The 576716-nt window shown below is 32.7% G+C and overlaps 4 protein-coding genes and 1 long non-coding RNA gene across 20 annotated transcripts; 3 read left to right on the top strand and 2 right to left on the bottom strand.

Moving 5' to 3' along the window:
• Window positions 1-24704: 24704 nt before the first annotated feature.
• LOC143229162 (uncharacterized) lies at window positions 24705-27549 on the bottom strand. The gene is made up of 2 exons (XR_013015700.1): window positions 27150-27549; window positions 24705-25295 (listed from the first exon to the last, which is right to left on the bottom strand). It is a non-coding gene; the product is annotated as an uncharacterized LOC143229162 (long non-coding RNA).
• An 88166-nt stretch (window positions 27550-115715) lies between these two features.
• On the top strand, window positions 115716-170785 carry LOC143229161 (RWD domain-containing protein 1). The gene is made up of 7 exons (XM_076461079.1): window positions 115716-116026; window positions 131371-131448; window positions 140398-140525; window positions 145820-145963; window positions 160882-161008; window positions 168024-168086; window positions 170650-170785. Exons 1-7 carry the CDS (start codon window positions 115954-115956, stop codon window positions 170733-170735), a joined length of 699 nt encoding a protein of 232 aa, XP_076317194.1. The 5' UTR covers window positions 115716-115953; the 3' UTR covers window positions 170736-170785.
• An 8839-nt stretch (window positions 170786-179624) lies between these two features.
• On the top strand, window positions 179625-326621 carry LOC143229159 (ELMO domain-containing protein 3-like). Of its 10 annotated transcripts, XM_076461070.1 has the most exons (12): window positions 179625-179804; window positions 182705-182744; window positions 190436-190473; window positions 194355-194415; window positions 197809-197877; window positions 211491-211579; window positions 247400-247523; window positions 261488-261610; window positions 270122-270252; window positions 273940-274016; window positions 283997-284124; window positions 292873-297449. In XM_076461070.1, the coding sequence occupies exons 3-12, from the start codon at window positions 190459-190461 to the stop codon at window positions 293001-293003; spliced, it is 948 nt and encodes a 315-aa protein (XP_076317185.1). In that variant the 5' UTR covers window positions 179625-179804; window positions 182705-182744; window positions 190436-190458; the 3' UTR covers window positions 293004-297449. The 10 variants fall into 10 exon arrangements, with proteins under 10 accessions (XP_076317185.1, XP_076317189.1, XP_076317186.1 ...); XM_076461074.1 differs by lacking the exon at window positions 182705-182744 and having other exon boundaries at window positions 296930-297449; XM_076461071.1 differs by lacking the exon at window positions 182705-182744 and having other exon boundaries at window positions 292876-297449.
• Window positions 310906-383740, bottom strand: LOC143229158 (uncharacterized). 2 transcript variants are annotated; one of them, XM_076461066.1, is made up of 9 exons: window positions 378047-383713; window positions 361520-361686; window positions 348576-348692; window positions 341931-342115; window positions 334097-334199; window positions 326680-326847; window positions 324093-324265; window positions 320078-320286; window positions 310906-314608 (listed from the first exon to the last, which is right to left on the bottom strand). In XM_076461066.1, the coding sequence occupies exons 1-9, from the start codon at window positions 382782-382784 to the stop codon at window positions 314466-314468; spliced, it is 6003 nt and encodes a 2000-aa protein (XP_076317181.1). In that variant the 5' UTR covers window positions 382785-383713; the 3' UTR covers window positions 310906-314465. The 2 variants fall into 2 exon arrangements, with proteins under 2 accessions (XP_076317181.1, XP_076317183.1); XM_076461068.1 differs by lacking the exons at window positions 310906-314608; window positions 320078-320286; window positions 324093-324265; window positions 326680-326847 and adding an exon at window positions 327339-328963 and having other exon boundaries at window positions 378047-383740.
• Window positions 383741-427160: 43420 nt separating this feature from the next.
• LOC143229157 (DNA mismatch repair protein Msh2-like) lies at window positions 427161-573357 on the top strand. 6 transcript variants are annotated; one of them, XM_076461062.1, is made up of 27 exons: window positions 427161-427330; window positions 446660-446715; window positions 451179-451214; window positions 455441-455528; window positions 462268-462416; window positions 469501-469605; window positions 474679-474765; window positions 480034-480154; window positions 486708-486794; window positions 488707-488765; window positions 489584-489704; window positions 490090-490200; window positions 493594-493730; window positions 494362-494478; window positions 497759-497873; window positions 506253-506308; window positions 509564-509653; window positions 519211-519382; window positions 520240-520365; window positions 538185-538280; window positions 538722-538786; window positions 539897-540064; window positions 550413-550504; window positions 558105-558259; window positions 562946-563013; window positions 566573-566680; window positions 573134-573357. In XM_076461062.1, exons 1-27 carry the CDS (start codon window positions 427309-427311, stop codon window positions 573284-573286), a joined length of 2760 nt encoding a protein of 919 aa, XP_076317177.1. In that variant the 5' UTR covers window positions 427161-427308; the 3' UTR covers window positions 573287-573357. The 6 variants fall into 6 exon arrangements, with proteins under 6 accessions (XP_076317177.1, XP_076317178.1, XP_076317176.1 ...); XM_076461063.1 differs by having other exon boundaries at window positions 427165-427330; window positions 493597-493730; XM_076461061.1 differs by having other exon boundaries at window positions 427175-427330; window positions 469501-469611; window positions 493597-493730.
• The last annotated feature ends 3359 nt before the right edge of the window (window positions 573358-576716 follow it).

The following is a 576716-nucleotide window of genomic DNA, read 5'->3' as shown; positions in this document are numbered from 1 at the left end:
GTAAATGCTTAATATTTTGTTCAAATTTTAAAAAATAATAGTAAGAAACATTTGTATTTCGAAACTTGCGAGAAACACAGTTGCGTGCACTAGTCTGTTGTTGGTTTTGCTTTAAGATAAAGATTTTATTCAGGATAATTAAATATTCATATATTTAAATGTTCATCTTACCAGTCCTGAACTCGCTGCCATGCCATTCTTATCCTACTTAAAATAATTTTAGAAGATAAAGTCAGGTTTCGGACCTTCATTTTGTTCTCCACTAAACTAGTAAAGGCTAAACATCTAATTTCAGCTCTAACTTTACTAAGTAAAAGATTGATACAATTGACTCCAAATACATTCATGTGGCAATATTTGTAGAAGCTTTCAAATTCAGAAAAATAATTTTCAAACTTAATTCGATGAGGACTACTAAACTTTAAAACGTGAGCTAGTACCTATTTATCAACAACATTTAACACATACTTCGAATAGTTAAATATCACGTTATCAAAATTTTCTATAAAACATTTTTTTACCTGACTCTTTTCTCAAATCATTCAATTAATCTAATATTTTGTTTTAATTATCACCAATATAATTGTTTTAAACGTACAAAATAAATGAAATTTATTTAATGTTTAAATGATTTAAAAGCCTTATTCAAACGTTCATTTTAACATTATGTTATTTAGTAATTTATTTAGAACGAAAATAAACATCTATAATATTAACAGGTGCAATGGTGTAACAATGTAACCGCAGCCTCTAACTTGCGAGGGGGCGCAACAAAAAAAGATCCCGAAGGTCTTACAAATTTTAGAAGTACCGACAAGAAGAGGTACATATAATTTAATTTCTTTGAACTAAAGGGCGGTTGCACAATACTTTTATATTAAAATCATTTAGAGAAAGAAAAGAGCAGACTGACTCCATACACTGATAACCTCAGATAGAGGTATGCACTATCTTAGTAGAATAAAATAATTATAGTTTCTCCATGCGTACTACAACGTACTCTTTAAGTAATACTTAAACTAACTGGCCCAAAATTTGGTACATGTGTAATTTGAAAATAAACACAAAATGAAATTTTGAGCTCGGTTGGATTTTAATATTCCAATTAAGTTAATAATATTAATCAGTTAGAATTCTAGCAATAATGATTGATGCCTGAAATCTTATTCAGCAGCTAACAACACTGCAATACTAAGTTATACTTTATACGTTATACAACCATTATAAAGCTGAGTCAAGAACTATGAACGACGTACATGTGGGAACATTTTAAATTGTGTTCCTCAAAACGTCTGCGACCTATAATGAAGACCCCTGTATTTGTGTAACCAGTACAATCACTTATAAGCCTAACAGATATCTGAGGTGATATCATTCTAATAACAATATCGTAACACTAAATTGGACTTTGAATGTTAGAGAAATAGTATAAACATTTGTGATACTAGTAGGACCTGACACGTTATGCAGCTGGTAATAACATCGTAACAATAACCTATTATGGTAAAGGTTATAAAAATGACATGAACACTTGTAATTCTACGAGGTGCAAGAGCAGTTATCCACCTAGTAAAAAGATTGTAACAGAAAAGTGTAGTTTAAATGTCGTGATTTAGCATAACCACTTACAACACTAATAGTTGTCTCATAATTTATCCAGCTAGAATTAACAATATAACATTAAGTTGAACTTAAAGTATTATAAAATAAATCTAAACACTTTTCATACTTATAAGTGCCTGGGATGTTTCAAATAGTAACAAACTGTAACACTATCATCTACTTTCACTCTCAAAACCATTAAAAACACAACATTATAAGAATAAGGTATACTTTTAATATTAGAAGAAATATTTGTCATACTAATTGTTGTCTTAGATTTTATCCAACTAGCATCATCACTGTAACACTGAGTTGTACTTTACATGTTACAGAAGCAGTATAAACTCTTCTAATACTAAGATTTGTCTGAACTATTATCCAGCTCTTAATAACATTGTCATTCTAAGTTGTACTTTAAATATTATACAACCAATATGAACATTTATAATGCTTAAAGGTGCCTGAGAACATATATACAGATGGTAATAAGATTGTAACAGTGATGTGTACTTTAATTTTCATAAAACCAGTTTAAACAGTTCTAACGTGTCTGAGAAGTTAGTAGCTCACTAACAACATTGTAACATTATGCTTAAAAATAAATATTACAGTACCAATATAAATACTTGTAGTACTAACATCTCCCGAGATTGTATCCACTTACCAACAACATAATAATAACAAGTTGTATTTTCAACACTAACTTTTGAATCAGAATGTTTGATAATTGTAAGAAAAATTGGTAATTAAACTGTCTTATGTTATATTTAGATTTGTTTGTAAGTACTGGTATTTATCACTATTTATTCGTATTTTATTAGTTAACTATATTTGTGTTTTTTAATTATATATATTATGATTAATACAGTCCTCAGTGGTACAGCGGTATATCTGCGGACTCGCACTGGTTTCGATATCCGTCGTTGAAGAGCACAGATAGCCCTTTTGTGTAGCTTTGTTCTGAAATCCAAAACAATCAATAATAACATTTCTTTTCCGTCTGAGTTGTGTAAAATTTGCTCCTAACATTACAATACTTAGAGAACACTATGTCAGTCTTTCCATAGTCATTAGATTAAAACTGAGATTACTGAAATATTCTTAAAATGTTGGTTAATTTAGCTTTTAGTTACTTCTTTCATTGTGTGTTTTTCACCTTATATATCCAACAACGTAATTTAAAATTATTAACTTAAAAGGGAGAATAGGGATTGTCAAAAAAGTACAGAAACAAATTGAATCAAAATGTAATGATTATATTTCCAAGCCTACGACTAGGGACTCTACTCTAAAAAATCAACAAACTAGATCGGAATTTGTGTCAGCATTGTTTTCTCAAGCCACAAATTTTCACGTCTTTAGTACTTTCTAGTTTTAGTAAAAAATATGGACACTATATTTTAAGCTACATACATGCGTCTTCATTCAGTTGAATGTGATATGTTTTTCAACAGTTCACTGTTGTATTGGCCTTTTAGCCTCGGTATAGCGGCTCATAGAATGGCTCTGAGTGTTTCTCAAGTACAAACGTTTAGCTCGTAGCTTGTCACACCAAACATGCTCGCCCTTTCAGCTGTGGTGGGGGGGAGGGGTTATAAAGTTACGGTCAATCCCACTTCGTTGGTAAAAGAGTATCCCAAAAGTTGGCGGTGGGTGATGATGACTAGCTGCCTTCCCTCTAGTCTTACACTGCAAAATTAGGAACGGCTAGTGCAGATAACCCTCGTATTGCGTTGCGTGAAATTTAAAGCAAACCAAACCAAGTTCGTAGCTCCATCGCTTAACTGCATTGAGATCTAATTATAGTCGCGACTATTAAAGATTCTCCCTCGATCTTCTAACTAATTATTATTTACTTATCCAGGTGGTTTCGCCTGAGGTTTCGTATAAACACTCATTTAAGAAGTGAAGTGTGTCAAATCAGTAGAATAAATCACCACTCACAAGAGTAGAGAAATCTACTATGGTAATCGTCTATTGTTAGAAGACTGATTGAAAATGTTGCAGAAAACAACATAGAGACAAAGTACAACAGTTAACTCGAAAAAGGATGAATTCTCCAGTGTGAAGTTTAATTAATGTCCTATAAGTTGCACAAATTAATTTCATTGAATGCGTATTTGTAAAGGAACAGATGTTTTGAATAACAGAAAATTAAACACTTAGAGAAGTTCTTCAGAAAGATAAAAATGAAAGCATTCGAATTAATTTGAAAACTTTTTTTTGGATACTGTATCTATTACTGTTATCTCGGTTTCATAGCCTTTTCTCTGTAGTGGCTTGTAAAACTATAATGAATAACAATAAGGCTGGAGATACTGTTACAAATATTCACATTGTTTATCCTAATGAAACAAAGTGTTTCTGATTCATTTTAAACGGAGCATTTCCGAGTTGCAGAAGTTTGTTTAATATCTGTGCATAGATTTTTGGCACAATATATCAAGTCATTTTATCTGGAGGTTTTAGTATTTGAATGGCTTCGAAGAGAAACTTGGCCAGTAACGATGAAAAAAGCTGATAAAAATCTTTCCTTTTCTAAAAAAAAAAAAAAAAAAATAAAATAATTAAGATAAGAATAGTTCTATGTTCTGCCAAGGAGCTTTTAGTATGTTTGCCCAAATTTGAATAAAATATTTGTTGTCATTTTTTTCTTGTGAAACAATAATAATATGAAGAACAAATGAATGAATTTTGAATAACAATAGAAAAATCAGTTTTTTATTAAATTATTAATGCTGTAGCAGCCTTGGCCATTGAGGTAGTAGGTGTTGATATTTTTCAAGAAAAATCTACTTTTTAAAATAGTTTTTGACTGTATATTCTATAGAAAATACTGTGAATTTTCTAGGCGAACACTATTATGAACTACCTACTACAGAAAATACGAATGAACACCATTGGTGCTTGTCAAACCTAATTACCTCAATCTAATAAATTAATTACACCAAACTGAAAACACTTTTTTCAGAACTCTGTTATACATTTATGACACTTAAATACAAACTTTACTTTCATACGTGCTGATGTTCGAAATTAAGAGATATCTTGCAAGTTGTACTCTTGTAAAAATACAAAAAAGACAAAATATTAGTTTAAAATTTAAAGGAATTATGTAAAAATTTTGTACTCCAGAGCTTGTATTCTGTAATACGTTTTTGTTATAAACATTTATGAAGAGGCTACAGAGCGCAGTAACCAGATTACAAATGTAAATTTGTGCCTATTTCTTTTCATTTGTCAAGGGTTCCGCTCAGAAACATATAGTTTCTAAAAATGACAATGCTTTAGAATATAAGAGCAATAATAACTGACATATTATAATTTATATTGGACAAGTTTTCCATTTATTACGTTACGTATTACGATTTCAAATAGCCTGAAATTTTAATTTAGAAGTTAACTGAATATCGATATTTACTAACAAAATTGATACACACAGTTTTCTTTCACAACACAAATACATTTTAATATATAAACAATAATACAAATTATAATAACGGTTGTTACAAATATTTATTACAAATAGTGATTTATATACAAAGGGTTTACAAACAATACTAAATCTTCTATTTGGTAACTGAATATTTTGTCGACGGTTCACGATAAGCGAATAATTTTGTATTGATACAAAGGTACACTTACTTAACAGGAAGCTAGCTAGTTTCTTCACACGTAAGTTCTCCCAATGAAATTATGTGTTGTCTTCATAGAAATACTAACGTCAAAAGTTAATTCACTGATGTTAAATAGTTTGTAATGTTCGAAATCTATAAATGTTCCTGGTAAAATGTCTGTTGTTTTCCGATTAGTAAGCGTTTATCACAGTTATACTGTCTCGTGGCCCGTCGATTTATATACTTTAAGGCTAAGGTTCTCAATGGCTCAGTTGACAACAATATTCAAAGATACACTATGCTTTCACAAAACAAATTTAATTAATTCTTAGACACGAAAATCTTCTACAAATTTAGAGAGCAGGAGGGACTAATACATATTAAACTGAAACAAACATAGTTATTAAAATAAATATGTAATGGTAAATCTGTCACATCTCCTTCCTTAGAGAATAAAAACTTGGCATTAGACAATTTTTACTAAGATATTATATATACAAGAACATTGCAAGTAATACATTAAACATAATACATTGTCAAAAGCATGTACAACTTCAATAATCATGAAAGTATATAACACAATCAATACAAATTTTCTTATGACCATAAAATTAAATAGCGCGTAAGAGTATATCAACACAATGTTATCTTTTTGATAAAGACCCGACATTGTTAACAATCACACGACTGGGGGGTAATTCGAAAGACGTAAAAAGTTTCAAAGCAGCAATGGGAATTTTCTGGTGAGATTTTCTGAAAAACTGACAGGTATGATAAGTTTTACAAAACTGAGAAACATTCTGCCGAATTTTTGACCAAAAGAAATGCTTCATATTTTTGTCGCATGTCTTGTTGACACCTTAATGACCTCCCATAGGGAGTTCATGGGCAACTTTCAATATTTCAGAACAATATGCTTTGGAAACAACGATATGATAAACTACAATCTAGTTCTCCGAGTTCATCTTTTGAGAGTGTATATTAAATATAGTGAGGATATGTGCGTATCTTTTTCTTGCTCGGCGATAGGTTTAATTCTAACAAATGGAACTTCACTAGGTGAGCCTGTTCCCTTACGTCTATCATTGTCACTCATCAAGGAATTGTCAGTAGGACAATTATTCACAAGATCCCTGTCTAAGACAAATAATGTCGTCCTGTGAACAAATGGCTATCATTTGCTTTTAGCTTAATTCACAGTTAAAGTCACAGCACATGAGGGAAACACATTCTGATTCTCCTCAACAATAATATCATCAGTAAATGAAGTGGTAATCGGCTCGCTAACAATTTTGGGTTCAGCAACAACTTTTACTTCAAGCAAATTGTTTCTCAATGATAATGATACACCATTAACTAGTAGATTAAGTCTTACTTTAGTCACATCTAGTCTCGAAACTAGGTGTGATGCTAAATAAATGTTATAAAGAGGAATATTAACAAAGCCACCCTCAATACCCTAAGCAATATTAAACTTAACAATGGTAGAAATCGAATTAAATGGCAGCATAACCGCTAAGAGCAATGATTGGGTCGCCCCAGTATTACTCAGAATGTGTAATGGGTATGGCATTAACGGTGTCATTTGTTAAAGAAAGAGAACCAACAGACACAAAAGGTCTAAATTCCTTCCTAACTGGATTAGTATTTTTTAATTAATGGCGAAATAAACAACGCTGGATGATCTGGTGAAACTATGTTAATATTTAGACACAACGCATTAGTTGTTCCCTCCTTTTTTTTCTTTTTCAAATTTCAACAATTGCACATAAAATGACCATTTTTTTTAACAGAAATGGCAGACAAGCCTTGATTGTTGTGATTAAGTTTTATTCTGACTCTCAGAATATTTCGAACTACAGAAGCTAAATTTTTTATAAGAATCCTCAGCTTTAGTAATTGAACAGATACAGTTGTTTTTTCCGAGGTGGCAGAAAGTTATTTTCATGAAAAGTGGTTTTACATATTAAAGTGTAATTTTCGAAAAGATCAGCTGCTCCCTGTAGTGTTTCGACTACAGTAAATTTTGAGATCGTCGCTTGTAGAGTTATTTCTTCTGAGTATAAAAAATAGACATTTATCGAAAACAAGTAACAATTCAACAAAGCTAATGCTTATGTTCATTCTCATTCAGTTACACGTTTTATAAGTACCCATGGTTCATAGGTGATAAATATTATACCTATTGCTAAACTTAGTACAACGTGACAACAGCTAAATACGTCAATAGTTCTTAATGTAAATAATAACTGTTAATTAATGACATTCAGTTAGGAATTTTTAACACTAATTTTTCTAAAACTGGTTACTTGAAATTGTTTTGTGGTAAACGACTTTCTAATGCCTACAATTATTCTTTCTGGAATTTTTCATTACATTTATCTGTAAGTAGCATTCTAAACCTAGACTTTGGACAATGTTTGTGTTAATCAAACACTTTTATAGTGACACTTGTTGGTCAAATTTGTCACAAACACGTACAAAAATAAATAAAGACAAAATTTGAGGTGTTATTGGAAATATTGTGAGAGATTACAACAAGATTGAAATAGAAAAAAAATGTTGTTGAAGCACAAAAACACTATTAATCCTGCTTTTCATTTAAAATAATATTAAGCAAATTTCCAGTTGAGAGCTTTAAATATTAACACTCATTGGTGACAGCATTATAAATTAAGTTTAGTGTGTCAAAGAAAAGGTTAGGAACAGAATAATGAGGAAGGACGAAACCTTAGTTAAACATACACAAGAAATTAAAAGGCTTGGACAATTATCTAAGCTTATGTATTTAAGGATAATGATCGATTCATTAGCCCGAATTCAACCGACAGGTGGAACAGATTAGGCTAAAGCAAAACGGAGTTTAAAGGAAGTTCTCCAGTTGTTGAGGAAACTTGAATGGATTAAATTCGATATTAATCAAATAAAGGTACCATTTAAAAATGGGAACTGGAATAATTGAATAAAGGTACAGTTTAGAAAAGGGAATTGGTATAAATGTTGGTAGCATTGTTATTACAACAAAGAATGTAAATAATCAACAGATGATAATAAACAAGAGAGACTGTCTTAGGTATGGGCCAGATTTTTGTACTAGGTGTCTGTGACTCATTGGCGATAGATTTCAACAATAAATAAACAGAACACATCCAATTTATTTCAAAATCATACATTAAAACAATTCAAATGTATACATAAGTGTTAGTCGCACCGTTGGTTATTACAGTGGTATTCAGAGCTTTAAACAAACGTTTTCGTCAAAGTCCACACAGGCTGATTTAGTCACTTTAGAACACAGTTTTACACGAAGAATTATTATTTTCTAACCCCTTTTAGTACAATAGTGTCTGTGATAATTTCATTTTAAAAAAACACCACCATATGCAGTTTTGTGGTTAAACTTACAATCACGAAGTCTAGATCTATCTGTTGAACAACATTTTCACGCATATTTACATCTCGACAGGGATCTTGAATGTTCTACACACCGCTTGATATTATGATGCAATAATACTCAATTAAGACGACGAGAAAACTCAGATGTTTACCGTAACATGATGCAATAACATAAGAATCATGAATTCAGAACTGTTGAACTTCACAACATATGGTTCGTAAATAGTTATGTGAACAATCTTGCGATAAACTATTATTTCTAAAAATAACTAACTCTAACACTTGCCTTAAACTGAAACATTAGTGTATGTCTAACAGAGACAATACCCTAAGAATGAGTCTCGGAGACAAATCAAAGCAAAGAAACAAAAATGAGCTAAACAGACATCAGAAAACAAGTATTAACTAAGAAAAGATTGATAATGCAGATGGAGTGACAGTATGTCAGTTAACAAAGCGACTCTTAGTTGCAAACCAGCTTTAAGTTTTCAAAGAGATATAAATCATGAAAGAATAATTGATAACAGAATGAGCATCACCTATTCTACTTATGAAAAAAGAAGATTAGAACCATAAGGTTCCATGTGGACTACCGGAAGATTAATGAAGTCACATAAAAGGATGCCTACCCAATATTAAGGATTGACTCTACTTTGGGTGTTTTATGTAGATCAGAGATGGTTTTCAAAATTGTATCTGAAGAGTGTATATTGTACATTGTACACGTCCACTTGGAAGAATTAAACATTGGAATAAATTTGTTATTGCTTGTGATGGGCTAAAAAAGATATTGGTTCAGTTAATAAAAGAAAATTTTAAGGTGAATAATTGTTAACTGCTCTATTAACAAATGAGCTTTCTGAGACGCAAAATAAATAGAAAGAGAGACCATATGCAGACCGAATTAAGACTGAACTAGTCCATAGTTGGCTAACATATATGAGGTAAGAGGTTTTCTTGAACTATTCTGGTATTATCCTCCATTTGTAAAATTGTTCTCTGGTATGGTTTCTCTACTAAACAAATTTTTCGGTTGCGGGTGTGTTTTCGCATAGCAAAGCCATATCGGGCTATCTGCTATGTCCAATCAGGGGAATCGAACCCCTGATTTTAGCGTTGTATATTCGAAGACTTACCGTTTCCCCATCCGAGGACAATTTTGTTGGGCTAATGATTCTGAATAAGCATTCAATGAGCTGTAGAGAGAATTAACCACTATTCCTGTATTAGCATACCCACTTCTTCAGAATTCACTCCTATTACATACAAATGCCAATGAGTTTTTTGCAATAGAAGCAGCATTATCACAAATACAATACGGAATGCTGTATTAAGGAAATACTGTGCATCTCAGAAGACACCACTGAGTTCTGATAGAGAGTCAAGTCATTTATATTGCTATCTATACTTACAAAAGAAAGTTTGTACTTCAGATATATTATGCAACATTGAAGTGGCTGGTGAATATTAGTACTCCACATGATTAAATAGCAATATGACTTAAAATCCGTAGGAGTACAATTTTAGCATTGTCCATTACCATGGATGAAACCATGGAAATTCTGATTTATTAACCAAAATATCTTGTATTATATTAATGAAGATTGTAAACATTGCCAACATAAAGTGAAACAAAATAATGTCAAAGAGAGGTATTTACAAGTAATAATGAAGAATTTGTGTAGTCCAACATCCCACCAAAGGATTATCAAACAAAAGATATGGTATGTGTGTGTGTGTTTTTATAGCAAAGCCACATTGGGCTCTTCGCTGTGTTCAACGAGTGAAATCGAACCCCTGATTTTAGCAAGGGACTATATTGTTTGCATATTAAAATATATTTATATTATGAAAGAAAATTGTCTGCGTCAATCTTTTTGGCAAATAACATAAATTTAATTCGTGTCGACATTTAATTAATTTATAAATCTAAATTACAATTTAACTCAGTTTTAGACCATTTGAACTCGTAATACATAATATAATAAATTACAGAGTCGTCCAAAATAAATTATAATACGTAACAGCAATCAGTAGTCTTGGACTTTCCAAGAACTTCTTTATATCTAATAATTCAGGAATTTCTATAAAGTGCATAATAAGCTAACTATTGTGTATGCTACATATTATTATTTATTTCGGACGAGTCTCCATTTATTACGTTTGTACGTTATGTATCACTATCTCAAATAATCGGAAATTTGAATTTGAGCTTAATAATTAATTAAATGCCACTTTGTATTAAATGTATGTTATTTGCCAACAAGATTGATAAACACAATTTCTCTTTTTTAATACTAATATATTTTAATATACAAACATAAAACAATAAAATTTATAATAACGGTTATTACTAATAGTTATTACAAATGATGGTTTATATTCAAGAGTTTACAAACTCATAAATAATACTGAGTTTTATATCCGATCTAGAACTGAATATTTTATCGATGTTCCAGGTCCAGGACAAGTAAATTAATTCCAAGTTGATATTGTCACACATCTCGTTTAAGCTAGTTAGTTCGGCTCATGATTGGCCTCACACCCTCACAAGTTGACTTTTCTCATCGAAGATATGACATCAGAAATAGTTAACTGAAATTGAACGGTATGTAATGTTCGAAATCTATAAACATTCCTGGTCCAATTCTGTAGTTTCTCGATTAATATATGCTAATCACAGTTATAACTTCCTAGGCCTATAGCACACTGACTGTAGTTGTCCAATAATATACTCTCTGTGTGTCGGTTTTTATATACCAATGGCACGAGTTTCTAGAATTTTCAAAAATTATATAGCGTGTTTACGTAACCAATTATTGTTGAATTTTACACTCAAGAACATTCTACAAATTCCGAAAACAGGCGAGACTTGCGCAATACATAATCAACATTATACATCACATGCAAAAAAGAAAACTATACAAATACAAACGTAGGCACTAAAACAAACGTGTAACGATAAATCTGTTATATATAATATTTTTAAAATTCATTACCTTGGTCTCGTGACGCGATACCGCTGAAGGTGCATTTTTAGTAGCATTAAACAAATATACTGCTATTGAGGTAAATAAAATAACAACTTATATTTCCAGAAGGTATCATTATTAGCCTAGTATTCTGCTATTACATTTTTCTCAAGACATATCGATATCATACAAGAGATTTGTTGACTAATCCAGCTGAAGCTAAATTTCATTTCCTTTAATATAATTTTTTCGTAATAAGCTCCAGCTTGAGTCAAACAAAATTAGGAACAATAGCACATAATTGCACATCATATGTGGAAAATATTTTTAAAATCTCATTATTTTATATTTCCTTATTGATCTATGCCGCCATGCTGTGATGACCAAGCATCTTAGCTTTTGTTGTATAAAATGCGTCACCTAAACATCTATCAAACTAACATTAATGATTAAAGCTGTCGTTGGTGTGTCAAAAAAGAATTGAAAAAGACAATAATTTTATATACATAAGAAAAACTAATTCCTTTCTTGCATTTAATATGACTATTTGTGTCTATATTTGCCCCAGTGACACAGCTTTACGTCTGTAGACCTACAACGCTGGAATCCAGGTTGTGATACCCGTGGTGGGCAGAGAACAGGTAGCCTATTGTGTAGCTTTGTGCTTAACTTCAATCAAATAAACGAACTGTCTGTGTTTTTATACGCTTTCCTTTTTAGCTGCAGAACAGTGGCTCATGGAATGACTCCGACTTTGTTCATTTTTTCTTCCAAGTACAAACATTTAACTCATAGTTCAGCCACCTTTTGACTGATTTGAGATCTAATTACAGCAAAACCTTTTCGATTGATGTGTTTGATCACACACAAGGCCTCATAGATTAATTTATTCTAATTCTACCTAAAAGAATTTCAAGTTCCGCGGCTATTGAGAACTTCTTCTTCTATCTATGATGTAAGAAAATCGGTAATACTTGTTTTGAGTACGCCACCTACGATGAAATTAATCATTTATAAGGTGAATATAAATAATAACTGAATTAGCCTCACTAATTTATCTTTTGATCGTTAACCTCTTTTGATTTACATGGTAAGATTTTCTATTGACGATCTGGTACAAAATCTTCGTTTTTGAAAACAATTTCGCATTTGTATTCTGGCCGCCAACAGTAGCAACGAGAAATTATTAAGCGAATTTGAAGAACAAAGTAACCCTTGTTTGACTGAGCTATGAAAAACAAAATATTAGAAAAATGTCACCAAATCAAGTGTGGTAAGTGAATGTTTCCAATATATGCAGCTATAATCCTGACTAGTATTTCGAAAATTTAATTGCTTTCGATGTGTTGGTTTTGTGCAGATATATGTGGTGTTAATTATTTTTTCGGTAAAAAATATAAACCTGTATTTTTTGGTCCATCAGTATCAGAATATTTAACGTACAGAAAACCAAAATCACACCATTACTGGCTATTAAGTGGTGTTTTCATGGTTTGTCGCTTGGGAAAAGTACATCTGCAGAAAAAAGAGGGACGTGTGGACAAAATTGATTCAGCTAGTTTCTGTGTCAGTGTATTTCCGGCAGACAAGAGTTTTCACTCATCCGGAAATTGCAAAAAACGTTTAATGTCAGCAACAGATGTATTTTTTACTTGTTTAAGTTGTCTACAATCAACATCACTGACATGTTAAAATATAGTAAACACTGGCATTAAGTTATATGACAGGTTTATTTCTAAAAGCAAAAATCATTGAATTAAATAATATATATAATAAATAAGAACGGTACAATTTCCCCATGATTCTTTCACAAAATTCAGTAATTTAAAAGTTTTAGAAACTGAATAAATCATTAGATCATAGCGAATGTTGATTTGTCGAATAGATAAATAATAATTCTATTAATTATATTGAGCTTTTATTAACAAATTAATTTAAACATAAAGAAGGGATCATGATAAAACTACCAGAAAATATCTCAACAAAATGAGAGGCAAAAACGATTCGTTAGCTGTTGTTTGATGTATGTAGTAATTCATAATATCTTCTAGACTGCTATTCAAGACTAACAACTGTACAGACAGAAATACGTGATTGTTTGTTATGAATTTCACGTAAAGCTACATGATGACTATTTGCGATAGCCGACCCTAATTCACCCACCGCCAACTCTTGGTCTACTCTTTTACCAACGAATAGAAGTATTGATCGTCACATTATAATGCCCCCACGAGTGAAATGCGAACATGTTTAGTTAGACGAGGATTCGATCCAAATCATCATGAATAAATACATTTACACACTCTTAAAGCCACACTTAAATATGTTTTCATATAACTTTTTTCACAAAGTCTCAAGCTGATATTGCTTTTAAGTACTCCTTTCTTCCAAAGAATATACTGAAAATCTTTTTGAATAAGGTAGATAGAGGGAGACATATTACATTTGCTTAAGCAATAATTATTAACTGCTAGTTTTAAAGCACAATATTACCAGCAGCTGGAATATTGCTTACTGCCTACTAAGCAGCAAGTGTTAAAGAACGGTATACTACGCTGCATAAATATACACTGCCTACTAAATAAGAGACGTAAGCTCCAAAGAACACTATTCCCTACTAGTGATTACTTCCTACATTAGTGGTAGTTTTAAATTACGATATTCCACGTTTTATACTATGAGATGGAATAAAATTATCTTCGTGCAAAAACGGCTCGTTTGGGTTGAGAAAATATTTTACGTTCTCAACCCAAACGAGCCGTTTTTGCATATATATTTCTCTACAAGTGGATTTTCTCGACATCACTGAAAATTATCTTCGAGCAGGCTGGAAGAAATATCATTTACTTTCTGAAAACGTGCACGAAAAGGGAGTAACTATACGAAACTAAAAACTGATGTTTAAATAACTATGATAACAAATATTTTTGTCATAATGTTAGATAATGTTCCAAAGGGTCCATTCAAAATTTTTAACGAATTTTCAAGTCTGTCTAGATGAATATACGGCTGTGTATCTTCTGTGTTTTACTAACTTTCTTAAATATTCATTTATCTTGTCTCAAATTTATCATAAAATGTTAGAGTAGACACGTACTTATCTGACGTTTGATCATAGTCGGGCTTTTAGTGTAGTTGTTCAAAGTTGTTACATTTGAGATTTAACACTGATTATAACTGACAAAACGAATAATAAATTTTATTCTTCGCATAAGTGTAAAAGATATTATAACTCACATGTGAGCTAATATTGTTGTCATTTCAGTACCGAAGGACGTGGTTCATATTGTTTCAAAATGTATGATGCTTATTTAGTCCGGGGTTTATTTGGTTTTCGGAATAAATATTATAGCTTGTGTCATGTCTTATTTAGTTTCTGATTTACGTACATAGATACATTGATAGCATATCTGCACAGAATATTTTATCAGATGGTCAAACACAATTGTCAAGATCATGAATAATCAGTTCATAGAATCTAATTGAATAAAAAGTGTACAATAATTGTATATAATGTAATGTCCCATCAGATATTTAAAAATAAAATGTCGTAAATACATATTTTGTGTTTAGTAAAGTGAAAGACCCAGTAAACTATGTTTACTAACTTTTAAATTCAGTCACGTACAAAAACTGGCCGTCACTAGTTAATCTAATGTATGATGAACATGAAATACATAATTTACTGTTTTTGATACTTTATTTTTATGAATAAATGTTTCAGTATGCGTGACAACAGTCTTATTTAATTTCACATAGTACGCTGATTTGTATAATGTTTAAGTGACAAAATAATTCATGTTTCAAAATTTATGTGAGGAAATATCTATTTTGAAATAGTCAAAGAGTGATCACTTTATATAGAACTAAAAGAACCTTTTATGATTATGATTGTTAACTGTTTTTCAGTTATAAACTGTGTTCATCCGTGAAAAATGTACTTGATGCTTTGGTAATTCAATAAGTTTAAATATTATAGTGTTTATGAAATCAAGTTTGAGAGATAAGGAAAGAGAGCTTGTGGTTTGTCTGTTAATTTTGTAGAAGCAAAAAATTACTTTTTCAGCCTCAGATGAACACGTCACTTTATTTCATACAAGGGGTCAAGTATCTCAACTTGCTACCAGATGGAATGTTGAAATAACCCACACTATTTGGATATGTATGACACTGATAATTAAATATCTAGAAATCATACAATGGAAAGAATATTACTTATGTAGAGTGGTATATAATAATTTTTGACAATCAAGGTTTATAAAGTTTTTAAACTATATGCAAATAGTTTTAATCAATAATAAATGAGCTATAAACAAAGATTTCTGAAAATATATACTAAAATATAATAATATGGTGTTTTAATAATGAATAAAACAGTTAATTATTTTATTTAAACTTTAGTTGAACAAAGCAATTTATAAATATAAACATGACATTTAAATAATTGTCATTTTCAGGATGTTATGGTGAAAAAGATAAAACATGTAAGTGTAAAATCTCTTATAGCTACATATTAATTTTGAAAAATTACATTTTGTGAGTATGAAATATCAATGAACAATTGTAACATGACATTGGAAGTTTATTAGTATTTCAACTAATTGTACGTTTTGTTATAGACTAACATTAAAATTAGAATATGTTTGAACTTGTGACCAAGCTTATCATCGCCACCTAGTAACAACAAACTCTGTAACAATTAGATTTCATACAAATATAATTTGTTGTACGGTATAAGGATTTAAAATCTTGTACATTTCACATATCTGCACAGTTGGTGTAGCCTTCAAGTCAAAGTAGATACAATAAATACTAAAAGCACCACGAAGAATTTAATCGAACAGACAGTTGCCTCTCAACATGTACAACAGAAGAAACTTCTTCGTGATTACGAGAAACCTACTTGAAGTAAAATGTATTCTCTGAATGGCTGGTATGGGTATTAAGACTTGAAAATAAAGTACAGAACAACGTTTCGACCTTCTTAGGTCATTTTCAGGAAAAAACATTGAAACTGCACTTGTTTTCAAGTGTATGTTCTTAAATACATATTCATTCAGCAAGTTCCAATATAGGTAGTGGAGATAAACTTTGCAGGAATGATGTATTTAGTAATATGTTTTTGTGAATTGAGAGTTTTCATTGCTTTTCTATTCTGTCTGAGACTATGAGGTGATCTCAAAGTTTTTACATATAATATTCTATTGTTCTGCTGCACGTTTACTAGCTTGTTCTACAAATTTGTGAAAATTATTTTTATTTTAATTAAATAAAAAAGAGGACAATGTTACTATTGTTCAGAGCAACCTACTTCCTGACTAAAGTTGATGTTTCTAAGGCATGTAAAAGAGAAGAATCAAAACATCGGGATAGTTTCTACCACAGAAGAGAATGACCAACTCTCTATGCAATTCAGTACCAAAAGACCATCGAATCTGAACGTGTCAACTGTTTCACAGCCACCCGTGAACTTTGCCAAATTCTATAATTGCATATAAAACAGCCAAAAAACAGGTATGGTTCCCTGTTTATCTTAGAAAACACCTAAAGTGTCAAATATCCAGTTTTAAAATAAAGTAATTTAGATATAGGCCACCATTTGGTTAGTTCATATCCAAATAATTATGATTCGTAAGGTAAAGATAATTTGTAAAATTGAGCAAAGCATAATTCATTCCCCATCAATATTTACTAAAACACATATATTGTGGTAGAACAATATATCTATAATGGAAAAATGCTAAATATTTGTGGGTACCCTTACTTGGTCAATTCACTTTGGAAAGAAGGAAGATGAAATAGGAACAGTTACAAAATATAGAATTATTTTAAAACTTTGTAGTTTTCCAGATAATCCTTTACAGTAGATATATGTCCAAGTCTGAAAACTTGGACATCACGAGATTTGGTACCATAACAAGAAATAATAAAAAATCTTTATAGCTGGTTTCCACCTAATTTTTGTCCTCCAAAGAAATAATATTTGGAAAAACTTAAGAAATAATTTAAGAGTTATTTCAGAAGTAATATTTCATATTCAAACTTATCTTCCTAGTTTATGACATACTTTGAGATGCTGCCCACCACATCCAGTAAAGTAAAACCCATAATACCCTAAACATAGCTCGTGCACGGCTTTCGTAAAGTAATTTAAAAGCGCAGTTACTTCATTGGGTTGCATTGTATCTGTTTCCAACATTTCCTTGTTCAAATGCTTTGAAAGTGACAAAGTGAAAACAGAGATGTTAATGTTATGAATCGTGGTTGAATGCAGTAAAGAACCTTGTGATTTATTCATCAATGCAGTGTTCCTAGGCCAGTACAGCCTATGAGACACGGTTTACTGCTTTTGTTTTCATACACATAAAATATTTGCTCCATGTTATGCAATATTATCAGATGAAACTGTAATGATAATTGACTTTTTCTTATTTTGTTTTATATGTATCTGTTATAACTAATAAGTATGTATCTAATACGTTAAATTATATTCATCATGAGTTTCAAATATTATTATATATGCATTACCCTCACCTCAAGTTTTACGATAACGAACTCTAACAAAGCCACGTAACTGCTGTAGTCTGCATGTATTATGACACAAATCCGTACATCTACTATCTGTTAAATGTCAAACTTCAAATGTGAAGACCACTAGATGTTATTACGAAGGATAACTGAAGTTCGCCTATTGATAAGAATACTGAAAGACAAATCTCGACAAACAGAATAATTTAAATTTATGAGACACCTAAAATGAATCAGAGGAAAATTGCCACATGTTAATAACAGGCTTGTCTGTATTTGAACATCTACCTGAAAAGTCAATTATAATATACTTGCATAGCGAAATCACTCCAACAGCACAGGATCCATACTCAGTATAATCACTACGTCGTTAATAGGGTTTTCCAATTCCAATGAGGCGAGTGTTACTTGATATATATATTGTGTAACATGATAGTCAAATCAACTAACCTCATTAGAAATTTTCATTGGCTTCTCCAACAATGTTCGCTTGCCGAAGCTGGACAGTATGCCTTCGTTAAGGAGAAGCCAAAATAATAATAATAAATCGATCTCTTGAAAATTATGAACTTTAACAGTAGCCTTTGTTTTTAGACCTAATATTACACACAAATGTGTATTGTAACACAATACTCTTCACAAGTGGATCATCGGATAATTAAAAGGAAGGAACTGACTAGCTCTTTAAGATACTCCATTTGAGTTTAATATTCATACAAACTGTTTCAAGGGTTTTAAAACTTAGTTTGTAAGGAGACGAAGTAAACCTCTCCCTTACAGTCTTCATTGCTCTCTTTATATAGCTGAGCATTAATATGCTACAAATAAGTAATAAATCCAAATCAATTGTTCTTTTGGTATGCTCAATTAAATATGGATTCTTTTCCAATTTAAATATAAGTGTATTCTGATGATTTGCAAAACACTCTGTGAGAGAAAAAACCTCGACTACAAATTAAAATATGCCAAAGAGTACTTTGATTATTTACAATAATGGAGTTTACGAGCAGGCTTGATGTTAACTCAAGGTTAATATGTCGATCTGAGGATCCGAGTGTTCATGGCTCACATCTTGTTACCGCGACAATATGCTAACCTTGTTTTGTATCTTGGGTATGCCGAACAATAAACTACATCCTATTACTTGATGTTGCTTTTCTTTTCATACAAATAAAATACGTACTCTATGATATACAACATTATCGGACTAAATGTATTGATAATTGACTCTTTTTCTTCTATTTTCTTAACATTGATTTGTTATAACTGATAGAATATGTATCTAATACGTGAGCTTATTAATATTCTCGTTTTTAAGAGCGATTGAAGAAAATTGCAAATGGTCTAAATTTAATTTCGAGGTATAATACTCCATTATACTGAATTTTCAATACGCTTCATTGACCAAACTTTTACGTCGCGACTAGCGAGTAAGATATATCAAGAAAATCGCTGTTTTTCGTTTCTTTCTTTAAATATAGTATTCACTTTGTTTGATTTATAGTTTTATTGGAAACGTTTTTAGCACCGATGTATCTGGTCCATTTTTTTTATAAAAAATACTTTGTTACTGAGAACGCTAATATTTTGACGAATACACATTTTTTGTCATGTTTATTTTGAAAACGCACATATTAACTTTCAGGATGGAAGAAAAAAATTTTTATTGTTTGTTTTGGAACTTCGCGCAGAGCTACACGAGGACTCTCTGCGCTAGCCGTTCCTAATTTAGCAGTGTAAGACTAGAGGGAAGGGTCATCACCACCCACCGTCAACTCTTGGGCTACTATTTTACCAACGAATAGTAGGATTGACCAAAAAATTATAACTCCCCCACGGCTGAAAGAGCGAGCATATTTCGTGCGACAGGGATTCGAACCCACAAACCGCAGATTACGAGTCGAACGTCTTAACCCACCTGGCCATGCCGGAGCTATTATTTTCTTTTTCATTAATTTGTTTTCAGTCTACTCTTTGAGCAAGTGAAATAGTAAAGCATATAAATATTTCTTGACTAAACTCAAGTAAGAAAGGTGTGTGTGTTTTTCTTATAACAAAGCCACATCGGGCTATCTGCGGAGCCCACCGAGGGGAATCGAACCCATGATTTTTGTAAATCCGTAGACTTACAGTTGTACTAGCGGGGGCAGTAAGAGAGGACCGTATCAAAAATAATGACAAAACCAAAGGTTAAACTGTCAAACTCTAAAGGTTTTAAACAGTGTTTATATTCCTTAGTTTGAAGCTTAAAGTAAAACTTATAATAGTAATCTCTAATATAATAACAAATTTCAGAATATAATGCTAACGCAACTGGAATTGTATTGTACTTCAAGTATATGTCCTATTTTGTTGATTAGTAAACAAACATACTCTATCTTAGCTATGTTGATTTCACTGACGTCATTTTAGTATTTGTGCTAGACGCAAGCTACCTCAGACATGCAGAGGTGCTTGGATTCTGAGAGGAATATATTATTTAAGAATATGTTACTAAACTTCTATCTTTGTGGCATATAAAAACATCTGAGTGTCAATTATGGCATGACAAAAACAGAAGACAAAGCTTTATTAATATCCCAACTGATTTTGTACAATTTGCCATCATGATAATACGAAAGGTATCCGAAAATTTCGTGGATCGACCTGTAAAGAAAAGAAACTTTGGTTCATTTATTATTTACTTTTCAATATAATCTCCTCCTGAGTCAATACTTGCGCCAGTTGTGTTATAAGGCCTGTATACCCTTATGAAACAATTCTTCATGATCCTCATTCCAGTTCATGAAACTAAAATAAAACATTAGTAAGGATTGAATAATTTGAAGCCTGCATCATGGATAGCTTTCGGAGCAACTTGTTGACTAACGATGCAAAGAAATGTTCTTAACGGTTTAACCCCCTTGGAATCCCAAAAACTTATTTGAACTTATTTTGAGTAGGTGAACGTGGATGTTTATATTTCATACGTTGCATTTTTGTCTCTGGATCGAAGTGATGAGCCCATGTTTCATCCAGAGTTACAAATCTATTGAAATCTATGGAGTAAATGTTAGCTTTCAACAACTCGAATTGTTTCTACTCATATGACAACATTTTTGTAACCTATCTGACATTAGCCTTACTCATGTCCAAGCTGTCACTCAAAATGCTTGCTACAGTACTTTTGTAGATTTACACTTCCTTTTCTAACTTTCTAGTGATAATTCTTCAATCACATCTATATATGGCCAGGTGGTTATGGCGCTCGACTCGTAGTCTAAGGGTCCGAGTTCGAATCCTCGTCGCGCCAAACATGATCACCCCTTCAGTTGATAAAAAAGTAGCCCAAGGGTTGGCGGTGGGTGATGATGACTAGCTGCCTTTCCTCTAGTCTTACACTGCCAAATTAGGGACGGTTAGCGCAGATATTCATCGAGTAGCTTTGCGTGGAATTCAACATCAAAGAAATCCATCAAATATAACAGCACAAAATCAAATTTTCTCCATGACGTTTAACACTGCTCCGTTCATTCCTTCAACAATACACAAAAATAAGCTCGTTAAATTATATGTTATGTTTTCTTCACACATTAAAATGTGTAAAATCAATATTTTTCAGAAAAATCATATATTCTAGTTCTTTTAGGTCGGCACGAATTTTTCGGACAACTCTCTTAACTTGGATTTAGTGGGACGTGAACTTTACAAGATACCGAAACATGTATTGTGCTATCATACCCCATATGTGAAGCAGTATGATCTGCAGCTGGTTGTTTTTTTTTTTTCACGTAAGTCTGGAAGATAACTTTGTAGATCAAACTGAACATCTATAGGAGAGAAAGTAATGAAGATGTATTATTTATCCGATACCGAATGAATGTTTTATGTTTTTTAGACCCATTATTTTAGTATATTGATGTTTTCCAAATACAGAAAGGTTTACTTATTAACTAAAAGAAGGTTTATGTTACACATGGAAATGTCATGGACACGTTATTTATCGAAGTGAAACTTAATCCCGTTGCTCGCTTAAGAATAAACTCGAAGGTGATGAGTGCTTCTGACGAGTTTCTTTCCTTCTATTCGGCAGGTATAAATGAGGGGAGGTTGTGCCTGAGCCGTGGGTGTGTGACCTGGTCGCTTAGCAAACGTACTGCAGAAAGTGCTTCTCAACTTGAAAATTCCCTACGTTTTTTATTTGATGGTTTTAAAACTGATTTTATGTTAATATATTATGATTTATACTGTCGACTAAAACAAATTTGTGTATTTCTGTTTTTGTATCGGAATTTCTCACGGCATCTCCTTCTAATGTGTATTTTAAAATTTATTCAGATTTACCTTTGTTTTATTAATAAAAAGGTAAAACCTGCTTACTGACAAGTACACAATATTTTAAACATCTGTACTCTTAAACTCCAGAAAAGAGCGATCATTTTAAAAATTCGGTGTTCTATAGGTCATGCATGTTAATCATCTAGTATTAAGTGTAATAAGCCTTAGAGGAATAAATAGCTAGTTCCAAGCAGAGCACTAATGTTTTGGTTGATTTTTAATTAAAATCCTTTATCTCTCTTAGTGTTATGATCCACACGAATAAGCCACTATACATTAATTGAAGTTAAAAATATCAAATTGGCTCTGATGCTCAAGATACTTTTGCAATTTAATAAAAAAATTACATCAAATAACTAAAGAAAACTAGTAGTCTATTGCTCTTGAAACAAATTTTAAACCTGACTCATCCTAAATATTGTTAAAACATGGCCAATTGAGTTTGAGGAGGCATCATTTCTCGAAAGTACTAAATCCACCAGTGCCATCTATGTAAGGATTGTTACATCAAAATATTGGTAAGACATGACCTAGCTAAGTTTATAGGCTTAACATTAAAAACACCAGTATCATTTATGTGGGGATTTTTACATCAAAATATTGTTAAACATGACCTAGTTAAGTCTAAGAACTTAACATTAAAGACACTAGTGCCATATGTGTAGGGATTTTTACATCAATACATTGTTAAACTCGACCTAGCTTAGTCTGAGAGCGCAGACAGCCTAGTGGCTTTGTGTCATAAAACACCAAACCAACCAACAAAGGAAGTTTAAGAATTTTAACATTATAGACACCAGTGCCATCTATGTAGGGATTTTTATATCAGAATATTGTTAAAAAATGACATAACTAAGCCTAAGGACTTAACATTAAAGACACCAGTGCCATCTATGTAGGAATTTCGCTAACAGCGATAAACAGTAATATTAACTTAGTGAAGAGACCGGAGTTAGGTGGTTTCTCTCTATACACCCTAAATTAACTGTCTTAGATGGTTTTGCCAAACATGTTAGACACAGGACAGAAATACGTTTTGCAAAAACCAATAACAAAGTGAATTTTGGTCCATCTAATGAAATAATTCATTTGATGCTCGAAGATCACCCTTGTACTAATCAAGTTAAAAAAAAAACTACTTCTGAAAGTAAATCTTCTAAACTTCTTGAATAATTGGAAAAAAAATCACTAAAAATAATGTATGTAGTTCTGTGTTTCTAACTCCAAACATCAACTTCTCTGCATTTATCAGGTTGCTCTGGGAAATTACTCTGATTTTAGAAAATGGAAGAGGACAATCTACAAGCTCGCTGCACAAACTCCTTCAAAGTATATTACTTCTGATCTAGTCTAACAGTGTTTCACATGAGATTCAATTATGTAAAATTTATAAAAAGAAAAAAGTGAAAAGCATTTACTGTACTAAAACAATAGTAGGTTTGAAAATGCTTAAAGTGAAATTACTTTAAAAACTTTGAAGAATTATTTATACAGTTACACAGGTTATGACCGAGAGAATTTCTCGTGTTAATTTAGACCATAACTTAACTGGTGTTGTGTCTATGTGCAACGGATTTATTATTATCTATTTATTTTAATATCGATGTTTGTTTTAGTTTAATATAAGTTTAGAAATGCAAGTAACTTATATTGTTAAATATGTATGGCGAAAGTTTTGCCTATTCTCTAAATTTGTAGATTCTTGAGCATAAGAATCAATAACTTATGTTTTATGAAATCACTAACGTACCTTCGAATATTGTTGCCAATTGATCTTTCGAGAACATTACCTTATACGTTTATAAATTGACGAGCCAAGAGACACTTTTATATTGTTGGTTTGATAAACCTCAGTAATTATAACTGTGATAAACATTTATCAATCAGAAAACTACAGATATTTGACCAGGAACGTTTACAGATTTCGAACTTTATAAACTATTTAACTTCAGAGAATTAAATTCGGACGTTAGTATATATTTCTACGTCCAAATTTGATATTTTTATTGGTAAGAAGTTATCTTGTAAACGTGAGACCAGCCAAGAGAAGAGTTAGATAGCTCACCTGTTAAGTAAACTGTGGATCATTATGAACCGTCGATAAAATATTTAGTTCCAGAGAAGATATATTAGACTAAATATTGTTTGTGAATTTGTAAAACTTTGTATGTAACAAACTTTGTATGTATGTTTGTAACAACTATTTGTAACCGTTATTAAAAATTGTATTGTTATTTGTATATTGAAATATATTCGTGATGCTGAGAAAGAAAACAGTGTATATCAGTTTAATTCAGTTTTAGAGTACTTGAAATCGTAGCACTTGACGTAATAAATCGGAGACTCGTCCGAGATAAATAATTCTACGTAACACTATGTCACTGAGCATAATATAAGACCTTATGAATGAAAACCTAATCTTCAGAACGAAGAATTCAACGATTTAGAGTTAGTGTTGTTTCACAATAACCTTGAAAGTTTGATATCGACGAATTGCTCAACAATGTATAAATAATACACTATTTTATTTGTATTCTGTTGCCTCTGTGTTAGTTCCTTATTCTTCTTCAAATTGGAGGTTTGTATGCTCAGCTCGCGAAAGAACGACCCAAAATTCAAATAAATTTCTTTGTAAAGTGTAAAATCGAACCCAACGACTATGCACACGAGCTGCCGACATGACCGTTACACCTGACCACAAGATTTAGTGTGTTGGAAAAGCGGGGGTCATGTTCAGGAAGAAATTCTGACGAAGTGTCTTCTGTTTTAGATTCATTGAAACGTTCATCTTCTGAGTCATCATTACTTTTAGATGAGTTATCACCACCTTTCACACTACGTAGTGTAGTTTTCCTCATAATTGCTGTAAAAACACAAAATCGGGAAATGTAGTTTAAATATAGAATATAATTTATAATCATAATAAATAAACATCTAAGTCATGTAATATAGTTTATAATAAAAGTAACAAAACATATAATACTAAATAAGTGAAAATAATAAAAAATATAGTTTAACAACACAGATAATAAATTTAGTTTCCCTATATTGTATAATTTATATATAATATAGTTTAACAAAAAATAATAAGGCTTACCTTAAGCTGTGTTAGCAGGCTAGAATTTGTTTTTCCGAAAGTATAAATAGTCTGCTCACGATATTTAGACTTTGCCTTGATGTGACCAGGTCTGTTAGTAGGAAATATGTGCCATTGGAGGCAGCTTAGTACCCGTTTCAAATCATCTTAAGTAATTTGATTAATAACCACGTAATACATTAATATTTAAGATAGAATTGACCGCATTTAACATGCTGCGTGTGAAATATTGACAGTCTAGAGACTAGATAAGTACTAAAGTTGACTTTTACAATGTTAAGTGTTCACTAAATCATTCAGCGAATACGAATACTTTAATTTTTTTCTTCCAAAGTATTCCAATACTCCGAAAGCTGTATTCGAATATAAACACCTCATGTTTCTCAGGTGGTCAAGCAGTTTCTAAGTATTTTTTTTATAAAAGAATGACTTCTCTGCCATTTTATCCTGGTGCTTTGTTTTGGTATGTTTTATTGATGTTATTATTTCAGTGTTTATTATTGTTCTTGTATTTTTGAATCACTATTGTGTATATATTGGTTTTTTAAAGTGATTGCGAGAGCAGAGAATTTCGGTGAGTAAATGCGTTCATTTTGTTTATTATACTGTAGTATGATAGTGAGTATCTGATATATTGTGTATTTTAAATATTTTACTTAATTGTTCTTTAAAACTCTGATGTTTTTCATTAGTATAAGCTATTTTATTTTCATGGTTTAGGCTCGATATTTTTATCTATGTTTTAATTGTTCATAAATCGTTTCAAATGCATCGAGAATTTCTTAGGGTATAAATGTTTAATTGTGAGTAGTAATTAATTGTCCAAGCTATCTTTCTTTACTTGTTTTAAGTTATTTCGTATTTTATTCCTTAAAGAGTTTATCTGTGCTCTGACGTATAGTTCTTTTGTAATCATAAATCGTCTCTTTAGTTGGTAACGTTCTTTAATCATGTTTAAAATTTGTTTGTTTTTTTCTAGAATTTCGCACAAAGCTCCTCGAGGGCTATCTGTGCCAGGCGTCCCTAATTTAGTAGTGTAAGACTAGAAAAAAAAGGCAGCTAGTCATCACCACCCACCGCCAACTCTTGGGCTACTCTTCTACCAACGAATGGTGGAATTGACCGTCACATTATAACGCCCCCACGGGCGAGCATGTTTGGGCCTTTAAAAATTTGTGTGTGCGGTTGTCATCTGTTTCGGCTTGGTATTGTTTTCGCTTAGGTATATACGTACTTTCCTGCATCTTTTGTAAGGCAGTCAGTATTTGTTTGACGATAATATTCAGTACCAAATGCTTTTTAGCAATATATATTGTTCAATTTTGTAATAATACATCTAAATAATTTGCTTATTGTTACGTATTATAATTTATCTCGGACGAGTTTCCAATTTATTATGTTACGTATTTTATGTCTTACGACTTCAAATAGTCCGAAATTTTAATTTTAATCTAGTAGTTAATTAAATGTCAATATGTATTAAATTAATGATATTTGCCCACAAGACTGATACATAAAATTTTCTTTCTTAACACAAGTATATTTTAATATACAAGCAACAGTACAATTTATAATAACGGTTATTACAAATAAGTCATATACAAGGGTTGATAAACTTACAAACAGTACTGAGTCTTCTATCCAATCTGGAACTAAATCTTTTCTCGACGTTTATGGAGAGCGAAGTAATTCTATGTTATGTACTGTGTTCTATATCTACGTTACGCTCCATGTTCTATATTCTAAGGTACACTTCTCTTGACGGGTAACTAGCATCAAGCACACTTAAGTATTTCAAAGTTTTTCACAGACAACAATGTCTTATGTCCTTGCAGAAATACTGACGTCCGAAGTTAATTCAAGGAAGTTAAACTGTTTGTAATGTTCGAAATCTTCAAATGTTTCTGGTGAAATATCTGTAGTTTTCCGATTAATAAGCGTTTATCACAATTATATCTTCCTAGGTATACTGACTGTAGCAGAACAACAATATTATCAAACTGTTTCCCCGTGTGTTGCGATAGCCACCTTTTATACTCATTAGGCGATATTCTGGAAAATTTAGTTGTCAACAATTCTGCGAATCGCTAGTCTTTCACATAAACACACCGTACACTGTTGATTCTTACGCTCGAGAATCTTCTACAAATTTAGAGAAGACTATCACAATATACATTTAACAATATACGTTACATGCATTTCTAAATATATATTAAACTGAAACAAACATGGATATTAAAATTCAAGTACACCAGTAAATCCGTTAAAATATTCTATCCAATTAGCTTTTTATAGGCAAATTATGGTTCTCTTGTTGATTTATTATAATGTGGTCTAAGGTCGAAGACGCATGTTATGTGTAACTGATTGCTATATACATCTAGACCAACAATGACGTTATAATACTTATTACTGATTTGAGATTAGCTAAAACGAAAATTAAGGATACTACTAGGATTATGTGAATAGCTTATATGTGTAGGAGTGTTGCCATTTAACAACGTAAAGTCATTATTTTTTTAAAAATCCAATAATTTCATAGTAGCTTCTTTACATCCAAAATCCTTATGCTTACTTTATATAGTATCGTAATTTCGATGTATTATTTTTCGATTTTATTATTTTAATTTATTTTGTTTAACAAATCAATATTTGTTGTTTTTGTTGCAGAACAATAAATCTCTGTCAAAGTAATTCAATTCGTATTTATCAAATATACATCTATTATTATGTTTTCATTTGTTGATTCAACCGTTGTCTGTGTCACAGATAGGTCTAATTTATATTTATTTTTTGATAAAATCATGTAATGTATTATTTGTTACTTCAAGGATTGGATTGCTTCCTGAAGTGATGTTGATTGTATTTGATTTGGCTTGTAATACTTCTGTTTGTTGATTTATTAATAGTTACTGATTTTGTGATGTAACTGGTTTTGTATTTCGGTAGTATATGTTTTTGTTTGTGTAGATGTTGGTTGTATACCTGCTGTTGGAAGTAGTGTAGATATTAGATGTATACCTGGTGTTGGAAGTAGTGTATATGTTGGTTGTATACCTGGTGTTGGAAGTAGTGTAGATGTTGGTTGTATTGCTGGTGTTGGAAGTAGTGTAGATGTTGGTTGTATACCTGGTGTTGGAAGTAGAAATGTCTTAATACTTGTTAATTGTATTTGTTTTGTACGTGTGTGTTATGAAGTAGATTATGTTATGTTGTGATATGTGTTGTAAATTCTTGTTTCTTTTTATAATGTGATGGGCTCCACGTAAGGAAAGAGAGATTGCAGGCTGCAGGCACATGATTGTAGCATCGGTAATTACAACAATACGTCACTACTACAGCTGGTGTATTTTGGTTATTCCACCTCAAATCTCTTATATTGTGATACCAGAGCCTAATATCATTATATATAAAACTCTGGGTATCTTGTGTATCGTACTTTAATAATGTTTACTGCTGTTAAGTTCTACTTGAGATTATTCATTCTACAATAAAGGAAATGTTTTATTTTACCTCTTTCCAGCCATTTCTAGTTTCTTATATTACCTGTGATGCCTTAAATTATAATAGCATGCTTTGGCGTTTGTTTTTGCCAGTGTTTTTTAGATGTTATACGTTGAAGTTGAGTTTTTGTTTGTTTGTTTTGTAACAAGTGTAAATCCATAACTGTCTGTTGTGTTTGCGTCTTTCTCTTGTTTTGTGTTAATATCCAGAGCAGTATTGTATGTATGACATTCTTTTGGTACTTCTGATTCAGTACGTTTCTCCATCAGTTTCATTTCTGTATGGAGAGCAACGGCTATCGTTTATACCGTTTTCTTTTCTTAGTTCATTTTAAAATTTTATCTTATCAACACACACATTACGTTTCGTAATGCTGGACTTTGCAACTCTTAGGGCCACCTAGACTAAACCTATTGTGTAGGTAGGTTGCTGGATGTTGAAGCTTTTAGGATAAAATTGTCATCTTTATGATGTTGTCGTATTTGTCGCCCACAACGACTGACACCATTTTTCGTTACATCGATCTAGTTTTTAATTGTTATTTTCTTCGTATCCAAACGTATACCCATGCGCACTGTAGCTCGTACTAGCTATATAACGAGAGGACTTGTTTGTTTTCAATAATATTCACTATTCTGCTTGCGTTTACTGTTGACAGGCTATTCTCATGTACTTACTAATATAAAAGCCTTATAAATAATTCTGAATGACTGGTAGGTTTTGCCTAGAGTTGTCCAAGTTTGAACTGTTAACCACTGTTGAAGTGTGGTACTAACTTCTTGTGCACCTAGTTCTAACATTAGCGAGGACTTTTTGGTTTTAAATACACATAATAAAGGCTTATATGTATAGTTAGCTATATAATTAATAAAAACAAATATTTGCAGGTATCACATGTTGGAAGTATCACTTCTGTTGAGTAATAACTAGCTGCTATTAGGAGCTTTAGAGTTTCCTTAAGCTTTATACTTACAAGCATGTTCATGTGGCATGCCACCCACATGGAATATTATAGCAACTACTGTTTTATTGGTGGTGCTGTTTTTGTTATGTCCCTCCTTTGTCGTGGGGACATTGAGAATAACCCTAGCCTAGGTGTTTATACAGTTTGTCTCAATTGTGACAGCAATATGGATGTTTAAAAATCAGTAGGTTCATGTGAATATGTTGTTCGAAATAAAAAGTGGTTAAATATGTAGTAATATAAATGTACCGACCAATTTTTCAACAGGTGTTATCTGTTACATGTCTTCTGGTTGTCCAGCTGGCAGAGAGAAAAAGATGTTAGTATTAATTCTGGAAGCCCAGTACATACAATATGTGAATACCCAGGCTTTAATACCTCAACAGCACATTCAGTTGCTAATGCACGGGATAATTCTGCAGCTGGACATACATTTGTCATAGCTAAGTGTAGGTTAATAAGTATCCTTGTCAGAATGGTGCAACTAAACAGGCAGTGGCATAATTTAAGTCAATTTTTTCAAACATTTTCCAAGTGGGGTAATTTAGTTTGGCAGGAAATGATTGGTATGCATAATGTTTATTTGGCTCTTTGCAAGTTAGAATCAGTCAATCAACTATATCATAACATTAATTTACCAACATCAGCATCAGGGTTAGGATTACACCAATGAATAATTGACATTGTAATTATAAAACCCCACATTGATACTAATAAAGCTAAAATTGCCTTAGACCACGAAAATCATTCTGAAGTATTATACATTATGATGAACTTTCTGACAAATAACACATGGTCAGAGTAATTGTACAAGAAAAGGAAACAAAAATGTATCAAAAATATAGTATACAGACTCTATGCTTCTAGTAATTGCGATAAGGTAACTAATATTTATCAAATGCTACGTATTAATGAACCTCCTCTAAATTCTAGCTGCAAGCAGTTAGATGTATTACGATTCTCGGACATTTTCGCATATAGTAACGGTGGGTGACATCAGTCAAGAGAAGTGCAGCTTGATGATTCAGACTATAATATATTCACACTTTGCTTTATTTAGATAAAATTGGTCATTTTTGTCATATCATCTGCACACGTCACGTAAATAATAAAAATATTTCACAAACTGAAATTTATACGCCTGCATGAGAGGTTGGCGGCTGGACGGTACTAAGAAATGTTAAAAAATCAGTAACTTAAGGGGAATTTAACCAGTATATTTACTCGCTTTTCAAACAGTCAGCAGTAATGATATTGACCGAAAAATGGTCTAAAGTACGAAGACTTTGCACTGTGCTCCAGCTGCTTGGTGATGACTAGTTGCCTTCTCTTTAGTCTTACACTACTAAACTGGGGACGGCTAGCTCAGATAGCCCTCGAGTAGCTTTGTGCGAAATTCAGAAAACAAACAAACAATAGTATGAGCAAGAAGGCGGCCTCATGACGAGTACTTCATACTTGTGTTATCGTTAAAAAAACTTACAAACTTGATAACAAAATAATTTTAAACCAATCATAGAATTCACTTTTTTAGCAAACAGTTTTAACCTATACATTCAGTAATATTGATTACCTAAGCTACATCAATATGGCTGATATCATTTCTTTTAGTTGCTGCTTGTATTAGAAATAAGTTTTTCCTTTGATGCACTTTGTTTGATTTTTTTACAGCCACACTATAAAACAAAATACAGATTTCCCGTACATATGATGTTTTATATTTGTGATGCATCAGAAATTATTTCTTAAAAAGTATATTTATTACATGATCAGTTTTCCCTCGGTGGACTCAGCAGATAGCTCGATGTGGCTTTGCTATAAGAAAACACACACACACACTCAAACTCAATTTTACCATTTTTTCTATGTTTTACATGATAGGTTATATTAATTTCTACAAGTAAATAGAGGTTTTCGTTTAATAAGCGTAATGAAATAAATAAGCACGGATGATAACGTCACGTAAATTGGAAACATTAAACTTAGAAGTGTAAAGACAAATTCTGCATCTAACAGAAACAGGGACATTAAAGAAGCTTACTGCATAGCATTATTTGATAATGTAACGGCAAGTAGCATCATTCCCGATCCCGGGATTGTATGTCTCTAAAGAGATTTTCAAAACTAAATTCATGATTAAACTTACTTTACATTCTTAGTATTATCCATGTTTTAACTTCTCTATATTGGTATTGTTTTGTATATATTGAATCACATTATCATTTTCTCTATTTCTCACCGTTTGCTGTTATTTTATTTTTTATCGTTTTTAAAGATTGGTTAAAATGTCTTATAATTACTATCACATTTAAGCCATTTGCATACTGTACTCGAATTAAATACCCGGTTTATGTGACGTCGCATTCGTGCCTACATATTTATAATACTTATTAAACAGAAACATTTATTCTGCTGAAGAATAATAATGAACTCTTCGAAAGCGCTTGAGATTTGGGGTCTCCTTTGGAAACCATTAGAACTTTTGCATGTGATCCTGTCTTTACTTCTTAATCAGAATTTAATTTTTACAAATTCTATATAGACGTAACACATTAATCTGCAGTTGTCAGAAGCTGAGTTTAGATTTAATAAACTTTGTCCTATTTCACTACAATTTTATTGGTGTTGTAAATAATGTGTGAGTGTTTCTCTTATAGCAAAGCCACATCGGACTATCTGGTAAGCCCACCGAGGGGAATCGAACCGCTGATTTTAGCGTTGTAAATCCGTAGACATACCGCTGTACTAGTGTGGGGGGTTGTAAATAATAAATATAAATGTGAGCTACCAAGGTTCGCATTGTATTAAATCTTCAACTAAAGATATTGAATCTGTTATTGTTTGTTATACTCGTTTGTTTGTTTGTTTTGGAATTTCGCACAAAGCTACTCGAGGGCTATCTGTGCTAGCCGTCCCTAATTTAGCAGTGTAAGACTAGAGGGAAGGCAGCTAGTCATCACCACCCACCGCCAACTCTTGGGCTACTCTTTTACCAACGAATAGTGGGATTGACCGTCACGTTATAACGCTTTCACGGCTGGGAGGGCGAGCATGTTTGGTGCGACCGGGATTCGAATGTGCGACTCGTAATCCGAGAGTCGCACACAAAGTAAAACACAAAGTAAAAGTAACTATCACAAACTAACCAAGGTTATTAATTCCATAAAAAATGTACCCCAGAAGGCAGAAACCCTTTGCGTTGCAAATGGAATAAATAAAAAAGCACTTGTATTTCATTAAGAAAATGGGTTATAAAAAATTGTAATTTCGTTTTTAAAGTACAATGTAATGAACATTACAAGCTCTCGTTATTTTAAAATCTATGTAATTTAAAACACTAATTTTATTATGCCCACTCTTATAATAATATTCAGCTTCAAAAGAAAAAAAAACATGCTTCCTTAATAATCTTAATATAAAAGTGAAGCGGATTCTTTTTACATGATACATTTTGTACCAGAATGCCAAATATTTTTTACAAAAATTAGCTTTCAATTTTATAGCCTCAATACATAAATAAATTCGGTCAAACATGTTGATAATTAATTATGGATAACTTAATTAATGACATTAAACCAATTTTGATAATGCTAGAGATAGCTTGAATATAATGAAAGGAACTTCATGTGCAAGCTTAATAACTAAAGTAACGAATTTACAACGTTTAGATAAAGTCTTAGCACTATCAAATACAAACAGTTTACTTGGACACAACAATATAAACAGTGATTGATCAAATAAAGAGGTCACATGAAGGTAGGCTTTTCTAACAGTTAAGTAGACAGAATGTTAGGATTTTAGATTGAATTTGCAATACACTTCTCTCTAATCTTTATTTTGAATGGTCATGGATATAAACGGGACGTGGTTTAGTGATTATCGAGTCGATTGCGGATTACAGGTCCTAGGTTTCATGTCACTAAGTTCACTTCACAGTTTCAACTGAAGGCACACTTTAAAAGCAATAGTTCATCTTTCTTCGAATTATAAGAACGAATGCTTTTGACTGGCTAACTTCGTTCTGGTCAGTAGTGACAATTATTCAGTATATGCGTACATAATATGTTATTCCTGATCACAACTTCATCCAGGATAAAAGCAGTTCAGACTTTGAGAAAAAACACTTTAGTTTTAAAAATAAATGAAAATAAGTAAACTGTTTTGGTGAAATAATTGTTTGTTATTCTTTACGAAAAACATTTATTTATACTAATGCCTCAAAACAGTAATGCTTATTTATGACAGATGACCGTAGCTCGAAATATACAGAAAACTATTCCAAACTCTTATCATCACCACCAACCGCTAACCCTTGGGCTACTATTCTACCAAGGAATAGTGGGATTGACTGTCTCTTTATAACGCTCCAAGGACTGAAAGGATGAGTAAATTTGGTGTGACGGGGATTCGAACCCGCGACTCTCATATTACTAGCCGAGTGGCTTAACACGTGGACATACCGGGCTTTTCAGTACTTAACGATGCCTTTGTCACAGAGTCAACTAACCGTTTGTTTGTAGTTTGAATTTCGAGCAAAGCTACACAAGGGCTATCTGCACCAGCCGTCCCTAGTTTAGCAATGTAAGACTAGTTGGAAAGCAACTAGTCATCACCACCCATCTCCAACTCTTTTACCCATGAATAGTGGGATTGACTGTCTCATTATAACACCCTCACGGCTGAAAGGACGACTATGTTTGGTATAATTCGAACCCGCAACTCTCAGATTATGAGTCAAGCACCTTAACCACTTGGTTAAGAAACCTAAGTGGCTGCACATTGGAGTTTCTGAATCAAATATTCTACATTTGCGGAAAGCTGCAAATAACACAGCGATTTCTTTCAGAACAGTATGTACTGTTCTTTATAGTTATAAGTCAACAATAACTTCTTTGGATGTAAACTGTAAGGCTATACAGTTACTTAAATGTTTGGTCTTTTTTTAATATGGCAAATATCACCGCAGATTTCATTCAATGTCATAGACAATTCAGGTTTGGTAAAGTGGTATTGACGTTTTATTGAACCGTTGTAAGTAAAGTGCTACAGTTTTGTTCTTACTGACTAAAATGAAATCATGGTGTAATGATGACATTTCTTTGATTATTGATTGGTAGAATTTTTCGATATTTGGTTATCAAGATATTTTTTCGATAGTTTAGAAAACTGAGGTTAAAGTTATTACAGTCACATTATTCGCTTTTTATCTTGATTTTTTTTTCAAATTTTTGATACCAGAGAAATCTCGCTTGTAAGAAAACAATTTTAGTTCTCTTGTTTCATTCAGCTTTACAAGTAAATAAAAATTATATAAATATTTCTCTCTCTAGAGACTACTTGTTGGTATTCCGAACCGCAAAAACACCATGTTGTCTTAACCATGTTGGATTTATCTTTCGTTTTTTAACATAATCACTGCAATCCAACATAACTTCTATTTCATTTAAATATCACCCAATAGATGACAATAACATATATTAATCATGTCCACACCTTGTTTTTCGGTGGGAAGACATGTTTTTTGTTTTATGATGATTAAATATCTAAACGTTTGTTTCTTATTAAACACAGAGCTACACAATGGTACACTGTTCGTACCAGATTTTTACAGATATACCTACGTACATATACTACTAAAAACCGAGTTTTGATACCCGCTGTGGACAGAGCACAGATAACTCTTTGTATAGCTTTGTGCTTAAAATAAACAAATAAATGATTCCAAATCCATGCAAAACTATTCTCTGAAGGCTGAGCTACTTCTTTCAGTATGTTTCTGATTCTTCTCAAGAAACCTGCAATAGAGTGGCCTACAAACACTGAGCATCTTGCTTCCACGGTGCTTCCGAAACTGCTCCCCAGTAGCTCAGCGGTATGTCTGCGGACTTACAACGCTAAAAACCGGGTTTCGATACCCGTGGTGGGCAGAGCACAGATAGCCCATTGTGCAGATTTGTGCTTAATTTAAAAACAACAACAACAGCTTCCGAAACAACTTTCTCTCATGAGTCCATGAAATGTTTTCCATACATTGTACAGTAATTTCTACTAGTATTAATAAATTATTCAATTTTAAGCTATATATAACTATACAAAGTCGTTCTTTGATTGTTTTAATTAATACAATCTAACTGACTGTTATGTCAGATTAGTGCATGCCTCATATTTAGCATCAAGTGTAAGTGTTCTTCGTAAATTGGTAACATCTCTATTTTCAAAATCGTTACTTATTTCACAAACTCGATATTTTCATATTCTCTGTCAATTACATATTTCTTTGCAATAACAATGTACTCTTATAGAACTTTCAAGACTTAATTGTGCCTCCATGTTTACCAACAAAGCTACCCCTCATATGTTGTCACAATTCAATACTTTGTTTACCGTAACGTGAGCTGTGTGCTTGCCAGATGATTTATTGTTTTGCTACGCAGGTTTGGCAGTTAGACAGGAGTAGAACAGATGTCACTTGGGAGCGGGAAATATACATGACCAACTTTCGACAGTAATTATAGTATTATATCCATTGATCTTAAATTTGACTTTCGACCAATACCTAGGGTATTAACTTAATACGTATCTTACTTATAAGATATACCACTTTTAACAGTTCTTTTTGATGAAGGTTCTTATGTTGTGAGATCGTGAAAGCAAGCTGATTTAATCAAAATATTCTCCCTTCTCAGTTCAAACAAAGTAGACCCATACCAACTGACTTCTACGTTTATGATTTAGATCCAAGTTTATAATGTACAGTTGTTTATTTGTATAGGTAGATAGCTGATAACTGGCAAACATACCACCAAGTTTCCTTTTCATACATAAATCTTGTGAAAGTATAGAATAAACCTCCACAGTGTTCATTCCTTCTAAGATATCACTTATGATGTTTTTAGACAAGTCATTTACTAAAATGGACTGAAATTATTCATACGGCGTTAGTACATTTATAGTATTCAGTAAAGTATCACCATATATTTCTTTTCGTATATTTTCCTGTTTCACCAGGTTAAAGTAGGAATCATCAGCTTATAAGTCGGGCGTAAGAGTGTATTATATCCTTCCGAATATTCATCATATTATATATTAATTCCTTGATTCTGATACTCTTTTTCTATTCCACTAAACAATGTTTTATAGTTTCGTGCATAAAGGTCAACATCAAAATCACGTTATAAAGGTGAAGCAAGATTTTGTCTTCCATCTACACAGACTGCCACAAAATTAGTAATGTTTGAAATTGTCGGGTTTTTCTTCCAAAATCCATTAAATACATCAGCATCAATACGTCCTATAATAAGACGTATAGATACTTCACCTAAAAATGCATTATCAAATAATATAGCGGGCTCTCTTCCATAATGCCACTTACTTGTCTGGTGAATGAATTATAGCCAAATACAGGATGTGTTGGAATCACATCCTAACTCGGCTATTTTGTTTAATATTCTAATCAAATCGTCATGCTCTTTGTAATGACCCAAACCAAATCTAATACAAACAATTATACACGTAGCAGTGGAAACAGAATTTAAATATTATAATAGTAGTTCTAATAAAGTTAGTAATGACTAAATATCAATTAAAATTACAATGTTAAGACATGTTTATACGAAAAACTAAAAAAAAAATTTAAGCTAACATTATATTCCAGGAGTAACAGATCAATTATTTAACGCTGTTAATAAACAAAAGACAATTGATCTCATATTCAAATATAAGAGTAAAATGAAAAAAATTGGCGAATAGCAAAAGTAAATTAGAGTTAAAATGTAAAACTGGGATTTATAAAATACAGTGTTAATATGGTAACATTTTACATTGGTCAAACTAAAAGAAATGTAAAATATAGATTACACGAACATAAATATAACAAGAAATAATAAATCCGGAAACTCAGCTGTAAGGGAATGTGTAAAAAGAAGCCAACACACGATTTTATGAGAAGAAACTACAATAGTAGCTAAACCTCACAGTATGGCTACGGGAAATGTCCGAAAATTGTTAAAACTGGTAAAATTTAAAAGGAGTAGTGCTTAACATCTAGTCATTGTATCGATATTTGGCGTGATCTACTGTAAAAATTGTCCAGTACGTTAAGAAAATAGAATAGAGCATAATATTGTGGTATTCTTATTTTAACTTAGAGCATAAAAGAGAACGTTATGGATTTCAGCTTCAAGTCTACTTCATCGTCGAATGGACCAATTTATAAGTTTTCTGTCCCAGGCTTTAACATGTTGACAAACACCAAAACATTAGTAACGTAGACCAGGCATCTCCTCCTTTGCCTTTACTTCAGTATCTGCTCCATTAGCTTCTCAAAAAGGTTGGGTACATGCTACTAGCCAAATGGTATGATGTGGAATCTTTAAACCCCATCTTTCATGCTAAAAATAGTATTATGATAGCTCTTGCAATTTAGCTTAACTTCCTAGTATTCAGATACCAGATGCAAAATTTTGAGTCGATATAAACATTTTATTGCATCCAGGTATTTATCTTTTTGCAATAAAGGAAACAACAATAATATAAGTTACTCAATAACTCATCTAAAACCAACAAAGAACATTGGTGTGCTTTCGTTCTCCTTTATAATCACTATTGGGGTTGGCCAAACATCTCTAAAGCATAATATGACTCAATCTTTCAACATCTGCTGTATTTCAGCTTTAAAAACTTTCTTAGTACTCCAGGGAAGCTGGTGCAGTAGTTGTTTTACCAGACATAAATCACCTATATCTATGTTGTCCTTAAGTTGGGTCACGATTGTTTGCATAATTTTCAATCAACAACCTCATATGTTTTGGTAGCTCAGTACTTGCTTTCACATTGCTACACACACTTGTACGATTCTCTATTCCTGGACTCGAATTGGCTGATATTGGATGATTTTCCCGCAGATAATCAGTTCACCAATAGCGCAGGTGAAATTAGCAGATAATTTCTGCGGTACATCTATTCTAAGTATAGTAACACCAGATCTCAGGCAAGAAACAGGAACCTTTGTTTTTGTGAGTGACATTTCCGAGATAGAAACGTAGATCTACTTTTCCTCTAACATCTAGACTATTGTTAGTTGTCAGAATGAGGTTAATGCCTACTGATCATATTGGTGGTCTTAATTAGAGGTCTTGTTATATTATGAGGTCCACGTATGAAGTACGTATGAAGATACACCAAACCCTGTTCTACACCCGGATTCAGTAGCCAGAACCTACTAAGTTTCATTAATTTTATGGACTATTTGCTACAGTTTTAAAGCTTGCTGCATGTCATCCTAGTCCTGCTGAGCCATCTGATAGTACTGATAACCTTGCTTATTCAACTGCTTGGCAACGTTATGAGCATTATTAGCTAACAGGTATCTGCTGAATCACTGACTGTAACATCATCGACGTATAAGTAAAGAAGATACTTCGCACCTTCTGTCAAGGTCAACATTCAGGCAATGACATAACTGCATCTCAGTTATAATATACTATAACTCTAATTAAATGTGGTTAAGGTATCTGAGCTGGTCACTTCACTTAGAGTGTTGTCTCTACATATGTCTTTGTATACTTTTTCTTGGCTATTTACAAATCTAAAGTTACTAATTCATACCAGATCATAAGGGAAATTACTTATGCCAAGGTGAGAATACACTTCTCACTCAAGTAGCCTTGCTGAGGTGTACCCAAAAAAAACTTGTCCATAAGTATGTATTTTTCATACACGGATACATTGTTGAATAGATCTAACCATGTAATCACTACAGACTGTCTGTATAAGAAGAATCTTGGTACTGATCATTTTTGATACTTGAACTTGGCTGAGTTGAATTTGTAGCACAGCTTTGAGATCATTGTATCCCAGTCTTCCTGTTGCTCTTCACCTAGGTGTTCTATAATGTTGGTGGTTGGACTACTTAATCATAAAATCAGGCACCAGACTGCCTTTTTCTGAGTTCAACCAGTCCAGACAGTTATCTGCCTGAAATGTTTCAGGATCTGGTCCAAAATTTGCTCTGCATAATTCAGAAAGAATTGTGGTGCTGTCAAACCTCTCCCTTGTAGATTTTCAGTCAATGTCTGTTGAAGATACTACTGATGTCCAGACACAAAGTGATAGATGCATTCAGTAACATCAACACTTGGACGTGTAATAGGTCTCTCATCTAAGAAATCAGGGTGACCAGTTGCCATGGAAATTCCTTGTACAGCCATGCATAACTTCATATTTTATCATGATCCATGGTTGACATCTCAGAATATCTCCCAGCTCAGGAATGCTCTCCATTCTATGGTTCATGGTATTTACCAACTATCTCATTAGAGAGACAACTATGACTGGAAGCAACCATCCACTGATAGCATTTTTCAGTCTTTCTCAGCTTGTCATTGGTAGTCTTGATCATATCTAGCCTGTTATTCTCTGGCCAGATACAGTCCAGAAGCCACGTAGAGACATCCTCAAGTGGTCTCATACTCGCCAGGCAAAATTCCACTTTGGAGACTATCAGTCATCCTTAGTGTCTTTGTGCCTCGGGGATATAGTTTGATCTAATAATCTCTGGATGCACCAGATATCAGCCGATTATCATAAGTATTATGTTATGTATTATAATTTATCTCGGACGAGTCCTCAGTTTATTATGTTACGTATGTTACATATTACGATTTCAAATAGCTCTAAATTTGAATTTGAATTTAAAGGTTAATTGAATGTCGATATGTACCAAATTTATAATATTTGTCAACAGGATTGATACGCGTAATTTTCTTTTCAGTACAAATATATTTTAATATACAAGTAATAATACGATTGATAATAATGGCTGTTACAAATAGTTATCACAAACAATGGTTTATATACAAGAGTTTTACAAACTTACAAACAATACTCAGTCTTTTCTGGTCTGGAACTGAATATTTTATCAACGATTCAGGTCCACGACGAGTGAATTATCTCTGAGTTGATATTGTTACACTTTGCTTACTCTAGCTAGCTGTCTATTCTTGGCTGGCCTCATACCACTTACTGTCTGACTTTATACTGACGAAGATATTTAATGTCCTCGTAGAAATAGTATTGTCCGAAGTTAATTCAATAAAGTTCGTAATGCTCGAAATTTATAAACATTTCTGATCAAATATCTGTAGTTTTCCGATTCACAGTTATAGCTTTCGAGGTTTATGCTGACTGTATCTTGGTGCGCAAATTTATAAACGTTTTTAGGAGACGTTCTCGAAAGCTCACTTGGCAATAATACTGTTAGTCACTAGTATTACATAAATACCTAGCACTTTGTTGATTTTTATGTTATAGAATCTACAAATTTAGAGAACAGGCTGGACTTGCACATTACACATTAACAATATAAGTTACATACATTTCTAAATATGTATTTAACTCAAACATTAAAATAAGTACATAATATTAAAGCCGTTACACGAGCCTGCAATTATAGACTAGTTTATGTCAATAATCTTTGCAGGAACAACAAAACTCTGCTCAGGACTCGACACATCTCTTGTTCATCCAAATCTATGTTAACTGCTGGCAAATTCTTCCACTTAGTTGAGAGTACTTCTCTCTCTAAAAATGTTACCTGAAATTCATTTCTAATCAAGAGATTGTTATAACATAAGAAAACTTGGTAACAAATCTTGTAATCATGGAATCAAAATTTATTTTTATCTACTTATAGTATTCTAAAATGAGCTAATTTTTTCACAAGTATCACTGTATTTTATAACCAGAGTTGAAACGGTAAAACTACCATAACTTATTTACTGTGCATATCCTCATGTAATTTAACAAGCTTTCAGGAAACGTTACAAGTTTAACTACAAAAAAATTTTGTTCTTGTATAAAGTAATTTTGCTAATGTTTTTGAGTTTGAAATTATGATTAGTACATTTATTTTTGTAATTTACCACATGATTAAATGGCTGCCATGACTAAGTGGATAAAAAATAGTGCTTTGCGAGCATTTGCCCCATGAACAAAAACCACGAATTCAGAAAGGTAATGAGTGTTGTGTTCCAAACACTAGCACATACACAATATATAAAATTAAACTTACGGTTCATTTAACAGTAAATAACACGGTTATGCGAATTATAAATGAAAATATAACACTATGTTAGAATAGTACTGTTTTACCTTATGCAACGTAAAATTAAAGTTTCACAGCTATAAATTAGCAGCATAAAACACAGTTTAAAAGAGTAAAATTAAATTAAAGAAATTCAGTTGGCAGCTAAAGATTAGAGACAGACTATTATATATTTATTTTAATATCTTTATTTGTTTCAGTTTAATATATGTTTGGAAATGGATGTAACGTATATTGTTAAATGTGTATTGTGAAAGTCCCACCTATTCTCTAAATTTGTGGAAGAATCTTGAATGTAAGAAACAACAATATTTGTTTTACGAATTCATTAGTGTACCTTCGAATATTGTTGCCAAATTAACTTTCGAGAACTTAACCCTAAAAGTTTACAAACTGACACACCAAAAGTAAGTTTAATATTTTGCAAAACTACAGATAACTAAGCAGAAACGTTTTTAGATTTCAAACATTACAAATTTTTAACTTCAGTGAATTAACTACGGACGTTAGTATTTCTACAAGGGAATTAGATATCGTTGTCGGAAAAAAGTCAGCTTGTAAACCCCCTGACACCAGCCACGAATAGAGATCTAGCTATCTGGTGATTACGCGAATTAATTATTAAACTCAGAATTAATTCGCTCATTGTGAACCGTCGCTAAAATATTCAGTTTCAGACCAGATAAAAGACTCAGTGTTGTTTGTAAGTTTCTAAAACTTTTGTATGTAAATAATTATTTGTTACAGCTATTTGTAATAACTATTAAAAACTGTATTGTTGTTTGTATATTATATTATATGATAATGTTAAGAAGAAAAATGTGTGTATGAATCTTGTTGGCAAATATCATAAATTTGATACATATCGACATTCAGTTAATTTCTAAATTAAAATTAAAATTTCCAGCTATTTGAAACCGTAATACATAACGTACATAACAAGGATTCGATATATAGATATTTTACGTGTCACAGGAAAATGAAGTTTGGGATATTTTATCGACATTCATTCATCGACATATCGACATTCAGTTAACCTCTAAATTAAAATTAAAATTTCCAGCTATTTGAAACCGTAATACATAACGTACATAACAAGGATTCGATATATAGATATTTTACGTGTCACAGGAAAATGAAGTTTGGGATATTTTAAGTATTTCTTTGTTAAATTAATAGGTTAAAACTTAGAGTTGAACATTATAATCTATGCTTTCATGCATGTTTATTGTTACACATTAGTAATAAAATTATTTCACTAAATTGCTAAAGTAACAGCGTAAAACGTCATAACATAATAATTTTGACTCGGTTGTATGTGCAGAGTTAAATTAAATTTTCAATGTAGCAATGTGATAATGTTATTGAAAAATATATCATGAAATAAAAGTATGGATTTTATTCTATATTTAGCAACTGACGTTAATAAATGAGCAAGAAGAGATCACGATGGGTAGGTAAAAATATTATTGAATTTAACCTATTTCAGGTTATTAGCATAACTGAAAACCAGGAGAAATGAAAAGTCCTTATGTTTCAACATACTTGTGGGAATTTAAAAAAAAAACCTATTCCTAAACATTTCCCATATGAAGTAACAAAGAGTTTTAAAAGCACTTTTCAATCCAACAAACACAATACAATAATTATAAATATATGAGTTTGTAAATACAGATTTGACGATTCCTGTGTTGTTATACTGTGTCTGCGACTTTATTCCAGAATTTCTGAATTATCTTCTGTTATAAGTGTTGATTTATTCCTTGGACTATGTAGGAAGTATAATTCAGTTGTTAATTACTTAATTTTCCATGTCCTTTTCTCATTTCGGTGTAGTAATTGTATGTAGAATAGAATCAGTTTGCTTTATTCTTTAAATTAATACTATTGTTTACAAATACAATGCCAATTAACTTGATACACAACGATTATTATTAAATCAAACAAGATCAAGTTTGTTTTAAAATATACATGAAATAAATTCAGGTGGTCTTGATAAATGAAAACTATATTTTCGTGTTTTGTTGTCGTTTTTTTCACTTCTTGTTGGCTGAATCTTTCTGCCAAACACACAGCTGCAGAAAGAATCCACCAGAAAGGTTCACTAATAATACCAAAATAGCAGGGGCCCGGCAAAGCCAAGTGATTATGGCGCTTGACGCGCAATTGGAGGATCGCGGGCTCAAATCCCTGTCCCACTAAATATGTTCTTCTTTCTTCCGCCATGGGAGCGCTATAATGTGGTAGTCAGTCGCACTATTCGTTGGTAAAAAGAGTAGCACAAGAGTTAGCGGTGAGTGGTGGTGACTATCTGCCTTTCCTTTAATCTTTCACTGTTAAATTAGGAACGGCTAGATAACCCTCATCTAGCTTTACGCGAGATTCAAAGCAAATAATAAAACTCCGGATAAAGCTTGGTATCACAGGTGTATACTGGTTCGGTGCCTGATAAGACTAATGATTGCCGATCCGAACGCACATTTACATTATCTTACGTACTTCAAAGTGCTTCAGTCTTAATGCACAATTTCTGAAGTATATGTTTATATAACACAACTTTTTAATCAATATTTATACGTGAAATGTCTAACGTTTTCAAAAGCACTTCAAGTCACACTAAATTATGCAATGCAATTATTATTCATTGCAAGTTAATTATAAACTTATATTTCATGTGTTGGAAATGTGTGATAGGTATAACGATGGATAAGATCTCTGTTATGCAGTGTATGATTAAACAACAAATAATATGAATTTGAGTTTGAGCATTTTTATAACTTACTTTTGAATTATATTTGTGTATATGTGTATGTGATGAATAAAATGTCCACATGACAGATTATTTTAAACATGCGTAATCAGTCTTAGTCATTAAACAAAATTATTGTTAACGGCACGAATTTTAACAAACTGGAAATTAACAATAATTGAATGTTAGTGATAACGACTGTTTCTTTTATAATATAAAAGCATTCATAAGAACGTTAATTAAACTTATTAACTGCAATTTTAGCTCATTATTTGTTTGATTACACTGTTATCAATAAAGTCTTGCGTACAGCAACGAATCTAGGCGTGTCTATAATCATAGTATGAACTGCGTCATTAGATATAAGAAAGTAATAAAAAATTAAAACAAGTAACTTCTAGCTCAACCCACATGATTCTTTAAGTTAAGTAACATTTTATCAATCCGATGTTTCTATGGGCGTCAGTCTAACCTCAGCCCATCTCATAGTACTCTGTGCAACAAAACAGTCTCATTAATCATAGTCAATTTTCGGATGTCAGTTTTTAATTTTACTCGGACGAAAAATACAACATTCTGTTAGTTTGGTCTGACTCAAACTTACCCCCATGGATAAGGCATTATAATAGGAATGGCTAAATAGATCTTTCTATCACTTGCAATTGACGTTATTCGTGGGACGAAAATATTTTACATCAGATAATTATTTTTTATATGTCACGTTATTTTGCTGTATTTTATTTTCACACTTCTTGAATTATTCGTACTTTCACGTTACACTTTATAAGTCTTGATGAACAAGTGATATATTTATAGAATCAATGTACAGATATACGAAACCTCGTTAAAGTGACTACTGAAAAAATATATAGACGAGCAAGACAAATTATATAATTTAATTATACTGTAGTTTCGTCGATTCAATTAATCCGAAATATACATTATTCTTAAAGAGTATTATAGCAACCCCACAGTTTCAGTATTTTTTACCATTTAAGATATTTGTAACAATAAGCTACAGTGCGATAACAGTCTCCTTTTAGCATTCTCATAAATATCAATATGTTAGAGTTGATATCGTGGCAGTCTTCGAGATGGTAAACGAAATTAATGTATGTCATAATCTCCATCTGATTGTCGTTAAGAAATGTTGGCTATTATTTTCAACATTAGATAAACTATCAAGCTTATCTCCAGTCTCGTTAAAGTACCTATAAATTACTTGTCTGTTTCATCCAAGCCATAAATAATCTTCCTATTGGATGTCTTATTTTATTTGTTTGTGTTTACATGCAAAATTACACAATGGACTATCTTCGCTGTGCCTAGTCCCAAAATTATTGCTGAACGACCACGAATCTGGATATATTCTACAAAGCTTTAACGACATTTATTACGTTAAACTGTCGCACGTTCCGGGGACAAAAAAAAAAAAAAAAGACAGAGTGAGATTCTTTTTAGGAAATATTGTGCGCATAACGACAGTGTTTGTTTTCTATTAACTTAATGTACCTAAAGTTCGGAAATATAAAATACAAAATAGAATATAAAGTAGTGGTAAAAAAGTTGCCAAATTTGGCGTGTTTTTTACCACTTTATAATTTGCATTTTGTTATATCTTTGTTTACCCAATTATTTTATTACTTGAAGTTTGGAGAGAAATTATAATATCGTTCTTTTACGTTATTTCACATAAATAATAGCAAGTCAAGTCCACATAACGATAAACAATTTATTAATTTTTTTTCAATAAACGCTTGTCATAGCCACTTTTCTTTCGAAGCTTTACTTTGGTAATAATAATAAAATTTTTAACAGAAATTACTGTAACTCTTTCCTGTAGGCCTAATTCATTAATACCATTTAACATAACTTTCCTTAACTAATAAATGCCGACCAACTTACTCATTATCTTACACAAGCATTTACTCTTATTAAATAATTTTAGTCGATTAATCTTCACTCCATCATCAACTATTCAAACATACACCCTTGTGCAAATAAAATGAAACAAATGGTCATTTTACAATATTTTCAGCATGGCGGCCGGTGGCTCGCTGGACCCGTTGATTTCCTATAATAGTCATTTTTTCACACAGACGGCGTCATTAGCTACGTTTTGCAGTACGGTCGACTTACTTTTGGGATATATGACGAAATTTTGAGGAATATTATGCCATTCGAAATTGCGTTAAAAGGGCAAGGAGACCAGTGAAAAAACAACTTCTTACCAACTTGTCCCCTAGTGGCACAGTGGTATGTCTGCGGACTTGCACATTAAAAACCGAGTTTCGATACCCGTGGTGAGCAGGGCACAGATATTGAAAAAGAGATTTCCAGATGGATCTGGAATTTTTCAGCAAGATCTGGCTCCGTGCCACACATCGAAACTTGTGAAGAATTTTATGACTACAACGCGAATAAAGGTGCTGGACTGGCCTGTAAACTCTCCGGACTTAAATCCTATTGAAAATCTTTGGGCGATTTGTAAAAAAAGACTTCGGGAAAAGACCGTACTATGAAAGATAAGCTAACTGAGGCCATAATTGAGGTGTGATACCGCGATCCAAAAAGTAATAAAGATTGCAGTCAACTCGTGGACTCGATGCCAAAGCGGATTAATGATCCTCTGAAAAATAAAGACGGTCATATCATGTATTAATTTGTGAGTAATTTTTGGATTCTCAGAAATAAAACGAAAGAAATTGAAAGAAATCGTAATTTTCCGTCTTGTTTCAATTAATTTACACAAGGGTGTACCATATTCGATTATTAGCTACTTGCGCGTATTATACTGAATTTACTCGGTTGGAGGAATGCGTTTGCGAACCTTCTCAATCTAGATGTGCTTTCAAGCAAGTTATTGCGAAATTGTATGCTTGTCTATCCGCTAATTCCTCGCATACTATTTGACAAATCATCATAAAATTTAAAGTAAACGGGTGAAATTCCCACCAGGTTCCCACAAAATCTAATTTTTCGCTTTTAATTCAATTTCTTTCTTCGTTTCATGTTCCTTTTCGTAATACTCAACACTATACGTCATCGCTTAACAAAAAACTATCATGAAATTGTTGTTAGGCTAACAGTGTTGTTATGTTGGGCATGTAAAGTGCATAATAATTTGTGATTTACTTTTTTAATTTCTGTTTTTAATACCTTCAGTGATACAAAAGCAAACAGTTCAATTCAGAAACTCCTTCTTAAGTTAGTATTGGAAAGTTTACAATCAAACAACTACGAGGTCTGTTCAAAAAATACGCGGACTGACGTCATAAAACAAAATGTACTTTATTTAGAAGTTACAGGTCTGGGACCCCTTCAAAGTACTCTCCTCCTCAACGCACACACTTATCCCAACGGTGTTTCCACTTGTTGAAACAGTCCTGGTACGCTTCTTTTGTAATGTTCTCCAGCTCCTTCGTCGCATTTGCCTTAATCTCAAGAATCGTCTCAAATCTTCTTCCTTTCAAGGGTCTTTTGAGTTTGGGGAACAAGAAAAAATCGCAAGGAGCAAGGTCAGGTGAGTAGGAGGTGGGGTGGGGAAGAACAGTGATCGAGTGTTTGGCCAAAAACTCACGAGTTCTGAGGCACAACTTTCGCAGCAACGCGGTGCATCTTCAATTTTTCGGTCAAAATCTCGTAACAAGATCCAACTGATATCCCACACTCTTCAGCAAGCTCCCTGACAGTCAGAAGTCAATTTGCCCGCACCAGGGTGTTGATTTTGTCGACGTGTGGGTCGTCAGTTGACGTGGAAGGACGTCCAGGACGCTCATCATCTTCAATGGACTGTCGACCATCCTTAAAACGTTCATGCCACTTGAAACATGCCGTACGATTCATAGCAACATCACCGTAAGCCGTGTTAAGCATAGCAAAAGTTTCAGTCGCAGATTTTCCAAGTTTAACACAAAATTTCACAGCAAATCGTTGCTCCTTCAGGTCATTCATTCTGAAATCCGCCAAACGAAAAAATCGCACTTCACTTCAAACAGCGTAGCTAATACACAAATGAAGATATCTGCAATCGGGAAATGGTGTCGTAATCGGCTGATCTGTGCAAACCTAGCGACACCAAGCGGATTCCACTGGAACCAACTGAAGCCGCGCAATTCAAACAGTCCGCGTATTTTTTGAACAGCACTCGTACATTGCTATTCCAGACAAATGTCGTAATTTAGTTAATAATGCAAGACGATCTAAAGGAAAAACGCTTTCCAAATATTTGCAAAAATTATCAAAATTATTAATGGTTGTATAAAGGAGCAAATTCTTAAATCTCGAAATGATTCTGTTCACTGAAATATAAAGTAGTGGTGTAAAACACACCAAATTAAAATAATAATTATTAGTAATACCCGAAAAAATGTTTTGGGCAACAGCCCTTCATTAAGTTTCCGAATCCAGGAAAAAATGTCGTAACAAAAGATCTCACAGGTATATTAAAAAAGGCGGGAAATTTCGTGAAAATATTATAGTTATAATTAATTTTGTTTCTTTTTTTTCCACACCTAGAATTTATAAATTAGGTCTACAATGGGAGCTAACTAATGATGTATTAGAAAAAGAACATAATATTGTTGAAGTTATGGTGATAAAATAAAATAACTTCGATACTATTCAAATAAACAAATATTTATTATTAAAAATGTTTTTAAAATATTCCTTTTTCTTTGCACACTAGTTTATTTGTGATGCCATCACACGTAATTTGTGTTGCCAATGTGTACAAGTCATGTATTGTCAGTTAATAACTGATTGAAAATAATTTTTGTTGTATTACTCTAATTATTTATGATATTTAAATAAAATGTTACTTTTACCCGTGACTTAATTTCCCTTCACCAAGTTAACAGTAACAACGAAGCAGTTAATAATCAGTGATGTCGATAAAACCCACTTTGTGAACCTGACGATGACCGAAGAAGGTCGAAACGTTGTTCACTCTTCTACGTAAAATATTTTCTCAACCCAAACGAGCCGTTTTTGCATATATATGAAGCAGTTAATACAATAGTTAGGTTAAAAGAACGAGTAACACGTGGATCGAAGATTCGAGAACATGTTCCTAATCTACAAACGAGGTCATAAATAGGTAAGAACAAGAAACTCCATTGATAAAGTTGGGGGAAAAGAAAAAACAAATAGGTGAGAAACAACATGGATGATTATATTCTCAAGGAATAATACTTTTTTAGAAAGGATAAAACTAAGCTTTGGGATGAGCAGAAAAAGTATTAAAAAATCGATGTGTTTTATTCACATGCTATATTTTTATACTAAATGTTGCAAATAACAAAATATCTACTCTAAATATATTTTGGTTGAAAAATTGATGAAACCTATTTTAAATTATTTTCACATACATTTTTCGGACGCACACCACATGAAACCGGGTTTCGATACCCGTGGTGAGCAGCGCACAGATAGCCCTTGTGTAGCTTTGTGCTTAATTTCAAACACACAAACATATAAATTTTGAGAATTGGTATAAAAGTGTATACTAAACAGCTGAAAGGTGCTCTACAGCAGTGGTTCCCAACCTTTTTTATGCTCCGCACACCTAAAAAAATTTAATATGTTCTCGCATCCCTCACAGTAATTATTTATTTAAGAATAAAGGTGAAGGTAGCCAAAACAAATGTTATCTCGCACCCCTTGGAACGCTATCTCGCACCCCTGGTTGGGAACCACTGCTCTACAGTCTAGATAGGCTTAAAGAAACAACAGAACAGAATTCACTACAAATAATCTTAACATTAGTGACATAATATCATTTATCTTACGATCAAAGCAAACTACTTAATTTTTCAGATCAGATATTTTCACAGAGTTGCGCAAAGGATATCTGCTCTAGCCATTCCTAATTTTGAACTACATCCAGTTCTTGGAATACTAATCGAATAAAGGTGATTATAGCACATATATAACATTAGTTACGGAGCATAATTGAAGCAATAATATGTTTAAATATTACAAACATACAAAAGGTAATAGTTGGTTTAATATCACTAGTGGGTCAAAATTCAGAATCGAAATATCAGCAGCACTTAAAAATGAAAATTCTAAGTTAACAGAATTTAAGAAATAATACAAAATCTTCTTTGCAGCATGCGAAAATATTAAATTAAATATGATTATTATTCTAAATATGTTTTTAGTAACAACTAGCAGATAAATAAATAATGCATACTGAAAATTTACCTATTTGTTACTCGAGAGTCAAATATGCAATCTTCCTTCGGTGTTTCTTCATTTTAGTTCATAAACTTCTGATTGTTGTAGGCCAAGCATGATCAAGTGGTTAGGGCGTTCAAGTCACAATCTGAGGGTCGTAGGTTCAAATCCCCATCTCATAAAACATGTTCAGCATTTCAGCTGTGAAGGTGTTATAATGTGACTTTCAGTATTACTATTCGCTGGCAAAAGAATAGTCCAAGAGATGGCGGTAGATGGGGATGACGAGCTTCCTTCTCTGTCGGGGTCGTGTTTAGGTTAGTTGTCCAAGGAAGTGAGAGGTAACGTTGCGTTGGTTAGTTGTTCTATGCACTAGAAGAGTGTAGAAAGGAGTTTTATTTAAGTTAATTGTCCTCTTTATTCAAAGGTTGTGGGAAGTAGCCATACTGTCGGAATCCAAGAAAGAAAAAAATGTATATTTATGATTTAAAAAAAAACTCTTTGCAAAACATTAACTTTGTCTCCTCTGTGCTGTATTTACATATTGCTTTGCAACTACAAGAAAAATCGATTATTTACTTAAATATGTTCAAGGCATGATAGTACATAAACTGTGTATTGAGGAAGTTTCAAGAACAGATACATATTTTCAAAATGATACATTTGTTTTTTACAGTTGTTGTATATTACCATCACACTTGTTTCAATTAAACTACAACTTACCGTATCTCATCGGTAAGCTTGGTTGTTTATAAGGTTAAAATTCGAGGTTCAATATTCGTTTCAGACACTGCACAGACAGCCCATTGTGTATCTTTGCGCTTAAACAAAGAAAAACGTTAATGTGCTAACGATACTAAAATAACATGTTTTGCAAGTTTTAAAATGGTTAAAGTTGAGAAATATAAAAATAATATTTTGCAGCGTAATAACGAGTTTAAAATATTTCACAGCAGAAGTCGTTACTTGTTATTAAGCACAAAGCTGCACAAAGGGCTATTTGTGTTCTGCCCACTACAAGTATCAAAACCCTGTTTTTTAGAGGTGTAATTCCGCAAACATTCCATCATGCCGCTCGGGAGCTCAATGACATAGAAAAATCACGTGCGTAGCTCATTATCTCATTCTTTGAGAGTTTAAAATTAAAATTTATAAGGGATGTTACGTATTGTTCTTTATGTCGGACTAGTCTCCGATCTATCATGTTACGTATTACGATTTTAACTAGCCTGAAACCGAGTTAACTTCTAATTTAAATTTAGAAGTCAATGTAAAAAAAATATTAATATGCATCAAATTTATATTTGCCAACAAGATTGATACACACAATTTCTTTCTTAATACAAATACATTTGAATATACAAATAAAATAACAACTTATAATAACGGTTATTATAATAGTTTAATATAAATAATGATTTACATACGATAATTTATGATATATAATTATTAGGCAATATTCTCGAAATCTCAGTTGGCAACGACACTGGCAATCACTAGTTTTTACATACACACAACGTACATTGTTGATTCTCGAGAATCATCTACAATATATATTTAACTAAAATAAACATTAATATTAAAATAATACACACCATTAAATAATGTACACGAAGAGACAACGTCATTTAAAGAATGTCAACATCAAACGAATTTTTAAAAATCTCTCAGAAATGCAGAAGTTATAAAAATACTTGTAAAAATTGCAGTCAAGAAGATAGGTTCGATTGTATTCAAGCGTTTAAATGTTGTAGATGAGCATAAAATGTGAAAAAATAAATGGGACAGCGTGCTTTAAAGAGACTAAGTAATTATGTATAAGCAAAATGAAGAAACATCGTGATAGGTCTGTAATGGTGTGGAATGATTTCTACTGCAAAAGTGAGAAATGCTGTTAAAATTTATTTTTTGTGAAGAAGAAACATTGTCAAAATAGTGTTTAATTGGCCTTGGATTTGAATTTTATCATAACGCTAACCGAAAACATGATTCTCTACTGAATGAAAACTGTATAAAGGGGAAGGAAAAGCTGTAGAGTATAAACATTCTCAATAAGCGGGAAAAGCTAGAGGTATACACCTTATGAATAAGAAAGAAGAACTAAGGATACAAATATATATGAAGAAAAAGGTTGGTTTATGTAACTAAAACTATAGAAAAAGTTGCCAACTATTGATTATCAAATTTATTATGTCTCATTATTACATCATTATGTTTATATGTAATATAATAGTAGGTACACTTATAACATATATGTAAAAAAAAAGGGTTTTGTTATTACCTTTCAGAAAAACTTGTGAATATTTAGAACTCAGCATTATTGTACTATCCAAGTTAGCACACAGACAGTGAATTGATATTTAGCAAGAATGACAATGTGTATACAACATAGAAAATAAACAAAATATATCATTGAAAACAAAGTTGACAAAAATACAAACTGTGCAGCTGTTAATCAAAAGCAAAAGCCAAGAAAATTGGTTCGAAGTAAATGGGAATAACTGGCCTGAAAAACTGAATTAAAAGCAACTGAACTGAATGGCAATCATCTGAAATCATTTGTGTCCAAAAGCGGTTGTACTTAAGTTAATAACAGGATTTATTGTTACTCTTATAACGTGCCCACAGCTGAATGTGCAAATCATGTTTGGCTTTTAACCTGAGGCCCTAAGGTCTTCAGAGCGATATGCTAATTGAATCAAACACTATTAATATTCATATTCAAAGCTCATAAAATGAAACAAGAAAATGTTTATACTGGGATATTATACGTACAAAATCATTTTTACGTATTGTTAAGGAAGCAAATGACAGAAACGTGAAAAACTGCAGCCTGCATAACAGTACTTTGATACTTTATATATTTATTTACCGACAAAAACAACAACGTTTTTCAAAGCAAATATTTTAAAGTATTCCCTGTTGATAAAGTTATGAAAATTCAAAACATCATATTATGTTCTGACTTGGTTCTTCCATAGATTGAGGTTTCTTAAAGTAAAAGGATCATAAAGAAAAATTAAAATCAAGTTCTTCTACAAGGAATGCTCTAAAAAACACATTCTCTTTTTTACATTTCATAAGTTGTCGTCTTAGTAGGATGTTATCCTTTTACTGCTAACTGAATCATATTTGAACGAAAAGTGATAAAAAATATAATAACAAATTGGCAGTGTTTTAAATAATTTATATTATCGCGTTTTAAAGGAAAACAATGGCTACCCTTTCTTTTGCACTTCAATAGGAATGTGGTCGTAACCTAGAACTCTATAAATAGTTTGTTTTTTGTCTTCTCAAGGATAGCTTTCATGGAGAACATTTGCAGACACTTAATATTCTTATCACAGCTGGTCATATTGGGAATAGTAAACCATTCATGCATTTTACCAAACTGATACGATGAAGCATGCAGAACAACAGATGATTGTTTGTTTAAATGCAAAGCTACATAACACGATATTTGCGCTCTGTCCACTTAGGGAAGTTGAACTCTGGATTTCAGCGTTTCAAGACCGTATAATTACTGCTGACGAACGTAAGAACCAGAATAATGAAATTAATGTGTAAGAAAGTTAGTTGTGTAATACAATACAATATTACATATTACCTAACTAGTAAGTCAGTTTGTGCTTGTGTTATAATGGTGATAAATTTGATTTCAATTTTCTTAAATTCAATTAACATTAAATTTAAAGGATATAATCGGGGATGCTCATGGTAAAAGGATGTTATTACATGATAAGGATATTGATATTTGTGCTAAATATTAAAACTGATGACTAATATTTATTATAATTGAAGTGGTGGTACTTACTAGCGGAATCTTTGATGAGTACTGTCTTCCTGTCGATGTGAAATTCTCACGTCTTCCTGTCTCGAGTGAATTTCGGTCGTGTGATGATGTGAGAGATTTAGCTTTACGACTTGGTTTTTAGTGTTGTGACTGAAGCACCCAGTTCAAATTAACTTACTTATCTCTCTCTATTTATTATATAAATGTGTATATGGTTGTAAAGATACTTAGATATTGATAAATGAAACTAAAGTTATTCTGGTCAAATGGTGGGAAAGGCTATAGATTTAGTTTAAAACCAGTTTCAAACTAATAAAATTTTTATGGCAGTTGGGTTGGCTATTTTTAGAGGAGGTGAAGGGATTGAATCCAGTTTTTTCAGGTTACTGCAAGCCTTATATGGTTTTCAGGTAGACTGAGATGAACGTGCTTTGATTGGTTATTGTTACACATGGTTGTTTCAGTTTAATACGAGAAATTTATAAAACGTGAAACTGATTTACTATTCTACATTTAATACCTACGTTTGTTTCAGTAGAGTTTTTATACATGTGACTTATATTGTTGGATGCGTATTCCATAAGTCCATCCTGTTTTCTAAATTTGAAGATTTTCGAGAGCAAGAATCAACAAAATGTGGTTTACGTGTTCTCGAAGACTGTTGAACGTTCAAGAATTTTGCCTAGAGACACTTATTAGTATCGGTTAGCTACAGTCAATATACTATAAGCTTCGGAAGCAATAATTGTGGTTAACGCTTATTAATCGGAAAACTACAGGATTTCACTACGAACATTTACAATTTTCGAATATTACGAACCGTTTAACTTCAGACGATTAATTTCGGACGTTATTATTTGTATGAGTACATTAAATAACTCTGTCGGCAAAAAAGCAGTTTGTACGTGTGTGTCAGCCAAGAAAAGACAGCGCTAGCTTAAGCGAAATGTAACAGTATCAACTCAGAATTAAGTTGCTCATTGTGGACCAGGACTGTTGATAAAATATTAAGTTCTAGAAAACACAGAAGACTGAACTTTGTGAGTTTATAAAAAATTTTGTACATAAATAATTATTTGTATTAACTATTTGTAATAACCGTTATTATTAATCCATTGTTCTTTGTATATTAAAATATATCCGTGTTAAAAAAGACAATTGTGTGTATCGATCTTGTAATCAAATATCATAAGTATAATACATAGTAACATTTAATTAACTTCTAAATTCAAATTTCCGGGCCCGGCATGGCCAGGTGGTTAAGGCACTCGACTCACGATAATGAGGTCACGGGTTCGAATCACCGTCATACCAAACATGCTCGCCCTTTCAGTCGTTGGTGCGTTATAACATTCGTTGGTAAAAGAGTAACCCAAGAGTTGGCGATGGGTGATGATGACTAGCTGCCTTCCCTCTAGTCTTCCACTGATAAATTAGGGACAGCTAGTGCAGACAGCCCACAAATAGCTTTGCGCGAAATTCAAAACAAAGTTGTAATATGTAACATACACAGCATAATAAATCGGGGACTCAACCGAAATAAATTATAATACGTAACAAACAATATAAAAAAATTATTAATTTTTCGAAAAAAAATATATCGATAGCATTTTGCCCCCCAGTGGCTCAGCGGTATGTCTATAGACTTACAACGCTAAAACCGGTTTCGATACCCGTGGTGGGCAGAGTACAGATAGCCCATTGTGTAGCTTTGTGCTTAATTCAAAACAACAACTATAGCATTTTATTTTGTTTAATTTTGAAGTTAATATATTTTAAATGCATATTTTATTTCAAGATTTAATTAAAATGATATCTTGAACCCGCGACTTGTCGATAGGAGTCGAATGCCTTAACCACCTGCCCAAGCCAAGATAGATATGTTATATTTGAAATGTTTCGCATGTCCATGACCAATTATTGATGAAAGTTGATTTACGTGCTATAAATACGTAATATATGCAATGCTGTTGAGAGGGAATTCCTTTGTTTGTTTGTTTTTTAATTTCGCACAAAGCTACTCGAGGGCTATCTGTACTAGCTGTCCCTAATTTAGCAGTGTAAGACTAGAAGGAAGGCAGCTAGTCATCACCACCCACCGCCAACTCTTGGGCTACATACTTGGGCTTTTACCAACGAATAGTGTGATTGACCGTAATATTATAACGCCCCCACGGCTGAAAGGGCGAGCATGTTTGGCGCGACGGGGATGCGAACCCGCGATCCGCGGATTATGAGTCGAGCGCCTTAACCACCTGGCCACACCGAGCCCAAATTCCTTTGTACTTCACGCTTGTTAAACGTATTTTACACAAAACCTCTGCCAAAAAACCATCTAGCTCAGTAAATAATGGTAGGGTGGATAAAAAGTCTGTACAGCAATAAACTGTTGGAAAACATATAATATTTAACTGAAAAAGTTCAGAAACAAGTTGAATGAAAAACAAATATTAAATATTTAAGCCTACAACTAGGAGCTCTAAAAGAAGTAAATAAACTGAGCTGCAAATAATGTCTACGTTATTTTCTCAAACTTAAATTCTTGTTTTAACTCCATGTCTACAGTGTTTACATTTGTATGTTAATTTAACTTGATGCTTTACTTTTTTGACGATCCCCATTCTCCCTTTTAACCTAACAATTAATTATCTTGTTTTCAGTTACCCTTGTTTGTGCTGAGTACACTTTTAAAAGTTTATTTCTTAGTGCTTAACTATAGGGATTTTAGCGAATTATGATATTTTAATATTTAGTCCATTCGCTCATAGTCTAGCATATCGATAATGTATTAAAGTTATATCGCTCGCCAATGGCACAGCGGAATGTCTAGGAACTCCCTAATCACCATATCACAGAGTTCATATCCAAATTTACCAAAATATCAATACATTTAATATTTTTAGCTCGTTGTTGGATTCAGTATAATTGGACTTAATAAATAAAAAATTGTGTACCGAGGTTAATCCTTCTTTACAAGAGGAATATTACAGGTTCTTTGCTGCACTTGGAACTACTTCCCCCATTGTTTATCATTCTTGGTCAGATGTCTATAATTATTTTCTATTATTCGTATCCTAAATTTCAATTGTAAAAAGCTTCTACGGAAAACGAGAAGGTAATTTTAGACCACTCAAACAACTTTCCAACGATACATGTATATCAGCAACCATACTAACATCACGAAGGGCAATTAGAATTGCGTAGGAAGATTTGATATACACACACACACACGTGACCAAATAGAATATCTATGGTTTTAGTTTTTCATCTATTTTTTTCACGAAAACATCTATGAATTTTGTGGTGTGACTGGATGCTTGTGAAATTGTTGTTTCTGTGGTTAACTTCAAATCCTTGTTTATTATTTAGTTGGTTTGGTTTTTTGGTTTTTGGAATTTCGCACAAAGCTACTCGAGGGCCATCTGTGCTAGCCGTCCCTAATTTAGCAGTGTAAGACTAGAGGGAAGGCAGCTAGTCATCACCACCCACCGCCAACTCTTGGGCTACTCTTTTACCAACGAATAGTGGGATTGAACGTCACATTATAACGCCCTCACGGCTGGAGGGCGAGCATGTTTGGCGCGACTCGGGCGCGAACCCGCGACCCTCAGATTACGAAGCGCACGCCTTAACGCGCTAGGCCATGCCAGGACCCATTATTTAGTTAAATGAATCATGTGATACGCACAGCTTCGTGGCTATGGCTTTTGGAGTATAAGAATTCTCTTTTTAACCATTTCTTTAATTTTGTAGATGAGCGCATTGCTCAAATATGGTTTAGGGTGTGCTTATTAAACTCATTGCTGCCCCAAATACATTGTTATTCACCACGTTGTGATATTTAGCTCTGCAATTTTTAACAATATTTTTACATGAGTATCTTCCTTGGAAATAAATGTGACAGCTTTCTCTAGCCATAAGTATACCAGTGGTATCATTAGACATCAAATGAACGGAAACTCACCGCAAACTAAACAGCAGTTTCATTACGACATGTAAATCGTTCTCATAAATTGCAATTAATTGAGTTCGCTCCAATGTACAAGTTATGCAATATAAAGTCTAATATTCCATCTGATATATCTGCTTGGTGGTTTCTTCTTTTACATCTAAATCTAATTATAGTCATGAAAAGAAAATTTATATAAACTTCTCATCAAAGCAACCTATCTGTATAAACCATAACTAAAATGTTATAAGCATGTTGTTCATATTTTCTTACTTATAAAACTTAGAATTCATTGTTTCCGTATGAGATTTTCCGCTGTTAGCAATAGTTTCGGATATATTTCCATTAATGTGATGGTCCGGCATGGCCAGGTAGTTAAGGCACTCGACTCGTAATCCGAGGGTCGCGGGTTTGAATCCCCATCACATCAAACATACTCGCACTTTCAGCCGTCAGGGCATTGTAATGTGACAGTCAATCCACTATTCGTTGATAAAAGAGTAGCTCAAGAGTTGGCGGTAGGTGCTGATGACTTACTTTAGTCTTACACTGCTAAATTAGGGACGGCTAGCGCAAGTAGCCCTCGTGTAGCTTTGCGCGAAATTCAAAACAAACCAAACCTTGCAGAATTAAAAATCTGCATTATACAATGTTCAACTAAAATATTACATATATATATATATATACAGACATACACATTTATAACAATACATTATATATAATACATTGCCAAACAATTATTGAAGTTGTATATATTGTCATGATATAACAATTAATACAAAAAACTTTATGATAATAAAATCACATAGCACGTTAAAATGTTTAAACAAAGATGTTAATTTTGTTTTAACACAATCAGTAATCACATGACTAAGGCGTCGTTTGAAAGCTGGGATAGATTTCAAAAAAGTAACAGGAATTTTTTTTAAAGTTTTCCAGCCAACTGAAATGCATTTTGCGTTTTAAGAAAATGAGAATCATCTTGCCTGATTTTTGGTCTCATAATTTTGTTACATGTACTTTTGATACCTAGGTGGCCTCCCATGGGAAGTTCATAGACAACCTTCAATATTTCATAACGATATGCTTCTGGAACAACGACACATTTTTAGTCTCTATTTTATTGTAAGCACACCATTTTTGAAAAAAGTAAGCATTTGGAACTTTCTCCAGCTCATCCTTTGTGAGTGCATATTTAAACAGTGAAGAGATCTGTGGATCTTTTTCTTCCTCATGGGTCAGCTTTCTTTTAGCAAACAGAACTTCAGCTAATGAAAGAGATCCCTCACGTTCATCATTGCCACTCATCGAAGAGTTGTCAGAAGAACAATTATTCACAAGAACCATGTCGAACCCAAAAAATATCTGTGGCAAATCTAAGGTATCGTTCTCTTTACATGTGTCAATCAGTTTTTTTTTTGGCTTAATTTTTTAGCTTGAGCTTGGGTCACAGTACATGAGGGAAACACTTTTGGATTATCTTCAAGAACAGTATGATCCTTAGGTGAAACAGTGATTTGCTCATCAACCACCTTGGATTGGCAAACAACTTTTCCTCCAGCGAAATCGTTTCCCAACAATAATGATACAATCTTCATTGTCAGAGTAGGTCTTACTCTAACTGCAACTTGTCCCGAAACTAGGTCTGATGTTAGGCAAATGTTACGAAGAGGAATATTAAAAAAGCCACCCTATATACCCTGAGCAATAACAAACTCATCAGTGACAGGACTTAAATCTAAAGGCAATATACCTTCTAATAACAATGATTAAGTCGCCTCAGTATCACGTAAAACATGTGTGGGTATGAGATTAGCAGTGTCATTTGTCAAAGACACAGGACCAACAGACACAAAAGGTCTAAATTCCTCTCTAACTATAGCAGCCTTTTTATCAGTAACCAAATAAAAAGTTTCGGATGATCTGATGGAGCTGCGTCCATATTTGGTCACAAACGCACTAGGTATTGCCTCCTTTTCTTTTTCTTTTGTTTTTTCAAGCATCAACAATCGGACATAATATGACTAGGCTTTTTTTATTCTGTCTGTAAAATGATTTTGAACTAGAAATGTTGGGTTTTTCATGAGAATTCTCAACTTTATTTTGTACTGAACAAGTACAGTCTTATTTCTGAGCTAACAGGAATTTATTTTTATGAAAAGTGGTTTTATAAGATGAAGTGTAATAATCGGAAAGAGCAGCTGCTTCTTGTTGTGTTTCAATTTTATTTTCATCCAAATAAGTTTTGAGGTTGTCACTTGTACAGCATTTAGATTCCTCAGTTATACATAATTGTCTTAGTTTGTCGAAGGTGTTGTAAATATGCATAGAATTACACCATCGATCAAAATAAATATCTTTTTCGTGAACGAATTCCATATAGGTTTGATCATCTTGCTTGCGACAATCTCCAAATTTTTGACGATAAGTCTCCGATATTAGTTCATAAATTTTGAGGATACTGCTTTAACCGTGTCATAATCAGTGATATCTTCTAGAGAAAGAACAACATAAGTTTTTTTGGGCTTCACCAGTCAAAACACTCTGTAATAATAATGACGATTTCCAGTGGGTCATTCCATTGTTTGGGAAACTTTCTCAAAATGTTAGAAATATTTATCAACTTCATTTTCATGAAATAGTGCTACCTTAATGTATCGATTGAGTTCAAAGTTGTCATTTTGCCTTAGTCGATCGAAGTTGAGTCCAAATTCCATTTCTTTCTAATTCCTTTCTCCACTTCAATACGGGCTTGTTCAGCCTCGTGACGTTTACTTTCTCTTTCCACTTTGATATAGATTTCCTCTTTCTGGGCTACGATGCAAGCTTGTTAAGACTCGATCTATTTGAATTTTAATTAGATTTCTTAATTATCTTTATTGCTCAAGTCTGGTTAGCTAATGGAGACACTAGAGTATTCCCCTAATGTTTCATATGTTTGTTTTTGAATTTCGCACAACGCTACTCGAGGGCTATATGTGCTAGCCGTCCCTAATTTAGCAGTGTAAGACTAGAGGGAAGACAGCTAGTCATCACCACCCACCGCCAACTCTTGGGCTACTCTTTTACCAACGAATAGTGGGATTGACCTTCACATTATAACGCCCCCACGGCTGAAAGGGCGAGCATGTTTGGCGCGATTGGGATGCGAACCCGCGACCCTCAGATTACGAGTCGCACGCCTTAACACGCTTAGCCATGCCGGGCCCCTAATGTTTCCTCAGATAACAAATCACCATAGATTAATATTTCAACAATATACGTTTTTTTCATTGATTTTTCACTGATTTTTAATGGCAATTTCAAGGGATTTGCTTTTGTTATATTTTGCTAATTGCTTGAGGAAGAATACTTCAAGAAAACCTTGACAATCAGATATGATAAAACGTGTGGTACATCTGTCGTCTGTTGTATGTCCAGGTAACTACTTTGCAGGATGTAGATAAATATTTACCAAAATTAGTATTAATATTTATGAGGTCTATGCGTGAGTACATACACATTTTCAGTTTTTCCTTTTGCGTTTTTTTGTTTCTTGTAGCTTTTTTTTTTGCGTTTCTAACCACTACTTAACCCTCTATAGGTAGACCTTCACTAACTTTGGTATGGAGGTTTATTGGGAGAGGGAAAATACTTACATATTTTCAGTTTCGCTGTTTTTATGGGCATTTTTTTTATCACTGATTCTTCCCCTGTTGATGGACTTCACAAAATTTGTCATGAAGGTTTGTTGACTGCATGTGGAGATACATGCAAAGGTTTATTAGCGTCTTTGTCTTTTTTATAATTAATATCAGGGAAGCAACTTTTCGTGTCCCAAGACAACCTTTCGTTAATAATGAATTTATATAACTTGTATGAAGGGAGCAGGTACTCCAGCTAGTTATATATATATATATCATGCTGTTATTTCCACGGCTGTTTAAATTTTTTTTTTTAAAAACGTTCTCATTTTTTTCCTGGTGAAATGTAAGGTTGTTAAAACTTAAAAGTAAAATTTTCATGTCGTTTACCATTGGCCGGTTTCAGATATAAATATTTTCACTGGTAAAATTGTTCAAAGTGTTTGTCTAGACAAGTTATAAGTAAAATATATTTATACTTTTTTTCAAGCTTATTCGTAACTAGTAAATAAATATAGTAAAAAAACAAAAACATCAGCACACAGTCGGATCTTTTCACGAAACCTATAGTACCGTATACTGTGTGTAATCATTATTCTAAGTGGATTCATTTACTCAAGTTAACTCGTTTAAAGTAAAATCGGCGACGAGAAAACTTCTTTCGACCTTGTTTAACCCCAATAATGGGATGAGAATTATGTGTTTTGCTAGGCATGACTCTAGCATGTGAAAGTGACCGAGTAAAATTAATAGTTGTGTAATGAATATGTGACGGAACGTTTATAATGTCAGTACACAACCAAATCTGAAATATGTTTTTATTTCATTAGATACGAGATGACATATTACTATTTATAACGTATTTCTTACTTCAGGTTTCTTTGAAAATGTTAATTTGAAGAAATTGTGGCTTCTGTATAATGAGATGTAGGTCTAAAAATCAAGTCAATTTCTCTTTACTGTGAAAACGAAAAACCCACTTGAAGTAAAAATGTATTTTCACGACGGCTGATATTGGTATTAGCACTTTAATTAAAATAATGTACAGAACAACGTTTTGATCTTCTTATGTCATCTTCATGTTAACAAAGAAAGAGTTTGCAGCTGACCGTTGCCGTGGTAATGTCTTAGGGACGACAGTTTAAAGGGGTACGGGATTTTAAGGGGCGTTGCAGTTAGATGTTAGGTTATTAATTAGTATCGGTATGAAGGTCTTCCTTTATATTGGTTTATAACTCATACTACCCCTAAACATGCAAACGTAACCTTTGTTAACCTGAAGATGACCTAAGAAAGACGAAACGTTATTATATACTTTATTTTAATTAAAGTGCTAATACCCGTACCAATCATCATGAAAATACATTTCTACTTTTATTTAGTTCCTAACTATAATTACACGTACGTTTATAGGAAAGAACAACAAATTAACTTCGCTCAATATACTGAAATAGTTATTTTCCATTTCGAGAAGGTAATGAAGACATTGTTCTTCATTGGCGGAAAACAATCGCAACCAGAAGTTAAACACTGAAAAACAAAAATAATACGAATTCTACTGCAGGGAACTCTGAAGATCAGGCGAAAATTCATGACTAAATATATGTGAAGAATAATAGATCTTTAGGTTTGGCCACATATGTCATGATAAAACAGCCCATTTCTATTTTGGTTTTCACTGAAAACAAACGAAAATGATATTTCGAGAAGTATACGCTCACGCAAGGCACGTGCAATACACCTAGTGTACGTGACAGCGCTTGAATTGACAGTGATTGATAACGCAGTATAAAATTGTTTTGGTGACAAGAACTCGTGACACCCTGTCAAGCAATTACACACGCGACTTCATTTCTCCTGCAAGACACGTGGCTTTATAAACTTTCGTAAGCCAATTTTTGATTCTAATTATCTTTGGGATTGATTAAAGTAGTTATAAAACGAATTTTACTAAAACGTATATCTTCTTTTGTGACTTTAGAGAATAAAACATAAAGTAAGATATCATGTGTTTTACCAGTATTTAGATCAACTAACAGATTGTTGCTTTGGAAATTCGAAATGATAATAAACACCATAATATAACAGACACGTTCTACAGATCTGTAATTTCTGTGATATTACATCACAGAAAGAATGATAATTTAGAACAAACATTTCTTTATTATTCCAATACGATTTCCAAATAAGAAGTGTATAATATGGTTTAAACAGCACACTTTATACGAAGCCATCCCACGATAGATTATCGGCAAGTTTACGGTATTAAAACGCTGAAACAAACAAACACGTAAACTTACGCGGCTTACTTTTTCACAATCCAGAGATCATCACGTCAGTGGGCATACGACACTTAAAACAGTAGTAACAGTCACGTATGTGATATCAGTTTTATTTTATTTATTTATAAGTTGTTAACAGCCTTATTGCGGAGCTGTACCGATATTACAGATCGCATAGGTATCTAATGGGTTTATCGTTATACGTTTATTTTAGCGTCTACGGTTGCTTCTTTATGGTTTTCTATTTTTGCATATGACGTACATTGTTGGATGTGTATTGCGCAAGTCCCGACTGTTCTCGAAATTTGTATAAGATTCTTGAAAGTAGCAATCAACAATATTTGTTTTACGAAAATACTAGCTTCATTTAGAACAGTGTTGAATGTTCAAGAAACTCGCATGATTCATATAAAAGCATCTTGCCGCTAAATAGTATAAGAATATTATTATTAGTCATCTACAGTCAGTGTGCTATAGGCTCCGGAATCTAATACTGTGATTAACGCTTTTTAATCGGAAAACTACAGAATTTGACCAGGAACATTTATAGATTTCGAACATTACAGACCATTCAACTCAGACGGATTAATTTCGAACGTTAATATTTCCACGATGGCATTAGATATTGTCGCCAGTGAAAACTAACAGGTGCTTCTAGCTTAGCCAGCCGTCAAAAGAAGTGTATAGGTGTATCAACAACTAATTACTTTGCTCTCCGTCACCACCAATAAAAGACTCAGTTTATAAAACTGTTGTATATAAACCATCTTTTCTAATAACTATTAGTAGTAACCGTTATTATAAATTGTATTGTTTTGTGTTTGTATTTTAAAATATATTAGTGTTAAAAAAGGAAATTGTGTTGTCGGCAAATACCATAAATTCTATACTTATTATTATATAATTAACTTCCTGAGTTCAAATTTAAATTTCCGGTTATTTGTAATACGTTAACATACGTAGCATAATAAATCGGAGACTCGTCCGAAATAAATTATAATACGTAACAGGTATTACAGACCATATGAATACAATCTTCTTATCTATATAAGAGTGTGTGTATCTCGTCACGCTTGATTTTTCAAAATAAGCGGATCCATGAAAACCAAAATGCATTTATCTAGAGAGAAAGTAATTCGATTACTGTCTGTCTATTGTGATTTTGGTGATGGGGACGCAAGAGGACCTTGAAAGGGGGTGTGCCGTGGAACCTTATAAGTGTAATGAATGATGGTATAAATCTAAAGTAAAGACGTAAGGTGTGATCACCTAACCTAGGACAAAGTGCATAACATTTATCATTTAAAGTAAAAATATTTATTCAGTTTTAAATTGAAATTGTTTCAGAATTAAACTATTTTCTGTTATACCACCAACCAACAATTATAATAAAGAACAATACCTCCCTCAGCAATTGAGACTCTAAATTAAGAAATCAACAAATATTTTTTCTTTTTTTAACGTTTCTTTTTAAACTTTTAGTACGCAGACTTACAACACAATTAGGTTATACTTTTGTTGCTAAGCGACATCACATAAAAGCCACTGTTGCAACATAGTGTTACTAAACCGCACTGACTTTTCTATATATAAGTTCAGCAGATAGCCCAATGTGGCTTTGCTATAAGAAAAACAGACAAACAGACACTATATATAAGTTAATAATCTAACTGATTACAACAATAATTATTCTATGAATACGCCCCGAATTTGTTTCATGAAAGATGTTAATTTTGATTGGCTCACAAAGGAATTTACCGACGTTTGATTGCCTCTGTTGCACTTTTATGCCTCTTTGCTGGTCAAGTTTGATTTCGCAAAATTTATTTATTTCAGTTATCTGTGAAATGTGAGGTTAAGGTATACTAGGAAGTGGGGGTGATAGTACTTGCACCGTCATTTTTGACTGTCTTACTCTTGTCATATATTTTGCGATCTATGATGGTGTCGGTCCTAGAGTTCGTCTGTCTCCTGTTGGACAGCTGTGCACGCAGACAATGGTCTACATTCACATTTGAAATAATTGGAGAAGAGGCGTGAATAATGTTGATGTCAAATTTACTTCGTTAGATCGTTAAAAATTAATCACGCTATAATTCACATCTTAAAATGTGACGTAATTTAAAGAATGAAATCGTAGATTTATCGCATAATATTGTTTAGTGTCTCTTAGCACGAGTGAAATGTTCAACACTTACTTTTCACAGAGGGTAGTGTAAGTGACACAGAGCTGTGACTTTGAGTGAAACCAAGAACGCAACTAAATTAACTTTTTAAAAGTCTATGAAATAATTTAACTTGGTAGGTTAACTTCAACTTTTCTGGTTATTGGAGACGGATACTTTTGGTTGTGTTCTAATAATACTGATACATGCTGCAAACAAAGATGTTATACACGACGTAGAGGTATATATGTAAGTTTTTGACATTAATGATATACGAGAACGAGTATTACGTATTATAATTTATTTCGGACCAGTTTTCGATTTATTACGTTAATGTATGTTAACGTATTACCATTTCAAATAACCGGAAATTTGAATCAAGAAATTAATAAATTGTTTTTTATGTATCAAATTATTGTTATTTGCGAACAAGATTGATACACACAATTTTCTTTTTTAACATAAATATGTTTTGATATACAAACATGAAAAGAATGCACTTTATAATAACGGTTATTACCAATAGTTATTACAAATAATGGTTTATATACAACAGTTTTACAAACTTACAAATTATACTGCGTCTTATATCTGGTCTAAAACTGAATAATTTATCGTTTAAATGCAATCTTGGTAAATACATAGCATGGGCATTCTCCAAATATGTAACATCATTCAACTCATTCATCAAAGCCTCTTTAAATTTCAAGTCTAATCTTAATCAACTTAATCATAAAGTCTTAATAGCCAGTTTCGATGTTATATCCCTCTTTACAGAAGTCCCAACCGTTGAAGCGTGCAAGATAGCCTTAGAACTCTACATGCGAGACCCTAACCCATCAATAGACATTCTCAGCAACCAATTACACCCTCATAGAATTCACCACGACGAAGACAAACTTCGTGTTCAACAACTACAACTATATACAAATGGCCTCACCATGGGCAACCCAGTATCACTAATTCTAGACAATATTTTTATGACACAAGTTGAAACACAAGCAATTAACACAGCATTACATCCACCACTATACTGGTACAAATATGTAGACATGATTGCAGGATTCACATCCACAGAACAGACACTTAATTTTTTCAATCACTTTAACTCTCTACATCCCAACATTAATTTCACATGTGAACAGGAAGAAAGCAACAAAATATAATTTCTTAACCTCAAAATTACAAGAACCGATACACAATTTAAAACAGAAATCCACCGAAAAATCATCCATACAGGACTATACATTCCTTGGAACTCAGCACATGAAACAAAACAAAAACTCAACATACTAAGAAACCAAATAAACACAGCCATAAAACTACGCTCACCAGATAAAATTAATGATGAGTTAGACAAAATAAAACAATACTTCATCAACAACAGTAAGTTTCCTCCACAAACCATAGAAAACATTATATGCACACACCTAGCCAAAAAGCAAAATCAACAAAAGTAAATATATCTCACGAATTAAAAAATATAATCAAACATCTAAGCACGCTCTATACATTCCTACACTCAGTTACACAACCCCCTCCAAACATGTTATAATCAGTGATGTCGAGAAAACCCACTTGTAGAGAAAAATATATATGTAAAAACGGCTCGTTTGGTTTGAGAAAATTTTTTACGCAAAGTAGCGAACAACGTTTCGACCTTTTTCGGTCATCATCAGGTTCACAAAGAAAGGAAAAGGTAATTGACCGGAAGCTGACCACATGTTTGAAATTCAAAAACCAGGCACATAAAAAGTCAACTTCACACGTTTTCGAACACTGCAAATACTAAATAAAGAAACAAACATAAACAAACGCAAAATTAAAGAAGCCTTACTTATACAACAACTCAAGCCCAAAATAAACCAATACAAAGGAACACCTTTATACCTATATTAAAATAATATAATAAATAATAATAATAAAATAAATAATATAAAATTATATACTCAAACATCTAAGCGCGCCCTCTACATTCCGACACTCAGTTACACAACCACTTTCGAACATGTGGTCAGTTACCTCTTTCTTTATACATATGCATATATGTATAAATATATATATACATAAATATACATCTACATAAAACATTTTCTCAACTCAAATCACTCGTTTTTACATATATATTTTTCTCTACATGTCGGTTTTCTCGTCATCACTGATCACTAATTTATCGACGATCCAGGTCCACGACGAGTAAATTAATTTTGAGTTGATAATGCCACACCTCAATTAAGCTAGCTTGGTTGGCCCAACACCGTATATAAGCTGACCTTTACCGAAAATGATAATTAATGTTCTCGTAGAAACATTGATGCCCAAAACTGAATTCACTGAAATTGAATGGTTTGTAATGTTCGAAATCTACAAACGTTCCTGGTCCGCTTCTTTTGTTTCCCGATTAATAGCCATTAATCACAATTGTAGCTTTCGAGGCCTATAGCTCATAGACTGTAGCTGTCTAGTAATAATAATAATATTTATCTCTCGGCACGTCGGTTTTTATATATACCAATCACGCAAGTTTCTAGAATTTTCGACAATGATTGCGCATACCAGCGTTTCCTTGAAACAAATACTGTTTATTGTTACTCTCAAGAATCTTTTACAAATTTTGAGAATAAACGAGACTTGTGCAATATACAGTCAACAATATACACCATAGACAAAAAGAAAATTATACTTAACAAGCGTAGGAACTAAAGTAAACGTATAACAGTAAATCCGTTACACGAGTGAAAGAACAAAGTGCGTACTTAAAACATGGAAAATGATGATTTAACTATAAGACATTGACAGTAAAAGTGTTATGTGTATACATAAAATATATAGCTTAATTTAATACATGAACTATCAATAAAAAATAAACACCCGCTCCATATACAATGCCATTCCATTAAATAAACATGAAAACATGTACAAGATTAGTATTACTAGTTAGTAGGCCTGTTCGTTTGTGTGTGTTATTTGTTTCATTTTATTTTTTCGCAATATTTAAGCCAGAAACACAACTACACATCTTATTTGCAAGACCGAGAAAACTTGGATCTGTGGGACTCAATTGCTCTCTTGGGGAAGAAATTGGATAAGAGTGTACATACATACTGTTTTAAGTGTTTTTTGTAATTAATGTTCAACAATAGACCTTACGTGCTCTTTAGAGTTCATATCCACATTTTATTACTCGAATCGAATGAATAGAAATTTTATCTAAAATAAAAAAGAACTGGTTTGTCTGGTAAGCTGATTCGAACCAGAGACATGTAAAATGTCTTGCGCCAAAACTGCGATGTATCAAGCAACATCATCCTTTTACATACTGCCAACTCTGGATATATTAAGCAACATTGATCATCTGGATTCATTGGAAAAAATACAGTGTCTCAAAAGGCAGGCCAGTGTAACAACATTTATTAAGGTATAATATTCTTTCTGTATATTCTGCTATTGTAGCCCGTGCTGTTAAAATAGCTTTTAAAGGTATTAAGGTACATGCTCTCGTCCTGAAGCAGCAGCAGACATTTAATTAAATATTTTCCACAGTTTTCACGGCACTAACTGTCCATTTTCTTTGGTTTGGGATGCGTTGACTGCGTAGAAAGTGTTCTTTGATACCAAAATTAGAACTGCACTTTTACCCCATTCATTTTGAATTGTAGCGTTGTAAGTGATCTGTTGTTGATTTATCAGACTTGGACCTTCATGCCATTGTCTCACTTTGCATTATTTTCAAACTATAAGGTTAATATCTTTGATTCTTTTGTTATTATTGTTCTTATTCTTATTACACAGCTACTTACCATTCTGTAGTCTTTACTCAGCTACTACTGTATGTATACAGGAACTATAATCTTGGTGGTGACTACTTACTTACTGATAGGCTGTGTAAGCTAAAATTAAATGTTATACACTTAAAATTCTTACACAAATGTAAGTTAGAGTGAAATAAAGTGCAGATTTATGGTATTAAAGAGGTATACATGTACGGTGCAGATAAGTAATGTGTAAGTGTGAGATCTAGATAGAGTAGCGGTCGATTTACAGAGATGCCAACTATTTCAAATAACTGAACGTAATGATTGTAGACAGAGCCCTTTATAATTTGCGGCTACTAGGCCTGGCCAATGTCTCTAAACTGTTTATTATTATATTATTATTATAATTATTATTATTTATTACTGCTATAGATTGTTCATTTATGACTGTGTTTTGTGTATTTAATAAATAAATTTAAAAAAATTATTTTGGAATTATGTCTTTTATTTAGTTCAGAGTAACAAACATACTGGTAAAACAACATTGAACATGCTTAGTCATTAGTTTAGTGACTAAAAACAAAAGCAAGTTCAGATCAAAACTGAGGTGCTCAAATTTGCCATTGTGTAAGGACTTGTTTATATCATACACTTATTGTAATTGTTTTGCAGCTGTTGCAGTCAAATGGACAATGTTGTTATAACTCCCAACCATCCAGAGACATTCTCATGAAAGCAAAGGCAAATTTGAGCACCTCAGTTTTGATCTGAACTTGCTTTTGTTTTTTAGTCACTAAACTAAATATCCTTTCACTGTCAGCATTAGAATGGAATATTGTAAGAATTCCAAGCATAACCCTACACAAAATGTCATACTTATGGTTGCCATTTCCATCCTTAACTGTAGACAGCGAAACACAAAACTTGTCAACTATCAATTTGATAGTTCAAATATTGTCCTTCCAACCTGTCAATAGTGTCGTACTCATGTGTATTGACAAGGACAGGATACCCATCTGTGAAGAAGCGTAGAAAAGAGAAATATTTACTGACTTTCAGTTTTGGATCAGCAACCTCTGCGTGAATCAAACGTTCATCATTTAGAGGGAAATGTTTCATCATGTAACTTGTAGCTGCAATATAGTATTTATTGACACTGGTGTAAAAGCTGATCAGGTCCAGGTTCTTTTCATATTTAACAATGTATTCCTTGGCAGCATTTCCAATAGAAACTGCCTCATCAGATTTCTGTAAGGATTCATTGTTGTAGTCAAGTTCAGTGATGTTGCCTTCAAGATATTCTGGCTTGATGTATCTGACAAGTATATTTTTAACTTGTGTAATCAGAGTTCTATAATTAATGTGTATGCAAGGTTCTTCTCTTTGCAATATCAAATTGGCTTGCTCAAATAGAGGAATTGCAGACTGAAGAAAAAGACAAAATAACAAGTTCATTTTGTTGTCCAAAAAAAACTGTTAACTTATCTAACTTCCTTTGCACATAAAGTTTCTTGGTTACTTCCTTGCTAGCTTTCGTTTTCTTCTCTTTTCATTGATTGTCTCTTCTTTAGTTCAAGGTCAGACTGCCTAAACATATGAGTTATATCAAATGTTTCTTTGTCTGCTTTTAGAGACTGATGTCTTGTGTCCCTGTGTGGCTGAGAGGATGTCTTGACTGTGTCCCTGTGTGGCTGGGAGGGTGTCTTGACTGTTAAAGTCTTGCTGCCTGACTGAGCTGCACGTTTTAATCCTTTTGAATCTAGTTTTTCCTTTTCACAGTGAAAATACTTCTTCAATGGCCTCCACATGTCCAATATTCTGTTGAGGCACACCCCAAGTGATAGCCATCTTGTGTTAACAAGTTGTAGAATTTTTCTTGTTTCTTTGTCATACAATTCTTGAAACTCTTTGAAATGTTGTTTTCTGCTAACACTTTTGTCCAGAAAATAGTAGATATCTATCAATATATGAGAAAGTGGGCAGGGCAGTTCTCTGGAAGCTTTCTGGGCAGCAATATTCATGAGGTGACAGGCGCAGCCCATGAAGTAAATGCTTGGCTGTCGTCTTGAGATATGTTCCATCACACCTTTACCTATATCAGACATAACTGAGGCATTGTCTGAAGAAAAACTAAGACAGTTTTCCCAAGGAATTTTTCTCTTTGTCAGTTCGTGGTCCAAAAGCTTGAAAATATTTTCTCCCGTTGAAGCTTCTTTCCATTCCACCATTGTCAAAAGAGTACAATTTTTCCAAGCAAAGGGTCAAGATATCGTGCAACCACTGGATACAGTTTTGAATCATCCATATCTGTGGATCCATCTGTGGCTAAACTGTAAACACTGTTATAAAGTATACTTGAGATCATTTTGTCATCTTCACAACCCAACATTGTACAATGGCTGTAGTTTTGGTTCTAGTACAGCTATATTTTTCGTTATATCAGAGTTTGGGAACATTTTTCTGAATAGATGTCCTGCATGATTGGCTACAGCTAAGGAGTAAATTATGAGGAATGACGAATTGCGTGAACATCACTTCCGCATTTATGGTTTCATATTCTAAATTCTTGCTCATTAATGTCGTTATCTGCATCGTTTTTGTCTTTGCCTCAGCCTTTTGTTGGTGAGATGCCGATTTTGTATGTCTGGAACAATCGTTTGTCCTGCCATGCGCCACAGAAAAATCGATGTGACAAACTGTACAAAACGCATGACTGTCACTGACCTTTTATGCAATGACCGGATATTTTACACTATACTCTTTCCTAAATTTTTGATTCACAGATTTAGTCCTTTTAGATTTGTTGAAAACAAGACAATCTGATGAACGAGGTCTCTTTTTTCCAACTTGTGAACGATCGCATTGGCGTTTCTATGCCGCTTAGAAAACGAGAAATACCCATCTACGCGAGCGCTGATTGGTTGACAAGCACTGATGACGAAACTGTTGATTCCCCCACGTACCCAGTATGGAAAAGCACCGCACTCAAATTATTGGTAGACGTCGGAAATACAAATATTTTTTATTATTTCAAGCACAAACATGATTATCGCAAGTAGCCATTTGGACTATGTCTTTTATTTATTATCAAAATGTATTTGTATCTCACTAGAAATTTTCTTTTCACCCTTTTCAAGCCTTGGGGGAACAATTTATCACTTTATTGTAATATTTGTCTGTATGAGTGTATAGTCGTAATGTATACACCAAAATCGTAATGATTGCGCTGAAATCGTAATAGTTGGAATCTCTGGATTTATAGAGCAGATTGAGAAATGAAGTTATCAAAGACAAGTAGGAGGTGTATGTTGAAGGTGGGCAATTCATTATACACAAACTAAAACTAAAAAATTGTGAACAGTTTATCATAAACTAAACATCTCAAAGCTTATAAAATGAATGCTTTCATTTACATACTTTTTCAACATTTTATAACAAGCTTCTCTGGTTAGTTAAAAGTTTCGAACAAACAGAATATTTATTCTAAACCTAAATTTTATCAATAATACTCTTAGAAACAGTTTCCGACATTCGTTGCTAAACACAAGTATGTATATAACCTTGTATCTGATCTGCTTCCTGAATAATTTGTTGAATAAAACACAGTAATATCATATACAACATTTTGTTTCTTATAAAACATTTTCTATCCAGTATTTCTTTTGTGTGTGTGGAAGACTATGAATTATTTAGCGTTTGCATTGAATTTACTACTTAACCTCTTGTTCCGTCGAATTACTAACTTATTTATTGGTTCCAGTTTTATCTAAGAACGTCACGCAAGTACTTCAAAATCAAGACAGTTCGTTTCAATGATAGATGTTGCTAGATGTGACGACAAACCATTCGTCAGAATTTTAAAATTAAGTGGTAGGTGACTGTGACGTCACTCTCGAATAATTATTCTGTAATATTGACTATATACAATGTATCCTGCTATTTGTACAAGATTGATGATGAATCAATAAATTACTGAAAATATTTGATTACGGGCTCTAATAATAACACTCAGGCTCTTTTCTGTTAAAAACAAACTACTGTGAACCATTCCAAAATAATCCTACTAAAGTTATCCTCAACAAATTTTAATTCGATAGCAATTAATTTAGTAATCACTCAAAATAGTGAAAATTTGTTTACTTTAAATGTAAAATTAAAACCACATTCGAATATCCTCCGAAACTAGAAGGTGTGCATTGCAATGCGTTATGATTGATTATTGTTTGTTAATCATGTCAACAATGAAGTAACTAATTTGAATAAATACTTTGGCAACTTAAAGCTAGTGAAGAAATTTCAATTTCCTATAAACGAAGTATATAAATCATCTAAATATTTCAATTGGTTGACAATCGCCTAACAATTAGCTGTGAGAATGCAAAATCGTGTAGTTTTCTTAGTTGGAGTCAAATTAAGAAATTCATATGAATTATATTTGAGTCAGAAGAAATCTTGTATTGTTGTTACAACATAATGGCCTATCTGGCTCTGTCCACCACAGGGATTTGATACCCGGTTTTAGCAAAGTAAGAGTGTAAACTTACTTCTGACCCACCAGGGATCACGAAGTTTACTATACTAAGGTGTCTAAGAAATAAAGTTAAAAGAGATTGAAACTTAACTGCCATGTTGTTTTCTTGAGGATCATTTTGACTCTAGAGGCGTGACGTCGTGCATATATAACATGCAAACCGAAAAATAAACACCGCAGTTTTGGACGTAACAGAGAGACAATTTAGTAGTCACAAGTTAGTTGCTGGTGTTGGAATTGCGGATCAAGTATTTGAAATGGCATTCAGCTATGGGAAACTGGTTGTACAAACAACCAGACAAAGGATCCCGAGTTATTATTTTATAGGTTTCCAAAATTAGAAAATAATGTGTAAAGTTAAACGGACTGCGACAGTAAAATGTGCAAACCCAAACAACATTGAGAAGGCTTGCAGTTCCCATTTTATATTTGGTTAATACTAGTAAGGCACGGCATGGCCAGTTGGTTAAAGCGCTTCTACTCATAATCTGAGGGCCGCGAGTTCGAATCCTCGTCACACCAAACATGCTTGCTCTTTCAGCCGTGGGTGTGTTATAATGTGACGGTCAATCCAACCTATCGTTCGTAAAAGAGTAGCTCAAGAGTTGGCGGTGGGTAGTGATGACTAGCTGCCTTCCCTTTAGTCTTACACTTCTAAATTAGGGACGGTTAGCGCAGATAGCCCTCGTGTTGCTTTGTGCGAAATTGAATAACAAACAAACAAATAGTATTACTAGTATATACACTGTATCTTATCACAATTATGTTGCACAGATCTCGATAAAATCTGTTGCTTGTAAATATTTTGTACTTCCATAATCTAAATACTATGATAGAAGCCCACACAAACATATGTAGGAAGGGCCCAGTGGAAAATGTTACGTACTATAAATTTTCTTCTACGAGTCTCCGATTTATTATGTTATGTACATTACGTATTACTATGTCAAATAACCGGAAATTTGAATTTGAACATAAAAAGTAATTAACTGTTAATATGTATTGCCAACAAGATTGATATACATATTTTGCTTTTTTAACACAAATATATTTTGTTATACAAACAACAATTCAATTTATAATAACGGATATTACAAGTAGTTATTGCAAATAATTATTTATATACAACAGTTTTACGAAGTTACAGATAGCATTGACTCTTCTATCCGGTCTAGAACTGAATATTGTATCGACGATCCAGATCCACAACGAGTAAATTAATTCTGAATTGATATTGTTACACCTCGCTTAAGTTAGCTAGCTGTTGTTTCTTAGTTAGCCTTCCATCGCTTACAAGATCACTTGTTACGGAGGAAGATATTTAATGTCCTCGTACAAGTAATAACATCCAATTAATTCACTGAAGTTGAACGGTTTGTAATGTTAACTCTCTAAACGTTCTTGATCAAATTCTATATTTGTCCTATTAGTAGGCGTTAATCATAATTACAGCTTCGGAGGCGTATAGCACACTGACTGTAACTGACTAATAATAATAGTACTGCCTCTTGGCGCGTTGGTTTATATAGGTTAAAGCGAGTTTCTAGAACCTTCAACAATGTTCGAACACGCTGGCGAGTTCGTTAAACAAATATTGTTGACTCTTACTATCAAGAATATTATAAAAATTTCGAGAACAGACGTGACTTGCGCAATACGCATCCTACAGTATACGTCAGATGCGTAAAAAACTATACTAAAAGAAACATATGTGTTTAAAATAAACGTATATTGGTAAATCCGTTACAACAATAGAGTAGTTTTGTCAAAAACGTTGCTTGTCAAGACGGGTAGTTTTAAAATCTTGTGCTTATTTGTTTACAAACAAGACAGGACGTAAGATGCAATACAATACGATGCAGTACATATAAATTGTAAACTTACCACTAATAGTGATAGAACATAAGTAATATGCCTTGTTACTAAAGTAAAAATAACATCGACAGATTCTCGAGTAAGCTGTGCAGTTGGACGTCTTGTACACTTTCTACTGTCTGACATCGTGCATCCAGCTGGCCACAAAAATACTTGCAAAAATCAAGGTTTTTATAGGCTTTCAACTGCTTTCTGGTGTAAAAAAAAAAAAAAAAAAAAAGATGTCGTCAGGACCAAATAATTTACGATATCTATATTCTCAATCTATTGGATTTTAAGATTGGTTTGTAGACCTAAATGAGGTCATACTTTTGCAATGTTGACTAATTTAGTGACATCTAAAGCGATTATCATTACTGACAGGATGGAATAAGGATCTGTCTTTTCAAGACCGAATTTCTCCACTTTTTCATAACTTGACTTATCTAATATTGTGTAAGTTATGAAGAATTAACAGAGAATTACGTGATTCTGTAATGGATGACATGTTTACACGAATAATATTCACATACAATATGATCACAAATTATTGCCGTGTTTACTATGTTCGCATGACTGCATAATCTCTATAAATTATATTAACACTAAAACTAAAATGTAACAGAAGAACGTACAACTTAATTTACAGGGAAATAACGCGTATTTATAAAAATTCTCAGGCGGCTCACAACTTACGCAGCTGCACCCGGACCTTTTTAATTGGGATTTCATTTTTCATGTTGGGCCCTTAGCCTTTTTTATTCTGTACTGTTTGTTACTGTATATATAACTAGCTGTAGTGTCCCTCCTCTGAACGGAAGTTGTGTAAATTCATAATTAATGAAAGGTCATCTTACAATAAGAACATTTGCTTCCCTTATATGTAATTTTAAAAACCCAATAACGCCCATAAAAGTCGTAAAACATAAAATATTAAACCGCAAATTTGTATGTACCTCTCCATGAATCTGGTGAATATGCATACCAATTTTGGTGAAGATTCATGCATTAGAGAAGAGGTAGTGAAAAAAAAAACACCCATAAGAAATGTAGAAAAAGTAACATGAAGGACCTAATGAACATCTATACTAATTGTGGTGAAGATTCATCCATAGGAGAAGAGGTAATAAAGAAAACACTCATAAAAAATGCAAAACAAGTGATTTGTTTGTACACATGAAAGAACTAATGAACATTTATACCAATTTTGGTGAAGATCCATCCACACCCTTCTATGTAGTTACATGGGCACAAAACATACAGTACTATTATATGTTTATAGATACAAATAATGCTATGCCAGCTAAACTCTATGCAGTCAGTAGCAACGTTTGTTCATTGACACTTAAATTTGTAACTTCTTCACAAAGCGATATTACACATGAAATAGCATTAATAGAATTGTTCTGACTCAGAAACGTACTATGAAACCTTTTAATCAGTGTTTGTTGTTATTGATCAATCGTAATTTTTACCAGGAGTTTGTGTTACATCCTCTAAAAATATACAACGTTAAATTTTGAAGATGTCTTATCGCAGCTGGCCTAGCGAACCGTGATATCGGTTAGGAGTCTTACTGGCACTGAATGTGGCAGGTGTAATGTTGTTGACATATTTTTACACATTATTTTGTGTTTTATCTCGTAAATTCTTAGAATTGTTAATGTAGTTTTTCTTTCGTTTACAATGTGATTGATTTACCAGCTCTGAGAACAAAAAAAATTAGCTTACAGGCTCGCCAATTTTCTGAATGACAGAAAAATTACTTCAATTAAAATAATAAAATATCAGTGTTAAAAATAAATATTATTGCGTTATTGATCCTTACCCTAATTTTAATACATAAATAATTTTACTAAAAATTGATAATAATTACAATTCACTTCTCCCATTCACTGGTCGTTAATAAAGAATGTATTTGTAAAACGTACAATTGTGTTATTCTGTGGGATTAAAACATTAATTGAAATAAAATACAAAACAACGTTTCGACCTTCTAGAGTCATCTTCAGGTCAGCAAAGAGAATTTGCAACTGATTGATACTGGGAACATGTCTTAGGGATTCGTGATGACGAGAAATCCACTTAAAGTTTTTTTTTTTACTTTGTACGCACAAGATGGCTAATATGGGTAATAAAACTAGCCGTCTTGTGAAAGCATGTCTTAAAAACGAGAGTGTGAACAGATTGTAGGAGGCGTTGCAGTCGGATGTTAGTGTTATTAATTAATATTGGTATAAAGATGCTCCTTTATGTTGATTTAATTTTGATATGAATTATTGTATAGGTAGCACTTCTTTGATTTTGCGCTTGTTTGTATTTGTTTTCACACTTAGTATATTGGTGTTTTCTATGGTTATGTTGTGGTTATTTGATTTGGATTGTTCAAAAATGTGCGAAGGTGATTTGTGTGTGTGTTTTCTATGAATCTGGTTTTTCTTTATCTCCTTGTTTCTCTGATATAGAAGTCATGACAGCTGCTGCATTGTATTTTATAAATAATGTTGGTATTATGATGTCATTGTAATTTTTACATGGTATAGATTTTAGTTGTGTACTTTGTTTTTGAATGAATTAAATGTTTACTGGACAAGTTTTGTTTTGTTGTAATTTTTTTCCAAATGTTGGTGTTTCTTTTTTTCGCTAGTATCGGAAATATATGGTATGCAACAGTGTAAGGGTTTATAGTTGTTGTTTATTTGAATTATTATTGTTTGTTTGCTGTTGGTCTAGGTCTGCGTGTATAATTTTTTCAACAGTGTTTGAAGGAAATTTGTTGATATTGATCAAATGTTGTTCTATTTGTTTGATTTTATAATTAATTTTACAGGGTGAACATAGTTTTGTGGCTGTGTTTATTTGATTTCTCAATACGTTGAGTTTTTGTTTTGTTTCTTGTGCTGAATTCCAGGAATGTACAGTCTAGTACGGGTGATTGTCTTTTTTTCCCCAATTGTATAATTTTGCTTTTCTTTTTACTTGAAAAATAAATAGAGCTCTTAACTAGTTAAGTAGCAGTAATTGGCGCATATATACGTGTTTTGAAGATAAAATATTAAATCAGACTACATTTCTTTTAATTTTTGTTTATTTTTCGAAACTTACTCTTGCTTTTAAGAATTATGACCCCCATCGTTACTCATAGTTAATAGTTTTCTTTTATTCAAATAATCCAAAACCAAGAAAGATTATAACACAATACTTGATACATATCAAAAAAGCCCATTACGACTCGACTCACTTAGCTGGGACTAACTCAGTTACAATTACCTAACATGATCGATATTCTACGGTACAAATAGAAACTGAATTCTAGTTTTTAAAAAATCTTATATGTTGATTTCCTTCAACGTATATGACATGAAATTCCTACAGTATGAAGATTAAGTTATTTAAAAAAATCAGCATGCTACTGTTTTAAAAGAAAAAATAATGTTTTTTCATACATTTTCTATTTTGCAAAATGTATTTGCTAGCGAAATGTTTTATTAAACTGAGGACGTGGAAGTGCACAATTTATAAAGTATTTATTTTTACACACAAATAATTAAAAATGAAATCCTGAATTGCTCTTTATGCATTGGTATTGAAGAGCAAAACTGGACAAGCTATCTTACAAATACTATAACAGTTAATTTGACATGGCTTATTTTTTAACCATGGTGCACCTAAGAATCCTTGATGATTGGATCGTTAAGTTAAATATAAGGTTTACGAGCGTTAAATTGGCTTCCTGCTTTCACATTCGCCTGGCATGGCCAAGTGGTTAAAGTGCTCGACTCGTAATCTAAGGGTCGCAGGTTCGAGTACCGGTCACACCAAACATACTCGCTTTTTCAGCCATGAGTACGTTATAATGTGACGGTCAATCCCACTATTCATTGGTAAAAGAATAGCCTAAAAGTTGGAGGTGTGTGGTAATGACTAGCTGCATTCCCTTTAGTCTTACACTGCTAAATTAGGGAGGATTATCGGAGATAGCCCTCGTGTAACTTGGCTTCAAATTCAAAACCAAACAAGTTTTAAAATTTTATTTAATGCGGTTTTCAATTTAAGTTTCTGGCTTATTGGAATACAACATGTTTCATCTTACATTTCTCAACGGTAAGTCTGTGAACTTATATCGCTAAAAAATATGGGTTTCTGCACCTGTGTAACTTTATGCTTACAGACATCGATTCCGTTTTATTTCTCAGTAAATTGATACACTTACAGGAAATCAACAATAGCTTACACAACTGTAGAATTTCCAATTTAGATTTCCTGCCATTACTCAATGTTTCATACTAGGTAGATCGCGTTCACTTCCGCTTGTACAACATGCAATATAAACATGTTAGAAAACAACTGATGAAAAAACATATATATCTCGATCTACTAAAGATTGCAGTTTCAAATAATATTAGCTTTCATCAGTTTAGGAGGTGAATGACTGGGAAACAAAACTACTTCATTCGTATATTATTAGATAAATACTAACAAAATTCCTTTAGGTGGCATTCTTTACCATCAATCAAGCTCTGTCAACGACAAACAATAGGCTTAAAACGCTACTATTTAATTAATCATTCTGAGTTAGCTTATTAAGCTTCGTTCTAAACGTAACTGCAACGTTAAACGAGCTTGAACACCTTTTGTTTCGGATGAATGAATATAATAAAGAACGGTCTTTCGATTTCAACTCTTATAATATGTATTAGTGTGTAGTGAGCATTTCCTTTACTTGTGAATATTCTAAGTTGAACACTAAATTTATGTAAAAAGCATCATCATTGCACTGCATAAAGTACAATTAAATAGTCAGAGGTCTATTGATACATTATTAGAAACTTTTAAATGATATTGTCGTTTATAATGATAAGCTGAATACTCGGCTTATTTCATTTTGAAAACCGTGATGTTCTAACACAATCGCTAGGAGCCAAAGCTTACACAATTTGGTAACGTCAAAAGTTATCGTACTATAGCTTACAACCTACTCTTTTTTTCTGGATGTACCAAGTTAGCTATTCAAATATTGTTCTGACAATAATTATTATATAACTCTAACAATAAGCATAAGCAGCATACATTTCTGATAAAAATAATAACTTTAACTTCCTGGACAGATTAGATCTATGATGTCAAACTAACAATTTCCTATTCTTTACGAATAATTCTAACCTTAATGTTTGGCCCGCTTTGTATGCATATCTGTAACATACGTGATCAGGCAAACATTAAGAGGCTGAATAAGGCAACAGAACTTTTCCAATTAATACGTAACAGAATTTACTTTTATTTCTTTATTATTTAATACAAATATTAAATAATGTCTAACTATTTCTAAGACACCCAACAAGAAACGATAGAAGAAAAAGCTCATTTTAACGAAAGACTGTTTAATGGTAATTTCGAACTAAAGTTAATGGTTTGTACGTCCTACATAATGTTTCCTTCCTTTGACATTCTCACAAATATTGCTCATCCGTTGTGCGTGTGCTATTTGCCTTTGTAATGTCAGTTATTTGTAATATGTGTACACACTTACGAAGTACAGATCCGACCGTTCCAAAACAATAATGTTAACACTCTCTAGTAAAAACTTCAGAGGTAAATTTTTTGTGATACTATTTGTAAGCCACACTTTTTAACAATCTGTTCAGATTTTGTTGAAGAGAAATGTCAAATTATTTGTTGATCCAACCATGAACAAACAATATTTTCTAAAGTAATAAAAATATCGTGCTCATTGTATTGTTTTTACTTAACTCTTGTATATAGCAAACGTTAAATTTGTAACCAGAAATATTTTGCGTGGAGTTATGATTTAATCCTACACTGAAGGTTGAGAGTAAAATATCGGAGATAGATTTGTTTTCTATGTACCTGAAATGACAGTAGTGTCGTAAACACAAAAAATAAATGCCTATTATAATTTTTTCTTAGTTTTAACTTAATAACAAGATCAATAACGAAATTATATTTCAAGTTGTTCAAAAGAGTATGTGTGTGTTTTCTTATAGCAAAGCCACATAAGGCTATCTGCTGAGCCCAACGAGGGCAATCAAACCCCTGATTTCTGAGTTGTAAATCCGGAGATTTACCGTTGTACTTGCGGGAGGCGTGTTCAAAAGAGAAACTAATGTTTCTTTCATGTCACAATCTATTGGCATACATACAACTAAATAACATTAAGTGATTATTCATTATTTAGTTGCTATTAAGTAATAATATGTTATCTAGTTGTTATTAAGTAATAATTCATTTTCTAGTTGTTTTCAAGTAATTATTCATTATGTATTTATTGATAAGTAATTATTCCTTATCTAATTGTTGTTTTTAAGTGTAACAGGCTGTTATATCGTGGGAAGAAAAGTGCATCGTTTCGGGCGACAAGACATCAGTTGTAATAGATTTATTTGAAAACCTAGTTATGTAGTCGCGAGTGGGTACACAGGTCAATCAACTCAAGGAAATTTACAAGTAAAGCAAGAAATTAATGATACCGAGTCCAAGTTCTACACCAAAGGATATATACTTTAACCCTTGTTAACATAAAGATATGAAGTTGTATAATGAATGACAAACAAAAACAGCGATAACGTAAAAAACTTACACTTTCAGTAACTTATATCAGATTGTTTGTTTTTGAATTTCGAACAAAGCTCCTCGAGGGCTATCTGCGCTAGCCGTGCCTAATTTAGCAGTGTAAGACAAGACGGAAGGCAGCTTGTCATCACCACCCACCGCCAACTCTTGGGCTACTCTTTTGCCAACGAATAGTGGGATTGACCCTAACATTATAACGCTCCCACAGCTGAGAGGGCGAATATGTTTGGTGTGACGGGGATTCGAACCCGCGACCCTCGGATTACAAGTCGAGTGCCTTAACCACCTGGCCATGTCGGATCCTTCTATCAGATCCATAGTTTCTAACCCTATCAACATTATTTATTTCACTTTAATGTCTTTGCGTTACACATCTTATTTCCGCCTGGCCATATTATTAGTGAAAGGAGAGTAGCACTGAAAACTTATATGGAGTTAGTTTAGTGCAAGTCTAGCATGTATAGATAAACTGCCATTTTCTGTCTGTATATCTCTGGAACTTAGCTAAAAGAACTAGAGCAAATGGAAAGCCTATATTCATTATATAGCTGTTGTTAACTAATTATTAATTATCTACTTATTATTGTTTAGGTGTATTGACCTTTAAAAACTTTTATGTGACATTTTCAACTTGAACGAAAATTTTTTCAGAACATAAAAATAAATTATATTTTCAATGATAAATATTGCTTTCTGGAAAGAGAATCAAATAGAGTGGTACAGTGTACGTATTGAGGCTTACTGTTAGATTGTTAAGGTAATGTTATCTTCGCCAATTATCAATTAAATATTTTTACTTATACTTTTTAATAGTATATATGTATACCTTGTTGTTGTTACTGCTGTTGTTTTGAATTAAGCACAAAGTTATACAATAGCTATCTATGCTCTGCTTTTGTTTGTTTTTTTAATTTTGTGCAAAGCTACTGCAGTGGTATACTACTTTTCCAGTAGCCCTTCAGTAGTACAGTGGTATGTCTGCAGACTTACACTGCTAGACACCTGGTTTCAATATCCACCGTGGGCAGAACACAAATAGTCCATTGTGTAGCTTTATGCTAAAACGTAACAAAAAACAAACAAACAAAGCTTTTACAGCTATCGTTTGGTCTTCTTTCTTCAAAATATCCTCAGTCTGATTCAATTACTTTAGAGCCTCGCTTTGGTGGAATAAACTCTTCTTATTTTTCTCCTTTTATACTCTTAGTCTTACTCTAAAATATTAAATGTTAGGCCTATGTTAATAGTTAAGGCTATCGCTTCTATCACAGTTATATTCACGTCAAACTTTTCCTTAGTCATGACATTTCTCTCTTCTGCTATTATTTTTGTCTGTCTGTTGTTTCCCGCTCATCTCATACTATTTATATGTTTATTATTAAATAGTCAGTTCGTTGTTTTATACATCAATGAGCTACAAAGACAACTTTTTAATAATTGTCTGCTTTTAACTATACTGTAGTAGAAAACTGGACAATCATACGATATTAATTCACAAAATAAATTAATTAATATCTACATTAAACAGTCTTATTTTGTAACCTAAACCCTTTTTCAAAATAATATTTACAATATATTTTTCACTATATACTTAGTTCACATACTAAGTCTTCTTATATAGTCTACACAAACATTTACAGTTTCTTTCTCTGTCTCGCATAGGATATAGTCTCCAGTACGATTCCTCCTTAATAGGATCCCTTGTCTTCCTTTTGACATTGTGTTGCCTGAGATCTGTATTTCGTGATCTCTCTGACAGAGTATAATTTGTCCCTCTTCCATCTAATTATTCAGCTCGACACTTATGTTGACGACTTTGTACATTATTCTCCACACAGTAGTTTCAGGTACAGTAGGTCCTCATGTTCTAAGACTGTCACTGTCTTCTGGTTCGGCATCTATGATGGTCGCATCTTCAATATCCGTCTTTGTTTCAATAACTGTACCTGTAAGGTATTCTTCTCTCATAAAATGCTTCTTCAACAGATTGGTATGGTAGATCTTGGTCTTCTCCATTCACATTCACCTCATAGACCATTCTGTTGAGTACTTCCTGTCCTTTCCATTGTAAGGTGAGTTTGTTATGGTATGTGAGCAGCAGAATTAAAACATTCTGTTCAACCTTAAAACGTCAATTCTTGGCTTTCTTGTCAGAGCAATGCTTCTGACTGCCTTCAGATGCATATACGCTCTGTCGAGCAAGTTGACAGGTCTCCTCCAGTCGATTTCAGAGGTCTAATACATACTGATATATACTATTCACTCTAAAGTTTCTTCTCCCATCCATAGCTCTTTCATTATTTACACTAGATCTCGTACTGTTCTTCCATACTGTACCTCAAAGGGTGAAAATCCCGTATTTGCTTGTACGACTTCTTGATTAGCAAATAATACTGCCTGCAAATACCTATTCCAGTCACGTGGTTTCTATTGGCGCATCCTTTCTAACATCCTCTACAAAACTTCATTAACTCTTTTACAAAATCCACTACATTTAAAATTGTATGGAGTGGTAAAGTTTAATGAGTCTACACACTTCTTGCATCAGATCTGAAGTAAACTGAGTTCAACTGTCATTCAGGATTTTTCTTGGAAACCTACAATGGAAAATATCTCCAGAAGAGCTTCTGTTACACTCTTTGTATCTGTCTTTGCCAGTCCTATTGCTTCTTGATAATGTGTCACTTAGTCGACTGCTGTTAGTGCATACCAATTGCCATTGTCAGACACAGGAACTAGTGGCTCAAGTAAGTCTATAGCTACTCTGATTAATAGCTCTTCTATGAGAGGCATACTTCCCAATGGCACTATTAATACTTTTCCTTTAATTATTGTCCTTTGAAAGATGTCACATGACCTGAAGAATCTATTCACATTTGCAATGACTTCTGGCCAATGAAAGTTACTGGTGATTATGTCTGTCATTTTCATTGTTCCTAGGTATCCTCCAACAACTTATTCATGAGTCAGTTTCATCGCTTGAGTCCAGTATTCTGTTGGCATTATGATCTGTTTAACTTCCTCAGTCTAACTATAATGAAAGATTCAGTATAGTACTCCTTTCTGATCCTCTATTTTATAAGTATCGTCCCCCTTTGTACTGTGCTTGATTTTCTTCTAGGTATTTTCCCAACGATCCTGCAGTGAAGGGTCTTTCTTCTGTGCTTCCTCCATAATAGTCATATTTTTCGTGTTTCTTACCAGTACTGATTTTGTAAATAGTTCCACCTGCTTTATGTTGAAGTTTCTGCTGTTGTTTGCTGATAATGAATATGCATTCCTTTACAAAGTGTTCTATTTTATAACAAACATAACATCTCCCGCCCTTCTGTCTGTTAACCTGCTGTTACCTATGGTAGGCTCTTGCTTCCCGTCATCCATCACTGGTTTCGAATTTAACTGGATATTCTTAGACTTGCCAATTACATGTATATTACTTTCATGGGTTTCCATATACTCTCTTGCCAGCTCGGTTATCTTGTCTACCTCTTTTGGTGCTCTCTTCTTTAAGAACAGTGACATGTCGGTCAAACACGTGATCATTAACTGTTTTCGCACTAACAGGTCTCTCATTCGCTCAAAACTATTTTCATATTTAGCCGTGTCAATTTATCTGGTGAAATATTACTGCACACGTGCCACAAACTGAAATACAGTTTCTCAAGTGTCAGGTTTAACTCCTCTGAGCTTCTGATGAAAACCTTCTTCAGTAAGTTCATATTTCAGTAAAGCCACTTTTAACGTGTCATAATCCATGACATCTTCTGATAACATGCCTTGATATACTTGTAGGCCTCTTCCTGTGAGAAGTGGACTAAGACAGATTACCCATTCCCCTTTGCAGCAGTTCTGACTTTGGGCAAATCTTTCATATCTGCGGTGGATTTACCATTATGCATTTATTTTAATACCTACAATTGCTTCAGTTTGATGCATGTGACATGTATTGCTGGATGTGTTTTGCGCATGTCTCGCTTTTTCTTTAAATATATGGAAGATCTTTAGAGTAAGAATCAGCAATACTTATTTCACAAAAGTGCTAATGTGTTTTCGAACACTGTTGAACATTCGAGAATCTCACCTTAAATTATATAAACCAACGCACCAAGAGACAGAATATATTATTACAGTCAACATACTGTAAGCCTTAGAAGGCATGATTGTGATTAACGCTTATTAAACGGAAAAACTATAGATTTTGATCAGAAATGTTTATAGGTTTCGAACATTACAACCCGTTTAACTTCAGTAAATTAACTTCTGACCTTTGCATTTCTACAAAGGCATTAAATATCTTTGTTGGTATAAAGCAAGCTTATGAGCAGCATAAGGCCAATCAAGCTAGGTAGCTTAAGCGAGGTGTAAAAATATCAACTCAGAACTAATTTGCTCGTCGTGTACCTGGATCGTCGATAAAATATTCAGTTCTAGACAGAATAGAAGACTCAGTTTTGTCTGTAAGTTTGTAAAACTCTTGTATATAACCATTATTATAAATTGTATTTTTGTTTGTATGTTAAAATATACTTGTTTTAAGAAGAGAAAATTATGTGTATCAATCAAGTTTAACACTTATCAATATTTAATTGACTTTTGAATTCAATTTCTTACAGGTAATATGTAAAACATAATAAACTGGAAGCTCGTTCAGAATAAATTATGTTTTTTTTTTGCTTGTTTTGTTTTGAATTTCGCGCAAAGCTGCTCGAGGGCTATCTGCGCTAGCCGTCCTTAATTTAGCAGTGTAAGACTAGAGGGAAGGCAGCTAGTCATCACCACCCACTGCCAATTATTGGGCTACACTTTTACCAACGAATAGTGGATTGACCGTCACATTATAACGCCCCCACGGCTGAAAGGACGAGCATGTTTTGGTGAGACCAGGATTTAAACCCGGGACCCTCGAATTACGAGTCGAACGCCTTAACACGCCTTGCCATGCCGGGCTTAACTTATATGTAACGTGTCTCTCTAGCAAAATATCCATGTCATGTTATGTGCATCAAATTTGAGCAGCTTTAGTCAGCTGGCCCTGACTCCATTATCATTCTTGGGTCCTTCTTCCTTTGATTGGGTGAACTTTGCAATTTTAATTTGTGCTCTTATTCTCCCTATTTCTAGTATCTTCTTTCTCATTTTTTGCTCTTATCCTCTCTCTATTTCCAAACTTTCCTTTTTCTTATTTTCTTCTCTCTTTGCTCTTTTTCTTTCTCTTTCTAATATTTATTTTCTCTCATTTTCTTCTATCTATCTTTCTTCTTTTGCTTTTAATCTTTTCTTCTTTCTTCTCTACCTACGTTCTTCCCTATATTTCTTGTGATTTAACAAGTTATCATAGTTCATTGGCTTTCAACCCAAGACGAGATCCTATTTCTACCCATTTATCGAAATTTTCTACAGTAGGTGACTGTGAATTGCTGGTGTTAAATTCAAGTATAAAAAAACAGCACACTCTCCACTTATTTTCAAAGTAACATATAAAATCAAACTCGTTAAACATATGTATAACAATTCCTTTATACTATAGAGAACATAGGAATATTATAAATACTATATGGTTCTCTTTTTCCTGTCAAAACTCTAATTAGGCCTATTCAATTACTTTAAAATTTCAGTTGACAAGCCGAACTACCTTTTTCTAGTTCTATCATACTAGTATTCTGTGTATAATTAACTTACAATGTGACGCGAGTTGTATACTGTTTTTTCAGTAATCGTCTGGTATTCTTTCTTCAAAATATCACTTGTTCCTTTGTCAAAGTGCTCTCAGGCAGGTTTAATTGCTTTAAAACCACGCTTTGTTTGAATAAGTTAGTTTTTCTTATCTCCTTTTCTACTCTTAGTCTTACTCTAACACTCCTACCTTCGTTCACTTCACGTAGAACTTTTCTTGGGCCATAACTTCACTCTTTTCTACTATTGTCTTTGTCTGTTTGTTGTTTGCCGCTCATCTCATACTATTTATATGTTTTTTACTTAATAGTCTGTTCTCTATATTCTCGAGATCAGTGAGTTACAAATACAATTTCCAAAAAATCTTCTGCTTTTATATCTTTCATAATAAGAAAAGAATCATACAATATTCACTCACAAAAACTAATTAATAATATATATATTAAACAGTCTTTTATATCATAACACTACCACTGAGAAATAAATATGACGAACTTTTGAGAGGTTGTTTTTGAGTTGTTCCAACCCATTCTACAATTCTTGATAAAACACTTTACCTCCATACGCGTATCTGGTTGTATAAAATCACAATCTACAGGTTTAGTTAAATCATAATCTACAGGTTTAGTTAAATCATAATCTACAGGTTTAGTTATTGCTATATAGAACACATCAACCACACTTACAAGAGCTTGTAATGTATATTATGTATGACATTTACATGTTTTTCAATAGAGTGAATAATGTATGTACCCAGATGACTGGATATTCAACTGCTAGAGAAGCTGTCATTTTCTCAGTAATGGCCGATTTATTTTACGATAATAAATATTTAACTGTTCGTGCTTCTATGGAAATCATTCATGCAGAATGCTAATATATAATTTCGTCATCACGCTCCAAATCGTAGTATTTATATAGCGTCATCTGTTGACAAATTTTGGAATGTCTGTAACAGTTGCTGGAAAACACACGTTACTAGATCATTTTATTAATCAGTTTTAATACCTAAGCAACTAAAATTACTGTAATGAAATGGGTGTGTTCCTACAAAGAAAAGACTTAGTGTTAGTATTAGATTCTACAATGTTATAAGTTAATACAATGAATTTAAATGAAAAACTGATTTTACTTGTTTGTTTGTTGTTAAGCGCAAAGTTACACAATGGGCTATCTGTGCTTTTCCCACCACAGATATTGAATCCCTGTTTTTAGCATTATAGATTTTCAGACTTATAGCACAGTCATTGGAGGACGGAACCAATGCAACAGGGATTGACATTACTTAATTAACAGTAAAAAAATCATTATATAAGCATCAAATGATACAGCTCGTAAAGTTCTTTTTGCTTGATACTTAGTTGTTCTCTTTTATATCATTGTAACTCGACTTATTTAATTTTAGCTCACAGGGAACTAATGTCTTATGTCTTTACAATAAAACGCCTATAACGTTGTAGGCCCGAGACATGGTGTTACTTTGACAAGTAAACTAAGAACAAGGACCTAGAAGTAAACAACTTTTGACAAAGTGGAAGTCAGAAATAGGGCAGCGGAATCCCCATACAAATTTCACTCAGTTTAGAAAAATCGACATAAACCAACGTTTATTACGATTCATATAACTAATATATCTAAAACAACAAAAGTAAAGTAGACTAAAACTATTTAAAATGTTACAGAAAGTACTTTTTCTTACAGAAATGGCAATGCAGTCTTTATACCATTTTGTCTTATTTCGAAAAGTTAACTTTAATATTTTAAATGAACATTGCGTTTAGTTTTGAGACTTATTACCTACACCAATTACTATTTATTTATTAACACAAAAAAAAATAAAGATAACTTATTTAAATTTATAATTTTTGCCACCAAAGTCGGTGTACAAGGTCGTTAGCATTTGAAATCGTATTTAGCCACTTTGAATTTTTTGTGTTAAATATAAAAACTGCTTTCAGAGCTTCACATAAACCGCAGTTCTCTTCGAGTTTTAGTCAGGAGTAATAAAATCCTTCCTTTGAAGTTTTATAAGCTTTAAACTAATCTATACAGTTTCGTCTTCGGCCAATAGTAAACATATCTTTCTACTATACCAAATTTTTTGCAAGCTTGCTTTAAGCTACGTGTTTCAGCTTTCTTTAGAGCATACTAAATAAATATTTGAAATATGACTCTTGGACTGAGAAGTCTACACAACACCTCGAGACAGTTTAAAGTAGTAGATAATATAGAATTATCAAATCCTCATTTCTTATAGAAGGGATTAAAGAAAGAGATCAGGACTCAGACACACAGACGACCTTAGAAGTTGTATTATGTTGTTAGTAGAAGTAATGCGTTAACAACAAACGTGGTTTGTCTATGATAGGCTTATTTTCAGTTTTATGAAAGTTTAAAATAGAGTCACGTTCCTTCCTACATTGGAGCACTTTCCATCTGCGTCAGGTTACTCCTGATTTTTAACTACTAATACTTAGCGAGTTTTATTAATCCTTAAGTGCATAGTGTGTTCCAGTTCAAAAATGTCTTACTCATTCCTTGAAATATCACTTATACAATGAACTATATCCGTTTCTTTCTCTTGGGCAAGCAGCAACATGCAACCCAATATCAACTATTTTATATTTACGAGGCTGATTGCTATAATAGTTTCATTAAAATTATATTTTTGCTTTCATAAAGCATGCAAACTAAATATGGGATCCCAGATTTCTAGCAACCTACATCTCCAGAACTATAAAACTTTTTTTTCACGTAGAAAATTAGAGACACATTAAGGTTTCCTCCACACTCGTTTGTCAAACATAATATAATTCTATTTACTCTGACAGCCCTCATCTTAACTAGACTTCTTCAACTTGAAGTGTAATGGTTGAACTGCACGATATTTATTTCTGCCTCTGTAAGAGTAAGGATATATTTTACTTCCAAACATGATCGCAGGGCATGGAGGTTCATTTGACTCTCTACTTCGGAAAAAAACATACTCTTTCGGAAGAAGATTGAAGAAAAAAAGGAAAAGAAAGTAAAAAAAAGAGAGGATAAGATAAGAAAAGAAAATATGGAAGGAATAGGAAAAAAATATGGATCGGATAGAGAAACAGGAAATATGGATTGGATAGAGAGACATGAAATATGTATTGGATAGAGAGACAGAAAATATGGATCGGATCAAGAGACATGAAATATGGATTGGATAGAAAGACAGAAAAATCACTAAGAATATCAAGATTAAGATTTGGCTTTTGTTTTTTCTTCACTTATTTCCTTAACTTTGGTGATGGAGAACAAAATGAAAGAGATGATCAATGCTTTGGCTTATCACAAGAATTGTGAAAACTTATTAATAATTTGAATATTATTTGGTTTTATGTTATATGCGTCAGAAAAGTAAAAACACTAGCTGTAACGAAAATTTATGTTTACGTTTTTTTTATTCTTAATGACAAAGGTATTATGTTACTTTTTCGAAGGCATCAGGGTACTGCCCCACCAGATGGAAAATTTGTCATGTTGGCCTGCTTTCAAATATCATTACAAGAAATCACTTGGCAAATCTTTGAGGAATTTATCCAGAAGGATATGTTAATGATCTGATCCAGGGTAGCTTTACAATGAAATGACATAATCAATCTACATAAGCAGTAAGGTTCATGGTAGGTCCACATTTACTTTCTTAAGTTTAGTTCAGTATTGAGTTTTGGTTCTCTATAGAACTAACCCGCATCAAATCTCTTTGATTATAAAGTCCCAGATTCCCATATGACACTTAATGAGATGCTCTACTGAATTGAAGTCAGCACCATTCAAGTCCAAGTACCCTCCTTAAATTTTCATATAAGCCTGTCAAACCCTATGAATTCACTTTTAAAGTTTGTGGACTTGGGTTTGTTCACATTGTGTTATTAATGCACACATGGATAGAATTTTTCACACATCTAGTCAACAAAAACAACGTAATAGCTGATCCACTAAATTGGAAGATGTAAAAACTGGTACCAATCCATAAGTGGGAAAGTTTAATGTTTTCTTGCTTTAACATTGTACTATCGACCGATCGCTTCGTGAATAATAGAAAAACCTTCTACAACTTTAACTAAGGTACATTTACGCTTTAATTAGATTGAAGATTGTGGAAAAATAAGTTGATAGATGCTTTATAAGTGACATGAATAATAACACATTCATGGACAGATTGCTTTTTTATATTATATACAGGATCCAGTGAAAGTAAGATTACAACAATGTTATCACACATGCAAAATGGTATAAATAAAATGCTAGCTTCTATTAAGATAAATTACTATACAATTATGAAATAACTACTAGTAGTTGTAGTATTTGTTAAACATTTCTTACACTATCAATGCAAATAATGGCTCACTACAACAGTAGATCATATGCTAGTAATGTGACTTATGAGATTTAAAGAATCAATAGTATAGTAATGTGTTAAAAATAATATTGCAAAACTGTAATTTCATTATACAACATTGTTTGAGAAAGCAGCGTGGAAATGCTGGTGGACTTTTTCACAAGATAATATAATCAAGTGAAATGCTCTAACAGAGAACATAAAACAGTGGTGAAGCTGAAAGTAGTCTCTATGATGAATAAATTCAATAACTGGGTGAGCGTCACGAATAGCTAAAAACCTTTGTAAAGTGGCTGAACCCAAAAGTGAGAAATGGAGAAAAAGAATTGCGATTGGATAATAGTGTGAAGAATGGGTTTAGAAGTTCAACCCAGCTGATGTGTGGAATGATACAACATGCACTTATAGTGTGGTGCATAGTGGAGAAGATCTCATATATGAATAGTGAAACTATTCAGAAGAAATAACATAATACTATCACTTCCCTCTCTACGTTCTGGGTAATGATAAATAAATAGCTGAGTGAAACAATTAAGAGGACATAAAACTTTGGCGAACGTGGAAATAGTCTTTATATGAACGATAAATGTTAATGGTCATGTTTTTCGCAAGTTGTAAATTAAAGGATTTTACTTATACTTCTTTATAGTATAAATATATACTGTGTTGTTGTTGGGCTTAGGATTCTTCTACACTAAGTGTCTGTGACTTGGCGATAAGTTCAAAAATAAACGAACAGCACGCTTTCCATTTGTTTTCAAAATAATATATATATTCCAGCTGGTTGAAAATATGTGCAACTAATGTTTTACACTATACAGAACATAGGGATACTATAAATATTATGATTTATCTGAGACGAGTCTCCGATTTATTATGTCACGTACGTCACTTATTACGATTTCAAACAGCTGGACATTTTAATTTTAATTTAAAAGTTAATTGAATCTCAATATGTATCAAACTTATGATATTTGCCAACAAAGTTGATACACACAATTATCTCTTTTAAACAAGTATATTTTACTATACAAACAACAATACAGTTTACACAATAACGGACATAACAAATAGCTATTACAATTAATTATTTATATACAACAGTTTTAGAAACTTACAGACAGTGCTGAGTCTTATATCCGATATAAAACTGAATATTGTATCGACGATCCAGGTCTACGACGATCAAATCAATTCTGAGTTGATACTGTTACACCTCACTTTAGCCAGCTGGTTTGGTTGGCCTAAGGACGCCGGTAAGCTGACATTTACCAACGAAGATATTTAATGTTTTCGTAGAAATACTAACGTCCGAAGTTAACTCACTGAAGTTAAACGGGTTGTAATTCGAATCTATAAATTTTCCCAGTCCAATTCTGTAGTTTTCTGATCAACAGGCATTAATCACAATTATAGCTTCAGAGGCCCATAGCATATTGACTGTAGCTTATTAACAAGATTCTATACTATCTTTCGGCACATCAATTTATAAACGTTTAGGTGAGGTTCTAAAAGGTTCATTTGGCAATTACTTTGTTGAATCTTACGCTCGAGAATCTTCTATAAATTTAGAGAACAAGCGAGACTTGTGTAAAACACATTCAACAATATATGTCATGTGCATCACACCGAAATAAAAATAGATATTTAAATGAATGTACAATGGTAAAACCGTTACAGTATGTACAACAAATACTTTACACTATAGAGAGCATATGGATATCATAAACACCATATTGTTCTCTTCTTCTTGCTAAATATTCTCTTAGTCCTGTTCAATTACTTTGGAATTTCAGTTAACAAGCCAAAATACGTATTTCCATCACACTAGTATTCTCTGTATAATTCACTTACAAAGTGGCGCGAGTTACCGCAGTCGTATATTGCTCTTATTGTAATTGTTTGGTCTCCTTTTTTTCAAAATATCTCCTGTTCCTTTTGTCAAAGTGCACTCATTTTGATTCAATTACTTTATAACCATGCTTTGACGGAGTTAATTATTTTCCATTTTCTCCTTTTCTACTATTAGTATCACTCCAACATATTAAACATTAGCCCTGTGTTAATCATTAGTCCTATCGCTTCTGCCGCAGTTAACTTCACATCGAAAATTTCTTTAGGCGTGATATTACTCTCTTCTGCAACTAATTTTGTTTTTTTGCTTTTTCCGGCTTATCTGATACTGATTATACGTATATTACTAAACTGTCTGCTCGCTATATTCTCGACATCAATGTATTACAAATACATCTTCCTATAATCGTCTGCTTCTAACTCTCTTATAATAAAATAAATACTAAGCAATCATAAATATTCATTCACAAAATAAAATAATTAATAATATATACACTAAATACATGCTTTGTGAAACAACTCACAATCTCCAAGAGCTTGGATCAGAAGGAGTTAGGTAATGGTGGGTAAGATGGGTCTTAAAAGTTTAGCACATCTGATGTATTGGGTGATACATGTACTTATAATATGGTGCATGGTGAGAGAGAGCTAATATTTGAATGGTGAAGCTACTCAGGTGAAATTCTATAATGGCATCACTTCCCTCTCTATATTATGACTAGTAATAAATAAGTGAATGTAATAATTAAGAGAACATCAGCTGAAAACAATTGGAGGATATTATTTTTTGGACCATGAGGTACAATTTCATTTGTGTTGACCACTGAGTTAAAACAGTTATAAACGTAAGCACGTCATAACTGTAAGATTTTGTGAATTTTGCTTTCTACGTTACTGAGAGAAATTAATGAATGGTAATCTCCCATTGAATAAAATTAGAGGAATTGCATAATAAAAATCGCGTGTAACTGGGAATGACATATACTTGTTTAGATAGAAAGTATAGAAAATTAGTAACCGTTGGTGAGTAAGTTAAAGCAGATATATTTGAAATGTATATTTTGGCAAAAAGATGAACATCCGTAATCAATGTTATATATAGTTTTAAAACTAGTGAACAGCAACTAGTAGTATAGTATACATAAATATATATATATATATCTTTAAGAAATTAAATCACTATTTTTACTATGGTATTGATTTAAAAAGCAGCACGATCTCATCACATTTGACTACATCTATTGAATATAGCAGATAAAATAGAAGCCCTGTTTACTAACTATATATATTTTGTGTTTGCCCACTGCAAACTAGGATTTGTGAATATGATTAAAGTTAATTTACACAGCAATGTTTATCGTCGACAAGTAGGAGAAAATTATCTGTTATGCAAAAGTAAAAAAAAGTGTAGCATACCGAGTTTATTTGTTTTGGAATTTCGCACAAAGCTACTCGAGGGCTATCTGTGCCAGCCGTCCCTAATTTAGCAGTGTAAGGCTAGAGGGAAGGCAGGTAGTCATCACCACCCACCGCCAACTCTTGGGCTGCTCTTTTACCAACGAATAGTGGGATTGACCGTAACATTATAACGCCCCCACGGCTGAAAAGGCGAGCCTGTTTGGCGCGACGGGGATGCGAACCCGCAACCCTCACATCACCAGTCGCGCCTTAACACGTTTGGCCATGCCGGGCTACCGAATTTATCTTGTATTTAAACAGTTATCATACATACATGGACATTTTAGTGGCAAATATTAAGAAGGTATCTTATTTCAAAACTTTTTTTAAGCCATAAGGCTTGGCTTCGTCTGGTAGAGTGAAAAACTTTAATTGTATCTAGTATGCATACCAGTCTGTATTAAAACATATAATTGTGTGGTCATTTTAAGATCAATTTCAAAAACAATTCGAGCAAAGATTAACACGTATAATAGATGTCACAATACACAAACATAGCATGAAAGCATTACATTAATTAATAAGCTATGCACTTTTTGTGTCTTACTCAATCATAATTGTTCTCTGATTGTTATAAGAAAGTAAGTAGTATGATTGATAAATGTTCTCTGATTGTTATAAGAAAGTAAGTAGTGTGATTGATAAATGTTCTCTGATTGTTATAAGAAAGTAAGTAGTGTGATTGACAAATGTTCTCTGATTGTTATGAGAAAGTATGTGTTACGATTAATAAATGTTCTCTGATTGTTATAAGCAAACAAATGGTATTACTGTTCTCTGGTTGTTATAAGCAGGCAAGTGGTACAACTGATGATTGAAGAGACTTAGAAAATAATGTTGATAACAAACGCTGTTGTCATCAAGCAAAAGAAAGTCAGAGAAAGAAAATTATCAGGACTTTATAGCATATATTGTCATAAAAGACACGTACGTGGGGGCCATATTATGAGATTTGTAGGATGAGGAAGGTGTTGCTCTAAAATATGGAATAAGATTAACTGCTCATAAATGGGAAAACCCCGTTACACGTTAATAGTGAGCTGTTTCTTTGCTAAATGCATAGTAAATTAACCTATAATTTATGGCTTTGTTTTTGATTATTTGTTAAGTACAGTTACTTCCGTCTTTGAGATGCATGCTGTTAGTATGCAAATACATATTGTACGCTAACGTACTCTACGCTAAAACCCTTGCTCTCTCTCTATTTCTTGTAGCAATCGTATTCTTTTTACTGTATGTATAAAATGTATAAAAATTGCTAAGACTTTTAATATATTTATAGAATATTTGGCAAACTTTGCACTAGTATTCAAAATTTATAATATTAAGTAGTAGCTTATGCAGCATATTAAATATAGGTTAACACAACAGAACATAAATGAGTTGATTGATTCTCAATCTATGTATTGGATTTTACACAATTTGCAAGTACATAGTGCAAAAGTGCCTTCATAACAAAACAACATATTTAAACGAATGCAATATGAAATAATTATTTGAGAAACGAAATCTAATTCTTCTGAAAGATGGTACTCACACTCATATGTATCCCTACACTGGTAGATCTTCAGTTTTTGATATTTCTGTCACCTGGAGCTTAATCAGTATAAAATGTGTTTGGTATGTTTATACTGACAACATTAGAAGTTACCATTTTTCATGTATTATTGCCACCCCTATCAACCCTAAAATATATGTAGTCGCTCCATCTGTCTGGTGATTTACTATCATTCCATGAGAAGGATACTCAACTTCTACTGATATTCTAATATCCATTGTTACTCCTGAAATAAGCTTTGCCAGCAGATTTGGGAATACTCTTGTTTAAGTTACTCGTTAAACCTCCTGTTTATGCCATTTGAAAATAATTTCTTGTATTGCCTTCTATTAACGTATCAGTGAAGATTTGTATGAGTTAAGTATTTTATCTAAGTTCCAAAACAAATAAGTTGGTGCTAGTTTTGTTTACTCTGTTTCTCCTGAGTCTGCAATTTTTTATGTTATCATCGTACACAAAATATACTTTATAATTTGCTATGGCTTTTTTAAAATTATTCACTAGTTATATCTGTGATATATAGGCTATCATATGGTTTTTACCTGATTTAGTTGTAATTTTTAACCATTTATTTAATTTGTATAGCGTTTCAGTGTTAATACATTGTCCAAAAAATTGTTAACTTGTTCTACTTGCTTTATTTCTTTATTTTACTTAGCTAATGTCCATTATGCCTGAGAGGATATTTCGGTAACATATAATATGCAACTTAAATAGATTACTAAATGCAACATTCTTTGCTAACTGGGTTGGCACTATTTGAATGTTAGGAGATCAAAGAAAGAAAATTGTACTTGATAAATATCGTGTTTTAGTTCTAAAGTGCATAAAAAGTTGTAGGAATAGACATAACCTTGTAGATATTCAAATGTGATTCTGTTTTAGAATTAGCCTTCTTTTTTTTTTCCTTGAGCAAATCTACTATTATTAACGAGTTTGTTTGTTTAAAATTAAGTACAAAGCGACAAAATTGGATGAGGAATAGCAGGAAGACTGAGAAACAGCCATGTCTGAGTTGTGCCAATCAATGATTTAAGCCAGTAAATATTTAAAAGATCTATGAGGCTGAACTCGGGGTTCGAAAGATATACGCATATCTGTCCAATGAATATGTGCCTTCACAAATTACATATTGCCATAAGATTTGACCTGGTTTAGATACTGCGGCCATGTTTAGTGCTTCCAGCTGGAAATTATTCAGGACAAGAATACTGAGGCAACTGCTTTACTTGTGGACTTCTTGGACAATTTTGAAGGAATCGCCCATAATTTTATGTACAGCAAAGACAACAGAACTATTGGTTTCAATAAATAGCTCAATAAATGTCACTCAACCCACAACAGCTGCACTGTACTGAGGAGTAAAATAGGGAAAGATATCGATACTGCTTATCGGATCATCACAGGTCTGAGAAAGCTAGGAACATGTGATGAATGCTTCAGAAAACTAATAGAATCCAAGTTGAGCTTGGCCATTAGTTTGGGAGAAGACAGTTTATATCAAAGAGCTCAATGGTCAACCTAGCTCTGTTAGTACTTGATGATTATTAGTATGTGCCAATAATGGTACAAGAGCAAATGGTTGAGTTTCTATTAGACACAGTAAGGGATACAACCCTAGTGGGCCTCACAATTTTTCAAGACCTCCGAGTGAGATCAAATTGACATCCAATGAGTCACAGCTTCGTTCTAGTGAACGTTAATAAATTAGACATTATAAAAGAAGTGGATTTCCAGCTCAGTCTAGAAAGTGTTTTTCACGGAATAGAAATAATTATTTTTGATCTTGGATCTGGAATCAGCATTCTTGAAACGGCTGAACTGCAAAGTTTGTCCCTCAGTTTTCTGTGCAGTAAGTGATCTGCTGTTCAACAGAAACGTTATTCAATGCTGCCTAGGTCAGGCCCAAGAAAAGTGGAATGCATTTAGTGTAAATAGTAAAGAGGATGATAATAATCCAAGTACACAAGTGGTGCTCTGTGGTATAATCAGGAAAAAATATAATGCATGAATGTCGTATAATATAGTCATTGAAGCCGTAGAAAAATATATTGATTTTGTTTAGAAAAAAATGAGCATTAGCTTGGGCAGTGACTCATCTGAAAAGAAATGGGAGTCTGGTGCTGCTTTGTAACTATTGGTAATTAGCTATTCAACTAAACACTCGAGTGGCTGTACGAATAGTAAGTAAAGTGGAAGTAACCAATGTTAGCAGTAATGCTGAGGTTATATTTATTGCACCATGGCGAAAAGCAAATACAAGGATATTGATACACTTGAGGTTATTGATTGCTGATTGTATTGACAATCTAGATACAGTGCAGTGAAAGCAACTCAGTGACAGGTTGGATAAATATGCCATTGTATTTGTGAAACAAGACAGCCGACAAGGATAGTCAATGGTAACATATCGGCATAGGTAGCTCATGTTTAACAAAGCAGTAAGTGCATCAGCTTTCATGAAATTTTATGTTGGACACAAACACTTAAATTTAGTGAATGCTGCACGTTGGAGTGTTACAGTGTAGTCATACAGTCTTAGTTGTCTCCAATATCGATTGTCAAGAAGAAGAAAGATACACTATTGTTCAGTTCTGATTTCTTACAGATCAAACAAAGTGACTTATATTGAAATCTTTCTTTGAACATGGGCAGATAAATGTATGGATACATATAAAGAGCACCATTCATTCAATGTTCCGGAGCTTGCACGTGGAAACTGATAAGTTGAGCTGGACATAGCAAGCAGGGCTAAGACTTCTTTTAGCACAAAAATTGTCTATATCAATTGTGTATCATGCTGTCCAGTCTGTATAGTGCATTATTTTTTAGTGTTTGATGGAATTAAATTCAAGAAATTGTAGTGAGAGAAATGTTTGGTCTATCTTTGTGATGTTTTAGTCTTTTACTGGCAAATCCAATGTCTCACAATGACAACTTTCTTCTACCATAAACAGGTGTATATCTAGATACATTAGAAGAGTTCCACTGAATCTTGCATCTGGATACTGGAAAGTTAAGCTGGATGAAGAAAACAGGACTAAAATTATTTTTAGCATGAGAAATTGTCTATATTACCTATGCATTATGCAGTTAAATCTGTATAATACTTTACTTACTTTGAATGGCTGATAGAACTTACACCCAAGAGCTTGCAAAGCACGAGACTTCTTGCTTACGTTAACAATGATTTGCCGTTTGGGGGAACTTTTGAGTTCCATTTGAAAAGATGGTATTCTGATACATGTAAGAGATACACTTGAAAACGAAATTAGGAAAGTGTTCACTGATGCAAGTGGAAGTGGAGTATTAGTCACATTGTCAGGAGAAGAAGAACTTTATAGACCCAACTAAGCTAGAAGCAGTCTCTAGTCATGGTAGAGCAAGAAGTTTAAATTTTCAATCGTTTCACATCATACTACCGACAATTTGAGGGCATGTTTTTGGACATAGCAGTATCATTATCAGCTTTCATGAAAGTTAAAGTGTAGTTTGATTGGACTGAGAGATGTGATCATTCAATTAAATCCCTAAAGCTTGTTTTAGTTGATGTTTCATTGCTGGCCTATTCGGGCCAGGAATTTGAGATTTCTTTAGAAATTGAAGCTATCAGTAGTGGAATAAAACTAGTGTTATGACATCTGAAAAATGGAGTAGAATATGTAGTAATATATTCTTCCAAATACAGATATTACAACAAAGTAAGAGTTTCTGATAAAACAGTCATCACTACTTGTTGGGCCCGGCATGGCCAAGCGCGTTAAGGCGTTCGACTCGTCATTCGAGGGTTTCTGGTTCGAATCCCGGTCGCACCAAACATGTTTGCCCTTTCAGCCGTGGGGGCGTTATAATGTGACGGTCAATCCCACTATTCGTTGGTAAAAGAGTAGCCCAAGAGTTGGCGGTGGGTGGTGATGATTAGCTGCCTTCCCTCTAGTTTTACACTGCTAAATTAGGAACGGCTAGCACAGATAGCCCTCGAGTAGCTTTGTGCGAAATTTAAAAACAAAACAAAAAAAACATTCTTTAGTTTCCAATCTATCAAGTGGTACTAAGGTGCAATGTACATACTGTATCGTAGAATTATCTCTCGATTATCGACAGTTACAATAATCATGTGATCCAAAAATAAACAAACGAGAGGATGTTGTAACCCACGTTGTCCTGGGGAAAAGTTGATGAATCTTCTTATACAGAACATCCTCTGATCTTTTGAGAAAAATAATTCTTACAATGTACTTGAGGTGTGAAATTTTGAAATTTCTGCAGAGAGTACCATCGAGTGTTTGTTCGATTTTGTTTTGAGTTTTGCGTAAACCTTGTTGAACGTACAATAAATGATGAAATCCAACTTTGTCTGAAGACATATTGAAAAACAATAGTAATGGAATGAATCTTTATTTTGGTAAGTAACATGCTGCTGTGCCACTGGGAGACGAAGCCTGAAATATAAATGAGTTGAGCTTGATGGTCCCTAAGGGATATTGCCATTATTATTGAGCGTAACTTCGACAGGTAAATCGAACATTACCAACTTATTTTTTTAATACTAAAGTGATTTATCAGAGATGAGCTATATAAGCTATTAAAGTACTTTGTGAAAGGTAATAGTATCATAGTTACATGGAAATATATGGGTATGCATACGTAAACAAATACCTCTTTGTGAACCACATGCTATTGGAATGTAACATGGAATCATTCATGAGTTGTTTTTAAACATATTGACACACATGAATCAGTTACACAGAGCTTGGTAAAAAAATAAAAATAAAAACAATGAAAGCGTGGAGATAAAAAAATAATATCGACGTCGAAAACTGTTGAATAACGCAGAAAATATTTTTGAAAAATACGATGTGTATGTGAATTTTGTTAATGCCAAGAGAATATTCTGTGGGTGCGGAATTTTTCATTGAAGAGACAACTGTAACACAAAGATTCACATTATGACAAAAGAGAGAGAGAGAAAATTTTTATTTGAGGTTTTAAAGCACACTATTTTGTGTGACTGTTATAATAGTTTTAACTCTTATCTCTCAAAACTTTAACAGAAGAATATTTTAACTTGATCAAGTTGAAAGATTAATTAGTAAAGGAATTAGCAATAGAATATGAAATTCACAGATAAAAGCTTAAATATCATAATAAATATGTACACATGGTATTACCAATGTTTTATTTGGTTATAATAGGAATATTTTCAGTCATGCAGATTGAAATAGTTTTGATAAGCAACCAGTTCCATTAAATTTATCACTAACATTGTTTCATTACGTGATAGTTTTGAATCATATATGATTATGTGTGTTAACTGCAAATGTAATGGGGGAGGGAAGAGGCAGAAGGTATCTCCTGAACAATGAAACATTGTAATTCACTATTATACAAGTTGTACATGCAACAAATTTTCTGAGTAAAGATAATGGAAGTGTTGGCAAGAGCTAATTGTCAAAGGTGAGATTAGGATTACCTAATCCATTTAAGCTTGACTGTGAAACCCAAGCACTCTTGATTCTCATTCCTTCCTATTAGCACTGGGCACTGTCTACATTAAAACATCTTTGATGAGTTAGGGATGAGGCCAGAGAGTGTGATATGTATTCCCGTTGTGTAGCTGAAGTAATAGAGTGCACCGTTGCTACAGGGAACTGGACAATGAGAAGTTTTCAGGTTCTACGGACACATATTCTACGAGTACTTATTAACCTAGTAAAGCTATAAAGTAAATCCCAGTGCTTAAGTGCCATTTTCAGGATAGAGCAGCCAAATTGAGAGATCTTGGCTCGCTATAACCAGAAAGAAGATCAGTGGAAGTGAATAGGCAATCTTCTACTGAAATACAAGGAAGAGGTCCAGTATGTGTAGGATAGACTCACCATATAGTTAAGCAGATTTCAGGCTTCAAGGCACCCAATGCCATCAGTTGAAAGGTGACTGTGTAAATACTGGAAGCTCTACTAGCAGAGTTAAGCCTCGAGAACTCTCAGGGTTGCATATATGTTGTATACAGAAGTAAATTATCATAATTTATTTTGAATATCATTTCGCATTTATAAGTGTGTGTTTGTGACATAAAGCTCTAGTGTAACCAATGGCATACATTATGCAAATTTATGACCACAAACTTACTGGATGAAATAAGTCATGTGTCACTGATAATTAAGAAAAAGCTTTTTTTTTATCTAAATACTTTTTGTATCCTTTCAAGCTAAGCCTGTTTTTATTCATGATCAGAAGTTGTACATATTTTATAGAATTGCCTCCTGAGCATTCTACAGTGTGATTTTCATTTTCTTTCAGCCCCCCGCTAGTACAGCGGTAAGTCTACGGATTAACAACGCTAAAATCAGGGGTTCGATTCCCCTCGGTGGGCTTAGCAGATAGCCCGATATGGCTTTGCTATAAGAAAACACACACACACATCATTTTCTTTTGTTTCATTTTATTCATGAGCTATTTGTGTGCAGTAGAAAACAACAAGGAAAACACTATGTGGAAAGACTGTGTTCACGCAACATGTCAGAACATCCTGGCTAAAAACATTAAACTTTTGTTTCATCTGCATGTACATTATTTTTGAATAAATTATACTAATATTTTTCCTAATAATGTTTACATCATAATACGTTGATGCTGTTGCAAAGAAATTCTAATTAAGTTTAGTGTCTAAGGTGTTGCAAAGTGATACTTATATTTATAGTATAACAACTGTGTCATTGATTTTCTGTATTTTTCCAAAATCTAGAAACACGGTTTCGACAAAAGTATCTGTAAAGAAACTAAGGATAGCAATCAAACCTATGAGATGTTGTTTGCCATATATATTTCAGAAAGAAATATTTGAATGTAATAGGTTGAACTTTGTGACTTCATGATGGTGTCAAGCCATTAATATTCGGACTTACATTCCATTTACAAAAGGTAACTAATACTGATAACTGTTAATAACGTATTGAGCTTTTGTGGTTCATTATATTATTTTCTGTAATCTGTGAATAGCGTTTGTATAATGGTTCAGTGTTAATGCGTAGTTAGAAGCAACTATTTAAAAAAATAAGATGAAAGTATTTAAATAGGATAATACAGTAAATGTTACTCTAATACTGATTTTATTCTTCATCTTCCAGTACTTCTTCGGCCATCAAACTTTCTTGTGATTTTTCCGTAATGTTAACCAATCATTTGTGATGTCACAAATAAAAATAGCAATGTATTTAGCACTTCCTTATGTAGTAATAATATTATGTTTCAGACATCAAAACCACAAGAAACAATTTCTATCCAAGATAGCCACAGACGACTTGCTGCACCTTTACAATGTGCTTGCCCTGGCATGGTCTTTTTGATAGTGTGTCAACTCACCATCTTCGGTTAGAGTTCGAATCCCTATCACTAAACATGTTCGTCCATTCAGCTGTGGGACATTATAAAGTGACATTAACTCCAACTATTCATTGAAAAAAGAATATCCTAAGAATAAACAGATAAAGGTGTGGACAAACTGCATTTTTTAATGTATCACTGCCAAATTAAGGATCTGACAGTGGTATTTCACTCACATACATGATAAATAATATAGAACTAACTAACTCTCCACCTTTCTGAACACCATCGTCCGGGTTAAAGTACTCCAAGACGGTGCCCGTCACATTTATTTTAGCTTACCTGTTGTCTAGAAACTTGGAGAGCCAGCAGATAATACCTTGCGGTATTTTTATTTTGGACACTGTATTCAAATCCGTTGTGCGATATAGCGCTGAATGTTTTCTCAACATCGAGAAATCATTCGTTTCTTTTAAAATTGCTTACTATGGTTTCTGTGAATGTCACTATATTCTGTATGATTTGTGTTTATTTTTCTGGATATGTTTTGTATTTCAAATAATTTTATTATAAATTTATGATAAGGCAAAAGTCTTGAACTTTTTTTATTAATTTCCCAGTACAGCTAGTTAGACTAATTGATCTGATTTATTTGCTGGCTTTCCTCTTTTCTGAAACATTAAAACGTCTGCTAACTTACAAGCAGTTAATATATAACCTAGTTTTATAGATAAATTTAATTCTAATTATCGGTATTTAGATCCTTTCGATGGACCTGGGAGGGTCAGGTGCAACCTCAACATCTTTTGCATTTATGGTTTTACGTTTGGCTGGCAACTGTAAAATGTTGAACGCAACATAAAAGATGGTTCACAAGCTCATGTGTATGAATTCAAAACCTCTATCAGTGCCATGTCCATTCATGTTCTAACGTTCATCATTTATACTGGAGCACACTCGCTATATAGCAGGGGTGGCCAAATCGCGGCTCTTTGAAATATAATGTGCAGCTCGCGGAAGTTGGCTGAGCTCCTTTATGCAGCACAATTAATATAAAAGGTAAATAAAAATGTTTCAAGCTTTATAATTATTTACCCGGGTATAAGCTGAGAGTCTACTGGATCAAAACGTAAAATAATGCTAGATTTGAATCAGGGATTAATGAAATTTCGGATCGGCAAGGATTACAGAGGAATTGTGCTGGAGAATCAGTAATCATACAAGCCGGTGCTGACAATGTTAGTTTTAGTGGGCGTGGCTTGCATTTGTGTGATTGTGGCTGTGTGGCGGACAGTGAAATTAGTGGAGTGTTAGTGTCATACTGGACACTAAAGAGTTAAGTTGCGAAGGTTGTAAGAAGCGAAAATGTGAATATGAAAATAGATATTTTAAGCCAGAGTGGGAGGAAGATTTTGCATTTACCGTTAAAGAAAGTAAACCTTTGTGTCTCATCTGCAATGTGTTACCCAGTCATTACAAAGCCAGTAACATGAAACGCTACTATGAAACAAATCACAAAAATGTTTTGTCTGATTATCCACTTAAGTCAAAATTACGGAGAAAACAAGTCAACTGTGTTAAAATCGTAATTAAGTAGCCAGCAGACACTATTGACAACGTTGAATAAGAAAGTTGATACAACAAATGAAGCTAATTTTGTTATATCATGGAGTATTACTCGTGCTAAATGTCCATATTCTGATAGTGAATTTGTTGAGCAGAATATAACTGAAGTTGTTGCAGTTTTAGATCCAAATAACACAAAACTTCAACGACTAATAGCACAAACATCAGCTTCACGCCACACTACAAAGATACGTATCTCCCAGATCAGTGCTGATGCTGCAGGCAAAATGCAAAATGATTTAAAGAATTTCCTTGCATTCAACTTAGCCCTTGACAAAACTACAGACAAACAATACAATTTACAACTGGCGGAATTTGTTCGTTATGTTTCCTCTGATATAACTGCGAAAAAAGAGATGTTGGACTTAGTGGCACTAAAAAAAAAACAACTCGTGGTGTTGACACTAAAAATGTTTTTGACAGAGTCTTAAAAAATGTTGATATTCCACTGGATAAACTCGTCAGTGTCCCAACAGATAGAGCACCTGCAATTGCGAGGTAAAATGCAGGATTAATTGCAATTATGAAAAGTGATCCCAGCTTTTCACAGTTTCTTCCTGTTCATTGCATTATTCACCGTGAACACCTGGCAGCCAGATACTTCAAATATGAAGATGTTATAAAATTTGTTCTTGAAATTGTCAATATCATATGCTTAAATGGGAAGACCCACCTACAGTTAAAAAATTTTGTTGAAGAACTGGAGATTAAAGATAAACCCAGTGACGTCTGTTTCGACTGCATTGTGAGGTGGCTTTCAACCAACAATGTCTTAAATAGGTTTGTCGATCTGTTGGAGTCTATTGTTACTTTTCTTGAAGAAAAGAAAAGATTCTCTCCTCAACTGGGAAATGATGAATGAATGAAAGATCTAATGTTTCTAACTGATGTAATGAATCATCTACAAACCCTTAACTTGGCACTCCAGGGGAAGGATAAGATTGTTTCTGATTTTACTCAAACAATTTTCAGCTTTTATAATAAAATAAGACTTTTTCAAAGAGATATATTTTCAAGAAACTTCAGTTACTTTCCAAATCTCAAAAGGGGAGTGAATGCATTCCCTGATAAAAGACCACAAGCTGGAAGACTACAAAGATAAATTACAACTACTGCTTCATAATTTTGTAGATAGGTTTGAGTACTTGTCGAAGCTGAATCTCTGTTTCGCCTTTCTTGTAAATCCATTCTTGGTTGATGTAATCAATGATGGTTGTACAATTCTCAAACCTATGGTTACATAGTCATCTGCTGTGTAAATAGAATTAACAGAACTACAGTAGGACCCGAATATAAATATGATCCATAAATCCCATTCTACAATTGAGTTCTGAAAGCAAGTTCCGGAAATAAAAAATCCTAAACAGAAGAAAACCAGTGTGCGACTCATCTCATTTTTCAACACAACATACTGCTATGAATCACTGTATTCTGTAATGAAGTTTGTGAAGTCGAAGAATCGTGTAATCCTTACAAATCAACACCTGACGGAGCTAATTTTTACAGCCTTGACAACATATCAACTGAAATTTCAACGACTCACAACTAAGATGAAAACTCACAAACCTCTACTAGCAGTAAATAGCTTCATAATTGTATCAATGTCTATTTGTGTCAGAAAAATATTATGATAAGACTAAAATTTTGTAAGGTGGTATCTGATTTATTTATTAATATTTATCTAACAAAATGTACATGTAACAGTAAAACGGCTCTCAAACATCTAAAGTTTATCGTATGTCGCTCCTACGTAAAGCAAGTTTGGCCGCCCCTGTTAGATAGTCTATACATACCAGTGTTTTTATTTTCACGTTATTGGATCGTTTTATGTGTATTTACATACATACCCTTAATACAGTATATGATAACACAACAAGATGATGAATTAAGTAGTTATGGTGGTAAACGCTTTAACATGAAGATGATGTAAGAAGATCGAAATGTTGTTGTGTACTTTATTTTAATTACAGTTTTAATATCTGTATCAGCCGTCTTGCGAATACATTTTAAAACACAATTTGTTACAATGACTTCCTTGTTCAGAAATTATATATTCAGCGAAACGTTCAGTAACATCTACAAAGGGCCCGGCATGGCTAGGTGGTTAAGGCACTCGATTCGTAATCCGAGGGTCGCGGGTTCAAATCCCCGTTACACCAAACATGCTCGATCTTTCAACCGTGGAAGCGTTATAATGTAACGGTCAATCTCAGTGTTCATTGGCAAAAGAGTAGCCCAAGAGTTGACGGTGGGTAGTGATGACGAGCTGCCTTTACTTTCGTCTTACACTGCTAAATTAGGGACGGCTAGTACAGATAGTCCTCGTATAGATTTGCGCGAAATTGAAAAACAAACAAACATTCAAAAGTCTTAACAATGTATAATGTGCACCAAATGAATTTATTTCTGAATCCAAGCTACTCAACAGCAATAGTAGTAATATAATTTATTTCATTTTGAATGAATAAGTGATTACATTGTGATTTCAGTTTTTGAGACTGAATCACATAATCTATGAACATATCATTTACCAAAATGGGAAGAATTTCTTTCAACAACATAAAAAAAAACAAATTGTAAGTTCTCTACCATAAAAGTAGTATTTTTGAATGTTTCAAAATGCTATAACTGAAAGCATTCCCACTTAGTTATACATTATAGGCATACAATTGGCAGATGTAATCATATGCTTCATATCATCCTGTACATGAACAAAAGCACACCAATTCCATTATCGCTAGCATTAGTGTCAATGATGAATATATGATCTGGATGAGGATAAGCCAAATTTAATGTCTTCTTAACCGAAGTGTTCTTTAAGGAATGGACTGTATCTGCACATTATTTGTTCGTATAAAGTGTGCATCAACATTAATCAGTACAGACAACAAAGTGGCTTGGAGTATTTGTCCACAAACTGTTGATCATATGACACAGAACTAGGAAAAGTTGCGATTTTCTGATTTGTTAGAGAATAGGGATCATTTCGTGTTTTTTATAAACTTTGTGAGATCAGTTGGTACTCAATTCTTATCACCTATGTGACAAAGAAACTGCACTAACATGCGCATAAGTGCATACTTTACCAGTTACTTTAGTTCACTAAAATGCCATTCTCATGGTTTCAACAGCAGCCTGAAATATATGATCAAAGGTGACTATATCATCCATATAAAAATAACTTTTCTATTGCAATTTTTTCAGATCATTTCCATTAAACTCTCAAAAACCAAATTAATACAGTCCTTCTTAAGTGCTGAAAGTATTCTTAGGTCTACTTTCATAGTCTAGTTGGACATACCAGTTCTAAAAGTTAGATCTTATTTTATCAACCAATTATAGACATTAAACATACCAGAACTTTCATCTATTAAATGGTAAAAAAGGGATTGATGCATATTACCAAGTTCTTTAACTTAGTGTTCACACAGACCCTTGACATTTCCTTCTTCCTTTATTATTTCATTTTTAATCATCAATTCCGTGTTATGCCAGTTATATCCCTTTGTTCTTTAAAGAAATCTGTGAAGCAGATATTTTATTAGACTTGTATTGCCTGATTGGTGTGCAACTCAGTTAGCTATCTGATATTACAAACACATCTTCAATTAACTGAATTTACGCCTCTAAATTGAATTCAGATTGTTTGCACAATCTCCGACTACAGTTTTCACGTACATTTGTTCTTGGATATGATATAATGATTCTGCTACTAGCTATAACTAGGTTGTTAACCCTAGTTAACTCTTCAATAGATTTGTTGGTGTGTACCTTGTTATTTTTAGAAAACATGAGAGAAATGTAATATCCTTAATCATCAACTTAAGTGGATTAGTTTTTATAGTTCTTACCTCAGAGTTCTAAACTTGGCCTTACTGGCTACTTGTTTCTCCACTGTGTTAAATATACAGTACAACATATTGACAACTATGTCTATATTGTTGAATTGAACCTCGTCCAAAGGCTATAGGGTATCAAGCACTGGATTATCTAAACTCAGAATAACCTGTTGCACTATCTGTCTCTGAGTCCATTTACACCAAGCAACAACGTGCTTGAAATATTCTATGAAACAGTTCAGGTCCTACTTTTCTGTTCTTTTGAATACTGATGGGTTTATCTATTTCATGTAACCAAAGTCAATAAGATTAGTGACACCCATAGGCTCCTACTAACAGTTACTATCAAAATTCAGCTACAGTATATTAGTAATTTATTCACCTTTATATTAAAGTATGAATATATTGCATCTTGATGAATAAGAATCCTTGGGAGAACACAGCTCACAGTAACAATCAGCGTCATTGTAATGCAATACTTTATTGTTACAGTCCACAGTGCTCTCGGCCACCAAACACGGTTCTGGAGCATCACCAATATGTTGGGTCTGACTGCTTCTCAATCTACTGTATTGTAGCAAGAGGCCACCTAAATCACCTGATAGTGTTGCAAAATAACAGTCCAAATTTCGTTCAGTTGATGCATCTTCCCATTTCTTCCTTGACTATAACATCTTGCAACACCTGGATTTCACCATAAGCATCATATAGTCCCATTTAGGCCACAACAGTGAATCTCAATATGCTCTTCTCACTTGCTACCACCATGTTTCTTAGTATCACTCTCACTACTGCCCATCAACTTCTCAGTCTTGAGGATGATTACCTCTTCATTATCACCATAACTTCCTAGCTTCACGCATAAGTTTTCCGTATTCTTTGGATGTTAGCTTTCTTGATAGCGTGAATAAAACATAACTGAATCAGAGAGTCAGCGGAAAAAGAAGAACATTCAAAATAAGCTCTGCAATAACAATCATTTGGTCATGGCACTAAAATTTTACTTTTTTAATTAGTCTGTGATATTCCAGTAAACTGATATCCAACATAAAAGCGCAAAATCTCCATTTTATGCAACTTCAGGATTTTTAAGAAGAAAATGAACTTAACACAGTCAGTAAAGGAAAACAAGCAAACACAACTTAACTATTGAACAAAATCATCATTTAATTATGTTAAAATTATTTATTAGTTGATTTTCAATTTGTTGACTTCTATTTGGGTGCAGAAGTCTATGGTAGAAACACAACAGTTGAAAAAAAAATCTGAAATATTAGAAATATAAAATTAAGAGACAAGATCAAGAGTAAAAAACCAACAAACAGAATTATGGAAATAATCCTTTCCAAGCCAATTTACACAAGCCTATGTATCGTCTATTCGAATTAGTGGAATTTCTCGAAATTTGTACAAAAACGCATTAAAGATGATTCTGGATCTAAGAATAAAAATTGCAGCATGGAACCTTTAAAGTACACGTTTATTGCTGATGAACACATTCAAAAATTACATGTACCTGAATGAACATGTGTGCAATACTATGCATAGAAGACCAAAACCAGTAGTTATTTCAGCTATGAAATGTGTATAATGTTTTTAGCGTTAGCTAGTAGCTATTGTAACTTCAATTCACTGTTTTTAAATACTACATTCAACTGTTGTCCGACTGAAATCTAAAACCAACTTGTGACTGACAATTTTACGGTATAGTCCCTTATTTAATGCAGTAGAGGCACTTTTGTAATGTATACATACATATCAACAACTCAGAAAGAAAAATGATAAGACGTAAAGTCGTAGTAGTCAAAATTGCTAAGGATGACGTTAGTTGACGTCTAACCATGTAAAGAATATGTTTTAAGATTACCGACAGTCTCAGAATAAAGTTCTTAATTGTGTTCGATTGTTTGAGTATTTTAATCAGATATGTGATCCTTTAGCTTGGGGTTTGTTTTAAATTATCCGGTGAAAAAGTCCCCCGCTAGTACAGCGGTAAGTCTACGGATCTACAACGCTAAAATCAGGGTTTTGATTCCCCTCAGTGGACTCAGCAGATAGCACAATATGGCTTTGCTATAAGAAAATATTCACACTCACTCGATGAAAAAAAAAAGAATAAATACATCCATACCAATTAAAATTACCTTATTTTCTCATTTAGAGCCGGCCCGGCATGGCCAAGCGTGTTAAGGCGTGCGACTCGTAATCTGAAAGTCGCGGGTCCGCATCCCCATCGCGCCAAACATGCTCGCCCTTTCAGCCGTGGGGGCGTTATAATGTTACGGTCACTATTCGTTGGTAAAAGAGTAGCCCAAGAGTTGGTGGTGGGTGGTGATGACTAGCTGCCTTTCCTCTAGTTTTACACTGCTAAATTAGGGACGGCTAGCACAGATAGCCCTCGAGTAGCTTTGTGCGAAATTCCAAAACAAACAAACCTTTAGAGCCTGCTTTCAATACTGTCTTATAATAATAAAAAAACCGGATTTCGATGCTCATAGTGTGCACAAGAAAGATGTTTCATTGCGTAGTTTTGTGCTTAACAACAAGCGTTTTACATTTTTTTCAGAGTTGAGCACTTGTACTTTTAAGTTACAGAATGCCTACATCACAAATGACATTAACTTTAAAAAGTAAAAAAAAAAATTAACTGTAATAGCTTACACATTGGCTGATTCATTTACTACCTTAAAAGCACTCTACGATCTAACGGATTTATTATTATAGTAGTATCAATGTTTGTTTCAGTTAAATATATATTTAGAAGTGCTTGTAGCTTATATTGTTAAATGCTTACTGCGAAATTATCGCCTATTCACTAAATTTGTGAACGATTCTCTAGTGTAAGAATCAACAATGTGCTATGCGGGTATGCAAAATACTAGTGATTTCCAATATTATTGCCAACTGAACTTTCCAGAACTTCGATGAAGTTGATAAATCAACGCGCTAAATGACAGTATATATATATATATATACTGTCGGTTTGCTACAGTTAGTAAGCTATAAATCTTGGTGCTTTACCTGTGGATAACGTTTATTAATCCGAAAACTACAGACACTTCACTAGAAATGTTTATAGATTTCGACAATTACAAACCGTAACTTTAGCGGATTAACTTTAAACGTTAGTATTTCTACAAAAAACATTCTATAACTTTATTGGTGAAAAACCTCACGCGTCATCAGCGAAGAATAATACAGAGCTAGCTAGCTATCCGTTAAGTAAACTATACCAATATTAACTCGAATTAATTTGCTCATCGTAAACCGTTGATAGAATATTCAGTTCCAGACCAGATAGAAGACTCTATATTGTTTGTAAGTTTGTAAATCTTTAATAAATATAAATTATTATTTGCAATAACTATTTGTAATAACTGTTATTATAAATAATATTACTGTTTGTGTAATAAAATATATTTCCGTTACGAAAACTGTGTATATCAATCTTGTTGGCAAACAAAATCATAAGTTTGATACATATTCACATTTAATTAGCTTCTCAATACAAATTACAATTTAGCTCAGTTCTAGGTTATTTAAACTCATAATACGTGATAATAAATTGGAAGTTCATAAGAGATAAATTGTAATATATAACGTAATAAGTCAGAGACTCATCCGAGATAATAATACCTAACAACGATAATTATAAAATTTCTTTTCTTTTAACTGACGTTTTGCTTTTGCGGCTTTTTATGGCTAATACATTAAACCTTTTGATATTACAACGTTCGTAGAATTATAAAACTGCTTGTGTTATTTTATTTTTCAAGTCTGCGGTAAAGTGCTTGTAACAATGTACAGAATATTGTCATATCAAACATGTTTATGTAATAGCCTTAAAGAAGCTGCAGAAACGAAACATCGGATAAAATAAAAGTTATCTCATAATTATTTATAGTTCAAAGATAATATTTTCTATTTTCACTGTGAAAATTTGCAAATTTCTCCAAATGTGCAAATTCTAAAAGAAAACAAAAATTCTAGAATAAGCTTGACGTCACATTTTTCGAACTTTCTTGTTGTTCTACTATGAATCCCACTATTCGTTGGTAAAAGAGTAGCCCAAGAGTTGGCGGTGGGTGGTGATGACTAGCTGCCTTCCCTCTAGTCTTACACTGCTAAATTAGGGACGGCTAGCACAGATAGCCCTCGAGTAGCTTTGTGCAAAATTCCAAAGAATAAAAAAAAGAAATTCTGATTTTTCTGTACATAAGACATATAATCCTCACTGAAAGCTTACCAAATGTCATGAATATATATAAATCATATTATATCCTGAAATCAATAAAAAGAAAATGAAAAGCACTGTCAAACAGATTTTATATGCAAATACAAATTTAATAGAGCATAAATAATAATTAATAGTGGTTTTTTGTTATTTTATATATTATTACTTTTTGGAACAAACTAGCCATAAGAATATATTTTTATTTCAATTTTTTAAACAAGATTCGCAACCTGTAATGTATTTTTCACTTTCTTGCACAACCATGTCTGTTTTATGTTTGAAATATCGTGGTAGTTGTACTAATGTTAGTCTGTCTAATCTATCGTAGGTAATGTATTTATTAATCCGGAGTCAAGAAGTTTTTAATTGAGGTAATATAATATACATGTCAGGTATCAAATAAAGTTTTAACATTAGTAAAGGCAATTATTTAAAATCATGACAGATTATCAGGAGGAGCAGAAAAATGAAATTGGGGCGCTCGAATCAATTTACCCAAGTGAACTGACTGGTTAGTTGAACCTAGGTAGTACAATTAGTATTACATTAACTAGTACTAGTTAATACAAGTAGAAATTAGAATAGTTAACGTTAGCTTATTTATGTATGTAACCACACTGGTATGTAACATTTTCTCTGTAGTACATTGTATTAAGATTTAATTTGAAGAGAGAAAACAAAACTGGACAATTTGATTTGGTGAAAATTTTTCTGCTTGACTTGTATTATTTTCTGCTTCTTCAGTCAAAAAATAATATAGGTCAAGCAGGAAAATTTTAACCAAATCAAATTATCCAGTTTTCTCTCCTGAAATTAAGTTGTAATACAATGTACTGGAAATGTTTGACTTTTGTTTTTTTCTCTAAAATTATGATATGAAACTGATGCAGCACAGCTTCTTTGTATTCTAATATTAGTAATAAATTATCAACTCTACTTGAAATATTAGCAAAAATAATAAATGCAGTCTTCAATTAAAGTGTAACTAACGTCTTTATAAGTAATAATCCTTAATTTGTTTCTGAATTCTAGGGTTTGAATATAGTAGCTCATATCCTGAAATCCTAGTGAGAATTTTTTATTTTTCTTTTGTCTTAACCAGATGTAATTGAATTACTTGCATTCCTTATCAAATTTAACTCGGTTACAGTCACCCAATAAGAAGGATTGCCCATTAGCATAACTCCTGAGTGTGAGCCATTAAGCTTGAATACATTCAGTTTTATAAGCTTTTAATAAAGCTTAATTAAAAAAACACACAGGCTTAAATTTTCATGCAGTTAATTTAATTATTACTAATTTGAGAAGCAAAAAGTAAAAGAATAACAGATACCACTCTTATCTGGAAATTGTAATCTTCTATATCCTGGGGTTTTCTTTTGTAAATCCTAGGAGTTGGAGGGCCATATTAGCATATAGGATTGTAAGATTTTAACTCCTAATTTCAATAGACATGGTAAGGATATTTTAATTAGGAAGTATATCTTCATGTAGATTTACCCAACATAATGACTGAATATTTCTTATTCAAAAGTGTGATCAAAAAGCACAATTAGTAGCATCTCTAAAACTCTTGTTAACTTTGATGTTAAATCAAAAATTGATTTCACAGGCTAAAACTGTTCCTGTTCCACATCAAACAAATGGAATGCTTCAAGTGTCTGGTCACCTTATGAAGTTAGTATAACATTTAAGGGACAACAAAGAGTCATTTGGCCCATTATGGTTGCACTATTCATTTAATCAAACACCAATCTGTCTATATCAAGTTCTGACTCCTCTTGAATTCCTCCATGGTCCACCTTTGAAGGTAGTTTGCTCTAAATTTTGACCACTTTATTCAAGAAGTTAGAGTACTTAATTTACAAACAATTTCTATCTTTTCAAATCTTAAATTAATATCTCCTAGTCATACAACTTAAAAAAACAGTATGCATCAATTCTATCTATTTCTTTTATAATTTTGGACACTTTAATCAAATACCATCTTAATTCCTCTTTTCTTGAGAGAAAATAATTTAAAGACCTCAACCTATCCTCCTATGACAGTCCCACCATCCATTGAATGATCCTACTTTTTTTTCTTTGAACCAATTCCAACAACTCATTATCCAAGTAAAGAGCCCAAGACTGAATACAATACTTCAGATGAGGGCTAATCAGAGATGTATACAAAGAAACAATCTCATTTTACTTATATTCAGTATTCCTGCAGATACAAACTAATATTCTGTTAGGTAATAACACTGTCTTGAAAACTTAGAGACTGATCAATCAAAACCCTAAGATTGTTTCTGTCAAGGTGGTAATTATAATTTAAAGTAGCCAATATGCATTACCTTTCACTTAGCACTTCATCTGTCATTTATTTCCCAACTGATGTAAATCTCTTTGTAAATAGAAAATTATTTTTCTCTCAGCCAACTGCATTCAACACTTGTGTTCATTAATTTCAGTAGCTATTGTCTTGGCTTTACTATTTGGGTATTATCTAAAATTTATTGTTTGAAAGTTTTGATAAAGAAAATGTACAACCTACTTTTTCAGAGTTTTGCCAAATTATCATTATTTTCTAATTCACATGCAGTATTAGAATATGGTACAAAACTTCTACCAACTACAAAATGTGTCAGATTAAGTAAATAATTCGTAATTTAATGTCATATGATGAACTGCAACATGTAAGGAATTAAAAATACTTTGTTGGAACATCAAGGCTGTCATACCCATTTCAAGGAATAAAACAAAAAAATATTCTAATTTTTCAAATTACGTTAAATTTACTGAATCTAACATATCTGAAGCAGCTCATTCCAAAGGCTAACCAACTTGTTACAAAAGTCAAACTTTATGCATTGAAAGTGTCTCTGGCCTTGCCAAAATTTATACTTGTATTCTTTTGTTACCTTATTATCACCTCTAAATATTGAAAAAAAAAAAAATCAATAAATACTTTCATTTTGTTTAATAGACTTCAATACCTCAATTAATTTAATTCTGTTTCTTTCTTTGTCAAGAGAAATCAGCTTCAAAGGTTGTAACTTGTTCTTGTATGACAACCTTTCCAACCCAGTTATCAACCTAGTAGCCCTTCTTTGAACTCTCTGAAAATTCCTTTTCCTTAATTTAAGTATCCCAAAAATGAAGCATGACGAGTGATGTGTAAAATGAAATGGTATTCCAGTTTAGAAAGAATGATGAAATATTTTTTTAATATTGGTGTGTGGTAGTTTAATAAGTATTTAATTTTTTTATTAACATCATAAAAATAAAGGATAGTATTGACCTATTAATACTTTGGAGGGGACATAATCACTTAAGAAAAGATTGAGTATCATGCTAAGTAGAATTTTTGCTATTGTTTTCACTAACAATTTTAAAAAATGTACAGGATTACAAGTTTATTACAGATAGGAAGGACTTTCTCTTAAAAGTCTTTTTTGCTGAAGACATAACTGTCTTGTAAAAAGTTTAGAAACCTGAGAATAAAACTCTTTAAGGTGGTGAGGTTTGTTCTAAAACATCAAGAAAGCTTAGGAAAAAGATAAGAGCTTCAACAATTACATTTCAGAAATCTCTGTACTAAGGGCAGTTGATTATTGGGAGATTGTCAGTATGTTTTCCTTATTTTAAAATTGGGATTCACAAAAATCTGTAGTTGTTTTAGTCATCAAGATGTGGCAAATGATAAACATTAAAATTTCCCAACATTGTTCTTTTAGTATTAGAGCTTTCACACAATACAGGTTTACTTGTAAATTTATCTTGAAGATAAATCTTTTGAAAAATGGGTTATTTCTCTCATTTATTTATCTAAAGATTTTGGTAAAAATCCATTCTTTTTGTAGTAAGGTTTGCATATAAAAAAAATCTCTTTTTAGTATTAATCTAACCATTATGTTGGGCAAGACTTCATTCATAAATTAAACTTGTTCAGTTCATAATAAGTTATAAAAACATTAAATAAATTGTATTAGACTAAGTATTTTTCACTTTTTATTTTAAAGATAAACTTAATTTCTTTAGGGAAAAGGTTAAGTAATGATAAAATAGCATAATATATTAATATTATGTTTGGCAGTGTTATGAAGAGGTTACTTGTATTAGTGTTGATTATTTACTCCTAGGTTGCAATAGTTAAAATAGTATGTAGGTATTAATGCTCATAGTTAAAGTGCAACAGGTGTAAGGAGTAAGTTTTATTTGGGAACTCTGAACTGGGTTGCACATTTAATCCTCAACAGCATTTCTTTGAAATGTTGCATTATGGAATACCCTTGGTTCAAATGAACCCCCAGCATAATATTACCACTACGGTAAGTTTTGGGTTGAAATGACAAAAACTAATTACAGCTTTTATTAGGATTAACATGCAATGTGAACAACATAAAAATATAAGTATTATTAGGGAAGTTTGTTGACAAGTCAAGAAATAACAGAATTAGTTGTTCCTCTGTATACAAATAAGTAGTATTAAAACCATTCCTTATATAAGCAACTCATCAAAAAGTGCTAAAGTTTTGTTATACTCGTATTTAAGTCATTATCTACCAATATATGATAAGATTATCACAGTACTGCAAAATTCAACTTGCAGAAAATTGAAAGTGTATATTGTGGGTCACCTTGGATCTGACCACACCCGAACATAAGTTTATCCTTATAGTAGGCTGTAAATTGAGAAACTAATGAAAAGGTTATTCTCAACAATTATCAAACAAGGTTTCTATATAATGTGACCTTTTAAACAATCATCACATAGAATACTTGTTGAGGAGTGAAATGTGCATAAATGGTTACTGCAAACAGACAAGGTGTTACTGTACTACTTTAGATGGATTATCCTCTAAAATAGCATATGTAGTAAAATAAATGTGTAAAAATTTGCTCTGTATGCCATCTGACAAACTGCATTTATAATGATGGTTAATAATAGTATGGGACCCACATAAACTCCAGATTATGGCCACCTACTCCATAAACCTGTTTTGAAAATAGTAGTGTCATATTGATCCAGAATCTCTACTTAACAGTCACATAAAATTACATAATTATTACAAATTTAGAGTCTATATGAATCCAGGTGTGATGATGAGGGTTAATGAAAAAGCAAGTAGTGAAGATGGAAAGCAAAATACTTAGGCACCCCCTAATAGTGTACATAAAAGAACAAATTTATTGCATACTGACAATATGAGATAAATTATTAAACTTATTTTTCTTAAACTATAGAATAGTAAATCAAGAAGTAAAGAAAATAAATTATCTTCTTGGCATGACCTTTATACATGGTTGTTGCTGGATGTATGTTTCTAAGCCTTTTAAAATTTTGCACATGGAGGATATCAAACAAAATTTTTAAGTTTCATATATACATATACAGTTGAATAACCAAAAAGTCATAAATATCTATACAAATACCACAGAATTCCACTGTAATTTATTTAGCTTACTAAGATTTATTTAGATTTTATATAACATAAAAATTCGACCAGACTTGTCATATATTGAAGTAAGTGTATATAAGGAACTATTTCAAAAAATGGAAAGAGTTAAATAGGAACAACATGTTTGATTTGGTATATAAGTCATATCTCAGCAAAACAAAAAGATATGAGGTTTTTATTTTATATTCTAGATTGTAAATATTAGTAGTTTGAGTTCCTTATTAGTATGAAACTACAGACCTAGTATTTTGACATCACAAACATCTAATTGTAAACAATACTGCATTCAACAAACCACGTGACTTACTAAAATATATATTTAGATGTGTTATTTTAATATTTTCTTTTAAGTTAAGAAATTAACTCACATAATGGTAAAGTTTGAACCATAACCTACAGTTTGATTCCAAACTTATTGACATAAATTCATAAAATAGTAGTTCAATAAAATTTTGAATGCAAGTCAAAAAATGTGATAACTTTGCCTTTGACCCCTGACCCATTGTGAAAGGGTTAAACTAGACCTAGACAGTAATGATGGCCAGAATAAACTAAATGCAAATAGGTAAAGATGTAGAAAAATGTTTAGCATAGGAAGTGAGTACAGTAGTTCTGAGAGTAAGCTTAATTGTTACCATTATAATGCTACAGAATAATTACTTTAGTGTGCTAGTAGGAGTGGAGGAATTTGATATAATGGGAATATTTGAAACATAGTTGAATGTAAATGATTTTGATGACAGAAATTACTTTGAAATACAGGATTATACCTTATTTAATAGCAATAAAATACTAAAGATAGGTGGGCGAGTGGCGTTGTATGTAACACAAGTTACATCTCTTGTAGTTGAGAATATCAAAGATTATAGAAAGGAGATTGAATCCATTTGGATTTATGTTAGTGGATATAAAATTAAAAGGATTTTGGTGAGAATTTGTTATAGACTGCCAGATGATATTGTTTAAATTTATGAGAAACTTTATAGTGAGATTAAGATTCCAACTGTTAATGAGGTAATAATTATGGGTAATGTCCATTTCAGGTATTTAAATTCTTAAATGTTAGTCAAATCATGTGGGAGAAAGGTTTTTGAAAATGGTATAGAGGATTTTCTTCATCAGTTGGTCGAGGAACCTACTAGAAATAATGCTATTTTAGATTTATTGTTAACAACTAATACGGAAATGGTTGAGTGTGTGGAAATTGGGGAACACCTGGGTGCAAATGATCATTGGTCTATTAGGATCACTGTTTAGCTGAAAATGAAGAAAATGATATTTTTGGTTACTAGTTTTAAAAAACAAATTCTGAAGGGATACAACAAGAATTATCTGTTGTGAATTGAGCAACTGAGCTATTTGGAGAGAGTGATCAAATGTGAATAAATTTCAATGATAAATTTGTAAATATTGAAGATAAACATATTCCTTATAGAAAGAAAATGATAGCTGCAAGTAAAAAAAACCAGGTTGGCTCACAAAGAGTATGAGAGATAAAATTAAAAAAAAAACATCACAACTTTAAGAAATTTAATTGAACTGGTGTAATGTGAAATATAGAATATGATAAGATATGATAACTTAAGAAAGTTGATGAAACAGAAAATTAGGGCATTAGAAAGGATTTATGATAAAAACATTGACTTAAAATGTAAAAAATTAACAATAAGGATTTTGTTAAATACATGAAGGGTAGACAAAATGTTAGGATGGAAGGTAGGATGTTTGAGAGGTAATAAAGGAAGGCTTGTGTCTGATGGTTACAAGATGGCTGAGGTACTAAATTTTTTTTCTTTAGTCTTAACTAATGATGACTTAAGTATAATTCCTAATCTTGAACAGTTGATTGATGAAAATGAGTTTGAACAAGATAATTGCATAAATCAGAAGTTCAAAGAATCATTTGTGGGAAAGGTTTTGGACATTCTGATAGTAGATGCTTTATGTAGTCATTAGTAAGGTTTAAAATTTTAATCAATAGTCAACAGATTTTACTAATGGAAAATTAGGCCATATGAAGCTTGTTTAGAAGCTGCTGCTTGAGTAGATGAGGGTAATGGTGTAGCTTTGGTTATCTGAATTTTCAGAAAGCATTTGACAAGGTGTCACATAAGAGGCTTTTAAAATATTTCTGTAGGTGTAGGAGATGTTAACTAACTGGATAGAAGGAAGTAGAAGGTTATTTTAAAATGAATTTCATTCAAACTAGATTATTTGAGGATTATTGTACTTCAGGACTGACTCTTAGGACTTTTCCTCTTTCTGATTTGCATCAATGATATAGATAGATAAAGGAATGGTAAATAAATTACTTTGCAGATGATATTAATGCATTGGGGTTTGCAGGTTGTAAGAAGAATATTGCTGCTTTACAAAACAATTTAGATCATTTAGTGAGTTTGGCAATTATAATGAACCCAAGGTAATGCAAGTGAGTTATCATAATTTGAATTACAAGTATAATTTGGATGGTAATAGCAGTGTTAAAGAAAAAGGGTTTTGATGTTATGGTTTATTGCTATTTTAATGTATCCAAGAAGTGTGCTCTTGCTAGTGGTAGGTCAAACAGGATTTTAGGTGGTATTGTACAGAAATATTGAATATAAGTCTAAAGAGGTTTACCCAGCATGGCCAGATGGTTGAGGAACCCAACTCATTATCTGAGGGTTGTGGATTTGAATCCCTGTCACTCCAAACATGCTCGCCCTATCAGCTGTAGGGATATTATAACGTGACAGTCAATCCCACTATTTGTTGGTCAAAGAGTAGCCCAATAGTTGGCAGTGGATTGTGATGTCTAGTTGCCTTCTCTCTGGTATTACACTGTTAAATTAGGGATAGCTGGCATAGGTAGCCCTCATGCAGCTTTGTGCAAAATTCAAAACAAACCAAGCCAACTAAAGGTGTTATAATTTTGTTGTATGGTTCACTGATTAGGCTACAGTTATAGTAATGTGTTCAATATTTGGCTCCTTACCTAAGAAAGGACATTGAATTGTTGGAAAAGATTCAGAGGGAACCTGCTAGAATTGGGATGGAAAGATTCCTTGTATGATAGAAGTTAATGTCTCTGAAATTATTTTCTCTAAAAAAAAAAAAAGTTAAATGAATACTGATTAATGTGTTTAAGATTGTTAAGGAAATTGAGTGTTGATGCATCATTTTTTTTATTCATACTTAATTGTGATAAGGGTGTGAGTAGGGGGCACAGATATAAATTTTGGCAGGATAGGAGTCACCTCCAGCCAAGAAAATTTTATTTTTCTAAGAGAGTAGTTGGCCTTTGGAATGGGTTGCCTTCAGATGTTGTGGAGGTAGTGAATTTAAGTGAGTTTAAGAAAATGCTTAATAATATGAGTGATGTAATGAATTTTATGGGTTTGAATTTTGTTTCTTAATAGGTTTAATTTAGAGGATTGGATAGCCTAGATGAACCAACAAGTTTTTATTATCCCTAAATCAGGGGTTCCCAACCAGTGGGTTGCGGCCCCCTTGGGGGTCGCAAAGCCTTGACAGGGGAGTCGTGTAGCCTTGTTAGAAGTAGCTTGGGATAACATTAATTTTATTTCATCAATTACATTTTCGTGCTCTTACATTTTTTTTGTTTCGGTGCAAAGCAAAACGTGTGCTACGTTAGTTCAATGTCATTAGGTGATATTATGGGTGTATGTATGCATGCCTGTGAGTGAATGGGCCTGTGTGAATGTGTATGTGTCTGCAACTGTATGTATGTGTGTACTAGTGAGTAGCGAGTATGTGAGTGCACGCGCATGTACATATGCTTGTGTGTCTGTTTAGCTGTGATTAAGTGTGTGTGCTCGCTGTCAACATGTGAGTCACATGTCCGTTGCTGATTGGTGAATGACAAATCGCTCGACTGGCCACGCTCCCTTCCCTCCCAATACTTACCCCATCATTACTATACCTGCACCCCCCACAAGTAGTCAGTGTAAGATCTACAGTTGCCAAAGCGTTCATTATTCAATATTTTTATTTTATTTTAACAAGGAGATAAGTAAGCAGTAGAGGTGAGTTGTGTCCATGGCTAAACGGCACAGATACTCAGAATGCTACCTCAACATTGGCTTCACCACTGTGCTCGCCAACGACGGCATCGAGAAACCACAGTGTGTTTTGTGCCATGCTGTCCTGAGTGCAGAGTCAATGAAACCATCAAAACTCATCTCGAGATGAAACATCCAGAACACGCAAAGAAGGGTTTGGATTTCTTCAAACGGCATGAACGGTGTCTTTAAAGCCAAAGAATCGATAGAAGTGGGTCGTTTCAGCAGCAGAGTGCAGCCGTAGTGGAAACTTCATATGAGATTGCATTCGAAATTGCTAAACAAAAAAAGCCTCAAACGATTGGAGAAACACTTCTTAAACCCTGCATGATGAAAGCAGTAGATCTTATTCTTGGAGATGCCAGTGCAAAGAAGATGCAGAAAGTATCCCTGTCAAATAATACTATACAGAGGTGCATTTCTAAAATGTCTATGGATGTGAAGGAACAGGTTTTGACTGAAATCAAGGGTTCCTCTTTGTTCTCCTTTCAGCTCGACGAGTCAACAGATGTAAGTTCATGTTCTCAGTTGCTTGTCTTCGTGAGATACATTAATTCAGGTGACATGAAAGACGAATTCTTATTCTACAGTGCACTTGAAACCACAACAAAAGCTGATGATGTCATGGAAAAAGTTTCAACTTTTTTTCAAGATGAAGATCTTCAATGGGAAAACGTGTGGGGTTTGTACGGATGGGGCACCGGCTATGCTGGGATCGAAATCAGGATTCCAGTCGAGAGTGAAGAAGCTAGCACCTTAAGCAAAGGGCATCCACTGCATGATTCACCGATATGCTCTCGCCAGTGAGACTCTCCCTGCCTCTCTGCAGGAAGTGCTCGAATCTGTAATCAAAATTGTGAATTATGTGAAGACCCAAGCACTCAACACTCGCCTATTCAAAGAACTATGCAAAGACATGAATGCTGACCACGAAGTCCTTCTTTTCTACAAAGCAGTATGTTGGTTGTCGAAAGGAAACGTTATTAATCGTGTCTTTGAAATGAAAGATGAAATAAAGCTATTCCTGAAGACTCAAGAAAGGAAAGATCTTGTAGCTCACTTCGAAGATGAAGCATGGAATAAAAGGGTTGCGTACCTAGCCGACATTTTTGACCAGCTGAACAAGCTCAATTTGAAGCTTCAAGGAAGGGAAACACATGTTCTCCTTTTTCAAGATAGTCTTCGGGCCTTTGTTTCCAAACTGCAGAACTGGTGTCGGAAAACCAATCTTGGAAACATCGCTATGTTTGAAAAACTTTGTGGAGTGACGGATGAGTCTCAGATCCAACTGGATCAGTTCCTCAAGGATGATGAGATTACCGAACATTTTCAGTCTCTAGAAAAGGAAGTTGAGCGTTACTTCCCCTGAGCTATCACAGGAACAGAAGGCCCTGGTAAGGAACCCATTTTGTACTGAACTTGATGTATCCAGCATCCCAGATGATATCCAAGATGAATTTCTGTATCTAAGGAACGACTCTTCAGCTCGTGATCTCTTCAAGGTGAAACCCGTGACTCAGTTCTGGTGCGCTATGTATCAGTCATACTACAAAGCCAGCATGATAGCTTTACGTGTCCTTGTTCCATTTGCTTCTACCTGCTTGTGTGAGGCAGGATTTTCCACTCTTGTCAATATAAAAAACAAAGAATAGGAACAGATTGGATGTTGGAGATGACATGAGACTGGCTCTGACAAACGATCGGCCACGAATTTCAAAGCTTGCTGCTGAAATGCAACATCAGGCATCTCACTAGCTGGGTTGGATAGCTGTTCAAACCAATGTTAATATTATTTTAAGAAATATATGTTCTTTTTGTGAATTCAGGTTGGACCAATGTGATTTAATTTGCTAATAAATAATTACAGAATTTTTAAATATTTTTTTTAGATGTTTCTTTCCCTCTCCTTCACAGAAAATAAAATAAAAATTAAGCTGCTGATAGTAAGCCCTAAGTAGGGGGTCACATGGGTTTCAAACTTTTAGGTAAGGGGTCGTGAGTGCCAAAAGGTTGCGAACCTCTGCCCTAAATAATATCTTACGTTGTTTCATATCGTTCCTTTGTCACAATTTGTGTGATAATGCCCAGCTAAAATTTTAAAAACCACATTAACATGAGCTTTAAATAAGGGGGATGCCAGGATTTTTGTTCACACTGTACAATTTGCGTATAGGGTTCATAGGAAAAAACACTAAAAATTCCATGGCAGGTATTTAGTTTTAAAGGAAGATGAACTTCCCAACTGGGGTGTTCAGGGATATTTATATCCTCCTTCACTCTGCTGATGATAGAATTTTGATGTATGCATGAAAAATTGGATTAAATTTTCCTAGTTTTTGTTTCATATTGGATGATTGTGAAGATTGGCATAATAAAGGTAGTTTCAGAGAAAGGCAACAGATAAAGTCCAGTTGGTTCAAGGCAGCAGAGAGAAAGCATAGGTTGGAGGAGAAATTGTAGACTATCTTAAATAGGTTAGATCTTGTGGATAAAGAGAAGGTAAACTGGATAAAATGACAGCAGGATTTAAAGAGGAAACTATTCTTTCACATGTAAAAGATACAGTGGTTAATGATTTTTTATTACAGTACTTGTAGGACTACTACTAATGGATTTAATTATAATTAGCAGGTTAAGTAATAGGCTTTAGGGTCTAGCTTCTATAGATAAGAAGCTAGATGAGGAAAGGATAAAAGAGACAAATAGGGATAAGAATGAAAATTATGAGGTCATTTTTATACAAGATTCATTTGTGCAATATATGAATAAGACTAAGGGGGTAGAAAAGAATTAGATTGTTATCTGGGAAGAGAGGTGGAAAATATAGTTGACAGAGCAACTAATATGGTAAAGTATACTAGCAGCAATGCAGTTTTTTGGTACACATAATGCCTGTGATGAAAAAGAAAATTTGTCAAAGGAGGTAATTTTTAATTCCAAGACAGTTATAGACAGTCATAGTTGTGTTTTTCATGAGAAAAAAAAAAGAAAAAGATTGCTACAGGTAAAAATTCAAAGTTAGTTCAAAAAAGAATATGAAAGATAAAAATTAAAGAAAAGCATTATAAGTATAAGAAGTTTAAACTAAATGAAATAAAAGAAGACCAAGAGTTGGTCAAACAAGGGAATAGGAAATCAAACACAATGAAATAGGCTGGCTGAAGATGTAAAAATCAGTAATAAGTTTCTTGAAATACACTAAGGGTAAGCAAAATGTTAGGATGACAGTGAGGTCGTTGAAGAATGTAACAGGAATACTGAACCTGATGAGTGTGGGATATCTGTTATTAAATTCTACTTTTTCATCAAGTTTTACTAATAGAGATATAAGCAGTATTCCTAATCCTGTAAAGTTGTTAGGTAGAAACAGTACTGAACAAAACAATCACATTAATTCTGAGCTTGTTAAGAAATAGCTGTGAAGTTTATAGAATAAGTCGATTTGCTAGATAATGTTTATCCAAGGTTATTAAGATTTGGATATGTGAGCCACTTTCTATTACTTTATCTAAATAATTTAATAGTTATCAGGTACTACAAGATAGGAAGTTGGTTAATATTACTCCTTCAATGTAGATAATAACAGTTGTTTCAAGTAAAAATGTATCTCAAGACTGATGGTATGGATATTAAAACTTTTATTAAAATTAAGTAGAGAACAATGTTTCGACCTTCTTAGGTCATCTTCAGGTTAACGTATCAAGTTTGCAAATTAGCTTATAAATAGCAAATGGAATTTAATTATAATAAATATGAAATAAAGCATGTAGGGTTACAGTTTTAATGATTATAATTTTATTGGAATAATCATAATGGTGTTATAGAAGGAAACATCTTTTTTGTTTTGGTTGATTGATCTCCTAGGTATTTAAGCAGTGTACTGTTAATATTGGTTGTGAAAATAGGATTTTAGGTTATATTTACAGACATTGGATACAAGTCCAAAGTAGCTACAATGCCACTGTATAAGTCATTAGTTAGACCAGTATGTTCTTTAGTCTTGTGATAATTACCTGAAGAGGGCTACTAGGATAATACCCAAGATTGAAAGGTTATGTGATGATATGTTAAGATCTTTAAATTATTTTCTTGCAAAAAAAAAAAAAAGAGTATCTTATTAAGTTGTAAAGGGAATTGATAGTGTTGATGCATTACGGTTTTGTATTGAATGGTGAAAATGATGAGAGAGGGGACACAAATGTAAATTTTGTCAGGGTATGAATCAACTTTAGCTAAAACAACTTTATTTTTCTAACAGGGTAGCTGACCTTCAGAATAGGTTGTCTTCAGATTGTAGTGGATGCAGTAAAGTTAAGGGAATTTAAGACAAGGCATGATAAATTCATAAATTATAAGGGCTGGTTTGGAGTGCATGTGTGTGTGTGTGTTTTTAAAGTTGGTTCATTGGATTAGACAGTCAAGATGAACCCTTGTGCCCTTAATTTTATTTCAGGGTATAATTTTCTGTCTTTCTCTTTTACTTGATAATATTTATAGTTTCAAAACTATTTGATACTGTTAACTATATGGAAGTGATAGACAGGAAAAGATAAAATAGTAAATAACTGTAAATGTGCCTAATATATAACATATGTCAAACAAAATACTACATTTTTGCTGTACTTTTTATTTGTTTAGTGTACACACACACACACACACACACACACACACCATGTTTCAACGCATTTGTGTTTGCTTCATTAGTGTTAGTTGGTTACAGCCACTTTCTTGTAGTACTTGCATTGCTCAGAAGCATGTTATGCATGCTACGTAATTTTTAAGATTCAGTATGATAAGTTCAATAAAAGAGAGAATTGTTAATGCTTTTTTTAGTAACTACTCGGTTAGTTACAAATGTTATCAGAATATAAACTGGCAATCCTGCTTTTTGTGAAACTTTTGAATTGTTACCTGTATTGTATATTAAATATACCTCTAAAGTTCCCAAACAATAACAGTAACACTGCACTAGAAAGACAAAGGATTGATAAAGTTTTTTGGGACTTTGTCAAAATATACCTATAAAAATTTTGTGACTTCAATATATTTAATACCAACTCCTCTAATTATAGTATGTGGGCTCCAGATTAAAGCTTTCTTATTAGTTTTAAATTATCCAGCCTTTTTAACATGTAAAATCACTTTCACTGTGGTTCTCTAATTAAGTCTTATGTGGAATTGGTCTTATTCTTAAGTTTTCTCTCTTAGAATGATAACTTATGAAATAGTTTGCCTGTTATTATAGGTCCATTAGTGTGTTCACTTAGGTTGGGAAGTTTATATGAAAAGTTTCACTTAAGTGAAGTGTTTATTTAGTTTTACCTTGTTCAAAGATATGCAATTAGCAGGGATACATAGCCTTTCAGTTTGCATTTAATATGCTCTCATAGTTTTTATTTCCACTTGTATCCAGCAAAAGAATAGAAAATATTATGTACCATATTACCAAAAGAAAAACAAAATAACAGCTAACAAATCCAAGATCAAGCTAATTTTATAAATCAAGTATCTATTTTTTATATATATATATATATATATACACACCTTTCTCAACTACATTCCAAATATGGAGTTTACTTGAGATTTATAAGTTGATGTCAATATGTTTGTCTTGTTGCTTTCTTCATAAAATAATGAAACCATAACTTCAGATTAGATTCAGTCAGTCAAGATCATACAAATTTACAGCAATCTTTAGTTAAAAACACAAAATTGCTATCATGTTCTAATGATAGAGTAGTTGTAATCATCGTCAGACCCTGTTGAATAGCTTTTCTTAATAATTACGTGACACTTGAATCTCTCATAATCTTTAAATCACAGATAATATTTTTCTGTTTTAATTAATAGGCCTTTTTGAACTTTGCTTTGTAAATGTATTGTGCCTATGAATATAGAAATACATTTCTGGTGCCTTTGCATGTGCTAAGACTACCAGAATCCATCTCAATGAATAAAAATTTCTTCATTGTTAACTTTTCCAGTAATCGATATCATCAAATACAGCTAATTTACAGCCTGTGTTACTATCAGGGTAATTTATATAAATAATAAGCAACAATTATTAAAGTGTTTAACTGTTTTGTTTTCTCTTGTGGATTTTGGAGCTAGAACTTTGAATCAATTTTATGCATTTCTCATGAAAGCAGAAATTTATTGTACTAAGCAAGGAAGTAGTTTTTTTATACATTAAGTTTTATTATTTTTGTGTGTGTATTTATGTGTAATTACATATCTGTGGATTAAAGGAGTCTTTTATCTTAACTTCTTAAATGGCTCTGGCAATAAAAAAACTGGATTTAATTTTCAGCTGAAATAATCTTGTTTATGTTTTTATGTTGCAGTTTTGTTGGAAGAACCCTTTTATGTATTTACATTAGATCTGTCAACAGAGAACTCTTCAAATGATCCAGATCACATTAGTAAGTCCAAACAGCAATGGTTGTTTTCTAGTTTATGCCAGATGTTTATAAATTTGAAAGTTATTTAATGTGTGTTTTGTTTTTCAAGAAATAAAGCCTATGTACTGATGTACAAAACTCCAAGAAAATCATTTTTAACACCAAACAATTGTTAATTAGTTGTCTTTGTGGTAAAATACACATAGAATAATAATCTTATTTGGTGATGATGTTTGTTTGTTTTAATTTGTGGTTAATATAAGTTTTATGAACATGCTCTGTGTATAACAAATTCTAATATATCTAATTGCACACTTGAGTGTCTTATATTAAACTGTTTTGTTACTGTTTGTTTTACAGGAATTTCTGAATATAATACATACTTAATTTGCTGGTTGTTTTTTAAACAATCTGATTTTTTGTGTACAAAAGAATTTTAATTTTTACTAAATGAATTCCACATTTTGTGATGATACATATGCTGTATCAAAAGTTATAGTGCAAATAATTATCATCTGCAGATGTGTGGACGAACTTGTGTATATTGTACCGAGCTCTTCAAGAAAAGGTTAAATAAGACCAAAACTGTGAACACTATTCCAGTTAAGCCTAGTCAGTGATTTCTGTAAAGAAATGTGTTATTACTTCTTTTGACTTGTAATCAGTATGTATATAAATACTCTTAGCTACTATTAGCTTTACAATTGTCAGTAGAGCACTGCTTTGATGGCTTGAATGACTTATTCACCACTATATAAAGACCATTGTTTTCTGTTATGCTATCAAATGTGTTCCAATTTGTTTTAAACATGACTGAAATTATGATAACCTAAACGCATTACCTTGCAAGTATTTGTAATTAAAAAATTGTCAAACCAGACAAATGATCAAACTAATTCTGTAGTACTTAAAAACACTTTTTTAAAACTAGAAATACACACGAGCTTATTATAACATGAACATTTTATTAATTACACCCCCTATCAGTGGGTAGAAAAGTGGCTGGATGGAAAAAGCTATATGGGTATTTTAAATAGAGTGTAGTCAGATTGAATTAATGTTGTAAGTTGGATACAGTGCCTTTGTTCTTTCTTGTTAACATAAATGACAAAGGTGAAGGAAAATTGATAAATCAATAACAAATAATTGATTTAACTACCAGAGGGCACTGCTTGAAAAAATAGGATTTGGTTATGTCAACAAAAATATTGAATACAAGTTTAATAGTTATATTTTCATTGTATTATTGGAAAGGATTCATTAAAGATGACATCTGGGATAGAAAGGTTGTCAATTGAAGACAGAAAAAGAGGAGAATTAAAATCTTATTGGTGTGTTTAAGATTGTTAAGGGAAATAATAGTGTTGATGCATCTTTCTTTATACTTAATGGTGGAGTGGTAGAATTAAGAAATACATAAATTTAGGTAGGATAAGAATCATATTCAGCTAAAATATTTTTATCTTTCTAATAGGGTTATCTTCAGATGTGGTCAAAACAATAAATGTAAGGGAGTTTAAAGAAGAGGTGATAAGTATTTAAGTGACAATGGCTGGATTTGAGTATTGTTTTGTAGTTTAGTAGATAGGATAACCTAGATAGACCAATAGGTCAGTTGTTATCATTAAATGTTATGTTATTGTAAATGAGAAAAATCAATGGCATGACTGCTAGTTGCTATCATTAGTCACAAAAATCCAGTTAAATAAAGCCTTTAGGTTACCTACATGTAATCAGAACAACTATTTTGCTCTACTATTGGGACTTGAAAAAATAATTTTCTTTAGGTATATACATTACAAAATACAATCGTGAAAAGGAAGGAGATGTATAATACTTTGATTATAGCATGACTTAGATGGATTTGCACGATGTATATTGTAAATCTTTTATTACAAAAACATAATTTTTAGGCTAGTACAATGTTTCTATGTTGATAAATTAATTTGTTCTTTGTATTAAAAAGTATGTTAACGTAAGTTAACAAAAAGAGTTCACATTGTGATTTTTGTTTTGTTACACTAACTTCTACATAAAAACATTCAGGGAATAAACAGAAGTTTGATATTAGATTTAGATACTAATGGAACATTCATGTACTTTATAATTTGTGACATTTTTGGTGGGATATCTTGTTAATTGTAAACCCTACACTTAGTGTTTCAGACTATATAGTATATATGAAGAATATCTCGTTTACAAAACATACCATCTGCTGACACTGTAGTTATTTCTTGATCTCCAGGGTTTCCACTCTTTGCCCATCTAAACATTGAAAATGGCTGCTTCAATCTTTTATTATCCACTCAAATGCCTTAGGCAAATTCTAATTTGCAAATTTCTCCACCAATTTCAATGCATCTTCTATTTAGGTACTGTGTGTAAGTATCTCACCCTAATAATGCAATTACTTTTTTCTTGAAAAAGCATTCAGCATGAGTTTCTGTCAACAGAAGTGTTGTGATTAATTACTATTTACATTGTTAATTTGAACATGGTTAGCATTTATACAGTTGTTTTTTTCATTTATAATTATATATTATGTAATTTTCCCTCCCAAAAAAACAAACTTAATCACAGATGTGAATTCCTGAGTTAATATTTCTACTACAGAGATCAACCAGACCTCATTCCCCTCTACTATCTGGTGTTTTTCAACAGCCAGGGAGAGAATCTCAGTCAAAGCTATCCATGCTATATTCTTTTATGAGATGAAGATGTATGGGCAGATGTAGGGTTTTCACTCCAGGAGGTTCTGAGGTGGCTTTTGTAAATGGCACAGGAACAACTGGCAAGACATTAGACCAGATTTTTGTGGCTTCTTTAACTAGGTCAGTCTTAATGTAGAATCATTTTGAACAACCACCTTCAGCTCCTTTTCTTCAGTTTGTTGCTGATGTTTGTAAGGTTTTGGGAATCTCTCCTGTTGGATTCTAGTTAGCAGAAATGATTTTTCTCTCCTCTTCTGATAGTGCTGTTCATGCTGGTAGATTTACCAATCAGTTATGAGGTGGGATAACTGTCTTGTACTCCGTGTATATCAGATAAACATACTTTATATTATTACATTCAGGAGGAGGCCTATTTATGTTTTCAGTGGATGAACCATGGACCCACTTTTGGACCTGTGGGGGTCTGGATTGAAACCTGTGATTACAGTTTTCTCCTATTTGTCTTACTCTCATACCTGTCCCTGAGGTATTTAACTTCTATCCAACTTTTGTCTGAAGCTCACTGATGTTCCCTTCAGCAATTTAAGAAAGAGTTGGGGATTTTGCTAGCATCTGCCTCAGATAGATTGTCTTTTTCCATTATTTTTTTGGTTTCCTGGCTGGTTGTTTGTTTGGGATTTATTGGCTAAAGATGCTTTGTTAAAAATTGTTTGTTTACCATCTTCTACCCTGGGGGAATTACAGAAATCCCTTTTCTCGATCCAATGTTATTTGCTGCAATTTCAAAAACATTAGGATCCTGAATTGATACCACTCATTTAAATTTTTCTTTATTTTCCTTGGTTTCTCATCTTTCTGGCTCTAATTTGGAAGTATCAGCTTTTAGTATTCCTCAACCCTGTCCTTGGGTTCCCAGATCTCTTGGGTCCATCTTATTCTTGAGGATCTTTGGCTCAAGCAGACCAATGACAATGGCATCAGTGACTATCCCAGGGGCAGGGGAACACTATATCACATTCTGGACATTTAGAGCTCTCTCACCAGGAATCCATGGGTACTCTTGGTTCTAGCTTCAGTGTTAACCATTCAGTTTACATCACTTCCATCATTGTCTGTTCAATCTGTTTTCTTTTCATCAACAACAAACCCAAAAGGAGTAGAGCTCTATTCCAAGGCCATAAAAGAAGTTGTTAGTCAAAAGGGCAGTAAAGGGCCAATCCCATGCTTCATGAATTTTATTCCATTTATTTGTGGTACCCATGAAAACAAGAAATTGGTGTCCAATCATCAGTATCTCAACTCATTAATTTGTAGATCCTCCTTATTCACAATAAAATCTTTTCTCATTGTAGAATGGCACTTTGTATTAGGGCTCTGCATGATGAAATTTGATGTTACTAATGCTTATCTCTGTTTTCCAATAGCAGAATCTTTCCAGAGGTTTCTGCTCAAGGGTCAGGTGCAACAGTTTCAAACTTTTCCTGTTGGTCTTGCATCAGCACTTGATGTTTTCTGTGGAGTTGTTCATGCTTTTTCTCATCACTTACATTCCTTGTGCTTGTGTACTTATCATTATTCCATCAATCATCAGAACAACATATTCAGATTCTCCTTTCAGAAGCCACAAAAGCTGGCTTCCTTATCAAATGGGAGAAATCTGTTTTGTCACCAGTTCATCTCATCCATTTGGGTGTCTTTTTCCAATACCCACTTAAGTTGTGCTCAACCACCCCTCCCTCAGGCTTCAAGCAATGGAAAGATTCATCAGGCTTTTACTTCTGTCTCCTTCTCCTATGCAAATTTCTTTCTTTTTGGAATGTGAACATCCCCCGAGTCTTTCATTCTTTTGGGATGAGCATATATGAAGTCTCTTCACTAATCATTGTATAGTAAATGGCTCCTGCATTCTGATAATTTGGATCATCCTGTCTTATTACCCCTTTACAACATTGCCAATTGTTGAATGGTGGTTGGATCAGAGCAACACTACTGTTGGGTTACCTGTTCCACCATCTCTTTGTAAGATCCATCTGTTCAGATACTTCTCATCAGGGATGAGGAGCTTATTTTCAAGGTCACAAGAACAGGAATTCCAGGGTACTTGGACAGAAGACAAGTCTACCATCTATATCAACATTTTTTGAACTTTATATGCAAAAACAGCTGGTTTGGGTTGAGAAAATATTTTCTCGACATCACTGATTTTTGAACTTCTTACAGTACATAGAGAAATGGTTGAAAGCCTGACTATCTTTAGGGAAAAAATTGCCATGATATATTCCACAGTTATATCTCAGATTTCTTGTCAAGGAGGTACACATTCTTGAGATTTTTGTTTTTGTGCTTGGATCTTCTTTACTGGTCACATTCCCATAATATCAGTCTTTTATCTTGTCAGATTCCAAGAGTGATGAATGTAATTGCAGATCACTTATCTCAGACCTGCCAAATTCTTCTGATGGGAATGCATGCTACATTATGAGGTTTTTCAGTGGATTTTCTCTCCGTTTGGGTTTCCAGTGGTTAGTGCCTTTCAAACTGATTGGCATTCTCAACTGCAGTTGTTTTGGTCCTCAATACCTCATTTTCAAGTGTTGGCAGTAGATGTGTTCAGTCAGGACTAGACTGGTTTACAAATGTATGCCTTTCTTCCAATTCGGGCTATTATCCTTGGTTCTGACTATGATTTATTCTACTCCTTGTCATGTTCTCTTTGTTGCACCTTACTGGCCAGCTCATGCATAGTTTCTGCTTCTTCAGTATCTGCAGGAATACCCAACTCTTACCTCTTCCATACTGGAAGTCTCTAACATGACCTTGATCAAACATTCTCCACCCAGATATTTCGAAACTAAGTTTTCATACTTGAAAGTTATGCAGTTATTTGCTTGGCATAAGAGTTTAACTTCTAAGGTTTCTCTGTACTTAACCAAATCTTTCTGTAGGCCAACCACAATTGCTTGTCAACAGAAATGGAATATTTGTCACCAGTGGTGTCTTAAAAGAAAGTTAAACCATCTTCATTCAAAAGTATCTATCATGTTCTCTTTTCTTACATGAGAAGGGTCTTACTTCATCAGTGGTGGCTTTATAAAAGGCATCCTTGTCCACTATTTTTAGGTATTCAAAATACCAGAGAATATATGAGTCTTCAATTCTGTCAGGCTTACTAAAATCCTTTCATATTCTTCTGACCAAACAACCTTTTCAGTTACTGAATTGAAATTTTACAGTTTTACATATGTTGTCTAATTCTTGTTTTGATCTCTTAGCTTTCTGTTCTTTGTTTCATCTTCATTGTTTGGTTTAGTTGTTTGCAATACATATACATATGACTTTTTTTATCATTACACATTTGTGCTGCTATACCCTGTTAGGTCTTGTCTTTCCAAGACTCTGGCAGCCAGGAAAGAGGAAGGACCATTCTCACTAATTCATTTGCCAGCTATTCCTCACTATTATGACTGCTCCAATCCTGATCATTTGATTTGTTATATTCTGTAAGGGCATTCAAGTGTATGTGGCTCATACTGATTCCTTTTGAGGTACCAGGAGCTAATTTTTCATTCATTGGGACCCTTCTATTTCCAGTGTCTTATCTCCCATTACCAGCTGGTTCTGCAAATTGATTTACATGACTTGTAATGGATTATTGTTACAGGAGAGAAATATTTTGCTTGTCACATTTCACCAATTTGTCATATCTCTATCCATTAGCTGCTAGTTGAATTGACCTCTGGAAGACATGGACTGCTCCTAAGACTTTCCTGTCTTATTACTTACATGATCTGGCAGTTTCCTCATGTGAGGGTTTTTTACTATTACCTGTTACTATTTTGACCACATATATTAGACTTTAACCAGAGGTATTTTCCTCAATCATGTACTTTTTTTATTTCCAGGGTTCCTTTATTTATTACTGGATCACACTCTGTGGCAAATGTTACCCAGGCAGGTATGCTTTCTCCTCTCAATTCTGTGCTAGCAACCACATTCACTGTAATTACCATAGGTTTCAACAGGCTCTGTTGAAATGGGGTGTTACCATCTAGGTTCCTTCTGGATGGTATAACTAATTATGGACCATTACAAATGGGCAATCATGAGTAAAGCTAAAAGAGAGCCTGCAGATCTTCATGTTGAATAAATCAGGATCAGTTTGCTTTAAACATGTAGGGAACTTGTCTGGGCTATTGCACAGTTTCTAGAGCACTCTTTCTCAGGACTTCCCAACACATTTTACTCCCTCAGACCAGTAGTGGGGCTCAGTTTCCATTCACTGGGATGGTAGACAGAGGCTTTCCCTCCAGAGTTTTTGAGTGCATTCCACCACTTTTGCCCCTTTTTAGTACAGCAGTATGTCTGCAGATTTACAACACTAAAATCAGGGGTTCCATTCCCCTCAGTGGGTTCAGAAGATAGTTTGATGTGGCTTTTCTAAAAGAAAACACACACACACACACACACACACACACACTCCTCCACTTTTGCAGAAGAGGAAAAAGTTTGTATGTTAGTAGGAGTAACACCAGCCTTTGCAGGAGCTTTCTTGTAATTAAGTTTCAAGTTTAACACGAAGCTCTGGTTGAGCAGTGCATTGCCCTTCTCTTTGATCAATGTCAGTTTAATATATTTTTCATGGAAGGTGGTTCACTATCTTCTCCTAATTTGAAATGTGAAGTGGTCCCATTTGAGGTTCTTGATTGAGCCCAGGTTCCATGTCCTCTTTACAAATCCAGAGACAAGCAGAATACTCCTTGTCCATTTGATTGGGGAGTGAGGATTAAGGTTCATAATTCCAGACAGGATGAATTCTGTTCCTTTAATTGAGTACAGCATGTACTATCCCATAATTTTGAGCTTGAGGGGTTGCCTTTTGGACTTATTCAGGTGGAGGAAAAGGTTAGTCCACATAGTTGTTGCTTACCTTCTCGTTGTGATTCCAGTATTCTGAAACACCTCACTCTATGGCTACAAGTTGGTTTCCAATCAAAGTATGTATGTACATATAACATTATAGTTGAATAGCTTTAAGACACCAGCATGGGATATAGGTATCATGACCCCTTATTTCCAATCCCAAGTTATGAAACCGCAGCTATCTTATTGGGGCTGGTCTATACTGATGATTATTCATATTCTATTCCACTTTTTGATATAGGAACTGTTACAGGTGAAAAGCATATCTGTTCTGGATGTAGTGTGGTTCCCTCACTCTTGTACTTTTTTTTTTCTCTTCGTAAACTCCTGTTCTGTGCAGACACTTTCTGTATGAATCATATCTACACCATATTGGGATTCTAGTTATAGTGTCAGTTGATAGTATGTATGTTTTGGAAGTTAAATTTTTTCTAAACTGAAAATGTATTTCCAATAATACTTACCTGCTCTGACACTATCCTACCCTACCTTCCTACTAAAAGTTGGTTTATGGCAAAAAAATTTAATACATTATCAGGATGAGGTGCTTATACACGGTACCCAGATAGAAGGTGTATTGAAGTTGGTGGAGAAATTTGCAAATTGGAATTTGCCTAAGGCAATCAAGTGGGGTATAAAATACTTAAGCATGCATTACCTGTGCTTAGATAGGAAATCCTAGAGGTCAAAAAATAGCTGTGGTGTCAACAGAGATAGTGTTATTGAATATACATTTTCAATTTAGGAAAATGTTAATTTAATAAGCTATTGTATTTTTTATGATGTTTTTTGCAATATGATTTCAGTGGATATATTTGGTGCATTCTATGTTAGTGTTATATTTGAAAATTTGACATGAGTAGAAAAGTTTTGTATGTATATTTTAATCATACTTGGGTTTAATATGAAATCTTGTCGCTTAAAGAAATGCGTATACTTTTATATAAAATTATATATGTGTACACACTCTTAAGTGCAACTTGTTTCATTGTTATAATTTCTATAGAATTGCTAAAAACTAAAACTATACATTGCAAAAAGAGAGTAAATTTCTTTTGAATAAATAAAAAAAGATGCCACTTTTGTTTATCACTTAAACAAACAAATGATACAACTATGAGCATAATTCATTGCATAAGTACTGGTTTTCTTTGTAATGAGTTTGTTTTGTTTTTTCATTAGCAAATTAACTATTTTATGGTTAGACAGTAGTATTTTTACTTCAAACCTAAGACCTTGTTACCTTTCTGGTACTGTATAATATACTACATGTATATACTTTTTTACATTTTGTGTTTAGCAAGTTGCATATATGCCAACATTTATTCTTCAGTTGGAAATAATTAATTTTAAAAAACAATTTAACCTGTGATTTCAGTTTCAGTTTGTCTGAAGTTCACATACACACCACATTATCCAGATGAGGAACCATTAATTGAAATTGAAAATTGTGAAAACTTGGAAGATGATGATTCAGAAGAACTTTTAAAGTTTCTTCAAAATGAGGTTGGAATTTGAAATTTATTTTTACACATGTTGGTTATTATCATTAGATGATTTATCTAATAGTATATAGTATAAACCAGCTGCTTTTAGGTGAATTTCTGTCAATAAAAATCATAAGTTTTGTATGGTGTAAAGTTTCAAATGTTTCTGACAAAATTATGTGAAACTTGTTCAAAGCAGTCTGTTGTAATCTAATTGTTGTTTTCATTTAAGTGTAATCCTTTGTTTTTTTTATGGGGTTTCCATATTTCATTATAAGCCTAGTACTTATACTTAGCATAATTTTAGTTTTTAGCTATGTTATACTTCAGAAGATTTTAGCTTGTTTCCTGTGTTTCTTAGATGTTTTGGAAAAGAAGAAAGTAAATTGTAACTGTGAATTTTTGCTGGTTAAGTAAAAATGATGTATCTGCAAAAGGTGTAGAAAATAAATTATTTCTATATGGTACATTACTTCATCTCGCATAAATAGCTACTTTAATTAAACACTGCCATCTACATGCAAAATATTTTTTGTATGTCATGGGCCTTGAGTTCCCATGTACTCCAAGATCAATGGGGTTTAACTGTCTTGCATGCAAATCATCATGGGATAGCCCTCCACCAAGAGAAGTGCAACACACCCTCGTAACATGATTCCCTTTATTCAATTCTACCAGACTATCACTTCTCATTGTTTTCTGTGTTTTTTCCTTTGAAATATTATACAGTATTGAATTTTTTTTTTACTTCACTTTACATGTTTGAAGTGACAAGTTACTGTACAGTGCAAAAGTGTTAAGACAAAAATTAGTTGTTGAACCTCAGCTATCTGGTTGGAACTGGACTATACGGAAAATTACTCATATTGTATTCTACCTTTGATATAAGAACTAAGTTCCAGGTAAAGAGAATACAAGTTCTGGATGTAGTGTGGTTCCATCCAACTCTTGTACCATTTTTTCTCTTGGTACACTTGTGTTCTACACAGACACTTTCAATGGGGGCCATTGCATCATCATTTGAATGACTCAAGCAGTTTCTTTCACAGCAAAATAATTTCTGCACAGGTTATATGAGTAGTTGTGGTCATTGTCTTCTTGGTAGTAGAATCCTTTACCAATAATACACAAATCACATTGTATACCATGAAAGATGTATATCTGATGGTGCTTGTGCTGGTCCATTGTTCTACTTATTCTACAAATATCTTGTCACCTCAGCAGAAAAAAACTCCCAAACTATCTCACTACCTGCATAGAGGTGTCTTTCTTCTGTTAGATGTACAACTTACACTACATGTTGAAATGTGAACTCATTTGCCCATAACACCCTTTTCCAATCATCAGTAGTCCAGTTTTTGTACTTTTCAGCTAATTTCAGTCTCTTGAGAATGTTTTGAGAGTGAAGTTTTTTTAACCTTGAAATTACAAAATATTTCATTATTGTTCATTCTTTTTAATACTGTAGATCTGGAAATTTTTTGTCATTTGATAAATGGTCTTATACCTCATACTTTATAGCAGTGGTAGTCTTCTTCCTGTTCCAAAGACTGCATAATCAAAGATACTTAACATCAGTATCATTGAGTTTAGACATTCTATATAGGGCGTACATGACAGTATTTGGGGAGCACTTCATGACTGTAGCAATTTTTCAGAAAGTCCAACCAGCATTATGTAAAACCTTTATGCAAACTTTTTGCTCTGCTGACAATTTTCTATGCTTTTCAAGTTATGGCATGGCAATAAAACTTAATATATGGTACCAAACACTGTTTTTATCAAGGTTTATTTTTGGAGTGCTATTAACTTGGTTTCTTCTTGCATATACCACTACCATGTGGTAGCTCCTTGATTGCTTCTTTACATATAGTTAAGACACTGCATGGCATATTGTAACAGTTATTCCAGATAATAAATTTGAGTATGTTCATTCTAGCATAAACCCTTATGATGTGCTGTTAGTACAAGTATATAGGAATTCTAAAGAATGATAAGTATTTTCACCCTGACTGTTTCAGTTGTCAACAGGGATTCGTGAAGCATTACTAGTGTTGAAATTTATATTCTGTAATGGCATGCTAGAATTAGCCCCATAAAATGAAAAGAATAGCAAAATATTTTCATGTCCTATCTTTTTTGCACAATACTGTATCTTTATAGTTCTTCAGGTTTTTTTTCACCAAAATTTGTGTTTCCACTTCAAAAATGTTGTAATTTACTTCTAGCACAGTTATCTAGGCTTCAGATAGCAGTACTCAACTGACAAGTTGTCAGTTTGTGTACACTGGGAAACTGAATGTTATATAAATTGACCTTCATTGGTTCTTGAGTTTGGTAGCCTATACACTTAGGTCTACTGACTTTGGACAGATAAGCTGCTACGTCATTGCACCTTTTTGAATATTTTGATGTTGATATTATTATTTGTAGTTATTTGGTTTTAATAAACATACATTTAGTTAACTTTGTACATTTGTAAATTTGTCTATTGTTTCTTCAGTAAATACCACCTACCAAATTTCATTGTCAATATACATTTACTTAGTTTTACAATATAACAATTTTTTTCATTTTCATAATTAATAATATATTATACTTCTTACAATTAATTTTGTTTTTAAGATTACTGGGTTTGGGGTCTGTTCAACCATCTCTTACCATTGCTTGCCTTTCTCCTCAAACTGCCAAACTCATTTTATTTGGACAATTTTCCTCAACCTGATTGTATTGGTCTTCATATATCTCTACTGCAGAGTCTGCTAGAATTACCAGGATTCTTTTTTTATACATTTTCCACATTTTTTTTTCCTCCTTTTACAGTCGTTTTGGTTCATGCTAGGCCTTTTCGTCTTTCTTATGAATAATGGTACTAGCATGCCTGGGTCCTTCACAGGCTTTGGTTTATCTTAGCTTACCATCAGGCAGATTGTTTTTTTGTTTTCTTACTTCTTTACACTTTGAATCTCTGTTTTCTGTATGGGGACAGAACTTGTTAACCCTTTTGCAATGGGCTCAGTATAGTTTATACAAGTTTTAACTACACACTTGTACACATTAAGTATTTGCATTATAACATTTGTTACAGCATGTGTATCTTAAAATTTGGTAGACTTTTAGTAAGTAGTACAAACATTTTGTATACAAAAAAAATCAGATTTTTAATGAAGTACGTTTTACTAAAGATTTGTTTATGAAAATAGAGTCTGAGTTTAAAGTAATCTCATGTTATAATTTTTAAACATTGTATCACCTAAAACTAACCATTAGTCTTCCCTGTCTTGGCTGTGTTTTAGTGGATTAGTACAACAATAAATCAAGAAGAAAAGCAAACAATTATCTCTTCTTGCCATGCCCTTTGTACTTGGTTGTTGCTAGACATATGTTGCTAAGTCTTAACATTTTGCATATAGAGGATATCAACATTTTTTTTAGGTTTTATGTATATAGTTGAATAACCAAACTCATAAATAACTACATTGATACCATAGAATTCCACTATAATTTATTAAACATAGTAACTAAAATGTATTTAGAGTTTAAAAAATATAAAACTTGAGGCAGACCAGAGACACAACCTACCTCATTGAAAACTTGGATTAAAAGATCATGAAGCCTTTTCAAAGATTAAAATGGTGGGGAAAATTACTCTGGGGACATTATAAGCTATTAATTGGTTATTCACATGTCATTCCTTAAAATAAGTACATATAAAGGACCATTTCAAAAAATGGAGAGTTGAATGGGGCCACCATGTTTGATTCAGTACATAAGCAAAGTAAAAAAGATGAGGTTATTATTTTATAGCTTGTCAATATTAGTAATTTGAGTTCCTGATTTGTACAAAATAATAGACTTAATATTTTGACATCACAAACACCTAATTCTAAACAGTGTTGCATTCAACATCCATGTAATTCACCAAAATCTATATTTAGGTGTGTTCTTTTAATATTTACTTTATATTAATAAATTAACTCATATATAAAGTTTGAATTGTAATCTGCAATTTGATTCTAAACTTAACATAAATTCATAAAATAATAGTTCAGTAAAATTTTGAATGCAAGTCTACAAGCCCTGATAACATGGCCTTTGATTCTTGACCCTCTGAGAAAGAATCCTATCACTTTCTCCCAAACCAAGTTTTCCAGCTTTTGTCCTCTCCTATCCCCTCTTCTACTGGTATGGCCTGCCATACAACCTCTTTCCATTTTCTTCTATATATTTGGAATTTTCATAGGATTCTTTACCCCCATGTTAAAGTAATTGTCATTTTTGGCTTTTTCCCTACAAATCTTGTTTATTTGCTTTTTGGATTTTTTGATATGGGACACACTGCTTTTGGTAGTTGTTTCTTCCTCGTCAGGGCACTGTTTTCCATCTGTTGCTCTTCTTCACTCTTCAGTGTAACTGAGTAAGATGCCTTTTTGTATGTCTTATTTATCTGGGGCTTTATGGATTGTGCTCTATGGTAGGTGGTGCCTGTCCAGCTATACTTAAACTAGTCAAATCAACACTATAAAGGTATGATAATTTAACAGGTAAGCTGGACCTATATCATCAAAATTAATCAATTTTCGTAGCACCAAGTTTATTTATTATATCTGTTATTGTGCAGCTATATGATGTGAAGAACTGAATAGTGGCCAGTGACTCTTTTTCTTCACCTGTCAAGTGCATGGGTTTTTCTCACAGTTTTGATTACTATACAAATCAAAATAAGCTGTATTATATTTATGCCCACGCTATATAGTTTTATGTAGATTGTCAGTAGAGAGATTGTTCATACCAAATGTTTATTGATGTCTGACATTGTAATATTTACTATTAACAGTATTTTTTATGTTGATCTTTCAAATAGTCAACTAAAAAGTTTAATTGAATTTTTTATGTTTAAAAAATTAATTGATTGATGCGAAACATTGCAACAGTAAGTCTGCTATTGTACCTTTGTATGTTTAAAAAATTATCAAACTTTTAAGTTTAATTTCCTTTTTTTAATTAAATTCAAACACTAAAAAAGAAGCATAAAGTCTGGTTATTTTAAAACACCATAAAGAAAAAAAATATACTATGTTGATTAATAAGTGAGGTACACTGTATACACTAAACCTTTCCAAGTTAGACAGTACTTGTCATTTTAAATTCAGTTTTTAAATAAATTAAGTGTAAATGTTAGCAATAAATGATAAAAATATACAAAATTTTTTATCTTAATCAAATGGTAAGCTAGTATAAAAAAGAATATATTCATTGCCTTGTTTAAATTAAATTTGTAAGAAAAATTGTCCTTGTTTTTCTTATTGCTAGGCTCAGGAGAACTTGGGAATGGTGATGATTTTTACTCTAGTGTCAGCAGCACTGGAGTGGCTAAATCAACGAGGAGAGGAAATTGTTAAAAAGAAACAAGAGGAGGAAGAAAAGAGGAAACAACAACAAGAGGAAGAGGAGACAGTAATATATTTTTGTTCTACATGAAAACTATTTGATATTAATTTTACCTTTCAACTCAACTGTTTTAAAGAGTTTTCTTATTCTATCATGTTATCTCTTTCCTTTGAAAGATGGAACAGATTGCAATAAACTGTTACTCTCTCTTATATGAATATCACACAAGAAAATGCTGTGTGATTTTAGGGCCTTAGATTGTATTCTACTTTCTTTTGTCTCTTATTTTTCTCTGTTTATAGTTTCTCTTTCTGTTTTATGGTATTCATCAAATATTACTTGTTTTGGAACATGATAGTTGTCACTCCAATCTCACTGCTATTTTTTTTAACCTTAAGCATTATGTCAACTTCCTGCTCACATCTGGCCATAAAAACCTTATCATCAGTGCATCTAAGTTACATAATTTTACTTCATTTAAGAAAAGACTTTATTAAATTTTGATACAGCATTTCCTTTCTCTCTTAGTATTAGCTATTCTCATGCAGTGCTGTCCTTGATATACACATATAACATGTTTCTTATATAAATTATTGGGCATCATTTCACCACCAATAGGAGCATGACATACTCATGTGATGCTTGTCACTTCCTTTATATGCCTATCATTTTTTGTGTGGCAGTGCTTGTGCTCTGACATGCTTTTTTTGCTTTTTTAAAGTTTTAATTGCTATTTTAAATGCTTCTTTTGAAAATAAAGGATTAAACTTTAGATAATATAAAACTTTTAAGTGTGAGCAATGCAGTGAGGGATTTATCTGTGTTTATTTGCTGGGAGAATGAACATTACATGGATCAACCTCTGTCTCTGAACCTTCTCCCATTTCCTTTCAAACAAGCTGAGCTTGTTCAGGTAGACAAGGACATAGATTGCCTATTTTCACCTCCTGATTTTGCCATGCCTTCCCATGTCCCATATGAGGAGCAAGTTAGGTCTAATATGGACTTTGTTAATTTAATTTCTGTTATTTGACATTTTATCCCTTTTTCCAATTTCTTATGAACAGTGTCTTCTCACTACGTGACAATTTTTTCCATCCCTATTTCATTCTTCCAACTTTCCCAGATATTTAGGTACATGATGACCAATTTGCCTCACAATTAAGAGACAGGATTAACAGGCCTTGTCCTTCATGGGCTTTGAAATGATTTCCTCTTGTATATCACATTAGCCTGTCCTTCTTTTGACCAGCAATTGTTAGATTCGTTTTGTTTGTGTGGGGTGTGACCCACACATCTTCTGTAAGTCTCATCCATGCCCAGTTTTCTTGCCTTCATCTAACCCTCACAACTATTTTATGGTATCTCTCTACCATCCATTTACTCCACGAGTCTCTCCAATGAAATTCTAAGGGGTATTCTGGGGACATTCTCTACCTTTTTCTCTCCACATTGGCTTATTTGTCATCACTGGCTCTGGATTTGCATATATAGTTTCTCTGTTGTTGGAACCTTCTAGTATGTGATGCAAACTTAAGTTTTGTTCATTTAGCATCATAATATCTTGGGGATTTAAGTATGGCCCCATTTCTGCAACACTACATCTTCTCTGAGTCTTTAGAATCATGAGTTGCATCAGTACAACAACAATCTACCCTTTACAACCTTATTACCTGTTTTTGTCAACCAGAGCCCAATATGGCACCTGTTACCAGTTCCCAACCTTTATCTGCCCTTTCTTTCTAGGGTATTTCATTTCATCATGTTGCTAACAGTATTAGTGACTATCTAATGTGTTCTGGTCCATAGGTGCTGTGTGATTCTAGGGTCTTAGACTGTATTCTACTTTCTTTTATCTCTTATTTTTCTCTGTGTTTTGTTTCTCTTTCTATCTTATGGTATTCATCAAATATTACTTGTTTTGGAACATGATAGTTGTCACTCCAATCTCACTTAGTTTGTGAGGTACAAAGTTACCACCTTTGGGATCATAAACCCAGTTTATGGGTTCTCTTCATCACTTGCTTCATCCATGTCTTTAGTTTGTCCATTACAAGGTGGTTTATCAATTTCATACTCCTACCCTTCAGACTTGTTTCTGTCCCTTTTATTTTATTTTTGATAGTTAGAGCTTTTACTCATTATCTTCATGCACTAGAGTTGTGATTCCACCATTATATAGATGACAAGCTTTTTCTGGTTTGTTCTTGGGTCAGCCATAGTTGCCAACTCCTTCAAGTGGTTGCTTGGATAGGCTGGTTCATCAAGTTGGAAAAGTCCTTACTCCAACCTACCCAGTATCTCATCCACTTGGGTATCTTTTTCAGCACCATTTTCAGTCAGGCCCAACTTTCTCCACCTCAGTGTGGATTCCTGTATGTGGTGAGGGGACCTTCCAGGGAAGGTTCTGTTTTTTCAGTTTACTACCTTTGGGATCTAAACATTCACCCATATGTTTGCTGTGCGTGGCAACCTGTGAAGGGGAGGAGAGGATCCTGGTGGTTGAGGGGTCCAACCCTAACACACCACTTTGGCCTTGAATTCCTGTAAATGGGCAGCCATTGTGTGGCCCCCATTGGGTCAGTTGGCTGGTCCACTTGGGTTAGGGTCAACCGAGTACCAGTGTTGGAAGTTCTCAACAGGTGTTGTGGACATTGTATCTGATGCAGGTATTTGGGTATAGTGCTCACAAAACCCTGGTGTTGCTCTAGTGTCCTTGTTTGATATTGTAGTGTGTCCCCTTGTAGGGCTCCATGTGGGTGGGGTCCATGGGCACCAAAATATTCCTTTTTTTTATTATGGATCCTTCAAATAAAAAATTAAATAGTGAAAAATAGTCCATAGGTGAATGACCACATCTTGAAAATTCAACATCTGTAACACCTGTTCCTCATTTTCTTATCCTACATTTTCTTTCAGACAAACATTTAGGTAAAATGTCCCCATTTTTTATTCAGAAAGGACTATACGGACTTGCTGGCTCTCCAAAGTCAGTCAAAAAGCTTTGATCTGGTGACATATTGGTGGAAACATCCACATCTCAACACAGTGAACTCCTCTTGCATTCAAAGGTGATTGGGGATATACTTATTGAGGTTACACCTCATGCTACTTTGAATTCATCACAAGGAGTTATTGTTGAGAGGGATTTGAAGAACATCCCTGAGTTAGAGATTCTCGGTGGCTTCTCCAGCCAAGGAGTTTCTGCAGTGAGAAGTATCTCCACTTGCAAAGATGGAATTGCGATGCTGACCAGTATCCTCATTCTGACATTTACATCACCACATCTATTTGTCACCATCAAGGCAAGTTATCTTAATTGCAGGGTACGACCATACATTCCAAACCTTTTCTGATGTTTCCAGTGTCAGCAGATCGGTCACTCAAAGACATCATATCGTGGTTCTTTGACATCTGCTCATTGCGGTGGCAAGGACCATGATGCCTATGTCTATGAAATGGACCCTCATTGTATCACTTGCAATTGTGCTACTTACCTGTGCTACTTTCGTTCTTGCCATAAATGGTTGGAAGAAAAAGAGGTGCAGCTTTTGAAAACGAGTCATAACATTACTTATTCTGAGGTTCGAAAAATGCTGTCCACCATTTCATCTCAGATGTATATTACTGCACTTCATTCCACTAAAGCAGTGGGAATGCAGATGGATCTCTCTGTGCTTCCAAAAAAATCGTTCTCAAAACAAATAAAAAGTCTTTTGACCTCCATGATTAAAAAAGTTCATGAATCAATTTCAACACTCATCTCTGTCCCTTACATACATTCCAAAAAATCTCAAGATCCACTTCTTTTGGTTTCGGTTACGGGCATTTCCTCAGATACATATTCTCCCACTCCAAGATTATTCATTCATGTCCTCAGTTGCTGGAATCCTCTTCCAACAGCAGAGACCTGCCAAATTGACCCAGGGCAGGATCTATGGAGGTCAACTTGAAACATCAATCAGAGAAGCCTTTTCAAACAATATCTTGTATCAATGTTCTTTGACATTGAGAAGCTTGTGAGACAACATGGAAGTATGGCATCTTGCAAGAACTCCATATATATATATATATATATATATATAAACATTTGCCAATTTTTATTAAAAAATTTTTAATGTACAGGAGATTCCAATTTCATGTGGATTCAACACTTTCCCATTCTTTTCTACAGGAACTTGGAGTTTTTCAGGGCTGTGTTTTGAGTGTCACACTTTTCAGTATAAAGATTAATGCCATCACTGAACAACTCCCTCTTACTATTGCAAATGGGCTTTATGTGGACGATTTTCACATCTCATGTCAGTTGTTGAGCATGAGGTATATTGTGCAGCAACTACAGACTGCTCTTACTCATTTACTGAAGTGGGACCACAGCAAACTGCTTTAACTTCTCTTTCTCTAAAATCCTTTGCATGCACTTTTGCCACCAATGGGGTATTCATCCTGATCCTGAACTCTATATCGGTGAAGTTATGCTGCCTGTGGTCCTTGAGACAAAGTTCTTGGGGCTTATCTTTGGCTGTAAGCTGACCTTTATGCCATACATCAAGCAGCTATGGGTCAAATGTACAAGAACACTGAGCATCCTCTGTGTCATCTCTTCCACCACTTAGGGAGCAGATTGATGTTCTGTGCTGAAGATATATCGTGCTCTTGTTTGATCGAAACTTGACTATGGATCTCTGCCAGGATCTAGGCCTTAAAGATGCTGGACGCCATTCATCATCAAGGACTTCCGCTCTGCACAGGGGCTTTCTACACTTCCCCAGTTCAGAGCTTATATACAGAGTCTCATAAATTTTCTTTGAACCTCTGCCATTTGCAACTGCCTTTACTATATGCTTTGAAACTTTCTTCCCTACCAAAGCATCTCACCTGGGGTTTGGTTTTCCTTCCTCGGTGGGTTATACTTTTACAGAGCACATGATCTGCCATTGCTCGTTTTGGCCTTCATATTCGGGCAGAGTTAGATAAATTGGGTCTGTCCTTGGATAACGTTGCTGTATCCATTGGTCAGCTCATTCTATCATGGCTTCTTACAGTCCCCAAATGTGACCTATCTTTAAGACATCTGAGAAAAGCAGACACTCCTGATTGAAAATACTGTTATTTGCTGGACATCTTTTGAACCATCCTTCCATTCCTATTTATACAGATGGTTCAAAATCAGGTGGCTATGTGGGCTCTGCCATGGTTTGTTGTGGTTCGGTGGTTGCATGCAGAATCCACTCTACTGCTTCTATGTTCACTACTGAACTGTATGCCATTTCTCTTGCCCTGGATCACATAGAAGTTAAGCAATACTCCAACTACACTATTTATACTGACTCGTTTAGTTCTCTACTGGCCCTGGATCACTTCACATTAGTTCACATCCTGTTCTCACTGATATTCAAAATCCACTGGCCCATTTCTCTTTAACAACTACTTCTATCCAGTTTTTCTGGGTACTGTGCCATGTTGGTATTCATGGTGAATGAGCTCCCCAACACCTCAGCTAAATCTATCTGCTCTGGAGCTATCACTGCTGTGCCTATTCCATACATGGACTATCGTCATGTATTCAAGGCTCAGCTCTGTGCCAGCTGGCAGTTGACTTGGAATGAACAACATGAAAACAAGCTTTTCCAAATAAAACCCTATGTAGGACTTATGCCATCTTGCTTCCGTAAGGATCGGAAAGAGAAAGTTGTTCTAACTGAACTACACATTGTTTACAGTTTAACTTATCATTTTCATTTATTTGGAACTGATACACCAATGTGTTGTCTGTGTAACACTCATGTCACAATAAGTCTTGCCCTCATCATGACTCTCTACGACGGCATCATTTTAAACATGTTCCATCCCAAGGTCTGTCCGTAACGTTAGACAGTGCTATTGGTGATGGTGACACTGTCCACCGTAGAAATGTTTTTAGTTTTTTAAAGGCCATCAATCTTTTTAATGCCATTTAAGTTTTTTAATTTACACATTAGACCTTTTTTAATGTGATTCTCTTTTAAGCATCACAGTCCATGTAGTTCGATTTGAAATTAGAAAATGGCCGTAACATCAAATAACTCAAAACCATGACTGGAAAGGCAAACTTCAGGTGATTGATCCTGCTGTTTGAACTACCTGTCAGTCATCCTAGTGAGTTATTATTAAAATTTGCTACAAGACTTTTAAAACTTTTATTACTTTTAAAAAATGGCCATCAAGTCAAATAACTCAGAACCGGGACTGGAAAGGCCAACTTCAGGTGACTGATGGTGGTTTTGGCATTTATCTGTTAGTCTTCATGGCGAGTTATGATAATTAAAGTTATGCTACAGAAAGTCCTCTACAACTGAAGTTTTTCTCTTAATGCTGTAAACTAGATGTAAACATTGGTTTTATGCTATTTATTTTTTGTTTCTAAACTTTATTTTGTTTTACCTTAACTTCCTTTTATGAATTTAATAAATATACTTTAATTTTAACTTTTTACTGGATGTTTGGCACAGATAGCCTAGTTACTTTGTGCCATAAAACATCAAATCAACAAACCAACCAACCAACTTTCTCCTCAACAACTTTGTTCCATGGAACTGTCAGCTCACTGCACATTTTCTGCTCTCTTACTTTCTATCACTGTTGGGGATGTGGTCTTTAGTGATGTTACTTGTCTCCCATAGTCATGAACATGTGTAATCCCTTCAGTGGGCTCTTCATGATCAACAGAACCTTGCTTGGAATCCTGTGTTAGCTCTCATTACCCTTCTTTCTCAATAAAGTTAACAGTTATATTTTATTGATCGTTGCCCATTGTTTTTTCATTTACCTTTTTATAGCTCTGTTACTGTTACTATGTAACCCATAGTGTTTGTTTTCTTCAACTATGTTTTTGATCAGCTGTGTAATATAATTCAACATCAGGTTTTGTTATATTTTTGGAAGATTTTAATAACCTAGTGTTCTATTCTTTTGTGACTTAATTGAACCTTTGTCATAACTTGTCACTTGTGCCATTAACATTTTTATTATGTGATCATTTTCCCTGTTTGTTCTTTACTTTTCATATGACTTCATTTGCTAACTCATGAGGTTTCATTGCTTACATTGTCCATAAATGTACCTCGCCTCATGTTTTGTTCAAGTTCAATGTGACATGATGACCATGCAGCAACCCTCCACCTGTGGATGTGCAGCACAACTCCAGTTGTAACAAACACTGTGCAACCCATAATCACTTTTTAATTGACAGTCCTACTGATAGGATGTGCTTTTGCTCATGCTTTCCCCACTGATCTCCATATCAATCTCTTGGAGCTCATTATAGTTTGTTATGGTTCCTTCTTACCATATGACTGTGGTCTTGTCTATCTCCAGTCAAGAAGGCACTCATTCAAGAAACCTGTTTTTAAACACTGGACCTCCTACATTGGGCCCATGGCTGTCATGTTCATTTGATGTTTTTCAATATTCCAAATGCTCTGAATGTAGTTGCAGATTTATTTTGTCACTACAAATAATCACTTATTTTGTCCCTACAAGGTTTTCCTGTCATTGCTTCATACATTGTGCCTACATGTATAATGTATAATATTATGATATTTTAACTATTTAAAATAAATATTTGTATTTTTATGTTATAATTTGTACCCATTCCAGCAGTGAAAAAGCATAATAATCCACATGTGCACTCACATAAAACTTCTCCATGCCAGCATGCAAAAGATCACACAGAGACCCTCCACTATAGGAATGGGGCACAGCACAAGTCCTATTGTAACTTAACATCCTCTTTTCCATGCAGCCTGTATCACTTCTCGATCGACAGTCCTACTTATAAAATGTGCTTTTGCTTATACATTCCTACTGATTATTAATTTTTTTCGAATTTGTGTGGATTTATAAATGTGTGTGATTATTTTTAAACTACTATTTCCTTCGTTTTTTGCTCAACTTCCATGTGTTGTTTTGAACAGACCTTTTTTTTCTTTCGACTTTCTCTGAATTTTGGCTTGCATTTGGAGCTTTAGGGTTCTTCAGAGCAGGCTTTTCTATAAAAAAGTAACAGCTTTGTTTGAAGGTAATTGGCTATCTTTCTGTAATATTCTGAGTTACTGGGTGATTACTCTAATACCATATGAGGGCATATTTGAACATGTGAATGAAGCATTTAACAGCTTGTTTCCTCCTGTCTATGTCTCACTATCATGTTTAATTTCAGGGAAGGTATCCAGGCCTTCTCCTCCCTTTTTAGTGTTGTAATGTTTTACCCTTGTTTACTGTTTTCTAATATTCTTTACCTGTCATAACGGACCAGAATCTTGTGCTTCAATTCCCTTATTGGAGGTTTGGGGGTTCACACAAGTCGTTTAGGGACCATTTACATTTGGGAGTCAGTATGATGTGACTTTCATGTACTCTACAATACTATACTTTTGTATATCACCATTCTGTGTTTCCCTATCTAGATTTGCACCATTTTTATTTGTTTGGTCCTTTAGGGATTTGGACCCCAATACTTCAGTTACCTTCTCTGAACCTCAGTTTTCTTAATATCCACCATAGCCTGCCTCTCCTGGTTCTCCTTTTCCTCACCGATGTGGTTCCTCTGTTGTTGGGAGCTGTTGAGGTCAGGATGCTTTTTATCAAAGGTGTATTTGCCTTCCTTTTAATTGCATGATTTGTGCCTGGCTCCTTTTCTGCACCAGAAAGTTTTGGTGGACATTCTTTACTCTTTGAACCAGAGTTGATTAGAGTGGTTGCATACCTTTCTTTCTTTATTGGCCTCTTGTTTATCCCAACTCCCTCCTGTACCTTTTCCTGTGGTTTTTCCTTTTTTCCTTTCTCTCCCTTTCTAGATCCAGCCTCTTGTATTCTTGAGGTTTGCCATCAGTACTTGTGGCACCATTTTGGTGCAACTAACAGTCTCAGAGACTACATATTGAGTTTGGATCCTGTGCAGGCTGGACCCCTCTGCTTTGCCCACTTATGTTAGAACTTGGACTGTGCAGATTGTCTTTGGGGGTCTGATCTTCCATTTCAATTTTATTTCTCCATTGTCTCAACATCCTATGTCCTGCCCTCCACCTCTGAATCCAGTTTTCAACCAGAATGTGCTTCACATGGGTGCCATAAAACTGGGAATTGCTTTCATTTGGTTTCTATCTTCACATTTTTTTTTCATCCTAGAGAAGATTAGAGACTGGTCCTTTCTCAACAGTCTTTCAGCTCTAAATCTTGTTTCACCAAGGAGTCATATTTGTTTCAGAGATATACCTTCTCTTTCTCATCTCCCCAACATCCTGATATTACCTTTGTTTTGTCCATTAAGGTTGTGTTTTCCAGTTTGGGTTTACCTCAATTCCCTATTTTTGTCAAATAGTCAATGTGTTTGTCTATTTTTTTCATTCCCAGAGCTTTTTTTCCACAGTTGCATGCTAATTCAAGCTCCTTTGCCAGTTGTCTCTGCTCTTCATACTCAGTTTCCTTTAAATGAAGTTGTTTGGGCTGTTTGATTGGCCAAGTTGGAGAAATCTTTTCTCACCTTCATGCAATAAATCATTCATCTTTGGATATTGTTATTTTTCTTCCACAGTCGAGACAACTTTCATTTGAGGGCTATGGAGCTACTAATTTTAACCTATTCTCCTCTCCTTTTTCACACTGCATGGAGTGTTGGCACTGCTGGTTAATCAGCATTTGTCCACCCTGTCTTTGCCACTTTACACCCTTGAAGGCTGAAGCCATCTGTGTTTCCTTGGATCGTACCATCACTGTTTGTTCTCTCGACCTTTCTCCTGAGGAGACCTATGATTAGTCAGACCTTGATACTCTCATTGAACAGTTACCATCTCCCTTTTTAATCTTGGGGGACTTTAATGGACATAATCCCTTCTGAAATGGTACTGATATTGTTGGGGAGGGGTCATTCTGTAGAGCGTATGCTTTTGGTTCATAATCTTTCTCTCTTCAGTACTGGTTCTTATACTAATTTTTATATACCTAGTCAGTCCTTTACTGCTATTGACCTCTCTATCTGCTCCCCTTTACATTTCTTTTGGGGGATTGACATTTACATTATAACTTTGACATGAGGTTGCTTCTCCATTTGCAACTGTCTTTACTGCATGCGGCAAAACTTTGATCCTTACCAGTGGAGCAGTGATCGTTTTCCTATTATACTGAGAGAGACTGACTGTAGTTACTGCCACTCGACCTATGTGCTACAGTGAAAGCTGGACCAGACCAACAAGCTCTCTTTCACTGTTCTCTCAGAACTTAATCCTGCCAGTGTCTGTAAACCATCGATAGACAACTGTATGGAATCAGTAATTGACTGCATTGTTCAAGCAGCTTCTCAATCTGTTCCTAAAATCTCATTGTTGACACTCTTGGTGAATTTTTTTCTTGTGCATTTAACACTTCTGCCTCATCTCCTTTCTTAGCCATCAAGACAGAGCAACGACCTCTTTCCTATCAGGCTGATCTTCTCTATGAATATAATTGCTCCTTTACACTGGTGGAACTCAAGCTTGCTCTTCATTGGTCTAGCAGTACATCAGTCAGACCCGATGATATTTACTACCAGATTCTGCTCCATCTTTCTCTGGCTGTTCTTCCGATTGTTTTTAACTGGATCTGGCAAGATAATGTTTTTCCTGATGCTTGGCATAATGCTATTGTTTACTTTTTTTCTAAACCTGCAAAGAAACACAAAATGCCTTCAAACTACAGCCCAATTGCTTTGATGAGCTGTGTCTGTAAGATCTTACACTTAATGCTTGTCTTACTTGGTTCCTCAAATCAAACAATCTCTTCTTGCCCACCTAGTGTAGGTTCTGACAACAACACTCCACCATGAACCATATGATTTGGCTTGAAATGTCAATTAGGGATGCCTTTATCAAGCAACAGTGTCTTGTTCCTGTTTTTTTTACCTTGAGAAAGCTTATGATACTACATAAGAGTTGCAAGAACTCCACTCATACAGGTTCCATGGCCATTTTCCCATTTTCATTAAATATGTTTTAATGGACCTGTGATTCCAAGTCTGTTGGTTCAACATTTTCCTCTTCTTTTCCATAGGAACTTGGAGTCCCTCAGGGCTGTGTTTTAAGTATCACACTTTTCGTTATAAAGATTAATGCCATCAGTAGACAATTCCCCCCTTACAGTTGTAAGCAGACTTTATGTCAACGACTGCAACATCTGATGTTGATTATTGAGCATGAGGTTTATTGTGTGGCAGCTACAGACTGCCCTCAATTGTTTATTAAAGTGGACCACAGCAAACGGTTTTACCTTGTCTCACTCTAAAATCATTTGCATCCACTTCTGCTGCCAACAGGATATTCTCCCTGAGGCAAAGTTCTTGAGGCTTATCTTTGACCATAAGCTGACCTTTATTCCATACATCAAGCACCTATGTGTCAACTATACAAGGACACTGAACATCCTCTGTGTCCTCTTTTCCAGCTCTTGTGGAGCAGATTGATGTTTCATGCTAAAAATCTATCATTCCTTCATTTGCTTGAAACTGGACTTTGGGTTTCTGGTCTATTGCCTTGCCAGGACCTCAGCTTTGAAGGTGTTGGACTCTGTTTACCATCAAGGGCTTTGCCTCTGCACAGGGACTTTTTGTACTTCTCCAATCCAGAGTTTGTACACAGAGTCTCATGAACCTCCTCTACACCTCTGCCATTTGCAACTGTCTTTACTGTATGTGGCAAAACTTCTCGATCCTTACCACAGCATCCGACCTGGGGTTGTGTTTTCCTTCCTTAGTGAGGCATGCTTTTTCAGAATGGACAGTCTGCCATTGCCCCTTTTGGCCTTTGAATCAAAGTACAGTTGGCTGAATTTGGTCTATCTGTGGATGATGTTCCTATCTCCACTGGTCAGCCTGGCCCACCATGGCTTATTACCATCCTCAAATGGAACCTTTCTTTGAGCCATCTGAATGAGGAGGATACTCATAATTAGAAATACAGAAGTATCAGCTTCTATTTGCCAAACATCTTTCAAACCATTATTCCATTCCCATTTATATGTATAGTTTGAAATTAAATGACTCTGTGGGCTTTGCCATGGTTTGTTGTGGTTCAGTAGTTGTGTACAGGATCCTCTCCACATTTTCTGTGTTCACTGCTAAACTGTAAGCCATTTCTCTTGCCCTGAAACACATAGAAGCTATGCAGTACATGAACTGTACTATTTAAACTGACTCACTTAGTTCTGCTGACCCTGGAATTGTTTCACATTTGCTCTCACCCTGTTCTTGTCAATATTCAAAACTAACTGGCTTTTTTCTTATCCATTTCTGTTCAGTTCTTCTGGATACTGGACCACATTAGCTCTGGTGCTATCATGACCATGCCTATTTCATACAGTCCTGTGTTCAAGGCTCAGCTCTATGCCATTTGGCAGTTTTCTTGGAGTGAGCAACATGATAACAAGCATTTTCAGAAAAAAAACCTTCTATTGGACTTTGGCCATCTTGCTTCCATAAGGATCAGAAAAAGGAATATGTCATCATCATTTTCTTTTTTCTGGGACTGATGCACCAGTGTGTGGTCTGTGTGGTCCCCAAGTCACAACAGCCCACATTTTACTGTTGTGCCATTGTTACTACTTTATACATATTTAGACATATTTTTACCAATGTCATTGTTCATCTCAGTTGTGTTCTTAAATTTCTAAGGATTGTTGGCATTTTTAATTTTATTTAAATTTTTAATTCAAAAATTGTACTTTTTGTTTTAATGTGATTCCATTTTTACATATTTTAATAATTTTACTTTTATTTTTTACTGGATGTATGGTGCAGATAGCCTTGTTGCTTTGCACCAATAAATGACAAACTACCAACCAGTCTGTCTCTCTTATATCAAATCTGTCACTTTACCTTGTCCCTGGCTGCCCATTTCTGTCACCCATTGGAGGACATTGTTCATGCTGGTATTGGAAGTGGCTCACATTAACTTTCCCACTTGACCATTTACTTTTCTACAGTATTTAGTCTTCCAACTTCATTTTGCACACCATTATTTCTCTAGGAATGGGTAAGTACTCCTTTTCTTTGCTGGGGCCTTTTTTTGCATCTCAGGATCTTGCTTTATAGCAAGATTTACCAGACCAAATACACTTATTCTTAAATCTGCACTATAAGACCTATATGTCAAATATACCCAGCATTGAAATGGGGTGTACTGCAAGATACCCTCCTCCTGCCATGGACAGAATGATAAATTTCCAATGCCACCTATTGCTGGTCTAAAGATGAACACCAATTTACTGTCCATCTTCCTACTCTCTCCTGAATATCAGTTCCTGACAGATATGGTAATGGTTGTGTTGGATGTCGTAGGTCCTTGGTACAGAGGTTCCTCTTTTCTACCAGTTTCCATATCCAAGGAGGAAGGTAAAGGACCATCCTTCTGCCATGGACTGGATATCCCTATCATGATTCAACTGATGTCAGCAGAGGTAGATCTCCAATTTATAGTCCAACAAGCTCTAGCTACTCTACACCAGGAGTTCCTTGATTTCATTTATTTAACTTACTTTGGTCCCTCCTTTGATCCACCCTTATTCTGACATTGTCACTCATATGAAGAGTATACCTGGCTCAGATGTTATGTGATCTCTCATGGATATGTTGCTTCTGTTTATTTGGGCACTCTCTAAAGGGAGAGTGCCCAAATACTCTTCTCACAGGACCCTCTGCAAACTCAGTGTGAGATTCTTGCTGTGAGAGGAGGTAAAGTATTATATTTGAATGTTAAATGTTTTTACACTGAAAATGTATTTGTGATAGATATTTACTTCCATTCACATTTCCTGATCATAGAAGAGAAAATGTTAGTTACAGTAGTGTTGCATTCCTATTGGTTGAGGATTGCTGCTTGATCATTTGTATGATAGCATGCAGATGTCTCATGTAAAGTATCTATCAAAAATATATTTTCCATGTAAGAAAATATTAAATTTTGCTCTATCTCAACCTTAAAACAAATGGTGAAATTATCAGATTGATGTGAAAAGTGCTCTTTTAATTTTGATGTGATCCCAAACAGCAGTACCCTAAAATTGCATGTTCAGCTAAAAATCTAGATACTGCACTTGCATCTTAAGACTACGTGGAGAACTAACAAAAGGCAAATGCAACATAAACAAAGTCACCTAGAGAGTTAAGTTTTCCTAAAAGTAAATTTTAAGTTAATCAAAACTTGTGTTATACATATTTATTTATGGAGTTAAAACACAACAAAATTAAGGTTTAAGAAAGAGAATTTAAATTATAATGAATTCTTGTTTTGGTGTGTTCTATATTCATATAGAATTTTCTTTTGAATTAAAAATAAACATGTAATTGCCTGTAGGAATTGTTAAATTAGAATAATTTAAGATTTATCTAGAACTGCAGCTTCATCAGGTTTTCTTATTTTAAATGCAGAACTATGTTTCTTCCAAAAACTTTAATCTAAACTTTGTAAATATTTCTTGGAAAACTTGAGGCACATTTTGTATTGTATTCTTAATACAAATATTTATTTTATATACTATATGTTAACATTGCATTCAGTAAAAATCAAACTGAAATAAAGATCCAACTTATTATTCCTTGTTTTCAGCATACAGAATATATTTGACTTAATATATAAGGACATGAAATTACCATAAAACTTGGTTAGCAAATGATAAACTATGATGAGTACATTTTCATTGCTGGCTAGCTCAAGGAAAGTATTATGAAGAGATTAATGTATAGTCTTGCATTATCCATTTATTTTTAATTGAACAGATTTTGATATCCTCACCACCCTGTTACCTGTAATAATTACAAGTTAAATTAGTAATTATAATTGTAAAACTGGTTTGTAGCAGCATTTTCTTTTTCATTTAGGACTTAAAACAAGGAATTAATATTTTGACACTACTTATAATAATATTTTCTTTTAAAAATTACTTAATTGATCAGTAATAATTTATCAAATTACTTCTAGAAAAAATTTGAAGGTACTCGTGTGACTATTGAAACATTTCTCTTCTGGAAAGCTCAGTTTGACCTAGAAAGAGCTACATTGTCTAAGCAACAAAAAACAAAAGAAGATGCAATAAAAAAAATTACAGGTAATTTACAGTTTAAACATTAAAATAAAGTAGAAACAAGTTTATTGTTAAAGTATTAACCTAACAAGAAACATGGTAATTTATTGACATTCATAAGTTTTGTTAACAAGTCAAATTTATATTATATGAGATTTATTTTACTTTACCTTTGTGAGAAGAAAACGGCATATTAATGTGAGAAAAATTATATTAACCTGTATAAATGTACGATAGAAGATGCTACCATTAAAAATGTTAGTATTAATCCATCTACCATAAAAACTATATTTTTAACTTAAAAATAATTTATTTTAGGTTTAAAAAAGCACTCATGTTAATAATCTGGTTGTTTCTTTAAGGACCAAAGAATGAAAACAGTGAAAAAGCATACTTTTTAAAATGTATAGAAATGAGAGTTGTCTCTTAATATTTTAACCTTATCATTATAACCTAAAACTAAACCTGGGCAGATAATCAATATAATATATTGCCTATGAGCATTAATTATATCAATTAATATATAGTATAAACAATATTTATCTAAATTATGATTAAATTTGTTAATTACACAAAAATATTAATTGAAAGTAGTATTTACTATTATTTTAACTATTTCAGTATTCAAAATATTTTCTTTATAGTTTCAGATTATTACTTTTAATCAATTTGTTTTTCAGCTTAACCTTATGCACACAGAAGAGTCGGTAAACTGTCACAACATTTTTATAGTTACATTCAAAGTTTAGTTAAACTACTGTATTATACATATATATCAATAAGTTTGGCATTAAAACTATTTTATAATTCAGAGTTTTATATTTATATTTAACTTTTAATTCCTTAACTTCAAATGATATTTTAAATTCTCATTTGTACTTCGTAATGTCACATGACACTGATCAGAATTGCCATTTTAGTTTCTTTATATTTTTCTACGAGTTTGTTTAATCAACTAATGAAACTATGTAGTATAAATATTGACAAGTCAGAACATAAATTTAGAAACCCCATTCTTGCTATACTGAAATATTATTTTTTTAACTCTTGAATGACATGCCCTCCTGTTTTTTTATATTTTGGATACATCTATAATTATTTTTAGATATCGTGCAGAGGATGTTACCTCAGGATTCAAAGGTCTTGGGTTTGATTCCCACCAAAAATATTTGTCCCTTTGGTCATGGAAACATTATGTTCTTCAGTTATGGTAAACTACTGAAGCTGTTCTACCACTTTCCCTAATTTTTAGCTGCAAATTATGAGGAAAGCAAGTGGCTGGCAGCATCCACTAGCAACTCTTGGGTTACTTAAATGTTAAATAAGGTGTCAATTTAGTTTATTTTAATTTTATTATTTTTCTAATTTGTAATTGTAGTTTTTCAAGCTGTATAAAGTGTTGTATGGTGGAACCCCTCTAAAACAGCCTCCTTTGGGACTGAGACAAACTGGCCTGATTAGAGAGGTTCCACTGTACATAATTAGGGATTATGTAAACAAAAAAAGGGACTCTGATTGAATGACTACTTTCAAGGGGTGACTGAATTTGAGGGATGGCCACTTAGAGGGGTTCCACTGTATTATTATTTCTTATGTAGTAGTATTACTTTGTAACTTTCATAAATCTATTCTTTAATGTTAGGTAAGCTATAAATTTGTTTTTTTATATTGTATGTGTGTTACTGCCCTGGGTATGATGTTAAACTGCATCCAACCACAGGACAGTTATTTGTCAGGTTCACAGTGAGACAAGTACTCTCTAGTTGTTGTAGTCTCTGGGTTTCTCATGGGCAAGGCTCAGCTCCCATTTGCTTCCTTTGCCATAGTTACCGATGAAACCACTGGGGATTGATGGTGGAGCTTATGGTGCAACTGGGGCAGTAGCATGGTAAACTAGCTCAACATTGCAACCTGCAGCAAGAAATGGCAACATACTGCAGTATTTTGCCAAGTGTAGTATATGGTAATTCATGAATCAAGAAAAAACTATAACAGCATGAAAGGGGTTTATGATAGAAATGGGGACGACACCTTGCCAAGTAAGGAAAGTCATAAAGTCGTGTGATGTGTGACTTCTAATGGTCAGTATGCTGCTGTCTACACCCAGAAGAGAGCAGTTGAAGGAACAACAGGGTGTCATGACACTACACCATTATTGGAAAACTGTTTAGTGTCAAAGAAAGTGAAAAGATTAAAGATTAATATTCTACATCTTGTAAAACCTATTGGAACAGGATGTAGGAACCATTGTTTTGAGAAGTTATATGCATAAAAGATAACTTGGGTTGATTTTGGATGAAGAAACCTCAGTGTTTGCATGGATTTTGAGTTATATCTGATAGAATGATGCTTGTGAAAGTAAAGGCTAAACCTTTCAACCTTGTAGTAACCTAAGATTATGCACAGACAGTTGAAAATGAGGAAGAAAATGCTGATCATTTCTCTTAAGACCATAATAAAGCAAAAAAACTATGCAAACCTCAAGAAATGGTCATAGTAATGGAAGATCTAAAAGCAAAATTGGTTGTAAGCAAATGGATAATATTGTTTGAACACATGAACATGGAAGGACAAAATGAAGGATAACATAGAGTGATGGGTGTGTAAAAATGATCTAGTCATTACAAGCACATGGTTTGAGCACCACCTAAGAAGAAGGTTTACATGAGAAAGTCCTGGAGTTAATGTTAGAAACCAAATTGATTACATCACCATCAATAGGAGATTTAAGAATGCAGTATAACAATCAAAAAGTTACTTAGAGATGAGTGGGAGAAGCTATATCCCATGAATCATCAAGATCTAGGAAACTTAAGAAGAAAATCAACAAAGATCATTTATGTCTTTCTGATGGAAAAGATCTCATTAAAGAAAGGTGTACAGTTACAGTTAAAAGCTGTTTTCAAGAACTTAAAGATGAAGAAAATATGTCAAAATGGAATATTAAGAAAAAAATAGTTGGAAACAGCCAAGGAAGTCATTCTATTAAAAATATGGCAAAAAAACTAAAAATAAATGATGGAGAAAATCCTTGACCTTGTGGAAAATAGAAGGAAGATGAAACCCATAGTGTGAAAGAATATAAGAAACTTAGCAAAAAATGTAATCAATGCACAATGAAGAAAATTAAAAATGGCATAAAGAAAAATGTATAGAAATTGAAAAACAATTGCAGGTAAAGAAGGATGCACTACAAGTGGATTTCTAAAAGTTGAGAATAGTGATTTAGTTATGGTACAAGATAATAATTGAAAATATATACAATCTGTTTTTGAAATAAAGTAATCTGTTAAGATGAATGTGGATCAATTGAAAATTCTTAAGTCAGAAATGGGAACAGTTACCAACAGAAGAAAAACAACAAAGCTACAAAACTAGACTAAATTACAGTAGAACAAATAAAATGTTTAGAAGAATTTGGTATGGAAAAGTTAACAAGTACTTTTAGTGAGATTTATGAAACTGGAATACCCAAGGGTTTTATTAAATTGATTTTACTGCACACTCCTTAGGATCTGGAACCATTGAATCTGAACACCATCGAACTGTCTGCTTCATAGGCCATGTCACAAAGATCGTATTATAAAGGCATTGATGATAAGAATGAGAAGTGGAATAAGACTGTAGAGTACAAACTCAATATGGATTTATTAAAATTTATGAAACAAGAAATGCTATCTTTATGGTAAAAATACTTTCAGAAAGGAGAATAGAAATGAAAAAGAACTTTTTCTTCTGTTTTATTACTTATATCAAAGCTTTTGATAAAATCAAGCATATGAAGTCAATGAAGATTCTTGAAAAAACATATTAGTGGTAAAGACTGGAGAATTTTGAGTATTGGAACCAAACTGCAGAAATGAAGATAGAAAATAAATTAAATGATTTCATCTGACATTTAATTTGTATAGTGAGAAAATTCTAAAAAAGATTGAGGATTAATTGTTGGTGGATAGAATCTGAACACCTTGCATTATGTCGATGACACTTATAATAGTTGATTCAGAAGAAAAGCTGCAAAATATTTTTGATAAAGTTATTAATGAAAGTGAAAAGAATGGCTTAAGTAGTAACTGTAAGAAAACAGAAAGTGTGGTAATTACAAATAAGATAATTCCTGTATGCATTGTTATCAATGTTTTTAAGGAACAGATAAGGTATGACAATAAATTAAACTACCTGGGAAGCTGGTGAATGTGGCTGGGTGCCCTCCTCCTTCCACAGACTATCATACATTCCCAATGCCACCTGCTGATGGACTGGAGGTGCACCCCCACTTTGCTAGCCATGTTCCTGCCATTCCCTGGATGTCAGTTTCTGGTAGATATGGTGGTGGTTATGTTTGATTTACACACATGATAACTGTGACACATTCTCAAGTAGGCAAAGGGTATAACTGGCTTAGAAGTGGTGTGGTCTCCCTTATGGATGTTGACTTCTGTTTATTTTCACACCTATGGTCTTCATTTGGTTTTTTTTTAAAGTAGGTTGTCTTCTTACCCAACCCTCTGCTAACTCATTGTGGAGTCATAGGTATTTGTGAATAGTTATCAGAAATTAACATTTTCCTATACTGAAATTATATTTCCAACAGACACTTACCAGCACTTGCATTTCCCAACCAGCCTCCCCATTTCTGGGGGGAGGGTTGCTGCAGGATCATTTGCATTGATAGCATGCAAGGCCTCACATGTGGGTAGGTGTTGATTATCAAGACTTAGAAACAAGTTAAAATTTGCACATGTAGCAGGTAGTATAAATGAAGAAAAACTATTTGTAAGCAGAAGTAAGTATCTATCAGAAGTACATTTTCAGTGTAGGAAACTGTTAACATTCTATTGATTTTATAAGCATATATCATTTGTAAGTAAGCATAGAGATATGGGAATAACTTCTGTAATGGGTATAACAAATGTATTGGTGTCTTTTTAAAAAAATAAGGTGAGAAGTTCTTATTTTAAATGTGTACAGTTAATGAACATTCTGAAGCCCATGTAAAGAAAAAATAGATGAACTAAAAAAGACAATTCTGAGTAGAGAGCCATCACATGACACATGGAAGTGAAGAACTGAATTTTAAGTGATTTGTTTTTAAATTAAGAAATAAACTTTTTCCTGAACAGAGTAGATTATTTCAGTTTGTTCTTTGAAAATTTTGGCTGCCCACCAGTACAGTAATAAGTCTATGGATTTACAATGCTAAAATCGGTGGTTTGACTCCCCTCAGAGGGCTCAGCAGTTAGTTCAATGTGACTATGCTAAAAGAAAACACACACTCTTTGAAAATTTTATTTTTTTTTAATTTATCATTCCATTTCTAGTTAGAATCCTTGATTAAAAGTTTTGTTTGTTTTGAAAACTGTAGAGTTTATGACAGCCATCTTTATACTGTTTTGTTGGTTTTATGTGCCATTGAGATATACGTGCATGTATCTGTGGTGTGTGTGTTTGGGTGCCCATCATATCTAGAAATGTGAGCTTATCATATTTATTTAATACTTCTGTAGAGAATTGTATCAGTGGATACTGGCTATTCAGATGGCTCATGAATTGTAGAATCTAATCTGTAGTGTATACCCATAATACAAATGTACCATCAATATATCACAACCAAAATTTGGGTTTTAATAGTGTTTTAATGGTGTTATTTTTTAAAATCTTCATGTATAGATTATTTGTGTGACTTTTTTTGTTGTCGTAGATAGCATTTTTTTTTATGTTGGAAATTGTTTTAATACAGAAGATGAGTTCTCTTGTCATGAAAAGTGTCAGTTTACTGTGTGTTCATATTGATCAATGTTAAAAGTGCAAATAAAATTGATATTTTCTTTACAAAACTAATTTCTCTAAATATATACATGCTCAAATTGAATAAATATCAGTAGTCATTACTGAACCTAATAAATGAATCCAGAGAAATAACAGAAAATTTAAAATGTGTCATAGAACAATAGAAAGTAGAGTTACAGTATGATACAAGATCATTCAATTTCTACATGTTTGTCAAATACAGCTTGTAGCATACCTGCCTGAAAATTAAAAATAAATTTTTTGATGAGAACGATAAATATAAAGGTACTTTAAACTTAAATTTTAGGACTTAAAAGCCTTAAAAAATTTAATTAAACATAATAGCACTATTATTTCCTAACCTGATAAAGAAAATAATTTTGTAATTTTGTTTATATGTGAATATTTAGGAAAGCTTGAGGACATTTTAAATGATTCAGCCGCATTGATGAAATTACACTGTAACTCTACTGGTACAAGAGAGACTAGATTAAAAGCTGCCTTTTAGAAATGGGAAAAGGACAGTTTTATGACAAAAAAACTACTTAAACAGTAGACCATTATGCAGTCACCCATAAGTGTTTTTTTTTTGTTTGTTTGTTTTGGTATACTTAAAATTCGTAAATAAAGTTACTCGTTGCAACCTATAATTTCTAACATTGGAACTTATAACTATTCTTTAATTAGTTTTTGGTTGAACTTTTGATATATTTTACCACCAATGAATATACATTAAAAGGCAGCTATGAATTCTCAAGTGAAATACAACAAGTGAAGTTTGATAACTGTTTACTATGCCAGTTTTGAGTCTGTTTTATACAAATATACCATAAGACGAAAGTATGCAGTCAAGTGTTGAGTGGACTTCTAAGAGCTTTGATAAACTGAAGACTCCTAGGTTGGTATTTGTGAAATTGAGTTTTGCAATAAGGAAATCTGCTTGACAACAAGCTTCATAACCTAGAACCCACTAGATGAGTGTGGCATAGTTTTTCACTCAATTGTTTTTTAAGATGTTATCAAGGGTTAATAATGAACAGTCTTTTTATAAAAGAGAGCTTGAACTTACATGAATTGAAACCTGAAACTAGTCAAGTCAGCTCTCAGCTCCATTTATAAGTAATTTGTAGTTATTCATAATATTATTACTTAATTATAAATATCATATTATGCCCATTTTTAATTGTCAAACAACAACATTTAGTATTATTACTCAATAATATCTCTGTAAATTCGTTTACCTTTCTAGGTCGAGAACTATTTGAAAAAGATTGTTCTCTTATACTCTCAGATTTAGAGTTCTGTCAAGATGGTATGTATATTTCTTTTATTTACCACTTAGAAAAAAAAGTTTTTTTGAGCACAATTCATAATATCTCACCATAGTTTAGCATAAGAATGTAGAGGCGTAATTATTATATACAACCTTTGTGTTCACATGTTAAGCCATTACAAACAGTAAAAGTAATGTATTAAAAGAAAAAAAAATACTTAGTAAATTTATAAAACCCAGTAATACACAGCAGAAGCAACATGCATAAATATTTAGATTTATCTAAACATTCCAAAGAAAACTTTGATCTGTTTTGACAGTTTTTCAGTTGCAAGGGACAGATTAAAATTTTCTCAGCATCTTGTATGTTGAGGTTAATCCTTGCAGTATAGGCTTGGTTCCTGGAACTGACTTCATAACCATTTTGTGCATGTAATAGTTTTTGTGGTATTACTTTTAAATTAGTAAGTGTATCTTCACAAACTTTGGCATATCATCAGTAAACATTACAAGGCTTTCATATGCAAAATATCATATTTTTTTTATTAAGTTTTAATGTTTGTTAAGCAGTGTTTTTCTTGTGCCTTTTTTATTTTCACATGTTGCCAATCCAACATGCAAAGTAATTTTCGTTTTAAGATAAAAAAAAAATTATGCATCAGAAACTTTTCAAATGGCATATGCAAAATCCTTGTAATGTCCAGATACCTTTATAAAACATTTCTTATGAAAAACACTATATTTTGTTACTTTCACAAACAAATCTCTGTTTGACTGATCTTATAAGCACCATATAAAATTATGAAATGAATATAAAATAGGCCCTTTTATGTTCTAGAATGACTGCAGATTATAAAACAAAAATATAAATGTTTACACTAAATAAATTAAATATCATAACATTATACATTTATTATATTGAGCTTTCAGCTATGCCTGGCTAACAATACCGAAATTATAATGATGAGGAGCACATGCACTCATGTTACTGTATCCAATAATATAGAACTGACATTTAGGTTTTAGGGAACTAATATTTGGTAAAATTACATTCACATTTGAATTATTATACATTTTATACATGTATAGATTATTAGTATTTAGAAACAAGTTATTAAGTGTATTTTTCTTTAATTATAGAATAGTAAAAAAAGAAATAAAGCAAAGAATTATCTCTTCTAGTTATGACCTTTGTACTCAGTTGCTGCTTCTTATAACTTGAGAAACCTTAAGAAATTTCACTAGTGGGGAATGTGAAACAAAATAATCTGTTTTAGGTTTTATATGTACATTTTTATAACCAAAACAATCATAAATTACTTCACTGGTGCCACAGAGTTCCATTATAAATTATCAATTTTAATAACTAAGCTTACTTTGTATCTTAAAGAAAAGTATAAAATCTCAAACAGGGTAAAGACTCAACTTATCAGCGTGTAGGTTTGTTTCAAAAGAAAGAGAGGACACCATTATATATGAAAATGGATGATAAAATCACTAAGGGGACAATATAAGCTTATGATACATGTCACATATAGAAGTAAGTGTATAAAAGGATCTGTTTCCAAAAAATGGTAAGAGGTAAGCAGGGGGTTTGCCATGTTTGATTCAGTACATAACAGATATCTCAGCAAAATAAAACGATATCAGGTTCTTATTTTATATTCTTGCTTTATAATATTAATAACTTGTTTCTAGTTCATACAAAACTATGGACTTCATATTTTGACATCAAAGATATCTGATTTGAACTAGTGCTGCATTTCATAACATGCAACACTAAAATATATATTTTAAGTATGTTTGTTTAATATTTACTTTCAAATTAAGAAATTAAATAATGTATAATGTGAAAATTGTAATTATAATCCATAGTTTTATACCAAACTTCAGGAGATCAATTCATAAAACTGTAGTCCAATAAAATTTTAATTGCAAATCAACAAATGTGATGACATGGTCTTTAACCCATGATCTATCATCATAGGCATAAAAACAACCCCAGAAGGGTTAAGGTTCACTAATAGCAGCTTACTGTAAAACAATTTTTTTCATTTCTTCATTATTGAGCTTGTGTGCCCTGTTTTGTGATATTTCTGTTTATTCTTTTCTATTATGCAGATAGAAAAATTTGGATTATGCTGTAAATTTTGATTGATCCAAATTAATTTTGTGGTTGGTTGTTTGAACATGTAATGATAAACCCAGTTTTTATCATCTTTCTAAAAACAGTAGTTTTCATGTTCCTCTAATTTACTTGAAAGAGCTTGTTTTCTTTCACCAACATAAATATGTACAAGAACAAAAAACTGAGTAAGTACCCTATTTGTCATGGGCTTCTGGTTTATATTTCCCTTACAAGCCTGTTTAATTTTGTTCCATTTAGAACAGCACCTGTTTTGCTTAATATTATTAGGTTGTAGGAGTATCATTAGATTAAAGTATATATATATATATATATATATATATATATATCTTAATTTATCTGCAGTTATTTTATAAACTACCCTATTGAAGCATAATTATATAAATATAACAGTGGTAATTGGTTCATTTATTTGTATTAATAATTATTTTTGTACATTTTCATCTGCGATTGAAGGTGATGATGTGAAGGTTGACGAGTCCCTTTTCCAAGAACTTGATGATCTTGACCTTGAAGAGGATTTCAATGATCTTGAGTCTTGAAGGAACTTGAATTAAAAGTAAACAATCTAATAAAAATTGTTACTAATTAATATTTGTTGTATGTGTTTTTTCTGCCAGTGCTTGATAGAGTTCCTTTTCTTTTTTGTTTGTTTTCTCAAAGGACATAGCATTTTAGTAACAATTACACAACAGTACATGTCTAGCTATAAAACAGTATAATTTAATGTCACTGTGATAAAAGTGTAGTGATTTGCCAGTAACAGTATAACATCACTGTAATAATAGTTGTGCTAAATAACAATGGCAACTTTATATCACTGTAATAATCACTAACTATGATTTAAAAGATTTTAACTGTAAACCAGAATAGTTTATCAACACTGTCATAAGAACTCTGCCATAAAGAAAAATTATTATGACAAAAGTTAGTAACTACACCATAGTAAAGCTTTGACTATAATATGTAGTAAAGGAGTTTGTGTAAATGGTTACACTGTTCCAAGAGTTTAGTTCTAAATCAGTAATACTAACCACACCATACCAACCTTGAAAAACTTTCAATTTTCATTTATGTAGTTCTAGAGATTATACAAATGACGTGTGAAAACTGTAAGATAAGAAAAATAGTACTTTTATAATTCATATAAAAATTTTATTGCAGGTGAAATATTTTAAGTTTGAATGCAAATAACTACATTAAATAATTTATTTTTTATTAGAAATATTAGAAAAAAGCAAAATTATATTTTTTTTATTCTTCTGAAACTATGTACTGTTAGGAATGTTCTTGTCATATTTTAAACAATTGCATCCTCTAGTTTTTGAAATGTGAGAGAGAGCATTACCTACTTGCCAGGTGAGTAGATGGTTGGGAAAGAATTAAAATACTAGTTTAGAACATCTAAAGAGAACTGCTACAAATGTCACTTCTTGCCTTCAGCAATATACATTGATTTTAACTATACCTGATATTGAAATAATGTTAGCAAATAGTCAATAAACTGTTATTCTCAAAATACTTCATTCTGCATGATAAAAACTATTCAATCATATTCAAATAAAATATTTGGTGTACTAAATTTACATTTTATATGATTAACCTATGTTTTATTAATTTCATTTTCTGCTTGTAATTTAATCTACTTATGACATCATGACTATTGTTTGATTTATGCTTATCAAAATATTACTTTTTGCAACTAATTAAAACAACAGGTCAAATTGTATTCTCTTACAAGTATAATTTGGGTATATAAACCATTACTCTTTACAGAAAATTCATTACCAACCAAATATTTTAATGTTCAAACTGAAATATTCTCTGAATGCATTAGTGAAAGTATTGGATGCATATATTTTTAAATAATGCTTTACAGGCCAATAATCAGATATAGTATTTCTACTATGAACCTAGGGGGTAGTTGTAACCCAATAATGTGAACTAGTCATACCATAACTACTCTGCACTAAGAGTTAAGCAGTAAAACAGTAACAGTATAACTACTATTTACAAAAAAACTGGAGAGACTGGACATCTACACCTTCCCTACCACTTGCTGATCAGCAATAAGTCATGAAGACTTCAAGACCTGTTCATTGGTAGCTTCATTGAGCTCCCTTATGTTGAATGTTATTGTACAGTAATGGCTCTTCAGCCATAGGTTCTGCTGAAGTGAAGGTAAAACCAGCACCTGGTATTCCTTTCATTATAATGCAAGAGCTCTCAACATTTTTTTTTTTACTTGTATCCATCATAAAAATGTTTGGTACATGCACCCCTCTCCCAAACAAAAATGCAAACTTGCCTTTGTTTGGTTCTCTACTTCAAAGTGTAGTGAAATTAAGAAATAACAATAATAGTAGAGTATTAATTTGTAATTTATTTTTTAAAATTATAGTGTTTGTAATTTATTACAGCATCATTCAAAGGTTTGTGCCCCACCAGTTGAAAATTGATTCATTATATAAAATCTTGAATTTTTTTTGCATTAGATACCTAACAAACATTGCCTGCAATGAATGTTGAGAACTATGTCATAATGGTTGATAACAGTAATAAAATATGCTTTCCCACACTTGCATCCAGAACTTTAAATAATTGTCTTCTTTCTTTTCCCCATCAAAACCTAAACAAGCTGGTTCGATTATCTTAAAGCACAATTGGCAAAAATAATTATTCTTCTGTACATTGGCATTACAACAGAGGTTGTTATAATTTCACTTTGAAAATTGCTACTATAATCTTTGTTCCTAAACTTGCAATCATGGTTTAAAATAATTGAATAATTACCTGAGGTGTACACAAACCAAAGAAAGATTGAGTGCTGTGACTATAATACATAATCATTATTACACTGCTATCAACATTAACACTGTATGCAAGTTATTCATGATAAAGCACTTCAGAAGAGTGGAGCATGCTAACGTTATTTCAGTATTGCATACGTGTACATGTATGATAGTAAATGAAATAGCTAATACACCATTGTTATATACAATTGTTTAAATTAGTAATATAATTTAAAATTAATAACTACTCTGCTTGTAGATAGTACAGTACTTTAATAAAACATACGTATTTATACTAATTTAATTCTAGTTCTCTATGCAGTGTTACAACAGAAAGATTTGTTGACTTTTCGTTGGATGTTTGTGGATTTTGAGAACAGCCCTCCAATTGTGTAAACTATATTTCATGCATAATTGCTTCCAGATTTAATCTCATAGCATCTATTTTTTTACAAATCTATCTGGGTGCATACCTTCATATTACCAGAGCATTAGCTTGCTTTTGCATGTTGATTGTGCTACTAAAACTATGTATTGGCTTTTGATCTCACAAATTATAAAGTTTCGTTCAAATATTCTGCATACATACCTGATATCATTCAAACATTTTCCGAAGCAGACTCAAGTGGCCAAACATCAGGGTGATGTCAACGTTACAGTTCTTTCAGTGTAAGCTCCATTAACCCTCTCAATAGTGGCAGAAGCATTACACACATGAAAAGATACGACATGGAATTTGTACAAACCATCCAAAGTTCTAAAAACAGTCTTGGGTCTTGTTTAATCATCAAATTACACTTGCTAGTATGCAGGTGCCAGTTTTAAAGTACTTAACCAGTGTGTACCTTCTAATATAGAGAAACATTCATGTATCCACAGAAATAAAAGATGTTGACTACTGTGCTTACTTGCTAGAAATTAAAAAAAACATTGGTAGACTATTCTTTTATCTGGCAGTAAACATAGACTATATAAAGAAAATATAATTCTGTTTTTAATATTGCATTTTAGCTCTGGCTACATTCATAGCTCTTCAGGATAGCCTAGACAGCAGTTGCTTAGTTATATTTTTACTAGCTATACCTACAAACATATGTGCATATTTAACTAACAGGTCACTGAGATTTCGTCAATATGTTAAATCAAGATTACATGTAAACTACTGAACCAGCAGTTTCAGATATGTTGGCAGGCAAGTACTTGCTTTTAGATATAACATGAGAGAAGTAACATTAGCAATACCATGGTTTTCATTGCTATTTCATTTGAAAGTTGGATATTTATAACACCTGGATTTCATTTTTCTTTGGACAAATCATTCTGGATAGAAATAGTGTGTTTCATAAACTAGTTCAATAACTATATAATACAAAAACAATGCATTAAACATAGTCGACAGTAAAACATAGAACACCACTTGTCTTCGTGGAGGTATTGTAACGTTCACATACACTTGTGCGCTAGACTTTTCCTGGGCCTGTTCTAGCTGGTATCAGATGTTTTTCCATGTAAGTACAGTATTGAAGAGGAAAAATTGACTATTAATTTTTGAAATACATCCATTTGAAAAGATGATAATGCCATATCCTAAGTTTGTGATGACTACCTTCATTTTGTTTTTGATATTACCTAATGTGCATCTTCAGTCACAAATTTGTCTATAACTATTTTCCAATATGAATTCAGTGTTAAGTTATTAAAGTGATTGCTTCACTTGGAGTGCCTGATGATGTGGTTGGGTCAACCAGTGTCCTGACAGCTTCTGTACTAACCAAGAACTCCATCTCTGCTCATAAATCTTTATGAACACATATCAAACACTACTCAGGTTTGAAAGAGCTGGACTGGCCACAATACTCATTGATATAAACTGCATTCTGCATTTCCCAAAGGTAGGAGGTCAAATCAGGAGCTGTAGTATCTGCCTAAAAACAAGTTTTAACTTGTTACTGTGTCATATTGTTGTAATGCAAGTTGCAGACATTTCACCTTGAAGTGATACTTCTGCCTACACTCAAGACAAATGTTTTGGTTTTCCCTTCTCGACTGATTTCTGAGTGGAAGCATCCTCAGAATTGACTGTGACACAAACACAATGGAGGGACCAAAGAAGCCTTGCTCCTTAAGCTGAGAACTAGTGTGGTTATTCTGCAGTGCTGAAGTCCTCATTTGAATGGAATAGAATGGTATGTTCAAGAAAATCCTACTGTGGGCTATTTCTTCCTGGGTGAGATGTGTTGGTTTTTAGTTTACTCTTGATGAATCTCAAGATATGATATTAAATTGAATATGACAGTGTGTTAAAAACAAAACTACTGCACCTACTATTTTAGGCTTTCTTCTCTTTTGCAACCTGTATACAATCACGAAGTCAAACCTTATCACTATAGAAACTGCCCCTGCTTTGGTTAGAGTACTTTTAAACCCAAATGACACTTCAATGTATCATTAGATAGTCACCTCCATGAACTTGTCAAATAGGATATCTTTATGATCTACTGAAGTCATTGAAGGTATGCTTCCCACGCAACCTGTTATTATCATTAGTGTATGCACCGAAGTGCACAAAGGAACCATTTATCAAGCTTTGAACTCAACCTACCAACCCAAAACATCAGTGCAACTCAATTACGCCTGTATTGCAGTCTCATAATTGGATCTTGCCCAAATTTTCAATTGCATCGAGTGTAGAACATCCAAACAAAGAACAAGCATTGCATCACCTATTCCTAAGTTCAGCCATTTTGTACTTCCCTGAAATGCTCCAAGAAACAATCCAATTCCTCTTTTGCTACACCCTTGTCTAAGATGTGATTTACTTTGCCTCTTTCATTTTTAAATGTGATACATGTGACTTTTGGTCAAAACTAGGCTGAGATGGAGTGGGTTGTATCACGTACCTCTACATTTGGGCAAGTGTTAAATCTTTGCCTTAAGATGTTAAAATGGAGGTAGCTTACCCACTAATACTACATGATGTCAGGTTTGTCCATGGTTGTGGTTGCTTTAACAGTTTTCTTCCCATCATGGAGAGGATAACCATTTTCACCACATGCTGCTGTCTCAACAACCAGCAAAACAGCTCTTACATGTCGAACTGGTGGGTGTCAATCACAAATAACACTTTTAGTGTTCCTCTGATAATCATGAGTGATATTAGTCAGAGTAAGAGTTAGCTTAATGTATATGTCAAATATTTGGGAGCCAATAGACACCATTCCGTCTATTCTTGGAATTATCAGACCATTCACCACTGTGCTATCTATGTAATGAGATTAAACATCAGTGTTAATTTAATTAACCTTTATGGATGCACCAAATTTTAGTAATTCTCGTTCCTTAGTCTGTTGCTGGAGGGAGAAAGACCTTTTAGACCATTATAACATAAACAAATCTTATTTACAGGAGAAGGCTTCTCTTAGATTTGATGAATTTCTCTGACAATCATCAACTCTTCCTCAATTCAACACCTTCAACCTGTGGAAAACGCTACTTCTCAAGTGCATAACTTCAATTCAGTAGCTCAAGTATTTATAAGAACATAGATAAATAAACTGGTAAATAGAAAACAAATATGCTACAAAAAACATCATTTAGAAATGACACCAAATTATCTCCTCCTTATCTGTTCTTTGGTATTTTAAGTTTCACTGATTTTCCATTGAATAAATAGGTAGGATAATTGGAGGATCACCAGAACACATATATTGATAGAGAAATTTTTATTTGATTTCTACCAAGTTAGAAAATGGAAACTGTTTGTTTCAATGTTGTAACACAATTGTAAATTGTGGTATCTTTATACCAGAGAGATGTGGTTTTAAGAAGCAAAATGCATGTTTTAATTTTGTTGAAAAGTAAGCTATGTGATTGAATTTGTAGCTATATTTATAACCTCAACTGGTAAAATATGGTATTTTATCCTAGTAACAACAATACCATTCTTTTTGAGATGCAGGTGCTACCCACTTGATGGATGACCACTCCCACTTCAAAAGAGGAAATATGTCCCTGTGACATCACCCACTTTGAAGGTGGAAAATACCACTGTTGATTTCTATACAGTGTGTTTAATGCTACACTAGTCTTTCCCACGTCTTGTCTAATTTCGGGAATAACTAGAGCGAAAAAAATGTGGGAACATTGACCAACATAAAATATATAAAGAACGTAATACTCAGTATGCACAAAAATTTTGAAATATTACATATATCTGAGAAAAGGGGTAGAAAACGCATAATATGTCTGTACACCACAATTAATCTAGTACTTAGAAAGACAAGTGTACTAATGTTATAAGTGAAATGAAACACTTGATTCAAAAGCAAAATAAAAGATCATTGGCTCGAAAACCTAATCATCTGGTGGCAAGGAACTGCTGTTACTAACATAAAAATAACTTGTCTCGGAAATTTGTGAAAAGCTAAAGGTAATTCTGTACTAATAGATCAACAAATATTCAGCATCGCACACCACCATCTTTTATATAGGGTGTTCGGAAAGTTACTGTGCACTAATATATTTATTAACAGACATGTTTCAATATAGAATACAGGAGGTAAATATGAATGACAATTATAAACAGTGTTGAAAGTGACCCCCGTTGGCATCAATACAGACCTGGATCCTTTTTATTTTGTTTCTAAACACCGCTATCAGTTGCTGGCTTGAAATAGACTAAATAAAATATGATTACAAAACTGCACACTGACTTTCTGAACATCCTGTACTATTACAACCAAATAGTAAATAATGCCCATCACTTTTATTATAACACATAAATGTCTCCAACGTGCAGATCATGATTTTACGGCAACAGACCGCGAATAATGGATCCTTAGGTTCATAGGCCAGTACACTTGCTAATCACTTGGCAATACATGTTAATATTAAACAAACTAAAATAACTATTTTATAAGGTTAAATTGAAATAAACCTATTCTGAAATAATTAAAGACTATTGTTAAGGACCACAAAAGTAGTAGCGTTAGAAAAGCAGTTACTGATAAAACTTTTCAACAAGTCTCCCATATGTAAGCAGTTATAAAACGTTATGTAAATATAACACTTTATGATTTAAACAAAGTCCATGACTTACGACAGTAATAAAACATCAATACAAAATATTTATTCTAAACTATAGGCACTACATACATAAATTCCACACTGAAGTAAAATAACTTATATATTGTTTGTTTGTGTGTTGAATGTATCGTAAAGCTACTCGAAATTTATCTGCGCTAATCATCCCTGATTTATAAGGAATAGACTAGAAGAAAGGTAGCACATTTACACAATTTACAAACAACTCTTGGGCTGTAACAGATTTACTGTTGCACATTTGTTTTGATGCCTAGACGCTTGTATCTATATAGCTTTCTTTTTTACATGCGACGTATATTCTTGACTGTTATTACGCAAGCCCCCTGTGTTTTTGAAATTTATAGAAGATTCTTGAGTGTAAGAATCAACAATATTTGCTTATGAAAATGCGCCAAAACATTATTGAAAGTTCTAGTCTCGAGTGATTCATATAAACAACAGCTAACGAGAGACAGAAGGAGAGTATTATTGGGCAGCTACAGTCAGTGTCCTATAGGCCAAAGAAGCTATAATTGTGATTAACGTCTATTGTGACCAAAACCAGGAACGTTTATAGATTTTGAACATTACAAGTTGTTTAACTTCAGTGAATTAATTCAGACGTTAGAATTTCTGCGAGGACATTAAATATCATTATCGGTAAAAATCAGTGGTGTGAGGTCAACCGAACTGGCTAGCTTAAGTGAGGTGTGTGACAATATCAACTCAGTATTAATTTGCTCGTCGAGAACCTGGATCACAGATAAAATATTTAATTCTAGACCGGATATAAGACTTACTTTTGTTTATAATTTTGTAAAACTCTTGTATATAAACCATCATTTGTAATAACTATTAGTTATAACCGGTATTATAAACTGAATTTTTGTTTGTATATTAATATATATTTGTGTTAAATAAAGGAAAATGTGTGTATCAATTTTGTTGGCAAATATCATAAATTTGATACATATTAACATTTAATTAACCTCTATATTCATATTCAAATTTCCATTTATTTGAAATAGTAATACATTAACATGCGTAACATAATAAATCGAAGACTCGTCCGAAATAAGTCATAATACCTGTGCTAATTTTTATCAATTAGAAATGCGATTGACTATTACTGTATAACACCCCCACCGCCAATGTGGCTTAGTGTTTAATAAGTGAAGACAAAAAAAAAAAGTAATTATAGGTAATAAAAATTAATAACACGGGAGGGGAGATAAAATGTTGTCAGAAGACTTTTTACCCAAATTAACTAACATTCCTTTATTGGTTCTTTGCTTGTACAATAAAAAAATTTATATGAGCGTTGATGAAGTTGTCATTCTTTTGAAGCATTTTAAAATTACTTTTCACTTTTCAATGTCCTAAATGGAGGTGAAATTATTTGTTATTATACTATAATATTAAAAGCTACTAGGAAACATATATTTCACATAGCCGAGGAATTTATATTTCTTTCAATATTATTTTGATGTTTCAATGTAATTTCGAAATAGAGCGCTGCACTTATATTATATTATTTCTTGTTAATAGATCGGAATATTATTTGCTTTATGTGGTGTGTCAAGGTCATTGCTGTAAGGAGGCTGAATTTTAATAAGTAAACAAAATAGATTCTCTTCACATGTTTTAACCCTAACTATAATCATTTCTAAAGTCACGAAACTGTTAAATATAGAGATTTACCAACTCATAATTTATCAAATCTCGTTTCTTTCAAAGGTAAGATTTAATAGTGCACTTGGGTCTTTTAAAAGGAAAATAAGTGGGATAAGTAGAGCCCTATGGGCGATAACAGTAATATATATATATATATATTTTAGGCTTATACGGTTATAGTTAGCAATAACAACTAACTCAATATTTTATTTATAGTTAGTACTAACAGTAAAAATAGTAATAATATTTTACATCTGGTACTGGCAGTGTATATGAACAAATCTATTGCATATAGCTTTGAGTAGCTTTTTCTCATTATATTCTGATGTTTATGTTTCAGAATAAATTTACAATACGTAGGACTTGAAATAGGATAAAATACAAACATACTCCTTCAGGAAAAGGCTACTGCTTATGTGGATAAGGTTAAGGGTATAGATTTGATGTATTTGGATTTTCAGAAAGCATTTTACAATGTGCCACATAAAATTAAAAGGCTTGTAAAAAGTTATCTCTGTTGATATGAGATATTAGTTGTCTAATGTAACAGAACTTGGAAGAGTAGCTGGATGGAGAAAATCAGTTTGTGTTAGTGGAGCTCAGTCGTACTGGATTAATGCTGCAAATGGGATATCTCAGGGCTTAGTCTTTGGACCTCAATTGTATTTTATTTATTTCAATGATATAGATGAAGGAAGGGTTAATAAATTACATGAATTTGCTGATTATGTAAAAATATTTGATGTTGCTAGCTGTGAAGAGGATGCTGCTGGTTTGCATCATGATTTAGATCATTTAGCGAGTTGGGCAAATATGTAACAGATGAATTTTTAGTTATAATAAATACAAGATAATGCATGGTTGTTATCATAATTTGAATTATAATTACATTTTGAGTAGGAATAATCTTAACAGTGTATTAATCTTAATATTGTCAAATGTTTTCTGAAAGTATATCCCAAATCTAAACCATTAGTCCTTACTCTCATCTACATAAGCAGTATCATTTTCAAAAATGCCAAAAAGTTTGTAAAGCAAGATTTTCTCTTAGTAAAACCATATTGATTATCAAAGAAAAATTCTAAATCTTGTTTAATAACTTTGCAAAGTATCTTTTATCAGAATTTCTAAAACTTTTCCCATGAGCGATGTAAGACTAACACTAATAGGTCTATAAGTATAATTACTAGAGGATAATATAGTGTAACTGGTAATTATTGGCTTCAAGTTTCATTGCTATGTTATCATAATGATTTAATGAAGTTAACTAAAAGTTAAAAAAAACTATTTAGTAATTTAATGTAATAAAGTGATTTTATTTATGCACCTTCACCATACCTTGTCAAAAACCACTGGCTGCTTTGTTTATTTGACAAAATAAATGTTAATAGGGCTTCTGAATCATGACCTAATCTATTAAACACTTCTTTTTTGTATGTGGGATCTTTCATTATACAAATGTTCTTATGATAAACATGCAAGGTACATAATGAATTTATTAAGTTAAATGCAATTGATGTCAGTACTTGCCACCCCAGTATGCATTATTATCTTACTATAATGAATATAAAATGTATGTCAGTATCTACATATATAACCAAAATTTCTGTGCCATCTATCAAATTGCATCACAAACAACAACAACAAAAAAATCTGTAATAAAAAAAAATCACAATTTGAGTGCTCAAGATTAAGACAATTGGGAAAATAGCTGTTGTATGTGCACCAACCATTTCTTTATAACATAACACAATTTTAAATTAAAGTCCTCACAACTTTCACCAGGACTGTATACGAGAGTTTAATTATGTTCTTGTTTAGGTAATTTTTAAATGTAATACTGATAAATTGGAATTATTGAAAAAATAATTTTTTTCAATAAAGGTTCTACTTTTAATATGTAAAAACATTATATTGGTGAAATTTATGAAAATTTTGAACTCTGTACATGGAACCATTTTGATGCAATAAGTTGCATATGATTTAAGGACCTCAATCTAAACACTTCTTGTGCAGTACTTTTCAGAAAAAAATCATTTTTTAGAAAATGTTTACTTTTCTTAATTTTTTATTTTTCAGTGATATGAATACTACAATCGGTAATTACTAGCACAAACAGATGCTTGTAAAGTTATGTTTTTGCTAGTATTAGTAATTTATAGTTAGCTGTAATGCCATTATCACTAAGCAATAGTATTAGTAGTTTAGTACATTGAGAGTTATAGTATTGATAAGTCACTAGGACTGAATGCTGGGCTTAGATTTAGTTATATTATTATTACTTAATATGCAAAGATGAACAGATTCACTGTTTGGTTGTGTATAATCAGTGCAATAGTAAAAACAAAATATTTAAATAATATAGGTTTGCAAAGTGTATTAACTTGTATGAAAGGATAGCTGTAAACTAAAACTAGACAGTGCTGAGAGCCAGGATAAATTAAGTCATGTAAATACAGAACAAATAAGATGTAGAGAAGAATGCAATGTAGGAAAAGTACAAAAGTAGTTTGAACTTTTGCAGCAGATTAAATTATTATTTTTGTAATGTTAGTTGTATACAATAAAATAATGGTTTACTAGTTAGAATAGAAGAGTTTGATGTAATGGGAATAATTATCTTGATTAAATGTAGAGAAATTCGATGTTACAAATTTTTTTAAATGTGAGTTGAGGTTAAGAAAGCATAGGGATAGAGTACCAAAATAAGGGGGAGGAGCAGTGGCATATTAAAAAATAAGTTATACTCAGTTAAAGTTGATATCAAAGATAATAATTAGGAGGTTGAATCTACTTTGAGTTCTTTCCTGAAAACTGGGAGGAGAAGGCATTCACTTGGAATTTTGTACACTAATGTTAAAGACCATCTGATCAAATTAATAAAAAGCCATACAGTGAAATTAAGATTTCATGTTAATAAGGCTGTATTCATGTGATTATTATTTTTTATTATTTTATTTCAGGCACATGTAGATTGGAAAATGTTGGAGTAAAATCATGAGGGTAATAGATTTTTAAAAATTGTTCAGAATTGTTTATTTCACCAGTTTGTGGTTTAACCTTACAGAACAATGCTATTTGAGATTCATTGTTAACTTTTAATTTATAAATTGTTGGGAGGGTGAAAAATGGGGAACATCTGAGTACAAGTGATCATTGCTCAGTTAGGTTTGGTGTTTTATAGCATATGAAAATCTAGAAGAATGAGATTATTTGTTCACAAATTTTAATAAAACATACCTTTGAAGGGATATCAAAAAAAATATTCGTTATGAATTGGGTAGCTGAATTAATTGGTGATACTGATCAAATGTGGAAACATTGTATATAAGATTTTAAATATTCAAGGTAGATGTGAAAATAAAGGATGGCTACAAATAAAACCCAGGTTGGGTTAGAAAGGGTATAACTATGACAGATAAAATTAAGGGAAAACTATAAATTTAAAAAGTTTAAATTGTCTGCTATTAGACAAAGATTAGAGGATTATGGAAGATCAAGAGAATTGTCAAAGAGGACATCAGGAAATTCAGAAGGGTACATGATGAAAGCTTGAATGAAAATGTAAAAGTAAACAAAAGATTTAATTAACATCATAAAGATTAAGTATAATTTCAGGACGGGAAAAGTCCTGTGAAGGATTATAAAAGGTTATTTCTAATGATTATGAAGTAACTGTGTTACTAAGTTCTATCTAATTTTTTTTCTTCTAGTTTCTACTAATGAAGATTTAAGCAATATTACTGAATAATTGCTAGAGGGAATAAAATGTCAATTAAGATGATCATATGAATTCTGAGCTAGTACAAGAAAAAGAAAAGTTTAAAGAATAATTATACTTCCATGCCAGATAATATTCCTTCAAGCAATTAGAAGGAAGTTAAAATTTGATATATTAGCCATATGTTAATTTTTATTTTTTGCAAGTCCTTGAATAGTGGGTGGGCATAAGGAGTTTGGAAGATTACTCCTTTTTTTGTCAGAAGTGATAAAATTAATTTCAGTTATTATAAGCTTATTAACGTTATGTTAGTGGTGGAAAAAGCTTTTGAAAGTCTAATCATAGATTCTATAGTGAATTCAAGTCTAAATAGATTGTAATTTCTTTCTATAAATTGTTGGTTAGACATATCCATTATTCAGTTTTCTTTTGGATTCCATACTTTAAGAAGCATATTGAAATATTGGAAAGGGTTTAGGGAAAGGTTACCAAAATGATAGTTTAAAAAAAAAATGTAGAAAAGTTGTTATACAAAGACAAATATCTGGAATTTTTTCTCATGAAGAAGAAGAACCAGAAAGAATCTGATTGAGGGGTTTGAGATTGATAATGGAATTTATTGTATTGATTCATCATCTTTTTTTTATACACTGAATGATTAGAAGGAGAGAACTAGAGAATACAAATTTGAAGGGTTAATTTTGGAAGCGTGGGAGTCATTTTCAGCAAAGAGTGTTTTTTTTTGTTTTTTTTAGTGTGGTGGTTGGTCTTTGGAATGAGTTACTTTCATATGTGGTGGATATAGTAAATATAAGGATGCTTAAATAAAATTTTGATAAATACTTGAATGACATGAGTTGGTCTTGAGTTTATTGGGGTGGTCTAAATGGACCAGAAAATCTCTTATATTTTATGCTCTGTTTTAATTTTATAGTTTGGCAGTAAGTTGAATAATGTTAACAGTTATTGAGATCAGCTATGTTCATTACTTGTATGTCCCATGTAAGACTGTTTATTAATATTTTTGGAAAATAAAATTCATTCTTATCACAATCTTTCTCTTTTCAGTACTGATTCTTCTACTTATTTCTATGCACCTAGTCAGTCCTTTACTGCTACTGATCTCTCAGTTTGCTCCTTTTCATTATTCTCTCACTTTTCATGGAGGGTTGACAATAATCCACGAGGCAGTGATCATTTTCCTATAATCTTGAGAAACACTGACCATGGTTAATGCCACCCAACCTGTGTGACCTGATGAAAACTGGATCAGGCAAACTGGCCCTCTTTCACTGCTCTTGCAGAATTTGATCTTGCCATCATCTGTAAGTCATGAATAGAGGACTGTATTATCCAAGCAACTGCTCAATATATTCCTAAAGCCTCAACACGTTTTCCACTATATCCTCATCCATGGTGGAATTCTGCTTGCCACATGACATGGAAGGCTCAAAAACAGGCCTGGGATACTTTTTGTAGATATCCCACACTCTCGAACTGCATTGCTTTCCAGCAGGCCTGTGCACATGCTCAGTGGATAAGACGTCAAAGCCAAAAAGAATCTTGGATTAAGTTCACAACTGGCATATCTTCTACCACCAGTTCCAAAGTCATATGGGACAGGATTTGAAAGGTCAATGGGCAATATAATTCTGTCCCCCTCTCAATCTTGCTCTCTGATAGCCAGGAAGTAGCTGATACCTGGAGCATCACCGATACTCGAGGTGAAAGCTTTGCCGGGTATCTAGCACTTCTGCCTCTTTCACCTTTTTAGCCATCAAGACTCGGACAGAGCAATCACCTCTTTCCTTTCAAGCTGATTGTCTCTATGACTGTAATTGTTCCTTTACACAGGTGGAAGTCAAATTGGCCCTTCATTGGTCCAGCAGTACATTGGTTGGACCTGATGATATATACTATTACATGCTGCACCATCTCTCTCCTGCTTTTTTTGCTATTCTTTTGATTGTTTTTAAACAGATCTGGCATGAGAATGTTTTTCCTGATGCCTGGCACCAGGCTATTATCCTATCTTTTTCTAAGCCTGGGAAGGATCCCAAGATTCCTTCAAACTACTGTCTAATTGCTTTGAAGAGCTGTCTCTGTATGACCTTAGAGAGGATGGTTAATGCTCATCTTATTTGGTTCCTCGAATCAAACAACTTCCTCTCACTCACCCAGTGTGGGTTCTGCCAAACAGCACTTTGCCATGGACCACCTGATTCAACTTGAAACATCAATCAGAGAAGCCTTCCTCAAACAACAACATCTTGTATCAATATTCTTTGACATTGAGAAGGCTTATGATACAACGTGGAGGTAGGGCATTTTGTGAGACCTCCATATATATGGGTTACGTGGCCATTTGTCCATTTTTATTGAAAATGTTTTAATGAGCCGGAGATTCCAAGTTCGTGTGGATTCAACACTTTCCCGTTCTTTCCCTCAGGAACTTTTCTACAGGCTATGTTTTGAGTGTCACACTTTTCAGTATAAAAATTAATGCCATCTCTGAACAACTCCCTCTCACTGTTGTATATGGGCTCTGTGTTGACGACTTTCACATCTCCTGTCAGTCTTTGAACATGAGGTATATTGAGTGGCAGCTACAGACTGTCCTCAATCTTTTACTGAAGTGAACCACAGCAAACAGCTTTAACTTCTCTTTCTCTAAAACCATTTGCATGCACTTTTGTTGCCAACGGGGTATTCACCCTGATCCTGAACTCCGTATCGGTGAAGTTGTGCTGCCTGTGGTCCCTGAGACAAAGTTCTTGGGGCTTATCTTTGACTGTAAGCTGACCTTTGTACCACACGTCAAGCAACTATGGATCAAATGTACAAGAGAACTGAACATTTTCTATGTCCTCTCTTTAACCACTTGGGGAGAAGATTGACATTTCTGTGCTAAAAATATATCGTGCTCTTATTCAATCGAAACTCAACTATGGATCACTGGTCTATGGCTCTGCCAGACCATCAGCCTTAAAGATGCTAGACCCTATTCATTGTCAAGGACTTGGGCTCTGCACTGGGTCTTTCTGCACTTCCCTAGTTCAGAGCTTATATATAAAGTCTCATGAACCTTTATTGCACCTCTGCCATTTGCAACTGTCTTTACTATATGCTTCAAAACTTTTTTTTTTATACCAAAGCATCCCACCTGGGATTGTGTTTTCCTTACTTGGTGGGCCATACTTTTTCAGAACAGACGATCTGCCATTGCTACTTTTGGCCTTCTTATCCTGGCGCAGTTGGATGAATGGATCTGTCCTTAGATAACATTTAGGTCCACTGGTCAGCCCATCCCACCATGGCTTCTTACAGTCCCCATTTGTGACCTATCTTTAAGACATCTGAGAAAAGCAGACACTCCTGATTGGAAATACTATCTGTTATTTGCTGGACATCTTTAGAACCATCCTTCCATTTCTATTTATACAGATGGTTCTAAATCAGGTGGCTATGTGGGCTCTGCCATGGTTTGTTGTGGTTCTGTGGTTGCATGAAGAATTGCCTCTACGGCTTCTTTGTTCACTGTGGAACTGTATGCCATTTCTCTCATTCTAGATCCCATAGAAGCTAAGCAGTACTCAAACTGCACTATATATACTGACTCGCTTAGTTCTCTACTGGCCCTGGAATCACTTCACATTGGTTCATGCCCTGTTCTTGCCAATATTCAAAACCAACTGACTCGTTTCTCTTTAACATCTACTTCTATTCAGTTTTTCTGTATACCAGGCCACATTTGTATTCATGGAAATGAGCTCGCCGACACTTCAGCTTAGTCTATCTGCTCTGGCACTATCACTGCTGTGTCTGTTGTATTCAAGGCTTGGCTCTGTGCCAGCTGGCAGTTGACTTGGAGTGAGCATCGTGAAAACAAGTTCTTCCAAGTAAAACCCTATATTGGACTTTGGCCATCTTGCTTCTGTAGGATTGGAAAGAGGAAGTTGTTGTAACTAGACTATGCATTAGTCACAGTTTTTTAACACATCATTTTCTTTTATCTGGAACTGAAGCACCAGTGTGTAGTTTATGTAACACTCAGATTACAATGAGCCACATTTTACTTTTTTGTCATTACGACTCTCAATGACAGCATCATTTTAAACATGTTTTGTCCCAAGGTTTGTCCATAATGTTAGACTGTTATTGGTGATGGTGACACTGTCCACCTTGGTAATGTTTTTAAAGCTAAGTTTTTTAATTCTTCATTACACCTTTTTAATGTGGCTTCCTTATGAAAGTCACAGTTCATCTAGTTCAATTTGAAATTATAAACTGGTCGTAACATTAAATAACTCGAAACCAGGACTGGAAAGGCCAACTTCAGGTGGCTAATGCTGCTGTTTGAACTATCCATTTGAACTACCCGTTAGTCATCCTGGCAAGTTATTATTATAATTTTGCTACGAGTCTTTTAAAACTTTTATTACTTTTGTTTTGGAAAATGGCCATAATGTCAAATAACTCAGAGCCAGGACTGTAAAGGCCAACTTCAGGTGACTGGTGGTGGTTTTGTACTTACCTGTTGGTCTTCCTGGCAAGTTATGATAATCACAGTTACGCTACAGAAAGCTCTTTACAACTTGAATTACTGTAGTTTTTCTCTTAACATTGTAGACTAGATGTAAACATTGGTTTTATGTTATTTATGTGTGTTTTTTTTAAACTTTGTTTTGTTTTACCTTAATTTCCTTTTATGAATTTTACTAAATTTACTTTTAACTTTTTACTGGATATTTGGTGCAGATAGCCAAGCTGCTTTGTACCATAAAACACTAAGTCAACCAACCAACCAAAATGATTAATCAACAATTAGTAAATTGGTCATGAACTTAACTATCAAGCTAAGGTATATTTACTTGAACAACTTTCCATGTCCAAAATGAACTTAAAGAAAATACATAAATTTTGCAAAAAAAAATTACCTATTAAATAATGTAGTAGAAAATACACAGTGTCATACATGTACCACAGAATAAATTCAAGTTAATGACTACCTTCACCACATATTATGTGGAAATTGTACATACTGATATTGAAATTCAGAAGAAAAAAGTATTAATACAAAGTGGTAGAATTGTATGATATTTGTATACCATACTTGCACACATTGGATTCACCCCTTTATTTCAAAGGAAGACTTGCTTCTAAATAAGTTCTGTTTTTTGGATGTCTGTGTGTCTTATCTTTGCAATTTCTTCTAAAGCATTTTCAAACTCTTAGCTATCCTTCTTTACCATTGTTAATAGATTTGTTTCATCCAACATTCTTTTTCTATAATTGATGTAATTAATAATCAGTGATGTCGAGAAAACCCACTTGTAGAGAAATATATATGTAAAAACGGCTCATTTGGGTTGAGAAAATATTTTTAATTTATACATTACACCTTTTTAATGTGGCTCCGTTTTGAAAGTCACAGTTCATCTAGTTCAATTTGAAATTATAAACCAGCCATAACATTAAATACTAAAATACCAAATAGTCAAATACTAAATAAAGAAACAAACATAAACAAATGCAAAATTAAAGAAGCCTTACTTATACAACAACTTAAACCCAAAATAAACCAATTCAAAGGAACACCTTTATACCTATATTAAAAATAATAAAATAAATAATATAAAATTATATATTCAAACATCTAACACTGCCCTCTACATTTCAACACTCAGTTACACAACCTCTTTCAAACATGTGGTCAGCTTCTGGTCAGTTACCTCTTTCTTTCTTTGTGAACCTGACGATGACCAAAGAAGGTCGAAACGTTGTTCGCTTCTCTACGTAAAATATGATGTAATTAATAGTTGTATGTTGGCCCAGATTCATGTGTGTCTGTGAAACTGTATGATTAAACAAGTTGCAACCTTGATTTTATGTGTAATGTAGTACCCCTTTCTATTTTATATAAGTTATATAGTGTATTTCAAGATCTTAAGTATATCTATAAATGCAAGAGCTCAATGTTAACAGCAAATTTTACTAATTATGTCCTGTTAGTGTAAATAAGAAAAAGTAAAATCCTAAGCACTGAACTAAATAAATTTTCTGTAATTCTAATTTCATTTTGAAGGTACTTGGTTTCTGATATTCAGTGAGTCTTCACAGAGTAAATAAGAGAATTAATTTTTTCATTTTTTTTTTCCGTACTATAATATTATATCACAAGTGAAAGCGAGCATGGATTCACCAAAAGGTAGTCTTTTATCTTGATGTACTTAATTTCAAAAAAGCTTTTGATAAGGATCCATACCAAAAATTGTTTTAGAAAATCTCATTAATAGAGGCTGAGGAAAGGATAGTTTACTGGGTGATATGGTCTTCAGAAAGAAAAACAAAATCACAAAAGACTGATATTAATAGAATCTTGTGAAATTGGACCTTTGTTACTAGTGAAGTACTCATATTTCAAGAATCATTGCATGAACATTTGTTTTTCTTGTTTACATTAAGTATATTGATTAGAGAATAACTGGTAAATTAGGTAGAGTTATGTGATGACCTCGTTGGTGTTTGTAAAATGTTTGAGAATATTAAAAGTATTATATAATGTTTATCAACTGATAAATGTGTTATGGAAGAAAAGGATTATCTGTCTCTTGAGCCATCCAAGCAGTCTGTTGTGACTTGTGGGAGAGCAAATAAGATTTAAGTTATATTTACTGAAATATTGAATATAAGTCTTAAGAAGTTATTATTTAATATTTTAGGTAACTGGTTAGATCACATTTGCATTATTGTGTGGAGTCTAGGAGTTTTACCTTAGAGGGACATTGAATTGTCAGAAAGATCTGAGGAGGACAGCTTGGATGATACATGGGCTGGAAAGTTCTCATATGACAGGTTAAAATCTAAGAAACTGCCTTTGAAAAGAAAACTTAAGAGTTGATCTTACTGAAATGTTTAAGATTGTTAAGGAATTTGATAATGTTGGTGTATTATCTTTTTTTCTACTTAATAGTGAGAATTATTGAAAAGTGGAACATGAATTTTGGCTGGGTAAGGCTCATTTTCAGTTAATAATTTTATTTTTCTAATGGGCCTTTGGAATGAGTTATTATCAAATGTGGTGGATGCAGTGAATTCAAAAGCATAGAAGACTTGATAAATGTTTAAATAGTAAGGGATTTGATTTTTGTTTTTAAGTTAAGTTTGTGTGTAGGACAATGCGTATGGTTCAATTGGTTGCCTGTTATCTCTAAATTTTATGTTATGTGGTACTGGGCAAAAGAATTAAGACAAAAACAAAAATTAGATTTTGGGCTAATTTCAAAGAACAATAAAGGATAAATCATATGTGAAACATCAAAGTTTTATTAATCTTCATATTCAATACAACAGTGGAAGTGTTTGCATTCAGCAAACAGTTAATATTTTGTGTGCACCACTTTTGCTTCAATAACCACAGATGGTCTTTCAGGCATTCTTACAACATATGTAATCAAAGTGTTCTTTAAGAGTTTACTCCAGATCTTTCTGATACATTTCCATAAAGTTTCTTTGGAAGTTACTTTTGATTTATCAAGTTTTTAGTCTATCAAATTCCAGATCTACTCAATTGGGTTAAGATCTGGGCTCTTTGGGGGCCATTTCATCATTTGAATGACTCCAGTATTTTTTTTTAGCCAAGTAATTTCTGTATAGGTTAGGTGAGTGTTTGGGGTCATTATCTTTTTGGTGGTAGAAATTTTTACCAATAATATGCAAACTATTGGGTATACCATGACAGATCAGTACCTAATGGTACTTGCACTGGTCCATTCCATCTATTCTGCCAATATCTCCTGTCATCTCAGCAGAAATACACCCCCAAATCATTACACTGCTTCTTCCATGCTTTATGGTAGGTGCTATACATCAAGGTATCTTCTTTCTTTCACCATATGTACAATCTGTGCTTTAAACCAGATATATATCATATTTGGACCCATTTGTCCATAACATCCTTTTCCAATCATCAACAGTCCAGGTGTTATGCATTGAAGTTAATATCTTTTACCTTTCTTCTGTTGGATGTTTAACCTACATTTTGAACCAAATATTTCTAACTTGGACTCATCCATCCATAACACCCTTTTTCAATCAACAGTCCAATTTTTGTACTTTTTAACAAATGTTGGTAACTTGACAATATTTGAAGACCAAAGTAAAGATTTTTTTTTAACTGCTACCTGACCAGATATTCTATTTTTATTGAGTCTTCTAGATATTTTATATCTGGACACTTTTTTATCATTTGGTTCCTGATCGTTTGTCTTATGCTTGAGATCAGTCACAGTCTCCTTCCTCTATCAAAGGCAATATAAATGAGGATACTTAGCATTGAGTTTAGGTGTTCTGCCCTTTTCTTTCCTATATTTAAACCAAAATGACAATAAAAGTTGTGCATATTGAAAACGGAGGAAAACATCGGATTTTTCGCCAAAACGCATGCGTGCCCAATAAATTTGTTTGAGAGATCTGCATGTTCTGCAAGTGCAACATGTGCAAAATCCCTATAAAAGTGACGGGTTCTCGGTTTCCATAGCTCAGTGTTAAGCCACCGACACGCAATATAGTTACGCCATGACTGACTGAAGCACAATGCAACAACGCCATTGGTCGCATGGAAGCAGGCGAATCTCAATCAGATGTTACCAGAGCTGTGAATGTCCACCCAAGCACCATCACAAGGCTATGGAATCGTCACCAATAACATGGATCAACTCGTGACCATCCACGATCTGGCAGACCTCGTTTAACCACGCCCGCACAAGATTGCTACATCCGGTTACGTCACCTTTGGGATAGGACCACCACTGCGACGTCTACTGCCTTAACCATACCAGGGCTGCGTTAGGATTTCCGATCAGACTGTACGCAACCGTCTACAAGATGCAGGAATCGGACCTCGATGTCCAGTCAGAGGCGTCATCCTCACCCAGCAACATCGTCAGTGGACTCGGGCACATCGTGTATGACCTCATCGATGATGGAGGCATGTTTGGTTCAGCGATGAATCACGTTTTATGCTTCGTAAGCAGGATGAAAGGTCCCGTGTTTACCGTCGCCGAGGTGAACGTTTTGCAGCAAACTGTGTGCAGCATGTTGACAGATATGGTGGTGGCAGCATCATGATGTGGGCTGCCATCGCCTACAATGCCAGAACAGACCTTTTGCACATTCGAGGGAATCTTACGGCTCAACGATACGTCGACGAGATTCTTAGGCCCCATGTGCAACCCATCATGGTGAACGTCAACGACGTTTTTCGACATAACAACGCCTGTCCTCGTACAGCCCGACTCACCACTGTCTTCTTGAGACACCACAACATCAACGTTCTTCCCTGGCCCTCCAGATCACCAGATTTAAACCCCATCGAACATCTTTGGGACGAGTTGGACCGACTTCTGCAACGGCAACAACCTCAACCGCAGACTTTACCTCAGCTTGCAGCAGCTTTGCAGGCTGAGTGGACAGCCATTCCACAGGATGTGATTCGTCATCTCATCGCTTCCATGGGCTGGAGATGCCAAGCAGTTATTGATGCTCATGGAGGGACATACTCGTTATTGATGTAGAGTGACGTTAAACTTCACCTAGTGAGCGTGGACTTTGCCTTTGCAGACTTTGGATGTTCAGCAGTGAATGTGCAAAGTTTCACACATGTCATACAGAACTACCCAGAATAAACTTGTTAACAATTTGTCTCATATTTTGCCTTTTGCATTTCTTTTTTTGAAGAGTACATTTTCCAGATTTGTTTGAAACATGATTACAAATCTATAGATGTAAAAAAAATAGGTAGTAAAAACTGTAAATCAGCTTCATTTAAAGCAATAAAAATAGATTAATGGGGGAATTAAAGAATTCATGCAATTTACAAAAAGAAGATATGTTTTAACTTATATCAATGTGTATTAGTTTTTATAACATCTTTTGAAATGAGCATAATTTCACTTCAGATGGATGATACAGAACTAAAAGCAAGGATGTATAAGCTTTATAGAACAAGCATTGTAGTATGAAACCATTATTAAATAAGAGGATTAATGCAAGCTTACAACACTTCTACATCTACTTTAAAATTATATTCATAAAACATACATGATAATTAGAAAAATTATCTGATATTTGTAATAGATAAGAAAGAGTGAAATTAACAGTTCTTTCAGTTATGACTTACGATTAAGTGATACAGTTGAAATGAATTCAGTTTGAGACAATTAATTAATCAGTAAGTTATTAGACCAACAACAATGTACATGCAGGTCTATGTGATTTGCAACTAGTGACTTTTTGGAATACTCTAATCACTTGAAATGGGTGGGGCAACCCACTTTGTAGATTTTTCTTCAACATCCACTTTTCTGCAAGAGTGAACTTAAACTAAAGAAAGCATTAGTGTAGAAACTTAAACACCATCCAATTAAGAAAAGGGCAAACGTCCATTAAAGCCACATTTCTACAAAGCTACAGCATTCCTGTTTAATTGTATACTTTGTTTAGTATTGTTTAATATCTTATATGAAAACTGATTTAGTACAGTTTTTAAAAACCTCATGTTGATTAAAGATTTGGTAGTAGTAATATAGTTTGAGATCAAATATAACCTTTAACTGTAAAATGAATTTTGTGAATATGGTGGAATGAGATGAGAAAAATAAAATCTGAGAATCTTATTTAGTAAATATATATGGCTCAATTCTACAAGAATTAATAGGTGTTCACCTTTTTTAGGAAATGAGGTTGTATTAATTGGAGCAACAAAATGTACAATATAAAAAAATTGTCGTGTAAAATCATGTAATGTTATATTCAAAGATGAAAAAATGGCAGGGTTTTGTTACATTATATCCTCAATTGATTTTCAGTGTAACATGTTATTTTTTTTTCAGATGCAGAATACAATAACAAAGCATGACAAACCTGCATTTTTGAAACATAAAGACCTTTTAGGTATGTTAATGGTAAGGATATGATTTTATTGAACATGCATGATAAAATAATGTTGAAACTTGAATGATACCATTTACTACTAATATTTAATTTATATGCATGTAAATTTATAATTTATTAATAGAGAGTTATAAGTTACAGTTGTCACTTTTATTGGAAAATGAGTTATTAGCATGGTAAAATGACTAATTTTTTTTGTTTTAATTTCTGGAATGACATTTAAAACTTCTTGCATGGATTGCTGTACAGTATGCAAGATTTTTATATACAATGATATTAACATTGAAATTAATATCATTGTAATTTCTAAATTACCAGTTGCCAATATGTAAACATGTATATACAATATATAAATTTACTATCTTTAAAGTTTAGTGTACTTCTGAAGTGTTGTGTTTAGTTCTAGGTTCCTTACATTGTGAAGGATATTGAATTGTTGAAAGAGTTCAGATGAGGGCTTCTAGGTTGATACCTGGGAGGATGGAGAGGATAAAATTTCTGAAATTGTTTTCTCTTAGGAAAAAAGTGTTAGAAGGGGATCTGATTGAGGTGTTTAAGGAATTGGTAGTATTGATGCAAATTGTTTTTTCATATTTAAAGATGAGAATGGTAAGACAAAGGGGCACAAATATAAAATTTGACAGGCTAGAAATAATATTCATTTAAAAAAACTTTAGTTTCTAACAGAGTGATTGGTATTTTTTTAAAACTCTTTCCATATGTGCATCACCAAATTCATTTAATGCATAACTATTACAACTAGAATTGTAATTTGTATGAAACCTGATCACAAATCCATAGATGTAAGACAAATAGGAAGTAAAAATTGTAAATCAGCTTCATTTAAAGCAATAAAAGTAGATTAATGGGGGGAGTTAAAGAATTCATGCAATTTACAAAGAGAAATGTTGTAACTCGTACCAACTTGTATTAGTTTTTATGACATCTTTTGAAATGAGCATAACTTCAGATGGACAAACACAGAACTAGAAGCAAGGACGTATAAGCTTTATAGAACAAGCATTGTAGTATGAAATCATTATTAAATAAGAGGTAACATACTGTGGTATGTGGAGAGGCTAGGAGTACTATCCAGTTAAAAAAAAGCTTTATTTTTGTAATGGGGTGATTGGCATGTTTTTGCAATTTCTGTATGTGCATCATCAAACCTGTTTAATTCATAACCATTCTGTACTCATTACAGTTTTTGTACTGTAATTTTTAATATGGTATTTATATCTTCACAAAATTTGAAGAACTTTCAATAAACATTACAAAACTCATATAAAAAAAACTTTTAATTTAGTATTTTTAGTAAAGGTTTGTCTGTGAATATATTGAGTAGTTTTGTTTACTAGTTTGAGTACAAAGTTTTCGTGTTGAAGTTAAAGATAATTTTATTCATCTGAATATTTTCAAATTTTATTTGTCTGATCTTTAAAACCTTCTAAATAAGTTATTGTTAACTCTCTCTCTGTGTCTGAACCCCCTCCATAACCTTAAATCTTAATTATTCCTTTTTTCTTCTAGCTTTAAACTTGCAACATTATGCATCTGTTTATGCTTATATTTTAGTGTATTATTGCCCTTTGATGCATGTCTAGTAAGTTAATATTTTCCACCATAAAATTTGTAAGTTAATTAATGAACTTGGAGCTCCTGTTAACGTATCCAGTTTCATAATGCATGTGCTACTTGTGAGTATACCTCATGGAAAAAGTATCATCAATATTATTTTGTCTATTTTACCTAATGTAACTGTATCTAAACTAAGTATTTTGCATTTTTCCATTTTGGTTACCTTTATAATAACAAATAAAGAATACATATGAAAAGAAAATATAAAGTTCTTACATGGGTCTTTTTTTCCCTGTTTACTGTCAATGACTCATAATCCTCCACCCTTAAGCCTTAAGCAATTAGGATGAGCAAATGCATTTTCCATTTACAGTTTGTAGTCATTTTAGAAAGAAAAAAGGGAAATTTAGATATATTATGTGTAGGGATGTTTGCAAGTTAACTGTACTTCTGTTTTATTCCTGGACATACACATTTACTTTCTATACTAGAGTTTCATGAAAGGATGTTGGACTAAGGTTGTCATCTAGCAGCCACTTGTACTTCTACAGGTATTTGTCTCATCTAGGTATGCCTGTTTTTCTTTGGTATTGGAGATTTTACTCATTGTTTCAGCCCCAAGCAGTATGGGACTCATCCACATTTTGTTTATTTATTTATTGTTTTTATGCTCTGAAGTTCCCTTTGTACTGTCTTTGAGCAACTTATTGGGAATTGCTTGGGCCTTTTTTGGTTCACCATGGATGTACACTGATTTTGCTGGGTTGCTCCTTCTCAGCTGTTTTAGTTATTGATGAATTGTGACTTGTTTCTCTTGAGTATCCTCTTTCATAATACATGTCAGCACTCCTTTATTTCGAACTTTCTGCTGTAGGAAGGCGTAGCATATTTTCTATCTGTTTATACCACCACCTGTATCGTATTACTTGTTCTACTGTATTGTACACTTTGACACTCCATAATGGTGTCATGGGCCATTAGCTTCTTTCATGAGGGTAATATTTTGTTTATGAGTGTCATTTAAGTCCAGCCTTTTAATGAAGCTGGTCCTCAACACTTTTTATTCCTGGACTTCAGTGGTTCAATTATATTTAAATGTAAAAATTAAATATAATACGTAGTATAAAAATGCACATTACTGATACTAGATGTAAATAATACAGGATTTCACATTAAGTTTTAATTTTTCAAAATCAGAAATGAGTCTGTCTGAAAGTGCCAAAAGTAAACTCCACATTTTCCCTGTAGCTGTTCAATCAGAAAATTTGCTTACAAGAATCAGGAAGTATACATGCTTCACATACTGTTATAAAGCAATTGCCTAGATACAAAGTAATATCTTGAGCTGGATGTCACACATGAAATCAACTATATAAGATGTATTTATTTGAAATGTCATAAAAATAAAATATGTATATTACAATAAGGCTTTCAATTTTTGCATTTACAATATCATCCTGTTTCTCTTTCTTCTTTTTCATCTAGAACACTATCTTCAAGTGAAGAAGTTTGTGTGTTAGTTTAATATTTTATTTATTATTATTCTGAATTGTATACTGACTTCTAATAATGAATTTTGTGTAATTGATAATACAATCATGTTTTTGTTATTATTCAGTTTGAAACAAGGAAGTGGACACAAGTAAGAAAACTTGTGTAAATTTTACTGTTTTGTTTTCAGAGAAGAAAGAGAGTGATAAATACTTTTGTCAGATATGTTGAGATTTTGAACTTATTGAAATCAAAAGATCAAGTGACAGTGTGTAAAAGTAATATTTCTAGTTTATTCAAGGTTTGATATTTTGCATTCTTCAGATGTAAAGTCAGCCAAAGAAGATCATGAAGTTGCAGTAGAAGAATGGAACCAGTTGGCTACCAGACTTGGTTTGTTGTTTCAATTTTAAGGATTACTTCATTATATAAAAATTATTATTCATGATTCCTAGGTTTTAGTAATTTTTTCATTTAAAGTTACTAATCATAAAAAGGTTTTGATACTTGTGGTGGACATAGATTTGTGCCTAGTAATCAACAAAACAAAGTTTTTAAAAACGAAACTTAGTTCATATTCATTCCAAAAATGTTGTCTTTACTAAAGAATAAAAATTTTCTAATACCTCCCCTTTTTTTTTTTTTTTTATAAATCTTTGAGGTCAGAAATAAATAGCATGCTTTTCAGTCCAAGGAAAATACTATACATTGAAAGAAGTTATTGAGTAAATATATTTTTTTGAACTGGCAGTGGAGTTTCAATTATCTTTAGAGTTAATTAAAATATAAATAGCAATATAGCAACATTTTAAAGTATTGTTGATGTTAAACATAAAGCTAATTTCCTTGGCATTCTGATGTTTGGAAGTTTTTGAATCATAAATGTCTATTTTTTTTTGAAAATTTTTAATTTCCTTATTATGAAATTAAATTTACCAGTCATTTAAATTAACTGAATGGGCAGCAACATTTCATATTTTTCTTGTATACACTGCAGAAGCAAGCACAGACCCCCTTTTTGGGAGAACTTTTTTTAACAGTTAACAGTTAGGAAATTTAATTAAAAATAGTAAAACTGACCTAGAAAAACCCTTCCTCTTCTAAAAACCCTGTATATGTACCTGTATACTACTCGTATGTAAAAAATATAAAAGGTTTGTATAAATTACAATAATCAGCAACACTTTGATACGATAATTTAGAAGTAGGAAAACCATTTAGTATAAATCCATGTAAAGTAACAAATAAAATCTTGATATTTAATTGTGTTTAATCTTGCTTCAGTGATTAGAATTTGGATTTGGTGCAGTAGTACTTGAAGTAGGTCACTGTACACAATCCTATGTTAGAAGGACTGCAAAGCTCTGAGCATGTGAACTGACTACATCTATGATGTTTAGTCATGTTAAATTATGGTAGGTGGCAATAATTCAGAGTAAAAGCATTTGGATTAAATTTATATGTAAAAACGGCTCGTTTGGGTTGAGAAAATATTTTACATAGAAGAGCGAACAACGTTTCGACCTTCTTCGGTCATCGTCAGGTTCACAAAGAAAGAGGTAACTGACCGGAAGCTGACCACACGTTTGAAAGGGGTTGTGTAACTGAGTGTCGGAATGTAGAGGGCGGTGTTAGATGTTTGAATATATAATTTTATTTATTTTATTATTTTAATATAGGTATATATTATATTTATATTGGTTTATTTTGGGTTTAAATAGTTGTATAAGTAAGGCTTCTTTAATTTTGCGTTTGTTTATGTTTGTTTCTTTATTTAGTATTTGAGTGTTTTCTATGGTTATGTTGTGTTTATTTGACTTGCAGTGTTCGAAAACGTGTGAAGGTGACTTTTTATGTTCTTTAAATCTGGTTTCCATTTTTTACTTGTTTCTCCAATATAGAAGTCGTGGCAGTTATCACATTGTATTTTGTAAATAATGTTGGTGTGGTGTTTGTCAGTGTAGTTTTTACATAGTATAGACTTCAGTTTTGTGCCTGGTTTTTGAATAAATTTGGTATTAACTGGAATGTCATATTTTGTTACTAATTTTTGCCAAATGTTGGTTATTTGTTTGCTGATGTCAGGAATATATGGTATACAGCAGTATATGGTTTCATGATTTTTTTGATTCGTGAGATATATTTACTTTAGTTGGTTGATTTTGCTTTCTGTCTAGGTGTGTGCATATAATGTTTTCTACGGTTTGTGGAGGAAACTTATTGATGTTGATGAAGTATTGTTTTATTTTGTCTAATTCATCGTTAATTTTATCTGGTGAGCATAGTTTTATGGCTGTGTTTATTTGGTTTCTTAGTATGTTGAGTTTTTGTTTTGTTTCATGTGCTGAGTCCCATGGAATGTATAGTCCAGTATGGGTGATTTTTCGGTGGATTTCTGTTTTGAATTGTGTGTCGGTTCTTGTAATTTTGAGGTTCAGAAATGATATTTGATTGTTTTCTTCCTGTTCACATGTGAAGTTAATGTTGGGATGTATAGAGTTAATGTGATTGAAAAAATTAAGCATGTGTTCTGTAGATTTGAATCCCACAACCGTGTCATCCACATATCTGTACCAGTATAGTGGTGGATGTAATGCTGTGTTAATTGCTTGTGTTTCAACTTGTGTCATAAAAATATTGGCTTGAACTGGATTGGCTAGAATTGGATTAAATGCTGAGAATCTTAAATTAAAATTTTATTTTTTTTATCTTTGCTCACCTCAAGATTGTGTCAGGGTAACTGTTCAAGAAATTAATTTTGCTTTCATTAGAGTATTTGTTAGAATGCTAAATATGTATATATATAATATTTATTATTATTATTTAAGAGACTGTGTTTTTCTTTGTTAGCTTAATAATAATATTAATTGAAGGACTAACCTAAATCTAAACTGGTGAAACCTCATAAGATGTTATTGCATTTACAGAATGAAATACTGTTAACAGTGAAGGTACCTAACTGACTAAACGGTGCATTCTAAACTTTATAACTATCAACTAGGACTATACTAATACATGGAAAATATTATCATAATCTTTCACCAGAGACGTACTGGAACACAACTATCAAAAAAGAAACAACATTACTGTTATTAAATAGTGTCTAGTAATAATAATGTTATACCAATTACATGTAGGTAAAAACATGGCAGCAAAGTTAAGAAATTGCTTGACATTATGTCAAGCGAAATGTCAACATTGTAATGATTATAATAAAATTATATTAACCCTTTCCAGGTGAGTCACTGGTTCAAGACCATGTCATTGCATTTGTTGACTTCCATTCAATATTTTATAGAACTACTGTTTTTATGAATTTTTGCTCCTTAAGTTTGGTATCAAACTGTAGTTTGTAATCCAAATTTTCATATCATACACTATCTGTTTTCTTAATTTAAAATAAAATATTAAACAAACACACTTAAACATGGATTTTTATGTGACACATGGTATGTTGAATGTGGCATTGGTTCAAGTTAGATGTTTGTGATGTAAAAGTACAAAGTCTTTAGCCATAAGTAGTTTGAATTTGAAACTCAAACTACTTATACTGAAAAGCTGGAATACAAAATAAAAAACCTTTAATATTTTCTATTTGCTGAGATATTGCTATATTTAGTGAGTCAAACACAGTGATCCTTTCTCAGAGATAGTTGCAGAGATACCAACCATTACGATTTGAGCGTAACCATTACGATTTTGATTTATACATTACAACTATACGCTCATAGAGACAAATAGTACGACTTGTTGCATCTCCCAAATTATTATATATTATATAGGCCTATACAATAAAGTGATAAATTGTTCCCCCAGGGCTTGAAAGGAGTGAAAAGAAAATTTCTAGTGAGATACAAATAAATTTTGATAATAAATAAATGACATAGTCCAAATGATTACTTGCAATAATCATATTTGTGCTTGAAATAATAAAACATATTTGTATCTTCGACGTCTACCAATGGTTTGAATGCAGTGCTTCGCCATACTGGGTACGTGGGGGAATCCATAGTTACATCATCAGCGCTTGTCAGCCATTCAACACTCGCAGCATAGAAACATCACTGAAATCGTTCACAAGATGGAAAAAGGAGGGCTTGTTCACCAGATTGTCTTGTTTCTGGAAAATCTAAAAGGACTAAAACTGTGAAAGGGCTCTGTCTACAATCATTACGCTCAGTCATTTGAAATAGTTGGCATCTCTGTAGTTGTAGTAGATGATGATCAGTGGTTGTTTCTCAGTGGAACAGAAAAATCTGAAGTGATGAGGGGCTAACCATTTATTAAAAATAAAGTTTCATTGTATGATACATCATTGTCATATTAACTTAATTTTCCTTTCATTAAAGGTATTTGTTAGAATGCTAGATATATATGTATATAATGTTTATTATTACAGTGTCCTTATTTAAAAGATACCATTTTTTCTTTGTTAGCTTAATAATAATATATTAATTGAGGACTAACCTAAATCTAAACTGGTGAAACCTCATGCCTTAAGGTACTTTTAGCACAGTAGTTAAAATGTATAAGAGTAGGGCATACTATTAAAGTAAGGACAAAAAAGACTTGCAACATTTTCAGAAATAAAAATTACTTTAAACTTGTATCTGTTTGAGGCATTCAAAAATTTTATGGGATTTGATAGTATGAGTGTGTTTTTTTATTGTGTGAATAGTAGGAATAAATAATGTGTATAAGATATGACAGGATAGAAGTAATTTTTCAGATTAGAACGTTATATCTTTCTAAGAAAGTGATTGGCTTTGAAATGATTTGGCTTGTAGTTTATTGCATACGATGAATTTAACCCTTTCTTTGCACAATGGGTGGGATCCACCCAGCTTGTAGTCATGAAAGTATTCATGAGAGTACTTATGCTATGATTTTTAATAATGTACCTATATGTTTACAAGATTTTGTAGGTTATTGGTAAACATTACAAAGCTTTTCTATGCAAAATATCAGATTCTGAATTTAGTATTAAGAATTTCTTGTAAAATGTATTTTTGCAGAATGTTAACTGTTTAACATAATAATATAATAATAATAATAAATTTATTAAGCAATAAATTAGACACAAAAAATCAAATATCATTTTAAAACCATCAACAAAGAGTTAACTCGTCCTGTGATGGTTAAACACATAAAAATGTAAAATCAAAACTTACAAAATCAATGTAAAGTTCCCAGAATATTATCATCAGTATTTAAGATCCATTGTTTTAAGTATTTCTTTTGATTAACACGATTAATAGAAGATCTTATACTATAAGGAATAAAATTATGAATAATGAGGTGCCAAATAAAGATATTGATGAAGTGTAACTGTTTTAACGTGGTGTGGGTACATTAATTGGAAAAAAGATTGAAGTCGTGTAAAATATGAAGTGACTTTAAAAGGCCTATTAAAAGAAACATGCAATGTAGATAAAGCTAAAAAATATAAATAAAGTTTATCATATGAAAGAGGGAGTTAAATTTACTGAAATCGGTATCAAGCCTATGAGTAAAAATAAGAGAGAAAACACTTTTTTGCAACTTGTGAATAGGAATTAAAAAAGTCTTATATGTGCCACCCCAAATTGAAATACAATATTGTAAGAAAGATTGAAAGAGAGCATAATATACACTTAACAAAATATGATAAGGAGCACAATGACTAAGTTCAAAAATTAGCATAGAACTATATTTTAATTTATTAACTAAAGAATTAATATGAAATTGCCAATTTAATTTTCGATCTAAAATAATTCCTAAATATTTAACAGAGGAAACTTGAGTCAATTTGGGACACTTACAATTAGGGTAAGTATAACAATCACTAGAATGATAAAAAATAGAAGGAAAAGCTGGAATGACACCATAAAGGTTAAACTGAAGAAGAAAAGATTTAGATATATTTAAGGATAAGTCATTACAGAAAAGCCAATTTTAATTTTATTAAGATCACTAGAAATAATGGCTTCATTAATTAGATTTGGCTTACTATAAACAACAGCAATATCATCGCATAGGCTTGGATATCTCCAAAAAACTGTTGGTAAAGAATATCATTTATATAAATGAGAAATAATAAAGGGCCCAGAACAGAACCTTGTGGTACTCCAACATTAATTGTAAGCCAATCACTATAATTATTATGGATACAAACTGATTGCTTTCTATTGTGAAAGTAAGAAAAAAACCAATCAAAAAACAATGCCTCTAAAACCATAATAAGATAATTTATTTAACAATATTTTATGATTAACAGAATCAAAAGCTTTGGCTAAGTCAAGAAAAACAGCAATTGGATGAAGATCAGAATCCAAAGCTTCTGTAATACTTCCCACAAGTTTAGCAACAGCAACCTCCGCTCCAAGCCCAGGCCGAAAGCCAAATTGAGAAGGAGACAAAACTGAATGTCTATCAAGAAATGATAAAATTCTAATCTTCATAGATTTTTCAAATAGTTTAGAGAAATGTATTAATAAGGAAATAGGTCTATAATTCGTAAAATCAGAAATATTACCAGATTTATAAATAGGAATGACCAATGATAACTTTAAAGCATTAGGAAACTTCCCTTGAGTAAAAGATAAATTAATTAAAAAAGTCAAAATTGGTGCAAAAGATTAGCATTAGCTTTCAAAATCTTAACCGAAACACCATCTACACCATTAGAAGCTGAATTTGATAAGGAGAAAATATTATTCATAGTTTCAGATACAGTAACAGGATATAGGTAACAAGAAGAAGAAGGAGCAGGAGGCATGCCCTGAGAACAAAATTTAGGATTGGAGCAAGTAGATTTAGCAACATTAACAAAAAAATAATTCAAATCAGATAAATCAGTAGTACCAAAATTACAAAATTTCTTATTTTTTTTTTTTAACATCAATAATAGAGTTAACAATATTCCAATTCTGTTTAATAGTTTTAGCATTCTTAAACAGGTTATGATAATAAGTCCATTTAGTCTTACGGGTCAAGCTAACAACATAATTCCTTAAACACTTAAATCTAATCTTTAGATAAATATCATCAGGAAATTGATGTACTTTCTTTTTTAACTTATCTCTTTTAATCATTAACAAAACCAATTCACTGGTAATCCATGGCTTAATTTTTCTAAACTTTCGTGACACAGAAACAGTAGTAGTACAACTTTGAATACAATCAGTTAACACTTCAGCAAAATTATCATAAGCAACATTAACATCAGAACAATTCATAACACAGGACCAATCTGAAAAATTCAAACAAGAACTCAATTCATTAAACTTAATCTTTTGAACATTTGAGACATGTTCTAGATCCGATAAAATGTCTATACATAAAACAATTGGAAAATGATCGGTCAAAAAACTCTCAACAATATAAGAATAACAATTTTAATAGTATTTCCACTAATTAAAAAATGATCAATACAAGAATTAGTAACATTGGTTATCCGTGTAGGAGAAGAAATAATAATATAAGATTGTTCTCAGACAAAAACTTAAAATATGCATTTTATAACACACATCATCAAATGTCAAAACATCTATATTAAAATCACCAACAAGTATATTAATATCATATTTGTATAAATTCAATTCTAATGAAAGCTCATCAATAAATTTCAATACAGGCAATCTAGGAGATCGATAAACAACAAAGAGATTAAATTTCTTATTTTGAATCATACAAAATAAAATTAAAGCATCAGACTTAATGTACTGCACTTCTTTTATCATAGTCAGTATCTCAAATTTAACAAAAACTGCCACTCCACTAGCCTTATTTAGACCAGAAGATGAAGAATAAAAGGAGTAACCTGGAATCGAAAAGGAAACAAATCCATCCTCAACAAACCAAGTTTCAGAAAAGCTATTATATGAAATTTAACAACGCTTGATTGTAAAAAAACAAGAAATTGGTCAAAATTTTGAGTAAGACTTCGAATATTAACATGTATTAAATTTAAATGACCAACAGAAAAACATTTGGTAAATCAGAAAGAGAAGACAAAGTTGGTGTAACACCAACAATATCATCAAAATCATCAGCCATTGCAGTATTTATAAATTATTAAGATCAATCAAGCAACGTAAAACAATGGGCTGAGTAGTTTCTGATTTCCTAATAAGAATATTACCATTCGATACCCAAAGAAATTTATAGCCAAGATCTTTCTGTTTTCGTTTTGCTTGCATGAAAATATCACGATAATATGGGGAGAGATGTTCGTTAACATAAACTGGATAAGATTCATTACAGACCTTAATATCATTAGTATTAAGAGAGCGAAATTTAGTTTTCTTAAGTTTAAGCAGATCAAATTTAATTTGCTTACGACAAAACTTAACAACAATCTGTCTCGGACTCTTATTTTCAGTTGTTTTCTTTCCTATACGATGAACAGTGTCAATATCTGTAGGAGCACAGTCAACCCCAAAAGTAGTTGTAATCTTCTCAACAACTTCTTGCAAATTCTCATTAGGCTTCTCTGAATACCTCCAATCAAAACATTATAGTTATAAGAATATTGTTCCGCTTCACACATCTTCCTCCGAAAACTTGCCATCTCCTTCCACAATTCTTCATTTTCATGCTTTAATGTTTTATTTTCCTGTTTACACTCCTTAACTTCAGCTTTCAAAGTTGTGATATCCTCACTCATAGTTTCTACCTTCTCTGAATAATATTGAAAGGAAGTCACTAATTCTTCGACCTTTACTTTAATTAAGTGAAAGTCATCAAGTCTTGACAAAATTTCAGTAACTTTTGTCTTAAGCCACTTCATATCTGCCTCCCCCATATTTAAATCAAGCTCACTATTCTCAACAAGATTAACTGTCTCCCCCTCTAACGAAATGGACACAGTCCTTCTTAATGGAGTTTCACTATTTAGGCTTAACTTTCTTTTTCTCATACAAAAATCACATTCATAACTTTTCCCAATTTCATTTAAATATTCCAAATCCTGTTCAGTTAAGTTCTTACATCTTAAATGATACCATTTTTGACACTCACCAGAGCAATGAAGGGCTTTATCACCAACTTTAATATAAACTTTACATTGAGCACAAAATCTACGTGGCATACTAGTCAGCTCAGTAATTTTAATTTTAGGACTAAGAATACTTTTATGCATCTAAATTTTTCATGTATCACATGTGAAATCTTTATAACCTCCATATAATTATTGAATGATTCTTTTATCTGTTGTTGTCACTATCAAATTTGAAATCTCTTATGTCTTCAATAGATTTGACCAATCTCATAACCACCATAAAAAATTTAAAAACTAAACATGATTTATCCTTTTTTCATTCTAGAATGACTACAAATTATAACTTAACCTCAAATGTTTAGTCTAAATAGCTTAAATTTCATAATATTATACATATGTATATGTATTATTTTTGTTATATTATTTGTTTGTTTGAAATTAAGCACAAAGCAACACAATTTGCTATATGTGCTTTGCCCACCACTGGTATTGAACCCTGGATTACAGCATTGTAAATCTGCAGATCTGCTGTATCATTAGGGGGAAGGGGGCTTTATTATATTGACCTTTCAGCTATTACTGGCTAACATCACAGAAATTACAATGACGTGGCACTCATACACTCGTGTTGCCATATCCAATAATGTAATACTGATCTATCAATGAAATCCATTATTATTGGAAATATTTCAAAAAGTATGCATTTTTGATGAACAGAATTTGATATTGTCTGTTTTACAATGATGTTTGTTTCTGTTCATTAATGGGAAGTACACATATAGCATAAAACGAGTGTCTGGCTGTGTTTTAGTGGATTAGGAATAGTATTTTGTAAAATTCAGTGACATTTCAGTCATAATATATTACACACACACTATTGCTATTTACAAATATGTTCTTTACCCTATTTGTCCCACAATATAGAATAGTAAATGAGTATACCACACAATTATATCTTCTAGTAACAATTACCTTTGAACTTGTTTGCTGCTTGCTAAGCCTTTTAAAAGTAAAAAAATGTGTTTTAGATATTATGTGTATATATGAAATAATAAAAAATACCTTAGAATTCCACTATAATTTATGCAGCTCAATAATTAAGCTGTCTTAAAAAATATGAAATTTTTAAGTCTTGTTTAGAAAGACTGAAATGGTGTTCTAATGCTTGAAAATGGCTAAAAAAGTCATTAGGGTCATTCTGAACTCTTAATTGGTTATTCACACGTCATAGACATAAGTGAGTCCATATAATGGGGCATTTCCAAAAGTGGAAAGAGGTGAGCTGCACCATTGCATTTGATTCAGTACATGGGTGATATCTCAGCAAATAGAAGAGATATAATGAGGTTATTTTACAAAATCATCAATATTTTTAAATTAAGAAATTGACTTGTATATAATATTAAAGTTTGAATTATTATCTACAATTTTATTCCAAACTTACTGACCTAAATTCACATTGTAGGTCAAATTTAGAATGAAAGTCAATGCAAATGAGATAACATGGCCTTTGACTCAAGGCCTGTTGTGAAGGGGTTAAATATTGACATGGTGAATGGAATTACTCTGTGTAGCAGTGTTACTGCCATTAAACATCACATTGTTGGTTTTATTCTACATTTGTCATATTGAAACAAGGACTTGTATCTTCTTGCTTTTGTAACTTCTGCCGATCCTCGTCTCACAATCTCCCTTCGTTTCTAGTTTTTGTGTCCCTGATGAGAATCATATAACACCTACGTTTATCCTTTGTGTTCTGATAATTCAAGTATGTGAAATTTGGTCTTTTACTCCAGTTATTTCTACTGGTTTCAAGTGAGTTCCTTTCATGCATTTAAACTCATAAGATACTTTTACCCTTCTTATAAGTTACATTTTTGCAGATTGTTATTGAATTTGGTTTTTTCTTGACTCTTAGTTACTATGTCTTTCCTCTACTTGAATACTCTTCTGTGCCCTTTGGTTGGAACTTTTTTCTATTGCTCTTATCTATTGAATGTCTTCTCCAAGTTTGGAGATTGTCTTCTTCTGTTACAGTGATTCTTATTAAATCTCAATCTGTTCATACTCATCTTTTGCATATTCACATTCTTAGATTTATTTTTTCCTTCTGAGGCTCTACCCTGATAGCTTTTGTAAAGAAGGTAACACTAATCTCTTATTCATGCTGGCTATGTTTTCTTCTTTAATTGTTGCCTAATTTTCTGTCTGGTATTTGTACTATCATGATACCTTATTCCTTATTTTGGAATCAGTTTTATATTGGAGTACTCCAGCTGACATTTCATAATGAAGGTTTTTTGAGAGTTCCTTATCCTGGCATTGCCATTATCATGGGGCTTGGTGATCTCTTGCTTGGTCATGTGGAGCTTGACTCTTGTGCCTTTTCCACCTGTAAATTTACTTGGTGTGCAACTGTTGGGTCACACAGATTTTTTCAAGTCTCGTATTTGCTGTTTTTATCTAATTTGTGAGGGCTTTCATATGGAAAATGCACTCACATGGTCTGCTCTTCCACAACTGTATAATCATTTAGTGTCTCCTAGGTTTGTTCTGGAAGGCAGAATCTATTTCAGAGTCCATTCTCCTTCTGGAATCTGCGTGTTTGGGTTTGGATGGTCAGACTCATAAGTCAGTACTGTCTCCCATTCCATATTTATTCATTTGGGAACCTTTATTTGTTGAATGAGCTAAACCTTATTTTTACATTTTCAATATATGGAGCTTTTGGATTCTAAGCCTCTCATATCTCCTTTTTCTTTCTACACATGAGGATCTCTCATCTCCTTCATGTCTTTCCTCTCTTTGAATGTACCTAATTATGTCCCCTTCAGTGAATTTGTACAGATCACTGGAATATATCCTGTGATTCATTGCCTTCTTATTTTCTTTACTTCTATCTATTTATCTTTCACTGTTATAGTAACCCAAACATTTTCACACTACTATAAGCATCCATTTCCTTCCAACCTGTTTGGACTAGCATCTGTTCACATATGCCTTTCTAGTTGAGTTGTTCTGGACACCTTCACTATTTTTAGTGTTTGGTCTCCTGCAGAGCTGTATTTTCACATCATTGTCCTTGAGATATGAGAAGTTCTCTAAACCTGTCACCATATTTTGTTAAAGCTCTCTGGACAACTTGTTTTGATTTATTCCAACAACTCGACTGTCCTATTTTGCACCAACCAAGAAGGTAGTATCCCTCTAAAGACCCTTTCTTTATTGTTCTTTGGCTCTACTTTTAGTAACAACTTTCAGTTGTTGGCCCTTCATATTTGGAAAAACTTTGAACTTAGTGGTGGATTACCCCATACCCACACTTAATTCCTCTGGTAGAGTGATCTATTAGCATTTTATTGGTATTGTTCTTACTTTATGAGCCCTCTTATTGATGCATTTGACACTCCCTATTTACAATAACCCATTTCATTGTCTCTAAGTGGAACCTTATGAAAATAATGTATAACTGTCATTCAGTCTATGCACTGCTGTGGTATTCTTCTGTCCTATTATTTATTGCAGAGTGGGAGAATTCTTACTTCCCTAATGCCAAGTCACTGAAGAAGTTGATGTGGAGGTTTTCATTTTGGCTTGATGCAGTCTCACTAATATTAGATCGAGTGGATGTACTCCTCCATTAGAAGGAGAGCACAGGTGTACATTTGAAAGTTGCAGACCAATCTTGTACATGAAGAACTGGACTGTTGCAGATGTTGGTAACCTCCCAATGGTTTTTGTTACTTAAATGTATTTCAGGTAAAAACTAACCTTTCCACAGAACCACTCACTTCCCTTTTGTGTGTCTCTTTAGTTTAACCTATAACAAGGTTTTAGTATACACAAAAATGAAGAGGAGTACTGTGTATTGAGAATGCATTGATCCTTTATTGGTGAAGGGATAGAATATAATGCATCGTAACTGGTGAGTACATGTTATTTGTTAGAGTGAGAATTTTTTTGTTCAAGTGTTTGCATGCATGCATAACTCTTTTGGCAGAAGTGTGAGTTGTTACCTTTTTTCTGTTGAGAAGTAAGTATCTATTTGAAATGTATTTTCAGGTTTGATTTTAAGTGCTTTATTTGTTACTGTTTAAGACATTTTGAAGTGATATTTTGGTGTATGATATATATTTATAAAAAAAATTTAGCAGGGCATGATCGTGAAATTTTATCTTGAATAACTTCAGTCATGTTGTCACTTGGTAGGCCTGAAACATGTTGTATTAGAAAAATTTCCAATACCCCTCTTTTCCTAAATTATTTGCCTATTTAGTTGCTATCTACTTTATATAATATTGTTAGGCTTATGACTGTTTCTCTAAGCATATTGAACATTGATAATTTTCGTACAGAAGTTTTCTTTGTATGCATCATGTACAGAAAGTAGGTTAAGATCTTAAATTTTATTTTCTTGAGAACTGAAGTTTGGTTTGGCATTATGAATATAATCATTTCTGTAAGAATATGAATATGTTTGCTTTAACTTTTAATTTGGTATGATTTGGCTTTGGTCCAGTTATATTTATCAGCATGCTACATTTTTTCAGACACTGCAATTATCTTAACTTTGTTCGGTACCTTAAAAATGAGTTTTGACAGTTATATTATACTCACAATCCAAAGCATATTGCAGTATATATATTTTATATTTTTGCTCACACATTTATGTACTCATTCAAGGTAATTTTAAAACTATCTCATTCAGTTGCAGTATAAACCATTTAATTCTTGACTAAGGGCACCAGTGATAAGCAGGTAAAAGATACAGGTTAATCCTACTGTATGTATATGGTTATAAGTTTGTGCTTGGATATTTCAAGTCTAAGCTAAATGTTGCTGTGGTACCTAAGTTTTTATTTTGTGTAAATTCTTAACCCACATTTATTTATCTTACCCATGGGAAAATGTGTTATGACTTATTGTTCTTTTTACCATGCACTTTATTTCTTAACTGTTTATTTCTTTTAGTTAATCAGAGTGTTAGACAAAGTATATTTTTAATTTGTGTATTTACTATTTTCAGGGATAATAACTAGTCCAACTTCAACTCCAGTTATCACACCTGAAAAAGTATTTGGATTTTTCAAGAATAAGGACATGAAAGAATACTTGGTAAATACATTTTGTAATGTGATTTTATTAATTTTTCAGGAAATCCAATTGTCCTTCAAAGTGAGATAATATAATACCCAGCTCATGTTATATATACATGATAAAAATTGACAGAACTATACACTAATGATCAGTGGTGATGAGGAAACCCACTTGTAGTGAAAAATATATGTGTAAAAACAGCTGGTTTGGGTTGAGAAAAGTTTTATGTAGAGGAGCGAACAACATTTCAACCTTTTTCGGTCATCATCAGGTTCACAATGACTGAAGAAGGTTGAAATGTTGTTTGCTGCTCTACATAAAAATTTTCTCAACCCAAACCAACTGTTTTTACATATAGAACTGTATGCAGTTTCATGGGTTAACTGCTTTAGAGTATCACAAAACTTGTTGCCTTGAAATTTTAGTCATACTTACGTAAACATGTATCAGGTCATCCTTTGAGTAATGTCCAATTTTAGGTTCGGAAAAAGAGAAAGGATTTCAAATGCTTTTAATGTTATTTAATCAATAATGTATGTTTCATTATTGTTAATTACTTCCTTCCAGTGATTTACAGGCTTTTGAATGCGATTTCTATAAAATTCTTGAGGTTTAAAGGAAAAGAACACATCTTCATGTGTTCCAAGGTCTTTTCCACCAAGATATTTCTGCAAACTTCAGAATAGATGATAATCAGGTATGAAAGATCTGGATAATAAGGAGGATGTGGAAGTTTTTCCTAGTCTAGCTCTTCAGTCTTTTCAGATGTGATCCTTGCTGTATAAGGCTGTGCATTATTCTGGTGTGACACAACACCTTTGTGACTGATCAAAGTATGCCTCTTTTCTTTCAGTGCAATATTCAAGTGCTCTAACTGTTGACAGTAGAAATCTGATGTAATCGTTAAATTGAGTGGCAGCAACTCAAAGTGGATCACACCAACAAATGCTCAACAAGACTTTCGTAGGGTGGAGGCCCATTTTGGGCTGTGATTTAGCCAGTTTACCTGCACTGCAGCACTTAACATTTTTATAAAATATCCATTTTTCATCTTCAGTCACTAACCTGTCCAAAAAAGGTGAATTACATTCATGAGAGTGCAGAGAAGTGCAAATGGCCACTCTTGCTCTAAGGTTGGCTTCTGTCAAATCATGGGGGACCCATTTTTCAAGTTTTGACACCTTTTCAGGCTGTTGCAGATGAGGATGAACTGTTGAATGGGTTGAATTATGCTTCTGTGCTAGTTCTGCAACTGTTACAGCATAATATTCATCAAGTGCAGCCAGCAGCAAGTCATCATTAAACTCAACAGGATGACCTGAACAAGGCACATCACTTAAGCTGTAGTCATCTGATCTGAACTACTGAAACCACCTTTGACATATTTTTTCATTGAGACTCTGCACCATGAACACCTTGAATGTTTCATGTAGTGTTTGCTGCACTACTGCCTTTTTTAAACTCATAAAGCATTATATGCTTAATGTGCTTATGAAGACAAATATGTCTGAAAAGCATTTATTTGATTAATGATCTGAAAAAGTAAAGTTGAGTTAGTTTCTTTTATTTGTTAGAACATTTTGATACATATCCTCTTGTATATTTTAGTCATTAAAGCCTTCTACAAAAACAGAAATGATGTTGCACTTTCTGTATTAAATTTTCGGTCGTTACTTGTGGGATGACCTGATATATACAAAAGTTTCACAAGTTATCCTATCATCTGAACCACACCAGTAAATATTTATAAATCTATCCTAAAAGCCCCTCTGGTTTTTTAACAGTAAGCTAAAGGTCTTCTAACACAAAAATCAGTGATCAGTCTCTGTGGTGATAAAGAACATGTAACTCTATGAATTTCTGCACTCAACAACAAAACAGATTTATCAAAAATCCATTTATTATATATAATGCATAACGACAGTAATAATAATAGGAAAGTTGATCAGAATCTTTTATAATGGGATGATGATTGATCTCTGAATAATTTAGACTAAGAAAGGAAGAGACGAGGCACAAAGTGATATATAAAAGGAACAGTCTGTATAGATTCATAAAAAGTGTGTTTACTTATTTTACTACCATGGGATAGTTACCTTTACTGGATCTTCATTCAAAACTGCTTACTTTTCCAGATCATTTACTAAAATGTTTGAAAATATATTCCACACCATCAAGAATAAAGAATTAGAGATAACTTGAAGGAAATGAACTTAATGGCTTTCTTGACCAAGTGTTGTGTAAAACCTGGATTTACGTTGAGAAAAGAATAAATTCTGAATAAATAAATTAATAATAAAGGATATTTAATATATATTTTTAATATATTTGTATTCTACATTCCAAAATGTACTTACCATCTGCTGATACTATAACTATTTCTCAATCTCCAGGGTTTCCACTCTTTGCCTATCTATGAGAACTTTGAAAACACATGATTTGCAAATTTCTCTACCAACTTCAATGCACCCTCTACTAGGCACTATATATAAGCACTTAATCCTGATAATCTAGTCACTTTTTCTCAATACAGCATCTAGCACACATTTCTATGAACATAAGGGTTGTGCTTATTTACAATGAAAATTTGAATGTACTTATCATTTCTGTCATTATTTATTTCATTTATAATTATACATTGTTTAATGTTTTAAAAAAATTTCTGAAGAGTATGAATTTCTGTGTTAATGTTTTTACAACAGAGGTCAACTAGGCCTCTTCTCTTCCATCTCTGCTATTGGGTATTTGTCAACTACAATGAGGAGGGGGATCACTCTCAGTTGAAGCTGTCTGTGATACAATTCACAGCAATATAGAGGCATATGTGAGGTTTGAGGGTTTCTCTCCAGGAGGTTTTGAAATGGCTTTCTCAAATGACCTGGGAATGACTGGTGAGAATTTAGACTTGCTTTTTCTGGCTCCTTCTTTTACTGAGTCATTTTCAGCAGAGGATCATATTGAATAGCCACCTCTAGCTCTGTTTCTTCAGTTAGAAAGGAGAGTTTGTGAGGTTTTGGAAATCTCTCATATTGCATTTGATGCTGCTGCGACTTTATTAGCAGAAAGGACCACAAGTGACTGCTTGATTTTTTTTCTGTTTCTCCTGATACTGTCATTCACGAAGGTAGATTTACCCCTCACTTACATGACAGAAGAGCTATGCCTTGTCATCCATGTTTATCAGATAAGCATACTTTGACTTATCACTGGCAGGAGACCTATTTACATTCTCAGTGGATGGACCTCCTTTTGGATCTTTGGGGATCTATATTCAAACCTGTGGTCACTTTAAACAGATCACAGTTTTCTCATGTTCGTCTTACACTCACAACTGTCCTGAAGTGTTTATTTTCAATCCAACTTTTGTCAGAAGCTTATCAATGTTCTCCTTAGCAATTTGAAGATGAGTTGGGGTTGTTGTTGACTTCTACGTTAGTCAGATTGTCTGCTTCAATTCTTTCTTTGGTCTGATGGTTGATTTATTGTTAGGATTTATTGGGTAGAGATGCTTTATTAGAAAAGGCTAGTTTACTTTCCTCTGCTCTCAAAAGTAATGGGAACCTCCTTTTCTTTGTTCTATGACATTTGCTGGAGTTCCAGAAACATTAGAATCACAAATTGATACTGCCTATTTATATTCATCATTATCATCCTTTGCTTCTCAGTTTTCTGGTTTTAATTTAAGAATATCAGCTCTCAGTGTTTCTTGACCCCCTCCTTCAGTTCCCAAGTTTGTTGTTTTCTGTAACAGGTTCCATTCCAATAGTTAAGGATCTTTGGCTCTGGCAGACTGACTACAATGGTGTTGGTGGTTATCCTGGAAGTAGGAAGCAGTGGGTGCATGTGTACTTACCTTTCTGGACATTTGGGGCTCTTTCAACATGGAAGGCTCCACCCCAGGTTCTGGCTTTAAAGTTGGTCCTTCTATTTATATCACCTCAACCATTGTCTGTTCAGCATGTTGCTTTACCACTTTCAACAGCTCCATAGCAAGTGGGGCTCCATTCCCAGGCCATAAGAGAGTTGTTACTCAAAAAGGAAGTAGAGGAGGTTGATCCTATTCTTCCAAGGTTTCATTTCCATTTATTCATGATACCTAAGAAAGTAGGTGATTGACGTTTAATCGTCGATCTACCTCAACTCAATTATTATATTATCTTTTCTCACTTTCCGATGGCACCTTGCACCAGGACTGTGGATGCCACGTTCAGTGTTAATAACACATATCTCTATATTCCTATAGCAAAATCTCCTAAGAGGTTTTTCAGGTTTGTACACAAAGGTTAGTTGCTAGAGTTCTGGCCTCTTACTTTTTGTCTTGCACTAGCACCTCATATCTTTTACAGTTTTCAAACCTTTTTTTGTCACCTGCATTCCTTCGGTCTGTGGATACATCATTATACAGATGATTGGCTCCTTCTGGCAACATCCTGTCAGTTAGCAGAACAACATTCTCATATTCTCCATTCAGAAGCCACAAAAGCAGGCTTTCTTATCAAATTGGAGAAATCTATTTTGTAACTGACTATTTGGGGGTGTTTTTCAAAAATTCAAGTGCAGTTAAACCAACTCCTCTCAGACTTTGAGACATGGAAAAAGCTGCCAGTCTGTTACTTCATTCTCCTTCTCCTGCTGCATGGATGGTTTTCTCTGTCTCTTTTGGTGATGTGAGCATCCCTCAAATCTTTCATTCCTTTGGGTTGAATCCATGTGAAGTTCCTTCAGTGATCACTTTACAATCAGTAAATCATGTATTCCAGTCCTTGGATCATCCCCTTGGTGTAGGTTCCTGTATGTAGTGATTTATCTCCTCTGGGATCTAATGATCCACCCACGTGTTTGCCATGCGTGGTGACCTGTGAAGAGGCGGAGAGGATCCTGGTGGTTGAGGGGGACAAACACTGACACACCACTTTGGCCTTGAATTCCTGTAGATTGGCAGTTTCGGAGTGGCCCCTTAGGGTAAATTGGCTGGTTCACTTGGGCTAGGGTCAACCAAGTACCAGTGATGAATGTTCTCAACAGGTGTTGTGGACATTGTATCTGATGCTGGTGTTTGGGTATAGTGCTCATGAAACTCTGGCATTGCTGCAGTGTCCTTGTTTGGCACTATAATGTGTCCCATTGTAGGGCTTCATGGTGGGTGGGGTCAGTGGGCACTGAAATGTAGCTTCTTTGTTATGGGTACCCCTCTTTCTAAAAAAATAAACATGAAAGAATTGAAAAAAACAGATCATTGGAAAATGACCACGCATGGATGACTCTGTTGTACAGTCACCATTAGAGCCAGATTCTACACCTTGATTTTTTGATTCTCCATTCCTTATCTGTGAAATCCTTGGGGCAAATGTCTCCATTTTTCATTAAAAAGTATCAGAGGGACTTGCTGGCTCCCCAGAGTCAGTAAAGAAGTTGCGTTCTGGAGATATTTTGGTGGAAACATTTCACCATAGCATATCAAACTCCTCTTGAAATTAAAAGCCATTGGGGATATATGCATTGAGGTTACTCCCCATGCAACTTTGAATTCTTCCAGAGGAGTTTTTGTTGAGAGGGATTTAAAGAACGTTTCCGAGTTGGAAATCCTTGCTGGTTTCTCTAGCCAAGGCATTAGTACTGTACGCTGAATCTTCACCTGTATAGACGGAATTATGGACCCTGCTATAGGTCTTTTTGTCTGCTTCCCTTCACTTTTGACTTACTTTTCTTGGAGAGTCAATGGTAATCCATGGGGCAGTGTTCATTTTCCTGTCATTTTGAGAGAGACTGGTCATGGTCAATGCCATCTGACCCACTTGCCTTGATGGGAGTTGGACCAAGCTAACTGGCCTTTCACCACTCTCTCAGAACTTGATCCTGCCATCATGTGTAAGCCATCAACAGATGACTGTGTGGCAGCAGTGACTGACTGTATTGTCCAGGCAACTATTCAGTATGTTCCTAAAACCTCAACACATTTCTCACAGTATCCTCGTCCTTGGTGGAATCCTGTCTGCCACATGACAAGAAAAGCTCAAAAATGGGCTTGAGATACCTTTCACAGATATCCCACACTTTTAAACTACATTGCATTTCAGCAGGCCTGTGCACATGCTCGGCAGCTAAGATGTCAAAGCCAGAGGAAATCTTGTATTAAATACACCTCTAGCACTTCTTCTACCACCAGTTTCAAAGTCATATGGGACAAAATTCAAAAGGTTAGTGGCCAGTATCCTTATGTCCTCATTTCAGTCTTGTTCTCTTATGGCCAAGAAGTTGCTGATACCCAGAGCATTGACAGTACTCTCGGCGAAAATGTCTTGCACGCACCAAGCACTTCTGCTTCATTCCCCCATCTAATTAGCCATCAAAACATGGGAAGAATGATTGCCTCTTTCCTTTCAGGCCGATCATCTCTACGACTACAATCACCCCCTTACACTGGTAGAACTTGCTCTTCATTGGTCTGGCAGGACATCAGTCGGACCTGATGATATTCATTATGAGATAGTGCACCATCTCTCTCCTGCCTCTTTTTCTATTCTTCTGATTGTTTTTAACTGGATCTGGCAAGAGAATATTTTTCCCGATGCTTAGCGCCACGCTATTGTACTCCCTTTTCCTAAACCCAAGAAGGATCCCAAGATTCCTTTGAACTACTGTCCAGTTGCTTTAACAAGCTGTCTCTGTAAGATCTTAGAGAGGATTGTTAATGCTCATCTCGATAGGTTCCTCAAATCAAAAGACCTCTTCTTGCACATCTAGTGTGGGTTCTGAAGATGGTGCTCTACCATGTACAACCTGATTCGACTTGAAACATTTCTCAAATGACAACATCTTGTTTATGTATTATTTTATTTTGAGAAAGCTTATGATACAACATGGAGGTATGGTATCTTGCTAGACCTCCACTCGTATATGGGTTGCATAGCAATTTACTGATTTTTATTAAAAATATTTTAATGAATTGGCCCCTCGGTATGGATTCCTGTACGTGGTGAGGGGACCTCCCAGGGAAGGTTCTGTTCTATCTGTTTACCTTCTCTGGGATCTAAACATCCACCCACGTGTTTGCCGTGCGTGGTGACCCGTGAAGGGGAGGAGAGGATCCTGGTGGTTGAGGGGTCCAACCCTAACACACCACTTTGGCCTCAATTCCTGTAGACGGATCTGCCTTTGGGTGGCCCCCCTTGGGTCAATCGGCTGGTCCACTTGGGCTAGAGTCAACCAAGTACCAGTGTTGGAAGTTCTCAACGGGTGTTGTGGACATTGTGCCCGATGCTGGTGTTTGGGTATAGTGCTCACGAAACCCTGGCGTTGCTGCATTGTCCTTGCGTGACTTTGTAGTGCATCCCCTTGTAGGGCTCCATGGTGGGTGGGGTCAGTGGGTACCGAAATTTTTCTTTTTCCTATGGATCCTCTAAAAAATTTAAATAAAATTGTAAAAAACAGTCAATGGGTAGCGACCACGCCTTGAATACTCAGAACAGCAATCTTCAACATCAGTAACACACGCACCTCATTTTCTTATATTACATTCTCTTTCGGAAAACCTTTAGGGCATATGTCCCCTTTTTTTATTCAAAAGGGACTAGAGGGACTTGCTGGCTCTCCAAAATCAGTAAAGAAACTTCGATCTGGTGACATATTGGTTGAAACATCCACATCCCAACACAGTGAACTCCTCTTGAATTCAAAGGCAATTGGGGATATACCTATTGAGGTTACACCCATGCTACCTTGAATTCTTCACGAGGAGTTATTGTTGAAAGGATTTGAAGAACGCTCCAGAGTCAGAGATTCTCGCTGGTCTCTCCACTCAAGGAGTTTCTGCAGTGAGGCATCTCCACTCGCAAAGATGGAATTACACTGGCAACAAATACCCTCGTTTTAACATTTACTTCACCACGCACCTGCCACCATCAAGGCAGGTTATCTCATTTGCAGGGTTCGCCATACATACCAAACCCTCTTCGATGTTTCCAATGTCAGAGATTCGCCACTCAAAGACATCCTGTCGTGGTTCCCTGACATGTGCTCGTTGTGGAGGCAAGGACCACGATGCCTATGACTGTGACATGAACCCACATTGCATAAACTGCAATGGTTCTCACCCCTCTTACTTTCATTCTTGCCCAAAATGGTTGGAGGAAAAAGAGGTGCAGTGTTTGAAAACGACACATAACATTAGTTATCCTGAGGCTTGGAAATTGCTGTCCACAACTCCATCTCGGACATATGCTGCTGCACTTCATTCCACAACTACAGTGGGAGTGCAGACAGATCTCTCTCTGTGCCTCCAAGAGAATCGTTTTCAAAACAAATGAAAAGCCTTTTGACCTCCGTGGTTAAAAAGGTTGAATCGACTTCCACACCTATCTCTGTTCCTCCCATACCTTCCAACAAACCTCAAGATCCATGTCCTTCAGTTTCAAATACAGGCATTTCTTCTGATACATCTTTTTCTCCCACCACAAGAGACAAAACAATTATTTGTTCGCGTCCTCAGTCACTGGATTCCCCTTCCAATAACAAAAACCTGCTTACCCGACACAGAGCAGGATCCAAGGAGGTTGATAGACCTCCTCCGACTAAAGACAGTAAAGAAAAAAGACGTGGTCGTAAACCGAAGGGTTCTCCAGCCACTTCACCTACCCATTCTTAAAAATGGCCACCTTGATACAATGGAACTGTCGAGGTTTACGTTCTAATCTGGATGATATCAAAACGCTGATTGCTTCCTACCATCCTGTTTGTCTTTCTTTACAAGAAACATTTCTCAAAACTGCTGATACTGTCTCCATTCGGCAGTTTTCTCTGTACAGAAATGACAGGTTGTGTGATGGTCGAGTACATGGAGGGGTGGCACTGTTGGTTGATCAACACGTGCCCACCCTGTCTTTGTCACTCAACACACCCTTGCAGGTTGTAGCCATCCATGTTTCCTTGGGTCATACCATCACTGTTTGTTCTCTGTACCTGTCCCCTGGAAAGACATATGATCAATCAGATCTTGATGCTCTCGTTGAACAATTGCCATCTCCATTTCTAATCCTAGGGGATTTTAATGGACATCATCCCCTCTGGGGGAAGTGCTATTATTGATGGGAGGGGCTGATCTGTAGAGCGGATGCTCTCTGATCACAATCTTTCTCTTTTCAATACTGGTTCTTCCACTTACTTTCATGCACCTAGTCAGTCCTTTACCGCTATTGATCTCTCAGTTTGCTCCCCTTCATAATTCTCCCATTTTTCATGGAGGGTTGACAGTAATCCACTAGGCAGTGATCATTTTCCGATCCTTTTGAGAGAGACTGGCGTGGTCGATGCCACCTTACCCGCGTGCCCGGTGGAAGCTGGATCAGGCAGACTGGTCCACTTTCAGTGCTCTCGCAGAACTTGATCCTGCCATCGTAAATCAGCCATCAATAGACGACTGTGTAGCAGCGGTAACTGACTGTATTACACATGCAGCTGCTCCGTGTATTCCTAAAACCTCGACACGTTTTCCACGATATCCTCGTCCGTGGTGGAATCCTGCTTGCCACTTAGCACAGAAGGCTCAATAGCGGGCCTGGGATACTTTTCGTAGATATCTCACACTTTCAAACCGGGTTGCTTTCCAACGGGCCCGTGCACATGCTAGGTGGGTAAGACGTCACAGCCAGAAGGAATCTTGGATTAAGTTCACAACCAGTATATCTTCTACCACCAGTTCCAAGATCATATGGGACAGGATTCAAAGGTTAATGGACACTACAATTCTATCCCCTCTCGATCTTACTCTCTGATGGTCAGGAGGTGACTGATGTTCGGAACATCGCTAACACTCTAGGTGAAAGCTTTTGCCGGGTATCTAGCACTTCTGCTTGTTCCTCCACCTTCCTGGCCATCACGACTCGGGCAGAGCGATCACCTCTTTCCTTTCGAACTGACTGTTTCTTTGACTATAATTGTCCCTTTACCATGGTGGAACTAAAAATGGCCCTTCATCGGTCTGCCAGTACGTCTGTTGGACCTGATAATATTCATTATGACATGCTGCACCATCTATCTCCTGCTTCTCTTGACGTCCTTCTGATTGATTTCAACCGGATCTGGCAGGAGAATGTTTTTCCTGATGCCTAGCACCAGGCTATTATTTTACCTTTCTCTAAGCCAGGGAAAGATCCCAAGATTCCTTCAAACTACCGTCCAATTGCTTTGACGAGCTGTCTCTGTAAGACATTAGAAAGGATGGTTAATGCTCGTCTTGTTTGGTTCCTTGAATCAAACAACCTCCTCTCGCCCACCCAGTGTGGGTTCCGTCGACAGCAGACCACCTAATTCGTCTTGAAACATCTATCAGAGAAGCCTTTCTCAACCACCAACATCTTGTATCAATATTCTTTGACATAGAGAAGGGTTACGACACAACATGGAGGTATGGCGTTTTGCGAGACCTCCATACATATGGGTTACGTGGCCATCTACCCATGTTTATTAAAAAATTTTTAATGGACAGGAGATTCCAAGTTCGTGTGGGTTCTACACTTTCCCGTTCTTTTGTACAGGAACTTGGAGTCCCTCAAGGCTGTGTATTGAGTGTTACACTCTTCAGTATTAAGATAAATGCCATCACTGAACAACTCCCTCTCACTGTTGTGAATGGGCTGTATGTCGACGACTTTCACATCTCATGTCAGTCATCAAACATGAGATGTATTGAGCGGCAATTACAAACCGCCTTCAATTGTGTACGGAAGTGGACTCTGGCGAACGGCTTTAATTTCTCTCTCTCCAAAACTGTATGCCTGCACTTTTGCCGTCGACGGGGTATTCACCCTGATCCTGAACTTCATATCGGTGAAGTTTTGCTGCCAGTGGTCCCGGAGACCAAGTTCTTGGGGCTTATTTTTGATCGTAAACTGACCTTTATACCACACTTAAAGCAGCTTCGGGTCAAATGCACAAGAGCACTGAACATCCTCCGTGTTCTCTCTTCTACCAGTTGGGGGGCAGATCGCTGTTCAATGTTAAAGGTATATCGTGCTCTTATTAGATCGAAACTCGATTATGGATCAATGGTCTATGGCTCTGCCAGACCCTCAGCCTTAAAGATGCTGGACCCCGTTCATCACCAAGGACTTCGACTCTGCACTGGGGCTTTCCGTACCTCTCCAGTTCAAAGTATATACATTGAATCTCATGAACCTTCTCTACACTTTTGCCGTTTCCAACTATCTTTACAATATACTTCGAAACTTCATTCCTTACCAAAGCATCCCACCTGGAAATGTGTTTTCCTTCCTCGGTGGGCAGTACTTTTTCAGAACAGACGATCTGTCATTGCTCCGTTTGGCCTTCGTGATCCGGGAGCAATTGGATGAATTGGGTCTGTCCTTGGATAACATTGCAGATTCCACAGGTTGGCCCATCCCACCATGGCTTATTACAGCCCCCAAATGTGACCTTTCTTTCAGTCACCTAAAAAAGGCAGATACTCCAGATTGGAAGTACCGTCTTTTATTCAATGAATATCTTTCAAACAATCATTCAATTCCCATTTATACAGATGGTTCGAAATCAGGTAATTCAGTGGGCTCTGCTATGGTTTGCTATGGGTCAGTAGTTGCGCGCAGAATCCCTTCTACAGCTTCTGTGTTCACTGCTGAACTGTATGCCATATCTCTTGCCCTGGATCATATTGCAGCTGAGCAGTACTCCAACTGCACTATTTATACTGATTCGCTTAGTTCTATACTTGCCTTGGAATCCCTACACGTTAGCTCACATCCTATTCTTGCTGATATTCGAAACCGACTGGCCCATTTCTCATTAGCAGCTACTTCAATCCAGTTTTTCTGGATACCAGGCCATGTTGGTATTCAAGGGAACAAGCTTGCAGACATGGCAGCTAAATATGTCTGCTTCAGCACCATCACTCCTATGCCTATTCCGTACATGGACTATGGTGTTGTCTTCAAGGCTTGGCTCCGTGCCAGCTGGCAGTCCACTAGGAATGAGCAACGTGACAACAAGCTTTTCCAAATAAAACCTTATATTGGGCTTTGGCCATCTAGCTTCCGTAAAGTTCGGAAGGAGGAAGTTGTTCTCACTAGGCTATGCATTGATCACAGTTTTTTAACTCATCATTTTCTTTTATCTGGAACTGATGCACCAATGTGTAGTTTGTGTAACACTCAAATCACTACCAGCCACATTTTACTTTCTTGCCATCGTTACAATTCTCAACGACGGCAATATTTTAAACATATTTTTTCCCAGGGTCAATCTGTAACATTGGACAGAGTTATTGGTGATGGTGACTCTGTCCACCTTGATAATGTTTTTAATTTTTTAATGGCCATTAACCTTTTTAATCTAATTTAAGTGTTGCATATTTATTCATTACACCTTTTTAATTGTGGTTCCTTTTTTACAGTTTTAATCTGTCTCCTTCAATTTGACATTGGACAATGGCCAGAACATTAACTCGACACCAGGACTGGAAAGGCCAACTTCAGGTGACTAACGCTCCTGTTTGAACTACTCGTTAGTCATCCTGGCGAGTTGTTATTATACTTTTGCTGCATATCATTTCACACTTTTACTACTTAACTTTTTAGTACTGGCCATATTGATTCATAACCCAGAACCAGGACTGGAAAGACCAACTTCAGGTGACTGACGGTGGTTTTATACTTACCTGTTAGTCTTCCTGGCGGGTTACGATCATTACCATTCTGCTACAGGTAGTTCTTTACAACTTTGTTGACTGGATGTCAACATTGGTTTTACGCCATTTTCTGTTTTAATTGCCGTTTTCTTTTATCTTCAATTACTTTTACAAATTTTACTCCATTTACTTGACTTTTATCTTTTTACTGGACATTTGGCTACTCATTATTACGATTTTGCGGAGTGTCTTTTAAAACTTTTATTCTTTTACATTTTGATAATAGCTGCTATGACACATAACCCGAACCAGGACTGGAAAGGCCAACTTCAGGTGATTGACGGTGGTTCTTGAACTTACCTGTTAGTCTTCCTGGCGGGTTATGATCATTACCTTTTTGCTAGAGTAAATACCTTACAACTTCTTATACTCTGCCTTCTATCTTAACATTGTAGACTAGGTGTCAACATTGGTTTTATACTTTTTTGTTTTACCTTCATTTCCATTTATGTCTATTACTACATTTATTTTTTTTTTACATTTTTACCGAATGTCTGGCGCAGATAGCCTCGCTGCTTTGTGCCATAAAACACTAAATCAATCAATCAATCAATTAATGAATTGGTGATTCCAGGTCCATGTGGGTTCGACACTTTCCCATTCTTTTCCACAGGAACTTGGAGTCCCTTAGGGCTGTGTCTTGAGTGTCACACTTTTTATTATAAAGATTAATGGCATCAGCGGACACTTATCCCCTGCAGTTGCAAACAGTCTCTTTGTCGACTGCTATCAATCATTTACTGACACGGACCACAGCAAATGGTTTCAACCTCTATCCCTCCAAAACTGTTTGCAGTCACTTTTGCTGTCAATAGGGTATTTACCCTGATTCCGAACTCTGTATTGGTGAACCTGTGTTTCCCGTGGTCCCTGACGCAAAGTTCTTGGGGTTTGTATTTTACTGTAAGCTGACCTTACCTCCACACATCAAGCAGCTACATGATAATTGCACAAGAGCACTGAATATCCTCCGTGCCTTTTTTTCCACTTCTTGTGGAGAAGATCGATATACTATGCTAAAAATCTATTGTGCCCTTATTCAGTTAAAACTAGACTATAGGTCTCTGGTCTATAGCTCTGCCAGGACTTCAACCTTGAAAATGTTTGACCCTGTTCACTCTCGGGGACTTTGGCTTTGCACAGGGGCTATCTGTACTTATCTGGTCCTAAGTTTGTACATGGAGTCCCATGAATCCCCTCTACACCTTTGTTGTTTGCAACTGTCTTTAACGTATGTCTCAAAAATTTGATCTTTACTGCAGCATCTCACATGTAGTTGTGTTTTCCTTCCTCAGTAGGCCACACTTTTTCATAATAGATGGTATGCCACTATTTCTTTTAGCCTTTGTCTCCAGGTGTAGTTGGATGAATTGGGTCTATCTTTGGATGACATAGCAGTATCTGCAGATCAGCTCATCCCACCATGGCTAATTACTATCCTTAAATGGTACCTTGTTTTGATTCATCTGAAGAATACAGATACTCATGATTGGAAGTATCACCTTCTATTTGCCAAACATCTTTCGAATCACCTGTATAAGTGGGCTCTGCTGTTGTTTGCCATGATTTGGTTATTGCACACAGAATCATTTCTACGCTTTCTGTGTTTACTGCTGAATTGTACACTATTTCTCTTGCACTGGATCACATAGAAGCTATGCAGTACACAAACTGTACTATTTATATCAATTCACTTATCTCTCTGTTAGCCCTGGAATTGCTTCACATCTGTTCTCACCCTATTCTTGCTACTATCCAAAACTGACTGGCCCATTTTTCTTTAACATCTACTTCTATCCAGTTCTTCTGGATACCAGGCCATGTTAGTATTCACGAAAATGAGCTCACCGACACTGCAGCTAAGTCTGTCTGCTCTGGCACTATCACTGCTGTGCCTGTTCCATACCTGGACTATGATCCTGTATTCAAGGCTCAGCTCCATGCCAGTTGGTAGTCAACTTGGAGTGAACAATGTGAAAACAAACTTTTCTGAATAAAACCCTTTATTGAACTTTCGACATCTTGTTTCCATAAGAATTGGAAAGAGGAAGTTGTCCTCACTAGACTACGCATTGGTCACAGTTTTTTAACTCAGTTTTTTTTATCTGGGACTGATGGACCAGTTTGTTGTCTGTGGGACACTCGTGTCATAATAAGCCACATTTTATTGTCTTGCCATCATTTTGACTCTCAACGACAGTACCATTTTAGACATGTTTTATCCCAATGTTTACCCATAATGTTGGACAATATCATTAGCAATGGTGACACTGTCCACCATATAAATGTTTTTAGTTTATTAAAGGCCATTGACCTTTCTAACACTATTTAAGTTTTTAATTTATGAATTAGACTTTTTTTTATGATTCCTTTTCGAAGTACAACTAGTTCAATATGAAATTAGAAAATGGTCATAATGTCAAATAACTTGGAACCAGGACTGGAAAGGTCAACTACAGGTGACTAATGCTGATGTTTGAACTTACCCGTTAGTCATCCTGGCGAGTTATAATAATTACAAATATACTACAGAGAGTCTTTTACAACTTCTATTACTTTACTTTCTGAATGTAGCCATAATGTTGCATAATTCAAAACCAGGACTGAAAAGGCCAACTTCAGGTGACTAATGCTGGTGTTTGTACTTATCTGTTAGTCACCCTGGCAAGTTACGACCATTCAACTTATGCTACAGAGTGCCCTTTAAAACTAGTATTACTGTGATTTCTCTCTTACTGCTGTATGCTAAATATAGAAATTGGATTTCATGCTGTTTAAGTTTTAATTCAAAAATTCAACTTTGTCTTGTTTTACCTTGATTCCTTTCTACAAATTTTAATACTTTTACTCTACTTTTAACCAGATGTTTGGTACAGATAGCCTTGTTGCTTTGTGCCATAAAATGTCAAACCTACCTAGCCACCCACTCACCCTTTGTATCATCCTGTCTCATTAATCAGGAGCAAAATTGATTGCAAATAGTGGTTAAATTAGAGCAACACTACTATTGGGGTACCAGTTCCAACACCTTGTCCCAAGATGCATCTCTTTGAGATTTGGGAGCTTATCTTCATAGTTAGGAGTTCCAGGACACTTGAACAGAAGATGAGTCTACCATTCGTATCAGTGTTATTAAACTATTTTTTGTACAGCAATTCATGTTTCAAGGTCTGTCTCTTTTGAAGAGGAAAATTGTTATGGATACATTCTGGAAATTTCACAGTTGTATCTCAGATTTCTTGTCAAGGAGGCACACATTCTTGAGATTTTTGTTTTTCCACATTGGATTTTCTCTACTGGACTCATTCCTATCATATCAGTCTTTTAACTTGTCACATTACAGGAATGATGAATTTAATTGCAAATCACTTTAATTAATCCAACCAGATTCTTTCAACATAATGGATGTTACATCAAGAGGTTTTTCAGTGGATCAAATTACAGTTCAGGTCTCTAATGACCAGTGCCTTTGCAACTAATTTGAATTCTCAGCTGCAGATGTTTTGGTCTTCTATACCTCATTCTCAAGTGTTGGAAAGGTTTACATCTCTATGCCTTTTCCCTGATTTAATTATTTTCCTGGGTCTGACTGTTCATTATATTCCGTGTTGAGTTCTTTTTGTTGTACCTTGTTGGCCAGCTCAAGTATGGTTCCTGCTTTTTCAGTATCTGCAGGGACTGTTCACCTCTTCCACATTGGTAGTCCCTGTTGCAACAACCTGAATTAGACATCCTCCATATAGACGTTTGGAAAATCAATGTGGAAGTTATTAGCTTTTTGTCTGGCATCAGGCATTAACTTCTAAGGTTTCTCTGTACTTAACTAAATCTCTCCATAGGCTAACTACAATTGTGTATCAACAGAAATGAGATATTTATTATCAGTGATGTATGTAAAGGATGTTACACTTCTCTTCATCCAAAAATACCTATACTATGATGTTTTCTGACTTGGGCATTTAAGAAGGGTTTTGCTTTGTCTGCAGTGGCTTTATATAAATAAGGCAGTCTTATCCACTATTTTTAGGTATTCTAAATTTTAGGAGGTTTATTGAATTCCCAGTTTTATCAGGTCCAATCAAATCCTTTCATGTTATTCATCCCAAATAACCTTTTCACTTACTGAATTGGGAGTTTGTGGTTGTTTTACATGCATTGAATCATACTTTTTTTTGAGCCCTTAGCTTTGTGCTCTTTGTTTTACCAGTCTCTTAAATTGTATTTTTTATTGTTGTTGGATTTTGGATGTCATTGGTTGAAGTTATTTACAATCAGTGTGCATAGGCTGCTTTATCATTCCACATTTGTCCTGCTCTGTCTTGATAGGTGTTTTCCTTCGAAGATTCTGACAGCCAAAAAAGGGGAAAGATCCTACTGACCAATCTATATCCCAGCAATTTCTCACCATCATGATTACTCCGATCCTGATAATTTGTTATGTACTGTGAGGACCCTCAAGTGTTATGTGGCTCATACTAACTCCTTTCATGGTACTAGGAACCAACTGTTTGTTCATTGGGATCCTTCTATTTCATGTAATTTATCTCCCATTACCCTTATAAGGTGATTGCATAAATTGATTCACATGACCTGTAATGGATTATTGTTACAGGAGAAGAATCTTTTATGTGTCACATCTTATCATTCATCATGTCTGATGTCATTTGTCACCTGGTTGAATTGCCCTCTGGAAGACATTATGCAGGCTGGTATGTGAACTACTACTAATACTTTCTTATCACATTACTTACATAATCAGACAGTATTTACTTTTGAGAGTTCTTCACTAACCTCTGTAGCTATTTTGCCCACTCCTATCAGACTTTAACCAGAGGTATTTTCCCCAGTCATACACTTTTTTATTTCCAGACAGTATAATCAGACAGTATTTACTTTTGAGAGTTCTTCACTACTCTCTGTAGCTATTTTGCCCACTCCTATCAGACTTTAACCGGAGGTATTTTCCCCAGTCATACACTTTTTATTTCCAGGTTACCTTTTTTTTTTTTCACTGCATCCCACTCTTTGGCTAGTGTTGACCAGGGAAGTGCTCCTTCTCTTCTCAGTTCTGCCTTTACTGTAATTACTACAGGTTGCAACAGGCTCTGTCGAAATGGGGTGTTCTATAAGACCATTTAGGCACCTACTGGATGGTATTACCTTATTAATGGACCATCACTCTTGGACAATCATGAGTAAAGCTAAGGGAGATCCTGCCTGTCTATGTTGACCTTCAGGTTGAATAAATTGCTATTGATTTGCTTTTAAAAATCTGGGAAATTTGGTTCACCTATTGCACTGTTTCCAGAGCACTGTTTCTCAAGATTCCCTAACATGTTTTATTCCTCCAGACTAGCAGTGTAGTTTTGAGAGTCCTTATCATCCATAGTTTTCAGTTGCTGGGGTGGTGAACAGGGGGCTTTTCCTCCAGAGTGTTTGAGTGTGTTCCTTCACTCTTGGAGAAGAGGGTGAAGTTGGGAGTCCTCTTACTAATGTTCCTGGATGATTTTCCTAGATGTTAGTAGGAGTGGCACCACCCTCTGTGGGAGCCTATTCATAATTTCAGTTCAGATTTGACATGAAGCTATTTAGTTGAGGAGTGCATGGTCCTTCTCTTTAATTATTATTGTTTTAGTCTATTGGTCATGGAAGATGGTCCACTGAAAATGATGTGGTCCCATCCTAGGTTCTTGGTTGAGCACAGGTTTCTTGTCATCTCCATAATTCCAGGGACAAGCAGAATGCTCCTTGTCCACTTAGGAAGTGAGGATGAATGTTCATAATTTCAGACTAAATGAGTTCTGTTCCTTTGATTGAGTATGGCATAACTATTAATTATTCCACTCATCTTTCTGATTATTATTATAGTGTCAAGATATAAATAAGTCTTTTTAAGAAATCAATATTTTTTTCTATATAAGCTGGTAAGGCTTTAACTTCATATAGCTATAACTTAGAGTAGGATGAACATTTCTATTTCCCACAAAAGTAGTTTTAGAATACCTTGTATTAATGTGAAGTCATTTGTATTTTTCATTAAAGTATTTGTCGCATGCCTTGTATTAATGGTAGCTACAGTCTTGTGACCTAAATGATTCTCTAGACTTCAGTATCGTTTATTGCCATCAGAGATACCTTGTTACATTACACACTGACAATTTTGACACTTATTCTATCTTCAATACATTTTGATCTTTATAAAAATTGATCATTAGATTAGATTATTATTTCTATACATTTCAATTGCATTGTGTAAAGCAAGAGAGGTATAGATAAATAATGTTAACCATACACTTCTGTTTAACATATTGCTTAACATACATACAGTGTTACAAGTATTTGAAAAAGAGTTAAGAAAGACAAAGTTAATGGGAGCTGCTTCAAATATTTTTTCTTTTTTATTAATTTGAAAGTGAACAAGAAAAATTGTATAGTTCCCAATAAACTAATTTTCTTAACTTTTCACAAATATGTATAGCAGTTAGGTGATATTTAACTTGTAATTGTTTATATATATAGGATTTGTAATTAGTAAATCTTTCAAGTATATACAATGATGCATTTCTTTATGTTTTCTTATCTTATGTATCACATTTGAATACTTATCTAGTTTTTTTATTTTCCACTATTTAAGATGTATGTGACTCCTTTAAGGACACTATGGTAACACCTGTTGCACCTGAAATGATCTGATAGTTAAACAATGGTATGTCACCTCACACTTTCAGCTTAAAAGTATTATATTAGGTTGAGGAATAATTCGTGAGTGTTTTTAAATAATTTCATTCAAGCATTACATGCAAGACTATACAATACTTCAATGCATGAACACATTACACCCAAAACATTTATTATGATACTTTATTTCATGTAATACCTAGGTATATAGTATGCATTGTTTTAAACGAAATTGCAAGAAATTAATTGCGAAAAGCAGATGGTGTCGAAAATGCTCGATTTTGTCCACTTGACATTCCATTTAATGAGTTGAAAATGAAAGCAAAAATTAAAGACATATGAAAATCAAACACACCATCAAACGCTTTCGCAAAATATTTCATGTCATTTGGTAGATAATTTTTTGAAAGCGTTTCATTTATGAATATATTTTTTTAACTTGAAAAAACGCTCACGAATTATTCCTCAACCCAATAATTTACCCATCAGTTGTGATATTTGATTAGCAGTAATGTATTGTAGATAACTGGTGTTCTGACTGGTTGATGTCCCTCTAGATAATAGTTCACAATTAGGGATGGTTACACTGTAACTTTGGAAATCTCTGACTTAGCTATTTATTTTTTGTATTATGTAAAAGCCATTCATGTTGAAAATATCAAGTAATAAATGTGCTTGTAAAATAAATTTTACTGGAGATCAATATACATACATGTGTGTAAAATAACCAAAATGTTCAGGGCACTCTCTTAACTTTTAGACTCTGCATTCATTGCTAATTTCTGAGAGTGGCAGACATTCCCTTTGTTTAATATTGAACAAAGCAACTTCTATTTTAACTTGCTGTTTGGAATTTCTATGCTATAATCTACACACGTGTGCTATGACTTTTAATGAGATCTTTGGTTTACCACATTGTGTATGGATCTGGAATTTTGTAAATTTAATTTATCACACTTCAAATAATTTCTATACTAGAAAATAAAAGTGATATCAGAAAAAGATATTATAAAATATAATATAAAGTATATAAAATATTATAAAGTGTAAGAAAAAATGTTGTGTTTATTTCATTTTTAATATGTTAAATTGTATTAATATACCTTTATTACTTAGTGAAAGAATAATAATTATGTTTGTGTGCAGTTGGACATAATCATCCCAAATTCTAGTAGGTAACATTATTTAGCTATGTCTGCCATTTAATAGAACTTGCAATGCCTTTTTTTTTTATTTTCTTTTTTGTATAAATTACTTGTGAATGAAATATTTGTTGACTAAATTTATGATATACGTTTTTCACTTGTCATTTTTGTAGCCCTGATCTGCACATGCTCTGCTTTTTAATTTTTTGGTAAAAATATTTTATAATTTTGAGGACTTTTCACACACATAAAAATTTCAATTTTGACTTTTTTTGTGATTAATGGGCTGCACATTTGGTATGCAAGTATTATATTTCATTGTATTTATCAAAAATCATTTCCATTTAAATTTTTTAAAAAATTATCTGAACTTCTAATTCAGAACATTTTAAATCAGCTCAAGAACATTGCACAATTTTAGCCTTGGATGCTATTTTAAGTATTGAAGTCTTATTATGGAAGCTGCATACTGTTCCAAGGGATGTTTGTGTTATGTTTTAATTTATCTTGTTCCTGCAATGCCATATAAAGCATAGATGCTTCCAGATTCTTGTTATCCAGTATTCTGATTATTAACTGGAGCAAGAAGATAGACTGTAAATGTAGTTTTAATATATAAAGTAGATTTGTTTCTGGCTTGAGAGAGGCAAGGCTTGCTATGGAGGCTTAAGTGATATTTGAATCCATATAGTTTTTTTCATTGTATGCATATTTTAATTTCCTTTATACTTATTCAGGCCATTATCATGTAAAATTTAACTTTTCCTAAATTCAGTATTCCTTTATTATTTGATTTTATTCCGACAGACGTAAAGAGCTTGTATGAAGCTTCAAAACTATAAAGAAAAATATTACAATAACTCCAGTCTTTCTCCTATTGAGAAAAAAACAACAAATTAGTTTACTAAGCTGAAACAGCCTGTACTGAAGAAAAAATATAAGGTATATATAGTACCCCATACAAGTATGGTAAGAAGTATATAGGACAGACTTCACATTCTTTTACAGAGGTTACATATGGACCCTTACAAAAATTTCCTACAGGAGTTTTACTACAAAAATCCTTAAATAATCCTATAGGATATACTAAACTGAATCATGATAGTCCTGTAGGATTCTGTGCTTATAGGATGTCCTATAAGGTTTCTTATATTAGGTACTATATGATTTGATTTTAAGACATGTTATACAATTGTTTACAGAGTATAATAAAAACTTTCCTACAGGATTATGCTTGGGATATACTGTAGAATTTGCGTGATACGTTGTGTGGTTAGGCCAGTAGATTTGTACTGTTTTAATTGTATGAGTAGGTATAAAGACTTCCTAAATGCATGCAGTGGCTTTCATTTTTATGCTTACCTATAGTATTTATTTCATCACAATCAAGATTTATACTCATATTAACATCACATTAAGTGGGTATTATAAGTTTCTTATAGTTGTCCTAGTTCATTCCATTCATGACAACCTTTATAAAAAAAAAATACAAAAAACTTTTTTGTAAACAAATGGAATACTAATATAATTAAAGAAAAAACTGAAAATAGTTAAAATTAAAGTTTAGAATAAATATATTTCATATTGTGTATCTCGAAAATTAAAAATTAATTGAAATTATCTCATATTTCCATAACATGCATATCATTTACATTGGTAATTTTACAGAGTTGAATTTTATATTTGAATTAACCCTACTAGTATGCTATTTTTATTTTACCCTTGGGCAATATCACAGTGCTTAATGTAAAACAGTATATAAATATTAACTCATATTTTGAATTTTATTTTATGAAATACTGTTCTATGTTTTCTACTAAAGCACTTGAATTAATGAAATTTAAAGAAAAATTAAACAAAATCCAAAATATCTTTTTGTCTGCAGATGAGTGCCCTATAAAATGACAATCTAGTCTTTAAGATTTTATTTCCTAAGATTTTAAAATTAATAATACATAAAAGCAAAATAAATAAATTGAATATTTTATTTTTCAATTTCACATGTTTTTAGAATATAACATGCATGTCAGTTCCCAAAGAATTTTGTGTATTAGTTTTATTTTTGAGAATAAAACATGATGAGAGTTGAGGAGCTATAAGACATTGGTAACTTTACAGAGTTGAAATTTTATATAAATTAATAAATCCAAGATTATAACAGATTTCAAGAAATAATATTTATATTTCTCACTTTAAAAAAAAAAAAAAGAATTTTTCTACTCACACATTTTCAGGCTTATTTCTTCATGAATTATCTTTGCATCATCATTTAACTTTTGGCTGTCTTTGCTTTCTCCTTATCCTTTTATGTTGTTGCAAGTTTCTTTGTTGTATATGTTACCAAAAGAATAACAAGTAGTCATTTATCAGAGGTTATTGTGCTTTAAGTTTCTTTTTTAACATTTTTTACACATCAGTTATGAAAAAACCAATGTGAGAAATTAGGAGCATACCTAATGAAAACAGTACTTGTATAAATCCATCAGTGATGTCTTTATCAAGTGGTTTTTTTACTTCACTTTGTTTGTATGCATTTGACCAAATTCCTGTCAGTTTTTGTTGTTTTTTTTTGCTAACTCTTTTGCCATGCAAAAATTCTTGGTATGTCTGACACCAATTTTATTATACCATGATGAATGCATAACTGTAACTTCATTTTAATTTTGTTACTGAGGTTAACCATTTATTCTAAAATTAATATATATTAACTGGAATAACAAACATGTTTTAAAAGTACTGTTGTAAATGTTATTACATGTATTCTCAGTTTCTTATATATACCTTAGAGCATTTCAGTTCTGGTAAATTGTCAATAGAATAATAATTAATGAAATATTAATAAAGGTAGTTTGACATCCAACACAACTATGGGAGAACAATAAACTAGCACAACTGTATCAGTTTTTAAATTAAAACTGAATTATAGTGGTATTTTATGTCATAACATTGGTTATAATGAATATTAAAATACAAATGAAAATATATAATTACTAAATCATTCTATATTATGCATAGTAACATACACTTATGTAAATAAAGGGATAGTTTCAAAAGTGTTTTAAGTTTTACAATACCAATAAATTAGGATAGTAGTTTACTGTGTTTCATGTAAGTAGTGACAACTATTTCAACCATTAGAAATTGATGTAGAAAAAATTCCATTATGACTGTAACATAAAACATTGTATAAATATAAATCTTTTATAAATATCACCAAAATGTTTTTAAACATTTTATACCTGTAATAACTTCAATAGTATTTTGACAGAAAAAAATACATCTTAAGAAATTTGACTAGGAGTTTCTTTTTAATTTATTTCAGTTGAGGATATTGGAATAGATGCATTTGAAATGATATTGTTAACACACTAAAAAAAAAAGTTTCACATATCAAAGCTATCATACTTCTGTAAAACTAAGACTAGGTTATAGAGCAATAAAACATATCTTCACAATGTTTTTAGTCCTAAATATTGTAGGTGAGGATGTAAGAGATACTGAACCATAAACACTATTGTTTTTTTGTCCAGGTTTCTCAATTTAGTTTCTCTACATAACCAAACATGTCAAGTAAACCTTTGTGAAAAATTGTGTTAACCATCCACAAATTGCAATTGTATTTTTGTAAATTATTAATAAAACACTGAAATTACTTTATCTTTTAAGCACACTTTTAAATAATGTAGATAAATTACACTACTATTATGTTACCATTATTTACAAAACTTTTTGCAGTAACTAGAAAATCACAAATATAAATTAATGTAACATTGTATAGTGATTAACATTACAATAAACAGAGAACAAGAATAAATCTGACAAAAATAACAAGCAAATGAACATCCAAAAGTTATAAGTTGTAGCAGTTGCCTGAATTTGATGTTTTCTGCTTAAAGATATCTGTTATCTTCATTTAAAGTTGCAATTATATTTTTGTTAAAAGTTCCTTTTGTATTTCATCAAGGCGAGTTTGAAAAGAGAATTTGTGATGTAGAAGCCTAATGCATTCTCTGATTGGCTGTATCCTCTGCTGTGAACTGCAATTTTACCTGGTCAAGGCTTATTAGCACAGCTTTGATCACCAAACCAAAGAAATACCATTAGGTCTTTTATAATTATGAAGGGTACGGCTAATCAGGAAAGGCATTAGACCTGATGAAACTTTGTAGAATGGATGGCAACTGCCTGTTGTAGAAACACAAGTGTAGAAGACGACATTTTGAAAGTCTTCTGTCTTTCATCATTCAAAACATAGTCTTCTACACTTGTATCTCCACAACAGGCAGTAGCTGTCCATTCTAAAAAGTTTCATCATGAATACTCTGCTTAAACAATCTATCAAAGAATGTGTTAAACCTATATGTCACAGATTCCATTTTGAAGTTCACCTTGGTGAGAAAGAAAAGAAATCTTTAATGTACATAAGTGTTCAATAAACAGTTGGTTCATTGTATAATATTGTATAATGAACTTGACAAAATATCATAACATTATTCACATACCTAAATTAATTTTTTACTATATGGTGAGGTAAAGGGGACTCAAATCCCATTAGATAGAACTGCATTTGTTTTATTTATTTTTTCTATAGAAGGTAGAGTTCCCAAGAAGCTTTTATGGCTGTAACCAGAAATTTAACTTATATTCTAAGTAAATATATAATAGTGATGAAAGTTCTTTATAAAAATGAAAGTAGTTGGTGAAATAGTTTTAAATTTGTCTTGAATTATCCTAAGATTATGTAATTTTAGAAAAATAAGATATTTAATTTGGTTTTTGTCTACAATTTATAATAAAACATTCATTATTTAATTTAGTTATTAGCACTCATACTCTGATTAGTTTACATGCAATGTGATTTGCATTTTCAGTATAATAATATTTATTATTATCATATAGTTTTTCACATTTCACTTGCATAATCTCTAGAACCTCCTAAATGAATATCAAACATTTTTTTAAAGTAAATGTTTGTTCTATTTTCATTTTCTGTATTATTAAGTCTAGATATTATCATCAATATACGCTGGAATAAAATGTTTAAATTTAAGAAATGGAAATATGTACATGCCTTTTAAATTTTTGTAGAATGCTTTTCAGTCATGTTTCTTTTGTGTGTAATTTCACATCTTTATCTTTTCACTTATAGTTTATTTTTCTTTCCATTTCTTTGTCTTTTATTATTGATTTGGATATGTCAACATAATCCCACAGTGATCCACAAATTTTCACTAATACTTGCATATGTGAATTACAACATCTTGCTTAGATATTTTCACAAGTCAAAATACATCAAGTTAAGTGTATAAAATCATAAAATTTTCAAATAACCAATTATAAACACAAATAATATGCTATTAATAAAAATATAAACTAAAAACCTAAATGCAATGTAACTGTGTATCAAACTAATATTTATAAGGTGAGAAACACTTGCTAATCCCTATATACGCCTCAAGGGAACAATGAACTAAGCGTCTTTTCTATTTCAAAGTACAGATCCATACATAGGTAGAAGTTTCTTCAAGTTGTAACTTAATAGTGAAAAATATCTTTCTGTTGGTTATAAACATGCCATTCAACTTCAAACTATATCTGGCAGTACAGCTTTGGCTTTGCTGTTAGGCATGGCTGACCTTAAACTCAGAAATATTAGAATGTTGTTTCATGTAAAAGAAATCCTTGGAAGTTTTCCCCACAGACAGCTAGAAATGCACTCGGACCATCTTTGTCTACAGTCCATATTAGCCCTTACACTTCAGAATTTTAACCATGAATGTATCATGTAAAATCAAAATCTGCAGTTTCAGTTGCTGTTTTAGATGTTTCTTTTTAAAATAAAGAAATGAAACTTACATAATTTAAAACTTTGTTTTAATATACTTGATTATAGTAATTTCAAGAAAATATGTTTATATTAAAGTACTTTAATTCAATTTTGAATTAAAATTGAATTAAAAATTAAATTAAATATCCTATAGGCTTTAAATTTTGATATGATCCCATACAATACAATCCTTTAGGATGTCTTATAGGATTTCATAGGATTCCTATAGGAAATTTTTGTATCAACCTATTTTGGTATATGGTATACTGTATAAAAATGGAAAGAAATGTATAGAACTAACATCAGATTCTGTGGAAATAGGATGCAAAGAACATTAAAGTCACATGCACAGAGACAAATTCTAGATATCTATTTTAACATGCCATCAATTTCTGTGAAGTCACAAAATACACTTTTGGATGAAATATGTTTCCTACACCAGCCCAAAACTAAAAACTGAAACAAATTGTTTAAAAACAATAGAAATTGCCAAAGCGAGGCAATCTTTCACTGAACTGTAACAATGGCCCTTGTAATATCAGCCAAATTTGGTTGAGTTTATTCACCTGATTCTTGCTCATTCTTTACTAACCATTACCTAGTTATTGTCTGTAATCTTGGTGTTAGGCCCATTGAGGTGGATTTCTGTATATGGTGAGAGGACCTCTCAGAGAAGATTTTGTGCTCTCTGTTTACCTCCTCTGGGATCAGAACATCCATCTGTGTGTTTGCTGTGTGTGGTGACCTGTGAAGGGGAGATGTTCCTGGCAGTTGAGGGTCACACCCCAGTGCACGACTTTGGCCTTGAATTCCTGCAGACGAGTGGCCTTGGGGTGCTTCCCCAGGGTCAGTTGGCTAGTCTTTTTGAGTTAGGGTTAACAGGTGCTGTGTACCTTGTGTCTAATATTGGTGTTTGGATGTAGTACTCATGAACCCTGGCATTGTTGCAGTGTCCTTATGTGGTATTGTTATGCATCCCCTTGTAGGGCATCATGGTGGGTGAAGTCAGTGGGCACTGCAATGTATTCTATTTATTATTGGTTCACCAAGCCTTGAAACAAAAAAGATAATTGAAAAACTACCACACTTAGATCACAATCAGATTCCACACCTAGATTTCTCACTCTTCATTCATTATCTGAGAAATCATTATGGTAAATGTATCCCTTTTATATTAAAAAAGGATTAGAGGGGCTTGCTGGCTCCCCCAAGTCAGTAAGGAAGCTGCACTCTGGAAACATTTTGGTGGAAATATCTACATTACAACATTCTAAACTCCTTCTAAAATTGAAGGCCATTGCAGATATACCTATTGAAGTTACTCTCCATAATACTTTGAACTTCTCAAGAGGAGTTATTGTTAAGAAGAATTTAAAGAACATTCCTGAGTCAGAAATCCTTGGTGGTTTCTCCAACAAAAGCATTTCTGAAGTGTGCCATATTTTCACCCATAAGGATGGGATAATGCTGCTTACAAATGTTCTTATTTTGATATTTACATCTCCACATCTACCTGCCTGTCACTACCAAGGCCGTACATTCTCAATCTTCTCTGATGTTTCTAATGTCAGAATTTCAGTCATTCAAAGGCATCTTGTCATGGTTCTTTAATGTGTCTTCATTGTGGTGACAAAGACCATGATGCATATAAGTGCAAACTAGAACCTCATTGAGTTAACTGTAATGGTTCCTATTTCCCCATACTTTTGTTAGTATGCTATTTGGGTGGAAAAGAAAGAGGTGAACATTTAGAAATAATGAACAATATATCCTATCCAGAGGCTTGGAAGTCACTATCTTTCACTCCATGTTGAACATATGCTGGTGCACTCCAATCCACTGCTACAGTGGAAGTGCAGACAGATTTTTCCATGCCTCTGACAAAGTTGTTCTCAAAACCACTTGAGTCTTTTGCCCTTCATGGTTAAAAGAGTTGATGAGTCAATGTCTATGCCTTTCTCTAGTCCCCATAATTCCTTCTAGTGGCTCCTTGGATTCACTTCCTCTGGGTTTAGCTTCTATCTTTTGCTTGGGTGCATCTTCTTATTTAGCCCAGAGATGCAAAATTATTATTTGTTCATGCCTTCTTTCACTACAATCTTCATCCACTGACAGAGATCTGCCCACTTGACCCAGAGCAGGATCCATGGAGTTTGACAGACTCCATTCGCATAAAGAAAAACAAAGTGGATGAAAAGAAAAGGGCTCTCCCCACAATTCTCCTACACATAAATAAAAATAACTACTTTGGTACAGTGGAACTGTCAAGGTTTCAGTTTTAATGCAGATGACATTAAGGCTTTAATTGATTTTTATCATTCTCTGTGTCTCTTCTTACAAGACACATTTTTGAAACCTGCCAATGCAGTCACTTTTCAACAGTTTTCTTTGTACCAGAATGACATGTTGTTTGATGAATGAGTTCATGGAGGTGTAACACTGTGGTGAACTGGAATTTGCCTGTCCTGTTTTTGCTATTTGATACACCCTAGGAACCCAAAGCCATCCATGTTTCCGTGGGTCGTACCATCACTATTTGTTTTCTCTGGAGAGATTTATGGTCAACCCAACCTGAATGCTGTCATTAAACAGTTGCCATCTCCCTCTTTAATCCTCAGGGACTTTAATGGATGTAATTTTTTCTGGGATGATGCTGATAGTGAAGGGAGGGATCATTCTATAGAGTATATACTCTTGGATAACAACCTTTTTCTCTTCAGTACTGGTTTTTATGCTTAATTTAAGGCACCTAGTCAGTCTTTTACTGGTATTGATCTCTATCTGCTCCAATTTGCTCTTCTCTTGTTTCTCTTGGAGAGGTTGACAGTGACCCATGGTGTAGTGATAATTTTCTTATCATTTTGAAGGAGACTGGCTGTGGTTGATCCCACCCAACCTGCGTGTCTTAGTGGGAGCTGGACCAGACCACCTGGTCCTCTTTCACTGATCTCTCAGAACTTGATCCTGCCATCAGTAGACAACTGCTGCTCAATCTGTTCCAAAAATCTCAACATGTTTTCCATAGTATCCTTGTCCTTGGTGGAGTTCTGCATACCAAATGCATCTAGCACTTCTATTTCATCTCCCACCTTCCTAACCATCAGGCCAATCATCTCTATGGCTATAATTGCCCCTTTGTCAGTCTGGCAGTACATTGGTCAGACCTGATGGTATTCACTATGAGATGCTGCACCATCTCTCTCCTGCTTCTCTTGCTATTCTTTTGATTGATTTTAAGCGGATCTGGCAGGATAATGTTTTTCCTGTTCCTTAGCACCAGGGCTATTGTCCTCTCCTAATTTAAGTCTACAAAGGATACCATGATTCCTTTTAACTATCATCCATAAGCTTGGATGAGCTGTCTGTGTAAGGTTGAGGGTGGTTAATGCTCAACTTGTTTGATTTCAGAAATCAAACAATCTCCTCTTGCTCACCCAGTGTGGGCTCCAACAAAACCACTTCACCATGAACCACCTGATTCAACTTGAAACGCCAGTCACGGAAGCCTTTCTCAAGTGAAAACATCTTTCTGAATTATTTTATCTTGAGAAGGGTTATTATTCTGTGTGGTGGTATGATATTTTGTGAGCCCTCCATTCAGATTAGTTGCATGTAGAACTTTTTAATAGATCAGCAATTCCAAGTCCTTTTGGGCTTGGTGCTTTCCCATTCTTTGTTATAGGAACTTGGAGGTCCTTAAAGCTGTGTCTTGAGTGTCACACTTCTCAATGTGAAGATTAATGCCATCAGTAAACAACTTCCACCTAATACTGCAATTGAAGTATATGTCAATGACTTCTATATCTTGTGTCATTCATCAAGCATGAAGTTTATTGAGTAGCAACTTCAAACTGCCTTCAGTCAGTTATTGAAATGGACCACAGTAAATTGTTTTACATTTTCTTTCTCTAAAACTCTTTGTGTGCATTTTTGCTGTGAATAGGGCATTCACCCCAACTTCCAAGCTCCATCTCAGTGATGTTTTTTTTTCTTCTTCTGTGGTCCCTAAAACAAAGTTCATGGGACTTATCTTTGACCATCAGCAGACCTTCATTCCACACATCAAGCATATGTGTCAAGTGTAAAAGGGCACTTAAAATCCTCCATGTCCTCTCTCCCACTTCTTTGGGAGCTAATTGACTTTCTGTGCTAGAGATCTATCATGCCCTCATTTGGGTCTCTGGTCTGTGGATCTATCAGGACTGTCTGTCTTTGGATGACTTTGCTGTCTCCACTGGTAAGCCCATTTCACCATGGCTTATTATCATCCCCATCTGTGATCTTTCTATGAGTCATCTGAGGAAAGTGGATACTCCCTAATGGAAGTACTGTTTTATATTTTCCAAACATCTTTTGAACCCTTCTCCTCTTCATGTTTATACAGATGGTTTGAAATAAGGTGATTCTGTGGGCACTGCTATGTTTTGTTGTGATTTGGTGGTTGTACACAAGATCCCTCTATAGTTGCTGTGTTCACTGCTGATTTGTATGCCATTTCTCTTGCCCTGAAAGCTGTGCAGTACACCAATGATACAATTTTTACTGACTCACTTAGCTCTCTACTGGTCCTGGAAGCACTTCATGCTGGTTCTTACTTTGTTCTCATTGATATTCAAATTTGACTGGCCCATTTCCTTTTATTTTCCATTTCTGTCTGTTTTATCTGGATATCAGGCCAAGTCTGTATTTCCAGCAACAATCTTGCTGACACTGCAGCTAAGTTCATATGCTCTGATGCTCTCATTGATGTGCCTGTACCATTCATGGATTATGATCCTGTGCACTATTTGGCAGCAATCATTTCCAAATAAAACCTTCTGTTGCTCTTTGGCTTTAGCCTTCTTATTCCATAAGGATTAGAAGGAGGAGATTACCTTGGCAAGGTTATGCATTGGTCACAGTTTTTTAACTCGATTTAACTCGGCTAGTAATCTGAGGGTCATGGGTTTTAATCCCTGTCACACCAAACATGCTTAACCTTTCAGCCATGGGGGCATTATAATGTGATGGTAAATCCCACTATTTATTGCTAAAAGAGTAGTCCAAGAGTTGATGGTGGGTGGTGATGACTAGCTTCTTTCCTACTGGTCTTACACTGCTAAATTATGCTAGTGCAGATAGCCCTCATGTAGCTTTGTGTGAAATTCAAAAACAAACAAACACTCTTTTAATATAAACATGTTACTTTGAGGTAATAAATTGTGCTTTTATAGTTATACTAACTAATCTGGTTAAAAGAAAGTTAAACATTATCTAAGAAGCTTCTGAATGACTGTTATTAAAATTAATATGAATTTTTAAACAGAAGTAAATAGGTTTACTTTTGCATAACGTAAATTAATTTTGGAAACATTGGTATAATTTGCTTCATCCATGCTTTAAATTACAGTTCTTCCCTGTTTTGTATCTGTGGTGTTTCTGTTCTTGTTTTCTCAGTATTGTTCTTAATCTTTATATGCTACACATTTTCCTTTTCTCTAAAATGTTTCAATTATATTGGATGAGTGTGAATCTTCAGAAATTTCTGCCTCACTTTGAAGTTGACTATCAAAGTAAATCATCCCATTCATACACTTTGTTTCTAGTGTAAAATATTCAGATCAAAATCTGTAGGTTAGCACTTCATTTCCCTTAAAAATAGTTCTGCAAGCTTTAGAGTGCACAAACTCATACTAAAAGGCTTTTATACTCAATGAGAATACATTAGCTCCACTGAAGGCTGTGTTAGTTAAAGAAAAGAAACTGAAGAAAACTGACTCACTGATTCATACTTCCTGTGTATGTGTAGTATATTCAAGCAAAACTAAATTAGCATTAGAGCAACAGTATAGTAATGCTAGTCTTTCTATAGAATTGTGTTAAAGAGTGCATGTTTTATTGTGTTACATTCAAAATTCAATAACTTTATCACCAGTGTATGTTGGTAAATGAATATGAAAGCACCGATTCAAAAGTAAATTTTTATATTATCTAAATTTTATCTTTCTCATTCAAATTTTTAAAAAATATTTTTAAAAACCTCAGTTATTTGTCTATGTCAAATGATACATCTGAGTTCTGATTTCTACATTTAAAATTTTCTAAATTTTAAAATAGGCTACTGTAGTTTTCAACCAGTTTCATTCAAAGCGTATGCAATTACAAGCAAGATTCTCAAATTGTTTTAATATTCTACTCTTTTTATTTGTTGAGACGCCAATAACTTTGTCAAATCCACAAGAAAAGCAGCTCACCTCTCTCTCTAAGTTTCAAAATTATTTATTAATCAGTTTGCATGATTGATGGACATGCATATAACCAACAGGAAGATCATATTCTCCTCTGTTTTAATTTTACAGTTCTCCATTAACTTTTGTCACTGGTAATCCATTAGTCAATTAGAAATACTTGTGTTGATCAGATTTTGCTGTTCCAAATGGAATTTTTCAAACCAGTTTATTGCTTACTTAGAAATTTGGATAAATTATAGTAGTTTGAAGACATGTGGTTTCAGTGACTAATAAATTTTTGTTATAAAATTCATAGTTTTTTAAAAGCTATGTGAATCTTTTCTTTATATATCAGAATTTATGAAACACAACAAGGCTTAGGGGAGAATGTCAAATATTTCCAGTGCTAGAGGTCAGAAAACTGAGAACTACAAATTCTTGCTTTTTTATGTATATTTTTACTCTGTAATTTAAACAAAAGTATTTCAGATTTAAATATTATAAATTATAAAACTAAAGTAGTTTGAGTGTCAATGTTAAACATGATGCTAGATTGTGTGATGCAAGTCAGCTTTATGAGATATGGGTACTTGGTTGGTACTAGGAGTTATTACTTTTGATCCAAAAGTTGCAACTTCAGTGGGTGCAAATTACAGCAATAATAATAATGGTGAATAGATTAAGACTGTTAAGATATGTGATGTGGAATTTTTTTTATCAATACTGCAGTCAGTGCACAGGAGAAAATGTTATTCACTAGGAGTGTTAAGAGATGAAATATAAAGTTTACTGAAAGAAAAAAACTTGATATTCAGTTAAGAGGATCAAGAAGTTATGAAAATTGTATGACTGTCTCAGTAGAGGCTTTGGAAATTCAAAGACAGATATTGATAAAAAAAAAATCTTCTTTTATATATAACACACTTATTCACCAAAAAAACTTGCTAAGTTCTAAGTTTGTTCAAAATGCCCAACTTTGCTTTTATAGTTTTAACAGTAAATTTACTTAAGGTACTGATTACAAAGTAATGCTAAATCTCTGGGTAATTAAGACTTGGAAATGAAAGTAAAATATAATACAATCATTGACATACCATATTTAAAATACAGTGTATGTATTTGCTTTCTTTTATACAAACAACAAGTGATTCTTCTGGATCTTCCATATTAAATTGCTCAAGCTGATCCTGTTAAACAAACAAACATTAAATCCATCATTCCTTAGTTAGCAAAAAATGTATTTATACAGAGTGACCACTGCTATCAACATGACTAATCATTCTCATTCTAACATAGGTGAATTCATAACCTCCAGATGTCATCTAAATAATCATTGAAGAATTACATTCTTGATATATTTTCAAAATGTGCAGTATTGTAACAGGGTTTCCCCAGGAAAATCAATTCTTATCTTCAAAAAACAGTGAAGAGACAAATTCAGCTAGAATAAAATCTACTGAACAGCTTTTTATATTATGTGTTATGTGAAGCTTGCACTTGTATAGAATAAATGCTGTTATATTAGAAGAAGATACGAATGCACGATATGTTCATATACTACACTATACCAGTTAGAATACAGGAAGGCTTGAAATGAGGATAAGTTAAGGATTCTCAATGCTATGTTGATAGATGGAACTTGTTGAAGGTGGAATTGTATGTCTTTGACATTTAATCTTGGAGTGCCCTCTTTATATGGCTGTAGCAAACCTGAGTTTATGGCCAAATTGTCATGTGAGGTTAAAATACAAAATTGAGACAGAGGGATAAGTGTGTGCAAAATGAAAAGATTTTATGAAGAGAAAATAAATGTAATTCCATTTTCAGTTTTACAAAAATAATGGAGTGGGGGTGAGGCTTAAAATAATACAGAAGGTGGTGTTATTGATGATAAGTCTTGTTTGTAAAATTAAATTGGGAAGATTAGTAATATAGCTTGAAAAATAAAATTTGTTAATTTGCTTCTAAAAATTCTGGAATTAGCAGGAGATATGAGCAGTTCATTGCTCATGCATAATTGTTTTAGAGAAAAAAAATATATAATTACCTGATAATAGATAACACATTTAAATTTAAGACACTCGGAGATCACAGTTAAATACCTCACCCATAGATATATAAAGCTTATTATGAAGAGTGGTGCATTAACCAGAGCTAAAAATAATTCATGAAGCATTTTTTGTCTTCTAGAAACACTAACAATAAGAATATTTTAAAGCAATGTTATCTGTGGATTACGTTGTAAAATTTCTTGTGCTGTTTGTTTTATAGGTGGGCTTATGAGATATATTCTAAAAGTTCCTATTATAAAATTTATATTTTTAAAGTTTAACTCTAAATATTAGTTTCTTCAGTGAAATTATAATGTGTAATAATACTTTGTCATTTAAATCTAGCTCATTTGGTTAAGGGTATATTGAATAAATATTATTCAGCATTTTGGTGAGGAGTTAAAAAATGTTTTTAAGGATTTTTCATAGTCCTGTGGGTTTTCACAAAGTTGCTAATTTGCTTCCAAAGTTTAGAGTTTTCAGTTCCTAAGATTTCCAACTTTTGCATCCTTTAACACTGTGAACACTGTTTACCATTTTACTTTCAAAACTGAAAATAGTTTACATCTCACTACAAGGTAGGTTTTCATATATCTAAACATTTATGAGTACACAAATCCAGTTAGGAATTTCATAATAACAGGAAACAAGGTGCTGTTCATCTGTAATTACAGTACCAAGGTTGTATAGATCCATTAAAAAAAAAAAAAGATAATTATGCTTTGTGTGACTTGAGTTGAAAAATTATGTTGCATAAGAGAAGCAAAGCAGTATGCTGTAGCATTTGAAAATTGTATAGCAGAAACAGAAGGAAGTATTAAGTGATTGTCTAAAAAGGAACAAAAAAACTGTAGGCATTCCTGTCTGATCATTTTGGTTTTCACACATTCAAAGATGTATGATGACATAAATGTGATATATTTCTACAATGATTCAGTAATAACATATAAAAAGATACTATTTATGTATAATTATTTTCTCTTTGTTACAAACTGTTCAATTAGTGGCACTTAAGCATTGTCAGTTAAATTTGAGCCATGCTCAGTTTTTATAATCAGGCATGCCAATTTAAAAAGAATAAGAAATTCATAGCCTTTTAACTTAGTTTACAAATATCAAGTGTTACTATGTATTTATCGACAATATTCAGAATATTTAAACCTCAATATATCAAAAACAGAATAATAATTATTCAAAAAGTATTAACAATATTAACTTATATTTTTCACAGCAGTCAATTAAACCAGTTATTAGAAGAAATGGACTGTCTTCTATAATACATTGGCTGGTTGGTCCTCCAAAGTTAAAAGTTGAACTTGTACCTGAAAGAAACTTGGTATTTGCAGTTGCTCAGTGTGAGTAATGTTTTAAAGCTATGCTCAGTACATTTTTAATGCAATTTAACTACTTGTTTCCAAGACCAAAAGTAACTTTTTATTACAACCATCTATATAAAAAATTAACTTCATATAGTTAGTTATCAACCATGATATTTATTATAACCACTGTAATAAACAATATTTGTACACTAGTATTTTCATCCTAAATTAATGTGAATAATAAATTCCCCAATATGTAATTATACAAGTCTTACTATTTTTTCATGTGACTAGAGAATGCAAGAATAAATATCACCCTTGGTGGTCATGCTTTGTAAGAAAAACATTTTTGTGACCAATAAAATATGATAATGATAATATGATAGCATAATAATATGATAATGAATTTATGCTGTTTTAAAAAGTTATAATGAGGTTCAAAGTGTGTTTTATTAAGTACAATATTAGTGTGTGTGGGAGAAGTATTTCATTTAAGTCAACATAAGATAATTTGTGTGAAAGAGAGCTTTACAGATATTTTTTAAGGGTATACTTATTTTCTAAGAATTCATAGAAAACAACTGCAATAAGAATACACCAATTCTGGCTACCTTTCAACATTTGGAACCTAATAAAAGCTTTTCAGATTATTAGTCAACATTTATTTTCATTGGAGACAGAAAATCAGTGTAACAATTTTAATATCCAAAGTTCACAACATGACACAGTCTTTAGATCGTTAGTGATTTGTTTGATATAGTATTTGGCATTAATATGTTGGTAAAGTGAGGGAAGAAATAAATCTATATAAAATGCATATGGAGCCAAGATAACTTTATGTTAAAATGAACTCCTTCCATGTCAGGTTTTCTTTCATTTTTTAGAAATGATATTAGGAATTGGCAGGTTATCCTGTTGTAATACATGATAATATGGGAGTAAATTTAGGCAAGTACTTTATAAAACATAATGAGAAATGGTTTGTCTAGATTAACTTGTGCAGATATTTTTTAAACATGGAATATACCCAAGGCAAATCATGGAAAGGGGTAAACTAAGACAAGTGGAGCAAATAAATAAAAAGTATAATTAAGAACTTGAAAAAAGTCATTGCAAAACATTAGAGGGAAAAGGAAAATTAGAGGACAAGGCAGTTATTTTGTAATGAATTTTTACATATTAAAAATGTATCTGTTCATTACATTAAATTGTAAAATCTAAGAGAAATGTTTGATATTTTAGTGTTTTTCATGTGACTGTGGAATGTAGAAAGAAAGAACTTGATAAAAAATTAACAGTTGTGAAAGACACATACAATGGTTCATAGTTTTGGGGGATATTTTATAACAAAAATGATTGCTCAGAAGCTACTAGTATTCATGTCTGACTGATAAGTTCAAGGAGTTAGGTATGCAGCTCTTTCTATCAAAATGATAGCTTAACCTCCAAGAATGATTGAAAATTACAATAAAGCTTCTTTATTAGTCATTTAAGTTGATTAAATATAGAAACTTTAGTTCTCTTGAATGAAGAATAACCAAAAAAAATTTTATGTATGACAACTGTTGATGATTTTCGAATGTTCTGATCAGTTTCTTCCTATTACGTTCCTGGTATCCAATATGCTTTAATGTATACTGAAGAAAAGAACTTTTCAGTGAATATTCAAATAATTAGAGCAAATGTTAAATGTTTGCATAGAAAGACTAAGTTTATAGGTTGATAGTAGTAAGTTGTCAAATACACCAAAGAGTGCTATAAAAGTTTTTTCAGTAGAGAAAATTTTTTTGTTATGCAAATCTCATTTAACAAATATTTTTTTAACATAACATGCTTATGATTTACCTGTTTTGTTCAAAGGTCCCAGATTTTCAAATCATAATTCTGTGAATGAAATATTATCTTTTTATGTGCTATACATCTCCAGGTAACACATTTACTTTTGGAATAAGCAACAGATGACTATGTGCTGTTGTCTACAGTATTTTTAGAGAGCATGGCTTGCAATAAACACATGTATGTGAGAGCTTCTCTCAGTTCTTTAGTTAATAGCTTAGTCTTGATTCTAAACTGACTTGTCACCAGTCATGTGGCTCATATTTGTCACCATTTAACCCAAACAGTATTATTCTGCTTTTTTTTTTTCTCTGTCCATTAACAGTTTATACTTAACATCACTATCATCTTGACAATGTAAATATAAACATCTCATCACTTCTGTTTGGATGATTAGTGGTATTTATTCCTCAATTAGTACACCATTTACAATTTGTACTAGACATTACCAACATTAACAATGTAAATATAAACATCTCATCTCTTCTGTTTGGATGATTAGTGGTATTTACTCCTCAATTAGTACACCATTTACAATTTGTACTAGACATTACCAACATTAACAATGTAAATATAAACATCTCATCTCTTCTGTTTGGATGATTAGTGGTATTTACTCCTCAATTAGTACACCATTTACAATTTGTACTAGACATTACCAACATTAACAATGTAAATATAAACATCTCATCACTTCTGTTTGGATGATTAGTGGTATTTACTCCTCAATTAGTACACCATTTACAATTTGTACTAGACATTACCAACATTAACCATGTAAATATAAACATCTCATCACTTGTGTTTGGATGATTAGTGGTATTTACCTCTCAATTAGTACACCATTTACAATTTGTACTAGACATTACCAACATTAACAATGTAAATATAAACATCTCATCACTTCTGTTTGGATGATTAGTGGTATTTACTCCTCAATTAGTACACCATTTACAATTTGTACTAGACATTACCAACATTAACAATGTAAATATAAACATCTCATCACTTCTGTTTGGATGATTAGTGGTATTTACTCCTCAATAAGTACACCATTTACAATTTGTACTATACATTACCAACATTAACAATGTAAATATAAACATCTCATCACTTCTGTTTGGATGATTAGTGGTATTTACTCCTCAATTAGTACACCATTTACAATTTGTACTAGACATTACCAACATTAACAATGTAAATATAAACATCTCATCACTTCTGTTTGGATGATTAGTGGTATTTACTCCTCAATTAGTACACCATTTACAATTTGTACTAGACATTACCAACATTAACAATGTAAATATAAACATCTCATCACTTCTGTTTGGATGATTAGTGGTATTTACTCCTCAATTAGTACACCATTTACAATTTGTACTAGACATTACCAACATTAACAATGTAAATATAAACATCTCATCACTTCTGTTTGGATGATTAGTGGTATTTACTCCTCAATTAGTACACCATTTACAATTTGTACTAGACATTACCAACATTAACAATGTAAATGTAGACATCTCATCACTTCTCTCTGAATGATTAGTGGCATTTGTTCATCAGTTAGTACACCATGTCCCTTAGCTGAGCAAACAAAAAACTTTTTTAAAATGGGTATGTGCTTACTATTTTAACTTTTTCAAGGACTGAATTATCTAATGTGGTGTTGCTTTTGCATTGTTTTGATTCTTTATTTAATGTTTGCATTATCCTTGATTTCATATGATTGACCTCTTCTGAAGGTGGCCATTTTATGTATTTGCAAATAAACGTAATTTTTTGTGAAAAATATATACCCACATGTTTTATGGGTATTTCTCACTAGGCAGCTGAATCTTTAATGTTGACTAAATACCACCATGTAATTGCCATTGTTTCACATATGCAGTAATCACACATTGAGCTTCTCTGAATCAAAGAAATTGATAATTAAGTAATGAAAGCATGTTTTATATTCTTGATAAAAGTAATGTTTTTATTTAATACAAGTCCTGATTACAAATAATAAAGTAACCAGTTAAACAGTCTATTAATGTTCGTTGTTTAAATAAGATAAACATGAAAAGTGACATTCAATAAAGATTTGAGTCATCATAATATTTTGCAATTGCCTACCATAAATAACCAAACAGTAAACTTATTTGATTTTACTTTTACTTTATTTGATGAAAGAAATGAAAAAAAAATTATGTTTAGTAACATTACAAAATTGTGTCCCAGTAAACTACTTTAACCCCATGATGACAAAAACCTCTAAATATTGTACATTCGTTACTGTGCTAAACTTTTAATACAGTTTTCTTTGTTACCCATTCAACTAATCTTCAAGTTGTACAAACTTACAAACCTTATTTCAAGTTATCTTATTCTTCATATTGAAGACATTCATGTAGCTTTAAAACAAATGTAATTTAACACACAAATACTTTCAAAATTCACAGAGAAAAGAACATTTGCAGAAACTATAATACAATCATAATCCTGTACATTACATTTACTTTATTAATATGTACTAGTATAATTCTTGCCATCTCCAATTATTTTAATTGTCTTTATAACCCCTTTGAAAGCTTTGTTTTATTAGTAAATGATTAAACCATTTGATTTATCTCCATATTAAGGTTTTAACCAAGGCTTGTACAAAAACTGAGAGAAACATTTAAAAATTCAGAAATGGATAATTTATTTTCAAGGAATGATAGGTTCTTAGTAAAAATATTATTGTTCTTTGGGATTCACAAAATAATTCTAAAAAAAATAATCAAGGAATACACTATTTCATTTATAGGCAAAAACTCTACAACTGTGCAAGAATGAAAATATTAGTTGTTTTTTCTTCATTATTTACACTACATAAGTGTCAGACAATGCCAAAAATTGATTCTAAAATATTATTGAATTAAAATTATTTAACTCTAGAATTCCAGTGTTATTACAGTAGAATCTGTAAAAATTTCACTTTAAAAGTTACCACTATGTGCTCATTGTGGCTAAACTCAACAGTCTGTATATATCAAACTAAATTTCTGATGTGTATGTGTATTCTGATAGTGGTCTAGAATGCTCTGCACGTTACTAGATATTATGATGCAATAATACTGAATTAAAACAAAGAGGAAAAACTCAGAAGGTTCTGGTGACATTATGCAATAACATGACCTTCACCAATTCATAACTGCTGTTTTATTTCTAAAAATAACCAAACTTTTGTATTTACAATGGCAGAAAGGTGATTTATGAAATTTCAGGTAAGAGTCATCTCTTTTGTCTTTTAGTTCAAATATAGAACTTTATTGTGATATCTGGATGACGGTCATTTCAATGGATCCTCATTTGCTTTAACATTTTTGGCACGGTGGGCAACCACAGTCGACTTGAAGGCTTAGCGCAGCAGGCGACCTTCCTTTATTCCTGTTATTCTTATGTATTGAATTTAACATATATAGTATTGGGTACAATCACTGAATATTTCAGGGAGTTTTGTTGAGTTATTGCCGAGATATCATGCTTTGAGTACTGATACCGTAATTAGTTGAAGTATCAAACATACATATTCAGTGCCATGCCAAACATTAAAAATTGTTATTCAGTGTCGAAAGGGTTAAATATTTATGCCACTGTGATAGAATAAGTACATTAACTCCCAGGTATTCAAAATGGTTCACTACCTAATAAATTTCTGTAGTGCCAAGAATTACCAAAGTGTACTTTTTTGGTATACCTAGTGTACCACGAAATTCTCATCTGGGATATGGCTCTGTAACAAAGTATGGGATGATCAAATAAACCTTATAGATATGTGGATATTAGTTATCCTCCTGGGATGGTTAGATTTAGAGATATAGGTGTACAATATATGTAAGTGCATATGAATGCATATACATATTATTATTATTACATATTCATAAATGTCTAATTTTTAGTTATTTTTATTAAAAAAACAGAACAATAAATATATAGAAAAACAATTATTTCCAGTACCTATGATGTCACAAAACTAATTTGCCCTTGCATGTTGTACTTGCTTAGCCTTCCTTAAGACTCACTTATTTTCTCAAGTAGAGGGGAAACATAAATTAATTATTGTAGATTTCAAAGATGCATTTTAGAAAACGAAAAATTTATCAAGTTATTATACTGGTACACATAGTTAGAAATTTATCTTGCTTTGTAAATAAGCTATATGTAAGTTACAAACTTTTTTGTTCAGAGCAACAACTTAGTGAACAGACTTTAACATTTCCAATAAAAGCATGGCTTTTTGCTTCAAGTCAGTTTCAAACAAATATAAAACTTGTGTAGTTTAAAATGTATTTAAAAGAAGTAGAAGTGACTGGAGGAAATATTTCAAAAGGATGTAGTAGTGGGAGGGACTACTCTGATATGTTTGCTAAATATATTGATATCTCATCAAGCCAAAAAAGTGGAAGGTTTTTGTTTTTATGCTAGTTTGTCATTGTCTGAAAGTGAAGTTTCTAATTTGCGAACCACTATAAACATTGCAGGTTAGATGCAATACAATTATAAACTGACCAATAAGACAAAAACACATGTAATGTGATACACAAAAGAGGTATTTAGGATTTTGCCCCAATGCTCTCATCACAGCAGCTATCTTTCACCTTTATTTACAGACCTAAAGGACTTATAAAATCTCTGTTTATTAACATAGGAACAATTTTATCATTATATTTGTCATTAGACATTAGTATTAGGCCTATTACATTTCTTAACACTAAATTCCCTAAGGATTTTCAAGAATTAAAATAGTTTGTAATAATAATAATAATCCAATGACAATATATTTATCATAACTATTGCCAGCAACAAGTTACACTCAATCCAGAACTCTTCGGACTAGTTGGGATACAACAAACACAGTACTGATCAGAACAATTTATATAAGCCATTTGATACAATAACAGTTGTTATGGTGTGTATATTTTTTACAAGCAAGCCTAATACCAATGTATTCTTACAAGTATAATTGTGATTGTTCTTTGCTGGCTTTTAAAAGGCATGCACACCATAATAAATTTATTACATTCTAATTTATCAAAATATAAATAGAATAAATAAATAAAGTTGAAGAATGTTAGACATTACTGATAAAATTCATTCAGATTGAATAAAAGGATAGCCAAAAATTTAATGATGAACAAAAATTACTATTTATTTATTTTGTAGTTGGTTCAAATTATTCAAGTGAAATAATGAAGGAGAATCAAGTCTACTGAAACTTTAATATAGCAGTCAAAACAGATCAACTAGTGATAACACGAACAAATGCTAGAAACTCTTTCAAACAAGACCAGAAAGTTAGTGTTATAAAAAGTACAGTAAAGCCTTTATCTGGGATCTACATAACTGCAGTAACTTAATTGTACAGCTCTAATATTATTGCTACAATCTTTTAGATCTGCTTAGTAAATGTACTAATTCTTTAGGTAAGTTCTCTCAGTGACAGGGATTCCAGTACTTTAAACTTAGTAATGTTATGGTTCTCAGCTCTTAAGAGAATATCCTGTACGTTGGTAATGATAACCAATTTAAATTATAACTCTCACATTAAATTTATGCTGCAACAGTCATGCATATTTCATAAAAATGTATCGTCCTAGCCATTTTTGTCTGGATCACCACAGGTTTTTTGTATTTTGTTGCATTGACACTGGATTATCTCAAAAACTGCTTTATTAAAGGGTTTCAAAATAAATACCTTGCTGTGGCAAACTACATCAATCCATCATTTAACTTTCTGCTACTGTAAAAGGGAAATGTCTTCAGACAGAAATGGAAAGGCCTTAAGAAAGAGAAATGGAGTTAGTGGTTTGAAATTATTGGCAAAATGGAGTACCAAAGCACTATCTTAGTGATTGGGAGGAGAAGTTTTTTTTTAAGCCTTCTTGTAGCACTGTGAAAGATTACAAGAACAAACATTAATGTACTTTCAAAATTCACAGAGAAAAGAACATTTTCAGAAACTATAATACAATCATAAACCTGTACATTACATTTACTTTATTAATATGTGCTAGTATAACTCATAACTATACTGTGTATATGATGCAACAGTGGTAGTGCAAATGGTATGAAAAATCATCCAGGTAAACCAAATGTAATATTTTTATTATTTCATTTTATTGTATCTGTACAACATGTGTTTCCAATGTTTCATGAAAGTTGAAACATTATCTTCTTTATGTTTACTTCCTCACTGGAGTCATAACTGCAAATATCCTTGTCATGGACAGAGGCAATTTGTCTTTGCCCTGTTTGCTTATGAGTTAGGGAAGTTTTACTCAGATGCTTCTGCAAGAGAAGAAAAGGAATACAAATTTGAGTAATATGCTTTAATGTTTCTCAATCTACAGTGTAAATAAATTGTGTGACTTTGCATCATGATTTAGTTTTAATATTTTTCATTATTCCTGTAAAAACTTACCAGCAAAACAGCCACCAATTCTGCTATCAAATTTGAGGTGGCAATGGTGGTCATAATAATACAGCATAATATGTTCTTCATTTTATCTGATCATCTGTTTATCATCTTCATAAAGAATGAGTTTAAAGACTGTGATGCAGCTAATACTTTTTTATGTACCTGCACAAAAACTTCTGCAGTTAATTGCGTTGGGGATGGTCTAATCTAAAGGACAAAATTGATGTTGAGATAAAGCAATTAACTTTACTTAACAATTAACTTAACTTCTGCAGTTAATTGCATTGGGGATGGTCTAATCTAAAGGACAAAATTGATGTTGAGATAAAGCAACCATTTGGCTTTATAATTGATGGTAGTAGTGACACTGGACTATTTAAAATGTACACTCTTAGTACCTGTGTATATGATGTCAACCACAACAGAATAACGGCAAATTCTTTGGCATAGACTTAATTGAAGGACTAGATGCATCAAAGGCTTGCACCATATTTGAAAGTGTTGATGGTTTGTTTGGGAAGTATGACATCTCATGGAATTCAATTACTGGTCTGTAAATTGAAAATATCAATACAAATATTGGGCATAAGGATTCAGTGGAAAGTAGGATTCTTGAAAGAAACCTCTCTTTTGTTACTGTTGACTATCCAAGCTACATACTTCATAATATGGCTGATAAAGCCTTTAGTTCATTTAGTGAGATCATTAATTTTGATGCTGAGGGTCATTTGACAGATCTCTCAGTATGTGTGTGTGTGATTTTATAAAACACCAAAAAGAAAAGAGGGATTTTAAATGAGTACTGTGTATTATGACTCAACCTTTGAATCTGTCATAGTTTAGAACTCAGTTTACTGGCTTTTCTTGAAGGAATGTGTAAATCATGAGTTAACAAAATTTATTGGGCTAAAGTGTTACTTTCTCTCAGAGAAACTGCTCAGAGGATAGTTTCATAAGATTTATAGATGCCTTCATAGATCCTAAGACAAAGGTTTTATTTGTCTCTTTTTTTGTTTATTCAGTCAGCAGTAGCTATCTTCACAGTGTTCAACAAATTTCTTCAGATTGAAGGACCCATTGATCTATCTGTTCAAAAGTGACAAATTCATGCACAAACTAGTTTTGAAGTTTATAAAGCCTTAAAGATAGAAGAAGAAAAAGTGGTTCATATAAAATACTAGGTCTTGGACTCCACAACAAGAATGATGAAGTCAAATAAGAATTGGCTTTATCACCAGAATCAAATGTTCATGGTAGAATCTACAGTGATGTGAGAAAACACCGTGGGTCAGCATCCAGATAGTAACTGAAATGGCACAGCTAGATAATTTTTCACTATTAGTTTTACCACCATTTCTATCATTTCATCTTGTAGAGCACTATGAGATCTAAAACTTAAGTGATATCATAAAATTTTGTTATGAAAGTTTATCAGTCAACATTCCTTGTTTACAGATAATTTTGGACCATTTCAAAATATATGACTGCTATTTTAGCCAAAGTTTCAAGGAGGCTTTGCCTGATTTTCCATACAACCCTACATGGATAGTATCACAACAAAGCACATTTTGGAGTGCAGTATAAAACCTCCCTGTGAAAGCTCTGTTTGTTAATAAAAATAACCATATTGCTTTATAACATTTTCAAAAAATATATAATTTTTTTTATGAAATCAGTAGATTTTATCACCCTAGAAACATCAATATAAAGTATTTAAAAATTATCTAGTTTCAGTTATAGGCTTTCATTATGTATAAGGTAGTTGAATATGCCTTTCATTACTGAAAATAAAATTGTTATGATGTGTACAACTTTTACTAACTGGTAAAACGTGATTGGAATTGTATTTCTCATAAGATGTTATGTCATTGGTGGTAAATATGACATATATAGTATGCTTGGAACTGCTTTTAATATACACTTTTATAATTCTTGACAATCCCTAAGATCATTACTATTGTCCTGATAAGAAATGAAGTGTTTAAAAATGTAATAGTCCTAATATGTTTTTGTTATGACAAGTATAACTGTAATTGTTGGAACATTGTGGTTACAAAAATGCACTGGCTTGTCTGTATACACTGCTGGTCAAAATCTTAAGGCCAATGAACATAAAGAAAAGATATGCATTTTGCATTGTTAGACCCAACCACTTATTTGAGTAGAGCTTCAAAAGATGAAAATAAGAAAAGGGAAAATAAAAATAAAAACTTTTTTAACATTTAATAGGGAAAATGTGAACACTATGAAATTAGCCTAAATACTAGCTGGTCAAAAGTTTAAGACCATACCTCCTGCTTTTCCTGCTCAACAAAAATGAATGTAAACCTGGTTCCTTTGAGCATTACTCCCAGACTTGTGCCTTCTTATAGAACATTAAATAGTAGTTATAAATTAGATGCAACACTGTGTAAAAAAAAATAAATTGATTAATTGATTATTGGAATATTGAAAAACAGTAACAATTAGTAATGATTTGTGGTCTATTTTCATGAGAGTCAAATTAATCATCATTTCAAAATTTTGATTGTTAGAATAATCATAATCAGTAACAGTCATAAAAATTAATTTTGGTTAGTTGATTACTTTTGTAAAATTAATAAATTAGTTTATGGGACACAAATGTAACTGATGCTCTTAGGTAGTTAACTGAATTGTGTAGTTCTAGATGTGTGTATGTATTTCATTATTGTCTGATAAAGCTTTTTCATGCACTCATGCAAACTTTCTTTATACTAAACATGAACATCTATTTATTAAGTTAAATAAACATTTAGTGGACTATTGATTATATGTCTTGTTGTTACAATAGAAAAAAGTGTCTTTTTTTTTTAAAGCTTGAAAATAGTAATTAAAGTGGGCTATTTGATTGGAATTGCAATTATTTCTCATAGATAAAATTCCAAAAAATATATTAATCTCAACGAATTTTTTTGGTGTTTGAGGATTGTGTATTATTGTTACCAATAATATAAATTTTCCCAGTTGTAAAATCAAATACATTTCACTAACATATTTACAAACTCTGGTGTTGGTGAGTTGGTTTTGAGTTTGTGAGATACAGCAAGGTTCTCCTTATCCCACTTCAAGCTGTAGACACATTATAAGAGTGAAAGTTAATCCCTTAGTATGGAGTAGCTGGGTGCTGATAATTTTGTCTAGTTGCTAAGGGACTAGATAAAGAATACGTTATTTAAAACTGTAATGGGTCCAGCACTAAATCTCTATGACAAGTGTATTTGCCATAACAGTTGGTGTTATATTTGAACATGACTCACAACACTTATGAGTATTAATCAAGTTTCTAGTGTTACATATTATAATTTATCTTGGACTAGTTTCCAATTTATTATGTTTCTTATGTTACTGTATTATTTTAAGATATTTGTAAACAAGATTGATACACACAATTTCATGGCCCGGCATGGCCAAGCGTGTTAAGGCATGCGACTTGTAATCTGAGGGTCGCGGGTTTGCATCCCCATCGCGCGCCAAACATGCTCGTCCTTTCAGCCGTGGGGTCGTTATAACGTTACGGTCAATTCCACTATTCGTTGGTAAAAGAGTAGCCCAAGAGTTGGCAGTGGGTGGTGATGACTAGCTGCCTTCCCTCTAGTCTTACACTGCTAAATTAGGGATGGCTAGCACAGATAGCCCTTGAGTAGCTTTGTGCGAAATTGAAAAACAAACAAACAAACACAATTTCCTTTCTTAATACAAATATATTTTATATACAAACAACAATTACAGTGATGATAATGGTTATTACAAATAATGGTTTATGTACAATAGTTTTGCAAACTACACTGAGTCTTCTACCTCGTCTATAACTGAATACTTTATCCATAGTCCAGGTCGAGCAAATAAAATCTGAGTTGATATTGTTACAGTTCCCTTAAGCTAGCTAGTTGTGTATTCTTGGCTGGCCTCACACCATTTACAAGCTGACTCTTTACTAATTAAGATATCCGTATAGAAATACTAATTTCTGAAGTTTATTTGCTGATGTTGAACTGTTTGTAATGTTCAAAATTTATAAAGTTCCAATTCAAATTTTGTAGTTTTCTGATTAATAAGTGTTAATCACAATTATAGTTTCCAAGGATTATAGTATAGTGATTGTAGTTGATCAACAATATTGTGTTACTGTCTTCCCACATATTGTGATGGCTAGCTTTTATACTCATTAGGCAAGGGTCTTGAAAGTTTTGACAGTATTCAAAGATATGCTAGTGTTTTTGTGAAACATATGTTGTTGACTCTTACTCTTGAGGAACTTCTACAAATTTAGAGTACAGGCAGGACTTGCACAATACATATTTAGCAATATACGTTACATGCATTAAACTGAAACAAACATAGATGTTAATATAAATGTATAACAGTAAATCTGTTACTCTTGTAACATCTCATCAAAAAACTCCTCATTCTTAAGCATTGGTTTATCAGTCTCTTAAGCTGTCTTTTATTAACTTTGGATCCCCCACTGGTACTGCAGTAAGTCTACGGATTTACAGTGTTAAAATCAGGGATTTGATTTTCCTCAATAGATTCAGTAGATAGTCCTGTTTGGCTTCAGTATAAGAAAATGCACACATTATTAACTTTGGTATAAGCTGACATCACGCATGAACAAAATGAAGAGACAGTTAAACTACGTGAAAGAGGAAAGGTATGTAAAATACAAACTTGATAATTCACACCACATGAAGGAATACCACCAAACAAATTTTGTGAGAAACTTCATTACAGTATAAGCAGTATAGTATTCAATAACAAATATGATTTGTTGATAAACAGATTAAAACAACGTAAAAATGTATGATAAATTTCTTTTGAAATCAGGAACTATGTTAAGTGCTCTGCATAATAAAAAATTAGGGAATTACAAATATAAGTAATAATGTGTTCGACTGAACCCGTATCAAATTAAGCTACACTGTTTACAAAGTACTGTTTTTATTTCTTTCATATTTATTTTTGAAAGTAATAATGGTACTTAACTTCTTGAATTACATGTGTATCTATACATTACGTACACTTCTTTCTTTACAAGTGAAAATTATTTTCGATATAAAACAGCTCACTAAAACCATTTGTTTGTAAAGAAAGTAACTAGAAGACAACTGATATTACCTGGATATACATACTATGACTTTTTATAGTTTCATTTAACTTGATATCAGAAGTACCACTTGCCTCTCCTGTAAAGAATGAGAAACACAATTCTTTCTTTATTCATTCATCAATATATGTGAAATTTTTATTCACTTAAAATTTGACACTATTTTGTCTTCCCCTTGACCCATTTACCACAAGACAACAGTTGACTTGCCTTCATGGTATTCTGTCTCTTTGATGTTTAAACATAAAACTTATTACATTTAAAGTGTTTCCATCCATGTGATTCCTTCTTTCTGATAACTTTTTTTCTTTACTATTATCAGCAATTTTAGATATATCTTTGAGATTTTTATTACCTTGGATTGTTTTCATGTATGTTGTCCATATAACTTATATGTTCCCCATAATTGTTCTTATAACATTACTTACATAATTAAATGTATATATGTGCATGCAGCATTTGTAAAGGAGTTGATATGATGAATTTTGCTTGTTATTATTTTGTAAAATTTAAGCACATGAAACATATTTTTATAATTTGATGAACAGAGAAATTTCTACAGTGTTTACAAGAAAATCATTTTACTTCTAGGCCCACTTGATGATAAAGAAGATGTACATATGCAAATTGTGCAAACTATCTTTAAATGTCTTACTGGACAAAAGATGGATTGTCCTCGTTATGGAAGTCACTGGGAGCAGATTGGTTTTCAAGGTATTACTGGTTGTTAGGCTAACATAACACTTTACCATAGACTGTCACTTTTCTTTGTGGATGATTTGAACTTTCCAGTAGCATAAATGAAACTACTATTTGTTGTCATATTCAATTACTGCCAATGTAATTTTTGTAGAGTATATAACTGTATGCTTTATTTTAACACCTGCCACATGAACTAGCTCAGCATCTTTTAATACTGAACCTATGATTTTCAGCAAGGGGGTCATTTAAAAAAACAACAATGATATGGGATTATTTTGATAAATCTTAATGAATGAAACTCAGCACAACTTCTGAAATAAATGAGAAAACTAAATATTAATGATAATATGACATGATGAAATCTATATGGATTTTGTTATGGTGGTGCCTTACTAGGCATTATACCGTACTTCTTATATTTAGTATTTGTTGCAGAAATGGGATTTTAATTCGAGAATTACTAAAGAAATCATCTTGTAATGCATCATGCATCTGCTTCAACTTCAACAGTGCATATGTGAGCTTTACTCTGCCATTAGTTTCACAAAATATTGGGGCTAATGATTTCATATACACAGTTCTAATCCCCATGTGTGAAGTGAATGACACTATTGTGTCCATGTTATATTTCACTGTCAGTGCAATAACCAGTTGAGAAGTCTATGATTTAGCTAGTATGTCAAATAAGTTCTTCCCTTATCTTACTTACCCATGGTTTAGCTTAATAACTAATTTTAAACTGTCATATTCACAATCACTTCTAGAATATTTCAAACGTTTCAATGCTGTATCATTTTACTTTACATTTACAAGCTAACTTTTCCATGTTTGATCTTATGCTCTTGGGTTAGATTGTGGGTCCATTCTCAGGTCTAGTCCAGTGACCAAGACCTCAAACTTTTCTTAAATTACTTCTTCTTTATCCACATCAAGATACTAGGTTGGCTCATGTGTTAGTTGTTAAAGTAAAGGAAGTCATGGATGGGAACAGATTCAATGAATGAATAAGTCTTTCATATTCCCAGTTATTTTTACTCAGTTTCAGTGTGTGTGTGTGTGTGTTTACTGTTACTTATTACAGTAGTATTATTTTCTTCCTCTGTTATTTTCACACACAAATAGCATACACAATTATAAGTATAGTTCAAAAATTATACCCTAATTGATAAAATTAATGGTTTTACTACTTAATACAGTTATATTTGATGGTATTTTAATATTTTTTTTACACTTGAAAAATCTAGAAACCCATTTTAAATTATCATCAGTTTTAATGTGGAGAAATAAATATAGGATTATAAAATTCATTTGGTGGTTAGCATATAAGTGAATATCAACAGTTGCCCTTTAAATTAATTATCCTGTGTATCATTAAAAGTTCTGTGTGTTGGCTAGAAAACACAAAAACTCTGAACATAAGTAGAGGAAAAGTCAATAGAAATGTTGATCTCATCCTTTGCAATGAACCAATTTTATTGTGATTTTTGTATGAAGTATAAAAATATTATATTTATCTTTCAGTTTTTGCTTCCTAAATGAATATCAAAAGTTTTTTCAAGTAAATGTTTATATCTTATTTTTCATTATTTATACTATATCACTAAATCTATATATTATCATCAAAATACACTGCAATGAAATGTTTAAAATTAATAAATGAGAATATATATACATACCTTTTATCTCTTCATAGAAAATTTGTGAAACTTGTTTTTTTTAATATGCATAATTCTGTATCTCTGTCTTTTCATTTATAGTTTATTTTTAATTTTATTTTCCAGTTATTTATCTTTTATCTGGTTTTTGCAGGGCTTTATCATCATTATATGGTGACAACCACTTAGACATTCATTACATTAACACATTGCACACGTGAATGAGATTATCTTGATTATTTACTTTTACTGTCCAGGTGACAACAAGTTAAACTTATAAAAATCATTAAGACTTTCAAATTTGACTTTTAAAACACATAATTATTTAAACTTTAATAGTAAGACCTAAATACAATGTAACTGCCTCTTTAACTGTAGCATACTTAGGCAAGAAGTCACCATAAATGCTATACTTGATCAAGGAGACAAGAAAACTTACAACAGTTAGATGCATACTCTGTGGATAAATGTATGCCAATTTCAGATTAGCCATTTGTGAAGAAAAGTGCAAACTGATCTCTTTCTGAACAATATATATACTTGTGTCTACGAGCATATGCACATAGTAGATCTCAAAACAAAGAATAGAAGGAGAGTGTGGCACCCATTCAGGGCTGGAAAATTTATAGCTGTTTCCCAGACAAATCAGCTTGCAGAATTTGATAACATGTGTAAAGTGGATTAAACATACTAGTTCACATATATGTAGAGATGTAGCCTGCCAGCTTGTGGCCAAAGCTGAACCTCTGCTGAAGTCAAGTTTTGCGATAATCATCACATGACATGAAAACTAAAGAAGTTTAAGTATTTTTTTTGAAAAGTTTCTTTTGAAGTAAAGGAATTATAATGTAGATAATATAAAAATTCAAATTATACTTTGTAATGTTAAATTCATTTGTACATATTTAAAGAAAGGGATTTAAAAATGACACAGGGAGCCATAAGATTAACCTAGTGCCGTAGACGAGATAACTCGTCCAAGCTGATCGGTAACACAGTGCCACGGATGAGTTAATTCATTCTCAATACTGTGTTCTCAATGTGTTTTTAGAGACATGCATTTGACCTACTTACAAATTGTTTCACTTTCAATTCAAAATGGCGTCACGAAAAAAGTTACAAAATGAAGAAGCATTAGAGTTGTATTTTGAACTTGGTTTGGAGTTGCCGTAGCAGCTGAAATACTTGGCAGTCAACAGGTTAAAGCAATGAAAAAAATTAGAAGGTGTGAGTAACATGACATAAATTCATAATGACTTAACTACACAATAAAGGATTCGTAAACAATTACTTAAGCAAACCTACAATAAATTATGTTTTCTAAAAATACTAAGTTTAACACTGGTGCTTTATATGTATCCAAATCATAATTCTCATATTAAATGTAAGTGAAACAGTCATGTATATATCTAGCAACATGACAGCATAATACAACACCATTGATAGGAAACAAGCACATGTAATGCATTAAGTCAATATTCCCACAGGTTTTATCATAAACCTGGCTGCACAGTGGGAGAATATTTATTGGCTTGTGTACAGCACATTGGTTGCAAGGAGAGTTGTCTAAAGTAATAGAAGTGAGAGAAAATATTTATGAAATGGCTCTGTACAAAGTCTGGGTCAGTCCAATGAACTTGGGAAGTATTTAGATGATAGTTATCCTTCTGGGGTGGTCAGAATTTAGCAGTATTGGTGTAAAAAGTAAGTGCTTATAAATGTGTGTGTGTTTTATATATTATCACCACTTAATCATAAATGCTTAATTTTTAGATATTTCTCTTAAAACATAGAACAATAAAAAATGTAGAGAAACTACAATTTCTAGTATTTACAAAACTGATTTGCACTTGCCCATCATACTTGCTAAGCTTCACCTCAGGGGAAGACAAACTTGTCTTCATTTGTACATATTTAAAGAAAGGGATTTGAAAATGACACTGGGAGCCACAAGATTAATGCAATGAGAAAAATCAGAAAGACATAATGACTTAACTACACATTGAAGTCGTCTTTGTAGATTTCAAAAATGCATTTTAGAAAACCAAAAAAAATTATCAATTTAGTATACTGGTACACAAAAAAAAAACCTGTAGTTTATATGGCTTTCTGACTTAACTTATATGTTGGTTTCAAAACATTTAATTTCTGTTCAGAGTGAAGACTTAGTCAGAACGTTTCAACTCTCTCAGTTAGTCTTTGGCTTTCTCCTTAAAGCCAATTACAAATAACTGTCAGACTTGCATAGCTTGGAATGTCCTCATTCTGTTGGTTATAAACATGTAGATAAGAGAAACAGACATGAATAGATATATTAAATATTTATGCCACTGTGATAGAATAAGTACATTAACTCCCAGATATTCAAAATGGTTCACTACCTAATAAATTTCTGTAGTGCCAAGAATTACCAAAGTGTACTTTTTTGGTATACCTAGTGTACCAAATGTTTCCAAAGAATGTAGTAGTGGGAGGACTATTCGGTTTGCTAAATATATTGATATCTTAGCAAATCAAAAAGCTGGTAGGTTTTATTTTATATCGTATCTTGTCAGTGTCTGAAATTTGAGGTTTTAGTTCATTAACAATTATAGATGTTGAATGGTAGGTGTAATACAACTACTATAAACTGACAAATAAGACAGAAGGACTTTCAGTATATAACACACACAAAATGATTTAGCATTTTGTTTTTAATATTTCTTATGAATTAAGAATTTGAAACATACACTAGGCACCGCATACACCTGGTATGGATGTGGTGCTGTTTTCTTGCATGTTTTTCTCTCAGTGGGGATCACACTTTTTGGGTCTTTTTTGTTTTTGAAGGTTCCTTTTTTCTATCCCTTGCCCTGGTTCTTTCACCTGTTCACTGTGGGATTCTAGGTATACATGTGAATGGAGATAATTTACTGTATTAGGAGCTGTTATTTCCTGAACTGAACACAGATTTCTGATAAGTACTTCCCACTTTTCCATCCCACTGAAAATGGGTACTTCCTTTTCTGCCTGATCTCAAAGCAAAAGTTCAATAGGATCAAATAAAAGAAGTCACACATGTCAGGAGGATGTATCACACTTCTGTTGGTTGAGGATTGTTGCAAAACAAATAACATGCAAGATGAGGTTGAACCATGTTGATCATGGGGTATGTGGAGATTAAGGCTTGCGGGATGCAAAAAATATTTTTGTATATAGAAGGCAACACTGAATGAAAACAGATATGGATGTAAGAGGAGGTAAATACCTATCAAAAATATATTTTCAGTATAGGAAAATAACTTTTTTTCTTGAGAAGTGAGTATGAGAACTCTGGCTTGTTTGGAGCATCCAAAGCATAGGTAAAAATAAATGTGTATTTCAGACCTATCTGTGTTGAATTAGCACTTTTAGTGAATTTAGGTATAGCCCTAGGACAAGTGCTCACTGAAGTAAGTTGGAATCTTTTCTTATTTGGTTCAGTCTTAAGATCAAAAAGTTCATTCACATTTTGGGGTTTTTTAACCAGCCAAGTTGCATCTCTTAAACCCAAAATACTTTATTGTTCATTTCATTTTTCTCACAAGTAGGATGGGCTTTTGAATAGTTATGAAGTTCAAACTTTAAATCAGCTCATATGTATTAACACTTGAGGCAATACAACATTATGATATTCCTGAAGAAACTTGCACAAGTGTAACAAAAGGAATGGCCATTTCAGTCAATTGCCAGTTGGTATTTTGCTTTATTTTTTGTGAGTTTATTTCCCTGTTTGAGACAATTAACTATTTACTGTTACCACATTTTCTCCACTGTGTTAGATGTGTACAATTCTGTTTTGAGGTATGATTGTTCTTCTTCCTATTAACAAAATTTTCCTTACCATCTGGCTGCAACCTGTGCATATATTTTACAATGTACAAATAATTTATATGCAAAAACGGCTCGTTTGGGTTGAGAAAATATTTTACATAGAAGAGCGAACAACGTTTCGATTTTCTATGTAAAATATTTTCTCAACCCAAACGAGCCGTTTTTGCATATAAATTTCTCAACAAGTGGGTTTCTCGACATCACTGAATGTACAAATAATGTTTACTGTCCAACTTTGTGTATGCATTGTGTTGCAATGCACTGGTAACACAGGCTTGTGTATTCACAATGGCAGAAAGGTGATTTATGAAATTTCAGGTAAGAGTCATCTCTTTTGTCTTTTAGTTCAAATATAGAACTTTATTGTGATATCTGGATGACGGTCATTTCAATGGATCCTCATTTGCTTTAACCCTTTCGGCACGGTTGGCAACCACAGTCGACTTGAAGGCTTAGCGCAGCAGGCGACCTTCCTTTATTCCTGTTATTCTTATGTATTGAATTTAACATATAAAGTATTGGGTACAATCACTGAATATTTCAGGGAGTTTTGTTGAGTTATTGCCGAGATATCATGCTTTGAGTACTGATACCGTAATTAGTTGAAGTATCAAACATACATATTCAGTGCCATGCCAAACATTAAAAATTGTTATTCAGTGTCGAAAGGGTTAAATATTTATGCCACTGTGATAGAATAAGTACATTAACTCCCAGGTATTCAAAATGGTTCACTACCTAATAAATTTCTGTAGTGCCAAGAATTACCAAAGTGTACTTTTTTGGTATACCTAGTGTACCACGAAATTCCCATCTGGGATATGGCTCTGTAACAAAGTATGGGATGATCAAATAAACCTTATAGGTATGTGGATATTAGTTATCCTCCTGGGATGGTTAGATTTAGAAATATAGGTGTACAATATATGTAAGTGCATATGAATGCATATACATATTATTATTATTACATATTCATAAATGTCTAATTTTTAGTTATTTTTATTAAAAAACAGAACAATAAATATATAGAAAAACAATTATTTCCAGTACCTGTGATGTCACAAAACTAATTTGCCCTTGCATGTTGTATTTGCTTAGCCTTGCCTTAAGACTCACTTATTTTCTCAAGTAGAGGGGAAACATAAATTAATTATTGTAGATTTCAAAGATGCATTTTAGAAAACGAAAAATTTATCAAGTTATTATACTGGTACACATAGTTAGAAATTTATCTTGCTTTGTAAATAAGCTATATGTAAGTTACAAACTTTTTTGTTCAGAGCAACAACTTAGTGAACAGACTTCAACATTTCCAATAAAAGCATGGCTTTTTGCTTCAAGTCAGTTTCAAACAAATATAAAACTTGTGTAGTTTAAAATGTATTTAAAAGAAGTAGAAGTGACTGGAGGAAATATTTCAAAAGGATGTAGTAGTGGGAGGGACTACTCTGATATGTTTGCTAAATATATTGATATCTCATCAAGCCAAAAAAGTGGAAGGTTTTTGTTTTTATGCTAGTTTGTCATTGTCTGAAAGTGAAGTTTCTAATTTGCGAACCACTATAAACATTGCAGGTTAGATGCAATACAATTATAAACTGACCAATAAGACAAAAACACATGTAATGTGATACACAAAAGAGGTATTTAGGATTTTGCCCCAATGCTCTCATCACAGCAGCTATCTTTCACCTTTATTTACAGACCTAAAGGACTTATAAAATCTGTTTATTAACATAGGAACAATTTTATCATTATATTTGTCATTAGACATTAGTATTAGGCCTATTACATTTCTTAACACTAAATTCCCTAAGGATTTTCAAGAATTAAAATAGTTTGTAATAATAATAATAATCCAATGACAATATATTTATCATAACTATTGCCAGCAACAAGTTACACTCAATCCAGAACTCTTACAAGCAAGCCTAATACCAATGTATTCTTACAAGTATAATTGTGATTGTTCTTTGCTGGCTTTTAAAAGGCATGCACACCATAATAAATTTATTATATTCTAATTTATCAAAATATAAATAGAATAAATAAATAAAGTTGAAGAATGTTAGACATTACTGATAAAATTCATTCAGATTGAATAAAAGGATAGCCAAAAATTTAATGATGAACAAAAATTACTATTTATTTATTTTGTAGTTGGTTCAAATTATTCAAGTGAAATAATGAAGGAGAATCAAGTCTACTGAAACTTTAATATAGCAGTCAAAACAGATCAACTAGTGATAACACGAACAAATGCTAGAAACTCTTTCAAACAAGACCAGAAAGTTAGTGTTATAAAAAGTACAGTAAAGCCTTTATCTGGGATCAACATAACTGCAGTAACTTAATTGTACAGCTCTAATATTATTGCTACAATCTTTTAGATCTGCTTAGTAAATGTACTAATTCTTTAGGTAAGTTCTCTCAGTGACAAGGATTCCAGTACTTTAAACTTAGTAATGTTATGGTCCTCAGCTCATAAGAGAATATCCTGTACGTTGATAATGATAACCAATTTTATATATTAAAACAAAAAAGTAAAAAATGACTAAATTTGTTTCTAATCAGTCAGAAAAAAAACAAGAGTATTCTACCTTTACAAAATTATCTTTCATCTCAATTAGTATGATAGGAAATACTTACAGTATGCTGCAATGGGAGCAAGTTTTAGTTCCTGAGGAACTCTTTGATGAAGTATTAAGAAGTACAGTTGATTTAAATCAGTATTTCAAAGTTGCAACTGATTTAAAATATTTTATTAGATAAAAATATGTAGGGGAATTTCCATAATGCCTAGTTAATTAAAAACTGAAAAATTTGAGATTTTAAGAATTATTTAAATAATCACTACATCATATACATTTATACATCAGAAATAAAGAAATAATCCATTACTATATAATATAATTTGTTATTTGACATATTTTTCTTTTTTTATATGCGTTATATGAAATTATTAACCAATCCTCAGTTGCATGGAAATCTAAGATTTTGTTGTGTCTTCTGTTAGGTAATGATCCAGCAACTGATTTGAGAGGAACAGGATTGTTAGGGTTGTTGCACCTATTGTACTTCATTCTTGACAGTTCTACTTCACAAGCTGCAAAGAAAGTCTACCAAATCTCTCAGGATGAAATACAGGTCAGCATTGCTAACTTGACAGATTCTGTAGTGATTGAAACTGTTTTTATGTCTAGACTGGTGATGATAACTAACAAGTAGTAACTTTAAGTCCCCTTAGGCTTCAGTTTAACACTTCTACGAAAAGACGTTTCTAGTCCTGATTTCTCCAAGCCTGTTCCCCTGGCTGTGGTTTCGCTAGATAGTAGATAGGGACAGTGGGAATCTCGTTAATCCATTCATTAATGGATTTAAATGGCAATTTCATTTAAATACAAAACTATTAGTCTAATATTAATAACCTTTCAAGTTGCTCTGGGGCCTATTAGGCCCCACTTTTCGAAGGAGTGTTAAAAGCCTTTCAAATGTGTGTGTGTGTGTATATATATATAATCATAGCAAAATAATAAAAGGCACTGATAAAACAAAGTCAGTCTGATATGTATGAAAAGCAGTTTTATTTTGGTAATGCTCAGTTCATCTGTGCCACTTAGCAACAAAACTATAACTTCATTTTATTGTCTTAAATGTGTATATGTAATACTTTAAATATTCATGAGGCTTGGCTTAGATTCCACATTTTTAGATTGTTTTGCATATTAGTGTGTGCATGTACGTAGCTTCATGTAGACAATTTAGATTTCTTGTCGAGTTTTATAAACATGGAAATTAGAAGTTATGCATTTTTATTAGGATTTTTTGAAGTTCTTAGGTTTTTATTGGTTTTTTTATTAAAACATTTTTCTTTCTCTACCCCAAACATAGTGCCTTTAGTCTTTTAATATTAAACTCAAACTCATCATTCTTTGATGAGCTGAGCAGAGTTAGTTTTGTTATAATGTGAAGCTAACTGTTTTGCTCAATTGCATACATTTCAAAGATTGCATCATTCCAGAATATCAGAGTGGCTGGTTTAGTCTGAGCTATATAACTATATTATTGCATTTGATTTCTTGATATGTTGTACCTGTTCCAAGAAGGTGCAGTTTAACAAAACTATTTTTGGTAATAAATAAGAAAAAAAATATATTGAAGCTGTAGGAGGCTTGCTTAATATAGCTTAGTAAGGAATTTCTTGTCTAATGTTCAGTAATTTATCTAATGCATGTGATGCCTATGTTAATTATTCATTGGTGATTTAGTCTTTGGCACTACATGTAATCTTTGCTGTCTGTTATCAAAATTTGACTCTCTTAAGTTTTACACAACATTTACTTGTCATTTGGCAATTATCATGATTTATAGCTCTTGAGTTTTACACATCTTATTGTTATCTGGCTATTATTACAATTTCTAGATTTGAGTTTGACACAACATTTGACTGTTATCAAAATCTAACCTTGAGTTTGACATAACTAAATCCTTTCTGGTTATTATCAAAATCTATCACTTGTGTTTTATGTATGTGATCTTCATATTAGTAAAATATGTTTTTCAAGTTGGAAGCCTGGTATTCTGTCAAGAAGAGGTTAAAAACTACAGTTTAAATGTTCACAGTAAAATTGTATTTCTTCTCTTTGGTTCAGTTTTACCTATTATATTGATGGTAATATTTTTACTGGTGTACGATAATAAAAATTTCCAAACGTGTTACATAGCATGTCCCAAAACTTTATAAAAGAGACTCATGTTCATCATTGGATACTACACTGGGGGAATATAGGGATCAGGAAAGTGGACAAAAAGGTCAAAGTGAACTTTATTCATTGTCAGACCAATATTCTGTGTCCTTTGTACTATGCAGAAATACTGGCTTTGCATGAAAATGAGGCAAATCGGATATGAATTTACTAAGATAAGACTTTCAGTCATACTTTCCATTAAACTGAATGAGACACCAAGCATATGGAGAATGAAATGAGTTTTCAGTATATTCCATACAAAGGCACACTTTCAGATCACCAGATGCAGTGCCTTTGGATTTATGTGTGATTGGACATTTGAAAAGGAGTGCTTGGAAACCTTCATCCTTGTACATAGTTTGACTATAGAAAGCATGCAGGGAGGAAGGTATGATATGTCTGGAACATAACAGCTTCAAAATGGATTCCTTTTTCCAGTAAGAACTAAGCAGCAGGTCTATTTTCAGAATCAGTGGTCATCAAATAGAATATTACCAGGCATGGTTGCATGTTCTTTAACAGTGTTTTGAGACTTAAAAATTATTTTGATCCTGTTGCTATGGGCTTCCTTTTCTGTACATGTTATGAGGTTTTGTGGGCTACATTCAAAGTTCAAGTACTTTCTTCTCTTTGTAAAACTGGTATAAAAATATAGCCAGCAATCCAATTTTTAACAGTATACAAGTTTTAAGATCTTAATCTTATCATACAATATTAAAAAACAACTCAGTTTACTGTAGTATGATAATTGTAACATTTGCTCTCTAGGCATCTTTTCTCATCTTATATGTTTACCATCTCTACAAAAGGTGTGACATTTAATGCAAATTATTTATTATAATGTTGTCATAACTCAGGCAAAGCATAATGTTTATAACTTTCAATCTTATTTAGTTACAGAGCTACAAAATAGAAAATCGTACCTCTCTTGCCATGACTATCTATCATATCCTCTCGTTTAAAATTTGCAGTAGTTCTTTTTGATATTTAATACTATAAACAATAAAAAGTCAAAGTTTTAATTTATCAAATAGCATTGTATTGTGTTGTTCTCTATGTAAATAACTGTTTATTTCACTTTCAGTTCAAATTTTATACTCATAGGAAACACATCCGTGAGCTTAGCTGAATTTTTAACAGCTCTTTTTGCATGATTAGAAAGCCAAAAAAACAGTGATAGCTATTGGACATTATCTGCTATTTATGTGTTATTATTGTGTCTTTTTGGTGCAATATGTATGTAATTAAAAAAATTATTTACTGCAGTATAGTAGCATTAGAATAAAAATTTTAATCAACAGTTAACAGCAAAGGAAGAAAAAGACTTGGTTAAGTACTATATTTCTCATTTTATGTGTGTATTTGTTTTTCTTCATTATTACAGAGGTATCTGAAATATAAAAATTTGAAACATTTTAAGTTAGATAAGGTTAGAATAGGTAAAATAAAAAAATGTTCACAATTCATGCTTGATAACAACTCATCAGTAACTTCAATTGTGTAACATGAGCTCCATGTTCACTAAATACTTTATAAATTTTATGGTGAGAAGATTGCTTAAGCATGGTTCAAACACCAATAAAACAATGAAATTTAAATATAAACAGATGTACAGTGTCAGGGGATTAAAGCTGTTTCGGATTAAGGAATACAGTTTCATGTACAAATTGGAGTTAGAAAAGAAAAGGTAATTTAGGTTTATTTCAATTATTTTTATCATTATTAGCTAACCATGGATATATCATTCAGTTTGAAGATTTTTCTTATTAATGGAAATAATACAAACATAAGCAGTATATGATGTCACAAATTACACATGTGATATAACCACGATTCTCAAAAGTGAGTGATTTTGAACAGTATTCGAATATGTGCAAGTAGAATAGGTCAAACAGAAGTTTAAATTTCTTTTTAAAATGATCCAGAAATTATTATAAAAATAAGTTAGTTACATCTTTGTTTTCATGTATATATTTATTTATGTCATGTATCAAAATAAACATGAATATTCAGTGGAAAACAGTTGCTTTTTTTGATTATCATCATAAATATGAATATGGTTTTAATGTTGTGTTTTATATTGTAGAACTTTCCTTTTTGTCTGATGAGCATCAATATGACAAGAATAGCTCTTGAAGTACTCCGAGAAGAACTACTGAACAAGTAAGCTAGCTATTTACAGTTCAGAGGATGTAAAAATGAAATACTGCTATTATTCAAGATACTGTAAATAATTCAGTAGGCAGTTTAAAACATGAGATTTAGTACTAGAAATAACCTTTAAATACCCATGAAATGAATAAAAACATATGCTGGCAAAGTATATTTGTATTTTGGTTTACCATACAAGAAATTAATTTGTAAATTTTAGTTATGTCATAGTGATGTAATGCTTAAAAAACCTGGATAATGTGTGTAGTTACCATTCACAGTAGAATGTACTTTCACAGATTTATTTCATAATTTATTTTCTGAAGATTAATAAATTTTTCATCATTACTAGAGAAGACTGATTTATCACAAAATAAAAAAACAACAAATTTATACTTTTGCTTGTAAATTCCAAGTAGATCTCTGTTGTAATGCATTATTTTTCCAAATCACTAAAACATTGTAATACCATTAAATTACAGTTTCTGTCAATTGGACTGTTGCCTGCTACTGAGATTAATAAACAAGATATACACAGAAACTGTTTCATAGTGCATATACACTAAGGTTTTGTCATTGAATAGGCTTAAGGATTACCAGACAGCTGTGATTCTAGCCTGATTTATATACCCCCAGTTTATATCATTTGTTTTGAAATTTTAGTCTTCATTGCCAAATTAGCAAGTAAAGTGCATTTATGTTGTTTTCATAATAGTTATTTGTATATAAAGTACTTGTTAACTACATGTTTGTAATGTGTGAAGTTAAAATATTTAATAGTTGTGAGCTTGTTTTTATAAAAAAAAAATTTTCTGAAATTCAAGAATTAAAATTGTATTAAAACTTAAAAATTAATGTAAATATTACATATTTAGTTCCATTGCAATTTATATATCATCACATACATACCCAAGATATATTATCTTAATGAAACTTTATTTTCTGTCTTAGGTGCTCAAATTTGAAAAATAGTTATTTGTAATGACAAATTCAACAGTGATAATTGAAATAATCATTGCATAAATCAAATAGCTGGAGAGTGAAATGGGTATTCCATACAAAGCTATTTGTATACACAATATAGTTGTATGAGAAGATAGTTGAAAGGTGCTGAGAAATCATTGTTTTCTTACAATAAATATACTATCGAAAACATGCAATAAGAAAGGCTGGGCTATGGGCATAACAACTTTGTAACAGAACTTTTAGCATTAAAACTAAACCACAGATTTGTTATAAAGATGTATTGTTGTGAGACAGAGCATGACCAAATGTGGCATAATTCATAAAAAAATAAATGATAAAATAATCAACATTTGAATACAGTTTAAAACTGAGTTTAATTATATCACAGTAACTTACTATCTGTTTGATTTTATGGTCTATTAATCCTATTGCAACGAGTCATGGATCAAAGTCCATGTCATCACATTTGACGAATTGCATTAAAAATTTTGCTGAACCAAAAAAATTAACATATTAGAAATTTATGTTAATAAGTTTGGTATCAAATTGTAGATTATAATTCAAATTTTAGTGTCATACAGTAGTTAATTTCCTTATTTTAAAAGTAAAAAATTGCAAGAACACATCTAAATATCAATTTCTGTGAGTTCTGGTATGTTGAATGCAAATTAGGAACTTAAATTACTGATATTAAAAACCTAGAATATAAAATAAGAACTTCACATCTTTTCATTTTACTGAAATATGGCTTATGTACTGAATCAAATACAGTGGCTCTATTCACCTTTTTCTGTTTTTGAAAACAGTCCCTTATATACAGGCCTGGCATGGCCAGGTTGTTAAGGCACTCGACTTGCAAACCAAGGGTTGAGGGTTCGAATCTCCCTTACACCAAACATGCTCACCCTTTCAGCCATGGGGGCATTATAAGTGACGGTTAATCCCACTATTTGTTGGTAAAAGAGTAGCCCAAGAGTTGGCGGTGGATGGTGTTGACTAGTTGCCTTCCCTCTAGTCATACACTGCTAAATTATGGACGGCTAGTGCAGATAGCCCTCATGTAGCTTTGCACGAAATTCAAAACAAACTCTTTCATACACTTCAGTATATGATATGAATAACCAGTTTGCTTTGACCTGAGTTGAAATCTACCTGAGCCTCTGTCCCTTTAATAACACTGTAAAAGAAGTGACATCAACAAAATTAATTTGTTTATACAATAAATAAATTATATTGTTGTATTACATATTACACCTTCTTGAAATGTACTGTTTTAAACTTAAGCATAAGGCAGGCATTATCATATTACTTCTTGAAACGTACTAGTCTCCACTGTAGCATAAGAGAAATGTTGTTACATCTTAAAACATGCATTGTAAGTGAATCTTTGTGAAACAAATGTTAAAAATTATTTAGAATATGAAAATTTATATGTATATATGTAATTTACAAGTAAGTAGGTAAATGTCAGAGGAAAGTTCTGAAAACATGAATACAACACTGGAAGAGATTTGTTCAATATCAACAGTTGAAACATTACTGTTCAGTTTTTTTTTTCACTTTAACTTTCAAATTAACTTCCTTGCTAACAGTGTTATGAGAAAAATGTTTTCCAATATGGTACTTATGTCTACTAACAAATTTGCTATTCTTATTCGCTGCAGCCCTCTGTATGCAAACGTTTATCCATAACACATGCCACAAGCCTTATGCCACCCCTGATGGAAGTGAAATATTCTAACTTGTCTCTCATGTAAATTCTCATGCATCATTTATTGATCAATAGGAGCATGACATGCTCACATGACACATGTGGCTCTCTCTACATTTCTCAACTGAACACTCACTTCTAGCTAGACACCATTTGAGTGCAGACATCTTTCTTTTCTTCCAGTTCAAACTTGAAATGGTGTACTTCTATTTCACTTATTTTGTTTAGTTTCACATTTATTAATAGCGAAAGCATTTATTTACCAAAGTTTTATTGCCAAATCTTTTGCTTGTTTGATGGAATTCATGCACGCATTTCGAAGTTTACATTACTACTTTGAGTCCATCTTCTTTGTCTGAAACCATGCTTCAGCCACAGGAACTGGTGACTTGTCAAGGGATTTATGGGCCTTTATTTGCCAGGAGTTTGAGCATTCTATAGATGTGCTTTATTTTTCTCCAACTGCTCTTCTTCTTCTGTTCTTTTTAAATCTGGTCTTATTGATGAGGATCATAACATCTTTCCTTCCCTCAGAGTATGACGTGCCTTTCTGCTAAGGATTCTGTTTAGTCCTTGTTGTATGATTTTGGAGCTGTATTTCTTAGATATGTGATGTTTTGTCTATTGCTCTTTAATTAATGACTCTCATTCTTTTTCAATAATTTAAAAATTGAAATAAACAAACAATCTCCTGTTCCATTATTTTTGATTTACACTTTGTTTTGCCTCCATCTGAAGAGACTGCATTAGTTTCTCTTGTGTCCCACAGGATGCAGATCAGTTCATTTTTTCTCATTGTTGAGTGGGCTGCCCTTCACAGACCAACATGTTATGGGGTTCATTTTATTTGTTTAAGGGACAGGTCCTCAATTTCCTGTTCAGCTCACTAGTGCACTGCTTTCCTATCTTCCACTTCTTGCATTTATTATTGCAGTTCCACTCCTCTGTCCTTTTTCTATTTGAGGTTCTTCTAGGTATCCCTGAAGGGTTTCCTGTGGTGTCTTCTCTATCCTTACTTTCAAATTTTCTCACCTGCCATTTCTAGCTCTTACCCTGCAATCATGGTTTTTTTATTGATATGAAATTTGGCTTGTGATGCCTTATTTCACAGGCCCTTTCTCCAGGATCATTTCATATGGGTCCTTTTTTGTATCATGTGTTTATCCTGATTCCAGAGGCATTGGTGGTTATGATCACTTCAGTCCATCAACTTTTCACCCTTTCTTTTCCAGTGACACATCCATCCCTGTTGGCACTACAAAAAAAAACAGTTTTTGTCTCTCGTATTTCCCCTTATCTGTGTTTGCTTTTTTCTATTTTGCTATAATTTATAATTTTTCCCAACAACACACAACACACCAACAATAGTTCTGGCAACTACCCTTTATTCATCAGTGGAGCCATTTCATATCTGATTATGTGGATTACTGTCTCTTGTCAGAAGATTTTTTTATCCATTTTTGACTTCTACTCCTACCTGATCCAGCATGCCTATTTCCTTCTTCCTCTTCAAGATCCCTGGTCATACTAACGTCTTCACGAGTCAGTTGATCCTTCGTCATACACAGGCTATCAGAACTCCCGATACATTCAAAAATTTACCTCCATTTAAGTTTCTTGCCTCATGTTCTTAAAGGGTATCCCCTCTCCTCTTGATCTGCACATGATGTCAGTCTTCTTTATTTGCTGTGGTCTTTCCTTGAATACTGTACCACAGTTTATCTTCTCCTTTCACTGTATTATTCCTTTCTTTCCTCATTTTTAACTGCTGATGAGAGTACTCCTTTTTTGTTCATTTTCCTTCATGCTCTTTTTCATTTATATCCTTGTCCAGATATTAATTGAATTCTGTAAGTAGTCCATGCTCTTGGTATTTCTTTTGCCCATGCAATTTCCTTCAAGAGTTCACATTTCTGGCTACTTATTACAGACAACCCTCTTCCTCCCAGGATCTTTCTCCCTTTACCCTTATTATTTGAGTCATTGTTTCATCTTATTGTTTTATTCTTCTGATCAGCTTCCCTTCTTTCATTATACCTTCATTCTCATTCAACTCTTCACCTTTTCTCTCACTTTCTTGTAGGTCAACCTATAAAGGAGATTCTGCAATTGGGGATGTTGACTGTTGTGCTCATCTCCCATTATCTCTGTCTCATTGTGGTTTCTGTATCCTCAGGATATTGCTTACTGCCTGTGGCTGTACTTCACACTTCATGTCATCAACTGTGACACTGGGGAAGTCTTTATTAATGCTTTCTTTTCTTATAGGGACTTTTGCTTCATACCTGTCTCTTGGATCTAGCTCTGTGGTGAGTGGTACCTAATAAGGAATTTTTAAGAATAAAATCTACCACGTGTTGTCCATGGTTCTGCATGGTCACTACAGAAATGGATTGTTCCATACTGTACCACTCATAGACAACATGGGTAAACCAGATAGGATTGCTACCCATCCCTATCATGCCTCAAGTGAAGAACTCAGTATGGTCTGCTTTTCAAAATAGGGTTTCATGGTGACCCATTGCACTGTCTCTGTTAACTGTAGTTCTCCAGACTCCCTAATGTGTTATTCCCCCCTTATTCAAATGAAGTATGGGAGTCTTTGCCACTTTTCAATTCCCAGCTACTGGGGCAGTGTGGTACTTTTGGATGGGTTCCACATAGATGGTTATAATTATTCATTTGATAGTATGGTGGTGGTGTTTGGCTGGTGTAGAAATCAGTATCAAAGTAGAGAATGTCATGGCTTCCACTGGTGTTGCATGTACAGATTGGGTGTCCTCGTCCTGGTCTCACTGGATGTTAGTTTCTGATAGGTGAAGTTTTGGATTGAGTGAACCAAGCCTAGCATTTTTTGACACTAGTTGCATCCATATTTAATTTGCACTTACAAAATAGGTTTTTATCCTAATCTTGTGGGATGTCAGTTCCCTGAAGAGAAATATTTGGATTATAGTGAACCAAAAAACCATATATGGTAACATCTTTGACACAAATGGAGTTGAGCCCTCATATTCAGTTCACCCCTTTGATTGGGTGTCCTGATTCTACCCTTGCAGGATGTTGGTTCTCCACAGACGAGGTTTTGGATTTAGATCTAAGTCCTCACACGAGTAGAAACATCCTGAAATTGGTGTGGATCTTAATCCCCAGTTCCTGAAGTAATGGATGCTGTGTATCTGCAATGTATGCACTCTGTACCCCACATTTTCCACCCTTGTGTTTTTCATATTATACTCAAGGACAAAAGTATATCTAGTTTGAAAGTGGTGAGGTGTCCTCATTTCTCTCATGGGCAGATTTATCCTTTGAACACTTTTGGGGGTATCTCTGTTTCTCCCTCACATCACTTCATCTTCCAGTTTAATATGGTATTCTAGCTAATCTTACGAGAGGAGGTAAGTACTGTATCAGAAGTTATAGCTTTCCTGCAGTGAAAAGGTATTCCTGATAGGTATTGGATGTGAAGGTTCAGTAGAGGAGTGTAGAGGGGGAACCCACATGTGTCATATGAGATTATCATTGTTCTTTTGATTAATAAGTGACACATGATGATTTGCATGAGACATTCATTGGAATCTTCGAATTTTAACAGGCTTGTGGTTTGCACTAAGAAAAAATTGCAGCACTGAACAAGAATAACTAATCTTGTGAGAAAAAGTGAGTACCTATCAGAAATACATTTTCAGTGTTGAAAAATTATAACCTCTGTGTTTCATATCACAAATTGGGTCATGTTTTGTTTTACAATGTTGTACATTATAAAATTTGAAAAACATTAAGCATTGGCCAATTTTTTGTCAATACAAAAAATCTTCAAATATCATACTTTTTATTTCTTAACTCCAACAAGAAAAAGAAAAATAGATCTAAAAGTAAGCTTTTCCTGCTGGAATGAAAACTCTATAAATGGTAAAAGTGTTGAGTATTCCTATACTCTCAAGTATCAGGACAGTTCAGTGTTTTACATGTTTTTGGTTATGTTGCTGGAAGAATCAAATTTATCATTTGTTGGTACCTTGAAATGTTTAATGTTGGATGTAGACAAAATAATTTCCACTTGTATTTCTAAGGCCATTACTCTACAGAATACTTCAGTCTTTTGTTTCTCTTTTTATTATTATATTCTAAACTAGATACTTTTTGTATTGAGGTAGGATTTCTAGTATTGTCACTTAATTCTGTAATACAATGAGCTATTTTACTTACAAAATAGCACATACACATTTGAAAATCATGTAATGGTCTAAAATGACATTTTGCTACAATTAGGGTCCAACAACAAAAAAATATGTGTTAATTATAACAAAACAGAAATAAATTTAACACTAATCAAAATACAGTTAATAAACAAATGCCTGGCCACGACTTCACACCAATATTAATAAATCAATAATAATGGAATCGGGTAAAGAACCAGAAAGAAAAAAAAATGTTATTTCCCTAAAAAGAAGAGCAAATATAATATTAACACAATATCTTTCAATATCAATGACAAACAGTGGCAAACAGCAATAAGTATATCCTTCAAATATTTCATAACTCTCTCTCTGCTAATGAGTATTAGTTCTTATGATTCACAGAGTGGATCATAACATACAACCTCGTGTAATCATAAACTTACATACTCTTCTGCCACATTAATAGAATCTGTATGACCCCACTAGGGAAGCTGGTGTCAATTTCATCATACACACATATATTTACTCAAAATATAAGTGTTTGTGTGGAAGATGAGTTAGCATTTTAATACGACTAAAATTTATAGATAAACTAAATTATGGAAGGATATATTAACTGAAAGGTAAAACACAACCATAATTGTAAAAGCTTGTCATTCACAATAAAGAATATATGTTTGTGTTGGTCTATGTGATCTGTTTTTCATAGTTAGCTTTTGAATTTTTAAAGCATACCAAAATGTAGTTCATTCTTTTATATTCCATCATTAAAAACTGAGTATACTGTATTAAAATGATTTTGAAATTTCACATCATCATTACAGTTCAAGTTGTTATGCTCTGTCTAATGACCATGTAGCTTACTAATATCCCTACAGCAATGTTTCCATTGTAAAAGGCTCTAACACAAGACTGTCGCACACCAAGCATACCACTCTACTTTGCACACTTGTATTGTCAAGCACCCTTTACAATACAGTCTGAATATACAGAAATCCATAGGCACTCCTTGCAGAGATTGATTTGTATTTCTGTTGTGAAATAATATGAAAATTCCATTTTATTCTTTAGTTGCTTGAGGTATGCAGTGTTTGAATAGGGAGGTATAAGACTGGAGGCTTTATCCATATTCTGTTGGTGTTGTTTCTCTACAAAATCATTATATCTGTGTGGTACAAAAGATTTGTAACATTGGTTTGATAATAAGCAGAATTCATCTTGAACTTTGTATCCACTCTTTTAAAACTTAACTTGCTCCTAAGTACTATCTAGCAATAGTCATGAATCCTTTTATAAAAGTTTCACAGCATGTCATGTACCACTTCTGGAAATTGTGTATTCAGAGTCTTAAGGTAGCCAAATGCCTCGTCATATAATTAGTGACGCGCATGAATGGATTAACGAGATTCCCATTGTCCCTATCTACTATCTAGCGAAACCACAGCCAAGGGAACGGGCTTGGAGAAATCAGCCCGTTGTATTCCCACAATATTATAAAATATTATTTTATTTACAATTAAATAATTGCATCACTTAGTTGATAGTACTAGGATGGTTGCTAGTACTATCTAGCAATAGTCATGAATTCTTTTATAAAAGTTTCACAGCATGTCATGTACCACTTCTGGAAATTGTTTTGCTCACAGTTCAGTAGTTGATGGATAAGATATTTTTACAGTGTTTAAGGTACAAGGATTTGTAAAGTGTCACCATATACTGTAATTTACACCATGGTAGCATTTATCCAGCTTTATACAACTGAGCTTCTTTTTCTGTTGTGAGAGCAAACTGTAAACACATGAATTTTTTGCTTTGCCCTATGAAAACATTTATAATTAAGTTGCATACTGTTGTTAGAGCCATCTGAATTGTTGTTACCATTAAACTTTGTGTTCAATGCTTCTTGCCTGTTACAAGAAGCTACACTTGTTGCCAAATTTGTGCAGCTTTAATTCTGAATGATCTTTGTGTTCCAAGTTGATCCACATTCTTTTCCTTTCCGGTAGCATTAAGTATAAGGAATATCCCTATTTTGGAAATTCTAAATCCCTAATCTAAATACATTTTTGTGATTTAAGTGTGTGAATATTTAGCATTAAAAAGGGATGTCATATACCATTTATAAAAGTGATCATATATTGGTGAAGACTTATAATATTATGTCTCTGATAGCATGTTTAATGTTTAGAAACTTTCATGTTGTCATTAAATGAGATTTCTTTGTGATGCACCATATTGTAAAATTAAACTTGTTTATAGCTCTTTCTGTTGCAATTAGAGATTGTTATTGCATATATTGGGTGTGTAAAACTTTTGAACCAAAGATAATTGAGCAAGCATCGATTTTATCATACAGATAGGCCAGATTTTCATACAGTAGCATAAAGCAGAATGAAGTAAAATGCAAAATTGTTTTTTATTTTCTGCATCTTTGTTCCTCTTAGAAAGATTCAAACAACTAAAAGCTTGCTCATCTCTTCATGTTTTAAAATTGACTCAGTTGCATTTATCTCTTTACATTCTGACAAAGGCATCTTTAGCACTTAAAATATTCAGAGTTCTGGTTCCTACAGGGGAAAATGTTTGTTTCAGTATGATATTGGTGATGATTTTATTCTGAATTTTCCATAAAGCAACTAGGGAATCAGGGCTTTGGTAAGTGGAATTTGAACATGGGCCCTGTGTGCCAGTGCTTAGCAATACCTCTGTACAGAAACAAGGTTAGCCAATCAAATATAAAACAGAATGTAATATTATTAATTATAGGCTAAGTGGTATTGGTAAGGACAAAATTATTATAGAATTACAATTTATGATAATATGTATGTATCATAGTATGAATACATAAGTACTGCAGTTTTCAACTGAAATTATCTGGCACATAATAAGGAACTGTTTTATAGAATCCTTCTAGTAATAAATAGTAATTATTTTAAGAGAATTACCAGCTGTGAAAAAGAAAATGCTCTTCCAGTTATGAAAGAGTTCATTTGTTTTTTCAAAGTATTTTCTACTTTCATATTTGCTACTTATGAATAGTATTGCTAGTAATACTGTTTCTAAATGCCCATTTTACAGTTTGTTTTTGTTTTTTTACTGTACCCACACTATATTTGTAAACTTTGTTCATGCAGAGAATGCAATCAGAGAAATCAAGTGATGATAGTGGTGAATGAGTTTTATGCAGGAACCTTCCTTCACTTATATCAAACATGGAAGAAACACCATAAGACCATCATAGATACTGGTTATGTTATCAAAGGTAGGATGCCAGAGGATTTTAAAGAGGCTGCTAGTCAGTTTCTTACATTAGACAGTGTCTAATTTTTAACATAAAATGATGTGAATAAAAAATTCTATTTTTTATAAGATATTAGTGGTTCTTTAAAGATTTTCACAAATTATAAGAATCTATAACAATAGTAGTACAACTATACTGTACTTGCATTATCCATTCATGGTTCCTATGCATTCTGGAAAACTTGGAAATTTATAAATATTTATTCCATTGGTTTTAAAAACATATGGAATTTGAGAAAAAAACCAAAGTCATTGAACAACTGTTCAGAAACCATGTACAATATTTTGAGCCTATTGATGTGTTGCAGCAGTCCTTTAGATTAGGTGGAAAAATATTATTAGAAAATAGTGTGTTTGTGCCATTGAGTATCTGTATCTCAATCAACCTTTTATTTACATATGTTGTTTATTAATATCTGCTTTGATGTCCATGATCATCTCCACACTTATTAAATAATTGCATCTCAACTTCAAATTTAGTCAGCCTCAATGACATATTGACAACAAGTTGGAGCTAGAATTATACCAATATGGTGTGTTATACATTTCTCATTCTCTATTTGTGTTGCAATGATTATCTTTTTTTCCATCTCAAAATACTGTAAATGCATATTTGCAAGAACATTTATTTGATAGGTTGTAATAAAACAGTTTGAATTCCAAACATAATGTATAGATGGCACAACATATTAAAACTGGAATTTACAGTTGATCTTTACTTGATCTACAGTTCAGAAACCGAGTGAAAGATATAAAGGATGAACCCCAAAGATCTTTCTGTGTATCCTGCCAAAATGTTGGTAATATGGGCATTTTAGCAATAAAAAGTCATATGAAAGGATAATCACATGCCAGAGCTATTTAGATTTGGCTGAGAAAGATAGAAATGGAACAAAGAAATTACATGGTAGAAATCCCTTAAGCTACACAAACACCAAGTGACCAACATGCAACATCATAAGCCAGTAGCGACCAATAGGGTGAAGAGAAACCCACTGTATCAGCATCTGAGACTTCTGTAAATTGTTCTGACATTGTGAAAGCAAAAATTATGTGAGCAATGAAAGTGTTAATGTCACATTATTCATTCAGTCCTTGTAAAGGAACAACAGAATTGGACAGTACTACATTTCTAGAATGACTACATATTATAACATGAAAATATACAAATGTTCAGTATTACATTTCTTGATAGTACCATTGGGCAGAGTTTCTCATGTCATGCGTGCCATTTTTCTGCTGAAACGCGGATTTCCGCGGTTTTCAAACGGCCATCGATCACCCACGAGATTCGTGTAAATTTGAGGAGAAAATATGAGCGATATGGGGGCTGGGTAGGTGGTTTTTGAGGAGAAATCGTATTTTTTCAATGTTTATTGCAGAAAAAAAAAATCTGACTGCCATCTTGGAGGCAGTCTCGTTTCGTCTCATTGCAGGTCTCGTGGTCTGGTATCGTATGCATACCAGACGATAAAATATTCTCTACGCTCCAAAGAAACAACAGCGATTGAAATGTTTAAAAGGAAAGATGTTCATTTTGATCCTGTAGACAAGAGAATGTGTAAGGACATTAGATCAGCAGCTTCAAAGTATACCTCAAAGCTGAGGGAGAATCAGAAGAAAAGGGCAGAAAGGCTTGAGGCCTATGGTTCTGTGAAATCTGGCCCAGCCACCTTGGCTAAAGAAAGAGTCCAGAAAGCCGCAGAGGCACAGAGAGCTGCCCATTCAGAGAAGGAGAGAAAAAAAGCTCGGAAGAGAGCACTGGAAACCCTTGTGTCAAAAAAGAGGAAAGTAGCCAAGATTGATTAAAGGAAATTAAGTGATTTGAAATTTGACTGTAATTTATGCAGCAGAGCAGAAGTTGATATCAGTGACTGAAAAACATTTTATTATTATCTGCAGCATACAGTGCCAGTGGTTTATTTTAAAGCATATCATTAATTTTATTTTGAAGCAATGTCAAAGCTTTCCTTGATTTGCTGTTTCAGTTTGTATTGTGAAAGAATGAAAAATATACTGATATTGAGGTACCAGTAATTTACTGACAAGATTGTATAGATGAACAAGTTTTACTGTAGGTAGTCATGTAGAGCAATTTTAACTAATTTGAAATTTTAATGGAATACATGCAGCAGAGCAGTAGTTGTTGATATCAGTGACTGTACAAAATTTAATTTCTGAGACATATCACTGATATCAGTAGTTTAATATTGAACCATATCAGTAGTTGAATTTTTAAGCAATGTCATAGCTTTCCTTCATATGCTGTTTTAGTTTGTATTGTCAATTTGTGAAAGAATGGAAAATTCACTGACGTTAAAGCACCAGTAGTATAATGACAAGATTGCATAGATGAACAATTTGAACTGTAGGTAGTCATGATTAGTCAAAAGAGTAATTTTATGTGATTTGAAAATTGTATGGAATATATGCAGCAGAGAAGTAGTTATTGGCAATGACTGTAAAACATTTAATTGGCAGCATACCAGTAGTTGATGATGATGATGCTATTGATGACAAAAAGGATAATAATGAAATGATTTGTATTTGAAATATTTACTGAGTTATTTTGGCTTTATTAGCTCATATTACTAATATATTTTGATTTAGAAAAAAATTAAACTGAATAAATAGCAAATAAACAATCTTAAATTTCATTTATTTACTTTTTATTTTATTTGTTAATTTTAGATTTTGATATATCTTCTAAAAAATGAATGCAAATTAAAAGAATAAATCAATCTGCTAAAAACTGTAAATGAAAGTTATAGTTTTTATTAGTTTGATTTAGTCTTTTAATTTCTTTTTGTTGTTTTATATGATATATATTGTGTACTTTTCCAACATTGCAATGTCAAAAAACATAAAGAAATTATGTCCCAGATTGCACCAAATCACACCAAATAGCATCCATTTTTTTAAAATTTCCCGGGGGGGCATGCTCTCGGACCACCCTAGTCAGGAGCGGCTGCGCCGTGCTGTGGCGCCTCTGGCGCCAGGCTATATACATTTTCCTCTTTTTTTCATAAATGTCATTGGCATGCCTGTCACGTGCAGCAACAAAAGGTGCTTATCTTACTTGCTTTGACCTTACACCTCTACAAAGATCAACCGATAAACATAAGCAGAAAATCAAACTATTATGTGATTTCATATGATGAGTGTCTCAACAAGGTGTACAGATGAATTTTATGGTTTACTTTTGGAATACTGAAACAGTTGAGATACTTATGCACTATTTGAGATCATAGTTTTTGGAACATGCAGCAGCTGATGATCTTATGGTCAGGTCCAAAGTAGGCCTGAAACTTTTGAATGCAAATCAAATGCTACAAATGTTGATGGATGGTCCCATTGTTAACTGGATATTCTTAACAGTTCTCGATGAAGATTGCCAGAATGGTACCTTAATGCCAGACCTCATTGACATTGGATGCTGTAGTCTTCAACATGAAGCTGAGACTACTGATTGGAAGATTTAGTAGAAACTCAGAGTGTATTTTATAAAATTAATTGCAGACTCAGTGTTCCCATTGAAGTCGTGTACTTAGTGATGAATAAAGGATTTGCTTAGTAGCAGAGTGTGCATTGGAAGTGTGGAACAACATTTTATTATTCATTGACAGCTACAATGGTTGTCGTTAAAGTCAGATCTCCAACCATTTTTCATTGCTAATGGTGAATGAAGCCAGAGATAACACACTTTTCACAACCAAAATGCAGTTCTTCATATCAGTAGCAAAACAGTTGCAGCTGTCCCTAAAAAATTTCCAAAGTGCTGCCTCATTGGTGCCTTTTCTTGCTGAGGAGCTGTAATCTGTCACCTCAAGTTTGATACCACTGCTAAGTTGTTGAACATTTATGTACAAAACAGGAATTTACATCTGAAATCAAAAGCCATTGATGTGGGATTTTCAGCAAAGCAATCTTAGAAAATAGCTGTGAAAGACAAAACTGTGAGTGAACTGAATATTCTGTATTTTGTGTGGAGTGGCTGCAGTTCGTGGTGGCTACAACTTCCAAAATGATGGAAAATTGTCCTATTATATATCCAGTTATCTAAAAATTAAAATCACTAGACCATTGCTACATGATCATCCAGCCAAACGACATGAATATCAAATTAAATTGGATGCAGAACTTCAAATCCTACTGAATACTAAGTAGTGAACCACTTTATAGTACAAAAGTCATTAGTACCCAATTCAAATCATTCATGTGGAATGTGCCAAGAGACAAGTACAAATTCAATAATTTTAGATCCATAGCATCAGACAAACTGGATGTATTTTTTCATGAAATGCTATGTGACAAACCCATAAATATTTAAAATATTTTACACTGAGTTAATTCTAAAAGTAATTATGTCCCACATGTTTCCAAATTTGATTGGTTCATGGTGTGCAAACCTTACTGTTTCCAACAACATGTTTCACTCTGTCCAGAGCTTATAAAGGATCCTGTGATACAAACACAGTTTGTACATTATTTATGTAAGCCATTTATTAAAGGAACATTTACTGTGGTGTGAATGCCTTTTCTAAGAAGATGAAGCATAATTATAATTAATTTCACTTGTCATAAGACACCAGTATTAGCTTATTATATTTTTAACAATACTTTATTTATCCAATCCCTTAGGAATTTCCAAGAACTATAAAAGTCTATAATAATAGTATTCCAAGCAGACTAGATTGAACAATGATCATGTGGGATCTGTCACTTGACCAATCTCATAACCATCATGTAAAATTAGGAAATATATATTATGTATATATTATATACATATATAATATATACAAAGTATATATTATGCTTTTTTGTGCTATAATGACTGCATATAATAACATGAAAATATACAAATGTTTAGTGTAAGTAGCTTAAGTCTCATAACACTATATATTTATTAATTTTTATTATATTGACTTTCCAGTCATGCCTAGCTAACATCACATAACTTGCATTGACATGGTGCATGTGTAGTCATGTTATCTGTAAATTAATAATATAAAACTGGCCTTTAGTCTTCCCTGTCTTTGCTGTGTTTTAATGGACTAGTACTTTGTAATATATAGTCACATTTCAATTATTATACATTATATATATGTATGTTGAATATTACTATTTAAAACTAAATTATTAGTTATTTTTCTTAAAATATAGAACAGTAAATCAGGAAGTAAAGCAAACCATTATCTCCTCTTCTCTCTATGACCTTTGTACTTTGTTACTGCTGAACATAGGTTGCTAAGCCTTTTAAAATACTGCACATGGAGGACATCAAACAATTTTATATATATACACTTGAAGAATCAATAAATAACTTCACTCTTACCATAGAATTCTGCCATAATTTATTTAAGCTCAGTAACTAAGATGTTTTTAGATTTTTAAAAAATATGAAACTTATAACAGATTAAAGACCACAACCTTCTTTCTTGAGATCTTGGATGAAAATGAATGAAAAGAATGATGAAAAAGCTTTTTCACAGATTAAAATGGCTGAGAAAAACAGGGGACATTCTAACCTGTTCATTGGTTATTCACATGTCACTTCTTTTAGCAAGTGTATATAAGGGACTGTTTTCAAAAATAGAAAAAGGTGAACAGAGCCATTGTATTTGGTTTAGTACATAAGCCATATCTCAGCAAAATAAAAAAGATATGAGGTTCTTATTTTATATTCTAGCTTGCTGTTATTAGTAATTTGAGTTTCTAATTTGTACAAAACTATAGACTTCATATTTTGACATCACAAACATCAAATTTTAAAATGGGTTGCATTCAACATGCTGTGCAACTCACCAAAATCTGTATTTGAATGTGTTCTTTCAGTATTTACTTTTAAATTAAGAAATTAACTCATATATAATATTAAAGTTTGAATTATAATCTACATTTTGATTTCAAACTTATTGACATAAATTCATAAAATAGTAGTTCAATAAAATTTTGAATGCAAGTTAACAAATGTGATGACATGGCCTTTGATCTGTGACCCATCATAAAAGGGTTAATAGGCCTAATTTTAGTGTCTTATGACAAGTGTAATTAATTATAATCATGCCTTGCCAGCTTGGGAAAGGCATTCACACCATAATAATTGTAAGTGAGAAAGGTTTTATGGCAAAGTAAAGTACAACTTTACACACTCATCCCTAAGACATGCCTAGCAAAGGTCAGTTGCAAACTCTCTTTTTTAATCTGAAGATGACTTAAGAAGGTCAAAACATTGTTCTTTACTTTGTTTTAATTAAAGTTTTAATACCCATACAAACTTTCTTAGTAATGCATTTTTCCTTCAAGTGGGTTTCTTGTCATCAAGAATAACCCAGTTTTGTGCAAGCGTGCATGTGAAGACAGTTAAAACTGTGCTTATAGTCAAACATATTTTTAACAGTCATATACTCACTTTTATAACTCTTTAATGAAAAACATAACTTCTGTATTTTATTCACTTTTCACAAAAATGTGTCCTAAAAAGTTTCAAAATGATGTTATAATCTAAAGGTAGTATGCTACAAAATATTAGGGATTCTTCCAAGATGAAGTAATCTATTTTAAAATGAATGATTAAAGGTTTCTTGGACACATAATTTGACTATTTTTTCCTCATTTGTCTTTTGTCTGTCACCGAAAAAAGGTACTTGAAATTATTTTCAAAACAATGCCATTGTTAATGCATTTGGGAATATTGTGGAAAAGTTCAAACATTTAAAGTAACTTGCATAAAGGTTAAATTGTTTCAAATTTCTAATAACCATTTTGACATTAGGGTGTAGGGTTGGACTGTCCCAGTTTTCTGGTTTGGAATTTTGGTTACCCTACATATAGAGTAATTAACAGATATAATAAGATACCACGTTGAAATTTACCAGTAATGTTTTTGCTAAAAAAATCTGATTTAAACCATGATTTTCTATAATAATGTTAAACTTCATTTAAAAAAGTAATACACTGCTGGCCAAAATTGTAAGGCCAATGAACATACAGTAAAAATATGCATTTTGCATTGTTAGACTCAACCACTTACTTGAGTAGTGCTTCGAAAGATGACAATAAGAAAAGGGAAAATAAAAATAAAACACTTTTTTAGCATTTAATAGGGAAAATGTGAACACTATGAAATTAGCCTAAATACTAGCTGGTCAAAAGGTTAAGACCATACTGAAAGGAAGCGTTAATCGGTAAACACGTACTGAAATTTAGTTACTTGTGCTCAAGCATTAGTGTTATCAACATCTCCCACTAACATCTCCTGTGTTACATTGGGTAAAAACATGGTAAAGGCTAAAAAGTTAACAGATTTTGAATGTGGCAGAATTGTCGAGCTGCAAAAGCAAGGTCTCTCTCAATGTACCATCACTGGTGAGATTGGGTGCAGTAAAACTGCTGTTGCAAATTTCTTAAAAGACCCTGAGGGATAAGAAACGAGAATTTCAAGTGGTCAGCCCAAGAACATTTTGTTGCTGCTGAGCAGGAGAATTTGACAGATTGTCCGGCAAGACACCAGCTGATCATTGAACTAGATTAAGGCCCTTACGGATGCAGAATACAGCTCAAGAACAATAAGACGGCATCTATGAGAGAAAGGCTTTAAAAAACATAAACGTCTTCAAAGGCCACACCGCGAAACAGCTCGGTTAAACTTTGCTGAGAAGCAAGCACCAAACATGGGATGAAGAAAAGTGAAAGAAGGATTTGTTCTGTGATGAGAAAAATTTAACCTGGATGGTCTTGATGGCTTCCAACATTACTGGCATGATGAGGATATCCTACCAGAGGCATTTTCTACACGACACAGTGGGGGAGGGTTCCATCATGATCTGGGGTGCTTTCTCTTTCCATGGAACAATGGAGCTTCAGGTTTTACAGGGGTGTCAAACAGCAGCTGGCTACATTGGCATGTTGGAGGGAGCATCCTTATTGACTGAAGGCCCTCGCTTGTGTGGAAATGACTTGATCTTTCAGCAGGACAATGCTGCAATCCACAATGCCTGCAGGACAAATGACTTTTTCATGGCAAATAACGTGATTCTTTTTGACTATCCAGTGTGTTTGCCTGAACTGAACCCCATTGAAAATGTTTCGGGGTGGATGGCAAGGGAAGTCTATAGAAATGGATGTCAATTCCAAACAGTGCATGATCTTCGTGAAGCCATCTTCACCACTTGGAATAACATTCCAGGCAGCCTTCTGCAAACGCTTATATCCACCATTCCAAAGCGAATATTTGATGTTATTTGTAATGATGACTGTGCAACTCACTACTGAGACTTCTTGTTGGACATTTCCTACCCTGTTTAGGACTTCTTTTTGGTATGGTCTTAACCTTTTGACCAGCTAGTATTTAGGCTAATTTCATAGTGTTCACATTTTCCCTATTAAATGCTAAAAAAGTTTGTTTTTTTTCCATTTCTTATTGTCATCTTTCGAAGCACTACTCAAATAAGTGGTTGAGTCTAACAATGCAAAATGCATATTTTTTCTTTATGTTCATTGGCCTTAAGGTTTTGGCCAGCAGTGTGTATGTTACATGTACATTGTCCTTTTACAACTGAATAGTAATTACTTTTTACTTTGCATCATGTAAAACTGTTTGATTTCAGCTCATTCATTTATTTTTTATTTAGGAATTCTTACCGATGTAAAAACGTTTTTGTTAAATATTATTATATAATTTCATTCTAAACTTCCACTGGTACTTCAGCAGTGACAGATTATGTGAAGAAAAATGTGAAGACTGTTATTGAGAGTACAAAGGACTTTAAGGATGAAGAGGAAACAAAATCTGGAGTTGTATTTACTGATATTGGGGGTCTGTTAGATGGACCTAAATAAATCATTGTTGCTTTATTTTATATACCATACAGGCTTTCTAATTAAATCAGTCATCTTTGAAAAATACAATATATTGATGAAAATTAATCCAAGTAAATTTCTGTATAATCAGTATATAATTTATTCCTTGTTCAATTTGATGTATTCTCACAAAATACTGACATTACTCCTGAAACCTTGTATGTGTAGAGGTTCACCATAATTTTATTCCATTCTTCACCAACAATCATAGCTTATGTACTTTGTTTCCACATTACACCTTTCATTGACTGCACAAATCTAGTTTGCTTTATTTTAGAATTATGTTACACTTATAAAAGTGTAAAAAGATAAAACTTTAAAAGTGAACATAATCTTGTGGCAGTATACACTTTAAAACTCCTACAATTATACAAGAATTTTAGTTGTACCTTTTCTTCTGCATAGTTTGTATCTGTAACATAATATATATATATATATTGGAATGAAACTTAAATCAAAAAGCACTCGCATTTAACATTTCAGCAAACAAACCTCTCATAAATATTTGAATTAGTTTTCAGTTTATAGTGCATGTGTTAAAAAATTAAGCATACATTGATGCTGGCTGGTTAAGTTATGTAGGAAAATATAAATGATTTAAAAATTTTCACAGAATTTTTGGCTCCCACATTTTACCTACCCTGTTTGAAAAAAATGTCTAAACATAAATATAATTTCACACAAAGTTGTGCATTAAATGAAGTTTTCACTGTTTCCTGTAAATATAGTTTAATTTTGTAATCCTGTTATCATGTTACTGACATAAATTGTGTTTTTTATAGAACTAGTTTTAGAAATTATACAAAAAACATTATCTAATTATGTGGTAGAGTTTATTTAACGTGTTTACATACACCAAATATACTCACCCATTCAACCATGAGGGCATTATAATGTGATAGTCAATACCACTATTCCTTAGTAAAAGAGTAGCTTATTGGTGGTGAGTGGTGATGACTATCTGCCTTTCCTCTAGCTTTACACTGCAAAATTAAAGATGGCTAGTGCAGTTAGCCTTAGTGTAGATTTGCATGAAATTCAAAACAAACAAAAAGGAATGAAACACGAGTTAAAACCACAATCACAATTTTATAAAATTTAATTCCTACTTTGGTAGATTTATGCACTTATCTGTAGGCCAAAGTAAGGAGTATGTTTTATAAATTTATAATTATAGTTTTCATTCCTGTAAAAGTTATAGCTATTAGGAATATAATTTTACTGAAAACTTGTAGATATTGTATCCATTCAATGGACATTCAGAAACTAAATAAATAAATAGGGGAAAAATTAAAATTTTAAAAGAAAAGGATTGTTGATTATTTGTAGAACTTCTGTAAGAAGTATCTGAAAAAATTACAATAAAAAAGTACAATTTAAAAAAATACAGGAGCATTTATTTTGTTTTGAATATTTTTTGTGGAAATTCTACAAATAACCAATAATCCTACTCTCTCAGTGATGTCAAGGAAACCCTCTTGTAGAGAAAAATATATATGTAAAAAAACTAGTAACAAAATATGACATTCCAGTTATTACCAAATTCTTTCAAAACCAGGCACAAAACTGAGGTCTATACTATGTAAAAATTACACTGACAAACACCACAACAATATTATTTATAAAATACAATGTGATAACTGCCACGACTTTTATATTGGAGAAACAAGTAGAAAAATGGAAACCAGATTCAAAGAACACAAAAAGTCACCTTCACATGTTTTCGAACACTGCAAGTCAAATAGACACAACATAACCATAGAAAACATTCAAATACTAAATAAACAAACAAATGCAAAATTAAAGAAGCCTTACTTATACAACAACTCGAGCCCAAAATAAACCAATACAAAGGAACACCTTTATACCTATATTAAAAATAAAATAATAAATAATAATAATATAAAATTATATATTCAAACATCAAAGCACACCCTGTACATTTTGACACTCAGTGACACAGTCCCTTTCAAACGTGGTCAGCTTCCGGTCAGTTATCTCTTTCTTTCTTTGTGAACCAGATGATGATCGAAGAAGGTCGAAACCTTGTTCACTTCTCTATGTAAAAACTTTTCTCAACTCAAATGAGCCATTTTTACATATAATCCTACTTTCTGTTAAAATTTTAATTTTGTTTCCCTATTTATATCAATAAGTACGACTTAATGTGTTTTAAATCTTTTTCTTTTTCCATTTGTGTGAATGTCAAAATTGTAAAGCTCATGTTAGATGATTTATTTAAGTAATAAAATTTTATTGAAAGTTGTATTCCATATGAATAACTAGTGACAAGACACCTCTTAATCACAAAGTGTATTACAGTATATATGAAACTGTTATTTGGAAATAACAGTTGATACAGAGCATGTATTTAAAAATCCTGATTATTTTCTTTTTTGAAGGATAAATTCTTAATATGAAGCAGTTTAATTTCACACTGAGCAGTTACATTTTTAATTCTGTTTATACGTTTAAAATGTTTTTGTATTCTTCCTCATAAAGGGAAAAAATCATATTTTCATATTCTGTTAACTTCAGTGTTGTTTGAATGAAATGTATTGTTTCCATGTGAGAAGTTAGCTAGCTTGTGAATTTCTGTACCTTTAGCTTTTTTTTTAAGAATAGTTACTTATATGTAAATGATCTGTTATCATTTCAAGTAACATCAAGTATAATTTGTTCGTTATGTAGTTGTATTTACAAGTATGTATCAAAGTGCTGTATTTTGAAAATGATTGTGATACTTGCAAATAGTGCTAACAACAAAGCTATCAAGCCCAGTTGATGTATCATTGCAATTTAGTTTTTGTTTTAAAATTTTAGATAACTAATGTGTATGTGTGTTTAAACAGCCACTTTTGAAATGTTAATAATAATGTAAAGCTGATATTGTATGAAGAAGATACAGAATAGATTTTGTATTTAGGAATATATTTTAAAAAAGGTAACTGCATAGTCAATTTTTTTTGTATAATTAAGTATTTTTTGTTTTGTTTTATCATCTTGTTCCAAACAGTTCTATGGATATAAATGATCAGAATCTGATGAATTTGCTACAGAATGTGTGTCAGAACTACAACTTAATTATAAAAAACCTAAGCTTAACAAACTTGTTTGCTTTTAACCAGAAAGGTTATTTATATATATCTAGAAATTTAAATATGTTCATGTAAAAAAAATATAGTTGGAATAAGAAAATACCACTGTTCTCTTAAATATATAGTATTAAAAAAAATGTTTATTAATAACTTTACTGGGCATATCCTAGTGTTTGCATTCTAGACTCTGATCTTAGTGTTCATGCCTCATATCAGGTTGTCAAAATGTTGCACTCCACAGTTTGGGGCCACAGATGAGTCATAATAGTAACAGTAAAGTTCCACTATTTTATTAGAGTGACACAAGAGTTGTTGGCAGGTACAGTTCATCTTCCTTCTAGCCCATAAGTTCAAAATTATGGAGGATTTGCATAGGTAGCTTTTGTGTAAGTTTTTAAGAATATTTGAAATCAGCATAAATAATTGATAAAATAGTGCAAGTTTTACCTCTGTAGAATTAAATAAAAAAATCAAAAACAAACTTTCCTACAATACTGGTATGGATGAGATTTGTGCTGCCATACGTAATGGGGTATGCTAAACCTAATACTTATCTATCAGCTTTAATGATTTAGTTTTGTAACTTAGTTTGTTAGTTATTGTTTTTGAGGCAAAACTCTAGTCATTTAAATTTTATAATGGATGAGAGGTAAATGAGAAAATTGTTTTTATGATATAACTATTTTCTCTAATAAATTTATTTTTAGTTTGACCAGTTAATTAACTTTTTAACAGAAAGTAATTTAGTTTTTTTTTGTTGGAAATTATTGATTCCATTCTGTTACTTTTTGTTCATTACATGTGCAGTCATTTGTACTACTGAGATGAGAAGAGAAAATATTCCATCAAAGACTAGTACAAACATCACTATTTTCCCTTCTGCATTTACTTTTCATATTTCATGACAGTTCTAAATTTAAAACCATTTTATATAATCATAGAAATAACATCAATGAAATATTACAGTGTAATATCACTGTTTGACAAACTGCATGTTGTTCTTGATTTTTATTTGTATGTGATAATCACCAATTATAAAATTAGAGTATTATTCTCAGTAAGTTCTAAATTGTAGATAATATCACTTATAAAAGGTATTTTAATAAAAATTATATTAACTGTAATTGCCATCTTCACCTTGTTCACAATATTCAGTCTTCATAAGTTCTTCATGTAGGTTTAATAACTTTATTTTTGTCTTGAACATCTGTAAGTAGAATAACTATATTAAGCAGCTGAATAAAAGCTCCATTTTAATTTTTAGTATACTATAATGTACCACCAAAATTTATGACTGAAAGTAAATAAAGAGATTTGATACTGCTGTATGTAACTCATTGATTATGTAATAACCCTGATGCATTTAATATACCTTTCTTACAATATTGTAATATTTTTCAGCAACAAGTTCACAACTTTAGGGTTTCCATAGATCAGTTAGAAAGTCAGTGAATTTCACACTGTCAGTTGTGGTTATTTAAATATGAGTCATATGCTTACAAATGTCTTTTGTATATTATAATATTGCTGTGTAATTGTTCATTAATTTTAATTTTTATGCATCTACAGGGTGTTCGGAAAGCCACTTTGAACTTATATATTTATTAACAGACAAAACTGCACAGTAACTTTCTGAACATCCTGTGGTATCCAGACTTCATGTCATACAGGATGTCAGAGTAATTTAATTACATCATGCCATTTTGTATATCTCCAGCATTAACACTTCTTATGTAATATAATTGTTCAGTTAAAAATTAAATATCTAAAACAATCTGACTTTTCTAATGCAATTATTTTGTTTTATGTCTACTGTGTCAGTAATCTTAATGAGCCATGTAATTTCCATACATGGTGCATATTTCCTAAATAGAAGTTTGCATGGTTTGGCTGTAATAGAGGTGAAAGTCAGCTCTTACTCTAAAATTATTTTGTTTTATATATAAAAATAAAACTACATGCATACTTTCTGTGAAATAAATAGTTCTCTAATTTCATATGAAAATTTTAGTCAGTAAAAAGTCAAGGAATTTTGAGTCCTTCCACCTGTAGGAACCCTGCAATTGAAGACACCTTCAAGTCATCAGAACAACAAGATACTCATCATTTTATTCTAGTGTATTTTTTTTTTTGAAATAAATTGATATAAATATAAGTAAATAAGTCAAACCATTCAGCTTCAATTGACATTTTTATTATTTTCATTTATTATATACTGAGATAATTCACTTATATATAGTTTGATTTTAATTACAAAGTAAACACTTGTATTCATAATGCTTCATATGATAAAACATGTAGTGGTAGTTAATAAAAATGAATCATGGTGTATTGCAACGTCGTCGACGTATTGGGATGCATATGTTCCATTTAGCCTGGAGAACGGTATGCATTTTCAAAAATTATGTAAAGTAGCGGACTTATGGCTTTCCCGTGCAGTACACTTCCTCTCAAATGAAATTGTTTTGAGAAAACGTTATTAATTCTAACTTTGGCTACACTGTTATGAAGAAATCCAGCTATCCAGTGTATGAACATTGTTGGAATATTAATATGTGGTAATTCATATAGAATTTAGTCTAGTATTTAGGCTAATTTCATAGTGTTCACATTTTCCCTATTAAATGCTAAAAAAGTTGGTTTTTTTTCCATTTCTTATTTTCATCTTTCGAAGGTCTACTCAAATAAGTGGTTGAGTCTAACAATGCAAAATGCATATGTTTTCTTTATGTTCATTGGCCTTAAGATTTTGGCCAGCAGTGGTCAAAAATATTTGGTATCACAAACGCTAAGTCTAAAATATCTTGTGTTCCATCTGTAAGTGTGTGAGTGTTCTGATCATTGTTAATGCAAATTAGACTATTGTTGTGTGTGAAGTTTCCGAGTACTATTCTGCTCCTGTTGTTCGTTTTACGTAGGAAACCTGTGTTTTGAGTTTAGGCCGCCCATTAGAATAACTCGTTTGTGTTTTGCGAGCAGGGTTTGTCACAAGATGATATTTGGTACATGTCTCCGTCTTGCGTACAAAGAGATTAAAGTAACTGGTGGATTGTTGTTGTGTGTGATATTACAAATAATTATTTCATTTTTCGGGACCTGTGTGGTGTTGTCAAAGTCTATTTTGATGCTTGGTTTGAAAAGGAGCGCAGTACCTCTTGTGGTGTTTGTGTGTGGAATCTCTTTGATATTGTAACCTGGTAGATTAAAGTTATGGTTATGTTTGAGAAGTGTTTCGTTGAGAGATATAATGTTTATGTTGAGGTTACTAATTAAGTCAAATAATTCGTATTTTTTGTGGGTTAAATCTCCCTGAATATTAACATGTAGTGTAGAAACCATTTAACCTTATTGGAACGTGACTCTGGAGTGTCCTCATTCGATATATTTAGCCATCGAAACTGGATCGGGATTTTCCAGATCTAGGTATAAATTTGCTGCGAAGTAGATTTCTTTGTAGAGTTGTGGGACAGCCTGGACAGAACCAAAGAAGCAGATCATAACAAAGTTAGCTACAAATGTAACTAGCCGCTCGATGAATCATTCATCTACTTTTCTCTGTCTCCTGGTGTTTTGATTTTCTGCAGGGAGTTGTATATTCTCTTTAGATTGTGGTCTTTTGTTGTTTGATAGGATAGCTGCATATGAGGTTTGACTTGGTAGGTTAAAGGTTTGAGTGGTTGCTGGTTGTATATGGCAAGGTGGCTCCCATCGTTAGTCATCTGATCATGCTGGCTGTTTGGAAAGAGGAGAAAAGTTGTTAATTTTGCCTGAGTTGTTAAGTGTTGGTGGTTGTCTCTGGGTACGTAGTTGGTAGTATGTGTTGATACTTTGGGCAGTCGTGTTTCTTTAAGTAATACGCTTTACTTTTCCCTACTTAAAATTTACTTATTTATTATTTACTTGAAACCATCATCTTCCTACAAATGTTTGCTCTAAGCACTATGGATACTGGAGAAAAAAGATTCTTCTTTGTCCTCCAGTATATTATGCTGTGTATTGTATACAATATATTGTTTGTTATACTTTGAGCCAGTGAAATACAATTTTTAGCTTTAACTGTTAGCTTTATCGCTGGCACAAATTCGCAGGCTACTCTCGATTTGAATTCAGAATGTTAAGCTCTTACCTATACTAAGTGACTTCAGGTCATTGTTCCAAACTATCGAGCTCGCGAGGTTGCAAAACTCTAAGTCCGTACTTGGCCCCATCTATGTCACATACTCTTTGTGTGTGTGTGTGTGTGTGTGTGTGTGTGTGTGTGTGTGTGTGTGCTCCAGCCCTATAAGCCAAAACAAGGGACAGGAACAGAGACATGCGAGTACAGGGGGTCTTACCTTTCTCGAAGAGTCAACTCTCTTCTCGGAACTGAAATTTTCGGACTCGCCTCTGTACATCCAATACCAGATAGTATGGCTAACTGTTAGTTCAACAGCCGACTACACAGGGATTGTACTTGCGTAGTTCGCCGCCAAGGACAAAACGCCCGGCCGCGGAAGATGCAGAATTTTCATCGCATTTTTACCTCCCTCTTGTTCAGGTAACAAACTAACTATCCTAGCTACACTTTTACTGTGTGAGGAAGGCAGGGCATGTCTCCACCCTACCCTGCGACTACAGTCATAATCAATTAATATTAAAAAATTTCTTACTTTGGGTAACGTCATTCTTCGGGACTTTGTACTGGTGATTCCTTGTTCTAGTCGTCTCTGGTTTTCCTGTTTTTTATCTTTATGATAGAAAGCATATTTGGGAAACACAACACACAAATTAGCCTGTGCAGTCAAAGTCACTATTTTTACGGTCTACGAGCCTTTTGTCCTTGCATCTTCACAGGTTAAGTACACAAAAACACTCATTTACCAGGCTTGCACCTATAGCGTTAGTTGGTCCGCCGTGGGTATTTTCTTCATCGTCCACTTGAAGTCAGGAAGTAATGTATGTTTCGATGTAGTGAATTCAGAACTTTAGATCGATAAATCCACCCTTTTTCTCAAATATCCACGACTCATCTCTTGATAAACTCCTCCGTTAATCAACGTTGGTCGATGTTTAGCCTTATTCTGGTGTTTGCTCTTATTCATTTCGTAACAACCGGAACACTTTCCTTTATGTTTTCATATACTGGTTTACATCTTGCGGACCAGATCTGATATTTAAATTTACTAACTGATTATTTTTCACTGGGAGAGGGTATTAAATAGGACCGTAGTGTAATCGATCATACTGGTATGGAATATTCCAGATTTTTTTTTTTTTTTCAGTAAATACACACAGTCGTAGAAGGTGCTGTTTCTATGCACTGGCAATACGAGCATTTATTTGTTATTGTTGATTTTTGTCTATTTAATCTGTCTCGTGTACTTGTTGTGTGCTATTTTATAGTTCAATCCTCTTCGTTTTGCTTCTATTTTCCTATTACCTGTTGTGGTCCACACAGTCTTCCAATTTATTTGTAGGTTTCTATTACTATTTTTGCCTTTGTTTTTTCATTTATGGTTTTATATATCTTATCTATTGTCATGTCATATAATTTAATTCTTGGGTGTTCTTTCATTATCTTTTTTGTCGTATCTATTGTTTTTCTTAGGTTGGCAGGTGATTTTTCTGCACGCAGTGCCTGTGGTTTGACTACACTTGCGAAGTTTTTGGCATTGAACTCAACTATGTAGTTGTAAAGCAATGCACAGTTGTGCTCAGACCCCATGATTTTGCACATGTTATTGACTCTAGATACTATAAGATAATTTTTGAAATTGGGTAAACCCAAACCTCATTAGTTGATCGAGAGGTTTACTATTTCTCTGGCTAGACGTTCGGCCTATAGTTCCATATAAAACTGTATCTTATTTTGTTTATTCTTTTGTAATTTGTTTCCCTTGGGAGTAGTGTTCTATCTAAATATGTTTTTCTGGGGTATATTAATTGTTTCATGATCTGTGCTCTTGCTATTAAGGATAAGTCAATGTCTTTACATTTTTTTTATCTTTTCTGCTATTATTTTTATTCTTAATTGTCAGTTATAGCTTATTGAGTCGTAGGGACCTGATCAGACGCCTAGTATTTTTATGAGACTTTTGATCAATCTTTCCAGCCAGAAACCTTTTGATTTCTGCATTTGGGGCCCTGCATGGCCAAGTGTGTTAAGGCGTGCGACTCGTAATCTGAGGGTCGCGGGTTCGCATAACCCGTCGCGCCAAACATGCTCGCTCTTTCAGCCGTGGGGACGTTATAATGTGCAGTCAATCCCACTATTCGTTGGTAAAAGAGTAGCCCAAGAGTTGGCGGTGGGTGGTGATGACTAGCTGCCTTCCCTCTAGCCTCACACTGCTAAATTAGGGACGGCTAGCACAGATAGCACTTGAGTAGCTTTGTGCGAAATTCAAAACAAATTTATTTTGGCGCCACTTGCGCTACAGAATGTGTTTAGTGCATTCATACTCTGTGTTATTGAGTTTTTTGTGATTAATGTCAAGTTTACGTCATCAGCATGTGCAAGCCATTTTGCTGAGTGGCGTAATTCCCTGGAATATGTACTTTTCCTATTTTCGTATCTAAGTTAACACTACATAGTAAACATTCAATCACTAACACATAGAGAGTAAGGGAAAGGGGACATCCTTGTCTTACTTCGATTCTACTTTAAAATTAACATTTATTTTTGTGACATTTTTGTATATTTGTTGGATCCAAGCTATTAATTCTTGTGGAAATCTGTATTTTTCTAGTACATAAAATAAAAAGCTATGGTCTATTCTATTAAAGGCTTTCTCCTGATCAATTGAATCATACAAGTAGGAGAGCCCTTGCTGTGTGATATTTGTATTATGTCCCGGAGCATGTTGACACTAAATAAAATGTTTCTTCCCGGAACTGCTGCTGTCTGTGCTGATTTAATTAAAGTATTTAGTACGCTTATTATTCTAAAGTATATACATTTTGTGAATATTTTATAATCAACGTTCCTGAGCGTATGAGGTCTGTAATCTTTGATTAGATCCGAATAATCTTTTTAACACTGCAAGCTGATTATACCTTCATGAAGAAGGGAGATAAATTATTGTTTGTAAGACTACTGTTTAACATTGTTACATTAGGTGTTTCTGTTATGTCCCAAAACCGTCCATAGAACTCAACTGGGAGTCCCTCTGGACCCGGGGCTTTTTTTCTTTCCTAAGCTTCGCATAGTCGATTTTACTTCTGTAGTTGTTAAAGGTTTAGCTAGATTCTCTGCTTCAGGTGGAAGTGTTGGGAGATGTTTTGTGACTTCTCATTTACTGTCATCTATTTTCTTGGTACTGCATAATTCTGTATGGTAATCTGTGACTATTTTACTTATTCCTTTTTTATCTGTAACTATCTGGCCTTCTTTATTTTTAAGTTCACTGATTGTTGATTTCTTTAGTTTGCTTTTGAGCTGTTTATAGAAATTACCGTTGAATGTTTTTTCGTTTTCTATATCTTTTATGCTTGTTCTTACTTTTAGACTTTCTAGTCTCTCACTATATGATTGGTCAAGTTTATGCTTTAGTAATTCTGTTGATTCCATGAAGTTTGTGTCTCCATTTGCAAATCTTGCTATTCCTCTAAGTTGCCGTTCTAATGTGTGTATTCTATTTCTGCTTGTTTTTGCTGTTTTTATTCCTAGATATTGGACCTCAGACGCTGTTCTGGTTTTCAGATTTTCCCACCACTCAGCGTTTTACTCTGTGGCGTCACATAGTTCCGTCAGCAGAGCACTGACTTCGCTTATGACGTGTTCTTTCCCTAAGAGAAATACATTAAGTTTTCAATATCCTCCGCCTCTTTCTTACGCTTTGTGCGAAATTCCAAAACAACAACAACAATGCTTCGTTTTGTATGCCTAATGACCAGTATGATTTTACATTGTTTTTTATTGAGATGCTTTATTTATAATGTTTCATATAAGTAATATTATTGTCTCTAAACGAGGTCGTCCACGTTGACTAACATTATGTAAACCTCCACACCTAACGCACCGTGGTGTAGCTTTACACCTCGCGCGGGTGGGTCCGAACCTCTAGCAGTTGTAACATTGTAGCACAGCTGCAGCAGGACTCGATTTAATTGCTTCAATGGTATATTTGTTGAACCAAAGGAAGATCCCTTGAGTAATGAGACTTTCAGTTTGTTTTTGGTCCTGTAAAGAGAGTTTTATTACTGGTGTGATTAGACCTGTTTTAAATGACATAATTCTTTCAATCGTGACTTGTTCAATACTGAAAAGTAGGAGCTCCTCCCGGATTTCATTAATCTAAATGTCGGTGGGGATTCCTCTGATTACTAAATATCTTTTCATTGGCGGTGCACTTGGGACGTGAGATCTTGTGACCACTGAATGCCGATGGTAGCCATGGTTTTAAGATTCAAGCATAATCTTCGGAAATAGTACACTTGGTTACTATACCTCCCTTCGGCAGTCTTCTTCTGAGAATTATATTCCTGGGAAGGTGTTTATTGTTTTCGCAATATCTGGTTGACGTAAATCAGCAGGGACTCCTTCCAAGGAGGTGGCCTTGAGGAGACTTGTTTTGGTTCAGATGTTGTGTCACTGTGCTACGTGATATAATCGTTGTGTCCTTGCTATGTAGGTGGGGCTTTGCTTGAGGGAGGAGAGTTCTGCTTCTTATTATTGACCTTGTCATTCGCAGGTTGTTCTTTTGTGCTGGGACTTGTCACCTGTTCTGTAATGGTGTCGTTCTGTTGAACGAAGCTTGTGGTTGGCAGAGAAGTTTCTAATTCTTAATCTGATGACGGCGAAGTCATGTCAATAGCTTTATTTACTGCCTGTCTGACAATGGTCAAGCTTTCTGGAGGGGTGAGAGTTGGCCCTGCTGATCTTGAAGTCCCGCCAAGCCATGTTCTTTTTTCATTGTTCCCTGCTTAATTTGTATGCTTTAAGAGACAACTTTAAACAAAAACAAAAAATATTGCAAAAGATAGTCCTAAAAAGGACTAACACAGTTTTGAAAGTGCAGCTTAACTTATCTGTGGCTTACCTGGAAGGAAATTGCACTTACCAGGAACCACATGAGATGTAATAATTGCTGATATTGAAGAATACTATATCCACTGAGTCACAAAAATAAAATGCTAATCAAAATAATACTAATTAGACGGAGCTCCAGAAGGTATCAATTGCATACCAATTTTAATCCAATCCAATCAATCAATGAATCAATCACAATAAGTGTTTTTCAATGAATACAACAAATATTTCGCTAGTAGTGCATCAGTCTATTATGTCCCTTTATTTTCGTGCAACTTTAGAACGCGATTATCATGTTACTACCCTGCACCAATCATATTGCACTTCCTATACTTGCACAGGTAGCTTTCTGTATAACTTTGGCACAATCCTCTCTCTCAATTGACATGTGCTTGCTTTTTTATTGTGATTGATTAAACTGAGTCATTCCTCAGTTTAAACTTGAACTCTCATTTTTTCTGGCCCCAGCCTTTTTGTCAATCACACAAGCCTGATAGTAAGAAGAGTTTGCCAACCTCACCACTCCTGTACGTCAAATTTTAAATGTTTTACCTTTAGTCCTTGATACCTCTCTTTCCTTGTTGGGTGAATAATCTCGTTCTGATTACTATGTTTTTTCCTTCACCCAACATCCGAGTTCATGCTCAACATTTTCCTGATCAATTGCTGTTGGGTGCAGATATGCCCCACATCTGGTTGTTTGACCAATATTCTGTGTGTTACTAACGGGCTTCGAAACCATTTTATATTCCCAACGTCTGTATCCTCTTCTCCCCCTGTGAAACTCGAATTCGAGGTTTTGAACCTGTTTAACCCATCTCAGTTTGTCTTGCCCTGACCACCCTTTTGTGTATTATTTCCTCATTAGAGTAGCTGTGTTAAATCTTTTGCGAGTCACCTGATCATTTTGCTGGTGAACTCAGGACTCTTTTAGGTTCTACTCTGGCTCATTTAGTAGCGCTTTTACTGTCTCAATATCTGGTCATTATATTGTTGGGTAAGGAGACATTTCTTCATGCAGTGAGTGTGAAACATCTTGAGAGCAGTTCTGAGTTTTTGGAGTCTAGAGTTGATGTGGTGAGGCTGCATTCTTTCATGTCTTCTCTGGGATTTCATTTGACTCGTTTGGCTGATCCAACCAAGCTTCACTGGGTCGAGTTTCTTGTATCCCTTATTCCTCTTACCATATTTCAGGTGATCTCGTTCTTACCTTCATTCTTCTTATTTCTCTAGGGCTCTATAGTTATGAGTGACAAGATGTATTTTCCAGGGGAGTCATCTAGAGAGATTTCAGGGCACTAGTTAGTCATGGAAACTACATTTTATATCCACTTTCTCGTACTTTTGGCTGTTTCTTGGGTTATGTCTCATTTTCTCACTCTTCTTCAAGAGCGAGTTGTGAAGATTTATTCCAGCAACTCCACTTTTATTACATATTATCACCAAACAAATGGAAATCAAGTCCTGGTATGTGTTTTATGAACCTGGTGGTTTGCCTCTTCTTTCATTCCAAACAAGTTCTACCAAAGGAGTGGCCTCTTCATTCTGAAGTATTTCAGTAGGTGTGTTCTTGCCTAGAAACACCAAATATAGATGTGTTTACTACTTGCTGAAATGCTTAACTACATTCCTTTTGATCTTCTGCTCCACACCCCTTAGCTCTGGGAGTGGATGCAATTGGTCAGGATTGGAGAGAACTTCATGTAGAAGACTAGTCTCCAGTGCCATTTCCAACATTCAGGCCACTCCTTGTTGTGTCTTGCTAGTTGCTCCATATTGACTGACACATACCTTTGCTTTGACCATTATTGGAGCAGCAGACCTTGCTCTGACGTCTGTATAGGTCAGTTTTTCAAGAACCGCAGATATATTTTATCAAAACCCACCAAACTTCATCACTTTTGTCCAGTCCCTCATTTCTGCTTTCTATATCGCATAGTATGATCTATGGCATATGTGAATAAATAATGCACCATCTGTTGAGAACGAGCTAATTAATAAAATAACTCTGCTTATTTATGTCGCTTTCCCTGGGGAAGAACGTTCATATTGCTACCAATATCCTAGACAGTGAACATGCTCCAGATTGCCCCAAAACTCTTCTCTTGATACACATGTCTTTGGATAAGACATTTTATATGTCATTCTGTGCTGTTTCACTTCATAGTTATACTGCACTGCCTCAAAGCAAAGTGCTGTACATCTTTCTTTTAAATATATGGTGCTTGTCTCATACATTTCACCCTGCATACATATATATTGCCGTTTCATTAGTGAGTGAGGAACATACCTGTTCCAAACGTAGTGCTATACTTCACAGATATGACTCACTTTCTTCATTTGGCATAACTGTTCTTTTCAGATGGTTGTTATCTGCTTATTTGAATACCGTTGTGTCTTCATTGGCCCCTCCACCTTTTCAATGTGGGATTCTACCTTTACGTGAGAGGTGGTAGTATGGTTTCGAAAGTTAACATTTTTCCTACATGGAAATTATTTTCGCTAGATGCTTACTCCCTCTCGTTCACTTTCCCTACTGATATGCGAGTGTTTTGGTGTGTAACTACTAATTCCCGAAATTGAGAATTGTGTAAGTACAGGTGGCGCAGTATGATTAATGGAGGGTAGTCACATGATATGCACATATTCTGAAATGGCGCGAAAATAAACTAGTACTCTATTAGCGAAAACTTTTTCTAATAATACGTAAATAGGAAATTAAGGTCAAGATAGCTTTGGGTGAGAGGAAGAAGGTATTTATCATTTTCAGCTTAGGAAAATGTTAACTTACTATAGCCTCACGTTACAATTTACACACACACACACATGATGATTTTACAAATACTTTTAACCTAAGACTTCAACCTAGATATTAACATTTGAACATATAAACTAATACGAATGATTTATTGTGGAACAAAATCCAGTCGCTTAGGTATTCTTCTAAACGAAATATCGACACCATATAATATGCCTTAATTTTCAGTAGAATAATCACTTTAAAAATACGAACTCTAGATCGCTGAGGAAATCGGTGTTTTTTGACAAAAGGAACTCATGGCATTAAGATCGACAAAATTTTATTCTACAGGGCAGTGTATTTAATACATAAATATACATACGAAGCCTGCAGGGTCATTCCAAGAAATGGTGGCATTGTGGACAGCTCCTTTTTGTAATTCTGCATAACAATAAGTCCAAAGGTAGTAAAATATAGTTTTATAGTACTGATAATGTAAACTTTTTAGAGTATACACTTTAATTATGTTTAATTTAACATAATACTTATGGATAACAAAAGATGTTTTGGTCCATCTCAGCTGTTCCATTCTCCAAACTAATGTTTTTAATAAATAAATTAAAAAAATAAAATTATTAAACCCAGTTCTTTTCATTCATATAGTTTTGAAGCTTTCTTTTAAACTCACTTAAATTTATTGCTCACACAGCATTCGAAGACAACCCATTCCAGAAGCCAGCCATCCTATTATAAATATAAAACTGAAGACATTCCCTACTCTGCTTAAATTTAGGATTCGGTCCCCTTGTTCTATTGTTCTCGCTATTGAGAAAAAAAATTATGATGCAACAACATTATCATTTTCCTTTGCGATCTTAAACACCTCAATCAGGTTCTTTCTAACTCTTCTTTTTTGTTTTCAAAAGAAAACGATTTCAGATATCTTAATATCTTCTCGTATGACAAAACTTCCATTCCAGACACCATTCTAGTAACCCTCCTCTGATCCCTTTTGAAAAATTCGGTATCCCTCCTAAGATAAGGAGCTCAAGAGAATATTCCAAATGTGGTCCAACCAGTAACCTATACAATGAAATTATAACTCCTTTAGACTTGTATTCGATATTTCTGTACATACAACCTAAAATCATATTTGCCCTACCACAAGCAACAGCACACTGCTTGAATAGCTTAAGAGACTTGTGACATTAGTCCAATCTGACAGAACTTCATTTATAACAACCCTCTACTCTCTTCCACTCAGACACTTTTTATTTGTAAAGTTGACTTGTCCCATACACCTAAAGATATAATTTTTTTACAAACCTTTTTATACAATACCTTGTCAAACGTTTTATGAAAATCTCAAATCTACATCCTTATCTTCATTTATATAAGTAGTAATCTTTTCAAAGAATGTCAAAATGTTTGTAAGATGGTAAGATTTTCCATTAGTAAAACCGTGTTGACTATCAAATAAAATTATAAACTTTGTTAAATGACTTTGAAAAGTGTATTTTACAAGACTTTCTAAAACGTTTCCTACAACTGATGTAAGACTAATAAGTCTATATTTACTGGGCAATTTTTATTCCCTTGAAAAAAAGGAGTAACATTAGTTAATTTCCAATCCTTTGGCACCTGCCCGCTATTCAAGGACTTAGAAAAAATCGTAGCAAGTGGTTCACATATCCAATCCTTAACCTCCTTGACAACCCTTGAGGAATTGTTATCTGGCCCAGGAGACTCAAAGTTCCCAATTTTCTCGTAAAAAGCTTAGCCCCCTTCCCCAGTTGTACAGTGGTATACCTACAGACTCACATTGCTAGAAACCTGGTTTCGATAACCATGGTGGGCAGAGTACAGATAGCCCATTATGTAGCTTCACGCTTAATTCCAAACAAATACACCTTAATAAAGTTAGAATTAATGCAGCCATATTGTTTCCAGTTATCAGCTGTTTAATATGTGGAATACTATTTAAATCTTCATGAGTAAAAACAGAAGAAAAAGCAAAATTTAATAACTCAGCCATCTCAAAATCATCAGGTAAAAACCTTTCTTTATTCATAAAGGGCCATATCTCAATCCTTACATTGTTTTTTATCTTTAATGTATTTACAGAAATCTTCACCTTTAAGTTTTACATTTTCAGTCAACCTTTTTTTCATACATTCTTTTTGATGTTCTAATTTCATGTTTGACTAACTTTCTTGATTTCCTATAATCTTTTAAATCTTTTGCCATAACAGTCAATTTAAAAAATAAGCTTACAATTTAATTCATTTGTTCATGTTTGACTAATGTTATAATGATAAATGATAATTTGTAGCCAGAAAATCACATTTTATGTTTAATGGAACAATGTATGATCGTGTTGATGGTTGTAGTATGGACTTTCGCCTTGCACTTGCTATGCTTGAAGAATAATGGTTGAAAAATTGTCTTATCTTTCAATCACCGTGTTTATGAATTTTTGGAAATATTTAAGTAACAAATACGCAAATATAAAGTTATTTTTAAATATGGACAGGAATCTTGTTTGCCACTCTTGAATACTGTAGTATATAACTGACAAGATAAATGTGAGATATATTCATACACTGTGTGTGTTTTCTTTTAGCAAAGCCACATCGGGCTATCTGCTGAGCCCACCGAGGGGAATGGAACCCCTGATTTTAGCGTTGTAAATCCGTAGACTTACCGCTGTACTAGCGGGGGGCGTATTCATATTGTAAACCAACGTTTTGAGGAATATGCTTTTAGTACTTTCAGCTCCTAAAGCATTTAAAGGCAAATCAGTTAAAGTTCTTATTGTGTAGGGAGAAGTGTAAGTATTTATCCTATGTTGCACGATCAGATAAACTGCATTTGTGCTAAAAATAGGGAAAAATTACATGCTGAGGAAACTGTTAAACACTCCTTATTCAAGTTGAGCACAAAACAAAGTATGATGTCGCAATCTCTGAAAGTACACTTTTAGTTGTACATGTCATATGCATAATTAATATAGTAGGGATAAAGAAATCCATAATATAAACTATTTAAACATCATAACTTTATTTGGGAATGGTAAAACAATATGAAAATTGATACACATGCTCTTTATGAGCATCCTCGTAATTTTAAATAAAAATTGCAAATTTTATGCAACGTTAATGAGATATAGGCAATCAATTTTAATTAGTGCCTTCGTTAATGATAATTAGACTGGTAACAAAACAACTGGTAAAGATTTTTTTAATTTTTAAAAATTCAAGCTAAGGAAGAGTGTAATATAAATAAATGTGATAAATTCCACGCTGATATTCACTTTAATGAAGAAGTTATCATTCGTTGTATAATTCTAAAAACCTAATATTTGAAAAGGCACTTGTAATAAGGATACTAATTTGATCGCAACTATTTTCCTGGTCTACTAGTAATTTACAAAGGTAGTCATTATGTCGTTCAAAGCATCAGTTTTATAAGTAATGTTGTATAAAGGTAATCACTGTCTTTCATTTCTACAGTTTCATGAGAAATGTGATATATTATGTTTATTAAAGCATTATTTTGATATGTAATGTTATTAACAGGTAGTCTTTATATTGTCAACATCAATTTTTATAAGTAATTTCATATCAGGATAGCCATTATGTTTATAAGAGCATCAGTATGATAAGTAATGTAATTTAAAGACAGTCATTATATCTGTCAAAGGATTAGTTTCATAAGTTATGTTATATAGAGGTAGTAATTATTTATGTCTATTCATTAGCTTGATATATAGGTTACCATTATGTCTGTCAGCACGTCAGTTTGATAAATAATTATATAAAGGTAGTTTTATATCTATCGAAACACCGTTTTGATAAGTAATGCCGTATAACGGTAGAGATCATGTTCGGTGCACCAGTTTCGTAAGTAATGTGATATAAAGGTAGCCATAATGTTCGTAAAAACATTATTTTGATACGTAATGACACATAAGAGTAGTCAATATGTTGTCAGCACATCCCTTTGATAAGGAACGTCACTTTCGGGTAGTCGTTATGTGGGAAAGTTTAAAATTCGATAAGTAATGTCATATTAGGGTAGGTAATATATGTCTTAAAGCATCAAGTTCATAACTAATGAGATATAAATGTAGTCGTTAAGTCTGTCAGCATGTCAGTTTGATAAGCAATATCATAAAATGTATTCGTTATTTCTGTCACCACACCTGTTTTATAAGCAATATCATAGAAAGATTGTCATAATGCCTGTTAAACTATTAATTTGACAAGTAATGATAAATAGGAGTAGGTATAATATGGCTGTCTGCACATCAGTGTTATGAGTAAAGTCATGTAGGGGAAGCCACTTTGTCTCTCGTGAATTTATGTCTTAGATTTTCGGATTAATAAGTAACACTGTCTGTCACATTACCAGTTTTATAAGCTTCAGAGAAATTTAGTAACTGTCTTTCATCGAATCAGATTGATAATGTCATATTAAAGTAGTTATTATGTCAGTTAGCACATCATTTTCATAAGAGATGTCATATAAGGGTATTCATTTTGTCTTTCAACACATTGTTTGATAAACAATCCCATATAAAGGTAGTTAGTATGTTAAATCGATTATACAAGCGATGTCATATAAAGGAAATCATTATGTCAGACGAAACGTCTGATAAGTGATGTCATATAAGAGTAGTCATTATGTCTGTCAGATAATCAGTTTTATAAGTAATGTCAGACCCAGCACATCCAGGTGATTAGAGTGCTTGACTTGTAATCTGAGGGTTGTGAGTTCGAATCCCTGTAACACCAAACATGCTTGCCCTTTCAGCGGTGGAATCGTTATAAAGTGATGGTTAATCCCACAATTTGTTGGTAAAAAAGTAGCCCAAGAGATGGTGGTGAGTGGTGATGACTAGCTGCCCTCCCTTTAGTCTTGCACTGCTAAATTAGGGACGGCTAGCGCAGATAGCCCTCGTGTAGCTTTGTGCGAAAATTAAAAACAAATAAACATCATAAGCAGCATCAAATAAGGGTGGATGTTATGTATGTCAAAACATAAGTATAATAACTAATGTCATATAAATGTAATCATTATAATTTAATAAATAATTAAAATCAACGTTTCATATTTACACAATTTCAAAAAATTAACTGAAGCTGTGAACGGTTTCCACTTTAAAAGCGCACTCTACATGTACATTGCTTCGACGTCCTCTACATCATCACTTTATCTGTCAGCACATCAGTTGGATACGTAGTGCATAAAAGTAGTTACTATGTCTGTCAACTTAGTTTCATTTGTAATGTCTGTCACAACATCAGTTTGACAAACAACAACATATAAGGGTGGCCATCAATTTAATAAGTAACGTTACGTCAAGGTAGGAATTTTTGTCCAAGCATCATTTAGAGTAGTCATTATGCCTGTTAAAGCACCAGTTTTACGGGTAATATCATATAAAGGGAGTCATTATGTTTGTCAGTGCATCAGTTTGATAAGTACTGGGATGTATAGAGTTATTACGTTTTTCAGCACTTCTGTTTCATAACTAATGTCACATAAAGGTGAACGTTACGTTTGCTAGCGCTTAAGTTTTTAAATTGTTGTCATTTAAGGTAATTATTATATTTGCCAGATCACTTTGATAAAGCATGTAATGTAAAGATAGTCGTTATGTCTGTCAGTTTGATAGATTATGTTGTATAACGGAAGTGATTTTCGTCTGTCAGCGCATCAGTTTTATAAGTAATGTCATATAACAGTAGTTATTGTGTCTATAAGAGCGCCAAACTTCACAGTGGCACAGCAGTACATCATATATAGTCTTATAAAAGTAAAAACTTTGTTTCGTTTCTTACGATTGGCACAGCACAGATATCACATTGTGTAGCTTTGCACTTAACTACAAACAATCAAACAAACAGAGACATCAATTTGGTATTAAATGTTATACGTAAAGGTATATTTATGTTGGAATGATACTTGTTTACCAGAAACGGTATAAAAGGTATTGTCAATTTTGGCTAAATATTTGCACATTATTTTAGTTTGTCTTGAAGCTTGATATATAGTTTAAAACAGTTTTTTTACATCTTTTTCTAGTGTAAAGGATACAGGATTATAATAAATTCAATACCCAGTGTACAATAATTGTGCAATATTTAATGAATTGGGCTTCACAGTAAATGTTTTCACTTTATTTACTTTGATCTTGGTAAATGTTTTCCTTCCACCAGTTCCCTTTAGTACATAGCCAATAAAGTTCTTTAAATACCTACATGGTGATTAAAAGTTTCAAAAACTAAACTGATTTCATTATGAAACACAATAGATAAGCATAGTGTACACAATATTGGAGAAAGACACTATACACAAGAAGGTTTTATTATCGACTTACCTAAGTGCCACAAAGCACATTATGAAAACATTAAATATTATAGAAAAAGTATTGAATGTAATGTTTTCCTTTATTGAATGTAGGTTTGAAGTCTTTGAAAAAACCTATCAAACTCACACATACTAAAAAACAATTCCATGGTCACATCCGCAAAGTTCTCCAACACCTCAGTATAATCACTAAAGAGTATGTAGTCATTGAAACATATCCATCAGAATTTCCTACTCATCATAGTCGATCGAAGAGGTAGTGATCTTTCAATCCACAAACCAGGTTGTTGTAGCATCATTCTCCACAAGTCAATTTCTTCACATTGAGAATCCATCCAGTCTACTGGACGGCCAAGAAATTTACCTGAACATAAAGGAAAGACAGTAAATGTTTAAGTTAATATAATATCTGGCTACACACGTAACCTTTATTCGTGATACTTATTTTAGAGGAAATACATTATATTGTATTAAATTAATAAATATTATGAATATGATAAAAATACAAGTTAACATCCAAGTCAATATTTTTGCAATAGAATGAAGTCCAAGGAAATTTTCTTTTGACTTAGCCATGAATAATATACTTAAATAAACGGAAAACATTTAATAAGAAATAAAACATCTATCATTCTGGTGTTTTATTTTGGATTATAAAAAAAAGACTTCAGTAAATGACATGGAAAACACTGGTAAATGCCTTCCCAGATGACCCAGTTGGGTACATGAAATTAAATGGTGACTTGGAAATAAAACCTCTAATGGAATGTAGTTTGATGTGCACTTTTCATTTCATTCAAAGTTTAGGGTTAAATTTCTTTCATATTTATAATCTTCAACAGGTAACTGAAATATATGATGATTATTAACACATAAAATGCTTTAGCAACACGTTCCTTTAAATTTCCTGAGGAATTTTAGACTCTTTTACGGATGTTTCGATAGCTGTAAGTAAAAATTCATAAGCATATGCTCGAATTATCATTATTACTTTCTCATTTTCAAGTTTTTTTATTTTATTTTTCATCAGGAGTTCCTGATGGTTTGTTTTGAATTTCGCGCAAAGCTACACGAGGGCTATCTGCGCTAGCCGTCCCTAATTTAGCAGTATAAGACTAGAGGAAAGACAGCTAGTCATCACCACCCACTGCCAGCTCTTGGGCTACTCTTTTACCAACGAATAGTGGGATTGACCGTCACATTATGACATACCCACGGCTGAGAGGACGAACATGTTTGGTGTGACGGGAATTTGAATCCGCGAATGAAGGTGGAAGTACTGCCAGTGAGTTTTGAGCAAGTAAACGCTGGTTTTCTAGATTTAAACACGTGTTTAATGCAGTTTAGACAAGGATCTTTTGTACGAAGAAGGGCAAGAGGACATACATCATCAAGGATCAGAAGATAACATTCTGATTTAAGGCCTTTAAGGATAGAATCACTTCTTTTCATTTTGCAGGAACGCATTGAGTGACTTTAAACGCAAGCCTGTATTAATGTATTGCTCTACAAACCCATGCATATTAAAAGGAAATAATAAGCGATATTTGCCGGTTGTTTGATGTTCAAGTAAAAAAGGCTTGAGTAACTAGGATGCTATTCAACAATTGGCTGCACAATCATTTTATGCATGAGATTAAAGAATACTTGACAAAGAACCTCGAATTTAGGGTGCTGTTAGTTTTGTATAATGCTCCTGTCCATTACCCTGGCACACTGCATTTCAGCCAATCTCTTAATGTGGAGATAATTACCTCTCAATGTGACATCCATTCTGCAGCCATGGATCAAGTAGTAATAAAGGCCTTCAAGTCTTACTATACAAAGAATGTCTACCGATGTGCAACCCAATTTCGTTTGTTTGTTTGTTTGTTTTGAATTTCGCATAAAGCTACACGAGGGCTATTTGTGCTAGCTGTCCCTAATTTAGCAGTGTAAGCCAAAAGAGAATGCATCTAGTCATCACCACCCACTGCCAACTCTTGGGCTACTCTTTTACCAACGAATAGTGGGATTGACCGTAACATTATAACGCCCCCATGATTGAAAGGGCGCGCATGTTTGGCGCGACGGGGATACGAACCCGCGACCCTCAGATTCCGAGTCGAGCGCCCTAACCACCTGGCCATGCTGGGCCTCAAGGTGTAAACTTTAGTGTTTTTAGATAGCTTAAAACATTAAAGACTGTATGGATATCAACAGGTGATAGAGTCAACCATAAATGCATGATATATCATCTTTAGCCTAAAGTCTTGAATAATTTTAAAGGCTTTCCAATGGTTGAGAAGGAACTTACAAATATTCTGAATGTCGCTAAAGAAATCAGAGGTGAAAGGTGTAATAATGAAGGTCTTTGCCTTCATCATTCCTAGATGAGTGTTACATTAATACTCAGTACTGGATTACTTTATTTAACATATTTTCATTTACAGATGCAGGATATTTCATATGAATTTTATTATAGGATTTTATACTTTTACTTTATATATAATACCGTATAGTTAGGGCTTTTCATTTACAGTATATGTAAAAAACATCAACATATAAGCATCTAACGGAGATTTAATGCAGTTGAAATTCCTGTACCCCTAATATTCCTATAAAGTATTGAGTTCCTCCAATACGCATGTGCCCAACACTGCTTACTCAAGGAATATATCCCCATGCTGGAGTAGGGCCTGCTGTGCTTCTCCGCATAGGTTTCTCCAGATACAAAAGAATTATTCTACTGAGTAAAAATGTTGTAAAACTAATGAGTAGACTTTCAAATGTAACTTTATTGTGATTGAATTAGATTTCCTACAGGCAGTTAAAATCGATTTGTGGCTAGTAAGTAAAACTTCTAGTGAACTTATATAGAAAAAGAATTGCATTGTATTTTTTATTTTATTTTAGTCGAAGTTTCAATTTTAAAACTTTCATCGTCATTAGAAGTAAATCCAACAGATTAATAAGATGGTTCACTGAGACTGTGGATTAACTTTCGATGACTTGCATAAAAATATTTCAGGTAGCAGGTGTTTGTTTTTTTCTCTGGATGCCACATTTCAACAATGAGGCATGAAAATTGAAATAACCACCAATGACCATTCGAAGTTTTAAGTATTTTTGTATGACTCTTGATTTGTGGATATTAATGTAGGATTGTCGCGATAGAGTGAATTTATTGGTTAATTCAAATGTTTCTAATTTTGAGTTGTAAACGTACCGACAGTTCTTATAGTAATGTGCAAAAGTGTAAGAACAAGAGAATATTTTGTCATTCTTTCAACTTTATGGGGCTAATTATTCCATACCATTAGAGAATGTAAATTTTAACACTATGGTAATGCTTCACTCATATCTATTGACAAATGAATAAGCAGGAGCAAGAATACTTATTTTTTTTAGAATCTCCACATGCTTTGTTACGTATTATAACCTATTTCGGACGAGTCTCTAATTTATTATGCTACTTGTTTTAACGTATTACTGTCAAATAACCGGAAATTCACTTGGCAGCAATATTTGAAATGCTTTCGTCAACATATATTAGTTATTCTTATTCTCAAAAATCTTCTACAAGTTTAAAGAACAGGGGGACTTGCATAATACTCATCTAACAATATAAAAAAAAACGCATAAAAACTATAATGAAACAAACATAGGTATCAAAATCAACTATAACGGTAAATTCATTACAGCTTGTGTTAAGAACATGTCATAAAGGTTCTACTTGAATGAGTACACTTATTAAAGGTCTGAAATAACTGTCATAATACCTCATGTAGTGTCTTAAGTATATAGAAAGAAGCTAGAAAGGAGCTAGCATATGGTACCAGTATATGCTACAATTGCATATATTATATAGCACTTCAATGAATGGCACTTCACAAAAAAACCTTGAAAAAGACAGTGTTTAACACTATATATTAAGTTTTGTTGTCATGCCATGACCCAAAAAAACGTGGAGAATTGCCAGTAGGTGAGGGAGTTTATATAAAAGCTTTACGTGATCCTGGTTGGACTTTCTGACAAAGTCGTGAACACTTGAAATGCTCTCCAAAGACTTTTAAGTACCCGCTAGATCGTGAGATCGAGACAAGTAAATTTTAAAATAGGAAAGGAAGAGGCAGAACACCTAAACTGAATGATACTGATGTTAAGTATCATCTTCGTTTATGCTGCTTTCGAAACAAAAAGAAGTCTGCCACTGATCTCAAGCATGAGATAAACGACCATGTACCAAATGACAAAGTGTCAGATCCACAGTATCAAGAAGACTCAACAAGAATGGAATATTTGGTTGTTATGGATGGATGAGTCTAATTTTGAGATACTTTCTTCAAAGTGTATGTTGTACGTCCAGCAGCACAAGGTCGAAAAATACCTACCTCAATGTACAGTACCTCCTATGTAGCATGGGGAGGCAGTGTGACGGTTTTGGGTAAGTTTTTCTGCTGAGGCGACAGGAGATATTTGTAAAATAGATGGAACCATGGACAAATGTAATCACCATCAGATATTCATGATAAATCCAGTGGTCTGCGTATTATTAGTAAAATATACAACTACCAACAAGACAATGACCCCAAACACTCATCCAATGTATAGAAAAATTACTGGAGTTATTCAAATGATGCAATGACCCCCAAAGATCCCCGATCTTAACCCATTTGAACAGATCTGGGATATGATAGGTAAAAAACTTGACAAATCAAATATTACTTCCAAAAATACTTTATGGGAATGTATTAGAGACATTTGGAGTAAAATATGCAAGGACACTTAGATTAAATATATGACAATGATGCCTAAAAGATTGTTTATAATTATTTAATCCAAAGAGGGACATAAAATATTAACTATTTGCTGAACTCATGTACTTTCACTAAGTTTCTGTTATACTAATATGAAGATTAATAAAATGTTGACATTTCGCCTATGATCTCCCGTCCATTGTTCTTTGAAAGTAGCCTTTGTCCTAACACACTTGCACATTACTATATATTAGTGTAAACAGAAGTGAATTCTGGTTTTGGATTGTGTAGTTTATAATCTCTAATATTGTAGACTCTCGCTGTAATATTTCTAATCACCGAAAGATCTATATGGTTGATCGATTAACAATTGTTAAGTAGTTTAGACATAAGTTAAACCAATGTTGTAATCATTGATATCGTTGTACTAAGTATCTATATTCATATAGAATATTAAAGAGTCCCAGAGAATACTGACACGATGAAACTAAGTAAGTCTAGTGGAGAGTTGAGAAAAGAGACAAGGTTTGTGCACACAGCAAACTAAAAGGGCTGGTCAGAGACACCTATGGTTTACGCTTTGTTGTATTTAATTTGGAGTTATTGCACTAAATTGACCACAAGTAAATTTTCGTTATTGAATTTTTAAATGGAATTTTCCTCAATAGCACTACTTGAGTGAGGAAATATGTGAGATTTCTCATAGGATTTTACCGTCTAGAAGATTTTTTTACTGTTAGTTCCTCCGTATTGAGTAAGAACACTGACGTGTCCTCTCTCTAAGCCCCCCATTGCTGATTCTTCCGATTTACATAACTAAAATCAGAGTTCAATTCCCCTCGATGGACACAGCAGATAACCTGCTGTGGCTTTGGTATGAGAAAACACACTTATAAATAAACGACACTTGTGCTATTAAAACTTCTCAATGGGATACTGGTACTGTAACCGTAAAATAAAACAATTTAAATGATTTCACTAATATATTTTTTTGTCTTTTTCTGCCTTCTTGTGTTGAACAAGGTTTCTTTTTTTGAGCTTATTAAAAATTCCAATATAATACACTTTTTCCATTTTGGTTAAACATTACTTACCAGTTCCAAGGCTCAGTCTAATGCCTCCCAGGAAGTCATTACTAGTTATTTTGTCGTGGTCCCAAATAGTAAGCTCAAGGCATCTGTCCTTGAGGTCATCTAAGGTAAGGTTTTTGTAGACTAAGGTACAGTTCCACTCAGGGCGGCAGGTTTTTTTAAGGACAGGCGTCTTTTGTTTTGACTTCTTGGACTTGTCTGGTAATAAGTAACTATGGAAATTGAGAATTTCATATTTGTTTTACATGTCTTAAATGTTTAATAATAGTCAAAGCCACGGAATAAAGAATTCGATACAATAATTACGCACCAGAGAAGAGGGTGAGATTATCTACTCCCTTAGTAACAAACACTGGAAAAGGAACTAAGATATATACAAATGACAATCGACATTATCAAACTTACAATTACCCTTAACATATAATTGCACATGCTTACTAAGTTAACTAGCTGAATACCTGTTATATGACGGTAAATACTGATTAGTATTTATTCAGAAAATTAAATATAAATGACTCTTTCATGAGCAAGTTTTTTTAAAATTTAATTATACTATAGTAAAACTATATGTATGAGGAAAGTTTATTATTTTGTTAGTATTTCACGAAAACAAAATTTTTGTGTATATTTGGTCATTTCGTATAAGATGTCTTCCATCATAATTTTAAGTTATGTATATTTTTTGTTATGTTCAAATCTCCTCATTAATAAAGCATTATAAATTGAACCATGCTAAAAGATTGGTTCTCGAGAAATATTCCCACACGATCAAATGTCTGAGTCTACGATTTATTAATCGTGATGGTAAAGAATTTGAAAGACAAATACATAATCGTATAAACTTTCATAGAAAATGTCTATAAAATTTTGACTAAGTTTTTAAATGTCTCTTATTTAAGGTGAAAATTTAAATAATAATGTGTTTTGGCGCTGTCTATTAAGTCTTGTTTGAAAACCATTACAACTTTTATATGTGACCCTGTGTGCTAACTTCTTTATTCAAAATAATAATTTGTTATTCAAATCCCGAATTTAAATATCATGTTAATCTGTTGTGTGTTTTTTCTTATATTGTAAGGCCTTGTTTTAAACATAATAAGCTGATAATTTAAAAAGTTATAAATAATCCCCACTCGACTGGAATTTGAATGAGAGACTTTTGCGTGAGACTAACCACTGAGCTAATCTGAACGTTACAAACAGAAAGTAGCTTTTATATATACCTAGATATTATTGAAACTATACGTAAGACAACCCATTATCCTTAAAACACTTTCAGGTTATACTAAGTTAAGAATTATAATTTTTATTTTGGTAATTATATTTCGTTAACAGGTTATAGGTGTGCTTTGCTATTACAGTAAAACTAGAATTGAAATATTCTAAATGAACGACACTTAATACATGCGTGGACTAATTAGCAAGTCATAAATCCCTATGGTTCAGGAATAATTAGGTTAAATCTATCCTGGAGTCGATACTGAACTCTGGTGTCAATGAATCACTGACAACTATGAAGCAGCACCCACCCCCATTCTGGCTCTTTTAACTGGATTATGGAATTAGTTGTCACTGTTATAATTCAGCTGAAAGTGCAAAGTATATACAGAGGCGTCAGGGCTCTTTCCTTTAATCCGTTACACTAAAGTCTTAAGAATTTATTCAGCTTATTCATTGCTGACCTAGTATGAGCTTCCAGTAAGAGTTAAAGAATGAGATGAATAACTTCATTAGTAGTTTTACTGAGATAGAATATCATGCCTATTACCTGTTATTGTAATATACTCCATTATACCTGATGTATCATAAACGATTAACATAAATATTTTTACCATGCCTTCAATTAGCTGGTTTCAAGGGGTGAAAAACCTTATCGTACGAAAATTAGTGGTCAGTAAAACGTATAAGAAATGTTACGAAGACATTAAATATTGTTTTAATGTATTTTGTACTAATATTTTATTTTCACCTACGTTGAGCTGTCAAAATTAAAACTTAACTGTCAATGCTGTATTGTTTAATTAAAAGTAGTTACATAACAGTGGCAGGTGTTTTTAAGTGGTTCTCTATCTTTCGGTTATCAAAACTTCAGAAGAGCATATATATAAACCTTATAGGTTCATGATCTTAGGATTTATTACAAATGTGGTTTGTTTTGAATTTCGCGCAAAGCTACTCGAGGGTTATTTACGTTAGCCTTCCCTAATTTAGCAGTGTAAGACTAGAGGGAAGGCAGCTAGTCATCACCACCCACCGCCAACTCTTGGGCTACTTTTTTAGCAACGAATAGTGGGATTAACCGTCATTTTATAACGCCCCCACGGCTGAAAAGGCGAAATATTTGATGTAATGGGGATTCGAACCAACAACTATCGGATTACGAATCGAGCACTGTAACCAACTGGCTCCATATGTGACTGAATATTTATATCAAAAATACAAACTATTTCATGAGCAGTAAGAAATATCTTTTTCTATAATAGCATGAGTATAAACCTTATACTAATTTGGTAAAAGTCTTAAGTGTAACATGAACCTTTCTCAAAAACGTTAATGTATAGAAACTATTCGTAGTGTCTCAATTGCATTTAAGTAAAGCTTTTTCTCTATCCTGTAAAATAACTATGTTGTCAATACCTGCATTTATTATCAGTTTTTGTTGCTTTTTCAATAATATAAATAAAATAATGGCCAGAACATGTTAATGTATTTTATACTAGCTAAAGTACCCGTCCACAGGATGGAAGTTATGTAAACTCATGATTAATAAAAGGTTATCGTAGGACATGAAAAACTGTTTTCAAAAAAAAAAGCTCATAGAAACTTCAAATCAAAATGTGACACAGTAAATACGCAAGTGTCTCTGCATGGACCCAAGAAACTTTCATGCCAAATTTGATGAATTTCCATTAAAATACGGTGAAGTAGTGTTGAAAAAAAAACGCCGATAAAAACTGAAAGTTTGAATGCATCTCTCCATGAGACCAACAAACCTTCTTGCCATATTTGGTGAAGATAAATTCACAGAAGGTAAGGTACTGGAAAATGCAAAACTAGAAATTTGCATATAACTCTATATGTTCCCAATGAATTTCCATATTAAATTTGACGCTCTCCAGTGGAAGCAACCGGGTTTCAATACCCGTGGTGGGTAGAGCACAGATAGCTCTTTGCATAGCTTTGTGTTTAATAACAAACAACAACTAAATTTATGAAGATCTATCCATCTACAGGAGGTAAAGTAGAGGTAAAAAAGGCAAAACCGCCCATAAAACTGCAAACTGCAAACTGAAAATTTGTACGTACACCCACATGGACGTAATGATTTTTTGTTTTGAATTTCGCGCAAAGCTACACGAGGGCTATCTGCGCTAGTCGTCCCTAATTTAGCAGTGTAAGACTAGAGGGAAGGCAGCTAGTCATCACCACCCACGCCAACTCTTGGGCTACTCTTTTACCAACGAATAGTGGAATTGACCGTAACATTATAATGCCCCCACGGCTGAAAGGGCAGGCATGTTTGTGACCGGGATTCGAACCCGCGATCCTCGGATTACGAGTCGAACGCCTTAACACGCTTAGCCATGCCGGGCCTAAATATATTTTATAAAAGTCATAGTTATTCCTCACGTAGTTTATAATATGAAATAGACTATACCCTACTTTTTATCTCCATATATAAGTTTTTACGTATCTGTGTGCAATTATTTACGATTACATTAATATTAATCTCAGTTCTTTCTGAAGCCAACGAAAAGACACCCGCTGGTATAGCGATAAGTCTACGGATTTACAACGCTAAACTCAGGGGATCGATTCCCATGGGGGAGACCTAGCAGGTAGCCTAATGTGGCTTTGCTATAAGAAAATGCACACCAATTAAATATGTAATTTAAGAAGTAGAATGGTAAATTTTAAAACATGAAAGATAATGCATATATTATTTCAATTTAGTATTTGCGAAATATTACGGTTTTATAAACTTTGGAAATACCGTTACCTATGTATCTGTTCTTACCTTTTACAAAAGGGATCTGAAGTGCCATTTGACCGAGTGGCTATTAGGTTCTTTGCCTCCTTTATCAATACATGAAGTTCTCCTGTTCTGCTTTCTGAAGATTCATCAGTGACGTACTTCAGAGCCGTCGTAAATGTTCCCTTGTAACTTAATAAGGATTCCGAACTTTCCGTCTACAGTTATATTAACGTTACTCCAATTATAACTAGCTTTTTAATTATGATCAAGAATGAATTCATTAGTTACTTTATGAAATGCATCATGTTCATCAATATAATTATCATTTTGAATATAAAATAATTTCTGCAATTGCAAATTATTTGTATATCTTAAAGTATTATAAAATAACTTATTTACAATTAACATTTATAGCTCTGTCTGAGTTGGATAACAATGGCGAGATGATATATCGGTGCAATAATATGGTTCTATATTTACCACATTGTTTACACTGTGTCGTACAGGATGAGTCAAAACTATTTTATAAATAACACAAATACAACACAGTTGTTGTTGTTTTTTTCAGAAATATAATTTCGGATAACAAAACTGCATTCAACGTACTTTTATAACTGATTTTTAACTTACCCGAAACATAAGCTGTTATTAATTTATAGTAAAACATTTGAATTTTCTGAGTAACGAACAAATATAATTAACATAAATATAAATGGTTAGGAATTACGTATGATTGTTTGTTTCAGATATTTTCTCAAGTCATCCGTAATTTTGAACACACAAGTTAAAGGAAATGCAGCTATTTAACAGCATCCATAGACAGCTCTTGAGCAAATCAAAAGTGAGGTTAAACTGTCATTATTATGACGTAATCAAGGTTCCAAAGTGCAAAGCATGAGCTATAGCAACGTAGCGCAAACCATAGATTCTTGAATTCACAATACGCACGCTAATCATAGGTTTTTGTGTTTGTGTGCTTTTTTTTAATTTCACGAAAAGCTACATAAGGGAAGTCTATCTGCGCTAGCCGCCCCTAGTTTATCAATGTAAGACAAGAGGGAAGGCAGTTAGTCACTACCATCCACAGCCAACTCTTGGGCTACTCTTTTACCAACAAAAATTGGGAGTGACCGTTACATAACGACATCCCTAGGCTAAAAGAGTGAACATGTTTAATATGAGGAGGATTCGAACTCGCACTCCTCAGATTACGAGTTGAGCGCCCTAACCACCTGGTTATGCCAGGCCGCGTTAATCATATGACAAGCATTTTAAAAGCTGTTATTTGTCTTTCTACAGAGTAAATCACGTTATCTTTAGTTGGAAAAGAGCATAATAATATATGGACCTAGTAACGGCAACAAGCTATAAGCAGTTGGTAGGTTTGAAGTTATTTTTAATAACATTCAATAAAAGTTCATTATCCCTCAGAGTGAGTTATTTATTTATAACAACCTTAGATACAGTAGCGTATTTAGATAGGAGGTGGCTCGACCCCAGGATCTATGGTCTTAATGGAAGCCTATTGATAATTTTTATTCTGTGTAAAATTACATGGGATATATGGCTTACAAAAATGATTAGCCCCAGCTACTACTTGAATACTTATGCTCGAATGGTATTAAACCCTGAATATGGCAACACAGTGGATCCCTTTTCTTTTTCTGTGCCAACCGTTCAAGAGATGTGTGTCATATTTACTACAAATATGTTGTGCACCAGCTACCAAACAAGCTGATTTACCATCAACAAAACTGTATGAAAATATTTTATTTTTCGGTAAACACAGAAATAGAAACACACTGTACTCTGGCCTGTTCTGTACCAGAAAAAACCTAATATAAAAACTGGTATTTAAAATGATTTGAGTTTAAAAAGTGATTTCAATAACTGAACTTACTCCATAAGTAATGGAAGTAACAAGGTGAAATTTCAAAGTTTCAAAGTAAGACATATGTTTACCAAGTAACTTGTTCAGATAATTGGGTGACATCTCGAAACATTTACAACTACGAAAACAATACGGCTTTGATAAAGGACTTTCCACAGATTGCAAGAACTACAGAATTGTTAATTGAAAGCAAACCTTGTGTAAGGAAAAAAAAAACTTTTGCTATAACAAAGAAAGTATTAACTTTTGAGCCTAACTAATATGATGAAGATAGTAGTTTAAAGCCTCAAAAGTACTAAGAAGTATCTACGTAAAGTACTAAAATCATTTTTTGATGTTGTATAAATTCTTCATGAAATGTTTCGTAGATAATTTATAAACATTAACTATGTATATATAATCAGTGGTTTTTGCACCAAATGCACTTCTAATTACCATTATTCTGTCTCTTTTATATGGTGTTGATCAACTGAAGGATTTCCAGTTCTGGAGCCTTACGTCAGAGTCTCATTAAATTTACCAAATGAAGGATCCTTCAAAGATCAGAACTCGTCCAACTATTTAAGTTTAGTTTTATTATAACTCTTACCTAAACGTGTCTCTGAAAGAACGGGGTGACAATTAATTAAACGATTTTTTTAGTTTAGTGATCTTGTAGAACTTCGATTCAGATAGATTCAGCGAATTTGTCTCTACTAAAGAACAACTAGTTCAAAACAATGTTATTCTGTAACTTACACGGTCTTCAAGTGAGTACCACTGTGGTCTTGGATTTGAATCGATCAATACTTCCTTCGTGAGTGGAATCATAACTTCTCCTAAAAAATCATTTCTTCCAAGTTTGTCACTATGCCACACAGACAGCCATAAGGTTCGACTCTCGAGCTCATTCTTTGCTACACGGTACTAATGAAATAAGAAAAACAATTGTCAAACATACAGGGGTGGGAAAAATTATTGCATCACTTAATTTGGTTCAGATTTTTCTTGGTTCCTTTAATTTTTGAGGTATGCAAATTTTACATTATGGAAATTGCATGGTGTAACCTGTTTCATATTTCAGCCATTCAAACACATTTGTATTTTAATTAAGAAATCAACCGTGACAAACATATTACAGCAAATTATCAACGAATAGTTGGAAAGTACAAAAACATATATTTAAAGATACCGCCAGTAATGTAATTGACAAAAAGTAGTCACAGAATCTTTTTCTTGTTTTAATATTTGGTTGTGTTCCCCCTTGCCTTGATAGCTGTTTGACATCACAGTGCTATAGAGTTCACGGTGGAATGATTTCACGATGAACTGAGTTTATGATGCCACACATAGATTATGGCTTCATACAGTTATAATGTGTTTACCAGTTTCTTATCTATCATTCTGTTACCCATTACCTTCCAGAAGTTTTGATAGAGTTGAGATCTGAGTTGTTGTCTGGCTAGCGTAGTATCTTGGTCCTTTCCCTTTGAAGATAGTCCTTTACCAGAAGCGATGAAATAAAACCTAAAATGTCTTTTTCAGTACAGGTAAAGTGGAAATTTCCTCTTTAATTCACGTCTACTGTATAGAGTGCAGGAATATACTCTTTAGACTTGTTGCACGAGCAGAATCATCGTGGAATGTGTACTGGCCAGCTCTAACAAAGTGATCCTGAATATTTAGCTTTAACTGGAACTTTCAGAAAATTGAAGCGTCCTCATCCTGATCATAGTTTCTGATACTGAATGGAAACTCTTTTCCACGTCAACGTTGGACAAAGTGCTTTCCATCAGACCCGTGCAGGATGAGAATTGATTGGTTTAAAAATATAACTTTGCTCCACAAATCTTCAGTCCAGTCTTCCTATCCTTTCTTTTCAGCTGCTCCACGAGTCAGTCTCTCTATATTTCAACACCTAGCGGCTCACTGTACGTTGGTTAAGTTTAATTATTTTAGAAAACCAGCTTTTTGAAAGACTCAAATAAACAATTGCTGCTATTTTATTGTGGAATTAACTCATAACCCTTGGCCATGGTAGCTTCACACGCACATTGTAGCAGATAGATTTCTAAACTGATTCTCACCAAAAAGCTCTATTTATGGCCAAAAAAGCTTCTAAAGCCATATCCAAACAGAATATAAAGTTACTTATGTAATAACAAGACTGTATTGCATCATCCATGAAACACATTTTCACCTACATACACTTGGGCCTAAAACAAACGATGATTCTGAAACAAAAAGTGAACAACTGATGTATGCAATAAATTTTTCCACCACTGTAATTATGTCGATTTATTAATATTAACCCTTTTGCTGCATTTTGCAAATAAAGTCGCCTAATTTTTTTCTTTTCTTTAAGTGCGTAAGTCGACAAAAGTCCACAAAGAAGAAGAAATTTGTCCGGCATCACGTGAGATGCTTTACGTTAAGCGACTCTTGCAGGTTACCGCTGATTGAAAGCAACAAATACTGTTAACGAAAGTAACTTTGAATAAAACATAGAGTACACCTTACGGAGCGCACAAACACTAGCTGTTAGCTTCAAATAATGTAGCTTTAATGTTTACTTAACAATGTAACATCGGTATAAGCATGTGTGCGTAAACTGTTTTAAAATCCGCCAGAAGAACATCTTATGATCAAAGAAAACCTATTAAACGGATTCTACTGTGTAACTTTAGAGAAGTCTGATTTCCGAAATAAACTGTAACTGGTGCTGTTGCTTGGCATGCTGTTCTAGACTGCTCGGTCAGTTTTGTTTTTTGGTTGTGACACTTGTGAAGTCCATGTCTGTGACCTGCTTTAAGTGTCCCTTTCCTCTGGATGGCACAATCCACTCACAAGGCATTGATGTGCAAGCTGTGCTGTGATGTCTCTTTACGACAGCTTCCATGTAGAACAAAGTTGCTGCTACGTGGGAGCAGACTTCGCCTATTCCAGCCTTGCAGGTGCAGTGGGAAGATATCATCTCTCCATTCCTGCAGCTAGCAACCCATGGCTTTAGTGGTGGTTCGTTTAGCCGCTGAGAGTGGCACACCTGTAAAATAACAAATAAAATATTAAGTTGTGTATATATAAGCTTTTAAAGACAACTGGGTATCAGGTTGGGATACATGTGTCACTCAAATAATAAAATAATATAAAAAATAACAGAACAGTTAAATATTAAATTATTTTTACAGAAACCTAACATGGCTATTGACCAGCTTTAACGGTCTATGTCTACTTATACTATTTATTATCTATATATTGATACCGTACCAAAAATTAATCATAAATCAAAAATTAAGTTTTGAAACAGCCTAGACAATTAGGTGTCTTAATATCATTATACAAACATGTATAGAAGTGCTCCTAGGCTAGAGCTTTGACAACAGTCAGTACACATGTAGTACAATAATATTGAACCATTTATTAAAATGGGGGCCCTACTTTACTTCAGTATCTAGTCTTCGTCTAAAATGTAGTTAAATCTATCATACAGAGTACATGATACATGTATGTAATATAACATGATGTACAAACCTTTGCTGTAATGATGACTTTATCCGACGTTGCCCTGGTTATCTGGACATTCTGTACAAATCCTGCCACAAAGTACTTGTACGCATCAAGGCTTTTGTAACCTTTTAGACTTTCATTTGTATAGGTGGAAGTTCTGTTTATCAAATATATATAAATGTCACCATATGTAATATTTGGCAGATCTACTCCGGCAACAGTCTGACTCTGAGCAACGTTGTCTTGGCTTGATATTACTGGCGTAAATACACGTGGCGGGAGCATATACGGGTGTCCTACACCCAGTTTCTTCACTTTTTCCTCATACCTGGCCTTTTCAGCACCTGTCAGGTGCGCTACAAGTGATGAAAAGCCAGCGGCAGCAATTTACATGTGAATAGTACTGAATACAGCAGTTGTTAACTCGTTCAGTCATGCGGGACACTTGCCACCCAATATGGCGGTATGTTTACAAACCTCGTTGTGGTCACGTGACACTAATAGGTTCACGCAAAACCTCTTATAATAGCTGAAAAAGCGAACATATTCGATAACGGGTCTTGAACCCACAGCCTACAGATTGCGAGTCAGCGCTTAACCATCAGACCACGCCAAGCTTGATAATATTAAAATGCGATACAGATTATTCAAAAGCACATGTTCCTCGTGGGGCAGCGGTACGTCTTCGGAATTATAATGCTAAAAGCACAGGTTTGATTCCCCTAGGTAGATATAGCATATAGTCCGATGTGGCTTTTCTATAAGAAGAAACACACACTCGAAATACCACGTAAAAAATTACATAATTATCTATGTTATTGTAGGACCTTTTATTTCTTAAATGAAATAGTGAAATGGTTTTATGAGCTTTAACATATATATTACAAATTATAGTGATAATTTTTGGTCATGCCAATTGTAAATGTTTTAAACATTATATCTAATAACATTAGCTGCCCTAATTACGTATCTGGCGAACATTACGAAATTAGCTCTGCAGCATTTCCACCTCGATTAGATAATGTGAGCAATTGCTGCAAACAATCGAACATATATTTAACTATCATAAATCACTTGATAGTTTGGAAAGTAAGGGTCACAACATTGTTTCATACTACAGACGTTGTCAAAATCCTAGCTTCGATATAGACGTGCAAATAATCCATGTCTTAGTGATTACATCGAGTTATATTAGCTGTTCCAACTGTATTGTAATAAATCAGTGTCCAAAAATGTTCTGTTGGCATTTATTTTATCATGACACAATATGATGATGTATATAGCATCTCAAACACTACGGTGTCTGTCATATTCCAGCCGGCCTAATGCACTCTGGTAATAAACAAAAGGCTTCGTTTACACTGGATATAGCATCATTAAAATCACTAACTTCTTCTATGATCTTCTCAGGTGAAGTGGTCATGATACATACTGGTCAGAAAAATAATTCTAAATAACAGGTGAAGTAAAAAAAAACGTTATTTGGAAAAAAAATAGGATTTCTGGCTTTGAAAGAGTGGAAGAAAGAGACCAATGCTATGTTAAAACAGAATAAAAAGTAATCATTATGTATATCAAGAAAATTCAAAGATGATGAGTGCACAAGGCATTAGGCACTCTAACAAAACCTATGCATTACTCACGTCACGTGTTATCATTAGTGAATTATATGAATGATACAGCCGTTAGGTGCTGTTAAACTTATTCACATATGAACAAAATACAGTACTACATGATGTTAAACTATATTGTTAGTTCATCAACATTTTTCATGAAAAAGAAAACCGACCTATATGATACTAGGTAACCTAGAATACCAGAAAGTTATCCACATACCACTCTATTGTTAAAATATCCTTGTGTTTCCGCACGTGTATATAGGTAAAATGCGCGAAAATTTAGGCGATAAAGAAATATACTAAAACCGAAAAAGAAAAAAACAAAAACATTTAGTATGCTCCACGCACCACAACTCTTTAAAACTATTCTTTACCCCCATAATTTAAACTTTCGAATGATAATTCTATTACGTGTTTCCTAAATTGAAATTTATCAACATATAGGCACGGTACAATAATGAAATGTATCACCTGCTTTTACTCTAACGTAAAACAGCCTTATCTAACCCGTTTTATTAATAACATTAAAATGTTGTTTGTTTGTTAACCACAAAACTATACACTGGGTTATCTGTGAGATGCCAACCACGGGTATCGAAACCCGATTTCTAGCGTTGTTTATCTGCAGACACACAACTACGCTTCTGAGGAACACCATTAAAATATGTAACCGAGTGATCAAATCTATTTATATTCAATTATAAACTGAATTAAAGAGATGAATTTGTGTGTTCTAATGAAATAACATAACAATCTATCAGTTTTAAAATATACGGTTTCTTGATATATGTCTGTTCTCATGATAGTGTTTTGCAAAGAAGAACTGTGCCGTTATCTTTTTTTTTTTTCCTTCTGAAAAACGTATATGAAAACCAGTGAAAAATTACAAATTGCAAAAGACAGAAAATAGAATATTAATGTGGTTGTGAATGTTTTAATTTCATTTAGCTTTTGTCACAATGAGAAACAAGTGTCTGTAACCTTTTTATCTTGGAAGAAGAAACGATTAGTATGATAGATGAGTCATTAAGAATCCTTCAAACACGACGTCTAGTGTACAGTTGATTATTAGAATTATTTCCTGGTGAGAATGTGGCCAAGTCTTATGAGAAGCACTGACAGGCCACAAACTGAAATACTGTTTCACGTAAACAGAAGCTATTCTCGTTCGGGATAAAGAAAAGCCAACCTTGAAAGAAATATACATTTTCCGTGTTCACTTAGATTTCGTTCAGGTCAGGTGCTGCTGTTCGTTGTTTATCTCAAAATAAATTATGTTTATTTCAAAGTGAATTCATTCCATTCAGTCTCTACTGTTATCTAGAGTTTTTACTTCAAAGCTGATTTAATCAAACTGTGCTCACAGTTTCTCTGAAATAAACAGTTTTCAATCTTAATACTTACCTATCGGATTATCTGAAAATACAACAAAGACGAATTGGATATTTATCATTATATATATTATGATTTTTTAATTAAAAAAATCCATGTTAATATGTTTTGGTTTATGGCTTGAATATTTTATGGTTATAATATAATTAAGCAGAGGTTGAAATCTGCTGTTTTTAACGCAGTCCTTCCTGATGGTTTTGTTTATTTATTTAACTTCATTTTGATATAAATTATTTACTTTCACTAATATATGTATATGTATATATACTCCTTAGAAGACAGAGCTTCCTACATGGCTTACGGTTTTTGCACTATTTTGTATTAAATATTTACTCATTTTTCGCTTCTGTGTGATCGGTTTATTACAACACATTATATACACCCTTGTGCAAATTAATTGAAACAGATGGTCATTTTACAATCTTTTCAGCATGGCGGCCGGTGTGGGCTCGCTGGACCCGCTGATTTCCTTTAATAGTCATTTTTTCACACAGACGGCGTCATTAGCTGTGTTTTGCAGTACGGTAGATCTATTTATGGGATATATGACGAAATTTTGAGGAATATTACGTCATTCGAAATTGCTTTAGAAGGGCAAGGAGACCAGTCAAAAAACAACTTCTTACCAACTCGATGAAGAAAAAACGGTATCAATGTGGTCTGAAATACAAGAACTAGACGCAAGAACAATGGAGGAAGATATTATTCAGTGACAAGACTCATTTCTTCGTACACGGTCAAAAAAGTCTGCATGTTCGCAGATCTCCAGGTGAGAAACTTCGAGAATCTCACATCAACCAGTTCGTAAAACATCCCTTGAAGAAGATGTTTTGGGGCTTTTTCAGCTACTATGGCGTCGGAGCCTTACATATCGTAGACGGTATGATGCAAGGATCACAGTACATCGAAGTTTTGCAGAGAAGAGTCGTTCCAGAATTGAATAAGAGATTTCCAGATGGATCTGGCATTTTTCAGCAAGATCTGGCTCCGTGCCACACATCGAAACTTGTGAAGAATTTTATAACTAGAACGCGAATAAAGGTGCTGGACTGGCCTGGAAACTCTCCGGACTTAAATCCTACTGAAAATCTTTTGGCGATTTGTAAAGAAAGACTTCGAGGAAAAGAGTGTACTGAAAAAGATAAGCTAATTGAGGCCATAATTGATGTGTTACCGCGATCCAAAAATTAGTAAAGATTGCAGTCAACTCGTGGACTCGATGCCAAAGCGGATTAATGATCTTCTGAAAAATAAAGGCGGTCATATCATGTATCAATTTGTGAGTAATTTTTGGATTCTCAAAAATAAAACGCAAAAATTTTTAAAAAAATCGTAATTTTCCGTCTTGTTTCCGTCAATTAATTTGCACAAGGGTGTAATATATACATATTTCACTTTTGATTATACACACAAAATAACTTTTTTTAAAGTTTGTATATTGTTAAGCACAAAACTACACAAACGGTTATTTGTACTTTGCCTATTACTGCTATCGGTACTCGATTTATCACTAAGTAAAAATTCAGACTTACCGCTAAACCATTGGAAGGCATTTTAAAACTTAGAATCATTCAAGAATGGTGTTGAAAATGACCATAAGCTGTTAAATTAATAAACAGATATAGGCAGACAGACCAATTATCTATATGTAAATATACCTTCATCACTTCATCAAATACTGGAGACAATTCATTTTTCTTTACTTTAGTTTTTCTTTTTCCTGTCTTGGTTCTGTCAGGAAGTAGATACAGCTTAACGTAGCTAGAGATAAAACGAAAAAAAAATCATATCTAGTTCTTACAATATCTAGACTTTGAAATTCAATTAAATTATCATTCAATATTTCACACTGTTGTTTGTAACTTTCTCAACCACTCGTTATACCCGCAAGCTCAATTACTAAGTAAAATATACTTTTTAAAATTATTTTGCATTATTTATGTCTATGAAGACAGTACGCAAAAAATGTAGAAAACAGAGTAATTTTTTTACTACTGTAGTGATTTGTATAAAAGAAGATAGCGAGCTCTAAGGCATTCCCAGTATAAAACAATATATTATCATTATAAAATAAATTAGAGCTGTAAACCATTCTCAGTTTTAAAAAAACGACAATAACAGAAAGTTAGAATATAAAATAGCTGTAAGACATCTTCAATATGAAACACAGTAGAGAGTTATAAGTCATCTTGAGTATGAAACCAAGAAGAGAGCTCTAAGCTATCCTTAGTATAATACAAAGTAGAATCTGTAAGTTACCGTTAATTAAAACACAGTAGCAAGCTGTATGTCATCCTCAGCATGGAACAAAGAAGAGAACTGAAAGCTATCCTCACTGTAAAACGAAGTGAGTTGTAATTTATTCTCAGTATGAAACAAAATAGAGAACTGTAAGTCATCCTTATTACGAAAAACAAAGTCGCAAACTATAATTCATATTCGATGTAAAACAAACTAGGAAGCTATAAGCTATCCTCAGTGTTAAAAATGTAGCAGATGGTAAGTCATAAGTTATGAGCAACACACAATAAATTAGAACCGTAAGTTATTCTCAGTATGAAAGACTAGATAATTTTAAGTCATCTTCAATGTAAAACAAGACAGAAAGCTGTAATATATTTTTGGAACGAAACAAAGCAGCAAGTGGTAAATCAGTTTTCGTATCAAACAAAGTAGACAGCTATATGTCATCCTCGATAAAAACAAATAGTAAGATTCAAATCATACTCAGTATCTAACAAAGCAGTGACTTATAAGTAATTCTCTGTGTAAAAGAAGGTAGTCAGCGTCAGTATCAAATAAAGTAGCAAGTTGTAAACCATTCTCGGTATAAAACAACGAAGCGAGTTGCAGGTCATTCTAAGTGAGAAACAGAGTAGCAAACGTAAAGCCATTCACACCATAAAAGACAGTAGAAACCTGTAAGTAATCCTAAGTATAAAGCAAAGTAATAGAATGGGAGTTATTTTCAATATAAAACCAAGTTTCAAGCTTTAAGTCAGCCTCAATATAAAGCATAATAGTAATTCACAACATAAACCAGAAAGTAGCGGCAAGTGTAAATTATCTTCAATATAAAAAGAGTGTTAAATTGTAAGTTTTATTCGGTATAAAATAACGTAATGGGTCGTAAATCATCTTCGGTATGATACAATTTAGTGGATTATAAGTCATCCTTAATATAAAACACAGTTATAATGTGTAAGTAAACTTTAGAAATAAAAACAAAATAGTGAATCGTAAGTCGTTATCAATACGACAGAAAGTAGTGAGTGGGATATGTCATCTTTAATATTAAACAAAGTATTAAGCAGGAGACTCTATCCTCAGTATTAAACAAAGTAAAGAACTGTATGTAGATCTCAGTATGAAACAAAGGATCAATCTATAAGTCATTCTCAGTATAGAATAAAATAATTAACTGTAAATCATCTTCAGTGTAAAACAAGGTAGAAAGGTTTATATGCAAAAACAGCCGTTTTCGCATATAAATTTCTCAACAAGTGGGTTTTCGACATCACTGATTAAGGTAGAAAGGTCTTTAATATAAAAGTAGAGCAGTAAGTCATTCTTTGTATGAAAAGAAAAAGGATTAAGCTGTATGTCATACACAATGAGGAGTTTTATATCTTCCTTAGTATATAACGAGGTAGTGAGTTGTAAGTTATTTTAATCACTACTGATGATACTAAAACATAGTTCTTAGTAAAACTACATCTTACAAAAACTTGCGAATTTTAATAAGGAAAAGAAGGTTGGTAATTCCACACATGGCAATGAACCATTAGGATGTATGTTGGGATACTTAAAAAGTAAAGGCCTTGCTATGGAATCTGAAGTTATTTTAGGATCACTACTTTATCGTGAATGTGCAAACTTAGAAACTACATTGAGCTGTATTGGTGAGTCGTGAAATCATGTTAGTAACGACCTCAATTTAGAATCTGAAGTTATCTTTAACTTGCCTGTTTAGCACTGTAACATTTATTATTGATTGCAGGCAGGTATTTCAGATTCGTTTTACATCTTTTTCATAATATGCTGTGTTTGATTGAAAGAGACATAGTAAGAAGTCAATCTTGGTGAGTCACTTGGAAATGTTTTGTGGCTAAAGTCTTATCATAATTTCATCAATTGTTCTTCTTTAGGTTTGGTTCATTTTTAATCCTTCAATCTAAAGTAATTTTAATATCATTCACATTTTCGTGAATATTGTAATAACTTTTATTAATTAAACGTATGTCTTAATCATGGTAACTAATATTCGCCATTCTACTTTTCTACCTTCTAGACATGATTATATGTTCGTGAATAAATAACAATGACTGTTTTCTTTAAATATAAAGTTGTTTTGCAGTCTTTTATTTATGTTGTATACAATACTGACATTATTTAGTACTAAACGACTCAAACAAAACATATCGACATATTTCACATTAAAATTACAAGTAGTTTAACGGTTAATATTTTCGTTTGCTTGCTCATAGTGAGAGTACTAATTCGTGTTTGAATGACCATATAAACAATGATATCAGAGTTGAGGTCTACATTAGTTTCAATTAACGTTTTAGTTTTTCTGAGTCGGTATATAAACTACATGTTGTTTTAAAGATGAAACAAAGTGTGACGTTAAGACTTCTACATTAGATATACACTCTTTTTTAGTTAATAATTTAGTGTTTTATATGTGTAATTACTCTAACATATGTTAGAGTGGCATTGGATGCCATCTATATTAATTTTCATTTAATACTTCAGTTTTATATATGTACCTACTACGAAGTGCGTTGTGCTAGAAAGATGAAACAAAGTGTGATCACATATTTTAATATTAGTTCTACATTAATTTTCAATGATATTTTAAGTTTTATCGGTTTACCTACTCTAAACTATGTTGTGTTTAAAAGATAAGCTACGTTAGACATGTACATTCAGTCTACATTAATTTTCTGTTACTGCTTTCATTTGTCCGTGTGTGTATACTATAAATTACTTTGTGTATAAAAGATGAAACGAAGAGTAACATTAGACAAATTCAATGGGTGGACGTTAATATCTCAATTTTAGTTTTTACCTGTGGTTGGATATACACGAATGTTCATTTTAAGTTTAATCAAGAATGTTATTTAATTTATATAGTTCGAGCATTAAAGTAAGTTGTCTTTAGAAGTGATAGTTACGGCAAGTTTACTTACGTAACTGTTTATGAATTATCTTGTATACAGTTCAATTGTTGTGAATGGATGTCATGTTACTCCAACCTTCTGAATTTTTCTCTTTGCTTTAGTCGAGTATTGTTGCATCATATAACATATAGCAGGATATAGAAGGTTCTAGATCACTGTCCAGAATGTGTAAATATATGTGTGTGTGTCTCTCGAAAAAAAGAAGATAAAGATAATTATGGACTGAGCCATCGTGAGTTTAGCCATAAAGTGTGTATAATGGCAACTTTTAAAGTGTAATAACCGTAAATTGTATTGTAATAACCGAGTAGAGAAGAATAATCCGTCTTGTCAATTGGGTTCTAAAGTAATTGAATGTATGGATGTTTAACGAAAAAGAAAATTATTTCAAGCTCTGGATTCAACTGTGGTGATTAACTATGTAATGAATATTTGCATATACGCTTGACTTGTTTTAATTACAATAATTTAAAAGAAGCAAATAGTGTGCTGTTTGTTTGTCATTGAAATTTATCGTCAACAAGTCACAGACAACTAATATAAAGAATCGCAACCCTAATAAGCCTTATATCTGTGCATCTTGTATACATTATATTTTGTTTGATTGATGAAACGAGAAGTGGTGTTAGACTTGTTCAATACATCTACCCGAATTTCCAATTAATATTTAATTTTTGCCTCTGTAGTACTATAAACCATTTAGTATTTGCAAAATTAGAGAAAGCGCGACGTTAGACTTGTACGTAATGCCTACTTTAATTTCAAATTTATATTTTGGATTTTCTGATTATTCACCCTAAACTATGTTGTCTTCAAATGATACGACAAAGAATGACGTTAGAATAGTTAACTGGGTCTACTTTAATTTTCATTTAATGCTTCACTTTTGACTTTTCGTTTTGTATATGCAATGTCTTTTTATAGATGATACGAATATTGACAACAGACTTTTTCATTGGTTGTACATTAAGTGTATGTTTTGTCTGTCTTCCTAATATGATTTATATTTTGTTTGAAACATGACAGAAAGAATTACTTTAAACTTGTACATTAGGGTTACATTTACTTGCAATTAATGTTTTAATTTTGCTTATGATTCTACTTTAAATTATGTTATATTTCAAAGATGAGAAAAATATGTTGTCTAGATTAATTTTTAGTTAATAGGTTAATTTGTGACATTGCAAATTTTATTCTTATTTCACTATGGTATTGTTTATTCTTCATTTATTATTTCTTCCATCATTTATTTTAACTGTAATTTTTTTATATCAAAGTGCTAACTCACTTGTATCTTGAGCACATTAGTTGATTTTGAGTATGTATGTATTATGAAATTGCATTAAATTTCAGTCAGATTTTTTTACGTTTTGCTTTTGCACCTTGTTTACACTGTATTATGTTTTATGGACGAAACAAGAAGTGACTTTAGGCTGGTTCATTGTGCCTATATTAATATTCAATAGGATAACTGCAATAGTTATATATTTTGCAAAGAGGAATCAAGATTTTATTGAACTAGCAAGAAGTTAAAACAATTACTTTGAAGTTCTTTGCCAATATTACTTTCAAACTGCTATTGTAAATTAAATTAAAGCATAAAACTGAAAGTGTAAAAGTTGTGAAATGCCAAACAAAAGGTATATTGATGGCATTAAAGAAATTTAAGGTAATTGCAATGGATAGTATAACCTATTCTGAAGCTGGAGCATTAGGAGAAGTACTAAAATTATACAGATTTATAATTTTTTTAGTGGTTTGGTATGATGTAATTGAACAAATAAATCAGGTAAGCAAAACTCTGCATAGTTTGATTATAAGATTTGGTATTGTTAGTAATTTATTCAATATCATATGACAAACCCTTCTGCGATATAGAGAAAATAGTCTCAAAGCTTCTACCAAAAGTGTTAAAAAAGAAAAATATATATAATTCATTTCAGATTTGCCAGTGATTCATATCCAACAAAAGAAATATAAAAAGTGTTTTTAAGTTACAGATGTAAGTTTCTCCATGATTACCTGCCTAGTTCAAGATTCCTGAGTGATGTTAAAGAAATTCAAAATGTAGAACACAGTGAATCAGTTCTGTCCAGCACTGATAGAACTAAGATGTTGACATATGTGTTTAACAAAAGAATCTGCAAACAGGTTCTCACACACATGGATATTACTTAAACATCGAACCTGGGAAGACAAGTAATCAGACTGAGACTTTGTCAGCTCCCTCATGTTAGCTTGTGAGGTCTGTGGAAATCTATTTCAGCTGACTCTTTTTCTGCTGTACATGTATTACAAATTGTATAGTGTATCACATTTGAATCTAGTAAGAGATGATAATATTATACATGAAAATACTTGGGCTTGGGCCTCAAATTGCACAATAGTCTTTTCTGGGGGCAATGCATTTTCAGTGACCTAGTATCCAGTCTTAAATGTGTTTAAGGTTTGCACAGGCTTGAGGAGATACTAGAAATGAAATGTAGAGGATCATTAATACTTCTATTAATTTCATTGCCACATGGGGGGAGAGATCATGTGGTGCACAGTGTTTGAAATCACAGTATTGTTGATGACATTCAATACAAATGATAACATCTTCAATGGAAAATTTCTTCACTCCCTCTTTGAAGGTAACCTGTTAGGTTATTATCATAATGTGTTCTTGATATGCACTTTCTTCCTACAGGTTCACACTTCATGTGATATACAACCCATATGTCTTCTTCTAGTGAATGATGTAACATTAAATTTATGTTAGTATGAGTCTTATAAACCAATCAGTATGCAATGTGACAAATTATTGATTCCATAAGTACAAATGTGTCTCAATTCTTTTTCAAAATGTATGAAAATGTGACTGGATGTAGTTTCATTTGCTAATATTCAAGATCTACATTTACATCACAAAATAAATGGTTTAAACTCTTCAAAATAGGAAAACAGATGGATCTCAATAATTTAGCATCAAGAATAATTTTATGGCAAAATGACAGTGAAATTTTTAAAGAATGTTATATTTTAATACCAATTGCATCTCAAAGAAAAGTTATGAAGTTTTTTGATGATGGTGGTCACACTAACTGTTTGTTAAAGAGCAAACCCACATTGGTTTATCTGCTGTGTCCACTGCAAAGAATTGAACCCCGAATTTTAGCTTTAAAAATCAGTAAACTTCTAACCAGGGAACCCTCCCATTGGAAAATAGATGTAAAAAAAGCAAAATTAAATAAAATGTTCAAAATAACTCAAGTGAGCCTACACACAATTTAATATAAAAATAATGTCATATGGTAATAGATAAGGTGCTTTCTGCAAATATATCCTAAGATAGTTTCCTTATTGATGAAGCAATTTCCATAGTTAATATTTTAAAAGTATAAACAATTATAATGTTTTGGTTGACTTCGTTATCTCCAAATTGCAGTTTACATCGTTTTTACTGAAATAAAAACATACTTATAAGAGTATATTAAGGACACGTAGAATGTTCTGGTCATAAACCCATCAGAAGTAGAAAAAATAGTATTACAATAAATCAGAAATTACTAATGATAATAAAAATCTAGGCTAAGGGAACAAAAGTGCATTCGATAGTAAAACTAGCATCACTTGATTTTTTCTACTAACTATTTCACAGCTACCCTGGTTTTAAATGTTAACTAGCATCACTTGATTTTCTCTACTAACTATTTCACAGCTACCCTGGTTTTAAATGTTAACTAGCATCACTTGATTTTCTCTACTAACTATTTCACAGCTACCCTGGTTTTAAATGTTAACTAGCATCACTTGATTTTCTCCACTAACTATTTCACAGCTACCCTGGTTTTAAATGTTAACTAGCATCACTTGATTTTCTCTATTAACTATTTCACAGCTACCCTGGTTTTAAATGTTAACTAGCATCACTTGATTTTCTCTATTAACTATTTCACAGCTACCCTGGTTTTAAATGTTAACTAGCATCACTTGATTTTCTCTACTAACTATTTCACAGCTACCCTGGTTTTAATCATTTGTTAACAGTCATCTTCTTTAGTCTTCATTACTTTTATGTTTGTGAACTATTAATGATTATTTAGCTTTTCTACCTTTACTGTAGAATTTAATGACTTTTGGTTGTAATTTGTGCAGGTGTTAATATATTTATAATTGCTAATTTCCCTTTTTTATGCAACAGTCTTTTCCTTAAAAAGTTGTATTAGTTTCCTGTTCACACCTTTCATCCCTCTTAGGAAGGTTATTAACTTTTTTTTATTATTTCCAATGTAATTTTTAGATGTAGATATGTCTTGCTACTTACGGGTCTGATTTGTTGTGTTTGGAGTCGACCGCTACTAAATCCCTACACTGAATGACATGGACAGACAGAATTCCAGACTCGGGCGAGAAGTGGATACTAAATAGAACATCTCCAGTGACTATCACTGACCCATGTCTACCTCCACCAGCGGCGCTATACACACTGTTCATGCTTTCACTGAAACTCTGTGGACAGAATTTCTTGTCTGATTAGTTGTCATCATTGGTACACAAAGAAACAATGTGTTTTTAAAATATCCTACAATTCTGCGAATATTACAATAAGAATAGAAAGTAGTATTAAAAAAATGACACACCCAAAATTCTGTAGCTATAGTAGTTGGAATGGAAATTGAATTTAAAAACTGTTAATACTGATTAAACAACGACCTACTTCTTCACATCAGGATCATTCATGTATTACAAACAATCTACTTCTTTACATTAGAAATGTTCCTGTTAAATAACTATCTACTTCCGTCCACTGAAACTATCCACAGATACACAATTTATCGTTGTTGTCTTAACGTTCTTAATATCTGTGTATAGTTAGCAGAGACCCGCAAGATATCTTAATATCTGTGTATAGTTAGCAGAGACCCGCAAGATATCTTAATATCTGTGTATAGTTAGCAGAGACCCGCAAGATATCTTAATATCTGTGTATAGTTAGCAGAGACCCGCAAGATATCTTAATATCTGTGTATAGTTAGCAGAGACCCGCAAGATATTTGCGGTCAAATTAATATCGTTATTGCGACAGTACTTCTTTAAATACATAATTTCTAGAATAATACCAAATAAAATTATAATCGCAAACGCCAAAGTGAAGTATGTAAGTCCATTTATCTAAGTTTGTTTGTTTTGAATGTCGCGCAAAGCTACTCGAGGGCTATCTGCGCTAGCCGTCCCTAATTTAGCAGTGTAAGACTAGAGGGAAGGCAGCTAACTCTTGGGCTACTCTTTTACCAACGAATAGTGGGATTGACTGTCACATTATGACGCCCTCATGGCTGAGAGGACGAACATGTTTGGTATGATGGGAATTCGAACCCGCGACCCTCAGATTACCAGTCAAGTGCCTTAACCACCTGGCCATGCCGGGTCCCTGATGAAAAGGAGAATCATCGACAAAATTAAAATACTCTAACAAACAGATTTTAACAGAGCCGGGCAGGAACCTGTAAATCTAAGTACCATGGCTGGGGTCTGTAAATCCAATACCATAAATTAAGGTAGGGTGGGGAAGAATGGGAGAACCCTAAGAAGACCCACTTTCACTGAACGAGATCGAATTAATTGCCATTTAATGCCCATATAAAATGCAGACTTGAGTTATGTTGAGACGTTGATACCTGAAAGATACTAGAAAGAAAGGTGCATTATGAGTCATATAACCTGCTGTCAGGTAGCATTACTGTGAGCGGTTATGGTCATGTGTGAAATTATAAGGTGAAACATATTTTTCCAGATGTGGGGAGTAGTTACTATTGAAAGAAAGAGTACAGTAAGATAGCTGCAATCAATTGATTTATTACAATACAAGTTGAAATACCCGTTAAATGAAAGGGAATGTTTAAACTTGATTGAAACAACGTAAGTTTAACATAAATTATATATTTGAGGGTGATAACATAAACTTGATCTCAAAGTTTTAAGATTCTAACCAAACTTCTTCTTAAACAACATTTGCAGTCGAACGCCTTAACACGTTTGGCCATGCCGGGCCTACTTGTCTGAGACCTAAGATTCTTTCACCCTTCATTAAGTACGGTGATACTCAATAAAAAGATAAATTAACAGTGTAACGTCAGTACGTTTTTGATTTGCTTTAGATGGAGTTGAACTTTACCGAACTTAATACCACCAATAAGTAAAGTTATAATTTTATCCTACAAACTAACGTTAGACTTTTTTTTAAAATTTTTTTACAATTTTTAAAATTGTAGTATGTTTGTGTATAAAATGTCTGCTAAGGTATATTCACATCCATCTTGCGCATTTAGAGAGTGATTTGTGTTTGTGTGTGTTTTCTTATAGCAAAGCCACATCGGGCTATCTGCTGAGCCCACCGACGGGAATCGAACCCCTGATTTTAGCATTATAAATCCGTTGATTTACTACTGTACCATCAGGGGACTAGATGGTAAGGTGCGCGCGCATTTTCTTGACAAACAAAATTTGAACGTTATTATAATAGATTTTCCAGGCTATTTTACAATGTACAAAATTTGAAGGTATATTTCTTTTCGGACAAATATGTTACCATAGATTTGTATAAGAGAGGGTTCTAAAAATATTCTCTGACGCTCATACATGTTTAGGTTTCATTTATTTAACATCTGATTATTATATTCAGAAGTAAAAATTAATTATGGCTTGTTTTAATTGTAATTATGTTCTAATTACGGGAATTAAAATAACGTTGCGAAACGCTACTATTACGGTTTTAAAGACCACGTTCCAAAACCTCCCGACTACATCTGGTGGATATGGTGGTAGTTATGTTAACGAGAAACTTACTGGCGTTGCTTTAATGTAGATAAATGTATGATCAATTCGGAAAATTTTGCATACCCCTTCATATCTGGTAAAAATTATGGCGTAATTTGTGTTTCACAATTATATCGGCGTATTCACACACACAAAAAGGTGATTTGTCTAGCGAAAATGTGCGCGCGCACACTTCCACACTTTTATGTTAATAGAAGCTGAAATACACATCTAGTGACTGGGATGTTTAAATTTCATATAAAGAGTACAAGTTTAACAGCAATTACATAATACGAAGTAACAATTTGAATATGAAGTTTACCTCAAAAATTTAAAATTATAACAAAGCTTTTTCATACACAGCATTTGCAGTTTGCTTTTCACCTACTAACAAATAAAAATTGTAAGGTGATCCTACCCTTGAACATCCTACATTTCACTGAGCACGAGAAAAGCATTGGTATTTGAGAAACAATCCAGCAACTTTCATACTGCAGCCTCGAATGTCTTTAGAATATTGAACATTGTCTAAAGCGTCAACCTGCCAAAATTGTTTGAGCTTGACTCAATGGAATGGGAGTAATTCACTGACAGGCCCGGCTACTCGAGGGCTATCTGTGCAAGCCGTTTCTAATTTAGAAGTGTAAGACTAGAGGGGAGGCAGCTAGTCGTCACCACCCACCGCCAACTCTTGGGCTACTCTTTTACCAACAAATAGTGGGCTTGATTGTCAAAGTATACCGCCCCCATGGCTGAAAGGGCGAACATGTTTGGTACGACGGGGATTCGAATTCGCGACCCTCAGATTACGAGTCGAACACCTTGACCCACCTGGCCATGCTGTAATAATCAGATAATAAATAAATCAAACCTAAACTTGAATAATAATAATATTGTAACTTTTAGCGCCCCCTTGTATACCACTTTATAATTAAGTATTTGCCCCAAACAAATTTTATATATTATAAAATAGCCTGGAAAATATCTAACTTTTATGAAAGGCAACACGTAACATGCTCCCGATGTTTCTTGATTTTTCAAAATAGGAAGAATAATAAAAACCAAAATGCATTTATCCAGATAAAATACTTTGATTACTGTTTGTTTATTATGAGTTTAGTGATGGGGTTGCAAGGGGTTCGTGAAACCATGAAAGTTTAGTGGTATAGAAAGCCTAAAGTTAAGTTGCAATTTGGGAACACCTAACTTAGAAGCAAGTGCATAAAATTTATCATACGAGTAAATGTACTGATTCAATTTTAACTTAAATCGATTCGCTATTGAGCTATTTTCTGTTATATCACCAATATTTTTTTAATAAAAGAAACAAACCTCTTTAATCAACTGAGATTCTAAATTAACAAATCAACAATTATTTTACCAGTTTTGTTGACTATTTTAAATAGCTATGAAATGTAGGGTTAAGGAATATATTAACTGATATTTCTTGCTTCGATAACTTTTATTAAAATAGTCCTCAGTTTTGGTCTGTCATGAAAATGCGTACTAATTTCATTTCAACGGATATAAATAAAAAGCGGATGTTTGTTTTTGTTTTAATTCACGCAAAGCGTCCCTAATTTAGCACTGTTAGACTAGAGAGAAGGCAGCTAGTCATCACCACCCACCGCCAACTCTCGGGCTACTCTTTTACCAAAGAATAGTGGGACTGGCCAAAAACATAACGTCCTCTCGGCTAAAAGGGCGAGCATGTGTGGTATGACGGGGACTCGAATCCGCGACTTTCAGATTAGGAGTCGAACGCCTTAACCTACCTGGCCATGCCAGGCAAAAAGCGAATGTAAATATACTTAAAGTAGAGATTTAATGCTAGGTCGTAGAATAACATCTTAAGTTTGTTTATTGATAGTATTAAGTACTGTAAAGTTAAACCCTAACAAAAGTAAATAAATAAAAGCGGTATAAAAGTACATTGTTATCTCTTTGGGTTGACTAATGTTAGGCCTCAAACAATTAGTCATATATTTCGATGTCTGTGAAAGAATTTATTTGTATTATTAAAGAAATCCTGTTTATAAAAAAGTACGTTGTAATAAATATACTAATTTGATTGTATATGTTTCGCAGGTCTCTGATAACTATATACAAATGTGAAAAATGTAAAAAGGGAGCAGGAAGAAAATTATACGTTGTATATGTATGACTGGCTTTTTTCTATGTGAGAAAGTAGATCGTTGTGTTATGTGACATGATAGGGGAAGTTGTCAAAATTGTTCTGTTATGAGCGTGCAGATCATCATAAATTATAGAAACAATCAGTCTTAAAATTAATAATTTAATTTAACTTACTCAACTTTGGGTCCTTATTTATAAGTAAAACATTAAATAAACTTTAGAAAGGTATAGGTGGCTTGTGTTACTAAAGATAGTGTTTGTAAAAGTTTTACTTGTAATTTTTAGGACACATAATTAAGTCTAGACTACAATGTTGATGACATAATCACATGTTGAGACACCCTACGATGAACTCACCATCTTATTCAACTATCTATTTATGGAAACACCATCCGTCTAAACAGCACTACACTTAGTAATAAAACCGGCATGGTAAGACCATCTGCATTATTTCATAACACGTGAAATACAATTAACTATATAAATGAATATTATAAACATAAGTTGAGACAAGTTGAAATCTGTGTGCAGCCTTATGGGACTACAGTAACCCAATTTTCCTATAGAAACATAGGTCCCTCTCCATAGACCCATGAAATATCTTTTGTAAGACCATCCACTTAAAAAATCTTAGTAAAACCTTATAATGAAAACACTGTATACCTATATGTAAATTATCAGCCTTTGTAAAACACATGAAAATTATAAAGTAATTGCCAACATGTATCAAATGAAATATTTTGTCTTGAACTCATTTACTGTTACACACAATAACACTCGGCTAGAGAAATAGCATATTTAGTCCATAAATCCAAACTAGTAAAACAGTCATGATATTTACAGACACATGTCACGAAAAATCCGTCCTTTACAGGATTTGTAAAATATATGTTACAAAAATAAGGTAAAATACTACTGATTAACTAACAATCCTACGAACTATGTTAACAGTTTTTAGTAGCATCATCTGCTTACAGAACCTCAGTAACATTATCCTCCTGTAGAATCACATGTAATACAGATAAATACGTAACTGAAGAATGTAAACGTAAGTTGAGACAAGTTGGAATCTGTATGCAATCCTACAGAAGTATAATAACACTGTCTCTTATAGAAACACCCCATACCTTTCTAAAACATGTACAATGTGCATAGTAACACCATCAGCCTATAGACACTTAGCAACACTAACCGTCAATGCAAACACTATCTTTAGTGTGAAACACTATAAAAACACAGTCCACTTTTCTAAAATATCGTTACTGTTTTACTTATAAAGAGAAACTCTAAATACAATGTTAAGCAAGTTTGGTTAAATTATCAATTTTAAGACTTTGATTGTTACTGTAAAGTCAATGACACGTTGATCCATCTGCACTCTCATCATACTAACACATTAAGAGGTGCCACTTCATGGCCCTAGTAAACCACTTTTTGTTGTGTAACACTCGAACTATGATATGACACCTGGCAATATGCTCTCTGATAGCAGCAACGTTTGTGATCATGGGGGCTTGACAACTTCCGTCTATCAAGTGGCTTAACAATGCACCCTCTGGTTTCACTTCTTGGAACTATGACGTTATTACCTCCACCCTTCTCCTCCCTATCCCCTGAGGTTATTACACATGTTACTTTCTGGTGGCGTGCTACTGAACAATCCCCCTAATTGCTACTAACAGTAACAGTTACAATATGAGGATGCAGATCGCTGTTCAGTAAGAGTAGTTATAGTTTTATTTCTAACCTGAGAAAGTCCATCTTTGGTTTAAAAGAGTAGTGACTAGCACTTTTAGTTTTAATGTAAGGAAGTAGGTAATTGTTTAATAAGATTACAAACATTAATTTTCTAAAACGGTGAAGTAAGTCAATATACTAACAGTACTAAAAGTGATTAAAAGAGTGCTTCTATAAAAAAACAAAAACATAAAGACTAAACTAACCAGTGGAGTTTAATCAGGAGAACACGCTATTAAAACAAGCACGTGACTGTAATGTTTACAGAAATTTTACTCACCGTATAAGAGGTTAGACTGTTTAAACTTCGGCTGTGATGTCCAAGTGTTCGAGGTTTAATTCGTTCCTCCTGCTCTATTTTATCCATGTCCAAACTAGAAGTTCGCTTGTGTTGTGTCTGATTATTTCGAAGAAAAAATACAACAAATAATGTCTCGAGTTATTTGTTTATCTTAAGTTAATAATTCATTCTATACTAGATTTATTCTCAAATAAGTGTACTTGTGTATCCACTTACAGTCAAAGGCTTCGATTTACAAGTTTATATATACTATAAGAACAACAACAAAGTAACAATTTTAAACATTTATAAAATCACGATCCCATTAAATGTTGACCTTCACGATTTAGACATATTTTATTCTGCCATTGTAAAAAAAAAACATTTATGAGTTAAGATTTTATTAATAATTGTTTTGCTTTATACGTTTGCAACAATGGGAATATATGACACTATTACCTATGATCGCTCTTACATTCTTTGTAAGAACAAGCTCTTAAAAATATGCTTTTAACCCACTTTTCTTTGTATTGCTAAACGACAAACTTGGTTGTCTTCCATTGGAATTTTTAAATCAGGTGTGGTGATTTGTTTACTGTTTGGCTATATGTACAAAATAATGGAAGTTTATTAGAAGAAAGTGTAATGGCACTATCATCGAATGTAGATAGAATAAGGTGTTGTTATCTTTGAAACTGCATTCTTCATATAATTTTAGCGTTACTTCTTCCTGATCATCCACACGTACCATTATTTACGAATGAATGTTTAAGTATTCCGGAAAATTAAAAAGAGCAGGCGTGATATTAGGAATGATCATGGTCACTAGACTCCACCATTACATAAATAAAATAGAAAACAACGCAACATAAAGAGAGGATTAAAACCAACGATAAATGTTTGTTTGGATATTGAATAACTGATTAATTTAATCTTTTTATTGTTTATAAATCCAGTGAAGAGCGAAATAATAGAGTTCTGTAGTCAGGATCGGATTAAGGTTTAGGGAACTCTAGGCTCAGGTAATATTTGGGAATAATAATAATAATGATAAAAAGTCATTCTTACCTATATTCTGCTATTATTACGAACTTTTTTTTTACTTGGATAATGGTAAGGTCCCAGTATGATTGGGGCCCTAAGTGGCTTATGGGTTAAGTCGGTACTGAGTAGTTAGCAGACAAAGGTATTTATATGTGTAGCAACATGCACTTGGATGGTTCACCTATTGGTCTTGAATATAATTATATTAAGTATATCAATTTTGAGACATGATATTTAGTATTTTTCACTTTAACGGGATCTAATGCAAACATTGAAATAACCCATTCAGTGTAACCATTGACTGTATACACTAATCGTAACCAAATAGCAGGAAGGAGTGTCGCACTTTTATAACGATGAGTGTGCAGAGAATATTCAGTGGCATATCAAGGCTCGAACTTAGGATCTTTCGATCATACCAAAGAGTAGGCCACATCCGATGCGAGACAGTATCAGTCATTACACATAGCATATGTATAAATAGAAAAAAAAACAACATATGTGTTATTCGTCAACATACAAACGAAATGCTTGTTCTTTGTAAATATATTACCAAAGGTGCTAATTGGTTCTTTTTAAAGATTACATAGAGATACCACTGAAAATAATATGTAGATAAGATGCATGTGTATATACAAATACACCCTTACATATAACTAGAATAAATACGTAAATGAGTTTCTGCAAGGAAATGTAGTGTTTTCTGAATGAGGTTAAGTAGATGGTGGAAAGAGAGAGATTATACAAAAGTTAAAAATTCTGTTACAGACGAAATAAACAAAGCAATTTTAAAAAATAATAATTTATTTTGAAGAATTAGTTCTAACATGAAAATTGTAACAACTAGAATTCTTCATGGGTTACTTCTAACTTGGTAACTGTTCAAACGAAATGAAAGATTCATGTAAAGAAATTCATACCCTTCAGTGGCACAACTTACAACGCTAGAAACCGGGTTTCAACACCTGTGATGGGTAGAGCACAGATAGTCCATTGTGTAGCTTTGTGTTTAACTTCAAACAAACAAACAAACAAAAATAAATTTATCTGTTGTAAACTTTAGTTCAGCAACCAAGAACAGATACATATCTGTATGCAATCATATTACGTAATCCAAAATGCATATATCATAAGGAAGGGGGGTTGATGTCGGAAGTGAGACAGGAAGCTCCAATACTCGTACTTAGCTTGTAGAAGACACTATAGTTATCTGACTGGTAAGGGGTGAGTAAAACGAACAGTGTCAAAATCTCTGATTTTTAAAATTCTTAAATATGTTGAATATTTAGAAAGTATTAGCTACTGACAAAAACTCAGTTCAAGTTTATAATTGGATCAAAGTTCAAAGGCAAACACAAAATTGAGATGGGCAAATTAGTAGCCACCCTCCATTAAGGTTGAACTGTGCTAAAACCCATCAAGTTTTGTAATGTTAAACCGCCCATTCCTACATTGTTTATTTACTTTTTGGTGCTTCAATTCCTACTTTCTAATTTTTTATTTCAAAATGTTTTATACTTGTCTCATAGCTTTATTTGTACTGCGTCTCGAGGGTAACTGGGTTTTAGGCCTATCCTTCTCGTAGGTTTTCTTACAGCTATCTCTCGAAATTTTCTGCCTTTTTTCTAATATTTCTGCTATAATTTTTATTCCACCTAGCCATTGTGGCAACCTTTCTTTTGCCTATAATTAGATTATTTTGAAAGCAATGCAAAGGTAAATTATACGATTTGTTATTCTTCATTCCAGTAGAGTGCTCAAGCAAAGCCATGTTAACTTTCAGCAATGGTAGCATTCGTCATCACATCATAAGCAACAGTTTCTGTGACATAATTGCTTTGTCCAACACAGAACTCTCGAGTTAGATGTATAAAACTGATCGCTTTCAAAGTTTAGATCATAGTTGAAACTATATATAGAAGACTCACGTAGTCCATATATTTTTCATTTAGCTGATACAGTTGCAGACTGGTCACGTAGAACGTGTGCATAAGTATTTGTGCAGCCTCACGTGATATGAGGATGGGTTATGCTTGGCAACTCACAAATCATGCGTGTAATCATATAACATGGTTACAAATGTACTGTTAGCTCGTTGGTTGTGTTACAAAATGGTTATTGTTATTAACTAACTAATTAACTTGATAGATATTTAGACGAAAAAATCGTTTGGATCATAATTATGTTATTCAAACCATTTGACATTTGGGGTGTTCGAAGATTACCGTTTGTTTTGTTTGTTTGTTTGTTTTGGAATTTCGCACAAAGCTACTCGGGGGCTATCTGTGCTAGCCGTCCCTTAGTAGTGTAGGACTAGAGGGAAGGCAGCTACTCATCACCACCCACCGCCAACTCTTGGGCTACTCTTTTACCAACGAATAGTGGGATTGACCGTCACATTATGACGCCCCCATGGTTGAGAGGACGAACATGTTTGGTATGACGGGAATTCGAACCCGCGACCCTCAGATTACGAGTCAAGTGCCTTAACCACCTGGTCATGTCGGGCCCCTGATGAAAAGGAGAATCATCAACAAAGTTAAAATACTCTAACTAACAGATTTTAACAGAACCGGGCAGGGAACTATAAATCTAAGTACTATGGCTGGGGTCTGTAAATCCAATACCATAAATTAAGGTAGGGTGGGGAAGAATGGGAGAACCCTAAGAAGACCCACTTTCACTGAACGAGATCGAATTAATTGCCATTTAATGCCCATATAAAATGCAGACTTGAGTTATGTTGAGACGTTGATACCTGAAAGATACTAGAAAGAAAGGTGCATTATGAGTCATATAACCTGCTGTCAGGTAGCATTACTGTGAGCGGTTATGGTCATGTGTGAAATTATAAGGTGAAACATATTTTCTCCAGATGTGGGGAGTAGTTACTATTGAAAGAAAGAGTGCAGTAAGATAGCTGCAATCAATTGATTTATTACAATACAAGTTGAAATACCCGTTAAATAAAGGGAATGTTTAAACTTGATTGAAACAACGTAAGTTTAACATAAATTATATATTTGAGGGTGATAACATAAACTTTATCTCAAAGTTTTAAGATTCTAACAAAACTTTTTCATAAACAAAATTTGCAGTTTCTTTTCCATCTTTCAATAAATAAAGATTTTGAAGTGATCTCATCTTTAAATACCACAAATCTCACTGACCACGAGAAAGGCATAGTTGTTTAAGAAACAGTCCAGTAACTGTCATACTTTGCCTTAAATTCCTTCAAAATATTCAACATTGTCTGAAGCGTCAATCTACCGAGATTTTTTTAGATTGACTGAATAGGCTGAGAGTAATTAACCAAAAGGTTTTACAAAAGAGAAATAAGGTTAAACTCAATTTTGACACCATTAGGACATTTCCTATAGTTCATAGTTTTAACATATAATTTCTGGTTGAGATTGGCCTAGTAGGCTCGGAGAAGTTAGGGAGCAAACAAACACATATTTTGTTTTCATATATGTATATGTACTAGCAAGCTTGAATAATCTGGACTTGATCTGGGGTAGTTCTGAATGGTGTTCGACATAGTGTGAAGATGTGTACTATGGGAGACAGTAGACTCTTCTAGACACACAATTTTGTTTTGTAAATGTGACATATGGTTTGCGATTTGTAACTGCGTGTACGAGGGCCTACTTTTTTAGCTGCGATACTCTTACTTGTAGTTTTTGTAGGTTTCTTTCATGTGTGAATGCTAAGTGAGGCTGTGATTAAATGTCGTTCCCAGAAATTGGATTCATAAGGACAGAACAATAATGAAGTTGTAGAGTTTCATTTTACACTCATAACTTTTTGTATGTTTTGGAAAATTATAGCTTGAGTCTTACTTCGATTCTGATTGATTCTACATTTGTTGCATCACCAGGTTGTGATTCTTTTGATTATCTTTTGTAGTTTCAGAGCTGCTAGTATGGAATCTCTGGAAGTGATCCAGATAGCAATGTAATTTGCGTATTTGAACGCGTGCGTGAGTGGTGTGGCAGGCTGTGTTGAAGGTGAATGGTAGAGAGATATTGCTTTTTTTTACCTTTGCTGTTCTGATCTCACTGCATACCAATTTTTTTGAAAAGTTTTGCTTCCTGTAAAGTTTTTGCTGATTGTGACAGGTACCTGGTAGGTATGCACAAATATAGTTTTGGTTTTGCTTCATCACGTAGGAACTCTGAGAAATAGACGGTTAACTGTTTACCGGCAATAGCGTATTTAATTGCGTTTATGCTTCTAATACGCTATTAAGTTCAACATAATTAAAAGTTTGTATGATTTTCGTTTGTATTCAATGTCAGGTGCATCACGTTGCAGTGTCCAACAGTAGTCAGCAAGCATTGATGGATTCCAATTGCCCTGACATCGTTTTTCTATTGTAGCAATGTCATGGTGAAACCTTTCACCATGTTCGTCCCTGACAGCACCGGGATTTGCGGGGAAGAAGTCCAAGCATAAGTGGAGGAAATTAATCTTGAGTGACATGTTGCACTTCATTGTTTTGTATGCTTTGAGAAGTTTGTCTACCAGCTGAATGTAATGTGGGGTTCTGTAATTACCAAGAAAATTGTCAACAACGTCTTTGAAGGCTTTCCATTCAATCTTTTCCAGCCTAACTAACAGATCTTCGAACCGCTTGTCACTCATAATATGTCTGATCTGAGGCCAACAAAAATGCCCTCTTTGATCTTGGCCTCAGTTATTCTTGGGAACAACTGTCTTAAATAACGAAAACCTTCGCCTTCTTTGTTCATTGCTTTCACGAAATTTTTCATAAGTCCCAATTTTATGTGAAGAGAAGGCAAACAAATCTATGCTGGGTCGACAAGCGGTTCATGCGCCACATTTTTCTGTCCTGGAACTAACTTTGTACGGAGTGGCCAGCTCTGTCTAGAATAATGTGACTCTTTGGCACGACTGTCCCATTCACAGATGAAACAACAGTACTTTGTATAGCCGAGCTGCAGTCTCAGTAACAGAGCAACGACTCTCAGATCTCCACAGATATTCCAGTTGTACTTGCTATACTGGATGTGCTTCAGCAACATTTCCATGTTCTCGTAGGTTTCTTTCATGTGTGCTGCATAGCCAACAGGTATTGAAGGGTGAACGTTGTCATTGTGTAACAGAACAGCTTTGAGGCTTAACATTGATTAATCAATTAAGAGACGCCACTCTTGTGGGTCATGGTTACAACCCAAAGCAGAGAACAATCCTTCGATGTCAACACAGAAACAGAGACTGTCAACTTGTGCAAAGAATTTGGTTGTATCATCTTGGCGGCTTCGAAAAACAGAAAATTTCGTACCTGGTGATAGCAAACACCATTCCTGCAGTCTCGAACCCAGCAATTCGTCTTTTGCTTTTAAGAGACCCAAATCTCTGACCAGACCGTTTAATTCTGACTGTGTCATGAGATGTGGATCGCCTGAGGAGCACGGTTCAAAATCCGGATCAATGTCACTGCCAGTTTCCTGCATTGCAGTTTCTTCATCTATTTCGTTTAAGGTCCATTCCTCTGGTGGTTTCGGAATTGGAAGACTGTCGTCATGCTGCACGGGTCTCATTGTTGAAGGCAGATTAAGTTATTCAATTGACTTCTTGTTTTTGGCAGATAAACCAGACACTTTAGTCAAACAGAAGTAATAGTCCGTCACATGGTCTTTCTGTTCTCGCCATATCATCGGGACAGCAAACGGCATTGTCTTTCGAGTGCCTCTGAGCCAAGCTCTCAAACAGACAGCACATATCGCACAACAAATGTGAGGCACTCATTCCTGGTTTTGATCACCAATTTTACAGCCGAAGTACAGATGATATGCTTTCTTCACAAGAGCAGTCATTGAGCGTCTCTGATGAACAAGCGTACACTCGCCACAAATATAGCAGAATGTACACACTATAAGGTCTATATTAATCCAATGAGCAGCATCTGTGTATGCAAGCTACTTTTATAGTCTGCTGAGACAGTGTCAAGCTGGCTCCGGCCTGCTAGGCATGCCCGGACTACATACTTCTACAGAACAGCTTGCAACCTGGCCTGATTTTATGCCTGGACATGCCCAGACTGCACAAAACATTGTTCATAGGTCTCTTACAGAAACGAAAATTTTTGGACACAAATATATGAAAAAAAACATGACAAAACTGAAGATTTCGATGAAACGGTACGTGATGGGCAAATTTGGATGTGATTTTCATGATCAGCAGCCAAAATCTATAAGGAACACCCAACAGTGTTCAAGAAGCAAAAACTTTGTTGTGCAGTGTCTCAAGAAAGTTAGAGATCCATTTAGTGAAGGCAATAAGAATGTTTATTTCATGAGTTTGTATTTCAGACCGTTGTGCTAAAAATATCAAATACCTTTTGGACGTTTCGGAAAGGGGCTATTGTAGCTTGGAATTTTTTAAAGCCATTGAAGATTGTTTCTATTAATTTGACTAGGTGTTCTGAAGTTTGTCCGTTTTTTCTATAAGAATTGATGTGAATAGTAATGACTAGCTACCTTCCCTCTAGTCTTACACTGCAAAATTAGGGATAACCAGCGCAGATAGCCTTTGTGTAGCTTTGCTCGAAATTCAACAAACAAACAAAATCTTTGCTGTTTACCGTTGTTATAGATTGTGGTACCAATTGGTTGGGGTGATAGAGGAATGCAGTCTCATTTATTTTATTAAAATCTGTGAAGTTTCTTCTACAATTTCGATTAGGGGAGTTTGAAGTACTGTTATTGTTAGTTTGAAAGGAAATGGGGTGGTGATCACCCTCGTTATGATCATGTACTCGGAAGCTGTTCGTTAAATGAATTAGAGTGGGAGGGACGATAGCAAAGTCGATTATACATTGTGTCCCGTTGTGGAGTGTGTGAGTGGAGGAATTATCATTAATTACTGTCAAGTTATGAGCTTGTGTGAAGTTAACGATAGTTCTATCGGCAATATTGGTTACGTTACTGTGTAAAAGTGGGTGAGAAGCGTTTAAGTAACAGAGGATTACTATATTTTTGTAGCCCTGAACAATAGACTCATACACTGTGTGTATCAGAATTAAATCGAGGAGACATGTATAATGTTATAATTTGTTCAGAACGGGTCATAATCTGACATAGTATATGTTATCGAGGTGTGTGTATATTATGATTAATGAGTGTTATGTTTAGGATACTTTTATACAGTCAAATTATGTCTCTATTATTTTGAATTCGGAGTTTAGAATGTGAGTCCAAGTTAGAAAAGGTAAAGTTAGAATCATTCTTTAATAGAGTTTCATTTAACGAATCACTGACGGGTTAATCTTATTAGTTAAGTTAAAAAGTTCACATTTTTTATATCTTAGACCATTCAACATTGTGAGTAAAGTTTTTATAATGTTTTGTTTAGATGCTGTTTGTAGTGTGTTCGAGATTTTAATTTGTATTGCGCATAATACTTGTCTGGCCCATTTCTCCTATAAGCGCTATGGTACTTAAGTACTTATGATATAGCTATACTTAGTCAATGTGCGTGTAATCACATTCCAAAAATATGAAACTACACGACACAATATGTACATTTTTAATTTACAACACTATTGCAACATATTGCTACCTACCTGATGTACTCATGATCACATTCCGAGTATAAAAAAACTATTACCAGACACAATATTTAGGGAATACTAGGACTGGTTGACTTTTTTCCAATTTTTAATTAAAGGTTACCTCTGAATTTGAAGATAAGACATTTCGGTAATAACATAAACTAATCCCCTACCTCTATTACATAACAAAAACAAATAAGCTCTTTGATAATTTTCTCAGAAGATGGAAAAAGTGTTCTTAAGGCATTTTTTCAAAGCAAATTAGTGCAATTTAAATGTTAATTAAATTGTGTTTCATGAGATAAACCAATATCATCCGTTTTAAATTATTAAACAAGCTAGATAATTGCGATTAGGACACAATAGAAGTTTCTTTCTATCCCAGTTCTTATTTTACAACGTGTCCACATATTTCATGACAAAATATTTTTCAATCTAAATAGCAATTTCAAAACTTGCTTAGTGAGTCGCACGGACAACGAAAAAGTCAAAAAGCATACCCGAGAACACACCACCATGACACAGTATTTCTAAATGGTTTTGGTTTGAATTTTGCACAAGGCTACATGAGGGATATCTGCGCTAGCCGTTCCTAATTTAACAGCGTAAGACTAAAGGGAAGGCAGATAGCCATCATCACCCACCGTCAACTCTTGGGCTACTTTTTTTTTACTAACAAATAGTGGTAATAGTGGTATTGATTGATACATTATGACTCCATCGCAGCTGAAAGGGCGAGCACGTTTGGTGGACGGGGGATTGGAACCCGCGAATCTCAACTTTTGTATACAGTGTGATTATGTACAAAACTGGCCCCTCTGAAACTCCCTATTATAACAGCTACACTCTAGCTATCCCATAACAAGATATTAAAAGTTAGCAAATCAATAATGAAACGAATCCTCAGAACCATTTCCAAGATATAGCATAGCCGAATCTGACCGTATTGTTCGTTTTCGCACACCTCATTTATTTCTATGATGCGTGTGTTTAATTTTCAAGCTTCAAGTATAATCTCAGTCTTTGTCCTACTGATTTAAAATAGATTTCACTACTTCTTATTTCACCCTACTAGTAATAATGTTTGTGACTTCAAACAATATATTTTGTGGCCTACAGGGCTAGTTTCATCTAAAACAAAAACTAAACTTTAAAGTTGGTGGGGATACAAAATACCATTATTTTGCTTTTGCACAAAATCTCGTGAAATTTTGACGAATAGTTTTCTTGCAAAGTGTTTGTAACACTTTAATTTGCCTGTGCCAATGGATGAAACTTAGACTAGTTTCCTGTGGTACGCAAGTTTTAATTATTTGTTGACAGCCATCACTTCTTTGTCCATGTTTATAGATTTGTTTGTAAGTTTAATTCATACGTTTATTTTCCGTACTTTACCTGTTGAAGATTAGGTATGTGTGTGTGCTTTCTTATAGCAAAGCCACAACGGACTATCTGCTGAGTCCATTGAAGATTATTAAAATATTGCAATTTCTGACAATATGTCATGGGGAAAGTGAGGGGAAATCCAAGCCAGTTGTTGAAGTTGAGGTCAGAGGATGATACAAGTTTTGTGTGTAGTTGATACGTAATCAAAATTATATCTACTCTAAAGTTTAAAATAAGATTCTTAGTTCAATTAGCAACTCCAATGTAAGATATATTGCAAAGCAAATCACTCTTGTGCCATTACTGCGTCCTTCGCTGGCACAACGGTAAGTCTTCGGATTTACAACGTTAAAATCAAGGGTTCCATTCCTCTCGGTGAACACAGCAGATAGCCCGATGTGGCTTTGCTATAAGAAAACACAAATAAACGCTACTACTGTAATATTTAGTGATTATTGATGGAACATAAAATATACCTGGCACTAACAAGAGTCAGTCTGCCCCCGCTAGTTGGATCACAATCTGATAATACATGAAGAAGTTTTAGGTATCAAAGAATTGAATGTCTTCAACAACAGGAGAAAGAATATCCAAGTTTGCCACTAATGTCTTACTCTGCCTCCATCTACCTCTTTCTGGTCTTCATAGGAAAACCTATGATAGTGCTGCAAATATCTCAGGCTAATACTTTTCTTATAGCAGTACAGCCACTATCTTTTTATGACCATTGTGATCCTTACTGTGTAAGTCATAACTCAGGCAGCTGGAAAAGCCTTTCCTATGATTCTGTATTATTTGCAGTGGATTCACGTGCTAGGACGCTTGTTTCGACAATCAGGGAAAAATCAAAGTGATGTTTGAGCCAATAGCAATGTCTCTGAGAATAGATCCTACACTACTTTAAAATTTCTGTACCCCACAAAATGTATCCAATTAAAGCAAAAGGGCCTTTGGAAAGATTACAAAAGGGTAAAATAGTCTTAGGACTAATTCTACCCATTGAAGTGATGAAGGAATTGGAATGGCTGAAAATTTCTTTGTAAAAGTGAGAATAAAACATTTATGAAATTCTTACTGCAATGGTGTGTATCAAACCTCTCTTCAAGAAAACAATAATAGCAAAGCATACGATAAAGTAACATGATTAATCAATGCCTTGAATATCCAGCCAATTCAAATGCCACAAATAAAAAAAACACCCAAGAGTCTTACTGGTAAGGCTGTTGCACATACACTAACATCTTCTTTAAAGTTTACAAATCTGAGTACTACCAGCTGCTAGACACTATAGATCTGCAGTTTAGGGAACTTTTAAACCATAGAGGCCTCCAGACGCTTGAGAAATTGGAGAAACTCCTCCTCAGTAGAGGGACTAACAATGCTGTGGACCAATACCCAGAGTTGACCAGGAAGCCATCATGTGGGTAGTTAGTCATATTAAGCTCAAAATACAGGTAGAAATATTGGGGGGCATGCTGTTTGAGTTTCATGGCTTTTTTGATTAGGTTACTGCGAGGTTACTGTTAGTTATCTCTGTCTCCTCTGCTGAAACTGAGTAAAGCGTTGGTGCTCTTAGAAAGCTTAAGACCTGGTTTCGTAATTCTTTGAAACAAAGACGCCTGAACAATATAGCCTAGTGCCTCATTAACCAAGAAGAACTTGATCACTTGGAAACGAAAATATTCTGTCAGCAATTTATTACAGTAAATAACCAGCACAAGAATATTTTCGGACATTTTCTGCAGAAAAACAAGGAATTTCTTTTTATCTACTTGTTGAGAAGAACAAGTTAAAAGTTAATTATATAGTAGGCTAAACTATGGGGAAAGAAAAAGAAAGGCTTTGTCAGAATTTCACTGTAATGTGTTTTCTTTTAAAGGCACATATAGTTATGCTTCTATATGTTTACATGTGTATATAGATATGCTATGACAGTGATGGTTATTTTATTTGTAAATCAAAACAGAAAGTTTCATTACAAGGATGACACTCTTGACATCGCCAAACTGTGAAAATTCAGGTCAAAATTAATACGTGTGTCCTTTGTAGAATACAAGGAAATTTTACCTGCTGCAACAGACGAAATACACACCATAACAGAAAGATACAGATAATAAGCTTATTTTACGCAATACTTATTTTTGTACAGAGATTAGAAGTAACTAACAGATTCATACCTTTTTATTATCTAAAGGCATTTTAAAATACAATTTATACTATATCAATCGTTTATTTGGTTGTTGTTAAGCCCAAAGCTACACAATGGGTTAACTATGCTGTATCCACCACCAGTATCAAAACACGTTTTCAAATGGTGTGAGTCCGTATACGTACCGTCCAGCTAAAGGAGCGCAACGATCATAACATCAGAAATTTGATTTATTTTGTTTTTCTCGGATTACTCAAAACATTATTGATATAAGTGCTGCTAGTATTTCAAAAGTTTGTATTAATACCAAAAAACTGTGCAAAGTGTAATATAGAAAACTGGTACTGTTAAAAGCACGCAATTAGCTCTTTGAAAGTTTTAAAATATTCTAAATGTTAATATTATTATTCTTTAGTAAATATTTTGCATTGATATAAGATAAAAAAGAAAAAACACAGCAAAGAAGCCTTTTATTCTTTATTTTTTAAGGAATATCCTTTTCTATACCCCAATTTCACGGAAAATTCTTATCTCCAACTTTTCAAACGAAAGTTTCGGCCAGGATAAATTAGGTAGATTGAAAGTTTAGACATTCTACTATAATAACAAGTCTATATATTTGATCTAGCTATGATCACACTCTGAGTGCAGAAAACTCATAGCCAGACACAGCAGGCACATTATAAGTATAGAACACTCTACTGTAACATAGCTCTATTTACTAGAAGCTTGAAATTTGTGAGAAATGTTTACAATTTGTTTTCTTATTACAGATAATGATCTTACCTCATACTGGGATATTGATATTTTTGGAAGGGGCATAGTTTGAATCATGAAATCACCATTATCTCTGCCCTCATGAAACTGTTTACCTCCTCTCCTTTGACGTTTGGTTTCACTTGACGAACAATCACTACAGCCTTGAAGCTTAGAATTTGAAGAGGACAGATTTTCTATTAAAGAAAGCAAATCAGAATAAGTTGATTGAATATATTTTAGTGGCTGAAATCGGCACGTAAAGTATATATTTCAGTAAAACAACTAACATATACTTTATTGCCTATTATAATATAAATTATAAATTATAATACATCTAAATTATTATATATTATGTCTTAGTTTAAGCAGCGTCATTGTACGGAACGCAACAAATATTTTAATGTCTAAAGAGCGAAAGAATTTACGCATCTGTTATATTATTTTTTCAAAATACGTTCATGAATTTACTTTTTATAAAAATATCTGCTACTTATATTAAATGTGTGTGTGTATATCTCTAATAAACCTCTGCTACTTTGATAACCACATGTGTATATAGTTATTTGCTTAATAAACTGATGCTTCTCCGAATAAACCATGATTGTGCACGTGTTTAGTAAATTTCAGCCACTTAGACTGAGTTTGCGTGTGTGTCTTTAGCAAACATCTACTCAGATTAAGCCTGTTTTTCTCCATCTGTTTAATAAACTTTAGTTACTCAGGTGAAATCCGTTTGTGTATATCTGCTTAGTAAGCTCAAGTTACTCAGATTAAGCCTATATATATATACATATATACATCTTTTTACTACACTTCCGTCTATTTAAAAGGTTGAAAAATCGCCAAGTTTTTAAATATTTTTATTTAAAAAAGAATGGCGTTTCGAATTAGCGGACTTCGTCAGATCGTACAGTTTGGTGGTGATGCATTTTTTCATCAAATGACCAGAGACATTTATTGTTCCTAACCTGGAAGCAGAACGTTATTAAGTCATTGTTATAAAGCAAATGAAACCCGTATAAAAACGTTTATTTCTGTCTCATAATTGATCAGATAAGGAATGAAACTCTCAATCAACCTTACAATTTTGAAGTTACTTATTATTGTTATTACTTACATTATCATTATTATTTATGAATGTGTTTTATTGCAGACTTCAAGACCGGTCCTGTTTTTGAGTAAAATGACAACTCCTGAAGAGTTTCCCGAGGTTCACCCCTTTGGACTTTTATCTTTGAAGTTTTTTTGAAAACAAGTTTATCAAAACATTTTCAAAAATCTCTCTTAATTTAGGTGAATATCCATAAACTAATAACTAAAATTAATTTTCTTGTATTGTTTACGTATTTCACTAAATGCGTAACAGTGAAATGAAAGAAGATTTGCCACCACGCCTACCAACAGGGTGTAGAGGGCGAGAATATTTCCACCGAACCTACGGCCCCTATGGGTCTGAGAGAGGAGGGTTCTCGCACCAATTTTTCCCCGAGGCCCATGTAAGATCTCGGAATGGTCCATACCACCAGGTACTTTTGACATGTGAACCCCTTTCCTCTTCAGACTGAACATTAGTTCTTTAAAAGTTTTTGAAGATATGTTGTAAATTATGGGAAGATATTTTCTTATTATTTTATTGCTTAATAAAGGTATTGCAGTAATGGATAAGTAACTATAGAAAATGCAAACACAAAATTCAAAACAACTATACACAATAGTTATCCAAATATTAAATCAAGCGTAGAGTAATTAGAATATACATAATTGGATTTTTTAAATAACTTATTACTGGAAGTTAACCAGTTTTCTAATATAATTCTATTTAGAATAATCGGAGTCACATAAAAAGATACTTGGAGTTCAAAAGGGACTTACTTTTTGGACAAATATACAGTTTTTGTTTGTTTGTTTTGGTTTTATAAAGATATAAACTATCTTTAGATAAAGGTAACAAGCTAAAATCAGATTAAATATTGTAACAATATGCTTTACAATACAAATGAATAGATAAACACAGATCAATAAATAGTTAAAACTTCATATTCTTTACATTTGTTAGTTACAGATTTTACATACAGGAGACCAATAATTAGCCTTAAGACTCTGTAATAACCAGATTGGCTTTAATGCAGAGAAATTTGTATCCCATACACATACAAAATAAGTCATTTCAATATAAAATATTGTGTAGTAAATTTGATAGTGCTCGAAGTGTAACCTCTTTTTTTATACCATGTCACAATAGTGAGTTTTTTTTTAGATTTATTCCTATTTGTTTATCTCATCTAAGATTTTTTCGAATAAAAGCTCCAGTAATTCTAATTGAATCAACCCTGGATAAAGCATTTTCATTCACTTATTCACTTACAAACTGGCATTAACCCGTTCCTTTAAAATAATCATATACTGTGACTTATGAATATTTAAAACTAGACAATTTTCCGTAAATTAAGTGGCTATATAAAGCAATTCATCATTCACTGTTGTTACGTATTATAATTTATCTTAGACAAATCTCTGATTTCAAGTAGCTGGAATTTTTTATTTTAAATTATAACTTAAAAAATGTTAATATTTATTAAATTTATGATATTTGCAAATGAGATTGATATACACAATTTTCTTTCTTAACAGAAATATATTTCTGTGTGTAAATGACAACACAATTTATAATAACGATGTATCTCAAGACGGTTGGTATGGGTATTAAATAAAACTTTTATAAAAAATAATGTAGAGAACAACGCTTCGACCTTCTTAGGTCATCTTTAAGTTGTTCTCTACTTTAGTTTAATAAAAGCTTTAATATCCATACCAGCAGTCTTGAGATACATTGTTACTTCAAGTGGGTTTCTCGTCATCACAAACTTATGATAACTGTTATAACAAATAATGGTTTATATACAAAATAATACAAACAATATTCTATCCGGTCTGGAACTTTGTATTTTATCAACATTCACGGAAAGGTTATTTATTCTGAGTTGATTCACAGATACACTTTACTTGGCGAGAATGCAAGCTAGCTCTTTTCTTGTCTGGTCTCACGCAGTTTATAAGCTAACTTTTCACCGATGAAAATATCTAATGTTTTCGTAGAAATTCTAACGTACGAAGTTAACTCACTGAAGTTTGTAATGTTTGAAATCAATAAACGTTCTTGGTCAATTTTTTGTAGTTTTTCGGTTAATAAGCTTTAATCACAATTATAGCTTCCGAGGCTCATAATTTACTTACTGTAGCTGACCAGTAATATTTTATTACTGTCTATTAGCGTCTTGTAATGGCTAGCTTTTATATACCAATTAGGCGAGATTCTCAAACGTTCAAAAATATTTGAAGAATGCCAGTGTTTTCGTAAAACATATATTGTTCATTCTCACTCTCAATAATTTTCTACAAAGTTAGAGAATAGATGAAACTTGCGTAATATACATCCAACAATATATGCCACATGCATCAAACAGAAATAAACTCAAATATTAAAATAAATGTATAAGAGTAAATCTGTTTCAACTCCCTACTTAGAGAATTATAAAATAGTGTTAAGTAATTTTAAACTACGATATATATATATATACATTTATAATAATACATTAAATACAATACAATGTCAAAGAAATATACGATATCAAAAATTATAACAGTATACAACACACTCATAACAACTAATTTTATGATAATAAAATTGCATAACACTTGAAAGTACTTAATGTTATCTTTTTGGCTTAAGGGATCTTGAAAAGTTAAGATACGTTTCAAAGGAGCAACAAGAATTTTTTGGTTATGTTTACCAATCATTTAACATGTATGACAAGTTTTACAAAACAGGGAAACATCTTGCCATAGAGCTCATAGGCAGCTTTCAATATTTCAGAGTGATATGATTTGGGAACAACGATTTGATAAACAACAGCCCAATTCTCTGAAGCTGGCACATTTTTCCAGTTCATTCTTTGTGAATGCATATTTAAAAAGTGAAGAGATCTGCGGATCCTGTTCTTGCTCAGTTATCAGTTTACTTCTAGAAAACGGAACTTCACCAGTTGAATCAGATTTCTCACGCTCATTATCGTCACTTATCAATAAATTGTTGGTAGGACAATTATTCACAAGATCCAAAAAAATGTTTGAAACAAATCTATAATATCATCCTCTGAACAAGTGTCTATCATTTGTTTTTAGCTTAATTTATTTACGTGACTTTGAATCACAGCACATGAGGGAAACATGTCTGGATCATCTTCAACAACAACATCATCCTAAGATGAAACAATGATCAGCTCGCTTACCATTTTGGGTTCATCAACAACTTTTCTCCCAGCCAAATTGTTTCCCAACAACAATGATACATCCTCAATTGGCAGAATAGGTATTACTCGAACCACAGTTAATCCCAAAACTAGGTCTGATGTTAAATAAATGTTATGATGAGGAACATTAACAAAGCTACCCTCAATACCCTAAGCAATATTAAACTCACCAGTGGCAGAATTAAATCTAAAAGCATTACACCATCTAATAACAATGACTGAGTTGCCCCAGTATCACGTATAATATGTATGGGTATGGGATCAGTAGTGTAATTTGTCAAAGACACAAGATCAACAGACACAAAAGGTCTAAATTACTCCCTAACTACATAAACCTTTACATTAGTGGCCAAATCAACAGCATCGGGTGATCTAGTGAAACTACGTCCACATACGGACAGAAACACACTGGGTGTTGCCTATTTTTATTTTTCAAACACCAACAATCAAACATAACATGACCAGGATTTTACAGAAATAGTACACAGACCTTGATTATTTTGATGAGTTTTATCCTGAATGTTGAAACAATTCGAACTAGAGAAGTTAGATTTTTAAAAAAAATTCTTAAGTGAACATGAATTGGAGTGAACAGATACAGGTTTTTGTTGAATTGGTAGGAATGTATTTTTTTATTAAAAGTGGTTTTATGTGTTAAAATGTAATTATCAGAAAGAACAGCTGCTTTCTGCAGTATTTCAACTTTCTTTTCATCCAAGCTTTGAAGTCATCACCTGTACAGCGTTTCAATTCCTCAATTGGAAGTTATCTTAATTTGTCAAAACTGTTGCCTGTAGCCATAGAATTATACCATCGATCAAAGTAATCTTTGTTTTATGGGCGAATTCCATGTAAGTCTGACTATCTTGGCGCAATAACCTCGAAACTTTTGGCGATAAGCCTCTTGTCCTAACACGTATGCTTTGAGAATAGCTACTTTAACCTTATCATAATCCATATAATTTTCTATAGAAAGTTTATTTTTGTGTGTTGTTTATTTTATTTTTGAATTCAGCACAAAGCTAACACAATGGGTTACTTGTGCTCCGCCCACCACGGGTATCAAAACCCACTTTCTAGTGGTGTGAATCTGCAGACGTACTGTTATGCCACTGGGGGCTTCTAGAGTGAGTGAGATATTTTGATCAAAATTATTTTTGCAAAGAAGAACTACTTTGCCACACAGACAGAAAATAAAGTTATAACTTTTACCATTAAGAGAAAATTACAATAGTCTTTGGACCTGAGATGAAAATACTTGCAATAAAATTAATAAACTAGTGACAGTGAACACCGTGAAAAAACAACGAAAAGTTAATTATCCTAGAAACATTGTATAAGCCCAGCATGACCAAGCAGTTGAGGCATTCGACTCCTAATCCGAGAATCGCGAGTTCGAATCTCCGTCGCACCAAACATGTTCACTCTTTCAGCCGTGTGGGGCGTTATAATTTACGGTCAATCCCACTATTCGTTGGTAAAAGAGTAGCCCAAGAGTTGGCGGTGGGTGGTAATAACTAGATGCCTTTCCTTTAGTCTTACACTGCTAAATTAGGAACAGCTGGTCCAGATAGTCCTTATGTAGCTTTGCGCAAAATTCAAAATGAACAAACAATTGTATAATGTAATATTTCCCAGTAGCTCAGCGTAAACCATTGTAAACAGGCTTCGATACTTGCGTTAGACACAATCACACTGGATAGCTTTGTGTTTACAATAATAACTGAAATAAAACTTACCCATAGGAATAAAATTGTCCTGTGGTTCCGTTTTTCTTAAGCATAAACAACACAAATCTAAAAATGTATTATCTTTTTTTATATACATTTCATGTTCATTCAAATCTGTTGGGTTAGTAAAAGTATGGTACTTCATTTTCACTTACTGGAAGAAACTAATGGATGCCAGTTACTAAAGTAGTCTTTAAAAACGATTCCTAAGCCACATACGTCAAAACAGTTTCAAAGTACCCTAAATTTTTTGCTAAAAGCAAATTATATCCAAAACGTAACAAAACAAGTTTGTGTAAAAGAGTGGCATTCAAAACGTTTCATATGATACCGAAAACACTTTTTAGAATGGCAGTAAACATGAGTAGCTAACTCGAACTGTAAAGAACCAAATGTCTGCCACTGGAACACAGTTATGAAAGAAGTCAGTAGTTTAATGTGTGATAGCTGTTTAGTAACTTTTTCTTCTTAATACTGACTAACAATTGTTGCACGTACTGAGAAGACAGATAAAGAACCAAGATAATATCCTAGCGACAAACTTTCAGTTCTAGATGTGAAGATAACACTGTCATTGCAAAGTAAACATACAAAGGATCTAACAACGTTCAGGGTCTGGAGGAATTATAACACTCAATTTTATCAATCTGTCAAACTATTAATTTATACGAAACATACACTGTTATAACAGTTGATTATGGGTATATACGCTTTCTAGCGATACAAGCAATAGAGACAACAAATTTAGGTACTTCACGCTTTCGACATATTTATTGTCCATTTATTTATCAGCATACGTTTTGTTATGACATTTCTACCTTTATAATATCGTAAGATGCCTAAAGTGTTTACTGAGACAAAACATTTTTCTACATATTACTGATTTTATTTTTGAATCAACTATGACAACTTGGAATAGTAAAATAAGCAAAAGTACTTTTCAAGAAATATATTAGGCTTTTGATGGGTTCCGAAGTATGTCAAAAATCATTCATATCTAAAAGCTACATAAAATCTTGTTTGCACATTGTTTGTCTACATAATTGTCATGGAAGTAAACTGACACAAAATTCAGCTTGTGAGGAATTAGTAAAAGTTTTTAATCCATATGATCCTTCAATATCTGTCTGCTTTATGATCGGAAACAAAATAATGGCTAGTCGGAGAACAGGTATCATATTATTAAATAAAGAAAAAAAACATACTAATATAATTTATACACTTAAAATTGACGACAATGTAAAAATTATCGAGGAAGAAAATATACAAAAGTGCCATAAATTTTTATTTGTTTATTTTTGAACGATAATACTTTAGGGTAAATAAATATGAGGTATGCGTGTTCTCTTATAGCAAAGCCACATCGGGCTATCTGCTGAACCCGCCGCGGGTAATCGAATCCTTGATTTTAACGTTGTAAATCCGTAGACTTACCGCTGTAGTAGCAGGGGGAATATAAATTAACGTAAAATACATTTTAAAAGTTGATTTTGTCTGAAAATTATGAATTAGAAATTAAGAAAGCTGGAGAAATAAATAGAGCAGTGTGCATTTCGTAGTAGAAAAAAAAAGAAAATGATTGTATTTCGAGTTTTTTTAAAAAGAAAGGTACAATACAGACATCGTAAACTATAAATAGATAAACAATTGTTTTTCAGGAGATTGAATCAAAATCATCATTAACAAGTATAAACACTGAAAAGTTTTCAAATATTACCATAATTAGATAATCTTTATAGTATTGACTGAAACATCATCAGTATGCAGACTTGTATCTCAGAACAGCTGTTATGGGTTTTAACACTGTTATTGATAAGGAGAGAACAACGTTTAGACCTTCCTAGGTCATTTTCTGGTTAAGAGAGAATTTGAGTGTGATCGTTGACGGACACATACGTACAATTATGGCAGGTGTTTAGGGATAAGATTAAAATTTCTCACAAAACATTAATCCCCCTGGGGTGCTCGAAGACTAAACAGTGTCTAAGGGACGAAAGTATAAACGGGTACTGGATTTGTAGGGGGCGTTGCAGGTGAGTGTTAGGTTATTAATTAGTATAGGTATAAAGGTGTTACTTTATTTTGGTTTTAGTTGCTGTATAAATGGGGCTTTTTTGATTTTGCGTTTGTTTATATTTGTTTCCCTACTTAGTATCTGGGAATTTTCTATGGTTATGTTGTGTTTATTTGATTTGCAATGTTCAAAAACGTGTGAAGGTGTTTTTTTGTGTTTTTTTAATCTAGTTTCCATTTTTCTGCTTGTTTCTCCAATATAGAAGTGGTGGCAGTTATTGCATTGTATTTTATAAATTATGTTGGTGTTGTGTTTGTCAGTGTAGTTTTTACATAGTATGGACTTTAGTTTTGAACATGGTTTTTGAATAAATTTGGTGTCTACTGGAATGTTGTGTTTTGTTATAAGTTTTTACCAAAAGTTGGTTATTTTTTCGCTAATGTCGGGAACATATGGTATGCAGCAGTATAAGGTTTTATAGTTTGTTGTTGGTCTAGGTGTGTGCATATAATTTTTTCCACGGTTTTTTGAGGAAATTTGTTGATGTTGATGAAGTGTTGTTTTATTTTGTTGATTTCATCATTAATTTTATCAAGTGAGCACAGTTTTATGGCTGTGTTTATTTGGTTTCTTAATATGTTGAGTTTTTGTTTTTTTTCATGTGCTGAGTCCCAAGGAATGTATAATCCAGTATGGGTGATTTTTCTGTGGATTTCTGTTTTAAATTGTGTATAAGTTCTTGTAATTTTGAGGTTAAGAAATGATATTTGATTGCTTTCTTCTTGTTTACATATGAAGTTGATGTTGGGATGTATAGCGTTAATGTGATTGAAAAACTTAGGTGTGTGTTTTAAATTGTGTATCAGTTCTAATGATTTTGAGGTTAAGAAATGTTACTTGGTAAGTTTTTTTCCTATTCACAGATGAACTTAATGTTGGGGTATATGGAGTTAAAGTGATTGAAAAAACTAAGTGCGTTCTGTGGATGTCAATCCAGCAATTGTATCATCAACATACCTGTACCAGTACAGTGGTGAGTGTAAGGCTGAATTGATCGCTTGTGATTCAATCTATGTCATAAAAATGTTGACTAGAACTGGTGACGTGAGATTCTCTATTCTTAGGCCATTTATTTGTGGGTAGTTTTGGTGGTAGTTAATTCTATAAGGGTTGTTAATTGATTGCTGGGGATTTGTATCAATGGATTGGGGTCTTGGATATAAAGTTCGAAAGCTATCTTGCAGTTGTTGGGACTTCTGTGAAGAGGGAGATTACATCAGAGCTGACCATTAAGGCTTTATGTTTTAGTCGATTAAGAATATATTTAAAGTTGAAAGACTCTTCGAAACAAGACATACCCATTATCTTGTAGAATCATTTATTACTTTACAATTAGGTTACTTAGAGTACATTCTGCACAGCTTTAATAAGGAAATCAAAGCTTACAATCTGCAATTAACACATAGGTTTTTTTCTTAATTTTATTTTGTATTATTTCCCTTTTTAATGTGGCTAGGTAGTTACGACACTCGACTCGTAATCCGAGGGTCGTAGGTTCGAATCCCCATCACACCAAACATGCTCGCCCTTTGAGCCGTTGGAGCGATATAATGTGATGGTCAATCCCACTATTCATTGGTAAAACAGTAGCTCACGAGTTGGCGGTGGGTAGTGATGACTAGCTGCCTACTCTCTAATCTTACACTGCTAAATTAGGGATGGCTAGCGCAGATAGCCCTCGTGTAGCTTTGCGCGAAATCAAACCAAACCTTATTTAATTTAAGACATATTTTTATGACGGCTGAGAGAGGCTTGATGATTAGCATGACAGCACTGTAAATCTGAGGGTTCAAGGTTTGAGGCCCATAATTGTTAACGGTCAAATAATAGTAACCCAAAAGTTATATGTGTGTGTGTGTGTTACAGTGTAACTGCTTTCCCTCCAATCTATAAGTTAAAGCAGGGACGGTTATCTCAGATACCTTTCGAGAAATTTTGCGCGAAAATTAAATTCAATAAATAGATAAAGTTACAAATGGCTATATGGAAAATCGCATTTCTGTGATTTTTTAGGAAAAATTGCGAAACATTTACTGATAACCTGTAATGATATACTGTTTCTAATAATATGGATATCATTATAGATTTTTACCAATAATTTGTTTTTTAAATAACTTTCCTAGTTATTCAGCGGTAAATCTAACTTATAACGTTAAAAATATGGTATCCATATTTGCATTTGACAAAGAACAGATAGCTCATTGTGTAGTTTCGTGCTTAGGAAGAAACAAAACCAATTCTTCTTTTATAACTTTTTTAACTTTTAACGTTAATTGTATTTAGTTGCATTATTAGGGATCCATGTTAACGCAAAGGGTTGAATTTGGATATAAACTAGTCACGTGAAAAACACAGCACATAAAATATTGCGATTGAGTGGCTGAATCATAACTACATTTTGAATGTTATGCAACTGTTTTCCTGATGTAAAATATTCATGCTCACACAAATAATAAAAATGTTTTCTTATAGAGAATTTATAATTTCTAAAACGGAGATATCCTTTGTATGTAACAGATCAGTTAGGATACCAGGAAGGATAATCTAGTCGTGCCACTCGTGGCTAGCAACGTGTGGTATTTTGTAACAGGAGGGATTCTACAAACACAAATATTAGTACTCAAGGCTGATCATGTAAGACAGGCAACAGTGAGAAATATGTTCAATAAGCATCCACGTCTGAAAGTGTCATATGTGACGTGCACAATGTTGCAATCAAGAAATAATCGACCAACCTTCGAAAACCCGAAGCAGCGAGAGAATGAAACGAGAATTCATGCCATTCCAAACGAAGACATATCAGTGAAGGTGCCAGATGCAGTACATATAGATTTTTATGTGCTCTAGCTAATGAAACAAATTCTGAAAAATCCTTGTTCTCGTACACTAGATAGCTTATGGAAAGTATATATAGAATAATTGTGTACTTTGAACAGCTTTCCTATGGAGCCTTTGAATCAGAAACTACGCTGCATGGATATTGCCAAGATGCAAGATAAGGAATGAATGACGAGACTTGACGATATGGACTGTAATAAGGTAGTGAGATTACAAAATGGTTTTAAAATAGCGTATTCAACTACTGTGGATATCACTGTAAAATGATGAATATAGCTCATTGTTTTCTTCTTCAGTTTCAGTTGATTTTTGAATAACTCTGATTACCATTTAGGTATCCTTATTTTATAATTTTTTTTCTATAAATGGAAAATTTAAACTACTTTATAAATAGCTGGCTATTTTCAGTTATTTCCAACTTTTGTATTTATTAATATATAACTTGCTTTTGTTGTTTATTTCCTTACAGGTTATGTACAATATATAAAATATGCAAATATATACACCATCATACGTCCTAATGGACAATTATAGATTAGCTCAACGAACAACACTTGTTTAGCCACTTTATCTGTAAACAGTCTTGCTGTTTGAGCAGAATTTCTTCTGGTGATGACAAAGCTTCAACTTTTCTAACATTCCTTTTAGTTATAAATTTGTTCTGTCCCTATTTACCTTATTTTGGCAAGTATTTTACATGTAGTGAGAGAACAACTACAATCTAAAGTGTTTTAATAAGCATTTAAAACACACATCTTGACGTATTTCACATTTAACAGGACTATAATCAGGTTTTACACTCTTTATGGAAAGGGTTTGTTAAGGATGTTAAACTCTTTTATGAAAAGGTTTTGGACAACTTGCTTATGATATTTGTGGGCCTAACGACAATTGTAAAAAATTACAAATATATCAATTTACCCTTTACCTTTTCATAATAATACAACATTAAAAGTGTTACCAATTTTTATAAAAACAATAATATTTTTTATATCTGATAATCTAGAAATTGTACAAGAAAAACTATATGAAACTCCTGGTATGTACACTGCGGTGAATAGCTTTCATAAATTCCCGACCGGCATGGTTAAGCCACTCGACTCGTAATCTGAGGGTCGTGGGTTCGAACCCCCGTCACACCAAACATGCTCGTCCTTTCAGCTGTAAAGGCGTTATAATGTTTCGGTTAATACCACTATTCGTTGGGAAAAGAGTAGCCTAAGAGTTGGCGGTGGGTGGTAATGACTAGCTGCCTTCTCTCTCGTCTTACACTATTAAATTAGGGACGGCAAGCGCAGATAACCATCATGTAGCTTTACGGAAATTAAAAACAAACAAAAAAAAAACATAATTTCCACTCATGACTAAACGTTTACTTGAATATTTGAAAAAAACTTTAAATTTATGAATAGCTGGCTATTTTCAGTTATTAACAACTTCCGGATTTATTAAGAATAAACATTAGAAAAAACAAAACTATTTGCCATGGAACGAATTAACACAAAACATCCTATCTGTATATGTATTTAAATTAATGGATAGAATGAACGTGTTATTATGTGTAGGATTACTACATTGCAAAACTTCTACTAATAGTTCTGACAAGAGCACTCAAAAAGTTGGAGGTGGTGTTGCTGACGTACATGTAGTGAGAGCAACTTGTGTAACCGTGATTTGTGTCGTTTCTCCAGACGAAAAAGCTTTTTGTTTATTGTCGCTTGGAGTACGTGTGTAGCCTTTCTGATTGAACTTTATAGATTCCCACTTGTTACTAGACGTTGCATTTGGTTCACCTTGGCTTATTAACGACTTGTTAAAAGTCTCTTTCCGAATGATTCCTGTGTTACAAGTTGATGAACCTTCCTTTGTTTTCAATGTCATTAACTAAAACAATTTCCCAGAACTTGCAAGTTCTAAATCTTCGATGTATGTCAGTAAATGAATATTATGTGTGAGAAAAGCGATCATCACAAATTACAAACAATGTCATGATGATACATTCTGCTCCATCGCGACTTTACATCAACTGTTATATCGACTTTGTATCTTGTTAATCTTATTATTGAAAATAGACCTCCAATAGCTCAGTAGTAAATCTAAAGGATTATACCGTCAAAATCGGATTTCGATACCCGCAGTGGAAGTAGCAGAATTAGCTTTGCAGCTTTACACTTAACAACAAACTTATTGACAATTGTTTTGATATAAACTACTCTCAACCCCCTGTGTGTTTGTATATACACAAACAAGCACACACACACATATATGCATAAGTGTTATTTACCTATTTATATTTAGCACACAGGAAAATTATTAGATTTATATGAGGGCTAATCATATCTAAAAAAAAAAAGTTCATAACACCTGAACAAAAAATAAAAAAATCTAACGACCGAAAACAAAACGTTTTATAGCACACTAAAGAACGTTTTAAACATATGCTTTGAAGTTAAAGCCAGTTATTTTTATCAACTAAAGGAAACTATAATTCGTTCAATTAAATATTCTAAGAAATTAAAAAATATACGTTTGTTGTTAAGTGAATCGTGTTTCTGAATATGTAATTACAGCAGATGTCTCAAGTTTTTTGAAATAGTCAAAAAAAGAAGGAAATAAAAAATGTAAATGATTTACCGAAATACAAGTACAGGGTGTTAGAACATTGATTGTTAACATTGTCTTTTTCACAAGCTTCCTTTTGTGAAAGTGTCTAAAAACCGTTTCGTATTAATACTATTAACTTGATGTTTCTGGTTTTTATTCGTTACCAAAGTTGTCACGAGGGTGTTTAAGCAGAATTAAAACTAATTTTGATGTAATCAGATTCGTGAAACACCGTAATAAGAACAAGTTACTCACAGTCCGGCACTAAGTTTCTTTTTTGTTTGTTTGTTTTGGAAATTCGCACAAAGCTACTCGAGGGCTATCTGTGCTAGCCGTCCCTAATTTAGCAGTGTAAAACTAGAGGGAAGGCAGCTAGTCATCACCACCCACCTCCAACTCTTGGGCTACTCTTTTACCAACGAATAGTGGGATTGACCGTCACATTATAACGCCCCCACGACTGGGGTGAGCATGTTTGGCGCGACGCGGATGCGAACCCGCGACCCTGAGATTACGAGTCGCACGCCTTAACGCGCTTGGCCATGCCGGGCCCTTAGTTTCTTAAAAACCACATGTTCATAACAATTAAAAATAAAATCATTTCGTGATATCCATTATAAACATAACTATTTTAACAACCACAAAATATATCCAATGAAACATAGTCGTTCAGTTTCATTGTACATTTTTATATTTAAAAATGCTCGTTATTACTCTCGCCATGAAACAATTAGCAACATTAAATCCGGTCAACATAGTTAACATGCATTTTGGAAAATTTTACAATGTCAAGTTTTGCATACTGAGGCTACACTCAAAAGTTGTTTATTTATGTATTCTATTATTTTTATTTACTAACACATAACATACCAAAATGTGCGAGTTATTAAATTAACTGTACAAACAATTATTCTTAAAAGAATTAGAACATACTTTAAGTTAGTTAGTTATCACCATAACATTCCATCTAGGAACATAGGGCCGCAATCGCTTGCAGATTCTTCAACAAGTATTTAAGTGAGTAGGTTGTTAGCCCACTGCACCGAGCCGTCCCTAATTTAGCAGTGTAAGATTAGAGGGAAGGCAGCTAGTCATCACCACCCACCGCCAACTCTGGGGCTACTCTTTTACCAATGAATAGTGGGATTGACCGACACATTATAACGCCCCCACGGCTGGGAGGGCGAGCATGTTTGGCGCGACACGGGCGCTAACCCGCGACCTTTGAATTAGGAGTCGCACGCCTTACGCGCTAGGCCATGCCAGGCTCAATACTTTAAGTGGTACATTCTTAATTCACTTTCTTAAAATTTTGTAAGGAATAAGATGTCTACCATATCCCTTAGCTCTACCCTCTTACAATGCTAAAATCAGGAGTTCGATTTTCCGCGGTAGAAACAGTAAATAGCCTAATGTGGCTCACTCTGAAACAAAATAAACAACAACAAGTTATTTACCGTCAATGCATTTTGCTCAATACGGAACTTTGAGGACAGTTCGGGCAATTTAAGTGTAGTAGTAGTTTTAACACCATTTTTATAAGCTAGTAGTTATAACACTTGTTACAGTACGAAAGCACTTTGTAAGCTAGCAAAGCATGATGTTAATTAATTGTATTTGTCATTCTTTACTGAGTTTCTTATCATTTTATGAGAGAGTATAGTAATATTTCAATCACAGTATATCCAGCATATCCATTTGCGATGACGCATTTCACTTTAATAAATAAATTATGGGTCCAATTAAGACACCATAAACACTGTAATGATTGGGTCGCTATCTATATAATCCAGTTTTTACAACAATCATTGAAGTTGGTGTAGCCTGGTTATCAGGGCACTCGACGAGTCATCAGTTGCAATCCCGGCACCGACGAAATATGTTCGTCCTTACCGCCGTGGGAGCGTTATATGTAACAATCAATCACTCTTTTTCTTTGTAAAAGAGTAACCGAAGAATTGATGGCATTGACATTCCTTCTAGTTTATCGCTTTTAAATTAGAAACAAAAATAATTAAACACATTTTATAAGCTGGTGAAGCATAAGATAGTTAAGCATACTTATCATAGAACAGTAATATTAGGCCTATTATTTTTTAACATTATAATCTTTGTTCAATCCAAACTTCACGATCCTGCACGGCCAGGTGGTTAAGGCACTAGACTCGTCATCTGAGGATCGCGGGTTCGAATTCCCATCACCCCAAACATGCTCCCCCTTTCAGCCTTGGGGCGTTATAATGTGACGGCCAATCCCACTATTTGTTGGTTAAATAGTAGCTCAATAGTCGGCGGTGGTGGTGATGACTAGTTGTTCTCCTTCTAGTCTTACACTGCTAAATTAGGGTCTGATAACGCTAATAGCCCTCGTGTAGCTTTGCGCAAAATTCAAACAAAAAAGTCCAACACAGCAAAATTTATTAAGGTTTGATATTTTGGGGGGTTTTTATGCAAAATTTTAATTTTAATGAATCAGTTAAAAATACTTAGTTCTTACTTGGCAGATAATTGTACTTATCTGTCTTTTTATGGTAACATAACCTATCAGCTGTGCAGTACTGGAGTTCTATTGCTTACAGCAGTGTTTAATTAACAATTATATGCCAATAGATTTCCATATTCTGTATATGTTACTCGGAACACAAAAAATATATATGTGAACTTAATTGCTTCTGTCAAATGTATTGTAAGTATATAAAACCATGGCATTTTATACTTCTTTTTGTGTAGCGTTAATTCAGGGAACAGGTAATGTACATGTACAGCTATTTTAAACTGTCTTGCTTTGCAAAGGAAAATTTGTGTAACATTTCTTCTGCTGTATATCTTCAGTAAGTGTAACTATTTTTTTCTTTCTGATATTCCTCTTAGTCTTTACTACTTGACAGTTATTTAAGTTTGTCGTGTTTCGTTTTGTTCTTTATATGCTCAAATGTAAAGCAATTATTAAGAATGTATAATTGAATTACTAAATTGTAATATAAACACAAAAGTTTACCTTTCACAACAGCTAATTTGCGCTGAACGCCAGAAGACATCAATTTCTGTTGCTTTGAGCAGGATTTTAAAATTCCTTTGTGAAATCGAGTAAACAAACTGGATCGTCCTTCTTGTGACAAGCTATTGTTTTTGGTATCATCTAGCCAAATATCATGTTTGAAGTATTTCTTTTTTGTTTTTTTAGGAAGTGTGTTTGGCTGACTTGTCAAGTTCGTGCTGTTGTCAATGGTCATCATGGTTGGTGGAGATCTAGGCCATTCGAGAGAACCAGCAGTCTTTGTGTAGGTGTTCCTAGGATCTGTATCTTGTGGTTTCGATATAGTATCAGTTACATCATGAGACATTTGAGCACTACGACCGGAGAAGGAAGTAAACATTATAACATTTGATGGAGCCAAGTTACCTTCAGTGTTACTATTAGAAGGGATGGACCTGTTAGTGAAGTTCTTGGGTGCACTGTTGGATTGCAAGGATAAGTTTTTGATTTCTAAGTCTTGACCAGCAGAATAACTCATGTCAGGTTTATGACAAGGAATAGGTATAAATGAGCTGAATGTCTTTGGTTCATGACTTACATTTTCAAAGAATCCTAACTTTCTATTTACTTCAGTATCCGTTCTGGGTGCAGACACCGTAGGTTTCTTCTGACTATTTACTGATATCGTACTGAACCCCTTTTCAGACTGTGATTTAACAGTCGATGTTTGAAAAAAATGTGACTCAAAGAGAGGTGAAGCCTCAGTCTTTAAACATTCTAACTGAAGTGTAACCACTTTCCTTTCCTTACCATGAAATGTATGAAATTTAGTTGGAGATGATGATTTCACATAATGATCATCATCTGGCTTAACGTTCAAAAAATCACCGGAATTTGAAGCTAACATAGAAGTTACATTATTTTTGCCTAGATTGGAATTTTTCTTTTTGGTGTTTTGTGTGATGTTAACAATTTGAAGAGTCTCTTCCTGGTTACTATTATTCCCAAGAGATATCACAGAGCTGTCCAAGTAGGAAATTAAAGTATCATCTGCTGTTATAAATTTAGTTTCCCCAATTTCATTGTTTACTTTTTCTACTGAACTTGTAACTGTAATATTATTAATTGGTGATGAATAAAAACACTCTTCCTGAAAATGTGATTCTGTGGGTATAAATGCAGGATAATCATTCTGGGAATGGTCTTCCAAAAAATCAAATATTTGGTCTAAACTATGTGAAATCGTTTGATTATCATTATAACTTCTCATTGTCTGTGACAATTCATTACGAGCATGTGGATGATTTTTTTCACGATCCTCTCCATAGATATTATCACTATCTACATTGTAAAAACGGTCGCCTGGAAGGGAAATTATTTTGCTTACGTATGGCAGGGTAACTCCAATCAAACCAACATTTTTTAGCAAACTATACCTTAAGTTCTGTACCAAGGAATTAGCTGTGTCGTACTCCACCTCATTGTGAGATATATAAGTTTCTATTCTGCTATCATTACCTGTAATTTTCATTGTTTTAATAAGTTTTCTGCATAGCTCAGAGAGTACTAAGGTTTTGTCACGTACGCCTTGAAAAACATTACATGATCTAAAAAAATACAGTTCATAAAATATTTTAGCAATGAGGCTATTTTGAACATTTTCAATAAAAGCGTCTTCACAGATAAGTGATGAGAAATAACGTTCTATAAATTTCCTAAGTTCTATTTCTAAAACAACTTTCCACGCTGATTGAAGCCCTTCTACGTGTTTCACACAAACCAATTTTGTCGAATTTTCATCTAATAAGACACGGATGATTTTGATTATCATACTTTTTACCATATCTTTATTCGTTGCAAGGAAATGAGTATTATTTCGAGGTACGATATACTTTCTGTAATAATTATTGTATTCTTCGTCATTCGTAGCCTTAGAAAAATCGTCTTGTACAGCAAGAGTCTCTGTGACGTCATTCTCTTCTAAAGAATATGGCAGGTTGACATTATGTGCTAAGCATGTGTTCCTGATATGCTCATCACTCTTAGTCAAATAATGTGTAGTTTCTATATCCTCGTTCTGTATATTTTCTGAGGTATTTCTGATTTGATAAAACTTACTCTTATGTTCCTCTAAAGCTAAGAAATCTTGGATGTCAGGTGATTGAGTCTTTTCTTGAAGAGAATTAATATTGAATAACACATTCTGTTTCTGTATGTGTTTGATTCCATCACTGCAACCTCTTTTACAATATAAATTTCCAAACATGCATGGATCATGGCTATCAGGAAGTTTTACAGTTTCGACAATTTCATCCTCAGGCACTGATGAGAAAGAAGCTAAGCTACTATTACCAGCTCCATCTTCAGTTTGACCTCTGACAACCCTGTTGTTTTCATTCCCAATCAAGTAGTGTTTTTCAACTATGTTATTCTTTACAGAAAAGTCCTCCGGTTTTAAAACTACATTGGTTGACTGCATATTTGACTTATTAGAAACTATGTTGACATCAGACATAGGCGAAAGGGAATCATTTCGTATTTGTATGACAAGCCCTGCATGACTAGTTTCATCTAACTTCAGTTTAGAGTTCACAACACTATTATATCTCAATAGTTCATTTGCACAAAACGTTGGTTTATTTGTTTTTATAAATTTAGAACAGTATAAAGTATTTTGTTCTGTATATGCATTTATTGCATTTGGTAGACTGTGATTGTATTCCTGTAAGACTTTCTTACACAGTGCAGTGTTATCTCCTCCAGTAACATTTAATGCGTTATACCTTTGTATATCTGTCATTTTCCAATTTGTAGCGCTGTTTGTACTTTGTGCGTTGCTTCTTTGTTCTACAACATTTTGCATACTACAGTTACATTTTCTTATATTTGTAATATCCTCTTCTATACTGTTTTTGTTTCGTCCATTTTCATTACAGTGAATGTTATTGTTGTTGTGTGTTCGGACATTGTTAACACTATGCTCCATGTCGTGTAAGTTTTCAATATTGTCTGTGCTGCTGTAATATTGTCCCATATTTTCGGCTTCCTTATTAAGATCATTATGGTTGTATAAATCTACACTTCTCTGAACAACTATGTCACAGTCTGTTAGAGCTTCTTTAGTATCTACGATTATGTTGGTTTTCAAAGAACAATCTGCAGATTGTATATTATCAACTTTTCCTTCCGTACTTTCTTTCTGACGTATAACAGTGGAGCACTCTTGAAGATCCACTTCACCCAGGTTACGTTTTTTAGTTTGTATATTTTGAACATTATCTTCTCCACTGTTTACTGTACTATAACCTTCATCCTGGTCAAGTAGATCTGTGTCACTACTGGCGTAAAAGGTACTTTCAGTACTAGAAATTATGTGATTGTTTTCCTTTTTTCTTTTAACGGTGTCATAAGTGTTGTCGTCAGCATAGAAAGCTCTTATATCTTGTTCATCGTTATCCCTATTGTCATCAAAGAGGAAATGAGTGGATGTTGTTCTTAATAGCGAGCTGATGTTTTCATCAGCATCACTGCTACTTCCTACTTCAAACACAGCATCTTCTGGATAATGGAAAGCTTCAATTCCAAGTAATCCTGATGTAAAATACTTTTCAAGACGTGACGAAGCAAGTAGAGCTGGGCTCACGTCATCAAAGATTCCTTCCTTTACTTCATTGTACGTTGATCCTGATTTCTCTGACTGCGTGTCGCTCCACTCAGACCCTTCATCTTGAAGATGATGCCAGTTAAGCTTATTCTCCACCATAGCTTTGCTAAAATATTGTTCTAGCTGCAAATCCGTCATATCATTTGTCGGAGTAGCAGTGAGCGATTCTCTTTCGCTTTCCTCACAGCTCTCTTCTAGAATAGTGTGAAGAGACAAATCCAATTCATTAGCATAAGGATTCTCTGCAAATATAAACTGTGACCTTTCTTCCACGGAATCATCACTCATGCTATCATCTTCAGTGGAATATTTAGACCTGTGGTCAAAATTATCCAATATCTCACGAGACAAATTTTTCCTCGAAATGCTATGTGTTTTAACATTTTCGGTAGCAGTGCTAGTAAATTTTTTGTTTTCTAAGTCATTACATTTTAAGGCACACAAAAAGTATTCTTCAAGTTTTGAAAAATCTGTGAGTTTCTCAGCAGTAATGTTACTAAGGGTATCATCCCATTCATTTATTTCACTCTCTGAATCTGTTGTACCTAAAGCATCCAAAATTGGAGTTGTACTCCGTTCAAAAGCTAAGTGATCATCGACTAGGTTTGTGGACGAAGTTTCTGCCATTTCGTTGACACCTTGTGCAGAATATAAATGTAAAAGTTGCGAATCTTCTTGAGAAACGTTCATTTTATGTAAAACTAACTCTTTATTTAAGGCACTCGCATAAGAGTCAATTTGATGCTTTGAGATGTTTGAATTAACTTCTGAAAGTGAAGAATTATAAACAACGTTCTGGCGATTATCTTCTCTTTTTTCGTGAGCCTTACTTGCAGAGAAGTTAGTGTTCTGGAAATTACAAGATTCACTTTGTAATGTACTAGAATGCTTATGATTTATTTCCATAAAACTACTTGTTAAAGTTGTGCCACTTATGCTGACGTCAATCCCTTTTACGTTATTAGCTGATGGCTCATCATATTCACTACTCAGTTTTAGAACACTACCTTTTGGTGTCAAGTTTAAAGAACATGTAGCTGAATCTATATTTGCTTTGTCTCCGTAACAGATATTCATACCTGTGTCTGATATCATATTCACTGTACAAATACTAGTTAGTATCTGATGCTATATTAGCTGTGTCTGCTTCAATAATGTTCATAAAAATATACCTGACATTTTACAACTTACGTCTATTGTGTTGGCCTGGCTTTGCTTTTTAAACCAGCGACACTGTCCTCTTCACTTATTTTCATTCGATGTTTTTACATATTTGAATATATCACGACTATTTTTTTAAAGTATGAAACTCCTCACATTCTTTCACAATCACCGTGTCACTACTAACCTTATATTAAAAAGTATTGTTATTGGGTAGCACAGAGTGACACAGAAAAACCTGTACTTACGCTACAGACCGTTTGTTTTTCCTAACTTGAAATCCACGTCAGTGAATATCGTGAAAACTTCCACTCTCATCTAGTTTGACTGGTTTCTGTAATATCGTCTCTCTTAATAGTTTCATAATATAATAGTCGCTTGGCAACAGCGTCACGTCGCGTTTGATTCACATTTATACATAAGTAACAAACAAATATTTATAAACATATAAAGATATTATTCGTCCTCATCTTATGTTCTTATACGTGTCCTTATCACCTAGCTACAGGAGAGCAGTTTGTTTCTTACTTGTACGACAGAATGTTGGTTTCAAATGATGCAGCACCATTGGGCAAAAAAACAATCTAACAACCAATCAGCAGTACGTAAAGTTGGCTATGTAAACTGACTCAAGAATTTCGTGACTTGCGTTCCTGCATGATCAAGCTGTGTAACGTCACATCCTTATTTGAATTACAAGGGCTTCAGGTTTTACCTTTCCCATGTCTCGTCGTCACGTGCTTTCGCACATTTTGTCCTCCCCTTTCCCCTTTCCTCGAACTAAAAGAACTAGGTAAGGCCACTCACCGCCAACCGCGGCCAGCAAAAATTCCGATACGATCAATTACTGTAGACGTAGCCACCTTAGTCTTAAGTTCAGCCCTAACCTTGTTAAAAGTAAGCGAGAGAAACCTGTCAGGTTTGGGCTTGATTCCAGCAAAGTGTGTCACTAGTTCTTTCACCATTAAAAAAAAAACAACTTATAAATTAATACTTTTCACAAACATATTCATTCTACACCAGGAAAATTACGTCAACTCATTTACTCTACATTTTAGAACACAGTAATGAATAATATTTCTCAGGTTTATGCTAAAGTTATAATTCAGTGCTGTTAGCTATGTTACATTTTTGTTCCAGCCACTAATGGTCTACTAATTTTGAACTATATTCGCATAATGTACTGTGGTCGAATGTTGTTGAAAATAAATTTCCATTGAGAAATTCCATTTCATCAAATGATACTTAACCCTTTTGTAATCTTTACATGAATTTAGTTGCGTTTAATCGACTCATTGAAAGCCTGGGATGAAATTGTTTTGCTCATATTAATGTTTACCCGTTACTTAAACCTTTTTGAATTTCAGCTAGGCGATTCTATTTATTTCATAGTATGACAGGGATATGAAGAATTCATAGCTTAGAGCTGGTAGTGAGTCACTGGGGAGGATAAGAGTTACACCTTGGTTTAAATCCCTAGCACGAATTTGTCTGCGAGTCCAACCATTAGTCAACTGACCTGAGACACGACACGGTCTTCGGTCTGATCAATATACAGTATATATATATTTGTCTTCTAGTTTCCCTAGTGTGTGGCCTGGCATGGCCTAACGCGTTAAGGCGTGCGCTTCGTAATCTGAGGGTCGCGGGTTCGCGCCCGAGTCGCGCCAAACATGCTTGCCTCCCAGCCGTGGGGGCGTTATAATGTTACGGTCAATCCCACTTTTCGTTGGTAAAATAGTAGCCCAATAGTTGGTGGTGGGTGGTGATGACTAACTGCCTTCCCTCTAGTCTTTACTGCTAAATTAGGGACGGCTAGCACAGATAGCCCTCGAGGAGCTTTGTGCGAAATTCCAAAACAAACAAACCGTAGTGTGTAAAATAGCTTCGTAAAACAACAAACACAATTTCATAAAATGTATAACACTACTTTCTGGCAAATTCTTCTTGTAAATAACATATCTTTTGCTCAGTGTACAGGTTACTTATTTTAAATTATCGAAAACAATGTGTCAAGTGCAATAAGTGGGCATGACAGAGGCGCGAGCTTAACATTAACAACGTTTTATTGGATTAATTTAAAATATCATGTTTAATCTATTAATTATTTGTTCTTATATGTATTTACAACCAGAAATAAACGACGTATTTTACGATAAAATTGTATGCACCCTATTTTTTGTTTCTTTGTTATCTCATCTACACATCAGGTTATTTGATATTTGTTCACCACTGCAATGGAACCTCGTATTTTTCGTAGTAAGGCTGTCAACTTACCATTAACCAATCGAGAGACTACAACTACCCTAAAATGCGATAAAAACAGTGTATTAGGGTGTTGGTTTTATTACTGCCTCAAGATTGCTATTTCTGTTAGTTTTCTAACAATATATGAAATCCTTTGTAAAAAATATTCGTCACCAAAGTTTAATATTCACAAATCATTACTGAAACTGTAAAACTTTCATGAAATTTCATTAAACAAACTGTAAGTGGATTGTTTTAGCAATGGTATTCGTTATTGTATAAAAGCGCACAACATGCTAAAGAATAGAAAGCACTATGGAAACATAATAATAGCCGATTAGTTGACATGTGTCTCAGAACAGCTGGTATGGGTATTAACACTTTTATTGATAAGAGAAAATCAATAAAAGTGTTAATACCCATACCAGCCGTTCTGAGATACATTTTTATTTCAAGTGGGTTTCTCGTCATCAAGGATTAGTTGAGACGTAGAAACGCCCCCCAGTGGTGCAGTGATATGTCTGCGGATTTACAACACGAAAAACCGAATTTCGATATCTGTGGTGGACAGAGCACAGATATTTGTGTATCTTTGTACTTAATTACAAACTTGTAGGAACTTTTCCGTGGTTCACTTAACGACTATAATACCTACCAAACTTAAAATATCTCAGAGAAGGTAACCAAACTGAGCAGTCTTTAAAAATGTATCTCAGAACAGCTGGTTTTGGGTATTAAAAGTTTTACTAATAAAGCAGAGAACAACGTTAATCTGAAGATGACCTAAAAAGGTCGAAACGTTGTTTTCTCCTTCTCAGTAAAGGTGTTAATACCCATACCAGCCGTTCTGAGATACATTTTTTACTTCAAGTGGGTTTCTTGTCATCACAGAGTCTTTAAAGTTGTTCAGAATAAATGAAATACTTCTTTAATAAATCATTGGTAGAATGGTAGAAACAAGTAAATGTCTCTTACAAAAATAAATGTATCGTGTTTTGTTTTGTTTTCCTGGTAATACTTAACTTCTAAGACTATTGATAAAAGACGCATATAAATAAACGAATCCATTACCTTAAATACATTCTATCAATCCTTTGTACAATATATTATGAATAACTAGCACCAAATACTTGTACTTCTCTGTGGGTTAAAAAGGTCCCCTCATAATTCACAAAGGCCCAATGCTCCGATGAAGCTCTTTCCTTAGCCACGCTTGTTTCTATAACTACCACAATTGAGGTCTGTATCCGAAAACAATTACTGTATATATGTAAAAACGGCTGGTTTGGGTTGAGAAAATTTTTATGTAGAGGAGTGAACAACGTTTCGACCTTCTTCGGTCATCGTCAGGTTCACAACGAAATATTGTAGAACACTCGCCCGTGGTACTTGAACACGTGTGCCATGTGCGGCCCCTAATTTGTAAGTAGGGTATGAATACACTTTTAACAAAATGCCCCCAGAATTCTCGAAAGAGGGAGGACAAGAAACAAAAATTCTGACGTTGAATTTTGTTTAAGGTACTATTCTAGATCCAACTTGTGCCTGGATAATAGAAATAGTGGGCGAGTTTTAGCTTTACCTAGTATCCCATTAGTATGGAAGATTTAATTACCCCAAGATAGTTTCCCAACTCTAAAATAAAACTGTTAGAATACCCGCCCGTGGCATTTGCGACCATGTTACAAGTTTGGACCCACTAATTTGTGAACTTTGAGTGGGAGTATGAACACAATTTCAAATATATATATTTATGATCCGGAATCCAGAGGGGATCCAGGAATACAAATTACAATGCCTGGAGAACCTTCAAGGACGATCTTGTTCCATTTCTTCAGATAGAGTGGTATGCCATATAGAAAAGGATGCCCGTTGGCCATCCCGAGTTCAGATGCTAAGTTTGGTTCCACTTGCTCCAAAACTGTGAGAGAAGTTTACGAAGTAACAAATAAATTAAGTCATGCGCGACATGAAGTAACCAATACAGGATAATCCTGTATCGGAAAGGGCAACTTTCTCTCTATTTATTGATGTGAAAGACTGAATTGCCATTACTTTCGCAAATCATTTGCTCTACACTTCTGGGTAAAGATAGATTTTTTATAGAAAAGTCGAAGTAATAATTCGACACCAATTTCAGCTATGAATAAGATAAAATGCTCTAATTTAATTCTTTACTAAATCCTCTGTGTGGCTTCTATTCCGATAAACACTTGCTAACACTTACTTGCTTGTCAAAAATCTAGAAGCCAGATCTTATCTGTTTTGAATTTTACCTTTAAAGTTTAAATTTGAAAATTATTTTCAGTTCACAAATCACTTTTAATATTTGTTTTGTAATCTGATTCAAATGTTTGGTTGCTAATGATAAGTAAAAGTATTAAACTTGTTTGTGTTTTGTTAATATACTGAACTGGAATAAATTACAAAAGTGTTGGCAAACATCTGGAATTTACTTGCTGTAGGCAACTTTTAACGTTGAGCAAAAACAATTTTCCCTCTACTGTAGAAAGGGAAACTGGGTCTAGGTGGTAGTGAGTCGAACTTTTAAGGTTAATAAGACTGTTTCATTTACAAAACAAGGGTAAAACTATAATGCTATATTGTTTTTATTATTAAGAATGACTATATACAGGTTATAAAACAATCATCGAATTAAACTTCTGAAAATGACAACTTTTATTTACACGTATTTTTTAATAATAGTTCATAAACTTTATCTCTAACATCAGAAGTGTATTTCTTATTTTCTGTTTCAGAGGATTAGCTTCATGAACTATCATATTGAATTTTCAATAATTAGACACCAGTTTTTGATTTATTAAATTTTAATAAGGGTTATGATATGAAAAAAAGCTTTGTCTCCTTTAAAGAAACATATCCTGAACTTGAAAAGTACTCAACAATTTAGCGAGACATCTGAACTGAGATGAAGTTATAATTTGCCTAGGCTTTAAGTGCAGGTTAAATTAAATCTCAGCCCATAACAATCTGTATGGAATTTTGAAGAAAAAAAAAAATATATATATATAGACATTAACTACATGAAAATTGTCTTGTGTTTTTTTTAATTTACCACAGTGCTTGCTGAATTTGAACAGATTTTTATTAATATTTATACTTAGGACATATATTAATGTTGCCATATAATTTTTTGTTAAATCATTACTTAGATGGAAGAAAAACATTACCCGAGTGTTTATATTACTAGCTTTAGTAAGATAAAACGGGCCCGGCATGGCCGAGCGTGTTAAGGCGTGCGACTCGTAATCTGACGGTTGCGGGTTCGCATCCCCGTCTCGTCAAACATGCTCGCCCTTTCAGCCATGGGGGCGTTATAATGTGATGATCAATCCAACTATTCGTGGGTAAAAGAGTAGCCCAAAGGTTGGCGGTGGGTGGTGATGACTAGCTGCCTTCCCTCTAGTTTTACACTGCTAAATTAGGGACGAGTAGCACAGATAGCCCTCGAGTAGCTTCGTGCGAAATTTCAAAAACAAACAAACTAAGGTAAAAGTTTTCAAAACAGTATTTGTTTTGCTGTTTTACCAGAACAGTTGTTATGCTGGCTTTATTTAAATAAAATGTAAACTTATCAGAAAGTTACTACTTGAGTTTTAACTAAAATAGGACATTTACTATATATGCTGTTATAAGAGAATTACTTAAGAAAAACATGAGCTTTTTCAAAGCAGTTTCTGTTTAATCATTACTTCAGTGTAACAATAATTATAAAAACAAGAACTGTTCAGTCATTACCAAGTAAAATATGAAACTGACCAAAATAACTGTAGTTTAAGAGTTATTTCGGTAGAATATTAAATAATCTTACCAGTTCCTGATCGATTATGCATTCCTATTGTAAATAAACAATTTTAGTTTAAATATAACTGAAATAACACACCAAATCCATCAGAGCAATTTTAGTTTCAGTATAACTAAAGTAATATATTAAATTCACCTTAGTTTGATTGTAACTGCAGTACAATATTAGATTTATCAAAGTAGTCTTAATTCAAGACTTACTAGAATAACACAGTCAAAAACACCGAAAAAGGTTAGTTTATTACAACTACAAAAAGTAGTGCATTACATCCATTAGACTAATGATAGCCTAGGTATCACTAAAATAACATACTAAAACCATTCGAACAGAGATATTCTCAGTATCACTGCAGTAGCATACTAAATCAACTGCAGCAGTTTTAGTTTGAATATTACCAGAAGCGAGATATAGTCAACGGGAGAAACTACTGTTAAAACGTTATTTAAATAGTTCTTGAATTTTATTGTAATATTGGTTGTTTGAACGTTATTGAAATAAAACATGTGTTTTTTCCAAAGTAGTTCCTTTTCTAGCTCTATCTAAGTAAATTGCAAATGTTTTCAAGGCAGTTGGTATCCAATCTTTCCTTATGTAAAATGTGAACTTTGTAAGGGTCTTTGTTGTTCAAACGACTTTTATGCAAGATGTAACATTTGAAAGTCGAATTTATGTTTGAGCTCTACTTAAGTAAAATACCAAATTTACTGAAGAAACCTTATATTGAACATTACTGGAGTATGAAATTTACCATAGCTTTCACTTTCAAGATCAACAGTTCTTCTTTGAACTGGAAACAAGTCGTGGTCCTTCAAGGATGATGGTCCTTGAATTTCATACATGGATCCGGAGATGGCTAATGAAGCCAATCCTTGCTATACAGATCTTCTGGCAGTAAGGGCAGGTCAGTTCAGAGGGAAGGAGAGGTTTTCGTAGTAGCTGGCGTTGTTTCCTTTTCTCTCGCTTCTCTTCGAAATATTGTCTTCTTGATGACTTAAATAATTCTGCTCCCTTATGGGTAAGGGATCTCCAGGTGGTTTGTTCATGAGCGAGAGTTTCTCAGTTGTTAACATCAATGCTACAACTTTTGAGTGTTGTCTTCAAGCCATCCTTGAACCACTTCTACTGTCCCCCTCTCATTCGTTTCCCATTCTTTAGTTGACCATACAGGAATTGTTTCGGGAGTCGGCTGGCATCCATTTGGAGCATATGGCCTGTCCATCGGAGGCGGTTCTTGAAGATGGTGGCTTCAATGCTGATGATCTTGTTAAACTTGGAAGACACTTGTGCGTAATGGAAACAAATATACTGCCTAATACATAGTTTTATAAAATAAGGAAAGTTTAAATCATTTTTTTCCTGAGGTTATATCCTTAAAAGCAGCATGCATGCCCTAAAAAGCAATGCTAATATATTTTAAAATAACAACGTGTGTAAAAGAGCAAGTAACAAAATTTGCTTGGGTTTCAGTAAATGCAAAGACAAAAAGAGTACACAGAAAGCAAAACCGAAAGTAAAAATTCAAGGATTAAAAGTAGAAATTGGAACATAAAGGGTATTGTTCTAGAAACAAATATCCCACATTTATATAAAGAGCTAACCACACACAAAAAACGATTAATATTTGTTTATTAAATCATTCGTTTTGGCTAACTATCAATGTCTAAAACACGTAATATATACGTAAAGTTATACAAAATACATGTGAAAATTTCATTTCTTTATTTATATTCATGTTTCTGTTTGTTCAAATTGCAACAAAACAAAGGGACCATTTTTTTCCATGTATGTTTTGCTTAATTTACCAATGTTAACATCACTTCTTTACAGGGTTTCCAGTTTTATATACTTGGCTTTTACCTTTTTTCATATATCACACCTTTTTGTGGTTGCTCCAGTTATTCTTTGACTTTTGTATAAGTAAAATGTCTTAAAAAGATAAATCTATTTTTTTATTATTAAAGACAAGATTTGAATCCCAGCTGTTAGGTGAATTTAATAAAACGCATACAGCACCTTAGACTTCCACAACATTCTCTCATTTCGTATTATCTGCCTGCTCTGTATCCTTAAGCCATCAGTTTTAATCTGGTAAGTGTGCAGAGCAATACACCATTTTACATATCTATAAAGTATTGGTACGAGTGCTACAGAAATATGACGTTGCTAGTCAGAAGCTTTTGAATTATTTGTTTATTTTAAAATACAAAACTACACAATAAACCAAATGCACCTTACCTATTGAGGGTATCACATCTCAGTGTTTAGCATTTTAAACCTTCAAACTAACCGCTGACATAACTTCATTACAAACGAATATAGTAACTTTTAATCACGCACTAATATATAAATTCGAGAGCATTTTAATGTTGTTAAAACTTTAAAGAAATATAGGAACAGCTTTATATTATATATATATATCATATGTTTTAGAAACATCATATTCTACCCTTTCATAACTGTTGAAGAACTTGTTGTTATTTAGGTATATCCACATACTTCTTCGAAATGATCTTGCAAGTGTTCATTGTTGAGTTTGTTTTGAATGTGTTTCTTTATTCATTTCATTCTTTCTAGCACGTTCTAGTTTATTAAGCAAGACTATCATGTAAAAGTGCTTTCGAAGATCAGGTAAAATTACAGAATGCAGATACAATTGTGGCAGTCAAGGTGAGAACACAATAAAATGGCGTAATAAGAACTAGGACAATGTAATAGCCATGTTTGAATTCACATTCTATAGGGTGTTCGGAAAGTCATTGTGCAGTTTTGTCTGTTAATAAATATATAAGTGCACAGTGACTTTCCGAACACCCTGTATGTTCAGGTAAGCAGGTGGCTAGGAAAACCCCACTTTATCATTATGTTACATCTGTTGGTTTCCCCAACGCATAGTGTAATAAAAACAGATCTTTGTGGTAATCAGCAGTATGAACATCCACATTTACTGGAATAGTATCTATGAAACTCCAAGTTACTGACTAAATGGTGATTTAACCCTTAAACAGCGGGAATGTTGTAGGTAGCAGCATCATTTGGTGATAGTCCTCGTTTAAGGGTTAAGTCACCTGTAAGAATGGTGAGAAGTGTAAGTGTTGGATGAACGTTGCCATGAAGTGTTATGACACGATTACATAAACAATATTTATAATTTTGTCATTGACTAGTAAATCCTTTGAGTAGTAACAACTTTTGTAAAACATTAATGATGCTTAAAGCAGTGATTATCAACCTGTGTGCCGCGGTGTTTTTGAAACACATTCAACTTTCTTGGGGTTTTTTAAGCAAGTCGAACACATCAGTTAATAAAAGCTACTATAGAGACACTCTGAAGCATTCCAAAACATTCGATGGTTTTCATTGAACTCGAGCACTGAGAAGTTCATACTTAAATTTCATTCTCGACTGCAACGGTTCGTCTGTTAGTTTAATTGTGCCGCAACAAGCGCTTCGTACGTCACAAATGATGCATCAAACAATTAAACTGCTTTCTGGAACACGTTCTCATTCTGCGGTAAGCTACAGCTACAACGCTGTAGGTAGAAATTTTTTATCAACTGCAGAACTTCGTGCTTATTATGTATGAATTAGCTTTATCATTTATCCATGGAAAAATATTTAAGTAAGCCTGGTGCTGCAAAGGCGAATGTGTTGAATTAAAAGCAAGGAATCAAACGAAAGTACATAAACGAATACATCGAATACGGTTTTATCGCTTTGAAATTGAAACATTCTCAATTACCATTCTACCTACTCTGCAATGCAGCTTTATCGAACGAGGCGCTTGTTCCTAGCAAACTAAAGAGACACTTGGAAACAAAACATTCAGCTGTGAAGAATAAACCAAAAGAATACTTCGAGAATCTCGCGGTTCAACGACATGAACAATGACTGATTCGGCCTCCGTATGAGCTTTCTTGCGTTTTGCCAGCGTTAGCAATCATCGTTGAAACTATGCTTAGAACGGATGCCGCCAAAAAGGTTAAGCAAGTTCCACTGTCCAAAGACACAATTTCGCGCAGAATTGTAAACTTTTCGTCGAATTTGAAATATCAAGTTTGCGAACATTTCGAAGCGCCTGAAGATGAATTGTTTCTGCTATGGTCTCTTCAAGTTTATGAATCTTCTGACGTTAGTGGAAAAGCTCAAGTTCTGGCTTTTGTTCAATTCATAAAAGATGAAAAAATCGTAAACGAATATTTATTTTGCAAGGATTTAAATAGTACAGCGAAAGGCTAAGACATTTTTGAGTTGGTGAATGAAAACATTTTGCTCTTCAAATTACATTGGAATAACTGTGTCAGCGTTTGCACCGATGGCTGTCCTTCAATGCAAGGAAAAAAGAAGGGATTCGTTACTCTGGTGCCCCAACAAAATCCAAATACTAGGATTATTCACTGCATGATTGATAGAGAGGCGCTCGCCTCCAAATTTTTGCCGAAAGATTTGCAGTCTGTTATGAATCAAGTTACTTAAGTGGTGAATTTCTTCAAGTCTCGGCCACTTCAATCTCAATTTTTCTCTCTTCTCTGTGAGGCGATGGATTCAGACTACAAAAAGCAACTGTATCACATTGAAGTTCGATGGCTTTTGAAAGGAAAGGTGTTAAAGCGTCTTGTCCAACCAAAAACTAAAGTAATTTCTTTCTTGGAGGTTAAGGAAGCAAGTTTTGAATTTTCTTTTTATGATGCGATCTGGTAGCTGAAGGTTCAATTTCTCTCCGACTTGTTTGACAAATTAACTTCTCTGAACTTAAATTTCCAAGGACCATCTGAAAACATTATTACTGCAACGTCTAAACTGAAGGCCTTCGATGAAAAGGTGACGCTGTGGAAGAATAAGATCTCTAAAGGAGTTCTTGATTGTTTTCCTTCTGTTAACGAATGTCCGTCAAAGAAGAAAATTGTCCCTCAAATTTTGAACACATTAAGCGACCTACAGTCCGCACTAAAACATTGCTTCCCATCACTTGCTGTCAACGAATATAAATAGATGACCTATCCATTCGGAATCAACTAGACAACAAATCTTACAACTGAGGAGGAAGAACAGCTCATTGATTTATAAAACGACAAATTTTATCAGTCATTGCTTCCCGAAAAGAGCTTGGATGAGTTTTGGATCTCCATTAAAAATTCATATCCTGCAATCAGTTCAAATGCAGTTGAAGTTCTGCTTTTATTTGCATCTTCGTGGTTTTGCGAAATTGGATTTTTAGCACTGACTGAAATTAAAGTCAGAAAGAGAGAGAGGCTTCTTACAGTCGATGATGAAATGCGAGTTTGTTTGTCTACGTTAGAGCCTCGCTTCAATTTGATTTGTTCTCGGAAGCAAGCACAAGCGTCACATTAAAAACATGTGTAAAAATAAAAAGGTTTTATTTTTCTGCTATACCACAAAATCGTTAAAAAGCCTTAGAACGACGCTCACGGCCAAAGTAAGCGATAGTATTGTCAATGTGCAGATGACATTAATATCGCTTGCTTTGGCCGTGATTTTCGTTCTAAGGCTTTTAAGTTAACTCCTCTGTGTTATGTGTGTCTAAACGTGATGCATAATGACATTATTATCGCTTGCTTTGGCCGTGATTTTCGTTCTAAGGCTTTTAAATCTTGCTGTATAACGTGTACCTAAAAAAATCGTTCAGGCTTTCCAGGTGTGCCGCAAGTCAGAAAAGGTTGAGAACCACTGGCTTAAAGACTATGCTCAGTGGATGAAGTCGTCATGTAATGTGATGATGAAGCATTCGCTATGAGTCATTAACCTTATTATATGACTCTCTGGACTTTTAGAAGAGTATAAGGAATTCCTCTTCATAATGACAGAATCTTAGCTGCACAATAGTATAAAATCTGGTAATATTACGTTAATGTTAATATATCACACAAGTAAACCCATTATTATTTAAGAGGATGTAAAAAGAAGATTTAGCTACTTTTCTCTCAAGTTTTTTTTTCAAGTAAGTTGTCGTTTAAAATGGAAAGGCTCGTTACAGGTGGTGGAATGTCTGATGCTGAGTTTAAACATTATGCCAGTTTAGATAGTTGTTAGCAATTAGATGGGAAGCAACTCAATTAGCAGGACAGAGTCATCAATGAGCACAGGCTGAGATAGTTTTAACATTCAGTTTGTACATAGTATTAGCTGGAAGGTTTGTAGAGTAATAGATTTAGTCTTTTATGTATTGATACTGACGCATGAATGTGAGGTTAATAATTACTAGGACCTTAGTCGAGCTTATTATGTATAGGACATTCCAAGGGAAACTATCACTTCAACCATTTGATGCCAACTTTCTCTGACAAACAGTAACTAACTAGATGAAAGTAGAGAGACACTACTCTAGTTTATCTTGGCAATATTACTAACGAAGAAAATGTAGTTGTACTTGATCTGTGTTCAGGCATTGGTTTCTTAGATATAGACCAACTGAAGAAATTATCAAATAGTTTCGTTTGTACTGGAGGTGGAATGTGGTTCTGTGTAATATTCGATCATTGAAGCATATTATTTTCCTTCATGAAAAAAAGCAGTATGCACTTGCTCAAGCAGCTACGTCTCTGAGTACTTGTTATGTGTCAGTTCTAATCATATAGCTGAAATGGTTACCAACATAGTAATAGAAACAAAGCTGATTCAAACAACCAAGTAGTTGACTCACAGCCACTATGCAACAGCCAAAAATAGATCTTCAGCTTTCAGAGTGTCTGACGTCCTCATTTGAGGACTGTTCTAGCTATCTGATCTCGGCACAATAACTCAGAGAATTGTCAAAAAAAATTAATCGTATGTTTATAGCCAAAATATTCAGAAGTTTACGTTCTTACTGCGTTAAGGTTTAGCATTACATGGACATATTGATATGGAGGGGAACTTCCTGCAGTTAATGAAGCTCCTGGGAGATGAAGATCCTGAGTTGACGGCCTACTTGTCAAAGAAAACCACATTCACATCACCCCAGGCTCAGAATTAAATAATAAAGATGTTCAGCCATCAAATACCGAGGAACATAGCACACGAAGTGCAGCAAAGTAAAATCTTTGCATTAATGGTTGATGGCACTCAGGATGTTACAGGTGCCGAACAGGAAGCAATATGTGTACGATACGTAGATGAGAACCTTGACGTCCATGAGACATTTCTTGGTTTGTACAGAGTTTCCAATACAACTGGTGAAACAATATCCTCGACAATAATTGATGTACTGACTGGACTCAATTTACCAATGTCAGGATTAAGAACACAAACTTATGATGGAGCCGCTAACATGAGTGGTGCGTACAGTGGATGCCAGGCAAAAATAAAAGAGAAGCAACCGTCAGCTTTGTTTTTTCACTGCAGAGCACACAAGGCTATTTTAATAATGCAACATGCAATTGAAGCTTGTGAATGTGTTCGAGATTATATCCAGTGGGTACATGAACTTGGTGTCTTGCTTCAGAGGTCAGGCAAATACAAGACAATCTTTGAAAATATTGTATCGTCAGACAGCCACAATGGTCCAGTTAAATACATCCGCCCACTGTGTCCAACACGCTGGTTGTGCCGCCTATTTGCAATTACATGTGCTAATGATCACTACAGTGACATTGTTGATCCTTTGTCTGAATTAGCACATGAAAAATCAGATGTAGCAGTAAAAGCACGAGGTTGCCGGACAGATTTGACAAAAGAAAGACAGTTTTAGGATTGTTGATGGCTCAGCATCCATTAGCTGCATAAGAGGAACTAAACCGTGCATTACAAGCAAAATCAGCGACAGTATCTGGCATGATTGAACCATCTGCAATGACACTTGAGCAGTTGCGGGTATTGCGAACAGAGGAAAATTTCAACAAGATATTTGATGAAGCTGAGAAAAAGGTAACTTCCCTAGATCTGGTGCCTATTGAACTACCACGCATTCACAGACCCCCTAGAAGGATCACAGGTGTTGGCTCAGCACACTATTCTGCAACAGCTAGAAATTACTACAGAAGCCAATATTTTGAATTTGTGGACACAGTCATAGAACATCTGATCACTAGATTCAATGCAGACAACAATGACTTGAGGCAATATCTGGCATAATATGTTACAAGGAGTTGTCATGTCTTGTGCTAAATACATTCATAAAGTACATTATATCTGGAAATGATCTGGCTGTCATATTTTGTCTTATGACGAACTTAACTCTCACTTAGGTCCTACAAGCAACTAAAATACGATACTGATGTGCTTACATCCTGTAAAATGGCGTTGACAATGCAACTTACACAAGCTTTTTTTCAGCTATATTTCAGCAAATTTCTATTAGTGAGATAAAAATAAATTTTTTCAAGCTGAAGTAGCCGTCTATCTGGCAGTTTATGATATGCTATTAATCTTCACAGCTCATGCCAAGATATTTGCATAGGCACATACCATGCAACACTTAACATTGCATATATTAAGCTAAATACCACATATTTAGACATAGACAAGCCACTTTGCCTTTCTTAAGTCATTGGCAAAGCTATACATAACCTAGGGTCAGATGGTTTAACCTAACAGGATCTGCTTCTACCACAGCCTGTTCCAACCTTCAGTTTTGTTGAACAGGTGGCTGTTAAAATTCTTATTATTCCCATCTAGTATATTGGCCATAGACAGTTCTGGCTTCAGTGCCCAAATTGTCCAAAGTGAAAATGTTCCAATTCTCTTTGTCACAGTGGTGATATGAACAATTTTCTAATTGTATTGCTAGTCTTGCAGAGATAACAAGTTTTAATATTTGTGTAGTGTAAAATCCCAAGCTAGCTGACCTTATAGTGTTCAGAAGGGTTTGTGCCAGAGTTGTTCTCTGAGTTTAAGCCTTCTAATAATGAAAAACGTGAACAATGTCTAATTTTTCACGTAATTACCTTAAATCTTATAACTATAGATATGACTTTTGTACATTTCTTACATCCATATTATAAGTCATAAGTTCATTTTACAGACCCTATGTAAAGTTACATACATGTATATCCCACTAATCCACCACAACTATGCCGAGTTATATTTTTCAATGCAGTAGACTCAAATCATACACTCTCAGTGTTTAAATTCTTATGAAATGAAAAAATTGAACCTTAAATTTAATCCAACGAATTGCTCAGTTTTAAATGTATCAGATGTTCTTCATTTACTCAATAAGCAATATTACAAAATCTCATGTTTAGGCCATACATACCTGAAAAATACTTGGTTTTATGCTGTACCTTGCTACTCCAGTGCTACAATCTAAATGTCATTTCTTTCCCACTGGAATAACACACTGTGTATGTAACAACCAACTGGTAATGGAAGTAATGGACCTGTGTCAAAAAATAAGCAATCTGACTTTTGTCATAGGAGAATCAATATGAGTAATTTTTTTCCTTGTATGATAGCTAAATATCCTATCCAATAGGCTACTTGTACATTGCACACCTTGAGTATCGTGACTCAGTTTTAGGATTATAAGCTTTCAGATTTGCTGTTGAGAAAAAGGGTAACATGTCTAAAAAAATATTGATCAGATTGCCAATGAAGTTTGTTGACTATGACGTTCTCAAGCGCTAAAAATATGTTCCATCAATTATTCTGCCTTTAAAGGTAGGTTTCGGAGAAAGGGGTTATTGTGTCAGGAAGTCTCCATCGGTTATGGATCAACCCACCAAACACCACAGAGCACCACTTCTACACTGGTTGTGCCAAGTCTGCAAATAGCTCATTCAAAGCCACTGACTGTAATACCAATGGCAGTAAAGAGTTCAGATCACAGCAACAAGAACCTCTATTAAAGTGTCCCATAACAGAGTATTAAACTGCTAACACTGAAAAAAAAAACACTCTTTAACGTTTTCTATTTATTATTCGCTTTTACAATATAGCTTTGTTTCCATATATTTTACAAAGCTTCCCGATCATGAATATTTTTGGTTTTGTATTATCATCATGCAGTTCCCTCTAGCAAACACTTAAATCACATAATTCAAAATATAATTTACAACACTGTTCACCATTATAGATGATGAAATACCTTGAACAGTGATGACACACAAAAACAGAACACTAAATTATCCATTGACAAAATCTTTTATGTGACGTTATTCCCGAAAGATTATGGTATGAAGAAGAAATGAGCTTTTTGTTCTTTATTGTCACATGTCTTGTGTTTGGGAATGTCTCTCTAGGTAGGGGATTGAGAGAATCTGCTTGTAGCTTCATCCTTGATGATCCTTTGAAATTGATCAGAACAGAAACCCTTGGCTTTTCAGCAGATTGATTTTCAGTAGACATATTTTCTGAAATTTCCCAAATAACTGTTTTTCACCAATGTGCTTCTGTAGATGGTCACGATGGAAATCTTAGTTTGTGCCATCTGCCTTTCTTGATTATGTAAATGACATAATTGACTATTTTAAGTATAACATATGACCCTTCCTACATCTCTTGAAGTTTGGAGTTAATCCTTTCTGGTGGCAAGAATTGTACAACCAGCATATCTTCGTGGCCATTTAGTAATAATCCATCACAACCATAATGCATTTATTACTGCTGTTACGCTGTAGCTGAGGACCAAGAATATAGACATTAATTCTCTTAAGTGATGCTTCAACAAAATATCACTGTAGACTTTCATGCTGTTTCTTTTCTATACCTATTAGATTGCAAAATAGCTACCATGGTTTAAACTATTTCTCCATACTTCTCCAATAACAAACTCAATAGAAGTGCTATCTTTTTACCACCTAAGTGTCCAGTTAGTGAAAAGTAGTGGAGATGTTGCAGAGCTTTGGAATGTATAGATTGTGAGCGTTAAAAGTATAATTATACTTTATTAAATTCTTAGCGTCTGATTCAGCACTTTTTTTTTATAAGAAATGAAGGAAATCAAAAATTTCACGCTCAATTTAGGGTTAAAATACACAATTTCTGAGTATTTCGAAATTTTTTTTAATCAAAATTATCGTGATTTGTCTAAAAATTAATTTTCAAATTATTGGACTACAGAGATATATGTAATGCACGATTTTTAAATTGGAAGTAATTTTGTTAAAATTTTCTAAATTTAAACAATAACTGGTTATGCAAATTCCGGCAATATAAGACTGCTATATTTTTTAAAGAAAACGAAGTTAATATAAGGCTTTAAATAGAGGAATTTTCGTTCAGGATTATAAACTGCATAAGAATATTATAACTAATTTCCAAAATTAGTTTATTTTTCACTTGGTTTATATTCTGGATAAAATGTATTTGCTTTTATTGCAATAGAAGCGATATTATGTTTATCACTAAATTCGTAATGTTTCATTCTTGACTTTGGTCCGGCATGGCCAAGCGTGTTAAGGCGTGCGACTCGTAATCCGAGGGTTCGCATCCCCTTCGCGCCAAACATGCTCGCCCTTTCAGCCGTGGTGGCGTTATAATGTGACGGTCAATCCCACTATTTGTTGGTAAAAAAGTAGCCCAAGAGATGGTGGTGAGTGGTGATGACTAACTGCCTTCCCTCTAGTCTTTTACTGCTAAATTAGGGACGGCTAGCACAGATAGCCCTCGAGGAGCTTTGTGCGAAATTCAAAAACAAACAAACAAATATTCTTGAATTTATCTAAGAACTGTAAATAACCAGAAATTTAACTCTCAGTTTTTTTAATATGTGCTTTTTGCGTGTTTGAAAGTTGTTTTTCATCAAATCAATCATGGCTCTAAACACCTTTGGTAATTTTCAAAAATTTCTGAAATTGTTATTGTAACACTTTTACTGTACAAAGATACAAATGCTGTACCATTGTCAAAATGGAACAACTTTCGTTAAAACTCTATATAGTTAACAGTGATTGATTGCAAAACTTTGGCTCTCTAGGATTTTACTATACTTCTAAAGAAAAAACGAAGTTAATATAAGAGCTGCAGTTAGAGGAATTTCATTCAAAATTATAAAGTCAAAAAGCTACTACGATAATTCCCAAAAATAATCAAGGTTTAACTTTGTTTTTATTTTGGATAAGATAAATTTGTTGTTTTTTTTTTGCTTTAAAAACGATATAATACTTATCGTTAAATTTGTAGTGTTTCATTGTTGAGTTTGTCTACAACATTCAGAGAATTGCAGATTTCACCCTTAATTTTGATTTAAAATGCGTATTTTTCCTTGTTTCAAAAATGTTATAATTAAATAAAAAACTACCAAGCCGAAGGAATTTTAAACATTTCCTAATAAAATTATTTTGATATTATAGGGCTATAAAGATGCAAATCAGAATGGAACTATTTTCATCAAAACTTCAAATATTTAACTAATGATTGGTTAAGAAACTTCCGGCCATGTAAAATTTTTACTATACTTCTTATGAAAAGGAAATTAATATAATGGCTTCAATTAGAAGAATTACCATCCAAAATTATAATGTATAGAAGGATATCACGACCAATTTCTGTATAAGAGAAATTCAGTTTATTTGTAGCTTGAGAAACGACATAATATTTATCACTAATTCGCAGTATTTCATCTTTTACTTCTTCTACAACAGAAGCGAAATACTGTATTTTATTTACATTTAAAAAATCGGATTACCTTGGTATTTTCAAGAATTTGATTTTCAAATTATTGGACAATAGAGATGCAATACAGGTACGATTTCCATAATGGAAATATTTTCGTCAAAACTCACTATATTTAAGCAACTATTTGTTGTGCAAGTTCTGGTTATGTAAGACTTTACTTTTAAAAAATCAAACACAATATGAGGGCTTTAATTTAAGGAATTTTCATCCAAAATTACAAAGTGTAGAAGGATATTACGACTGATTTCCAAACGTGGTCAATGTTTAAGTTTGTTCTTGCTCTAGATGAGAGAAATTTGTTGTTTTTTTTTGTTTTTTTATTTAAGAAACGATATAATATTTATCACTAAATTCGTAGTATTTCATTATTTAGTTTTTATCAAATAAAGATAATCGTAGATTTCACACTTACTTTTTCTATTGATTTTAAGTATTTACACACATGTATCGACGTGTTTTCTAAACATGCATGAGTTATTCCACTCAAAGATAAGAAAGATGCTAAACTTGTTAAATTTTTAAAACCAATTTTAAAACAGGGTCGAAAACCTTATAAACTTCAAACTGACGCTGGGATAGAGTTTAATATTTGTCTCTTTGAACGATATATCAAGGAACAAAATATTAATTTCCTTACTATACATAATTAAGCCACATTGTCCAAAGTAGAAAGATTTAATTGCATTCTTAAAACTATAATGTGGTGCTACGTTACCCATAATAGAATTTATAAATATATCACTGTATTGAAACATCTGGTGAGTGCCTATAATCAACTGTATCATCGCTGCATTAAGATGACACCAGTAGTTGTTAATCACTCTTATCAGTCTATGGGGCGGAAACCACTTTACAAACCACCAACTAAAGTAAAATTTCAGTTCAAAGTACGCGATCAAGTACATATTAGTAAAGAGAAGTGTCAATTTTAGAAAGGTTATATGTGTGGATGGACAGACAAAATATTTCCAAATTAACAGAAAATATAAATAAGTCCATTAGTGTATAAAATGTAAGGATATCTCGGAAAAAAATTAAATTGAACACTTCATGAATCTGAACTACAAAGTCTCCTAATGTAGTCTGCGTTGTATGAAAAATATTATGTAAATGAGAAATTGGCAAAAACAAACAATATTTTGTAAAATGAAAAGAATATCACAATAAATTTAAAAGTACGATCCCACAAATAGATCTGGTCACCTGCCATCAATAAATGATATGCATAACTCTATTTCTCAATATTGAAGCTGAATCAGTTGAAGTATGTGAATTACTTATTAACAGTTCTACGAAATATTTTACTAATAATACTCTGACAAACTATATCAATTGAGGAAGAAAGAGTGATCATCATGCTTCATCTTTACAATCATGAAAATTCCTTACTCTCAAGAACCAACAAGTGAAGCATATCACTATTACTAAGTGGGAAACAGATAACCTACTGGTAGTTAATAGTAACAGGGACACAGACTGATAGTAACTTATTTTGTTTGGCTATACCATTTCTTAAAAAAGGAGAATTAGCCATAGGAAAATAAAATGTTCAGTCAGGCATAAATTTAGCATCTAATGCCATAAAAGGACAACCTTTTATTATTGTTGAAAATGAGAAGCAATACAAAAACTAGCTCAAAATCTGTTTAGATAAGTTTGCGTTTACAGGTAACTATGACTCTTCTACCACATGAAACGTTTTGTCAGTGTACAAAGTCTGAGCTAGCTTATTTTTTCTTCCTCCAACACAGACAAAGGTCAGTGAATTGAATATTTTTCTCTGTCTTTAGTTACCAACAGACGACCTATCGAATTTTCTATATCGGAGTCACGAAATAAATATTTAGATCCTGCACTATCACATTTTTATGTAAAGACAAATATTGTTACCACATGTCAAAACCAAAACTCGTATCTAAATCTGGATCCCATTCATATAGTAATGATATGTTTGTTGATGAAGTTAAAAACATTTTCACGTAAATACACCCATAATAGAAGTGTATTTTTACGTAACTCAGATTGCAAAATTTTTATTTTGAGAAAATTAATAAATTATTTAAAAAAATGTATTGTGCCCAGAATTTTTTGTTATAATCATGTTACTGAAAACCTTTAATTACATAATTGATAATTAATTAGTAAGCTTTAAGCATTAGATTATTCCCTTTTTAGGACGATTTAAATGGTCGGAGAGTTTAATTAACTAATAAACTAGTGCTTTATACCAACTGTATAAATATAATTATGTTAAAATTCGTTACAATGGTTCAATGGAACTTTGACATCGTGGCCGCTTGTCATGGTGGAATAGAAATGATTCCATAAAAAACGGCCTGTGTGATATGACGTCATGAAAGTCCTCTGGTGTGCCACGCGGATGATCTCCTAACAACTATCACTTTTAAAGGAAAAAACAAACTTCTTTATCCAAAATAAGAACAAAGATAAAGATGGAATAAATTTGGAGAAAGTATCCATACCCCCTAACGGCACATTAGTATATCTGCAGAATCACACCGCTAAAAATCGGACTATTTGGCACAGCACAGATAGCTCATTTCGTAGCTTAGTACGTAATTCTAAACAAACAAACTTAAAAGTAGCTGCAATATCCCACTGGATTATACAGTTTTTTATGAAAAATTCTTCTAATTGAAACCTTTATATTAACTTTATTTATTGAAAATTATAGTAAAATCTTACATAGCTTGACTTTCCAGAATTAATCATTGCTTAAATATTGGCTTAAAAGCTCAAAAGAATTCCAGTTTGTGAAACGTACACCAAGAGTATCATTTTAGTCCAATAATATGAAAACCAAACTTTTACAAAATTAAAAAAAAATGCCTTAGTAGTTTGAGGAAAGCAATATTTTTACCGCATGCAAGGAATTGGGTGAATTAAATCAAACAAGAATGTAATTATCTATTTTCATTTTTTCTTAGAAAAAGTAAAGAATGAAAGAAACATTAAGAGTTTAAACATTTTTTATCCACAACAGAAACAAGAGTGACAACTTATTTTTTCAAATTTAAATTTAAAAAGTAGTTTTAAAATAATTCTAGACTTTACAATGAACTATTTGTACTCTGCTGGGCCCGGCATGGCAAGATGGTTAAGGCATTCTACTCGTAATCCGAGAGTCGGGGATTTTAATCCCTGTCACACCAAACATACTCGCCCTTTCAGCCGTGGGGGCGTTATAATGTGACGGTCAATCCCACTATTCGTTGGTAATAAGTGTAGCCCAATAGTTGGCGGTGGGTGGTGATGATTAGCTGCCTTCCCTCTTTTCTTACACTGTTAAATTATGGACGGCTAGCGCAGATAGCCCCCGTGTAGCTGTACGCGAAATAAAAAAAAAACTGAAAACTATTTGTACTCTGCCAACCACGGACATCTGAACACGATTTTGAGCATTTAAAGTCCGTAGACATGCCGCTGCGCTACAAGGGGCAATTTTGAATAAAAATTTCTCTTATTAAAGCAAGTGAAAAATATTAAAATTTTATTAAACAATTAAACTACAATAAAAGACATTATATCGCATGAAAAGCTAGCTTATCAAGGATAAAAAGAAAATAAAGATGAACTAAATATAGAGGGCGGACATAAAATCCTTTTCGACTGAATAATTTTGAATGCAAGCTCCTCTAATTAAAGTCCTCTTACTAATTTCATTTTCCATAAAAGTGTTGAAAAACTGTACACAACTGGAATTATTTTGCATATTTTGACAAAAATACTTCCATTCTGAAAAGTATACAACAATTGCATATTTCTAGTCCAGTAATACAAAAATAACATTTCTCGGAAATTTTGGAAAATATCACGGATGATTTAATTGCTTAACAAATTAAGCACACAAAATGTACGTATTTTAACCCAAAATGGAGTGAGAAATGTTAGTTTCTCTTTATTTCTTAGAAAAATTCAAGCGCAAAAATTATGACTTTAATGAAAAACATTATATCACAACTAAAGCGAAAAAAAAACTCTTTTCCAGAATAAAATCAATGCTAAAGATATACTAAATTTGGAATTAAGTTGTAGTATCATATTGGACTTTATAATTTTGAATTAAATTTATTATAACTGAAGCGCTTCTATTAACTTCCTTTTCTTGAGAAATTTAATAAAATTCTTACCAAGACAGAATTTTCACAACTAATCATTACTTAAATTACATTTTGAAAGAGTACTTCAAACGAGCTTCTTGAAAGTTTTGATGAAAAAACCAACAAAAATGTACGTGTCTCAATAAAAAATTCAGAGTGAAATTTTCGATTCTTTTAATTACTTAAAAAAACAAAAACTGAAACATTAAGACTTTAAAGAAAAATATCATATCGTTTCTAACACTAGAAAAAAGCAAATTTCTCTTACTGAAAATAAAAACAGAGTTAAAAATAGCCTAATTTTGCAAAGTAATTGTAACATCCCTCTAGACATTGTAATTATTATTATTATAATTCTTTATTGACAATTGCATTACTTGAAGCCTATATCTTCCTTTTCTTGAGAATTATACTAAAATCGTACGTAGCTAGAATTTTCACAACCAATTACTTGTTAAATACTGGAGTTTTGTCGAAGATAGTTTCATTTTGAAAATCCTACATCAAGTGTAACTTTCAATCCAATTATATGAAAATAATTTTTTTGGAAAATTTTGAAAATACCAAAGTAACTTAGATCTTCACAGTATTTTTGATATTTGTTTTGAATTTCGGGCAAAGCTACTCAAGAGCTATCTACGCTAGCCGTCCCTAATTTAACAGTGTAAGATTAGAGGGAAGGTAGCTAGCCATCACCACCCACCGCCAACTCTTGGGCTACTCTTTTACCAACGAATAGTAGGATGGACCGTCACATTATAACGCTTCCACGGCTAAAAGAGCGAGCATATTTGGTGTGACGAGGGTTCGAACCCGCGACTCTCGGAGGTTTGTTTTGAATTTCGCGCAAAGCTACTCAAGAGCTATCTACGCTAGCCGTCCCTAATTTAGCAGTGTGAGACTAGAGGGAAGGTAGCTAGCCATCACCACCCACCGCCAACGCTTGGGCAACTCTTTTACCAACGAATATTGGGATTGATTGTCACTTTATAACGCCCCCACGGCTGAAAGGGCGAGCATATTTGGTGCGACCGGGATTCGAACCTGCGACCCTCGGATTACGAGTCAAACGCTTTATCCCACATAGCCATACCGGACCAGTATTTTTAAAACATGCAGAAAGTTCGAATTTTAAGTCAAATTTGATTGTGAAATCGCTGATTCTTTTCATTTCTAAAAAAAACTCCAAGTGAAACTAAATGACTTTAATGAGAGATATTATATCACTTCTAAAGAAAAAATTCTCTAATTCAGAATAGAAACAAAATTGAAAATTGACTAATTTTGTAACTTTGGATGGAAATTCCTTTCATTGAAACCTTTTTATTCGCTTCCTCTTCTTCAGAAGTCAACAATCATTGTTTAAATGTTGGAAATTTTGGTGAAAAACATACAGCAAATCTAAAAATATGAAAATAACATTTTCCACAATTTTTTTTTTAAATACGAAGGCTATATACAGCCTTGTTAGTTTTACAGGATATATATACATATATATTTAAACAGAGAAGAAAGTGGACAATTTAAACCAAAATTCGGTGTAAAATCTCCCATTCTTTTCACTTGTCAGAATAACTCAATAGTGAAACGTTACAGTCTTAATGAAAAATATTATATCACTTCTAAAGCTAAAAGAAAAAACGAATTTCTCTTATCCATAATAAATACAGAGTTAAAAGTGGACTAATTTTGGAAAGTAGTCATATTATTTTTCTAGACTTTATAACTTTGAATAAAAATTCTTTTAATAAATTTTTTCTAAGAAGTACAGTAAAATTGTACATAGGTGATTTTTGCAACCTATCTATTCCAACATGTTAGGGCCCCTAGTGCCTCAGCGGTATGTCTGCGGACTTAAAACGCTAAAAACCGGGTTTCGATATCCGTGATGGGCAGAGCACATATAGCCCATTGAGTAACTTTGTGCTTAATTCAAAACAACAAACATATTGGTAGTTTTGATGAAAAGGGACATCCATTGCATTTTTCTAGTCCATATGAAAATGAACATTTTCGGTAAAATTTTAAAGTACCAAGGTTTCTTTTTAATATTTTAAATATTTAGAAACACACGAAAGTTTTTGCTTTGCCATATTTTTTATTTCAGCAGTTTTACCAATAGCCTGTCCTGCCAAACCACCAAATAAGTTTTTTTTCTGTTTAACTGATGTTTTTAACAGCCAGTTTTCTCACTAATGATTTGTATCATCTAATTTTATGCTTTTATATTTATATATTTGTCATGGAAATGTTACCCTCCAATACGCTTAGAACACATTCACAAAAATTTAAGATAAATTCATTTTTAGCCCTGACAATTATTTATTTAGTTGTTTATATGAAGCAACACTTCATGTTGTTTAATTCTGAGCATCATGATGAATAAATGAAGAAAGTTTGTGAGTATAACATATAAAAACTATTTATTTATACATCCATTTAGATATAACACTTACTTTTCACACTTTTCTCAGTGATAATAATTGTCAATATGAATCAGATAAAAGAGAATCAATTTTTTTTAAGTTTATTAACTGTAGGGAATCCAAACAATTCCAGACTGAAAAAAATAATATTCGGCAGACTCCTCAATATCTTCGCTTTCTCTCTCTCTCTCTCTATTGCATAAACAGTAGTAACGTTCTTTCTCAACAATCTAGCCATTCTCCATATACATAAATAGCTGATATTAACAGATATCTATGGAATGTTATGAATACGTCACGTCAACTAATTACACTGACAATGATAATCACCTGAAAGATATATACTTGAGAACTGTTGTTTGAACAAAAGCACATATCAGGTCATCTCTTAAGTAATGTTCGATTTTTAGGTTCAGAAAAACAGAATTTCAAACGTTTTTAATGTCATTTAATAAATAATGTATGTTCCATTATTATTAATTCCTTTCTGACAACGATTCTCAAGCTTTTGAATGCCACTTCTATAAAATTTTTGGGGTTTGGCGAAAAAGAATGTAGAGAGGGCAGTTTTGACATATTCATATATTCCAAGCTCTTTTCCATCAAGATACATCTCCAAATTTTAAAATAGATGATAATCAGATGGGACAAGGTCTAGAGAATAAGGAGGATGTGGAAGTTTTTCTCAGTGTAGCTCTTCAATCTTTGCACATGTGATCCTTACTGTATGGGCCGTGCATTGTCCTGGTGTAACACAACACCTTTGCGATTGAGCAAAACAGACCTCTTTTCTTTCAGTGCAATAGAAGTCTGATGTAATCGTTACATCAGTGGCAGCAACTCAAAGTGGATCACACCAACAATATCCCAACAAACGCTTAACAAGACTTTTCTAGGATGGAGGTCCATTTTGGGCTCTGCTTTAGCCAGTTTACCTGTGCTGAGCCATTGTCTGCTGCACTTAACATTTTTATAATATATCCATTTTTCATCTCCAGTCACCAGCCTGTCCAAAAAAGGCGAGTCTCGTTCACAAGAGTTGCTCTAAGGTTGGCTTCTGTCAAATCATGGGGACCCATTTTCCAAGTTTTGACACCTTTCCACTCTGTTGCAGATGACGATGAACTGTTGAATTGGTTGAATTAAGCTTCTGTGTTAGTTCGTCAATTGTTACAGCACAAGCTTCCTGAAGTGCAGCCAACAGTAAGTCATCATTAAACACAACAGGACGACCTGAACGTGACGCTTCACTTAAGCTGTAGTCACCTGATCTGAACTTCTGAAACCACCTTCTACATTTTCTTTCATTGAGAGACTCCTCACCATAAATACCTTGAATGTTTCGTGTAGTTTCTGCTGCACCATTGCCTTTTTTAAAATTTATAAAGCATTATACGGTTAATATAATGGTTTATTTGATTAATGATCTGAAAAAGTGGAGTTGGGTTAGTTTCTTTTATTTATCTAAACATTTTTATACGCGTCCTAATATGCATTTTAGTCATTAAAGCCACCTACAAAGACAGAAATGATGATGCACGTTTTGTATTAAATGTTCGATCATTACTTATGGGATGACCTGATATATATATATTCCGTAACTAAACATTTGAACGCAAGTTTTTTAATCATAAATGGTCAGTCATTCAAAAAAATCATTCTACTTCCATTACAATTTTAACTTACTTTGATACATACACTACAGCTTTATTTTCAGGAAAAAGTCCAGTCCTCAGATAGATTTGTTCAGGTATTTGCAGTTTCAAATCGATTAGTAAGTATTTATATGGTTTTCTCATTGTATCTTGGTAAGCTTTTTCAAAATACTTTATACGTATTGGAATTTATTTATTTTTTGCTAAAACGTTTATTGGGATTTCTCTCTGGCTTTGTTGAACAATATAATGTATTGAGAATTTAAAATAATATTACACACTTCTCTACCTGGATGAAATAGATTCTCTACAATATAAAAAACTGATAAATCCAAATGGTAGCTTCCAATGGTAAAATGTTGAGACAATTATTTATTTTCTCCACTTTCACTTATGAGATCATCAATCACAAAAGTATTTGGTTCATCAGGCTTTAAATAATCATGGAAATTTTTAAGTAATCCTTCAACAAATTGAACTTTGAGAATACGTTGCATTAATTTTGTGTACAGTGGTTGAAATTCTCTATAAAACCTTACGGTGTTTTCAAGAATAAGATAAACAACTTCACGGTGATATGTTAAAACTTTGCTTACAAACTGTGATTTACCACTTCTTGTCGGATCTGACACTAAACAATAAAAGGGTGTAGTAGATAGGTATCCATCTCAAACCTCAATGAGAAATAAATGAAATATAACTCATACACATCATGATTGCGTACTCTTGGAATCTGCGCCGAAAGACCTACGCATGTCCTCTATTCAGTCAGTAGACAATTGTGAGGAGTCAGTTTCATAAGATGAAAGCATCAATGTCTGTATACAACGGTGTTAGATTCTGGAAGAATGTTTTATTTCGTGTAAACTGGCCAACAATTCTTTTTTCTTCCTTGTTGTAAATGATCTCTGTCTATAAATCATCTTATGATTATTCACAGATATAGGAGGAGAAAAAGGACTGAGCATATCTGTTGATAAAAATTGAGGGTACACTCCCTAATATTTGAACTACAATTGACCCACAATGTTATATAGTGTTCGTCTAACTCGTATGTAAACGCGCCACGATAATCCCATAGAGATGGATCATCGGATCCATCTGGAATGTATACAGTACTGTGTCATAATACGTCACAATAAGAACCTAACTTCTATAGCGTATTATTTAGTTTCAGGGAAACACGCGCTGTTGTGAGAGTTACCAGGAAGATATTGGTTTGATATTTCTGGAGAAGATATTTATTTTATGCTTCTACTGAAGAGCTCTTACTTTTCATTAATCAGTATAATATCTGTTATTATTTTTATGTTATTGTTCATTAATGAATGGTATTCTTTAACAGATGTTACCTACGTAAGTTGCAGTTTGTCTTCAAACATACCCCAACGTCCCAAATAAAGAATTAAGACATAGCTTTGCAACTGATTCTTTTTTCAGAATTAAAAACAACATTTTCAGGAGTCATTTGCATTATCTCATTTTCATTAAATTGGTCAACATATTAGTACTTGTTTATAATGTAACACAGTAAGAAGGCTAATCATAACATTATTACTTTAACTTAGGAAACTTATCCATGTAGTTCTTAAAAACATCTATAGATTTTTAAAAAAGAAGATAAATCTCATATATTCATATTACCTGGTATCCTCACTAAACTGCTTTCTTTATATCTGTTGTGACTCAGATACCAATGAAAAGGATTTTTTATTACTGTTATTACATGATGGTGGTGATCTGGATTCCACACATGATTCAACTAAACGAAAGGCTAATTTACCATTGCATTTGAACAGTAAAACTGGATGACAAAGTTTCCTTGAGACTAGAACTTTGCATTTAACAATAACAAAATAATTATTCAAATTAGAGAATTTTTTAGTTATTATTGTAGGATGTCCAACTGGATACTGACTGAATTTTTAATCTATGGATATGGAGGTATAAAGTCCACATATTTCAATTTTTTTCATTTTCATTTAAATCATATAAAAGTCTTGTTGCATTGACTTGCCCTCCATAGAAGGCTGATCGTACATCCAGGCGATAAAGTAGTGTATGATCCTTAAAACATTAATTAAATCTTTATCATTAATTTTCATTTTCTTAAATTCATGCTCCCATATTGTTATTATTATGTATCCCAAAGTTTCGAGTTGTTTCTGTCTTTCAAATGTACGATTTCTAATTAACCATGTGAATCTGTTTAGAATAATATTCTTTGTGTTAGAGTTAACAGTTATTACAACCATGGTAGTAGCACCTGTAAAACTCACAGATCATGCTTTGTTCGACACAGAAACCATCTATTCTATAACTCAGGATTTGCTTCTCACTACAATTAAGTGTATGTTTGATCTTTATCCTCCTTAGGTTTCTGTACTTAATCCAACCATTAGGTACTTACTTGGTTGTACTTTTTAGTCGAAAAGTATCCATGGTTATGTGTAAGAGCCATCAATCAATATGTAATAAATTTGCTTCTGTATACATTCATGTACACAGAAGCAATAGTCGTGTTCTTGAAGGGTGCTACATTGCATGTCGTGATAAATTCTATCCTGAATTGAAGACAGCATCTATGTTTGACAAGCTGTATTTAAAGATAAAAATAAAGAGTGACAAAAATAACCTTCAACAATTTTTCTTTCAAGAGAACAACAAAAACGTTTAATAAGAATAAACACTGATAGTGCTGATTTTTCTTATCTGTGTATCTCTTCCTAGAAATTAAAGACGTATTCTACTTCTCGTTGCTGACAATGCCAGTTCAGGATCTTTTGTCTCACAGATGCCGACATAGTGTCGGGAGAGTATAGGTCTTCAGTATTCCTGAGTTGGTGAAAGAGTAGCTCCAAACTTGGCGGTGGGTTGTGATGACTAGCTGCATTCCCTCTAGTCTTACACTGCTAAATTAAGGACGGCTAGCGCAGATAGCCCTCGTGCAGCTTTGCGCGAAATTCAAAACAAACCAAATCAATATTCCTGATCTATCTTTATATTGAAAAAGTAAGGGAAATTATAATGGAATCCTATGGTATCAGTATAGTTATCTATAATTATAATGGAATCCTATGGTATCAGTATAGTTATCTATAATTATAATGGAATCCTATGGTATCAGTATAGTTATCTATAATTATAATGGAATCCTATGGTATCAGTATAGTTATCTATAATTATAATGGAATCCTATGGTATGGTATCAGTATAGTATAGATCTATAATTATAATGGAATCCTATGGTATCAGTATAGTTATCTATAATTATAATGGAATCCTGTGGTATTAGTATAGTTATCTATAATTATAATGGAATCCTATAGTATCAGTATAGTTATCTATAATTATAATGGAATCCTATGGTATCAGTATAGTTATCTATAATTATAATGGAATCCTATGGTATCAGTATAGTTATCTATAATTATAATGGAATCCTATGGTATCAGTATAGTTATCTATAATTATAATGGAATCCTATGGTATCAGTATAGTTATCTATAATTATAATGGAATCCTATGGTATCAGTATAGTTATCTACAATTATAATGGAATCCTATAGTATCAGTATAGATAACTATAATTATAATGGAATCCTATAGTATCAGTATAGTTATCTATAATTTTTTGGTTACTCAACTGTAGACATAAAACCTAAAAAAAAACAACTATGTCCAGCAGCAACTGAGTTCAAAAGTTGTAGTGAGAAGAAATAATTGTTTAGTTTACTTCTTGATTTATTGTTCTATATTTTAAGAAAAACAAGTTTAATAATGTATTTATAAATAGCAATAATCACTATAGATATATAATATATGAAAACTGAAATGCGCCTGTATATTATAAAATACTAGTCCAAATACTAAAACACAGCCAAGGCAGTGAAGACTAAAGGTCAGTTTTATATTATTGGATACCTAACATGAGTGCAAGTGCATACCGTCAATGCAAGTCATGACTAGAAGGTTAATATAATAAAAAATAATAAATATATATGTTAATATATAGCTTTATGAGACTTAACTTACTTAGACTAAACATTTGTATTTTCGTATTATAATATGTAGTCATTCTAGCACGAAAAAAGCATAATTGCTATTTATTTGCTAATTTTTTTATGATGACTACAAGGTCAGTTAAGTGACAGATCTCACATAGAGTATAGAAAATAACATAAAATATTTAATAATACTGAAAACAAACGTTTAACATGTATTTAAAGGGTTCTAGAAATAATGCAAATAAGTTTTGAGATTTTTGGGACGAAGAATAGTTTTCTTTTAATCATAACATGAAACCACTTTGCACTTAGACTAGTAATGAAAGACGCTATTTTCAGACACAAATCTTTAGTAAAAATATTAAGATTTTTGGAAAACAAAAGAAATTGTAATCTTTATTAAAAGTCTACCACATTTTATGAAGATAAGTATGTTGTATCAAAAGTTATAGTACAAATACTTAACGTGTGTAAATGTGTGAACGATCTTGCGCATATTACACCAAGCCATAACGAAATGTCTATTTTTAATTTTATTGCGTATGTGTGTGATTTCCTAAGAGAGTCTTAAGGTTCCATGCAGTTTGGTATTTCAAATAATATCAAAGTTAAAGAGTTAGTTAGCAGTTTATTTATTAACTTCTGTTGTGGGATGATTATTGGTTATAATACCTGTCTCAAACAGATTTATTTCAATGTCGATGTTTGTTTCAGTTGGTTATATATTTATAACCTGTTCTATAAGTTTATAGAAGATACTTGAAAGCAAAAAACAATGATTTACGTGTTTTAGAACATTTTTGAACGTTCGAGAATTTCGCCTTAAACTGTATAAACCAATGCGCCAAGAGACAGAGTATTATTTGTCAACTACAGTCAGTGTACTATAAGGCTCAGAAGCTATAATTATGATTAACCTTATTAATAGGTAAAACTACAAAATTTGACCAGGAACATTGATATATTTCAAACGTTACAAACCGTTCAACTTCAGTGCATTACTTCGGACTTTAATATTCCTATGAAAACGTCAAATATCTTTCCTGGACCGGCTCGGCATGGACAGGTGGGTTAAGGCGAATTCCCGTCGCACCAAACATGCTCGCCCTTTCAGCTGTGGGAGCGTTATAGTTTACAGTCAATCCCATTATTCGTTAGTAAAAGAGTAGCCCAAGAGTTGACAGTGGGTGGCGATGACTAGCTGCCTTCCCTTGAGTCTTACACTACTACATTAGGGACGACTAGCGCAGATAGCCCTCTTGTGGCTTTGCGCGAAATTAAAAAACAAACAATCTTCTCTGGAAAAAAGTCAGCTTTCAAGTGGAGCGAGGCCAGCCAAGAAAATGTAGCGTTAGCTTAAGTAACATGTTCTAACAATATTCACTCAGAATTAATTTGCTCGTCGTGGCCACGAACCATCGATAAAATATTCAGTTCTAGACTAGATGTAAAACTCAGTATAGTTTCTAAGTTTCTAAAGCCCTTGTATATAAACCAATATTTGTAATAATCGCTAACATCAATTGTATTATTACTTGTATATTAAGATATGTTTCTGTTACGAAAGAAAATTACGTGTATCAATCTTCTTGGCAAATATAATAAATTTAATACTAATCAACGTTTATTTAATTTCTAAATTAAAATTTACGGCTATTTGAAATCGTAATACGTAACGTACATGACATAATAACTCGGAAACTCGTCCGAGATAAATTATAATATGTAACACACTTCACATGTATGTTCGTTTTGAATTTTGCGCAAAACTACACTAGGGATATCTGCACTAGCCGTCCTTAATTTAATAGTGTAAGACCAGAGGAAGGGCAGCTAATCATCACCATCCACCACCAACTCTTGGGCTACTCTTTTACCAACGAATAGTGCGATTGACCGTAATATTATAACGCCCTCACGGCTGAAAGGGCGAGCATGTTTGGTGCAACGGGGACTCGAATCTGCGACCCTCAGATTACGAGTCGAACGCCTTAACCCACCTGGCCATGCCGGGCCTGCTACATAGTCAATTCATAAATCAAGTGATTAAAGTTTTGATAACAGTTCGGTGTTTATAACAAAGAACGTTGGTTACTATAATCACTTTGTAATAAATTGTAATTAATATTCGCTTTACACAAGTAATCAAAGTAGTATTGGTGGATATATCGCATCTAAACTGAAATACTTTAATGTATGGTGTGGGACCCAACAAAGCCAGGCGGTTAGAGCGCGCGACTCGTAATCCGAGGGTCGGAGGTTCGACTCCTCGTCACACCAAACATGCTCGCCCTTTCAGCTGTGGGTGGTGATGACTAGTTGCCTTCTCTCTAGTCTTACACTGCTATATTAGAGACGGCTAGCACAGATAGCCCTCGTGTAGTTTTGCGCGAAATTCAAAAGACAAAGACAAATAAAGTGATGGTTATAGCTGGTATTGTGTTTTGTTCTACATTTTGATTGAGAAAAATCAAGCATTGCATTCGTTTCTATAAAAAGGACAAACAAATCAGAAATCCTATTCTTTTATTCTTCAAGCTTTTAAAGATAAAATACATTATTTTTTTTCACATCTTTTATTTCACATTTTTTAAATCTATCGTGTTTACAATCCAAACAGGTTGTTCAGTTTTGTGAGCATATTAGTATATCTTAAAGCTCTGTTCATAAGTGTTTCAATAAGCTTGTAAATATGTGATTGTACTCACATATAATAGCTATTTCACATCGAGTTATGAGGAAATATAAGTTTTCTATATCACACAGAGATTTGTTAAAAACTAGTATTCATGGTGTCTACTTTAACCGTAAAAGACAAAACTTAACATTTACTTACAAACTAAGACGTTTTCTTAAATAGCAACCTAGTGTATTTTAAGTTTTCTTAATGTTTCAATATGCGCGATAACTTATGTCCAAGGTTGTATTATATTAGTCTATGATGAGAAATGAGTTTCATATAAGAAAATCACAGAACTCTGATTTATAACTGTGATTATATACATTTATTGAACTGTAAATAAATGATAATTCATGTAATTGTAAGTTTCGAAATCCAACGTGAGGAAATACAAGTGTTTTGAAATAGTCAAATAATAATAACTTGAATTATAACTACAGGTTCTTTTACGATTATGATTGTCAACTTTTACTTTGAACGAGTTTACCAACACTACCTAGAAACAACTAACTCTGTCACTGCACAAGTACATAATGTATAATTAAATCTCATACATTTTACACGTTTATATAATCTAAGTCTGACCGTTTAATGTATGTCGGGTAGAGTATACTATGCACTATTAACTGCTGTTCTGAAAAGCGTTTATTCTTTTTCTTTATGCAGAAGCTTTATTTATTTTTCTAAGCTTTAACTCACCTGTGGAAGTACCTACACGATGCGGTAATCAGACACAAGATGGAGTACATATTCAGACGTAATACAAACCTTAAAATGGGGTGCAAAACCATTATACAAGTCCTCATTTTCATTACAGATGATGACTTTGAAAAGCTTCAAGTGTATTAGAGTCAAGAAGCTCTATGCTACAACTGGAACAACTAAAATCAGATCTAATGACAGAATTGTAGATTGTTATCTTGGAGAGGTTTCTCAAGACAAATTGTTCATTACAAAACCCTCAAATGGATGTTAGTACAACTTTTCATCTGTTAAAATTTCCAATGACATTCATGCGGAATTACAAGATTTATTTCATGAATATAAGAAAAAAGGTGAACAATTGTCAAGATGCAAGACATACTAGGTCGAAAGATCAAGGAAGAGTAAAAGAAAAGCGCAATAGAATGAAAGGAATTAGTGATTTTTTTTACCCTCCTGTCAGTATAAAGATCAATTTTTTTAACAATAAACGACATACTTTTACTTCCACTAGATAGTAGAATAGTGGCATATGGAAACGTCAGTTGTAAAATGAGGTTTCTACAGAGGACCTTCACAATACTAGCGAAAAGCTGATTAATATGTATCTTACAGATTTTGACAGTTGTGCAGAGAAAGAAATTGTTTGGCTTACTGCTCTCTACAAGGCAGAATTCATTGAAAAATTGTCAAAATCCAGGGAACAAAGTGTACTGAGGATTGTGTGCAACCTGATCTCTGAAATCAGTTTCCCCAAACATCCTGATAATCCTAAGGATGGACCTGGGCCATATGTATTCTTTTGCTACAAAAAGAATTGTGAAGATAAAAGTGTAACCAAGTACAGATGACATGATCTGCCACTACTGCTAAGCATACTATGCGAGTACCAATTGGATCTTAGCACACGTTTGTGATTAAGTATTTGCTTGTTTGTGTATGTGTGAATGTGTGAGTTGTTAAATTTAGGTGTATGTGGTTTGTTTATGTCGATTTGCGTGTCGCTGGTTCGAATCCCTGACACACCAACATGCTCAACCCTTTCAGCCGTAGGGGTATTGTATTGTAACACTTAATCGCAGTATTCGTTGGTAAAAAGTATTCAAGAGTTGGCGATTAGTGGTTTTAACAAGATGTCTTTTCTCTAATCTATTACTGCTACATTAGGGAAAGCTAGCACAGATAGTCCTCGTGTAGATTTACGCAAAATTCTAACCACCTTTGTCTTTCTGCTTTGTTGTCGAAATACAAATTTTATCTGTGTTGGAGCACCACTTTACCTATTCAAGAAACATTTAATGTTTTTTGTTAATCTGGAGATGAATCTTGCAAATCTGTAGATATTATTTTCCCACTATCTCCAAAAGTAAATGTATCATGAGGTTTAATTTTTTAATCTTAGTCTTTAATAATTATCACAATAAACCCAGTAGAAAAATGTAGCCTCAGGCTCGTCTGACCCTTAATCTGTCCCTGTATACAGGAAACACTAGACAGGTTAGGTAAAAGTAGTATTTTTTAATCAATGGAATTTCAAAGCAGATACTGGCAAGTAGAGATAGAAAAAAAGGTAAAGCTAAAACTTCACTTACGTTATCATCAGGAAATTACTAGTTTAATAGGTTGCATTTCAGGTTATGTAATGTTTCTTCAAGATTTCACGGATTAACGGATATTGTGTTAGATTATAAGGGTTGCAAAATTCAGAATGTTTATGCTATTTAAACGATGTTATTGATTTGTCATAAAAGTTGTGAAGATGATGTAAAGGAATACATGTGTTTGATAGACTAAGAAAGACAGACTTAACGCTGAAACCAATTAAATGTCAGCTTCTGCAATAAAAGTAAACTATATAGGTCATGTAGTAATCGCAAGTATGAAATCAGACCCAAAGAAGTTAAAGGTATGTAAGAATAAGCGAGTACCGAAAACAGTATACGATATTCATGCATTTTGGTGATTTTGTGGGAAGTGTATTTCAAATTTTGCAATGTTAGCAAGATCCTTAGCCGAGCTATCTAACAAAAATATATGTTTCCAGGGGACAAAAAAGAGAAAAGTAACAATTTGAGAACTACGAGATAAACTTTTAAATATATCAGTTTTATGTTATCTCGATTTCAGTAAAGAATATATTCTGAGTACCGATTCCTCTGGTTTCGATATGGGTGCAGTATATCACATTTAAATGAAAATGGGAAACAACACTCTTTTGCTTACCAAGATAGAGAGCTAGAAAAAGCCGAAAGAAATCTCTTGGTAAATGAACAATAATGTTCTGCAACAGTGAATGGTATTAGAGCAATTCGCTTTTTTTCTCTATATAGTAGAAGGTTTACCATTATTACAAATCATACTCCATTACTGCAGCTGATGACTTTCAAGGATCCATCATCAAGATTAACAACGTTGTTATTATTACTGCAGAAGTACAACTTTGCAGTTATACATCAACAAGGTAGAAAACAATCTAATATTGATGCATTGAGTAGAATAAGAATAGATTAATAACAAACAGGCGATCAAAAAGATAAAAGAAATAAAATTAATAATAAAAATACTCACGAAGTAGTATGGGGCTTAAACCATTTTATTAATGAGCTGAAAGTTGTTAAAAACAGAGTAGCTAAAATCAGAAGTTCGATTCCCCTCGATGGTCACACCAGATAGCCCGATGTGGCTTTGCTATAAGAATGACACAAACACTGTAGCCTGAGATTAATCTAAGCCAAGACGACCAACAGTAAGTAAACTATACCACTAGGGTTTTACACGATCTCAATTCGAATGTTGGGGAAGTAGACAATCTCAAATCATACTCCAAAATCATGTCCAAAAAAAGAGAAAATACCTGGCAAGGCTAAACCTTTAGAGAGGATCCAAGAATTGGCGGTGGGTGATAATAACTAGCTGCCTTCTCTCTAGTATTACACTGCTAAATTAGGTACGGCTAGCCCAGATAGCCCTCGTGTAGCTTTGCACGAAATTAAAAAAAACTCAAAGTTTTTTTATTTGATTTTATGAAGTGTTTTTAATATTATCTCCTTTGTTATAACTGAGTTACGAACAACAATAGTAGATGTAGGAACTTGTGCTTGCTGAGGGAGCATTATACCTGTTTTTGCAGTCTACCCACTGATTTTAGCGCTGCCCTTTCAAATCTATAGTTACCTGTAATTTCTTCCTCGAGAGCATGGTCTTGGATATTAGGCAGTAAATATTAGGAGCCCTGAAAGAGTCTGGATTTAATAAAACAAAATTGATATGTGGAAAGGAAACTTACTTTATTGGTTGCCTGTTGTTATCTTCAGTAGCTGCCACGGGTAACTGACCAAGCTATATCCTCTATCTCTTTTATCGTCTCGTCTGAAAGCTGATGTCTTAACTTTCTGAATTTAAGCTTCTCTCTCTCTAATATATCAACAAGTGAGTACACATACTTACCCCACTTTAGAATTAACGTTTAGACCACCAAACAATATAGTCATACATCAGTCACTGATTTCAGTTTCTGTGAAGTTAACAAAAATTAATCTCCAAACAATAAAACTGTTATGTGCGCCAAAATCTCCTTCTTCAGCAGATATCAGAAATTTTACTTGAATAAACATTTGTTACTCAGGACTTACAAACAAATGTTAATAAACTAGATGTACTTATGCATGATCTCTACAAGAGTTATGTTTGAAGAGTAAATAAAACCAAAACTATGAGAAACAAATATTTTTATTTCTTGTTTTTCAAGTTCATATATCATGCTGTATTGTAACCTACGGAGTGCATAATTCTATTAGTGACTCAGAGCAAGTACGTATTCTACTGACGTCAATACAGTAGAAACTTTACGGGAGATAATTACAGTGTCTACTGATTGACTAACTGACAGACAATACATTACTGTACAATGATGGAAATGGTTAAAGAAGGTGACCCTTCCAGGCAGCCTTCGGTCCTCTTTCGGGGAAATAAAGCTATTGTTTTATCATAAGATTCAATGCTACATTTAAATACTGAAAACAAATGAAATATCGGCCTTTTTCTATTTCAAAATTAAAATACATATTAAATAAAAGAAGATACTTTTAATTGTCATATATTCACAAATTTTGATAATTTTAAATAAAATACGTCTGTATTTGTATTGAAACAATGGTTCGAAAAGTAACGTCACCATAATCTTCTATTTTTTATTTTATTTTCAATACTATGGCATCGTGTGCAATAGTTACAAATCAATATCTGGAATACATTAGTGACTTATGTGTGTAAAGGTCATAAAAGGCTGACTGTTGACATGTTTTACTAAATTTTTGCACGCTGTTGTATTTTAAACAGGTTGCATTATTTCCAGTAAAGAACAGGTTTTTTTATTACATTGGTAGCTACTCATCAGAGTCAGTTAACTTGTAATGTTATTTTCAATTAGATTTCATAAGCCTTAAGGAATATGTTTTTAAAATCTAGTCGTTTATTTGATTTTGAACTAAATGAGTGGTATTCTATAGAACATTCATGTTCACTATAGTATATCTTAAACAATGAACACGCAAATGCAAAGGTGTCGTTAGGTGCTGACACACTGGGTCGGTGCTTCGAACCCCCATTGTTGACTTTAAAAATCATAATAAAAAACTGTATATGAACTTATCTTTATCGTGATTCGCTGCATGTTTTGGACTAGGGAGTTTCAGATTCAACGTAGATCTCTTTCTACCTCACTGTTACTAAATCCTATATAATAGCCCTTGTTACGTTGTTGTTGCATTGTTTACAGTATGTTAAATTCTGTCCATTCTCCACAGTTTTAATTAACATACCCTTTAGAAAACCATGATCGTTGTCACATTAAAATATCGAAAATTTATACGGTTGTGGTCTCGACCTCCAAACTTTCTAAACACCTGGTGACACCTCCGTGCGAATGAATAAATTAATTAAACTTAACAAGTCTGAATTACTCGTAAAACGTAATTTAAGTAAACAAGATGGAGGCCTCAATAGCTGCAGCGCTTGAAACTATTTTCTAGGCAGAATTAGAGTAAATTAAGCTATGAGACATTTTTGCCCCTTTTTATTAGCTATATTTTTGTGCGTGAAACGTGGAGCTTACCAATACACGATTCCATTTTATTACTCAACAGGATCTATCTCTACCAGCCTATCCTCAAATTGAAATTATTTTAAGTACGATTAGGGTAAATTAATCTAAGAGCCTTTGGGCGGGGTCAAATACCTTAGTCGAAAGGGTTTGACCTCTTGAATCCAAAACTGTAATTAGATCTCAAATCGCTCAAGAGATGACGGAGCTATAAGCTAAAAGTTTGTACTTGAAAAACACTCAGAACCGTTGAATCGCTATACCACGGCTAATAACTGTACTTGGCTTTTACGTTATGAAATATTATTATTTACATGGTAGAAAAAAGGGAGAGGAAGCTAGATAAAAGTAATTCCTAAAACAATATTATTTTGTACAACTTATATATGTATTTTTATTTGTGGAATGTATATCACTTCTTAGTAAATAAATAAATATGTATATATATGAATACATATAAATACTCTTTTGTACAGCATGTTCATACATGCCTGTATTATCATTAACAAATACACTGTGTTAAGCATATTTCTAGTTTTCTTTCTTTTTTTTTCAAACTGTGAACAGCGATATGGGATGGTGATAACAGCTTGAGAAACACCAAGTTAGTCTGCATAGTGAGATCACCGTGATTTTTGATATTGGGTTTATTTTACATGTTACAGGAAAATTATTACTCCTACAACTTAGAGTTACTTCGAAATATGCCATTTTTCACAGACGAATAATCAAGAAATCTGCCTAAGATAAGTTACAACTACATTGTCTAATTAGTTGTGTACCAATAGACATCGGGCCAGGCATGGCCAAGCGTGTTAAGGCGTTCGACTCGTAATCCGAGGGTCGCGAATTCGAATCCCGGTCGCACCAAACATGCTCGCCCTTTCAGCCGTGGGGGCGTTATAATGTGACGGTCAATCCCACTGTTCGTTGGTAAAAGAGTAGCCCAAGAGTTGGCGGTGGGTAGTGATGACTAGATGCCTTCCCTCTAGTCTTACACTACTAAATTAGGGACGGCTAGCACAGATAGCCCTCGAGTAGTTTTGTGCGAAATTCCAAAACAAAACAAACCAATAGATATCGACACAACTATAGATAAACGAAAAAAATCAATTGCCAAGATATATATAAAAACTACACTTCTAGAGAACTAATAACACTTGGAAAATAACTGTTCACAAAGCAAGAAGAAATGTTATCTCTTTATTGGTCATCATCAAACTAATGCTTATTTTACTTGTCATGGTAATAGCTATGAGGTGTAATGTATACACGATGATTCACATTCGCACAATGAACTTGAAAAGCAGGAAATTACTAAACCCTTTTGGTCAATAGTCTTCCAACTACCCCACTGTAATAGTTTTAACAAATACACAGTAGCCATATAGTTTAGTGCATAGACTGTATTTTATGTCAACGCTTAAAGATTGAAAGGGCGTAGTGAACCAATTACTTTAGTCTTCTAACTGCCTGGCCATATTACAGTTGTTACTCAATCCTATAGATTAAATTGATATTCTATTCTCAGGTAGTTTCTTACAATTTCAGGAATGCCTCAGATGAGTACCTTCAGCTTGTTATATGAATCAAAATGACCTAAGGTAACATGCTGATCTTTTTATGACTCATAAGTTCCTTTTCCAGGTTTCTGGTCAAGTAAATGCCCTAAAAATTCATCTATAATATAAAGACATAACTTATTGACGTGTAACACGTATTTTCAGATATCTCACATTCATTGCAGCTAACACATTACAAGACCAATTCGTTAGAATATGAGTTGAATTCAAGTTGCTTTAGTGCAACTGGCATGTGCCACAGTGACATCCAATCACCACTTTGGAACATCCATTATTTTATTGTCAAATTACAGAAATTATTTATCTGTTGTGTTGCCTTTCCAAGTTCATGTCAGATAAGTTTGTTTGTATCGACTATCAATTATCTTATCCATTCTATAGCACCTCGAGAACACCAGAGGACTTCTCATAGGATATGATCAAACAACACGCCTACAGGAAGTATCATTTTCTGTTAGACACGAGCAGGTTTAGCAAACAACCTCTGAATCCCTGTTCAGTTGCTCTATTTATCATTATCATAATTGTTAGTCCCAGTCGGTTCTCTTGAGATTAACAAAATTCATAAGCATATTTTTTAATACTTGCTCCGTGAAATAATCGAACAGGAGATAATAAGGTGAAGTAAGAGTCTTCACCACACCTAACACTTTACACAACTCAGCAAACAGGTTGTAGTTTGAAACATTTAAATGTGATATATTTTGTGGAAAACTGTAGCGATTTGTTCACATTGCAATGTTTTAATGCATGAGTTCTATGTTTAATTATGGCTGGTTTGATTCTAAACGTTCATAAGTATGTGGTTTGGTTTGTTTTGAATTTCGTGCAAAGCTACACGAGGGCTATCTACACTAGCCGTCCCTAGTTTTGCAGTGTAAGACTAGAGGGAAGGCAGCTAGTCATCACCACCCACTGCCTACTCTTGGGCTACTCTTTTACCAACGAATAGTGGGATTGATCGTCACATTATAACGCCCCACAGCTGAAAGGGCGAGCATGTTTGGTGTGACGGGAATTCGAACCCGCGACTCTCAGATTACGAGTTGAGTGTCTTAACCACCTAGCCATATAGGCCCATAAGTATGTGATTTCTCACTATCAGAAAGTAATAGAGTTATTACAAAATCTGCACTGCACACACCAAGTAATAAGTATGGTGGACTCATTATGTTATCCTGTGTTGATGAACAGAATCTCATACTTTTAGTGACTGAGATGTTTATTATGTATGCGACTTCTTCTTTATGATGTGAAATCACTGCTGTCGTTACATGTTTATTGTAAATGACAGAAACGTAGTTTAACTATTGTTTTTGAGTTGTTTTGATTTAGAGATATGTTTCCTTTATATAATTGAATATTGTTTTTCTCTTTTTCTGACAAATAACACTAAATGTGAAGATCAGTGTTGTTTTTGAAAAAGGTAGTCATAATTCCGAACCTTATTTTGATTGCATTAGGTTATAGCGGAAACACCAAACTTTTGTTTCACTGCTAAAACCTAATGTATTTAAAACTCCTAACATTGAAGGTTTTGGACACTGCTTATAATGTAGTTTGCTAAATTTGGGTTAATATTATTAAGTGTCTTTCTACAGTTTAACTAACCACCATCTCCTTTTACCATAGGTGTAAGAATCTATGTTTATGTGAGATGACTGAACTTGCTATAACCCAGCACAATCATGAATTAAGCTAAGGTACCAGTGCGTGCATCGTTCAAAACGAAGCTACGTGCATTTCATACTAACTTGTGCTTGAGACAGGTAAATTATTGTGTGATAATGGAGAGTACCTTTGCCATTAACAAAATAAAACACCGCACCTATAGTGTATCCATATCTAGGCTGCCTTTTTTCAAAAAACGGTAAAGTTGCGACCATGGATGCCATGGTTTTTAATCTTACTTTGATAGCTGATTTTTTAAAATATTTTATAGGTTGAACTAACTTGGAGTTTCAAAAGTGACTTATTAATGGAACGGTGAATCTTATAAATTGCCTTATAGTCTATTGCATTCAGAAAAGAAGAGAGTAAAATGCCCAACTAGCTTCGGCTTAATGTCCATCGCACATGTGTTAGCTACACTAAAAGTGCTACACCAGCTACCGACAAAACGCGATGAGCATACAGAGGTCAATACGTGTAATAGTAAGCAAAAGTTTAACCCCGAGAATCAAAATGTCAATGACGACCATCATGTACAGGGAAATTACAATATATTCTTCATATATACTGAAGGAGTTGTACATCATATAAATGTATATTCTTATATAACCTGTAGCAACAGATGAAGGGCCCTTGTATTATGCGAAATGTCTCGTCAGCATAGAATATAGCAGATATAATGTGGTTAATTTATTATCAAGTAAAGGAGCAGTTTAGCCCTGAACTTCAAAGCTGGGTTCGGTTCATACGATAGAGTAAAATATGTCCTACACTTTGATCTTTGGGTGCATAATAAGTATGTCACTCAATTCCTTGGCGTGAATAATGTGTTGTAAGATGATATTTATTTGATTTCTTTCCTTATGATCAGTAATGTAAAATTAGGAGCGCCGGCAGGTAGCCTTGGTGGTTTTGCCAAAATTGCAAAATACAAATACAGTTTTCTGTCATTTCTTTACTATATGATCTCGCGTGATTCTGGTATATAGTTTATATACTATATAAGGTATATAGTCAAACTCCTAATCTAGTAGTGATGATTCATATGACTTTACAATGGATAATTGACAAATACTTCAAATCCAAATGATTTCATGCTCTGTCTTAGCTTACCATCCTATATCGATTTTCGTACGTCGTGAAAAAAATAATAAAATTAGATACTTTTGAAGATTGTATGTGTGTTTTTCTTATAACAAAGCCACGTTGGACTATCTACTGATTTTTTAAGAGTTTTACTTTATTTTTATCATACAAATTTCTATTTAAATTGAACTAGAAGTTAAATGGCCAGGTGGGTTAAGGCGTTCGACTCGTAATCTGAGGGTCGCAGGTTCGAATCCCCGTCGCTCCAACATGCTCGCCTTTTTAGCCGTGGGGACGTTAGAATGTGATGGTCAATCCTACTATTCGTTGGTAAAAGAGTAGTTCAAGAGTTGGCGGTGGGTGGTGATGACTAGCTGTCTTACACTGCTAAATTAGGGACGACTCGCGCAGATAGCCCTCGAGTAGCTTTGAGCGAAATTCAAAAACGAACAGACGAAAAAATGTAATATGCATTAATATTTCATATGATAAAATAACACGGCAAAAAATCAAAGTGAGCAACATTTTGGCGGTAAAAGTACAGAACAAAAAGGTACAACAAGAAAACAACAACTATTGTTTTTCTTAATATATTTATGTGTGTAATGACTAATTGCAATTTTACTGCTGATCTAAAAGCGTTAATCATGTTTAGATGGCGCTGTAATTCACACCAAACAGAGTCAACAATCTAGTTTCTTTCTTATTTAAGCGCCTTTTCTGAAAATAGTGTTGTGGGTAATGTCATGTGAAGTAATTAGTTTTGCACTTTAAGATTATTTTGAAAATAGGTTTTGCAAGATGAATCTGACAGAAAGTGAAGGTGTGTTTAACTTTATGCACTTTAGTTTGAAAAAGTTTAGCCCAGGTTAAGATGGCAATTATAAATGATATAAATATAGCACACGTATGGCAAAGCGCGGTTAAGCAAGACGTTTTCGTTGAAAATAAGAAAAGTTTGGGGTTTAAGATTGAGGTTTTTAAGATCGTTAAAACTTTTAATGCTATAAAACTTTCAGATATGCATTTGTTTTGAATAGGGTTACATTATATAACTCGTGTATAGGCTATTCAGCCCTATGATGCAGCTGTATCGGAAGGGCGACGAAACCGATGTGCCACAAAATCTCATCCCCCGTCCAAATCTTATTGCAGCTTAAATCCGCGAAATTTTCTCATATAAATTTCATCCCTCTGTGTCGAATCTTTTAGTAAATGTCTGTTTTTGTTAATTTTATTCATTTCACATTGTATTGTTAACAGACACATTCCGTGGTTATTAGTTTATATAATGTAAACGGCCTGTGTATCGTTTATTACAATTGTTATTTGTAAGCTTGGAATTGAACAAATGGTTACTAAGTTAATAATTCAGTAGGCTATAGCATTAACACAATAACACTAATAGCAAACAGGGAATATTTTAATTAGTAAAACTTTTCAAAATTCTGAAATATATTGAAAGTAAAATGAAAGGAACAACTCTATATTTAATTATATACTATATAATGTTTGCAAGGACGTTCTTTTAAAAACATTGTACTAAAACTTGTGAATTACATTGGATAATTAGTTATACTATAGTTCCTAGTACTAGGCCCACTAACTTGTGTTGTTACTATTAGTACTAATGTTTTGGAAAGGTAATTTATACATGTATGTATTAGTTTCTTTTTTCTACATATATTGCATCTGATTTTTTTTATCCTTTTATGGACAATTCTGCTATCAAGAATCATTACGATTAAAACTTGGAATTGGAAACTTCTTAAACCCAAGACTGATGTCAAGTTGTATTTGGGTTTTCACGCACAATTTCAACATGCTCTTGTTGTTACTTTTATTTCAAAATCTTGATTATTTATACATTTGTTGAATTTCAAAATTTAACTACTTTTATCAAAATGCATAATTGCTATTACTTAATTTATATTATAAATACAGTAAACAGTTAATTGTGCATTGTTTTGTTATATATATTTATATATACACACGTATCTGCAGATAAGTATATATTGAAATTTTTTTATTGTTGTTGTTTTATTCCAAATTTCAGATATTTATAATAAAATGAAAGTATTGAATAGGAGGCTGGGGTTCATGTATTAATAGATTGCATATCACATCATATTCATGTTGTCACAAATGTGCTTACGTCATATTATGTTAACTTTAAACTGTATATTTTTGTTATAGTTTCTTTGTTACCTAGTTAGCTTTGAATTTTAATTATAGTGTTAAATTGAAAATTTTGAGAAAACTTTTCACTTAAGGTTTCTACCATCTTTAGAAATGCATTTAATATGTGAAGTTTTAATGAAGAAAGTTTAATTTTTGAGATTGCCAAGATTATGGGCATGGCTGCTGTGTCTAAATAAGATAAAGCTATAACCATGGAATGCATAAATGTGACTGTCACAACCTTGCACTCCATTTACCTTCTGTTTGGGCATAGACAGAAAATAGCCTAAATTTATGAACATATACTATTTACTTACAAGAGTACATTTGTCAGTTCATGTTCATTTTAAGAAAACTAAGAATCTGTCTTAACTTTAATGATACTGATAGTAAATGATTATTTCATTTAGTTTTGATGATAAATACCAATTGCTAAAGCCACTAGATTTGAAATAGGCCTACTTCAATTGTAAGTATTATTTATGTAATGTCATACTGCACATGAATGTTAAAATTTGGAAAAATCTACTTGGAAGCCATATAAATGCAATAGACAAATTGTCAAAATGTATTGGAAATATACAGAACATTTTAAGAAAGTTTATGTATACTTGATTTCTACAAAATGCAAAATATTTCTGTAAAATATACATACATAATTTGTCAAAGTATCATTTTATATTCTAAAGACATTTGGTATGGGTATTAAAAGTTTTTAAATAAGTGCAGAAATAAAGTATCATTTCTTGTGATGTAATTGTTTGCATACCACATATAAAAAAGTCTTAAAGACTTATTAAGCTAACCAAGAATCCATTTCTCGCATGAAAAGTTGTTCACAGGATTAGGCTTCATACAAATTAAAAGAGTGAGCTAACTATTTTAGCAACAGTATAAGCAGTACCTTCTCAAATACATTGTATTGGCTTTCATATGTATTGATATGATGGAGGTAGAATGAATGTAGATCATACAGTCTAAATTTTTTCCTAAAATGTTGTTCAGTTTTTTCAATAATTACATATTCTTGAATACATGATCAGTATATAGTTAATTTTTGTTACATGTACTTGTTTCAGCTACAGTTCTTCTACATCAGTGTTTCCATTTACATGAAGTGTTTGTGATTAAACATGCTATCACCTTTAATAAAGGTCAGGCTTTGTGTTCTATAAATTGTATAAATTAAGTATATTCAGATGTGGTTTAAGTTACACATGTATTTGCTCCAATTGATGTGTTACTTGCATCATTATGGAACATATTGTAAAGAAATTGATAGACATATGTAATGTGAATTTGTTGGGGTAGACTAGTCTTTGGAATACCAAGATTTGAAAAAAAAAACTTTTACTCAGTATTATGCTTGTTAACAGAATAATTCAATCAGTTACTAGGACTTTTTATATATCCTGGATATCAGAATTAAATTGAATTGGTATTCTAAATATAATTTTGGTAACCATTTAATTCTGCACATATTCTGCATTGTTGCTAAGTCAAAGAAGCTGTTTGTGACATTGTATGTTGCAAGACAGAGTGATGTATGCAGACTAATGGTGTCTCATCATGTGGTTCTGAGGTTGCTTTTGTAAGTTACTCGGGAATGACTGGTGAGTACTTAGACTTGCTTTTTCTGGCTCCTATCATTACTAAATCAACCTCAGTAGAGTGTTATTTGAATAATCCATTTTCTTCAGTTGGTTACTTGGGTTTTAGGGGGGAACTCTTCTTGTTAGCAGAAAGGATGGCAACTGACTACTTAGTTTTTCTTCCTTCTCCTGATATTGCTGTTTATGCTCCTCAGTTACATGATGGGGTAGATATGATTTGTCCCCCACATTTATCAGATTAGCATACTTTGGCTTATCACCACCAGAAGTGGCATACTTAAATTCTCCACAGATACATCCTTTTGGAGCTGTGGGTGTCCATATTGAAACTTGTGATTACTTTAAACAAATTACAGTTTTTTGTATTCACCTTACACTCATGACAGTCCTGAGGTATTTATCTTCAATCCAACTTTTGTCTGAAGCTCATCAATCTTCTCTTTTGGCAATCTGAGGATGAGTAGGAGATTTTTCTTATGTCTACATCATTCAGGTTGTTTTCCATTCTTTTTTTGGTTCCTGGCTGGTTTGTTGTTGGGATTTATCAGGAAGGAATGTTTTGTTAGGATGAGTTTGATTACCATATTCTGTTCTCAGGGAAGGTTATGGGAAGGTCCTTTTCTCTGCCCCATGTTATTTTTTAAAAGTTCCAGAGATGTTAAAACCCCAAATTGATAATGCCCATTTATATTCTTTATTATTCTTGACTACTTGTCTTTTTGGGAGTATTGGTCTGTAGTGTTTCCTGGCTCACTCCTTCAGTTCCCAGATCTAATAGTAGGTTTCTATCCCAAGAGTGGGAGAAGAGAGGAACATCATTACATCACTTCCTGGACATTTGGAGTTCTTTCACCAGAGGTCCATGGGTGCTCCAAATGCTGGCTTTAGGATTGGTCATTTAATTTAAATCACCTTTCCCAATGTCTGCTGAAACTGTTGTTTTTATCACCTTCATCAGATCCAGAAAAAGTGGAGCTCTATTCCCAGAACAAATGGGAGTTTAGTCAAAATGGCAGTAAAGGGCTGATCCCATTTTTCTAGGATTTTATTCCCATTTATTCATGATACCCAAAAAGCAAGTGACTAGCATCCAATCATCAATCTATCCTGGCTCAATCAGTTTTTAGATACTCCTTGTTTAACAATGGATTCTTTTCTCACCTTATGATGGCACTTTGCACCAGGGATCTGGATTATAAAGTTTGACTTTTTTAATGTGTACCTCTACATTCCCTTAGCAGAATTTTCCTGAAGGTTTCATCACAAGGATTAGGTGCTACAGTTTTGATCTCTTCTTTTTGGTCTTACATCAACACCTAATGTCTTCTGCAAAATTGACTTTCTTTATCTTCATCTACATTCCTTGGTCCTCTGCACACATTATTGTAGACAACTGGCTTCATTCTGTCAAATAGCAGAACAATTTAAGTAAGCTCATTATCTCATATGGGGATGTGGTCATCTTTGAACCTATCATTTCCCCCTTGATGTGGATTCCTGCACATGGTGAGGGGACCTCCCAGAAAAGGTTCTGTTCTTTCAGTTTACCTCCTCTGGGATCAAAACATCCACCCACGTGCTTACTTCATGGCAACCCGTGAAGGGGAGGAGAGGATCCTGGTGGTTCAGGGGTCCAACCTTAACACACTACTTTGGCCTTGAACTCCTGTAGTCTAGCCAGTTCTTTACTGCTATTGATCTCTCAAGTTGCTCCCTTTCACTATTCTCCCATTTTTCATGGAGGGTTGATGATAATCCACAAGGCAGTGATCATTTTTCTATAATTTTGAGAGAGACTGGCCATCGTTGATGCCACTTGAACCACAGACCCCAGTGGAAGCTGGATCATGCAAACTGGCCCTCTTTCACTGCTCTTGCAGAACTTGATCCTGCCATTGTTTGTAAGCTAACAATAGATAATTGTGTGGCAGCAGTAACTGACTGTATTATACAAGCAGCTGCTCAATGTATTCCTTAAAACTTCGACATGTTTTCCACGATATCCTCGTCCATGGTGGAATCCTGACTGCCACATGGCACAGAAGGTTCAACAACAGGCCTGGGATACTTTTTGTAGGTATACCACACTTTCGCACTGCATATCTTTCCAACAGGCCTGTGCACATGCTTGATGGGTAAGACGGCAAGGCCAGAAGGAATCATGGATTAAGTTCACAACCAGCATATCTTCTACCACCAATTCCAAAGTCATATGGGACACAATTTGAAAGGTCAGTGGGCAATATAATTCTGTCCCCCTCTCGACCTTGCTATCTGATGGCCAGGAAGTAGCTGATACCCTGAGCATTACCGATACTCTAGGTGAAAGCTTTTTCTGGGTATCTTGCACTTCTGCTTCTTCCTCCACCTTAGCCATCAAGAATCAGGCAGAGTGATCACCTTTTTCCTTTCAAGCTGATTGTCTCTATGACTATAATTGTCCATTTACACTGGTGGAAGTCAAACTGGCAGTTCATCGGTGTGGCAGTACATCAGTTGGACCTGATGATGTACACTATGAAATGCTGCTCCATCTGTCTCTTGCTGTTCTTTTGATTGTTTTTAATCAGATCTGGCAGGAGTATGTTATTCCTGATGCCTGGTGCTGGGCTATTGTCCTACCTTTCTGTAAGCCTAGGAAGGATCCTAAGATTCCTTCAAACTACTGTTCTATTGCTTCAATGAGTTGTCTCTTTAAGACCTTAGAGAGGATAATCAATGCTTGTCTTGTTTGGTTCCTCGAATCAAACAACCTCTTCTTGCCCATCCAGTGTGGATTCCAATGACAACTCTTCACCGTGGACCACCTGATTTGACTTGAAACATCAATCAGAGAAGCCTTTCTCAAATGACAACATCTTGTATCAATACTTTTTGACATTAAGAAGGCTTATGATATAACATGGAGGTATGGTGTTTTGTGAGACTTCCTTATATATGGATGATGTGGCCATTTGCCCATTTTTATTAAAAATGTTTTAATGGACAGGAGATTCCAAATTCATGTGGGTTCAACACTTTCCTGTTCTTTTCTACCGGAACTTGGAGCCCTTCAGGGCTGTGTTTTGAGTGTCGCACTTTTCAGTATAAAGATTAATACCATCACTGAACAACTCCTTCTCACTGTTGCAAATGTTGACGACATTTACATCTCATGTCAGTCATCAAACATGAGGTATATTGAGCAGCAGCTACAGACTTCTTTCAATCGTTTACTGAAGTGGACCACAGCAAATGGCTTTAGCTTCTCTCTTTCTAAAACCATTTGCATGCATTTTTGCTGCCAATGGGGTATTCGCCCTGATCCTGAACTTTGTATTTGTGAAATTATGCTGCCTGTGGTCCCTGAGAGAAAGTTCTTGGGGCTTATCTTTGACTGTAAGCTGACCTTTATGCCACACAACAAGCAGCTACAGGTCAAATGTACAAGAGCACTAAACATCCTCCATGTCCTCTCTTCCACCACTTGGGGAGTGGACTGATGTTCTATGCTAAAGATATATTGTGCTCTTATTCAGTCAAAACACAACTATGGATCACTGGTCTATGGCTCTGCCTTAAAGATGCTAGACCCCATTCATCATCAAGAACTTAGGCTTTGCACTGGGGCTTTCTGCACTTCTCCAGTTCATAACTTCTACATAGTCTCATGAACCTTCTTTGCACCTCTGCCATTTGCAACTGTCTTTACTATATGCTTGAAAACTTCATTCCTTACCAAAGCATCCCACCTGGGGTTGTGTTTTTTTTCCTTGTAAGCCATACTTTATCAGAACAAATGATCTGCCATTGCTCCTTTTGGTCTTTGTATCCATGTGCAGTTGGATAACATGGCTTTTTACAGTCCCCAGATGTGACCTATCTTTAAGTCATCTGAGAAAAGTAGACACTCCCAATTGGAAATAGTGTCTGTTATTTGCTGAACATCTTTCAAACCATTCTTCCATTGCTATTTATACAGATAGTTCAGAATCAGGTGTCTGTGTGGGCTCTGCCATGGTTTGTTGTGCGCAAAAATGCCCTCTACAGCTTCTGTGTTCACTGCTGAACTGTACACCATTTCTCTTGCTTGCACCACATAGAAGCTAAGCAGTACTGAAACTGCACTATTTATACTTACTTGCATTGTTCTCTACTGGCCCTGGAATTGCTTTACGTTAGTTCACACCCTGTTCTCACCGATATTCAAAACCAACTGGCCTATTTCTCTTTAACATTTACTTCTATTGAGTTTTTCTGGATACCGGGCCACGTTGGTATTTGCAGGAACGAGCTTGCTGACACCACAGCTAAATCTATGCTCTGGCACTATCATTGCTGTGCATGTTCCATACATGGACTATGGTCCTGTATTCAGCTGGCAGTCGACTAGGAGTGAGAAACGTGAAAACAAGCTTTTTCAAATAAAACCCTATATTTGGCTGTCTTGCTTCAGTAAGGATTGGAAAGAGGAAGTTGTTCTAACTGGACTACTTATTTGTTACAGTTTTTTGAACTCATCATTTTCTTTTATCTGGGACTAATGCACCAAAGTGTTGTCCATGTAACACTCGGGTCACAATAAGGCACATTTTACTGTCTTGCCTTCTTAATGTCTCTCAACGATGGCACTATTTTAAACATGTTCTGTCCCAAGATTTGTCCATAACATTAGACAGTGTTATTGGTGATGGCAACACTGTCCACCTTGGAAATGTTTTTAGTTTTTGAAAGGCCATTTAAGTTCTTTAATTTATACATTTGACCTTTTTTAATGTGATTCTCTTCTAAGAATCACAGTCCATCTAGTTCGATTTGAAATTAGAAAATGGCTGTGACATTAAATAACTCGAAACCAGGACTGGAAAGGACAGCTTCAGGTGACAGGCGGTGTTTTTTGTACTTACCTGTTAGTCTTCCTGGTGAGTTATGATAATTACAGTTATGCTGCAGAAAGTCCTTTACAACTTGTATTACTGTAGTTTTTCTCTTAACATTGTAGAATAAATGTAAACATTGGTTTTATGCTATTTATGTTTTTTGAAACTTTGTTTTGTTTTACTTTGATTTTAACTTTTTTACCAGATGTTTGATGCAGATAGCCTAGCTGCTTTGTGCCATGAAACACCAAATCATCCAACCAACCTATCATTCCTTTGGGTTGAGCACATATGAGGTCCCATCAGTGGTCACTGCACAACCAATGGATTGTGCATTTTAATCCTTTGGATCATTGTCTCATTACTTACATGCAACTTTGTTAATTGCAAATGATGGTTAGATTGAAGTAACACTATTAATGGGGCACCCATTCTTCCATCTCATCCCAAAGTCCATCTCTTCAGGGATAGGGAGATTATCTTCAACATTGATATTCCAGGATACTTCAATAGAAGATGAGTTCACTTCTCATGTCAATGTTCTCAAACTTGTTGTGGTACATTGGACAGTGGTTCAAGGTCTGTCTCTTTTAAGGGAAAAAATTGTCATGATATATTTTGACAATTCCACAGTTGTATTTCAGATTTCTTGTTTACAGGCACACGTTGTTGAGACCTTTGATTTTATACCCTGGATCTTCCTTATTGGACTCATTCTCAATGTATTGCATGCTATATTTCAGGAATTATGAATTTAATTGCAGATCTCAACATGACTGCACCTGATTCTTCTGATGGAATGGATGATACATTACAAAGATTTTTTCCTTGGATTTGCTCCAATGATCAATGCCTTTGTAACTCATTGGAATTTTCAAATGCATATGGTTTGGTTTACAATACCTCCCTCATTGTCAAGCATTAGCAGTAGATGCATTCACTCAGGACTAGACAAGTTTAAATCTGTGTATTTGTTTTGCTACTAGTCCAAGTGTGAAGTGATTTTCATGTTATGATTAAAATTATTTTTAATCCCAGGAATCTTAAGTATAATTTCTGTATAGTGTAAGACTATTTTGTCTGTTATTTTCTCTACCTTAACAAAGTGGAGTATGTAAATTTGACTGGTTTTAACTACCTTTTAAAAAAAATGAAATAAATAACTTTTGCTTTTTTCGTTATCGAATGACCTCAAATTATAACAAAAACAATAATATATAACTAGCCTTTAGTTTTTATGAAGTGACCTATTTTGACTGTGTTTTAGTGGACTAATATTTCGTAAAATATAGTCACATTTAAATTATTTTGCATTATATATGTACAAAGATTGTTAGTATTTACAAATAAATTCTTAAACTTATTTTTCTTAAAACATAGAACACTAAATATATGTAGCAAACAATTTATCTTCCAGCTATGACAACTTTTGTACTCATTTGCTAAGCCTTTTCAAATTTTGCACATAGAGGATGTGAAACAAATTTTTTTAGGTTTTATATATACATTTGAAATACCTAAGAAATCATGACTACAGTGGTACTTCAGTTCTTGAAGTTAATCTGTTCGAGAAGGCTATTTGAAAACCGAATCAATTTTTCCTATAAGAAATACTGTAAATTAAATTAATCCGTTATAGACCTCTAAAAAGTATGCATTATGAAGCATTTTAAGTAAAAATACTGGTTATTTATACCTGTATAATAATACTTACATGCATAAAGTCAACCACAAAAACTATAAACACACTAAAAAACAATAAATGAAAATTTAACTGCACTTTACCTGTGCTGATGAGAGGTGATGGCATAAGTGAAAGATGGTGAGGAACGTGGAGAGAAGGAGGGTTATTATAGTTTGGAAGGGCAGTCATCTTCCATAAAAACATCAGGTAACTCTCCTTCTGGGGTTCTTTCTCTTTTCTGTTTCTTTGCACTGTTACAACCTGTTTGAGACTCGCTGGACCTATTTCTCACTAAAAATTTGTCTAATGAGGTTTGTTTCTGCCTGCATTTTAAAATGTTTCTGAAGACATGGCATTGTTATTGAAAAGGTTTTATGCTACAGTTTTCTACAGCTTTGTCAGCATGAAATTTTTCCACAAAACTTTGCAACTCTCCCCATTTTCCACACATTTACTTGATTAGTGAACTAGGAACATCCTCCATTTCCACCTCCTCATCTGAAGACACTTCCACAGTTGCCTTCTGTTGTGCTTCTTCTGAAGGTCTTGGAGTTCTTCCATGGTGAGCTCAGTGTTGTGATCTTCCACCAACTCCTCCACATCATCACCACTCACCTGCCTAGTGGGACAATATCCTTGACAAATGGCTCGGTCTCAAAGCGTATAAAGTCTCTATCTGCTACTGAGTCTTGCCACAATTCCTCCAGGCTGAGTTCATGGTCCTCAAAGACACTTCCCTCCAGGCTTTGTCTATGATCCTCAATCAATGGAGGATATTAAAGTAATATTTCCAGAACTCTCTGAGGGTTGACTCTGTGCCAGAGGTCACTTCAAAGCACTTTTGAAACAGTGCTTTGGTGTAGAGTTTCTTAAAGTTCAATATGACCTGCTGGTACATGGACTGAATGAGAGGAGTCGTGTTAGGGGGCAAGAGCTTCACTGTAATGAAACTGTACTCCTCCACCAACCCGTCCTCCAAGCCTGATGGGTGAGCAGGTGCATTGTCCATCACAAGAAAGGTCTTGAGTGACAACTGTTTTCCCGTGAAGTAATTCTTTACACTTGGGGCAAACACTTCATGGACCCACTCCATAAAAAATTGCCTGGTTACTCATGTTTTACTATTAGCCCTCCACATGACATTTAGTTTACTTTTCAGGACATTATTTTTCTTAAAAACCCTCGGATTCTCAGAATGGTACACAAGCAAAGGCTTAAGTTTTAAGTCCCCACTTGCATTACTACACTACATAGAGTTAGCCTGTCCTTCATTGGCTTGTGTCCTAGCAGTGACTTCTCCTCCTTGGTGATGTAGGTCCTTTTGGCATTTTCTTCCAGTCTCATCACAGTTGAACACTTGTTGGGTATAAAACCCTCAGCTTCTACATTGTCCTTAAATTCCCTAACAAATTTATCAGCAGTGTCTATGTTAGAACTGGCACCCTCCTCATGTCTCACCACACTATGTGTGCCACTTTTCTTCCTAAATTTTTCAAACCACCCCTTACTAACTTAAAGGCATCACTTGTATCAGCACTTGTTCCAGGAGTATTTTTCAGGAAGTCAGCATAAAATTGCTTTGCTTTCTTACAAATGATGGTCTCAGAAATGCTATAACCAGCTGTTTTTCATTTATCCAAATCAACAACAGTTTTTCTACCTCTTACATTGTTTGTGATCTTTGTTTTGTAAGTGCTGTCACTCCTTTTGCAACATCAGCTCCATTGATGACCTTTTTATTTTTCAGTATGGTGCAGACTGTAGACTTTGCCATACCAAACTGTGTAGCAAGGTCAGACATGTGAACACCACTCTCATACTTCGCTACGAGATCTTTTTTCACCTCCATTGTGGCTCTATCAACTTTTCTTTTTGGTTTGCTGCTTTCATTAACCTTCTTTGACCCCATGGTGACTTATTTAATCAGAATATTTAGAAAAAAAAAACAACAAAGAAAAAGAGTGACAGGTGCGGGTAAAATGTTTTGGGCAAATTTGGGATGGGCCGAAAATCGTAAAAGGGTCGTTTGGGGGTTCGGGTCACGACAGCTTGGTTCCTGAAACGGGAACTGAGTTTATGTTCAACCACCGAGACATTTTTTTCTCAAACAATATGTTTGAAAAATGAATTGTTCGAGAAGGGAGTCATTCGAGAACCGAGGTACCACTGTATTTCAGTATAATGTATCAAGCTTAGCAACTAAGCTGTACTTAGCTCTAAGAAAACAATTTCAGTTTGAGAAAAAAAAAAAAGTGCTGGCTTCCAGGCACTTTAAAATACTCAGGAAAGTGATTATTTGGACATTCTTAATTTTCTATTGGTTATTCTCGTGTCTTAGATTGAAGTAAGTATATATATAAGAGAATATTTCCAAAAATGGAAAAAAGTGAGCTGAAGCACTTTTTCATTCAGTACATAAGTAATATCTTATCATATAGAAAATATATAATGTTATTATTTTGTATTCTAGCTTGTCAGTGTTGGTAATTTCAGTTCATAATTTGTATGAAACTATATACTAAGTATTTTAACATCACAAACATCTAATTTGAACCAGTACTGCATTGAACATACTATGTCATTCACAAAAATCAATCATTGTTTTTCAATATTTACTTTTAAATTGAGAAATTACCCTATATATATATATATATATAAATAAAATGCTAAAATTTAAACTATGATCTACAATCTGATACCAAATGTATTGACATAAATTCATGAAATTGTAGTTCAACAAAATTGTGAATGCAAGTCAACAAATACGATAGCATGGCTTTTGACCTGTGACTGTGTAAGTTCTTGATTTAGTAAATGCAAGAAAAACCTTCTCAATTTTAAGGTATGCTAGTATCATGTAATATATTTAAAAACAAATCTACCCTACCTACTATAATCATTCTTGATGTCTGTAACTTTTACTAATCTCTACCTACTCGTAATCTTACTATTCACTGTTATATTTAATATTGTTGTAAGCTGTTAGTGTCATTCAATGAATTAATCACTGTAAATGATCAAGTAGATGTTAAATGAGTAAAGATATTCAGCAAGAGTTAGTTCTTGTATAAACTTCCAAGTCAGATTTGTTTTCTGTCTGTCAAAGTATATTTCCATTAAACATTATTTGTGTATTAGGCCTATATTAGTATCAGAATTTCTGTTGAAAAGTTTGAAATTAATAAATAATTACAGTGGCTCATATTTAAATAATTAAAAGATGCTTAATAGAGTCATCAGCAGCTTCTTACTGAAAACACTTCATAACTACATACTTTTTTAGGTCATGTGATCAAATGAAGAAAGTTTGTGAAATTAGGTCTACAAGTTGTGTCAAAGTGAATATAACCTGTAGTAAATGTTATTAAAGAAATAAATTAATAAGTTCTCATTATCATTACCTAGATTGGATTTGGCATTTTAACTAGATAACCCAAAAAACTTGTTCAGTGATAGAATATATCACAATATTATTGTCAAAACTATGATTATTTTGGGGAAGATAAATAAAACTCTAGCTAAATTTTGGCTTGTTTCTCAAAATGACATCACAAAATGAGATTTGATATCTATTTTAGATGTTTAAAAAAATGGAAATGAGAACAGATTGGAAGCAACAAAAATGTTATTAAAATCTTTGCATTAACAATTTCTAAACCAGTCACACATTTCTTCATATATGAAAAAAATTCCATCATAAAACATAATTTATTGCAAAATATGGAATAGGAGAATCTATTTGGTATACACCTATTACCAATACTGCTGTACCATTTGTGACTACAAGTCTTTCCTAAACTACTTCAGTCATGAGAACCAGAATTAACTGGTCAATTCATTATTGCTGGCCAATAAAGAAAGCAATGGATTATGATGGAAAGGTACATCAGAAGTTTACACAGATGACTTTGAAATTATTTCCATAATTAGTTTCATAGGGAAGACATGTTGTTCATATTTAAAAATACCTGTTTTAATGTGACTTAACATTGACCAGTAGAGAAACCTATGGACTATGATCTAAAGATAATGTGGAAGAAATACCAGGCTAACTTCAAAATAAATCTCAAGAATTAACAGGTGTAATAATAAAAAAAAAAGCCATTCATCTTGATTCCCATTTAAAAGAACCACTTTTTGACATAGCTAAGTCATCTTCTAGCTGAGAACCATAATGTTCATCAAGCTGCCTTATCCAACAAGTTGTTTGTGACACACCAGAAGTATCCAGAGCATAGTTGCAGAATAATGTATGGAAGAAAGAGACCTTAATCAAACTTGTAAAAAAATTTGGAAAGACTTGGCTAAGTATTTTATCCATACTCTACATGAAATGCTCATTTGTTGACAGATGACAACTTTGCAGATGTCATAAAATGGCAAGAATGTGACTATTAAGTTGAAGCAGACTCGATGTACATTTTTAACACTCCTACGAAAAGACGTTTCTAGTCCTGATTTCTCCAAGCCCGTTCCCCTGGCTGTGGTTTCGCTAGATAGTAGATAGGGACAGTGGGAATCTCGTTAATCCATTCCTTAATGGATTTAAATGGCAATTTCATTTAAATACAAAATTATTAGCCTAATATTAATAACCTTTCAAGTTGCTCTGGGGCCTATTAGGCCCCACTTTTCGTAGGAGTGTTAAAGGAAGCTGTCCACTTGAATTTATTAATTCCCTCAAAATGGCCTTGGTCCCTGGGACCAACCTTGTAACCATTTGTGTTTATTAGTTTTCATGATAGAACTTAAATTACTAAGCATATGTTCGTGAAATGTGGCAGATTATCAGTAAACATTTATAAGGCTTTATACATATGATATAATTTTTTTTTAAATTAAGTTGTAATAGATTTTAAATTTCTCAGTTGTCTTCTTTCTGCATCTTAACTATCAAACATGCAAAGTGATTTTGATTTTAAGATTGAAAATATTTCAGTACATTAGAAAATTTTCTAATGTGAAATCTTAACCTCCAGATAATTATTAAGTGTTCTTTAAGAAAAACCTTTATGTTATTTTCACAAACACAATTTTTGATGGGTTTGGTAAATTTGACCAATCTTGTAACCACCATAAAAAAGCAGGAAATGAATTTTTTTTTCATTCTAGAATAGCTACAAATTATAGAATGAAATAACAGGTGTTTAGTCAAAATAACTTAAATCTCATAACATTATGCATTTATATATATATTTTTATCATTTTGACCTTTCAGCTGTGTTTGGCAAACATTACAGAAGATACAATGATGCAGTATCATATCGAACAGTGTAAAACTGACTTTACAGAGTAACCTGTCATGGCTGTGTTTAAGTGAACTATTATTTTTTGAAACTGTCACATTTCAGTTTTAATACATCATTTATGTGCTTTGTTACATAATATAATTTATCTTGGATGAGCCTCTGACTTATTATGCTATGTACTTTGTGTAATACAACTTCAAATAGCCAGAAATTTTAAATTTATTTTAGAAGTTACTTGAATGTTGGTATATATCAAATTTATATTTGCCAGCAAAATTGATACACACAAATTCCTTGCTTAATTCAAATATATTTTAATATACAAATAATAATAAAGTTTATAGTAATGGTTTATATACAAGAGTTTTATAAACTTTCAAACTATTCTTAGTCTTCTATCTGGTTTGGAACTGAATCTTTTATTGATGCTTCATGGAGAGAGAATTAACTATAATTTATATGCTAAAGTTTTACAAACTTATAAACAATATTAAGTCCTTTTATCTGATGTGGAACTGAATATTTGTTGATGGTTAATGGGATGCAAGTTACTTTTGTGTTGGTACACAAAAACACGTTACTTGATGGGAATACTATCTAGCTGTATTCTTGTTTAACCTGGTTTACAAGCTTACTTTTCACAGACACTGGATATCTAATGTCCTTGTAAAATACTAACATCCAAAGTTAGTTCTTTGAAGCTGAATGGTTTGTAGTGTGTGAAATCTATAAATGTTCTTAGTCAAATATTTGTAGTTTTTCTATTAACAAGTGCTTATCACAATTATATCTTCCTGAAGCTTATAGTATACTGACTGTAATGACCCAAAAACATACTTTTGTTTCTTGCCTTTTCAATTTATAATCTTTAGGAGGAATTCTCAAATTCACTTGGTAACAATGTAAAACACATGCTGGTGATTCTTACATTTGAGAATATACAAATTTAAGAGAACAGGTGGGACTTGCCCAATTCTCATTTAACAATATAAGTTGCATGTGTTAAACTGAAACAAATGTAGGTATTAAAATATATGTATAATAGTAAATCTGTTACAATATTCATTATTGCTATTTAAAATAAGTTATTAAATTTTGGTTATTTTTCTTAAAACATAGAACAGTAAATAAACTTGCCATTGATTGCTAAACCTTATCAAATTTTGCATGTTGCAGATGTGAAACAAAATAGTTTTTTAGACATTTTATATAAATTTTGAACAAACCAAAAATCATAAATTACTACTCATTACCATAAAATTCCACTAATTTATCAAGCTCAGTAACTTTGCTGTATTTTGGTCCAAAAAATTAAGAAATTTCGAGCTCATTAAAGACTCACCTTACCAGTTTTGAATCTCTGGTGAAAAACATTTGTTTCCTCTGTAAGTACTTTGCAAAGGCTCAGAGCACCATGTGAGGGACATTCTGAGCTTTTATTTGGTTATTTGCATGTTATAGGCAGTAGTAGATGTATGTAAGCATTTTCAAAAATGGAAGGAGGTGAGTGGGGGCACTGTTTGATTATGTATAATGATATCTCAGCAAAGAGAAAACTTAGAAGGTTCTTACATTGTATCTTGTCAACATTGATAATTTGAGTTCCTAATTCATAATAATCTATACTTTGTATTGTATTTGGACAACACAAAGATCGAATTTGAACCAGTGCTGCATTAAACGTATTAAATTTTGTGTGTTACATGGTGAACTGTTCTTTTTTTAATATTTGCTTTAATATTAATAAAATGATATATATTAAATTTTTAATTATCTGGAATTTGATACCAAACTTATTGACATAACTTAATAAAATGGTACTTCAATAAAATTTTGAATGTGAGTTAACAGTACATGGCAATTTTAGTTTAATTGAAATTGGAATCTGTAGCATGAAAAAATTATATAGATATATTTACAGCCTAGTTTGTTTATGTTTTTTAAGAGCCCCAACTTGTTGACTCAAATATAATCTTTGCATTTTGATTCAATTTATTTCTGTGCTTTTTGATAACCTCTTTTTTTCCTTTTTAAACTAACAGTTTTTTTAAATTATATCCATTTATGAAGTATAAATTTGAAGCTAAATATATGCAGATATATTCTGTTGGATATTTTTCAACAGTTTACTGTTGAATTGCTTTTTATTCACCATTAATTACTGAACTAGTTGTTTTAGTATGCAAGGTTTCATGTAAACACGTTTTTAACAAGCAAAGTATGAAAATCAGTAAAAATTAATTGCCACTCACAAGAGTAGAGAAATATACTATAGTAATTATTTACTGTTAGAAAACTTGCTAAAATAAGTTCAGAAGACCACATAGAGGCAAAATTCAACACAGTTTTATAAACAATGAAGAACAGTGAACTTGAGAAATTACAAATCCTCAACACGACAGTTTCCAGTTAATATGCTATAAATTACACAGATTATTTTTGAACTGAAAATCTCCCCTTCTATTTCATGAATCCATTATAAAAAAATAGTCCTGTGTCCTATGCAGGAGTATTTTTTGTAGGTTTGCCTTGATAAATAAAATATTTGTAGCCATTTTTCCTATAGGCATGTACAAGAATAGTAATAAGAAATTAATGAATTTTGTGTAACAATCAGTTTTTTTTCTTTTAATATTTTAGCAGCTTTAGTTATTCACATAGAAGGTCTCAAACATCCTTTCAAGAACAATATTTTTAAGATGGCTTTTTGCCTTTATGTTCTATTAGAATTTCATAAAAATGATGGAAGGAACAATACAGTGGATAATTTTTAATGTTACAACTTGTGAATGCTTACAAGCTCATTGTAATAAAATGGATTTACTATTGCTCAAAATTATTTCAGACTAATGCCATAAAATTTAAAATAAATAATTTCCATTAAGATTGGTATAATGATTTAGATATACATCCTGCTCTTGGTTGCACATTTCTTTGCTTGTGTCAAAAAAAGCTTTTCATTAACAAAATAGAAATTCACCTATTTGTGTTTTGGAAAGTGGTCATTTTAATTATATCATATTTCATCAATGAATGAACGGAAAGGTTTTAAACTAAATACACCTTTCATTCGTTACTCTAGTGTTTTTTCTGCATAAACAGTTCTTGTGTTTGATAAAAACTATATTTATAAGTATAGTTTTGTCTCAGTTTACTTTCTACTTATAAATATGTTATTACAAGTTAAATTACATAAACTGATTTTCTAATCATATAATCTGTGAGAAACTAGGTATCTAAAAAGCCTGCTAAATTTATTATATATATGTATATGTATATGAATATACATCATAGACAGTATTTAAGAAATTACATACATAGTGCTTTACTAATATAAACCAATTTCCTATAACAGTAGATACTGAAACATAAATTATTTAAAGACGACAAACTTGTTTAACAGACAAACCCAGTAAACACTATGAAATGGAGGAAACTTGGCAATCGTTGGCAATGTACCATCTATAGAAAACATTAGTATACATCTGACAGGGAGTCAGAAAATATTAGCATTTGAAAATAACTTTAATGATTAGATTCATTTTTTACCTATGAAATGAAATGTAAATGTTAAGAAAGAGATAGTGAATCTCTACTGCCAAGAAACATTTAAAAAATACAGTGTAGCAATTGTCCAGCCTTTTACATAGGAGAAACAAGACTTAATTTGAATATTAGGTGAAAAGAACACCAAAACCTCCCTTCCCAAATCCATGAACATAACAGAAACAGTCAGTTTTTCTGAACAGAATGTAATAAAACATGAACCTGACATTAACAAAAGAAAAAAATCAGAAAAGCTTTCTTAATAAATTCTTGCAGTCCCACAATTAACAAATATCCACACTCAACTGTGTTTTTTATCATTATTACTCTAGACATTCTTAATCTTATTCAGACTTTTTACATTTCTGTTACATGTTCAAATTCACTTACTGTTTGGTTTTTCTGTTCCTTCATAAATAAATAATCTGTCAATTCATGCTTACTGGTATGCATTTGGGTCTTTCCATGCCAACTCACCCAGAAAAAGGAATTTCTTCCAGTTCATGTCATAGATTTTTCTTGATTCATTCTGCCATGCAAAATTGTAAAGCTGTACTGCATGGCTGAATAAATCAAAATGAAGTTTTTGACTCGTAATCTGAGGGTTACGGGTTCAAATCCTCATCACACCAAACATGCTCGCCCTTTCAACCGTGGGTCGTTATAATGTCAGTCAATCCATTCATTGGTAAAAGAGTAGCCCAAGAGTTGGCGGTGTGTGGTGATGACAAGCTGTCTTCCTTCTAGTTTTGCACTGCTAAATTAGGGACAACTAGTGCAGATAGCCCTCGAGTAGCCTTGTGCAAAATTCAGAAACAAACAAACAGATGACTTAATTTCATAAACTTTATTTGGTGTTAAAATGTACTTGAGAATGATCAAAACATCTTATCTGTTTAAAAACACATTCTTCCTTATTGCAATTTGAAAGAATATTTTTACATAATTTTTCATTTTATACAGTTTATCAAGTTTGTACAAGTGTTGTTTGTATTCACTATTTTTATTTTTTTGTTTTAGAAGGACAACCTGAACAGCAGCAAGCTTTCATTTCATTTTATTTATCAATGCCACAGGTTAGTGATTTAAAAATGAAAAGTATTTTGTAAAATATTAGTATTTGTGACAAAGTTGGTTCTGCTGTTGACTAATGTTTTCATGTGCTAAGTAGCATGAGGTTATATTTTAAGTATAGTGAAAGTATAACTGTAGTAGATTTAAATTAAAAGCATGCTTTACATTTCTAATAATTGCTACAGTGGGACCTTTGAAATTCTGAGAACTAAGTTTTTTTTGTAAACCTTGAATCTTGCTAGAAATAATGTCTCATTAAAACAAAAGAACCTGATGATCAATGTTTAAAAAATCTGCCTCATACATAATATTAATGTGAGAGTTAAACCTTATCCTGTCAGATATAAAAATTTATGTAAAAAAAACAAAATGGTATTTTTGTTAACTTTGTACTTCAGTATTCAGATTTTTTTTTTTAAATATATGCTGATGTATAGAACTGGTTGCCTGAAAACAGTTTATTGCAATATGTTACTATGTCACTGGAGTATTTAAGCATGCATGTATATTGTGACGGTTGCACGAAGTCTGGTGTAGAAGCATTAGAAGAGGTTTTGTGAAACTTTTATAACTGTCACATATAAATTTCTGTTTTTTGTTAGGCCTAAAGTTTAATTTAAAGCAAGGAATTTTGCACTATTCTTGTGTGAAAATGTCATTTTTGTATATGATCAGTAATATATAATAATAATAATGCTAAGGAGCCCCACTAGGTAACCACTATCCGTTTAGTTTAATGAAATTGTTAATAGTTTTGAAGAATATTTGATTAACCAATTTAACATTTAAATTTTGTTCAACAAAATTAAGGTGATACAAAGCTGTGCATCATATATGATGAAAAGCCTCGTATTTTACAATTGCAGTAAAATCTTGTCTAATTTAGAATTAGTTCTGATATATCTTGCCTCCTCTTACAAAAAGCTTTCTTGCTTTCACTGCTCTCTGTTGGTACAAATTTTTATTTGATATTAGCCTTGCTCTCCAACTTTTTTACTGCATAATTAAATTTATTTATATTTAGTAAATGATCATGCAGCAACCCTTCACTTATAAGAGTGCTGTATTACCCTATTGTAATTAATACTCTAATCATGCACATCAATCATATTTTAATTAGCAACACTACTGATTAAATGTGTTTTTCTCTCACAGCTTAATTAATCTATGCACACACATTTACCTTGTTTAACTTATTTTACATTTTTCTTCTGTTTATTGAACATTTGTCTTTTTCAATTTTGGTGGTCCTGACTATGGCAGCAAGGCTGCTGACAATTTCCAGTGGATCAAAACCATGATGTTTTGCCCATGAAGTGATATTTCTGTTTCATTTAGAGTTGATCAATTTCATGTAACAATCAGAACATGCTGATTTTTCTTTACAAGATTATCAGTGATATTTTAATTTTGGATTTGATAGCCTTTTTCTCTGTCCTGACTATGCCTCTTGGTTACATGTGATTTTAGGGAACTTGTCAAACCTCCTTCCCTTTTTGTGGATTTGCTCCTTAGGTATGTTATCTTTTGTACTTATCTTCTGCTTCCTATGTTCAACCTCTACTCTTCTTGGGAATGAGCTTTTGGGTCATTATTTAGTATTTCCTCCTCCCCTAGATATTGTGGTTTATGTAAGATGTTTTTGTTTTATGGGAGAGGAGCAATTGCTTTCAGGGGTCAGTATGCCTCAAATCCCATGTACCATGGATGATCATACTTTTCATTATCATCATTCCAACTTCTGTTATTTGGACTTGCAGCATTTGGTTTTGCTTCTTGTTAATGTGTGGACCAGACAGTGATATTTTGGACTTTTTTCTTGCATCTTCCCTTGACTATCCTTTTAGGATGGAGGTTGGTGTGGCCAGACTTCTTCCATTTACCAACTTTTAGAGGTCCTTGGGGTTGATCTATGGGTTTTGGAAGTCATTTCAGTAGTCTGGTCTGCTTTCATCCATCTTCCCTGTTTTTTCACAATCCCATTTTCTTCTCTCCTTTTCCCACCTTTATGAATCCACTCTAATCTCCTTTGCCTGATTAGGGCTCTCTGAAGGCATATGACATGTACTGCTCTCTTCCATGGTTCTTAGGGTAGTTTTTTTCTTCACTGAAATCCTTACCTCTCCTGTGACTTTTTCCATTACCCCTCTTGGTCGAATTTGCCTGATTATTGGTGCCTTTTTCATGTTTTCTTCCCATCAGATCCATCACCTTACCTTGTCCCTGGCTGTACATTTCCATTTTACCTATGGGGATGTCATCAGTGCTGTAACTCTTTGCATGTAGTAGTAAGTATTTTATTTCTCTTTCTTTGCAGGGGTCTTTATCACATATTTAAATCATATTTAAACACTCTAGTGAGTGTTGCATGATTGGGTAAACTTTGTCCTAAATCAGCACTGTATAATTTAAAAACATGGTAGTTAATTACTACCAAAGATATTGATGTACCATTCCAGAAGCCTCCACATGTTGTTTGATTAACTTCGTCTACTTAACTATACTTTCAGAATACAATGTCATAAGACTTATTCAGGTCATGTTGTGCCCACTGTTGAAATAAGGTGTTCTGCAGGGCTTCATGGTATTTTTTGTTTCATAAATATGTTCATTCCAACCATACACTCATGGACTAACATGAGCTAAACAGACACAAATTGCTACTCATGTCTGATTTATAGTATTTTATATTCATTCTACTGTGAAACTGATGTAATATTTCAGATGTCACCAGATGTTGATGATGAAATCCATCAGTATGATCACTGCCTTACAAAATAGGGTATTGCAAATCCTGTCTCTGGTGTAGTCCTCTGGAATCTCCAATTCACTTTTTGCTTCTTTTAGTGGAGTATAGGTGTCTGTCACTTACCAGTTCTAAGCTACTGGAGTGGTTTATCACGTAATCCCATTTGGCTGAGACACCCTCTTTCCTACAATTTTTTTGAATATTGGTTTCTGGGGATTGCAGTTTGATTGGAGACAGTTCAGTCACATAAGTCCTCACAAGTGTTTTGCTAGTACCCTTCTACCATAGACTGGACATTAAATTCCCAATGCTGCCAGGTTTTAGACTGGAGATACAACTCCAAACTTGTGGTCCCTCTTTGTACTGTCTTCTGGATGATGGCTCCCAGTGGATCTGTGCGTTGTAGTTGGAGAGAAGACATATAACTTCCTGCTTATACAAGACTGGGTAACCTCCTTTTACTGTGAACTGGATGAAGAAATTCACGTTGCTATCAGGTTTTGAATTTGAGATAAGCAACCACCTGGGTTCTCTTCTTCCTTCCTACCTTCTGCTGGATATTGCTTTCTCATAGATCTGATGGTGGTTGTGTTGGAGGTGCACATATGCAGAGATGGGTTGTCAGTACAGGAGCTCCTCTCCCTCACTGCTATGTGTTTTTGAAGTGAAAAGTTCAGTATCCCTTCCTACTATAACCTTAAGGTACAATTCCGTATGCTGCAAGGTGTTGATTGAGTTTTAACTTACATTTATGGTTTGTTGTGCCACCCTACTCTAGAAGGTGCCATTGTTTCTTTGTTTTTTGGGACCCCTCCAAGTTCCTGCCCTATCCAGATTACCAGACATTACTATAGAGTGAAGAGTGGTGTGGTTTCTCACTGGTGTGCTGTTACTAATACCTCCTCACATCTCATGTTTTTTATTTGTATGATTCTTCAAGTGGGATGATTTTCTCATCATCCTTCTACCAGTTCAATGTAGGATTCTAGCTTTTTCATGAAAGAGGTAAGATATCATATCAAAAGTTAACATTTTTTGCAAACTGAAAATGAATTTCTGATACTTACCTCCTCTCACATTTCTCACCTGCCCTCTCAACTTCTGGTATGATTTGCTTTGGTTAGTTATGACTAATCTAAAAGTGATTAACATATGCATGATTATAGAAGGTACTAGTTACAATAGAAGTAGTGCCACACTCCTATTAGTGGAGGGATGCTACATGATCATTTGCATGTTTGTAAGCAGTAATAAGTGGGAGTAGCAAGGCTAATGGTAAGAAAAAATTTGAGATGGTATAAGGCAGTAAAAGTCTAGAACTTTAAACAAGATGAAATCTACTGGAAACACATTTTCAGTTTAAGAGTGTTAACTTTCAGTTATAAAAAAATCTATTTTGCTCTCAAAACATCTACAATGTTTTGATATAAGTAAATTTTATGATAATTTTTTGTGATATGCTTTGTATACAAGATTAAATTGTTCATTAGTTCTAAAAATTGCTTTTTTTTTTCACAAGATATTTATGTTCAGTTCACTATTTAGTTTCTAGTATTTATGGTAAAGTTTTACTAAAACCAATTCCAATAATTTTGAAAAGATTGCTGCATCAGAGAAAAATGTAATGGGTACCTTAATTTTTTTGAAAATATTAGAGCTTACAATTTTGTATGTATGTCTGTCATTGGATTAGCATTGGTGTTTTTTTTTTCATAGAAATCATCTACAACCTTTCGTTTTTTTGACAGAAATGTAAGTACGTTCAACAGTCCATTGATTAAGTCTTTTTGTACTTGATACATTAGTGTTCATTCTTATTTGCTTTCACTTATAGGTTTTTGGAAGAATAAAAAATGTTACTAGCTAACTGAATTTTATTCTAGTATGTCCTTGTTATCCATCTATGAAGTATAGATTTATGTTATATGTTAAGAGTTTAGTAGGATCACAAAAAAAGATATTCATTACTTTAGATAAGGAGTTAATTTATGAGAATGTATGGGAATTTAAAAACTTAAAATGATTTGTGACTAAAAAAAATACAAATTGAAAATAAAGCCATTTTATGTGGAAGAAAATAATCAAATGATGTGTATGAATCATATAAATTATCATTTATCCATGTAACAATGATTTACTTACATTGTAAGTAGGTTATGTAACTCTCCTGGAAGTTCTTTACAGAAGTGAAATAATTTATTGAAATTGTTTAAAATCAACAAGAACATTTCTAAAAATAGTTTCAGATAAATAAAATGTTTAACTCACTCAGCAGTTTAAATTTTGTGCTTGTCACAGTTTTCAAAGGTTAAAAGATATTTAAATAGTTTTTCATGCCTGTTTTTCTTATCACATGTTGACTTTCCAACATGCAAAGTAATTTTGATTTTATAAGATTAATATTACTTTTATTCATCAGAAAATTTTCAAATTTCACATAAGAAATCTTTAAGCTCCAGATAATTATCAAACATTTTAAAGAAAAGCTTGATCTGTTATTTTCACTGTTGAGTCTCTATGGATTCTAAATTTGAACAGTCACCATAAAGAAATTGGGAAATACAAATTTTTTTGATTTTGTTCTTGAATTACTTCAAATTATAACTCAAATACAAATGTTTAGTGAAAATAGCTTAAACTTCAGTTTATGTTAAATTAACCTTTCACCTGTACCTGGATAATGTTACAGAAGTTACATTGATGTGATGCATATACAGTTGAGTCACCAGATCCAAGAATATAAAACTGACCTTTATAAAGTGACCTGTCTTGGTTGTTTCAATTGACTTAGGTTTTGTAAAATACAGCTCCATTTCAATTATAATTACATTAGATATGTATATACATTATTGCTACTCAAAAATAAGTTCTTAAACTTATTTTTTCTTAAAACAAAGAAAGCTAAATAAATAAAGCATAGCAAACAAGTATATCTTTTAGTTATACATTTTGTACTTGTTTGCTGCTTGCCATATGTTGTTAAGCATTATTAATTTTCAAGTGAAGGATGGGAAATGAAGTATTTGTTTTAGGTTTTATATGTACATTTTAAATAACCAAAAGCTATAGGTTACCATGTCAGTACTATATAATTCTATTATAATTTATCAAGCTTAGTAGCTAGACTCTGATTGTGTCTAAAAAAATTATGAAATTTTAAGCTCACTTTTTCTTTTTTTTTTAATTTAAGCTTTGAAGAATGAGTTGGCACTTGAATAATTCAGTTACTCTGAGAAAGCCACTAGGGGGACTTTCTGAGCTTTTGATTGGTTATTGACACGTTGTGGACAATAGTATGTGTAAATAAGCATGTCTTTCTGAAGATGGAAAGAGATGGGCAGGACCACTATTTGATTCAATACATGTAACAGTATCTCAGCAAATAGAAAAGATGGGAGGTTTTTTATTTGGTATTTTTAGTTTCTCAGTATCAGTAATTTGAGTTTTTAATTTGTGCAAAACTATAGTCTTTGTATTTGGACATCAAAAATTGATATTTAGGTGTATTTTTATATTTATTTTTAAAATTAAGAAATTAAATAGTTCATAATACTAAAATTTAATTATCATCTATAATTTAATAACAAACTTATTTACATAGATAAATAAAATAGTAGTTCAATGAAACTTTGAATCTGAGTCAACAAATGCAATGGCATGGCCTTTGACCTATGTGGATCGGATTAATTTGTATTTTCTAGTATGATTATTAAATGTTATTTGCACTCGGGCTCTAAACTGTTCACATATAAGGTGATTTTCATTTGGAGTATAAACATTCTGTTTACTCTCTTAGTTTTTACATTCATTTGCATAATCTCTAAATCCTCATAAGTGCATATCTAAAGCTTTAACATAAATATAAATATTTATATTTGTTTCCATTTTTTTACTGTAATACTAACTATTGATTAAAATTAATGTACAGCGCAATGAGATTTTTAAAATTAAAAATTTAATTTTTTTTTAATATGCTTAATTTCATGTTTATCTTTTCACTTGAATTTTTTAAATTTTCATCTCCAACTTATATGTCTTTTATTTATGTTTATCATAACTGGTCCCTATGGGGCTCTATTACTATTTTGATTAGGCAATTCCAGTGCACAGACACCTTCCCAAAAACTGACACGTGGATGATGTATGCCATCTTGTTTATAACCTTTCAGAATCCAAACTATAACATTTTAATTTATAAAAAGAAAGAAAAACCTTCAAACCTTTCAAGTATTCATTGTAAAACACAAACAATACATAATTAATTAAAATATAAATGTAAAACTTGCATGCAATCTAACTAATATCAAATTAATACATACAAGGAAATAAATTTATTCCAAGCACTATGTACACATGGAGAGAACAATCAACTTGGCTTCATTTCATCTCATTTCAAAATGAAATCGTATCACCTACACATACCATTATGTTATACTGATTATGTGTTGGATGAAAACACCAAGATGTCATCCACATTGATCATGGTTAGTGGTTCAGTTGTAGACAATTAACCCTACCCTCACCAGTTTATCCATGGTCACAGGTCAAAGGCTATGTCATTGTATTTATAGACCAGTATTCACAATTTTATTAAGCTATTATTGTATGAATCTATGTCAGTAAGTTTGGTATCAAATTGGATATTATAATTTAGATATTAATATCATACATTAGTTTATTTCTTAATTTAAAAGTATATATATATCTTTAAAAATCCTAAATATTAATTTTTGTATGTTAAGTGGTATGTTGAATTCATATTAGTTTAAATTAGATATTTTGATGTCCAAATACAAAGTCTACAGTTTCTTACGAATTGTATTCTCTAATTACTAATGTTGACAAGTTAGACTAAGAAAAGAACCTCCTATTTTTTCTGTTTTCTAAGATATTAATATATTTATTGAATCAAGTGAGGTGGCCCCACTCACTTCTTTCATTTGTTTGAAACTATTTTTTATGTATATATATACAACTACTTTCCCTAGTAATTTGTGGATATAACAAGTCAAAAGCTTCAAATGTCCACCTATTGCTTTTCTCAGCCTTTGCAAAGTATTTTTGTGGAGAGCTCTCTCTTTTCATTTCAAGTGGCAAGATGAGACATTTGTAAGATTAATAATTTTTTTTAAGACTTTGATACAGCTTAGTTACAAGCATGATAAATTATAGTGAAACCCTGTGGTATTAATTTCAAAGTGTACTTGTGCTGTGTCATAGCAACTTTTGTAATATTTGTCAGGCATGGCTGAAACGTCAATAAAATATAAATAAAACATATGCTTAATGTTTGGATATTTAATCTAAAATAAACATTAGTGTTTCTGTGTTACAATTTATAGTCATTCTAGAATGAAAAAACAATTTCTGCTTATTTCCTAACTTTTTATAGTGACTACAAGATTGGTCAGATTAACCAAACTTGAACAGATGTGCAGTAGTGAAAATAACATAAAATATTCTAAGTAAAAGTTTAATGATTATCTGAAAGTTATAGAGAGTTCATATGTGAAATTTGACATTTTTTTGATGTATAAAAGCATTTTTAATCTTAAAATCAAATTTACTTTGCATGTTAAATTGTCAACATTCAAAATGAAAAGGCAAACATATTAGAAGAACAGTACTTAAAAATCTTAAATCATAGTAATAATAATAATAATTAAAATAAGATATTTTTCATGTGAATGACTTGTAATTTTTGTGAAAATATCCTTACTGTATTAAAAGTACAGGGCCCATACTGAAAGAGCTAACATCTTGTGAGTGGTGAGTTTATTGTACAGACTTTGAACTGAGATAAATTATTTTCAGTGCTGAATGCAGTTCTAGCTCTGCCTTTTTTTTTGAGAAGTTAAACTATATGAAAAAATGTAGTTGTGAAATGTTATAATTTGAAAAAAGAATACTTGACAGATGTTTAATTTAGCTGATTAAGTGTTTATGAAAAATATATATTATCAAAAATGTTTTCCTAGGATTTTTATACTTTACATGGATCTGATGCAGTGTTTGTTGCTAAAGAATTTTTCAAGTCTATGTCCGTAGTCAAGTATTATTGTTCTGGTAAGTGATTTAGTTTTTTTATTCTTCAAAGATGTTATTGTTGTTATCTGGATTTGTAAAGTGAGGAAAATTAATATCCTTATGTTTGAAAAGTTAATTTTGTACTTACTGTGGTTAAAATATTAAAACAAGTAAGTACAATGATTTGCTAAAGTAGTTTAAAAAATAGATTTTTGAAGAAACGTCTTCTCCCTGTGTACTCATTTTTCTTTTTAAATTTTTAAGAAAAATTAGTTTATTTGTTTTTATACATAAATCTGTCTTCAAATCAGATAGAATTTCCTTTAGAGTAACTGTAAACCTTTGCTTGTTGACTTGTATTGCCAACAGTTATGTTACTGAGAGTTATAAATGTCTTTAATGCAATGCAGAACAAACAGCAACTCATCCATAACTCTCCAATTGTCCACTTGGCATGTGATGTATTGCACTTGTTATCATGCGGTTTAATACAAACTGTTGTTTTTTTTATTATGGTTCAAGATTTCCTTTTTAGCACTTGTGTTGTTAACTTAACACACTATGAATTCTGATGTCAGCATAAACTATTGCAACATATAAAGCTAGTAGTAATGGAAGTTTTATTACTTCTGTGGAGGCCTTACTCATTTCGTCTGTTCATAGAATTTCCCTGTGATAAGTGTATTCAGGCTGTTATGTTTCAATTGCCTATTGGTGTTTTTAGTGGATTTTACACTCATCTGCAAAAGCTACAGTATTTTCACAATTATAAAGGAGAAGAAAAAAAATGACATCATTTTGATTAGGTTTGTTCACCTTCATTGTTGAAGACTAGGATTTATCAGTTAGCTTTTATTCTTATGAAATTTCTACTCACTTGTTATATTTTTAGGTATATTTTTAAATTTGGAACTAATTTCTCTTAGGCCTGAGGATGATAACATTATTGAATGAATGGTTCAGTTTTTGAATCTTTATTTTCTCCTATTTTTTTGGGTAGTTGTTGATGCTTTCAAAAATCAGCTAATTGATGTTAGGACCATTTTAGCCTTCTTGACTGTTACGATGGGAGTCAAAAAACATGATTAAACTAATATGGATTAACGAGTTTCTAGTGGTTGGTGTATGCTGTTTTTAAGTGGGAAAAAGAACAGTTACATGTTTATTACCTTTCAGTATTCAAACAATAATATCATATTACATTTAGCAACAGCATGAAAACTGAAGGATTACAGGAATATATCCAATTAAAGTAACATTCTAAACTAACTGTGGAAGACCATGTGGAAGGACTACTTCCTCTATTTGAGAAATATTCTAAACATTCTTATTAATTCACTAATAGAGTTTAAAACTTTGTAAGATAAAGTTATGAGTATCAAAAGTCTTATTTTACTTTAAATTTAGACTATATAAAGAATATTGAAAATAATAGATTTCTACTAGGTATTTATTTGCCAAATAATTAATTATGGTTATTTATCTTCATGGGTTGCAAACAATAACTAACTACATGTAGTTATAGGTAGAATGCTTAAGGCTTCAAAAATTATCATAAACAAACTTGTGAATGTCTAAAACAATGATGAATTGTTTGGAAAACGTATACCCTACATATTCGTATAAAAGTTTACTGATAAGTGAATAAATATTTTATTTTATTGTTTTTAGATTTTAAACAATGTTGTCTGATGTGTATTACACATTTTCAAATAGGATTAATAAAATTCTAAATTGTCTCTGAAGTCAGAAGATGGGGTTTTCCCAGGGTTTTGTTATTGTTTGTTACTTAACCATTTTTGAGATGCAAGTTATATTGATCATTTTATGTGCTAAATCTAAATATTTTTTGATATACAGTGTTGACAAGAGTATTCATTTTGAGTTGACTGTGAAATGGGCAACTACCAATTAAAGAAACTTGTAGAAATATATTAGTGACTATACAATTTACTTAAGCAGCTGAAATGTAGAAGATGATGTTTGAAACGTCTTGTGTCTAACAAACTAACTTTGCAGGAATTTTGGTTTAATATGAAACAAGTTCTGAAGGGGCATGTTTGACAACCAGAGGTACTTAAAAATCTCTGTTTCTCTTCAGCCCCAAATGCAGAATTAAGTTTATAACTCCATAAAGAAACATTAAGGGATTTGCAGCTAATATTATGTATACCGATAAACTGTTCACAATTTGATATTCAATTATTTGGTAGCAGGTATTTAAGAATTAATATTAAGTAGATAGGTAGAACCTCTAAAAACCCACCTTCACAGTCAGCGTCCTGTACAAAATACCTTGACTGTACTGTAGAGACCATATAGGACATAAAAGAAGGCACATTACTGAAAAATGTAATGGTAATGATTTTAGATTTAACCCTTTCACAATGGGTCACAGATCGCAGACTATATCATCATGTTTGTTGATTTGCATTCAGAATTTTATTGAATTTCTATTTTTTGAATTTATGTCAATATGTTTGGTATCAAATTGTAGATTATAATTCAAACTTTATTATATATTGGTTAACGTCTTAATATAAAAGTAAATATTAAAAGAACACAGCTAAATATCAATTTTTGTGAGTTACATGGTATGTTGAATGAAGCACTGTTTCAAATTAGATGTTTATGATGTCAAAATACTAAGTCTGTAGTTTCATATGAATTATGAACTCAAATTACCAATTATGACAAGCTAGAATATACAATAAGAACCTTGTCTTTTTTAATGATGACAAGAAAAAACATTCAAAGTAAAATTACTTGTGTGTTTGTGTGTGCATGTATATATATATATATATATATATATATATATATATATTTTAATTTTATTTATTTTATTTTATTTATTTATTATTTATTTTTTGTTAAAATATTTCTTATACATTGAATCAAACACAGTGACCCAGTTCAACCCTTACATTTTTGGTAACAGTCTGTTGTATATACCTACTTTGATATATGACATGAGAATAGGTAATTGACTGCTTAAAATATTACCCTATTGGTTTTTAGAGCCATTTTAATTTGTTAAAAGACTGCCACTCTCCTCCAAACTAAGATTTCAAGGAGGTAGGTTGTGTTTTTAGTCTTTTAGAAGTTTCATGTTTTTTAGGCCTAAATATAACTTAGTTACTAAGCTTGGTGAATTAAAGTGGAATTATAGCCATATTGATATAGTATTTTATGATTTTGGGTTTATTCAACTGTATATATAAAACCAGAAAAAATATTTTGGTTCACATCCTCCACGTACAAAATTTTAAAAACCTCAACCTACAACAAGTGACAACTGAGTATAAAGATTGTGATTAGGAGAGAGAATTGTTTGCTTTACTTCTTTATTTATTGTTACATATTCTAAGAACAATTTGTTTATTACTATTGAGAAATAAGGTGTTAATCTGTATGCATATATAATGCATAATAATTAAAGTGTAACTATATATTACAAAATTCTAGTCCACTAAAACACAATTAAGACAAAGTCACTTTGTAAAGACTAAAGGTCAGTTTTATATTATTGGATGTGAAGACATGAGTGCACATGCAACACATTGGTGCAAGTTATATAATTTTAGCCAGACACAACTAAAAGCTCAATATAGTAAAAGTAGTGAATATATAATATTATGAGACTTAAATTACTTAAACATTTGTATATTTGTGTAATAATTTGTAATTATTCTAGAATAAAAATTTCATAGTTTATATTTATTTCCTAATTTTTGTATATTTGTTACAAGGCTGGTCAAATTGACAGATCCCAACATAGTCAGGGCAGAGAAAAATATTCTTACTGAAAAAAAAAAAATGTTTGAAATGTATTTTGGGGGCTTTAGATATTATAAAAATAATATTTGAGATTTTTGGGATGAAGAATAGTTTTTAATTGTCACAAGAAAATCACTGTGCATAGACTAGTAATGAAACAGACTATTTTCACAAATCTTCAGTAAAAAGTCAGATTTGTTATGTTAAAAAAAACTACTAATATTCAATAAAAATGTACTACATTTTATGAAGATACTCATGCTGCATCAAAAACTATAGTTCAAATACTTAACATGTGCAAATGTGTATACAAACTTGTGTGTATTATACCGAGCCTGTTGCTAAAAGGTTAACCTTGTTGTGGATGGTAACAGTAACTTTAAATATGTCTCCATTTTAATAAACAAGAAATTAGTGTGGGATTACTACATATTTTGATAAGAAACATAACTGATTGAATAGTGATGTTCAACCAGCATTAGTAATTCATTTGTCAAAAATGTTGTGGACATAAGATACTTTCTGAATAAGACAAAAAACACGTGAATATTTTTTTGCTTGTATAGACTTACTGGTAGGGAGTGGTGACTAAACAATCAGCAAATTCCAGTAATAATCTGAAAAGAAAAGAGTTGAGTATAACTAGTTATATATGAGAACATATGGGACATCAACTACCAAGACCTTGCAAAGTAATCCATATTTATATGCCCATTAGCTGGTAGTGTATGTGACCATGTGTAGTCATGTGTGTATTGGACAGGTTACATGTATAATTGTGTGCATATATGTAATAACACTGATGACTGTGTACTTAGACTTAAGCATGTTACACAACTCTTATTATATTTCTTTCCAATGATAAAAACAGTGGATGAAATTGCTTAAACTTTTCCCCAGAAATTTACATAAAAGTATGTAGTTAGCAAAAAATAAAATATTTAACTTTCATTTTTTTCCACAATTTCTACCAATAATTTGTTGTGTGATTATTTGTGCTTGGTCTCTGAAGTAATTTCCGTATTAAGCATAAGGTACAAGTTTTTCTTCTACAGATTCACAGTTTACTCTCTCAGTCTCTAAAGTATGTTCAAGATAAAGTTTTTTTTAGGGTAAATGTTTATATTTTGTTTACTACTTTTTAACATTACTAACTAGCTATTATCAATGTACAGTACAATGAAATGTTAAAAATTAGAAAATGGAAATATATACATATCTTATATCACTTCATTGAAGAATTCTTTGGATCATACATTTAATTTCATGTCTTTACATTTTCTCTTTTAATTTTTCAGTGTTTAATATTTTCTTTCTTTACCTTTGATTATTTATTCCCACACACAACAACAGGTGTCATTTGGCAATATAACATTAAGATTGGCAGAGATAGTTTAGCCCTTAACAAAATGGTATTTCCGTTTGCTAATTTATAAAATGCTGGGTGAGTGAGGTAAAACATATAATAAATTTAAAACATCACTAATCCTTTTGAATATGAATTTTAGAACACAAATAATATATAGTTAAATTAAATATAGGATTTACTTCATATTCTAGTTAACTGTCTACCAAACTAACAAGTACAAAAGAAAAGAAAACATCTGAACACTACAGATAAAGACATGCAACAGTATACTTAGGGATTGTATGCCTAAGTTAGCATCACAGTAGGTGAAAGATTATTTGCAGAAAAAAGTTCTGTAAAAATCTGCTTTTTCTATTGGTGATAAGCATGCCTTTCAATTTGAAACTGTGGCTTTGGAATGCAGCTTCTACTTTGCAAGAGGGTGTGGCTTATCTTGAACTGAAGAACTTTTACAGTGGTTTGCTCCAGGACAAAAGTTCTTGGAATGTGCTTGATTTACTGGTGAATAAACTAAATAGGATATACTATGAACCTTTGAATGGAAATATCTAATTTACACAGAGTTTCTTCTGTACCAGATTGTAAAGTTAACAGTTGTAACCATGGTGGAACCTGTACAAAATAAAAAGCTGCACTTTAATTATTGTGTTAGTGTTCTTTTGAAATAAAGGAATAACAACTGAGATAACATAAGACTTTGAATTATGTATTACTCTATAAAAAATAATTTCTTTAAAATACATTGACAGTAAAGTGGTTTGATTAAATTTTGACTATAACTCGGTAACATGCAGAAAAAGGGTCTTAAAGATGGAGACATCATTATGGGGATATATATTTGTACTTGAACATCACATTAAATAATTCGTTGGGAAATGCAAATGGACTAATTACATAAACAACTATTAAACAGTTTGTGAATGGAAACAGAATATAATGTGGATATTAAAATGACCTTGTGATATGAGATTAAGTGTTACTGACTTTTGTTATTTGAAATTGCAATGCTATTTTTATTAATACTTCAAATGAATCTTTAAAGTTCAGCATTTAAAATTTTGTAAGATAGTGAATTTTTATGGAGGAATAAGTGTGGTGAGAAGTGCATCAGCTCTCACACTAGGTTAAATCTCCTGTTTATGTAATAGTAGTTGGTACTAAACAAGATGTGTAAAATTCTTTGATTTATTACAAGTTTTGACATTTGCATTCTTGCTAAGTAATTTTTATATATGTAGAAGTGCAATTTAATCACTAAGATGAGAGAGTGGTCTAATCCCAACAGGCTAATTTTGCTTTGCAGTTTTTTTTGTTTTGGTCTCTGCAATTCTTGTCTTATAGTGTTTATTTTGTTGGATAGGGAAGTTTATTTCTTGAAACTAAAAAAATATAAAAATATACCAGAGTAGTTGGTTTGGTGTTTTATGGTGCAAAGCAACTAGGCTATATGCTGAAGTAACTTGCATCCTTTAATATTTTAGACAAATTTAAATGAATTTTTTTTTTACATAAATATATATTATTTATATGCAATATCAATTTTTTTAATACTGAAGGATAATGATATGAATTATATATTATATATATAAACATTCACTTTTTATGCCTACCTCATTTTTTTTTTCTTTTTAGGATCCAGAAAACTAGAAACTGTTTCTCTTAGCAAGTTGAATTTTGAGTCATTTGTGCGAGATCTGCTTTTAGTTCACCATTATAGAGTGGAATTATACAAATCTCAGACAGGAAGCAGGAACAGTAGCTCTTGGGTGTTGGATAGTAAGGTACCCATAATCAGCTTAAGAAATACTGGGTAAAAAGATGTGGGAAAAAAAAATGGATTTTGAATTTAGGATTATAAGATATAGGTTATAAAAGCGGTAAACTTAGGAAAGACACTTAGAATTGGAACAATTTTCAATTAATGGCAGCTTCTGAATATAGGTTACACTAACACTAAAAGCCATAGTTTTTAATATATCATAGCAAAATATTATCCATAGTAATTTTAATATAGAACCACAAAATATCAACTTTTTATAAAGCAAACAGTGTTTGAGAATAAAAGATCCTGTCATACCATTCATAGTTCCATTGGTACCACAGTATCCATCTGTTAGTCTAAATAATATTTAAATTTGAATTTTTCGATGTTTTTAATGATATTGTTGTCATTTATTGTGTACTTTATTTTTTTTTAATTCAAGAACTCCTACAATTTTTGTTTTATATGAGCTGTGAAATTGTTTTATATCAAGACTTCCTCAAGTGAAGGTGAATAATATCAGTGATGTCACTTTGAAAGCTATACATAAATTAATAAAGGAGAATAGAGAACTCTTATCTATGAGATTAGAATAAGATAAATAATTTACATAAGATCTGACAGTATCTTATTCATTTCCAATTTAATTTTAAAAAGTCCTCATGGTTATCATGGTGTTTGTGTGAAGTATCTTTGAAGTTTGTTTCTAATGTAATGATTTTTGTGAATTATTAGTTTTAACTTCACAGTACATTACCACTGGCATGAAAAAGGGTAATAAAGGATAGTGAGATACAGTATGAGCAGGGGCGTAGATCCTGGGGGGATGGAGGGTATACATCCCCCCCCTGCATTTTAGGTGGGGAGTATAGTGCATACAATCATCCCCCCTACAGTTTGGTTTGTTGAATTGTTTTATTGCATCACAGGCCTACAAATTGTGTAGCTTTTTGATCTAAGCGATAGTTCGTAAGTATCAGTCAGTAGGCCTAAGTATACATGTAAGTATCGTGGCAACAAGATTACTCTATGACGGCATGTTTACAGCTTTCAGGTTCACGTAATCAGAGAATAACAATTTGCAAATTGAACAGTCCACATAAATGGTTGCAAAAATCACCCCCCCCCATCGGGTGTAAAAAATCTATGCCCCTGAGTATAAGCATTAGCTCTTGAATTTAGGATGAGTTAGTGGTTGTTTATTTTATTTCCAAACAATAATACCTTACAAATCTACTTCATTCCATGTAGTTTTGTAAGGTATTATATATTGTATATGAGGTTAATGCAGCTGGTGTGCTGATGTCATATCCCTAGCCTTTTATGTGACTTTGACATTCTAGAATGTTTTAGAAATAACACTTAGACCACTGCACTACCTTTGGTCTGTGAATTACATTGTGACCCACATGGACATTTTGGTCTTTTGTCTCCCTGTTGAAACTGTCATTGAAAATATTGATATTTAACACCTGTTACTGTCAGTCTTTACTATTAGTCTATTATAGTTAACAAGATATGCTAGACTTGTGTATCACTATTAGTTTACAGTACATTCCTGACTAATTTTGTAAGCAATGTTAAAATTTACTTTACTCTGCATTGGCAAAACCAGCATTTGGTATTAATGAACTTCTGTTGTGCAATTAATCACAAGTAATAAAAATACTTTAGTGCAACTCTCTATTGAAAACAAGATGGAGTTGACCTTAAGTACAAAAATCTTCTAAATTTGATCCCATAGTGGAAATTTAAAGGAAGTGCTGCATTACTCTCATCTGCGTTTGATTAATTTTGACATTGCTGTCAAGTATACAAACAATTCTTTAACTGATAAAGAATATTATTATATTGTAGTATATTTACTCAATAATGAAAATACTGTAAGCTTGTATTTGTATTTATATCGAGTTGCTACAACTCTATATTACATAAAATGTCTAGTTACAGCAATGATTGTTGTTATTACACATTTTTTTGAGATTTGGCATGCTGAAAACACTTCTATTGAAAAAGAAAAGATCATTTTTAGTAACTCTCAAAATTTGTGATGTTCCATGTTTGTATCTTGTTGGATTGGTTACATCTACACAGGAGTATAGACCTATTAACAGACAGTTATTTTGTTTATGTAAACTACACAACTTCTGAAACCATTATTGTACAAGAAATGAGATGCTTACAACATTACATAGAGAAATATGCATTTCCTGGGAAACCAGATAACCATCAGACTATCACTAAACTCCCTTTATATGCATCAGTTTTCAACTTCTCCACCATTTCCAGTCTGCCCCAAAGAAGTAAGTTCTGCCATTCAAAAGTATTCATTTCTATAATATGAAATTAATTTTATCATACATACTTTTTGTTTTAAAGAAAGGAACTATGGAATTTTGGAATACTAGAAACGTTAACAACTTTCTGTATATTGAATTATGGTGTTAGTATTAAAAATATATATATATTTTTATCTCCTGTCTGAATGTATTCAAAGATATGACTAACTCCTGACATGGAGGAACTACCATCTAATTGAGTATGTGCTCCATGAAATCTCTCAATACCCCAAACTGCTGAGTCATTTACATCAAACTTATGAATTTTTTCTACATCTCCTCGTTCCTCTGACTTTCATACCACTTTAACAGTTTCTAAGCAAAAATTCACAAATGAATTTGAATGTCTGTTTTTGGCCCTCTGGATTTTGATGAAATGTGTAGCCAGCTGTGTGTACTAAAAAACAAACATCTGAATCAATGCCAACTTAATATATAAAAAAAGGGAAAGAAAACAAGTTATAAATAACAAATATTCTTTACAGAACACTTTACTCCTGTGGGATATTGGTTCATTTATGGATTTACAACACTGAAATCAGGGGTTCAGTTATGTGGGGTTGATAGATTGCAAATAGCCCATTTTGCAGCTTTGAACAAAGAAAATAACTACTACAAAAACAAGAAAAAGAAACTTGTTTCAAAGCACAAACTTCTTTTTTTATAAAGATAATATTCACTTATGAATTTACAAATGCTTTATTTCTCTTATAGAATGTTGTATATTAATTATTCTCTGTTCACAACATGAATGCAATCCAGTGTCATTGGCTTCATGAAAGGTAGCTCCAAAACTTTGAACTCATGGATTCTGAGTTTAGCTCATTACTACAACTAAAAAAGAAACATCATTTAGAAAATAAAATTTATTCAAAGCAAAGGTTTAAGTGATTTTAATTGCAGGAGTAACAGTCATTGTGTGAAACTAATTTATTTGTTAACTTACCATGATGACTGTTTTTAATCTGCATTTAAATGACTTTTGTCTTCAGCTTTCTTGGCTGCTTTCTGTTTTTCTTGCATATAAATATCATGTTTGTTCTTTTTTCCTTTACTTGTTCACACCTGTTTATTTTTTTGTTAGTGCCATTGCTTCAAGTTACTAATCACATATGTACTTGAGCTAAACTAAACTGTATTGTTCATTGTTCGGTTATATAACCTCCACCATGTAGTGCACTTAGACTGCACCATGAGGACAAGGTCTGGAGTGACAGGATGAGGTCCTGTCTTTTTGGGATTAGTAGCTTATTTTCCAACCACACTAGAAGATTCTGTTCAAGAACAATGTTATCATAGCAGTTACATGGCAGAAAGATTAAAAGGTTTACAATGCTCCAATTAATTCAAAATACAAATTGTTTTTCTTTCTTTCTCTCTTTCTTGCTGAGTAAAAATGAAGTATTGAAGATAGTGTACACACACACAAAATTGCAAACACGTTTTGGATAAATCACAGTAAAATTAAGATTTTGTTTTAATATTTTGATGAAGTGAATGTTCTTTATTTACTAGTTTGTGAACCTAAACAAAGGTAACTGTAGCATAAATCACTTGTTACAGGCATAGGAGTGCTGAGTAGAATGCCATACAGATATTGCATGTATGCTCTTTTATGCTTTCTCTCAGAAAGAAAATACACTAATATAAATTTTGTTTAGGTTATATAAAGATGGACATTTAATCTTTTAAAAATGCACACAAAAAAATTAAAAGTTTTAACAGGAAATAAAATGCTTTTGTTTATTATTATTATTAATTTTTGTATTAGTATAGCCTATTTTAACCTTAGAAATGCTAGACAACTAGTTCACCAAAAGTTCTAATTTTTTTTTAGAAACTTTTATTTTATTAAATCTTAAAGAAGGAGAACATTGAAACACAATGATAACATAAATATTATACACAGAAAAACAAATTAGTTGTGTTCATTGATATTATTATTTTAGGTGCACTACCAAATATTTCTATTGTAACTGATAGGTGTCATTTTATAATGACTTCACTTTTATCAAACTGAATTCATCATTAAGCTTTTACATTATTAGTATTATTGATGCTGTAACTTTTCTATATTGGTAGTATCATTTACACTGCTGGCCAAAATCTTAAGGTCAATGAACATAAAGAAAAAAATGTGCATTTTGTGTTGTTAGACTCAACCACTTATTTGAGTAGAGCTTCGAAAGATGAAAATAAGAAAAGTGAAAATAAAAATAAACTTTTTTAGCAGTTAATAGGGAAAATGATATTAGCCTAAATACTAGCTGGTCAAAAGTTTAAGACCATACTGAAACGAAGCATTGTCAACATCTCCCACTGACATCTCCTGTGTTACATTGAGTAAAAACATGGCAAAGGCTAAAAAGTTGACAGAGTTTGAATGTGGCAGAATTGTTGAGCTGCAAAAGCAAGGTCTCTCTCAACGTCATTTGTGTTCAAGCATTGTCAACATCTCCCACTGATATCTCCTGTGTTACATTGGGTAAAAACATGGCAAAGGCTAAAAAGTTGACAGAGTTTGAATGTGGCAGAATTGTTGAGCTGCAAAAGCAAGGTCTCTCTCAACATGCCATCGCTGGTGAAATTGGGCGTATTAAAACTGCTTTTGCAAATTTCTTAAAAGACCCTAAGGGATACGGAACGAGAATTTCAAGTGGTTGGCCCAAGACAATTTCGCCGGCGTTAAGCAGGAAGATTTGACTGGTTGTCCGGCAAGACACCAGCCAATCGTCGAACTAGATTAAGGCCCTTATGGACGCAAAATGCAGCTCAAGAACAATAAGACGGCATCTACAAGAGAAAGGCTTTAAAAACCATAAACGTCTTCAAGGGCCACACCACGAAACAGCTCGGTTAAACTTTGCTGAGAAGTACCAAACATGGGACGTAGAAAAGTGGACAAAGGTTTTGTTCTCAGATGAGAAAAAATATAACCTGGACAGTCCTGATGGCTTCCAACATTACTGGCATGATGAGGATATCCCACCGGAGACATTTTCTACACGACACAGTGGGGGAGGGTTCCATCATGATCTGGGGTGCTTTCTCCTTCCATGGAACAATGGAGCTTCAGGTTATACAGGGGTGTCAAACAGCAGCTGGCTAAATTGGCATGTTGGAGAGAGCATCCTTATTGACTGAAGGCCCTCGCTTGTATGGAAATGACTGGATCTTTCAGCAGGATAATGCTGCAATCCACAATGCCTACAGGACAAATTACTTTTTCATGGCGAATAAAGTAATTCTTTTTGACCATCCAGCATGTTCGCCCGAACTGAACCCCATTGAAAATGTTTCAGGGTGGATGGCAAGGGAAGTCTCTAGAAATGTACGTCAATTCCAAACAGTGCATGATTTTCGTGAAGCCATCTTCATCACTTGGAATAACATTCCAGCCAGCCTTCTGCAAATGCTTATATCAACCATGCCAAAAAGAATGTTTGCAGTTATTCACAATGATGGCCGTGCAACTCGCTACTGAGATCTTTTGTTGGGCATTTCCTACCCTGTTTAGGACTTCTTTTGGTATGGTCTTAACCTTTTGACCAGCTAGTATTTAGGCTAATTTCATAGTGTTCACATTTTCCCTATTAAATGCCAAAAAAGTTTTTATTTTTATTTTCCCTTTTCTTATTTTCATCTTTTGAAGCTCTACTCAAATAAGTGGTTGAGTCTAACAATGAAAAATGCATATTTTTTCTTTATGTTCACTGACCTTAAGATTTTGGCCATTAGTGTATATTGTATCATATCATTTTCTCCATTTCTCATGATTTATATTTCTAAAAACTGGTTAACATTAAGCTGGTTCTATTTAATAGGTTGAAAGATAGAGAACATTTCAAGAAAAATATGAAGTTTCCTGAAACACATATCTGTTATTGATTTGGTTCAATTGCATTTATTAACAAAACATGTCCTTGTCATCTAGTGAGTTGTAAAGCAAACAAATTAAGTAATTACAATAAGATGGTTGTCTAATACATAACATCTACTGACAATTTATAAAATTACATTTACAATTTCAGTAGTTCATAATGTGATAGGTATTATTACTTTCATGGTTTCTACTAAATTTGTAGAAATTACTGACATTTATCTATTGATAATGATTGACCATTATCAGATCTATAATTATCATATAAAAATATACATAAATATCTGTTGATTTGCTAAAAGAGCATTGCATTCCAAAAATTATGATTTTGAAAACAAGACAGTATAAAAATGAAACATAAAAATTAGGATATATTAGATTTGTTTCACTAGTCATTTATTTACGTAGAAGTTGTATGCCAAATGTTAGGATTATAAATCAAACCATTTGGAAATGACAATAAAAGTACAATCATGATATTTACACACTTCTGGAGGCCCTTGGGGCATTTGATTTGTAATTATGTATGTTAAGAAATTATTGTATTTTAAAGCATTTAATGCTTTATCAAAATGAATGTGATATATAGCATTTTGTACTTTATACCATTTGCAAAAACACTTTTAGATGGATTTAACGTTCCTATAATGATGTGGAGTTGTGATCTTAAGTATTTTTTTTTCTTTTTTTTTATTATTATTATCAATGAGGATTCTTCATTTGCACTGCCAATCCTGAAATTAAAGTAATGTAGAAAAAGAAACATTTTTTTCTAAGTTTTCTGCACTTAATCCATAGCTTTTAATTGATAAGTGTCAAAAAATCCTACAATTTTTGTATATTTTATAATAAAGAAAATTTGATTTTACGTTATACTTCTGCAGGCATCACCAGGAAACTTGTCTCAAATGGAAGGTCTTTTGTTTGGGAACATGGAACTTGCAGAAGCCAGAGGAGTTATTTCCATTAAACTGAGTACAGAATCTGGAGTAATTGTACATATCTATTACATACTATAATCTGTATTTAAATAGTATTTCTTAATTGAGGAAGTACATTTTCATTTATTTGAATTAATCTACAGTACTCTGTCAAAATCAGAAATTTATGATAACTTAGTATATCCATTTAATCTTGTTCATACGAATAAGTCAAAGGGTGAATGTTGTGACTTTCATACAGAGATGAATAAAAAATATCAGTGTATTAAAATAAATTTGGCATTAAAACATGGTCTGTACTTTAAATTTTCATGCAATATAAGCTTTGCTTTCTTAATATTAAAAGGAAATATTTGAATACATTCTCAATATTCACTTCTATGAACCACATATTACTTCTTGCTCTGAATTAACCATTTTAGATTTTCTTTCTGCCCTATATGATTTAAATTTGACAGAAATTACATACTTGTAATATAGGTATTGCTAAGCCATAATATAAATTTATTGTTTCAGAACTTCCTGCTTTACTGAGTTATTAATAAGAAAGTCAAACCCATTTTTATTCCATTTATAGCTTACATAAAAATCATTTAAATTATTGTAGTTTTAAGACATTCTTTTCTTTGTACACATTAAATGTTTTATGAAATGCATATTTGAAATAAACATGATTATTTTGTGGTACATCAACATTATTAAAAAGAGGGGCTTACAATACTTTTGTTTTCTAAGTGCAAAAATACAAGGTCCCAGACAAAAGTAAGAACCGATTGGATAAGAAAACTTGAATGAAACTAAAATTAAATAAACAAATTATTTGTGATGGTATGCACACATCTCAAGACATGACTGTGTAGTTCATTGTTTGTGAGCTAATTTACCTTTTGTTTACTCTGGCAAGGTTTAAATGCAGCTGCAAAGCAATAAAACTAAATGAATCTGAATTTAAATGGATTATTAGTTTTACCTGAAAGAATAAATGTGTAATTGTCTGTTACCAAAAGTAGTCATTCTGGAAAGAAACATAAGGTAATCTAGATTTATTTCATATTTTTAAACTTTTCATTTTACCCAACATTTCAGATTTATCTGTGAATTTACAAAGTCTGACTCAAACTATGAAGTGTAAGCACAAGGGGACATTTATGTTTAGAATAAAAATAGTTTTTAATGTTTAACTTCATATTTCACTTGCATAAGCTTTAGAGCCTTTTAAGTGAATATCAAAGTTTTCTCAGTAAATCTTTAAAACTTTTTGAACCATAAGCCTGGTATTTGAAGATGCACATGAGAAAATATTTTGATATTACGATGATGTACAACCTGTCATACGTTTTTAAAGGCTTATCACATTTTCAACCCACTAAAATTTATCATGATGGGGCAAAGTATGATGCAGCAATTCAAGGATTTATGGGTGGATGTACTGGAATTTAAGATACTTTTGTAACTCCAAACTTTTTGTATGTTGCTCTGAAAAACTTGGAGATGAACATGCAAGACTTTAGGGGTATAAATTGAACAGTATACCAAATCTGGCTGCAGTGTTGTTGAAGTACATAAACTAAGTTATTGTGATAATGGTGGTGAAAGATACTTTTGAAGAAAACATCAGAACCCTTTGCTTCCCTTATTTCAGTGGGAAAGTATAATATTAAACACCCCTGTATTCACAGTACTAGGAAACTCATAATTTATTTTTAATTTCTTAAGTCAGCTTTATTTGGAATTACAACCATTTAAAAGAGTTAGACAAAATACTCACATAATTATTTCTAGATGAAACTGCTCACTTTTGAACTACAAAGCCCCCTTTTTCTTTTTTTTTATCCAAGCAGTAAGGATTTAAAATTTTATAAAGAACAGTGTGTGTGTGTATGTGTATTTTACTCATTTGTGTTGATACAGGCTTCATGACTTTATTTTGTAATTAACAAAAGTTTGGGTATACATGTTATACCATGTACTGAGAGAAACTTTTAAAATAGTTTCCTCTCTCCCTCACAGCAGGTGCTCCTTTACAATGCATTCTGTGCAAGGCGCCAAGTTACATTCAGAAATTAATCGGACAACTTTAGTATCAATGAAATAAACATATAATGTATGTTATAATTTGAAGTGTTGTGTTATCTAAGTTCTAATTCTTTTGTTTCAAAATAAAACTATAAAGTGATTAAACCTCAATTTTGTCAAAAGCCATGAAAATCTCAATTTTTAAAGTTTATCTAGAATCAGATAACAACAGTCCTATATATGTATTTTTTAGACAATGAGCTCATTTACTTGTCCTATTGGCATGAAGTTTTGAAGTGTTTGGCTGGATCCATTAGAAAGAAGTAGTAAATTTTGCCAACCACTGATGTGTGCCATGTTCACCTTTTATACTTAGCCTTGATATTTATAAGCAACATTTATTTACTTGGCATGTGTTTGTAATCATTAGAAAGAGTAGTTGAAATCTGGTAGATGAAACTGCCTATCTATGATATCACTTAGAGTTGTTTCTTACCCAAATATATTGTACCCATAGGGACATTTAAATTGTATTTAGTTGTTGATTTAATAATTTAGTTAATTAAGCATTATTTGTTTTAAAATCCTTATTTAAAAGGTTCAACACTATTGCTGTTTTGTGTATCAAGATTGATACTTGGGTGGCTTGACTGACACATTTGAGTGTCATATGTGATACTCAAAGTCAATAAGAAATGGATTTTATGAAATCAAGTATACCATTTAGTCTCTGACTGTTACTAAACATATAAGAAGAGTATATTTTTCCCTTCAAACTATTATATAGACAAATATTGTGCAAGTGGCAATGATAATGTATCATTCTAGTGCTTAGCAACTATGACAATCAATAATTTACAACATTTAAAATGTAGCAACTTAAAAATACCTTCATGTGCTTAAATTGCATATGATACTCAGGTCTTATTATGTCACATTCATGTGCATACTCTAATTAATAATTCTTAATAAACTTTTAATCAACATTGTGTAATTCATTTAATAGGTAAAAAGCATCACAGGCTAGATCATGAATTTGTATCAAACAACAAAAGGGTTAGTGATTTTTTATATATATTCTAATGAAACTCTCACTCTGAGTTGTACTTGAGGTTAGACTATCTCTGCTGATGATAATATTGCCCTTGGGTGCAGGTTGATGTTTGTGGACATAATCAAAGATAAAGAAGAGGTATAGGAAATAGAATATTAAAAATAAACTATAAGTGAAAAAGTAAAGATGTGAAATTAAGCATATATCCAAAGAAGATATTTTAAGATTATTCAATGAAGAGATAAAAGTGTGTATGTATTTTCATTTCTTAGTTTTAAAAATTTGATTGCAGAGTACATTGATGAGAATAGCTAGAATTAGTGGTATCACAGAGGTAATGGAAATAAAATATAAACATCTTGTGTGTGTATAAACCTAAGCCAAGAATTCAACCCTAGTGACATTTTATTTCATTTTCACAATTAAGTTTTGATAGCATCCAGGATAGAACTAAGTTATTATAATCCTGTTTTTAAAATATGCTGTTATCAGTGTCTTGTACTTGATGATACTTAAGATCAATAGCATGGTTTATATATATTTCAGAAAGGGATGAAAATAAATATTTTTAGAATTTGTAGATTTTGTCTTCAGCCTCTAAAAGAAGAATGTAAAGAATTACATCATTCCCAAGTAAATAACTGAAATACATTGCTATGTTAATGATAATGCAATCAAAACTAAAGAATGTGCAATTAAAATGAAGATTGCACTTGATTCATGGTTTGAGAATGATCTGGAGTAACTGATTAAAGAAACCCTTCACATCAAACAGCATTTTCCAACCTTTAATAGTATGTGGGATTCTCTATAATATATACACAATTTTTGTTGTTACTTTTCTACTTTCTGTATGTTTTAGTGTTAATTAAATTATTATTAATGTAGTAATGTATACCAGTTATTTACTTAGTAGTGATGTGGTGATTTATATTTTTATTTTAGACACAGAAGATGGAATTTGTAGAAATATAAACATTTATTTACTTATTTCTCTTATAAATAAACAGTGTTGTTCATCTTAAATATTGTTATCCTTTTTGTAATCAACCTTTGTTTTCCTTTGAATACATCAGTTGCTAATACCTTGTAATTAAGAGTTAGCTACTCTGACTTGAGCTTCTCTATCTCATTAGCTTTTATGTGTAGTACAAAGACTGTATCACTGCCATTTATATCCTCCACCTCTGCTCCTGGATAGTGTAATTATTTGCTCCCTGTTTACCCTCTTTGACTATCCTGACCATATATCATGCTCCAGAATCACCTGTAATTGTAACCTCCTTATGTTTTTATCTGTCCCTTTTTTTTAGGGTCAGCATGGTCAGGTGGTTAGGGCAATTGACTTGTAATCTGAGCATTGCAGGTTTGAATTCCTGTACCACCAAACACGCTTGCTCTTTCAGCTGTGGGTGCATGTGAAGGTCAATCTCACTATTTGTTTGTAAATGAGTAGCCTAAGTGTTGATGGTGGGTAGTGATGGCTAGCACAGATAGTCCTTGTGCAGGTTTGCAAGAAATTCAAAACAAAACCTTTTCCTTTTACTCTCCTTCATATTTCCTTCTCTGGACAAAATAAAAGCTGTAAATTGTTACATGACAGAACCTGCTTAGTACCATTAATTCACTACTTTTAATTATTTGTACTTTTTCTAAGTTTCCAAAAACCATTTATTACCTGCCGTACTCTCACTTTGGTTAATAGCTTTAAAGTTCTGTAATATATGGAAACTGAATTGTTTTTATTATTGCATGAATATTCATGTCTCATAAATGTGAACCTAAACAATATTTCTGATCCAGTTTATGTTCAGTATTACCTGCAACTACCATGATCAGAGATTTTTTTTGTGTGTTTGCATGTATGGAATTCTATGGTTTTTGGCAAAAATACTGTGATTGTATTAATATGTAAATGTTTCTCAATAATTTTTCAACAATAAATATGTATCAAGTGGTCTGCCTCACTTTTATGAATAACATTCTAGTTTCATCAACAAAAGTGTTGATCATCATTTTCTTACAAATTATTTTTTAATTACTTTTAACAGGTTGTAGGCATTGCCTTTTGTGATACAATTTTAAGAAAGCTGATTATTACAGATTTTTCTGACAATGACCATTTCTCCAATCTTCAGGTATGTTTCTTGAGTTGTTACAGTGATAATGTTTCTGTGGAAGTTAAGAACCTGATCTATGGCTAGTGACTAGTTAAAATGAAGTAATTGAAAAAAATAAAAAAGGATTATATATTAACTGAAGCATAAACTTGACATCTCCTTCAAGTCCTTTTAATTTGTAACATTTAACTTAGTAGTGAAGTTCATACTACATATTTCTTTTGTAACAACAGAAATGACATACACTACATGGCCAAAAGTATGTGGACACTTGACCATCACACCCATGTGAACATCTCATTCCAAAACCATGGGCATTAATATAGAGTTGGTCCCCCCCTTTGCTACTATAACAGCCTCTCCACTCTTTTGTGAAGGCTTTTCACTAGATTTTGGAACATGGCTGTGGGGATTTGTTCCTATTCAGCCACAAGAGCATTAGTGAGGTCAGGCACTGATGTCGGGCAAGAAAGCCTGGCTTCACAGTTAGCGTTTCAATTCATCCCAAAGGTGTTAAATAGGGTTGAGGTCAGGGCTCTGTGCAGGCCAGTCAAGTTCTTCCTTACCAACCTCGGCAAACCATGTGCATGGGGTCATTGTTATGCTGAAACAAAAAAAAGGGCTTTTCCCAAACTGTTGCCACAAAGTTTGAAGCACACAATTCTCTAGAATGCCATTGTATGCTGTAGCATTAAGATTTCCTTTCACTGGAACTAAAGAGTCTAGCCTAAACCATGAAAAACAGACCCATACCATTACTCCTCCTCCACAAAACTTTACAGTTGACACTATGCATTCAGGCAAGTAGCTTTCTTCTGATACCTACCAAACCCACATTTGTCCCTCAGACTTCCAGATAGTGAAATATGATTCATCCTTTGTTTCCAGTGCTCCAGAGTGCAATGTCTGACTGTACTTTATGCCAGTCCAGCCGACACTTGGCATTGTGCATGGTGATCTTAGAGTTGTGTGAAGCTGCTTGGCCAAGGAAACCCATTTCATGAAGCTCCTGATGAACAATTCTTGTGCTGATGTTGCTTCCAGAGGCGTTTTGGAACTCAGTAGTGAGTGTTGCAATTGTGGACAGACAATTTTTATGTGCTTCAACACTCAGCAGTTCCATTCTGTGAGCATGTATGGCCTATTGCTTCGTGGCTATTGCTCCTAGACGTTTATACTTTACAATAACAGCACTTATAATTGACAGGGGCAGCTCCAGCAGGGCAGAAATTTGATGAACTGACTTGTTGAAAAGGTGGAATCGTATGACAGTGTTATGTTGTAAGTCACTGAGCTCTTCAGTTTGACCCATTCTTCTGCCAGTGTTTGCCTATGGATATTGCATGACTGTGTGCTTGATTTTATGCACCTGTTAGTAATGGGTGTGGCTGAAATAGTCAAACCCACTAATTAGAAGGGTTTTCCACATACTTTTGGCCATGTAGCGTATTTCTATATACTGGTATTTGAGTAAAATATTATAGTACAAACCCATAATTATCACAAAAAAACAATTTCTCTATCCTCACAATGTTTTTTAGCAGCTTAAAAATGTAAAACAAAAATCTTTAATAATGTTTTTTAAATCAGGTAGACTTGTTTATGATAATTGAAAATCCATTTCATGTTGTGTTGCTTCTGTTATGTCAACAGCTCAATGACTTCAAATTCTGAATGTTACTCTGCAGTCTTCAGGTAGATTTCCTTAGTTGTACAGTGATTATGTTTTGTTGAAAATTAAAAATCCAACTTGTAAACTTTGCTTTTTCTTGAGTATGTTCTGTTTTAAACTTAAGTTAATTCTGTTGCTGAGGTGTTAATGTTATGTTGGATGATCTTGTTTTTGAATCTTAATAGTTTCCACCTTCTGATTGTTGGTGATGCTCCTAAATGTTAATAGCTGAAAGATGGCAATATCTTCTTTATTGGTGATGAAGTGTAAAATATAGATGGTCATCAGTAATGTATTTCAGAGTGGGTAAACTTGCATATGAAACCTTTGAGCCTGTTACATTCCCTTTCTTTATTGCCTACATGTTTATCAGCTGAGCTGTTACATATGTTGTGGATGGCAACCAAGCTACTTCTGTACCACCTAACACACCTTTTAAGAATTACATCGAGTGTCTAAGTTTGATAAATCTATGTAGTTAAATTAACTCTGTGTGTTGGTCAGCTAATGCATGTTTGTGTTGTAGCTCAAATGGAAATCCAGTGTTTCCACTGGCTAATTCTACAGTGGTAGATTTATGTTTGTATGAGTGCAAAAGTGGACGACACTTAGCAAACATTATTCTGTATGAATGCCAGACTATGATATACATAACATTAACATTAAAGACAAGTATATTGGTAACATAAACATAAACACATTCTTTGGTGTCCTTGGTTATAAATAATACAGTTTCATTATTTCTCAATTCAAATTCTAACATGCAAAAAAAATTTTACAGTTAGACCTAAAGTTTAAATGAGCTCTTTATGTAAAACACTAGTTTACCCACTATAAAATCATTTGATAATTAGGCTTAATAGTTATTGTCACAACTTCATTCACATTCAATACTCCACAGCTAATATGTTGCATGAAAGAAAATAATTACAGGTGTCAGATGATGTAAAAATGCAATTTAGGTATATTCATACAATAAATTTAAACAAAAAACATGGCTATAGTTGATTTTTACACTTATTGATATAATTTTAAAAATTCATTGTTTTATAGCTATTTTACATTTCAACTGTGTCAATGAAGGCACCCAAAAATTAACAGTTATACTAAAAATTTAATACTTTTTGTAAATAAAGAATGAGTTTATTCACTAGGGGAATTTGCATAAATGTGTAGAGTTGCAGTTATGTCATACAAGTGAAAGGGTTATATTTACACTTTGCTTTGTATCGCTTGTGCTTAAATGAGAAAAATGTTGCAGTTTATTACTGAACCTATTTCAAAGCACTGGTGTTAAAAAATAAAAAGTATTAGTGTTACCAGTTTAAAACTAGGCTTATAGGCCAAGGATTGTGGTATAAACTGTATCCTTATGATAAGATCTTGTAAAGAACAGAACATTGAAAATCTATTTCCTTTCCTTTTTTCCCCTAATTTGTAAAAGTAAAAACAGCAAGGTAAACAGACTGTATTCAGAAAGTTCTTCATGAAAGGAACATTAGGATAAAAATAACAAATTTAGACCTGTTCTTAATTCATAAGATTAGTGTGTGTATGGCCCCAGTAAGAATAAAAAAAGTTTTAATGTATCTCAAGAATGAAGATGACCTGAAAAGGTTGAAACATTGTTCTCTACTCTATTTTAATAAAAGTTTTAACACCCGTACCAGCCATTCTGAGGTACATTGTTACTTCAAGTGGATTTCTTGTCATCACAAAAAAAAAAAATTAAACTAGGAAATTATTTCATGTAAATGCTGAAATTTATTATTGATATAGGTATTTCAATACAGCTAAAATGTTTTTTGTGACCCCATTTTATCCTTCTCCTCAATGAGCAGCAAATCTCCATATACATTTGGATGTTTCAGCTTTTGTAAGCTCACTAAATGTTGTCGTAGTTCTTGCAAAACATATTGTTTAGGCCTACATAAGTGGCAAAGAATAGTTACAGTTTGTTCTTCCACAGTTTCTGATGTAATGGTTGAAACTACACCCATTTAAGCAAACTGGACTTGCCTCATAAAATAAATAAGTAAAAAAATCATGCAAACCAATACTTTTGGGAAGAATACAAAAGAATTGACACCATTATGGAAGTAAAATAAAGAAATAAAAGTATAAATGATGAAGGTTGATTTTTACTCTTATATATAGAATAATTTTAAAATGAGTTATTTTTTTTAAACAGTAACACATTTTAAACTGTTTCAATACAGGTACCTGAACATTAACTATTAGGCTTAAAATTATTGGTGGTAGTGGATTTAGTGCTTTAAGGGATAGTAAAAAAAAGAGATTACAGTAATATGGAAACAAAAAGAAAAGGTAGTGAAATAGCATTAAACAAAGACAGTTGATTTGTACATTTCTTTATACCATAATTTAAAAATTTACTATGTTATATATAACATTGTTTCTTGATCAAGAAAAAAAATATCAAGATCTCGGTCAAAGATGATTATATATAAAGTCGAGGTATTCATAGAAAAAAAAAATGTGTACAAAGATATGTCATTTATATTCATTTCATGTTTTTACACGTATTTACTTTAAATACAGCAACTTCACACTGTAGTAGGTTTTTTTCATCCTTCTCCAACTAGATAATATAACAACAATATTGTATTATTATTTAAAATTTATCTCTTTTCATGTATATTGTATTTCACTTAACATTGGTGCATATATGAAAAAACAAAAAATGTGTGGGCTTTGGTTTATAGAGCACAACACATGCTTTGTATGTGGTAGGTTGAGGATTCAATCCCATCTATATTCAATTTTGTTTTTTTTTTAATGTTTAATTGTCAAATAAATTTTAGTACATATATTGTATGTAAACATGAGGTTACTCTTTAGTTATTTAATTATAAAACAAATTTACAATCTTTCCTTATAATATGAGCCTCAGACTTATACCTGATATGTACCTCTGTATTATAAGCATCCTAAACAAAATTCCTCCCACTATGCTGTTCCAAGTTAGGGTGATGTCCTCTGGAAATGAATAGAGATGCCATTTGGTGGACAGTGGTGTCTTGAGGGATACATTTTCTACCTCTATAATGCACATCTTTGTTTTGCATTTGAGAAATATGACACAAATTGTCTATTCTCCATGTGATTTTCTTATCTTCCCATCCTGTTTGGAACTGTTTTTCTTTTCTGTATTACTTTTTTGTTATTTCTTATACTTAACTGAGTTTTAGAGTTCGTACTTTCTATTTCAACCAGGAGTAATATATATTATCACAACAGCAATAAAAAAAACAAAAAACTGGCTTATGTCTGTTTTTCTGACACGTAATAAGTCATGAGAGAGTGGATAGTTCTGGATAAGTTGACATTTGCCCTACACTGCATTAAGAACATTCAGAATTTGAAGACATGGTGTTTCATTGCATGAAAGAAATAAAAAGCTTTTAGTATTTTGGAGGTAAGTACCTGTTTGAAATGTAGCCTGTGAAATGTACTGTAAAGCTAAAAATTGTCAAATCAAAATGTTCATAAATATATGAACTATATTTATGAAATATATTTTTTAAATATATGATTTAATTGTCTTATATTATATGATCACAGAAATATAGAGATATTATGGATTTTTCTAGGCAGTTCTTGTGCATCTAAGCCCAAGAGAATGTTTGCTAATGAAAGACAGCAGTCCCCAACAGACACAGTTAAGATCAGTAATTGAAAGGAGTGGAATTTCCATTACAGACTGTAAATCAGGTACTGAATACTGCATTTTTATTTTTAAAAATGTTAAACTTATTTTGAAAGGGAAACCCTGTTGAATATTTCACCACATTCTTGTGTAATACAGACTATCTGTAGATTTGTATGCATAACTATATTCAGGATTAAATGCATTTTAATATTTGTTTGATTTTAGTATGAAGAACTGGATGATTTAATTGAGCAGTGATTACACAGAATAGTGTCACACAAACCATTCAGCCAAAATTGTATTTAAATTGGTTAGTCACAATCATTGTTTCCAATTCTTTCAATATTCAATTAATTTAACTGAATTTTATAACAAGTGTCACAGAAATAACTAACTAATTCAAATTAAGTGTTTTTAGTTATTAGTGTTAAATTATTCTAACAAATGATTAAATGAAACTATAATGAAAGCAATTGTCATGGAAATAATAGAGCAGTTTAAATTTTCTGATTATTACAATCTCATGTTATCTAACTAAATGAAATGTTGCTAAGTAATATAAAAATGACACTTGCATAAAACACCTATTTATAGTTATAAGGAATACAACATTAAAATCTCACATATATAAATAAATAGTTATTAAAAACAGGGACTTGCCCTAAAACGACTATACATATGTTGCAGTGTCTTGTGACACTATCCTTAAGAGTAACAGTATAAAAGCAAGGTTTTGACTTGCATATCAGCATAATTATTTACATATAAAAATGCCATCTAGACTTAAACTACTCAAAATTGCAACACATCTATCCAGTATTTTATTATTTCTAGACCTGAACCATCTTCCCTTTTAGTATATCTTTGTTTTTTCAATTTCTGTAGTTCCTCTTATATTTAATTGTGTATTAAATTTTAGCTGTTTTATCAACTTAGTGTTATTCCAGTGTATAATATAAGATGGTTTTGCTGCATGTTTTACTATTACTGTTACTTTGTATTTTTCTACCATTTTTATGTTCCTTGATCCTGCACTTTATATTTCTACGTATTTACCCAGTATAAACATGACCACAGATACAAAGAATTTTATAAATTCCACATTCATTAATTTCTCATATCTTTTGTACTTGTGAGATTATTTAATTTACATGGCAGAGAGAGCATTATACTACATTCTATGTATTTTTTCATTATATTACCTGTTTATGTACATAAGTCTTGAACATATGGTAAACAAATATATACTTTACATTTTTCATCTAAACTTGTATGTGTTAACATTTTCAGTTTAAAGCTTTGTTCTGTCAGATTCTGCTTGTGTTTCAGTGAATGATTCTGAAGAAGCTGTAAAGCAAAGCATTGAGTGTTTAATTAGAATGTAGTGTAGATCAGATAACATGAGCCACAACTTTTCTTGCATGAATAACATGCAATGCACAAAAACACTTATTGATATTTAGTTTGCTTAGATACTTAGCAAGAAATTAATGCAACTTGCAATAAAATATTTGAGTTTTGCAGATTTATCACATGTTGAAGGGGAAACTTTTTTATTTACATTTTCTTATTTAATAAGTTTCTAATATTTAGTTACTTTCTTGATAGTCCCCTGCTGGTACAGGTTAGTCTATCAATTTACAATGCTAAAATCAGGGGTTTGTTAACCTTGGTGGACTCAGCAGATAGTCTAATGTGGCTTTGCTATAAGAAAAACACAAACACACACTTTCTTGAGAAAAACAAGCAGTCATTGAATTTAAAATGTACACAGAAAAATAAAATTTACCACTTACTATACCTTATGTTATTACTTGTAGATCTATTTGTATTTGAGAATATACTATGGTAAGATGCTTTCCCACTGTGTTGGTTGTAAAAAATAATTTTTAGAGCTTTACAATATCCATTTAGAATTCCACAAATGCATCAGACACTAGCTTAGATTGCCTAAAAAAATATAATTCTTTGGGTTTTCTACTTTCCTTATAAATAGATCAAAAATGTTATTACATCTAAGAGTAGCATTTTCTGTCTGAACTTAAGGTGTTATTACCATGAATTTTTAGCTTTTAACCTTTAAACAGCAGGAATGTTATAGGTAGCAGCATCATTTGATGATGGCTGCCATTTAAGTGTTAAATCTTAAACAAAATTGGCAGTCATGTGATTTATACCATTTAAAAATCACTGTCTCTGTGTGGTACAAATGTGTACAATAAGAATGCCATTGAGAATTCATAGGTATTTCTTGAAATACAGAGGATATGTGAAGGGACATGTCAGTGTGGATTGATCAAAAGTAATATCTCAGTATATAAAAATAAGTTGAAATTTCATATTTTGACTTGGCAATACCTATAGCTTGTTTAGGATTATTTTAACAATTTGTAACCCTTGTAAGGGAAATGAAAAATTTGTATGCTAGAAACTTGAGTGTCACTAAATCATGATACTTTGAGATGAAGGGGAGATTGAGAATTTATTTAAGTATTTCATTTTGAAATTAAGAACTTAAAACTTAGATAATAAAAGTCTAATATAAAAAAATGTGAATTATTAACTAAGTTTTGTTGCCAAGTTTATTGATACAGATTGATAATAAAGTAGTTTACTTAAATTTTATCCTGGGTTTAAGAAGTTTTCTTTGAGCAAGTAATAAATATTGCTATAACTTTTTTATACCAAAGCTATCTTACTCTAGGTTATACTTGCAACCATAATTTTTTTAAGGAGGGATTCAATTTCAATCCACAAAAAGGACTTCTAGTAATATAATATGATTAATAAGAGAGTAACATAATATTTGTTAGAATACTTAGTTTTAAAAGTTATTATAGAATATAAGAGCATATATTGCCTTACTTTTGTAATTATTTGTAAATTTATCTCAATTATTTTATTATATACATGTTGTTTAGTTAAGTAAGTAAATGATAAGTGACATGGAAAATGTTAAACATAATCATATACAATATACAGACCTTCCAGAATTTATCAGCAAAATTTTGAAAATAGTTTTCATAGAATCTGAACACTTAACACATTCAGATGTACATATTTTAATAGCATTATTTGTAATAAAAAAACACAGCAAATACTATTAAAACTTTATTTGAGATGTTGATATGTAAGTTCTGTAACATTGCATTTAAATTTCTAGTTCTACATTGTTTTTGTGATGTATCTGTCATAGTAGATTTAGTGTGAAAGCTTGGCAATTTTCTTGTTCCTCTGAGGAAAGCTAGTATGTGTAAGTCTGGTAAAATAATGCTTAAGATAGTGAGGTATCTTGCCTTTTAATCACTAAGTTTCTACATTTTTATTATAATTACATTTATTTTAATTACTTGAATAATTTCAAATCATTAGTTCACCTATCACAGTTAAAATCATTATCATACCAGTATCTATCACTGTTTGCAATACACATTCTTAACAAGTATCAATCATTGCAGTAACATGTAGCCTTAAATTAAACACAAAAAAATCAATAAAATATTTTTCAAAAATTGCATTATAACATTATTATTTCACATTGCCACATGCATGCTTTGCACCATTTGTGTGACTTGTTTTGGATTAAATATTTCACAGTTATGCTTCAGGAGAACAATTACACAATAACAAGCAATGAAAAAGAAACTTGTTCTTAATGTTTGTCTCAAAATATTTCGGTTTTGTGTTCATTTCTTGATTAATCTATTTCAGTTTATTTTATGCATAACATTATATCAATGGTTTCTATGCATTTTGTCTGACACAATTATATAGGACAGAAACTATTAAGTTTTTCTAAAACTTTGAACTAGTTACATGTGTATATAATGTCATTTTCACCTTTGTATATTGTTTGCAAAAAGTATAAAAGTTTTGTGGGAAAATGTACTTGTGCATAATTTCCAGAGGATTGCATATAGGAATTCTACAATAAGAGTTTATTTTACAAACCCAATACTACAGATACAAGATGATATCAAAATATTTTTAGCTGCAGCCTAAAGGCTTATAGAATGGCTCATGAGTTTTCCAAGTACAAACTTTTAGCCCATAACTCTATCATCTCTTAACCAATTTGAGATCTAATTACAGTTCTGGACTCAGGAGGTCAAACTCTTTCAATTGATGTATTTGATCACATCTAAGGTATTATAGATTAATTTACTTTAATCCTGCCTCAAAGAATTTCAATTTAAGGGTAGGCTGGTAGAGATCCCGACTAGTAACAAAATTGAAGAGGGTGTACAAGCACCTCATACTTAGTGGTACTGGCACACAAAAGTGTAGCTAATGGAAAGGAAAAGGGTTCTCATAGGTTAATATAATCAAATCTTTCCTAAAAGAATTTGAAGTGCTGCAGCTATTGATGGTTCCCTCTTTTTAGAATAACTACATTCTATATTTGTGACAAGAAAACAAATGGATTTTCTTTTTTTAAATAGTGTTTGACCATATTATAAAACATCCACGAAAGGTGATTTACTGAAAATAACATTGAGCTGTAAGTGTAACTAGAGAAATATGCAACAATAAGTAAACTTGTATCAGAATTACTTGTTACTTGTGTTGATAGGATTTGTGTGTCAAACTATGATTAAACTTAAAAAATTAAAATTAGCAAAAAATGCATTTCTCATTGTTTTAAAGTAGTTTAGAGATATTTTGCTATCTAAATATGATATTCCTTAGCAAAAGTTTTAAAAGTTTATGAACAAGGGGAGGGATCAAGCTATCCAAGCCCTTTCTTTCAGTGCATGTATGCCCTAAGTTATCTAACATTGATTAATCATATTGCAAAAGTTTAAAGACCATGTCATTGCATTTGGTTGTTTACATTCAAAATTTTACTGAACTACTATTTTATAAATTTATCTAAGTAGGTTTAGTATCAAACTGTAGATTATAATATTTGAAGTTTTAGTGTTACACAATAATTCATTTCTGAATTTAAAAAAAAATATTAAGAGAATACACCTGAATATTGATTTCTGTGTGTTGTGGAATGCAGCACAAGTTCAGGCTAAATATTTGTTTTCTAAAAATTGATGTCTATAGTTTCATACAAATTAGGAATTCAAACTACCAATATTGACAAACTAGAATATAAAATAAGAACCTTGTATGTTGTCTATTTGTTGAGATATGGTTTGTGTAATGAATCAAACACAGTGGCTATGCTCATCTCTTTCAGTCCCTTATTTACACTTACCTCAATATATGACATGAATAATCATTTAAAAGTTCAATGTGCCAGTAGTTACATTCTAAGCCATTTTAAAGTGCTTGGAAGCCATCTAATTCTGTCAAACTGAGATTTCAAAATTACATATTCTTTTAGACAAAATATAGTTTTATTTCCAAGCTTGATGAAATGTAGTAGTATTATATGGTATCAATATAATTATTTATAATTTTTTTTGTTATTTCAAATGTATATGTACAGCCTAAAAAAAATTACATTTCACATTCTCTTTGTGCAAAATTTGAAAAAGCTCAGCCATCAACAGCAAGCAGCAAACAAATACAAAGGTTGTAACTAGAAGATATAATTGCTTGCTATACTTGTGTATTTACTGTTTTGTGTTTAAATGAAAATAATTCTAAGAGGTTGTTTGTGAATGGTAATAATCTATATATGTATAATAACTGAAATGTGAGTGTATAGTATAGTTATTGAAATTTTTTATTATTATATTAGAAAAAATATTTTTTTCTTTTTTTGCTGCCCTGAACTGGGGAAAGACACTAAACCCTACTTTTTTATACTAATGTTAGTACTACAGTAAATAACTTATTTTATTTCGTAACATGTTAAAGAACACAAAAAAAACATGAAAAAGTAGACAGTATCCTATAATCATAATTTTTCTGACCTTCTAACCACATGAAAAGAGCCACTAACAGTTCATTGAAGCTCATTGTTGTGTTTCTCATGGGAATAAAGCTTCAACTGAGAATTAAATTGGCAATTCTCTGTGCAGAAAACAGTGCCATTGGCTTTCTGTTGGTTATAAATAATATGGTATTGAACTTCAGAAAGAACTATTTGCAATTTCTGAAAGAGAGGATGTGACAGATGTGTGTAGCAGTAGAGGTATGGTTCTCTATTTGATGGCTCTTTAACCAAATAAGATTGAAGGCTGTAATAGTTATGCTTTGTCTGAGCAATGACATACTGATAAATATATCAGGTCAAGCTTTGCTGATGCCCAGTGCAATGTGTATTATGACAAGGTAACAAGACGTAACTGATGTGTCATAAATAGATGTATATTTATGGAAGCTTACACCTAAATCTAATATGTATATCAACTTGAACATTGTGTTTTCTTTAACAGTTTAGGCCCTCATTCATGTCCATTATTTTGAAAGTAATAAATTAAGTACTTTGAAAAGAAACTCCTATACTAAATGTTGTAATTATTTATGTCCTCATTCTGTTAGTTGTATAATAGTAAAATACATCTTTCATGATTGAATTCTGAAAAGACTCTAGATATAATTATCCTCAGTCAGTGGGTCAACACATGTTTGAACTTCTATTTTTCAGATATGAAAATGTATATTAGAATGGCTAGAATATGTTTGTAATTTCTTTTTTTTTCAAAATTGAAGCTGATTTTGCATGCAAAGATATTGCTCAAGATTTACAACGATTGTTGAAGTTTAAGTCTGGAGAAACTGCACACAGTGTTTTACCAAGTAAGTGGCCTTTTTTTTTTTTTTTCATGAAATAGCTGCAGAGTTGCAAAATGTATTTTTGAAATTATTTCTTAAAGTAAGCAGACCCATATAGAGCTTGGTGATTAATAACTTTTGGTATTTGACTACTGTCTATGATTACTAAGAAGAAGAAAAAACTTAATATATGGTGTTCTGTTCTGCAATTTTATAACAAACTGATATTATTCAAATATTTTGGATACTTAAATTGTTGGAATAACCAAAAACCCTAATTTTTATTAATTGATTAATTTTGTTAGCTGGTAAATCACTCAATTGAGCTAAACAACTTTGAATTAATTGAAAATAATTATGAAAAATCATAATGTCAATATTTTACTTACTGGATAGTTAGAATAATAAACAACTGTATCAATTGGAAGCAATAGTTGGTCATTGACTTATGTTAATTAATTTCATTATAATTTTAATCAAACCAGTTATTTTACATCCCACTAATAGATAATTGGTTAATCAAGTTAATCACCTAGCTGTGCATAGCTAATAATTTAAGAATAGATTTCACATGCAATATTCTTCTTTAGTGTACAGGTTATTTATTTATTGATGAATTTTAGATTTTGATTTTAAATACTTCGATATCAGAGTTGTGGTTTTGAAATATCTAATGTTTGATCATATTCTTTGAATTATGATTCAGTCATGTACTTAGTATTTTGAGTGTCCTCTTCTTTTTATGTCTCCTGCTGAAGTTAAGTAATCTGAGGAATAATATAGAAACATGCAATAATAAGTGTATTAGGAAAGAAAAGGAAGAGCAAGTCCTTGTAAAAGTACTGTCAGCATCAGTCATTTAAATATGAAAGTTGTCTGTGTAATGGCAAGGAAATATTATACAAAATGTTAGTGTTTTTACTAAAATCATTCCTATGAACAGAAATTAATTTTTGTACTCGATTTATACATTAGTTAGAAAGTCGGGTAACTTGAAGTAGTTTTGTAGTGTCCTGTTCTGCTGAGTTAAATGTATATATAAAATTTACAAAATAGATTTGTTTGCTTCAGTTTGAGGGAATCGTCATGACTTAGTGGACATTATTTAATTTGTATGACTTATGTTGATTGAAATCAACTGATTAGGTTGAACCTCAGTTTAATCTGCCTCTTTGACAGTTCTTTATGTTGGAAGCTTTACTGTCTTTATGATGTTAGTTGACACATTGCTGGGAATGCATTTTTGCTTACACATCTTGTATTCATAATAAATGTTGTGTGTGATAAATTATTACTGGAAGATATTTGTATCAGATCTTCATTATATTTTTGGGACCAGCATTAGAGTTTAGGGAATTTTACAGACTGTCTCCCAATGCCTAGTACCTTGATGCATGTTTTCATGGTTGAAATCACACTTCTTCTGGTCCCACCTTTCAACACCTATAGATACTAGTTAAAGAACTAAGGATATTGTAGAGGATGGGTTTTCAGAAATTGTTTAAATTTACATCTTTATCTTAAAATGAAATTGAAATATATACTTATCTTTACTGTATAATTTCTGTTCAGTTTTCTCCACAATGGGTTATCAACTCATATTTTTGAGGAATGCATATGGATAAAGCTGATTAAACTACAATCATCGTTATAAAGGTTATATCATGTGAATAATGATGTCACATTATGATGTGAAGAAGATATGAGTTGTACACTGTTGACTGTCAGTCAGGGGAGAAAGTAGAGAGATCAACAAAAGTATTAAGGCCTGTAGTAATTATCCAGGAGAATTGTTAAAAACTTAACAGTGAGAAAAGATGAATTTTTGTATTTAAGTTTCATTTTGTAATTAATTTAATGAAACTAACAATAAACAATGGTTTTTTAGACTTTAAATAGCAATTTTTATATTAATTTATTTTATTTTTTTTTTCAGATGAGGTAGACAATAAACAATCTGCTGGAGCCTTGGCTTCAGTTATTAAATATCTAGAAGTAAGTTTAAGCTGTTTTTTTTGTTTTTTTTTAAGGTTTGTAAATAAGACTGTTTTACATTTTTAAATTTGTCTATGCTAAGATCTTTACTACATTTGAGGCATTCTCTTAATTTTAAGGTAATATAATGTTTCATATTTGGTTATGTATTTTATTTATCAAACTTAAAAAATTGACATAAAGTACTGCTTGTCACTAGGTGAGGCTTACTTTTGAATGTATTAATTTCTTAGTTTTTAATTTTTATACAAACCATATTTCTGAGCCCCTTTGTAATAAGCCATTCTAATTTTGAAAATAATAAGATTTATTTCTATAAATTAATGGATTTGAAAATGAGGCCTTTTCTTTTCTTTTCTGATTACAAAAAGTTAAGTTATGTGCAGAAGCTTCTATTTTGATGTTATAAAAAGTTAATAGGTTTTATGAAATAATCCCAAAATTATAACTTGTATCTATTTCAAATTTATATGTATTTTAATTAATTATGATATGTTGGTTATTGCAGATGGTCTTTGAGTCCAAAGTATCATAAACATTAGAGTTCAGAAATTTTAGGTCATTACTTATCATTTGATATTTTGACTATGGTAAAACTTTTACTTATTCTGAAATGTGATGGATAGATAAAGCAGCTGTTTCTTTTTATTTTAATATTTTATTGTACAGTATGGTTCTAAATTTAGAGAAGTCTGTTCAACGTTTGTTTTATGTATGGAAAGAGCTCTTTATTGTACTATTTAACCAGTTTTTACAGAATTGATTAGTATTGTTTTACTATATCTATAATGTAATTAGTTCCTTTTTATATATTAAAGCTTTTAACAGATGAAACAAATTTCGGACAGTATCATCTGTTAACCTTTGACCTAACTCAGTATGTACGTTTGGATGGAGCAGCAGTAAGAGCTCTAGGCATCTTACCCTCTATTAATGACGGTAAGAAGAAAAACAAATGTTATTTATACTGTTTCCTTTTACTTTACTTTTTTTTTTTACAGCCATGGCATGTATTGACCAATTTAAGATATAATTATAGTTTTCAACTCTGGAGGCCAAAACCTTTTTTGATTGATGTATTTGGCAATGCCTAAGGCTTCATAGATTAATTTACTTTAATCCTGCCTAAAAGAATTCCAGTTGCAGCAGCTATTGAGGATTTATTTTACCCCTTTTTGTGTTGTATGATAGAACTGTATATATACACATATGTTTCTCACTCTTATAAACTACTTTTATGTTTCAGTTATTTCTTATAATTTTCATTTCATATGAATAGAGGTTACTGTTTTTTAAAAGTATGTTTTTTTTTGGTTTTTTCTAGGCATTAAGTCTCATAGTTTACTGGGTCTACTTAACAAGTGTCGTACTTCACCAGGACAAAGGCTATTAGGACAGTGGATTAAACAACCATTAATTAACATTCACAAGATTGGTATTTATTAATTGATATATATTTAAATTATTTTTGAAAAGTATAGTGCTATATGTTTATATCTTATTAAAAATAAGAGATGTGACAATCATCCTCTTTTTATACATCGTGAAGTTAGACATTTACCTATCTCTTTTTAAAGGGTTTGACCCATATTTGTGAAATCTATATTGTTTAAAGATACATTTTGTATTGTTATAGAAAACTTAACTGTCAGATAGATCAAAAAGCACAGCATAAAAGGTAGAAAATCTAAAGTACAAACAATAACATGAGAAGGTAAAGTTAATTCCTAATATGAGAGGTATCTACAGAAGTGAAGCATCTTCGCATGAGAAAAAAATTCACATTCACTTGCACACAGGTACATATTTGTCATGCATTGCAAACAAAACAGTAAGCTGGGGCAAATGTGGATAAAACAACAAGCATTAAAAAAAGTGTGATATCTAAGAAAAAGTGTTAGTATATAAAGTTATTTATTAAGGAAAGACAACTTACAACCATGAAATTACAGAGCAGATGAATCCTACCAGAAAAAGATCCACTACTCCTCAAACAAGGAAAATATGTTTTATATTGGTGGAAGAGAGTGAAATAAAAATTATTTAAAACTTTATAAAAATTGCTCTGTTTTATAATTAGAAGAATGTATTATAGACAAGAGTGAAATTTTAGTTTGAGGCATAATTGCTTGTTGACAAGCTGAATAATGAGGGGTTAGTTTAATAGTTTGAGAGTGCTTCATAGCAAATAACGTTTGTGCAGTATCAGTGGGAAAATATGTAACTATTATTAAGATCACTGTATGTTGTAAATCACTTTCAGAACATAGAGGTCATTGTAAGTTATTCACTGAATAACATTACTCACAAGCTGCTTGTGTGCATACTTATGAAGCATTGTCTTTTTATTATGATTTATATTACCTAATCTAGGTGTAATTAATCTAAAGGAATTTCTGTTTTTACATTTTAGTTATTTTATAGTAATTGATAAAGAATACACATGAAAACAAGAAACAAATTACTTACCCAGATCTTTTTGTTGTTGCTTTTTTATACTAGTGGTGGTGCACTAAATAATATTTTATTTAATTAAATAATGCACCAGTGAACAGTGTCTCATAATTATCATAATTTTTCTGACTTTCTATCTATGTGACAAGAGCCATTATAAATTCATCCAACTTGTCAGTATATTTCTCATTGGAAAGAAGTTTGTACTAAAAGATAAAGTGACAATTCTCAATACATCATTTGACAGACAAAAACCTTGGTTTGCTAGTTGTTATACATAATACTGAATTAAATGTGAGAGAGATATAGTAGCAAGTCCTGAAAGAGAGGATTTGTCAGGTGGATGTTGTAAGAGGGGTCTGAGTTTCTATTTGATGGGTGTGTAATGAAGGAAGATTGAATGCTATAAAAATTGTGATTTGTCTGAGAAATAACAATTTTATAGTGAGTAATTTATGTGAAAGTTTGTACTTATTGGAGAGGTAGTGAATAAATTAGAGAAGAGGGGATTTATAGTGAAAAAATGTCAAATTTCTTGCACTAGGGGAAATTTATGATTTTTTTAATATTCCCTTATAAAATTAAGAACTAAAAATTATATATTATTAAAACATAGATTATGAGCTATAACTTTATGCCATACTAATTGGTACAATATAAACAAATATTAAATTTTGACTGTTAGTTGCAAAAAATCGTGTAACTTGCACAGTAAAGGACATACACAGAGGGGATTAGTTAACAGTGTCTTAAGTACTAAACCTATGTAATAGAATGAGGAATTACTTGTTAACCAATTGTTTACACTAGAGTAAACAAAATATTGAATCATATAATGCATGCACAATTTACATCTATATGTGGCTAATAATAATATTTTTTTAGTTAACCTATTAAGTTTCCAATGTTTCCAGCTTTACTTTTTTAACAATGGATAAAAATATATATAATTGCACTTGTTATTTCAAATTATTAACCCTAATAGTTTGTACTATTGCTTTATTTTAACAATTCAATGGTGCTGGCCCCTCGGGGTGGATTTCTGTACATGGTGAGGGGACCTCCCATGGAAGGTTCTGTTCTTTCAGTTTACCTCCTCTGGGATCTAAACATTCACCCATGTGTTTGCTGTGCATGGCAACCTGAGAAAGGGAGGAGAGGGTCCTGGTGGTTGAGGGGTTTAACCCTAACACACTACTTTGGCCTTGAATTCCTGTGGACGGGTGGCCTTGGGGTGGCCACCCTTAGGTCAGTTGGCTGGTTCACTGGGGCCAGGGTCAATCAAGTACCAGTGTTGGATGTTCTCCACTGGTGTTGTGGACATTATATCTGATGTTGGTGTTTGGGTATAGTGCTCACAAAACCCTGGCATTGCTGCAGTGTCCTTGTTTGACATTGTAGTACATCACCTTGTAGGGCTCCATGGTGGGTGGGGTCAGTGGGCACCGAAATTTCCCTCTCTTTATTATGGATACTCCAATTAAAAATCTTAATAAAATAGTGAATAAACAGTCTATAGGTAAATGACCACGTCTGATTCTGAGCAGCAATTCTAACCATCTGTACCACCTGTTGCACCTCATTTTCTTATATTGCATTCACTTGCAGACAAACCTTTAGTGCAAATGGGACTTGCTGTCTCTCCAAAGTCAGTAAAGAAGCAAGAAGCTTTGATCTGGTGACATATTAGTGAAAACATTCACATCTCAAACAGTAAACTCCTCTTGCATTCAAAGGCAATTGGGGATATACCTATTGAGGTTACACCTCATGCTACTTTGATGAATTCATCACAAGGAGTTATTGTTGAGAGGAATTTGAAGAACATCCAAGAGTTGGAGATTCTCACTGGTTTCTCCACCCATGGAGTTTCTGCAGTAAGGTGTATATCCACTTACAAAGATGGAATTATAAAAGTTATAAATTATAAAATTATGTAAGGTTCATACTACAAGCTGAAAGTTCAGAAGAAAATGCAAAGTTCTGGAAAAAATTAATGCTACACCAAACTTATCTGTTGAAGCTACATATGTAAGAAACAATAATGAAACTGATATAAGAATATAATTTAAATTCAAACAATACTTTCATGAAAATAACAGCTCCTTATAGATATGAAAACTGTAAACTGAATATAGAGAGTCTTATGTTTTGTCTAACATGTACATAACTGAGCACGTCTCTTATTAAGTTCAATATTGTGAGCAAAACAGTATGTTGTGTTGTTGAATATTACAAAAGTATGTGGCTGAATATTATGAAACTGGGGAATTTAGTGTTTTTGAGACTTAACTGTTTTTTGGCTAATACAGTGGTGTAAGTTTTAACCTGCCTCTTTTATATATGAATATATTTTTATTTTTTATGGTTAAAGAAGAGCGACTAAACATTGTGGAAGCCTTTGTCAATGACACTGAACTACGTCAGATGCTATATGAAGATCACCTTCGTAAAATTCCAGATCTTCAACGGCTTGCAAGAAAGCTGCAGCAAAAAAAGGCAACCCTCCAGGTACAAATACTTGTTAGTCATACAACCAATAGTTTGTTCTTACCCAGTTTGACTGTATTTTGATTTGTGTTTATAGGAGAGGAAATTTTTTAATTTTTGATAATGAAATATGTAGATCTATGTAACGTTCTTACTTATATTTTATTTTTCTAAGATTATTTGAGTGTTATAGGTTTTATGCAAGTTTCAGATGTGTTATATTTAGAAAAGAGTATATTTTCAATTATAGAACATAATCATTGTTTTATCCAGATTTAGCATTGATAAATTCTGTAACTGGATTCTAGTCTAGTTATACAATCATAATGTATTTTAAATCAAATTTAAGAACTGCATGAATTGACCTGGGGTTTTCTGTGCTTATACCAAAATTGATAATCAATAAGTATATTTTTAACGAATGCTACTCATACAGGATGTTCAGTTCATTATATGAGCATACTTTCATAATTTTTATTGAATGAATTCATAGTATGTGTGAGTGCTCAGTTAATATTAGTTTTGGGGATTATTTTTCTTATTTTCATTAAATTCATAGGAAATTTTAATTAACATTAGTGAAACTATAAAATTTCTAAACTTCATATTTAGATAATTTGTTGATCATAGTATTTGTTTTGGCTTGAACTAGGATTGTTACAAGATTTACCTCTTTCTTAATCATCTTCCGGCTATTCGAAATCAGCTTGAAAGTCAAAAAGGACAATGTATGGTAGTATTCAGAGAATTGTACTGCTGTCCTTTCAAGGTAAAGTGTATGTAGATTGCACTAAATTTTGTTTTACATTATTCGTTGTTAATTTGAATCACTTGTTTCTACAAGCTTAGTGCTCTAGTTTAGTTTTAAAAATAAATTTTGTTTTCATAAGCAAACTTTTTAACAATGAAATGTTTAACAGGTTACATACTAATTTTGGTTACTTTGCTTAATTTGTTTTGCGTTATTAATATTTTTATGTAATAATTTTTAATGTACAATGAATATTACTGCCTCTTAGCAAAGTGTTCATTATATTTTGGGAAATATATAAATAATTCAGTGGAAAACTGTCTTCCAAAATGATACAATAACAAAGTGTTTTAAAATAAAATTATATAATGATGTAGAAATATACTTGAAACTGATCAAATGATTGACCTGTAACTTAATGTAAAATAACTTGAACTTTAAATGACTATCTTCAGCATTTTAACTTTCTATGCAAAGTAAACTTTTCAGTTTGAAGTATTTTATTCTCTTGAATTTTGTTAACAGTAATGGTCATAGGAATATGAGAAGTTACAAACTAACAGCAGTGAATTTAACTCTGTAATAGAATTGAAAGTAGAATATCTTTTTGATTGTATCTAATACTTTCTTACAGAATTAAGCTCCAAGTTGATACTTGACAAATTTTTATCTTAAAATGGAATTTTTGTTCTGTTTATTATTAGTTATAATGCATTCATCCACAAGTTATTTAAATACTGAATAGTTTGTGTGAGGAAACTATTTGCTCATCATGGTCATTGAACAATGTGTTTAAGTTATTCCAAAGTTAAGATATTAAGAAAATAAGATATTTCAGAGTGTAAATTTTCTGTAATTGGTTTCTTGTATTAATATTAATTTTTCCTTTACAGAACAAAATAATTAGAGTAACAACTTCATAAGTTTCAATAAGAAATAACACAGGACATTGCATCTGACCACAGTGACAAAACACAGTTGTTTTTAAATATAGCCTATCATTATTAAACTTTGCCGTTACTGTTTAACAACTATAATTAGGTATTGTTACACCAATTTCTGGATTAGTTAATAAAACCAGAATGTTAATCCAGCCCACATAATGATAAAAGAAGCATTTAATTTTTTAGGCCAGTGTTTCAAAATGCTGTGGTGTGGATTATTTGCTGGAGTGTGAAATGTTGTACACATATATAATAATTGATATTACCAGAAAGTGGTGAAATATTCAAAAAAATTAAATGGGATGTAGTAGCTTTTGGGTTGGGAAACACTGACTTAGACTATATATTATTCAATAAAAACTTTCACAATTTTAGTAAACTTTTCTATGCTAATAGTAGTATACTGGCCAACTCTGACATGTGATTATAAAAATTAATAGCTTATAAAAGTCATCATATGCTTAAAAAAATGCAGCATGATAACCATAGGACTTTTTATTCAAATTTTGTTTTTTAAAGATAATTTATTTTTTATAGTGCAATAAAACTCCTACATAAATAGCTATTTACTACTGCTTTACAATGGACCCCAATAACAGTTTACCTCAAAGCTACTTTGCATACTTAAGCTTTAGTTGGCCTAATGAGGTCATATTGTAGGCTACTTTATTGAAAGATATAGTGTAATGAAATATTGTTTAAAGCATTAAAACTACATGCAATCTAATGACAAGCAATCATAATTTTGGAAAACAGCTGATCACAGAACTAATTTTGTCTCCTTGTGGCCTTAATCTGTTGATCAGAGTTCTTTTTCATGTCCTGAATATAAAAAAAAGTGACTAAAGTATTATCAGTATGACTGCTATAGTATATAGAGCTGAAACATGCAAATCAAGTAACATTGCTAATCATAAACCTACCACTATACTACGTATAATGAATCTACCACTCGATAGCTAAACATATTTTAATACACATGAAAATCTGCTGGCTAGAAACAAATCTAGACTTAAAGACTATGTGACTGATAATAGGTTTTAAATATTTTAAGGGTAAAATATTTAATATTACAGAATTATGCAAAATTTTAGAAATTTGTAAATGATTAACAATTTTATGCTTAAAATTGATTATAATATATTATGATTTTTTATCATTAATTATATAATTTTATCATTTAAATTATTTACTTTCAGCCTAACTTTTATAATTTTGAAAATTAAATGTCATTACTGTTTTTGTTAATACTTTTACCTTTGAAATATTTAGTTTATATATGATTTTATAGAAATTATTACAAATCTTAGAAACGATTTAAAACTTGTTGTCTAAATCTGTTCAGAAATCGATAAAATTAATCCATTTTATTTTTATCCTTTTTTTTCTAGTTTTTTATTTCCTAAATTTCACGTTAGCACTATCTAAACATAAATTACTGGTGCTGTTACTATTACTTACAGCACTGTACCATTATAATCTTCATTCAAATCATAAAGATATAAATTTATGTTTAAGAATGAAAAAATTCTTTTTGTAATCTATTTGTATCAGTGTTAATAATTTCTGTTCAAGCAAAAGGATGAATTCTGATATGTTCTTATTCAACTGCATTTACTTTGAGATTTATCCAGATTTATGCAAATATGTAGAGGGTTAGAAGGTTTTGCTACACATTGCATAGTATATATGTATTACATATTAATAAATATGTTGCATTTTATACTTTTCAAAAGGAATAATTATAAATAATTGGATAAAAAAAACAAAAAGAATATGTGAAGCATCACTTACCATTACATTTTGTAGCCATAATAAGAAATCTATTAACAGTCAGCTAGGATGAATACAGTTGACACGTGAGGGATAACTAGTGCCCATAAATTAATTATTAATACATATATATATATATATATATATATATAGACACATATAACAAAATGTGCATGATTATAAATTAATACACCTCACAGTATTCATTAATACTGATTATTTATAAAAGTTGAAAATAAAAAAAGAATACATCAAAAGGAAGGATTGTGCTAATTTTAAGCAACATATCTAAACCTTAAATGAAATTAAATGTAAAATAGTGAAAAAAATTGCAGCAATAATACAAACACTGGGACACAAATTATAAGTTAGGGCATTATGTATTGTGCCCTGGTTTTGGTGAAAGTAAGACTCCTATTGCGTTGAGGGTATACCAGGTATTGAGTTTAACTCCAGCTGTGTGTGTGTGTGAATCAGTATATATATACACACACAGCCATCATTTAGGTAAGAAGTGTTCTGGCTTTTTTTGGTGAATTAAATAGTTATCATGAAAATTATAAACATACACTTATCAATAGGATTTTGAAGAAGATTTTATGAAGTTCAAAGAGATGGTGGAAACAACATTAGATATGTCCTTGGTTGAAAATGGGGAATTTTTAGTTCGTCCAGATTTTGATCAGGACCTAAAAGGTAAGTGATTCTGTTTTATAGGTGGTTTGATCTTATTTTGTGTGAACCAGACAGTTTGTAAGTATGGCAAACATATAAATTAATCCATTTGTAACCATAAGAGTTTTGCTTGTTTCATGGTAGCTTTGTTCATATAACTGTATAAAAAAAATTGTTAATGTTTTATACTGAATTAAATAAGAATTAAAAATAATTTACTTTTAAACATGCTATTTAATATTTTAACTAATTTTAATGTCCTTTGAAGATGTACACATTTTATTTGTGTTCTGTCTGTGGTCGTTAACCCTATGCTTTTAGGTAGGTCCATTGGGCATAGCTCATATGGAGATTGATACTGTTCAGAAATACGTGTGATAACTCTGAGCTCTCTTGACATATCTTCACAAAAATTATTGTTATTAGATATTATGTTTATTCTATACACTAGGTGAAGTTTGAATTTTATTTTTAAAATAATTATGCCTTTCATATATACAGTAGAACATAATTACATAAAACCTAAATACAGTTAAAACCGTCTGCTTAACTAATGTGTGTCCAAGTGAGAAACAATGCTAAGTGCTAGTGAAGACAAAAGCTGCAACAGTGCTAAGAGCTGTATGATGCACTTGTGAAGGAAAATTGCACACCAATTTTAAAGTTCCCTTAGCTAAAGTGTAGTTTTAAATTAATCCTTTTTCTTAGTTAAAATATGTCAAATAAGTACATGTGTTTTGTAAATTTCAAGGTAAAAGGTAGGTCTGGTTTCTGTTAAGGGTTCCCTAAATTTATTTTCCTTTCTTAGAATATACTGTTAGGAGTCTGAGAGAAGGATGTATGACCAGCAAAATTAAAAAAAAAAACTAAAGTAATTAACTTCAACTTCTAACATTTTCTCATCTAGTTACTTATGATGTTATAGCTGTACTTTGGACCACTTACTGCATATAGATATCACTTAATCACAATTGGAACCCATTAGCTGTTTCCTGCTAAGCTAATGTAAAAACAATGAAACTGCAAGATGTCCTGTTACAAATATTTGAACAAGTGGATGTTATCTTTACTGAAGTTATATCAGGATAATCTTAGAAATTTGTATATATTGTAGTTACTTTAATTTAGATATATGAATAAGCATTAAGAAATAAAGAGTCCATTGGTAATCTCAGCTACCACCTTAAAATCATGACCTTCCTTTCAGAAGTAAAGCAAACAATTATCTCTTCTTGCTACAACCTTTGAATTCAGTTGTTGCTGTACAGAGGTTGCTAAGGCTTTTAAAATTTTGTACATGGAGGATATCAAACACAATTTTTTTAGATTATATACATACAGTTGAATAACCCCCCCAAAAAAAACAAATAACCAGGGGCATAGATCCTGGGGGGATGGAGGATACATTCCCCCTTCATTTGAAGTAGGGGGTATGGTGCATACAATTATCCCCCCCTACAGTTTGATCTGTTGAATTGTTTTGTTGCATTACAGGCCTACAAATTGTGTGTTTGTTCTTGTGATTCTCATGTTCTTACCAATCGAATTGCATAATTAGGCCTAGATGTAGGCTTTTTCAGTAGCCAAAATGTACATCTTTATATATGCGTGCTTCTAAGCTTTTCGATTTAAGTGATAGTTGGAAAGTATCAGTCAGTAGGCCTAAGTATACATTGAGGGCTTGCAAGCACTATCACAGAATCTACCTATGTCTTGTACGTAGTGTAAGATTAAGTAAAATTTTCATCACAACAGATTGAACAGAGCATGAAATTCAAAAATATTACTCCCAAGTGTAAACTCCTGTGATCTAGATCTGGCAGGCCATTTGTAGCTTGGAGCTGCATCAATCTTATGTGTATATTGTGTGGTTTTCCTATGCCATTTGTTCTCATGCATGTCTAGCCGGTTTTATTGTCGAACGCCTTACTCTCCTTAGCAGCTGAAGTCGCTAACCATGGTATACGTTTAGTGTACAGTTAACAACAGGTCCGGGCCGCTCGGATCCAGATGGAAAAAGAAGCAGCAGGAAGAATGCAAAAGAAGTCTAACCAAACTATTCAGAAGTTTATGTTTCTTACTGTGTCAAGGTTTAGCATTACATGGAACCTTGACATCTATGAGACATTTCTTGGTTTGTACAGTGTTTCCAATACAACTGGTGAAACAATATTCTCGACTCTACTTGATGTACTGACTAGACTCAATTTACCACTGTCAGGATTAAGAGCACACTCTTATTATGAAGCTGCTAACATGAGTGGTGTGTACAGTGGATGCCAGGCAAAAATAAAGGAGAAGCAACCGTCAGCTTTGTTTTTTCACTGCGGAGCACACAAGGCTAATTTAATAAAGCAGTTAAAGCTTGTGAATGTGTTCGAGATTCTATCCAGTGGGTACATGAACTTGGTGTCTTGCTTCAGAGGTCAGGCAAATACAAAATAATCTATGAAAATATTGTATCATCAAACAGCCACAATGGTCCAGTTAAATGCATCTGCTCACTCGTCCAACACGCTGGTTATGCCACTTATCTGCAATTACATGTGCCTATGATCACTACAGTGACATTGTTGATTCTTTGTCTGAATTAGCAAATGAAAAATCAGATGTAGCAGTGAAAGCATGAGGTTGCTGGACAGATTTGACAAAGGAAAGACAGTTTTAGGATTGTTGATGGCTCAGTGCCCATTAGCTGCATTAGAGGAACAAAACCGTGCATTACAACCAAAATCAGCGACAGTATCTGGCATGATTGAAGTATCTGCAATGACACTTGAGCAGTTGCAGGTATTGCGAACAGAGGAAAATTTCAACAAGATATTTGATGAAATTGAGAAAAAGGTAACTTCCCTAGATCTGGTGCCTATTCGCAGACCCCCTAGAAGGATCACAGGTGTTGACTCAGCACACTATTCTGCAACAGCTAGAAATTACTACAGAAGCCAATATTTTGAATTTGTTGACACAGTCATAGAACATCTGATCACTAGATTCAATGTAGACAACAATGACTTGAGGCAATATCTGGCACTTAAGAACATGATCACATTTGGCAAGATTGACAACTCGGTTATAGACTTCTATACAGAAATCTGTGCACAACGGTTCGAGTTTCAGCTGCCCATTCAAAGGAACAACAAAGCAGTATCTCTGAAAGGTGTGAAGGATGCTTACTGTAAAATGCATGAAACGAGCCAGCAGATATTTAGTGAAGTGTTTCTTATGAAAATTTTGCTTGTGTATCCAGTATCCAGCTGCGAATGTGAACGCAGCTTTTCTGCATTAATACAGTTGAAGACGTGGTTAAGGTCAACTATGTCTCAGTGCTGTTTCAACCATGTGGCAGTTTGTCACACTCACAAAGATGAGGTCGACAAGATATATGTAGAAGAGCTTATGAAAGAATTCATTAACAGATCATCACAAAGGAAGTCTACGTTTGGGAATATGTAGACTAGAGGACTAAATGAATTTTATTTCAATGAAAAGTATGAATAATTATGTGCTACATTGTATTGATGTGTAATTTCAAGAGTTTTCAAAAACATTTTAATTATTTTTATCAAATAACATGAACAGTTTTTCAGTAGATATAAACTTATCAAGGGTAATTACTAATTTTATTAATATTTGGAAACGTAATTCATGCAACGAAAGTTATTAGTAACCTTGTCAAGTATAATGGCCATCTTTTATACTGTGCAGTGTGCAGGAATAAATTCATGTGGCAGTTAATTTGTGACACATTTATTTTTATTTTATTAACATTTTGAAAACTGTTCACAACACCTCACTTATACAAACCTACATGGAAACCTTGAAGTATCGTGGCAACAAGATTATTCTGTGACTGCATGTTTACAGCTTTCAGGGTCATGTAATCAGAGATTACCAATTTGCAAATTGAACAGTCCACATAAGTGGTTGCAAAAATCATCACCCCCATTGGGTGTAAAAAATCTACACCCCCTGTGAATAACTATACTGATACCATAGAATTCCACTATAATTTATTAAACTTAGTTACCAAGAATTATTTAGATTTTAAAAAATATGAAACTGAGCAGACTAGACACACAACTTACCTTCATGAAATCTTGGGATCAAAAGAAGGTGGTAGCCTCTTCACGGGTTAAAATGGCTGAGACTAAGCTGTCAATTGGTTATTCACATGTCATATATTGTAGTAAGAGTATGTAAGGGACAGTTTCAAAATGGAAAGAGTTGAATGGTGTCACAGTGTTTGATTCAGTACATAAACCATATCTCAGCAAAATAAAAAGATATGAGGTTCTTATTTTATATTCTAGCTTGTCAGCATCAGTACTTCATGTTCCTAATTTGTACAAAATTATAGCCTTAGTATTTGGACATCACAAACATCTAATTTTAAACAGTGTTACATTGTACATACCATGTAATTCACTAAAATCTCTATTTAGATGTGTTCATTTAATATATACTTTTAAACCATGAAATTAACTCGTGTATGAAATTAAAGTTTAAATTATATTCTAGAATTTGATTCCAGACTTATTGACATAAATTCATAAAATAGTAATTCAATAAAATTTTGAATGTAAGTCAACAAACGCAATGACATGGCCTTTGATCCATCATCTAAGGACTTACATCATACTTGGAATAACCCTATTGGGGGTGAGAAAAATTATGTTCCCTTCTCTTATAAGAAACACAGAGAAGTATTTTCTTTACACTGAACTTTAGTAAGTTTAAATTTTGGAATGTTTATTTCTTTATTTACAAATTGCCATAAATAACTTGAATTTTCACCAAACTTAATACATCCAAAAACATTTGCAATAGAAGAAAAATTAAATAATAATGTTGTTAAAAACTACTTAAACTTGGACATTAACTTTGTAGAAGGCAAAGCAAAGCTGATTATTTTTGACAACAGAAGGGAATTTTTCCATTCTCGATCTACCCACCTCCAAATTGGAGAAGTAGTAATAAGTATATCATCTTCAGTTGAAATACTTGTTAAAAAAAAGTATCTTGTTCAAATGGAAATTGTAAATTTGCAACTTCAACATCACTTTATGTTGCTAAAAAGCAAACAACTTATACTGTAACCAAGTAGTTTTTGATAAGTTATAACATTAGTATTTCAGTTAGAAAGAGTAGGATACATGTAGAAACAGAAATTGTAAGTGTTGAGGGAATTATGTCTCAATTGATTAGAACCACTACAGCTGTAAGGAATGACTGTGTCATTGTATATAGCTGTGTTTAGTAAGCATAGCAGTGAGGCTAAAGAGCAGATATTAAAAAGCAAAAGCACTGAAACTCCAAGGAAGACTTTTAGGAATTATGTAAAAAAAATAATTTCTAGTGTTTTTTATGTGACATTGGGCAAAGCATTTTGTAGGATAGCCAGATTAATCATTAGTTCATGATTAACAGAGATTTCTATGAGAATATTCAAATTTTGTAACAAAGAAGATATACTTTTAGAATTTTGTCTTGCATTACAGAAGAAATTAATGTTTTATATATTACTGTGTGTTACTTTTTATAATTTTGATTTTCTTCAACCAATTCAGTATCATCAACTAATAATAAAAGGTTCACCCAAAAAATGTATTGCAAAGTAAATTTGAATTTCCTTGACTGTTATTGAATTTAAAGAAACTAAACAAAATGAAAGTAATCTTTTGTCAGCTACAGCCAAAAATGGGTGTTCAATGTTCAAAGATGTTTCTCCAGGAGGGGTTCTAAGTAAAGACTGGTCCTCTCCCATTACTGAAAGAGCTAAGTACTATGTACAAACACAGTAACATCATCTCTCCCAGAGAGCTTGTTCTATCAATGTCACTGTTGATCATTTGAATTAAAAAATCATGGAGATAATATTCTTGTTATCACTTGGCATACAAATATAATATGTTCACCACCTTTTGCATGGTACATTCTACTTTACAGAAAACTTTATTATCAGTGTATGCCAATAAAATTAGGATAAAAACTTGTACAAGTTTCAATTTGAGACAGATGTTTTTTTTAATTCTCAGTGTTCATTTTTCTGTTTCACATGGTGCAACTTCATTTTAGAGTTTTCTGACTTCTAAGATAGACTGCTACAATTTTCAACCACTGGAACTGAAATGTACATAATTATGAATAAGAATGTGAAAATCCAACCGTCTTTGTTTGCTAATATATAAATTAGTCAAACTAACCATAGAAGATCTTCCACTTGCTTAGTGTATGCTAAATCAACTATAAATGGCTCTTGAACATGTTTATAACCAGTAGAAAGAGCACATTTTCTTCTGTGCAAGTTTTACAACAGTTCTTGAATTTGGTGGGGAAAATATTCATTTAATAGAAAAGTGATCATGTTTTTATTTGTTTTAATGGCCAACCCATTTGTAGCACATTTAGAAAGCCATTTAATTAAGTTGTTTTGGGAAATTCTGTTCTAGCGACTGATATATTTTTATGTTATGAAATGAATATGTGAAAGCTACATGATTTATTGTTTTGGAGAACAGACTGTGAAAAATATAACAGGCTTTTGGCAGTTAGTCACAAGTTAAAAGACCATTTGTTGACACAAGGTCTACAGGAAGCAACTAATGTATTCCTTTTATGATTATTGGCTATTAAATGTTTCATTGTGCATGTAAGAATCTTTAACAGTGTTGCATTCAAAATTTAATTATTTGTTATCAATGTGTATCAATAAACTTGGTACAAAAAATAGTTTGTAATCCAGTCATGCATTATCTAAATTTTTAACTTCATATTCTCCACTTCAGATATATAACTCTTGTAATAGTCTTCTGCAGTTGCCAACTAATTAGAAACAAACTGTACATTATTGGAAACAACAATCTAAACTTTGAACCTCCTAATTTTTTTATTTGTTGATATATTAATACAGTTGTCATATCCACCAAAAATGCCCCATTCTCTGTGAATATAGCTGTTGAACAGGATTGCAACCAATGAAAGAAAAAATATATTCTTCTTGACATAAGACTCGTTACAAGCACTTGATTTTTGCTCCTGGAAAATAACATTCTGATGGTGTTGTTTGTGTTTGAAGTGTTGCATTATATATTTAATTGAATCCAAATAGCTTAAAACTTGAAATCCTTGTATTTGTTACTTATTGCTATATATTTTTAACAAAAGGTTATTAAAATGTAAAAAGTAAAATATTCCCAACATTGTCCAAGAAAACTACAGTAACCTAAAATGTATAACATTTCTCTAACTTAAGTGCCATCGTAAAATATGACAATAAATGACATTAGTTCTATGGGAAACAGCTAATGGGCTGCTGTTGTAATTTATTGCTATTTTGGCAAGGATTACTGTTTCATTGTTACAGATTCAGCAATAATACTATAAATTCCAAAACAAACATGTAAAAGGATAATTGTTGAAAATATTAATATTAGTAACTTTCTGATCAGTGCTTCAGTTGGAGCAGATATAAAATTGACATTCATTTTACTTCATATTTTCAAATTTTTTTGTTTTTCTGTATATTGAGGATTTCTTTACAATTAGTGATATGCCAGAGAAACTAAAAGATAAAATATAAGAATGTAACAAATAAATCTTGATGTTCATTTAATAGGTTCAAGAAATTATGCATATGAATATGATAGCTGTAAGACGAAAAAGTTACTTCTATTTGTGGCATAAAATTACTTTCCACTCAGACTAACTTAGTGAAGGCTTTTAAAATTCATGGTGAATTATTAATAGTAACACTATTAAAAATATGGGGGACAGTGCATTTCTAATGTTTACTAAAAGCTCAGCAGTTTTCTTAAAGATATACAAAGTCAGTTCAAAGTTATATTATTTATAGTTTCAGTGTTGGAATTTTTTCTTTATCATGTAGTTTACAAACAATATATATTTGGGGGACAGATTGAACATGTACATTGTTTTACAGTTAAATGTTTGTTTCTCTTCGTATTCATAATGTGACTAATCTTATTATTAATAACATGCTTTGTAATAGTTTGAACTTAAGTATTTTTGACTAATTCATAACACCTTGTGCTTCAACTATATATGCATATAAGTTACTTTTAGAGAAAAAAAATCACTTTTTAAACATTATGGTAACAGTTTATTAACTTATTGTTGTTTCAAGCAAACACTCTTAAGTCTTATCAATAAAGCTAATTTCTGGTTTGAAAAAGAGTGTTTGCTTAAAACATTGCCAAGTTAATAAGTTGTTACAATAATTTTCAAAGATCATTTTTATCAATCTCTCTTTCTCTTTAACTCTTATTTATTTTACCATCTTACATTTTTCTACTTGTTTATATATGCATGTAGTTTTATTAGATTTGAGGTATATCATTATCAAATGTAGGATTCTAATAATGTTTTTATTTTCTCTAGAACTTTATGATCAAATGAATGAACTAGAAGAAGAAATACAGAAAACATTGTCCAAGGTATGTATTCATTTTAACTTTCTTAATTCTACCATGATCATAAGATTGGTTTTCCATTTTAAGTTTAATCTACCACTGCTCTTGAAGCTTAAAACAATTATTATAGACAAGTGATTTTAAAAGTTTAGTTTGATTGAATTTACAATTTAAATTTGTGAAACTAAGTGTTTTTAATGGAAATCCCCCTTGAGGTGGATTCCTGAACATGGTTGGAGGATCTGAGAGAGAAGGTTCTGTATGTTCATTTTATCTCCTTTGTGATATGATCATCCACCCATGTGTTTACTGTGATAGCGACCTATGAAAGGAAGGAGAGTCAGTTGGCTGGTTTTATTAGACCAACTGGGTCAACTGAGTACCAGTGTTTGTGCACTGTCCTATTACGGATACTCCATTCCTTGAAAAATAAAGTAGTAAAAAAACAGTTTATAGGTAAGCAACCGTATATAGAAGATTCTGTTACACACTCACCACCACCTTCATATCCTGTACTTCGAATTTTAATCCTTCATTCTTTGTCTAACATATCATTAAGCCAGATGTGTCACTTTTTATTAAGAATGGAATAGAAGGAATTGCTAGCTCTCCCAAGTCCATCAAAAACTATATTCATTGGGTCACCTGAGGAAGGCTGATACTCCCAATTGGAAGTACCATTTTCTATTTGCCAAACATCTTTCAAACCGTTCTTTTACTTTTGCTTATACAGGTGGTTCAAAATTGAGTGACTGTGGGATATACCATGGTTTGTTGTGTCTCTGTGGCTGTTCACAGGATCACCTCTACAGTTACTCTGTTCACTATTGAAGTGTACACCATTCTTTTGCCCTGGATCACATAGAAGCTAAGCAGCATACAAATTGTACTATTTTCACCAACTGTTTTAGCTCTCCACTAAGTGTTAATTCTCATCAACATTCAAAAACAACTGACTCATTTTTCTTTATCTTCTGTTTTTATCTGGTTTACTGAATACCTGACCGTGTCTGTATTTGTGAGAATAAGTTCCATGATGTCTGTTCTGGTGCTGTCACAGTTGTGCCTGTCATGTATATGGACTATAGTCCTGTTTTGTAAGTTTTATCTCTTGCCAGTTGACAGTAACTTTGGAGTGGGCAACATCATAATAAGCTTTTCCAGATTAAACCTCCTTTTGTTCTTTGAATGTCTTGTTTCCATAAGGATTGTAAGGGCAAAGTTGTAATGGCTAGGTTATGCATTTATATATGTAAAAACAGCTGGTATGGGTAGAGAAAACTCTGTAGAAGAGCGAACAACATTTCGACCTTCTTTGGTCATCGTCAGGTTCACAAAGAAAGAAAGAGGTGACTGACCGATAGCTGTTTTAAATTGTGTATCCACAGAAATCCACCGAAAAATCACCCATACTGGACTACACCTTCCTTGGGAACTCAGCACAAGAAATAAAACAAAAACTCAACATATTAAGAAACCAAATAAACACAGCCATAAAACTATGCTCACCATATAAAATTAACAACGAATTAGACAAAATAAAACAATACTTCATCAACATCAATAAGTTTCCTCCACAAACCGTAGAAAACATTATACGCACCCACCTAGACAAAAAGCAATATCAACTAACCAAGGTAAATATACCCTACAATATAAAAAAAATCACGAAACCATATACTGCTGCATACCACATATTCCTGACATCAGTAGAAAAATAACCAACATTTGGCAAAAACTAGTAACAAAATATGACATTCCAGTTAATACCAAATTTATTTAAAAACCAAGCACCAAACTAAGGTCTATACTATGTAAAAACTACACTGACAAACACCACACCAACATTGTTTATAAAATACAATGTGATAACTGCCACGACTTCTATGTTGGAGAAACAAGTAGAAAAATGGAAACCAGTTTCAAAGAACACAAAAAATCACCTTCACATGTTTTTGAACACTGCAAATCAAATAAACACAACATAACCATAGAAAACACCCAAATACTAAATAATGAAACAAACATAAACAAATGCAAAATTAAAGAAGCCTTACTTATACAACAACTCAAGTCCAAACTAAACCAATACAAAGAAACACCTTTATACCTATATTAATAAATATAATCAAACATCTTAGCATGCCCTCTACACTCAGTTACACAACCCCCCTTCAAACATGTGGTCGGCTATAGGTCAGTTAGTAGCCCACGTTTTACTGTCTTGACCATGAGGGACAGCACTATATTATACAGGTCGTTTTCTACAGGTTTACCTGTAACATTGGACAGTATAATTGGCAATGGTGACACTACCCAACTTGTATGTGTTTTTAACTTTTTAAGAGCCATTGGCCTTTTTAACTCCATTTAAATCTTTTATTTACTTTTTGGACATTGTTTCATCATTTTACCTCAATTTATTTTTACATTTTATTCCAGTTTTACTTTTATGTTTTTTACGTGTTGTTTGGTACAAATAGCCTAGTTGCTTTGCATCAACAAATACCAAACAACCGATTGTGGATAAAACTATTTTTGATAATCATGTGAATTTATTCCACAATGAAATTATGTATGAAAACCACATTCCTATCATTGTAGTTTCAAATTACTATTTGACATAAAAAAGAATAATGAAAGTAACTTAATGTTGCTGCATGCTTTTCAGTCACTTGCACACTTTGAGATTGATACCATTAGTTCTTAAAATTCATAGAACATGGATTGAGATTGGAAATAATGATGATGTTTTCTAGTTAGTTTAAAGCTACATAATAGGCTATCTACACACTTGCAATCTTGGGCAGTTGAATCCCAACATTTTGAATTGTAAGATAGTAAAATTGCATCTCACTCTTTGGGTTACAAGGCTATTAATGTGTAATTACCAGAGTTTATGGAGTTGATTATCAGCATAATAAACTTAAAAATCTGGATAGTGATGACTTATGAAATATCCACACACACACAATTTTTATTTAATCTACATCTCATGGACATCAGTATTTGAATGGAACTGTGTGTGTATTTACATATAGCAAAGCCATATTGGACTATCTGCTGAGTCCACCAAGGGGAATCAAACCCCTAATTTTAGTGTTGTAAATCCATAGGCTTACCGCTGCACCAGCAGAGGACTGAATGGAACTACTAAGCTGAAAATTCCTGTACTACTTTACCATATGTTACATATGTTTGATTGGTATCATTAGAGTGAGCTTTGTTGATTTACTTGAAAGCACTTTGTTTTGAACAAAATTTCTCCTCTGACATTAGGCTGCTAAGGATTTGGGACTAGAAGCTGACAAAACCCTGAAGTTAGAGTCCAACACACAACTGGGATACTATTTTCGAGTAACTAGAAAGGTAAGTAAACTGGTAGTAAAGATGTTGTCAGACAGCCACATGCCAAATATAAACTATCATCATTATTAAGTAGTCACTTAACACTCACCACAAGCAGGATTTTGACATGACATGATTTTTATAGTTACATTCAGTATTTAATTACTCTAAAACTAGTTTATTGTAACTGTATACAAACAAAATTTGCATCAAAATGTAGTTAACAAACCAAATCTTAATATTATATCAATTTGAAATCTTAATTTTATTTTTAAAAAATATTCAATCACACATATAATTTATTTACAATCTTCAGAGAATTATAGAATTTAATATCAATTTCTAATAATATGGGTATTACTCAGGCAAAGAATAATTTTTATAGCTTTAAGCCTTATTAATTTATCAAACTATAAACTATAAAATCAGACTTGCTTGCTATGTCTATCTTTCACAAATTGCCAGAAGTTGTTGCTGATGTTTTATACTGTATTATCTACAACCGATAGAAAGCTAAAGTTAAAATATCAAATATTGTATGTTGTTGCTTCCACAGAGAAATGTCTATTTCACATTCAGTTTGAAACTTTATTTCCATGTGTATCATAAATGAGCTTAGTGGAATTTTTAAAGGCTTTTACTACATGCTGAGAAAGAAGGAAATATTATAGTAGTTATAGAACACTGTTTTGTTAATTTTATTATTCTTTGTTCTCAGGTACATTATTTAATTCTCTAAAAATTACTTTGTAGTAGTAACAGTAGTGTAAAAAGAAAGTGGGGTTAAGATCCATCAACAGAAAAAAAAATGATAACCAAGGTAAATGTTGAGTTTTTTTTTCTGTATTCTTTATTTATTATTATAAAAGTAAGCAAAATGTAAAAATTTGAAATATTTTAGGATACATTACGTAAGATAATGAAAATTAATAATATTTTTTCACTTTGTATATTTAGGAATAGCTTGTGTGTTGTGTAATTTGATGCAGTAATGTGAGCTGCATGTTTTTTAAGTGATTTACAACTTGTATTGTGGAATTAGTAGCCATATACTTTTCAGAGGGTAGTAAAACAAAATTTAAGTAGAAACCAGATGTATACTGTTAAGAGCTTTGAACAATTTAGAATAAATAAGTGTGGTTTTGCATTACAGTTTGCAGTCATTCTGTAAAGAAAAACGGATAATTTAGATTTATTTGCTAATTTTTCTGTGGTGGTTGCTAGATCAGTTAAATTCACCCCATATAAAATTAAATATTTATACTGGTAGCTTTAGGGATTTTTCAAATAAAATTTGAAAATTCTAAGATAAAGAATCTTAGAATTTTTAGTCTTACCTGCAAAATCATTTGAACTTGGAGCAGTCATCACTTTGACTGTATATTCACATAGAAGTTTTTAATAAAAATACTTCATTAAAAAATTATTTTTTTGTGTGTGTAAAAAAATGGTTGTGGAATTTCATGAAGATAGACAAAATATAGTAAAAAGTATAGTATGAAGTGGAAACTATGCGGGTCATTTTGGGAGCATGAACTTATTGAATTGACTGAGCCTATGGTAAGAGAATTAACAGATACTACCCTCAAGTGACATCAATAACAGTATGATGACCACTAAATTTCTTAACTCTTTTTAGTTGGAGATGTACAATCTGACAAACATCAAAATCACAAACTAACCATTATAGTTTCCATACTGTAACTTCTAATGTGGTTTATGCATCTTCATAAATTTTGCAAGATTTTAGTAATCATAGAGAATGCTTTATAGACAAAAACAATTAAAATTTTCAATGAAGTATTTTCATTAGGCATTTCACCATCAGTATATGAAGTTGAAATGTTTGCTACTTTGTATGCAAATTTATTTTAATGTTAAGATTAAAAAAATACTTTTCTTCATCTGAAAATCGTCAAATTTCACTTGTGTAATCTATAAAGTTTTTTAAGTAAATTTCAAATATTTTTACTCTACCTAATAAACATGGTTTATTTGATCAACCTTATAACCACCATAGAAACAAAATGAAATAAATCCAAATTAACCTGTTTTTCTTTCTAAAACGACCTCAGACTGCAGTAGAAAATTACAATTGCTTACAATAAACGGCTTAAGGCATGTAATAGTCTATATATATATATATACTTTTGTTTTGTATTGACCTTTGAACCATGTCTAACTACTAATCTTGCCATAAAGTTGTAAATTATTTGGTAAATGTGTAGCTCAGATTACTGTATTGAATGATGTAATGCTTTAACTGCTTATGAAGATACTTCATAAAGAAATATTTTTTTCATTAACTTACCTACTCTAACCTGTTTCCAATTTTTACATTTTAGTTCCTTTTACAATTAAATAAGAATATGGGTGAAGAAAACAAGAAATGTAGTTCTTACCTTTGATCTCTTAGTTATTTTACTGTCAGTTGCTGATGAAACTTAAGCCTTTTTGTTGTTGTTGTTATAATGATGGTACCAGTGTACTATGTAATTGCTACATATGTAAATAAATGCACTGAAGAAAACAAAATAATAATACACATGAAACAGAATACTGTCCAATAACTACTATGATTTAACTCTTGCTTTGGGCTTGGTTGAATAGGCCGAGTTCCTGAACTCAAATTGACTGTTAGTTTCCATACTACAACTTCCAATATATTTAATGTACCTTCATGAAATTGTCAACTTTAATAAATCCATAAAACATGCTAGATAACTTTCAAATGTATATTTTTTCAGTAAATTTTTGTTTTATCTCTTGTTTTTGTATCCTAACATCATACAAGGTTGACCAACCTCATAACCATCATAAAAGAAATACAAAATAAATCTAATTTTCACTTCTTTTTTTTATAGAATAGCTTCAACTTGTAACATGAATTTACATTTCTTTTTCTTTTAAATTGCTTATAGCTCATCACAATATACATCTGTTTCTTCACAACGTTTGTTTTGTTGCTCTTGGAATCATGTCTAACTAATAATCTCACAACATAAGTTGCAAATAACTGTATAAACATCTAGCCAATGTATCCAATTATGTAATGAACAATCTACTTAGAAGCATATCTCATGAAGATTGTTTATTTTTATTATTATTATTATTATTAATGTTTATTTTACTTAATCTAACCAAAAAGGTTATGATTTTTGCATTTTAGTTGTTTTTAAAATAGTAAATAAAGAATATATATGAAAAACAAGAAATATAGTACTTACCTGGGTCTCACTTTTTTTTGTTTCTTTCTTTCTGTTTTTAACACTTTTACTTTTATAATAATGGTAGCACTGCACTAAATAACCTTTAATTAATTAAATAATGCCTCAGTAGAACACAAAATAATAACATAAAAAATTTAAACAATATCCTACAACTGTCATAGTTTTTCTGGCTTTCTAACTGCATAAGAGCTGTTTAAAATTCAGTGGAACTTGATGTGTTTCCTGAGGACTTATTTAGGTATCTCCTTTATAAAATTAAAACTTACATTAAAGTTTGATTTATTAACTTTATTTTAATGCAAAATTCATTGATATACATTGATAATACAATAATTTTGAGTTGTCGTTTTATAAAGAATTATTACTTTAACATTTTTACCACTCTAAAACATAACTTGGATTACACATAATACATTTAATACCATCACTACAAGCTTTATTCAGTTGGCCCAGTTTGTGACCCCAAAATGACCGAGTTTCCATACATTATAACTTCTAATGTACTGTGTATTTTCATAAAAGTTTGCAAACATTCATTAATCATTAAGAGTCTTTTGTAAATAAAAGAATCAATTTTTATTCAAGCATTTTCAGTAAATCTTGATATTTTGTCTATTATTTAAATCTATGTAATTGGTCAATTTAAGTGACCTTGTAACCACCATAAATATGCAAAGTAAATTTTAATTACCCCTTTTCTTTCTACAGTGACTTCAGATTGTAATATGTTTGTCCTAAACAGCTTGTCTCCTAACAAGTATGCATCTGTTTCTACTTAAATCTTATTGTTTTATTGCCCTTTTAACTGTCTCTAACTAATAATCTGATCATACGAGTTGTAATTCACATGTTGAGCATGTATCTGGCATCACCCCATTGAATTATGTAAGACACAGCCTACTTTTGAGCATACCTCATAAATTTTTATTATTATTATGCTACTTTATTTTATCTAATTTCACTTCATCTAACCCAAAAAGTTTCTAATTTTTATATTTAAGTTACTTGAATACTAAAAAAACAAAGTAAGTAAGAATGCATGTGAAAAACAGGAATTGTAATACTCAACTGGATTTTTCGCTGTTCATTGTTGTTCAAATTTAACCCTATACTACACTAGTAGTACTGCTGCAATGAATTATAACATGAAAAAACAACTGATAACTACTATAGTTTTCTGGCATTTTAACTATGCAGTAAGAGCTAAATTCATTGATGTGTTTCGCATGAGAATAAAGTTTGAACTGGAACTAAAATAGAGGATTTTCTGTACAGTAAACAACATAATAAATCATTTGATAGATTAGCATTTTGGCTTTCTATTAGCTATAAATAATATAGTTTTAAATGTCAAAGAGAAGTATTAACAAGAAAGATGGGATGTGATAAGTGATCATTGCAATATGACTTTTGTTTTCTATTTTATTGCTTTGTATCCACATACAATTAAAGGCTGTAACAAAATATTTTTTGCCTGACTAATAACAATATTGTAATGAATAATTTATATTAAAACTTGTACTTCTTGAAAGAGTGAAAAATCAGTTGTAGAAAAGTAGGATACCTATAGAGCAAAGTCAATTTTCAGACTAGAGCAACAATGAGGACATTTATGAAATATTTCATATTAACCCTTTCAAGACAGATTATGGCTCAAAGGCTATGTCATCACATTTGTTGATTTGTATTCAAAATTTCATTGAACTGTTATTTTATGATTTTATTTCTTTAAGTTTGGTATCAAATTGTAAATTATAATTCAGATTTTCATATTATACATTATTTAATTACTTAATTTAAAAGTAAATATTAAATAAACACACCTAAACATTAATTTTTGTGTGTCACATGGTATGTTGAATGCAGCAATGGGTCAAATTAGTTGTTTGTGATATCAAAACACAAGGTATAATTTTTTTACAAATTAGGAACTCAAATTACTTAATCTTATTGACAAGCTAGATTATGAAATAAAAACCTTTTTATCTTTTCTTTTTGCTGAGTTATTAATATATTTAGTGAATCACACACAGTGCCTCACCACTTTCCATTTTTAGATGTGGTCTCTTATATACCCTTATATCTGTATATGATGTAAGCAATTGGAAACTCATAATGTCCTCTTAGTTATTTTCTCAGCCGTTTTCGTACATGACAGCATTCCTGCTTTCTTTTGACACACGCCTATGAGCTGAAAAGTTGAATCTTTATTCTGTTATTTTGTATTTTTGTTAGATACAAATACAACTCAGTAATCAAACTTCATCAATTATAGTGAAATTGTGTGGTTTTGATGAGGTAATTTATGATTTTTTAGGTTATTCATATGTTTATGTAAAACCTTAAAAAGAAATGTTTTATTTTGCATTCTACACATGCAAATTTTCTTAAGGCTTAGGAAGCTAAGACAAGCAGCAATAAGTATAAAGGTCTTAACTAGAAGAGATAATTGTGTGCTCTATTTCTTTATTTACTGTTCTATGTTTAAGAAAAATAAGTTTCAGAACTTTTTATAAATAGTAATAACAGTAATAATTTATAATAACTGAAATGTAACAGTATTTTACCAAATGCTAGTCCACCAGAACACAGACAAGAGTGGTCGCTTTGTAAAAACTAAAGGTCAATTTTGTATTATTGGATATGGTAACATGTGTACATAATCTCATCATTGTAACTTCTGTATTGTTAGCCAGACAAGGCTTAAAGCTCAGTATAATAAAACCAAAGAAATCTATGTAAATGTATAATGATATAAGATATAAGCTATTTAGTTTAAACTTTTGTTTTTTAAATAATTTGTAGTCATTCTAAAATGAAAAAGCATAATTTATATTGATTTCCTAATTTATATAGTGGTTATGAGATGAGTCAAATCAACTGAACCTATACAGAAATTTGTTAGTGAAAATAACAGTGTAAAGTATTTTCTAAAGAAACATTTGTTAAAATTTTCTGAATATTATAAGAACTTTATAAGTAAAATATGGAAAGTTTCTGATGCATAAAAGTGTTTTTAATCTCAAAATGAAAATTACTTTACATGCCGTATAGGCAAAATGAGAAAATAAAGGCATGAGAAGAATACTGCTTAACAAGAATTAATAATAATAAAAACTGATATTTTGCATATTAAAACTTGTAATGTTTACTGATAATTTGCCAAGTTTTGTGAACATATGCCTACCAACTTAAAATAATGAAACTTATAACAAGCACAAAATGGTTACAAGGTTGGTCCCAGGGACTGAGCCCATACTGAAAGAATTCAAAAATTAAGAACTTAAAACTTGTATCAAAATTTGTTTTATTAACTAAGTTTGTATGCCAAGTTTATTTGAATGCTATGATTATAAAGGAGTTCAATTAAATTTTGGATGCAACTCAATACTACTTCATGACATTTTCAGAAAAAAATATCCCATTTAGAAAGAGTTAAAGTTTAATATTTGAAATGCATTATTGTTGCCAGTATTCCATTTGTATCCATTTAGTTTTAGCTAAATGGAAATGAAGACCAACAAAAGTTCAAGAGGTATCTTTGTAAATTTATGTCTGTTTTCATGGTCTCTTATGGTTATTCTCATTGCTTAGTTCAGAAAGATAATAAGGTATGGAGCTATTAAAGTTTATTACTCAGTAATTCTGCCATGCATACATTTAGCAGTATTTTTAGAAATGCTAGTGTAAACATGAAACCCATGTTGAATTGTAGTTTGTGAAAGTAAATGGTCAAACTCATAACTGCTGATTTGTAAGTCATCTTAAGGAATGATGGTGTACGTTTTGAAAGTGATTAGATTACTTGGTTTCTTATCTAAGTCTTTGTTCCTATATAACTTATTTTTAAAAGTTTTAAAAGTATAATAGCTCATTTTTGGTAAGACTGACAGTGTTTATTCTGTGATTTGGAGGAGTAGAAAATATATACTTGCTCAATATTTACCATTAGATTTAATCATGAATTGAATGCTTGAATGTCACTAACTCTTGTTGAATAGTTATTGTGAAGTCATTGTTGGTATGTATAAGGGAGATTTGAATATACTGTTAATGTTTCAACATTGCTTAATATAACTGACTTGTTCAGATGTGTAAGTGAAGGCTGTGTTTAAACTACTCTGTTGTTGTTTTTTTAATGATGTAACCTCAGTAATAAAAAAAGTTGCACACTCACATAGAGCTACAACCTTTCTTCAATAAGTCTAATTCAGTTTCATAATTTTACCTTTATATAGCTTTTTTTTACAGGAAATTTATTTAATAGAATTTAGCATAAAAGATAAAATAACACTAGAATGTTGGCATTTCTAATTGGGGTTGTACAAATGATTGTAGAAATATTAATTCTGAAAAGTGGTGATTGTTCAGAATGATGTGATGTTTCCACCTTATGTGTACATTAAATATTTAAAACTTCGGCAAACATCTCCACAATAAATAAAATCATTCTAAACTGAAATTTTACTTGAGGACATGCAACATTTGAAGTTTAACTTCAAAAAATTATCCTTATATTTCAACATCAGTTGATATTGAAGCATTAGGTTCAGTTTTAAAATTGTCTTTGAGCCTCACATTATTTTATGCAAAGTAATTTAACCATAGAACAATGTAAATTAACCTCTACTGGCACTCTACTTTTCACTTTTTTATTTATTTATTTATACTCTTGAAAAGACATTCATCTAATTTTCACTTAGTCTTTCTTTTTAATTTCACCTGTTTGGTGTTCTCAAAGAGGGTATTTCATATTGTCCACTACCTATAACCAAGTAAAAATATAATAATAATTAGGGTTAAACCTGAGATTTAGTTGATGACAAGACAGTACCAGCATATCTTGAATTTGAGTCTTGTTAAAGATAAATACTAAATGTGTGCTGTATCTATATGTGCTTCTACAGAAGAAATTTTGTTTCTAAAACTATTCTAATTTTTCTAACATTTATTTTAATAGTAATTAAGTGTTTGAATTGTACAAGACTGAAGATTTAAAGATGGTGTTTCCATTTCATAAAGTAGGCCTAAGTTGATCTTTCTGATTATACATTTCTTATTGATTAATTTATTCAAAGAGCAGATTGTAATATTGTTTTTACCATTATTTTGTATTCTGTTACAGCAGTTAATGTTCAAGAATGTACTTTTGATAACCTTATAAACAAAACATAAGTAATTTGCTAGATCACAGTAATATAACCCCAGACATTAATTTATCTCAAAGTTTTAGACATATAAATGTAACCTTTCTGTTTCTGAAAGTAAACATAAGGTGGTATTTTAGTAAAACAATAAAATTAGTAAAAGTACAGTAATTATTATGCTGCACCACTATTTCTAAGTTTATTTGATATAGAAATTGCATCTTAAACAGACTCAGAGGAAAATTTTCATATGATTGATTCATGTTCATATTGCTACCTTTGGTGCAGTGATAAGTCTTGAGGGCTCATCACTAAAAACTAGATTTCAATACCCTTGATGGACACAGCATAGATAACCATCCTATTGTGTGGTTTTGTACTTAACAAGAAATAAAATAGAGGTGCTTACTTCAACCTCAGTTTCCCTAACCAGTTTCTGTATGTCATTACATGTTAAACGAGGGTTCCTACTAACTTCTCTGAGAACCTTCCTCTTGGCGCTCTCTGGAATTTTGGTGGGGCGTCCAGAAAGAGGGAGGTTAGCAGTTGATTCTGTAAGCTTAAACTTGGCAATTATGCTTTGAACAGTAGATTTCGACACATTAAGTTGTGTAGCATTACCAGAGAAAGGCACACGAGACTTGTATTTTACAATAATTTGGTTTTTTAAAGCATTGGATAGTTGTTTCCTGTTTGCCATGATGACCAAGCAGATAATGACGGAGATGGCGCTAAATTGCAGGAAGTATATTTTTTGCTGGCTAAATTTCAATAATTATGAACCCAGTGTCTGGTTCTGGAATGGTATAATGTAGTGCATTTGCCAAACTAAACAAAATTTTTACAGGAATATCAGTTTTTTCACACGTTCTGAACTGTACGAACACTTTCTGCTCATCCTATTTTTGGTTATTTGTTTATAAACAGTTTATTTGTCATTTAATTTACATAAAAAATTATGTAGATGTGTGTTAGTATAATATTTATAATATATTATATTCTGTTAGCCTACTCGTGATACTTTTTAAGTTATGAGCAAAAAAACCACTCGGGACACAGGGGTATGAACACTTTCTGTCGTAACTGTGTGTGCAGATTACTCTTATGTAACTTTGCATCAAAGCGTAGAACAAACCTCTAACCAATTTAAATATAATTTCTTGGTCTAAATAATGGATGATGTTAACCATTTCTCATTTAGGAAGAGAAAGCCCTTCGAAATAGAAAGGATTTCTTCACCATTGATACCAAACAAAATGGAGTTCGTTTTCATAATTCATTACTCCGCCAATTGAATGAGAAGTATGTTGCTATACGCTTAGAATATGAAAAGCAACAAAAGACTGTAGTTGATATGATCATGGATATTGCTGGTAAGTTTTATGAATTTGTTTTTTTGTTAAAACTTTCATATGAAGTTTCTACATGGAAAACTATTTACCATGTCATATCAGCTAAAGTGCCTGAGTTTTGTTTTATGTTTTTGAAAGATCTTTCCAAGATGGTTATTATTTTATAGAATTAAAGACATGCCAGAAAAGTTGCTCTCAGAGTTATTTTGCACCATTATTCTCAAGTTATTTTTGATACTATACATTTTAAATTTTACTTGGAAAAAGAGAGAAGAAGAAGCACTTATCATAGAAAAAAATCCAAGTTTCAGTATATTTTGTTGAATCAAATTTCTAAGCATATGTCTCGTATCATTTAGGAGTATAACTCTCACATATACAGGGTGTTCAGAAAGTCACTGTACAGTTTTGTAATAATATTTTATTCAGTCTATTTCAAGCCAGCAACTGATAGCGGTTTTTAGAAACAAAATAAGAAGGATCCAGGCCTGTATTGATGTCGACAGGGGTCACTTTCAACATTGTTTATAATTGTCACTCATATTTACCTCCTGTATTCTATATTGAAAGATGTCTGCTAATAAATATATAAGTGCACAGTGATTTTCCAAACACCCTGTATAATTAAAGAAATATATAACTGTTATACTGTCATTTGCTTAGAAGTGTTGTATACACCAGAATTAACAAATCTTTTGATTCATTTACGGTGCCTTTTAGCTGGAAATTATCTTTCTAATTGGAGTATGTTCTTTTCACTCTTAAAACAAGCCAATTTCTGTAGATAGTTGCATGAATGATTTACCCAATGCATATTATGTTTAGTCTCTGAACTTTATAACATTTTTATATAATTTTTTTGTAAATTCTGTTATTAGCTGGATACAGTGAACCACTTCTGCAGATGAGTGACGTGATTGCACATCTTGATGTATTAGTGGCTTTCTCTGTTTCAGCTGTCAGTGCTCCTGTACCTTATGTTCGACCCAAGCTACTTCCAAAAGGTAGAAAAACATAGATATAAATTACTATCAAATCATATCCAGAAATCTTTTGTAAAGTAACAACTGTTAGAAGTGTGTAATTTCATACTTTTCATCTCTTATTTCTCTCTATTTTTAAATTCTGTAAGTTTAATATTCTAGTAGGTTTTTATGCTTATCAAATATATGTATATGTATGTATTTATTAACACAAATTTATTACTAGCATATTTCTTACTATCCTCTATGTTTAGTAGAATCAATAATATTGATTTATAAATAGAGTGCTCCTATGGTATCTACATAGAGGTTGTAATAGTAACTAACATTTACAGATCTTTTTGATGCACATAAAATTTGGTTATTTTTTCTTAAGTATTATTTGAAGTGATTTTCATGGGTTTTTTTCAATAAACAAGTTAAATTACAACTAACCAGGAGTGGAAATAAATGCTCTAAATGATTACAAATTTTTTATTGTTAAACAGTGCTGATCTAAATTGCTTGTTAGCAATAATTGTAACTGATAATTATTGAGCTATATATATAGAGAGAGAGAAGTAAGAAACTATGAATGTATTAAAAGTAATATCTTATGTGTAAGAAATATTTAAATGATAAATAAATGGTTGTAACATTTGTAATTTTCATCTGGTGAAATTTTATTGTAGTGTGAATCCTGTCTTTACATCCTTGACATTTTATTAACTTTCATTAGATTGGTAGCCTGTTTAAATTGCTTCTAACTTATTTTCTGTATGTGTGTGTGTATCTGTTACCTAACTACTACTAAATTTATCGACCAATTTAAAACAAACTTTTTGGAATTATAGTTTGTAACATGAAGTATGTTAATGGAGTTCAAAATAAAAGTATTTGTGTATCTTGGAAAGTGTGCCAGCACATTCTGTGGAAGAATGTAATGAAAAAGTGACATTCAGTGTCACAATAATTTCTACCCAACAGTCACCATAAGGCTGCAATGAAGAGCTCTTCTTGAATGATACCAACTGACCTTTTAACTTCAGCCTGTAAGAAACTTCTGCACCCAATGACTGTAAATTAAGTAATCATGTGAGACACTGTGAAATGACTTTAAGAGCTGGATGTTGAAAGTGAGTAACAAGAAACACACCTACCAACACTGGTTTGTCTGCTACCTTTTCATACAAAAGTCTCTTTGGCCACCACACAGTTTATACTGTTTTAAGTACATACATAATAAATTCTTAAAGCTTGTATAAAACTTTTTGTGAGGTCATTATGAATACTGTAATAACCTGTTATGTTAGAAATACATAATGTGAAGGTTAGGAATTTTGTGTTATTTATCATAACATCCACCTTCATATTTTGTTAAAGTTCATAACCTGGATAAGGATAAGTACCTCGGCTTATTATTAATAAATACTATTTTGTAATGAGTATGAGATAAACCCTTTTTCTCTCTAATAATATGCTTTGCTACATAAATGGTATATTTTCTTCAGAATAAACTTTAACAGCTAAAAAAAGGTTTTGAGAGAAAACAAACAGTTTAGTAATTTGTACTTGGTACTTGGGCCATCTGAGTCCATACTGAAATGAGTGAACTGAGAGTTAAAATCAAGATATTTGATAGAAGTGAATCAGTCTGTAAGAAGTGGAAGGAAAGACTTAGGAAAACCTCAGTATTTTCAAGGAATCTGTCTAGTTTTTTTTTTTTATAGGGGCAGGATGAGAGAAGAGACAAAAGAATAGTAATAAGTGGTTGAAGGACATTTATGGAAAACATGTGGTGATATCAATAGAGCTGTTGATCTTGATCATGCCAGGATTATGGTGACCAAGTGGCTAAGATATCAGTTCGATATGGGTAATCTCAGTTTTGAAGACATTAAAGGTGAATTTTACAGAAAAAAGCAAACTTTGAAGTCAAAAGAACTACTCACACTGATTAATTTTGCAGGTTCACATTTTTTATAAAACATGTGTGCTAATAAATGAAACATAGAACTTGGTGCAGAAAGAGCTCTTTCCAAGCGGCAATCCGAATGTTTCAGTTTTTACGTTTGCCACTAGGAAGAGCACTGTGACGTAATAGTTGCCAAACAAACCACCAACTCCAGCACGTTGAATGTGAATAAACATGGCCAGTGCATGGAGAAACAGAGGCGGAGTCTGTTTTTACTTTGTGTTCTGAACAGTGTCAAGTAGCGCCATATCAATTCAAACCTACTCTGAACAAACCTAGAACAGTTACTTTTGACACAGATCTGACAAGTTCTAGTGATGAGGACAGTTCCACGAGCAAGAGTAGCAGAACTGTGAGTGATACTGAAGAAATAAGATTATATATTAAAACAACATGCTTTATGAGGTTTATGAGATTTACATTTAATATGACAATGTCAAAGTACTGTGTAAAGATTAATTTTATGATGAGTTATGGAAATATGTTATGGAGTTTATATTTGATTGTTTACAAGTTTACAATGTTTTTTTTAAAATACATAACATGTACTTGATTACTTCAACATGTTCAAGACATAGTCTTATTTAAATTTATCTTGAAATGTTAAATTTGAAAAATGGTATTCTTCAAACTTTTCCATATGTAAAAATGATACAAAAAACATCTACAGAATGATCTGCCAGCTTTTAAACTTGGAATGTACTCTATTTGGGATAGATTTGTCCACTGTCTTAGACTAGGAAATCAAGGTTTCACTGACTTTTATGTGCCACAAATGCAAAACACGCTCATGAATGTGTATGTCTAGTTACATTCTTCAGAAACTTGTACTTTTTAAATTATTATATTATACTAGTTATTATTCATTGCTTTATACTGCACACATACCTTTAAGTTTGTTATTTTCGTGATAGCAAGGGATGGCTTCAGAGGGGTGGAACCTGTATGCTGCAGGCTGATATCAGTCCTCAGCTCTACACAAGGAAAGATGGTGGAGATGATCCTGTCTACTGCCGATGGTTTTTTCAGTCTCAACCTGCCTGGCCTGAAACCCACAGAATCCAAAACAGTGTGATCCGACACAAAACATGAGCGTTCAAAGTAATCTTGACAAAGCTTTGCATGGTGTGAAGAGTCCAGTTCTTCCTATTGACCATCCGCACCCACTGTCGCCACCTTGCCGGTTCCTTCTCCTTGCATGGAAATGAAAAGAAGCTTTTGTCCGATGCCGAACCGTTTTTACAACCATAAGCAATGCAGTAAACCATGTTATCATTAAACAAACATAAAGTAGCAATATCAAGACAAAAGATAGTCTCACAAAGTGTGTAATCCAAAAAAAGCACCAATAGATTTACATAAAACACCAGCACTGAAAGGAACAAAATAATCAGCACGCAATGAAGCGTGTTTGGCAACTATTACATCATAGTTGTAAAATGTCACAGAAATAGTCGAACAATTGAGAGGAACTTGAGTTTGAGGGCTCGCATATTTTGTTTCATTTTTTACTCAAAAACTAAAGAGTTTAAAAATATGGCAACCACACAGGAATTATACCTAACCAAAGTACAGTTTCTAAGGTAATTATTAAATTTGTTGAAAATTCACCTTTAATTGGGTTTTGAGAAATGCCAAGAATGAAGTGCACCTGGAGCTAATGCAATCATCTCTAAGATGTATAAGAAGTGTCCACATGTCATAGCAGTCTTGGCAGAGTTGTTTGATAAGGTATGGGAGAAGGGCAGTGAACTTGATGAGTAGCGTATAGAGAATGAGGAGTTTAAAGAAGAAAAAGCTGAGTCCTTGAGATATCTTCAAACACTTTTACTGTTGAATGTGAAGAGTAAAAGCTATTTCAATGTGTTTGCTGTCGGAAAATAGGTATTAAAACATATCTGCTCAAAGACAGGAATCCTGGGCTTCCAGTGTGGTTTGAGCATATCAACATGATTTGAGCAGCAATCCAAAATTATAAAAAGAATTTTAAAGTTCTAAGATAGTTTTAAATGTCATATGATTAGATCTAGTTAAATACTTATGTCTCAGTATCCTATAGGGTGATTGATTTGACTTTGTAATATTTTTGGGTACCTGGTTATCTGCTTGACATCTAATGGGATGTGTAATTTTACTACTACTTTTTGTTTTAACTGTTAAGTTGATGATCTAACTAGTAGACCGGTATAATTATGGGATAGCAATTAAGGTAAATAAAAAAAACTGTCATCACTGAGGGTATTCAAGGTTGATTTATATATTATATCTGCATGTACGGTTACGATGGAAAGTGTTCCTACCCCTGAGTTGTGAGTAGTCTTTCCTCATAACTTAAAAAGTATCACGATTAGGATAATAGCAGTACAATATATTATAAACATTATACTAACACACGTTTACATAAATTGAACGACAAATAAACTGTTTATAAAGAAATAACCAAACATAGGAGGGGCAGAAAGTGTTTGTGCATCTACTTTAATGGTCAGTTATATAGCCTTTCAGATGAATTACTTGGAGCAATCTCTCCTCATAGCCCTCCATGGTCGTTTGACAATACTCAACTGGTATTTTCTTCCATTCTTCTTTACAGAGGGCCTCCAACTCTTGCAAGTTTTTCGGCTGATGCTGATAAAACCTGGTCTTCAACTCATGCCAAATGTTTTCAATTGGGTTGAGATCCAGTGACTGCGATGGCCACTCCAGAATGCTTATATGGTTCCTCTGCAACCAGGATTTCACATGTGTCAATGTGTGCTTAGGGTCATTGTCGTGCTTGAAGATCCAGTGATGCCCAAGCCGCAAGTTCCGAGCATCATTCTTGATATAAGTGCCTAATATATGAACATACTCTTCTTTTTTCATGATTGACACGGTGAAGGCTGCCTACACCAGAAGAGCTGAAGGAACCCCATAGCATGATCGAGACACCTCCATGTTTAACTGTAGGGATGGTGTTCTTTGGAAGATTGTGTTCCCCCTGCTTACAGAAAATATAGCAAATATCATTGTGGCTGAAAAGCTCGATTTTAGTCTTGTCTGACCAAAGAATACTCTTCCAATAGGTAAAGGGTTTATCTACATGCTTTCTTGCATGCTTCAATCGTGCTTCTAAATGAACAGGCTTTAAATATGGAGTTCTACGAGGATGGCATGTTTGAACCCAGAAGAGTGTAACATGTTTGTAACTGTAGAGGTGCTTACTTCAACTATATTGTGGCTGAAAAGCTCGATTTTAGTCTTGTCTGACCAAAGAATACTCTTCCCCAGTTTCTGTATTTAGGTATAGTGCTCACAAAACCCTGGCATTGCTGCAATGTCCTTGTTTGACATTGTATTGGGTCACCTCATAGGTCTTCATTCTGGGTGGGGTCAGTGGGCACCGAAATATTCCTTTTTTGTGATGGATCCTCCAAATAAAAACTTAAATAGTGAAAAAACAGTCCATAAGTAAACGATCATGTCTTAAAGATTATGAGCAGTAATCTTCAACATCTGTAACACCTGTTGTATCTCATTTTCTTATCCTACATTCTCTTTCAGACAAACCTTTAGGGACAATGTCTTCCTTTTGCATTTAGAAGGGACTTGCTGGCTCTCCAAAGTCAGCAAAGAAGCTTCTATCTGGTGACATATTGGTGGAAACATCCACATCTCAACACAGTGAACTCCTCTTGCATTCAAAGGCAATTGGAGATATACCTATTGAGGTTACACCTCATGCTACTTTGAATTCATTACAAGTAGTTATTGTGGGGAGGGATTTGAAGAACATCCCAGAGTCAGAGATTCTTGCTAGTTTCTCCACTCAAGGAGTTTCTGCAGTGAGGCATATCTCCACTGCATAAAGATGGAATTACAAATACAACCAGTATCCTCATTCTGACATTTACATCACCACATCCACCTGTCACCATCAAGGCAGGTTATCTTAATTGCAAGGTATGGCCATACATTCCAAACCTTCTCAGATGTTTCCAGTGTCAGCAGTTTGGTCACTCAAAGACATCATGTCGTGGTTCCTTGATGTGTGCTCTTTGCAGTGGCAAGGACCATGATACCTATGAGTGTGAAACAGACCTTCATTGCATTAATTGTGATGGCTCTCTCCCATCCTACTTTTGTTCTTGCCGAAATGGTTGGAAAAAAAAGAGCTGCAGCGTTTGAAAATGATTTATAACATTACTTATCCTAAGGCTCGAAAATTGCCGTCCACCACTTCATTTCAAATGTATGCTGCTGCATTTTGTTCCATTACTACAGTGGGCGTGCAGATGGATATCTCTGTGCCTCCAAAAGAATCATTCTCAAAACAAGTGAAATCAGACCTTGATGCTTTTGTTGAACTGTTGCCATCTCCCTTTTTAATCCTGGGGGACTTTAATGGACATCATACCCTCTGGGAAAGTGCTGATATTGATAGGAGGGATCTCTTTGTAGAGCATATGCTCTCTGATCACAACCTTTCTCTTTTCAATACTGGTACATTTACTTATTTTCATGCACCTAGTCAGTTCTTTACTGCTATTGATCTCTCAATTTGCTCCTCTTCATTATTCTCCCATTTCTCATGGAGGGTGGACAATAATCCATGAGGCATTGATCATTTTCCTATGATTTTGAGAGAGACTGGCCAGGGTCAATGCTACCTGACCTGGTCCTCTTTCACTGCCCTCTCAGAATTTGATCCTGCTATAGATGACTGTGTGGCAGCAGTAATTGACTGCATTATACAAGCAGCTGCTCAATGTATTCCAAAAACCTTGACATATTTTCCATGATATCCTTGTCCATGGTGGAATCCTGCCTTCCATATGGCACGGATGATTCAAACACAAGTATGAGATACTTTTCGTAGGTATCCCACATTCTCGTACTGCATTGCTTTTCAGCAGGCCCATGCACATGCTCAGTTGGTAACATGTCACAGTTCGAAGGAATGTTGGATTAAGTTCACAACCAGCATATCTACTACTGCCAGTTCCAAAGTCATATGGAACAAGATTCAAAAGGTCAGTGGGCAGTATAATTCTGTCCTCGTCTTGATCTTGCTCTCTGGCCAGGAAGTAGCTGATACCTGGAGCATCACCAATACTCTAGGTGAGAGCTTTTACAAGGTATTTAGCACTTCTGCTTCTTCCTCCACCTTCTTAGCCATGAGACATGGGCAAAGTGATCACCTCTTTACTTTCTAGCTGATTGTCTCTATGACTATAATCATCCCTTTACACTTGTGGAAATCAAACTGGCCCTTCATCAGTCTGGCAACACATTGGTTGGACCTGATAATGTAATGTTTAAAATGCTGTGCCATCTATCTCCTGCTTCTCTTGCTATTTTTATGAGTGTTTTTAAACAGATCTGGCAGGAGAATGTTTTTCCTGGTGCCAGGCTACTGTCCTACTTTTCTCAAAACCTGGGAAGGATCCTAAGGTTCCTTCAAACTACCATCCAGATGCTTTGACAAGCTCTCTCTCTAAGACCTTAGAGAGGATGGTTAACCCTTGTCTCATTTGGTTCTTTGAATCAAACAACCTTCTCAGTGATGTCGAGAAACCCACTTGTGGAGAAATTTATATGTAAAAACAGCTCGTTTGGGTTGAGAAAATATTTTACTTTGTGAACCTGACGATGACCGAAGAAGGTTGAAACATTGTTCGCTCTTCTATGTAAAATATTTTCTCAACCCAAACGAGCCGTTTTTACATATAAATTTCAAACAACCTTCTCTTGCCCTCCCAGTGTGAATTTGGACGACAGCGCTCCACTTTGGGTGGACCACTTGAAACATCAATCAGAGAAGCTTTTCTCAAACAACAAAATCTTGTATCAATATTCTTTAACATTGAGAAGGCCTATGATACAACATGGAGGTAAGGTGTTTTGCAAGACCTCTGTATATATGGGTTACATGGCCATTTGCTCATTTTTATTTAAAATGTTTTAATGGACAGAAGATTCCAGTCCCTCGGGGCTGTGTTTTGAGTGTCATGCTTTTCATTATAAAGATTAATGCCATCACTGAACAACTTTCTCTCTCTGTTGCAAATGGGCTCTATGTTGCCGACTTTCACATCTCATGTCAGTCACCGAACATGAGATATATTGAGCAGCAGCTACAGACTGCTCTCAATCATTTACTGAAGTGGACCACAACAAACGGCTATAACTTCTCTCTCTCTAAAACCGTTTGCATGAACTTTTGCCACCAACTGGGTATTCGCCCTCACACTGAACTCTGTATTGGTGAAGTTGTGCTGCCTGTGGCCCCTGAGACAAAGTTCTTGGAGGTTATCTTTGACTGTAAACTGACCTTTATACTACACATCAAGCAGCTATTGGTCAAATCTACAAGAGCACTGAACATCCTTTGTGTCCTCTCTTCCACTATTTGAGGAGCGGATCGATGTTCTATGCTAAAGATATATCATGCTATTATTTGATCAAGACTCAACTATGGATTGCTGGTCTATGGCTCTGCCAGAACCTCAGCCTTAAAGATGCTGGACCCCATTCACCATCAAGGACTTCAGCTCTGCACTGGGGTTTTCTGTACTTCCCCAGTTCAGAGCTTCTACATAGAGTTTCATGAAACTTCTTTGTACCTCTGTCGTTTGCAAGTGTCTATACTATATGCTTTGAAACTTCATTCCTTACAAAAGCATCCCACCAGGGGTTTTATGTTCCTTCCACGGTGGGCCATACTTTTTGAGAAAAAACAATCCGCTGTTGCTTCTTTTGGCCTTCGTATCCAGGCCCAGTTGGATGAATTGGGTTTATCCTTGGATAACAATGATGTATCTACTGATTATTCCATCCCACCATGGCTTCTTACAGTCCGCAAATGTGACCTTTCTTTAGTCATCTGAGAAAAGCAGACACTCCCGATTAAAATATTGTGTTATTTGCTGAACATCTTTCGAAACATCATTCCATTCCTATTTATACAAATGGTTTGAAATTAGGTGACTGTGTGGACTCTGCCATGGTTTGTTATGGTTCGGTGGTTGCATGCAGAATCCTCTCTATAACTTCTGCTCACTGCTGAACTGTATCCCATTTCTCTTGCACTGGATCACATAGAAGCTAAGCAGTACTCAAACTGCACTATTTATACTGACTTGCTTAGTTCTCTACTGACCCTGAAATCACTTCATGTTAGTTTGCACCCTGTTCTCGTCGATATTCAAAGCTGACTGGCCCATTTCTTTTTAACATCTACTTCTGTCCAGTTTTTCTGGATACCTGGCACGTTGGTATTCGCGGGACTATGCATTGGTCACAGTTTTTTAATTCGTTTTCTTTTATCTGGAACTGATGCAACAATGTGTAGTTTGTGTAACACTCAAATCACATTGAGCCACATTTTACTTTATTGTCATTGTTTGACTCTCAATGATGGCACCATTTTAAACATGTTCTGTCTCAAGATTTGTCCATAATGTTAAGCAGTGTTATTGGTCATGGTGACACTGTCCACCTAGGTAATGTTTTAGTTTTTTTAAAGGACATTAATCTTTTTAATCCCATTTAAGTTTTTTAATTTATACATTGGACATTTTTTAATGTGATTCCCTTTTAAGAATTAAAGTCTGTGTAGTTCGATTTGAAATTAGAAAATGACCATAACATGAAATAACTCGAAACCAAGACTGGAAAGGCCAACTTCAGGTAACTGACGGTGGTTTTTGTACTTACCTGTTAGTCTTCCTATCGAGTTATGATAATTACAATTATGCTACAGAAAGTCCTTTACAGCTTGTATTACTGTAGTTTTTCTCTTAATGTTGTAGGCTAGATGTAAACATTGATTTTATGCTATTTATTTATTTTTGTAATTTGTTTTGTTTTACCTTAATTTCCTTTAATGAATTTTACTAAATTTACTTTAATTTTAACTTTTTACTGGATGTTTGGCTGAGATAGCCTAGCTGCTTTGTGCCAAAAAACACCAAATCAATCAAACAATTAGCAATGCCATGAAAATCAAAAAAATCCCTGTTTATTAACATGGGAACTGATTTTGCATACTATTTTTGTTAACTCAGTCAAAAATGATTGGATATTGATTAAACTTGTTGGACGTATGTAGAATATTATTCCTCTTTAACTTGTCAAAGTGGTCTGTGTATGTTGTTACTGAAAGAAATACAAACACATTTTTCACACTTTTTAAGAGGAGAATATGATAAACATTGCATGACAGAGGTATATATGTTCTACTGAGTATCCGTTTACTTTATCATTTATTTTCTGTACTCTTAACACCAACTGTAGCAAAAGAGTAAAACAAAAATTTTAAGATATGAAGTAATGAGTTTTTTTCTGAGAGTGACTACATATGGTAACAAAAAATTCCAATTATTTATTTTAATACTTCCTGATTTTGCTTGATTTTAGTGTTATTACTTTACAGTTTCCCTTAGACTTTGCTTAATATTGTGACAGTCATTTAACTGCAGTGTGAAAAGGTAAAATGAATAGTCAGTTATAATCTCATTACTTGCTTATCTTAAGCTGGTCTCATAAATTTAATTTTTTTTATTTGTTTTGTTATGTAACCTCGTAAGTTTAGTTTTTACATTTTAGTAACATTTATTAAAAAGGTATAACTGTAAAATGTACATGTAACAAAGAAGTAACTTAAGATCACAAATTGCATTGATAAAATGTTTTGCACACTACACTGCTTGTTCACGAAATAATTCATGTTGGTTTCAACATGTGCATTTTATAACAAAATATGTTAGGCACTGAAATAGAATGTTAAAAAACTATGAACATTTAACTGTATTTTTAGCTAAGCCACAAATGATTTTAAAAAATTCCACTACTTTTCATACCAGTGACTTTAGTCAATACATTTTCAGATCCTCGTAAGGTACTAGAATGCAAAAATAAAACAGATAATCATCAAATTCGTATGGTTCAAAAAGTACATTTTATTAATATTAGCTATAAATATGTTCTATAACAAAGTCAGAGAAATAGGAAGGCTTTTCATGTGGGTTTCATGAAAAATAAAGCAAGAAAATATGGCATTCAGGTTTCATATTCTAGGCTCATTATCCATGGTATGTGTATTTCTAATTAATTAATGGAATGAAAATCCAAAAGAGAGAGAGGTTGGAGTGCCAGCTGTGCCACATGACATTTAATTCAAGATTTAAAGCTAACAGATTAAAATTTAGGTTCTTTAAAAATTCAAACTATAAATTACATTTTGATGTGAAACATATTAACATATGTTGATAACAAAGTTACTTAATTAGAATTGAAATGCAACTTTAAAATAAGGTTTGATGTGCATTTTGGCCTAATTATACTAAGACTATTAATAAAGCTGGTGGTTAACCAGTTAAGAAATTACATTAGTTGCCCATCTGTTTAAATATACAAAAACATGATTCAAGTAAATGCTTCATTAGTTGTACTGTAATTACCACTAAGAATACAATTAAGTTCTAATAAAAACAGATGTGTAAAAGTGAAATCTACAAGGCCAATGCAAAAAGAAGTTTTATATGGAGTAACAAATAGCCTGATTCCAGATGGAATTATGTAAGAGTACTAATAATACTGGTGATAATTGCTATTATATTATTTCTATTGTCAATAAAATTTTCTTCATAGTTATTTTGAACTAGAAGGTATGAAAAGTCATTTACTGATACAGGAACTAAATCTTTGTTACTATATCGAAAGATGAATGATAACTTCATTCATTGATATAATTAATATAGTTCATTTTTAATGTTTTTCTTCTTTTTGTGTTTTAGTATTTATTATTTTCAACACATGCAACAATTGTCTACAGACATTATTACAAATTCTTTTGTAGAGGTACTTTAGTCTTTGATAAAATGTCCTTGTATATGTGTACAATTTAAGTCTAGCAAGCTAGGGTGAAGTTTGGGTTTTATTTTAAAAAATGATTAAACCTCTCAAATGTACATTTTAAAACATAATTAACTAAAACATAAAAGTAAAATCTATATACAGTTTAAACTGTTTACTTAACTAATGTGTGTCTAAATGAGAAACAGTGCTAAGAGCTGTTTTATGCTGTCTATTTTTGACAACAGAAGGGAATTTTCCCATTCTTGATCTACCCACTTCCAAATTGAAGAAGTAGTAATAAGTATATCATCTTCAGTTGAAAGTATTTAGAAAGTATCTTGTTCAAATGGACATTGGAAATTTGCAACTTGAACATCACTTTATGTTGCTAAAAAACAAACAACTTTTACTGTAACCAAGTAGTTTCTGATAAGTTATAACATTGGTATTTCAGTTAGAAAGAGTAGGATACATGTAGAAACAGAAATTGTAAGTGTTGAGGGAATTATGTCTCAATTGATTAGAACCACTACAGCTGTAAGGAATGACTGTGTCATTGTATATAGCTGTGTTTAGTAAGCATAGCAGTGAAGCTAAAGAGCAGATATTAAAAAACAACAGCACTTAAACTCCAAGGAAGACTTTAGGAATTATGTTAAATAATATTTTTGTTTTTTTATGTGATATTGAGTGCAGCATTTTGTAGGACAGCCAGATTATTCATTAGTTCATGATTAACAGAGATTACTGTGGGAATATTCAAGTGTAGTAATTTTGTTGAAAATAAGTATAGCATTTAAAAACAAATGAGATAGAATTTTAAAATTAATTTGCAAAAAGTGTTATCTTGCATAACAGAGGAAATTCATATTATATATTACTGTGTTCCAGATAATTTTGATTTTCTTCTACAGATTAAGTAGCATCAACTAATAATAAAAGGTTTATCCAAGAAATGTAGTGCAAAGTAAATTTTAATTTCCTTGACCATTATTGAATTTAAAAACTAAACAAAATGAAAGTAATTTTTAGTCAGTTACAACACAGTCAGAAATGAATGTTCAAAGATGAGAGACAGAATTTATCTCCAGCACATTTATCTGGCTTTTTCTAGGAAAAATATATTTTTCCTAAAAATATTTTTGCTTTATTTGGAATCAAGTGATTCTAACAAGTCATTTTCTATGCACATAGTGCTTGTCATTTAACCTGTTTTAGCATATTCTTGATCCTAGCAGTTGTTTATCCCTTTTCTCATATTAAGAAAATGAACCTTGTACTACCTACATGAACGTCTTTAGAGATTTTAGCAGATGAAAAGATGTATTAACATTCATTTGGAAGTTTTGTAATAAACATCTTGTGATACCTCTCTAACAAAATCTTTATAATTCCATCAATGTCACCTGTTTTCAGTTCTTGACTCTCAACTGCACTTGAGGATTATGAGATTCATCATCAAAATGTAAGCAAGAACTTGTGTTATGGCTTTTGTATCATATTTGTAAGGTTCACATTGTGTTTTAATGAGCACTCCATTTTGTGCCTGATAACCTCTGTTGTCTTGAACCCTAATTTTTCAAACACATCATGTAGGCACTTTTATGGGTGGTTTGAAGCTTGGAAAAAGTCATAAAGCTTCTGCACAAAGGCAAAGAATATACAAGGTTGAGTACAGTAATCCATGTCAGGCTGTTCAACCAGTTGAGTAAAGGAGCACAGCTGGGAATGTAATTTGCTTGAGGGCTCTTGTCTTTCATCAAAGCTTACATGCCAATATATTTGCTGAGCATATTGAATTCTTTTTCATAAGACTATCTATGACTATCATGAAATCTTGTAATATTCTTTTCAAGGAAGCTAATGAGGATGTGGCAAATTTTGCTACAGGATCTATGATCTATAATGCAACTAAAATGATTGTCAATTGATATGTGTGGTATATGTCTGGATTATACTCAATAGACTATAAAACTTGGATGTTTTGATTTCCTGAATAATGGCAATGAGAACTTCTTTGTGTAGGATCTTTATGAATTTGTGAAAAATAGTTGTAGATGAGCTTGAAACATGATCTTGTATTTTGTTTCTGTTACTTCAATTTGTTGAGCAAGAAATGTATCAATTCAGCCAATAGCTCCAGTGTTAAGTAATTTCCATTATGCACTTAACAAATTATTTCATTACTTTCTCTGTATGATAGAAACTTTATGACTAAAAGAATATGTGCTAGAACTTGGCTCCTGTATTTTATCTCCATCTGCTTTGTTCAAGTCTCATTGATTTATCTACTACATATTTTATGAATAACAACTTTGATGATGGAAGTTTGATACAGCAAGCTTGTTTCATGTTGACCAAAGTCCCATGTAGTATGTTTCTAGTCAGAGTAATCGGTTGTTGTTAGTGAAGAAGTTTCCAATGTTATTGAAAACAATATGTATATAATGCAAATGTTCATCTTTGATGGTAAGAGCGAAGTCAGTCTTTCTTAACTTTTCTTCATTTGTATTTGTATGCTTGCAATAAAAAGTTTTTGAGCATTAGCATTTCTACTTGTCACCCAGAGTCAATTTTGCAGATGCAATTAAATCTATATCCATGTGTTGAATGTAAAAAAATTGGTTAGTGTTTTCATTGCCCTTGCATTAATTTGATTTTATCCTGTTGGTTTAATTCAAGTTGATAATATTAATGGTCATCAGATTAAGAGTTGTCAGCTTCCTTTTCACAGTTGCGGTGGTGGTGTTTTTAGCTCAATTTGATATAATGACATTGACAATCATCTGCATTCAGAGATTTAGTGTCAGTATTGTTGTTTCCTTTGTTTTGATTAATAAGAGGTTTCGAACTAGAGGATGAAACCCATAAAGCTGTTAGCTATTTAGCTACTATTTTTCTCTCTCTGTTTTGTAATTTCTCTTTCTTTCATTTGAATTTTTCCAAACTGATCTTGTGTTTGTATGTGTCTGTGAAATGGATAAAATGAACACTTAATTAATAATGATTGTAAATACTTGTTTATGTGGGAGAGAGAGAGAGAGAGAGATGTCAGAACATACAATTTAAGTGAATGACCACAACCTAATTAATGTAAGTAGGTATGTAACTCTCTTGAAAGTTCTTTACAAAAATTAAACTATTGATGAAATCCTTTTAAATTTTGCTTCAGTAGCCTTAAAATTATGTAGCTTTAGTAAAATAAGATATTTTATTTTTTTATAATTAAACCTTTGTTTTTTACTGTAGTTATTTGTACTCAGACTCTGAATAGCTCATATGAAATGCTATTTTCATTCGAGTATAAAAGCATCTCACAGTTTTCACCTATCATTTGTATAATCTATCGAACATCCTCATTATCTTCAGATTTCATCATCAATGTAGAGTGAAATGTTTAAAATAAGAAACAGAAATATGTGCATACCTTTAAAATCTTCATTGAATAATTTGAAACTTCTTTTTGTCATGTGCATACTTTCACTTTTCTTTCTTTTCACTTGTTTATTTTTAGTTATCTTTTCCAATTTTTTTCGATGGCAACACTGTCAATATGTCCCTGCAGTGCTCTTTGTATAAGCGAATCTCATGCACAAATTCGAAAGGTCTAGCTTGCGCATATGAATGATGCCATCTTGCTCAGACATTTTGACAGACAAAACTACAAGAAGTTAAATGTATAAAAATCATAAAAAATTCAAATATGCATTTTAAAACACAAATAATACATAATTAATGCAGTCTAACTGGTCAGCAAATTAATACATAAAAGGCAAAAACTCTTGCAAAGCACTTTTTATGCACCAGTAAAACAATGGAGTAAGTGTCTTTTCAATTTCAGGCTATAATTGAATAGTGTGAAATCTGCTCTTTTTATGGGTATGAAAATCCTATTCAACTTCAAACTGTCACTTGGCAACACAACCTTGACTTTGCAAGTGGGTGTGGCTGACCTTAAACTAACAAATATTAGAATGTTGTTTTACATGGAGAGAAATTTTTGGGAGTTTCCTCCTGCTGGTGAGAAACAACTGAAAATGTACTTTGACTGTCTATGCTGACAGTTTATATTAGCTTCTCACCGTTTTTTGTTAGAGCTCTTAAACCATTAGTGAATCACGTGATAATAAAATCTGCTGTTTTAGATGTGTGTATTTTTTTCAGAAATAAAGCAGTGAAACTTAGATAATGTAAACTTTAAATTATAATGTTCTTGATGATAGTAATTTCATCAAAATATGTTTGTAGTAAAGTAGTTTGTTTCAATTTTGAATTTAATTTTATAATATCTCATGACGTACAAAAAGAGGTTTAATGAGTTACTTAGCTGGAGCCATATGGTTAATAGTTCCATAGCAAATGATTGCATATCACTTTTTGTACTTTACCCCAAACCTTTTAATTTTGTAATTGTGTGACTTGTGTTTTATATTTTCCAGTTGATGATGCATGTCAAGCTGTCAAAGAATTATTTACAGCTGATGGATTGGCCAGTGTAGGCCCACAAGTAATTGTTTTTTTACAGGATAACAATTTGCAAATTCTGATCAAGAAACATAGACAATTGATACAATATATATTAAAAGCTTAAACACTGTCATATACCTTGTTAATAATGACTAAAATCTTTACTTGAATAAAATCCTAATCATTTGAGAGTTAAGAATTGAAAGATATAGATATCTTCAATCTCTCATAACAACTTTAATTTTGTCATATTCTAGATTTACTGCTTCATTGTACAATAAGAATCTATTTGTTGGGCACAAGCTTAGCTGACAGCACTATGAAAATGTGGAGTGAAGAAATTTTGATTTGCCGAATTATGTCATTTACTTGGTGTGACTCTGTTTAATTTTATTTAGCACTGGCAAAGTTAATTTTACAAATTGTATGCAAGTATGCTTGGTCAAAGTAGGGCTATAACTAGTCACAGTATTTGGAGGCAAGTCAGTCAAATCTCTGCACTCTTACAGTGCATGATAGGCTTACCTACATCACACACAAATTGTCTCTATTTTCTCTCTCTTCAAAAATAAATATATTTGGATAGAAGGGAAGCATTTTTCTAAAACAATTATATACATAAATACATACATATATAATGCTGCTTTTTTTTTTTAGAACTCAGGCATAAGGCTTCAGCATCATTACCCTGTCTTAATCTGCCCCTACCCTCTTTGAACAGGCTAGTTAAAAGGCATGTCACAATGTTTTAGAGAGTTATTTTCAAAGCACAATTAAACAACTTTCTTATAATTATGTGACACAATTCTTGACATCACAGTGTAGTTTATAGCTCAGATTTTAGTATTGTGTGTTTTAATTTCCTACTTTGAAAGAAAATACTTAAGTGCCAAATATACTTTTTTATATATCATACAGAATGCCTTTTTGTTTTATTACACAGTTTATATTTTATTGTGCTTACTGTATAACATCTATAATGATTAATGAATTATAAACTTAAACTTCAGACATACAAGCTAGAATATAAAATAAGTACCTTCCACCTTCTTTATTTCCAATTATGTCTAATTCTTGTAAGTAATTGTTTATAATAAATAGAAAGAGCACATTCTAAACTGTAAATCTGAAAGTATTTTGTAGTTGGCTTAAAGGGTAAACTTGTAAATGTTAGAAAACATTAAAGTCTATGGAATAAGTTACTGCTCTTCTAAATTGCCTATAACTTAGAAACTTGGGTAAATTACTGTGGTTTTATGTGCACCAGTATTGTAATTTGTTCATTTTTTTCCTTTTCTATAATGCATATTTGCAGTCTACAGAAGTAAGTTTGTCTTTTTTGTTGTTGTTGAATGATATTTTAATATGCTTTAGCCCTTTACCTCAAGAAAATCACAATAGCTTTATTTAATTCCCTTACAACACAGTTCAGTTCTTTGCTTATGAGGATCCCTTCACCCCAAATTTAACCTTAGATTGTTTTCAGTAAATAAAATATTTTTTTGGTGTGGTGAATGCTCTTTTATCTTAATTTTAAAGAATCATAACACAGTTCTTTCCTTATTCTCTTTTCCTGTAGGCTCAGGAATTATTAGTTTAAAACAAGCTCGTCATCCTTGTATGGAGTTGCAAGAAAATGTTTCTTTCATTCCAAATGATATAAACTTTGAACAAGGTAAAGTAATTTGTAAAAGATTGAGTATCTGTATGAGCATATTATTAAAATATTCATTCTTTTATATTAAAGATATTTCAGAGTCTTGTCATTTTTTATAAAAAGTATTTTTAAAAAAATATTTTATATGAATATCATTTTAAAATTATATTTTTAATGTATATTGCCATTTTTAAGTTCTAGCAACAACTAGTTTTTCTATTCTTAATGTAATTTTTAAAATTGACCAAGTACTGGTATAAATTATAGAAAAACATGCTTGTTTGAAGTTATTGAGAAATAAGCAATGACACTTAATCATTCTGTAGAACTCAGAATAAATTTTTGAATATTTTATTTTTGAAATGAAATGTGAATAATAATAAGCTATATTTCAATTAAACAATGGCATTTGATGTTTTGCTCATTTCATAATATTTATACTTGTAAACTTTTCATAAGGTAAAAGTATCTTTCACATCATTACGGGTCCCAACATGAGTGGAAAGTCAACTTACATTCGCTCAGTAAGTTTTTACATTTCATTGTAAATTAACTGGTTTTTGTGAAAGTATATACAAACATGAATGAATGTTAATTTTCTTAGAACATTTTAAAATATCATGAGCAGTAAAACCTATTTGCATTTGTTAAGAAACTGTCATTTCATATGAATATAATTACCTTTATGTGGTTTTCATTCTCTTTCATTGATTTTGTTAGTTAATCCTCTGCATTCCATCCTCTGTTAGCATGCAGTGAGAATGTCTAATAAGGCTTTGCTTTGAATATAGTCACAGGCAAAACTGAATATTTTAACAGAGCATATGATCAATTATTTAGGTCAATGTAAAATTAGTAAATTGGTTTGGGAAGTAAATTTTGGTTTCATGGGAAAGTGAGAAGACCAGCTCCTCTAAGGAATTAAAACAGAATCTAATGGAAATTCATGAGAGTTAGTTAGAAGCAAACTCTAGATCACTGAATCTGAATATTTTTTTTAGATAGGTTTTTAATATGTTCTTTTCTTTCTTTCAAATTACATATTTGAAAGCTACAGAAATTTATTTTCATTACAAAGCTAACTAAGATTTTGCAAGTATGGTAGGTGACGGTATAATATTTCAGTGACTCAGCTTATTTTATTGATCATTATTAGTATATTTATCATATTGAAGCAATGTCATTAAATAAAAAGTGGGAACAATCTACATAAAAACTCACTAAATGATTCTTCATAACTAAGCAGCTCTATGCCATCATCAGGAGTAAAGCACACAATGAGCAGGGAGCTTTATAAGAATTTTAATGATTATTATGAATATATGCTATTTTGTGTAAGAAGATAATATATGTTTTTCCAAGACTGTGTTAACACCAGCAAACCCTTCCATATTTATTTAGAAACAGATTAATTTACACAACAAACTTTCTGCTGATTATCTGATATTGAATTCACTTTGATTAAGTATTGGGTTCATTGAAAATTATTGTTTTATATAAATCTATCAAATGACCTAGGCCTGGCATGGTCAGGTGATTAGGGCATTTGACTAAACTAATGAAAAGAACTGTTTGAAGTATGTTTTCTTTAGTGATAGAGCAAAATAATGATGAAGTGTTTGCTTTTATAATAGGTGGCTCTGAACATTCTCATGGCACAGATAGGTTGTTTTGTTCCCAGTGAAGAAGCACTTGTATCAGTAGTGGATGCAATTTTTGCTAGAGTTGGTGCAGAAGACAGACAGTTAAAAGGAGTTTCAACTTTCATGGCAGAGATGTTGGAAACTTCCTCTATTTTAAAAGTATGTTTATTATTGGGAAATTTGTACTTCTATTTCTTTCTTTCAGTGAGTCACAAGCCAAATTAATTTATGTTTCCATTACTCGATTACATTCAGTTAATCAAATTAGTACAGTGCTCCTCAAACTTCTTATTCTTCTCTTCGGCAATTTCATTCTGAGCTAATTTAACATTGACCATTAATTTTGTAAGCCAAGAATTTTTGCACCTTGGAAGCTAGTTGAGACAACAACTATTTAGGATGAACTGTTTGACAAGCAGGATTCAAACTAGTGGCCCTTAAATTGCAAGTCAAGCATCTTAAGCCACAAAGCCAAACCAGGCTCATAGTTCTCTTCAAACTATGGCACTTAAAAGAAAGAAGGAAATAAAACTTTGGCAGCAGGTGCTTTCTCTGGTTGGCAACTAAAAATTAGTAATAATGCTAGATGGTCTTAATAACTTGACCACAACAAAGACAAGAACAGCAAGTTTGGTGACAATATTTTCATTATTTGAGTAGTTGGAAAAATCAAATTTCAATACAATGATTCACCTTTCTATGCAGATCAGCTACTTTCTTCTTGAACTTCCATTATTTTTCCATGGAGACTTGCATGCTACTAGTCTTATGAAAATTCTACCTGAAATTCCTGTGAAATTGCACTACTGCATGATGATGAATCATGCAGCAGAACCCTCCACCAGTAGGAGTGCAACACACTTTGCTTTGTAAATGCTCATTCCACATTCATGTGTAAAAATTCTTTCTTTTCTATAGAACAGTCATACTAAGATGTGTTTACTTTTACTGAGTCTTGCTGAAGTGGACATTATATTTTAAACCTTTCAATATGAATTTACAAACTAATGTGATTCTTTTCCTGCTGATATGAGTACAAATATAATTAAAATTACTAATAATTTAGGAAGTTATTTGCATGTTGAGATCATGGCAGCTGTTGTCCAAAGTGTGATGGAGACCATGCTTCTGCCTAGAATCTCTTTTACTACCTGCTACAAATCCTCTTCCCAGAATTTTGAAGTGGGAATTAAAGATGATGAAATAGTTTTTTGTTTTCTTTTTCACCTTTTACTTTTTTACCTTTAAAATATTTCTTCCCACTCACCTGACATATATCCATGGTTTCCTTTCTTTTCTTTACACATTAGTGTTATGCTTGACTTCTTCTTCAGGTTTAAATTTGTTCCTGCTGTTTTATGCCTTGCCAAAAAACACATATCATAAACTATTTCTATATAGTTTATTATTCGTTAACATGTCCTTGTAATATATGCTGTTTAGATCTAGTTACAGTTACGGCAGAAAGTATTCGTACCCCTGTGTCCCAAGTAGTTTTTTTGCTCATAACTTAAAAAGTATCATGATTAGGCTAATAGAAGTATAATATATTATACTAACACACATCTACATAATTTTTTATGTAAATTAAACGACAAATAAACTGTTTATAAACAAATAACCAAAAATAGGAGGAGCAGAATGTGTTCGTACAGTTCAGAACGTGTGGAAAAACTGATATTCCCATAAAAATTTTGTCTAGTTTGGTGAATAAACTACATTATACCATTCCAGAACTAGACACTGGGTTTATAATTATTGGAATTTAGCCAGCAAAAAATTTAAAATTTACTTTCAGCAATTTAGCGTTGTCTTCATCATTATCATCCAGAGAGAACCAAGAGGAAGGTTCTCAGAGAAGTTAGTAGGAACACTCGTTTAACACATAATGACATACAGAACTGGGGTTGAAGTAAGCGCCTCTACAGTTATGAACATGTTACACGCTTCTGGGTTCAAACATGCCGTCCTTGTAGAACTCCATATTTAAAGCCTGTTCATTTAGAAGCATGATAGAGGTATGCAAGAAAGCATGTAGATAAACCCTTTACCTATTGAAAGAGTATTCTTTGGTCAGGCGAGACTACAATGATATTCGCTATATTTTCTGTAAGCAGGGGGAACAAAATCTTCCAAAGAACACTGTCCCTACAGTTAAACACGGAGGTGGCTCGATCATGCTATGGGGTTCCTTCAGCTCTTCTGGTGTAGGCAGCCTTCACCATGTCAACGGAATCATGAAAAAAGAAGAGTACGTTGATATATTAGGCACTTGTATCAATAATGATGTTCGGAACTTATGGCTTGGGCATCGTTGGATCTTCCAGCATGACAATAACCCTAAACACACATCAAAATATGTGCAATCCTGGTTGCAGAGGAACCATATAAGCGTTCTGGAGTGGCCATCACAGTCACCGGATCTCAACCTTATTGAAAACGTTTGGTATGAGTTGAAGACCAGGGTTCATCAGCGTTAGCTGAAAAACTTGCAAGGGTTGGAGGCCTTCTGTAAAGAAGAATGGAAGAAAATACAAGTTGAGTATTGTCAAACAATCATAGAGGGCTATGAGGAGAGATTGTGCCAAGTAATTCACCTGAAAGGCTACACAACTGACCATTAAAGTAGACACACAAACACTTTCTGCCCCTCCTATGTTTGGTTATTTGTTTATAAACAGTTTATTTGTCGTTCAATTTACATAAAAATTTATGTAGATGTGTGTTAGTATAATGTTTATAGTATATTATACTTCTATTAGCCTCATCATGATACTTTTTACGTTATGAGCAAAAAACTACTCAGGACGCAGGGTTACAAACACTTTCTGTTGTAACTGTACTTACTCCTTAACATATACTATAAGCATATTTAATAATAGGTCATCTCTCCTTCATATGTACACATAGAAGTTAATGGCTAGTCATGTTTACTCATTCCTTACTATGTAAACATAGACAGTAATTTTTATTACAGTTGTTGCTCTCTAGCATGCTACACACATTCTTTGATATTTAATTCTGTTCTATTCTTAACCATATGGTAACTGTGTCCTAAAATTTAAGGACCTAACATCATTATCATTACATTTTGTTCCAAAAATAAAACTAGTGGATGCAATTGTTTGAAATTTGACAAGAACATTCTTAATAGTATGTAGTTTCAGAAAAATAAATACATAATTTTTTTTTCTACTATTTATAATACAAAAGTTTGTTTTTAATATATTTAATTGCATTCACACTTAATAGTTCTCTTACAAGGTGATTTTGATATGAAGTATGAAAATAATATTTTGTATCTTACAGTTTTCACATTTCCTTTACATAATTTAAGGTAGATGTTTATTTTCTGTTTTTGTTACTATATAATTAATTTTGCCTGTTATCATCAACATATAATGTAATGTTTAATATCAAGAAAAGGAAATATGTGCTTACCACTTAACTCTTCCTAGAATGGCTTTCAAACTTCTTTTTCTTGTCATGTGTGCAATTTCACATCTTTATCTTTTCACCTATAGTTTGTTTTTATATTCCTTTCATATTATTTTTCTTTTGCTGTTTATGATGATACATCAATTGATGCTCGTGGGGATTTATTAAGATATTTAGCAGACTCCATTCACAGACTTGTTGAAAAAATAAGATGGCGGTTATACATGTGTCATGTTTTACAAGCTTTCACAATCTAGGCAACAGTAAGTTAAACTTATCAAAATTGTTAAACCTTTCTAATTGTTACATAATTAATTAAAATGTAAAAGTAAAACCAAAATGAAATTTAACTGTGTATCAATTTAATATGTATACAAGGTGAGTAAATACAAACAAATGTCCACTCTGGGACAATGGTAAGTCTTCAGATTTACAATGCTAAAATCAGGGGTTTGATTCTCCTTGGTGAGCACAGCAGATAGCTCGATGTGGCTTTGCTATAAGAAAAACACACAATCAAATGTTAGGGGCACAGGTCATGACAATGAACTAAGCTTCTTTTCAATCTCATACATACAATTCCATACACTAGAAATGTCTCTGTATTTATTATTATAAACAAACCATTTAACTTTTGCTTGTAGCTTAGCAACATAGCTTCAACTTTACATGACTGACCTTAAACTTGGGAGCAATTTATAGTGGTTTCCTGGAATGAGAATTCTTGAAATATTTCCAGACTGTTAAAATATACATATGTATGGTGTACTTCAACTGTTTAGAACAACAGTCTGTGTTGTCTACTTACATTTCTTATGTAAAAAGTCTTCAAAGTTGAAAATTATAACATGTACAATTCACTTTAGTTCCACTTTAGCATGCACACTTGGGCATTCCTATTTAGTTCTTTCTCATTACTCTTTAACATGTACACATGTACAGTTCACTATCATTTATTTATTCTTAAATTACAACACTGACAATAACATGTAGCCTTCATTCATTACTTATTAACGATTAATTTTTTTGCCATTTTACGTCTACTTCTGAATGATAATGCTTATTTTTCATCCGTTATTCTTTGATAGGTTGCACATAGACGATATATTTTGTTTTTGCTTGCTACTTTTTAGGATTTAAGCACAGTAGATAATGTTTCATCCTTGTTTATTACTTCTTAACCCTGTGACTACCAACTAATAATTTTTAGTAGATAATGCTATTCTTGTTATATTTTCTTCCAACAATAAGATTAGTGGATGAAATTCTTTAAAATTTGACAAGAATGTTTCTTAAGGTATGTAGTTTCATAAAAATAAAACCTTTTATTTTAATTTTCTCTCCTGTTTCTTATGAAACATTATTTTTGCATTGTAACTATTTGCACTTTGAGTTTTTCACCTGCAAGGTGATATTTTATATGAAGTATAAAAATATTTATTATTTTACAGTTTTCACACTTTATTTATATAATTTTTAGAACCTCATAAATGAATATGGAAAGTTTGATAATTCCAAGTATGATAGAGTTCAGATATAGTTCTGGACCTTTTCAATTTAAATTGGTTCATAACCTGCCATGTTGTGGGGAAACTGCACATTGTCATGATCTGTGTTCTCAACATGATTATGTCCTACCCACAGATATGTTCCTTCTCCTTCTGTTGCCTTACCACACCCCTCATTGTCAACTTCCTCTATTCTGGTTTCCTTTTTCTCATTCCTCAGCCCTAGCTCTTTTTGCTCTCTATCTCTTCTGGTCCTTTTTTTTTTTTTTTAATGAATGCTCTCCTTTCCATCTTCTCCCTCAAGTCCTTGCTGATGTTTAGGACAGTCCTCAAGGGGTTCCTTTTGTGGTCTTTTCTAGGTTATCTCAATCTTTTCTCTGTTACTCCACCTCTTTGTGTCTCAGCACTGAATTATTCTTTCCAAGTTTTTATCCATTTTGATCCACCCCCACATATTGTTCTTTCCTCAGGATGTGACATCCATTAATTATTGCATACGAGATTGCCCATTCTACCTCTTTGATTATGTAATTGTCTATTAATGCCATTCCTATCATCCTTCCATTCCTTCCATGTGTGGGATATATTTATCACCTTGGTCTCATTGTTATCATTTCTCTTTGACTTCATTGCATTGTAACGTATTCATCGGTAAGTGATTAAATTTTTCAGCTCTACAGATGTACTACTTAGTTAATTAAAATCATAGATTTTTATGTTTCCATTATAATTTTATAACAGATAATAATGTTTCATTTATATCTTGCTATCTAACAGCTATTAATTTTGTTTTTTATACTTTTTTTCTGGGAAAACTCTTTATGTCCTGTTAGAGCCCTTTTACAAAGCATTTGGGCTTCACTGAAATGAGATGTAATCGGAAACACAGATTTCAAATGTATTAGTTTATGTAATGCTTATTGATGCAATCACTTTTCATATGTAGTTGACTAAATTTTTAGCTCTACTAATATAATAATCATCCAATGAAAACCATAAATTTGTGTAAGTTCTTCATAGTTCTGTAAAATTTAATTATAATTTCATCAGCAACTTGCTATAAGAATGACTTGGTACAGTGGTAATACTATGGTTGTTAAAAATATCATGCATGCTCTACATTTTTATTTTAAAATAGTTTTTTGAATCTATCATTTATTCTGCTGTGTATAGTTTTCACATAATATGGTTTACTTTCCATCATTACCTCTCTCCACTTCTTTAAGAGTATATGCTTTGTGTCGGTGTTAGAAGAAACAGTTATCTTGCCTGTTCTTCTCATCAACTTTCATGGTTAATGGCCAAGATCAGTTCATGAGATTGTTGAACTCAACTTTTTTTCCACATTAACCAGCTTTGCCATGATTTATAAACATCTTTTATGCCAGCCTTCAGTGTATACAACAAGGTTTTTGTCTACTATTTCTTAAGTGGCTGTTATGCAGTTTTTATTGGAGAAACTGTATCCTTTTCTAAAGTAGCTTTAATTTTGTCATATATGTACATTCTTTCATCCTCTGTCAGCTTCCAGTCTTAAGTCTTTTACTTACTTTTTCTTTGAATACCTTATAACTGCCTTCAGCTGGATTGAACTTTGCCTTAATTTATGATCTTTCACTTCTCTTTTGAGCTTTTAGTGATTCTGTTCTCTACCATCTACCAACAAAGATGTATTTACTATTACTATTATTATCATAGGAAAAGATTTGACAACTAAAGTCATTGTGCTCCTCATAATTTTTTTTTTACCTCAGAAGATTATACTTACAAAAGACTTGTTTTATAAGAAAATATTACTGATTTTATTTATACAATTGTACTACCTACTGTGGCAGATCCTAGTTTCAGTTTAAAAGAATGGTGTTTCTTTATGTTGGGGGCTTTTGTTGCTATATTACACATACATAATCTTTTATGTGGTCTAGAAATAAGTTGTTTTATTGCCTCATTTAACTAATAGTTTGGCATTTACAACTAGTCTATCATGCATCCTTCAATGTACCTATGTTTCATAAAAGTGAATTTCATGTTACACCTTATCACATTCCTTGTTTTGCAATGTCTTTAACTAATTGATCTCTAACACATTAGAGGAGATTTTACTAGCCAATATATGGATAAATCACCACATGTTTCTTCAGTTTTACTTACAGCACATTGCTGCTGTCTGTTCAGCTTTGAAAGTGTTCACTCCATATGGTTGTTCTTCAAGTCTAATTGAATCAGTAGCAGATTAGTTATTCTCTTTTTAAGTGCATACTTACCAACTATGTTGTGAAAGATGGTCCAGATATTTCTGTGATTGAGAAGTCCTTTGATTTAACAAAAAAAATCTCTTCAGTTTTTGGAGCTACTATATTTGTACCATTTAACCCTTTTGCAATAGGCTCAGTATAAAATAGAAGGGTTTGTATACACATTTACACAAGCTTAGTATTTATATTATAACTTTTGATGCAATACGTGTATCTTCACCAAATTTGGTAGACTTGTAGTAATGATTACAAGTATTTTGTACACACAAAATCAGATTTTTTTTTAATGAAGTATTTTTTTTGTGAAAATATTAAGTCTGTTTCTTTACTAGTCTGAGTGCAAAGTGATTTCATTTTATAATTAAAAACTCCTTCATCTTGGAAATCTCAAATGTTGCTTGTGTGATTGAATGCATTTCAAATGTTTGTTTTCAGTAAAATTTTATATTTGATGTTATTTTCTCTACCCTATGTGGGGTTTGTCAATTTAACCAACCTTATATCCATCATAAAAAAAAAAGCTAGGAAATATATATATATAAATTATGCTTTTTTTTGTGCTAGGCTAACTACAAATTATAACACAAAAGTACAAATGTTTTGTGTAAGTGGCTTAAGTCTCATAATGCTGTATATTTATTATATTTTTATTATACTGACCTTTCAGTTATGACTAGCTAACATTACATAACTTGCAATGACATGGTGCACATGCACTCGTGTTACCATATCCAATAATATAAAACTGACCATTCTTTTTTACAAAATGACCCTGTCTTGGCTGTGTTTTGTTAGACTGGTATTTTGTATAGCCACATTTCAATTATTATGTATTACATATATATATACAAATTATTACTTATTTAGGAATATGTTGTTTTTCTTAAAATATAGAACACAAAATAAAGAAGTAAAGCAAACAATTAACTTTTCTAGTGACAACCTTTGAACTTGTTTGCACTGGCCATAGATTAAGCATTTTAAAATTTTGCATGAGGAGGATATGAATCAAAATATTTCTTTCTGGTTTTATATATATAGTTGAAAATTTAAAAAATCTTAAATTACAATATCAGTATCTTAGAATTCCACTAAGCTGCATTTTCATTTTTAAAGAATATGAAACTTTGAGCACACAAAAGACAAAACTACATCCTTGAAATATTGGTTTGAAAGAATGAGGTTGCCTTGTAAGAGATCAAAATGGCTAAGAAAAACCACTAGGGGGACATTCTAAGCTGTTGATTGGTTATTCACATTTCATATATTGAAGTACATGTTAGGGGCCTTTTCCAAAAATGGAAACTGTGTTTCATTCACTACATAAGCCATATCCACCAGAATAAAGGTACAAGATTCTTATTTATGTTCTAACTTGTATGAAACTACAGACTTAGTAATATGATGTTACAAACATCTACTTTTAACCAATTCAAAGTTTATTATTATATATGAATTAATTTCTTAATTGATATTTAGATGTGTTCTTTTAATATTTACTTTGAAATTAAAAAATTAATTTATATATGATGATAAAGTTTGAATTATAATCCACAATTTGGTTCCAAATTTATTGACAAATTCATAAAATAGTAATTCAGTAAAATTTTTGAATGCAAGTCAACAAACGAAATGGCATAAACTTTGACCCGTAACCCTGTCAGGAAAGGGTTAGCTGGAACTTTACAGGTTTTTGCTACCCCTGTATTTGTCCTATCATATACCCTTAATTTACAGTATCAGCTTCTCCAAAGAGATCCATATTTATATGAATTCATCCTGTTGAGACTTGCATATTATTTTAACTTCTGCATTTACTATAAACGTAATTCCAGTCTCCATTTCTACTTGAAATATGACATGGTGTTGCTCTCTGGAAATGAACAGAGGGTGGTATGTGGTTGCTGATGGTGTCTCACTGAGTATCGTGGGTTCAAATCCCTGTCACACTAAATATGCTCTCCCTTTCAGCCATGGGGGCATTATAATGTGGCAGTCAATCCCACTATTTGTTGGTAAAAGAGTAATCCAAGAGGTGGCGGTGGGTGGTGATGACTAGCTGCCTTCCATCTAGCCTTAAACTGCTAAATTAGGGACGGCTAGCACAGATAGCCTACGTGTAGCTTTGTGCAAAATTCAAAACAAACAAAACTTCACTGTATATATTTCCCACCTTTTTGTGCACCTCCTTACATGTTATTAGATACATCTAAGTTGAGATGCCTGTTATGAATAAATTTTTCATACCTCTAATGAAGATGGAGAGCATTGGTATTTTTAATTTGTTTAAAGTTTTGATCTACGCACTGCACAGTCCTCATGGTGTTGAGTGCTATTACTGGATAATTTGGATCTTTTTTTGATTATTTCTGATCTACAATTTATCTGACTGTTTTTATCACTTGCTGATCTTTTCAGAAGTGAGTGATGAGATGCTAAAAACCATAGTAGTATGTCTACTCATACTTTTTAGTTAGGCTGCTCGTCCATGCACTTTCCATCAAGTTGCCCCCATATGTAAAGATGTTATCACTCTAATCAACTAAAAAGTTTTCTTGTGGTTGTCCACTCATTATTTTTTTATTGTGGTTTTTTTAGTGTTTCTGTTTCTGGATTCTACTGCAGTTTTGTTTGACCAAATTTTGAGGCTATCCTCATGGGTCTTCATGTACATACTGTGCCCACTCGAAGCTGTTGCTATAGTTGCATACACAGCTGAACTTCAAAATTTCCTACCTTGCACATTCTTAATTCTCTCTTGAATCTTCTTTTATTGTGGTTATTCTAACTTTTCATTATTTTAAACATAACTTAATCTAAAAATGTTAAATACAAATAAATCATGTAAACTTAATTTCAAACAAGTGCTTACCTATAAAATATATTCTCCCCACCTCCTTATGGTTGGATGATATGTGATTTTCTTTAACTGTAACTTTCTGATCCTAAACTAGTTATGTGATGTGTTGGAGAATCTTGTGTGTTTAATACTGTTTTATTATTTATTTGAAAACTTTTGGAATAGTAACAAATGAGTTTTGCAATTGTTATGTAAGCTAAGTATGGTTAATGTTAATTTGCATGTTATAAATTAGTTGGTAAATACTACAACATATAATTTTCTGAGATTATTCAATAATTTCCTTGCAATTTACTTGTTAACTGGTTATTAATTAGAGGATCTTTGGTCTGTAATTTTTTTTAAGTGTAATAAACTTTCTTAAATAACACTGAATATTTTTTATCAGTATGAGGTTAATCATTTTGTAACAAATGATAAGAATTCATGTTTCTTTATCACTTTAGTCTGTCACCTCTGATTCTGTTGTTATCATTGATGAGTTAGGAAGGGGGACATCCACATATGATGGATTTGGTTTGGCTTGGGCTGTTTCAGAGTAAGTTTATTCTCATTTTTTAAATTAAAAAATTATCTAAATACTGTTTTGCTTGTAGATTATTTAAACAAGAAAGCTAAATTTTTGTCTATTTTTATTAATTAGCATTATAATTTTCATTTTCTTATCTTATACGAAGTTTACCTTTGCATTCTTTTTTTTGCCATTTTGCCAGCATTAAAAAATTTAAATGGTGAAATGCATTCCTTTTTAATTGTGCTTGTTATTAAAAAAATACACAAATTACTATCCAATCAACACCTGAAAATATGTTTAAAACTATATTTTAAACTGCTTTAAAAGACAGTAACCATATGAAGACTACTGACAATATCTTTGTGCATTTTACACGTTATTGCTTCCTTCTTTGTTATACTACAATATATTATTTCAGAGAATTTAATAATTTAGGAAAATCTGTTGCACATGATATTTAATTGGTTTTGTTACTAGAAATTCACTCTTTAACAATCTTCAATATTGAAAATACAAAAATAGAAAAAAGGTTTTAAAATAGTAAAATTCAGATCCAAACACTATGAAATGTAATATGTAAAAAGTAAAAACCCTTAAACAAGTAGAATTAAAAATGAATGCTGCTATATAAAAATAAGAAAACATCTAAAGCTCTAAACAAATACCAAACTTGTCCTATTAAACGTCAAAAATAAGAGAGAAAAATCAATGGTCCAAAAACCAAATATTTTCTGTATATGTTTAGAAACCCTTAAGTTTAAATCTCCTGTATATCAAAAAGAAACATTTTTATATATGTATAAAATAGAATTATGCATTTTTTTTATAGGATCAAACATGTTGGGTTTTAGAATAAGGGTGTATTAACTCATGTCATAGTGAAGAAAGTGTGCATGTCATAAATGTTTAAGTTGCATTCAAAACTTAAACTACTTTATTATTGTGATATATAAATGCATTTGGCATTAAAACATATACAATATTAACATTTGATTTATTATCTAAGTTTTAAGCTCTTAATTTTATTTAAAAAATATTTTAAAATTTCTCAATCCTCCCTGCAATGAGAATTGCAACATTTGCTCTCTGGGTTTCCATCTTGTATAATGTATTTATTAGACCTCCAAACAAGTATGTAATTTAACATAAGGTACTATTTATAGTATCATTATTAATCAGACAGCATGATTTTATTCCCTTGAAGGATATTTGGTTACATAGCCACAAACTAAAAAGTTAGACCCACTTGACACATTTAACTGTCACATACTTTCTTTCACAAATTGTCAAAATTTCTCTCTTATGTTTAATACCATATTATATATAACCAATAGAAAGCCAACGTGTTATATACCAAATGATACGTGACATTATTTTTTGTATAAAGCATTATCTGTTTTGCTTCCAGTTCAAACTTTATTCCAACAGCTAGCTTGTTGAAGAGCTTAGCTGAATTTTAGCAACTCTTTTCTTTTTTTCATATAGTTAAGTAGCCAGAAAAATTATGATAGTTATTGGACATTGTCTGCATTTCACATGTTATTATTCTGTGTTGTTAGGTGCATTATTTGATTAAGAAATCATAAAGTGTTGCAGTAATATTAATACAAAAAAGTAGGGTTATGTTTCATTAAAAGTAAAAAAAAAAACAAGACCTCTAAAAGTACTACAGTTCTTGTTTTTTATACATATTTTTTATTATTTTTTTTTGTATAGTACTAAAATGGAAAAGTAGAAGCTTATTAGCTTAGATAAGGTTAAAATTGGTAAGCTAATAAACAATAAAACTTCTTCAGAAGATACACTCTAGACCAGCTCATGCATTATGTGATCTTATATGGTAATGTGAGGTCATTATTCACTTTACAAATTGTGTAGTGGAATTATTATTTAGACATAGTGCCAAAGGGAATAAAACAATAACAGTTAAATAAAAGCAGATGCATAATGTTATGAGCATTAAGATATTTGGGGTATAGTACCGTGGTTTCCTGTTACAATTTGCAGTCATTCTAGAAATGCAAAAGCTCTAAGTTTGATTTTTTAAACTTATTTTGTTAATATTGTTTACAAGGTTTTTCAAATAGATTGAATGCATATAGAGTTAGCATGGAGAAAAGTTGAGATAAAATGTAAAGTTTTATGGAGAAAAAAAGTTTGAAATTTATTTAGGGAGTTTCAGAGGTTATGCAAATGAAATGTTATTATTTTCAGATGATGAAAATCACTTTTCATGTGGAATAGTCAACACTTTAACTGTATATCCAGAGATAAATTTTTTAGTAAAAGTATTTGAGAAAAAATACTTCAGTCAAAAGGTTTATAATGTTTGCTGAAAGCTTGCAAAATTTTGTTAAGATACACTAAACATACTAGAAGTTACAGTATGGAAAACTCTAACAGTCAATTTTGAATCACAAACTCAGCCAAATTTACCGAATTTTTAGTGAGAGAATTAAAGTGTTAGGAGAATTAATGAGAATAATATGATATTCAGCACTCTTGGGAAATAAGCTTAACTATTTAATTCTTAATAAAACCTTACCTGTCTTGTTAGTTTAAAGTGTATATTGTAATGTATAAAATATATATAACATATGTTACATTAAAAAAGTAAGAACTCACGTACTTGATATCTTTAATTTTACAAACTAAACATTCAGTTACAAGCAAATGTACTTTTGTTTGAATTATAAGGTTTACATGGTAATTAAGAAGTAATCTAAATAAGTTCTTTATCTTCTGGAAAATAAAATTTACTGTTAGTAAATTTGTCTTATAGTTTATTTTCAGCAATCTAATCAATTTGCTTTTAAATTTAATTAGCATCAAAATGGATTCCCAGTTAGAGAGCAACAATTATAAAAGAAACAAGTTTGTTAAAATCTCAGCAATTTGTATGATTCAAAAGTCTACATTTATTTATATCAGAATATTCTTTTATATTCCTGATAAAGTAATAAGAATGCAATAAAGAATATTAGAGTATAATTAATGAGTTAAAGTAATTGAGAAGTTTATATTAATTTCATATGATAATTACTAAGAAAGCTGAGATAATTATTGGAGTTAATGTGTTGGTAAAACACATTTGTTTCCAGTTTCTTAATCGTGGAAGCTCTTGTTGAGGTCTGGAAGTCATTGAATGGAAACCTTCTGCAATTAATTTATTTTAGGATACTGTTTTTTGCCTGATGTTTATTTAGTTGTTTCCATTTTATGTTTATAGATTTATAGGTGTTATTGGTGAATTTGTTTTTTTATTTCAATATTTATTCTTCAAAATTCACTCTCACTATACTGTATAAAAATGTTTTATATTTTTTGGTAATTTATTGCATTTCTTGTAACTCTGGTAACTACAGCTACAAAGGACAGTAATAAAACTAAAAAAAAAAGGTTTTAGTTGAAAATTAGAACTTTTTTTATGATTAAAATTAACTATATATTGTCAAAAGGAAAGGCCTTGAAATTATGAACTTAACCAAAGGAAATTCTTTAATGATATTCATTTATGAGGTTCTAGAGACAATGCAAAGGAAATGTGAAAACTAAAAGATGGGGAAAACATTTTAATACTTAAAGTCAAGCCCGGCATAGCCAGGTGGGTTAAGGCATTTGACTCGTAATTCAAGGGTCGCACCAAACATGCTCTCCCTTTCAGCCATGGGGGTGTTATAATGTCACGGTCAGTCCCACTATTCATTGGTAAAAAGAGTAGCACAAGAGTTGGCAGTAGGGTGGTGATGACTAGCTGCCTTCCCTCTAGTCTTACACTGCTAACTTAGCTTTGTGTGAAATTCAAAAACAAACAAACTTAAAGTCAAATTTGCTTTGTACTCAAATTATTAAGAGTTTGAATGCAACTAACTACAATAGTTAAATAACATTTTTTATTAAAACCTAAATTTTGTAACAGTCATTATTTGTATGCAAGATCTTTAACAAAATTTTACCAGTTTTTGAGAGGATATGCAAAGAAATCTCAAGAGTTAGTGTATGTATTGTTTTACAAGTGGTATTTGTGGTAAATTTTTGCACACATTAGATGAGTGTGAAATGAATGGATTAAATGTGTATAAAAGTATGCGTAATTTTAACCAATTGGGATGTGTGCCTCTCGGAGGACTAATTTCTGCATAAAACTTTAATAATTTAATAATTAATTACCTGAGTGATACACTGTTAACAAGCAATGTTATTGCAGCATACAAGTGGGGTTTTATAATAATACCATAATGGGTAAGTGCCAATTTATTTTTGAAGCAATTCTTACATTTATCTGTAATAGCATTAAAGAAATTCCTTATCAAAAAGTTATATAATATTGATTTAGAGTTATGATATAAACTGCCTGTAAACGTTTATAGTAACAAACTAATGCTAACATTTCAGTTGTGAGACAACCCATTTAGTAAGAGTAGATTGTTCAACACCTTTTGTATAGTGTAGACCATAGTCCTAAAATTCAATTTATGTATGTATATTTACAGAATATTAAACAAAAGTAATATCCAAATCTGGTTAATAACAAATAATGACATGAAAAACTTGTCTGGTGTTTTTATTCTCTACTAGTTTCGGAAAAGGGATAATTCTCTTTCACCAACACTTTTTCTTTTCAACTTATTGGTGCAGGTAATTGGCTTTTGACTACATTGATCTTGTTCTTATGCTGGTTGCACATATTCAAGGGATCATTTCCTCTTGGTATTTCAGAATTTTCCCATAACAGATGTTACAAAAGAATTCCTCTGTCCTGTACTAGTGGATTCTTTAGTTATCTCAGTCATGCAAAAATTTAGAAATACCTGAAGATTTTTTCATCCTTGTTTTCTTAATGAGAGTGGTCATCTGATATGGATGATAAACCTACTTTAAGAAACATTAACATGTTTAGCTGTATAATGATTGATTTTTTCCATCTTGTCCAGATTTTCATTTATTGTGAATCTGACACTTAGTGCACATTTGATAATGACTGAGTTATGTTTGTTTGTTTCGTGTAATAAATAGTATTTATTTTGTGTCATTGAACAACTTTTTTCTTTTATTTTTCATTTTGTTCAGGTCAGAATTCAGTTTACCACCATAATACATTTCCTGCCAAACCATATTCTTACCATTAGAAATGATTGCACATGAGAATATCACTAATTAACTACCTTAATACATTAGAAATAGCTTCAACAATTTCTGCATTATTGTAATAAATTAAGTAATTTGTATACTAAAAGATGTAAGTTTTAGTTTTTAAAAAGGCTAATTGCACTGGGTGAATAGTATGGTAATTTTTGTATGCCACCTTTTTTCTTTTAATTCTAGTTATTGACCAAAGTGAAATTTAGTGTAAAAGATTAACTGCTTTTGCAGTTATTTACATCAAAGAAAGGAACCACAAATATATCTTCCAAACAATAGAATAAAAGCTTATAAGATCAGTATATTAGTTGTACAATAATAAGAAAGCAACTAAAAATTTGTATAGATTATTGAAACACTAAGTTAGTACTGCTATGAGTGATAATTCAAATGCCTTTTGTCTATCAGTATAATGTTTATCAAACAAAAGATCCAAATATTTATCCAGTTTTTTGTGTTTTGTATTTTAAGGTGTATTGTTAGTAGTTTCTAACTTTAAATGTTAAAATCCAATCATTAAAAATACAACACACACACACAATAAAACAGCAGTACGTATACCAGTTATACAATGGTAGTATCATGTTCTGTTTTTGTCAAACTTATAATGGATGCACATAGAAAGTACAAACAACCACAGTTCTTAACAAAAAATAATCAAAAAGAAAATTTTAAAGAAAGTTAAAAATAATCATTATAATCCACATTAGTCAAATCACCTTATATGGCATTACAAACATTAATAAATGACTAGAATACAATACAGAGATATAAAATGTACAGAAGTACTCTTTAACAGATGAACAAAATAAATGCAGAAATACAATGAAAGAAAATCAATACATTATGCTAAAACTTAAATCTTAACAGTTATAAAATACAATACATAATCAGTCCAGTTATTAAAGTTCATTTTCAGACTGTGTTGAAACTATGGAGATAAATACTTTGATCCTATTTCCTCAGGTGATGTCAAGGTTTGCATGTCATAACCTTTTCTAGAGTGCTATTTAATGTAATATTACTTATGTTAGTGTTATAAACAATTCCTTTTACCCTGCATTGTTGATTCAGCAACAGTTTGTGGTAAAGTAAAGTAAATGCCAAATACAGTAAATAGGGATGCTGAAAACTGTACATACATGTTTTTGGAGGTTCTAATGGTTATGCAGTATAAACCTTTCAGTGAACAAAAGTATATTTATTTATCACATGAACATTGCCCTGTGCTCTGATTTGTCAAAATATGAGTTAGAGTGATATCATCAGTTTACAGACATATCTTGGATGCAAATACTTTTGTAATGCATCTGACTTTTTGTGCACAGCAGACAGGTACATTTTACTAAACGTTTGACACATTTGATATAGATACATTTTATAAGTTTGAACTTATAGTCAGTGTTCCATTTCCAGCAGAAGATCATCCAATGGACCAACCCTGTGTTCATTCAGTTAATAACAAAATTTTAGAAAAGAAATACAAAAATACACTATTTAACATAAAAGATCCATATTTCAATTTAAAGTAGCAAAAACAAAAATATGTCAACCTTGATTATACATAAGAAAAATATTACAAAAAGTGTAAGATACCTTTTAACATTAGTCACAAAAACTTTAGCACATTAATGGAACTGATCTCACTAGAGAAACTAGATTAAAGTAAACCACATAGTTCTGTGAGAGAAAGCATGACACTGGAAAAACAAACTACACAATGAGTAACTAGTTAGTTGCATTCCAACACTAGTCTTACTACTACGTGTTATAGCTTTATGTATCTGAATGCATGTAATGAGAAAGATTTTGAAAACTTGGTGAATTTGGAAAGTTCACCTGTGTTCACTGAAGAGAAATTGTTTCACTTATTGCAGTATTATAACAGCGTTAACAGAATTGTAAATAATTAAAGTTTTATTGGAATTTTATGTAACCAATGCATAGCATAAAGATCAGATGAATCACAAAAGTAATTGCAAATTAGTACTTTCAGTTTGTTTTAAAAACATTATTCAATAACAAAATATTTCTCCTTATTGTCAACAGAAGTGCTAATCAAATTAACTTCCTAAATGAGTTTCAAGTTCATTACAGATTAATGCACAATTATAAGCTGCTTAGTCTGTAAGAGTGATAACATTTTGTATTTTCAGTGTGTTTAAAAGGCTGCATTACAATTTATTTTAATAAATTTCAGAATAAGATTTCCACTAAAAAAATAAAATGAGTTGAAGAATATATTCATAAATACTTTTTCCACAGCTTTTAACTTTTTTCCATTTAAAATTCCAAGCTTTGAACTTTTTGTAATCTTTTAAAATGATATTTATCTTTAACCACTTTTAAATAATAGTTCATTATAATTGTGTGATGGAAAACAGTTCTAATATGATTGGCACAGTAACAATGTAAAAATTCAATACCATCTATCATATAAAGAAATAAGTGTTTAATGTATTGCAATAACTTTTCTTTATAGACATATTGCTACCAAAGTTGGCTGTTACTGCTTGTTTGCTACACACTTTCATGAGTTGACAGCTCTCTCTCAAGAGGTCCAAGGAGTAAATAATTTACAAGTTTCAGCTTTGACATCTGATGATACACTGACTATGCTTTATAAAGTAATACCAGGTATGTATGCATAATTAGTTAAAAGTATATTATTTCAGTAGTGTTTACAATTCTTAACTTTAAATTTTCAGAAAAATACTAAACTTACTATGAGATTTTGTGTTACTGTTATTTTAATTTAATGAAACAAAAGCCTACTGGGTAATTCATGCCAACTCACCCAGAAAAAAAATTTTCCCAGTTCATGTTGTATATTTTCTTGAAAAAAATCAAGCGAAAAAACTTCACTTTGATTTATTTAGCCATGCAAAATCCTAAAGCTGTACTCCAAGTAGTTTTTTTTAAATATGATTTTTTAAAAAATTGCCACTCTCATGCAAAAATCTGACCTTGTTTTTTATTGCAAATCTGTGCATTTTGAGCCTTTGTAAAACAATGACTGCTACTATCAAATCTGTGAATACTGTTCTTTTGTAATGTAATTCAAGAGTAGGGCCAGAAATTTGCTCCATACCCATATTCCTGCAGCCAGTCATTGTTTTATAAAAGCCTGAAATGCACAGATTTGCAATAAAAAACCAAGGTCAGATTTTTGCTTGAGAGTGGCAATTTTTAAAAAAACTACTTGGAGTACAGCTTTAGGATTTTGCATGCCTGAATAAAACAAAATGAAGTTTTTGCTTAATTTCTTTTAAGGAATTCTATGACATGAACTGGGTAGCTCTAGGTAAGTTGGTATGGAATAACCCTGCTAGTAGTGTAATATCCAGGTAATACATATGTTGTCCTGTTATTAGTTTCATACTAAAATATTTTAAATGCTTCTTAGTTGTAATTCTAGAACTCATTAAACTTTGTTGAGGTCTTGTGCAAAGTTCAACCTAAGGTGTTGCATTCTGTAGCTGATTTAATTATAGAACATTTCTGTTGTTTTATATAATAGTTGCATTATTTCCTCCTTTAACTTGTGTGAGGACAGCTTTGCAACTAATGCAGAAATTCTTCTGTATTCCCACTTTGATCAACTACAATGAGAATGTACTTTGTGAGTGTACTTTTGCCATAGCAAGATTGATTTTTGACCTTTAAAGAAAGTAAATAAATATAAGAACATCATAGCCACCTGATGAAGTCTATTCTTTCTTCAGATATTCCTGCCTCTAGAGCTGGACAAGTAACTTTATTACAGTGAGTTTTTGTTTGTAAAGACTTAAACACACTGGATGGTTTTTCATATAGACAGATCTTCAGAACAAAATATTTGGTCACTAATGCATGTATATTTGCTTTCCAAATCACACAGCTATTTCTTATAACAAATGTGCATTTTCTGTGGATACATGATTGAGTAATCCATACACAAATATATGAAAGTCAAGTAGGGGTTGTTCAGGATAACAAATGAGGTGATAGTTATTGATCGTGAAACACCTGCACTTGAAATAGGTAATGGTTTATGACAGATTGTCTCAGAACAGTGTTCACTGGCAGTGGGTATCATTTTATGACAATTTTGAGAAAGGCTTTCACAGTAGAGATATACCTTGTGAACTATAACAGATATAAGGACAAGTCAAAAGAGTCATGTATACTAGAGTTAATGCCAAGTCACAGTACTCCAAAACAAAGAATGAAGGAATGATACAGCTATACATTTTTTCATATGTTCTTTCCTTACTGTAGGTTCCTCAACATTAAGTCCCAAGAAGTCAAGTTTGTTACTAGTTATTATTAATAAACTATTGTGGCCAATTGTATGGTATAATTTCTTATCTGAGGTCATTCTAGAAGTGCAGTGAAGTAACTGACAAAACTGATATGATATTAACAAAAATATATATATATATGTATGTATATAATATTACTATGAATTATAAAAATATAATAAATGTTCACTTGTTAACCTAATTCAGTATTTTTTTTAAATAAAGAGGGTAAACAAGCACTAGGAATTTTTGCAAAAATTAAATTAAATATGATATTAGGATAGCAGTGCCAAAATGTACAGAAACAATACAGGGATAAATACAAACATGTGTACAAAAAATTGATACAAAATTGACCAACTATTTTTAATAATAACTTCTGTCTACAACTAAATATTGAATTCCTACCAGTTGCATGAATTCAGATTTGAATAAAAGCATTTAAACTGAATAATGTTATACAGTCTTACAGTACGTAATGATAGTAAACATATAAGTTTGACTCAATAATTGTTTGCTATTTATTTAGTAATTTTTGTGTGGTTTTTTGTATTCACCTTCACCGTGTTTCTGTACTTTTTGGGATTGTCATCCCTACATCATACTTAATTTTTGCTAAACTGTTTTCATTACTTGTGGATATTAACCTCCCCAACATTTTTCTTTTTTTCTATTAAAGTAGTCTTATGCAAGTAACATTTGGTTACAATTGTAGCTTGTAATATATAAGCAATACATTTAATTAAAGCTCCACTATTGTTTGAATAAACTAGATACACACAACAACAATCATCGTTGGCTAATTGCATAACCAAAAACCACTAGGCCATATTCTTACATTAGTGAGTAAAATGTATGCATACCAACATATACTGGTGGAAGTAGTGATAGCTCTCATATCACGTATGAGTTCAGATTATATGTTATTGTTTTCCATCTTTTTTTGTCTCGAGCTCACCAAATTATGTCATTGTGCTTCAATACTAGGTTGTCAGTCCACTTCCTCAGAGTAGTAAAGTATTCTGTTCTTTACTTTCCCCCTGTCTTTTTTTATCTCTCCTATCAGTATTTGATGTTCTAAGCTTTATTCACAGATGTCGTGATCTATGAATTTTAACTTCTTTCTGATGATTTTTATAAGAGATTTCTTCACCTTTTCTCTTTCTAGCACTTTTTCATTTCATTCTATCCCACACATTTTTCTTTAAAATTATATTTCAGTGACTTGTAACTTCTTTAGTCTTGATATAAATATTATAGCTACTTAAATGGTTTGAATAATCAAAAATAGTAATAATTGGACACACTTATTTTCATTAATCCATTATGTTATGGGACACTCAATGTAATCAATGTTCAAAAGTACCTGATTTATTAAGTTAATTTCATAGCTCTAGTTCCTTCGTATAGTAAGGACACTCTTAAAGTATCCACGTGTAAGATTGATTACTTTGATATACTTGTATTCATAAAAAAGTTGTAAACTAGATTTAAAGAACTAGGTATTTGTAACTGAACTTAATCTGTATCTATCAGTAATCTCACTAATCACTGATATGTTCGGTTATTTCCTGATTTATAATCACTGTCATGGAGTACAACATAATTTAAGCAACACAGTATTTTTCACAAGATACTTGAAGATATTGTTAAAACATTTTTTGTAATAAGTTATTCAACTTTAGTAACCAATAATATTTCAAACAAAATATTTTAAAAATATGGCTAGTTTCAGCTATAGATCTACATCAGGTATTGAATAATTTAATATATTTGTTATTGCTGGAAAGAACTTATTAAAATACATTCAAGAATACACAAGATTTGAAGAGCACAGCTGATAGTGTCAGCATTATGCAGAAACTGTAGTAGGCCCTACACATCTACTTTTTCTTGTGCCACCCAGTTTCAGATTCTAAACTAATATAAAAAATTCCTACTTTACAGTCATTTGATGTGTGTTTATATTTGTTTATTGCTGTAAAGAATCTGGTCACTGTATTATATTCATTTCAATTTGCTCAAATGTAAATGTTTCTAATGCTTTAATAGTAATACCATTAAGAAAACAAATACCAGGAGAGCCACATTTGTGTTAGTGTTTCATAATAATCTACTGTTGATGATTGATTAATTAATGTACTGTGAAATGTGATAGTAGTGAATACTAGTTGACTGATTTCAGTTATCCTTTCTAAAACATGCCTCTCGCTCTAAATAAGTGGGTTCCTCATCTTAGTACATATGCTATTACTGGGGTTGAATACTGATATTTATGAAAAACATGAATATTAGAGCTCACTGTGTGAGGTACACATTTTGAACATTTTTTAAACATCTGAAAAGTAATATATTAATTGTTAAATCTTTATGACAATTCAAATTGCAAATTCCACTAATTGGCCAGCTCTATACATTTCTATTCTTTAATCTTGACAATATTTTGCTTTAATTTTATTTTCAAGTGAACATACCTGAATTAGTCTTTTCACTGCATCTCCACAATACAGATGCATAACCATCTTTTCACATAATATTTTTACCTTTAGAAAAGTTTTTTTTTATTTTACTCATAATTCATCATCATGTCTTGTCTCTGTAAATCCACTTGCAAAACTACTGCACTCATCTTTTCATGTACTAAATCCTTAAACCTCAATTTTTTGTGGAGATCAGTGACTATGGTATGGTATTCGCTCACTTACCACTATAGAAACTATCTAGACACATAGTCTTTAACAGAACTGTAAATTATCATATATATGTTATGCTTCAGCTGTTCTTAAAGTTCTTTCCAAATATTTGTTTTCATGTTAGTATGGCTATTTATTTTTTTCCTTTTTTTGTTTAATATAACATCAAACCAGTTAATAAGAAATGTGAGATGTTTTTTACTTTAAATATGCATTTTTTGCTATTCAGTTTATTTTTCAATTTGAATAAGTTTGTGAATTGTTGTCTTCATGTTTGGATTTTGTGGTTTCTTAAAAAAGGTTTTTTATTCACATTTTAAAATTCTGACTGTTTGACCTACTGGCAGGAGTATGTGACCAAAGTTTTGGAATCCAGGTTGCTGCGCTTGCTCACTTCCCATATCATGTCATAGAGGTAAGTCTTATTGATAGTATATTCTGAAGGTAAGCTTGTCATCATAAGTCCATCACAAAAGTATAAGGTTGGTCTTCACTAACATTTTAGAAGTGAGCCAGCTATTAATATCTCGGAGATGAACTGTTCACTACTAATATATCAAGGAGACAAGTCAGCATTATTGACTTAACACATCATACAGGTAAACCAATCGTAGACATTTTTTATTAAAGAAAATTTATCATTATCTTGTGAAACTTCTATTATTCCTCAACACTTTACCTTATGGCTTTATCAAAGGGTAAACACTACTGAATACAAGCCAGTCTTAACAGGCCAAAATAGCTTATTTAATTTAAAATAAGTACATTGCTATCTCATTTATCATCTGATATGCAGACAATTTTTAAACACTACAAAAGTAACAGTGATAAATGTGTGATAAGAAAATAATTATGGTGAAGAAAATATTCAATTAAAACAAAAGATGACACATGAATGGGCTTGGCCTGGTGGTTATGGCCTTCAAGTCACAAACTGCAGGTAGAAGGTTCAGTTCCTTGTCACTGAACATGCTCACTTCTTCAGCTGTGGTAGTGTTATAATGTAACAGTTAAGAACACTATTTGTTAGTAAAAGAGTAGCTCAAAAATTTGTTGGTGGGTGGTATTGACTAGCTGTAATCCCTCTAGTCTGTCACTGCTGAATTAGAAATGAGTAGTGAAATTAAAAACAAAACAAGATTCATGAATGTTCAAGTCTAATAAGTATGTATGTATATATAGTGAAGATTAATATATTTTGATAAAGTTAAGTACACAAAAGCATAAGGAAGGACTGCATTAAAAACAGCAAATCCAAACCTTTGACTGATTATATTATTTTGTTATAATTTAAAAAAATAAGCTGAAATTAAAATAAATTAAACAAAAAACACTGCACTAATTGAAAAGATCCCAGGGTACAAACTATAATGTAGGATTATAAAATGTACCCTAAGTTTTGGAGGTGACTGCAGAAGTAGGAACCACATTGCAGTGGGAATACACCATCTATCAGTCTTAACCTCCATTTACTTGTCTTTTATAAGAAATAAAAGAGCAGCAATAGATATAGAAATAGAAATTAGGAGAGTGAGATGTGGGTGCTCAATCCTACAATGTCCCACATCTATATCACTCTACACTGCCTGCAGACAGCTGTGGGAAGGTGACTGCTCTCCAAAGTAAAGAAGAAAAATTAATTGAAATAAAAATAAGAATTTTGAAGTTAAAAATTTGGATCCATCTGCCATAAATTTTATAGTTAGCAGTATTAATGTTATAATCAGAAAACTGAGGACTATTTCAAGTGATCTTGTGTATGCAATCTCTAGCACTACATGAGACTTTACACTTCTCTCTTGACTTGGGAAGACCTATCATTTACTGAGGTTTCCCAGTATATAGGTTAACTTTTGATTTTAAAAACTATTCAAATATCAAATATATCTTACAAGTTTTATTATTTTCTTTTCTTTAATTCTTTTAAAAAGTATTACTATTAAATGTAAAACATCCAAATATATCTTATGTGATTTGCTTTATTACACTGCAAAAAAAAAAACTAACATGTAGATAAAATATTTTGGAACTTTCTACATACTGTGTAGCTTCCACATTTAAAAAAAAAATTTTCTAGGTGATATTTGTATGGATTTGTACCTTTTGAAAATTTGGAAAGTTTTCATTGTCATGTGTTTAATAAGAGACACTTACAAATGTTTCCTTTTTCTGTTGGTTTAATGTTCTTATTACATATATACCTATGTTCTTCTAAAATTTTCTTATAAAGCTTTTATTTAATAAAAATGTAAATTCTCATTTTGTTTGGATTTGAGGAAAGACCAGACACAGTTTCATTGCGTTTGTATTTACTGGTGTACAGTAAACATTACTTTTACCATAGCAAAATTATCAGCAAACCAACTAAGTTTTTAGTCAGAAGGTTACATTTAATATACATAATAACTTTTAAACCCACTTTATATTAATTTTTGTTTTGTTTATTTTACATTTCTTTAAGGTGATTTTTTTTAAGCATTTACTTAATGTGAACCTAACATGAATGTATTCTTATGCAACATCCTTGTCATCAAAACAAAGCACGACATTGTTACATTCAAAATGTTTTGAATAAGCCTACCTAATTTTGTTTCATGAAAATAATTTATTTTTCTCTCGATTCAAACAGTAGTCATTTGCTGATTGTTTGATCTAGACTTCATTTAAAGAGTTAGAAGTGTAGCATAGTCTTGTTTTTGCCTTAATGATTACTTTGAACAAACTTGGGGTTGGAACCACATTACATTCAATGTGTGCTGAATGGTGTTTGAACTGCCTTTGAACCTAGGATTAAAGTGTTCTTTAAACAATCTTCCTGTCATCTAACACTCAATCACGATGTAAATGCCTCCATAAGTTAGGCAGCTGAATTCATAAGTTACATGTGACTATTGAGGAAACTGGATACCATCTTTAAACCTTAAAAAATTCTTAAATTCCCAATAAATGTTTTAATCTACATTAAAGGTGAGCTTGTGTATAGACTGTTGAATAGGTTTAGTTTCATCTTGAAGATTGATGAATGTGATCCTATGTATTGCAAAGAGATCATTACCTGTATCTGTGGAACATTATCATTCAGTAAAATCAATAAAGTTGTTTGGAAAAAAGTTAAAAATTAAAATTGATTTTAATCTGCATTTATGGTAGGTAGTTAAAAATTTTCATACTCTGATGAGTGAACATTACAAAAAAATTAGGACTGTAACTGTAGCAGAAGTTGCTCTCAAACATCTTTTCTTAGAGCAACATATAACAAAGTTAAGCTTTCATAACTTTGATCCAATCTCTGTTTGAATCTTTGCTGAACTGGAAGTCATCTGGCTTATACAGTTGAAAAGAATAAAAAAGGGTCTTTCATTTTATTTTTTTAGAATTTACAAGCTTTTAAGTTTTCATTGCTAAGATTATAAATAATTACATCAACTTATGACAAACAAGGTTGAGAAACAGTGATAGACTAAAATCAACACAACTATGCTTGTATTGAGGATACAAAATCATATTAGCATTATCTTGTTGAAAACTATTTAAAATTTTCTCGTAGGAGACTACAAGTGCTGTATTTTAATCAGAAACAACTTAGGAAATACAAATATGTTTTTATTTGGAGCATATTCAAATAAACCAGAATCAAAATTTTAAAAATTTGGGGAAATTTTGTTTGGATGTAGTGTGCATGATAGTTAAGTCACATAGAGAAAAGGTTTCCTCTATTAGAAATTTTAAGTCTAATTAACTTCTCCCACAAAATTAACTTCATTTTGTTGTTTGATGAAATTGTAATTAACCCTTATTATTTTATTGTATCAAAAGCTTAAAATTTTTACACTGTTTTAGTATTGAAACTGTAATAAAAAAAAAAAGTAAGAAAGCTCATGTTGTCTTATAAGAAATTTAACACATTTTTTATTGCTAAATAATCAAATGCTTAAGGTAATAATCATTCTTTCTTTCTTTTTATTGTACCTTAGTTTGCCAAAACAAAAGTCAAAGAGTTCGAAATTTTCAATACTGACAGCTCAGAAATGAAAGACAAGGAGGACATGGAACCTCATTTAAAGAAGCAAAAGATATTAAAGGTATTGTTTCTATAAGACACTTGAAAATACACTGTGTGTAGATATATATGTATAATAGGGTTTTCTATTTTATGAAAAAGGGTATTTTTTAAACTTCCAGATTTTCTTATTTTAAAATTTGTGATACTTCATTAATGAAATTTTATCCATATTTTTACCCATTAACCCTTTCACTACGGGCTCAGTATAATATATACAAGTTTGTCTACATACTTGCATTAAGTGTTTGTACTATAACTTTTGGTACAACATGTATAATTATACAAAATTTGGTAGACTTTTAATAAAGATTACAAGATTGCATACAAAAATCAAATTTTTTAATAAATTATTTTTACTAAAGATTTGTTTGTGAAAATAGTCTTTTCATTACTAGTCTGAGTGCAAAGTGATTTCATATTATGATTAAAAACTATTCTTTGTCTCAGATATCTCAATTGTTATTTACATAATCTACAGAACCTCCTAAAATGCATTTAAAATATTTGTTTTCATTAAGATTTTGTTATTTTCTATACTCTTTGTGGGGGCTGTCACTTAACCAACCACACAACCATCATAAAAAAACTAGAAAATAAATGTAAATTATGCTTTTTTAGTACTAGAATGACCACATATTATAACACGAAAACACAAATGTCTAGTCTAAATACCTTAAGTCTCATAACACTATATATGAACATATATATTTATTTCGTATTACATAACCTTCCAGTCATACGTAAGTAACATAACTTGCATTGATGCAGTGCATGTGCACTTGTTACATATCCAATAATATAAAATTGACCTTCAGTCTTCCCTGTGTTTTAGTGAATTAGTATTTTGTAATATACAGTCACATTTCAATTATCATCTATTATATATCTATATAGATTATTACTATTGAGAAATAAATTATTAAACTTATTTTTGTTAAACTACAGAACAATAAATCAAGAAATAAAGCAAATAATTGTATCTTTGCACTACTCAGTTGCTGCAGGACATAGGTTGCTAATCTTTTAGAAATTTTACACATGGAGGATATCAAACAAAATTTTTTGAGGTTTTATATATATACAGCTGAATAACCAAAAAAATCATAAATAACTATACTGACACCACAGAATTCCACTATAATTTATTAAGCTTAGTAACTAAGAAGTATTTAGATTTTTAAAAATATAAAACTTTGAGCATATGAAAAACACACCTTACCTTATTGAAATCTTGGATTGAAAGAATGTGGTAGCCTTTTTAACAGATACAAATGACTGAGGAAACCACTAGGGAACATTCTAAGCTGGTAATTGGTTGCTCACATGTCCTATACTGTAATAAGAATATATACTTTTCAAAAAAAGAAACACAAAAGACAAAATATGAGACAAATTGTTAAGTTTATTCTGGGTAGTTCTGTATGACATGTGTGAAACTTTGCACATTCACTGCTGAACATCCAAAGTCTGCAAAGGCGAAGTCCACGCTCACTAGGTGAAGTTTAACGTCACTCTACATCAATAACGAGTATGTCCCTCCATGAGCATCAATAACTGCTTGGCATCTCCAGCCCATGGAAGCGATGAGATGACGAATCACATCCTGTGGAATGGCTGTCCACTCAGCCTGCAAAGCTGCTGCAAGCTGAGGTAAAGTCTGCGGTTGAGGTTGTCGCCGTCGCAGACGTCGGTTCAACTCGTCCCAAAGATGTTCGATGGTGTTTAAATCTGGTGATCTGGAAGGCCAGGGAAGAACGTTGATGTTGTGGTGTCTCAAGAAGACAGTGGTGAGTCGGGCTGTACGAGGACAGGCATTGTTATGTTGAAAAACGTCGTTGACGTTCACCATGATAGGTTGCACATGGGGCCTAAGAATTTCGTCGACGGTTGCGTACGGTCTGATCGGAAATCCTTCACAGCCCTGGTGTGTTTGAGGCAGTAGACGTTGCAGTGGTGGTCCTATCCTGAAGGTGATGTAACCGGATGTTGCAATCTTGTGCAGGCGTGGTCACTCGAGGTCTGCCAGATCGTGGAGAGTCACGAGTTGATCCATGTTGTTGGTGACGATTCCATAGCCTTGTGATGGTGCTTGGGTGGACATTCACAGCTCTGGCAACATCTAATCGAGATTTGCCTTCTTCCAACCGACCAATGGCATTGTTGCGTTGTGCTTCAGTCGGTCTTGGCGTAACTGTATTGCGTGCCAGTGGCTTAACACTGAACTATGGAAACCAAGAACCAGTCACTTTTATAGGGATTTTGCACATGTTGCACTTGCAGAACATGCAGATTTCTCAAACAAATTTATTGGGCACCCATGCGTTTTGGCGAAAAATCCGATGTTTTCCTCCGTTTTCAATATGCACAACTTTTATTGTCATTTTGGTTTGACAATCAGTGCCTTAACATGTGTAACATCACATACTCTAAACGTGTAATGTTATTACATATATTTCTCTTTAAAATAACAAAAATATTTCCTTTGTGTTTCTTTTTTTGAAGAGTATATAAGGGACTGTTTGAAAAAATGTTTGATTCAGTACATAAGCCATATCTCAGCAAAATAAAAAGATATGAGTTTCTTATTTTATAATCTAGCTTGTGAATTTTAGTAATTTGAGTTCCTAATTTGTATTTTGTACAAAATTATAGACCTTGTATTTTGATATCACAAACATCTAATTTTAAACAGTGCTGGATTCAACACACCATGCAACTCACTGAAATCTATATTTAGATGTGTTCTTTTAAATTAAGAAATTAACTCTTATAATATTAAAGTTTGAATTATAATTCACAATTTGATTCTAAACTTATTGCATAACTTCATAAAATAGTAGTTCAATAAAATTTTGAATGAAAGCCAACAAACGAGATGACTTGACCTTCGACCCATGACCCATTGCGAAAGGGTTAAAAGAAAAATGATCCATTGTCACCATTATAGTGCTTTAGATTTAAGTATCTAGTAAAACAACTGTTTGACACTCAAACTAAGAAGTTAATTTTCTGTTAAAAAACTTAAGAGTAGAAGTATACTTAAAGCATTTAATCTGTTTTGAGGTATTCTTTTTTTGAGGTAAAGTCTTTCACATTGGTAAATGAAGTATGTTCAGTTTTTCACTCTTTTATAGTTTTTAGTCATTTTACAAGTCACAAATTGATCATAGTTAATATAAACAAAAGCAATCATTAAAAAAGTTAATCATTTTTTTTACATTATCAATTCACTTATTTATTATTAAAAGTTATCTGCTTAGTACATTTTTAATATATAAGTTTTCAAACATTTTCTTATTTATTTATATACGTGCAGTTTTTACATATCACTTTGGTGAAGAAAATTAAGTTTTTTCCTTCTAGCTACCTATTTGTCTGTTATTTCCATGGGAAATATTTTTGGAAAGTTGTTTATACTGTGTGCAAAAGTATACAGCAACCCTTTTTCCCCTGACAGTTTAGGTGATATATAGAGGCTACAACTTCCCTTCTGTTTCAGTGGGGATGATCACTAGCCTTGTGGGTACCATAAGCACTGTGGGAAAATATTTATTGTTGTTTCTTGTGTATTATGATATTTTTTTAGTCTCTAACAACTTTAAATATTTTTAACAGATTTTAGTTTCACACACTTGGTTAAGTTCAAAAGAATTTATAATGATTGTGCAGTACATATCTGTATTAATTTTACCTGAGAATACCACAATACAATATAAAAAAAATGTAGCCTATTGTGTTGTATAAAATGTATTAACTGTTTCCTGTCACATGAACTCAGTTCAGGTAAATGTTTAATATTTACTTAGACTTTAAAACATTTTACTTATGGGTGTTACTGTTACATGTTTTAACTTTAAACAAAGAATACTGTTTGTGGATCATCCCTAAATCTCTTTTTGCCCTAATTACTTAATGCTCTGGATCATTTCTGTTAGTTTATCAAAAATATTGCTGTATAATGGAATATACTATGTAAAGATGAATGGCAGTTTTTCCATCAGTAGGTCAGATGATATTTTGAAAACACTTCTATATTTGTTATTGGAGCAACTAACAGTGACATGGGTTGTGTATGTACTCTGAGAGAGATGGTGCTGTTGTAAATAGCTTTTGTTCTCCATCTTCTGGATAAGAATAGTATCATCTAATGTTCTCTATGATTATCAACTTTTATCTGTGTCCCCTTGGAGATGGATTCCTGTATGTAATGATGGGAACTCCCAAAGAAAGTTCTTTATTTTCACTTTACCTCCTCTTGGTTATGAACATCCACTCATGGTGACCCATGAAGGGGAGGAGGAAGGATCCTATTGGTTGAGTTGTGTCTGGAGCACTGCAACACACCACACGCCTTGAATTTCCTGTAGATGAGTAGTCTCCCCTAGCTGAGTTGGTTGGTTCTTTCAGCTAAGATCAACTAAGTACCACTCTTGGCTGTTCTCAATAGGCATTGGGGATGTTGTATCTGATACTTGTGTTTGGGTACTGTGCTTATGAAGCCCTGACACTGTTGCAGTATCATTGTTTGGCATTGTAGTGTTTCCTTTTGTAAAACTCTGTAGTGGGTGGGGGTTAGTGTGCACAAAATCTTTCTCTTTGTATTATGGATTCCCCAAATCCTCATTAAAATAAAAAAATAAACATTTCATAGACCATGTCTCAAAGACTGAAAAGTAATCTCCACCCCATTTTGCATCTGTGCCTCATTTTATAATAATGCATTCTTTGTCAAATAAACCTGTAAGACAAATGTCTCCCTGTTTTATTCAGAATGGATTAAAGAGGTTTGTTGGCTCTCCAGAATCATTCAAGAAGTTGTATTCTGGGGACATCCCTGTGAAAAAATCTACACCAACACATTGAATTCCTCCCAAGTTCACAAGGCATTGGGTATACCTATTAAGGTTACTCCCCATACTACTTTGAATTCCTCATGAAAAGTTATTGTTGAGAGGGATATGAAGAACATCCATGAGTTGGATACTCTTTGGTTTCTCTAGACATGGGGTTTCTGCAGTGAGATATATCTCCACTTGTAATTAAAGAATTGTGCTACCAATCACTGTTCTTATTTTTATGTTTTCATTGTCATGTCTGCTTGCCTACGATAAGGCAGATTATCTGAAGTGTAGGATATGGCCTTATATTTCTAATCCTTTTTGGTGTTTCTAATGTCAGCAGTTCAGACATTCAAAGCCATCTTGTGATGGCAAAGACCACAACACCTACGAATGTCAACTAGACTCTCATTGTGTCAGTTGTAATAGTTTCCATCCTTGTTACTTTTGTTCTTGTCCTAAGTGGGTGGAGGAGAAAGAGGTACAGCATTTAAAAATCTTTAATAACTTCTTATCCATAGGCTCAGAAGTTGTTATTCCCTGCATGGACATATACCATTGCACTATGCTCCACTGCTAAAGTAGATGTACAAATGTATCTTTTTTGTCTCTATCAGATCTTTTTAATACCACGTGAAGACTCTTTTGCCCCCCATGGATAAATGAATTAACAAGTCAACATCTACTCCTGTCTTTGTCCCCACTGTTGCTTCCAATAACAGCTCAGGTCTGTTTCTTTCAGCCTATTATGCTTGACCATTTCCACTTGTAATCATTTGTATTTTGCATTGCTGAGAATTGTTCTGTAATGGAATATGGTAAGTAAAAAAGAAGATGATAATCTCTTCCATTGGTATGTCTTTATTTTCTATTGGAATGATCAAGAGTGATGTGGATAGTGCGTGTCCTCTTGGAGAAATGACGCTATTACATATAGTTGTACTCTCACATTGTAATATAGAATATCTGTACAACTCTGCACTATTTGGATTGTTTTCAGATATTGGCCAATTTTGTCTTCTGGGTTAGACCAGCACATCTGGTGTCCAATGCACTTGTTAAAATAAGCATAAAAACATTATACCTAAAAGTATCAAACTATTAAAATATATTTATGATAGTACTCAAAGCACTTAACTAACATAAATTGTGTGATAATGGAAGTGAAAACTTCCAGCAAAATGTGTAAAAAATATAAAATAAAATATTTCTTGGAAGAAAGAAGTAAGAAAGTTTGTTCTAATCAAGGTAACTTTCACAAAGATGAATTATCTTTGAGGTAATAATGTGGTATTTTGAGGTGAAACTGATTTCCCAAAAGAGTAAATCAGGAAGATTTACTCTTATAACAGGAGGACTGGCAGAATATATCATGAAGTAACACTCAATTTAGCTAAAAATTAAATTTGAGCAAAGAAATAAGTGGACTTCATACAATGTGTGGCACAAAGTGAAAACAATATTTATGAAAGACACAAAATGCAGTGTATATACTTCCTTTTGAATGCTGGCTAGTCATTTTTTACTGAACAAAATAAGTATTTAAGTGTAGCTAAAACAGAATCAACTTAATTTTCTTGACCACATTGGTTTGAAATAGCTCTCAAAAACAGTTTTTTTTATTTTTTTCAAAGGAAGCAGATGAAATTATGAGTAACTTTGTTAAGGCAGTACAGAAGACTTGTGGTAGCAGTAACTGTTTGTCAGATTTTGAGAAACTGAAGAATGAGGTTCGAGAAAACAACAACATTGTGATAAAAAAAATTATATCTAGTGAACAGTATTAAGTGTTTTTGAGAAATTTGTGTAAAACACAAAAATAAATTGGAAAAATAAAGGTTTCTTTGTTCATAGTAAACATTTTTTGATCTATAAGTCTATAATGATGCCTTGTATTGAAATTATTTGAAAATCTAAAAGTTTCTTAAAGTTCATTACTGAATTCTCTCTTCTTACTATTGGAGAAGCTTTGATTTGTAAAAATATATATTGTTTTAATTTATTGAGCATTTAATTAGAATATTCTAAAGACTTCATTTTTTTAAAAAAGGTAAATATTTGTTCTCATGATACAATAAAACTATTGAGCCACACAATTATAAACATAAAACTGAAGTTTAAGTAAAAATTATGTAACATCAGTGTTGATTTGCTCTTTTTAAAATGTAATTGACCTTACATGTCATTGTTTAAGATATCACTTATTAAAACATTTAAAAATAACTATTTTATTAATATCATACTTTTAATATGGCCTTTAGAGATGTATATATATCTGTTTATAATATTTCTGAATGTTCAACATTAATAACTTTAATTTTCTTAAAATTGAAAATATTAACATGTCAATCTAAATACTTTTTTTTTCAATTAAATGACATTATAATCTCAGAGAAAAATAATTTGGATCTTTTATAAAAGTAAAATGAATGGCAATAAAAAAAAGGCATTTAAAGAAATGGCAAATAAATATGATGAATATGCAAGATCTAAATATGGAGAATGTAAGAAGAAAGCAAAGTTGTTGCCAAAGCAAAAAGTAAAGTTTGGAAAAAGTGGAATGAAAATTTAGGAACACTGGAAGGAGAGTAAACAGTATATAGGATATAAAAAAAGCTGAAACGGATGATGAAGTAAATTCAATAAAAAAAATAAATGGCTTATTCAAGTTGATAAAAATGAAGTTAAAAAGAGATGGAAAGAGTATTATAACAAATTGATGAATGTATAAAATAAAAGAGTGCTTTCGGAAGAAGTTAGAAGATTGGAGGTGAAGAGAGCCATTGACAAAATGAAACTTGAGAAAACAAGTGCTCCATCAAGAGTGATAGTGGAAATAACTTTGGAAATGGAGAGCAGTGAATGAGCATGGCAACTTCCATATAAAATATGGGTAGAAGTGAAAATGCCTTTAGCATATTGGTCTCTACATATAATAAAAAAGTAAGATACCTGAACACATTTTTAAAATGTTTAAAAGGGTAATAGAATATAGGTTACAAAACATTATACAGACTGACAAAATGCGGTCTTTTTATACTATGGAAGGGAACAGTAAATGCTATATGCATAAGGACACAACTGTGGAAAATTTTTAAAGGAGGCTGTATTGGTGCTTTGTGAATTTAGAAAATGCATATAACTGGGTACCATGAGACACTGTTTACTTGTATCTCTGGAAGAAAGTAGCCCCAAAGAAGTTGGTGAGGATAGTGAAAACAATGTATGATGGAGCAAAGAACAGTAAAATGGAACAAAAAAAAAACTGAAGAATTTAGAGTAAAATAGATCTACACCAAAGATTGACTTTTAGCCCTTTTATTTTTGTGATAGAAATGGATATTTTGAATAAGGAGGCAATAAGGTTGTAGGAGAGGTGCAATAGGATATGAAGAAGGGTGAATTAAAGTAAAACCAGGAAAATGGAGGTAATGCTAAGCAACTTTAGAGGATAAGAGGAGTTCCAGATAAATGACTAACAACTATGGTAAAACATTCAAATACATCGAGCTATTTAGTTTCCAACATTAATGAAGAAAAGTTGTGAAATGGAAGTAAGGGAAAGAATAATAGCTGAATGGAATAAATGGAGGGAAGGTTGATTTTTGACAAGACAAAAACCACTATAGCTTAAAAATAAAATTTACAAAGTAGTAATTAGGCCAGTTATGCCTTATGAGCAGGAACTTGGGCATTGAAAAAGAATGAATAGAGTATTTTAAAACTGAGATGAGAGTGTTAAGATGGATGCTGTCAGGTTTTCTTGCATGTATGAACTGAATTCTTTACAGTAGGTGTCTGACTAGATAGCAGTATATTTTAAGAATAAACAAACAGCACACAGTCTACTTGTCTTAAAGTAATGTATATTAAAACAAATGAAACTAATGTGCAAATGTTCATTACATTGTTGATAATCACATTTATATCCAGAGCTTTGAATAATTCTCTTTGTCATCAAGGCTCACACAGCATGGTTTGGTTACTTCAGTATACCATTGACAAGACAAATTTTTCTCTACAATGCAATCTGTGATAATTGCACTTTAAAAATCACCAGTGTAAGCTCTTTATGGCTAAACTTGTAATCATGCAGTCTAGATCTGTTTGACTAACTATTACTACATTTTGGATGTATATTTACTGTACAATGGAAACTTAGAACATTCTAAACACTACAAGAAGGTGTGATGCAATTATCTCATCATCTGCTTGTAGCTACTCCACCCAGGGGATCAAGTGTTAATGCTAGCCATGCCTGTTTGTTCTGTGCCTCTCTCTCACAATCAGTGTAGGTAGACTGCAACCACTTAATGATGTCTTTGACCCATTTTCTCTGTAGTCAACCTCTTTTTCTTTTTTTTTTTTTTAATAGTGTTCCACCTTCCCCTTTATCTTTGAGTCATATTTATTTAGTAAATATGTTACAGACAAGAAGGATAAGTAACAAATGAAAGAAAAACTATTTACACACGTTAGACAAAAATAGAATAATTACTAAGTACATAGTTACATATTTTTATTTTAAACAGCTTTATACTAGAGGTAGACCAATCATCAAAGTTCCACATATTTAAAATCAGTGAAGCTGATTAATAAAAAACTTAGAATTCAAAATCAAAGTGCTCCTTTGGTAGCAAATGGTATTTCTGTGATGAAACAAATACAAATATAAACTATTTCAAGAAGGGATGAACAAATTCATTTCTGGATTAAATATTATAATATCTTGAAACTACAAATGAAGAGTTAAACATAAGCCTGATAAACAGTTAAAAGCTCATATTCCTTAAATTTTTTTGAAAACAATGCTCTCTGAGAAAAGTTTGTCATTATCCTCAAGACCCTCTTTGGAACAATCAGATTGATCTAAATGTGAGCCCCAAATACTTAAACGACAAGTTTTTTGACTGTAGAAGATAATGTAATAGATTTCATAAGACTAAGTGAACATAATTAAATCATTAACATAAATAATATGGGGCCTAGGACTGAACTTTGAGGGAGGTTAGAGAAATGAGATTTTATATTATTGAGGTATAACTGCCTATTTAGTAGGCAAATTTTAAATATTAGGTTGAGGAATAATTCGTGAGCGTTTTTTCAAGTTAAAAAAATATATTCATAAATGAAATGCTTTCGCAAAATATTTCATGTCATTTGGTAGATAATTTTTTGCTCTAATAGATGGTGTGTTTGATTTTCATACGTCTTTAA

This window comes from Tachypleus tridentatus, chromosome 10 (genome assembly GCF_004210375.1).
Source record: "Tachypleus tridentatus isolate NWPU-2018 chromosome 10, ASM421037v1, whole genome shotgun sequence".
In the NCBI taxonomy this organism is placed as follows: Eukaryota; Metazoa; Arthropoda; class Merostomata; order Xiphosura; family Limulidae; genus Tachypleus; species Tachypleus tridentatus.
The sequence above is the reverse complement of the archived record's forward strand: the minus strand, read 5'-3'. Positions and strand labels throughout refer to the sequence as shown.

Bases quoted from the DNA above. Each gene is read 5' to 3' on its own strand.
- LOC143229161 (XM_076461079.1), top strand. From the start codon at position 115,954: ATGACAGATTATCAGGAGGAGCAGAAAAATGAAATTGGGGCGCTCGAA. The intron at 116,027-131,370 runs GTTAGTTGAACC...TTTATGTTGCAG, and splicing joins TTACCCAAGTGAACTGACTG to TTTTGTTGGAAGAACCCTTT. The intron at 168,087-170,649 runs GTATGTATATTT...CTGCGATTGAAG, and splicing joins TTTAGAGTTCTGTCAAGATG to GTGATGATGTGAAGGTTGAC.
- LOC143229159 (XM_076461069.1), top strand. The intron at 211,580-247,399 runs GTAAATACATTT...TATTTTTCACAG, and splicing joins AGGACATGAAAGAATACTTG to CAGTCAATTAAACCAGTTAT. The intron at 247,524-261,487 runs GTGAGTAATGTT...TTTTACTTCTAG, and splicing joins GGTATTTGCAGTTGCTCAGT to GCCCACTTGATGATAAAGAA.
- LOC143229158 (XM_076461066.1), bottom strand. From the start codon at position 382,784: ATGATATCAGACACAGGTATGAATATCTGTTACGGAGACAAAGCAAAT. The intron at 361,687-378,046 runs GTAAACTTTTGT...TTTCTTTAATAG, and splicing joins CAAATTAGCTGTTGTGAAAG to AAAATCTGTCCTCTTCAAAT. The intron at 320,287-324,092 runs GTAAGAACAGAT...CAATTTCCATAG, and splicing joins TCAGATCCCTTTTGTAAAAG to TTACTTATTACCAGACAAGT.
- LOC143229157 (XM_076461060.1), top strand. From the start codon at position 427,309: ATGAATCTGACAGAAAGTGAAG. The intron at 451,215-455,440 runs GTAAGTACGTTC...ATGTTTTCCTAG, and splicing joins TTCGTTTTTTTGACAGAAAT to GATTTTTATACTTTACATGG. The intron at 462,417-469,500 runs GTACCCATAATC...ATACTTCTGCAG, and splicing joins CTTGGGTGTTGGATAGTAAG to GCATCACCAGGAAACTTGTC.